We start from the raw sequence: 445681 nt of genomic DNA, 5'->3' as shown, positions 1-445681 counted from the left end.
CTACGCTGATGCATTTGTGAATTGGTGTTCCTCTAACGGGCTTAACATTAGTGTAGATCGAGTCACTCTGGTAAAGGACCTTGGTGTTTGGTTCGATGACAAACAGTTTTTGAGCCACATATGAATTCAGTCCTCGAATGGGCCAACAAATTATTGGGCCACATCACCCGAATGGCGTCTGAGGTTCGTAACAAACACCTCGTCTACGAAGAGGCGTTATCATCCTAATGCCTCATAGACCATAGGTCCGAATAAACTGAATATATTCGTGAATACGAAAATATAGCTGTAAGTTCTGATTTTCATCATCTTTGCATACAACACGCTACTTGCAAACAAACATAAGCACACAAGTTCGCATGCAATGAGCTTTCGCAGCTTTTTTATGTGCTTTCGGAGCATTTAAATTAAGTTAATATTAAAATCGAAGTAGCGTTGGCAGTGGAGTTAATTAACATTTAAATATTATTCTATTTGCCTCACAATTATCAAATATAACTTTTATTTATTTAAACCTCCATTTAAAAAAAAGAAGCTATGTTGTACCTATCAACATTCACTAAACATTGTAAGTAGATGATAAAAAGCGTGCGAGAAAGAACAAAAAAAAAAGTATAGCCTCCACGCATCGCATATCATCAAGCACGAAAAATCGGACGCCATCGCCAAATTGTGAAACCAAAGTGAAGTGAGTTTTTAATTAATTTTCGCGCCCGTCCGTCTCCCTTAATCGAACGTAGCGAAGGGAGAAAGACAAGGGCTGTGCGAACAATTCTGTCACTTCGCACTTGCCTTTGGTCTAAGTGAATCGACAAACAACAGAAAAAAGGCAAAAGGCAAACAAACATCCAAACTTACTACACCAAGTCCTGGAACGATTGGTTGTGGTGTGTGTGCAGTGCAGCAGAAAGAAAATGGGGGGAGTCCGTAAAATGCATCAAACGGAAAAGAAGATAAAGCAAAAAATAAAAAATGAAACGTGAAGGGAAACTTTCCTTCGAGCTTCAATTGTCTTTCAAAGCTGTCATGTGCCTGGATTTTTGTTCTTTTCCCCCCCGGGTTGTCCTTTACCGCTGACCGGAAGCATGGGACCGGAACCGCCCGCACTTGCGAATTGTAATTATGCGAACGAAAAACTTTCGAACCGTTTGACATGTGTTGGTGGAGAGTTTATTGCGAATTCCTTGGAGTTTGGATTTTCCGGTTTTTTGGTCAACTGCTCAGCTGCTTACTAGAGGCAGGGTAAAGAGTCTCGGCAGGCGATTGGCATGGAATTGGATGGCGTGGGGGAAAAAACTCGAGAGACTAACGAATGGAGTCCATATTGAAGGCATTAATAAGAAATTGAAAAACCCTTTTATGGGGTTTTATGTGTTTCCTTATAGAAAGGTAAATCGATTTAAGTGACTTACAAAAGCACTAAATTTTAATATACACCATTTATCTATTTCGCCGTAGAAAGCTCATCTACTCACGTCAGGAATCATTAACATTTGCTTCGAAAATAGTGTCCATATTTGGCCCATACACGGACCAAACTGGCTTGGCTGCTGAAGGGACACACATTCTTCGATTTATTCCCAACCTAACGGAGGAAGAGACAGGGAGAGAGAGAAGCGGCCAGTAGCCAGTAATACTGGATCACACAAAGGCAGCTGCAGTAACGGGAAGCAGAAACAAAAAAGAAAAGAAGATCCCCAAAGAAGCTGTGATGTACAACAAAGAAACACTTCCGGCTGTTTCCCCTTCGGTAAGCAGCCCAAACCCGAAACGGGGCAAGCTCGGCTGCCTTGACCATTAGCTGTTAGTGTTATTGAAAAATGGAACATATGGTGTTCATTTCATTTCGGTACGCCCCTCCCTCGAGTTCCCCCCCTCCCCCATTACCACACTGTCAACCGTTCTGTCCATTCATGATTTGTCCATTTGTCTTAGTCGCCGGGGTTTCGTGCTGTTGTACCGGAAGTGCTCCGATAGGGGGGGGGGGAAGCTAACTTTGGTCGAAATTTGAGTTCGATTTCTGTGTCTCTGTGAGAACTCGTTGAATGTCTTGTTAAATCTTCTCCCTCGTTCCCTGTAACCCCCGGCTGCTCTGGAGTGGAGCTGTGAAAATATGGCCCCGAAATTTAGAATCGTAACCGTCGAACACAGACGGGGGACCACCCTTTTCACTCTGGTGGTCGAGATGGTGGTGGTGAGCGGTGGTCTAGAATTTTGGCCGCGGAACCGGAACACATAAATAACTGTTTCGAGATCACTTCCGGCCGTTCCGGGTGCGAGAGAGACAGAGCGGGCGAGTCTGATGTCTATTCCAAGGATTGACGCTCTCGCTCCCGGTGGCGTCTTCGCCGCTGCCGACACTACTGGGTCCGAGGAACTGTGCATGGGTGAATCAACATTGGCCAGGATTCACCATTGTTTGGCCTGTGAATGTGAGTGTTGGAAAACGTGAAGCTAGAAACAAAAGCAATGCAAGAGCTTCGGATACCGATAGCGATGAAATGACATAAGTTTATTTGTACTTTTAGGGGGAACGCTTTATGGGGGGTAAAGTTTGCTGAAAGATGTCACCATTGTCCGCTCAATCGTTTCACGTGGGTGAGATTTATTTTTTGCTCTGTTTACTTTCTTTGGGAGCTAAAGACTCGGTAAATGAACATTTTCTTTGGTTAATTTCTTATGAAGAAAGTATAAGTTAAAGTTACATGGAACTGGTTCACGAAATCTCTCGCTGTATCTCTCTCTCTCTCTTTTTTATGGAGCACAAATAAGGAAAAGCAGCATTTTTCCAGTGAGGTCCTTACTGGCAATTCAGTTCTGGCTGCATAATGCAGCTAGCCACCCATTCCCCAGGAGTGAAATGAGATATGAATCCAATTCAGCCACCTCGAATTCCCGGACTGTCCCCCTTCGGTTCTGTCTCTGTGTTTCTAGGATTTCTTCTTCTCTCTATTTTACTAGGTAAAGGAAACTTTCCTGCATGGGAAATTCTCTTTTTTCCACCAAAACTCTGGGAAAATCTCGAATGTGTGCTTTCCTGCTTTCCTGGCTGGTGTTTTTTTTTGCGTGGTGGTAGTCTACAAAAAAGCACCGTCGATGGTGGTGCATCCACACACACACACACACGGATTCCAAAACTCCCGGGACAGATTCCGTCCGTCAGCCGTGGCGATAATAGTGCGAGCTTTCCTTCGCTTGCTGCTGCCACCGTAATACCGTGATTTACTAGTGTGCGATAGTTTTCAGCAGCCTCCTTCTGCCATTTTCTGCCCATTTGCAACAATGCACCGAAAGTGCATTTCAGTTCCACGGAAACAGAGGAATGGATTTCCATTTGCGAGGTTAAAAGACAGGACTATCCCCGGCGCACAAAGTTCGTTAAAGTCTTCTTCTAGTGTTGGAAGGATGGAGAGGATCATAAATTTGGACTGCAGCTTGAGGTTTAAATGACCCCATCCAGTGTGGCAGGTAATAGTTTGATATATTTGCGTATCCTAAAACAACCGAAAATGATCGATACATTCAATTGAACATCATGTGGTTCATGAGGAGGTGCATGAGTATTCTTAGTGATGGTGGTGAGAAATACAATACTGTACTATTTTCCCTCTCAATCGGTTTACGCTGTTTCAGTAGCTCAATCGGGTTCTCCCTTTAACTTAGCTATTAATCATACCCTGGAAAAGCTACTTCACGGTTAGAGCATATTTTTTTCTAATAATTAGATAGCAAATTGGAATGTAACACCTTCTTGTTTGCAGTCTATGAATAACTAATTCAGTCGATTCCGTCTGGCTGAGGACTATAGAAAAAAATAGTCGTTAAGGTTATTAAAAGGTGCAATGAATTGGCTGGTTGGTTCCTTACATGTTACAGTGTTCCGGGTTACTTAAATGTTTGATTCGAATTCATTCTACATATGACACGAGGATTCTCATAAGTCCGAATTCCACAATGCAACATCATTTCCATCTTAAATTTATAGTTTCTTAAGAATAGTGCTGTAAGACAGGACCGGGTCGCTAATACGTATTCAGGAATCTTTGTGCAAGACTGCATTCCTCCAACCACGGCTGCATCCGATCTTCGAGAGGTAAGACTCCAGCGAATCCAGCCAACGAGCTCGCTATGCTCCACTTCGCGCTCATGTTGAACGGGTCGCTGACGAGCACCTTCCTGGTGGTGCACGATCCCGGTATCAAGATATCAGCGCCGCCAAACAGCTCAGCCAGCTCATGGTCCATTCTCCTTCTCCTCTACCAGTATAGTATAGTATAGTCCCCAGTATAGTCCAATACTCGGACCTGTATAGATCTACCGGACGTATCTGAGCCCATAGTAGGCACGATTGCGCCTATAAAATGTGCTTTTGGATTTTTCTGTATACGTTGTTATCCGAAGTTACGATCGTACCAGGGTAGCAGGGTACTCCTCTCACACCTCAAGATCGTCGCTGCCAACTGATATTCCGCTTCCGAGGCGGGCTCTATCACGGTCAGAGCTTCCGGCAAGAATGGGGGTTTGTCTTTGTCGTATTGATCCTCAATTCAATCCTAGGAGTATCGAGTTTCAGTCGGGTGTACGCCTCGCACGGCGCCGGGTTTACGCCGCAGATGTATGTCCGATGATGTCTATGTCATAGCGCGAAGGAATTAGAGCGAGCGAGTGTAAATCGTGACCCGTATTTTGGAGCCCGTGATTTATAAATCACACATGAGTTTACCCCCTTGCCTCAGTCCTCGCTGAGATTCGACTGATTTTGATAGCATGTTTAACCTTGCGCTACACACCGTTCATTGTGGCTGGCTCAACAGTCGTATCAGCTTGCCAGGGAATCCGTACTGCTGCATGAAGGCATGGCATTCGGGAGCATCGAGCTGTTTGAATTTGACACAGAAGTGATTCCCCAGCGAAAACAGGCTTAAATCTATATGATACTGATTATCCAGTGAAACTAAGCCCATCATCCAGCATTAATCTCGGTAAGGGAGAACGAATGAGTTCGCTCGGTTTAAGAAATCGCCTGATTGCACCCCAGACAATATGATGCTGAATTTACACTACGTTGTTACTGAAATTCAATACCCAGAAAAGTAGTTGCACAAGATACATGAATATTTGAGAGAGAAGGTTGCATTGAAATGCTTTTAAGACAAAGCTTATGTACTACCGTAGCCCACGTATCATCTACATAGTCCGATTTGTTCCTAAAAAATCAGTTTTTGATCGATCGAAATATCAGCAAGAACTCTTCCTAAGATCGCACCGAAAGATAACTGAAAGAAAGAGTAAAGTTCAACGATTTGTTGCCTTGTAATGAGACCAGACGATAAGCTCTGTAGCGTGGTTTGGCTTTGGCGCTCTTGGAAATAATCGACAAGATGACTTCAGAGGCGTCTTAGAAGGTACTTTAACCAAGCGATTGTATTTCAATTTCTTGTTATGGCCGTCCCCTAAAGGCTGGAGCCCATGGTCAATTCCTCGCTACGAGTCTTGAAACAGATGAAGTTGAGCAAATTTTCCAGAATCTAAGACTGAACGACAGCATTAGAAATAATCTTAGTGTCTTGGACATTTGGCAAAAGGTCAGGAGAGATAGGTACGATAAGTAGGAACCATAAGTACAAAAAAATGTCCGTGGCTGTGTATTTTGTATTTTTAACTAGATTTTTTTACACGGAAGTAACAGGGAAAACTTCATGATGTGTGTCTCTCTCTCTTTCTCTCTCTCTCTCTCTCTCTCTTGTTGGTTTAATAACCTCTTAAGGTCTTGCCTGCCATTTCTGACTTACTAGATCTAATGATAACCACGAAGTTGTATAGTAAGTTCTCACTAAGGATGAGCGGTCCGTGTGGGATTTGAACCCGGGATTTGAACCTGCTGTATTAATCCGCCCCTGATGATGATCATGTTATGAGCATGAAATAAGGCAGTCTAAGGTCTAAGAAATAAGGCGTTCTTTGCTGACTATAAATATTTGTATAATATATTTATAGCTACTTTAATACTTATGCTTTCTCGGTAAATAATACTTTGCGCGTATTAATGCAAGTGTAATCTGGTTTTTATTGCACTTTTAAATCCTTCATTTGTGGCACAATTCAACAACTCCACAATCCCTACCTATAACACTGCTGCGCTTTAACTCTCGCTCACTTCCCACTCTCTGCCACTCTTAATGAAAAGTAGCCTCCATTTTCCAATGATGAAAAGTCGCCCGCTTACCTTGTTCAGCGGTCACCGGCAGGAAATGCAACATAAACTGTCCTCATTTTCCTGCGGAATGCATATGAAAGCTCTGTGGAGGCGCCTCCCCCCCCTCCCCCTGTGTACGGGAAAACAGGCAATAAGCTCAGAAAAACCACGGGGGAGCAAGCAATTTTCACTAATACCGGAGTCATATGGTCAGCAGAAGAGGATAAGCATTCCCCAGGACTTGCTGCATTCTTTTCACCGGGCACCGAGCTCCATCCTCGTTTCCTCGTTGCTTCGTCGCCGCTCCTAAGCTGGCGGCTAATCCAGTGAAAAGCCAACAATGAAACAACGACTTTAACAACCACAACAAACACACAAAAACACACACCCGTACGCTTCCGCCAGAATGCATTGCGGAAGGGACAAACGGAGCGATGGGCACCGGAGATGGGAATGGCGAGACGATGCAAATGTTTTCATGCGTCTATGCTCGAAGGATTACATACTTTCTGTCGGTTTTTCTCACCTATCTAGGGAGAGTGGGTGTGTGTGTGAAGATTTGCGGAGAAAGAAAAAAAATACCCAGATTTAGCAGGAAAGAGAGATAAATATTTAAGCATTTGTGGTTTGGTTTGCAGTACCGGGTAAAGCATTGAGCAGCATAAAGGATTTATACCGTAATTAAAACAATCCCGACATAATGGGTGGCTTAGCTTGGGTTTCAACAATTTTATCCTATTCCATCATATTATTAAAAGTTTTTAAATCATTATTAATGCTATTTAGTGTTCAGTTTACAGATGATTTACAGCCAGAATTACTATGCTGAGCCATAACATAGCAACTTTTTGTCGCATTTTTTGCACAACATGCGGTCGAGATCCTTGTTTGCCAATTTTAGTCAATAGAATCAGTATAAAACTTTATCCAAAACTAGTGCAGGATTGTAACCTACGATGACGTCCCGGATGTTCAGTTGTTTGGTATCTGCGACTCTGGCATGATCTTCGTTACATTAGTGGAAGCGATGAACATTTCGTTTGGAGACCTTCTTTGTTTCAAATAATGCTTTTGTTAAAGTGAATCTCGACAAGGCTGAAAGCGGCGAATTACAAGGAACTGCTTTAAGTAAGTTTAATTGATCACAGCTAGTGTTGGGTCATCTCCGCACTAACATGCGAGAGGTGAGGCCTCCCTGTAGCTCCGCACTCACTGAGGGCGAAGAGGTCGAAAAGCGCGAGGAGACCGAAGAGTGCGGAACTACCTCTATGAAATTGAAGAGCGCGCTCAGAGCCCTCATTTTATTGAGGTGAAGCCTCCCGGTAGCTCTCGAGCTCACTACCCAACACTAATCACAGCGCGTCATTCATGTTTCCAGATTTCGTTCTTCTTTTTCTTGACATAACGACATGCGCGACCATGCTGGCCATATACGCCACCGCTATCGCCTCGACATTCATAGACTAAAAAATATAAAATCTCGCATAAAATCGGTCGTCCGGTAGAATTCTCTTGACATAACCTGGCTTCGCTGCACGATAGTGATATCTCCCTACAGCTCATAAAGATCGTTGCATTGTAACAACGGAGGTTTCGATCGTGCTTTTCATACACAAAATACCAAAAATCCTTTTGAGCATAGTTCTTCTTCTCGAACACGGCTATGAATGGAAACTCGTCCGTTTTAGACAGATTCTATGACTGTCCCAGATGTGTATGTGTGTACGTGTATACATTACCCCGTACAGGAGCACTGACAATCCTGAATGCCAGACCAGACCTATAGAGGTGAATAAGCTGTAAAGAAGAAGCTGGTATAGAAGAAAATGTTTCCTTTTTTTAAATAATTTTGTGAACTACCAGGCGCCTCCATTGCTGTTTGAGCAAAGTTGTAGCGACTTGCATATCATACATTTGATTATTTTTGTACGCAGAACAATTTATTGGAAGAATGTGTTTTCCTTGATAAAGATATTGCTTAAAACTAGATAAGAATTACGGATAGTAAGAGAGGTTCCTCAATAAGCTAAATGAATGTAGTCAGAGAAATAAGCAGTTTTGCGATATAAATTGCGTTAAGTGCATCGTTAGTTTTGAAAACCAAAGATAAAATTATACAAATATTAAGTCATAATGAGGTTGAGGCTGTCCGGTGGCTGAAGCGATAGCGGTGCCGGTCTTCACACGGTAGGACTGGGGTTTCAAATCCCATCCAGACCGCCTCCCCTTACGTTGTGGGTAAAATTATGTCACCGAAAGCCAGAAATGGCAGGTGCGTGACTTCTTGAGGTTGTAGAGCCAAGGAAGAAGAAGAGGTTACGTACTGTATGGTCTCAAAAATATGCTGGACATTTTTCTTTTTTTTTCACAGTACATTAATGGTCGGTAAAACACTTCTGTTTTTAAATTATAAATTCATAAACTAATGCAACCCTTTACAGCCACATTTATTGACCACCGAAGTGCAATACGCGAAACTATTAATTTTGATACTCAAAATGGCACTTCCGCCAGTCTCCAGTCACATTCCAGCCATGGGAATCACATTCATAATTTAGCAATAATTGCAGCAAAAGCTCGCACCACTCCCGGCCACTGCCATCAATAGCATTAAAGCTAATGGGATGATCATAAACCACCTCACACACACACACACACACACACACCCACTTACGGTTGAAAAACACAATCAAAAATTGGAAAACAAAACCAAACAAAACAACAAAAAAGATCATACATCATACAAATCTTACCACAAACGCGCACAAATGCGCACAAAATAGCCAACCGCGGACGGAAACCGGGTAAAAAACACTTTCACACCACCGAATGACAATCGGTGCCAAAAGGAGAGCCATTCGGTGTTTTCATGTGTGTGTGTGTGAATTTATGTCCTGCTGGAAGGAAGGGGGAAAAAACCTATGCATGAAGTAGCTAGACCGGACCGGGGACCGGATGGGGGGAAGGCAAAAATCATGATAAATCAAATCAGCTGACAGAGAATGGAAATATTTTAAAGCCATTCGGTGGCTGCCTGTACTGCCAGCTGGGAGCGAGCGAGTCCCAACAACCACGCAACGGAAAACCTCAAAAAACCGTCTGGTCGAGTTTACAACAATACCACCGCGCTGACATCACTCCCCTCCCCGGGGGAAAAAAAAACATGGCCGGACGACGGCCGAACATTTGTAACGGAGTTTTTCCATCCGATTTCCTTCAGCCCACCAACCTCGGAATCCCCCCGCCCCCCGGGTGTATTCATCGACAGAAAGTGAGATCGTGTGCTTTTTGTTTACGTGTCCGTTACACGCAAGGTAATGAGAGCAGAAACCGACCGGTGAATGAAAAATTGGTCCAAGCGGGGTTGGGAAAAGGGACGCGAGCACCGCATTCGGTCCACCAATGAATTGGCCAATCTCGTAATCCGATTCGCTCTCTGGCTGGCTCTTTCTTGCCCATTTCCAACCATCAACAACAACAACAACAACAACCATGGGGGAAAGTTTCGACCTCCATCACCATAACTCCTCCTCGTCCATGGCTGCAAACAACAAATGGTTGGAAAGTCACAAAAATATGGTCATTTGTTAGGAAACATTTTTACTGCAAACAATTTCACTCTGTACGTGTGTATGTGTGTGTGTGTGCCCGTGTTTGTGTAAGGGTACTTTTGTTTCACCGTTACATCCATGGCCATGGCCGAAGCGAAATAAAACACCTTCTCATGGTATGGTTAGGAGTTTCGGACAATGCACTGATTTTCGCTTTTTTCCGTTCCGGGTCTCACCGCAAGTAGAGATCGGCGTGTGTAAATGAATAGCGTTTCGAGGCGGCCCCATTCGGTTCGTGAGTTCCTGTTCCACCGGTTCCACCGGGATGAAGGGAACGGAGTGTGCAGCAACGAGATATCTCTTCCGTTATTATGCCTCCGAATGCTCTTTGCATGGCCACCTGCAAACCACTCCGAGTGTCGATCCAAGAAGCGCACAAAGGGTGGTACGGCGTCTTTTTTTGCCACCACGAGTGTGTGTTAAGACTTGTTAAACGGATCTGTGGCTGCAAATGGGAAAAAAAGGAAAGAAACAATGTAACCCCATGCACGCCAGTGTTTTTCTCTCCACGTGCGCGCGAAACCGGGGGCTCTCTTCAGAATGCCGGAATGATGGGAAAGCTTTTTTCCGCCTTTTTCCCCATCTGCCATTCGAAGACGGGTAGAACCGGATCGTCGTGATGTGCTTCTTTGCTTTGTTTTTTTGTTTGCTGTCTTGTCTCGCTTCTGCTCCATGGTGGATGCAATTTGCGGGTTTCCATTCATTAATAATAATTTAATTGCCTGGTATTAGGCATCCGGGCGGGGCGTCCCTGGATGGAGGCTTTTCTTGTTGGCTGTGTGTGTGTGCGTTTTTTTTATTAAGGTGAGGACCTTATGGAGGACTTTTTTGTTGTTGCTTTGCTAGTAAATCTTGCGAGGTGAAGTATGGGTTGAGAGCTTGAAAAAACTGACATATTTTTTATCTTTTGCTGAGAAAGTGTATGAAAGAATATAAGAGTGTATAATATATTATGAAGAATTCGCGGGGTTTCGGATCGATGTGTGTTGCAATATTTACCAAGCGTCGTGTTCAGATTCCAAATTCGAAGAGAGATATAATTGTGTTTTCTGCCCTATTTATAAACTTTCTGAGTGCCCCCCACGCGAGCGACACTCATCCCTACTCACTGTATCCTTGAAATATTTCATTTTTCATAAACTTGACGAAACTAGCTTTCGTCAAGTATGGGTTGACGTCTAAGCGTAAACAAACATCTAAGCGTAAACATATTATGAAAGGGAATTTGACTATGTTCTTTGCTGTAATTAGCAAACATTTGATATCGTAAAGCTTAGAAACTTTCTTAGTTTGGCCAAAGTCTGTTGAAGACAAAATCTGTCCTACTCTACACGAAATTATCTAATACAACATTTATTACTTTTAAAACTATTAAATGTTTTTGGTAACAGACTCGAGAAGGCTCCCCCTAGAATCTTTTGTGTGCAGCACTGTAGCCTGTCATTTTTATTTCACAGTGGGATTTTTGTATGGTCATAACTCGTTTGATAAAAACATCGTGCACTGTTCCTTTATACTGTTACTAGACAGCGAGTAGAGCATGACAGCGAGTAGGCATTGTAAGAAGTGATTTGAATTGTTATTATTCTTATTTTTTCTCCTTTACCGAATATCTATGCTCGGTAACAAGTATTCATCAAACCAATGTTCTGTTACCGTCTGGGAACGCCGTGTATTTTAAAAGCCCAATTGTCCACTCCTAGTACCTAATTTAGTACGTATCTCCTGTAAGCCATTTTAAATGTTCAGGATAGAGGGAGGGGGATTTAATGGTGCGATAGTTTTACAATTAAATCGCTCTTGATTTATCATTTATTAAGTATCAATTAACAGCTTTTGAAGTTTGATGATTTAAAAATTAATTATTTCTTAGTAAATGTGGTAATGGGGCGGTCCGGTGGCCGAGGCGATAACAGTGCCGGTCTTCACACGGCAGGACCGAGGTTCAAATCCCATCCAGACTGCCTCCACGTGCGTAGGACTGACTGCGCAGCTATGGATAAAATCAAGTCACAGAATGCCAGAAATGGCAGGAACTTTCGAGGTTGTAGTGCCAAGGAAGAAAAAGATGAGGTCATGCAATTCTTACGAGCACGTTAAGATTTTTTACATGTTTATATTTTTAGCATTTGTGATATTTTAATTTTTTTTATTTTATAACTGTTTTAAACTGCCTTTCAACACATTTTTTCTATTGAAGATGTAACACCCATAAACAGTGCAAAACATTAATAAGGGCAAAAAAACTTGAAAAATATCGAATATACCTCGCTTTATATGGGTAGATAAAATTGAAAACGTCTTGTAAAACGAATATGGAATTATAAGATTTAACATTCTAGAGTTCGGGAGTATGGATTTTCGGATCCGTGGTTCCATAGTTTGTGTACATTCCAAACTTATGCAGCCTAGCTCTGTAATCGGAATAAAATAACCAGTAACCACCACAGTACAGTACATCACTCTTGAACAGAACAAACAGCAAGATACTAACGACTAAACAAGACACTACGTTGAGGAACACCAGTGACGAAGCAAAAGGAGTGGGATAATAGTTATGTGCTACTGGCATTATCACTCTGCCGGATAGTAGTAGCTAGTGAGGTTGCCCATGCTCAGCACTGTTCAAGCTGATTCATCAGATCCGATAGCGATCTGGCTGTTGGAGAAGCCAAGATCTGTAGGGAGACAAGAAAGGCATAAACTGCTCCTTGCTTCCTCCCAAGCCTCTGCCTAACGTTACCAATAGATATGGTGCTTACACTGAAGAGTTATCACACACAGATGCTGTATTTTGCTCATATATAAGACTCTGTTAATTTCTACCATTGAACGGCTGGTGCGCGGAATTTTAGAAGCCAAGACTTTCTACCGGTTTAATGAAATCTAGCTAGCTTAGTGCGTTCACAAGCCAGATAATTTCTCCCTAGCAAAACAGCCTAGCGTCAGATTTAATCTATCTGGATTGTCTGGAACTATCCTTTAGCTGCAAGATAGTTGGTCGTTCCTGCTGGTATCTTAATACTAGTTGTTTGCATTTCCAGCTTCATATTACCGTGCTCAACACGCGTTTCTAAGAGTATTTGATACTATCCAAGTTGACACAAGCTCCTTATTCAGTGTGGAGATCATCATCCTTGTACGAAGGGTTAGATGAGACTTTGGGTGCTGATTTTTCAATAACAGTCAACGAAGGGTATTCTTCTAGAAAAAAGAGAGCTTTTTAATTCTAGCAGACGCTAAAGTGTTTTACAGCTCGGTAGTTCGGTATCATTCGCATGGAATACCCAGCTTCTTCTATATTACTTTTGTAACATTTGTGTTATTTTTTTATTTTTTCATATTGAAACAGCCTCAAATGGTTCCAACTCTACCCCCAATATTTAGCTTCGTTAATCGTGAAGTCAATATTTTTTGCTGCTTTAATAGCTGTTTGTTAAATGCCAGATGCATTGGTGCCAAATGGACAAAGAATACTTGCGAAGGAATTGTCAAGAACCTAAGTTAACACATATCTCAACTAGTTCTTGTTAAATATTTCCACCTATAAATTGCACCACACACGAAGGGCGGTTGACATTTTTCTTTGCATAACAGTTATGAATTAGCACGTACTTTGCATTCACCCGAAAACCTCATAAGGCTTCAATTTACATCTGCAGCATGATATTTTTCACCAGAACACATCTCATACGGACGTTCTTCGCTCGGCTCCCTCAAAGTGCCGAGTCCCATTTCAATTCCCAATAAAGTCCCATGTGTTCGTTCGGTCCAGAATATTTGTGAAATATCCATGCCGAAATCGAAGAGCTTATTAAAATTATTGAAAAACGGCCTCAAATTCGTAAATTCCTGCTGCCATTCCATTCCCAGACCGTGCTCTCTCGTACGTGCAATAAGCTCTCGCCTGGAGAACTGCACCAGATGCACTCACTTCATCTTCAGCGCCGCATCCTTTGAAGCTTTCCAACATCTTCCCATGCACCAGTGCGCCTGCCAACTTCATTCTTCATTTTCTCACTAAGCTCTCACTGGCTAGACAAGGGGCGGGGGTGGGGGGGAGAACGGGACCTGGCAGCGGTGGTACCTTGGACACAAACATTCCGACGACATGATACCGCACACATATATTTTCGCTGCAAATAAAACTGTTTCTGATTTATTTCTTATTGCACATTGGGAATTGGAGACCGGATGACGGGATTAGGCAACGGGGGAGTAGGTAGTGTGCACCGCCACCGAGAGATGGACAAGTTGTACGTGCCACACGGCTTGCAGTGCCACACGCTACGCTACTGGTACTGGTCGCAGCATTAGCAGCATTCGGTTCGCCTTTGGGGTTTTGACTTTGGCGACTGGCGATTGCCACCGGGCGAGTGATTTAATGCGGGTTTACTTTGCACACACACACACACACACTCCAACACACTGTTTGTGTGGCTCATTCCGTATGCTGGTGTCTGTGGCGAGCTTTTATCTGGCTGCACTCGAGAAAGATGGTGCCACTTATCGTACGGAACATGGCACTGTGTGATTGTGTGACTGTGTGTGTGTGGCCGGCATCAATATTACGAAATGGTCATTTTTCAAGTTTTGTTGCAGTTCTAAGAGAGGGCAAAAGATGCGAGCAGATGAAGCTTTTACTAAGAAAAAACTTGAACGCTGCTTTGATGCTCGTTTTTAGGGATGGGACGGGGCCTTAAATTAGATTTGATTGATTTTGGGAAAATTTTGTGTTTTTGAGATTTAGCTTACGTTTGCACGGGAAAAGTGGAGAGAGAATACAAGTTATTTAGCAAATCTTCTTTCGGGCGGCATTATAAATACTGAGAGACGATGTGCTATCAGTTGCAATTTAAGTGGGAATTATAATAAGATGACATACTGAAGCTTCATGAATTAAAATCTCTACTAAGAGATGAAATTCCTCTTTTGCTAAAATTCAGCTAAAATGGTAGAACAGGATAAGTTACTGCAAACTGTGCAACTTAAAAATGGCTTTCGAAGGCTGTTTTATTTGAACATCACAGTCAACTACCAGGCGTCTCCATCGCTGTGCAGCGTAAACCGAAACATAGTTTTACTGGCTGTATTGGGTAGATGCAGAGACTTAATAGTATGTAGTAATTTGTTGATAAAAAATAACTTATAACAAAACACAAATAATTTAATACAATCCTTGAAATCTGTAATGGTTTCCTTTGTATTGACATCAGCCAGTGCATGCAAAAAACATCACAGAATAGTTGAATGAAACAGTAATTATATACATAACATATAAAATTAATAATTTTCTCTTAAAATTAAAGAAGGTTATGTGGAAAAGCCGGCTTAACAATGCTTTGTTTAAATATCGATCCACCAGCGTGTTACATTTGGTTATCATCGTCAACTACCAGGCGTCTCCATCGTTTTACGGAGTGAACCGAAAAATAGTTTTACTGGCTTTACTGGGTATTTTTACAACAATTTACATCAATATTTTACGACCATTCTTTAATTCCATAATGGTAGTCCTACGACTTGTTCCCTTTCGTAAGCAAAAATCATCCAACAAAACGAAGTGAATCTTCTTCTTCTTTTTGCTTGGCACTACAATCTCGAGAGGTCTCGGCCTGCCATTTCTGGCTTCCTGTGACTTAATTTTACCCGTAGCAAAATAGTCTGCTCTACGTACGAGGAGGCGGTCTGGATGGGATTTGAACCACGGTCCTGACGTATCAAGACCGGCGCCGTTATCGCCTCCACCACCGGACCGCCCCAAGTGAATCTTAAACAATTTAAATTAATACATTTTCTTTTAAATTTCAATAAAATGTGAAAAATCTATACAGACACTGCTTTGCTTCGCTAAAAAATTGATCTAATGTTATGTTGTTTTGTTATATTTTGGTCAACTACCAGGCGTCTCCATCTATGTGCAGTGTTAAGTGAAAATTGCACATCAGATGCAGCGACTGAAGAGCTATGCTGCCATGATTAACTTAAATCAAATTTATAATTAAAAAATAAATAACTTAAAGTTTTTCTCAAAATCTCTCATGGGAATCCTTCGTATTGTAAGCCAGCAGGAACGAAAATCGTTACAAAAATAGTTTTATGCAACAATGTTAAGTAAAAAAAAATAAAGAAATATGTAAAACAGAATCAGACACCTAGACTGTTGCTTAGAAAATGATTCGACAGACGGATGTTTGTAAATATTTTGGTCAACTACCAGGCGCCTCCATTGCACTGTTTGACGAAGGATGCAGCGACTTGGTAAAATTGGGATGTAAATTTTATTGTGAGATAGGTTTATGATTAAATTGCACTAGTTCTGTTATTTATCAACTGTATATTAACAAGTTTTGAAGCGTCATAATTTTACTATAAATTATTTTCTAGTAGATTTCGTACGTAGTTCGACTACCTGCATTGAAAATGTCCACTAAAATTGATCTAATATTGTAGAAAAATATTGAAACTTGTTTGAAACATATTTTTTTGCTTCTTGTTTTGATGAGGTGGCTTGAAACGTACCAAACATAATAATAAGATCACATAGTTTTTATCATCAAAAAAATCTGTTTAAGCTTTTAACCTCCCGAGCCAGGAGTTGTGTGCGGTTAATGTGTGGAGTGATCTTATTATTATATGGTCACACTTTTTCAATCTTCTGGATCTTTTTACAGATATTGGAATGATGTTCGTGTGATGAAATCTTCTAACCCCAATGTACACCGATTTGATTTCAACATTTCGATGATTTCTATTCAGATCCGATTTCATAACAGTTATTTGTAATCTTCTGTGCTCGTCATTCACCATCGCTTATCTTTTTGTATAATTACTATAGGCACTAGTACGAAGCAACGATTGATAACAAGCGCCGATTGTGCTTCCACACGTAGTACTTTAAAAAATCATCAGCCATAAACTTCAGTTTATAGCCTTAAAACATGGCAGTGAATGTGCAAGCTTTTATGATTGTTACTATGAGACAGTAAACTGTTAAACAAAAACCTGACTTCTAACATCTCTCGTTCGACGTTCTCTGATACGAAAAATTTTATCTACAAAACGCAATTCACCCGTGGCCAAAATTTATACATCTCGATTTAATCGATGTCACTCATTAAGACTCTGTGCTGCCCACTCCACCTCAATGAGCGTGACATTGTTACCTTCAAAACATGTCTTAATTACCCAAACTGCTTCCGAGGACCCGACGTGAGCAATTGATCTTACAAGTTTACCTAAGTGGAAGCGGGAGCATCGTACCGAAAACCGGCACGATTATGTGCTCCGTCGAAAACTGCAACCGAAAGTGTAAAGTCACCTTTTATGGGGCGAAAAGGAGAATGTGCATGGGTGAGGGAGGGGGAGCAAAAGGGGAAGGAGAGGTGGGAGATAAAAAATGCACATTCATTCATCTTCTTTGCCGCTTTATCGCACCACCGCCCCACAGCCCCACTTTCTCTCCCCGCCATCCATCGTCGTTATTTGTTTAGATTTGTCTAAAACCGGGTTTGCAGCTAGGAGGGCGAGATTTTGGCCCGGAGTGCTTTCGGCCACAGCACAAAAACCACTCCAGCGGTGTGGAAAATGAGCTAATTTTCGGTGAGTGAAAAATAGGTTAACTTCTGCGTTTCCACACCGCATTCGCCGTGCAAGGTGAGCAATTTTTCTTTGCGTCATACAGCAGCGAACGAATGCAAGCGAACGAGTGCAACAAGCGACCGACCGATGTCGACGATGTGCAAAGTGTTGCGTTTTTTTTTTTCGGTGGTTGTTGTGCATGTGCATGGTTTGCAAACATTGTTGCAAATTCCAATCGCTGCACGGCGAACTATCGTACCTGGTTATGCAGTTGCACCGACAGTGGCGGGCTCCCGGACGCTTGATTGGAGGAAGGCTTAAATGAGGCGAACGTGTTAGAGTTGCGTCTGAGTAATTCCTACGATCGTGGTGCAGTTTAATGGCCGCACAGTGGAACTATCCCATGAAGAGGGGCCTCTGTTGCGGCTTAAAAATTATAAAATTATACTTTAAATGTTTATTGAATTGAAATTTCGAATAGTTTTTATATTTTGTAAGAAAAATAATTATTTGTAGAGTAAAATCATTAAAAGTAGTTAAATCCTTCGCCATCTCAAACTTGCTCACTGTACTGCTGCTAAGTTTGATACCGGCACAGCCTAACTTCAGCTCAGCATGCAACGAAAGCAAAGTACCATTTCCTGCTGCTACTGGTTCTACTACTGGCTGGCTGGCTGGGCTGGCTTCCGGACGTGACGCATCTACGCGAAACTTCCAAATCATGGCCACCCGCCATGGTGCACCAACCCCCAGCTAAGAGAGGGGCACCAACTTTGGCCGCCGGCGGCAAGATTAATTACTGTCATAATTTGAGTGGCTTTTTCCGTTTTTCGGCGACAAACCTGCCGCGGTTATGGCTCCTCTTCTCTCGGGCTGCCACGGGCCACCACAAATTGGCACTCATGCATCATCGTCAAAGCTCGCCGAATGCGTGATGTGAGCCGCGAAATGGAGCGACGAACGACAAGTGAGAACGATTTGGCGCGTACGGAAGTTTCATTGCCGCAAAGTGCCGATGGGTAAATTCCATCCAATCCTTAGCGCGGCGTTGATCGCGTGAGACAGACGGAGTACAGCGGGGCAATAGCAGGGGAGCGGGTGTAAATTGGGAAAATTCATCTTCGACACTAGGCCATTAGCGTGCATTGACATGGAGCTGCTCGGTGCAGTTGATCGTGCGGTGCTACTTTTAAAACCGCGGATTGAAATGTTTGATAGTGTAGCGTTGGGGTGGGTTAGGTTGGAACCCGGGTGGCGTTGGTGGCAAACAGCAAATGCCGCACTGGATTGGACGCAATTATCGCTAGAAAGCTCTTATGAAGTGTGTGGTGTCGCAGAGCTTTTTTATTGCATATAGAAGAATCTGAACCCGTATTGCTCACTGAACTGATATACAGCGAAAAGGCAATTCATCTATGTTTGGACAATTTTTTTTCTCTAATCGACGAGATTTAACACTCAAGGGCAATAAAATGTAGGTGCAAAAAAGCTACGTAGTGATTTTATTCGAACCTAGTAGCGACTTATCCCGTCATGGTCCTATCTTGTCTGTTTTAGCAATCGCTATAAGGCGCACGCCCTTACAACGATCTGTTGCGGTATCGATGTACTAAGCTTTATTGAAGGTAATTTCAATGTAAAGAGTATTTTCACCTGAAAATAATTTTACTGATGACTGACTAAGCTGCGACGATTGAAGCACGTGACTTATAACTCATGGAGGCCACACCTAGTGCTCCTAGCTCTCCGATATAAAATATTGAATCAAGAGGATCTTATCCTTGCTATGAATAGGACTTCTCTCATGAATGACATCGAAGCGTCTAAATAGCTTCTCACGACATGGACCCTCACTAGGAACAGGCCTTTGCCTTTGGATGATGAAACAGCACTCAAAGAAATAACCGAGCACACCAGGGATAATCTGAGCTTCGAGCGGCCCGGTGGCAGAGGTGTTAACGGAGCCATCTTAATTCGATAGGACCGATGTGCAAATCGCATCCCCACTGGTCCCCCATAGTGAGGACTGTCTATCCAACTACTAACAAATAAGAAGTCCAGAATTCACTCGCACTCTTCACAAGAAGTACACGATGGTAAGGGCCAGATGAAAATAAACAGCTGTCTCTCTGTCTTCGGCTCTCGGGCGATCCTCGGCTATCCGGCGATCCTGTTTCGCCCTCTTTATCACGCGCAAAGGAAGCGCACCTTACCCCACAGCAATATTCGAGAAAGCCATGAGAAAGGAAGGGTCGGTGGTTACTGCACCGACGGTCCCACAACAATATACCACAAAGCGCTTACAAAGGTTGGGGTGTGCTGTCGATGCGCTGCTGGGTTTTGAAAGTGACAATCTTCGAACAGTATTCCAGGAAGCTTTGACAAAAGCTGGCTCCAATCTTTCAATGGGGAAACGAACTTCTCTCATAGATGTTTCTACTAAACACCTCCCCAGGAGCGTCGCTTATATTTGACGAGATACCAGCAGCATGGCAATTGTGGGTATCCTCAACACACTTAAACACAGGTCACGAATTGGAGATGTTGTTATTTTAGGTCAACTTGCTCAGAGCAGAGTTTGGGCCTGACACCCGAACTTAGCTCTGAGTTAGCTGACCTGTGCAATGGCGCTGAGGGTTAAGCGGGTAATGGTTCGAAATTATTCAAGACATCACTCGAATAAACGAGCGTTTCATCGTTCATGTCTTGAAACTAGTGGTATATGCACCTTTGCCATAAAATTAACCTTAGGTAATATTGAGTAATTCAGTCATTTAAAATCACCTTCATTTTCGGATTGCTTCCACTCAGCTGACCTGTGCTGCCAAGGCACAATCAGCAACTCCTGCGGAAAAATTGAACGCACCAGGATTTGGTCGTGCGCAGCGGGTGCTTTTGTCGAATAGTCTAATTTCCAAAATTGAATCCCTTGCGGCTTTGAATGTATTGAAGCTTTAGCTCCCATCGCACAGAATATTGCCACAAGTTCTGAGAAAAAGTAAAGTGGCATGGTTCATCGAGCTGTTGGGAATTATTAAGATCAAGTTGAATAATTGTACATCTTGTTTTTCAACTGATTTATTCACTATTTATTTTGAAGTTATGTATGAGTTGCTCATTTCAAAGACATCAAAAATCCTCTCTTGGAAGTTCCCAATGCAGGCAGTGCATTTTTTCCAAAAGTTCATCTAGCGCTTGTCCACTGAGGATAAGATGTGGGGACGATGCTTCCCTATTCGAAGGCTAGTTTCCTTGCCCAAATTATATTTTTGTATAATTATAGTGCCTATCAAAGCTTTGAGTAACAGGCTGTTAGTCGAGGGCATAATTCCCATTATGATACGATATCACTGATTCAAAATTTGCTTCTGACTGCAGATAGGCGTACTGAACCTCCAAGGAAAACATATACTCCGGTGCTCAAGGTTATGAGTTATTGGGTCGAGAACCCCATAATGTACTCGTGATCGATTGTGAGATTTTTACACAAAATGTGACTAAATTTCGCTCTTGTCTAAAGATCTACTTGTTGGGGTTTTCAAATTGCTGCGCCTGAATGTATGCACCTAAATACATGCGCCTGAATGTATGCAATTGAATGTCTTTTCCTCACCTGCATCTAAAAGCTCAACTCATCCGCACAGGTAACACTCGCCCTTTTATTGTCCTGTTTACTCATCTTCTTCTATAACTTTAGTGTCATTACAGCTTCACTTTTGTTCATCGGACATCGGGAGCCTCTCTCAAAGCAACCGCACAGCATAATGTACCGCACCCCCATTGAGGTGGAAGTGAACTTGTAATTAATTTACGTCGCAAATCAATCTTTCCTAAACTCTTGCCCCGCTTGCACTGCTGTTGTGTTGTGCCTCACGCGGCGGAACAGTTTGCGCAAAACACTCGGGTTGTCGAAGGGGGTCGCCGTCAGCTCACCCGCACGAAGATGGGGTGTCGGGTGGAAGCTCGATCAAACCCGAACCCATAATCGGTGGCGCACGCAAAACGAGCAGCAAACAGCAGCAGCGGCGGCCGCATTCGCTCCCAATTTTCACTCAATTTAACGCTCTGAATGGAAAATAAATTCGCGCTTCTTGCGGCCCATTAATTTCGAACAGTGATAGTACAAATTTCATTACATCCGCTCTAGTTGTCTGCGCCACCAGCTGCCCGTGAAAAACCAGGTCCGGACTGTGTGTGCGTGCGTGCGTGTGTCTTCCGGCTTCCCGACGGCTTCCGATGTCCGTTGAACAAGGTACTTCAGATGAACGCGCGCTGGGAAGGACTTTGGTTGCCGGATGTGAATTAAAAGGGACAGTTTTAATTAAACGCCACTGACCACCGCGATATGATGTGCGTGTGTGCGTCCACGTACGTGCCTGCCTGTGTGTGTGTGTTTGTTTGTTTGTTTGGTTACGATGAATAAATAGTCAATGTGCAACAAATTCGCTAACAGGAGCTTTTATTTTCGGTGCTTTATAAAAGTGCCAGCCGAAGGGAATGGTAGCTTGCTGACGGGATAAACCACGGCCCCGATGCGATTAATGGTTGTACGGTGAATTGGTTTATTGGTCGCATTGTAGACCTGATAGATTGATCGGCTGTTGTATTTGCGGTTGGCTCGATTATTAGAAGTCTTGCTGGTCGTTCGTTCGGGCCGGTAGCAATGGTTAATAATTAATATTCGATAAACTTTCCACGAACTTCCACATCACACAGGATTGCAAATCATTATGTAGTGCAATGTGTGTACAAAATAAGCTTTTTTTTCGTGAGGTACAAGTACTTACTATTGCATACATTTAGGCGTTGTAACCTTTTTGCGGCTAGACATTGTGCGATTGTGACATTTTTAACCTAGCTTTTATATTTGTTTGGGTTTGTTTTTGGGTTTTACTGTTAAAAGTTCAAGTGATTGATTACGGCTTCCTTTACTCGATACGTTACTTATAAATGGACAGAATGGCATCTTCTGTACCAGAGAACCATCCACATGGATATTGGCACAAGGATATTGGTGATTTAAATCAGCCCTGCTACCCTTAAACCATCAACCACCTTTCACTTGTTTATAGAAGTTTATTTAAGTAACATGTTGGAAATATTTAAGTGATGGAATAAAAATTAAAGCCTCGAAAACTCTATTGGATCTCTAGGCCTCAAAGAGCATGAAACAATTACCAATAGTGGTTTGTGAGGAGTACAAACTTAAAGAGGGTTCTCATTAGCAAATATGCTCTATTTAAAAAAAAATCTGTGTGACACTCGCGTACAACTCACTGTAGTGAACCGTAACAACCCCTTGACAGAACAACATTAAGCAAGTTTTCGATCGACATTTGTCATTATACATAATGATTGTACTAATTGACTTAGATAATGTTTTTTATATATAGAATATAATATATAGCCTGCAGAATAACTTATTTATTAAAATTTGTGGGGTCTAAATTGCCTTAATTGTAACAACTGTTGAGGGCGTTCATGATGCTAGAGTTAGCTGCAGTTAGAATGTAGGGAAATAGTATCAACAGGTAGAATATCAGCTTACCTTAGCTTGACTGTTAACTTTAACCTTCACTATCCCTAACCACTGCGCTCCATCGTTTGAGAGGAGTCGTTTGAGTTGAGGTGTCAGTGAGGACTTCAAATGCATCGTCCAATGCTAAGACACCGTGGTGGGATTAATTGGCATCACTTGATTACGTCTCGGCTTACATCAAAGGCAATTTGGAAATGTCCATTCTCTCAGCTGTCCTAACTTTCCAACTCTCCAAGGAGTTGTTTGTACCACATTGTAGATTTTTGACTAATTCTTATGGCTTAATATTTTCATATGATACCTGTTTGAAGCGTTATGCATAAGGTTATCCAAATCAAGAACTTTCTTATCTTAGCATTTGCTAAGGAAAGAATTTGGGCCTAGCGGGGAAATATGGTCTTATACCTCTTATGAGTGGGTTTATGATTTTACCTAGGTAAGATATGTTTTGTTTTGGAACGAGGAATAGGAAACAGATACAGAATAAAAAATTAATTGAAAAATTAATAAAAGTGTATAACCAATCTAGATTAGAAACATGATGTTTTATGGCACAAAAATTCTACGACAATAAGGATGAATTCTTCACGATCGCTTTAGCTCAGCATGTTGGAAAGGTAAAACGTATTTAGTATGGTTTTAAAATGAGCGATTTTATTGATAGTCTACAATCGTATTCACAATAGTTTTATTGTTCTCCTCATTTCAGGCGTGTTTACTGAACGGACAACCCGACATCTCCTTCATTTTTACAATCTAGGACAGCTACGTCAACTATACGGCCCTCGGGTTGGATGCAACCGGCAAAGCTTTTCAATATGCCCCGCGAAGAAAAGGCCAAAGGCTAAGAACAAACAAAACATATCTTTAAAATCCATTAATTTGCGAGAGAGAGAAATTTCAAAACTCATTTTCACGATATTGGTTGTGTTTTGTTTCATAACAAGCGACAAAAAATGAACATATCATCAGAAGATCAAAACACAGGACAATACGGCGTCGAGCCGTCATGCTGAAATTAAAGATATAAGATCCAAACAAAGCTATAAGCACGTGGAGTAACTGTGAATTTGAAAAACTATTTTGCATACCTTTAGGCGCATTTTTTAAAACGTTTAACCGTCAAGATGGTTAACAAAAAAATCCATGAGAATTGATGTGCTTCTCTCAAAACATTAATTGCACAATTGTTTTATAATTTCCTCAAAAGCTTCAGGATTACAGTCCGGAAGGCACCAGAGTTTATGTTAAAATTCCAATAAGGAATAATACATTATCTCGATCCTCAAAAATAGATTTGTGTTCACCAGACACACATCCGACACGATTGCCAGTAAAAGATCGCCTCACATATGCATTGTTTACACTAATCGAGTAATAAATTTCCATTTCCAATTGAAAAACTTTTAACTAAACAATGGTTTGCGGACCCTGGAGATAAGATGGTTGGTCCCACGCCCCGGGGGTTACGCTTCTCCTTTCATTCATTAAAATTATGTCAAACATAGAAAGTGATGATGTAAATGCTCCATAAATTGTTTTCCCACTACTTCACGCGCTTATAAGGGGCTGGGAGTAACAGTTTACCCGATAGAAGTCCCCACTAGCGCGGTGTTGTAACCTGTCACGGAAACCATCCTAAGGTACGGGCACTGAGCTTCCAATCTGTCCGACGGTGTCGGTTGCCGGCGTGCGTGAACCCCGTACCACACAACCGTCTCGTCCAATTGGAATAATAAAATTCGATTTGCATAAATTAGAATAGTTTCGTGACAGTTCACACGTAACGTTTAGCGCTGTTGGTTGCGCGTGACGGTTGCGCTGGCCTGTGCTGGCCAGGTTAGTGTACAGAGTGTAGTGAAAGTTAAATTGACGAAAACCCTTCGCTCCCGGTTCGGTACGACCGCAAAAGCCAAGAATTTGTTGGGCGGAAAATTTTGTGGCAGCTCTCACGGTTTGGTGCAGCGATTTCGGGAGTGCTCCGGTCGGTCGGTCGGTTGGTTGGTCAGATACTTGGCGGTGCGATTGTACTGTGACGCTCGGCAAAGCAAATGCCCGTGCCAGCCAGCTGGCGGTGGCGATGGTGGCAACAAAATTGGCATGAAGTGAAAACCATTCCCGGTCCAGTAAATGGTGGCGCATCTCGGACGCTTAGCTCAAATTGGAGATCAGCTCGGGACGAGTGCTCCCGAACGGCAGGAATCACGTGCACCTTGTGGTGGAATAGGTGTTTCCTAATTTTCTTACCGTTGTACGGGGCAGGGTGGCGAACGACGAGAGGGTGATATTGGGACCGAAAATTTACATGTGTGAGGTTATGCAAATAGTAGTGGCGCGGGCAGTAGTTATCAGGAAGGGTAGTTTACCTTGTACGACATGCGGTCCTTTGCCGTCCGAATGGACCGGACAGTGCACGTCGGCAAAGCAACTTTGAAAAGCGCTAAAGCCCCCGAAAAGCTTCTGACCCGACACACTAGGTTGGAAGGTGTCCAATAAAAGTCAGTCATCCGTACGATTGGATGACAGTTAGTTGGTACCGTCCCGGCAAGTGAAGTCTGTCGAACCGGGTCAGTACTCGTAGTAGTTTTAACTTGTAATGAAATACCTTCCACCGTCGCGCATGGTGAATTGTTGAGTGGAAAGAAATTAATAGAACATCCCCGAATCCGGAGTACTTTTGCAGTTAATTAATGTGCAACCAAGTGTGTTCGATTTGTATTCAAATCGGTCAAACCAACTCTATTCATCAAACCTGGGGCGCCGGGCAAAATAATCACCTATTTGTTCAGCTTTCCGGTGCTAATGTAGTAAACAACGTCTTGCGAGGAGGAATCTGTTTCTTGTACGGCGAACATTGTGCTCGTAAATAAACTTTTCGCTTTTCATATCTAATTTTCCTCTTGACAGTCTGTTTTGGAGAAGGAATACAGGTGAGAGTAAGGCTTTCTATATGTAAAATGCGGTCAAAATAGGATTTTTTGTTATTTAAACATCCAAAATTGTGTACGGACCAACACTTTGTAATAAAACAATGTTTTTCAGAAAGACACTTAAAAGACTCAGCGAGAGGATTCAGTGTACAGTAAGGAAAAGCTTTCATTTGGATCACTTGACACACTTTGCCTAAATGTATGCAATCTGCTGTACAGAAGATAAAAACATTTTCTTCTCGGGAAACTTGTCAAAGGGAACCACTTATCTCCTTCGCTCGCTCGCTTCTCTATTTACTAAATTTATCATAAAACACGTACATTTTGTTGTGCCTGCTAGATAATCGGCCGTGGGACCTTGCTGCAGCAACACTTGCGCGCCCAAGTCTAGACATTATCCCGTAAGGACTTGAACCTGGTGCAGCATCACACCGGACCGTACCCTCCACTTGTTGGCGTGTATGTGTGTGTGTGTACACGGTCAAATGCCATAAATCGAAAACAATGCGCCTTCGCAGGATGCAACACTTTCCTCCGGTGCTCGTCCTCTCGCTCTCTCTCTCTGCCTCTCTCGGGTGTACGTAAATCAAGTGTCCGGGACACTGTTGATAAGATAACCGGGTCGACCATTGGAGAATGCTACCAGATTCCCGGACTCGGGGAAACAGAAAATCTCATTCTCACACGCCTTCGTACGTTCGTATCGTTGGCCGCTTGCAATATGGCAGAACGACATCTTCGCTGACGGGGTGGCCGGTCACCGGCCACAAGCTATTGTTGCACGTGGCGTTGTTTTGTCGAAGGCATGCCCCTGTGTGGACTCGTTAGCAAAGCTGGAAGCCATCATCGGTACATCATTAACGGCGGTGGTAATGATGATTGTTGTAGCGGTTGAAAGCGTCAGTGCAAAAAGAAACCCCAGTCAGTCTCAGTCCCTGTGGACCGGAAATCAGTAGCCACCAAACCGGAAGCCGAACGGTAACGATCGGCATATGGGTGGGCCTACCAGAGGTCTGGGATGCAAACGAATAAGATGACGATGCATCATCTGCATGGTGACGATGGCCACTGGGAGATAATAATTAATTATGAAAATCTCGCTCATCCAGCGTTATAATACGATCAGCGACGATGAAGTGCCCTTGTTGTAGTTACTTCTTGTGCGCTTGCATGGAGGAAATATATGCATTTCAGAGACTGCTTTATGCAGCTGACCTCTTGTGTTGTGGCGAAAGCCTCCTTGCTTCCAAAAGGGGATGATTTGATGGAGTAGATGAGAATATGTTACTCGTGCTGTGTGTTACCAGCATCATCCGAGTCACAAGTCCGCTTACAAGATGCGGCGAGCTACAATCCCGTTTGCCATGCGCTGTTCATGTCACATTACTTCTTGTAAATATGGCTAATAAAACCGGCACGTCCAAGGCGTGTGTCTCTCAGCCTTTATAAGACTGCCGAGCATTGTGAGCCTTGCAATATTTTCTACACAAAAGGGGTTTCTGTTAACCTTCCATAATATTAAAAGCAAACAACCGCCACCATTTTAAGCGATGCGGAACAATCACACCTCCGCTATGCTTCCGTCGCATACTTTCTACGTGGAACATTGGCAACATTTTTCGTACATACAATCGAAACAATATTTGAACATGCTTGTCAGCAGCAAACACTGTCAGGCAAACGGTTCCTTTCGTCGATGCTTTCCGAGAACCCCAGTCCTTCATCCGTACACCATAAATTGAATTGTTTAATTCTCACTTTTCTCTTCCCGCTGCTGCTGCTGTCACATACGATTGACAGTGGTGAAACAATCACACTTGTAACGTGCTGTAACGCAAACGGTAAACAATAGGCGATGGCTTGCGTCAATTCCGCGATGGAAAGCTTCGATTGCACCGTCGTCGTCGGCATCGTCTTTGAACACACATTCGGCACACAGGGCGGAAGGCAATAGATTTGTCTTCGACTTCCGGTTCCCACGAACGTTTTTGATGCGCGGGCGGAGTATTTTGCGAACGGATTGAATCATCAAAATAAACAGTACTTCATTCGGCAGCATGAAGTCGTTTCCGGTTGACACCCGTTGTGGCAGTGGGATAATTGGATGAGTAAGCTGAGCATAACGCGCGGTGCCTATTTCTGCGATGGTATTTATCTCTTATCAGAGAGATATTAAGCGTGGTTTGATAAGTGTTTTGTTTTGCTGTTAGTGGATTTTATTTGTAAGTTTATGTTAATCGAGTAAAATGTTTTTATCAAATGAAAAGAATGGAAAAGAATTGCAAATAATCAAAAACGATTCTAACTGAAATGAAAAAACGCCTAAAAGTATGCAATCTCTATTCATTCGGTTTTCAGGCGATAATATCCTGGGTTGCTGGTTGATATTGTGTAAACAATTGTTATTCTATTTATTTATGCAAGTAGAATTTCTTAAAGGTTTTTAATGGAAACTGAATCAAGTACAAGCAAGCAGCATTCATATGCGAACTTGATCTAACACACTTGACACTCGAAATTTCGGTGTCCATGAAGCTCCTCATGCGTCCGATAGTGAGTTCACCGGTTGCTTGCAATAAAAATTGTATTGTTATTTAAAAAAAAAAATAAAAAAAATCAACAATAATAAATAGACAAATGTTATGTGTGGCCAATAAGTAAAGAATAAAACTATTTAACAAAAACCGGGAATTTGAAATTGTTCCTCTTCTCGACGCTTTTCTGACATTTTTTGGTTTGTTTATAGATTTTTTGACGGTTTTTGACGGTTTTCGAGGAGTTTTGTTTGCATCTCACGGCTTTTGGACCGTTTTTCAAATATTTGAAAAGTCGTCATAAACATATCAAAGATGATCTTAAATTAAATAGTTTCGAAGCATATTTTGTTTATAAAATCCCACAATTCAACCGTTCTTTGTATAACACACAAAAAATGGGTTAGAGACTCGAGAAGGCCCCCCCCCCCCCCAAAAATCTTTTGTGTGCAGCTCTGTAGCCTGTCATTTTTATTGCACAGTGGGATTTTTGTTTGGTCAAAACTCTTTTGATAAAAACATTGTGCGTCGTTCCTCCATAGTGTTACTAGACAGCGAGTAGAGCATGATAATATACATTGTAGCAAGTGATTTGTCTGGCTTAAATTCTGCTTTCTCCTCCTTTACTGAATATCTATCCTCGGTTAAAAGTATCCATCGAAAAAATACGCCGTTGGCGTCCAGGAACGCTGTGCAAGTTTAAGGCCAGATTGTCCGCCCCTCATGTGTTCGAGAATAAGTACATAGTACACCCCGTAAGCCAAAATGACTGCTTAGAATTGGGGGGAGAGGTTTTAATTGAATAATAAGCAATATTTCATTTGATTTTGTTCAAAAATTTTTGACCACACTGAAAGTACACTGTAAAGCTTCCACGACGTGTGCCGCGGATTGCATACATTTAGGCGTATACCGTATAGTGACGATCAAATTTTGTCAAGGAGGGGCCTTCTCGAGTCTTTTAACGCTCCTGTTCCTAATGAATAAAAAGAACCTAATTATTACTCTTCAAACAAATTCGAGTATTTGAAAAAAAAACGCATTATTGTTCATTTATTACTGTTACTATTACTGCCAAATAGTATTCAAAAATTTCAAACGAAAAGCGTACGAATCACCTTAATATATGTAATACAGGCGTTATGACTTTAAGTACTCTTCTGCTTCTTTAACTGCTTAAGGTGGAGCACGTTCATAAGACATACCCATGTCGCTAATCTTTTTCCATGGAACTCGGTTCAGGGTTGCTTCCTTTCAACTCCGGCTCCGTCCGATCTCTGACCCGTTAGAATGATCCTGTCAACACGCATGCTGCGCTCCTCTACGACCTTCCTAGTGAAATTTTTGAGTCCGGCTTTAGGTGCTGAATGGAATGTTATCAATATGTTTGGATATTTTTCAAAAAAATTTTGTCAATAACCAAGGCTCTTGCTCGACAATTGCAGATATGCAAACAAATTAATACCTATCTTTACGTTCCTTAACAATGCTTCCATAAGCTCAACAGCTTCATCAATAGCTAGTCAACAGCCTTTTCAAGGTGTGTCGTATAACACGTTTATTGCTGTAAACTTAATGCGGGTTTCAGATACCCTCAACAACAACAAACACACCAACAAGCAACAACTATCGGCAGAAGAAAGAATACATTATGTTTACAAACTATACCAATGTCACCTAAATCGACTCCTGGAATCGGCCATACAAAAACGGGAACCGAATCAACCGAAACCCACAAACTCACCTAGAAAAAAAAGAAAAAAAGTACGAGCACATCTCGCCGTGTGAATCGCCGAGAAAGTTTCACGTTTAAATTTACATCACGGAAGCAGGTGTAGGAAATGGCGAGGGAACCGCTAAAGAAAAACGACCGACACGAGGTCAAAGGAGCGGTGGAGCGAGCGTGCGAGCGAGCGAGCCACCGAAAGATGCAATCAAACGAGAAACATGCACTCTCCTGGACAAAAGTTTTCCATTTCCCTACCCAAACACCACCACCACTGTCCGCCACTACTGCTCGCGGTGCAGCTGGATGGCAGCAGTTTGGGCCATTTTCGCCAAACCATTCGCCATATCAAAAGCATTTTCAACACAGGTAAGGTATTTGCGTATTTCATACCGAGATCTCTAACAATTCCCTTCCCTTCCTTGCCCACTCTCTCCCACCCCCTACCCACCATGTGACGATTTTTCCCACGAATGTCCAAAATAAATGCCGACACGGCCACGGCCATCGCAAGAAGCTGCACCGGTCGGCGAAAAAAAAAGGGAGGGAAACCGTGCAAAGAAAATCGGACCTACACAATGCAATCACACACCGTAGTACGTTGGGACGGTGAAAAAAACCTCCCGTAAAGCACAGAGGGATATGTATTTGCCATTGAGGGGGGTGGAATCGACTCGACTCGTTCCTTGCGAAAACAGGCTGGCCCGTGAAGGCAGGTGGCGAAGCAAAAACTTTCCCAACTAATGCATTTCCATGCTTCTATTCATGCCTTTGTTTGATCCAACCGGGCGACGTCTCCATTCAGCCGACGAGCCTGACGCTCTCCACCGAGCGCCGTTGTCCTTTGCCACCGGCGGTACGATTTCTTCGCATTGCTTCTTTGTCTTCGTTTTGCACTGTTTTTATTGCGCGTGTGGGTATGTGGAAAAAGTTTTCCTTCTTTTCTCCCCGGGCACAAAGCCGGGAGCCGGCCACTCCAACACACTAACCCCGGGAGCGGGACCGGGGCAGAGAGAGAGAAAAAAAAAACCGGAACTATGTTTTAATGTTGATGGCCGGATTCCTTTTGCTGGTTAGTTTTAAATTGCTTCCTTTATGATGCCGAGCGGCGGCTGACTGTGAGGCTAGAGTGTGCGTGATAGAGGTTTTTGTATAAACTCTAAGCAGTGACATGGCCACCGACCACCCCACCCCAACCCCCAAGAAGCGCGTACGCGGTCTGTTGGTACGGCAAATAAAATCATTACATGAGTTGTTCCACCACCCAATCGTCCTGGCCCTCTCTCTTACTGCTAACCCATTTATTTAAGCAAGGGTCAAAAGGATATATTTTAGGATAGGGTTAGGTCGTACGCCCGATTCACCCGGGAGTTCCATCGGGGAGTTTTCACATTCCCATTTCGGGTGACATTTGGCAGCGGCTCAAATGCCGCTGCCGAATAATTAATTGATTTTCTTTCAGATGGCACTTTGATGGGGTCGTTTCGACGGGGTTTTTTTTCCCGTCGTTCGAGGTTGTTCCGCGATTGTTCCGGAACCTTCGGCGATGCTTTTATGGGGGTTACGTGTTTGTGGGATTTTTTTTTCACATTGCAATAGCGAGAGAAGCAATTTTTTAATAGACGTGTAATTTGGTTTTCATTTATGCTGTTGGTTTTTTACTTGGAGTAGGGAGTGAAAAATAGATGTTTTTGTACTGATTTACAGGCAGATTACGTACCGAGTTTGCATACAATTTACCTTGAATTTTGCCCAATGATAAATTGATTCGAACAGAATGTGAAGAGATCCCCAGCGGGAAATGTTTAGTAGCCAGTGTATGGTGCTATTTATCTAAAATGGGATAAGCTCAAAACTTTACCACTCTTCTCAATCGTTGGAACTACAACCTCGAGAGGTCTCGGGCTGCAATTTATGCAGTTCTGAAATCTTGATTTAACACGTAGCAAAGTAGTCAGCCCTGTGTACGAGGAGGCGGCCCGGATGGGATTTGAACCCCGGCGATCCCTGCCGTGTACGGCGTTATCGCCTCGGGCACCAGACCGCTCCGAGTAGAATACATTATTCACGTAAAAAGATAAAATTTTAAATATGTTCAGATTTTTTATGCATTTCGATCGGCCTGCAAGCCACCGACATCTCTAACCGGGTTTGAAATTATCAGAAAATCGTATTTCGATCCTCACAGACGTTCACGTTGACAACTGCATAGCCTACTTATAGGCGCAACAATTATACTTAGTCTGTTTTATGACTTTTAATTGAGGTTTTAGCCTTTTAATCCACCTGACAAAATAAGTTTGTTTTACAATATATTTTAATGGTCTTCTCCTTATACTTTAGCCTACGCTTAGAAGAGTTTTGAGGGTAATACGCTAAACTTGTGGTGATTTACGCACACGTTGCTCGGAGTAATGTTGACATTTTTATTGCTGGGAGCAAACAATGATTTGAACCCTTACCGAGATGAGAGTTTGAAACCTTACCTTGGGTAAGGGAACACTCAAAGCCCTGAAAAGAATTGGACTTAAAGGTTTGAGTAGTGTCAAGTGAACAACATTTAAAGTGTTTATGTGGTCCTTGCCAGGGAGACTGTATCGTCAGCTTGTTTGAGGTATCGAAGCAGAATCGAAGCAGCTATGATCGATGCTGGTGGTGACCGTTGCGAATAAATTCTTTTGGAAGTATTGTAATTTGCACTGCGTGTAATTTTGTTTTTGCCAATTTACTCAATGTAAACGATACAAACATTATCCCGAACACAGTACAACAATAAATACGGTGTATGTCTCCTTGATTGCATACTTTCAGGCGCAGCATACCCTTGCTGATTTGAGTTTCATAAAACTTCAAGGAATAGTTGGCTGGAAAGATGAAATTCCTTCCATAATTTTACCTTGAAACCCATACCTTTGCTAAGGTTTATTTATCATTTCATGGAAATTGACTTAATTTACTTTGTGAAGGCTAGATGATTATAATAGACTGCCTTTGATCGTGTTACTGAAGAAATTTCCACATTACTTCATGTGTTTTCTACGTTATTTGGTGTAACATAAATTACAGTTATTTTATTGATAAGCTGAGAATGTAGGCGATAAACTGAATCATTTTCATCTCATGCAGAGTTACAAACCGTTGTACAAATCCATTTAATTCTCTGAACTCACTCGGACGCAACAGGTTCAATTTTGTGCCAAACATTCGTTGAATTTTCAATAGTTTCCCTGTCAAATCCAGGAATCCCCCGCCCCCCGCCCCCCAAACGCCTGCCAAAGTTATGCTATGTAAGCGCACAAAACAAACAAGCTAAGAGTTGGGAAAAGATTCCCGAACGCATGTGTCTTTGATGTTTTTCCGCTTTCGCTCCCGTTGCATATGTGCATCGGTGCATTCGCTGGCTCGGTTTTGTATCGAAAGCTAAAAGACACCCCACCGACACGGACCCGATTATGTAAGCATTTTCTTCGGAATGCAGCCTTAATCGCATTGGCCACCCTTTCTGTCAGAGGGTCCCCTCAACGCAGCTGGGCTGCATGTGCGTCAGCTGTGCATGTGCCACGCATCAATTGCAATGTAAAATATGGAATGCATCCATGCAGTATGCAGCTTTCACATTCCAGGCATCAAAATCTTGTTGCTGTATGCATTCGAGAAAGTTCATTAAAATGGAATTACGTGCAGCTATGTGCAGTCCTGGCGGGGGGGGGAGGGCTTCCTCCCCAAAAACATTGCTTCCTCCCCAAAAACATAAATACACACACACACCCGCACACCTCTACGAACATTTAGAGTCAAAGATGTTGCCGTACTTCCGGCCTTATTCTTTTCTTAGTTTCGTGGGATGGACCAAGGGTTCGGAAAAGATACATTCCTTCCCAGCTGCATCCGGCCACGCTCTCTCACAGACACACACACACACATACAAAATCTGCAATATTATACGTGAGGTGAGTCGAAAGTTAGTCGCTTCGGGCAACGTTTCCAATGAAAATCGGAAACGTTTTAGTCCGTCGGTGCTGCCCCCAATCTCCCATCTGCCCAAGCGGGCCACACAGAACAACTTCTCGCATCGACACTCTCTGGCACTCGGGAAAATCTTTTCCAATTCGAAATCGAGTTCCTTCAAATCTCCGCTCCGGACAAAGTTGGTGCGTTTGGTGAAGTTTCAGCTAAACCAACATTTAAAACGTGCTGCAAAAGCTCATCCCCGAGTTTAAGCTTGGTCCCAAATGAAATTCCTTCAGCTACGCAGAGAGAGAGAGGGAGAGAGAGAGAGAGAGGGAGGTGGGACGGCGCATCAGTGACGGACGGGTTCGATGTTTAAAATTAATTGGTTGGCAGGGAAAAGTTTTCCCTTTCGTCTGCTGCTTTGCTAACTGGTGGCTCGCTTGGTTAACCTTTTTGTTTTTGTGCGTTGTTGGCCAGGAGGATGATCACGGGGTTGGGAAATTGGTTTCGCCGTTTACGCTGCACCGTGCATTAATTGAAGGGTTTATCCCCGAGTTATCGCCGTATCGCTGCTGTTCGCTGTGCAAGTGTATTGACGGGACAGTTTGGTAATGGAATATCCGCTTCGTTCGCAGTGTGTGCTCGTAAAAGTCGGGTTGATGTAAATAATTTTGAATAATGTTAAGGGGGAAGAAGCTTCGTTTAGAGTGGGTTAGGAAATTCAATTTTGGCGCAACTTTAATTGCAGCACAGCTTTCGGCGGAATGAAAAGGAAGAAAGTCACATTAAAGAGACAAATTGAAGGAGTTTTGCTTACTTCAGTACTCTAATGCATCACGCTAGGGCTCAGCTGTCTTAAAATAGTACCTTAAACCCTGAGTAGTTAAGTTGGCCTGTCTGCTCAGACTGGTCAATGGTGGAGAGAGCTGATTGTAGCAAGCTAGAAAGCATGTGGCGGAGGGGTATGCGTCGGACGACAACACCGCAATGCCCCTCGGAGACCACTGGCGTAAGGTGGAACGAGCCATCAGCACCGCAGCCGAACTGAAAATTGGCCACTTACCACGCAGACAACGGAAGGAATGGTTTGACGAAGAATACACATTATCCGAGAAGAATGCAGCACGCGCCCTCATGCTACAGCATGAAACCCGTCGGAACGTGGAAAACTACAAACGTCTTCCAGGAAAAGAAGCGCCACTTCTAAGAGTCAGATGAACAACTGCTGGAACAGCTCTCTCAGTCGGGAGACATCCGCTCGTTTTACAGGAGGTTGAAAGAGGCACGGAGTGGATTTGCTTCTAAAACCGCGATGTGCCGGTACGCAGACGGAAATCTCCTGACAGACGAGCGAAAGGTGATCGAAACGTGGAAGTGCTACTTCGAAGGGCACCTGAACGGAGCAGAGACAGAAGAGGTTGGTACAAGTAGCAGAACAAGCCAACAGCAGCAGCAACACAGCAAAAACATCGGTCACAGCAAGAAGTGCAGAAGATGAAGTGCCTCCGCCATCTCTGGATGAGATTGCCAGCGCCATCGTGCAGGTTAAAAGCAACAAGGCTGCTGGTAGTGATGGGCTGGCGGCCGAGCTGTTCAAGATGGGGCCCGCGAGGCTTACCGTAGAAATGCACTAGCTGATCACGAAAATCTGGGAACAGGAAGAATTACCGGAGCAGCTTTACTCATTGGCAGATCCTCAAGAAGTGCCGAGAACGCCAGATGCCTACGCACCACCTCTTTATCGACATCAAGGTAGGCTACGAATAGGAATGAACATCATGCAGCCTTGGAAGATCATGCAGCGGCACCGCTTTCCTGGAAAGTTGATCCGGTTGTTAAGGGCCACCGTGAACGGGGTGCAGTGCAGAGTGTGCGTATCGAACATGCTGTCGGAGTCGTTCGAATCTCACAGGGGTCTGAGGCAAGGGGACGGACTCTCCTGTCTACTGTTCAATATAGCCTTGGAAGGTGGTCATACGAGGCGCGGGGCTAGACAACGACATCCGTGGCACGATTCTCTTTCGGTCTCTCCAATTTCTTGGCTTCGCGGACGACATAGATTTCGTTGGCAAGACGATAGCGAAGGTGTGTGAGTTATCGCCTCGGCCACCGGACCGCTCCTTAGCCAGCTGAAAGGTCTTAGTCAGCTGAAAAAGGCTTTCTTAACTGATATTAGCCAGAGACCCAAGTCTAATTCCTATCGGGGAGATGGCTATCGCTACAGGTAGTAGACCAAGTCTGAACGATGAAGGCTACTCGTTCGCTCGAAGAGTAATAAGAGGTGACACTAAGAGAGTAATACACCAGCCTCCCAGAGTACCCTTGTCAAGCGGTTACAGAGCTGCACTGATGCGTATCCACTTGTATAATGAGCGTATATAATACTTTTCATTTTTCAAGAAATATCCTATAAATAGTCAGTTCTACTAACGGGGTACGGGCAAGATGAAATTTGAAATTTAGTTCTTCAGGCTCGAACTGTATATTTTTTAACTTTTGAAGTATTGCAACTAACTTACTAACTGATTTCCCAACGTACCTATGTAAAAAAAGCATAAAATAAAACTGCATAAAAATTGCTACAACTTTCTGCCTTTATAAGCTTCTGTTAGGCTAGTGAACAACCCTACTATATTACAGCTAGATACGCTTCGACAGCTTCGATACGTTTCATACAACGGCCAGTCTAAGGACTTCACACATATAAACCATATATTAAAAAAAGATCGCTCAACTCGTATGTCATCGTACCTACCGGTTCTACTCTAATACTCTTACATACTACACTCCTATCTGTACGTATAATGACATACATTTAAAAACATACTAGGCTAGGGTACACAAATCGCAAACTTTTTGACATTTTTTTCTGTTAAAATTAATATTTTTGCTTCGTTTATCGGGGGGTACGTAAAACAAGACAGTAACTCTCTGCCTTTCGGAGCTCCTGTTAGTTTAGTGACCGACTCTTCCATCTTTTATTTTGTATTCTTCTTTATCACTTTTTTTTTTGCGTATTTTTTAGTTTATGCATAAGACCATGGTAGCTATCGTGCGTGAATCCAGATGTGTTCATAAATGTGTTAAATTTAACACTTATTTCACTTAGTACGTCTGGTTGAGGAGATAAGTGAGAAGCCACTACATTATAGGAACTTGTTGAGTTTTGCTAATGGTTTATTGATCGATACACTGTTGTGAACTTATCCATGTAGGTTTGTAGTATCTACACCATATCCAAGAAACTTAGACATACTGTTTGACTTAAGGAGGAGCATAAGAAACTCTTTTCCTTTTGAGTTCAGTATAAGAGTCTCCCGTTTATCAATTTGTTTATTTGTTACTTTGTAAAGTTCTTCTTAAACTTTAAATTTTCGAGGGGTTTCCAAAACAAAATGGAATTTAATTTGATGTGTGAATTAAGGGCACTTTTCGGCTGTTTCCTGTCTAGTTTCGTGGTGATGGGTGGACATTTTTTAGAAGCTTATGAGTTACGAGTAGATGATGTTTTCGGATAGGAATACTGCAATCTTGTGAAGCTTAGTAAAAAGGGAACATATCGTTGTGAAAACGAAATTTTGAAACTATCCTAACATAACGATTTGTTCTAATAACAATTATTACATAGTTTTAGACGTTTTCTTCTACTGAATCACTATTATTGCATACTTTGAGGCGGTTTTCCTCTAATAAATATATTTCATTTTAATCCAGTTCTTTATGGATTAAGAAGTTTAAAGCTAAATATTTAACCAGCTTTAAAACAGCACAAAACATTATCCTTAGTTGCAACATTACTTTCAAAATCCCCGGGGCAGTCAAGACAAATTTCATGTTTTTGACCACGAACTGAACGAACACCGGGAAGCGATTAATTTGTCCGTATTACACAAACAAACACACACTCTCCCGTACGTGTGAACGTCTTTCCCGTGTGCGCCTTCGTTATTTGTTATCTCATCTTGCCGATGCTTTTCCTTCTTTTACCAACCGAAAACGTTTACTCAGCATATGATCACTTCCCACGGGATCGAATGAAAGCGATGGTAAAGGCGAGCCAGCAAAAAAAAACTTTTTCTTGGGAACTTCCAATCATGTAACCGAAAAACGGAAGAAAGCAAAACACCTTCAAGGTTCTTTCTTTCTATTTCTCTCTCTCTCCCTCTCTCTATCTCTCGCCGAAAGACAAACAAGATGAAAGGTTATCGCAATCAGATTCAAATAAATTTCGCTTCCTTTTGCTTAATCGTCCCTAACGGAATCTTCGGGGTGGATTTTTCTTCTCACACCTCGCAAAAAAAAACGGTCAAATGCTTGGGGTGACCGATCTGTTCGTTTGTCTCACATTCGGATGCGAGGATATGTAACCATGTAAGGAAAGCCACCACGGTCACTCACACCGGCACCAACAAAGCTTAACTGGCGCCACGCTGGGCCGAACGGACACATTTGTTTGTCTGCTCTGGTTCGAGGTCGCTTTCAAGGACCTGAAGTGCACACACCAGCTCCTATTAGGGGTGTGTGTTGAAGGCCACCCCCAAAGGTGGAATCTGGTGGAGCCACCGGGGACTCGATTCAACGTGTGTGTGTTTGTGTGTCATTTTTGTTGTTGTACGCTTTCTTGAGACACACTTCGAACTGTTTTTTTTATACGTTCTCCTTCAACGAATCTATCGCTTTGACGCCCTAGAACGAATGTAGCCAACCAACCGTAACTTCGGCAGTTCGCTTGCTTTGGCGAACTTCTGAAGCTTTGCTTCTTGTTGACTTTTCCTCCGCACGTCTTGAGGATAATTCGAGGGGAGGCTAGCTCAAACTACCCCCAGTCAAAAAAGAAAGCAGTAGCATTGGGAGCTAATGGAACGGAGAGCAGAGAAAAACGGGAAAAGCGAACAGCAAACGGAGCAAAATCCCACGCTCGAGCACCCGGCCGGTGTAACGCGGAAGTGTGGAAATTTATCAGTGTCGGAATTTTCTGGCCAGTAACTCAATTTATGCTTATTTATTTACGACGAAGAGATTTACGCTCGTTGACTTTTTTTCCCCTTCGCTGTGTGTGGCCTGTGCCGGCTGAGAATTTGGGCCCGCCGTACCATTGGCTGTTGGAGTGTTTTAGGTGTTTGAATAACTTTCTTTACCCCGAGCGCTTTTAACGGCTAGTTCTTGTCTTTGCCATAGTGTTGGTTTGGTTTTTGCACGCCGTACAAGATGCAATCTGGTAGATAAGAGTTCGTACAAATGTTCCATTGTTTGATCAATATACAAGAGGCGAGTAGTGCTCGACGAGGTGAGGGTTTTTGTTGTTTTTAGACGTTGATGTTTTTTTTTGTCTTAATATGGACTGTAAGCTCAAGTTTATTAAAATAAAACGCTACCTAAGTTGTCGTTACAGATTATCTAGACGATCTTTGATGAGCCTTCGGTTTTGTTGACAAACCATTAAGTAGACCACACAGTGTTAGGAGAGCTAACAAGGTATAAGGCTCGGTTGGGTTAACCGCAAACTGGTAAAAGGTGATACTGAAAATGATTATATTGATTTATGCAACAATTGTTTGTTCATTGATTTTTGTCTTAGGGGCACAATTATTCAGAGTGTCACAAGAAAAAAAAGATGAAAACTTAAATCCTGTGCATTCTATCAGGATTAATGAAGACTTACTTAGGTTGGGCATCAGGTGTGCTATTGATTCCTCATAAGGACTTCTTTCTAAAATTTGAGTTGTTTTTAATGCAAACAATTGGGATCGTGCATATCAGCAAAGGGGTTGAGAGTTCTGGTCTGCGTGGACCGAGAACTCACCCAAAGAGATTTCCAAACGCGAAATACGTCATTTAGCCATAGCTTGTCGGAATGAAAAGAGTCTACTGGGTGGTTTTAAGTCGGTAAAATAAGGTCTGGGGACAGTTAAAGCTAATGATGTTAATTATAATAAGACTGCTAAGGTTCGAGCAGGAAAATTGATGAAACAGCTACTATATCTCTGTTCAAGCTGAACGCTGACCATGTCGATCGGCACTCATACTAGCGAGTGAGTGAGGATAGTACAGGGGTAATCAATCTCTTTGGAATATAATAAATTCAAACAAACTTGTAATAAATCTCTCTCACAAAAACGAACAGAAATTTAGTGTAAAAATTTACTTCTCAAATCCCAGCTTATACCATGTGACAAACATGTTTTTAACGTCAGAACAGAAGGTGTGACTCGTTGGAAATTGCTTGAAATTGGAAATTCTATTCCCTTGCGAAAAACTGCTTTGTGCTAATGTTTTCTTCCATACCCGCACAGAGCGCCCAATTTCACCAGTAAAGCTTGAGGATGTTTTCAGGAAGGTGACTGATTGCTATCGTGAATGTGTATTTCGATAATGTTGATGTAATTGCATAACTTTAGGCACACTTTCACGTACAAATTTTCTTAAAGTATTCAACTACTTCCAAGGCTGTGACCAGTGACCGAGGCAATATCGACGCAGGTCTTTTTTTTCTTGGCTTAATCACCTCTCTTAGGTCAAGCTGGTCAATTTTGGCTACGTAGTGGAAAAGTCAGTCCTTACTAATTGCATACCTTTAGGCGAGATCATAATTGATTAGAAACATCCTACTCGATGCGCCATTACAGCCATTCAATGAGCTTAAGAGAGTTCGTTTTAAGAAAGGTTTAACAAGTGTAAAATACATTAATCAAATTGGTAATGAAAATCACTGTCTTGTAAATTGTTACTGTTGGTAAAAAATGGTAATAAATACCTTGCATAGCTTAGCTGTTTAATGCGTTAAACTCAAGCATCTGAATTGAAATAGAAGCTTACAATTATATATTAAACCCATCACAAGGATGATTCAGATACTTCCTGTGTATAAAATATCTCAAGGTGAATCAGCTTAAACCTCTCGCTTTCGCTCCATTCTCAACAATAACTTAAAACTTTATTAAAGAGCTATTAGTCTACGCTTCACTCTTCATTATATCTTCTCATACAAATCTCTTTCAATTTCACCTCTCGCCTTTCGACACAATAATCAGTGTGCCTTAACTTTTGCCAGCAGGAAAATAACCCCTCGAAACACTAATTGCAGCCATTTCGTCCAATGCTTGCACGCCCTTCAAGAAGGTAACAAAACAAAACGCTCCCACAGGGAAAGTGTAGTTTTTGAATAACACTCCCAAATGGACGCTGCACCAATTTTCGGTGGGGGGCAGATAAAATGCAGACCTGCAGAACTGAGAAGGGGAACCCATCCCAATACCGGGGGGAAAGGTGGCCAAGGGCGATAGTGTCAGTGTGTAAGTAAAATGAGACTTAATCTCTTTTCTTCGCTTCAAAACACTTCCGGTTCAGCTCGCCCAGCGGGACATTCCTGGAAACGAAACTTTGTTGTGTGAAGAAGATCGGGACGGACGGTCGTTGGTTCTTGGCCCGAAATTGTGACACACCCGGAACGCACCCGGGATGAGCTGGTGCACACTCGCAGAGCTGTAAAGAAGAGAAATTCTTTTTAAACCCACCCATCCATGAAGCCTGCCTCGCTTCGGGGAAGCCCACGGAGGCAACGAGGTGGGTCGTGCAAAGTTTTCAATTATTTTCTGCACTTTTAAAATTCAATTACATGTAGATGAAGACACAGGCACGCGCCTCCATTTGGATTGCGTTCTGTTTGGAGTGGGGTGGAGTGGCCAGAAGAAAAACAAAAGAAAAGCGAACCAAAGGGGGGAACTGGAAAACTGGATAAGTTCCCCTGAAGCGTCCTCGAGGGAAAACTCCTGCTATCATCAACTGCTTTTGCCGAGTTGGCCGATGATCTTAAGCGGATCAAAAGTGCACGCGACCGACCGGGCCCGCCCAGGCTCGTGAGGTGGGCTAGAGGGCTAAAGCGAACAAAAAAAAGGTTCCAGAAAGTGCAACCGCGTGCCGGTACGCGTTCGACGGTGCGCGAAACGCGAGAAGCATTAAAATTAAGAAAATGTTGTAAGAAACGTACGGCCAAAGTGGATGTGGAAGCGAAATAAAGGAAACCGAGAAAACAGCTTCTCTAGAGGATGATTCCGTTCCGCCCGCTGTTCGGTTCCCCCGGTCTAATCGAGCCAGTAATGGTACGGCTATCGGTAATGGTGGTGTTGATAGTCGTTGGTGTCCTTCCTGTTGCTTCTTTCTTTTCGGCCGCTGCTCGGGGCAATTGCAACAATGTGCACCATCGTCGTGCCACACGGACACGTTCGGTTCGGGAAAGGCGGGTTGGGAAAATAATAAATAAAAGTTGTAATCTAGAAACTGCCAAGGTGATAAGCGTGTACGTCGGGGCCGTTCTCGGAATGGTGTTTCGCGTTGGTCGCCACGACGCTCGGCGAATGGGTGATGCAGTTTTGCATACATCCGGGCTTAAGACAAACGAGTTTTTATTGAATTTATTCATCGATGCTTATTTACGGTTGGGGGGTTGAGGAGGGGGGGGGGCTTCCTTGTGCTGTCGTGTCGGGCAAGTATCTGCTTTTTTATGGTTTAAGCTGTTGGAATTGATATTTAATTTAACAGATTGCGGGCTTAACGCAACGCGGCCAGACGATGAGAGGAGATCTGCTGTATTACAGTGAAATGCTTTTAATTAACTTCATCCTTGCAGTTTGATAGTTATGACATCGATATCGTGTTATTGAGTCTTGAGCTGGGTGATTAAAATTTGTGGCAGTATATCTAATATTAATTTTATTACATGCTGTAAACGTGGACGTGGAAGTATACGAAGGTCGTGTTGATCTGCGTGCTCTGAAAGTCTATAGGGAATTGCTGTTAGAACAGGTAACTGAGAATCATACTGGTTAAAATAGGATATTGTTGTACTTCCCATACTGCTGTCTTCATATAAGTTAACTCAGTGTAACTGCAATCTCTAACCCATAACCTTATTCACTCAATAACTTACTTTCTTACTTATCAGGTACTACAACCTTTTCGCGATTTTAACCTACTTACTCTGAGCCTACACGCCTCCTCAGTCCCCATAAACGGCTAAGCAAGACTTTACGGTCTGGTTCGTCCGGTGCCATTCTCATGACATGACCAATCCATAGGAGCCTGGCTAGAACAAGTCACTACATAATGAACTACACGCGGTTCATCCATTGTCCTTCCACACATGTGGCCTTGGGGAAAAAAAATCTTAGGAGCAATACGAATGCAAGACTTATTTGAAATATTTGCTTCGGCCAATCAATTCAGCTGTAGTGTCCAAACCCACCCGTATCTTGTCGTTTGCATATACATATTTTTTTAAGTGTTATCGTAAAGCTTTCGGGGATTTTGAACAACTATGTGCCTATGAACTGTGTTGAAGGTAAGTCTATATAAAAAGCGAAATATCTGAGCAAAGAAGTTGAAGATCACGAGGATCTTTCCCGTATCCAGCTACCCGTAGCTATTGTCAGTCATGCGTACAGGTTGGCGGTCTGGATAGGATTTGAACTCCGGTCCTGTCAAGCGAAAAGCTATTTTGAGAGCACACTCATCATTCCTTAGCAGCATACAATAGAATAGTTTGGTCCTGCCTCCACTAGAGGAACTATACCTTAAATAACCTAAGTCTCGACTGAGCTAGAAATGTCGCCGTCTGCAATGTCTAAGAAGCTAACTGCCGGTAAGCCGTGTAAGAAGAAGTGACACTTTTTTGAGGTCTTTTAAGCTAGTTATCTTCTGAAGTTGACTGGTGATCACCATTTAAGATTATTGAGCCAATTTTTCATGGATAAGTAACAACATAATTATTATAATCATCCACCCTTGTTGGATTATTGAAATACTACCAGCGTGCTTAATTCTTAAGCTGCTTCTGACATCTACTTGAGAGAAATGTAAACAATTTAGCAATAGAAGATCTTGCAGAAGCACTAATTCCAAGGATGGATAGATTTACAATAGAGGATTACGAAGGATGGGATAAATTTAATGGTGGATCTATAATTATGATCAATAAGACATTATGGGAATGACTTCTAGATGTTGTCATCATCGTCACTTTTTCTTCTTCTTCTTGGCACCACAACCTTGGAAGGTCTCGACCTGTTATTTTTTGACTTTGTGACCTTGGTTTTACCCGTAGTAAAGTAGTCAGGATTGCTTTCGGAAAGGCGGTCTGGTCTGGAAAGGGATTTTAACCCCGGTCCTGCCGTGTGAAGAGCGGTGCCGTTATCGCAACGGCCATCGGGCCGCCACTATCATCGTGACTAGATGACAATAAATAAATCGGATGCTGTCGAAGATTGGATGCAGGTTGTTAGTGTTCTACTGCTGCCATGGATGAAGCGAAAAACAAATGTAGATGTAGCGCGATTTGTTTAACTGTGAATAGGTTTAAGAAAAGATTTTTAGTTATATGCATACCAGACTTCTGTCCAAAGATTTTTATTGATACTAGCAAATATATGACCGGGTAGAATCTCAGTGAGATCTGTTCATTGCTGTTGTGGCTTAAGAACATTTTTCTCATTTGTGTTGAAGAAATTAACGCTATAATAAATTTTAAAATTATTAAAAAATTATTAAAAATTATTTAAGGAATATTAACATGTAGGACCGGAGCACAAATCTTTTCTGAACCGTACCCCACAATAAGGACTGACTATTCAACTACATGGTTCCAATAAATCTTATCAGCCTTACTTATAGCCTGAAGTAAAAGACGTGACCTTAAGTGATCGTTAAGCCAAGAAGGAAAATTGAATTACCCTGACTTATTAGAAGAAGGAGGAAAAGTCATTTAAAACCCTTATTTATCAGCTAGCGAAAGAAGTAAGTCCCTATTATAAAGCATGTGACCAATATAATCCATATCGCTCCTATCCGATTGGAGTTGAAATTGTGTGACCGAAACCGAACAGAAACCCTTATTGAGTAGTTAACTTATTATTCAGTAAATTATAATTTTACATTAAGGCAACTGTTAGCAAATTAAAAGCACGTTACGAAAGACATTAGTGGGAGTCCTTTCGAGCGGGTGAAACTTTCACATCATTGCGTCATTTATCATTTTATGGTAATGCTTCGCCGATGAGACAGACTGCGAGACGGTTTGTGAAACTTTTCTCTTTCCCTCAACCTTGGGACCGCAAGGCAAGAACGATATGCTTCCATGTCCAATATTTACATAACCTCAATAAATCTAGCCGGAAACCATATTTCCACCTCTCCTAACGGGCACAGTCTTGGGCCTTGGGTGTTGCTGGGTGTGAAAAAGAAATCCATACCCGAACACACACCAACTATCCGCAAGATGCGACAGACTGCCCGTGGGGTAAGGGTGAAGTCTGGGCGAGTAAACTTTTTTAAAAACAGCTGCTTCACCTTGACTTTCTCGCGCGGAATTGAGCTTCCGCTTGAAGTGAGTTTTGTGGGGAAGAAGAAAAAAGAAACCCGACTAGAAGCTATAAAAAGGCGGCCAAGTTAAAGTGAAAATCCGGTGTGAATAATCCTTCGCTTATCTGTACCATAACTCAGCCCGTACAGGCTTTCAGTTGTCCAACTAAAGAGCCATTGCATGTCGAAACAAGCCTTAAACCGTCCGCCGGTCCGCAAGGGGTTCACGTACCCTGGAACGACTTCGCCCGTTCCACCATCGAACCGCAAACTCATCGCTCGGCACGAGATGATGTATGGGAACGCGTACGTTTATCAAATGCTCATCTTAATAGACTTTCGTGCGGTATAGCCTCACACAGTTTTTTTTCCGCTCACATTCACAGCATTCCCTCCAATCTAAGCTGGAACGCTTGCCTTGACTTCGTTCGAACCGGTGTGTGTCCTTCGGTGTGAGCTACCAAGGGAAGTATGTTCGCATAGCCCAAATGTAGCACACAAATTCACTTGTTTGGGTGCCCGTATAGAGGAATGCTCCATACTCCCGTTGGTGAGTTGATAGGAATTGGTGACACTGTGAAGCTCGGCTAAAAAAGGCGAAATAAATCGACCTGCATTCGGTGATTGTATTCGTGAATCGGTTGGGAATACACCAATGCAATAACGAAAATCGTATGCCTATGTCCTTCTTTTTGGGTTCGGTTGCCAATTGGTCGTATCGTGGCTGAAGGTTCGTTTTTTTTGCTGAGCGTTGCTTTATTTGCATAAAAGTCATCAGGATTCATTTTATGATCTTTCGTATTCGATCAGGTTCTTTTCAGGAGTTGCCCATAGGTGGTGTTTTATGGATACAAATGTTTAGGCGCATGTTGCATTAGAAGATCGTTTTCAAAGCAAATGAATGTTGGCATTGTATGACAATGGCCTAAAATGGGAGTTAAAAGTTGTTCCATACTGGAAGATGTGTTCCATGGCATTAACGTATGCACATATCATAGCCTTGTAGTATTAGAATGATGTAAACTTCTATGCCTGATGGGGCGACCGGGTTGTGAGGCAACAACTGTGCCGGTCTTCATACGGCAGGTTCAAATCTCATCCAGATCGTTCCCCCGTAGTGAGGACTGACTATCCAACTACGTGATATCATTAAGTCTTTGTATTAGTAGTAGTAATAACACGGTCGTGATGGTTTATCAGTCATCGCTCAATAAATAGAGTTATATCTTAGTGTGGGCTTATCACGAATCCTCTGTTTAGGTGACGGCCTAAAAAGACTCGATGGCGAGATTGTACAGCGCATAGCTATACGAACAGCTATTATTAGCTACTGTATCGTCCTTTCACGCATTCAGAGCATCTTACTTTGGGATTTGGCTAAGAGGGTTACTTCAGTATTGGATCGAGTTCTTTTCTCAGAAGCGTATGTGAACAGAGTAAAGGTTTTACCCAAAGATTTAATTAGGTTTTGTTGTTAACTTCTTTAAAGTCTGCTGCCACTCGTAAAAATTTGGTGCCTGAGAAAATTTACATATAAAGAGATCTGACAGTGAAACTAAATGGATGGTCCTGTCTAAGCTTAGACATGGAACCAGAGCTTCAAGCACACTTGGGGAGATCTTCACGAGGCGGCAAATCTTGGAGAAGATGGCGGAGCAGCAACTCCACTCCTACCATCTCTTCGTTGATTTTAAAAATAAAAGTGTGACGCAATGAGCTCTTTTGGAATCCCAGCTAAGCTTACTAGACTTGTAAGAATTACAATGGCCAGGTGAAGGTGGATGGAAATCTCTCAGGGCTCCCTTTGCTACCACCAAGGGTCTGCGCCAGGGAGATGGGCTTGCCTGTCTCCTTTTCAATCTGGCGCTAGAGAGAGCCATCCGCGACTCGGAGGTGGAAACTTCGGGGACTATCTTCTATAACTCAATCCAGATCCTGGCATACGCTGATGACATAGACATCATTGGTTTGAGGCTCTTCTTTGTAGTAGAAGCTTATCAAAGGATCGAGCGTGCGGCACAGAACCTCGGATTGGAGATTAACGAGGCGAAAACCAAAATGATGGTGGCACCACCAGCGGCTCTGCTAACAAACACTGATTTACGCAGGGGTGATGTACAGATAGGTGACCGCACCTTCGAAGTCGTCCAAAACTTCACCTATCTGGGGTCAAAAGTCAGCACCGACAACAACATTGATGTTGAGTTACGCGCAAGGGTACTGGGTGCCAACCGGTCATACTACAGCCTGAGGAAAATCCACTCCACTCTAAATACCTATCTTGACGGACGAAGCATGGACTGTACAGAGCATTTATAGTCCCAGCACTCACATACGCCTCTGAGACATGAACTCTGTCCAAAACTGACGAAGCCCTCTTAGCTGCGTTCGAGAGGAAGATGCTCAGAAGGATTTTTGGCCCCGTATGTGTGGAAGGACAATGGAGGAGCCGCTACAACGACGAGCTCTTCGAGCTATACGATGATCTCACCACTGTGCAGCGAATTAGACTCACCAGGCTCCGTAGGGCTGAACACGTCATGAGAATGACATCTGACGACCCAGCCCGTAAAGTCCTTTAAGGCTGCCCACACGGACAGAGGAGGCGTGGTAGGCCCAAATTGAGATGGGGTGATGGCGTTGATGCGTCCGCCAGAACGGCCGGGATAACGGATTGGCAGACGACGGCGCTGAACCGGTATCGAGGATTGTTATTCACGAAATAGTCTGGGCTCGAAACAGCTTTCACATATCTTAGTGCGCCTTCGATAGCACTTAATTTGTCTGGAGGGCAAGCACTTATGATTAATAAGGCGTAAATGATTGCGACGAGCTCCGCTACAAAGATTGAGTATGGTCGGCGTAGTTGGAAAAAGGCTTCTGGTTATATTTTATATACTGCGAAACCGAAGCCATGCTCTAAGAAGGAGCATTTGATATAAAATAGGCTTCTGTTCAAATGGCCATACTTTTCCACAAAAATGCTGGAAATTGTCGTTCTGTGAAGACTATCGGAGATAGAATTTGTTTCCTTTTTAAAAGAGGTATCAATGGTTCAATCAATCAATCCTTATTTATGGTATAAATTGCTGGGATAGTAAAACAAAGCCAAATAAGCAAATACCTCCTGACAAATCTTAAGACCTCCTGAAGATGTGGTCCAGCGAAGAAGAGTAAAAATCAATTTAAAACTACATTCATACAACTAAATCTTGCAAAAAAAAAATAATAAAACTATGGTTTCCAAACGACATCGAAGAGACCATAAATTTAAGCATCGTTCCAAAACTCTTTAAAAACATTCTCCTACAAAACCTTTTCTATTTTCCTTTACTACCAAGGCTACCAAGCTACGGAATCTGTCCCACATTTTTTCCTCTCGGGTCTAATTTTTCATCTTCCTTTTTTATGGAAGGAACTTTTTTGACCCGCTGTCGCAAAACGCACCCGTTGACATAGGTCTCGGGCAAAGTGAAGGAAAGTAAAATACATCAAAATCTTTCAACATTCTTCACACACCGCCTAGCCTTTGACCTTCCACGTCCAAAATGATGGTCTGTATGAAGGAATGGTTCATGGGATTTTTTCCCCGTCCTCGCACCCACAACTCTGTATTTAAGGTTAAATCCAGTCCCCTTTACGAGGTGCGCTTAAAGGTGGGGCGAAGAAAACGAAAGGATTAATTACCCTTCAACGCACCCGATCCCGGGCCTTAAGCCCGCTCGTTTCGCGTGGCTAAGATGAAGAAATGAAAAGGGGAAGAAAAATGATGTTCCTTTTTCACGTTTCACCGCATATACTGTCACTTGTTGCATGGCGCACGTTTGGGGGAAAAAATCCGCCCATGGAGTATCCCTTGTCATCCTTGGCCCTGGGTACGCGGTAAACGTGAAGGTGCATTATCTCGGGCCGCTTTCTTCCGTGAACTATTTCGAGCGCAAATTGTAAGCTGCGATCTTTTTTTTTTGTTTTTTATAATTCCGAGCAAAAATGGATGGAAAAAATGAGCGGGAAATGAAAAATGTCACCAAAGCGAAAGGCGATGAGATAGGTGCAAGATTGTGGTGATTTTGGTACAACAATAAGCTAATGATAAAATATTTCTCAATATGCATGCTGTTGGCGATTAAGTAGAGCGGGTTGTTTTGTAAATCCTATTATGGTTCAAATTTTTATAGTATAAAGAATTAAATTTGATTTGAATTCAGCGCACACCAAGAATCAGAAGCCTCGTTATCGTTATTGCGCATCGTTATCGAATCCTTCCTTGAACACTTTGCCATCAGTTCCTTGTCAACTTACGCCAGATTCGCTTGGCAACAATTTTAAAGCAAACTACATTATCGTTGCAGTTTTCCATTTCTTTGATAGCAACCAAGAGTATAAATGTCCATCTTGTTCGTTAAGTACATTCATTCTGCTACTTTTGGATACCGATCAAGCTCGCTGGAAGTTCATTTTCAACGAGTCAATGTCGAGCAAGCTCACCTTTCGCTTCGATCGAGCTTTGAGCCAACGGAGATAGTTTATTTGATTTCACAGCCCTTTTTGTGAGGTTGAAGAATGTTTCCCGGAAAACAATCACCTCGTTTTTATCACGCCGGGAACTCCATCCGGTGGTATAAACTGCTGCTGGCATAAACATATTATGTCATCTTCCAGCTGCTTGCGCATCGTTCGAACCAATCAAAGCAATCCTTCATGCATGATAGTGGTAGCAGTAGCAGTGGTTACCCTCGGAGTTTCTGGCACATTCAACATCGCTTTCTGTCCATTCGGGAGCACACATTTATAAAACGGGGTGGTAAAAGCGAAGGTAGAGAGAAGCAAAAAAACAAATGCATCGCTCTGGAAAATGCATCATCTGAATCCTGCCAAACGATGAAGATTCATCGCATCCAGACACACCAGACACTGGATACTTGCTCCGAACCGGTCGTCCCAGCGCGACGTTTCACTCTTGAACGAACCGAAGCAAAGAAACCCCAAAAACAGGCAAACTAAACCCCCAGAAAAGCAAGAAAAGACGCTGGAAAACATTCATTTGAGCGTTTGTTTTCCATCCCGATTTCCATGCAATTTTCCGACCGTAGGCAAAGGAGAAAGAAGAACAAAAGGAGAAGCCCGGAAGGGACGAAGCGTGGAAGCACTAGAAAGTAAGTAAATCACAGTCTCACATTTACACCTCTCGCTGCGCGATCGTTTACCATGGCTTGCCCTGCTCGCGCGAGTGCATTTGCGCGTTTTCCCGTTGCTACGTTCGATGGCTGGTTTAAGATGGCCCGTAGCTAAAGTTCCTCCGCCTGCCGGTGTGGCCCAGCGAATGCGGCCCTTTCCAGAGGATCGGTTTACGCTATCTTGCCATCAAAGTGTGTGGAAGTCGTAATGGGTTAATGCAATTATTGCTATCATGCACTTCTTGTGGCCGGGTTCGTTTCTTTTTCCCATGGCCACACACACACACCAACACGTGTCTGCACACAAACTCTCACTCGGTGAAGTTGAGGTCTAACATTTGCTGCACTTTGGTGCACTCGAGCACGACCTTCTTCCAGTCGGGAGTGGTGGCAGTAGTGAGACAATGAAAAAGTTTGCCAACCATTTTAGGTCAAAGTGGAACTTTTCTTGGCTGGAATATGCAAAATTCAGCCACTATTGAACATTATGTCTAATTTCGAAAATAACTCATACTAAACGTCTATTCTACTAACTGTCAAAACAAAAGTGACAGATCTGTTTTTGGCAGACACGTATCCATTACCCACAATCGCTTGGATGACAAATTGATGTTTGCAGCGAATACTTTCATTCTGCCATTAAAATTTTCCCCCGAAGAAAAACCTCATAAATTATTTGATATTAAAATGACACATGGCACAGCGTGGCTTCGGTCGCAGTTATTAAGTTATTTACCCCACTTTTTCCCGTCTTTTTTTTTCGGCCTCCCATTAATGTGGTGAACGCAGTCTCTTAGTGCGGTGCACAATCTCTACCATCTTGCCGGGATAAAACACATTCCAGCGGCGGTAAACTACTTTGAACTACCGAACTCACCAGCCAGCGCCATCCAGTAGCACGAGCTTTCCGTCGCTAAACTTCTGCTCTCTGTCTTAATTTTTGTGTTCGTCTATTCACTCACTCTCGCTCTCTGTCCCGGTCTGTTTTTCACCCGTCCACTGTTCACTCCTTGACACCGGGAAAAGAGCTGATCTCAATTACGGGCATGCCACTTTTGCCAGTTGTCGGAATCCCGGGCGCAACCAAGATGCCTTCAGCTCTGTCGGTGCATTTTGCTTCTCGCGATAGGAACGGGGGAACATTTTGTGTGGGCTACGTCTTGTTGAGACCACAAACACAAAGCCCCAACGGGTTGCACACTGACACACATACATACGTATAGAGCATACGCACGAGCAAGCACACTCAGGCACAAGGCAGCAGTTGGCCCCGTTGCCCCGTTGAACGGACGGAAGCTCGTCCAGGCGTGGCACTATCACTTTTAATGGTCCATGTAAAACGAATTGCACTTTTGTTCCGAACGATCTTGCACCCGAGCTTCACGGAGGCAAAAATTTCGCAGATCGAATGTTAAACGAATTTCCGTTCAAGTTTTAGTTTCCAAATTGGATAAAAGTAAGCTTAATCTTGCTGAACGGCGAAGTCGGAGCGCTCCAAGTCGAACTGGAGAAGATTTATCGAATTTAAAAGATTTATACAGCAAAAGGAAAATACGCTTTATTGAATGTAGGAATAAGCATCGCAAGCGCTTTGTTAAAACTTCAAGCCAAAAAATGTTAACAGGTTGAGCAATTTTAAACTTTGATAACAACTTTAATTGCACTCATCACCATAATCGTTGACTTTAAAGGCTGTTGAAAATGGTCAAAGCACACCCGAAACACCGCACTGCACTGCTTTATGTAGTGCACAGGCAAAAAAAGCATAACAAAAACATGATAAGAAACCGAAACCCCCCCCCCCCCCCTCCCGCTGGGTCCTGTTCCCGTGCGCCAACGTGGAGGAAATCATTTTTGAGGTCACCGTTTCCTTATGGTCCATTTATTTTATGTGCATATTTTATGCTCCACCGATGGTGGTGCCGACACTGCCCCACCAAACCACATCCGTCCGAATGCACTTTCCCTACCGGGCGGCGTGCGAACAAAGTGCAATAATTTTGTCGAAATGAAACACGTGCTTAAACAACGGAGGATATGCGGGCTACAACAGTAACAAGAACAACAACAATGACCGCTCACCGTTTCCGGCAGCCTTTTCCCGTCTCGGCCAGCTTTCTTTCTGGGGTGTGAAAGGATTTCACAGAACCTGGAGGGGGAAAAAAGCACAACGGTGACGGTGAAAACGTGGCTGCACGAATGCTACATAAAACAATGGAAGGACATGATGTCGGTATGTCTTCGGAAGGAGCGCCGAGGAAGGCGAACAGGCGACGGAAATGCAAAGCAAACAATAAACGAAAACAACACAGAAACCGAAACCGTCCACGGCACTTATTGTGAGTAAGCCGAATAAAATGAATCGTGATAAAAACGAACCAATTCCGGACGACCGAGTTGTAAATATGCAACTGCAAAACCGAATCGACGGAATGGCTCGAACCGTATCGACGGTCGGACGGGTGTGGCTATTTAAATAGTGAGCTGTTGAATGTGCTGCACTGTGACGAGTGGGAACCTTGTACTAGAAGGAGGACTGTGGCGAGCAGGTGGGTGAAGAGTAACCGCCATTACCGCTGGACCAAGACGAAGCCCGGGTCCACCTTTGTAACGTCCGGCAACATGGCCAGTAACACATTGAGCTACATGAATCACTTTTTGCTGTACGATAAGCGATAAACAAATGTACACACAAACACGCACACTTGTATCGTCACGTTTCCATGCAGCCAGTTATTGTATTAACGACTAGCGAAAGTTGCATGTTACTGTTATGCTGAGGTTCGCTTTTTCGAGCTGTTACTACCATCCGGGGTGTATTGTGTGGAGTGGATCAGCGATATGCTTGCCAACGATTCAGGAATATTTCTTAACGATGTCTGATAATGCCTCATAAAAAGATTTTTTTATTTGGATACTATATGCTTCTCTATATGCTTCAAAAGATAATTCTAAAATAATTTTATCATCTCTTTGTTGTAACTACGTGCAACGTGAAGATCTCTGTGAGTTTTCCCTGAGGAGTCTGAGAGTGGAGCGTTAGAACAGTGTAAAATATGCAATTACTAGGTTTAAATCACGTGAAAACTTTGTCTTATGAAACTCTCTTTTTATGTCTTTTTAGATACAGTAGCATTTTTTCTTGGCGTTACTGCTACTATTTAAACTTAGTACTTACCGCTTGGCCGCTACTATACAAACTTTACTTTTAGTACCCTAGTTTTAAAGATAAAATTCAGCTATGGTATATTGGTATAGGGAATGCTCTTGCTTTCAACGTAACTCCTGTTCCTAATATAAGGGAGATTCAATGATCGAAGCGATAGCGGCACCGGTCCTCACACGGAAGAACCAGGTATCAAATGCCTCCCGCATCCACATTCCCATATTCCCATGGCATGACTGATTTTTCAGATTTGAATAGAATAACTTAACAACGGCAGAAATAAAGGCCTGTAACCTCTTGAGGTTACAGATTCAAAGAAGAAGGAAAGAGATTAAGTTATAATCCAGAGTCAGACAATGTCGATACTTTGCTAGATCTTACTAGAAATACAGAAACTCGTATTGCATCGATCGTTTCATTTGTATAAATTTATCTATTATCCAATTTCTAGCTCCAGATACCTGTTTCATATTACCAGGTTATTGTCTTTTCACATCTCACACCTGTTAAAGTGATTCATACGATGCACTAGTTCTATAGTCCGGCGTTAGAAAAACTGGTCTCATAGCAAGAAAGATATCAAATCGCTTTTAAACAGTTCTACAGCACCGTACTGACTTCCTTGGTACGCGAAAATAAAATCAAAGAGGCCAGAAATAGGAAGGCCCCGACCTCCTGGAGTTGTGTTAAAAGAAGCGATGGTCACTCTTAAAACATCAAACAAGATTCATTACAATCGAAGAGAAGAGACTGTATTCACAGCATTATTTACTCCTTGCGTCAAAACGCCTGGCAGTGATGGGCTGGTTGTGAAGCTCTTCAAGCTAGAACTTTCGGGGCTCGCGAGATCCTAAGATGCTTAGGATTATTTAACCAGTAAAAAACGAAGGTACTACTATAAAACCCTTTCTTCTACTCTGTTCCACAGCCTATACTCGTATGAAAACGAGTTTGTTAGTAATTTTCAAGCCGGGTTCTTGGGAAGAATAAAGACTACGGACCAGATATTTAACATCCGAATCTCCAGCAAATGCTTCAGATATGGTCCACCTGTTTGTGGATTTAGGGGATGCATACGACATCATAGATTGTGCAGAGCTTTAGTACAATATTCGGCAAAACGGCTTCTCTGGGCTCACGCTATTAAGCTCGTACGACTGCTAACAGCAGTGACCCTTTATAGCGTGATGCCTAGGGTGACGATCTCGAACAATCTCACTGACCTGGTAGAGTCTCACCGTGGGCTCGGGCAGGGTGATGGACTGTTCTGTATCCTGTTCAATATTGCGCTAGTTATTGGAACAACACAGAATCATAGATACAGTTATCAAAACTATTCAACGATATCAGTCCCAAACCAACATCGTCATCCGGTCAACCGAGCGTCCGTACTTGATCCTGCATCTTTTCAACGGTATCAGGCCTAAACCAACACAAGATCGTCATCCGGACGATCACCGCTATCTACGTCCCTTCTCTATATCCTTCCTTTCATCACCTGATTCCTTTTGAACACAAAAACTATATTTAAATCGCAATAAAACAAAAGGACGATACTCTCAGCCTAACCGCCTTAGAAGAAGGAAGCGTTCGGCTTTCTTAATTTTTTTACGATCCGAAGTGATAGTTTCGCTAACTCGCTCAAAGAAGTACACGATCAGTAACAGCACACGATCGGATCATACCACAAGCGAGAACCGACACTGCTACGGCTTTCTTAAGCTTCTGAGATAAAAAAAAACTTCATGATATAAGACTAGCTGATTCCTTAAGTATCACTATACGGGTAAGATACATCGAGGACGATAATCAGGCGTTGGGTGTTTTGTAAAGCAGGGCATTGCGGTTAATTTTCAGTAGTGTACAATTTGGTAGGCTTTATTATCATGGAGTGTCGAGTATAATCTAGAGCCACGGATCTATACAAATGCGCTGACTAGAGCATAACGTGCTGCTAGATAACAGCAACCCTTCCAAGTTGGTGTTTTGCACCAATCCGGATGGACGATGGCTCGACTGATTACTTCCTAGAAGCGCTTCCTAGAACAAGTTTGTTAGAATAAGCAAAACATGCTTTTTCTTAGAACTTCATGAAGTCAGGTAGCACGAGAAAGCCTGACCTAAACCTCTTTTGGTTCGACTGTCCTGCTCAGATATTCCTCCTGATACGGCAAAGTCCGACATTGCGAGAAGCTTAGATTGGATTGGAGATGCACCATATTTCAGATGACATATCTACTGTCAAAACTATCTATTATCATATTTGGGCTGTTTTGATATGGCTATCGCGAAAGATTTACTTGGTGATGCTTGGGAAATCGATTCAATACAATTTACTCTACTTTACTTATCTTGGTTAGGAGAAATCGTTTTGATCTGCCTAGTTAGTTGAAGTTAGCTTAGTTAGTTTCAATAGCATTTAAATCTTTTTTTTGCATTCTGAATGGATAAATAAAACACTGAAATGCTCCAAAATAATGATTGTGTCATAATGCAAGAAACATTCGAGCAAATTTTGTTACTGGAGTATGATTAATTCCTCATTGCATTTCCCCCCCCCCCCCCCCCCCCCAAAACAGTTCCTACTCCACGCTCTAGCCTCAATTATTCTTGTCTCATTCACCATGCGTTAATGTGTAGCCTACATTCTTGCTGCGAAACTCAGTTTTCCACCCATTTTTAGACGCGAGACTCAGCAAGGCCATCGTCAGCTCAAATGCCTTCACGGACCACGGCCCGGACTCCATTAGTGTGGTTGTGTGCCATTTTTTGTGGCGGTCTCATAAAAGCAAACCGAGTTGCAGACATATTTAGAGCTCGGAAAAGTGGAAGAGTTTCATCCGCCGACCCACCGATGCACACTACGCTCACTGTTGGCTCACTTACCACACCGCACACAAAAACATTCCGCACTGCTCGTACACGCTCATAATCCGACCGACACCGAAAACGCACGCGCCCACCGTTGCAGCTGCAGGTAAATTGAGCGTAAACCGGTGAAAGAATAAACAACCGCTTAAAGTACGGCTCAAGTGCAGTGAGGCAACTCCTGGTTTGCGCCCGGAACCGTACCACTCTTATAGGAAGGAAAATGGTGCCGTTACCAGTGGGGTAACGTGGCCGCAAAGCTTCGTGCGAGCCTATCTTCACTTGGCATCACCTCTTTAAAAGGAGCGAGCCCGTTGTTTCGGGCGTTTCGTTTGCCATTTGCCGACGGGACAAAGAAACAACTCCGCGCTGAAATCGCGCCCGGCGCCCCTGAAAGAAGGCCGGTGTACGGTTGTGCATTTTTCTGCACCCTTATTTGCACGGCCACACCACGGGCAACTCGGTTATGAAAAGGAAGCTCTATTAAAAAGAACATACTTCTAGTGCTGACCTGGCCCCCGGGTTCGGCCCGAACGCATTGTACGCTCTATTATGCGCTCCGAAAGGCTGCAAGACCGTATCCGGGCATGGATCCGGCCGCGAAGGAGGAACGACAGCGGTGGCGATGATGGCGACGCTCACGACGGAAGAAATAAACACAGTTTGTGACAATTGGCTGCACTGGCTTTGTCGAATATCGTTAAATTCTTCTGGTTAACGCGTAAAAAGTAAAGCTAATAAATGCAGCACAGGAAAACTAGCACAATTGGCCGGCAGGATCATGCTCGGACAGGAAATCTTGCCTGCCTGTCTCTTGGTTTCCGGCCCACTCGTTCGTTCGCCCTACATCTCCCTCTATCTCGCTCTCACACAATTTCTGCATACAACATCAAACGATCTGCCATGAAGAAAGGATATAGCGTTGGCTTTTTAGCGCTTCCAAATTTGGTGTAGGGCGGGCGGTTAGTCGAAAAATGAACCACCATTTATAGTTGGGCTGACGCGTGTGTTTCCGTCAGTTCAAAGGTTCAGCTAGCCTGGTGGGTGGTGGTGGCTGGTTTTACATTATTATCATCATGATGTTTCGGGTAGCTGGCTGTTCCCGGAAATGCTTTCGGGTGGGCTAATATGGGTCGTTCCGTTAGGGCCATATGTGAGCGTTCGGAGGAAACGACTCCATTCCGGAGTCAGTGTGTAAACGCGTACAGGGAAGTGGGAAATTGTCGTTTATGTGTACCTTCACACACCCAGAAACGATCTCAAATCTGGATCAGTGTCGATGGTTTAGTCTGTCATGAACGTGGCTTAACGTCACATCCAATCTGAGTTTAAATGTTATCCCTATAGCGCGGTAGTTACGCTGGATATATGGCTCGTTTCAATATGTATTCTAAATACGCGCCTAAATTTATGCAACTGATTTAGGTAATTTTTAGTTATTAGTTTTAAGTAGTTTTAACTACTTGTAAGGGGCAGTACGGTGGCAGAAACGTTCATACAGCAGTACCAGGTACCAATCTCATCCAGACTGTTCCCCCGTAGTAAGGTTTGACTTTCCTAATATGTGGTATCATTAAGTCTATAAAGCCAGAAATGGCAGGCATGACCTTAGAGGACGTTAGGCGAAAGGAGAAGAAGAAGAAGTACTAATTACCCGGCAAGCCAAGCGAGGATTTTTTCTCGCTCTTTTGGTCAGTTTGTGGGCTCGAAGTAGGAAGAAACCCATTGAAACGGGCGGAACCTCTCGGCAGCGCGAGCGAGAGTGCACTTTATGAGCGAGTTGGCCCAAAATATGAACAAAACGGCCTGTTGAAGCGTGTCGTGTGTGCATGTGTGCGGCCTTGAGCAAGCGAAGCTGATTTTTGAGAACTGTCAAATTTTGGGTATGATTTTATCTCGCTCTCTACTTGAAAATTGCCACAGCTGTACCACTCTGGCATCTGTCAGAAATTGTATTTCTAAATTGATGTTTGCCGTATTGATAGTTTTAATTCGCTTGCATATGCGTGGAATTATCGAAGTTTTGTGCAGTTGCTAAGCTTCTTGTAGTTGGAGAATACCTGCAGTTGTGTATAATTACATAGTGTTAAAAAACATGTATTCATTTGATCGTGTTTCACAGCTTCTAAATGCTGATATAAACGCGTACTGTTAGATTGTTTTGTTGCTACCAGCTTCTGCCTTTCCTTACATTTTGTAGGCTAATATATGCTTTTTATTGATGGTTCAAGTGTAGTTAATTGGAAATCAGTGCAAAGAAGTGCTAAGCAATGCATTGGAGATAAATTTTTGCTTTTGTGCACAACGTAAACAAGCTCGCCGCAACTGCGCCGCACGAGCGGTGGCGGAAACACACGAGAAAGAGAGTCCTGCATACAAAAACCCGCTCGCGGCGGTGTCTCTCCCGCCGCAAATCTGCCACAAAAAAGTCTATGCGGCCTCAGCTGCGGCGGCGCTTACTCTCGCAAAATTCCATACAAAACAATCCGTCCTTGGCCGGTCGGGTAGGCTGGTGGCATAGCTCCATCGTAGGGTTTTTTTTTTGTCGTACGGTTTTCCAAAATTTGTATGGGATTTGACAGATGGCCAAGGCTTAAGATTTCAGTCGTATGATGGAAACATTTTTTTTTTGTTTCCTTCGTACGACTGCTAATTGTCGAATCCTATCAATTATTCAAAATAATAATTGGTAATTACCAAAGACTCGACAATACGGCGCCTGCCCGTAATAATAAATAAATAAATAAATACCAAAGACTGTTAAGACTAAGTCCTATTAAAGTAAGTACAAATAATTCCCATAAAGATCATAAAGACTCAATTTTACCCCTTAGCAAGCATTCGTTTGAACAGAGGTTTCGCAATTCAAGCAAACTGAAATCCTTTAAAAGTTATTTTTTAGCATTGAAACATCGAGCATTTGAGTTCTTGGAGATTAGAATAGACGTATAACAGTTCAAATTTGACATAAAAAGAGGCATCTTGAAAGTGTTGAATGTTCTTTTATGTTCTCAAACATTATTCTGAGGATTTGGCCATATGAGTAGATGACGTTGATGATTGAATACATAATTAAAAAGCTGCCTTCATTCGCAGACTCAACAGTACTACTATCGCCATAATGCCTTATCGTCTAGGACATATCATCTAACAGGTGACCATGACATCCGAAGGACCTTGTCATGTAAGAGACCTAATCAATTAAGTAACGTTAAAGCCAAAAGAACCTTGTCGTAGTCAAACAGACCTTACTTTCCAAAAGAATTTTTCACAAAAGGACTTTTTTTTCGGGTAAAGAAATTTTAGAATAACTCCCTGCTATGTTTTTCTGTGAATATTTTTTCTTACTATCTAAGAGCGTTACTTCAACAAGGAAAACGTTATTTTTCTTGTGAAATAAATTATCTGGACATCATACTGAACATCCTATATTTCTAGCAGTATAGAATGTTTCAACAATATTTACTCTTCATGCAAAACATCCCATGAATTTTCATCACTGCACGATGGAAACATAATTAATGGAACGAATCCTTCCCGTAGCAAGTAGCAGTCATGCACTAGAGTACAAATGTCGAATGACGAAAAACATGTTTTTCATCGGTACGCATAAATCTGCCCACTGCGCACAGGAAATGGTGCGTACTTGGTATGTTCTTTCATAATACAGTTACAAACCTCGGTGCCAAACTTTGCAAGACGTATCAAGCAGTGAGCATCGGTCTCATTTGCGGTCCCCTGGACACTTTTGCCTGTCGAACGACATGGACAAATTGCTATAAACCACCAGCATTCCACAGGACCCATGATATGCGTTCCAGCTTGCCCTGGCTGCTTTAGTAGGAGCACCGAGCCACCGAGCGGCACTAATTAAATATGTTTCAACTCGCAATTAAAACACGATTTGCAGACCCATCACAATTGGACCGAAACCTACCTCAACCAGGTCAAGAGACCTGTACCACACGCTACCCGATGATGCCACGGTGGACCATCACATTTCGGCACGCAAATGGATGAATTGAAAATTTGCGGATTGTAGCGGAAATGATCCGGCAAGTAGATGTGTGTGCGTGTGGTACTGCACACGAGGGAAAAGAGTTCGATTTCGGCTCGCAATGGCTTAGACCTCGACCTCGAAAGGGGTTTTGTTGTTTAATATTTGACACGGTACATGGTAGTGTGCGCTGCCGAGTTCAGACATCGGCAGCACACCAGGACTAATCTGCAACACTGTCCTTTCGGTGCGGATCGTGTGCTGTATGCGACTCTGGCCTATCGAGCAAAACCACAAATGCGCGAGTATTTTGCAATCATGTTGTGGTACGCTCGTGCCTCAACACACCATCCACTTCCTTGCAGCTGCACCTCCCCAGAGGATGCACGGAAAAATTCAGATCTTGATTGAGACTAGTTTGCAAGCTTGACGGTTGTCACGAGACCGTTGTGAACGTACACCCGGCGTGAGAAGGAATTAAAAGTGGATCTGATGATGGCTGATGCGATTGTGGATTTGTAACAACATGGATAAATGTGATGGGTATATGACGAGGATTAGGATGTGATAATGCGTGACGAACAAAACGTTCACCGATGGATTAAGTTATCCGTGAAGTGTAAAATACCAGGCGTCTCCATTTGAAATTTCATTTCTTTGAACGTAAAATACAAATCATAAGGGCTTGACAAAAAAACATGCAATGAGTGAAGAAAACAAAAAGGATAAAAATAATAAAAAAAAACATTATAATATTGACTGATGTTTAACACATTTTAGTAGCAAATTAAAATGAAGCATCATGCGCCTCCATTTGAAACAATTGCTTAAAAATCTGTTATGTTCCAAGAAATGTAGTCACGTAGATGATTAAAAGAACGCTTTTAATTGAAATGTCCCATCTGTTGAAAGAATTTTGCTTATTATTTCAAATACTTAAACCGACTCGTGCTATTTGACCGAAACTTAGCATCAAAGCCTTTGCTAAATGAGTTGCATTTATGATTCTTCATTCCTTCTGTTGAACACAACTCAAGATTGCAAAATTTTTCAAAGTAAATCTAGTTGTAATGCATAGTTAAAGTAATGCATAGTTCCATAAGCAATCAACCTTTTAGTTTTATTACTACAAAATTATAAGGTACCAGGCGTCTCCATTGTACTGGAATTTGACATTCTATGAATCGGTTTTTATTTTGTTAGATATGCGCAGTAAAAATTAAAAATCAAAACAAACTTATGTCTCTTATACTTTCCAGCAGCCTAAGGTGATTTTGTAGCAAAATGGGAAACATGTCTTAACTTACCTGCGTAAAGTAAGAAGTACTAGGCGCCTCCATCAGTCGCATGATTTGTTTAAGTGATCCATAGTCATTTGAAATTCATCATTATGAACGACGCAGAGCTTACGCCAAAAAATGAAATCTCCATTCAATTTGCAATTAATTAAAACATCCTCATCGTCCTATCCAAACGTAAAATCGTATTTTTCGCCCGCTGAACATTTCCCCACTTAACGCATTCATGCTTATCCACGTTTTTACAGTGCTGCCCTTTTTATCATGCAAGTACTGGCCACCAGCACACACACAAACACATGGCTTGTAGAGGAGAAAAAACGACGATCAAATGCAAGTAAAGAGACTGTACATAATTAATGAAGTGTTATATCCGGCGATTATCGCTGCTCGTCGGATGGAGCAGTTTTTCCAAAAAGAAGCTCCAATATTGGATGTGCCAATAAATAATCATATTAATAAGCTGGAAACGAAACACGCTCAAAGTAGTAAAGAGGATGGTCTGTTTTTTATAGCGTTGTAACGAACTGTGATGATTAAAGAGGAATTCATCTTTTTAATAGGAAATCGTCAATCGTTGTGAAAACCGTTTAACGAAGGATTTATGGAGAAAAAATTATTATCGCTACCAAAAATACGTCGACGTGATGCTTGTATTCATTATGTCTCTTCATTATTTGCAATGAAATGAAGTTCATCAGTGTGATCAGAAAAAAAGAACATTACCTTTTACTCGCATTGGCACTCAACAGAAAGTAATCAACCTCGGAAATATACCCAGTGAACAGTCAACAGCAGCAGAAAAAGGCACCAAGTTCCACATTTTCTCAAAACCTTCTGCTACACAATGAAATGATAACCAACATGAAAACATGAAGACTGGCATGTTTATACCAGGGTTAGATTATTTATTCGCAAATACTTTCATTAGTCGCCTACAATACGTCGCTATACATCTTATACAGTCGTCTGTGTGTGCGTCTCTCTCTCTCTTTCACTCTGCCTCACTACCATCATCACACACGATTGATACATTCCCTAGACATCTTCCTTCCCCGATCGGTGTCCCTGCGTGTGTGTGTGAGCTTATATGTATGTCTGTGCTTTATTCACTCAGGCAGATGGGCTGAATGCTGGCTCACATTCCGAACGAGTACGTAGATATTGCCTTCCTAATTGTCACCTTTTATTTCCTCTCGGCTCGGCTTATCTATCCCGGGGTATACGCAACTGTACGACTTGCCTTCCATATTTACACATCCTTCAACGCGCGGCACATCATGTGGATTTTCTGCTCAACTCGTAATAATGTACCGTCTGCTGAAGTCCTTACCGAGCTCGGGACAAATAATTTTTCCCAACCCCAACGCATCGCAGTAGGATAGGTATAGGAAATTACTTTCCAGCAAAGACAGCGCTGAAGTTTCCTAGCGACGCGTATACACTCCCTCGACATAGCAGGTCGCATAGCAGGGATATATGGTCGCAGCCTGCTATTGCTGGTACGAATGGCTCCGCTCTGGATACACTGTTTTGTTTGTCTTTATGTTATCCTACCCTAGCCTCATAGTGACAGATATTCAATATTACTTCGAGTTTCACTGCATATTTTCCTCGTATTTTGGATGGTAAATAAAAGAAAAACACTCTTTATTTGCATCTTTTCACTTTAACTAGCGCACAGGGACAAAAAAAAATCTGTAGCGAATAGAATAGTGACGGGATCCGTCACGATTCTTCAATGCTGCGCCACCATCACGGGGTCATCACACCCAACCGAATCGTGAGGGAAAAAATCTGCTGAGACACTGACAGAAGAGATTTCTTTTTATTATTAAATTTGCTCCATTCAAGTCTTCAACCGCCAGCGCTTGGGGCGCACTGAGCTGTCATTCGCTTTGGACGATATTGCGTCGTTTCCGTTCTCGGTTTAAGGTTGCATCTTTCAATGACCGCTAGTCACTCTTTCCACGTTTTCCACGTTTCAATGACCGCTAGTCACTCTTTCCTCTTTCCACATCGTATCCTTTTTAATGCGGCGATCACTCGCTGTTCCACTCCGAAGAAAATCAACCCAACCTCAATCTCTTGCGGGATACTTTCGTGTTTGTGTTTGTTCATATTTTTAAATACCGAACTGCTGTTGCTGCTGCTGCTGCTGCGACTTGTCCAGTGCGACGCAGTGAACCATATTTACATTGCACAACAACGAAATAGAAATGCCCGCTATGGTTGACCCTTCTGCGGTCGGGTTTTTTGTTTATTTATTTATATTTTTTCTCATTTACTCACATTCCCATTTACTACGATTTTGATGTTTTTGCGTCCCGTTTGACAGTTTCTTCTCGCGACACGAAAACCGTTGCTCGCCCTTTTCCGACTGAATGGTTTTTTTGCGGATTGCAGACCATCTCAAAAAGAGGGAAATCGAAGGGAATGAAGGACATTTTTGTTTTCTGGGCTGTCTCCCACCACTGCTAAACGGCCCACGCTGGACCATTTCCGGGGTGTACTTGGAAGCATCAGGGGGAAAAGCTGGAAACCACTCACAAATGCAAACCGATCTGACCCACTAACCACGGGGCACCACGGGTGAAGGGCGCTGACGACTATGACTATGTTCACACCACGACCGCTGCACGGACCGTTCAGATTGGGAGGAACCGGGAGCTCCGGTGGCGACCGCAAGACGCCGGCCGTTGACCTACAGCCCATCCGGACCCGGCAAGCAGTGTCACCACGGTCGAAAACACTATTTGCATAACCGCTGCCAGTGCTGTCCGGCTGCCAGAATGCAGACCGCCGAGCGTAAGGATTATTCGTCCCGGTTCTGAACTGGATGCTGAAGATGACATGTCTCCTGGATTGGAAAAGAGTGACACAAAGAGAGGGAAAGAAAGAAAAATGTTAAAATTAGAATCATCATGCGATCAGGAGCGTCAAGACGCGGGGGAAGGGCCGCATGGAATGATTAATGGACGAGGGTGTCAAAATATGGGCGACGATAATGTTTCCCGCAGGACTCGCTAGCAAGTTCTCGGATAAACCGCACGCTCCAGAAAGGGTAAACAGTACGCCATTTTTTTCAACATTCGGGCTTTAAGAGCTTGTTTTGAATATTTTATTTTGAAAAATCTTTTGAAATTTGTGTAATTCATTCGCTCCTGAGAAATGAGTTTTATTTTTACGACACAAAAAGTAAAGCTCAATTTTCATAAAAATTGCTATATAAAAAAGAAACTAGTTTTCTGTAATATTTTCTTTAGTCAATGAAAAGTTTTTAATTAACAAATAACGGTATTCGATTACTTTTGAGTAATTTTCTTGCGATCACCTGATATGATTTCCCGTTCTGGACATCGCTGAGTAACAGATTTTGAACATCCATGGGCATTTTATGTCATTATTTATTTAAAGTATTAAGTATGTAAAGAAAAGTTGTTTTTTTTTTTAATTATTTAGAAGTATTCATGATTCTTGATTAAGCGAAATTTTTTGGGTGCAGTGATGCTCTTAGGTGATTTTTATTAATTTACAGGGTTTTTCAGTTGATAAGACAATAGCTTCCATTTTAATGGCAGGCTTCTTAGATGGAATGGCAAACAAAGCTAGTTGATATGGAAACTGCTTCAAGTGACAGGGAAATTAAAGACTTTTGATTGTGATGTCCTCAGATGATATTCTCATAGTATCAGTTAATATTATCAACCGCACTTCAGCGCTCGGGTAAGTGCGTGCAATATCACGCGAGCAATATACGGTTACTATGAGAATATCATCTGAGTACATTACAATAAAAGGTCTTTGATTTTCCTGTCATATGAAGCCTTTTCCATATCAACTAGCTTTGTGTGCCATTTCATCTAAGGATCTAATCATCTAAGGCCTACCATAACAATGGATTATATTGCCTTATCAACGGAAAAACCCTGTAAATTGAACTATTTTTCCTTCAAGTAGCAATACGACCATGGGGCGGTCCGGTGCTCGAGGCGATAACAGCATCAGTCTTCACACGGCTGGACAGGGGTTCAATTCCCATCCAGACTGCCTCCCCGTACCGTCCCCGAAGGCTGACTACGTTACTACGGGTAAGATTTAGTCACAGAAAGCCAAAAATGGCAGGCCGAGACTTCTCGAGGTCGTAGTGTCAAGGAAGAAGAAGAAGAAGCAAGGCGACCATTCTTATTCAGTAAATTAAATTGCTTTCAATAAAATAAATAAATAAATTAAAGATTCGTCAATAAAATTGAGCTACTCAAAATATTACAATGTGGTAGCTTCAACACAAATAATTGAAGTAGTTAAAAATTGGAAGAATTGGGCACTTTATTTTGCTGATCACTGTAATAAAACCCGTTGTCGACTTAGCCGACTATGATACAACACGTAGCATACATTTCAATCTTATATTTTCAACAACTAATAAACAAGCAAAAGTGCTTTAAAAAAACTTATTTTATAGAGACTTAGAGTCTTCGATGGCAGTGCGGAAAGCGCGTCTTCTTTGTCCGGGTGATTGTATATTTGATTTAAATTGAGACTGATTAGCATTCAACTCAATAACTTAACAAATAATCTACTTAACTTTATTTTATTTGAAAATAAATGCAATGTGTAAAGTTAACCAAGGAACCCCTGGGCGAACTCACAAGTGACTTCAAGCTCATAATAGTTCTCCCTGATTAGCTGATTCGATGTAACCTTAACTTCCATTCCGCTAGAATCTTCCAAAGCTAGAGTCTTTATCCGCCACCGAAAGGCTATGTTCAGAACTGGTGGACTGATCATGGAAGTACAAAAATAAAACAAATATCTAAATATCTATTCTGAACTGATGACATATCATGCTGGTTTATTTTCTTGGAAAACGTAATACAGTCTAAACTAACAATTATTGGTTCACAATAATACCAGAGTATTTGCTCTTCTTTCAAGAAGGATTCCAAGAATGCTGGTTTTACTGTTATTTAAATGTAATACCTGGTATCTCAACGGAATATTTAAATTATTTCGTGTTTCTCTTTTATCCAATAATGTTTAGTTTTCCTTTTCAGTAAATAGAAAGATTATAGCAATTATAACTAACGATAGCTTTGTTAACAAAACCATCTGGTGAATTCCGCGAACTTGCGAAATTTGTTAACCTAAAATGCTTCCTCAAGCAACTTTGGGGAACAAATCTAGTTCAACAGAAACGCACAATCATGCTCAACCTTTCCATCATTGCCATGACCTACGCCACACACATACAATCTGCGTGCCATTTATTTGATCGTGACGTTTTTCCTTCCTCTCCCCATATTAAACCATCTGCAGCATACATCGAATGCAGATGGAAAGCGAAGCAAATGCAAAGCAAGAGAAACGCAAAAAAGCATTCCCACTGATGTAAGGTTCGACAAATATGAAAATCATTACGCTAAAAGTTTTTCCCCCGTCCAGTAGGTCAAACACCCGCGTTTCGCTTCGGGTCAGTTCGGTTTAATTTTACCTCGTTCGCGCGGCGTGCATCTGTCCCGCCAGTCCGAGTACTTGCTGGCCGAACGATAAAAAACACAAATTTCCGAGTGAAATGATTCGTTGCCTGCCTGCCTGCCTGACTTTCTGCACTGGCAGTTCCAGACTGCGCCGTGCATAGTTATGTTTCCTGGAACCGTTTGGCAGGGTGGTATGGAAACTGTTGACATATCAACCTTTCATGTTTGCTCGCATGTTCCGAACGGTGGCAACCCTTCAACAGATTCCGCTCACACACACACACACGTACTGTTGGTGATGGATATAGAAACTAGTAGAGGCTAGTTTTCTGTTCCGGACCGCTGTGAAAAGCATGGGAAAGGTGTAAAAGGAACACGAACAAAGGCCTTTGTGCCCTGCATTTTAGCCACGATCCTTTTTTATTTTCGCAAAACGAGCATGTAAATGAAACCCCTTTTCAGTGCAACGGTCAACAGGCTAGGTGTGACCGTCTCGACATGGTTGGCAGGTTGAACATTTTCCGGTGGACGACACGTTGGCCGTGTGAATAATCGAAAGGAAATGTAATAGGCTTTCTATCACTCGTCTCGTCTATAAAGAGCTTACGGACGATTGCCGGGCAAGGAATGTAGCGTAAGCTTGTCCGTGCATGCTACGCGAACGAACAGGCATGGCAAAAAGGGGGTGTCGAAATTAGCTTCATTCGTTGTTGGTGGTTGTAATTCGGTTCAGGAAACGGAAACTATCGTTCGACGCTTGTAATTGATATGGACGATACTTATTGATTGGAAGTAGGTAGCGAATTGAGATGAATTGCCGTGTAAATGGCTGTAATTGAGAACGTGACAAGCAGAAAGAAGTTTGAAGCCGTTCGCAACTTACTAAATTGTTTAACTGCACCGAACAAAGCGCGTAAAGTATGCAATCCGCATTACAAAACGCCTAAAGTTATGCAAATTCTATCTTTTACACTTCCAACGCTATTTTCCTTTTCTAATGTGTAATTTCTTAAGGCACAACGTCATTGCAAAGTCATTAATAAACTTGCACAATAGTATGCCAGTTCCTACCCATCATTACTTCCTCCCAAAAAGCACATCGATCTTTGGTAATCTGTGTGAGTTTAAGGTTTCAAATTGTTTCATTTTGACTCGAGTTGTAACAAGTACAGCAGCAGGCTTCAGTTACTTATTCTCTTACTTCCAGCCTTCCTTCTCCACAAACTGTTGAAAGGCATACCGGATAGCATACCAGCTACCCGCTTTTCAATCTACCAGAAAATGCAATATCATTACAATGTCGGTCAAATTTGCATCACCGGGCACGAGCTGCAGTGAGCATTTTGCCAGCCCGCACAGGATGCATAATGGTTGGTAATTCGGCCAATGGCAAAACGTACCTCTCGCACACACACACACAAAAATCCTCCCCGAAGGAGAAAAAAAACTCCCCGACGAACCAGACATCTTGTGATTATTCGTCCGATGATCGCTACGCCCCGCCAAAGAAAAGGTGCTGTTTTAGCGCCACGCGGAAACAGGCAGATCGGTTTTGTCGGTTCGGTCACGTAATAACATTTTCCCTTTTTTCGTCATCGACCATCGGAAAACGCTTGCAGCGTGCATACAGGCCCGCGTTGAGGTCGGCTACCGGGGCGCCTCCATCCGTTAATGGTGAGGACGGGTGCAATAAGAATCGTTGCAATAAGAAAAACAAGACACACACACACACACCATACTGAGACAGAAAAAACGTGGAAGAACGTTGTTCTCCGCTGTAATCGACCGTGAAAGGGCGAATGGGCGGTGGTTTCGGTCGAGGTTCGGTTCACTTTGACTTTGAGCTTCCGTTCTCATCTGCATGCGAACCTCGCGATGAATGTGCCGTTCTGCAAACTAATTGAATTCGGTGCCTTCACATTTTGGCAAAGACAAAGAGAGAGAGAGACTGAGGCACCAGACACAGGCGACAGATGGGCAGTGTAAACGTGTACGGGGAGTTCCACGAAAAATGTTTTGGCACAAAACCATCATTGCTGAAGCGTCGTCGGCGGGTGACCTACCGAAATTCACCGTATCCACCGTACTTGCATGCGCAAGCAACGAGTTCTCTGTTGGTTTGACTATTGGTTTGGCATGCTTCAACAGGGTCTATTAATTTTGGATATTGAACGAGAGTTTTCAATAGAAATTGTTGAAATTATAAGGAAGAACGTTTAGCTTTTAACGCAGTCAACAATATCGCTTCTAACCATTCTTAAATTACTCATTCGTCTAGTTAAAGTAACAACAATCATTTTTGGGGAAAATGTCAATCAAGTTTGTAAATTTTAAGATCTGTGATCTTTGATGATCAATCTAACTCTCTTTTAATGAGAACTGTTAGCAGTCATTTTTGGAAATTTGTTCTTAATCATTCCCATTTTCTCTTAACATTTTTGGTGACAAATGTAAGCAATAGGAACACATCTCACTGTTCCTGTGATACAAAGCTTTCCACAAAACTAGAGGTTTATGTGCATTGGCTGTATAGCTTACAGGAATCTTGAAGCTGTTTTCTTCCACCAATGGTACTCCATTTCGAAGAGTCCTAGAGATATCGTAATGTGAATCGTGATAAGCACATAATATTACATACGACGTTAACGCGAATATATGATATATGAATCTGGGTTTAGATGACAAGCTCATAGATTTATCAGCAAACGATCTGCACATTATACACGCATTTCTAAACCGAGGAATATATTGTAAGCGTTTAGCGTTCTCAGGATCACTCCTCGCATTATATCTTGTGCTATAAGATAGGACCAATATAGACATATTCATTCCAGGAAATCGTCATATGCTTTAAACACCACTCATAACCATTATGATCTACGTACCCGTCATATACTTCAAGCAGAAATTTATAAATTATGAATTTAATGAATTATAAATGTTAAACCTAGCCAAGGGCAATTCGTGCCAATCCTGCCAATTAAACGATTTTAAATACCAAATGCTCATTTCTCCAGAACACGGAAGGCTGATTGATATTCCTAGAAAATGGGTTCTTCTCAATAACCTTATCTTTCCTCTGTGCACGTCTTAAACATCCCTTCTAATGATTCTACCTCTCAACTTTGATATCTTCAGTAAGGTTCTATTCTTAGTATTTAGAATTGAAATGTGAATGATTGCTAACAATTGGTGGATTTAATTTGTGCAGCTAAAAATTTTGCTAAAACGGTATAACGATTTTTTTAATTTATTGTACACGAAAATGTACTAAGAATTCCTTAATCAATTCTCCCATAAAGGAACATATTGAAAGTCAGCCCGAAAGTATGCAATCTGCATGACATATTTATCTCAAATTTCTTGCTTATTTTTTTTGTTTTCCCACCACGGCAATGGGAAACATTTCTCATCGTTATCATATTTCTTCAACCATCAAATTACCTTGTATTTGCGTCATGTACGCATCGCTGTTCTGATTGTCGAAATCACTGCCGTCGTGATGATGGTAGGAAGATGCGGCCGACGACTGGTCGTAGATCGAGTGTACGTAGTTGACTGGATTCAGCCCGACCGGTGAGGCCGAGGCCGCCATCAGCTTGGGCCGCTCGTCCTCGATCCACCGATCGACGCGCTGCTCGTAGACGTCGTGAATTTTAGCAATGCAACTAAACTGCAGATGAAAGAAAATCCACGCACGGTTGAGTTAGTTTCTGCCGGCTTGCAATACGACGGAAACTGCTGAGTGGCTTGCCGATAAACATGAAACAAAAAGTGCGGAAGGAAAAAAAAGCCTCCAAGATGAAACAGTACGCAGCTAACTAACTAACCAACTAACGAACCCATGTTTTTTTTTGCTTCGTGTTTTTGCTAATCAATGTCACGCATCATCGATCGACGTAAACAGAGTGTCGAAGGCCTGGGGAAAGACGCCCGATGGGTTCGCGGTACACGATAGAAAAGATAAATAGCTGGAACACAAACGAATCCTTTGCCACTTTTTCCTCGCGTTTCAACCGCCCAGCGCCCCAACGAAGGCGGGAAAAAACGGCGGCAACTTTCCGCCTTTCCTACCGACGGCACACGATTTGTGTGAACATGAAAGCGACTGATGGCTGCCTCTTGAAGCAAGCGATTATTTATGTTTGCGGAAAAAAGCACCAATGGACGAGCGGTGGAAAATAGCGGCTCGGTTGCCTTTCGTGCAGAGCGCGCTCTTTCTACAGATGAAAGCGAAAAGTGTGGCGGCTGAAAAAGTCAACTGACAAACGGAGTGGAATGGAGAAAACGAACTCGTTACTTCTTATCTTTCATATTTGTACATCTTTTCATGCACGACACTTTCACGTCCCCTCCTACCACCCCGCATAGGAGCGTCAAGTTGGAGTCGCAGTTTTCCTGGTATGTCGTCAATGTGGCGGAAAATGACGATGTTGTTTGTTTCCGGCAGAAGTTAGACTCTGTCAGCTGAAAACAAGTGCTGCGACTGTTTCGTAGCAAAGTCAATGAGGCAACATTCAATAAACGAGTGAAAGTATGTTTTGGGACACATTTTATCCAATTTTTGGGTTTGAAAGTTTGAAGTTACTCATTTAGTTTTCCCGAGTGAGCAACTGATTCTCTTGTTAAGAATCACATTAAGCATTTGATAAGTAAAATTAGCAAAGGATCGTTATAAGAGCTAAGATTCATGTTAAGACCTTAAAATAGTCTATTAGTCTGTTTGAACATTTTATCTGCAACACACACATCACCTACTTTCAGTTTACTTCGTCCGAGAAAGTGATGGGAAAGGTGAAAAAACAACCCGAGCGTTGACGTGTCGAGTCCGCTTCGATGATCCTTGTACACCGGGTATTGCATCATTTGTGATGCATTGACCTGTAAAAAAGAAAAGAATGAATCCATTATCAGACATTATTTTACAGCAATTATTTTCGATTTATTCTTTAATGGTTAGTAAGCCTTTCAAAACCAATAAAATCCACTAAGTGACTAAGATCCACTAACAACATAAGATCCCTAAGTGACATCGGGGTTGATTTATTTTTAACACAAAAATTTAAGAGAATTCAATGATCAGGTCTGATTGGCTGAGTATTGGCTGTTTTTTTTCGGGAAGATTTTTGAAATTTAACCTCACTGATCATGCTTTTAACCATCGACGCAAATCTCATATATCTCCTCGACAGATTAAAACTTCATTGAACCTGCTGGTCAACTAGTCCAAATGTAATCGAGTGGTGATAACCTGATAGTGAAATATCATTTACAACAAACAGTGAAAGGTAGAATTTTTGAATTTCATTTTTCCTTTTACATTTTAACCGGTTTAGCATTGAGAGACTGTCAGGCTTCTTGATATTCCTGTCATTTGAGATCTATTCCTAGTATTGAAGTCAGCTAATCTAGCATTTAACATGGATCCTCTTGAAGCAATTGTTAGGCGTTCAGTGGCCTTCTTTCACGTTGACGGTTGAGGTCGGCAAAAAATACCACTTTTTAAACCAATTTCTGTATACCCAGTGCTATCGATAGCATTGAAGATGGGGTAGACTTCATTATTGTTGGGAGATGTGCTCCCTGTGGCTTGCCGAAACCTTCTGATCTCTCCTGCATTACATGTGCTCCTTTTTAAGTCTGCTACAAGTGCTAGTCGCGCCTTATTCGACAGCCCGTTGATGTCTCTTTTTAGGTGCTTGTTGTTACGCTAGTAACATGGAAGCTACAGCATTATCTCCTCTGCACATTTTCCATCTATCGATGGGCTCAAAGATTTAAAAATTTCTTCCACTATATTATGGCAGAACATCAGACATATTGCACAACGATCACAACATTGAAAGTGAAACAATTTCGCACAAGTTATAAACTGCTGTATTCTGACGACTTGCAGGCTTGAGAGGCTGAATCTGACATTGTTAACTGTGCTGTTCTCCTCATTCCACATGTTGCTTGTTGTTCTGGTGCTCAATGAGCTTCATGTGCTAACGTATAAAAATGATCCGTGAAAACGTTCTCAAGAAGAAGATTACCAAGACTATTGGTAATAACTTAATTATAAATTAGCTGGCCACTCAGCTCCGCGAATTAGCGTAATGAGTAATTTAAGTGTACTGTTAATCAGTTCAACCCTTCAAGAGCATTACAAGATGATGATTACCCAAGCGTTTCGACTATTACTTCGCGAGTAGGCAAGGATTTTAAGGGCCACCACAGCCTTGAATCTTCAATTTATGCTATTGTTAAATCAATTTTGGACACCAACACAACCCTTCAACATCGATAGGTTGGAATACTGGCAAAAGAAATGTGCACGAGCGATATATAGTTACGCATAATAAGACACCGTCAAGTCGCCACGCGCGCACTTTCCGACGCGCATGTCAACAGCGAGCTGGCAACCGGACCCGACACGTGGACACGCGCTTCCGCTCCACGACAGCCGCTACCAGCGAACCAGCCAGGTCAGTTTAACGCCAAAGCGGGTCATTTGCAAAATATTCCAGCCGATGTTAGTCAGTTACGATTCAGAGATCAGGGAATAAAGTAAGCTTTTTGTAAAAAGTACTCCCACTGTGTCGTTTCTATAACTATATTACCTATTGCCTTGGTCTCGTGACGCTATATATCAAAATAACCAGGCTAAGTTCTCATTATTCTGAATCAAATCCTTCCAAAATAACAAGAGCCAAACGACGAATCAGTGCAATTTTACTTAAGCTTATCAGTACTGAATTCAAATCAACTGAATTTGGTTCTAAATATAAAATTTTAAAAATGATTTCTTCTTATCTAGCTCTTGGATGACTCAAACAATCTCAGCATTAGTATAAACAATTTTTAATTAACCTTGCGTTGTACGTGTTGCGTCTTACAAAACCATGCTTTTATATTCTTCTATTTATTTACTTGTTTGCAGTGAAGTTTATTGCAATTTATGCCTTATTGTTTTGCTAGTATAAGAAGGTCATTCTTATTGTTGGCTGAATGAGCTTCATGGTCAGACCGATCATAAAATGGCTTAGTACACTTCCTGTACAGCTTGTAGTTAGATAGCCATTACCCACTAAGGGAGGATGATAAGGATGGAATTTGAACCCCAGTCCTGCTGTGTGAATAACGGCACCGCTATTGCCTCCACTGCCGGTCCGTCGCAGTTTAGGATAGTTCTATAGGCAATATTAGGCTATATCAGTTTTATACAAAAATAAACAAATCGTAAAATTCTTTGCTGCTCTACGGATACTACAATTATAAAGCTTAAGGATCCAACTACCAAATAAAAAAGCCATGTATCTGAACTCTGTCCCGAAATGATGAATCTTTGCTACAATTTCTTCTCATGTTTACCTCGTGCCAACAAAATCGCTTCACAACTCAAAACCCGTCACACCAGAAACGCCACTATCACTTCTTCTTCCGGCGTCCGATATGCGCAAGGGGCTGGTCAGTCTGGGCGGGTGGGAAGCAAAATTACATGCACACTATCGCCGACTCAACCCAGCTTCCCAGCCGGTACAGTATCCACCTCCCCACAGGGGATTTAGCAGGGTGTTGTGCATCGTTCAAGATACTGTCCAGGCCCCGGGAACCTTATCCCACAAAACATTAGCACACTCACACGAAGGAAACACGTTCCAACATACACAAACTCCATCACCGGCTCGAGCAAACACCGACACATACTGGGGGCAGCCATCTGGAGCCAACACCGTACGACACTGTTTCCAATTCCCCAAAGGGAACTCTGTGCTCGCTACTCGGCATCGTCAAACCGAAAACCACCATCCTTGCCCAGCGCCCGAGCACGGAGTTTACGGGGTAAATAAAATACAAACTGAGCAACCTGAGAGTGGCTTACGAGAGTGGAGATTTAGATTCGTAATGCTGCCAGAATTACTGCCTGGTAGCATTTACTATTTACTACGGTGCAGCATTTGCCGTGCGGCGAACTTTCTCTCCCCCAAGCTCTCCCGTCACGGCCCGGGCAGCTTCTAAACACATCGCTTCCGGGGCTGGTTTCAGGGAAAGCGACGCAAACGTTCCATCATGCCAAGGGCCCGTTTCTTGTCGCAGTGTGATGACAGGGATTTGTCGACACCGGAAGATTGATATTCCGAAGGATTAAAGTTTTAATTAAATACATAAAACGATTTCCCATGTTGATTGAATTTCTAACTCCTTCTATCCCGCTTACGCCCTCCCCCCCCCCCCCCACCACCCCATACGAATGGCCTTCGGGGGTGGTGAAAGCTTTCGCTCCGTACAGCAGACACACAAACCATCGGTTCCGTATCGGATTTCAATGTCACACGATCTAAGCCCTCCGGCTTCGGTAGCTTCCTGGAAGTGAATGCGTACGGCATCGCCTCCTTCCAACGATACGAAACGAAGGACATACCTTTTTGTCATCCAACAGCCAGGTAAGATTGGCAGCTGGTTTCGAGTTGTAGGACGTGCAGTTACCCAGCACTACGTCACCTATTCGGTAGAACTGTTTGATGCCCGTAATTAGCGGCTTTGTAACAGGAACATCTGGCGGGGGAAAAAATCGAACAGAAAGATATTAATGATGACTCGAAATTTCAGCACCAACAATCGATTATCGCTACACTTACCGACAACTTCCATCTCGCTGGATACGATCATCGTATCGAACGAGGGCAGATCGGCCGACACTTCGCAGCTGTATTTGCCCGTCGCCGTTGGCTCCACGGCCATCAGTGTGAGATGGCTACCGTTCGACTGTGGGCGCTGTTAGAAATCAAATAGAAAACAGGTTCCCAGATGAAAAATGCACACGAGTTTCTCCCTCTCTTTTTTTTCACAGTTTTCTCTTGCACGGGGGGACACTTTTTACTTCCTTTTTGCCAACATCAAACATTTTAGTATAAAGCGAGCGAGGACAAAAAAAGACCGGGGACTTGTTTGCAGAAGCGTAAAATCATATGCAACTGGGATACGACTAGTTTTTCACACATTTGTGTGTGCGTGTGTTGCTATAGTATCAAACGTACTGCTTTGTTTATTATTGTACCGTACACTGACCGAGCGCTGTTTGCTGTCAATGGTTGATCTGTCAAGCGGAAGAAAAACTCGCGTTTTATCGCACTAGTTGTGCTGTTAGCGCTTTTGTGTGATGTTCTTTTTTTGTCCTTCTCTAGTTTGAACATATTTTTATTGATCGTTTGAAACTTAAATGAACTTATTGTGCGTTCCGTGTGGCAGGGTCTGTTTAACGACTTGTAATTAAAATACATTAATTGACTGAAGTTTGATTGAATACTGGTTCCGCTCACTATAATTGACAGCAAACTATTTTACAAAAACGCTCGGATATTTTCTCAAACTTTCTCTCTACTGTGAGATTGGGACAGCAGCGCAAAACGTATTCAATCGAATCGAAAACACATTTTACAAACGACCAGCGCGCAATGAGGTAGAAATTTGAAAACTGCACCGACAGACACATCATAAGTGTGCAACAGTGCAACACAATCAGGTCATTATACGATGCCGCTCCATCGACTAACCCAATTCCTCTTCCGGAAACTAATTGTGCACGGGCCTTTTCTACTCCCGAGCCGCCATGTAAGCCTGGCGAGCCGATTCAGCATCGTTAATCAGAGCAACCAGCTGAAATGCACCGACTGCACACAGTCACTGCAAAGAATGGTTTTCGCAGTAGAAAAAAAGCGCGTGTGCTCGTGAGAGAGAGACAGTGAATGAGAGACAGAATGGTAAAAAACAAACCACCACCAGGCACAACAAAGGAATGATAATTATGATCCCGTTGATCTGTGTAACAAAATTGTGCGCAAGTGTGGGAAGAAAATTCCCGATTAGAAATCATCGTCATCCGGTGCAGTGCGCTGCAGCCCTTTCGGTGATGCATTTCCAACCCCTGTACTGACGTTCCGGCTGATTCGAACCCGTGGCAGACTTGTGGCTTCCATCCCGGCGAGAGCAGTAGCAACCGCTGCTGGTAACATTTCTGCATCTAGCTAGCTTTCGCAGAAGCGATTCTCACAACGGTAACGTGCGCCAGATAAGGGAAAGGAAGGCGGGTAAATCGTGACTTCCGTGCCACAGCTTCACCAAACGAACTCACCTCCACCGACAGTCCCGCGACGACGAACGATTTCAGGGCGGGAATTTCCTTCGGTGTGTAGCGGAAAAACTCGCGCTTTCCCTTGTACCACTTGACGGAGTACAGCTCGGCGCCCTCCATGTCGTAATGGCAGATCAAATTTGCATTATCGCCCCGCTTGATGGCGACCGGAACACTGACGCGCACGTCCTTCAGCGTGATGACGAGATCTGCGAGAATAGAGAGCGAGAGAGAGAGAGAGCGAGAACGAAATCGGGATGAGCTAAAGATCGTTTGGTGATGGAAATTGCATTTATGAAAAGCTTCACGTGAAGGGTAAGCGGTGGACGGATTAGTGGTGGCTGGGGGCATTGGCACATGGATACCCAACACCCGATGGCAAAGCGAAACCCATCTGTGCCCGCACGCTCGGGTGTCGATAGAGTCAATAATCGACTTTAAGCGATTTTGCCGACGTAACGATTTGGGATCGGATCGCTTAACGATAAAAATAGAATGAGATAAAAGTGTTTTTATGCACGATAATGTTCACACCAAAAGCGCCGTGTTGGACGGTTTAGTACTGATCGGATTTGTTAAGCGAATGAAAGAGTGAAACTTCATGGAATTGCAACTGATAAGGTGAAATCGATGCTTAAGCCTTTTTTTGTTGCTCGTTTAGGGAGATGAAAGCGGTTTACGGTAACTAATCGAGGAATTATGTTTTTCAGCCCAACTCGTTCATATTTGTATGAAAGAATTAAGGATTCTAGTGAGTCCGATCCGATAATCCGGCAAGCTGTGAATCTAAAACCACTTCAAACAAAACCTTTTAGTAACAAAACATTTGCTTTTATCCAATGGATGTTTTATTAAACATATTTTAAGGGATGATTTTTTAATTTTTTCATAGTTTATATTTTCATACTGCAAATCAACGTAAGAAAAGGAGACAGGCATATTCGTCTGCTACGGTGCTGCAAGTCAGTCCACATTTGATACAGCGGGTCCACCTGTGTTGGCGTTGGGCTCGGGAGTGGTCACCGGGTACAGCCTCGTAAACAGTGGAGTCACTCCAGCTGTTGCGAGATGGAATCTGCCGATCGCTGTGAGTTCGATGTTGACTTGGTCGATCACGGGCTGTGTCATTGCTGGGCTACTTGGAGAACATTGCACGCAGAATTTGTACTGTCCAAATAACTGTGCTTGTTTGTTTCAGTCCAGACCCAGGATAGACGACCTGAACAAACCAACCCTCTATCAAAGCCATAGCCACAACAATAGAACCGGACCAAAAAAAAACCAAAACATACATATTCACATACACAATAGAAATGGACAACAACCACCCATCTTCACAGCACAACCGAGCATTCCCGGGATATGGCAAATAGCTAGAAGGAAATGCTTAGTTAATTTTGTGTAATTTTGTTATTTGTGAATTTAATTCGCATCCACCACATGCAGTGATGGCAATACAGCATCAGTCTGTCATACTTAATAAATAAATAAAATATATAAATAAGTCATATAAATAATTCATAGATATCCATGGGGCGGTCCGGTGGCCGAGGAGACAGCGGCGCCGGTCTTCTATTAGCAGATGTAATTTACAGTGCATTTTCATTGCTGGCCTGCAGAGTAGAAATATTGATTTACCATTCTCCTATAGTCCTGCATCGACTTTAATATACCAATGTCGACCTCTCAGGAAAAGAGACTTTTTCTTCATCTTTTTGGCCTTACGACCTCTCTGCCTGCCATTTCTTCTCCTTTCGGGACTTATTGATACCGCATAGTTGGATAGTCAGTCCTCGCTATGGGGGAACGACGGCTCAGATGAGTCTTGAACCCCAGTCCTACCGTGTGAAAACCAGCATTGCTGTCACATCTTACTGGTAGTATTTTATGGCTTATTATATCATATTGTAGCTCTATTAATCTATGTCAAGTATACAACAATAATTATAATAATAACCAGTCAAACGCTAGTACAAACATATACTAAGGAAGCTCTTTAAACCATTTAAGATGTTTCCTGGGTCCATCTTGCTGTTAATTTATTTAATTACTTATATACTAGCTCTGTATTTTCTTTTTTTCTTCTTATACGACATTCTGATACAAATTTCTTAATCCTGTATCTCACAAAAAAAATAAAGATCAAGAACAAGTCACAGTATTCTTGGTCCAGCATTTTTTTATTATTTATAAAGCACGGCCTGACCGTATTGTTTAGAAAATTTTTTATTAGGTTAAGCAAGGTTCGTCATGAAATTGTTGTTTAAGTTAACGAATGAAAACTAATGTACTCTTTCATGTACTTTGTTTAGTAAAGCAAAAAAAAGACATGGTTTACGCCTAAATGTAGGCAATACGTTGTACTGCAGTTGAAGGGATACGTTGCACGAGCTTTCACGAAGCTTTAAGATAACTAAAGTAGCAATACGGCCAGGCCGTTTCTTACGAATAAAAAAGTCGAGTCTTTTACCAAAAAAAAATATTACCATAAAGCTACGGGCACATAAATCATACTTGTTTGTTTAAAAATGATATCATTAACAATACACAAACGATTCTTTTCTTCCAAAATCAACACGCAACTTCTTCCATTTCCGGCCGGCTGTAATAAAACTCTAGCCTCATTAATCTACCTTTAGCATAAGCGGTTCACTTTAAGTTCTGTTTAACTTTTCCCTTACTACTTTAACTAAGCTAAAGGTAAACAACGTCTCACTCCCTCATTACCCTTCTGGGGAAGGGGGTAAAAAATGCAGAAGAAAAAGAGTAGCGCTACGGAAGTAAGAGTCCGGGCGATCAAACGTACGTAAGTCACCAAAGCAAAGTTTTCCTGCTTCCAATCAAACAGCCAAGCAAACTTCTCATTAGCCAAGTCGGAATTTTAAGCGTTTCCTTCGCTTTTTCTTACACAATGTAACACTTTTTTCTCACACACTTTTCCGAACTAGTTTAAAAGCTTTTTGGGGGGGGAGAAAAACTATTTCGTACACCGGCCAAGCACGACCACGGTACGGATATGTATGTCGCTGGAAAGTCGTCGCACAATGGACGCTGTAAAAACCCCCCCACTCCAGAACACAGCGCAAAGATAAAACAAAAATTGCTGTAAGTCGAGCACCCGTGTACGTGTTCGTCGCAGGCAAGCGTTTCAAGTGTAATTACACCGTTGGAAAGTAATTAAATTTCACTGTTACGCCAATTTCGATGGCGAAAGTCTGTTTTTAATCGACTACTACAATTTGTCCGCTTGTTTTTCTGTCTGTGTGTGTGTGTGTGTGTGTGTGTGATGGCCTTCATTGAGTACCGAGGACGGTAAAGGAGATGTAGCTTCGGTGTTGAACAGCCACAGCACGCCCCACGCTGGGGGTTTAGATGGTGCAGATTAAAGATGGAAACAATGGCCCTTCGACAAAACACGCAGCTTACGCGAAGCTTACGAAGCGGGGTGGGACATAAAATAAAGATTTGTTACCATCGTGAGATACCGGACAACAATGGCCCACTAAAAACGAGGAAAAGAGGTTGTCGCAGGATCACAACAATCTCCGCCGCACTGGCTGTGGCTCGCGGTGATTGCCCAAGTGTCACACGGTTCGCCCCATTTGACAGATAACCGTTTATCTGGCGTGCCAGGATGAAGCAGGACCATCCGAAGCTGGTAATAATAAAGACGTCTTCGCCTGACTGCCATAACAATACGATTGGCAATTGTATCGCTGCTGCGTGAGATGGCAAGGCACCGGCACGTACCGGGCTGCTGATGCGTTCCCGCGAGACATCAATTGTAGTTGCCAATTAGAAGGGAACAAGTAAGAAAACGGTTGTCGCACTGGCTGTCGCCCATTCAACCAGTCTGCCACATGTTGCACATGTAAGCAAGCACACGGGCTTTGTTGTGCACCTACGGCTGGACATAAATCCCGTGCAGCACATGACGATAATCGCAAGGAGGTGAGTTCTTGTGGCCAGATCTTGATCTTGTCTCTGGTGGCGAATACATTTCGCTTACGTGCCATCGACATTCCGACTCCGAACTGTACATGGTGCTTCGCTCACTTGATTGTGATGGAAAAATTGATAAAATATGTGAACGACGGTGGCCATAAAGCGGCCATCTTTATAGGCCGTTTGCCGGTGTTACAGACAGGACGACACCCTTGGTTGGGGATTTCGGTTCCCAAGTCTCCTCTTTTTTCTTCTGCAAAGCTCACTACTGTAGCCTGGTAGATGTGCAACAAAATGACAACCTTGGCTGGTGCCAGCTTGCTTGCCCCCCCAACTCTAAACCGTAAAGTGTTCTGCTAGATTTCACTTCAATTCGCCATATTCTTTTCCTTCTTCCTTCTCGGGACGCTTTATTTTTTTGGAAAAAGGGCAACACAAACTTTTGATCATTAACGAGACATTATCCGAACCTCGGTGCTGGTGAACACTATTTTGCACGACTCCTTGAAAGATTTTTCGGCTCGAGAATTTCTCCACTCCAGTTGCTGCTTTTCTTTTCTCTGTTGGCGTAAGTAAACTTTCGCCTCTCGCGTTGGACAAAGAAGGGGGTCGCTCCTGAGCAAGGAACAACGGGCACGGGCGGTATCCCGCTTTCTCTAACTATGAGCTCAAAAAGCCATTATCCTTGTGCCGCTCGTTCGCGTACCATTTGCTGGATGTGGGGAAGTGGTTTAGTTTTTAGTGCGCGAAATCGAGCGCTGCAGTGTAAAAAGTTTTCTTTCTCCGTTTCCTGGTGAAGCAGCCGAAAGCAGGACCTCGATTTGCTCCCCGGCAAGGTTTATCACTGGCGTGGCGTATCGCGCTCATATGATACCGCGTCCGGTGCAAATTGAGATCGAGCATCGTTAAATTAATGGACGGCCCTTCTTCTTCTTCTCCTCCTCGATGAACTAAGGTATAACGCACCGCCGGGCGTAAGTTCTTCGATACACTCACACCCCCTTTCCCTACATGCAAATCATCCCGCAAAACGAATCGCATCAAACTAAAACCCTTGTCTACTGGTGGAGTTTCCCCCCCAAACCCGGATTCGTTTCGCCATTTTGACTCCGTTTAGGGAAACCGTTTAGCGCGCCACATAATTTATGTGTTTTTCGTCAAGATTTATAGACATTTCAGGAGCAGTAATTTGATGCTCCAAGTTGTCCGCTGTGAGCTAGGTGAGCAAAAACTAGAATCTCAAACCCAGTTCGGTTCCAGTTCGGCGTAAGATTCATTTCTGGATCACTTCCAAATGAAAACGTAGATCGGTTGTTCGTGCTGTTGGCCGGTTCGCTTTGTTTTTGCTTGCCCCAGTTCCGAGTTTCCGAGACGGACGGCCCTTTCGTTCGGAACTAATGTTTTAATAGGCTAAGCGCCGGAATGGAGAGAGAGAGAGAGTTTACGGCTGGCTTTTCATTTTGTTAATCACTATTTTAGAAGCACTTTTTGTGCTTCGAACGAAACGGTTTCGAGTGAGATGGTGATAATGTTGGGGCGAAACAATCGGATGGAAAATGGGTGGAAAAGTGGTGGCTCAACAATGGCCGATTACTTTGCTTAATGGGAAAAGCATAAATGGATCGATTATAAGTAGACATTAATAAGGCTTAATTGTAATCGCAGTATCGATAATGCGAACGAAGGGATAGTATTTAAATCTATTTACTCGCCTTTAATATGACGTTTTGATTACGTGTAATGCTTTACGGAATTATTTTAAAGAAAGGGAAGTAATAGCTCTCGTATCACTAGATATGTAACTCTAGACATTCCAAGGTAGCATACCTGTTAGTCTATGAACCTCACAATAGCTTGGGATAGAGGATCTGCTTAATTCACAACTGCTTTAATAAAATTTAATTGAAGGTTTGTATTATACTTTGCGATGTGACTGTTGGTTCCCTAAGGTAATAGATCTATTGGATTTGTATCTTAAATGATCTTCACAATAAGCTATTTTATTCAGACGGTCCAGTGATATTGTCAGTCGCCGGTCTTTAAACGGTAAGACTGAGGTTTTAATCCTATTCGGACCATTCCGCCGTAGTAAGCACTGACTCAAAAGAGAATGGTAGTGACATAACAGTTCAGGCGCTAATACCTAAAATACTACCATGTCCCTAAGAACGCAAAGCTAAAATTTCCGTTGATGTTGTGCTCGTTCGAGCATCAAACAAGACAAGTTCGATGGGCAGCACTGCCACATGTTTATTGTCTTTTGGAATTGTATAGGCTAAGAAGAAATAAGTTTTTGAGAACTTCTTCATCTCAAAATGCTGGTTAAGATCTAGCGAAATCTTGGAACGACGTCAAATTGTGACGAATCTATGCTATCATCCTAACACGATCATGATTTTCACGGTAAAATCAACGCATAAAAATATTATTACAATGTTGATTGCATACCTTTAGGCGCCATTGCATCAATTTAACAGAGTTGAGAATCTGAAATTGGGCGGTCCGGCGGCAGAAGTGATAACGGCACCGGTTTTCTCACGGCAGGACCGGTGGCACTACAACCTCGAAAGGTCTCGGCCTGCCATTTCTGGCTTTCTGTGACTTGATTTTACCCGTAGCAAAGTAGTCAGCCCTGCGTTCGGGTTAGCGGTCGGGATGGGATTTAAACCCCGGTCCTGCCGTGTGAAGACCGGCGCTGTTTTCGCCTCGGCCACCGGACCGCCCCAATCCTGAAACCTAGCACGTTTATAATACACGTTAAAATCAGCACATACAATTATGACTGTGATGATGATTGCATACCTTATGGCGCCAGAATGTCGATTTGAAAGAGTTGTAGTTTCAAGCAATTGTCTTGTTTATTTATTTAGATTTAAAGTCATGATCCATATTCTTTTGGGGTTTAGCAAGTGTTGGGTGTCCCTTTTAAGAATGAAATCACTATTTTTAACGGATTTTTATTATTTCTATGCTCTTTGTTCTTGCCTATTTGACCACAGTGATTCGTTGATCAAATTTGTCCTAGGGCCGTTAACAGTAACGATAAGCGTAAGATAGGTGTTTAGAAATGTAAGTAAAGCTTTCAACAATAACCAACTCTTGTTAAAAAAAGTCTCATATTTGTTATTTTAGCTTCTTAACCTTCGCAAGGCACAACGAAAATAGTAATAGATTGGAATACACATAAAAGTAAGGAATTTGAAAACAAGTCTTGGAAGAGAGTAAAAATTAAAAATAAATAAAAACACTTAAAATATCTTAATAAAGTTTAAAAAGCAGTTACAATTTAGATTTCCAACCATTTCAAAGGAAACGGATTCATTAATGAGAGTGCTGTTAAAAAGCAGCTACAGCTGATGAATTCTGAACTGCGCAAAGAAAAGCTTAAAATGATCTTCAATCCAAGCTCAAATTAACATGAATACACTCATGTATCAACTTGAAACTTTATTTCTTACTGCAATGAATCATACTGCCTTCAAACGCGTTTGATCGATACAAAACCATTGCTCAAGTTACTGTCGCTTGGAAAAAACCACATTAAAAATCCCCCAAGAACTTTTATATTTACTATCCATGTTTATCTTCCCATTATTCACAGACAAACAAGTGAGGAAATGATACGATCAGGGTGGCAAGATAACAACCATCTCTTTTTTCTCATTCGTTGCCTTTGTTGCTTCTCGCTGTTTATGCCATCCAACTACACCAATGCAACGAAAATCTCGAAGGACTCTCAACAGGGCGCCAATAAAACTAGCAACCCCACTCGTACACTTACGCCGTCTAATCGAGCGTTTCACCCTTTCGCTGTTGTTGTTCACCCCTCCCTTTTTACCGTCTGGTGGTTTTGGCGGTTTTGGCCCTACCCGGAAAACCCATGGCACAGTGGTGAACGCAATTGATTTACGAGTCGAATAAAAAAAAACAAGCGCCATTTGTTTTATGTCCAACTTCACTGCCTTTATGCTCGCCATTGCTTGGCATTGGCGTTACTGTGGGTTTGATGTTGCTGTTTAGCCGCTCTTCGATTTCTTTATTTTTGGGTCGTTGAGTCGTTGGCCAATCTTTTCCACCAACTTTTTGGGGAGGTGGGTTTTTTTTCTTTCGTTTCTCATGGCAAGGGGAAACTCCCAGCGAGCGCGTGGTGCAAAGGAGCGGACAGAACCCGATCATGAGCTGAATTCAATTTGTTATTTCGCTACGGTTACTGACAGGATATTAGCAGTCAATGTTGATAAATGGTTTTTAAGTTTATCGATTACCGGACGGATTTTGTTTTGCGCTTCGGACCGGGCGAATGAGTGGTAAAGAGGTAAAAATTGTTGTTTTCCCCTTTTTGGCGAAAGATTCCGACCCAGCGCCGGAAACTCTGAGCGTTCCGAGTCGGTTGGGAATAATACATCGAACCGAACCGATTTTCCTACTCCGACCAGAACGAGCGTAGATATCAATCATATTTCGAAACATTCGTGTGCGCCGGTGTGCATGGGCTGCAATAAAGTGTAGCGCCACCACCAGTGCGAATGTACTTCCCTTATCCGGAAGGTACTTTATCATTGCCTTTTGCGACTTACTCAGCAACTAGCTCGGGGTAGCTCAGTTTCACTCCGAAACCACTCGGGTGAAGTTCAGCAATCGAACAGGTACGATATAAACGCACACCGGCTCCGGTCCAGTTCGGATCCGGGTGGATGTTGAAGGAATTTTCCAAACCACATGAAAAGGTTCCCGAGTTTCCGCCTACCTCCTTTAGTCCTCCGACAGGCTGGCAGCAACTGCTGATAAATAAGATTAATATTCTCTCTTACTCACTCTCTCCCCCTCGCTTCATCGCCCCAGTTTCTCGTAGACTGTAGACTATCGCTCTGCCTATCGACTCTTGGTAACTATGTTGGTGGTTGGATGATTGAAAAATTCACCGATTCACCGGTTCGGTATCTAGGTTTAGTTATCTGGGTTGAGTAGTTGCAATGCGTAAGGCAACACTTCAAAGTGAGCGTAACCTTCCACACTTTGTGTAGTTTCCAGCAACAGGATCAACCTAATGAACTTTACAAGTACCGGTAAAACTGGGAAAACGTTAAGCAAAGAGCTGACTCAAAAACAGCCAGCAAAACTTTATGTTTCATATCTTCAACGTAAATAAGCTTCACGGTATCTAGCAGAAGCGAACCTGCTGGAAAATGTGTTTTCTTATTGCTATTTTATTTTATCCACTTGATTACTTCGAATCAAAACTTTTCACGAGCTTCCTTTCCAATGTGGATGACATGACTGACACCCACTTTTTTGTCGGAATAAATCTTCCAACTTTGTGACGCACTATCATCCTCTCGCAGTTTCATGGCTTTTAATCCACTTGCAATAAGTCAATATGCCATCGAAACCAGCGCCGCTCGGAAATTAACCGGCTTAAGCCAGAAAAGCTGCCCCGGTGTTGTTCTTTCCCAGCAAGTTTTGCCTTTACACTTGCCACGCTGCAACACATTTGCAACGATCAAAGGCCAAACGATGGAAGGCTGACTAGAGGGGGGGGGGGGGGGGGGCTACTGGTTTAATGCAATTATTGGCCACCCCCACACGTGCGTGTGTGTGTGTACGGGTAAAGTTTACGTTTGACAAGCATCTCAACACCGGACCGGTCGGAACGGGGAACTTTTTCTTCCAGTCTGTTCCATTGCTACCAGTACTAGGAGTGTGTGTGTGTGTTGAGATGTACATTCGGTCGAGGGTTTTGTTCAGATTTTTGGGGTTTGGGGGGAAATTAGTTTACAGAAGCTGCTATTATCCAATGGCTAAACAATGTGAATGCTTCGTTAAGAGGATCCCTTTTATTTACTTTCTCTTCATCTTACAAAAGTCTTTCGATTGTGTAAAGTTTGTATGCGCCTGAACGTATGCAATACCACAACTCGCATTCGTCAGTCAGTGTCTCATGTTTTGGATGCCTACCAAAAAGAGCTTTAAAACAGTGATTGCATACTTTAGGGCGTTATTAGTCCAAGCTATTTCCACAAACCTTTATTTTGTTTGTCTGAACGCATTATGCATCAGAAAAGATAATTTAAAAGCCTTAAGAAGTGTAAAGCACTTTTGGCAACCTAATTCTGCTCATAAATCCGTGCTTCTTTCTAAGACGGCTACCGAGGTTCAATGGCATCAGTGCAACGCACCGGCAAGTGTGATGTACGTACGCAGGAGCATCATCATCATCATCATCACATCATTACAAATCAACAAACAAACCTCTTCAGATGCCATTCCCGCATCGCATAAAAACTCATCGCTGCTGCTATAAATCGAATCAAAACACGTTTTCTGCACATCTTAACAGCGTTTTGCTCCGTAAATGTCATCCCAATGCGTTGCTTTCGAGGACCCAAAAAGAACAGAAATAATTCAAAAAAGAACTAGAGAGGGAGTGTGAGAGTAATTCCTTCTGGTGTTCGTGTTGTGCAAAAAACTCTGAACAACTTGTCGAACGCTCTCAATCTATCAACCAACCAGCCAACCAAGCTGCAGCTAAGCACCACGTTTGCATGAGTGTTTTTTGCTGTCTGGATACGGTGTGTCTACCGATCGGTGTGTGTACTCCATTACGCCACGAATCAATTTTGAGCTCCTCGGAGATGCTCACTGCTTACGGTGCCAATGCTTCCTGCCAATGATAAATATTTGCCACCGTCACAATCGGGTTCATCGTCATGCGGTGCTACGGGTTACCAGGGATGATGACTTGTAGAATAAGCGTTAATGTTTGCGTTTGGCAAAACAGGGGGTTGCTTATTTTCACCCATCTCGTGAGGCGGTTCGGTTGTGTGGCGGGGGCAGAGCGAATTCGCGAGAAGTGGTAAATTAATTAGCAAATTTAATCAAGACTTAAAGCATCATAACCGGGGTGATTTCTGGGTATGCGCTTTTCAAAACTATAATTCATACATTCTCAGAAAGCTTTCCTATTTGAAATTATTGAACCATACGTTTCCCTTTGTAGTAAGTAAGGGTTTTTCTCTTTGTAGTTTTTCAAGTTGATTTATCGGACTGATTTCGGGGAATTATTGGAAAATGATCATACCTTCACCTGTAATGAACAGATATAAAGCATAAAATCGACCAAAGCGATATTCGAGTCCCGAGTGCCAACAAAGAAAAGTGCACAAAAGGACTTTAAATATTGTTACCACTTGCGGAAACAACGGTATTATTAATTTATCAAGAATATGTTTAAAACGCTCAAACAAGAACCTCTTCAAAACCAGAACGATGAGTAGAACAACACGAAATTGTTGGATTCATTAGCAGTGAAAGAACAATATTGGTGAAGAAGGAATACCTGAATTTGATGTGCAAATTCCAGAATTACAGGCACATTGCAAGTATAAGTTCAAATTAAATAAATAATTGAAAAGGGACACAAACAAACATGCTAAACAAACCACACAATACAGTGAGCAGAATAAGCAAATCATATTTATCCTCTATTTTGCAATCAGCTGTGGATCAAGGAAACGATGTTTAAAGCAATATTTAATACTATTTTTTGCGGTTAACAAGGCCGGATGTGAATGATAGGGCATCAAATGATGATTATAACCGAAATCAAAGAACATCTTGATGGTAAGTGATGTTCGCTGCTGATAGTCATCGAAAACATGTCATGAATTGCCGGAAGTAACATGTTACTGCCCGAGTCAAGCGTGATACTCTGACTGATAATGCTCTGAGCTTAATGCATTCGCAAGCATAATCATGACGTTTTCTGTCAGTGAGCAGTTCTGCAAAATGTCACTGTTATTGTCATCAACAGTCATGAGTGAAAACAAAATCATCACATCTCCACTCACACAACTGCGATGATCAGAGGGGATGCAGTCATGGTCGGTGAGACGTGTGAGCAGGTTGATGATAGTTTTGAAACTACTTCTTGAGCGCTCACTATGGTTGAGACTCACATGGTCGGTGAGACGAGTGAGCAGATTGGTGACATTTTAGCAACCATGTCATACGTCGCTCACCCTATCATGACTTTTTCTGCTGGTGATCATCACGGTAGTCACAGAACATATTGGGTTTTTGAAACCTCGTGAGGTAAATCACAAAGATGGATCACAATGCTGTGAGTGCTGCGACCATAATGTAAAGTAATTGTGAAAGCGAAAACCTTTTAGCGCGTTAATTTCGCCTGCAAACGTTTTTCAGCTGTCGTGGTCTGAATGCTTTACGAGCCTTTAAAAGACACATTGGCTTCGCGGATTTTGGAATTTTTGATAAATTTTAAGCCTTTCATTTCAAATTTCTTACTTCATATATTGAACTCTCACTAAGATTTAGGGGTTGCTCTACGATCATGGACCTCTATGGTTTGTTGAGCGAGAAAATCAAATGGAAAAATATTATTTAAATTACTAACAGACCTTAACATCTAACTATTAATTCTTACAAACGTACCAATTGTGTATTTGCAGGTCTCTCAAGCAATCGAAATTGTCAGAATAAAGGCTATCTTTCGTTCTCACTGTATATGAAAAAATACATTGCCTACATTCAGGCGTACCAGTTTCTTATTTTATCTGGGCATATTTATGATTTATCTTTCTTTGTGAACTATATGTCCAACCAATTGTTTAAAGCCATTTTTATGTAGAGACAATCTGCTCATCTTCATTGGAAAGACATCGATATTTTAAACCAGTTCTAAAACACTCTCTCTCTCTCGCTTTCCCTACATCACCAATGCAACTGTGTAAAATGGCAAAATCATCGTTTGAATGAGCATTGCTTTAAACTGCCAGTAAACGACCACGATCACGAGCAACCAAAATATAAAACCCCTCCAAAAACACAACCTCGGAATGGTAGAAAAAAGCAACCAAACCGACCTGCCTTCTGCCGGATTGGCCCCATCCCAGAGCGGAGAGCCAAAACATCATAAATTAGCATGGTACGTTCCAGCTGTAAAGTGCATCCAGCGAACAACAGTTAAAACCGTTCGCTTCGCCTTGGAAGAAAGAATTTTTCGCTTCATCTCTGCCTGCACGTGGCACAAGCACAAACTCACCAAATATCGCAACCTTACAGCCTCACGAAGAACACGGCTCGGGAACAAAATGATACAGTACAAACATAAAACATTCTTCCAGTTTCTTCAGTTTGCTTCGGCATTTCTGTCCAGTCCACGAGCGTACTCACACACACACACATACACAGATGGCTAGCAGTTTTGCACACACAACATGCCAAAAATACGTGCACCGAATATCGACAGCATGGCTGCACGCCTCTGCCGAAGGGAAAACGAATGGAAAAAGCCCCCCTCCGTTTGCCCATTCGATAGCGTGCGAACCTAAAGCCAATGGAAAGCAATAGAGAGAGAGAGAGAGCACGGATCCCGGTTCGTTCCGTGTGCTTGCTGGCTGTTCCGGCCGACCCGGGTCAGGCACCCTAGAACCCACAACGTATATCGTTTAGCGTAACGTACGGTTTAAGTTTATCGAAAGTGAATTCCGTGCCCGGTGCAGGTTCCGCTTTTTCCAATCGTTTCTTTCGTGGTTTTCCTCGCCCTTTTTCTTGTCCGTCTTTTTTTTCGTTTTCTTTGGCAGTCTTGGCCCGTGCCAGTCCGGGGCCTTGCTGTGAGTGAGCTTCGGAAGTCTATTAAGATGAGAAATTGATAAGCATACATCAGGGCTGGCAAAGAAACAGCGAACCACATGCATTTCTTTCCACACTTCCAGCGAATTTCCACTCCGGCAGCCGTCCCACCAAAAAGAGGCGGACCACGCACGTGTGTGCTTATTGATGACGTGCCAGGATCGGGGCACGGTCGGCACCGAACCGTCGGGGAGTTTAATGAAGTTCAAAAGCGCAAACGAAATTGGTTCATTTCAGGGTTCGAATCGAAATCACCGGCATCGCCAACGAGCGCCCGGCAACATGCTTTTTCATCCTGTTACGAAACGGCACGCGTCCTCGATCACCTCTGGCTCTTTTGATTACCGAGGTGGAGGAACTTGGCCAGAAAACACACACACATACACACACAAGAAAAATTGTTCCGTGTTTCGCACCACCATCCCACCGCATCGAACATTAATCAGCGCGAGGTAAAACGGTTTTACCTGAGCGTTTTACAATTATGCCACGGTTTAACGGTCGGGCACATTTTTCACTTCCTTTGCTTCATCCCCGCAGCAGCAGCAGCAGCTTTTACATAATGTTATGTGCTTGCCGGATAAAAAATGAAACAAGGACAAACGCAGCACGCTCACGGAGAAGACGACGAAATATTCTTTGATTAAACATTTCCTTGTCCATTGCCACAGGGCATGGCCGCTGTTCGAGATGTATAACGTTCGATCAATCATAAAACCATTGGTATTGAATTGAATTTTTTCGGTGAACTTGTTCACGTTTTTTGGGAGGGAAAGGAGCGCTTAGCAACATATTTTGGTTCCTTTTTCTTAAATTATTTTTAGAAAACATTCAAATCAACTGAACCATTACAAATTGGTAAGTGCAAACTGTTCACACAGCCATTATCACATTATCTCTTTCTTACACAGCAGGAGAAAGTTGCACGGATTGCATACTTTAAGGCGCCATTCAAAGACAATTTTAAACTTGAATATTTTTGACTGTCATTAAACAATCGTTGATCATCAAAGAATTTTTTTAACCTATTTTGTGGTTTTTGACATTACTTCTATGCTACAATTAAACACTATATTGTATATTCATGATATTAAAAATTCTTTGCGCCAAAATCTTAAAAATTCTTCCCCTTTTCTGATCCTTTACAAACTATTTAAAACATCACAATTTTTCTAGCTCTTGCATATTATTTTCACATGTTAATTCTCATTTTCTGATTATTTTTAATATATTTAAAAAATTCCTACTCCCGTAGGAATACTGAACCATTACAAATTGGTAAGTGCAAACTGTTCACACAGCCATTATCACATTATCTCTTTCTTACACAGCAGGAGAAAGTTGCACGGATTGCATACTTTAAGGCGCCATTCAAAGACAATTTTAAACTTGAATATTTTTGACTGTCATTAAACAATCGTTGATCATCAAAGAATTTTTTTAACCTATTTTGTGGTTTTTGACATTACTTCTATGCTACAATTAAACACTATATTGTATATTCATGATATTAAAAATTCTTTGCGCCAAAATCTTAAAAATTCTTCCCCTTTTCTGATCCTTTACAAACTATTTAAAACATCACAATTTTTCTAGCTCTTGCATATTATTTTCACATGTTAATTCTCATTTTCTGATTATTTTTAATATATTTAAAAAATTCCTACTCCCGTAGGAATAACAATTAACTTACTAAAATATAAATATACGCAAAATCAACAAATGACAAGCAAAAAGCCTCGGATACTATGAATAAATAATAAAAATAAGCAAATATATTTGCAGATACTGATTAACAAGGAGACAATCATTACTCTACTTAAATTTAAAAAAAAAGTTAGCATATTTTACTCGTGCATTTGACTCGCGGGTTGCATACATTTAGGCGGTCGTAACATAGAAAAGTGCCTTACATTATTAATGGCTCGTTGCGAATTTTTATTTAATTATTTCTAAACATTATACAATTTTTCATCACTATTATCCATATTGAGCGGTCCGGTGGCCGAAGCAATAGCCCCGGCGGGCTTTACTCGGCAGGAACAATGATCAAATATCACCCTGATTATACAGTTACGGGTAAAATTATAGAAGATTATGACTGACCGACACAAACAATACGATGTCTCGAAAGAGTGATTGGAGAACACTAAACCACTCCTTGTATTAAATTACAATTATTTGTTTTTGTCCAGAAAAGACTAACCAATTCACTTACCAAAGAAAATGTTCCTAAGCAGAAATGGTAATCAGACGGTAAGCAGAATCAGGTTAACGAACTTCATAAGGCCACTTCATAAGGAGAAAAGGCTTCAATTGATCAGAATTTGTAACGAGAGTATGGAAGAATCTTGGAAGGGAAAGGGGGACAGGCTAAAGTGAAGGTTATGGAAAAAAATGGAAGGCTAAAATGAAAGTATGTATCGACGTCGTGACGAACCTGGTACGGGTAACGTTTTTCTTTACAAAATGTTCGAAGCCCAAATGAACACACTACAGGATGTCTCATAGAAAAAAAAAACTAAGGAGAGATGGTAGAAACAAGAACAGGAAAAACGATAGACCGAAAAGGTAACAGTAAGGTTCATTGCAGATACGGCTGAACCCAAACGATACCCTATGAAATATGACATTCTGATAAGGAGAATTAACAAGCAACCAACCTTAACATATAATATTAAAGGAAAAATACGAGTGTCTTTCCTATACAATAATTGAACTTCTGTGTAGGAGAATGGCGTGTATTAAAGTTCAAAATTATAAATTCCAAACTGTTTTGAACGCGTCAAACGGGACATCAGGGTATCAGGAGAGGTTGAACGAATATTTTTCGAAAACCTACGCAAACCTCTTCAAGATTCGATCGCATTCCTTGAAATAATTGCCGCACATGTGTGTGTACCTGTCGAATGCCATGATGCAAACCAATGGAATGCTGAGCCCATATCCACACGCAACCAGACATTCATGCGCCTTGGAATTTCCATAAAATCTAAGCAAGCTGCCTTTAAATTTCTCCAAACATTTTCTTGTCTCATCAGGAAAACCGATCAATATCAAATCAAATGAAAGACTATTTATGGTAAAATTTGCCCTGGATTTATATTGCATAGATTCCGCTTAAATCGTACCAAGAGTATCCGTGCCGTATGGGTTGCAACAACTAAAACGAAAAGATTCAATCAATTCACCCCATCTCAGGAACATGTATGCCGATGGCCAATATTTACTTTGCAGCAGCCAATAAGCTAAGGTTGCTCCGTCTGACTGTGTGGACGAACTTAAAGGTTCATTTCGGTGCCGGACCGTCCGCTTTGCCTACCGAGAGAATCGAGACCACCTTTTAATGGCTGCCTGAGAGATAAATTTCTCTCATCACTGCATTGCGCTTTCCACCCCAAAACGCGTTGGCCCCGAAAACGAATGACCCGGGAAGAAAATACGCTCCTGCAGCGTTACCCTGGTACCACCCAGTCGCCACTCATTCGACCACCACCGGCAACCGGCTTGGCCGAGTTCGATTCTTAAATACTCCAAAGTGCATGCATTTAAGATAAGTTGTCCGTTCACTTGGCTGCACGACCAGGCACACAAAACCAGCACCACGACGAGTGTATGGGAAAAGGCGGAGGCAGGTCAAGGGAGAACTAAAAGCGACTGAAGCGAATTTAAATTAATTTAAATTAGGTTTCATTCGGGTTTTCTTTCTGCAACAGTAGTACGGGGCCATTGCCAACGGTGGCGTCTTTTCACCGGCGAAACCAACCGGAACGCAGTCCGCCACCCCAGGTTTGGGGGCGATCGGGCGTTCGTTTCGATGCACCGGCAGGTAAGCTGGGGTGCACTTATGCAAACGGCATTCCAAAAGAAAGCACACTTTGTAAGGAGCTCAAGTGCTGTTGGAGCTTTCTGCAGACTGTGAGAAAGAAGCTTGCCGGCGGCTTGAACCAACCCCAACCCAACATGGTCAGTTATTTATCGCTTTTCGCCAACGCTTCTGGGGGTTTTTGAAGGGAACCGGGGAAGCGATGCAGATGGACACGACCGTAAGGCATAGTAAGCAACTCCGAACGAGCCAGTTGCAGCGGCTTAACGAGTGAAAAATGCTGTAACATGTGCTATTTTCTTTGGATTCCGCACAAAAGCGTGATTCGAAGAAGCTGGTAAAGTGGTCATTGATGGTGTATGGTGGTCTGTCCCGGAGCACGTCTTACAGGAGCAGTATCTTTCAATAATCCCTTCAAGCTTTCCAGAAGGGGTTGTAAACATCGTTGGCAATTATTAGATTTGGTTTCAAATTGTTATGGCAAATACTTACAGCCCATAAAAATGTGTATTTTATGGGAAAGCGTATTCTAATCTTAGGGAAAAGAAGTTCAATTCAATCAAAAATCTCCTATTTTTTTAAATTAAGCTTTAAAATAGAATTTTCCTTTAAATTTTAAATTTTAAAGTCTGCTAGCCGTTCACGTCTTACTGTGGCTTACATTTGGCAACCGAAGTGTAGCGGCAAACCTTTCGAAAACTCGCCAACCCCACCACCTGACCCGACAGCGCCGGCCGGACCCGGAACCCATTTACGCTCGGTATGTAATTGAATTTAAGCAAATTGAAGACACACAAAAACACCGGCCCAGAAACCCACAGGACGCGGAAGCTGCTCAAAATTACTGTAAAACTTGCACGGCACGTACAACAACGTCCCGTCCGCTGTCCCGTCTTCCCCCGAGCGCTACGCTCTTCATTATGTTACGGGAGATGTTTTTGTCTGTGTTTGTGTGCCTTTCCTTTGCTGGCGGCTTTCCATCTCGATCGAGGGTGTGCGCGAGCCACACTGTCTCAGATTGACCAGCTGCAAGATGCATCCCAGCTAGCTGCCCCGAGATGGATAGCAAGAGAAGAAACATGTGCTCGCTGCAAACCGTGTGCAACTGTTCGTTCGCATTTGGGCACGGTGCAAGTGGCCGGGTTGGAAGTGAAGTGCTCAAATTGAAATATAAACGCAATGTGTTTTTTTTTCTTCTCACAAGCGCTTCCTTTGCTCACACAGTTGAGGGTAGGGGGGGATTTTTCTTGTGCTGCTGTGGAACTGTTGAACGGTACCAGCCAAGTTCAGTTAAATAAATGAACTTCGTGTGGCAACTGGTTCTACTACTACACTTATAACGGTAAGGTTTACAAATATGTTGGTTGATTGGTTGATTATGCTTGCCTTTTGTTGTCTGCTTGTTACTAGCGACTGATAATGAATCCATGAGAGAGAGAGAGAGGATGGATGACATTTCTGTACAGATGTGCTCACTCTTCACTCACAACTCACTTTCAAACATCAATCAAAACATAAATTAAACCTTTGTTTGAATAATAAAAACAGGACCTTCGATTGCTGGCATAACATTTTCTGTGTTAAATTTAATGTTTTAATTAAAAATATTCATTTTTATTAAATACCAAGATTCTTAGAAAATATGGCCAAACAGACTTCTTCGAATGCAAAACAACATTTCGCTTTAAACCCCCATTATTGGTAGCTTTATCTCGATCCATGTGTGTGTGGTTTAACCATGGGAATGCAGATGCCGTTAGTAGAACGGCTTTTTTATATTTTACACTTTTCGGAGAAGACAACAATACGACATGAATCCGTCATACTAAAAATATCATCATAATATAGAGTAGGAAATAAAAAATGGCAAAAAGTCATTCAATATCGTAACAGTAAATAGGGAATTTTCCACCGAATTTTTAACAAAAGAGAGAACTGAATGTACCCTATCGTGTTTTCAATATTCTCACTGTTATTGTCTGCTGACAGGAGTAATTAGATAGACAGTTATTCTCACATATACTCAGAATTATGTCAATATGATGCCCGGAACATTTGCTGGACCAGTGCTGGGTGCCAACCGGTTGTAATACAGCCTGAGGAAACTTCTCCACTCAAATTACCTGTTGCGATGGACAAAGCTAGCAATGTAAAGAACATTTTTAATCCCGATATTCTCATACAAAATTTAGACAAGCACTCTGAAAAAATCTGAGGAAACCCGAGTTCGAGTTGCGAGTATGCTCAGAAGAATTGTTGGCCCTGTACGTGTGGAATGAACAATGGAGGTGCCATTTCAATGGCCAGAGCTACGAGCTGTACGGTGAGCTGTACTTTCTATGGGATGATTATAGCCTGTGAATGATACCGAACAATCCGTACGCTTGGATAGATATCGTTTATTTATACAGGCCTTGGGTCTTGGGAGATATTGGATTAGCAGACAACGTCATTAGACCGTGGACAGTATCCAGAACTTCCGATGGAGATCAAGACCGTGACCGTGGTCGTTAGCATCGAATATGCATAATGAATTCGCGAGAAATGTGATTTGAAGTTGAGCATATTCTAAAAAAAGGGAGTCAGCGTTCAACAATGCTCTGATTTCGAATACAATTATTTATTTGAGCAACAGATAAGCACCCAGAAGACAGAGCTGAGAATGTTGGCTTAAAATACATCATTTTGTACATGGGTGATGTTCTCCACCAAATTGGTAAGCATTAAGGCTGAGTCCACCGCTGTTACACCTAATTCCCCGAAATGTTCCTTCTGCGTTGCTCTTTCCCTGTGGTTTTCACTGATTTTGGAGGCATAGATTCGTTTGGCAATACGGCGTCAAGCTGTCATATTTAAAATCTAAATAAATAAGTAATTTACAGTGGCATATCGTCGACGTCCAAAACACCTCGGTAATCAAAAAGGTCTTTTTCGTCTTAAGGGCCCCATCATCTGAATGGCCTTACAGTGAACAAGGACCTCATCTATTACAGGGAGACTCAAAGGAACCTCACAGTCGAAAAGCCCTCATGGTTGAAAGGATATTGATGAGTAAGGAGTCTTGTTGTTCCATACGTTCCAGAAGTCATTTTCTGAGTTAGTTCGGCAACAGGTTTCATTTTCCTTTGGCACTACAAACCCAACAAGCTTCTCAAATAACATTTTACACGGCATGCTCGTAATAATTTTAGTACATAAGCATTTATTTGTTGTTACTGGATTCTCATTCCTCTCTGTATAAACATGTTAAAAATATCTAGTTACACGTTCTAATGCGTTTTCTTAACAAATTACTCAACTAAATATATCATTACCTCGGTTCCATTTTCTACAACCTTTTGTTATCTCTTCAGCTGCTTCAGCAACATCCGCTCACATCCCTAACAGCAAGCACCATTCGCTCAACAGTTCCTACGTACAGCGCAATCCACACTCGCAATGAATTAATCTAGCCCAGCCGAATGGGGAAAAGTGGATTGAACAAACACCGCACCGAAATAGTCTACCACCAAACACTTCTCGTAAACACTTCAATAAACATAAATTGAGTTACTATTTCCCATGCCCGGGCTATTTCCCCGGGCGCCCAGCAGTTTCCTCGTATCACACAGTCGAAGAAAACATACGGTCCTCCAGCACTAATTCCCACCCCACCCGTCAGGTTGGCTTGAGTAAGAAATCAATCGAAATAGCTTTTTCCGCCATCACCACACCAGCGGCTCCCCTGCTAACCGGTGGAGCCATCGGAAACAGGAAACAGAAATAGGAAACCGCGATGGAAAATGGCGGAAGTAGCTCAACCTTCCCTTCATGTCCCGAGTTCTCGGGTCCTGAATGCCACCACCACCGTCATGCTGAGAGAATAAATACGAATTTATTTGAATGTGATTCATGCAGCATGCAGCCCCTGCCGGGAGCGATGCCGTGCCGTGTGTCGGTAACGATAAAGCGTAATCTGGCTAACTGACTAACTCGATTCCGATACCGAAGGCGATAGGTGTTCTTGTTGCTTGGTTGCACCTTATAAAAGGTATGGCCATCATACGCTCGTTTAGATTTGGTGTTGGTCTTTGCCCGTCTTTCCTTCACGCACCAGAAGCTTCTTCCTCCCGCTAGTTGTTGTTGGGGGAAGTCTTCAATCAGCTGCCGGCAGAGATAGCCTTTCATCTTGTTTATGTCCGGCACATAAAGGGGCCCCTTCGTGTTGCCCGTCCTTAGCCTCCCCGGGTTAGGACAGCTAACCACTTGCTTTGTGGTGTACGATTTATGTTTGTACAATCGGGTAATTTGCTATCCGCAAATATTTCACCCGTACCGATGAAATCAATCGTTGGTCGCACTGGATTCGTAATTAGTGGTGAGATTCCTTTTTCGCCTCCGGGTTTGGGGTTTCCCTCCAGTCCTGCCCATCCCACATAGCCATAGCTTTAATGGCAATCGTTAATCAATGGCTGCATCTTGCACGAGGCTGCGCATAATAAGTAAGCGTATGACGTAAATCATTCCCCGTCACCAACTTTTCACAAACACATTACTAATTTTCTCCATTTCAAGCCATATTGGGTCGTGTTAGATAATCACCTCGGGCTGACTGGAGGGGGTTTTTTGCACTCTCCTCCTATTGTAATATGTTTGCCAAAACACTTTCTACGCCATTTAAACAGCCCGAACTGGCTCCCGTAAATCACGCTTTTTGTGTCACTGATTGGAATGATCAATAGCACTCCATCAATCAAATGCGCGCGCGCATTAAGCCAATGCGAGAGGTGAAAAGCATACCAACAAACTCCAAACTCCTCGGCCTATCCCTGGTGGCGTGATCCGAACAACAACAAAAAAGCCCTGCCCTACAACCCTCGTCAATTTCTATCATCATAAACATACTCAATCATTTAATTATGCGAAATGTCTGTCCAGCTCCCGACGACCCGGTCCTGCACCCCGAACCAGTACGGAAAGTGATATTTTCCTCGAACCGTCAATCGATCCATTCACGAGGAGGTGAAAAGCGTATCGAAATGTGGTATGTCCTTGCTTTAGAGCGTCCTCCTCTTCTGCTATCTTTTTTCTCTTTCGCAACGAACCGCTTCAGCATAATAGCGAGGGAAGGAAATTGCCCAGGAGAAAAAAAAACCTTTCCCGATAGCTTTTTCATTTGCCGAATTCTTCCGATTCTTTCGCGAAGTCGTTCGGAGAACTCACGCTGCCGGTTCGCTGTTTTCGGCAGGGATTCAAATGATCTATAGAGTCGGTTGAAGAGTGACATGGCTTAAGTTTTCACTTCCAGCACACAGAGATCCCCCCCCCCCCCTCACACAGAATCGGTGCGATTGCTTGTCGAATTTTGTGACAAACGCGCGAACGGTTCACGATTCATTATTTTATTTCTTTTTCTCTCCTCATCTCCTCTCTCGTCAATCTGTCGGCCATTTTTACCCTCGACCCAAACCCCAATTGAAAACCGGCCCGCTAAAAATGCTTAGATACCGGGGAAAATCCAAATTATTAGCTCAAGATCGTGCGCACATTTTGTCCGCATGCCTTGAAGTTTGCACGGTGCCAGCAGAGAGACAAACGCGGGAAAGGGAACGTCCCACGAGCGGGATCGTGGGAGGTAAAACGGCAAGCCATTAATTTTTGATTGCGAACAGTTTGTGCAAAGGGCAGGACGAAACTTCCGAAACCTTCAAGGATCAATCGATGGTAGTCCGAGCGGGGCGAACGAAGAGTGAAGGAGGGCCACGCCAATTGGGGCAGTTCAAATTCATAAGCGTGGAGCGTGCTAGTGCCGCTTTCGCGAGGTTCCATTCTTGATGACGACATTATAGGGGATGGAAAACCCGACAAAAAAAGGACGGTTGATGAATTTTCAATTGCCAGGATTATTATTTATAGAGCGCCGCCGCGTGCAAGATGGCAGAAGTGTGTAATGTCATCACGATGACAAGATGTTTTAGAATTGCGTTATGATATCGGTACCGAGCAATTGTTGCCACATGATTTGGTAGGAGTTTATTAGCCCACCGTTGTATGGTGTAATGCGATATTACTCCTGAAGGTATGCAATTTTATTAGGCCTAGTTATGCTTTTGTAACCACTAGCAAATCACAGACAACAGCAAGTAAAGCCCATAAAGACAGCAATGAAAAATCGTTTAAAAACTGTAAATTGCATAAATTTAGGCGTTAATGTTCGCTTGAATTTTCTTGTAATACGCATTACACTTTTTACATTCATTAAGGACGGCCTGGCCTTAAAGCATGTTTTGTAGCATAATGATTACTTGGAATTACCTTCTGGGGGTTTACCCATGGAGTTTTTTAAATTTGTACCACAATTTTGTTAAAAATTTTAAGGAGAATGTTACACTTTATAAACCCTACACTAACAGGTCCTTAGTACTGCACAGAGCGGCGATCAGTGGCGATCAGGATCAGCGATGGATTATGCCTCCTGGAGGACCTAAGCAGAATGAAAGTTATCTATTAAACTGGACCAAAGTCACAGGCCAATTGGAAATATTATACGAAGCTCCCTGTGGAATTCGAGTTCCTCTGAATGGTCGAGGATCCAAGGATCTCAACACTAGATTACAGAAAGATGCCCCCTGGAGCCACTTGTATGCTTGGCGCTTCAATCATCTGCTTAGTTCGGTTATACTATGATCTGCACCTGGTTAGGACAAGACACCAAGGTAGTTAAATATAATAATAATCGAATAATGTTAATTGAACGATTTCATTTCAACGTATTTTCAATAATAACTAATGTCTGCACATTTAAAAAATTCTTTAAACCTCTTTTGTACTACAATTTATGATGAAAACAATAATTATAAACACTATCTTGAAAAAAACTGGAATATGTCACTTTCACCTAAGCTTACGCTTATTAATAAAAATAAATAAAAAAAGAAGTGGTTATAACATACGATACATCGAATAGTTTATTAACATATTCCACATGGGACTGGTGGTCGGAGTGTTATCATTTTTTAATTACATTATCAGTTATAGGATAAACAGTTATAATATTGCTGGGTAAACTATAACTCAACAGTTTATCTATATACAAGAATTTGCTTTTTTAACACTTTTAGAGCAATATTTCACGGAACTGTTATTTTAAACAAATATTTGACTAGCCTTCACTGCTTTTAAATCCAGTCCAGAACCTACGTACACACGCTAAAAGTGTTTGCGATCTTTATTGACATAAAAATGAGTTCAAAACTAATATTCAGTCCCACAAGGTAGATCGTTTGATTAAATTTAATGGAATCTCAAAGCCTAAATCAATGCAATTCACAACATAAGTTCACTTTTTTCGCTGTTTTATTGCTCCTCGAGAGGCCTAATTCATCACTGTTCATTGACTCCCGATGTACAAGCAAACATTGCATACCTTTATGCGTAATTCCTGTTAGACAAAAACAAAACAGTTAAATGCTTTGTTTGCCATAGAACCTTCCAATAAATAGGTTATACCTTCCAGGTAAAATGTAAGCTTTTTCACGTACCCTTTCAAACACAGCACCTACACAAAATAGTATTTCAAAACTTTTCACAAAAATCCCGCTCCCGTGTGCATGTGAGTTTGTGTGTTTATGCGACAATGCGACTGTTGTGTCGTTGGCTTTCAGCTTCCAGCTTCAAGGAACCCGCTTCCGAGAAAATGGCTTCCACTTCACCCTCAACCACCTGTGCTGTGGCTGTGTCCGGACGACACTACGTTCGGGTTCATCAACCACCCTTCGCATGCACATAAAATGCTCTAACCATACACACAAGGGCCACTCTCGGCCAAGTCTCGGATGTGTACACAAGAAAGCTAATGAATGAATAGACAACTGTCAAAGTTTGGCAAAGTAGTTTCTGTGTGCACCGAACGCTGTGGCACATTTTCGCCGGCCGTAGCACACACACTCACACACACATACACATTATTCGTTCACTTTTATCTGCTACTGCCTCTTCACAAAATCACCACATGAGCGGACGACGGGAAGCAACAACATAACACGAGGAAAAGCAACAACGGTACAGGAAGAAAACTTTTCGCTTTTTTCTTCTTGTCCACACCGTTTTATCTCCTTGGGGTTCTCCCCTTGTCTGTCTTTCAACGGTGACGAACAGATTGAGCGAAAATTGCTACAACAACTTTGCTACACGCCGTAAGCACTATCGATTGCTATCGAATCTGGGTTCGAGGAAGCGGTACAATCACGGCACACACAAAAAAAACCTGGGAAGAAACTCACTTCCAGAACTTTGTGCACCGTACCGGGTGACGTTTTACTGGCGGCAGCAACACTACGTGACGCAGTAAGACAGGAACGGTGTCACTCGAACGCGTACGAGCGCGTTACGCAAGATGACAGCAGACATTGTCCCTGGTCGGTTCGTTTGTCATCCATGCCGGGCAAAAGGAGGTGGAAACGGGGGGAGGGGGGAACCAACCAAAAACCCCGCTCCCTTTGAGTAACTGCAACAAAACACACTTACATCGCCCACAAGCTTCTTAGCTTCGGCCTGGGAGCCACCTCCGTCCGAATGGTCCTTGTCGCAAAGTTGCATTCAACGTCACCGTCCAGACGTCAAGCAGACAGGGGCAGTCGGGTTGCCTTCACTTATTGCTTGCTCATGGAGACCTTCCTGCTTTCCCTGTTACGGTTCCGAAAAAGGTTCGGAAGTGGCCGCCTGAGACAACTCCTCCCCCTCCCATCCAACATTCCTGTGTCACGAAACTCAATCATCGGTCGCATCGGATTGCGAGCGAACGTCTGCCTGACGTCTTCGGTGTGGCATGTGACCGACAATGCTACCGTGACTGTCTTGCGAAACCTTCGCCCCGCTTTGTCGGAGGCATTCCGGAGGCAAAACCTCACCGACCCATCGAGGTTGGTAAAAATGTAACCGGGTCGTATCAGGCCCGGAAGCGATCCTGACCCTCCCGCCCCATCAATCCCCAACCCCGGGGATCCGGGATGAGTAAGCGAATCCCGGCGCAAAAGCGGTCAGATCGGATCGGTGCGATGACGTCGGGTAAAATGCACCTTACGTAAAGCGTTCTACTCGGTGTAATTGCTCCATCATCCCGATACCGAACGGACTGGGGCGCGACTGGGCGGCCCTGTCGAGTGAGCTACGACAAGCGACTGCTCCTGCGGTAGATCCAGGGATTATGATAAAGAGGGTAGAGAATGAAATAACATTCTCATTCTCTAGTGCTACTTTGTGCCGGTTACCGGCTAGTGTTGTGGCGTAGTGGAGCTAGCTGGTAGGAAAAACATTGTTGAGTAAGTTGCCATCATCGACTCCCGGGCGCATGGTGAAGGATTATGTGTGCAGCGATAAGGCGAAGGAACGCGGGCGGTTATGTGGGCCAAGCAGCGTATGCGGTGGTTAGTGGATTGTGAAGGAGTTCATCAAGATTATTTCGTTTTGTCGTTATTACTACCACCAAGGGCTCACCTCGCTAAGCAAGGCACGGGAAGGTGCGGACGATTGAGTTTCTCACAGATCATTGTTATCCGCAAGTCGACCGGAACTCATTCACCGTTAGCTTCCGACCGGGGCTTGTTCGGGCCCGACTGGAAGCCGTCGAGAATCGCATCATCCATCGCAGCGCTGGCTGCTGGCAAACGGATGGATAAAGTTATGAAACGTCTGTTATCCGCTTCCCTATCTCGGCGGATAGGCGAACAGGTAACCGATCGAAGGCTTCGATGATAGTGGATAATAATTGCAGCAGCAGCAGCAGCAGCAGCAGCAGTAGCAATCGCCATCGCCACCATCAACCCCCCGAGGGTGTTGAAACGTTTGGGGCAAAATTTGCAGCTAAGTAATTGAATACACCGTCAATCGCTTTCCGGGGAAACGCTCGCAAGGGCCGGACGTGTACGCTGCGCGCGCGTACCGAAACGTCACGAACTGTGCCGTACAATGGGGAGTGTGATTGCAATCGGTTTTACAGAAGCAATTATTTTAATGAAATTTGTAATATAGTCGCACACCGGGGCAGAATGGGGACGTGTGCAATGAAGGACCGTTGGAAGAATTACACTCAATTTGTCGTGTTGGGTGGGTACTTCATACAAGAATGTTTCGATTGAAGTTATATAAATAAAACATTTTAACGCCGTGAAGTATGCAATTTTTTGGACCAGTGAACATAGTGCCTGATCAGCAATGTAAAAGTAAATGGCAATAGGATTTTAACCCACACCCTGACACACATAAATCAGCACAAACAAGCTAGGCAAAGTCCGCAATGTTTTATGCAAATGTCATTAACAAAATCTAAACAAACCAGAGTTCGTTCTTCCGCGTGGTTCGTACTGTTATTACTGAGAAACAACCAGTGCACGATGGGCACTGGATGGGGAATTCTTCTTTCTTGGCCTAACGACCTCTTTTGTCTTGTCTGCCATTTCTGGCTTACTAGAGTTATTGATACCGCATAGTTGGATAGTCAGTTCTCACTATGGGCGAACGGCCCAGATGGGATTTGAAGTCCGGTCTTGCCGTGTAAAGACCGGCGCCGCTGTCGCTCCTACTACTGGGCCGCCCTGGTAGTGCAAATAACTCTTCATGCTTGATACCTTCAAACATCTTGCTCCTTGACTGCGATAGTAGGCAGCGCCTAACAGTATGCAATAATAATTTTTATACGGCTGAATACTGAATGAATTCCTCTTTGCTTCCATTATCTCCTCTTTATCGTGCTAAACAAGTAAAAAAATCCCATTAAGGAATTACTTTCCAAATATCACTTACCGATCATAGCGATCATCGTCAACAGCAGTATTCGGTATCGTATATCCATCGTCCATCCAAATGGTAAATGCATCTCTCCTTAACTTAACTATCAAATCTGGTTCGCTGCACGCTATACTCCGCACACCAAACTTAATGTGTAAATGGACTTTTTTTTCCGTACCAAACAGGAACTCGGAAATTTGATTCACAAAACAGCCCGTTTGAATAATTCCATTGAACTGATTTCCAACAATGGATCGATCCTCAATTACTCCGTATCCGTATCACTCGAAACAACCATCTCTTCCGAAGCCCTCGCAATGATTGCAGCTTTCGTTCATAATTAAACTCACTACAAAACACTCAATCGGCTAGCAACAATCATTTGCCTAATGCACGAATGCGTCCCGCACTAATTGCTGCCCATTCACCTTCACGTTCACATCAATCATGTAGACGCTTGTTGTTAGTTAATTGATTAAATCTAAACGCACTTTTTCCTATCAATCACACGACTTGTAACTCATTAAGCACCGTTTGGCGTCGGAGAAAAGCAGTAGAACGCTCTACTCGCGCGCGCACTGCTACACTAACTAAGTACCAGGATGGATTAGCTCGCTAGACGACACGATCATCATCATCCGGCCGTACACTGTCAACTGGTCGGACACAGTTAAGCTTGGCACGTAATCAACCCTCACTTGGGCGAGCAGCACGAAAAAGCTCGTCTTTGTTTGGTGAAACGAAGCGAAATTCCGAACAGCCGAGTCGGGTGCGTTTTACCGAACGGAACGGATCGTGTACGGTGCCGAACGACAGCATGGTACGACGGGTTGCCGACTGAACACATGGTGCTTAGCAAGCGTAAACAAAACGGTGAGTGCTGGCTGGTTTCACGTGGTCAACAGTGAGTGCTTGTTAGGATTGTACGGTGTGAATGGGATGAGTTCCAGTGTGGGGGATGCATTTTTCGTGCGTCAAACATATCTAGGACGTCTTGTTGCGCCTATGCTGTACATCAACAGTGATGGCAAAGGAATGAATGTTTTATGGAAGATAATAATGCTCCAAATATATTTATCAACAATAATTGTAAGAGAAAAAATTATCTAAAATTTATTCAGTAAAATCTCGTGCAACAAAAATAAAATTACCCTGAGTGCCTTATAAAACTAAAATCGAAATTTTCTAATACCGGGATATATTTTCATACAACTCCATTCAAGATACAAAATTAAAATAAAAATAAAAATTAATGGAGACGCCTAGTCCTTCATCAGTCAGCGCAATGGAGACGCCTGGTCTTTCATCGAACAGACCGATGGAGACGCCTGGTCATTCTCGTTTCACGGTAAAACTTTGAATAGAAAATTTACCGTTCACGCATCGCAAACCGGTTATTTAAAACTTATTACACTTCTTATCATCCATTTTTATTGTGTACCGTCACAAAATGCCACCGTTTCAAAGCGAACGTCTAATAAATTCGGTACGCTTTTGCTACTTTGCCCAACACCCGAACAACAGGCAAAAGTTTGGCAAACCCCCCGCAATACTCAATTCCTTCGCCACACTCACGTATGTGTGTGTGTCCTCACTATTTATTGGAATATCCTTTTCTCGCACTCTCGTTCGACCAGCTGACAGCTGGGGAGGATTTATTCGATTGCTGTTTCAGCGCTCCTTGCGTGCCGGGCGCTCCTGGGAATGGGAGTGCAGCGATGCATCGAGTGCATCGGCATTGAGGAAGAACCACGACGGTCACGGTAATAAATTACTCTATCGTCAGACTTAAAACTACAGTCTTACGGTGGGCGAGGGCTGCGCTGGGTGCCCTACTCAGGGGGGACACAGCGGTTCCGCGTTGAAAAGCAAAATAAAACACGCTGTAAGCAAATAAATTTTGCTCCCGGGGTTTCGGCTGGCAAAGTCAATCGTGCAGTAAACTTTTCGCTATTGAATGCTTTTGTGTACATCCTCTTAAAAACACATTACTTTGCCCTTTCTGTGTGTGTGTGTGTGGGTATTGTAAGTAATATACTGTGATAGTGGAACACATCGTCTCTCCAAGGTCTTCAGCTGATGCTGGTCGCAATTTTCAAATAAATAAAGGTACCATATTGATCGTTTTGTGGAAGAACTCCCAAAAGAAATTAGCGTAAGATAAACCAACCGTTACCGTGCGGGCAGCGAACAACTTTTAACCAATCAGGACGTTCAGAGAAAGTTCATTGAACAAATATTCATATTTCATGATAAACTTCATCGGTTCGCTCGAGCTTGTTTCGGTGCGCAAGTGAGCGAAGACGAGCTTCCTTTACTTAGTTCCATGCAGACACCCATATACTTAAGGGGTGTATGGGAGTTTTCCTCCATATGGAGTAAAATCGCCGGATTTTGTTTACTTCTCCGCTAAAGCTTTCATAATTTTATCCCATCCCTGGCGAATGCGTCTCTCGTAGTGCCACACAGCTTCCCACGTTGTGTCGTCGCTTTGGGAGCAGTAAACAGTGGACTCATACCTTCGTCTCCGTATGCAATGGTTTTGTAGTTGTAGCCGACATTTGCATAACCTCACACATGCAAATCAGCCAACGCGTTTCGCTTAGATTCGTTCCACTCCGTCGAAAGAGTTCATAGTTCTTGGCATCGGTGACGAAAATAGAGCCCGCCCTCCCACTGCTCACCACCACCAGCCGGTCGCGCATCGCCATCATCTACCGCCCTTCGCAAAACATTGTCGTGTTTTGCCACATTTCACGGAACGCCGCAGCCACTTGTCACCTCGGCAGGGTACGAAGAAGGGTCGTTCCATGGCACAGCATCCCCGAGGTTCGGTAGGTTTGGGTGGAGGTGAATATATTCACTGTCTGTCTACTGGCATGAAGAGGGAGAAACAAGCGTGAAAGAGCCACAAAACGTACCCCTGCTCATCACGAATCTTAACCCCCGGATGTCGGCAGCTCGCTGAGAAGTTCATAATATTTGCCACCGGGTACTTGAATTCCGGAAGCTGTCAAAATCGTACCGAAGCAAGAAGTCATTGACGAACTTTTAAGTTCAGCCCTGTATTTCCTGGAAAGTATTTTAATTTATGCAAATTGAGCACCCCCAGTTGGCAAGTTAGCGCTACCAGTCGAAGCAACTACGAGCGGGCGCGTAGCAAACCAAAAAAATGGCATCGAAATGATGAAGCACCCTAGCAGCAAAAGTAGGCCACAAAATAGTTTTAATGCAGGCGAAAAATGATTAATGTTTGCAGTGGCGCACATCCAAGGTGCGCGAGGCTCAATGTAACTACAGGCAAACGAGCCCTTTTAAAGGAATAGGTGTACAGTCTTTTAAAAAAGCGCTCATTTCATATGATCTCGCCAGCTGCATTACACCGGAAACGGCTCATTGCACGCATCGCCGGAACGCATCGCCAAATGCGCCGCTCCCTTTATGCAGTGAAACAAAAAGCTGTCCTTCGCAGCAGTTTCTATATTGCCGCTTCCGGCCAATAATAGGATTGCGCGATGTGTGCGTTTCCGACCTTTCGACACAAAGGTTGCCTACAAGCGGGCGCACATCATTCACACAGCGAAACGTTCCGTGCCGGCTTTCGATGGCTTCCAGCGCGTGGACAATGTGTGCGGTTTGAGGTTTGAAGGGTGTGATAGCGGAGAAAAAAGAGCAAATTGCAAACTGCTGTGAAAGGATCTCATTTCTGACGCACCTACCAGCTAAACGGTACGCGTAACTGCGATCCGTTCATTAGTGGAAGCAAATGGAAACTTATTTTAATGATAACCGATGAGGTTTTGTGAGCGCCACTTTCCTTTCGGTGGTGTGATTTGTCTTTATTAGGAATGGTTGCTAGCGGCAAATTGCTAGTAATAAGTGTAAATGGGGGTATCAGTCTTAAAATGTTTAGAAATCATGCTATTCTAGCCACACAATTTCAATGGTTTTTCATTCTTCAACATTGATTTTCAGAATCAGTTCCTTCAGGCGTCACGAGGAACGCGTTCTTAAAAGTTTTCAGAATCTTAATTCCTTCAGACTCTCCTACAATAAGCAAAAAGCATTTCCTCCCTGCTGTTTACTTTATTTACTTACTTATTTAAGTAAGTACTTATTTACTTACTTATCAGGTCTTGGCCTGCTGCAACAATCCTCGATACCGCTCACGGTGTAGCGCCGTCGTCTGCCAATTCGTTATCCCGGCCGTTCTGGCGGACACATCAACTCCATCACTCCGTCTCAATTTGGACTCTACCACGCCTCCTCTGTCCGTGTGGGCGGCCTAAAAGGACTTTACGGGTAGGGTCGTCCGGTGTCATTCTCATGACGTGAACAGCCCACCGGAGCCTGGCGAGTCTTATACGTTGCATGATGGTGAGACTATCGTACAGTTCGTAGAGCTCGTCATTCTAGCGGCTCCTCCATTGTCCTTCCACACATACGGGGCCATACGCAATCCTTCTGAGCATCTTCCTCTCATACGCGGACTAAGAGGACTTCGTTAGTTTTGGACAGAGTCCATGTCTCAAAGGCGTATGTGAGTACTGGAACTATAAATGTTCTGTACAGTCCCAGCTTTGTCCATCGCTACAGATATTTAGAGTGGAGAAGTTTCCTCAGGCTGTAGTATGATCCTTGCACGTATCTCAACATCAATGTTGTTGTCGGTGCTGACTTTTGACCCCAGATAGGTGAAGTTTTGGACGACTTCCAAGGTGCGGTGCGGTTCACCTATCTGTACATCACCCCTGCGTAAATCAGTGTTTGTTAGCAGAGCCGCTGGTGGTGCCACCATCATTTTGGTTTTCACCTCGTTAATCTCCATCCCGAGGTTCTGTGCCGCACGCTCGATCCTTTAATAAGCTTCTGCTACATAGGAGAGGATAATAATGATAACAATTGTGATTTATTTTGTTTAAAAGCAAAACAAAAACAAAAATTCTTAGTATAATTTTAAATTGTGTTTTAAACGATATTACAGAATGTTTCTTAAGGCAGTAGGTTCACAACAAAGTAATGACGGTTTATTTTTATCTGAACCAACTTGTGGCTAGCGATTCTACAATTTCTCATTTCAAATTTCCCAGGAAGATTCTGACAGGAGGTATGTAGCGTCCATGTTAGTCGTATAAATACGGTTTTTATCGACAATGGCTCATCTCAAGTATGTTGTTTTAGGCACGCGTCAGTACGAAGAAACACATATAAATTGTGAAAAAATATGAATAGTCAGAGCAGATTAGAAGGCAATCTACAAGAAGTGACTCCACTTCAGGTACAATGTGGAACGTTGTAATGTTGCAACGTTTGGTTTTGGATGATAAGTTCCTATTAATAATACACTCATGTGACGCTCTATCTCGGTTTAAACAACTTATAGTCAATCACTCCCAGCTTGATTTGCTCCAAATTTTGAATGCTCCGTCAACTTCTCGTGACCGTTCTCTTCTCGACTTCCCGTGACCTTTTTTTGTTTAGAGGTAATGAAACGTATTCACATGCCATCACCTGTCATGATTCGATCCAGGTCTTTTTTGTATACGGTTTTTATAGCAATATTTTGTAAAAAACATGACAACGCTCACTATCTCTCAATTTCAGTTTATGGGGGGCTCATGTTTTTTGTTTTCGAGAAGAATGACTTGGTGGATCAATCCTAAAATAAAAACCAGTTCTTTTCGTGTCGAGAGTTTTGAGCAGTTTTTGGCTCACTTTATTTATTGATAGCTCGTAGTTGGATAGTCAGTCCCCACAACCTTTGTGTTGCCGAGTAGCTCCATTTCTACACGAAGCCTTCTGTTCAATGAACCCGAATATCGTTAACCGTCCTTCCCAAGGGCGGTCTGCAGGGTCGAAGTTACCGATATTGAGGCGACGCAATCTCTCGCAAATGACGACTTGTGAACATTAAGTTTTCAATTTGTTGACGAAAACAGAGTATAATGCTATAAATCAATGACAAATAATTCAACTCAGCTTGTTTACTACATCCTGCAAACTTAATTTAAGATATTTTGAATAAGTCAAAGTCGATTGACATTTAAAAAAAAGTTTAAACGTCCGTAATTTAGTTGCGAACCTAGTTGTAAAATTCTTACCAGTATCGTAAGTATAAAATGTCTTATCACAACATCTTGCGTTGCCCTTAACTAATTGTTTTAATGCTAAGAATGTTGCAAAAAGGAGATTTTAAAAGCACTTATCAAAATTATCAAAAATGTGGTAGGGATTTTCTATTTACTGCCTTGTATATTTAGGCTGTATAAAAGATTACCGGATCGTTTTATATATTAGCTATGTTTGAAAACCCCGTAAAATATCGTTGAAAAGCATCCAAAGGTACTTGGGAAATCGTACAATAAAAACAAAGAACATATTTGGGAACAAATAACTATGGCTAACAGATAAATTGGGGTTTCTTCAAACACTAATACAAACATCCTACCCTGGAAAGGATTACAACAAAAAAAAGCAGCAAAGCATCACTTGTTAATACAACTTGTACCACATTCATCAGAAAAATAGTTCCCACCACAATGGCATTGTCACGGACGCGTGTACACTCTGCCCTGACCCAATCTGTTTCTGTTTGAGCAAGCAAAATTATTTCCATCATCACACGTAGCTAGCGAAGAAAAGATGCACTAACCTTGGTAAGTCGGAAGGAAAAACGGCATAATCGAACCTGGTGGCCCATAGTTCGCGAGGCCAAGCAGAAGCTCTTAAGCTGCCGCCTCGGTCGTCTTTCATCGGCCGTGCCGAGTCAAATCATCACTGCAAGCCGCGGTTGGGCAGTATCGTTTTCCGCGGCCATTTCCCTCCCCACTCCAAATGCAAACACTAACGCAGCCGGCTCGGAACAGGCGCAACGATGCATAAAAACGTCATTATTATGATGATGGATAACTTTGCAAAGATGGATTGCACAATTTGGGTCACCCATTGAGCGAGCGCGAGCAAAAGGGCTCACTTCGCAGAACGAGGCACAGAACGAAAAGCAACCGAACGAATTACTGCCGACTGGCGGAAAGCAAGCGGTTCGTAAGCATAAAGTTGCTCCACTGTTGCTGCTGGTGTATTCAGTTTTTCCTAGCGGCGTGGAGTAAGCAGCTGGTGGCTTTTGCATGAACTTTGTGGGATCCTTCTGCTAAGGCTAGCAAAACTCCGAAGAAAAGCTGGAAAAGCACTCAAAGGGCACCCTACCATGCCGGGTGTTTGAGTAAGGCAGGCAGGCAGGCAGCCGTTCTAGCATACATATTCTTTGAAATCAACAATAACGCGCACACATGCACAGCGCCGCGGAACGCAACCATAAAATGGCACGCGAATGTAAAACCACAATGGCGCAACAATGCCGTACACGATTGGTTTTCACTTCAGCCGATTAATGGCTTTTCGATGCGCGTTTATGCATTATTATTGCTTTTTTTTTTGTATTCAATTTAAGATACTCCACCGACCCTTTGCAAGATGTTTGTCTCCAGCTCAGAACCAAGTCTAATAAAATGAAAAGTTTCCCCATATTTTCCTCCCATCAAAATAACCCAAATACGAATCCGTAACACATGTCCGGATCCGTTGGGAAGTGTGCGTGTGCGTGTGTGTGTGTGTTAACCATCTCTAAGCTACCCAGCCAAATGTTAACGTTTCTACCTTCAACCCATCTGTCGTGGCCGGACTGTCGTCGTTTGGGGGTTTTGGGCGGTTGAAAGAATTTGATCGAAAAGTAAGAACCGAATGTGTTGCCAACCGACACACATTACTTTACCCAGGGAAAAGGTCATTCCAGATGGAATCATCATCACTTGCTTCGCTTCTGTATCTTCTTCGTTTTGCTATGTTACATATTTTTAACATTCCCGTCTTTCTTTTGCGAAAGCAGTAAAAAAAGTTGATAAATGGATATTTGTTATTGATTTTTGCCCCTGCTGACCATATGTTGCAGGAGAGTTTGCTTCTGTTTTTTTGTTAAAGTTTTTGTTATGAATATGCTGTACAAAGAATTTTGTATTTTCTCTAAAGATTTGTAGCTTAAATTGAGCGTTGTGGTTTAATGCACTTTTTACTTTATTTTTATAACGGTCTGTATCGCATAACAGGACCGGATAGTTAGTTTTTGCTACAGTTCTTACTATCTGTATTGCTCGAATTTAATTAGTAAATATTTAATTCAAACTATACGCATACAATTATTCAAAATTAATATAAAAATACTAGTGTTTAATTTATGGAGAGTTTTGTGTTAGTTTCAAGTGCGACAGACAGAGGGCTTCATTCATCTAGGATGTTGTGTATGTTATTCACTGGGTTAGGATTTTCGTTTTAAATTTCAAACGTCCGTTAAGAAAATAATTTTTGAAAAAATTCAAATACAGACGTAATATCACAACGTAAGGTAGATCTTCTTCTTTTTTAGCCCTACAACCTGCCATGGCGTTTCGGGATGCTCATTTGTGGCTTACTGTGACTTGATCTTCTTTTTCTTGTTCTTTGGCACTGCAACCTCGAGGGGTTTCGGCCTGCCATTTCTGGTTTTAGTAGTCAGCCCTACGTACGAGGAGGCGGTCTGGATGGGAATTGAACTCCTGCCGTGTGAAGACCGGCGCCGTTATCGCCTCGGCCACCGGACCGCCCCACTTAACTTGATCTCACCCGTAGTAAAGTAGTCAGCCCTAAGTAGGTTCGATAACGAACTACTTATCCTGAGATTAGTAAACGATTTTAGGCACAATTGAGCCTTTTCGAGAAATTTTTATAGTGAACATTAAATTAAATTAAATTCGGCCTGCCATTTCTGGTTTTAGTAGTCAGCCCTACGTACGAGGAGGCGGTCTGGATGGGAATTGAACTCCTGCCGTGTGAAGACCGGCGCCGTTATCGCCTCGGCCACCGGACCGCCCCACTTAACTTGATCTCACCCGTAGTAAAGTAGTCAGCCCTAAGTAGGTTCGATAACGAACTACTTATCCTGAGATTAGTAAACGATTTTAGGCACAATTGAGCCTTTTCGAGAAATTTTTATAGTGAACATTAAATTAAATTAAAATTTGATTAAATTAGTTTGTCTGCTTCGTTCAATATCTTTGGTCATTCTGGCCATATCGCTTACTAAACTTATTTGTAGGGCCCAACTGCACATGTGGCTACCGGAAGTCTATACTCGTTTCCATTTTCAAGTTCTAACATAAGCCAATATGCGTGTAGCTGGAAAGTTATACCTGTGTACGGGGAGACGGTTCTGTCCGAACGGGTGTATGATATTATATTTATAATTAAACAAACCGCGTGAGGACCTCTTGAAGCGAGATTACACAGCTTTTTTTTATTCTTGTGGAATGGCCTGTCCGCATTGCTTAAAACTAGATTACCAAAAATAATACAATTCACATCGGTTTTGGGACATTTTCTTCAGTGAAGTACAGTGTAAATTCATACAGTGTAAATTAAGTGAACAAGAAATGTATTAACATAAAGTAAGACGAACGGCGCCACGATCACGGTCAAGTGCCGAATCGGGTTGGCCGATCCTCTACGTCGAGCGAAGATCTTGCAAGGGACGATCCCGTATCGAGTAGGGAGACTAAAATAAGAGAGTGCCGCCATAACATCGTAGAGTACGTCCCGTACAAACAGTATCTGAGCGTAGCAGTTTCACTTAGTTCGTTTCGGTTTAGCGACTCGAGATGCACAGCGTCCGTCGTAGTACACTTGGTCCTTTCAGGAGCGCTAGGCGAATCGTGTGAGTTTCCGTTAGTCAGATTCCAAGGGAGCTAAGGGGCAAGCAGCTGAAGGCCACGCCACGACTGATGCATATTGTAGATCCTGCCTTGTGGAAATACAATCAATGGTTATGAAGAACAATGTGAATAAGAAACAGATTTTGATTTTGATTCTGTTTTGATGGAACAGGAACAAAAACGAAAAATCGTTAAGTATATCTTTGGGCTAATTTAATTATCCGCGACCAACGGCCTGAAGTTGATATCAGATTAAATTTTACTTTATTTTAACACCTAAACACTGGACACTGTCCATTATCGTCAGCAATGGACTGATCTCGATCCATTAACCATCGTCCATCGTGGCTCGATCGGTTAACCATCGTCAGCGGGCTTCTGGTCGACAACGGCTTACTGGGTCACCTCGTCAACATCGATGAGCATCGTTAGCACTTTTGCTGATAGAACTTCCTGAGAATAGATCAACTTGATCAATTGATCATCGTCGGAACAATTTTCAAGTGCACGTCGGTGATCTTGAGCGACCCAACGTCTGGTGACTGACTGGGTCGCTGCATTAATAACATTACGAATATTGCTTGGGTCGATCCGATAGCCGAGGAAATTGCGAAGCCGGCATAGACACGACAGGACCGACAATCAAATAACATTCGGACTGTTCAAAAGAACCAACTATCCAAGTACGTGCTACCATAAAGTATTTAATGGCCGAAGGCATGACCACGCAGGTCGTAAAGGCAAGAAGACGGACATTTGATATAGTTAAATACTGTAATGTTTGAATTTTAAACATCAAAGTAATCTTTACTTTAAATATTGCCATTAATTTGCATTTTTTCGACACAGGAAAACAACGATGCATGTGCATCAGAAAATAGCAAATTCTTCCCTCGCACGATCATTTTCCTTCCCAAAATGGATAAAAAATACCCCCTTCAAAATAAATATTCGTAAACTTTTCCAGTTCATTCCCCGTTCATCGACGGCTGCTGCTGCTTAATAAATCCAATATATGGTCGTTCGATCCACTCGGCTTCGAGGCACTCGGCACACAATGCAAAGCAAGCGGCCCCGAATTTACATAATGCCACCCCGACCGGAAGTGTGCTCGATGTAAATTTTCTCCCCCACCGCCCACTCCACTTCCAAAACGGGGGGTGTTGTTGCACGACGGCCTCCAAACTTGCTGGGAAAAATAGTACGTGTTTTCACAAAACTTGATGACCACCGTTACGTTTTACGCTCGACCCACCGGCAGCTTCACGGGAGGCAAAATCGAAAATTTACAAGAAAGTATCCGGCGGGCAGTGGGATGCGAAAGAAATTTATCTACATCACATAAAGCATACACAGCACTACTACTACAGCATGCCGTATCGAAAGCGTTCGACTCCTTCCCGAACCCGACCCATCCCAAACTGACCAGCACAAGCTGCCCACCCGAAGCACATGGAGCAGACACTGGAACAGCATCACTGGAGACTGGGCGTCTCCATTTCTCGGCCTTTGTTTTTTTTTTTTGCAACAGCCCAAAAAGCACACCAGCTGCTACTTTTTATCGAGTCCGTGCTCCCTTTCGGTCAGACCGAGGCTTCGTGCCTTGTGTGGTCAGTGCTAGAAGATCCTCATCCCTAATTCCCTTTTCCATCGCCCTTTTCGGAGTTGCTCCGGTGTGGTTTTCGGCCCGAGAGTGCCCGAGGACGATTTGTGGAAAGTTTTACGGATAGTCAAACAAACTGCCGATCGCCACCGTACGAACTGGGACCGTATGGCGTATGAGGGGGAAGGGGGAAGGCTTGATTGCTTCCTGCTAACCGATGCTGCCGAAAATGGTGGCGCTCGTTCTTCTTTTTGGGTGCAACATTTCGCCCCCGGTTCTCCAAGGGCAAGGGAATACGGGAATACGAATATTTGGCGCAGACATACACAGCACAGCGGTGCACACGGGGAGGCGGATCCATTGCAACAGATTCCGAGCATCGCTGTTAAGCTGATAAGAGGTTTGCTGACAGCCAGATGTTGGATTCTCGTTTCGCCGTTCGGTGGGGAGAGAGGTTTGTTCGTTCGGTGTAGTCTTTCTTTTTTTTTTTGCTTGCTCGCTGGCTTAGATAAATAGCATCCCATGAACACCTACGTTATCGGGACACCATGGACACTCTCTAGCCGCTGGGGTCTAGAGACGTTTAATTCTAATGGAATCGAAAGGTTTGTTACGACGTGCTAGAGCAAGTGTTTATTTCCTACGGGAGTGTTTGCTTTAGGGTGTTTTATTTAGCTTTAAAGTGCAGGAGGAAATTGAGGGCATTGGAAAAATAGTTGAACGCCTATTAATCTTGTTTATTTACTGAGAGTAATAATTTCAAACAATCAAAACAAATCGTGGTAAAATTAGAAACCATCATTCATAAAAAAGAATCGGTGAGGTTTTATGCAAGGATCGATGAAATGTTGAGGAAGACTTCATAAGAAATTCTTCCCGAGATCCATTTGTGGTAGAGTCAACACCAACGCTTCCATGAAAAGTTTGAAATAACTGTAACACAGCTCTTGCCGATTCATACCACCCAACAAAAAGGATTTTCAGAACATTGAAATTAGGCCTTTAGCTGCTTTTGTAACTTTGAATACAAATTGGGAACGATCAAGCACTTCCAGGGACAGGCCTCAGATATAGCGAGTGTTGTCGATGAGACGCACTTTCATCAAACCCAAAAAAGTGTTCCTTTACATCAGATTAGCCGTACAAAAATTCCAGTGAACTTGAATTCATAAAACTGTTCGCAGTATTCGGATACTGCGGAAAGAGGATGTTCAGTCTGCATAGTAGGCAATATTTCGGTTAATACCCAGAAACGTTAAAGGACCAAGTAAGAGACAGCTTGGGTAGCAAATTGAAAGAGAAAGACTTTCAGTAATTAAATGGTGACTCAGAGTCGTTTAGCATGTTATGTGCATAGTCAAGTTTAATTTACGAAAAAAAGGACTCACAGCAATTAATGTTAAAGCAATGATCAAACATTCAACTTTGAATGAAGTTGAAAAAGTTAGCTAAGTGTCATGGTTTTAGCATTAATTTTTAAGTGATTTAGAGAATTTATCCTCTTTATATCTCATGAGGAGTTAGACATCTTCTTCTGCTTGGGACATTCTTCTTCTTTCTTGGCCTAACGACCTCTTAGGTCATGCCTGCCCTTTCTGGCTCGCTCACTGTGGAACGACGGTCCAGATGGGATTTCAACCCCGGTCCCGCCATATGAAGTCCGGCGCCGTTGCCGCATCTACCACCCTTAGGACTTTCCGGCCTTTTAATGGATAACTAGGCTTATTGATATAATATTGTTAGATTGTTCTTTCCCATTACCGGGGGTACGGTTCGGATGGGAGTCGTACCCTGGTCATGCCGTGTGAAAACCGTTGCCGCTGCTGTCTCTGCCTCCGAAAAGCTCCCTTTCAAATTCAAATCAATGATTTAATTGTCCGTCCAAGTCAAATTACATGTTCAGTACCGGGCAATAGAATAAGACCATCAAAAATAGATAGGTTATTCCAATTTTCTATCAAATTGACTTAATCCTTTTTTTATTTAGTTGAAGATTTTGACAAAAAAAGATCCTACCAGTTGAGCTATTAATAAATAGACTTTTTTTGTTTTGTTTTTTTTTTGTCACTAGCATTAGAAGAAAAGAAACATGTAAAAACAACCGCTTTGTGGTCTTGGCCTGCTGCAACAATCCTCGATACCGCTCACGGTTTAGCGCCGTCTTCTGCCAATCCATTATCCCGGCCGTTCTGGCGGACGCATCAACGCCATCACTCCATCTCAATTTGGGCCTACCACGCCTCCTCTGTCCGTGTGGTCGCCTAAAAAAGACTTTACGGGTTGGGTCGTCCGGTGTCATTCTCATGACGTGACCAGCCCACCGGAGCCTGGCGAGTCTTATTCGCTGCACGATGGTGAGATCATCGTACAGTTCGTAGAGCTCGTCGTTGTAGCGGCTCCTCCATTGTCCTTCCACACATACTGGGCCATACGCAATCCTTCTGAGCATTTTCCTCTCGAACGCAGCTAGGAGGGCTTCGTCAGTTTTGGACAGAGTCCATGCCTTATAGGCGTATGTGAGTATTGGGATTACAAATGTTCTGTACAATCCCAGCCTCGTCCGTCACGATAGGTATTTAGAGTGGAATGGAGTTTCCATCCATAAAGAGTTCCAATGATTCGCTAAAACGTTTTTAGCTCTCTGTCTTGCAGTTTTTCACGGGTAAGATGCGATTTTTTTTATCCCTTATGATATTACATTCCATTTTTACAGCTTAAGACATGTTCAATAAGCTTTCAAAATATATATAAATATTGCACAAGCAGCACCCTAAAGCAGTGCAATAAATTGATATGCAAAACGAAAAGTTGGCATACTTTGCTTATCATGGGTACAGAAAACAAAAACCCAATGTAAAAAAGGCAATTTATGTTTCATAAAGTTAAAACATATGAAAATATTAGAAAAATATAATAATTACAAAAAGTCATAATTATACTCGATTACTTGCTCACTTCCCATACCGCAAACAAAGATACAAAGTTTACAAAGTCCACAAAGATTAAAAAACTTCCAACCCTTTTGGACTATTGAGTAATAAGCACTCATCCTTTATCCAAAAAGTCTCTTAATTTTATCAGACGGAATGCCCCTGCTATACTTATTCATCTCTTCCTTTTTTCACTGGCATAAAATAATTTTACAAGATAAAACCTCCCTTAAGTTTCTACATTTTGTTCTTCGTTATGTATTGAAAACAATTTGATATGCATTAACAGCTGCACTAGCCAAAGCACCACCAGATGTAGATTATCTGTAAGCAATTAAAACACAAGGTTAATAGAAAAACTTCCCTTACAATAACGGTTCCCGTTGCGGCTCTCATTTGAATAGCTTCAGTACACCGAGCTGCACCCAGCAACTGAACCCACTGGCCCAGGTCCAGTTAACGCAAGCACCACCGTGGGACAACTTGAGCTGAAAATGCACTTTATTCACTTTGCAATTGCCCTTCCCGATACGGTACCGGCTCTCAGCTCAACTCATCGCTCACCACTCGCATACACACAAGTCCTGCAATCAAATCTTGTCTTGTCTACCGATGGCTTTTCCTACCCAGTCCACTGCCACCGGGGGTCTCCAAAAACAATTTAATGTACAGACAACCGTAAACTAAAGCAACCGAAAGAAAACGAACACTCTCTCTCACCTTCGACATCGACCATCGGGCCAGCAGAAGCCCTTCTCCGGGGTGGCAAAAGTTGTCCACCGAAAACTTAACCACCGCCACCATTCGCTCGATGACTTAATACAGTCGGGAATCACCCGGCTCAAGATGATCCCAAGACCTCCCAACTGTTGTGCAAAACATCTCAGTTTTCCAGCATGACAGCACACAAACTCACGGCACGACGACGAGAGCGCGATGGATCTACTTCTAACGAGTTTTCCCCCCAGTCTTACCTTCCAGAACCCCGACGTGGCGAACCCTTGCCGGAGTACTTTTTCGATGTGCATAATTTGCATAAAATTTTATGCAGATGCCAAATCTGGTGTACCACCCTCCGACTACCGACTTGGTAAGGAGGGGACGGAACTGTTTGTATGTATGGTTGACTAACCAACTTGTTTATAACCGGTCGGTTCATCGTGACGTCCAATGTCGCGGTTCCGTTGTACGGCGTTTCGTTGCTCTTTAACGCTTGTCTTTCGGCGACACTTGCCTTCTAAACGGTGGCCAATGTCTCCACCGCTGGGAAAGGGACCCATGCTTGCTTGTGTATGTGCCACCAAACAAGGACAGTCGTTGGGAGATGTTTTGTCACGCGGGATGTGCTTTCGAACATACTTTCTTCAGTTTGAGCTCTCATCCTGCCAATGTGTTGAATCATTTGAAGTTGCTCAACCGCGTTTAATTCCACTTCTTTTTTCTCACACCAAAATTTTACTTGCGAAGAATTTTAACACTTGTTCTCAACAAACGGTGTAATGGCAAATGAACATCTACTGGCACTGTTTGGTGTTGCATTAAAAACTTCCGGTTCTGAAGTGTCCAATATTAAATCAAATCCAACTCATAAAACCGTTTACCCGTTGACGAAAGAAAACAACTTGAAAAGAATTAGTCTCTGTTCCACACTGCTGCTTTGCAGCAGTCTCACTCATGTACATGGCCATTTCTCCAGAAACGTGTTGCTTGTGGCTAATCGAAAGGAACACGAGGTTACTACTCGAGATACAAGCGAACAAACTTCAACGCTGTTTGTCGTTTGCCATCTAATGTCGGTAAAATTACGCACATTACAAAGAAACAGGGCTTTTGACGCCCTTTACCTAGTTGAAGTGGTTGCTTATCATCGATCTATTATCTTTTCGCATTCAAACGTGGGACAAGCCACCATCGAGACGTATAAAACAACCTGTCTGGCCACCGTTTGTCAGTAGTCTTGTTTCATTCGAGCGATGTAAATTATCAGTAAAATTAAAATCATGAAAGGTAAGTGCTAGTGAGGTGTGTAGAACTTGTGATCTGTTTTATAGACGATGTCCCCCCCCCCCCCTCCCTCCGTTTGCAGGAGTTGGTGCATTGGTGGTGCTCGCTACGTTCGCTGTAGCCGTTCAGGCGCTGGACATTCCGCTCACCTGCCCGGCAGTGGACGATATCTTCAACCCGGTGCACATTCCACACTTTACCGACTGTACAAAGTTTTACAAGTGTTTCAACGGAGATAAGTACGAGATGGACTGTCCCGGCGGTTTGCACTGGAACATTGAGAAGGATTACTGTGATTTCCCGGAGCAGGCAAACTGTGAGCGACCGCTACAAATCGATCCGATAAGTTTGGCTTAGGTCGCAGAATAAATCTGAATGTTGATTTTTTAAAACGTGGAACTTTTAATGTTGCCGTCACTGTAGCAATACATTTGAAAACCAACGATTTGATTTGATTTGATTTTGAAGCCGAGCTAAACGCTTCAATCCAATCCCAACTCTAGCGCTTATAAACGCATCACGTTTGACAGTTCAACGTAGCCACCGAGCAGTCCAACAAAAACACACGAAAACCAAAACAATACGTACGTGAAAGCTACGGAAAACTGTTCCCTGTTCCCAACGAATTTGAGTGTGTTGCGAGTGGAAAAATGTTTCGAAAAGCTAAACAAACTGCCGCTCCCCTTCCGAAACCACCGACCGAAGCGCAAATGTTGGAAGATTTGCAACTATTTCACGAAACCAGACCCGCAGCAAAACACGTTTCACGCGAAAACCTACCCACCCTGACGGAGGAATCGAGCATGGACGATTGGTGGAAAGTGTACGACGCTACGGTGCAACACCACCAACAGTTTATGGGACTGAAAACGAATGCACAAGAGCTGAAGAAAACGCTACAGGAAATGCGCAGTGAACTGCAAACGGTGTGCGATACAATTATGGCGGAAATCAATCAAGATTTGGACCGGTTGAGTGCCACGATGTCGGAATAGTTGAATAACAATTGGCACACATTTTAAATTAGATTGTTATCTTTGTGGTTCGGAATGTTGAACGTACCGGAATAAAACAAAAAAATACTACGGGTATTGTCATTGTAACTATAGTTCAGTTTTATTGCTTTACTGTTAAGTCACCAGTGTCCTGCGTACGTCCGGCGTTTGCGAAGCACAGATCCGAGCCCCGTTTTTGCTTTTGTTTTTAGTTGTTCGGGTACACGTGTCCACAGACCGACGACAGCCACTTCCACGGGTAGCCTATGGTAATGAGGGTAGGAGGAGGAGGGTTGGAAGTCGCTTGTTTATGTTTTTGCTTCAATTTAGTGGCGCCAAAACACTGTGCTGGCCTGGTTCGTCTATGCACTACACCCACCACACATTTCATGCTAAAGCCCTCCCAGATCCATTAGTAGTCCCGCGGTTTGTGGTGCCAGTCAACACTCATACAGAAAAAGAATAAACACACACACACACATGAAAATACACAGCCTCGAAGGTACTTGATTGTGAGGGGGGGTGTAAGGACGGAAGGGTAGGGGACGCAGGATTTGGAGGCGCCGCCTATTGGGAACACCATCCCCCCAGGTGCAAGAAGAGACCCGTGGCGACTGTCCTCGTATGCTCAGTAGCCGTACTGATAGTGCGGATCAGATATTAATGCACAACAACTGCACGGGTAGCCTACGAAGAAGTGAATGAATGATAACGAAACTGTAAGTACATATCGATCCCAGGTACTATCTATCGGTCAGTATGCAATATCGGGATTATTTCTACATGCAGATATCGAAGCATTTCGTTTCGTGTGTATATTTTTAACCCACAGAGACATGTCGTTAGTATTGACCAACATTGCAATTACAAACAAAAAATCTTTATCCAACTTTGAGCTCTCCTTTTAGTAAGATTGTAACGAAAGTGCAATGTGTCGCCATGGAATTAGTAGTGACCCGAGCTCTGGGAATGTCCGAAATTTTCGATCGAATGGTATCAGCTTTAAAAAAAATATGCATACAGATCATGTGTACGTACAAAAAGGGATCGGACATAGCAACGTGTTCCATCGGTCGTCCTAGTAATGTGGGTAAGAATTGACGGGAGAAAGCGTGCGTAATCCTACGAAAAAGGGACAAGAAACAATTTTCCAAAGTATCAGCACACACCCGGTACGGAGCAGTGAATATTTGGGTTGGTTTGCTACATTAGATCAACGAGATGCTACGTAATTTAAGGACACCCTAGCCCAACGGTTAGTAACTTACCGTGTATAACGCATGCATTAAAAAATGGGTTGATTTTTTAATTTGTTCACTCGATCGTCCTATATGTTAGCTATCTAACGTTATCAATTAATTTGGCCTCAAACTATGGGCAAAACAGTTGAGCAAACGGTTAGAATTAGTGAAGCATGTGATGACAACCTATTAAAAATTAAGTACAATGTCTTCCTGCTTCTTGAGACGAAAAACGAAATCAAATCAGATGAGACAGATGCCAATAGCATGGAACATAAAAACAAAACGGGAAAATCGAGTTTGAATTGAATGAATGACTTGAAACCAGAAGTTATTAATGAAAATTATGCACAAGAAAAACAAAATGGAAGTTTTGAATCTCTCGGGGGAACATTTCAAATAAATAGTGGAACATTAAAAGTCCGCTGTGGAATTTTGCAATCATATAGTGGAATCTTCCACACTGTTAGGGAAGATTCGCAACGCGACATTTCTTCTAACCGTTTGCAAGACTCTATTTTGTGATTGTAAAGTTCTACAAAGAGCTTGCCATATGCCACTATCCATTAGAACAGTTCTCCTAAGTGATTATAATAGTAATATACTGTGAGTGATAATAACTTTACCTTCAATACCATTCAAAATTAGTCCATTTTTTAATGCATCCGTTATCTAGCTTACAAGACTATTTACCATACACAGCTGAACCCCTTCAAACGACACAGAGGGGACCTGTACACTGCCAACAACTAAATAGGATTATCAAGCACCGCAGGAACTAACGCACCGACGAGCTAGAAGAGTAAAGAAACGTGCAAGAATAGTGCAAACACAAACCACCGTATAAAGTGTGCGTATATCGATTGGGATTATTCGTGAGGCAAAGATCGTTTCGGATGACCACTATCGTTCTCACGTTTCTCCACTATACGGCATGCGGTGATTAATTTTACGACCCCCGTTTTTTTCGCAAACACCCAGCAGGAATAGTATTGGACCTTGTTTCAACTCAGACTTCCTGATAACACGCTACAGCAACAGGTTTATTCAAAACACTTTCACGCCTTCCGAGATGCTTGCCGTGAGATAAAATTGGAGATTACAAATGGCCAGTCTGGCATAGGGGGAAAACCGACTCCTCCTTCCCTAAACTATCTGAACGATCAACAACAAGAAAGCTTCCCTATCTGCACTGCACCGTTTGGTCCCATATTAATTAGGTTTGAATGTACAAGCTGCTTGTAACTGCAGAGCAACGGAACGGGACAGAGTTTCCGGGATTGCAATCGCGAGAATGTTTGGCAAGCGATGCTCTAGGCTTTTTGGACGGATTTGAACTCTTTAAAACTTTCTACAAAAATAACAGTAAGGAGGGACAATGTGGTGAGTACCTTCCCATCGGTTAACAATGACACTTGCTGCTGTTCTAACGACTAAATTAAAAAGAGACGCTTCGCACAAATTCGGTACCCGGGCGGGGCCGGTGGGTTCTAATGAAGATCGACTTTGTTTGCCTTGCGGAAAAGAGCTTTGAAGATGGCTAGCAAATTTGTGTTACTCGTTACTCGGGAAGAGACTACTGCGAAAGGAAGCATGGATACGGCAAGGGCGTACTGCTGTTGTTAGTCTGGGAGGAAATTACCCCAGTCAAGGGTTAATAGCACAGGGTACACCGTTCACTATCAACAGGTTAGTAAAAGGGTAAGATAAGACTCTATCCATCTAACTACCACGATAGGGCGCGCTAGGAAAGAAGGAAGAAGAAGTTAGCAGCTCCAGCTAGCCAGCCAAAAGGGTTAGTCGTACCGTTCGGAAGCCGTTAGCCAATAGAAGAAGTAAAAAATGCGTAACTTGCCTCGCGGTTTGCACTTCAAGTGGTACTCTACGTACTGGCAGGGACACTGGTACTGGCGACAGTGTCGGGCCGGATCGTTTGGCGTGACATCGATAAGGCCACGCATCGCTTCATTGCCCCAGCGGGACGCGTAACGCAGAAGCAGCAGCATTCCTCGTTCCTGCAATGGGAGTTTGGTTTGGGAGAGACACGAATAAAGACGGCGGGCCAACGAATAGAAGGATAGAAAAGCCAGCACAGAGGGGCAGTACGCGTCATATGTTGGTCCGATGCGTGAGGAGTAGTTAGTATAATACGCTGTGGTGGGAAGTTTTGTAAGAAGGAAAAGATTTGAACAAAAAGCTGCCCACAGCCAGCCAGCCAGCCGAGCCGTGCGATGCATATCGATGCGTGAACAAATTCTACTTCTACTAAAATGAAACAACGCTTCCACAACTAATTCTAATGCACACCCGCCACCATTTAAAATATATGCCCCAGGCACATCCACTATTAAGCGTCTAGAGCGTCAAAGTGATGTTGATCGCTTGGTTTTGCTACACCGACTCCGCCTGATAAAACGTTCAAAAACGGCCTTGGCAACCCGGCCCGCGAAATAAAAGGCACTCTGAGGTCACTAACAGATCTAAGTACAGTTCCTGGTCGAGCGAGATTGCACAATTTGTACTTCGTTGCAAAGCTTAAGCTACCTTTTCGCTCCTACACTCATTCCCTATTCCTTTGGCCCTAGAACAGAAAACTTTCGCCAAAAGCTCGAGCACTTTCGTTAGGCACATTTGGCTGCATGGCTGCATGGGATCTGCACCCTACCATCGTCGGAGGGACAGTTGTCAGAAGTGGAACCCGATGCGGGCCAGATGGACCCGTATCGTGGCGCAGCAAAGTCGTGGATCTTCCTTCGGTTTCTTCTGCAGCAACACCTCTTCCGCGTACTGGCAGGGACAGTAGGCCGTGGGCAGATGGCGCGGTGCCGACACGATAGCATTCTCCTCGATCGTCCAGTCTAGCCGGCGGCGCAGATAATCCTTACCCCAGCGCTGTAGATACCGCAAAAAGATGCCTTCCGCTCGTCCCTGAACGATTGAGGCGGAGGACCGTTAGTGATTATCCAGCGATGCGTTGATGAAGTTGTTATGGGAAATGGTTGATCGTATGTTTTGGTCCAATTGTTTTAAACGCAAGAAAAAAAAGAACACCCCACAAGTACAAAACGCACACAAACACAATGGAATTATAACTTTACAAAGCTAACAATATCAATTTTGCAGTAACAGTGATCCAAGTTCTAGATATAAATTCTACCCTTCAAAGCAAACCGTTCGAAAGAGAAGCAACTCAAAGAAAGGGGCTGAAACGCACGATCGTGGTACGATCGGCAGTCCATCTCCGGGAAAGAATAAATCTCAACTCTACGCTCACCCGACACACTGTAACACAGCTACAAACGCTCAACCTACCTGCTTCCGGGACAGGCGAGTCGTATTCGCACCCTGTATGATGATATCGTTCGTCGTGACGTCCAGTCGGCTTTCCCAGCCAGGTTCAATCGTGTTGCCGTTCTGCTCACTCCGCTCGATAAACTCGTTCAGATAGCTGATACACTGCGACGGTTCGAAGTACATGAAGCAAAGGTTCACCTTGTGGCAGGAGATGTGTCCACGGTCGTCCAGCGCTAGCAGAATCTTGTGACGAATCAGCTGCTTATTGACGCGTGCCATGCACCGCTCGAGACCACGCGCCAACTTCAGCTTAACCCACATGCAAAGGAAAATGGCGGCCGCATTCAGGAACAGCCAGGCCACACCAAGCGACAGCAGCGTGATGCCGTAAAAGCCCGAAAACAGCAGCCCAATCAGGACGATGAATGCGAACAGAATCCACACGATCAGGACACGCTTGTAGCAGATGTTGTACAGCGTGAACCGGTAATCGTTCACGAGCGTGTCCATCGCGTGCACATACTCTTCCACTGTGAGCTGTGGGTGGGTAGAGAGTGGAAAATCCATCATCAGATCCTTCGCACCGTTGCCGGCAGTACCGTGAGATGTTGCTTACCGTCAAACCTTGCGCCATCAGCTCTTCTGGAACGAGCTCCGGACGAAATACAGCCGGTGTGATCCATGGCCACCGAGTGTTTGTTGGTAGTAAGGTAACGATAACATCACCGTTTGCTACAAGAACAGACAACGATTAGATTGTTGGAGATCAATCTCCAACACACACACTCAAAATGGCCACCATACTCACCGAAACCTTCCCGAACGCGGCCCGTCGAAAGCTCGATCGTTCGCATCGACTGAATCGGTTGCACCACGTTCACCGATTGCTTCGGAATGTCTATGACGGCCGGTTGTGATGTTTTGTTGACTCCGCTTGGTACTGACGTTCCGACGCTGGTTGCGCCGGGCGTTGGTTTGCTGCCGCCATGGGATGGTTGCGGTTGTTGTTGCTTTGGTGTGCTAGGCGTTCGTGTGTCCAGATTTACGTGCACCGTTTCCGTCGGCAGTACGGCCGGCGGTGCTGTGTCCGATGGTGTCGTTGCCCCCGACGGACGATTGCTGCCTGCCGTCCCCAGAGGATGCTGCTGCCTACTGGAAGCGACCGTTGGTGGTGGTGGTGGCAGTGACGGTGATGGTGACTGTAATTTAAAAAAAGAGGATTTTTAACTTATGCTGCATAAATTCGTACTAATAATTCGATTCGTGGGGTTAATAAAATGTTAGTTCGTAATTTAAAATAGCTTCTTATTGAACCACACACCCTTTTGCTTAGTAAATCAAGCTATTATGCTTCTCAGCAAACATCAAACTCTCTGGGAGTATTTTGGGGGGCCGAGGCAATTGCAGTGCCGATCTTCACAAGGCAAGACCTGAGATCAAATCGGATTCGAATCGTTCTCCCCGTAGTGAAGACTGTATATCCAACTACGTTATCATTAAGGCTGGTAAGCCAAGACGAAGAGGACTCTATGGGGCTGTTAATCTTCAACCCCAAGTTTTCATTCTTCTTTAGCAACTAAAATCTCCGGAAATCTTCGGTCTGCCAACAACATGCTGCCTTTTTGACTTAAAATTACCATAAGCTAATTTATCAGTCCTGTGTACGGCCAAGGTTGATGTCTCGGTCAGACATCTTTCGTATCGCGCTAACCCGAGTACAAATTACTAGGTACAAAATAGATAAATTAAGAGAGTTTGGAAGACTTTTTTTACTTTACATACTTGCTTGACGATTACTTCTTCAAATAACTCAAAGAATGGAATATTCATTACATAACATGTACATCCTCGAAGTATGCAACGAAAATATAATATTGGCTCGGCCTGCAATTTATGAGTTTTTGTGCCTGGATTGTACCCGAAACCTGCATAGTCCTACGTATGGGGAATTGAGATGGGATATTGATGAGATATGAACCGCGGAACAGCCGTGTGAAGACCGGTGCTGTTGTCGCACCAGGTCGCCCTCAGATAGTCTAATGGCATTTAAACTGTTCTTAAGCCATAGCCGCATGGACGGTCGGGCAAGAGAATGACAGTGGCGCTGATCTTTTAAACGGCAAGGCTGGAAATTAAATCCCACTCGGACTGAATTTTCAGCTAATGAATCGGATAGAAAGGACTTCTTTTATACTTATGAAAGCTTAGAGAAATGTATTTAAATATAATACGAAACGTTCGCACCAATCGATTTATAAAGACTCCATCTTCATAGAAGAACTCATCTTCTATAGCTGATACAAGACGATCGAACCAATCACTTTCTTGGTATTACTCTTAACCATGACCTACTTCATCTACAGGATATGCTAATCAAATGAGGGTAGCCAGAAATTCAAGGCAATTTCATAAAAAATTAGAGGTTAGATGATATTTAATTTGTTCAAACATGTATATCTATCCCTAACTAAGGTTAGTTGAGAGTTCTTGCGTTTACCCGTCCATTCTGAGTGATTCTCACATGGGTGGTGTCGTTTCAAACATAGACGGTAAATTATTATATGTACAACAATGTTGTTGATCGCAATATATCCACCATTTGTTGAACCAGTTATAACCAGCACCCAGATTGTGCGTTGTGGCTATAGTTGGCTCGAAAATTTTGTCGGCATACACCATACATGATTAATGATGTCAGGTGACATGTCGTCAATAAGTAATTGCTTGGATGGCACAGGGTCTTTGAAAGTAAAATCCTTAAAATATGTCCATTATTTAATGTATTAATTATTCTTACACAAATCAATACAGTAATTGAATTCCATTCTCCCTTTTTCAGGTAAGCCCACGAAACAATTTCTAAACGGTTCCATACACACCCTACATTTTAATTCATTTGAAAGTCTCACAGAAACATTATTTTCGCTTCACACACCACAAACATCCGCCACCATACATTCTTTACCCGAACCGGGGTGCGTCATCGGGTTAGTGTTTGGTGTTAAGGGAGAAGAAAGAAGATGTAACAAAAACCACCGTATAAACAACACTACATACTAACCCACCCCCGCCCGCGGTGGTAATCGTCTTGGAAGCTAATTGGGAAAAAAAAGATTGGAACGTGCACCGTGGACAAAACAACCTGTGGATTGGCTGGTTGAATCATACCGGGTTTTTTTTTTTTTGTTCACTCCTGCACACGTAAGCTAAGGAATGTTATGAATCTTTCAGCGAAAAATGAGTCCACAAATGAATGCATCGATTGTTCTATTGTGTGCGTGGCATAGGGACAGAGTATTGTTTCGGAGCTTTGTCGTCATTAATGTTCACTTATGAGCATTGAAGTGCATTTGAATTACTGTGCCCATGCTTCGATAAGCATCCGAATATTATTACCATAATCCCAATAAAATAACGAACCAAAGCATAAATCCGAAAAATCATTATGGTTTTTCTGTCCTGCATAAACATGGCACGTGTGGTCTGGGACGCTTCATGGTGCAATATTGTATTCACTCTTCCTAATAGCCCCATTAAAGCTAATTGCTTTCCCATTTAGCCCAAAGCGTCCTGCCATAATGAAGCAATCCACAAGACACAGCGTGCAAGCAATACAATGATTCCGCAGAAGCCTCACAGTGTTCGCCGTTCCTTTCCGTGTTCCATTTTTAAAAACAAATGTCCACCCAAAATTATTAGCCAAAAAGGCCACCCAAGTAAGGGCGAGTAAGTCGCTGGCCGATACGAACGGGAGCTTTTTTTTTGCAACATTGAGCGAAATGTTGTTATATCACCATTGCGAAATGTGACATCATCTGACCGAGCCGAGACTTGGGGACCATCGGGGGTGGAAATGTGTTCTGTTTGACTGGAAATTCAATACCGTCTTTTTTAGCATACACGCAATAATGGTATGGTGGACACAAACATGGAACAACAAAAAATCTGTAACATGATCCACATGAGTAGGTCATAAAAGGTCGGACAACCAAGTGCACACACAGACACGCATGGTAACAAAGGGCCTTCTTTTACGATAGAACAGTAAGGGAGGGAAAAAAAGAGTCCACAGAAGCTCCATAAAAAGCTTCCAACCGCTCTCGGAGGTGCTAACTTAACGGCCACACATTTTTCCGGCCAATAACGGACGGGATTGATTCGTCTTGGCTGGTCGCGTCTTTCTATGCTGGCCAGTGATGCGTGCCGATTGTGACCCCCACCGACACGTGACAAGAACGGCGGCGGTGTGGTGCGATTAAATTGTAATAAACAAAAACAGACAGACAACCTGATGAAGCTGCCGAGAGTGAGAGAAAGGGCGAACCTACGACGACGACGACGGCGACGGTGACTTGCCCTGTGTTGCCCGTCGAAGTACGCGGCATTGCCAGCGTACGACGTGACCTACTAAATATCGACAGCGTGTGTATGTGTGAGTTGGTAGATGGGGTTGGTACGAGGGATTTAAAGCTCGTCCCGGAACGGGGAAAACCGATGGGGTTGGTGGGTGAGTGGTGGGTGAATTGCCGTACTGACAATGACAGCGAGAACCGTGGAATGCTGTCACCAGCGACAACCACCGATGGCACAACAAACCGGACACACCGGTGCTACACAAACACACAGAACCAAACGGGAGGGCATGGAAAAACTGAACACGTGTTGGACAGTGCTGGGCGCAGCTTTTTCATGCCACACCAAACGGAACGGATGCTTAAATATTTAACTGTTCTCCGGGCATTTGATGATTCATTTCCACAAAACATGCATCCCAGTATGCTTGGTGTAGTTTGCGAAAAAAACAAATATTCCCAAACGCAGTTTAGTATGATCAAAGCAAGCTGCTGTTGCTGTAGTTCACTGAAACATCTTTGTCTTCAACAATCCAAGCTCCTGATACGAATTTCTCACGAAGCATTTATTTTAACTGGTAAGTAAATCATTGGCAAAATTTGAACCTCACTGTAGTACCCCCGGGAGACTTCGAGTTGGCCGAACGGAAGGGAGGCTTTTGGAGCGTCTGGCTCCAATCCCCTCCCCATCCAAAGTGACACTTCCCCTCGGTTCATACTGTGCCAAAAAGGCAATAATAAGGTGATGAATTTTGTTTAATCAATTGTGCGCCCGAACGGTGGAACCATTCAATCGGAAAACGCTTCCCTCCTCCCTGTCATCGCTCACAGACACACATACACAACGCAATCCAGCCTGCTGGGAGCTTAGAGGGTTGCTTGCTTCTCCGTAATATTGGGGAGGTTCGTCGCTTATCGCCATTTTTTTCCACCCCAAACGGTGATGCGCTGGGAACGGTTAGCTTTTTTGTGTTAAAGCTTCTCGCTCGCTCGCACGCTCGCAGGCTCTTACTCTCTTTTGGACCTTAGCCCAAAATTGTTTCACTTCCACCTACCTTGCTCGGTTCCGGTTCGCCATCCTCCTCGAACTTTACCCAGTTCGTTGTCTTCGGTGTGGTTGCTGCGGCCGATGCTACGGTATCCATTCCGTTGCCGATTCCCGACAATGGACCCATCCCGGTTGCATTGTTGTTCTGGGTTGCTCTCGCTGGTGACGCACTGCGGTCATCGGTTGGCTCACCAACACCACCGTTAGGCTGCTCCATCTCTGCTCGTCTCCACGTCTCCTGCTGCGTCGTTCCTTTCTTGGCGCTTTGCTGTTGCCCACGTCTCCCGGTTTGCTTCTCGATGCGGTGTAGAATTTTTCAACTCCCCGTCCAATATGTGTTTTTTTCTTTTAACTGCTCTCTGTTTGCTCTCGCGTGCCACAACAGCAACAACACACACACACGCGACGCAAAACGCACTTTACACAAGGGTTTCCGTGGGGTGGGTTTGAGCTAGACGATGTGGCACAACGGTACGCACCCGGTGGGATGAAGCAATTCCGAACACTAGGGACGTACGATGGTTGGGGCCAGTAGAACAAACACACAAAGCACACCACACGCAGTATCTATCGCACACGCAGCCACATATGCACAAGCGTGTACGCAACACTAAATCCCTGCAGCGCCTAACGTTACGAACCTCGGTTACGCGACCCAGGTCTGGTGCTGGAAACAGTGTACGATTCCAACGATGCCAGTTATTCCTCTAGCAAACTAAGATGCAAATCAGCTTTTGTGCTGCAGACCATCATCTTCTCCCGATCCGATCACGAGGGGCCTTCGCCACGCACACACACACACGCGCACACTGCGATCGTGTGTATCGACGAGTCGATTAATGTCGAGAAAACCTGCTGCCACCAAATCCCAACCGGACGATCAGTGAAGCTCGGGCGCGCGCACGTCCGTCTCCGGGAACCGAGGAGCGCGATGAATACTAATTAAATTTAATCTCTACGTGTACGTGGAAGCCCCCACGGGATGAAGGCTCCGTCCGGGGTGTACCTTGTGAACGCGTTCCGTTGCGAGGTACGCGCGTTTACCTGTGACACACACCACACACTGATGGGCCGCACCGAATGAATGAAACGGAACGCAACACGCATTCATGTTGTTGGGTCGGCTGAGTAAATGTGGGTGAGAGAGAGCAGGTTTGGTCGCTCGTTGCGCGAGAGCGAGAGAGCACGCACGTTACGATGCCTGCTGTGCTGGAATACGCAGCGATGCTTGAGAAACCCTGCATGAGCAGCAATTTGCATCTACCTGAGCAACGAGCTCGGTGTGAGCGAGAAAGCATGCCCACTCCGCAACAGTGATGGTGCATCAAAACATTCCAAATGCAAAAGGGATGGCTTGCATACCGGTCTCGCGTTTGCTCTTTCTCTCTCTCTTTCTCTCTCATACGTGTGGGGTTTAGAACACCTGTTTAGGGGTTGTTTTTTTCGAGAGGAAGTTTTCCATCTCCCGATGCTACTGAAGGCATCGGTCAAACGTTATCAGTTTCCGGTTACCCGATTCCCCTTTTCAAACATTTAGTTAAAATATCATATAATGAACAACTGTAAAAATTAATATTCTTTACTATCGCAAAGCAAAGGTTTACTTTTATCCTTTAACTAACTAATCATTTTAATTAAAATGTGATTTTTAAAAATTACTGCCTTTGGAAGAGTTCAATAACATATTTAGTTTCATTTCAAATTTCAATTAAAAGAAAGAACAAGACTCTGGTATGGCAGTCGTAGTGTTGGGGAATGGTGAATATACGTCGGGAGTACTAACACAGCCATAGTTTACTGTTTTAAAATTTTACGTGTTTTTATTGCTTCATCAGTGTTGGATCAGTATAGTCAAATGTATAAAAAATAAGTTATGGATTTTGGTTACGTTTTTTTTCATCGTCTTCAAAACGAGTTTTAAAAATAATTTAGAGATTTTCTATTTTCATCTTAATACTTTCGCTCGAAATGTTTTGTTTTTGCGCTGTGTAAAGTGAATGTTTTTCGGTGGTGCTGTTTGGTAGCGTTTCGTATAACGAACTTATGTTTCACACGCACACATATTTGGTATTACACCGTAAAACCGAAAAAAACCCTTCACACAATTTGTGCCGTTTTTTGAATGGTAACGTTTGATTAAAAATATAACTTACTCGAACCGATTACAAACTAATGACAAAACCATTTGAGGTAGACGGTTAAAATTAGAAAGAAACTGCCTTGGGCATAATGCTGCAAAACGCAACTGACTGTTTAATTGTAAAAATGTCCCGTTAAACTTCGTTGAACAACAGCAAACGTGTCAGCATGGACACGACACAGGGCGTCTGCTTGCGCATATTAAACTCGGGCAGATTCGAGACCGACTCGTGATCGTACGCCACCTTCTGCGTAACGAACGTGAGCAGTGTGACGAGATCGTACTTGTGCCCGTTTTCCTGCAGCTCCTTGCACAACTCGTTAATGAACCATGATCCTTCGGTGGTGTTCCGAAACGCCATAAAGCCCGGGATGGTAGCGTACGCAAAAAGGAAATCTGCGTGGGTCGGGATGCTGTACCGGGCGATACCATCCTTCTGTATCTTTACACCGTTGTCCAGCTTGCTACCGCGACAGGCTTGTACGAGAAATATTTTAGGCCGACCAGCCAACGATGGACAGTTGTCGGCGGTGAAGTGACTCCAAATGGTGGAGAGCTCGTACGAAACATCGTGCGCGTACACGTAATCACCGTCCTCGCCGTGCGTGAGCACAGCGATCAGGATGCAGTCATTGTCTCTATGGTCCATCGTCGATACTGCAAGAGAAGGGTTTAAAGGGAAAATTTAAAAGACAGTTCCATTCACATTAATCCGCCTTACCTTTCTCTACAACAGCTTTGATTTCCTCCAGCTTAAAATCCTGGTAAACCTTCACATCGAACCCGAACAAGTCTAGTGTCTCTTTTAAGCGTTTGCAATCCACAGCGCTTCCTTCCCGTACGGGTAGTGGCACATTGCGTACATTGTACTTATTGTGCGAGAACAGCAGTGCCATGCCGCGTCGTTTATGGTTCATCGGATAGTACGCGGCGTACCGTTCAATGACGTAAGCTGGCCGGATTATCCCATTCATCTGCGAGCTACTGGCGATGGGCGAACCGTGCGGTATTCGTCTCGTATCGCTACTGTCCTGCTTTTTGTTAAACATTGCGCTGAAGCTGTGCTGGAGTGTGGAATGAAAATAAACATTATAATCAAGTCAAAGAACTCACACAATCAGCTGATGCATCCGTTGCATTCGATCGCGTTTGCAGGTGGAAGAACAAAGAACTTTCCATGTGCATTTGCATTTGCATTTGCGCAAAGGGCATTTGTTTTTTTGTTTTTTGGATACGATTTTGCTATGCTTACCATTGGGCCGGAATAAAACTAATCCAAATGATATTAAAATAACGAAAGTGGTGCCAAACACTGGAAGACCTTTCGTTGATATTTTTATCAAACAGGAAAGCGCTGCGTTTTTTCCGAACTGATTTGTTTTGAACAATTTTTGGTGGTAGCAAAGCGGGAGCGAGTAAATCTTGTGCCTGGAACTTTCGGCGGAAAAAAACTTAACACAACAAAATCTACGTACCACATAAAGAACTCAAACGTACGGACACTCGCACACACTTGTTTGGGGTGATTTAGGCGGCGTAAAACATTCCTAAAACTCGCGCAAATTAAATTTGTGACTCATCATTCACCATGCGACAGATTTTTATTTACCCAAAACAACTTTCACGCAAGTACGCATACGAACTGTCAAGGTACGAATGGAACAACAGTGCACCATGGGCAGCGAAAAGCCTAAAAGGACAAATGTGGGATAACAGACAGTCAGCTCCCGATGTTCGCAATACTCGAGATAAGCGAATTTAGAAAAGTTTAACATTTTAAATGAAACCACACTTTTTGAGTTTAAAAAATCTTGTAAATATAATGTTATTTGATGATTGACTCTTTCAAAACTATTTGATTAGTTGATACAAATATGTTTTACAATGAAAAACTGAGCGACGGTATCAGGATTTTTTTTTATTCCAATTGCTGTCATTCTGCTTCCAATTTCATATCGGTGTAGAAATCCTGCATGATTTGTGCTATAAACGATACTTTTGTAGCTCCGGATATTGCATACTGAAAGAAGAAATATGTAATTAATTTTTCTAACGGACCAAACAAACGTCAATTTAACCGGTGTACCTGAACGACAAGTTTGTACGATACTCTGCATACGCCGAATGTGTAGAAGAAAAATACTTTATAATCTAGCAGCAGCATAAGCTGTGTGATTCGAATTTTGTGTGAACTGGACGCCTTGTTAAGATCAATCGTATACAGCAGTTGCGATAGGGATTTTACCTCCGCGTACAAACTTTCACACGACCAGGTAAAGCTCATGAACATAAAATGGTACGGAACCACGTTGAGACAGAACACTAGAAGAAAAAACAAAAGCTATGAATAATTAAAACGAGCCCCCAACAAAACCAAAATCGTGTTGAACCAACATTCAAAAGACGTTTCCATGATGGCTCGATACACGGTCCAATAGATTTCGTTCCACAAAATTATACTAAACTTAAGGCACACCATGAAAAGGCCCCACGAAAATTGGTCCTGTATCTGGTGGAATGCTTTCATGCACAAAAAGTAACATGTGCTACATCTCTTCAACTGGTGCTGAGTCTCACGTTCGTGGATTGATCCCGCTGCAGCTTCATTGATCGACAACACAGCAATCTTGAGGTCGTCCTTGATCTTGCTCAGATAGCACGTCAAAATACGTATGTACAATAAAATATGCAGCATTCGCTGTATATCCACAGTAGAAAGCAGCTCAAAAACAATGATAAATTCAACCAGTGCTCTATCCATTTCGCGATACTCGAGCAACAAAATTACTCCAATCGCGCAAAACAACACAATAATTGTGTAAAAAATCCCCTTGTACACTCGTTGACTTTTGTACAGGACGTTGCGGGAGTTTCTTGCACACAGGCCAATGGTGGTCTCGATGGCATGGAAAGTGTTCCATATCTTCACATCCTCCTTGCTGGTAGCCACATTTTCCCACGCAACTATGAAAGCGGTGGTCAACGTTGAACTAAGGCAAAACCAATTAATCATTCGGTTGATGCAGCTACGATTAGGAATGAGGCTCTCTTCGAACGATTTGCCGTACACTCCCAGCAGAAAGCACGTCAGAAGAGTCAGCACTGACATCAAGACGAACAGTTTGTGCCGCAAGGGGTTTATCTTGAATGGATTCTTTTTCTCAGTCAAATCGATTCGGTGTTGTCGGTAAAAATTGAAAAACGTTCTAAAATATTTTTCGGCTTCCATTTTCCGGGATAGTGTTTGAAGGTGGTTGTCGCACGGAAAACTAACAGGAAAAAAATCATTTTAATGCTGAATGTGCTCTGAAGCACTCAAAACCGTAGGCAATTAGTAAGTTTGAATACTACATAAGCTCTAATTTAGCTGTTGCCTTTGAAGCGTTGAAGTGGATTTTAAATATGCAATAATCACCCATTTGGTGTGAATATTTTAAAGTGGCAGTGTTAATTACTTAATGTCTGTAATTTTTAAATAGAACATAAAAGCTGTCCCACTTGACTCACTTCATACTTGGCTTATTTATTACAAAGCTATATTTTTTTTTATTTCCGTCCACTCACGATTGCCGTTAAGCGATATTCAAAATGAGCCATAAAAATCAAATAATGACCAGCAGCTTCATCAAACCCGACCAGTGTGCAATGAGAGCGACGAAAGAACTATTGTTCCGACTACCTGGGGACCATCGCTAGCTTTTTCCTCACTCGTGAAAAAAATTCGACCCGGACCCGTGTGCGTGCCCATTTCTCCGTGGCATTTCGCTAATTTCCGTGCAAGAAAAGGCGATTTTTCTCGTGTTTCCCGTGTGTTGTAACGTGCATTAAAACACTCAGTGCATAATAGTAAGTACTGGTAGTGTTAACTTTCCTTTAAGGTTATCGTTCTCCTGAAGCCGTCGTCAGCTTTTTCGGGGCGGTCGAAAGTGTAGAGAGAGCGTGTGCCGTGTCGCCGCCGCAGCCGTGAGCCACGACATAATCTTCCGGGGGTAGCCGAAAATGATGAAGAGCAGCCGTGTCAGCCTCACCCACATTACAAACTTGTGTTCGATTTTGGTTGACGCTAAAGTGTTTTAAGAATCTTGTTGTGCGGTGTGGTACCATGATGCCCCGATCCAGCATTTGGTCGGGAAGGATCACATGCCGGCATTTTAGTGCAGTTTGAGATTACATAATCAATCGATAAATTTCATAAGAATCCATTGTTTCGGGTAGCTACTCTTGTACGCTTTCTGCAACATCGTAAGCCACGGGGGAAGCGGAAAGATACGGGACGCTAGTTGTGTGGGCATCATCAGAAAGTTTTCTTTTCAGGGGTCTTAGGTAGGCTATGAAAAGAACTAAAGAAAAAAGCACACAAAAAATCAATATGGCTGATTTCACATGTGTGAGCAAGGCAGGCGACGATTTCGCATTGCACTAGAATGGTTTTCGTAGGATTGCCCTCGATACTGGCTAACATTTTATGATTCTTTATCCAATTCGTTATCGTAAGTGATTATCCATGCGTGACTGGAAAAAAATGCTACCAATTAGATGAGGACTTTTTTCTGCAAATAATATTGTCAAGCTTGCATTTCGTTGCATTTTCCAATCCATCGTGAGCTGTACACGCATTGCGTTCGGAACGGTCGTGCAAAAATATGTGATCCAGTACGAGGGTTCACTTCCAACATCACGCCTCCTTTCCGGAGTGTGGAGCACCAAAAAAAGACTTATGTAAGCGTTTAGAATAAAATTGGCCAGCGCAAGTACACACGCCTCAGTCTACACACCAGATACGCGGTGCGCAAATAGATTACCTATTTTTCTGTGCGTTTGCCAATGTGGACCATGCGCTACGTACAACGATATCACGGGACTAGACGATAGGCTGATGCGGAATGGCCGTGACAGTTAATTAATTTATCATACGCTTTTCAACCCTTGGGAGATGCGTTTGTACTACCCATGCAATGTTGGGAAGAGGGTGTGTGATAAGATATTTTCATCATCATCGTACGATATATGAAAAAAGTGCCGGCTTTAGCTAGAGAGAGGCGCGCGATGCGTGCGGCTTTCGCTGTGGGAGAGCGTGCGCCTTCCTTTAAGGTAGAAAGAGTAAACCGGTGGTGAACCTGTCTGTCTGTCTGCCTGCCTGCCTGCCTTAGTGACAGACCCGGACGGACCACGCGTTTTGAGCGCCTTTTCATGGTGTTACGTCACCAAATCCGGCGAGTTGTTGTTACCGTGTGTCCTCAGCGCACGATATGCCATGCCAGTCCAGGCGGGGAGGATCGGCAATGATCTTCATTTTGATGTACGACATTGATAAAACAAATATTGAACGACGATTTAGAGCAACAGGGCGTAGCAAGCAAGGTTGGTAAACAACAGCCGAACAGCAGGCGAGTCTTCACTCTCGTGGAGGAGGAGGGAATGGGGATTGTATAATTTATTTTTGCTTCTGCTTGTAGATGATATAACAAGCTCTGCTCTGTGGGAGAATTTACTATACAGGGAGTATGCTTGGATTGTGAAGAAACAAACAAGTACCAGGTTCATTGTACGGTGTGCAATAATATTCGTCACAGCAAACCATCCATCTCCCCAGCAACGCGAAGGTTGATTTGATGCTTGATGATGGGTAGGCAGCTGGGGGAGAAACAACCGGGGCGAGACGTACTTGATCGGATGTCAATAACAACACCGTTCACAGAGAGATCTCTAATCAGCGACCGGCATCAGTGCACCACGATGCGCTTCGTTTTGTATCGAAGCAGTCATCGCAATGCAAGCGAGGAAGAGAAGCCATTGAAAACGGATTCTAAATATAAATCTACAGACACGCTACCACCACACTACAGCAGCATCTCGTGCACGTGTGGTGTGAATCGAACCATGCAGCAGCATTACCTTTGTCTCCCTCCCATCAACACGCTGCTGGATTTAGGTGGATATATTTCTAACGCCCGTCTTTCTTCCGCTTCTTCATTCAGATGGCCCCACCATCGTACTCCGACCTCGGCAAACAGGCCCGCGATGTCTTCAACAAAGGCTACCACTTCGGACTGTGGAAGCTGGACGTGAAGACCAAGACCAACTCGGGCGTGGAGTTCAGCACGAGCGGCCACTCGAACCAGGACACCGGCAAGGTGTTCGGTTCGCTCGAGACCAAGTACAAAGTGAAGGAGTACGGTCTGAACTTCTCGGAGAAGTGGAACACAGACAACACGCTCACGTCGGAGGTGTCGGTTGAGAACCAGCTGGTCAAGGGGCTGAAGGTCTCGTTCGATGGCATGTTCGTGCCGCATACCGGGTACGTGCTGCCGCGCCGTCCACTGTTCGGTTACGCCGTGTCGTACAAGTACCGGCGCAAGCAATCGGCGGCCAATGGCGAAGACCCACGGAACGGAAGAAGTAACGGTGCTAACGATTTCACTTTGTCCTACAGAAGCAAAACCGGCCGTTTCAAGACTGCCTACTCGCACGACCGCGTGCGCGTCGATGCGGACTTCAACGTTGACCTGAGCGGACCGCTGGTCAATGCGTCCGGTGTCGCTAACTACCAGGGCTGGTTGGCCGGTTACCAGGTTGCATTTGACTCGCAGAAGTCGAAAATCACCGCCAACAACTTCGCTCTCGGCTACTCCGCCGGCGACTTTGTTCTGCACACCAACGTGTAAGTATAAACTATGGCATGTGTGTGTGTGTGTGTGTTTCGGGAGAGATCTTAAGAGAGGCTCATAAACAGCAAACGGAATAACGTTGTTCGCTTCTTGCTCTTCCAGTAATGATGGCCGTGAGTTCGGTGGTCTGATCTACCAGCGGTGCAACGATCGTCTGGAGACGGCCGTTCAGCTGTCCTGGGCTTCGGGCTCGAATGCCACGAAGTTCGGCATGGCCGCCAAGTACGACTTGGACAAGGATGCTTGCGTCCGTGCCAAGGTCAACAACCAGAGCCAGATCGGTCTCGGCTACCAGCAGAAGCTGCGTGATGGTAAGTGCAGCGAACCCGTTAATGTTGGTCCTTTACACGAATCTAATGCGTTTCCGTCTTTTTCCGGACCTTTTTTGTTTCTCCTCTCCCCCGCGCAGGTATTACTCTGACATTGTCCACGCTCGTTGATGGCAAGAACTTCAACGCTGGCGGCCACAAGATTGGCGTCGCCCTAGAGCTGGAGGCTTAAGCGTGCGCGTGCTCTACTCGAGTGTGTGCCGTTTTTGTGTTCTTGCGCCCTTTTCCTCCCCCGTTAGCCCCGTGCGCAAAACCAGGTGTTGCGGATACGACGACGATGGGGCCATTGCATTGCATTGGGTGTAGTTGCAAAGTGTTTTAAGAAATATTAAACGATCGAGGGAATCCTTACCACATATACCTATTACTAGTAATGCTACAGTTTAAATAAATTGAGAACTGCGGAAATCCTAACCCATAAAACCAGCCGGCAATGGTAAACCAAGCACACACCTACATAAACAAACAGCAAACGGTAACAAGAGAAGTACGGATATCCCCTTCCACGGAGAAACGCTTTCCGGTTCTGTGCGGTAACATTCGGTGCTGATCGTGAAGCGCATCGTCTCAACTCTTGCAATGTACCAAATGCGATCGAAATCTAAAAAGACAGTACACGGCAAATAGTATAATTGGCAATAGTTTCAATCGACTGAAAGAATGCGGTGGTCACCGTCTACTCCGTGGAGAGTTACTAAAAGGCTTTCAGTTCTCAAACACAACTACAGCTATCGAAAAACACCACACTCCATAAACACACAGCTCAGCTTAAGGACGTAATTGTGTACCATCACTAACACGAAGCTGCCGAAATAGACACTCAAAGAAAAAGAATAAAGTAATTATCGTTAGTCCTAGCCCATAAACATCGATTCTGACGCCGATCGTTTGAGGGAAGTGGAATAAACGCGCTGGCTAAAAACTGTATGCTCTCCAGCTTTAATGTTTTGCGAATCTTTGCCCTGCTCTCGGCATGCATTTCTCTGGGAAAGGATGTTTTCTGTAGGAAAATGGCCGATGCCCATGACTTTGGATGTATTGAATGAATAAACGATAGTTGCATGGAAGAATGATAGTCTAATAAATTAATAAATCAAGGGAATTGAATGTTGAACGAGGAAACTAATCCGATTTAGTTGCGCTACACGCGTTATCGTGACTGTAACGGTAATTTTGAATTTAAAAAGCACACTTGAGAAACAGATCTGTCAAATGGCGTGCCGTTCCCGAAGGGATGCCGAATGTTTTGACAGATGCGACAGCTGTAAACAAATCAAAACAATACAAATTGTTTCCTTCCCAAAGCGGCACGCAACGAAAGCTGGTGATTCGTACAAAATTGAAGAGCAAAGCATGGCCATATCGGTGAACGCACTTCGCACCCAACTGGTGGCCCTCACCAACTCGTCTGGCATACACAAGGAGCAGGTGGACAAGTATCGTTCGTTGCTGGACCAGAGTTTGCTCAACACCGGTAACGACCTGGTCGACACATTGAAGCTCTTCATCGAAGCAAGTAAGTTGTGAATACCGCGAGTCCTTGCTTTCTCTGTTGACTCGGTTTTTTCTCGGTAGTTTTGAACGAGCATGTCAGCTTGGTCATTTCGCGCCAGCTCCTATCCGATGTTAGCACCCATCTCACCAAGCTACCGGACGACATCTCGAAGTCGGTCGCGCACTTTACACTGGACAAGGTGCAGCCGAGAGTGATTTCGTTTGAGGAACAGGTGGCCTGCATCCGGCAGCATCTGGCACAGATTTACGAGCGTAATCAGAACTGGAAGGAAGCGGCAAACGTGCTCGGTGGCATCCCGCTGGAAACTGGCCAGAAGTGGGTTGACGACAGCCGCAACACATTCATTCAATGCCCCCCGAAAGCTGTGATACATGCTGGATTCTTTTTTTTTCCTAGGCCGTATCCTCTAGACTACAAGCTGGAAACATACCTGAAGATAGCCCGCCTGTATCTGGAGGACGAAGATCCTGTTCAGGCAGAAGCGTTCATAAACCGTGCCTCGATACTGCAGGCCGACACCAAGGATGAGATGCTGCAAATCCTCTACAAGGTATGCTACGCCCGTGTGCTGGATTATAGGCGTAAGTTCATCGAGGCAGCACAGCGATACAACGAGCTGTCGTACCGTACGATCGTTGACGAAGGAGAGCGTATGACGGCACTGAAGAAGGCACTGATCTGTACCGTGCTGGCGTCCGCCGGTCAACAACGGTCGCGCATGCTGGCAACCCTGTTCAAGGACGAACGCTGCCAACATTTGCCGGCCTACTCCATACTGGAGAAAATGTACCTCGATCGCATCATCCGCCGGTCGGAGCTGCAGGAGTTTGAAGCGCTGCTGCAGCTGCACCAGAAGGCAAGCACACTCGACGGGTCGTCCATTCTCGATCGGGCCGTGTTCGAGCACAATCTCCTGTCGGCCAGCAAGCTGTACAACAACATCACGTTCGAAGAGCTGGGCGCACTGCTGGAGATTCCACCGCCGAAAGCCGAACGGATCGCGAGCCAAATGATTACCGAGGGCCGCATGAACGGGTACATCGATCAGATCGATGGTGTGGTGCACTTTGAAAGTGAGTGAGCTGATGTCTCATTCCTGTGCAGAGGTGGTCACACATAATGATTTTGGTTTTTTTTGTTTCTTCCAGCACGCGAAGTGTTGCCCCAATGGGACAAACAGATACAGGGACTGTGCTATCAGCTGAACGGATTGATCGAGAAGATTGGCGCATCGGAACCGGACTGGATAAGCAAAGTGATGGAGGAAGAAATGTGCACTTGAATTGCTTTTCATACTCACTCGCTTAATTGAATCGATAGAATGCACCGATATTGATGTAATGAGAAATTGCGTGAAATAAATATTTTCTCTTTAATTAATATAAAGAAAATTTTGTTTTTGATTAAGAGATGAAGATTTCGGATGTTTATCTTACAGTTCACTCCATGGTATGGAGCTATCAGCTACTGACGAAGAGTACTGTAAAGTCATACGGATATTGGTCCAAGCAACCGGTGCGCTGTAAAATATCCTAGCAACGGGTAAACACCTTCTGAGCTATGGTTACTACGATAGAAAATCAACACAATTCACACGCCGCCGATCCTCTAGCCATGGAGTAATCGATCGATCGAGCTTCCGCCTCTGAAGAGATTACCAATCAATTTTCCGAAAGTTTCACCTCTGTGTGTTACTATTTTTACAGATAGTCTAGCTAATACACCGGCGCAAGTCATAATGGGAGCTTCCGCCCCTAGCTTCCGGCACGGATAACATTCCTGATTATGGCTCTTTTTAACTTTCTTTACATAACGTCGACTTTTTTAATCATTTTAATCTTTTATTTGAATCCTGGTAAATTTTTTTTCTGATTGTAAATGATACCAAACAATCCCACAAAATAATTGACAGACTATGGCACCGCGATACACATCACTATCGCTTGCTCAACACTCTGGAAAATAGAGAATAAATAACAGCAAACCATCGACTCTACAAGAGCCGATCTTTTCTCACGATGCAGTGGTATAAACTCAAGTAACAAAGCTCACAAACTCAAGCATTACATTTCCCTGTAACCAGTCTTACTATGAATGCAGAAACGTGAAACCAGCAGCAGATAGAACGGCAACCATACTTAGTGGAATTTCCTGAAATGGAGAAAAAACAGAAAAAGGATAAGTAAATCGCCGCAACAGTAAAAGCACCATAAGGAGGACATTCCCACGTGTTTATTAAAAGTAACATTAAAATAGGAAAAAACAGACAAACAAGCTTACCCGTCCGCCACGATGTCGCTCCGTTCGCTATAGAGCATGAACCAATGAACAGGATAACAAAACACTTTCCACAACAAATACAACCGTTCGATGAAGGTGGGCACTTGGTAATCGGAATGAGTTGCTTTCGTACGATGTTATTTTCGTGTAATGTAAGATTCTTTATTAGCTCGGCATCGCATCTGTTGCACCATCTGTGAGATATAGTCGTCCACACTTTGCACGGTTGGTTAGATGAAGTGTGGTAGAGGCATTATAGTGTCAATGTGTCAATCAAACGTAACTGATGCATTAGTGTTTGCTATGCTATTTCATTTACACAGAACCCCCACACACACACACACACCACCTATCTTATCCATAAAGGCACTTTTGAGCGAATTATGTTTCGAGCATTAGCACGTTATAGCACGCACCACGGGGGCCAATACCCCATAGCAGTAGATGATTGCCTTGCTGTTGCTGTGTGTGTGTGTAGTAGTATTCACCGGAGGAATAGTATTACAGTATCGTTATCATCGTGACAGTCACCGGGTAACTATAGTCTATACCATCTTATTATACCCGAGCTACAAATACATCTTATAAGTCGGCACAATACACGATAAACTGGTGTCCGGCGGTGTTGGTTTCATCTGTGTTATGGCTATCATAAAGTTCCTGCTGCATATGAACACATATTGCTGTGGTTGCATTATATTGTTAGTTGGCCTATCAATTCCTGCTTAAGTTGCTTTTCGGCGGTCTGAGCACACGGCGGCCTACATTCGACACATTACAGTGAGCACCTCTTTTTTATGCGTAAATACGAATATGCTTAAGTGTGGAAAGGCTTGAAGAGCTTTTCGGCTAGCAATACGGGGAGGAGAGCTTTTCGGCTCTTGTTCGGACAACTAATAGGGGGAAAGAACACTAGTAGTAGTATTGCTCGTTCTGTAAATTACGATGAAAAGAGAATTGTTGGGTCTGAAAAGCTAGTGTCGAATGGAAAACCGTGCCTAGCGCTCTCGCCTATATATCTTTGTACTGCCACTTTCGGTTAGCGGGACCGACGATTACCTTCGCCTTCCTTTTTCCACAACATATATATATTAAATCTCTCGCTCGCCTATACAACGTTTAACCTGTGTTTGTTATAATGTTCTGATCTTTTAGCGGGAAAAAACTACACTTGCATCCCTCTTAAAAAAAACTATTGTACGCTCTTAGCCCCTTAAGTATATTAATTGGTTGAGAATATCGAAATCTGCCAAACAGTTTTGTTGAACACATGCCACAGAACGGGCCTAATAAAGGAATACCCTTTACCGTACAAGTAAAAGCTTCTTTAAAAACGGAACGTATTTTTTGTTTGTTTTTCGTACGTCCCCCCTTTCGCGAATGGGATGCAGAGAGCCCCACAAGGACGTTATATGGACCCATGGGCCATATAATAAATGTTTACTATTAACTCCTTCGAACAACTCCGGAACTGCGTTTTACACTGTGTGTCCGCTGTTTTATGGGTGTTTAAGTGATGTTTTCTTTATGTTTAGTGTTTCACTAGTTATTGTGAATGTTTCGTTCGCCTGCTGGAATACTGGAATACCCGTGTTGATGTAGTAGTAAGTACAGTTGTATGAGTATGTTTCTATTGTTTTTTTTTTTAAGTTTTTGTTTGTTGGTTGTGTACGTTTGATAACAGAAAAATAACGATTTAAACGTTTCCTTTTCTAAGTAAACCTCATCCAGAGTACGTAAACCGCAAAACTAATATAATAAGTAGATACGAAACGAGGGTTAAGTAAATGACGACACGTGATTGAAATGTGGGCGAACGCTTTCCTTTTAAGTAGCTGTGAGTGATCCCTCGCATGGGGAAAGTTAGAGCAAAACCTTGCCACAGGGTTAGTGAAGCTTACGCATATTAAGTAAAAAACGTGTATATTGCGTAGTAATTATACGCTGCCAAAATTAAACTAAACAAATATTAAGAAGAAAACTAAACAAACCAAACAAAATGCACTAAACGCTTTCGCATGCGGATCGTCAAACAAAACGCAAAAAAAACAGAAGAAGGAAACATGTTAAACCAAAGAGACGCGAATGTGTACACACACACACACATAAGGGGTGTGGTAAAATGAAATTCCAACAGCTACGTGTACTAGCAGCAAGTAGGGGCAGTACACACAAAATCCTTACACCAAACCGGCATCCTTGGCCATACTGTAGAAGGCAGAGTTCTTCGACTGCAGCAGCTCGGCTGGTGGGGCAAACTCCACGATCTGGCCCTTGTCAAGCACGATAACCTTGTCCGAATCCATGATGGTGTTCAGCCGGTGAGCAATCGTCAGCACCGTGCAGTCCTTGAATTCCGTGCGAATGGTGCGCTGCAGGCATCGAAAGATGTTCAGTTTTTAGTAAGCAAAACGGTTCGTTGCTAGAGCGGTATTACTCATACCTGGATCAGATCATCCGTTTCCAGATCGACGGCTGCCGTGGCTTCGTCCAGAATGAGCACCTTCGTCTTGCGCAGCAGCGCACGGGCCAAACAGATGAGCTGTCGCTGACCGACGGACAGATTCTCTCCACCTTCCGTCACTTCGTGATTGATTCCAGCGGTTAAACCTGCCCCCCAAAAAAAAAAAAAAGGAGACATTAACATCCGGTTCAGCGACCATCTCTACCTTTACCCAATTTCCTTTCTACCTTTAACGAACGATTTCAAGTGAGCATGCTCCAACGCCTTCCAGATGTCATCGTCCGACTGGGCATTGAACGGGTCCAGATTGATGCGCAGCGTACCGGAGAACAGAACCGGATCTTGCGGGATAATGGTCAACCGTGAGCGAAGGGCATGCAGGCCAAGCTGGGCAATGTCCTGCCCGTCGATAACGATCGATCCACCGGCCGACTCGATGATGCGGAACAGGGCCAGCGTAAGGCTCGACTTTCCCGCCCCGGTACGACCGACGATGCCCACCTTTTCGCCACCCTTCACCGTAAAGGAAATGCCGCGCAGCACCAGCTCAAGCCCTTCGCGGTACCGCACCTGAAAGTCGCGGAACTCTACCATACCCTGTTCGGGCCAGTCGCGGGGCAGCGTACTGTTGGGCAGTTCCCAGGCGGCTTCCTGCTTCGTCTCACCGTACTCCTTGATACGCTCCACGGCCACAATGTTCGTTTCCACGTCCGATGTCATGCGCACGAGCCAGTTGAGCGTTTGCGTGATCTGCAGCGCGTACGATACGGACAAACCGACCAGACCGGCGTTCATCGTTTCGCGACCGAGCACGGCAAACAGGGCGGCAAACAGAATGATCAGGTTGCCGACCATCTCGAGCCGCACCGCAAGCCAACGGTTAGCGATGATGCTCGGACAGTAGCACAGCTGGTTCGAATCAACCCTTTCGTCGGATTCCGTGATGAATCTGGAAGAGAGACATAAGCCGATGTTCAGTATAGGAATGTGATAAGAGGTATTCGCGGCAATCTACTACACTTCCTAGCGAAATATACTGGAATATATGACACAAAACTAGAAACTAAACTTTTAAAAATAATTCAGGATTTAAACTAAATCAAACGCATTTCCTCCGAAGTTGAGGATTCATAAGGAGGACCTTTTGCCATCGTTATGAGATTTAGACGGTGGATCAATAGTCCGTAAGAACGTCAAGTCAAGCAAGTTTAATTATATGAGGTAGCTTAGCTTTTTTTTTAAATAGGCCACTTAGCAATAAATTGATTAGAATTAATTTGCTTTAGAGCCAGGTTAAAAGCGCCAGGTACGCGATTTGCTCTTATGGAATCCGGCCAAGCTTACCAGGCTTGTAAGGATGACAATGGCCAACATCACATGCCAGCTGAACGGGGATGGCAAACTCTCAGGGCCCTTTGCTTCCACCAACGGCTTGCGCCAGGGAGATGGGCTTGCCTGTCTTCTTTTCTATCTGACATTAAAGAGAGAGCCATCCGTTACTCGGAGGTGGAAACTTCGAGGATCATCAATCCAGATCCTCCAGATTCTAGATCCTGGCATACGCTGGTGACATAGATGTCATTGGTTTGAGGCTCTCCTATGTCTTCACCTATTCAAATGTTTTCATCTTGTCTTCGCCTTCTTCTTCTTCTCCCTTGGCACTACAACCTCGAGAGATCTCGGCCTGCCATTTCTGGCTTTCTGTGACTTAATTTTAACCGTAGTGAAGCAGTCAGCTCTGCGTATGGCGAGACGGTCTGGATCGGATTTGAACCCAGGTCCTGCCGTGTGAAGACTGGCGCCGCTGTCACCTCGGCCACCGGACCGCCCCACCTCCTTCACCTCCTTCTAAACTACACATATCTGGGGTCAAAAGCCAGCACCGACAACCGACAAGGTGCTGACTGCTAACCTTGCCATACTACAACCTGAGAAATCTTCTCTACTGGGAAGCTGGGACTGTACTGAACATTTATAGTCCCAGTGTATGTGATATGCCTCTGAGAAATGGACTCTGTCTGATAGGAAGTAGCTCAGAAGGATTTTTGTTCCCGTATGTGTGGAAGGGGGACGGTCTGTGCTCGAGGCGACAGCGGCGCCGCACTTCATACGGCAGAGGAACGGGATTCAAATCCCATCCAGACCGCCTCCCCATAAGCAGGGCTGACTCAATTATTCATAAAGAACTGCTACTAGGCTGACTACTTTGCTACTTTGGTAAAATGATGTCACAGAAAGCCAGAATGTCGAGCTCTACGAGAATTAGACTTGCCAGGCTCCAGGGGTGGGCTAGTCATGCCATGAGAATGACACCGGACGACCCGACCCGTTAAATCCTTTTAACCAGTCCACACGGACAGAGGAAGCGTGGCCCATACTGAGCGTCCGCCAGAACGGCCAGGATAATCGACTGGCAGACGACGACACACTGAACTTCCTAGAGTTGTAGCGCCGGATAAGTAAGTAAGTAAGCGATCGGCTACGAGTTACACATTATGAGCTTATCAAAATCATACCATGAAAACATCAAGAGTGAAGCTTAAATAACAACTATTAAACACAGTAAAACTTACCTATCCTGCACACTGTACGCTCGGATCGTCTGCACTCCCTGGATGGTTTCGCCAAAGTGCGAATAGATCGGTGAGCGTGACACCGACTCCAAGCGCTTCAGCTGGCGCGATGTGGCGACGTAGAAGCGCTGTACAGCGTAGTACAGTACACCGATCGGTACGATCACGGCGGCAAAGATTGGTGTCGAAATGCTGATCACTACCAGGGTGGCGACCACCTTTAGGATACATACACGTTCATAGAATGAGAAGGTTAGTAACGCAACCGATTAGAGTAGGAACGCACTCAACTACTCTTAAGAAAAAAAAAAGTACAACTACACATTACACTGTTAACGCCTATAGTACCGAGCATTAGCTACCGAGCAAAGCATTCTAAAGTTACCAAACATTCGCATACCTATCGACTCTAAATGGCTGAGACAAAAATATTCTTTACTTGTTTAACGCGTTTTCGGCGAGCAGTTAGCAGACAAATGAACGTGTAACAGAGCTTATATAAAAGCAATCCTAAAGTATTTGACAAGCTTTTCAATCGACAACTGTTGAAGGATGGATTTGTTGGTAGGTCTGTTAAGTTGCTTTGAATAGGTTCCAAAACCTTAAACCATTCGTGTTGGGTTTTGCGAAACATGGGTTTCGATGAAGTAATACAGAAAAAGATAGATCCTTATGCCTATCCCATTTAGCATTTTACGTAGCCGGCGGTCTTGAGGGATCTCTTGCCGAGTGCCAACAGTTAAGAAAATTAGCTTGAATCTGCTCGAAGTTTAATTTACAAATCCAGAGCCTGGACATGGAGGGGTGGGTTTTAATATACAACGAACGGGAATTTTACGTTTAAAAACAAACAAGATGAGGTAGCTAATGATAAATTAGTGACAGAGCTAGTGAATGTCGAACGAAAGCGTTGAGAAAGAAGAAACGGAACAGAGCCATCCACGTTACCTCAAAGAAGCAATAGTTTAGCTCACTGACAGTAATGGGGAGCGTGTTATCCAGAATATCGACATCCTTAGAGAACCGACCCAGAATGCGCCCGGTAGGGGTGATGTCGAAAAAGGCAATCGGTAGCCGCAGTACGGCCTGCAGCAGCGTGGCATGCAGGTGCTTTGCAGCCCGCCACGTGCCCAGTTGAGGTGAGAGGTCGCAAAAGAATGACAAGAAGGCTAGAAACACAGAACCAAACGGGTGACAATGTTGTAGTGCAAGGGAAGCGCGGTTCAGTTGGGGTAAGTTAGGCATGGACTTTGATAGTTACAACTGTGGCGGGTACGTACAATGTGTGTAAAGAGCGAATGGCACAAAAGCTTAAAGGAGCTCCCTCCTCAAAACCTTCAGCTCATCAGATTACGGGCTCGTTTTGCTTTTATTTAGTAACACAGAAAACATCTAATTCAATTCCGCTTCAATTAAAACGTCTCTTTTCCCACAAGAACAGACAGCACAAGCACAGGGAAGACGACTTTGTACAGATATATGACATCGATGAACAACTAAGGGACAATGAGGAAACCCCGTATCACAGCGGCCGTCGGGTGGAGCACTCTGTTACCTCATAGAAGCAATAGCCTAGCGAAATCACTGTATCGGGCAGGGTACTATCCAGAACGTCGATATCCTTAGAAAATCGACCAACCATCCGCCCGGTAGGTGTGATGTCGAAAAAGGCAAGCGGAAGCCGCATTACGGCCCGCAGCAGGGTCGCGTGCATGAGCTTTGCAGCGCGCAACGTACCGAACTGTGGTGGTAACTCGCAAAAGAATGATGCTATTGCTGAAAAACATAAATCAAATGTGTGTCAAGTACAAAGTATGAAAGACTTTGCGATGGTTAAATGCTTCTGCAGGCTTGTAGTAACAGTATGGCAAACGAATGTATATGTATCCACCCCCTTTTGCAATAGTTCTTCTTACATGATAAAATGATGCAGAGCTTCACCGGCCTCTCTTAAGCTCAACCAACCACTGCACCACAAATGGAAATCTATATACACGTGCGTTAACTGCAGTGCGAAATACTGCAGTCCAATCATCCAATCCATACAACTATCACATATAAGTAATGCTCGGCTTAGGTTAGGAGGAGGACACCAATCCATCCAATCCGGCCATCCTCGCACGGTTTTACCTCAATCGCACAAATAATCCAGTCGAGCAGAAGCCCCGGTAGCCGGACATCGAGCACGTCCACGTCTTTCGAGAAACGTTGCAAGATACGCCCGATCGGGGTCGTGTCGAAAAAGTCCATCGGTAGGTGCAGCACATTTTCGAGCAGCAGGTTATGCACGCGGACGGCCGCGGCCCAACAACCAAGAAAAAGGGTTACGTCGAAGGCAACGCGAGCCAAACCTGAAAACATAAATCGGGGTTTTGGGATTGTGTGTGTCTGAGTGTGGTCTATTTCTACACAATTTCATCAATATGTAACTATAGTTGGAAACATGGCTGCAGGAGCAAACAATGTCCTGAAACTTTGATTTTAAAGTGGATGCATTGGGGATGATGCGTGTTTTAAAATGTTAACGTGTAGTATATATCGTGGTTGTGTCTGTACTGTTTTGTTCCCGTACAAGAAAATCAGCAATCATCACACTTCGCCTAGCAGCCCTCAAGACTTCAAAGAGGTTGAGATATTAAATATACATAGAATGTACGGATAAAGCACCGCAGATCAATATGAAGGAAGATGTGGTGGCGGAATATAACAAGTAAAAAATCAGACCAACAAGCTGAGTGTTTGAATCACCTTCAACTTCAACATATTCCGACACTCACTCACTAATTTGAGCATTAAAAAGTAGACTAATTTTGAATCGCAAATGGAATAAAACTACAAATAACTCCTTCAATTCATTCTACAATGACAGTGTCACTCCTTCCAGCAGCGTTCTAACGGCAGTAAGCAGGTAGCCATAGTCGTTCATAGGTATCAAATGTCTCTCTGGCTTGGCTGTGGCCCTTTCTCCTATCGTGGCTTGTGGAGACTAGGCATCGCCCGGGTGGTGTAGTACTAGCGGCGCCAGTTACTAACACAACGGGCTCGATGTTAAACTCATAGCGCAGATTTTGTACCGGAATGACCATCTTGTTAATAAACTGTACCAATTCCACACTCCCACCACGTCGGGGCAACACCAGATCTGGCTGGTTCGACGGAGAATGTAGATAAGTGACTAAATGTAAAAACTGCGCATACCGAGTAATGCAGCAGCGGCACAGAACGCGGGCATGCGCAGAGGAATACTCACGGCTCAGGAGAGAAGAGAAAAGCGTTCACCGCACCATAAAAACAACTTTGGGAAGAGCAGCGGGTGCGGGAACTTCAAGAAATCAGAGTGCGTTACGGACCACCAGGTCGCCGAAATATCTTTAGACCTAAGGTGACCTGCTGTCGGAATAAGGCTGGGGATCTGGTCAGTTTGCCAGCCAGAGGTCCTCTCGCGATGGGCTCAGTACTTGGATGAATTGCTTAATGATCAGTTCAACGAACAGCTAGAGGCTCCACTAGCAGACGATATCATGCTACTGCCACCTAGCATGGATGAAACACGAATGGCCATCCGTCGGCTCAAGAACAACAAGGCACCAGGCATCTTACAAGATCGACTTGTCCCATTCGTTGAAGAGATAGTCGGAAACTATCAGAGAGGATTCCGAAACGGAAAATCAACCACTGACCAGATCTTCACGATGCGGCAAATCTTGGAGAAGATGGCGGAGCAACAGCTCCACTCCTACCATCTCTTCATTGATTTCAAAGCCGCATATGACAGCATAGCCAGGGTAAAACTGTGCGACACAATGAGCTATTTTGGAATCCCGGCCAAGCTTACCAGTCTTGTACGAATGACAATGGCCAACATCACATGCCAGGTGAAGGTGGATGGAAAACTTCCAGGGCCCTCTTTGCTACCACCAAGAGCTTGCGCCAGGGAGATGGGTTTGCCTGTCTCCATTTCAACCTGGCGCTAGAGAGAACCATCCGCGACTCGGAGGTGGAAACTTCGGGGACCATCGTCTATAAGTCAATCCAATTCCTGGCATACGATGATGACATAGACATCATTGGTTTGAGGCTCTCCTATGTAGCAGAAGCTTACCAAAGGATCGAGCAAGCGGCACAAAACCTCGGGTTGAAGATTAACGAGGCGAAAACTTAAAATGATGGTGGCACCACCAGCGGCCCTGCTAACAAACACTGATTTACGCAGGGATGATGTACAGATAGGTGAGCGCACCTTCGAAGTCGTCCAAAACTTTACCTATCTGGGGTCAAAAGTCAGCACCGACAATAACATTGATGTTGAGTTACGCGCAAGGGTGCTGACTGCCAACCGGTCATACTACAGCCTGAGGAAACTTCTCCACCCTAAATACCCGTCGCGACGGACGAAGCTGGGACTGCGCAGCACATTTATAGTCCCAGTACTCACAAACGCCTCTGAGACATGGACTCTCAAGAGGAAGATGCTCAGAAGGATTCTTGGCTCCCTTATGTGTGGAAGGACAATGGAGGAGCCGCTACAATGACGAGCTCTACGAGCTGTATGATGATCTCACGATCGTGCTGCGAATTAGACTCGCCAGACTCCGGTGGGCTGGTCACGTCATGAAAGTGACACCGGACGATCCAGCCCGTAAAGCCCTTTTAGGCAGTCCACACGGGCAGAGGAGGCGTGGTAGGCCCAAATTTAGATGGAGTGATGGCGTTGATGCGTCCGCCAGAACGGACGGGATAACGAATTGGCAGACGACGGCGCTAAACCGTGAGCAGTATCAAGGATTGTTGCAGCAGGCCAAGACCGCAAAGTGGTTGTAGCGCCTAATAAGTAAGTAAGTAAGTAAGTATGTCCATCTTGCTCAGGATATGCTTCATCTTATCTTCTTCTTTGGCCTAATGATCTTTCTTAAGTCATGACTGCCATTTCTGGCTCACTAGACTTAATAATGATATCAAGTAGTTGAACAATCAGCCCTCACTGCGGGAGAACGGTATGGATGGGATTTGAATCCCGGCGCCGTTGTCGCAACTATCATGGCTCGGCGGGTCACTAAAAAAACATTTAAAACATTTTAAGTGCTTAGAGCTTCGGTAAACCTTGAATATTAGTCTTGTAATGCATTCATTACTTCAGCAATATTTCAACAAATTGAATACAACCTTGAGGATATGGTAGATCCAAGTGGAGAATAAATTTAGACCTGTAAACCGCTGCACCCGAATACATGATTCTACCTCGAGTTTAATTCAAAAAAAAAAATCGTATCCTTTAGACGATGAGATTTACTGCAAACAGTTTAGCAGATGACACTATCAACTCAACGTAACACACAAAACGCATACAAAAAACTAAATCCCACACGGCAAATGTTACGGGAAACACTAGCGTGGTGCTGATGAGCCGTTGGATGGGAACGAAAGGGAAGACTGATTTCTAAAAACAAAAAACCGCAAAACCAAACCTCCATGCGAAAACGGGCTCGCCTACGGGCGCGCAGCGCAACAACATACCCTTAGCACCGTCGGGATGATGTTTTTAATGTTCATCGGCAGGCTGTAGTCGAGCGTATTGATATCGTTGGAGAAGCGTGCGATGATGCGGCCCCTCGGCGTGGTATCGAAAAACGTCATACCACTCCGCAGGATGCCTGCGAGCAGCCGTCGGTGAAGGATAAGCGTCGCTTGGATCGAGCCCATCACTAGAGTTAGCACGCTAAGGTACAAGCTTAGTACTGGCGGGAGCGTAAAGAAGAGAGAAACAGAGGAAGACACACAACCAATATACGGTGAATAGTGGGGAGATGAATGCCGACAAGCGATGGGGACGTGGTGGGGAAATTTGCAAAACGGATTGCTTTTCCACGCTGGAGGACATTTTTAACTATTTAGGGGGGGTTTTTGTTTGTTTGTTTAAATAGTTAGAGGATTATTACACACGAACGTTGCCACTCTCTACTGCTAGAGTTGTACAAGACGGCCCTCGCCCACATGAGACATGAGATTTTATCCGTACGTGTTTTTGTGTAGCAATGTGTATGCATGTGAGTATGTTGTTACTGTAATAGGCATTAGGACCTGAAAGCACCGGCGCCCCTTAGTGTTCCAAGAAAAAAATGTTTGTTTGGTGTGTGTTTGAAGCTCCAAAGGAAAGGATGTACTTTGTATGGGTTGATTGATTGATTAGTGTTGGCAAGTTGTTCTACACACGACCCAAGAGCGACCAAGTGATACAGAGAGATACAAACTCAACTAAACGTAACCGAAAACTGTTTCTTTAAAAACGAAAACGAGATACCCCGAAAAAGCAGGCACTCCAGGCGCGCAGGGTCGCCGGCAGATCGGAATCCGTCGTGTCAATGTCCTTGCTGAACCGATTCAGCACCCGCCCGACGGGCGTTATGTCGAAAAAGGACGTGAGCGGTGCGTGGAGCACGCGCCGCAGCAGCGTTTTGTGCAGCGTCCGGGACGCTTCCAGTGCGCCAACGTAAAGGAACAGCGTCGAGAGGAAGGTGCTTAACACTGGCGGATTGGATGGAAAGGGCATGATGCGTGATCGGTCGTTTGCAGGATATCGTTAGCGAGAAAAAAAGAGCACACAAACACACAAGAAAGACGGCAGAGTGAGAGAGAGAGAGAGAAAACAGAACGGGATACATTAGAAACGGACAAATGCACACGCACACGCACATTCACAACCGAAAGGCCATCACCGGCCACCACGGCAAAGGAACGCAGACAGCGAAAATGCACACAGGTACACACACACTGAAATGAAACTGGGAAACTTGCGCAGCTTGGAAAGGATCATTGGTCACATTTTAAGTTATGATTTGATACACACATGATACACACTTAGACAGAAGGAAGTAGTTGAGAAGGAGAGATAGAGAGAGAGGGAGAGAGAGAGCGACAGTTAAAATTACGCTAAAACATGCACAACAGAGTAGGCTTCATCATGCATATCAAGAGAGCTATAATGTAAAACAATGAAACAATGGTAAACGAAGACAGAAGCCACGTTTCAGCCAGGCTGCCGAAGGATGAGCGTTAACGCGGTGAAGAATATTTTTGTAAAGCCTAAGAACAACTCTTTAACTCTGTGTTAAATTTTCCTACGCTTTGACTAATTTAGCCTGTTGAATCATTATTCTCCTAGCAGACGTTTCGCTAATGTATCGTCCTAACCGCATGCACTAGCCCTTCCCTGAACGAAGCTCATGCTCAGCTAATCACGACTCGGCCGGCCACAAACAACGGAAACGGAATGAAATGGTTGCATCATTTACCACGAACAACATCATGAGACAGGAACGCAGAACCTGCGGCAGCGTGTTGTCGAGCACGTCCACGTCCTTCGAGAAGCGGTTCAACACCCGCCCGAGCGGGGTCGTATCGAACAGCTCCATCGGCCAGTGCATGACGTACCGTAACAGTAGCACGTGCATCTCCCTGGCGGCGGCCAGCGCACCCAACGCGAACGATAGCGAGCAGGCGAAGCTTGCCATCACTGAGGGGGAGGGTGAGGGTTTGAAGAAAAAGGGCGTGTTCCCGTGTACGTTAAAAAGAATCAAGGCATGAAATACACGCAGCAAGCGCGCAACGAATGGGGAGTTACGAGGTGAAAAACGTAGCATGCATATGTTAGGCTTTCTACTATGGAAAAGTTAGTGCAGGAAGAACCAAAAACAGAAAAAAAAGGTAATAAAAGTGCGCAAAAATAGGATTTGTGTACAGCAAAGGAAGGAAGCGGCTTTGGCGAATGCTCCGAACAGCTTTTTCCGGGAAAACTCTCCACAGCATGTGTAAAATAGATCTCGTTCTCTTGCATTAAAATCTAAATTTTCGCGCGATAATAATTGCTTCTACCCTGGTACAGACGGACGGGTACCCAAACACCAAGCCGAAAAAACCCTCCCGCGATCGCTTTTTTTTTGGTGCGCCTCGTCGCGCCATAAATCTTAACCGTTAGAACGTATCATTACCGCAAAGAACTGTGCAAGGAACGAACGGATCAGCTGCGGCAACGTGTTGTCCACCGTGTCGACGTCTTTGGAGAACCGGTTCAGCACACGACCCAGCGGCGTGGTATCGTACAGCGACATCGGCCAACGGAGCACGTACCGCAGCAGCAGTTCGTGCATCGTTTTGGCCGCATACAGTGCGCCGAGTGCGAACGTTAGGGAAGCGATAAAGTTTGCCAGCACTGAAGAGTGAATTAGGTGGTATAGGGAAAGATTAGTAGTTAGACGATGGGATAGAAAAACCGCAACGAAAGCCGGGAAAAGGGAACAAAACACTATACAGCGTTCGAGTGTGAGTGGTGTGCAGTAAGAGTGAAGCAAAAACGGACCGTTTAACTCAGTTCGAGGCAATGCGTAGCATATTTGTAACGCTTGCTACGAAATAGGTTAAAGATCCACTAAAGTTCTACATCGGTTAGGTTAGGTATTAGCAAATAAGGGTTTTAAATAAGAATGTAAAACGAATATTATTTGTGAGAATAGTTAGTGTTACAGGTAGAGAGAGAGAGAGATAGAGAGAGTGAGAGAGAGTGTAAGGTGTTGTAATAGTAGAGAAACAACCAAAAACAGGATAGAAATCATGCCTAATGTGTATCATCGAAAGTTCGCAAATTGTACTGTCACAAGTAGCAACGAAACGTAACCGACTGACGTGTGCCTTTGCTCTTGTTGAGTTTCTTGGAGTAGAGGGAAGGGTTCTCTCTGTGTAAGTTTGTGTGTACAATATAAGTTAAGCCATGTTGCACTGAAACAGTATAGAGAAAAGGACGGAAAGCGTTTTGAGCGTTCATACCTTGCCCGGCACCGAATGCACCGTAAACACCGAGATACATATCCCGAACGCTGGTATCATTTTCGGCCGATTCGTCCGTGGACCAGCGCGACAGCCACAGGTTGGAGCCAATCGAGAAGCCTTGGAAGATCATGTTCAGTATCACGGTTGCGACCGAGAGCGTTAGACCGATGCTCTTCAGATAGTGTTTGTACACTTCCCATTTAACCTGAAATGTAATACACACAAAGCAAACAAAAACCAATTAATGAACTGTGCTGAAGTAAAGTAGTACAGATGGAAGCAATTATTACACTGCCAGTTTCAGATTTTTCTTGCTCGATCAGCTTCGTTTTCGGGACGTCCGGAACGACCTTCTCTGACGTTCGACGGCGTAAGCTGCTGTTGCTATCTGTCGTCGAATTTTGCCGCGATATATCCTTTACCGAGCTGAGAAGAAATGTGCCAAAAAAGAAAACAATTTAATTTATAAATATTTAATTGAAAGAAATCATTGTAGATGTGTGTGTGCCTCGCCAGCTTCACTTACCCCGTTTCGGAAGTACTTTCACTGCGCGATCGTTTGCTGTTGGTGCGCTTCAGCTGATTGAGCAGATCCTCGCCACCGACACTGTTCTCCAGCTGTTGCTTAATTTCGTCCAGATCCTCCTCCTCCTCGCTCACCTCCTGCAGGTGCTGGATCAGGAACTCGGCAAACGCACCCTTCTTGTCCATCAGCTCCTGGTACGTTCCGCTCTCGGAAATTTCGCCCTCCCGCAGCACGTAGATCTTGTCCGTGTTCGGCAGATAGGTGATGCCGTGCGTCACCAGCACGCGCGTTTTCTTCGCCAGCAGCCCGGTCGGGCCGATGACTTGCTCGAAAATGTGCTTTCCAACGTGCGAATCCACCGCACTGAGCGGATCGTCCAGGAAGTACACGTCGGCATCGTTGTACACGGCACGGGCCAGCGAAACGCGTTGCTTCTGACCGCCGGATAGGTTAATGCCCTTCTCGCCGATTTCCGTCATATCGCCACCGGGCAGCATTTCGATGTCCGGCTTCAGTGCACACGCCTCGATGACGCGATTGTAGCGCCGCTGGTCCATCGGTTTGCCGAAGAGAATGTTGTCCTTCAGCGTCGCATTTTGAATCCACGCCTGCTGGCTGACGTACGCGATGCGACCGAGCGTATTGACACGGCCGGAAATTTTATCCATCTCGCCCAGGAAGGCGGAAAGCAGCGAGCTCTTGCCCGACCCGACCGTCCCGACCACGGCCACAATCTGATTCCTTTCCACGCGTACGTTGATGTTCTTCAGCGTGGTGTCTTCGCCACCCCAGGAAAACACACCATTTTCGATCAGCAGTGGAGAAGCTGGGGAGAAAACAGCAAATTGTTGCATACACACTCTTTTTCTACTAGGTGTTCGCTTTACTTACACTCCTTCTCGTCGTGCTGCACGTTGTCCGGGTCAAGCTCTTCCTGGTTCAGGAACGTGTTGATACGTTTCACCGAAACGCTGGTCTATGAGGGTGGATAGTTAGACACGAGCAGTGTTGAATCTTTTTTGTCTAATAACATCTGGCAGTATTGTGTTAAGTTTTATCATAAGACGAGCACAGTAAAAGTGACTTTTGAAGTTTTGTAGTAAGTTATTGAAACGATGTGCATTTCAATTTAGTGAAACATTGGCGCAAATATCGCTTCCAACTTTACCCGTAGCAGAATAGTCAGCCCTGCGTACGGGGAGGCGATCTGAATGGGATTTGATCCCCGGTTGTGCCGTGTGAAGACCAGCGTCACTCTCGCCACGACCACCATAACTTGAAAATATTTTTTGATAAATTTTGCACAATTTTTTGTTAACTAAAATGGTCCCTGAACGGAAGCGATACTTTCGCCAGTATTAATCATATCACTTAAAATTCAGAAATGTAAATTACAACACTTAACATTGCTTTTCTAAACATTAAGGCGTTTCTTACTAGAGTGAGCAGTTAATTACAATTAAACACATTGGCTACACTTTACACTAGCAGTTCCGTTATTCGTGGTAGAGTAAGTTACGGGATAGCAAAAGGTAAGATGTCAAAGATGTAACGCACGAAAAACAACCAAACTGATCAATTGAGTCTGTTACTTACTTGCACCATATTAGAGATGAGCATGGGCAACATGGACAGGGGAAACCGGAGAATGTTGAAAAGCGATAGTGAAACGAAAGCTGTGCTTGCATTCAGTACATTATTCTCGTCCACCAGCACATAGGTGGCAAAGGTGACCAACGACACCTACACGACCGGGCCACCATATGGGTTATATACATCGGGTTTGTTCAACCAATGTGCGTGTGCGTGTGGACGTGAGTGGTGTGTGTATTTTGGGATGGAAAGTGTTTGGACAGTTTGGACCCATGAATTCCGTCCCAAGGTGTGTGTTAAGGATTATTGTTGTTTGTTGTGTTATTGGTGAAGGTTGCCGCCGCCGAATGTAACAGTTGGGATTGTTGTTATATGCATGGAAAGAGAGAAAAAGAAAAACAAAGGAAAAAATAAGAGAAAAAGAGAGAAGAAAGAAAGGGAGAACAGAACGAAACGAAACGATTAATTAATCAGTGGCGAAGGTGCGAACACCAATGCTGCACACACACACACACACAGACACACTGCTGATCATGTGCCGTAGGACAATCAAAATGATGCAATTTGCAGAGGATTGCGAGAAGGATTAATAAAACGGGTTGAATGGTCCAAATAGAGCTACTCTCCGTGTTTAATGGTGTTGTTATTTGCATTCTTTCGCTTCCAGGCTTCATAGAGTTCAATGAGTTCATTAGCATGACCGACTACGGAGGAAAGCACAGAGAACACCGTGTTTGCTACTGCACACCGAACACCGGACTCCATTGGAGGAGGAGGAGGGGGAAACAGTTTGCTGTTCGTCAACGTTGTTACCTGTATTGCGTAAACGATAAGCACTGGTAGCAGCACGAGCGGCATACGCAGTATATCGAACAGCGTAAGGCACACGAATGCTTTCACCGGTGTCAGTACATGGGAATCATCGGAAAGGACGTAGGTGGCGAAGGAAATAATCGAAACCTTGGAAGATTCAATCGAGAAGGAGGAACGTTCAATTTGAAGGTTTGCCATTTAAATCACGGTCACGCGAAACCACGGAAGGCACCCCGCGGGCACCGGCTCACAACATCATTTTGAGTTACTTGCTTTAAAGTGAAACAACTATACTTTACCAAAAACGGTGCACACGACCAGATGAATGATGTTCCGGCGTTGAGGTATGCGGCTGATTTAAGCACCTTCACCTCTTTGTCACGAATCTTCAGAATCTGCTGCTCGAAGCTTGGCTCCCAAGCGTACAGTTTAAGTACCTACAAGAAAAAACCCAAAATACATTAATCGATTTAAGCTGTAACAACTATAACAGCTCCCTTCTAACTCACCTTAATTCCACTCAACACCTCGTTCATGAGCTTAACCCGCTCGTCCTTGTTTTTCATTTGCTTGATCTGCAGCGTTTTGATCATGTTCGCAATCACACCATTCACGGGAATGAGGATGATCATCACGGCCAAGCCGGCCAACACGGAGGGGCCCAAAATTTGCCACAAAAAGTACAGCGCCAGACCGATCTGCAGCGGCGCACTCCAGATCATGTTAATGTACGTTGTCAGATCCATGAACCGCTGCGCATCGACGGCCATCAGATTCACGATCTCACCGACGGTCGAACCCTTCCGCGCACTGTTGGAGATGATCAGTGCCTTGCGATAAATGGCACTGATCAGTGCCGTACGAATGCGCAGCCCGACGAAGAACATCCGATTGAAATACTGGCCCAGCAGCAGTGTCTGTGTGCCGGCCACCACAAACAGCGTGATGGCATACATCAAGCCTTTCCACATCGGTTCATCGCCGCTGACGAAATCGATAATAAGCTTCAGAATCTGGGGCGACGCGAACGTAAGCAAATCCTGGCCCAGCTTCAGGAACGAGCCGAGCAGGAAGGTACCGCCGAACGTTTTAATCAGCGCAGGCAGGATGGAGGCAATGTTTTTCGATTTCGTAGTACGGAAATCAACGCTGGCCGTGTTTCCCAGCTTCTTGAACGTGACGTCGTTGCTAGTTTCGCGCGTCTGGTACGTCTTTTCGAGCGTTTTGTTCCAATGGTGAAGGAATGCTGGCGACACTTCCTTCGAGGAGTCTTCCGGCTTCATCTTCCACAGATCGTCCACTTCCAGCGGCTTCCGGAAGCCAACCCAAGCCAACCGATCGAACCACGCGAAAAAGATACGCGACGGGAAGCTGGCAGACAGTTCCGGACAATCCTTGTCGGTGATTTCGTACTTCGACTGGCGCGGCGGTTTGTCGATAAAGAAGTTGAGCAGGAACATGAGGCACGTGAGGGAAAAGAAGATCAAAAAGCTGACGAACTGATATTCGGCCCACGAATCTTCCAGCACACGCGCTTCGTGTGCCCTGATTTCGGTGCGGGTCCGCGGTATGCTACAGATGGTCAAGAGAAACCAGAACAGAAACAAAAGGCCCGACGTTCGCATGCCGTAATGCTTGTTGAGGTACACCAGCAGTCCCGCAAATACCTGCAATTGATAGAGTAAGGAAATGAAGCAACGGTTTCCCCCGATCGTCCAGCTGGCTGTAGGCAACATCACTTACAAAAGTGGCCAGTTTGATCACCGGCGTGTAGTAGTACACTGGAGCCGATATGCCATCGGTTGAGATTGCCTTCACGAGATCAACGATGGTAAGCGCTACCAGCGAACCGACGATCAGCAGCTTCGACACGTTTACGACACTCCACGGCACATCTTTGTTGGCGCTTTTTCGCAGGTAGAACAGCTCCAGGAACGAAAACACCCACAGAAATGCACATGGTGCCCACACGAGCACGGTCTGCTGAAAGCATGGCGTCAGATCTGGATCGTCCGTGTACCAGGTGAGATTTAAGTCCTGTTGCCGGAAGAGAAGCAGTGCGTTAGCACCCGGTTGACGTTATGATGTAAACAAACCGGTTTCACAGAATGTGTGTCTTCTAGTGAAATCGTCTTCTCTTCTTCCATTCTTCCGTCACATAATTGCGGACAATTTTCGACTGTTTCGTGAGATTTCGGTAGCATATTTTAGCACACCCTTGCTCACCGACGTTTACTCTACACGAATCTGCAACACTCGAAGCATTTTGAGTGCTTTTTGCACCGATTTACTTACCCAAAACCGAGAGCCACAAAATTCATCCATTGGATGAGTCTCCATTTTTCCAACGAAACGCACCGGTGCACAGAGGGTTGGGTGCTGGTCAAGTTGATTGAAGGTCAGAACGAGAATTTTTTACTAAAATAAGAATAAAAATATATTTAAATAACAAAATAGAAATAAAATATATGTATTACTAAACAAATATCAATTTTGTAGAAAAAAAAAACGCAAATAGCTAAAAATGTGCTGGAATTTCAGATTGCTAGTGAATCGGCCACAGTGCATAGTGGGTCATAATCGGTCGAAAATATAAATCATTTTTCTATTTAGATTTATTTAATCATCCTATTACTTCAAGTTTTTGAGTTTGAGAGAGATAAAATAATCATGTATTCGTTCAAAATGCATATGAATTGAAAAAAAGCATTGAAAATCATCTTCATAGGAAAAAAATACCGCAAATACATTTGTATCAAAATCGAGCTAGATTGTCCCAGTGTGTATTCAGCAGATGTTGACGTTCAACAGTCAGTTGAGCATCCCTGTAAACTTTGACATTTCACCAAACAACTTCTACCGAGCAGCTGCTGCAGGAACGCTGTTTTTGTGCAGAATAAACAAGTGTTGTTCGCGGCAACGAATCTCGATAAAAATGAGCCGACCGTCTAAAAGTATTCTCCTTGATGGATGCGGACTGGAAAAGAGTCTGAAAATAGTGAAGGTAAGCTATTCATCCAACTGGAAGCATGGTCGAAAAGAGAGACAACGCTGCTCACTAACACGGTCCCTTCCGTTTCTTGCGGTTCGTAGAATGAAGCTGAGGAGGAGCTGGAGAACTTTCTGGCCCCGGTTGCGGAACTAGCGGAAGACATCAGTAGCGGGCGGTCTAAAGTTATTAAACCGACTCCAGGTAAGCGAACGTGCGCGCTTATAAACAATGGCCGATAAGCGGCAATGTCGGTTAAAACACTCATTGGAAACGTGTTATCACGTGTATGTTTATTGTTTGCCCGGACCGTTACGACAGGCTAGCAAATTGTTACAATAATACAATTTCGGTGGTTCGAAAAAAGCTATAAAAAGAATATCGCAACCAGAATGATGGGCAGAGTACAGATAAGAGATGCTCATCACGCAAGACGCGCAAAGCGAAGTTAATGCTGATTGCAATCCAGTTTTGTTTCGCAACGTTTCGTCACAAAGTGGGAGAGACTCGCCGTTCCTTGCGTGGGAAGCCAAGCTTGGTGAAAACTGTTCTTTCAAGATATGTAACCCTTTCACAAATCATAAACTGGCGCTAGAGTAAGGCTTATCTTGCTTGCTAGTGAGGAGGAGGATGATTGATTGATTAGGGCGCTCGTTAAAATCGATTCTACCGATGGACCAACGTGTTCGTGCATGTTTTAACCTGTTTCGCGAGCACGTGCCACACTACTGATTTGCTGCGCGAGGAATTATCAGGCTGGCATTGTGATAGACACACCGTAAGCCATCCCCGCCGAACTGGAAAGTAATGTGAGGTGGTGTAATATAAATGTAGGACGAACGATTGTAGACCTGTGGCAAATAAAGCCGGAGCGTGTGCCAAATTGGGGTCCAGTAGCTGCTAAAGCCAAGCAGCAACGTTTCAGCCCGGCGAGCTCATCTGCTTATCTTAGCTGCTGTCCCACTGTTATCATTCTGCCTCTATGAATAGTTTGCTCAAGGCTCTTTTTGTTCAAACCCTTTCGAGCGTCAACGAACGACGGCATGTTTAGTAAGTAAACCTTTGACCACTTACTAACAATCACATAACCTCCTGCGGTGTAAATCAACAGGAATGTGTAGCTATTGCTTAAAACCCACAACAAATGCCCTATCTCACACGGCAGTCGATGCTGCCTGGCGTGGGGCAAAAGAATAAAGCACGGTAAAATTGCTAACCTCCCCGGTGGTATATGGGGCTGGTGCTGGAGTGCGACCAGCTGTTATCATTGATTGGGTGCCAGCTAGCAAAACGCGAACAATGTATGAAACGAGCAACCATACACATGACGCCTCTCTCACCGTCATCAGCTGATAATAGTGCGTTCTTATCACGGACGCAAACAAACCGGCGGTCCGATCGCGACATTGCCAAGCGGAAAAGTAGCAAACCAGTCGGTCACCATAAAGCACGATGGGAATCTCGATGTAGCTACGATCCGCCCATGGGCGATGCCTTCCGGATGAGGCATACGTCCCGGGAAAATCAACTCAATCATCATGTAGCGTTTAGCATTTGCAATAGTGCAACACATCATCATCACTCCACAAGTAGGAGCAAAACCTCTCGCAATCTATGTAAGCTTCCTCGCGCATGAACGATCGTGCCTGAACCTAACTAATTTCTGCCAGTCATTGCGTCGTGTGTCGCGATCATCTCTTTAGCACTGCTTCTTCCTGTCCGTCCGACAATTGCCGTTGGATTCTTGGTTCGTTACGCATCTTTTTTTTTTGCGCTAGAACTTTCAAGCTTCCCGTGCGAGAGGAGAACAAGTTTTTGGTGTTGGTCCATCATCATCAACATGATCGTCATCATCGTCATCATCCCTTTTGATCTTCCGCACTAACGGGGCACCCAGCTCGCGAACACGAGCGCTTACTTGACCGTACTTGGGTGTTACTTTGCGGCGAGTTGGTGTAAAATGTATGTACCAATGTTCACTCATTTGCCACACATATAGCTGCGAACCGTGGGGGACACCTTTTAACCATTAACACGGCACACACACACACACACACACACACACAAAACAATTCTGGCGCAAGCTCACCACCGGGTCGCATTGTTCATGATCCGTCATACGTAAATTTAATAAATCACTGCTCTCTTCTCAGTTCCGCCCGCAACTGAGGCACTGGGAACATATCTATGTTTATTTTACGTACGTGTCGTGTTCCAAATTAAGTGTTAGAGAGCACACACATGCACACCGTTTGAGTACGCTCGAATTTGAATATGGTTGTCGTCCGGTGAAAAGGCACCTGTTCTCAGGCGTGGTTTGTGGTCGGGACGACTGGACAGTTTTTTTTGGAGTTCAGATTTAATGTTTTATTTGAACTTTAAACTAAATCTTTTAGAGCTTAATATATTTAGAGCCAAAACTCAAGCGATTGCCTTGAAGCTCGAGTGACGAAAAAGCAATTGAAGATCTTTAGACGACAACCTTAGCCTGGGTGTTTCCTCGTAGGATCCTCTGTTAGGATTCAACTTATCTATTTTAGTTTTATTTAAATCTCCTTCCAAAGTCTTACTTGGCTTAGTATTTTTTTAAGCTGGGTTTAAATCCTAATTGAAGACCAAATTTGAATCTAACAAACGACTTAACGGCTACCCAGACATAAAGGCTTCAAATTCTGATCTCCGCTGTAAACACTCCGCTACACGCAGCTAGACCGGATTTGGATGTACCGAACGAATGATGATGATGATGATGAGACAAACCGTCTGTTTAGGAACGGTTTTTTGTTGTACGTTTGATTGCATTCTTGTGGGACCTTTTTTTGTGCGTGTTACTTCTGTGTAGTGAGCTCCTAACACATAACCACGATCACGATCTTTAAACCACCCCGATAGCAAGCTGGACGTTAACGTTTGCTTAAAGTCGCGTTTGTTTGTTTCCCTTATGGTGATTTTCCTGTGTTTTTTATGTTGCGATCTTTCGGCATTTACCGGAATTCCACAACCATCAGCAGAAGAGAACGCGGGGACGGTAGAATCTTCCCTCTCTATGCGCGCTGATGCTTTGCAATTTAAATATCTTCTTTTCAATCAACTCAGCTTCCACCAGCGGCGAACGTACGTTCGCGATTCAATCACACTAATTCGTTTTGGCCCCGTGCTGGGGCATCATTTAAGAATAATTGTTATCGTGGATTCTCACACATGCCCGCTGCACCGACGATTAACGAAGTGAGCTGGGATTGTCACGCGAAAGCCACCAACCAACCAACCAATCACACACACACACACAGATACGTACGCGCACAGTCACAATTCGATTCGATTGTTAATGGAATAGCGCCACACTAATAATTCATGTTCTCCTCCTGTCTCGCGGCACACCACCAGCATTACGGCTGCCGCACTGCTGCGTTCGATGTCAATCTAATATCGGGTTAGCTCCTCGGTTAAGTGAGGAAACTCGTGCCCAGCGCGATCCCGCCAATCGCATCGAATAGAATTGCTCTGAACTGAGCGGCGGTTCAGTTCATCGTTCCAAGCCCGACATATTGCACAACGTTGATATAGGAAGCTCATCATCCGCATCCGCATCTCCCCACCGTCCCCTTCGTTTGATTTAAATATACACATACACCCTCCAAGATCGTGTATGAAACTGTGGCAAAAACAATCAAAAACTACCGTCTGTCGTCAACCGTAGTTCCTCCGCGGTTGTGGCGGGTACGTAGATAAGTATATTTAAATTCGAGTTCAATGAAACACGTGGTGCTCCTGTTTTTCGGTGGCACACGCTACACCTCTAGCGTCCACATGTAATTGGCGGTTTGGAATGGAAAGTCGGTTAAATTAAATTTCCACCTCACTTTGCGCACGGTCAAGAACAAAACGATTCGTAACAGAGCAATCGTTAACCGTCCGGCTGATTGGTCATATGATTTAACGACGGTTTAACTCTGTACCGCACACATGATAAGGCGATAAAAAGTACGAAACGCAGGTACTACTTACATCCTACTGCTTTGCTTTCACACTGCACTTTCCTGCACTGCACGCCTCACAAAAAATGGTCACAAACTATGCTAGTCCCACGGGTGAGAACTAACTGAACCACCACGAGCCTGAGATCACTGTTCCGAGCAGAGCTGTGGGCCCGCTAGTGCCGTCGTCCGCTTGGTGCGTCCGTTCCGAATGAACTGAAACGCCGCGCGCGAGAAGCTTTCGGTTCGGTTCCGCGATCTCTCGGGCCGGCGCTGCGTGTCTACAATCGTCATCATCAACATCATCACCATCGCCGCCGTCGTACACACCAACACAAGCCAAGCGAGCAGTGGTCCAACAACATACAACATTGTTGAGGAAAGTTTGGTGCGGCTTTTTCTAGCAGGGTTTGTGGGGTAGAATAGTAGGCTGGGATAGCGTCGCAACAGTAGTCGCAAGATTTACTCGTATATTTTTGGCTAAAGTATTAATAGATGCCTCACCGCCCCACCTCCCACTCTCGGCACTCACTTTTCGCTACTGAGTTACCTTAAATTTAGGTAAAAGTTAAGCAAAAGTATTAAAAATTGTTGTAATAATAATTTATAATAATAATAAATAATGGATAAAAAAATAATTATATTAAAAAGTTTGAAAAGAGATACACTTTTGCGTAACTCACTTGTAAAAATGAGTGCCCGTGAGTGGGGGGGCATCTGTTCAGACTCTAGCTATTTTTTTTAATTAAGTGCTGTTTAATGGAACTTTTTTGTAAGACATAGAATGATTTTTGTTGATAGATTGTTTGCCTCTGGTAACTTAAAGTTAATTTATGTTATGTATGTTTTAAACTTCCTTGCACTGGTGGCTGTTTCTTCGGCAGATTCGAACAGTTTTGGCCAACCGATCCCACATTTGTGAGGGGACTGTTCAGACAACATTTATATTACAGCAACAAATCTGCCTGTTTTGCAACTTTAAATGACTTGTCTTCTTCTTCCTTGGCACTACAACCTCGAGAGGTCTCGGCCTACCATTTCTGGTTTCCTGTGACTTCGTTTTACCCGGAGTAAAGTAGTCAGCCTTACGTACGGGGGGGAGGCGGTCTGGATGGGATTTGAACCCCGGTCCTGCCGTGTGAAGACCGGCGCCGCTGTCGCCTCCAATGACATTAAAACGATTGAGACCTGCGAGGGGGCCGGTGATAGATGTGCGACACGGGGCGGCGGTCTTCACATGACAGGACCGGGTTTCAAATCTCATCAGGGCCGTTCTTCCCCCGTTGTGACGACTGTCTCTCTATAGTACTATGCAGTATCAATAATTCTTGTAACCCAGAAAAGGCAGGCATGACCTAGGAGGTCGTTAGTCCAAGAAAGAAGAATAAGTGACCTTAAATCTTCCGTGTAAAAGTTTTCCCATACTCCGGTTGACCATTACCTAAATGAGACGTTAAAATAATGGATTTATTTTAATAATGGACTTCCTATAATCATGTACAATCCTTTGATAATTGGTGGCACATCGAATAAGCTTGTTGTTTGGCGGTCGCTTGAATTAAATCCCATAAGTTTGCGTATCGTGTGGCACTGCTGAGGCAATGCCTGATAGAGCAGGTGACGAAAAGCTTGTTTAAGCACGACCACCAGAATCATCGAAGACGGTTGTGGTCGAAGCAGAAAGAATCTTCCGGACAATCGTGATTTACCTATTAACCCACAAAAGAACTGGTTTGATGAGCCGGGAAGTGCATAGTGCATTATGGAGCTTTGAAAGCTTGCTGCCCAAACTATCAATTCCGATCTGTACTTTCCGCTGATCTTTAACCGGATCATCAAAGGCGTTGTATTCCACACCAAGTTAATCATTAGAAAACACTCAAAAATAACAAAATACCTCTTTTTATTGGAATGCTTATGAACATTTAGCTGAAAACCCCTGCCATTCGCCCACATAATGAATGGGGTGATGATCGGGCTGTAAGTGTGCAATGTTGTTTTTTTTTTCTGCCCTCCTGCTTTTCTGGTCACACAAGCTGTCCTTTGTCCCACATTATTAATGAGCTCGCTTCCTTCCTTTCCACCAATTATGGTAAGGTCTTGAAATAGCGCAACACAACTAATTCACCATACTTTCTGCTCTACATTTTAGAGCGTGAAACATAATATTTCTTGACGAGGGCACTAGAAAACACACACACCCCGGTGTGGGTTAATGGTTCATCGAATACCGTCGATATTGTTTTGCGGCACTGCGGTTTCTATGTATGGGTAGTTGGGAATAACTACACCAAAAAAAAAAGTATCGTATCGGAACGAAGCCACTACTACCAAACAAAAAGCTACCACCACCTTTGCGGTGACTGCAAAAAGGGGGTTGGAAAGTGGGTGGAGATCAGGTTGGGGAGACACTCATGTTACACCGGTGGTGGTAGGTAGCCCGGCTTCTATGGCTTCGGCCGGTGGTTGGTGCGTGCGCGCTTCCTTATCTCGTTCGGCGCTTCGCACGATAACGTCATCATTGCACTAGAAGGATGATCAGAAGGGGAGGATAACGTCATGAAACGCGCCGACTGGTCATCGACTGCTGTGCGCGAGTGTGAGATGACGAAAATTTTAGCCAGTCATTGTACGTCCCCCCCCCAACCAACCAAGCTTACGGTACAAACAAACAAGAAAATCTGTGTCCGTTAGCGTTCTGTTTGTGTTGTGTTTTTCGATGGGATAGGAGAAGGATTGTCCTTCATGTTGGGACAAGTTCACGATCGTACGGGAAGATGATTATATTTATCAAACGGACTGCAAATCGGCAGTCTAGTTGATGGATGGTTTTGCTTTTCTGAGAATTTTGCGATTAAATTAGTGTCATTTCGATGGAAAGGGTTTATTACTCATTTCTTTTCTTTCGTTTTTTTCCTGAAAGCAATGCACTTGGGCACATATCTTCATTACGGAAGATCTCGAAAGTACCTTAGCAATTGAAATGCTTTATGATCGTTTCCCGATATCTCGAGGTTTAGCGACAGTCAAAGATTATTTATTTTATTTATTAATGATTACGGACTGATGCCGTATGGTCACCACCGCATGTGGTGAATGTGAATTAAACTCACGCAAAATACAATTAAACGAAATTAACTAGGCATTTCCTCCTAGTTATTTGCCATATCGCGGGCATGGCCGGGTGTGTGTGTTGTAGGTTTTTTGGTCCGGTTCTATTGTTGTGGCTATGACTTCCATGGGGTTTGGTTTGTTCCGGTTGTCTATTGTAGAATCAGGGCTTGACTGAAACAAACAAGCACAGTTATTTGGACAAACATAAATTTTTCTGCGTGCAATGTTCTCCAAGCAGCCCAGCAATGACACAGCCCGTGATCGACCAAGTCAACATCGAACTCAAAAGCGATCGGCGGATTCCATCTCGCAACAGCTGGAGTGACACCGCTGTTTACGAGGCTGTACCTGCTGGCCACTCCCGAGCCTAGCTCTAGGCGACCCCGCTGTACCAAAGCTGGACTGACTTGGAGCACAGACGAAAAAGCCTGCCTCCTTTTAACGGCAGTATGAAAATTGCCCTCGAATGCAATTGCTTGGTCAACGGATCACCCGTTGAAAAAAAACGTAAGACATGGACAGCACAACGAATAACAAAAAAGGGATGGCGGATATGGATTGGAAGGATAATGGGGATGCGGAATCAAAGGATAAGATCGTTGTCTCTGGCGAATCGAAAGATGAGCCTCATGTAGGCGAGGTCCCTAGTCGCCAACACTTCTCTTATTTCTACACCCGACATTTATTTCTACATTTCGACTACGCCCAACAAGGAGGGTCTTGTGGTTTCAAACTCCACGCAGGACCACAGCAGGTGATCCACATCGTGAAATCCGTCACCGCAGACACACACCTTCGTCTGAGCCAGAGTTATACGCTGCAGATGAGCATTTAACGCGAATTGATTCGACATAAGTCGAGACATCATGCATATGAATGTCCGGTCCACAGAGATCCCACCGAACCAAGGGTGCGCAGGGACACTTGCGGAGAGATCGAGAAAAGGAAACGCCCGAGATTGTCCGCCTCCCACATGCTCTGCCAGCGAGACAGGAAAAGTTGCTGTGGTAGACGAAGAAACTCTCGGGCCGAGATCGGACGGTCGTAAAATGCGCCTTGTTGGACGGTCTGTTTTGGCCAGTGAGTCTGCCTTCTCGTTGCCGGGAATTCCACAATGAGAAGGTACCCAAATTAGCGAAATCCTGAACGCCTTGTCGAACATTGAGCCAAACAATTCTATCATTTTCATGGTAAGGAAATCCTGACTCTTAACAGCCTTCGGGGATCTTAGTGCTTCAATAGCGCTAAGGCTATCTGTGAAGATGAGGTACTGATCCGAAGGTCTCGCTGTTATAATCAATAGTGCGTACTAGATTGCGGCTAGTTCTGCGGTGTAGACACTACACGGCTCCCGCAATTTGAAAAATGCTTCGGCGGACTCACTTAAAACACCGAAGCCTTCCTTAGAGGATGATCCATCAGACAGTCAAAGATGATGTCAAAATGTTGGAAATATCTCGCAATATAATTCTGAGACCCGATGGGAGGTCCTGAATCACCGGAGAGCTTGTCAAATAATTTTCATCAAGTCATTAATTTAAACAACCGACTCACACCTCAACACATCTCATTTTTGTTTGGCGTGTGAATGAACAATTTCGCGTAATTAAGATGCTAAAGGAAGGCTCGGCGCTATTAAAAAAAGGAGAATGACCCAAGGGAATTAAAAGGGAATCCTTGTAGTTTGCAGGACAAATTCCGTTCCAGATCGTCACCCCGTATTTTTGTGCAATGCTTGCGATTTGGGCGTTCCGCAAAAATAAGAGCTTATTTCATCCTGGCAAATTCATAATTTATTTGGTCTGCTGATCGGTGTTAAGAGATCACCCTGAAATTCCTGAATCTTCATTGCTGTATTTTTCGTTACTTTTTATTTGTTTTTTACAACCTGTTTGTATGATTACAAAATTATTACCCTTTCCTTTTTAAAATTATTGTCTGTTTTCCCAAAACAAAAGTCGTTTAATCATTCATAACTCAGTGTCCGCTAATTGCTATGTGTTGCTGGTTTTTCTTCTCTTCTTCTGCTTCACAAGGCTTCTGCATCAAAGCGTACAAAAAGGATACGAAGGAAAAGTTTTTCATCAACCTCTGCCAAACGGATAGCATTCCGCCGCCGCGCGACATCACCGAGGACGAGCTGATCCGCACCCTGAACGATGGCGATCCGAACTCATTCCGCATACCGATGAGCATTACCGTGCCGCGCCCAACCATGGACAAATCCAACCAAGGCTGCCAGGTGTGTGACATTGCGATCAGCACGAAGTTTTACGCGAAAATTGCTTCCGGTGGGTTGCTGCGCGAGTTCCTGATCAGCGTGCTGTTCGATGGGCTAGAAAACAAGTACAACATTGCGCTGGACGAAACGAACTTTCGCGTGCTGAAGAACAAAAAGGTCGTCGACCGGTTGATCTCGCACAACATCCAGAACCGGGATGTGAAGCAGGTGATCGAAAGCTACCCGCACCAGTCGGCCGAAGATCAGGCCCTGCTGACCGAGCTCGATAATCCGCGGCCGCTAGCTAAGCAGGCCGGCAGGAAACCACTGATCGAAGAGATCGACGCCGGCACGGTGAAAACGGTCAAGAACGAAACGAACAGCTCGCGCACGGTGGTACCGTTGGCGGAACCGGAACCGTACGTGCCCGATCCGACAAAGCTGGCCATCTCGCAGGCCGCTACAAAGAAGCCGGAAAGTAAGCTGTTCCGTGAACCGGCGGCCGGACGGGCGAAACAGTTGATTGGCGAGTTTCATCTGCCGGATTGTGTAAGTCTTTGCCAGCGATCCGGGACGTGGGCTTTGGTTGTTACTCTGCTATCTTGCTTTCTTTTACGAACAGATTTCTTCGAGCGAAATCACGCTAGACGTTGGGGAGGATCGCATTTTGTTGGAAGCGCGCAAGAAAGGCTATCTGCTGGACGTGTTCGTGGACTACCGAATCGACGAAAGCAAGGTGGAGGCCCGGTTCGATACCACCACAAAGATACTTCAAGTAACGATGCCGGTTTTGGCTGCTTAAACCGGGCGACGTGTGGTGTAAATGAGTGTTCCTTTTGTTAAGCTACTTTAAACTAGTTACACAGGTTTTAGCGGTTTTCTTTGAGAATTTCTTTTCAAATAGTATTGCTTAAAAACAAAACAAATGCCCCAAGTCAGTGTGTCTGATTTCGGTTATAATTTAGTGAAGCTGTCTTCATTTTTGGTCTCCTCGTTTTGTTCACACCTGCTTCAACAAGCTCAGCTTGGCCGCGGTCGCCTCCCGGGCCAAATGTAACGTACTGCGGCGATCCTCCTTTGCCGGCGGCCCATCCCGACAGCCCGCCAGCTGTCGTTACGCATTCAAGTAGTTCGTACCGTACTGGGGCTTGAGCGGGCCCCGCTCTTCGCTGTCGTTCAGATAGTCCTCGTACTGGGCACCCTTGTGCGATGAGTGTAGCAGCTCGCGCTTCGGCCGCATAATGCCTTTCACGTCGCTCAAGCTAATGTCCATCTCGCGGAACGCGTTCAGCAGTATCACAGCGACGATCACGACGAAAAAGCCGCACAGATCGCCAATAATGTCTTCGGCGCGCATGTGGCGCCATTCCTTGAACAGGATCGCCGACGCGGTGATGACCAGCGTCGTGAAGATGACGTAGTAGATCGGTGTCACGATGCTGGTGTTGAATATGTCCAGCGCCTTGTTGAGGTAGTTCACCTGTATGCCCACGAACACGACCGTCACAATGATGAGAAAGTACGGAAGCCACAGCCCGAAGTCGTTCGACCTGCCGGACAGGGTGTCGCGCAGTGCGAGCCCGAGCGCTTTGCAGGACATGACCGTTAGGCTACCGATCGCGGAACACAGCAGAATGTAGACCGCTACGTGCTTGTGCCCGTACCGCGGTCCAATGCAGCACGCGATGAAAAGCGAAAGGGAGAGAATCAGCACGACGTACGTAATGAAGGTGGGATCTTGCAGCATGTTAATCAGCAGATTCAGATCCTCCACCTCACCCTCCTTCGGCGAGTGTATGACGATGATGGTCGATCCTACGATGCAGAGAAAGCAGCCAAGTTTGCCGAGCAGATTTAACCGTTCGTTCAGGAACTTGGAAGCCATAACGGCGGCTACGATCACGCTAAGGGCACCGAGCGGCGTCACGAGCGAGGCCGGCGCAAAGGCATAAGCGGCAAAGTTGGCCGCCTCTCCAACACCCACTGCAAGAGAAGGAAAAGCGGAGAGAACGGTTGTTTAGAACGGCTCTCAGAAGCATCGTCGTCTAGTCGCAACATAGTAGGCCTTATCAAATTCTCTCGTTCCCCCCCTCACAGACGCATGCAAACGAGGAATGTCGCTGTTCTGTGGAATGATTCATCTGTTTGTACTCACTGCAGATAAGGCCTGCCCACCAGATCCAGTCACGCAGGTAGCCAAACCCGCCAGCACTGGCCCGCACCGAACCGACCCGGGACAGCCGGAGCAGACCAATTTTCTTGATGATAAAGCTAGACCCGATGAAAATGCTGCTGGACAGGGCCAGCGCAAGTCCGATGTAAAAGTCGCGCTCCATGTACAGCTCGTCGATGCTCGGAGGCGGTGGCACCCCTTGGTTGGGGGAAGGCATCGTTGCTCCACACGGTACGGTAGTTGCTTTAATTGATTTCCACTGCTTGTGCTCGGAGTGTGTGTGGGGGGTCGTATGATGTTTTGCTTCACCTCGCTGAGTCGACTGTCGATAAATGGTCACAATTGGTGGGACATGGTTTCTGCATACACTGCACTGGGAACTGGCACTACCGGAGTTTCGTTATCGGATCGAGTAGAAACGCGAAAAACAGCGGTAACTTAATTTTAGCTACAATCGGATTCTCACTCGTTCTGTGATGTTTTGTTTACGCTTCGATCTGATTAGAGCAGTCGAATGAATGAGACAGCAACTGTCAGGTGAGGTCACGTACGTACTCGTCTTGTCATATCATTTGTGCGTTTTAAATTGCAGTATTTAGCTTAAAGAGTTTCGGAATGTCTCAAAAGTAGTTTTTATTTAATTTTTTATAATAAAAAAAATTGTCAGCTATTTTTGTTCAATCGACAGGGTTTGAGGCTATGTGAGCAAACGCATCCCAAATGTCAATCTCCATGGCAACATGGCGGCATCAAAACACTGTATGATCGGACCCTTTGGATTTGATTCGCAACAGCTGCAGAGCAGCGTATACCGATTGTCAACATTTTGTAATTTTTACAATTTTTGGTAGCATTTTGCCGCTTGCAGTGTAAGTGTGTGCGGAAAAACGGGGAAATTCCCCACACCAAATCGGTATATTACTCGTGTTTGATAAATATGATGTTCCGTGACAGGTTGTTTGACGCAAAGCGGTAGTTCCCAGTGCAAAAACGCTTCCTTCGAAAACAATTCCATCCGGCGTTCTTTCGGTGCTGATCGAAAAGTATTGATCGTCCGTCTCGAGAATGAGTGCAAACGAAGGTATGAATGCTGGCCAGCAGCATAATGGCACTGTGGGCATCTAATGCTAACCAATCGGTTACATTCCACCAGATCAACAAGAGCAACAGCGTGCCGATTCTCCCACGGTCGAGGAAGAGGAACGGCCACCGGGTGCGGGCGAGGTAGCCGAACATGAGATCGTTAAAATGGAGGACGTAATTACGATCGATCCGGAAACGACCGAGGTTGATCTGAATCATGGGCGCATCGGGAAGATCGAGAACCTCGAACCGCTAACAAAGCTTGAACGGTATGTGGGCGCTATCGTGTGGGGGAAATCCCTGCTCACCGCAACGAGCGATCATGACTCATTGTAAGATTCAAACCTCGATTTACAGACTGTACCTACGCTGGAATTTGATAAAAAAGATTGAAAATCTGGACCATCTAACGTCCCTCGTCGAGCTGGAGCTGTACGACAATCAGATAACGGAGCTGGAAAATCTGGACCAACTGGTTAATCTTGAGTGGGTTAAACCGTGGCAATGGCAGTTGAGCGGAAAAACTTACCTTTTCTTCATTTTCCTTTTTTTTTCTTCCAAGGATGCTCGATGTGAGTTTCAATCGATTGCATCAGATCAAGAACCTGTCCGCGCTGACCAATCTGCGGAAGCTGTTCCTGTGCGCTAACCGCATATCGGTGATTGAAAATCTGGGCCACTTCACCAACCTGACCATGCTGGAGCTGGGCGATAATAAGATCCGGGTAGGTGTTGTTGATCCCGGGCGTAAGGATCGCTCAACTGATGCATAATTCTTCCCATTTACAGAAAATCGAAAACCTCGACACTCTTACCAACATGACCCACCTGTACCTGGGCAAGAACAAGATAACGAAGATCGAAAATCTCGACCAGCTGGTGAAGCTGGAATGCTTAAGCTTGCAGTGTAACCGGCTGACCAAGATCGAAAATCTGGACCGGCTAGTTAATCTGACGGAGCTGTATCTGTCGGAAAATGGTATAGAGACGATTGAAAATTTGGACCAAAACAAGCAGCTCGAAACGCTCGATCTGGCAAAGAACCGGATCAAGCGGATCGAAAACATTGAGCATCTGGAAGCGCTGGAAGAGTTTTGGGTATGTACGAGTGGCTGCAAACCGGCACCACCCCTCTCCGATGAGACTGAATGGTCCATTTTCTTTTAGATGAACGATAACGGCGTATCGGAATGGGGTTGCGTGGATAGGCTGGCCAACAATAAGCGGCTGGCGACGGTCTATCTCGAGCGCAATCCGGTAGCGAGCGATGTCAACTATCGGCGAAAGCTGAAGCTTGCCGTGCCCTGGTTGCAAAAGATTGATGCGACACTGTGCCGTTAGTAGTGTACTGGGGGTAAAATGGGTATTAAATGCAGCTAAGCCCCATTAACAATTGATTGTATTAGGTATTGTAGTTGTATTACAAATCAGATGACATAGGGATCATTAGTTTAAGGCACAAAAAGGAAGCTTCTGTTGGAATGATGGAGCCGCCTGGTGGTTTACGAGTGTGGGGTCTTTCTGGCTGATTTCTTCTCTCATCTGGACCGTTCTGTTGAGTCAGAAAGCCAGAAAATCACCAGACTCTAGTGGCCCATGTAACTTCATGTTAAAGACACCAAACAACCCGGCTCTAACAGTTTTTTTTTTCACACCATCCAAGTGCTCAAAGAAGGCGTGATGAGTCCAAATAGAGATGAAAAATTATGCCTACACAAAATGAGCAGAAACATTAACTTTAAGGCTAGATTAATTGAAATACCATTGAATTTTGCATACAAATAATTATTTGCCTTAGTGACATTTTATTCATTCACTTTACTAAACTTGAAGAACACGCTAACATGACTTAAAACATAAACAAGGGCAGATGAATAGTTGTTGAGCCGGGCCTCTATCGCGCGTTACGGGTAAAATCATGTCGAAGAAGTGTAGCAAAAAAACCCAGAACCTCTCGCGATTTGTTTGTGATCGAAAAGCAGCTCTATTGGCGCGCTATATTGCATTGGCCAAAGTGTATGTGTGTGCGACGGAGGGGGCTATTTAGAAGCGAAAATAATACGAAAGAACGCCAAAACCGATTATGGCGCTAGTTAACACACAAATCCTCCCGGATAGTTGGAGGAGGTGTTGGTCGTGGTGGTGGTGGTAGGATTGGTGGAATCGGTTTCCTTGCCGCTCTCGCCATCGTTTGCCTCGATCGCTCGCAGCTCATCGTCCTCGTCGTCGTCCTCGTCGAACGATTGGCCGGTCGCCCGCTTCAGCTCCATCCGGTAGCGTTGCATCTTGCTCTCCTGATCGGTCAGCAGCTCCAGCAGATCTTCCTGGTCCTTGCGCAGCTTGTCCAGCTCGGTGCCGGACTCGTTCGCTTTGCTTTCGGCCGCCGCAACACGCATTCGCAGCTGCTCCAGCTCACTCAGTAGGCGACTGTTTTCCGACTCGTAGTAGGCGATCTTCGAACGATCCGTCTGCTGTTCGAGCGTCAGCAGGGAAAGCCGCTTCTCGAGCGCTTCCTGCCGATCGCCCTGTGCCGGCAGCAGGTGGAGCGGGGAAGAGGCCGAGGAGGAAAGGGTTTGCTGACGCAGGTCGGACGCTGCCTGGAGCTGTGCCTTGAGAAGTATGTTTTGATCCTGCAGCTGGCGGTTGCTGGTTTGCGATTGGTCCAGCGCACCGGTTAGCTCGTGCAGCTTCGCTTCGGTGTGCGCGAGTTGCTGCTGGAGCGACTGTAGCCGCGCATCCTGCTCCCGGATGATGTCTTTGTACTGTGCCACCAGACCGGACGCTTCCTGGCTGAGGGTAAGCTCGGTGATGTTTTCTCCCCCGGAACTGAACCCGTTCACCGTTTTCGTGATGACCGCTTCGAGCGCTTTAAACAGGCGGCAGAACTCATAATCCAACAGCAGATCGGTGGTGGCCGCAATGCGTATCTGCGGCTGTTTGGCCGATTTGCTGTAGTTTTCGTGCTTGGACACCTCGCCCAGCTTTTTGTTGTACGTGTCGAGCCCGATGCGTTTCACCAGCAGCTGGCAGAGGAACTCGCGCTGATGCTCCTGCACGCTGTTATCGTTGAACTGGATGCAGATGCCCATCAGGAAGGCGCACAGGCCCTGCACCAGATACTCGTTGTCGCCGTGCTCGTTGGCGGATATTTGCCCGGTCAGGTAGGCGACCGTGCCCGGGATGGAGAGGAATGTACGTACCGCTAGCTGACAGTGGCTCAACCACACGGACAGCAGCATCAGCAGACCGACCTTGCTCTGGAATTTGCAGTGCGCCTGCTGGAGCAGCTGGTTGCACTGTTCCAGCAGCGAGACCGGCTTGCTGGTGTGCGAGGTGGCCAGCACCACACGCAGCAGCTGCTCCTTCTGGGCCGGGTTTTCCAGCAGCGCGTGGCTCATCGAGACGGCCGCAAACCAGTTCGACAGCGGGTCCGTACTGAACAGACTGCGGCAGAGCAGCTGGCCGCTGGTGATGGCGGTCGATTGCTCCGAAGACTGGAGCAGAGTTTTGACGAGCGATGTTTGGCCACTTTCGTTGCGATACAGATAGCTCTGGAAGCAGTAGAGTACGGCACAGCGCAACGAGAGCGGTTGCTTCTCGTTCACCATCGACATTAGCAGCAGCACGATGGCCGACAGGGGTGGATCGCACGGTGCAACGAACGAGTTGAAATAATCCTGATTTTGCCCATCGCCCCGGATCACCTCCGCGATCGTGTTGATCGTCTCGATCAGCAAATCCGGCGGCACACCGCTCGCCATGATGATGTTGCAGATTGCGGACAGCAATCCGGAACTTCGGATCGCTTTCTGGCATGAGCTGATGACCTGCTGGGGATTGCTGGGACACACAAGCGCCCTTACCACCTGCAGCATACAGTGCAGATTGGAAACCTTCTGTGGGCTCATCCCCGCTTGGTCTTGGTCAGTGGACAGCTCCAGCATCGGAGCCAACCTTTGAATGTACGATCCTTCCTTGAAGAACTGCTGGTTGCTGGGATTGTTCTTCAGCAGGTTCAGCATCAGTATGAGGCAGTCCTCCACCACGATACCACCGTCCGAGCAACCTTCCTCCTTGATCACGTCCAGCAACCGATCGAACGCATTCTCGAACGCAACAATCTTCTGTATGTTACCGTTTCCCTTGGTCAGCTGTATCATCAGCAGCAGCGCATCGTTCCGTATCACCTCCCGGCTGTCGATCAGCAAATCCATCATCTTCGACACGCCCATCGGGCTGACGAGCACTATCTCCTGTATTTCCTTTGGTCGGTTAGCGAGCAGATTGGTGAGCAGCTTGATCGCTGCCCACCGCACACGGAAGTCGTACTCCTCCAGGCAGCCCAGCACCAGGCACACGTTGTCGGAGTTCTTGATGAAAATTTCCGTAAACTGTTCACCGATGTTAGCCGTCACGTTCGGATTGTCCTGCTCCTCGTCGAACTGCTCCGGTGACGTCACATGGCACAGCGTGTCCAAGCAGTAGCCAATGATCTCGCAATCCGTGCGATCCGTCTCGAGCACCTGCAACATCGCGTTCATACCGATGCCCACTTCGATGCGATACTTTTTCGACAGCGCTTTCAGCGCCCGGCAAGCATCCCGTCGGTCATCTAGCAAGGTGGACGATGTTACTCGCTCCACTAACAGTTCCACCTGCAAAGTTGAGCCCTCAATATGTTAGTTCCGAATGGCCACCGGGGTGCAAGGGTTCGTTCTCCCGGTCAGCGGGAACGATAAGCTTACCGTTTCGGCACCGCTCGGTGCTTGGTTCGGCTGCTGTGAACCGAGCACAGTCTGCAGGCCACTTTTGAGGAAGTTCATCCTGGTGGCGCTAGGAGATGGACAGCAGACCCCTCCCACCCACTAACTGCCCTGCTACACTTTCAAGCGAAACTATTAATTTTCACTCCACAACTTGCTTTCCGTTCGCTGCCCGAGGAATGGTACACGTCAATATTTTCGGTGGCAAGATTGTTTTGACTGTTTTGACAGATGGTCGGGCGCTCCAATCGGGCGGAACCCAAACAAACGGTTCATTCATCTGTTCGAGGGTGGTAATGAATGCTTGCAATTGCATTTCTTTGTCACGAAAAGCATGTTTTAAACTCCGGAATTGTGGAAATGTGGTGAAATATTGCACAAAAATCGCAAAAACTCATCGTTTGGTGATCCACGCAGGGCAGTTTGAAATTGACATTTGCCAGCTGTCACGATGATTGTATCAACAACTGTCAAACTCAGCGGTGTTTGTTGGTTTACAGCAAGGTGTATGTATTTAGAAGGTGGATTTTTATCGATTTGACAGGGCGACATTTTAGTCGAGTTATGTCAGAGTTTGTTTACAAAAACATATGGTATAGGGCTACCAACATGAACAAACAGCCTCGATTCTCAGTCCTTTGAGCAATTTCGCTAATTTATGGGTCATCTTCGCATATTAAGTATTGTCCCACAGACGATTGACGATATTTGGTTGCATTTTTCGTCAAAAAATCGCAAGCGATACCACCACCGGCGCCTCCTCCGACGCTGCCGTCATACTTCTCAATACCCTTCCCCTTGATCACCTCGGAACTGTTATGTCAGGTCGAGAAATGTCAATTTGCTCTAAACAACTCTACCTTCTATATCTACATACCTTGGTTTACAGGAAAATTGCACATTACCGTGATTGCAACAAAAAGCGGAGACATCTCCGACTGATTTTAATTAACCCAGTGCTAGTTCGAATAGTTTGTTTTAAGCGTAGCCATGTCCGATATTCAAACGCTGATAGATATGGGATTCCCCAAGGAGAAGGCGTAAGCATAGCGCGGGGCCAAAAGCTCAACTCATTCCCCAAAAAAAACCTGTCCCCGGTGCTAACTGCTGTTCCTTTTGCAGCGAACGGGCTCTCGAAGTGACCAACAACAAAGGTGTAGAACAGGCGATGGAATGGTTGCTGGCACACGCCGATGAACCACTGCCACCACCCGCGGCATCCGGCCCTGCCGGCGATAGTTCCAGCTCGACAGCCGAAGCAACGGACCCCACCACCACCGACACACCGGCAGGAGGGTCGACCGACGACCAATCGGCCGCGGCTGTAGCGAAATCGCTCAAATGTGACGAGTGTGGCAAGCTGTTCAAATCCCAGGAGGAGGTCGAATTCCACGCGGCCAAAACGCAGCACAGCAGCTTCTCGGAGTCGACCGAGGAGAAGAAACCGCTCACCGAGGAGGAGAAGAAGGCACAGCTCGCCCTGCTGGAGGAGAAGATGCGCCGCAAGCGGCAGGAGCGCGAGGAAAACGAAAAGAAGGAAGCGATGGAGCGGGAGCGGCTGCGCATCAAGTCGGGCAAGGATATGCTGGAAGCGCGGCGCAAGATGGAGGAACAGGAGATGAAGAAGCTGATGGACCAGCGGAAGCGCGAAAAGCTGGAAAGCCAGCAGGCACGGGATCGCGTCCGGGCTCAGATTGAGGCCGATCGGGCTGCCCGCAAGGCGAAAGATTCCGGGTAGCTAGTAGCATCCTTCTTGAGCGACCTATTTGGCCAAGTGTAATAACTCTTGCTTTCTCGTACCGCTTCTAGGGAAACCACTGCCGTATCACCCACCTCCACAACGAGCAGCCCACCACTGCCGGTCGCTACGCCCAACCCGACGTCCACCACACCATCGAAACCGGCGGAGACGAAAAATTACACCACGGCCAAGATTGCGATCCGTATGATGGACGGTACGCAGCTCGTGCAAACGTTCCAGGCCGGCGAGCAGTTGGCCGCGGTGCGGCTGTTCGTGCAGCTAAAGATGGACTCGGTCGATGCGTCCTTCGGACTGATGACCAACTTCCCGAAGAAGGTGTTCAGCGAGGAAGAGTACGACATGCCGCTGGACAAGCTCGGCCTTGTGCCGAACGCAGTACTGATCGTAACGAAGGCACCCTAGACGTAAGAGTAAGCTGTTTGTATAAATTCCCTCTAACCAATACGGTTCGATTGTCGGTTCGATTCGGTTGTTTGTGATCTATCTGCGGTATAAACGATATGTAAAAACGATCTCTTTGATCGCGAAAGGCTGGTACATTGCTGTTCCCAATTGGTGAGGAGATTTATTAATCGTCCGAACACATAATTCTACGTGCTGTTCCTTATCCTCTTTGGCTCTGCAATCGGTCCAGTCAACTTCCCGGGCACAAAATTTACACTAAAATTACCTCGACAAACTCGTACGATTGCTGTTGACCATCCTTTCGTTCCGTAATCCGTTCGTACACCACCGTTTCGGGACGTTTCACCTTCGGTTGCATATCGGCCGGCACACTGGCCGGAATGAAGATGGACTTGGCCCCGTTACAGTTGCTAATGACCGTGGCAACCCGCGATTCGGGCAATGCCGTACGTTCCAGCCCCACAATGCCATCGCAATCTGCCGATTGAAGCTGCTTGTCGAAGCAGATGCGCACCTCGTTCAGCAGCTGCTGGCGCGTCTTGTGATCGTAGAAGCATTCGATCGCCACATTCTTTCCGTAGTATGCAACCAGCGCTTTGTTGAGTGTCGCCAGGCTGTAATTGTAACCGGGCTGAATGCCACCGCTCGCGGCGAAAGCGCCATCGACCGAATGTTGCTCCAGCCAGGTAAGTCCCTGCTGAAAGTATTTGCTTTCCGTGTTGAGCTGCTCGATGGTTTCGGCGGCACAGGTGCCGTGCTTCAACCATTCGTGCTCCCACAGCGAATCGTCCGGCTTGTTTTTCTCCACATTCAGCCAATGCTCCTTGAGCTGCTGCTCGATCGGGGCGAGTTGCGATGGATCGAAAATGGCCGATTTGTTGCAGAAGGCGGGTCCGATTGTGTTCCACTTTGTCGGCCAAATGCCATGAATCGTCCAGACGGTGGCCGGCGAGGGTAGGCCACAGATGTGACCCTTGCCCGTTTCACGCCACTCGTAGCAAGCGGTGATTGGCCAGCGTTGCGTGAAGATGAGTAGATCGAACGGATGCTGCTGATCTACGATGGTGATCGAATTTTCCCGTGAATCTTCATGCTCGTACCTGGAACAATGAAGCAAATGCAATAAAGCCTCACCACACTGACCGGGCAAAGATCGCTTTCAACTCACCCGCTTGGTGCGGCAAGACAAAAATGCACCAAAACTGCAGCACAAACAATTCTCAGCAACATGTTTACACTACCGATCGACGCAGCGGCTTGCAACTGTGTGCGATCTGACACACGGCGCGTTACCTGATCCTGACACGAGTGCGTTGCGATCGTAAATAGACCAGTGACGTAAATAGCCATCAAAAAGGAATGCGAAGAATGTGTTTGGCCGTTTCCGAAGGGTGTAGCGATAAGCACGGCTTTTGGTCGACTTTCGTTCGATCGACGAATGATGCGCAAGCATCGTTATCAAGCGAATTTGATTACATTTTTTAAACTTTGGTAAATTTTGCTTGAGATGTGGGCCAGAATAATAACCCAATTTTACCGACGTTTCACGTGATTACCCTATGTCCTTAGCGATCCACCGAACTGTCAATCGTCTTCTGGTGCGTGTACTTGATCTGGCGTTAGTGAGAACACCATCCGTGACTCGGAGGTGGAAACTTTGGGGACAATCTTCTATAAATCAATCCAGATCCTCACATACGCTTTGGTTTGAGGCTCTCCTATGCAGCAGAAGCTTACCAAAGGATCGAGCTAGCGAGTACTAAACCCTCGCCTTGGAGCTAACACTGATCCACGCAGGGGTGATGTACAGATAGGTGACCGCTCCTTCGAAGTCGTCCAAAACTTCACCTGTCTGGGATCAAAAGTCAGCACCGATAACAACATTGACGTTGAGTTACGCGCAAGGGTGCTGGCTGCCAACCGGTCATACTACAGCCTGAGGAAACTCCACTCCACTGAAAATACCTGTCACGACGGACGAAGCTGGGACTGCACAGAACATTTATAGTCCCAGTACTCACATACGCCTCTGAGACATGGACTCTGTCCAAAACTGACGAAGCCCTCTTAGCCGCGTTCGAGAGGAAGATGCTCAGAAGGATTCTTGGCCCCCTTATGTGTGGAAGGACAATAGAGGAGCCGCTACAATGACGAGCTCTACGAGCTGTACGATGATCTCACCATCGTGCAGCGAATTAGACTACGCCAGGCTCCGGTGGGCTGGTCACGTCATGAGAATGACACCGGACAACCCAGCCCGTAAAGTGTTTTGAGGCCGCCCACACGGAAAAACAGTGATGGAGTGATGGCGTTGATACGTCCGCCAGACCGGCCGGGATAATTGATTGGCAGACGACGGTTCTGGATCGTGAGCGATATCAAGGATTCTTGCAACAGGCCAAGACCCTGAAGCGATTGTAGTAAGCGCCGGTAAGTAAGTAAGTACTTGATGATAATACAAAATACCCCTACGTTGATTTCCCTTTAGGATTGTCCGGGGAGGGAATTCTACTTGCTCCTTCCTGCTCTCTTCGTCCTTCCTTCCATCCTTCCAGGTGATCCTCCGGGAGATTTTCCACGAGGTTTCCTTGTCGTGGTCGGGACGAAACTAATTTTTTTCCCTTTATTTATAGAGGCTTTGGATCTTTGAGACCTCATTCGTCTCTTTCCTGTCTATTGTTACATACTTACAACCGCTTTGCGGTCTTGGCCTGCTGCAACAATCCTCGATACCGCTCACGGTTTAGCGCCGTCGTCTGCCAATCCGCTATCCCGGCCGTTCTGGCGGACGCATCAACGCCATCACTCCATCTCAATTTGGGCCTACCACGCCTCCTCTGTCCTTGTTGTTACATATGTGTGGTAAAAACTATTGTGAGTATGGCTTAGCTTATGCTTCGTGAAATATGAAAACTACGAATTTATAGTTCTCGGTACAGGTTGCTGATGTGTAAAAATCGGATGAGGCTGTTCTGCTGTTGTTTGTCGGGTGATAGTATGATGGCTAGGTCGGTATCAAGTTGGCAGGTCGCTCAGTGTGTAGTGTATCGATGGCAATCGGTAAGGATGTGGCGGGCGGTAATGTCGACGCCACAGAAGCTGCTAAGTGGAGGAATGGATCTGTCGAGAAGGTAGGAGTGTGTCAGGCGGGTGTGACCAATGTGAAGGCGGGTAAGGACTCGTTGGATGTGGCAGTGTTGTGCTTGATAGAGCGGAGTTTTGTGGAGAGGTCTAGGTTGTGCCAGGTGGTGTTCCAGTGTTGAGCGACTATTGCATTAGTGAAGCGGATGGCATTACGGCGCAAAAGAGAGCTGTGCGGTTCGGCCGGACGGAGCCGACCTTCGTTGGTCAGCCGGTCGGCTTTTTCAAAAAAGGGATTCCATACTGAGGAGGAAAAGGGTTGGAGAGAGAATGGCCCGATGCGGAACGCCATTCTCCAGTGTGTAGGGAGGGATTGGATAGTTCGGTACCTATTTGTACTCTAAATGTCCGTAAGGAAGCTCTCAATGAACTTGGTTAAAAGTCCACCAAAGCCCCAACGAGATCGGGACGAAACTGAACTCTGATACGGATTTGCAGCCGTTTATATAGCGTCCTGCCCGTATCCAAAATCCTCCTCCGCCTTGCATGTCCTTTTCCAGAGTTGTCCAGTCTGGAGTCTTCCCGAGAACTCTATTGTTTTCGCCCGATTCTACCCATGGTGCAATTCCTCGTACTTTGTTCGATTCCTACTAGATGGCGCGCGGGTACGTGTACTTGCTAATATTTTTTGCTTTTCAAGTCTCTGGGTGCTCTGGTCGCCACAACTTGTTTTGCTAGGTCCAAAGCAGGTAAAGAGAACTGCAATTGAAGATGCATCAGAAACGGAAGAAAAAGTAGTATATCTTACCCGATATGATAATCTCTCGGAATCAGTGGTTTATGGCGCTGGGAACTAGAATTTGAGATCACCAGATTTTTTGGACAAACTTCAATCGGAGAATTTTACGGTACTAGTAGTACCTCAGTCTGGGTCATCCTAGATTTTTAACAAGTAGATAAGTACTTATGTGATATTGAAAGTGTTGCAGATTAACTATCTTAAACAGCAATCCTTAACTTGTTTCGCCCCAAACGTGCAAACTGAGATGTGAACCAGCAGCTTATGTTTTATGTATTTAATTGAAAAGCCTCATAAAATGGGATAGAGTTATAGTTTCAGCAACTTACACTAGACAAACCATAATTGTAATAAGAAACTTGTTGGTTTTTGTGCTTAAATACTAGATAGAACCCTTTGCTTCGGCTGCTTGTTCTTCTTTTTTTTTACAATAATTTCCCTAACACAGCATCAATCCGCAAGGGAAAGGAAACTCTGCTTGTTAAATTTAATCTCTCATTACGTTCTAGACAAAACAAAAATTGAAATTTGGCTAGATTTTGCTTCTGATACATTGCGCTTTCGTAGGCCGGTATAGCTGTAAAGAACTACTGTCTGCACGAAAGTGGGATTGCTTATTGCGCTCTTGTAAGTGTTTCCACCTATTACTAGAGTAAAATTCCTTTCCTACGTTGAACCCGCATTTGGTGCACACATCCGGCTGTTAGGCGTTGTGATTAATAAGAGCAAGAAGAAGAAAAAATGAAAAACAAAAAAACACCCCCCCCCCCTCCCACATCAATATCAATCTCATGTAAAATGGCTCGCTCTGGTGCTAATTATTGCCATCCCATCCCCCATTTGGTTGTAAATAAATTCGAAATATCATCTCTCCACTAACACAAACCATCCGTTTAACGATAAGGTTTTTCTTTTCTCCTCCAACACATCATTCGCATCAAATTGCTCAACATTTTTTCATTTACGAGTAAACATGCTACTATGATCGAAAATAAATTTGCTCCACAGGAAACATGATTGAAGGCATGATCTGCACTGGGTAGTAGATTTAAAAGCGTGTTGTAGAAACTCAAATCGATGGCGTCGAGGTGGAAAGTGCCGACCCGGTGGAGGAAGCCGCTTTATCCGTGCACAGCCGTACGTCCGACTCGGTTAGAAACTCGTGCTGATTCGTCTGCTCGTAGCGGTTCTCGATGTTAATCTGCTGCAGCAATGCTGCTTGCGATTCGCGGGCTCCAACCAAAAATACACTCTCCTGGATGGGGTGGTGGAAAAGATGTGTTAGAAAGATATTATTGCAAAACAAAGAACGGTTCTTGTTCCTTCCAAAGAATGACTCGATCGTCGCTTTCTTTAAACATTTTCCCGGCTCTTCTCTTGTGAATGTCGAGTTCAAGCTAGATGCTGCGCTGTTTACAGCCACAATACGCAATAAATAATATAAATCTTCTATCTAACATCGCATACATTTACGAAACTTATCACTCTCACGTCACTACACGTAGCAAGGCAATCCGTAAAACGTATGGTGCAAAAACATCTTTTTCGAAATAATAGATAAAACAGACACAGCACAATAACTGAATCCCCAAGCAAGACATGGAACAACACTCAATTTAGGAAGGCAGCTTCGGTCCGCGTACAAGTAATGCAGATATGGTGTAAACTGGAACAAGTAGAAGGGACGGGACAAAGACGATCTTCCGGAAGTGTAGAAGGGGAACGAGAACGAAACACGGTACATAGACACACAGCACAATGACCACAACCATACAGGGCGCTGCTTTAGGTCGCGTTAGTAGTAGTAGTAGAAAGGATCTAGAATCCTATTGCTTATTAGCACCACAAACAGTGGGTTGTTGCGATACCGTAACACCCTCGCTGCTGTTCCCACTAACAGCACCCTCACCCTCCGCCACCTGCAATGACCAGCGCATTAGGGAGAGACAAAAAGAGAAGAGAAGAAAGGAACACTATACATACATCGCACGATCCTGTGGATGAAGTTGTGGTGAAAAGCAATGAAAAGCGCTTTTGGGGTGGGAAAAGAATGTATGGAATGTCCAACAAATGCTGCAGCCGGAACGGAATACATGGCACGTACGCGTGGCAGTATGCGACAGAGAATGAACTATGATGAACTTTTGATCAGAAGAAGAAAACATACATTAAACAACAATAGTAACACAAAAAAAGAACTAAAACGCTCACAACAGCACAAATCAAATGGACGACAAAAATAAGTTGATGGAAAACACGAAGGACGGTGGTGCAATTCTAAGCTACCAGCAGATATACTTACAGATGAGCAATCAGTCATTTTTTGTGACCTTTCAATGGCGGGATTTTAATCTTCAAAAGCTTTAAAGGCAGTTATTTGAGTAGATACAGGACATGGTTTTTGCTCCTTGGTATGGAAACTTCACAAGTAGGTGAGAAATGATGAGACCGAAGGATGTTTTCATACGAGAAAGAAACTGAACTTGCAAACATACACACCAAATACATAACATTCTAAACACTACAATATATATCGGATCTATAGGAGTACTTTTCAAGATAAGTGTTGAATTTGCCCCACCGTTTCTTATGACGATTTCTTGTTTACTTTTAGGGATGGGCAGATCCGACTATTTGCTGGATCGGATCTGCCCGGAGCGCTCCCCCGCCGGAGTCGAGTCCGGATCATGATTCCGCGCTCCGGTTTATTTTATCCGGGGGGGGGGGGGGGGAGGCTGGGGGGGGGTTGCAGAGCTGGCTGGGGATGTATGTGCAAAGCCTTATGCAGATTTTGCCATATGAAGATCGGCACCGCACCCTGTGGCAGGAAACATACTGATCCCGTATGACCCGTACGATCTGTATGACCATTACCGAAGGTTACACTTGCATTACCAAAGCAAGGTATTGCTGGAATTACCAAAGCCGAAAAATCATTATCAGCCCATGTTTTAAACTATTCACAATAAATCAGTCAAAACTTATGTATAAAAAATCAGGTATCAATTAGAGAATTAAGAAAAAAAATCAGCATCGAAACAAACTCGTTTTTGACTCCGGACTCGTTTTGATTCCGGACTCGTTTTGATTCAGCACTCGTTTTGGTTCCGAATCATTTTGGTTCCGGCCTCGTTTTTGATTCCGCGCTCCGTCATCAATAGGGGCCGGAAACATATTTAACGACTGAATAGAAAGCATATGCATGAGCAATAAAAAGGCATGGACTTAAAATCACTTGAAGGTTTGAGTTTATACACCCAAACAAATTTGCCAAGTTTGAGTAAGCAGCCGCTGTTAAAGGAAAAAGAAACAAAGTAAGCGAAAGTAAAAAAAAGAAGAGGAAATCTCCGTCGCCTCCAAAATTCTACCCGTTAATTATACCACCCAGCAACCGTCTGGCAAGGACAAAGAAGAGAGGAGATAACGTAGAACAGTGTGCAAGAAATACATTTGCAGCAGAACGGGAATCCGAAGCGCGGAATCATAAACGAGTCCTGAATCGAAACGAGTCCGGAATCAAAACGAGTCCGGAATCAAAAGCGAGTCCGAAATCAAAACGTTTCCGGAACTGGTCGGAATCGTTCTTTCGGATCGGATCGGACTCATTTATAAGCTGGATCGGATCGGAATCGTGATTCCGGACCGGAGCGCCCATCCCTATTTAATTTTGAATCTATACCACCGTTTACTGCCGGTGACTTCTCAAATATGTTGGAATTCTTCCTGCGAATTATTGACGGTTTCGTTGACATTTTTGTTTTTGTTCTACAATTTTATAAAGATTTAAGGATAAAGTCCAAATGTTTGAATATGCGGAACAACAATTTGTATTGTTATTATAATTTTGTTTACAGCACTACGACCAAGCCGTTGCTATTGAATGAAAAAATGTATATTACGCTCTAGATCCTTTTGTTCATTTTGATCCATTTTTTAAAGTTTTTTATATCAATAAAAAAAACATAAGCTATTCAAGAAATCGTAAAAAAAAGGTTAAGTTGATTCAAAAATATATGAAAAACATAAAAAATGTATGAAATATAAAATCTACGAAACACCCCCTTAATATGCATAAAACACTTCAAAACACACACACAAACACATTACAAATAACTGCAAACGCAATCAATAGCAAAACGCAAATCAAAACTCAACATACAAAAGAAAACAGCAAGCAACTTTCTTTAGCAATCAATTGATTGGAGCCAATGAATGGAACAGTGCTGGAGAAGCGTTTCGAGAGAAAATGAACGATCGTATCATCAAAAATAGAAAATTTGGCAAGCGATCGTGCATGGAAGGTGGCCGATCGCCAGAGTGTCGGAATGTGAAAGATTCGCCACCGTTTACTTACCTTAACCGCCTTGTCCGAGTAAATGTCCATCTTGTCGTAGATGATGGCGTGGATACCGAGACTCTTTAAATGCTTAATCGTATCCTTACAATTATTGTCATCGCCCCAGCAAAATATGATTAGCCCTTTCTCGGTCGCCAAGTTCACCTGCAAATGTGGTGCCACAGAGTGGTGGTTTAACAAATCTTTCAAAAAACCGCCACCCCATTTCCCAACGCTTACCTGTGTTTGATCACGCAATAAATCCTCGGTATGGGCCACAATACCCAGCAGCTCGGTGGCATACGCATTGCGCACGGCCATCTCGATCGAATTGCAGCGTGGATCGTGGTAGCTCGGGTACCGGCTGGTTACGCCCAGCGTCAGGAACATTACCGGGTAGAGGTTCTGCTTGAGACGCAGCATCGTGCAGATGTCGGCGTCGAAGCACGAAAATACAATCCGACGGTTGCCGGCCTTTTCCAGCACCACGCGCAGTATGCAGTCCACGTACAGGTTCGAATCGAACGTCAGTTCCGATTCCATCCGGCCATCCTTCAGCTTCTGGGACCACTTAATCTCGATGTTAAAGCCACAGTGTGGATCGATCTGATCGAGCGCCTCGGCCAGCTGAGGGAACGGTTGGTGCTCTTCCAGGTCCTCGTCGAAGAATTTGGCCTCACGAGATCTACCCTCCACCACGTGATAGACCTGTACCCGGCGAAGGGATTTGTGGAGAGATTGAGTCGGCGGATTGGGGGGAGGTTTGCATTTTATCAAGAGTGTGCACTTGAGCTTCAGAAGGTGGCGTTAAGTAATATTTGAAAGCAATGGTCCACAATGGTGACAACAGGAAACGTGTGACCCTAGAGCCCGATTAGGATGGGGAAATGAACACTTTTCTACATTTACCTTAAGGTTCCTGAGCTGTTCTAGCGTTAGCTCGCGCATCGGCAGTTCCAGCATATCGTTCGTTTCGAGCGTGGTTTTGCGCTTCAGCGACACGTAGATATCGAAATCATGATAGATCACCGGCACCAAGTCCTTGCTAAGCTGCACATCAAACTCCACCATATCGGCACCGTGCGCGACTGCCTTCTTCAGCGAGGCGATCGTGTTCTCACGGATCACATTGCCATCGCTCGCCTTGAAGCTGGTACCGGATCCGCGGTGGCCCACGTCCAGCCCGGTCCAACGCTTGTTCCAGTACCGGATGTACGAACGCTCTAGCGTGCACCGCGAGGGAAGTAGCGGTGTTATCTTCAGATACTCGATTCGCATCATGCCGAGTGGACGATGCTTGGTAGCACAGGTGACCGGCAGCTCCAGGACACCTTCGGACTTTTTCAGGAAGTTCGGTAGAATGTAATGATAGCCCAGATGGTACGGTGGTTCGTCTTCCTTCGACTTGGAACTGTACGTGTAGAGATCGACTAGGTAGGCCACATTTTCCGGCTCGGCCACCGTTACGTTGTAGATGAGAAAATCGTCCTTGTGGTACGGACAACCGAACTGTGACTGTTGCTCATAGCAGGAATTCGGATTGCGAAGCGAGGTCACCTCCGTGAAGGAGTAGGTGGTCGCCGATTCCGCACCATTCTCACGCGTGTCGTTCGAAAGTGATTCTTCCAGCAGCGAGGATAGATTTTGCGATTCCGCATTAATGCGTAAATTCATCGTCGTTATCTACAAAGAAAGATGTGAACACATTAAGGTTTTACCACAATGGGGGAGCACAATGAGCTTTCCTACCTTCACATACAGCAAACGGTTCTTGATGCGCTCCTTTACCGAGAATGGATTATCGAAGAACTTAAACTGCATAATCGTTTCGGTGGTGAGCCAGCCCTTGTCCAGCTTAATGTTACCATCGATATCGCCAAACAGGTCAACCTTTGGCTGTTCCTTGCCGACATTAACATCCTCGTCCGCCAGATCGATTGGCACCTGTCGGGGCACGATGTGCGTTTCGAAGCGCCGTACGTGCACATTTCCGCTGGTTGGATCGACCGAACAGATCAGGTAACGATACTTCACAGAAGCATCACGAGGTAGCTCCGTCTCAAGCCGCCAGATATTTCTATCACCTTCTGGAAATAAATGAAACAAAAGTATAATTTAGTTTGCATAATACGTACAACTTTTGTACGATGAGCAGGTGCTCGGAATATTTTTGTTATACAATAAAATCACTAGATGCCTACACGGCACGCCAGGCAACGAAGGTACAGTTCAAACAGCTCGTTATGCATATTGTCGCAATTGAATTACGCCCCTAGAAAGTTGTGACTCGTGCTGAATCGAATCAAATTGTGTACATGCAATTTAATTCACTATCGGCGGTCCGAGCACGCCGGAAGAGACACAGCATTTGATGAGGTGTGCAACAATCGCAATCGTTTAAAAATGCAGACGTTTCACTAAAGGAAGGTGTACGATCAATTGTACAGTTTTACGAGAGGTTTCCTTTACACTTTTTACCATTTTTTATTTGAGTTTATATCATACACGATACACAGAGCGTATTATTACTCTTTATACTTTACAGTCACTTTGCCAGCCTTCATACGGCAGGAGCCGGGGTTCAAATCCCATTTGGACCGTTCCGCCGTAGAGAGGACTGACTATCCAACTACGTGTTATCATTAAGTCTAGTAAGTCAGCAATGGCAAGCATGACATTAAGAGGTCGTTAGACCAAGAAGAGAGAGAGAAAGAGAGAGAGAGAGACACTGCAGTTATTCCTTAGAAAATGAAGAATAATGCAAATAAATTGTGGAAACGATTTCCATGTACGATTCGATTCGATTATCAGGCGCTACAACCACTTTGCGGTCTGCATTATCCTGGCCGTTCTGGTGGAAGCATCAACGCCATCACTCCATCTCAATTTGGGCCTACTACGCCTCCTCTGTCCGTGTGGACGGCCTAAAAGGACTTTACGGGCTGGGTCGTCCGGTGTCATTCTCATGACGTGACCAGCCTACCGGAGCCTGGCGAGTCTAATTCGCTGCACGATGGTGAGATCATCGTACAGCTCGTAGAGCTCGTCATTGTAGCGGCTCCTCTATTGTCCTTCCACACATAAGGGGGCCAAGAATCCTTCTGAGCATCTTCCTCTCGAACGCGGCTAAGAGGGCTTCGTCAGTTTTGGACAGAGTCCATGTCTCAGAGGCGTATGTGAGTACTGGGACTATAAATGTTCTGTACAGTCCCAGCTTCGTCCGTCGTGACAGGTATTTAGAGTGGAGAAGTTTCCTCAGGCTGTAGTATGACCGGTTGGCAGCCAGCACCCGTGCGCGTAACTCAACATCAATGTTGTTGTCGGTGCTGACCTTTGACCTTTGATTAATTTGGTATGTAAGTTTCAAAAAAGAGATCGCCGTTGGTCCTTGTCAAGAACGAAATAGCCGTTGGTAAAGCTAAATGACGCTGACGTAAATGGTGAAAGCTTAATAGCTTTTACGGTTTGTGTGGATCTTAAAATTCATTGCCTTTACGATTGTTCATAAGCTAGAAGTTTGTGGCTAAGTTTTGCCATATAAAGGCTGAGGATGTTAAACGAACTGAGCAGCGACTGGAATATTCTATAACTTATCAGAACAAATCGATCCTTGTAAGGACTTGTTCGGCATATTAATACGTCTTTTTCGGTCTAACGACCTCTTAGATGATCAAGCCTGCGGTTTCTGGCTTACTAGACTTATTGATACCACATAGTTGGATAGTCAAGCCCTTACTATGCGGGAACAGCCCAGATGGGTTTTGAAACCCGATCCTGCTGTGTGAAGTCCGGAACTGCTGTCGCATCTACCAATGGGCCTCCGGTGACATATATTGGAGGAGCAGTTATGAAAATGGGTCACTACCGGTTGTAGCCTCCATTAATTTTCATCACGCAAAAGGGAAGCTGAACAAATCGCCGTAAAAAAGAGCACCATCATGCAATGTACAGACCGTGTCTGGATGAAAGTAATATCCCGTCTGTCACAATTCACCCACGGCCCCCTATTATTCTATTCTGGAAAAGGGCAGCTAGCCAATCAACGCCTTGTCGGCAAAGTGTAAACCATTGTCATTTCGGTGGGAGGATTCACCCCCTCCCTTTGTTGCGTGGTGCTTGAAAGCGGTCAATCAAACAGAGCGCAGACAATAATATGATTTGCTGCTCTTTTCAGGTTGCGAACGTACGAGACGCGACGAGCCAATGTAGTGAAACATACTACTTGATTGGGGTCAAGCAAACCTGCGTGACGGTAGAAGAACTCCCCTAATAATCCAATCACGCCCGTACGGTTCGTGTCGTGCTGGCGGGAGGTGTGATCTTGAACTTGACTGAATGTCTGTCATTAGCACGTGGACATGGAGTCAATGAACCGGCGTGGGAGCAAAGCTTCTTAAGTTTGCAGTCAATTGATTTGTGTTACGGGTTTTCTACTTAAATCGTTCGTTAAGTAAATTGAAATAAATCTTAATGAGTTGATATATAGCTCTCCCCAAACTCGGACACAAATCTCAGTAAAACAGGTTTCTTCAGCGGGGAGTTTTATTTGTGTTAACACCGAGTGTGCTTTACACAAATCGGTTCAAGTATAAATGGATTAAGCGAATGGTCATGACAGGCTGATAAAAAACGGGTGGTATTTCCCGTTCGCTCTGGACCGAAATGACCGGCGCAAAGAAAGCGATGGCAATCCAAATGTAAAGCACCGGCAGGGGAAGATGGCATGCGTTAAACAAATAAACATAAAACTACTACTGCAGGTCGGGGAATTCCCACCAGGGACAGCCATACAACCATACGTTCGTACTTGATCGTCATAGGTCCGCACCTTATCTGCACATCACCGCAAGCCTCCCGGGCCTCGGCGGGATTAAGTCCTACGCGTAGTAAGATCGCGCTTTTTTGTTGATCAATTTTGTCTCACTGTCTATCTTTTTCTTCCCAGAGACTGGCGATGGGAAGCACCAAATCGCGCCTCTCTACCGGATCATTTAGCGGAGAGACGGTTTCATTCGCACCGTACACCGGGGGTGTTTAATTCGCGATTGCACGTATTGGTGGACTTTGCGGGTTTCTCTGGGTTTTGGATTATATTGGTGAAATCATTATCAAGCACGGGCCGCGATCCCGCACAACAACCGGTCTCGTCAGTGGGGCAAGACGGCGTTGATAATCTTGCGGGGCTATTATTTTGCGTACCGTGGCGTGCTGCTGCCTAGCACGTTAGTTGCACGGTACACAATGAGGTGGTTAGTTTGTTCGATCGTGTCCTTCTCGCTGGTGCTGGCTGTGGTCGGCGAGTCGCTCAACAGTGGCGATGCGTGCAAAACGCCGTCCGGTACGGCGGGCATCTGTGAGCCGGTGAAGAACTGTTCGTATGTGCGGAAGATCCTGCAAAGCCCTGACTTTTCGCACTACGATACGAATTATCTGGAAACGTTACAATGCGGCGAAATGAAGATTCCCATGCGGAAGAAGCCTATCCCGTTGGTGAGTGTCCAAAGACCAAGCAAAAACTGCGCTCCGAAATAACTTCTCTGCGTCCGTTATAGCTGTGCTGTCCAAAGTTTGGCAATTCACCTACGTGCGGGGCTCAGCAAATAGCCGATCGAATCTACTTCGGCGAAGAGACGGAACGAGGCGTACATCCGTGGGCTGCCCTGCTGTTCTATAACGTTGGCAGAAATCGAACCGTGCCAAAGTGTGGCGGTGCGCTCGTTTCGGAGCGGTATGTGATAACGGCTGCACACTGCACCGTAGACAAACCAAACTGGAAGCTGTGAGTTGATTGTTGTGAGCAGCAGGCTACGAGCGTGTTTGTGTTCGAATGCACCGGACGAATAATGCAACATTCCCCCCTTTTCAGACTGTACGTCCGTTTCAACGAGTTCAACACGAGCAGTCCGGATAACTGTACCACGGGGGAAGATGATGAGGTCATCTGCCGTGAAGACTACGCGGTGGAATCGATTATACCGCACCCCGACTACGACATGCACAACAACTCGCGCCCGAACGATATCTGCATCCTACGGCTCGCTTCCGATGTCACGTTCAACGACTATGTACGTCCCATCTGTTTGCCCTTTGATCTCGCCATCCAACAGCTTCCGGTAGCGGATGAAATCTTCACCGTCACCGGTTGGGGAGAGACAGAAGAGAGTAAGTGTGGTGGCACCGTTACTGCTTGATACTTTACTAAACTGTGTGTGCATGCGTTCTTCAGGAAGGCCTAGCGACATACAGAAACACGTGGACCTCCCTGGTTTGGAAAATGATGCCTGCAATTCGGTGTATGCCGTGGCAAACGTTACCCTCACCGACCGGCAACTGTGTATCGGTGGATTGCAAGGTGCTGACTCGTGTCGGGGCGATTCCGGTGGACCACTGATGCGAGAGGTTGCCGGTGGCTGGTATCTCGTGGGTGTCGTCAGCTTCGGAGCACGGTTTTGTGGTACGGAAGATTTGCCGGGGGTGTACACAAATGTTGCAAAATATTTAGACTGGATGGAGACTGTCATGTTCGTGGAACAATATTTGTAGGCGTGATAGGCAATAAAAAGGCGACAGATGTCATGGAATGGGTAAGAGCAGTACTGGTTTTTGGTAAGCAAATTCATAAGAGAAAGCTAAAACTTTGCTTTACCTGGTTCAGTCTGTTAATTAATAATTAATATATTGTTGTGGTCATAAAAAGATGCAGCTGTTGTAGCTTTCACCGAAGTTGTGGGACAAAACTTTCATCCATGGACACTACGAACAGAACGGTCATTATATACATCAATCTATTAATCGATAAAGTACCGCGTGGGGAATACAAGACATTAGTGTACCGAGAAGATCATTTGGCTAGAGATGGTTTAAAGAGCAGTCGTTAAAACTTGTGGATTTTCAGGACAAGATAAGGTTTATCCGGTTAGTGACACGATGACTGGCTCAGTAACGTTCAATGGTTTAAAATTGTCGTTTATTTATATAGAAGCACGAACTTTGATGAACACTGAAGTGTATGTCAAGATTTTGAAAGGTCACCTGCTTCCCTGAACGAAGGCCAACTAGTATGAAGATCACAATGCAGATAATTGAGACCCATAGACGTGTGATATAAAATATGAATTATTAACCGAAAAACGTGTGGTCCCTTGGTAGATCGGGGAGCTTAACCCATTAAATTTTAAAGTTTGGGCGTTTGTTGAAAAACGTAAAAGCTCAGCTTGGGGCTCAGACCTTGATGTCAATCATTACACACGCACGTGGCAGTTGATATGGAAGGTCTGCATTTGAAGGACGTGATCTTGCTTCTTATAGTTTTTATTTTAAATATTGTCGGCAATGGGGCTTGATCTCAGATAGGTGAGATTTCTAGTATTAAAATTATTATCACCATTATTTTTTTCACTTATCATGCTGTTTACTTAGGCTACCTTAAAACGGTCTAACCCTCTCGAACTTACAACTCCTGCTCATATATTTAGTAACAGGATAAATAGCAAGTCCAAATGATTAACATCAAAATCGTCGTAGTTGTAAAGAACCTTGAAATTGATATAACTTGTTGGCCTCATAGTCCTTCCAACTAACTCAGTAGGACTGATCTCAGAATCTTAAAAGTGTTAATAGCGTCGTATGTATACTGCAATGTCAAATTTTTCTACGCTTAGTAGAAGTAATGTGAAACAACCCCGTTTTGCTTCTCTAAAGGCAATTCACGTCTAAACATACATTAAGAAATTCATCTCAGAGACTTATTCTAACTTACCATTTTCTGGATGCAGCTGCACACACTGGTCCGGGTCCCAATTGCCAAGGGATTCACAACCGCCCGTAATGGCGATCGTTTCATCCTTCAGCAAATCGTACGTTACCAACACACGAAACGTGTACCGCCGATCGCCGACAGGGGTCGGTTGCTTTGGTTTCTTCGCGGACCCATCCGTCTTCTGGGAGCTGGACGTAGATGGATCCTTCGCATCACCATTTTCTTCTAAAAACCACCAACGCTGCATTGTGCTGTTGTAGTTGGGTAATTTAAAGCAGGAAAGGAGAAAGATCTGTAAATAGAAAAAATGGAAAAAGAAAAATTTAAATTTTGATAATGGTTTCAGTTGGTTTGGTTTGCAAGCATCGAATCCTGCTTCAGCAGCTGATAGGCCCTCTGGCTGACTTCAATTACTGTTGACCATGGGTTTGTGAATACTGATAAAGGTATGACGGGATGAACGACCTCATGGATAGGCGCAGAAAGACGTGAAAGACGATGGCGCCAGAAAACAATTATAAGCTTCCGGGAGGTATGGTTCGCCGGAAAGCGATTCCAAGCGCTGTCGTAGCAAACCATCGCCCAGGTGGTTGGACAATTATGCGTCCTTAGGACAGTCATGCTGTCACGTTCATGGTCCATTGCGTGATACCACGAGACGACCATTGAACGCTGATAAACACATGTACTGAAGTCTCTCTGGCGCGGTCAACAGCAGGTATACCTACGGCGAGCGTCACGTGTATTTATGTTATCAACGTGAACAAACAAACACATCTCGTTATTCTGGGTGAAATAGCCTCACTGGAAGGCGAGGCCACATTTGCAGAGCGTTGACAACAACAGTCAAGGATTCCTACGATTACCGGCTCATGAGACAATCTACTCATTCGCCAGAGGCTTACTATCTAAACAAGATAAACAATCGATAGTCCATTAACAACCAAACGAGGTAGGCGGTATTGTTGTCTCGCAGAGCATTGCTATGGGCCAGTTGAGATCATGGCACATGTTTAGTGATACTGCCAACCACCTGAGGTGATTAGATGTTTCATTCTTTGCGTTTACTAGTAAATGCTGCTAAATATATGTTGCCTAATATTATCTGAGTCAGAACGAACGAAAGCATGAATGCTGGTAGAGGTGAGCTGTTTTTGGCCATTCAACCTGAGAAACAGGAAGTGCATACCCGAGTCTGCCACCGAGCTGCAGCGTGTGCCTCATTTGGCGCGCGAAGCGTAAACAGAACCGTCTCAAGTCACGTGACGGTCAGCGGTATGCCGTCGGCAATCACAACCAATCAGACTCGCCAATGATCATGCGCTCAGCAACGAAATAGCTCGACAAACCGGTTCCGATCAAAACATTCACTTTCTCCACCCTACCGTCTGTTCTGCTTCGTGCACCAACGAAACTCCCGTAGTCGCTACATTCCGTTGCATTCCGTGGGGGGGAGGGGGGGGGGGGGGGCGTAATCAATCGCAACATCCGCTGATGTATTTAATTACTGTTCAAAGTATCGCGCCATTTCGTGGTTGTGATAAGCCGAAGCAACCTGAACATCCTTCAAGAAGATTGCGGTAGTGGCTTCCTGTTTAAACGAGGACCACTTAACCATGGAAACGCAATCGGTAAGCTGCTCCGATTCTAGTAATCCTTGAGCACATGGATAATTAATGCTTCTTCAAAAGGTGGCCATGGAGCTATGTATCTCAGAAATTGCATAATTTGCATAACCTCTATCGAGCGCTTTTTTTGTCTCACAATATTCTCACCAGCAAAATGTGGCCCTAGGAAAGGGAATTGCTTCATTTTTGCGCACTTGCACTTTGTCCCTTGAAGGGGGAAAATCAATCATACCTTCCCACCTGCATCACTTACCTTTTCTTTGGTACACCCTCGACTATCGATGGAAGACGTGTTCGAAAGATTAAGCGACGGATATAATCCTTTGTTTACGTTTTTCCGTTGCTTCCTCAGACACTGCGTACTTCGCGTCGATATCAATATATGCAGTTTCGGGCACAGAAACACACGCACACAAAAACTTCTTTGTTGCTGCTTAAATTTGGTTCAAACTAATAACACAACCAGCTCGCGAAGGAAACCGGGTGGGAGCGGATGGAAGAAAAAACGGCCCACTTGGATGATGGAATCAAACTTTACGACCGGATCGGGTGCACGGTTGCGAAAACACTTTTCATCGTGGTACGATGGCGCGACCGATACTGCTACCGACTGATTGATGCGAAAAACAAAAACGGTCCCGTCTCGGCTTGGCGGCAGCAGACCAGCAGCAGTTGGTTGTTGATTAACTTTCCGCAGCACAAAAACCGTGACGTGTCGTTTTTGCGAGAACAATGAAAATCAGCACATTTCGAACAGCTGTCGTAGGATTTTCTTCACGGGAAGGACAGTGCTTACGGCACGATGCGAGATAGAGCACTGCGCACCGTAGTAACGAAATCTCGCAACCCGATAACAGCTCCGAATGATTGAACACGGTTATTTACACAGGCTGACCATCGTTCTCGCAAACGATTTTCTGCGCTGCGTTGATACACCAAGCACCGAAGCGCACGAGTAAGGGAACCCTCACACCACACCGATATGGAGAACAATAGGGAAAAGCGAAAACAACGCAAAATGACTGCGCCTCTAGGTGGATACGTCACAGCTGACAGCGACCGAAAACACAGCTGACCGAGCGTTTACCGTGTGGGGTTGAGTGCTGCGGAACGTTTGTCCGACAAAAAAGCCGATGTTTGACAGTTCGCCCGCCTGCATCTCGTTTTCGTACACCTCCTTCTCGCTCTGTTATTTTCAAGTAAAAGATGTACGCGTACTCGTTCGTGGTCAATTAACGTGTTCCTGATGATCTGTGAATAGTGTAGTGGTTCACCGTGTTTACTGACCAAGTATGTAATGCCCGTGATCGGAACATAAAGTCGGGTGTGAGTTTCCTGCCGTGCACGTTCGGTTGTTTTGGTGAATTGTTTTACTTCTTCTTGGGTGGTTGCGGGTTGGTGGCAGGTGAAAAATATCCATCCCACTCCCACCGAATCGTTGGCCAGTCGTAAATGTTTTCGCAATCTTCATGATCACTGCTGCGTACCGCACACACAGCCACGGAATTCCTCACATACGCTGGAGTTCTGATGTCATTCGCGAAATATCAGCGCAAATCCGGTTCGATTGTTGAGTTTGCGGTTATTGTTTATGTTGGTTGGCTGGTGGAGAGTGCTGTTGCTATAGGCACCAGTGTGTGATGCTGCATTGTGTTGTGTTGATTCACGTTTGAAGGTGTGCTGTGCCTCTGTGTCGCAGTGTGTGTGTGTGCTGCTGGAAGATTGTTTGGAATTGATTGGGTTGGAATTGCTGGGTCATAATAGTTGGGCGCCGTCGTCATCGTCTCTTGGTCAAAGTGTATGCGCATAGTAAACGAGAAGTGTCCACGGGGGAAGTGCAGCCAACTGTATGCGGTCAACGACGGATTGCCAGCTGCGTTGGGTGCATATTAGTGTGTAGTGGACACGGTCATCAACGGCTGTACAGTAGTGCGTTCATGCCCCGGAACGCGAACGCGTGAGCTGAATATTACGACGATCACGGCGGGCACGGTGAAGCATAATTCTCCCGTCGAGGCTATTCGCGGCTGTTCATGGTTCAGTGAATTGCAGCATAAACAACTCTCGTGCATCGTTTTAAGTCAAGAAACACAGAGAGAGAGAGAGAGAGTGAGAAGACCGCACAAGAAGCAGCCTCCTGAGAACAAAGAAACCGGGGCCAGAAAGTATAGAAACAACAGAAAAGGTAACCATAGCAGGCCAAGATGACGAATATGAGACCGCCGAGTAAAAACATACTGCTAAAAGTGGTCATTCTGGGTAAGTAGTACTGGGCGGGGGCCTCCGAAAATGTCCCACAAACCATCACATATATCGACCTAACACACCGAAAGCCCTAACGATTGTTTTCATTTAACCGTCCGGTGCGTACCTTCTTCTAGGTGACGGGAATGTCGGCAAAAGCTGCCTAATGAATCGCTTCGTCTCAAACTACTTTGACGCGAACAGCTTTCATACGATCGGTGTGGAATTTCTGAACAAAGACATACAGGTGGACCAGGAACGGTATACCCTGCAGGTGAGCGATACGGATACAAGGGGTTCGTTGCTGTTAAACTAGTTTCCTACCCATTAGTTTCGTCGTCGGAAAACGTTGCGGAGAAGATCATTGAGCAAACGCGAAAGACACTGTTCCGAAGCAATAGTACGAATACACTTCTAACGTCCACTTAGACACAGCGCCACACACACGCCCACGACTGGGCCGAGCTAAGCAAACAAACCCCGAACAAATTAACCAAAGCTTATCTGGCGCACCGGGTTGTGCGATGATGATGGCGGTGGACGAGAGAAGGTGAAGGATCGCTATTAGGTCGGTATGGTTGGTCATGTCGCGACCATTGTCTGTAACCGTGGGGCCCCATCGTAGTAGTTGAAGCGCGATTTTATCACCTCCAACAGATGCTTTCGTTCGTTTGTTTGGGGCGCATGTCGAAAAAAGGTGCGGACCACAATTTTCGCGTTGTTTAAATAATGACCATCGCCAGATGTTGTTAATGGTGGTTACACTTCATGAATCATTCATTGGGCAAGAAAGCGAGAGATTTTTGGGCGGCTTTTAAACTTGAAGCAACTGAAAGTAAATCTGGCAATATTGCAGCTAATAGTGGCTGAAAAGAAAATGCGTTTTTACGATAAAATAGGAATTATATTTACCGCGTGATACTTTTTTTCTAATCTGATTGTTGTTATCAGATTGAATACGGAAATTTTCATCCGACTACTGCTTATCTTGCCCATGCTTATCGATAGGGCACATTAGAAGTCTAGTTTCTCAAGTGGCCCGGAAGAGCTGAATAGGTGTTTTTGGCGATAAAATATGGATGAAAATAGTTACGAGTAAAGATTCAAATCCATTTCACTAAAATTCAAAGCACACATTCCTTTCCTTTCCTTTTGCCCCAAGCAAACGTGACCCAAATGTTAAGCATTTGCTAGCCAGGAAAAGGAAACAGCCCGGTCCGTAAAATTGTGTCTTTGCGATCGGGGCAAATAGCGTGTTCCGGGGCTATTAAAGTAAATGCCCATAAGGTGTACTGAGTGTAGTTTCGTAGTGCTCTTTTTATGCCTGCTAGTTGCAATCATAAAAACGATGAGAACGTTGGCGACATCGTGCGGCAAGACTAATACGATTACAATCGATTTAATTTTAAAGCTAGTTTAAATATGAATGTTTACAAGCTTTGTAAGGCGTTCTGGGTTGCGTTTTTTTGTCTTCTATTTGTTGCTAAGGGTGATACAAGCTCCTTGATCAGCTGTGGTTTGTGGTTTGATTGCTGTGATGTAAAATGAACACCATTGTTGAAGTCCGTATTAAAAAAAGGTGTCGAATGGATTATTGATTAGCAAGTCGGCCGTGACGCACCGCTTTCCAAGCTTTGCAGCAGTTGTTTACAAATGTTATTAGTGATTTAGCAAAACACACGTATTGTGTCGAAATGCACATTGTACAGATTCCTTTCTGACGCATTTTTGCTTTGCTTTCATTTTAGATCTGGGACACAGCCGGCCAAGAACGGTTTCGTGCGCTTCGGACACCGTTTTACCGTGGCACCGACATCTGCCTGCTAACGTACGCCATCAACGATCGGCTCAGCTTCCGTGCGTTAGCGAGCTGGCGCGATGAGTTCCTCCGATACTACGACGTCAATCCGGACCACTTCCCGTTCGTGGTCGTCGGTACGAAGAACGATTTGCCACCGGCCCAGCGGGAAGTGACGCCCGACGAGGTTGCCCAGTGGTGCCAGGAGCATCGCGTGACCGCCTACATCGAAACGTCGGCCAAAACGTCGGAAAACGTGGCGACCGCATTCGCGCTGGCGGTGCAGCAGTGGCGAAAGCTGGAACGATCGACCGAACGGGAATTGCGGGCCCAGGGCCACGATACGATCGATCTGATGACGAGCGTTAATTTGAGCGCGAATCGTAATCGGTTCTGTTGTGCCGGGATCGGTGGTCGTCCAACGACGGCCACCATGCAGGACGATGATGATTACCCGAACTGAGCGGACGACTCGGCTCGGTGTCGTCGTAGGTGTACGCAGCTTGATAATTATGTGATAAGAGGGGTTGGGGCTTTGGAGGATAGAGTGTTGTATCCCGAACTGGTAGGATACTGGTTAGTAGGGCCGTGTAAATTTTAACAGTAGGGCAACGGGCAGTGAAACCCTGAAGAAACGCACAAAAAGGAGTCAAGGGAATAGGAGAGTAGGTTCCAAGTTCCATTTCAAAGTTCTGTCGTCAGAATCGGTCTTTATAAGCACAGCAATCGTTCAACTAGCTGCCAGTGGATGTCCAGCTTTGCGACCATGGTCTGGTACGAGTGGGACGCGCTTGTAACGCTTTTTACGCCTCATTACATACGCGCTCGTGACGACGATGTGATGCAGCATCGTCGTGCTTGTTTGGCTAAAGCTTCAGCTGGCTGAGGTAATTTTAGCGTCTGTTTGTTTTGCAGACAACCGTCACACACACACACACACACACACACGTGCGGAGAGAAGCACTATGTATGACGTTCGACAGCCGGAACACAATCGGATTGATTGTTTTCTGTGTTCTGTGGAGGAACGTGTTCATTTGCGGGGTGATTGCCCTTTTGTATGGTGCGCAATGATTTTTTCCCCCTATAGTGATACAATGATTTGTATTTGTTCAGTCGAATTCATATGTTTTTTAAACCTTTTTTGCATTTGAAATGCGTTGCACTATTTATTTACCGCGATTCGAATATGGTTGGAGAAAGTAGTACAGAGATCAGAGTAGTTGTGAGGGAAATTTGCTTTTCTTATTGGACTAGAACCAAAGTTGTTTAGTGTTGTTTTTCTCTCTGATTCAAATTTTATTATATTGCTTTGGAAGCTTGCAGAAAAGCGTCCTGAAGGTAGATAAATGCTTATTCAGTCTAACGGCTTGCTGTTAGCACTGTAATCTCGGCAGGTTTTGGCAATGAATTTCTGGATTTTTAAATTATGTCGGCTAGACGTCTTATTGTCAGAATTTCTGGATGTCTTGGGGTTTAATTTATCCGTAGCTAGATACCCTTGGTCTTGGTGTTGGCAGCCTTGCCTAATTTTTTTTCACCCATGGGTAGCGTACTGACCTGTGATTAAACCTTTGAAGTCGTCTAAAATTTTACCTATTTTGGTTCGAAAGTCAACAGAGACAACAAAACTGTTTTAAACTGAAAAAAAGTCCACGCAAATAATATTGAAGGCCCATGTTGAAGGAATTAAATCGGAGTGAATAGGTTAAAGTAGTGAGTTAAATCTTACACTCACTCTTTAATAGTTAGGTCTCGAAGAATGATTTAACTCTCCGTGCCGACTAACCAATTACTCACTTTGTTTAAATTCATTCACAAAAATAATGTAAAGCGATGGAAATTGGGGCGGTCGGGTGGCCGAGGCGATAACGGCGCCGGTCTTCACACGACAGGACCAGGGTTTCAAATCCCATCCAGACCGCCTTCCCGTACGTAGGACTGACTATTTTACTCCGGGTAAAATCAAGTCACAGAAAGCCAATAATGGCAGACCGAGACCTCACGAGGTTGTAGTGCCTAGGAAGAAGAAGAAGCGTCTTCAGCACAATATGGCTTGAGCCTCGATTAAAGACAAAGATGTTCAGAAGAACGTTTGGTCCCATACTTGTACAGCATGTAGGTAAACAAGCTAGGCTTCCTTTGATTGGTCATGTCATGAGAATGATGCTGGACGATTCAATCCATGCTGTCTATTTAGGCCGAACAGAGAGAGAGAGAGAGAGAGAGAGCGTGTTGGAACAAAATTAAGACAGAATTAGGTTGTTGATAAGCCAGAGGCTACATGATGCGAGATGCCAAACAGATTTCGCTAAAAAGGGGGAGATTTGCGAAATTTTTCCGTCAAAATCATCTCGGTTCATCTACCCGCGTTGCTTAGGGCACTTCATGCTATCTCTCTCTTCAACCGAAAACTACCATGGCAACGCATGGAAAGTGACAGAGAGGGCTAGAGAGAAGCGAAATCTTTCCGAGATTTCAGCTCGTGGAGGCGAAATCTTTTTGACGGATAGATTTCGCATAACCCCCCCTTTTTAGCGAAATATTTTTGGCATCTCGCATCATGTAGCCTGGCTTGATGGGATATTAAGCTGCAAGACAACCGGTGGCTAGACGGTAAGCGGACTCGATTGTAGTCCGGTACGGTATGTTTTGTAAAACATACGTAAAAACGTTCCGTGTAGGCTAAACAAATCTACAACACTAATTACTGAACGACCACATACCTTCTTTTGGGTATAATTTGTGGGCTAAGTTATACTGCTTTTGAACCGCACTATTCGTTGACTCTGGGCAGTCCCGCAATTCTCTCCGTGTGGCTGTCGATGTGCATGGCATTTTGAGATTGTTTTTGTTTTAACAACATGGTTTCTCTCTGCTTGGATGGTTCTATTAAGGGGTTTAAATACTAGCGTGCTTTATACTCAACCACCACTTTCCCCTTTTTACACTCGACAAGCAAACTAACATTTCGTACCTGAAAAACTGATCCAATGCAAAGCTAGCTACAGCAACGAAACACAGCGCATACATCGCATTTGCAGAGATTTTTAGCACGTCCGGTCGGTAACAGTAGTCGAAGGGCTTTTTTTTAATTTATGCATCCTTTATCACCGAACAGAACGCCCAATACTTTCGAATAGAATTAGTGTAGTGGTGTATTTAAGCTATTTAACACATTCCCTACTTCCCCGATTCCCGTTTTCGTATTTGTAAGATAATTGTAAAGTCCAGTCTCCCTGGTGGCTTCAGTGCATTTGACCTTTGGTGCTGATTTTTTTTTGTACAAGTACGGTTTCCCACTCTTGTGGTTTTGCCGAGAAGCGTAGGTTTCGTAATTTGCACCTGTGTAACAACCGACACCCTGTGAATTCATCAAAACGGTCAGTGGACATCGAGGAGTGATCGAATTAGAGTGAGAGATTTTTTGTTTTAGTAATTAGACGATTTTAGAGAGAGAGAGGACGGGATATGGTGCAAAAGGTGAGCTGGACGGATTGGGATAGAAGTTTTCAAAAAAGGGTAGCGGTAGTTAGGATCGAAGAAAGACAACGTGAGATGAGATGACGCTATTTTGTAATGAGAGCATATTCAACCTGTAACTGTACAGAGGTAATACACACACACACTTGTATAATAAAGAGCAAATTAAAACCACATTTCAGTACGTTGAGTTGAATATGTGTCGTAGAGCCGTAAATGGCCAGCTCACTAATCCTTGATCTTTGACAGGTTCGACTCGATTTGATACAGCTGTGCTTAGCGCGTGCCCCAACGATCGTACTCTTCCGACTTTGACCATCGTCAGGATATGTGGAACATTTGCGTACTGTGTCAGCACGAGTCCAGGACTCTAGGACTAAGGTTGCTATTAGTAGTTAAGATCGCTACCTAGCAGAACTCCTTCACCACCTCGAGATCGACGCCGTCAAATTATACACTGCTTCCCAGTAGTACTCTACCCCGTTTTGAATCTCCGGAATTAAGATACTTAGCGTTCGTTGCATTGGTCCTCAATCAAAGCCAAGGAATTGGAGAGATCGGATGCCAACCATCTCGCTAAGATTAGATACTTCGAGCGAAATGTACATCGTAGAGAGAGGTTCGTTGGATGACAAGGTTTATTGGTAAATAAGACCCCTTTGACTATGGATCTCGTGATAGATAAGGCCCTTTCTACTACGAAGTCCCTTGGTAGACAAGGTCCGAAGAAGAGATAGAGAGTTCTCTTTTAGCACGATCACGAAGTCTCTTGGTGGGCGAATCATCTGTGGGCCAGGCACTGAAGCACTCCTGCTAGAGACGATCGGTTGCGCCGATTTAGTAGGAGAGAAGATCGGTTGCGCCGATGTAGAGTGAATACTCTAGGTGGAAAATTTGTCTGGCACTTCTAGCACGCACGCCGAGTCAGGACGCACGGTAAGAGATAAGTCCGCCATCAACAAGTAACAATCTGCTGCAATCCTGTGGTCGACGAAATCGTTTAGGCGATGTGATAAGATATTTAATCCGCCACTGAATCTGTATTTTACACAATGATTGATCGCCTACCACCAAAGACCTGCGCCTGGGAGATGGGCGCTTGAGAGGACCATCCGTGCCCATCTCGTGGTGGAATCTTCGAGCCACTCTTACACAAATCAATAACCAAGATTCTGGCAAACGCTTATGAACGCCTAGACATGATTGGATTGAGGCCCTCCCATGTAGCAGAAGTGGCATTAATGATGATCGCGCCTTTGAAGTTGTAGAAACCTAAACCTATCTGAGGTCAAATGACTAGCTATACGAGCTCCACGGTGATCTTAAGCATGGTAGGCTCCGGTGGCCCGGTCATGTCATGAGAATAACATCGGACGACCCAACCCATAAAGTCCTTTTACGCCGCATCCACATGGACAGGAGGAAGCTTGGTCGGCCCAAACTGAGTTGGAGTGATGGCATTGATGCGGGATATTCAACTGGCAGTCCATATCGGGTAAGTAAGCAATAATAATACAGCGTTGCGTGTTGCAGCGGCACTATTAACCTCTATTGAAGCACCTGTCCTATGCTCCTGGATTCCCTTATATGCTCCTTCGCGATTGCTCCGTTCACGTCCCCCTGTGTTTATACCCCCTCGACGTACATCAGCGGGTAGGAGCGATCCGCTAGTTCGCGCTATCCGCTCCTTCAATTACTTTTCTCAATTTTTTGATTACCACCTCTCGATATCCTCTTTCCGTTTCGATATGTTTTCCTCGTCATAACACTTTCCCCTCTTCACCTGGTAACATCGAGTTAATTAAGTTAAGGTTAAGTTACTAGGGGTAGGTTTGATTAGGGTTTTTGGCATGTAAGAGAGTTTTTGTTAAGCCTTTAAGGCAAACAATAAAGCAAATACATACATACATACATACATACATACATACATACAATATTACCGATTCCTTTTATTATTTCTTTCTACCTAATAGTACTTCCTTCTTCTTCCTTGGCACTACAACCTTGAAAGGTCTCAGCCAGCCATTTCTGGCTTTCTGTAACTTGATTTTACCCCTAGCAAAGTAGTCAGACCCTGCGTACGGGGAGGTGGTCCGGATGGGATTTGAACCCCGGTCCTGTCGTGTGAAGAACGGCACCACTGTCGCCTCTGCCACTGGACCGCCCCACCTAATAGCACTGTAATCTTTAAAAAAAAACACGCTCGGTGGTAACAAATTCATGTTCAATATATAGTTTTATTTTTCACTAACTTGTTTCGGTGAGGTGTTACATTCATGGGGGGTTTGGGTTTGGGTGTACGACGACAGATAGATAAACGGTACATTACTTAAGAGGGTTCGGGGCAGGGCAGGAACAAGGGATGTGGTAGGGGAGGGGGGTATGGGGCAACATACATTAAACATAAACACATGTACAAAGGTGAACCGCCTGTTACAACTAAATCATCATCCGTTCATCTTTTTTGTTTCGATTGGATTCTTCTTTTACAAAGCTTTACACAATAGTCACACACGTACACAGGTAAATCTATTAAGAAACGTCCACGAAATCGATAAGCCTACAACACTTAGGGTGTGTATGTGTGTGTGTGTGTGTGTGTGTGAATAGTTTACAAGTAATGCACAACAACAAAAAAGGGGCACCATTTTGTCACCTTAAAAGTGTGTGAGTGTGTGTGTGTCGGTTTTCCACTTCTTTGCCTTCTTTTCCTCCTCCCTCACCCTTTCCATTGGGAGAACAAACAATAGGGCAGGTTAGGCAGGTGTAAATATCTACTACTAACTACCATTACTCTGTGCCTTTGCTTAACAAACTTAACAAACAGGCTAAAATAAAGAAAAAAGGAAACTAAGCTTTAAACGAACACGAGGAAAGGAATGAAAGGACACAGACACACACACACAACAAAAAAGGAGAAGAGGGAACTGTTCGATACTCTTCTGCTTGCATTGACCATTTTCTTTTTTTGGTGAGGTGACTTTCTTCTATCTTATGATTGTGTTATTTTGTTGCTCTTTTACTTATATGTTATTTTTCTACATATATTTTTTTCTTGTTTGTTTGTTTTGTTTTTTATGTTTTACCTTTTCGTTTTTCCTTTTTCTCTCATTTTAGTTCTTTTTTTTTAATTTTCATTTTTTGTTTGTAAGGAAGCAATGCTGCAGCATAAAAAAAGGACGAATAGTCCGAAACGAAACAGGTCGTTGTTAAATAAATTTTGTTTGTTAAAATGTTTTTCAAAACCCTACTTTTAGTACAATTTAGTACTTTTGGGCGTGCGGTGTGACTCGAAAAAAAAAGCTCTTAAAGGAAGGCGAAAAATGTAGCTTTAAAGTTTAACTCACTTTGTTTCTTTTCTTATCGTATCTCTTTTTTTTCTTCGAAAATCAACAATAAAAATTTAATACCTAACAAACTCAAAATATATTCTCTCTCTCTGTGGTGCAATATTAACCGGTGAGTTTCGCGTTTGATGAAGATTAAAAACAAAACAAAAAAAAAAACATTAGGTGCTATCCAATCGAAAGGATACAGGACACATGGCAATAAGAGTAGACAAAAACACATACAACAAAAGGAGGGAGCTTTTGGTGAACGATACCTTACAGTGGTTAAAAATTAGCGTTAGGGAATAAATAAAATGAATGAACGGTTGAATGGGGTGTGAATGGGGTCCAATGTTCGGAGTGGCTTTGATTGAGGTCACCAAAGCTGTATCCCCCTCCCCCCTCGATCGTAGGCTCATAATTAGCAGCTGATTCCTCATTATCAACAACAATTCAACAACAACGACAGCAACAGAAAACAAAACAACTTAAACAAAGCACAACAAACAATCGTACCCTTATCCAGCAGGCATAAGCGTGTTGGTGGTGATGGCGCATTTAATTGATTTTTTGTTTTTTTTTTCTGGTTCAGTTAAAAATGGCAACAAATTTTGAATTTTGCTCACAACCATGTGCGATGATGGAAAAGCCGAATAAAGCCAATCTGGCTGCCCTGCCCGGATGGATTCTTCATTCCGCTGTTAGTATACTGGCGTGTACTACACACTACATTTGCTCTCGTGCACTAATAATAATAATGATGATGATGCGTGTATGCGTTTCGCGTTGTTCGTCTAAAAAACAAAAATCGGTTTTGCATGATTTGAATGAAGCGTTGCATATTTTTAAATTAAATTTTCCTTACAAGCCAAAAACAATACTAATCTGTATTTTTGAAGTTAAAAGAAGCGTGACCGTGGGTGTGTGCATTATGCGTGTGGGGGGGTTTTTAAGTATGCGGTTTAGATTTCCAACTCGAATCGATGAATTTGCTGTTCAACGTCCCTCTCATCTAAGGGAGGGGGCGAACAAAGTTTGGTCGATGGCTTAAGCTCGTGCATGTTGTCGTTATCATTATTATTATTATTATTATTATTTAAACTACTGACGTTGTTGTTGTTGTTGTTGTTATGTAAGTGATTGTTGTTGTTGTTGTTGTTGTTGTTGTTGTTAAGATTAATGAGATGGTTCGCCGTGCCATTACTGCCATTGCCACCGCCACCGGCCGGCTGGTTTCGGTGCAGATTGCTGTGCTTGAACGTGGCACTAGCGATCAGTGGTAGCGTGAGGGACACTGGGTGGGGTGTCGGAGGTCCGGCACCGCCACTGATCAGGTTCATGTTGAGCTGCTTCGAGCTGAGTACTTTGGCGCGGTTGTTGTTGGTGCTGCTCGCCAGATTGACGGATTCGTTGGCGGTGGGAGTGGTGGTGGGGGTGGGGGTGGTGGTGCCGAGCGACGAGCTGGAGGTAGAGAAGATCGGTGCTACACCTAGTTTGGCTCCTGGTGTTGTGGAAGAAAGAGAATAAAAATAGAAAAAAAAACATTAATTTGTGGTAAGGTAGAAAAGGTTTAGTTATAACACAACTACTACTTTACTTAATAACCTAATTTTTGTACCGGTTTTTATGTTACAAACTCTAATTGTATTGCTTAAGGTTTACAGACCAGACATCCTCTTGAAATACGTCAAAGTCAATATAGGTATATAATCCATATTAGTTATACCATAATCCTGTTTATCTACCCCCTCAGTTTTAATTATCTACAGTGTTGGATAAAACTATAAGATCAACTTTGAAACTTGATTTGAATTTTTTTTGAGTTTTATACCTACTAATTCTAAAAAAGAAAATACTGAAATAGCCATAGAATATAAAGTCTTCTTTCCTCTTTATTAGCACTACAACCTCGAAAGGTTCTCGGCCTACCATTTCTGGCTCTCTGTGACTTGATTCTACCCGTAGCAAAGTAGTCAGCCCTGCGTACGGGGAGACGGACTGGATGGAATTTGAACCCTGGCCCTTTTAATCCGCAACCGCAACACTTTTTAATTGTGAGTGGTCTTGTTGGATAGGTGTGTACTCGAATGATGAGAAAAAAAAATTGAAAAAATAAATTACCTCTTCTAAAATACTATAAAAACTAGGTGATCTTATTGTTTTGTGCAATATAAATTTAATATCGAAATTTGAATGCAGTTTTATGCGTTTATTTATTTTTTTTTTCAAATTTTTCGTAATTTGAAAAATCTAAATTTTTGATACAATGATAAAAAAAACCATTTGAGTAGACAAAAATTATTGCATTTTGCATATTTTGTATTGCTTTAAAAATAAGCTAATTACGATAAGGGTGACCCGACGGCGGTAGAGGCAACAACGGCTTCGGTCTTCATACGGCAAGACCGGGGTTCAAATCCCATCTGAACCGTTCTCTCGTAGCAAGGACTGACTATCCAACTACGTGGTTATCATTAAGTCTAGTAAGCCAGAAATGACAGGCATGACCAAGGAAGTGGTCGTTAGACCAAAGAAGAAGACGATAAGCACTGATAAGGACTTGAATATCCCTGTGTTCAGGGTATTTACCCAACTATCCACAAATTAAGATACATTTTTACGTCGTTGTCAGTGGATCTGGATAAGCTATGGCGTCGAAAACAGTCAAAGAACTATGTTTGAGCTATTTTAACTGCTTGCACTACTAAAGCTATAAAAAAATAAATAAATGGGGATTGTGAGAACCTTCATGGAATTTTGGAACATCTTTGAACATCTGGAGAAATGGCAGTAAGTTTATTGTATGCTATAAATCTACCACCCAACGATATTAGAGGATTGCAAGGATCACCAGGAGCTGCTGAGGATATTCGACTACCTGATAGCTTTATCGTTCCTTATCTATTGACTCTAGAGTATTGGCATTGAATCAAGTTGTGCAAAAGTGTTTGTATAAGATTGATGATGTCATACAAGCGCTCCAGTTATGGATGGCCATTTTCAAACTATAGACAGTAATTCAAAGTAAGCAGCTTTACTTCATTCAATCTTCTCCACTAATGGATGATGTGAAGGAGATCGAACGTGGCTTCCACATTAAAAAAGGCTTCTGCTTGCGATTTAAACAATCGCACATTGGCGTCTTATGATCATACCTGGGCTCCATAAATTGAGCGAAGCGATCACTGCCAGCCTTTCCAAAATACTTAAGCTGTAGGCAATATACTTTTTTTTGAGTAGAAATATATTCTCAAAATATTCTGGATGACGCCTTAGAAGTCATGACTAAGAGGCTTACTACTTATCTAGCTTAAGGGCGCTTCTTAATGGATTGGCACTAAGCATTTTTTTCCAAAATAAATTTTACAAACTTTATCTAAGCATAAGTGTACATACAAAAAAATGTCATGCAAGAAATATAAAAATATTAAACTATTATAAAAACCTCATACAATTTAAAGAAACTAGTATAAAACAATTACAACACATAGAAAAATGTTAAAACAAACAGAAAGCAACGAAACCCGATAATAGAAGGAGTAAAAACCGACAAAAAAAAAACAACCGGTTAAATATAAGTGTATGGTACAATAAACAATTGAAAGTGTACAGAGTGAAACCAGCATAGAAAGATGAGAGTGAGATGAGAAGAGTGAGAGATGTGTCAACAAAAAAGAAGAAGAAGAAGCAGGGCTACCTTCGGTGAACTTCAACCGTGGATGTGATTCTTTCTTATTGTTCAATAGGTGCTGGCACTCGCGCAGATCGAGCAGCTCGAGCGAACTGCCGGGCTCGATCGACGCGGACGCTGGTACTACGGCCATCACCATCGGCGCCGTGCTAGACGATCCCGTTCCGGTGCCTACCGCCGATGTCCGTTTAGCCGTGGTGGCCGCCCGTGGTGAACTTTCTGGTTGCTGCTTTGGTTGATTGGTTGTGGACCATCGTCATCGGCATCATCATCATCGGCAGTTGTGGATTTGTTGTGTGTGATGTGGTGTGATGTGTTTGATTTTGTTAGTGGTTAGCCGTTAGAAGAAAAACAACAAAACGTCAAAGATACATTCGCAAACGGAGACACACACTCACACACGCACAACGGTAGAACGGGAGGAGTGGTAGGATTGTTCGACGATCGAGGGGGATGGGGATTAGGTAGCAAACGAGCCATGCTTGGCATTCGGACATGCCGTTCCGTGCAACAGGTGGGATGAAAACGGGTGTGAAGAAAATTCAAACTTAAAACAGTAGCGGTGCCACGTGTCAGGGGGCAAACCTCATACATATTTTCCCACCGCAAGTCCACAAGGCAAGAATGGATTGTACAGGATGGGATTGGAAGTCTGAGTGTGGCGAGGTTAGCTATTTACCGTGCTGCTGGTGAACAGGTTGGTATCCTTTGGCGTTACGACACTGCTGGTCGGTGGTGCGGAAGTCGTTTCTTCCGGCTGGTTTGAGACAAAGTGGGCTCGCAGTTGCTTGTTTCTGGAAAAACCGAGGGACACCTTTCAATTAGCCGAGAGGTTCTTTTAGGGAGTTGAAACTCCTACACCAGTCCTTCTTACCTGACATCAAGCTGCTGGATGTGCTGCTGAGAACACTTTAGCTGTTGCGTCGCATTACGAAGCTTTTCCTCGAGCGCGGCCGTCTCGACGCACTTCATCGAGTACTTCTCCGAGAGGGACAGGATCTCCTGCCGCACATCTTCCAGCTCTTGTCTGTTGGGAGAGTAAAGCAGCCGATTAGAGGTCCTGTTTCACGAAGCAAGCAATCTAACTCTCTCTAGCCAAACTTACTCCTTCTCGCGGTACGTTTGGGGCGGTTGACCACCCTTCTGGAACTGCTTGAGGAACTCCTGCTTGAAGCGCGTCACCTCCCGCTGCACCTCATTCTGGTGAGCTTTCTTCATGGCGTCGAGTGCTGCCAGCGTTGCCTGCAGGGAAAGGGGAAGGCGATTTAGTTTAGTCGGTTTCAACTCTCTTGGGAAATTTTCCATTTCATCTCACCTGTGTTTCTTCGGCCAGCGCCTGTTCCTTCTCCAGAATGAGCTTAGCGATCTCCTGCTGGTGCTTTTCCTCCAGATCGTGGATGATGCGCTTGTGCGAAGCTTCCATCGCTGCCAGTCCCTTCTCACAGAGTGCCTGCGTGGGAAGAGATCGGATCGGTGAGAAAAAAAAAACATCCGCGCCGAACCACCGCAGAACGCGCCTAAATGTAGGCAACGCGCCCAACACCTACCCGTAACTGCTCGATTTCGGCCTGGTAGCGCGATCGCAAACTGTCCTCATCGTCCTTGTCCTTCTGCGAGTCCAGCTCGTTTGCCATCTGCTGCTCCCGGTAGGCTGCGTGCAGATTGTCCACCTGCTGCGCATGTTCCGCCTCCAGCAGCTCCAGATGCTTCTCCAGCTTCTTCACGTGGTCCTGCTCTTTGCGCATCTGCTCGTACAGATAGTCACGCTCCTTCTCCAGCTCGGCATACTCGGCGGCCGTTTTGCGGCAGCTGTCCGCCAACTCTTCGCAGCGATCCTTCAACGATCGTGCCTTCTTGCACTCCTGGTCGTAGCTGTCGAGCAGATCCTCAATCTCCTTATCCTTCTCGTTGCTAGCCGCATCGAGGCGCGTCAAGCGGACGGACAGATCGTGCAGCTCTTTCTCCTTCTGTTTCAACAGATTGCGCTCGTTGTTGAGCCGTTCGAGCAGTTCCGCACGCTCACCGTCGATCGCTTGAATGCGCTGCTGCTGCTCGTCAATGCGCCGTTGCAGGGTGGTGAGCTTTTGCTCGTGCTGCTGCCGAATCGTTCCCAGCTCACGTTCGTGCTCTTCGGTCAGTTGCTTGAGACGATCCTGCAGCCGGCCACACTGTTCGCTGCGTGACTGTAGCTGTTTGGCGGCACTGATCAACGAATCGATCCGTTGCTGAATCTCCACGCACCGTGTGTGAATGCTTCGCAAGCTGTCCACATCGATGGCATTGGCAGCGGTAACGTTGCCGTTCTCGGGGTGCAACGAAGCTTGCAGCGCGACCACCGACTTCTCCAGCTCGTTCAGTATCGCGGACACTTCCTTCACTTCGGCTTTGTTCAGCGAGTGTTCGCTGGCGAAGTACTTGTACATGAAGTTAAAGTCTGCCTCGGCTAGGATGTCGTCAGCGTTCGCCACCTCCAGATCGGCCGTCAGATCCGTGTACAGGTTCTCGTACTGCTTCAGGGCAGCCACACTGAACACACGCTCGGACGATTCGCACGTGTCCGGTTGTGCTAGCTTTTGTCGATTCGGCACGTAGTCCCCTTTGAGCACCTGGACGCGAGCATCGATCAGTGCTTTGTGAGCGATAATGTCCGCAAACTCTGCCAACAGCTGGCGTCCTTCGCTTGGTTTTCGCTCCTGCTCTAGATGCAGCCGCCACTGGCCACGTTTCATCTTCTCCAGGGTTTCTTCGTAACATTCGGTTAGCTGTCGTACGGCTGCATCCATCTCGCGACGAAGCGCCTCATGCACGGCGTCCGCAAACGTTTCGAACGTGATGCGCTCCTGGGTGGACAGTGCATAGCCGAAGGCGGGCGCTAGAGAGCTTTCGTAGCGCTGAGCATTCCGCATCATGATGTGGGCGATCTCGGACTGCACCAGCTCAGCATTGACCGCTTCCTGTGCCTGGCGCCAAGCCTCCTGCACCGCTCCTTGCACGGTTTCGTGCGAGGAAGCGATATAGCTGAGCGTTTCGGCAGCCAACCCATAAGCGAGGTTCTCCATGATGGTCGTTTTGTAACGCTTGGCGATCAGATGCACCTCGTTCTGCTGTCGCAACAGATCGTCCAGCAGGGCGGTACCGATCGGCGGGAAGGAAAGCGATCGAATCGTGCTCGTGCGACCGGCCGAAAGCATCAACTTGCGAGCCAGAACGCTCGCCAACACGTCCGCACTACTGCTCGGTCGCACCACACATTTGCCCGACAGCTTAGCCTTGAGCATCGACATCAGCTGGATGGTTTCGCACACCTCGACCTTCGTTTGGCGCTCCTCAAACTCTTGCAGATTTTCCGCCCGCTCCAGCGCGTGTCGCAACCGCCCGAAGCAGACGCTCTCGAAAGCGATCCGCTCGGCCAGAAGCTCCATGTCCTTGCGCTGCGTAAGTCCGTTCGTTTCGCGCAACATGCGTCTCTGCTTAAGGAGATCCGCTAGCTTGCTCTTAAGCTGTGCCTCGAGCTGGTTGAGCGCTAGCTTGATCGGGTTGGATTCCGGCAGTACGATCACATTACCGTACCCAGCACCATCAACCGGAACGACACAGTTGTCGCAACTCTCCCGCAACAACTTCGATACCTCCGTTAGGCAGCGTTCGATAAATTTGTACGAATCCTTCCGATCGGCAGCGGGTGACACGGAACGTCGGGATCGCGAGGAGCGAAGGCTCTGGAACTGTTGCGCACTCTGATCGATCAGTTCACGCACAGACACCACAACGCCTTCCAGGCTCTTGAGACGATCCAACAGATGTTCCGGCACCTGTTTCGTGCTCGAGCTAGATGTACTGGCCGTTTCACACTCGCTAACTTCCGGCTTCACAGGCACGACTGGTTGCACGTTTTCGACACGCTTTTCGAGATTGTTTAGCCGCAGCAGAACCTGCATCGGTTGGGCCGAAATGGAAGCACTGTCGAGGCTTTTGCGGCGAAGCCTCGTTGCCGAGGATCGTCGTGTGGCGGGTTGCGCGACTTCCGGCGTTGACAGTTCCACGGTCGCTTTGGCCACCGGTAGCACGTTGCCACTTTCAAGTGCATCGATTTTGCTCTCCAGCTCGGACACCTTCTCTTCCAGCTCTTTCTGGATGGAGAGCGATTCCTTGCCCTTGAGTGACAGCGAACGGCGCTTCTCGGATCGGATCGCTTTCTGCTTCAGCAGTCGAACCTGCTTTTCCGCGGCCGTATACTTGTTCGTCATGTCCTGGATGCGGTCGGCCATCATGCGTGACTGTGCGTCGTGTTCGGTCGCCTGCCGGTCGAGTTCCTTGCGTAAGGTGGCATACCCGATCTCCAGCTCGTCGTACAGCCCGTGAGCATCCTTCAGTTCGCGCTTCATCGCTTTCAGCTCGCTGACGGCCCGTTCGAAGCGGGCCCGCAGTTCGCGGTACTCGTCCGCCAGCATGTCATGGTCGAGCTGGGTGGGGTCGATCGCTGTGAGGCAGGTAAGATCGCTGAACGAATCCATGCGCTTGATACGGCCGCTGCGTGTCACTGCCAAGCTGCAAAGGCTTGAGGCTGGACTGGCGGGTGCTGCGATACCGCACTCCTGCAGCCGTCGGTAGAGGGATTCATTCTCTTCGATTCCACGGGCAAGTCGTTCTTCGAGTTCCTTCGTTGTGTCACGGCTCTTCGAAAGCTCGTGTGTGATTCGGTCAATGATTTCCTGTCCAGCGGCTCGACTGTCCTGCAGCTGCACCATTAGCTTTTCGCGGTTCTCTTCCAGCTCACGTTTGCGGGTCAGCTCCTGCTCGGTACGCTCGAGCGTCGTAAGCAGTTCTGACATCCGAGCTTCCCGCTCGTGGGTCTCCTCGCGCAACATCGCCAGCTCCTTTTCAGCCGCCTGCAATCGTAGCTGGAGCTCCTTTTCCAAGCCCGTACCTTCCTCCTCCTGCACCGTATTGATCGGCTTCTGCACCGGAACCGATTGCAGGGAGAGGACCTCCGACTGCACGCTTTCGATGGTGCTGCGCCGTGAGCTGGGAGGCGACGAGCGACTGCGCTTGTGCAACCGTTGCTGACTTTGGGCCGATAGCGGCGGGTTCGTTCTTAACCTATCTTTGGTACGCATTGCCGGACTGCTGAGCGGCACCGACGGGGGCGAAGGTGAGACCGGTGATCCCCAGTCGCCCACACTGTCCCGCCGGCCACCTTCCGACGCGGTCCGGTACTCCTCGTCCGACGAGAACAGCAGCGATTTGGGTGTGAGCGGCGTGACGGGCGACTGCACCACCGGATGCTTTGGTTGAGGCTGATTACAACTACTGCTAGTGTTACTGCTATTACTGCTATTGGTGGTGGTACTGTCCCCGGTACCGCCGGTCGGCTCACCGATCGCACGGGCCGCCGTCAGATGCACGATCACGTCCTTCGGCACCTTATCCACGACATCCTCACCGGCGCCCGGACTAGCCGCCAGCGGCACAACGCCCTCGATCAACAGGTGGCCGTTGGTGCCGTTGTGGTTGTTGTTCTTTTCGAGCAGTTTGCTCCGCTTCAGCTTCGGCTTGTGCTCGATCGTATCGGCGATCAGCTCGAGCTCGAGCGCACTGGGTGTGGTCGGCGTGGGGGGAGATTTGTCCGGTAACGTTTTGAAGTTGTCGTCGTTTTGATTGCTTAGCTCGAGGGTGGCCTTCGTCGGTGGAAGTCCGGCCGCGTTCTTCAGCACGTTGATCCAGTTGTTGCGCACGTTGATCGTTACAGCGGACAGCACGATCCGGTGGTTGTCCCAGGTCTGTGGCGGAAGAACACACAGAAATAAGTACATAAGCAAATGGCGTCCGTTCGTAAAAGGAATTATCAACACTTACCGTCAGCTGAAAGCCGTATCCCTTGTTGACAGGCACCTCGGCAATGCTGGTGATGCTGTTCACATCCAGCACACCGTCCAGCACGCCCTTCTCTTCCGCGACCGGATCACGGTAGTAGAACAACGCGGCACCACGCAGCGTAAACCAGTGCTTGCTCCACTCACCGACCCGTCCGTCCTGCTTCAGCAGCCAGCCCTTCTTCGCCTGCAGCAGGTCCGCGTCCGGGCCGCGATGTTCCGAGTTTTTGCCCAGATAGCTGGCCGGCGCATCGTCCATACCGCAGTCACCGTCCGGATCGCCGCGCTCATGCGTTTGACTAGGCTTCAGCTTCGGACTAGAGTTGCTGGCTGGCGGTGGCAGGTGTAGCGGTCCGAGCGGTGGTGCGCCCTGTCCTCCACCCTTGCCACCGACCATCGACGTTGGAATTTTCTTCACGATGGCCGACACGATCGCGGGCGCACTGGACGGTATGGTGAGCGAGTGTGGTCGCATCTGTAACGGGGTACCACCGACACTGCCACCACCTGTCCCTCCTCCTCCGCCTCCTCCACCGCCACTTCCACCACCATTGATGCCACCTCCTCCACCGGTGCCGCCATTGGTGTACTGCGGTGGGATCGTGTTTTCGTCCCGCGGGCTCGTCGGCTTTTCGTGGTGGTCCGCCGTGAGTGACAGGCTGTCCGTGATGCAGGGGCTGCTCCAGCGGTTCACGTTCGTGATCGTGTTGGCGATATCCTTCAGCTTTAGGTCATCCCGCGAGCGCAGGTCCGTGCCACCACCGTCCAGTAGTAAACATTTGGATGCTAAAACGACAACAAAAAAAATCCAGAACGCGTTATTAGTAAATGGTTGGAGGACGCGCTACTCTTCTCCAAACTGCCCACCGGTGGGCCGTTAAAGTATGCTCGTAATTATGATGCGTCAACTGCGATTGCTGACGTGGGTGTCCCTGACGCGCTTGAGCACAATAGAGGAAGACTGCCTTTTTTCGTGCGATGGAAAAGATCAAACGCGTCAGATAAACGATTCCCAGTATGACTAAGTGAAGGACATCCTCGTGCAAGTGCGGTGTTAATGGACACCTTTGTGCGTTCCAAGCAGTTCAACTTCCACGTTCCATCGCAAAAAAGGCTTGCGGAGATTTGAAATTCAAAGGTGAGACATCGTTTTGCAATTGTTGAAGCTTTCAGGATGTAGTAAGTAGCATTAAGTTCTGTCGATTAGTGATGTAAATTGAATACGAGATAAAGTGTTCCTTTGAGTGTTTTGAGTCAAGTGATCGTTGGTTGGTAAGCCTTTGTCTCAAAATAACAACTCACACTTCCCATCAACCATTTTCTGTGAGGAACAGTCAAACCAAATTCCTACCCACCGTGACACGGACTCACAACATGCGTGCCAAGCGAACCCTAACCATGTCCCTGGTGTGGTGTGTCTAGCTCTTAAACATCTTTATAACCGTGTCACAGCTCCACCGTCTGTTGCGTGCCCAGACAGTGTGTGTGTGTGTGTCTACTAGGCAGCGTAACATTCCACAACCATGTAGCCATCCTTGGCAGAGAGAGGTTCCCAAGCCGTTGTAAAACCAGCTATTAACAAGCCGCTGGCAAAATAGCAAGCGGAAGAGCGGGAGCAAGCGGTCGGCTTCGTACGAATGACATGGCACGCAAAACTGAACAAATAAATTCAATTAAAGGCATGTTTAGAAACGTCGGCCCCGGTTGGCCCCCATTGCACTCGATAGCTCAATCGGGTGAGTTCTCAGATTCTAAGTGATGTTAAGCGACGCACAGCCCCGTTGACCCGTTCGGATGACTTTATTTGGGCTTCGAACAGACACTTTACACGATCGTCGAAGACACTCCTCGAGCTGCCATGCACGTGGGAAAACATGACTCCGACCGCCGAAGTGGTAGAGCACCTAAAACATAGGACAAGATGCTGTAGCGATCGGTAGCGCTTAAAGACTGACATTTGCTCGAAGCGGACGCCGTGGATTTGACCCGTTACCAACTGCATAAGACTAGACCAATATTTTACCTCCAAAAATGGCCTCCCCTTTAGCAGATGACTCGGGCCAAACCGCTGCCCGGAAGAGGGCGAGACGTTTCAGAGCAGACTCCCCATTCTTCCTTGATCGAATCGAGCACCAGCAGACAGTAATTTCCATACCACACTGATCGGTTTCCTTGTTTCGATCGATTTGGTGCTGAAAGCCGCTGTCAAACAACCGCGGAACGCTCTACCTGACGTGAAGGCCTGTCAGACTGCCGCTCGATCGATCGATCGATCGACACTCGGCAACATGTCGCGCATCACGCACTTCGCACCACCGATTGGGTCACTGTGTGTGTGTGTGTTTGATTGTTAAGAAATATTAAAAGCTATCATTATCGGCCTGTCGATCCGGCCACATCTGTCGCGGTACATCCGTGCTCTAATTGGTCGAACCGACAGAATGCCCGGTGCCCGGAAGTTAAGAACCACGGCACGGTTCTTTTTCAATTTTTCATTTGGTTCGGGGAGGAAGCCTTCACTGTGTAATCCTTAAATGGGCACCCGCCGGGAGATACGATGCTCGGTTTGACTGGCTAGATGCGGTGCTGGACTGGCTTATGCGTGAGGAAAGTTCAAGGTTTCCATCCAGCTTCCACCACGGGCAAGGTGTGAACGGAACAAGGCTAAAGTTCGTACCACGTCGGACGGTTGTTAGCAGTTTCGAGCAGTTCTTAGTCGCAACGACTCGCCCGATGGCTGTTTTGTGTTTTTTTTTTTCGGTCAGTGTTTGTGTGTGTGTGTCTAGCCCTGTTTGACCGGCGTGCCCGGGCAGGATTTAAGGTGAGGTGTGCAATTAGGTGTGATAGCGATCGCGTGTGATGTGTGTCTGCGATTGTGACTGACGCCCGGCGGTCATAAAGTGTGCGAGGCATGGGTTAACGAGCGAGCGCTAGGGAAGGCGCTGTTTATGCTGAATGGGGATGCAAAACATAAAACGCAAGGCAGGGACGGTGTGCTTTAGTTCCAGTGCAAAATACGGTGCTAATAACGAAAATGGTGAAATTGAAACCACGATGGAAGGGATTGTGTTGAATGCGTTTGCGTAGAGGATCATGGAGATAAATCGAAAGACTTTAAACATAAAACGCTATAGAAAATAGTAGCTCAGATAATTTTCATAAACAGAAATTTAATCAGTCTTTTCAAATCAGTCATCTACATTGCGATGTTTTAAGCAACTCTGTATGTCAGATTTAGATCATATGTAGAATTTTGAGCCTAAAACAAGTGTTTCTCGCTTTAATGAACCATGTGATTTAACGTACTTTGGTTTTATAAATGATGCAGAACAGTAAGCGTTGTGCCCTGAAACTACTGAGCCAGCAGAATGAACACGTGAGAGGTAGTCATAGGCACCAAATCGACTAGATCTTAAGCGCGAGCTAGATTCTTACCTAGGACCAGCGTGAGTCCGCGAGTTCTATCTGTATTGCAAATCTGACAGCTTGGCTTCTAAGTTCTTAGGTTTACCGGGCATTTGATTCACTCTGTCGACTGACTTTCCAACTCGTATCAATTCTTCTTCCGAGCATATCCAACGGTATCAATAAGTCTAGCAAGCCATTAGATGGCCGGCATATCCTAGACAGAGATCGTTAAGTCAAGAAGCAGGAGATATTCGTTGTACAATGTTTTTTTTTGTAATAAATCTTATTCAAATAAGCTAAGATCAATTTAAGTACAGAACTTTGGCTTAAGGTATACTCAAAATACGAAACTGATACAACAAAAGATCGGCATTCTGATCCTAAAGATGTTGGGAGTTGTGTTTCATTTCTTTGATAGCTTCTACAAGCCCAGTCTCATAAACTACCAGTGAGCTAGATGAGTAATAGGTCCTACTTATCTTCTTTTTGGTCTTAGGGGTCATGGTTGCCATTTCTGGCGTTATAGAATTCATGGTATCCTGATTGTCAGCCCTTCGTACTTCAAGTATTTGAGTATGTAAAGTATCTATGGATCCTACTGGCTATCTGTTGAACTTGTGTGAGCTACGACTCTGGAGCTTGCTCAGTGCCACGAACATCCACGAAAACATACTTGAGTGAGAGAGTTGAGCTCACTTTGTTACAACATTACCAAAGTTGTTATAGCTAAGATATTCTATAGCTAAAGCTTCCAATTGGCGTATCTTGTTTGTGAGGTTCGATTTGAAATACTCCGTTTCACACGTACTGATTCTACGAATGTTAACCCAACACCACAAACCTTGAGATCCACACGAAAAAAATAAACCTTCTCGACCCTTATGAGTCCTAAAAAAAACAACCCCCAAAATGCAAACATCCCCTTCAGAACACATCGATTGTTGCAGCACCGAAGTGCTGGCCGAGAACCCGAAGAGAACGTAACACAATCCTAATTGTCCTTAAACTATTGACCCACTAATAATTGCCGGTGCGATCGACACCGACCGACCAACGAGTCACGATTTGGCGCAGCACCCGTATACAAGAGATCACATCACGGAAAATGATTCATCGCCGGTTCGGACATTCGGAAGCGCTAAATACTGTGTAGAGCTGAGCGCGTGTTAATAAGCGACCGGCCGCGATTGGGGATTGGGCCTGACGATGCGTGGGGTAGAGTGAACAACTACCTGAAGCAAAAAAAAAAATCATGCTGAGAGTCTCTTCTTTGGAGCATAAATTCTCCAATAAAGCACTAAAAAAAAAACACCTTCCTATGAAGGTATGATCCATACGCGAAGGGCATCTACGCATCGGGCAATCTGTTTGGCACGATCACGATTCGATTTTGGAGCGCCGGAATGCTTATGCTAAAATTATGCCAAGCCTTTATCGAGCACCATACGCGATTGCGAGCAGTTGGAGCGAGCGTTCGATTGTGATGTTTTCGACACCTTTCGAAGGTTAATTTCATTCCGTCACCGAACCGTCCCTTACGTGGTACCGTATGGCAAATTAAGGCGTGATAGAACGGCTTCGGATCGCGAGTCGCTTGATCCGAACTGGCCAGGGATGTGGAACACCATAAAAGTGGGCCCATTCTCATCGCATTGGTCTCGCAGAGTTGGATTACTTTTACGACTGCAAAATCCGTGTCTGTTTGTGCAGACACACAGCGAATGAAGGCTGTCTATGGGCGAAAGGAAAGGTGCACCACCACAAATCCCGCAAGGTGGGTGTGATTCGGTAGCTTATCGGAGCAGACCACGCGTTCATTTTGTTGAGATTTCAATATTATGATTCACCGGTGATTTTCTCGATTCGGCACACGGGGTGCAGCGAGCCCTCGCGTGGCTATTAGCGTGAAGCCTGACCAAGCGCATGGGCACCCCCCGTTTAGCTTTCAATTGTCACGCAAATTGATTCCCGGCTTGGGGTGATACTTTACGATCGTTAATGCTTCTTAGACTGGATGGAGGGTGGCGTTTAATGGGCGCGAAATGAAAAGTTGCAATAAACATTTGTTCATCAGCATATGAACGGGTGCCTTGATGTACGTTATTGCGATACATTATTTATTATTTACGATACAAGTTCAAATGTGTAGTCATTGTCGCAGTTGAGAAGGTGTGTGCTAAAGAGCGTATTTTATTTTCGGTAACTAGAGCGAAATGGTTTACGCAGCTTCCGTCCCTAAAGATCATAAAAAATGTCACAAAACAGCGTTTACATTCATTGTATTATACAAAAGAGCTTGAAGTTATGCGCCTTAGGGGCAAGTGTGTCTCCTAGGATTTTTTTTGTTAAAATTCAATTTGGCGAGCAAGTGAGTGTACATAATAGTTCATACATGGGACTGTATATCTTCTTCCTGTTGGAATAAGGACCTCTTAGGTCATGTCTGTCATTTCTGGGTTACTAGATTTATTGATACCACGTAGTTGGATAGTCAGCCCTCACTACGAGGGGATAGTCCGGAAAGGATTTGAGTGTTGCCGTGTAAAGACTGGACCGTCCTAATATTAATTTAAAATTATATAAAGATTTAAAATCATGACCGTATCGATCCGACAAGGATTTAAAATCCGGATTTTATTCTTGCGACTTACAAGCGGATAATGTCTCAAAATAGAAGTCCATAAGGAGGCCAAACTCAGGATAACAGCACGATTTGGCGATCAAAGCTGAGCTCTTCGGAGACACAATCTGCTCAAGAGTAGGAAGTTTTACCGATATCAATTGCCAGCTACTGGAAGCCCAAGGAGTCAACTCATATCTGCAGATTGGACCTAAGTTATGGTCGCTATGAGACTAATTTTAAGACACAGCATGAGAAGGAATTGGTACATCATTTCAATTGGTCTCTCTTCTTGGCCTAACGACCTCTTAAGGCCATGCCTGCCATTTTTGATAACTAGTCTAAATAATATCACGTAGTTGGACATAAAGTCTTCACTCCGGGGGAACGGTCCAGATGGGATTTGAACCCCGGTCCAGCCGTATGAAGACCAGCGCTTTTGTCGCCTCTACCACCCATATGTTCGTGTATCTCAACATTCTTCAGGTCAATTTAAATTCAAAGATATCATGATAGATACATTAGAACACACACCCAAAGCGATCATGAGGCTGACTCTCACAGAAGCACGTTAAGTGTTTCATATAAAAAAGCTTTTATGAACTGGAAACCCCGTATAGAGCCTTCTGAGACCTATCGGCTTTTTTATTTCCTCGCAATAAAAATTTGATTTACAAAACAGGCTCCACGCTCGGCCCTTGCGAATTCCATTTCGCTTTAACGCTCGCAGTATCAGCCGTGGGCAACGCAATCGTACAAACCCACCATAACCTTGGGCAGTAAAATTGTCAGGAATGACAATAAAACATAGATCCGATCCCGTGCCGCGACCTTGAAGCATTGGCGTTCGAGCGGAAATGCCACGGATGACGACATGCATAAAACAAGTGTTCGATAAGCCAGAAAGACAGCAGTTGAGACGGGGTAGAAAATTACAATAGAATGTGCGCATATTACGAGCACATTAAAACCCATGACGATACCGATGGACCCCGGGCTTAATGAGCGAACGTCCAAGGTGTCTTAAATGAATCGCACCGTGCAACTAGGGCCCCTGCAGCAAGCGTGAATTAAAAATGCACACCACGATGACGGGTAACCCATTTGTGGCTAGTTATCGGTGAGGTTGGAAAAACAGCGACACAATCAACCGGGTTTAAACCTGTGATGGAAAAATGAACCATCCCAACCGTTCTTTATCGGTATCGGGCGCTCCACACTCACTCGTTTTATTGCTTTTCCATTAAAAAGTCGTTGCGAAGATGCGCGTGTGGTTGCGCGACCGCACATCAGTGCGATCACCGATCATGAGTGATCGACGTCTGCCATATCCGCTTCGGATCGCTAGCTCCCCAGCTAGCTATCAGTTTGCGAGTTTGCTTCGACCACAGCTCATTCCGCTCATCCAACGTCATGAGCTCGATCGACGTGCGGACAGGAATGTGCGTCCCTGCGAGGATCGCCAACACTCATTAAGGCGATGGTGGGGCTTATTAGCGGGCCTCTTCCGAAATCATCCTAGCGAGCGCAGGGACACACGGCCTCAGAACGCAACGGAAGACCACAGAGTGATCGACGTGCCTGTGTCCTATCTTCCTGCTACCTGTAATGAAGCCACATCCCCTGTAGATGGAAAGAGAATCAAAAACGTATCACCGTTCCAGGCTAGAGCCCTCACAGTCCACCCTGTCCACGGGGATCCACGCTCGTTACCGACTTTATTAGCGACATGGCCGATCGCGCATGCGAAATGTAATAAGTAATAACAAGTATTAAATAAAGTAAATAGGCCACTAATTTCCGCAACCAACCGGTACGCGGCTGCGCGAGACCCTTGCGAACCCTAGACCGATGCGAATGATGCGGCCTTGGGTGGTGGGTGTCGTTCAATCTAGAATGCGTTTAGTTTGGTGATTAAAGAAAGAAAGAAAGAAAGAGAAGAGGGCGAAACCAACTGCGCCGAGATTGAGCGAGAGTTTCGTCGAACAAGCACCTCATTAACGGTGGCAGTAAATCAGGTCGGTGATTAAGACGATACGCGTTTTAAAGAAGTGCGGATGGAGGCGGCCTCGAGTGCAGGAAAATGAGTATAATTTAGTAAAGGATAATAAAACAAAATAATCCTTTCCCTTTTTCGCTGCATTATTTTAATATCTAGAACAATGTAAGCCGCCTGATTAGTTTGTGTCTCATTGTTGCAGCACGGATAATGGATATTAAATGTAGTTAAAGTTAGCCGCAAGCCGTGATCTTCCCTGTTAGGAGCTTCATTCGAACGAATCGAACATAAAATATATGCATAAAACGTTCTCTCTCTCTTGCTGCTTGGGTAATGAAAGATGCAACTTTAACGTTTTGCTTCCACTTAACGAGCTGGCGTTTGTTTTACGATCGATTTTAAGTGTTGGCGGCCGGCCGAAGCCTGCGAAGGCGCCCGGGAAGAGGAGGCAATAAATCGCCTCCGTTACAACTTGTTGACAAATACGCTGGGCTGCAAAGTGCGCAGCGCGAGTGACATAAATGGTGGCACGTTTTCGTTTCGATTGTGGCGTCCTTGGCGTCTGTGACAGCTGGGAGTCATGAAGATGCGAATAACAGGTGGCGCGAGAAACGTTTAAGTCATATGATGCCTTTTCCTTTTTTGGGAAGGAAACCCCTGGAAGTATGCAAACGTATTATTGTGGTGTTGAATTTCCAGACTTCATCAACTGATCGCCGATCAAAAAGGTTACAGCACTTATCACATTGGTTGGTTATGAAGAGAAGATCAGTAAGATGTCGATCGCTCGATATTAAAATTTTCGATTGCATACATTCAGGCGTTACGATCATAGCGTTGTAACTAAAAGGGAATTCTATGATTCATTTAATCCGAATTATGTTTCCTACCCATGACAGGATGGAATGCTTTTAGAATGCTGTGGACTGTCCTTGAAGCAACCATGACCAAGTTCCAAGCCCAAGTCATCTCCCAGACCGAGCTCCTGTCGCTCTTATTTGTTTCAAAGATATCTTTGTATCGATTCTGACTTTTGCAATTGTTTTACTAGCTACTACCGTAAACTGCATCCTGCACAACTGTACAAACTATTTATGATCATGATAGTGGGGCAACACGACACACAGTTTAGCTAAACGCTCGCGCCTAATCCCAGACCCCCGCTGCTGCTGCAACCAGCAGCGGATGCAAAACAGTGCCAACCGGCCCCAGAACGTGAGTCACACGCGGTAAATTATGTTTTATTCCACTTGTTAACATCCTTGTTGCGGTTGGTCGTTCTGGCCGGAGAATGGGAAGATCATGTTTTCGTGCTGTTCTGTACCCGAGCGTACCCCGATCGATCGATCGATCGTGTGTAACCTCGGGTTCGTTTTCGGTGGTATCTTTGGCACGAATGAAGGGAGTGAACGCGAATCTCGGGTTCGCCACCACGCGCTCCATGCTGTGTGGAGCCGTGTGAAAACGTGCAAGAATCTAGATGAACGCTCGAATGAGTGTAGTAGGTGTCGAGATTGTAGCGACCTTCCCGATACAGGCAGAATTCCGGTAGTGCAACTGCAACATAATCAACTGGCGCTTGCCTGCGTCTCGGCACTCCAGCGACGGAGTAAACCGGAGTGGCAAGTGGCATCCTTCCGACGAATGATGGCATTCTTTATGCAGTTAGTAACACGTCTGTACTTCACCGTTGTTGTTGTTCTGCACATCCAAACAATTGCGATGCGACTACCGAAATAATTGCCACTCATTTGTTCGACTTTAATTTGTTCATATTACCGGGTTAATTTTTATGCAAATTGCACCGTTGATTAGCGGGCCGCCGAAGCTGTCCGAAGGGAGCGCCCCCTTCGGAGACAGTGCTGGGGTACAGATAAAAAAAACAACCCGGGAACAGCTCGAAACGGATCCTACTAACTAGCATCGATTACCACGCGTCCGGACGAGACGCAACGAGCCTGCAACAGCTACGGTGAAGTCGACGAGCTTCCGAGTCGCCGAGTTCGTTGTAATTGTTCCGTGTTGAATGCCACGCAGAACTAGAGTGTTGTGTCTGCGTAGCTATTGCGAGGCGAAGGAAAAATGTGTCTAGACCGGCCGTCGGTCCGATCCTGCCGCCTTGGAGAACACGAAATCTTCGCTAAGAATACGCACGGATGGAAAACGCCACGAGAAGCGAATGCACGCCCGGACAAGGGCGTCCCAATTATCATCGGTCGGGAAAGTGGTGGAGGTTGATCTATGGCGGCAAAGGAGCCCAGCTATGATCTGCCTGCCAGCACTGGATGGATGCACCATGGTCATGAGTCTACTACTGCGGGGAGAGTGTAATTATTTATGCATCACTCATATCATTTCTACCTGGTGGGGATGTAGAAAAGCATTCTCGTCCGGACATCACAACAACAGCAAAAAAAAAAGGTTCTCCAGAACAGTTCTCTCCAAGGGTGAAAAAAACATCGGATACACGCTCCTTCCGGAAAACCCTCGGCAGGAGGTGTCTGCTCCAAGAGCGCCGAGCCGTCCACTGACCAGCAAATGGCTCGGCTGATGGCTTCGGCCCGCGCTCTAACTAGCCGGGCTCTTCCGTAGCCACTCATCGCTGGCTCTCGTGGACGCCCCACCGGTTTGCCGGATCCGTAACAACATGAATATTTGCTATAATTTATGGATTGTTTTCTCGTGTGGAGCATCTTTTTTGTGTTCGTTTTCGTTTTCGTTCCGGGGAAGATTCTGATCCGTATTGCATCCCCGTAGGGAAGGTGGTGAAGACGACTGCAATGGACGGACGCCATCGTACCGATTCGTGTGTTTGCTGCTGTTCACGCGGCACAACCTCGGCTCTCGGTTTGATCAGAATGGTCCGATCCGATTGCGTTCGTGAGAACACCAACCCGGGCTTCTCACGCTGTTCCCATGCTTCCCCCCGTGAAGGTGGCCCGTGAAAGCCGACTGGTAGCGTGTTATGACAAGTCTCACATTTCATGGCGTATGTTCAAAATTGTCGGTTTTGTGTCCGCAGTCTGGCGGGATAATGATAAGTTATCTTGTGGCTCACGCTGGGTTTGCTTAGATCGGGGCCGGGAAGGTTCTGGAAGGCCAACATTTAACATGCCCATTTTACACGTTTTGTGCAGCTTGAAGATGAAACTTCCATCGGTTATTGGATACCCTAGCGCGGCCGAGGTTGAGAGGATCGTAAGGGACGGTATCTCCCACTGTTATACTACACATCTCAAATCGTGTTTGAATGAAATGTATGGGAGCTGCTAGATTTTACACCTGTTGTTTGGGAGGATCGGATTTAAGACTTCCTGCATGCAGCGGGACCGGGGCTCATATTGCACACGATTGTAGGTGAGCAAGCGTACAAGTATTATTGCGAGATATTGAAGATGAGATCCAATTTCCGGGGCTGATGTCGATGTAGCCGATATGACAAAGTTCAGATCACAACGATCATGTTCCCGATAAACGAAACATGCTTGAGGTTTTAATATCATAAATAACGAAAATTAAAACCAGGTCTCATCAGACCTGCCAAATCGTTCGAAGATTAACGCATCCCAAAATCATCGTAAAATATGATGTCATACGAGTTGCTCAATGAAGTGAAGCATGCTTCATTTGAAAACTCATCCCCTAGAGAGATCTCACCGAATCCGCCCCGGGTAGGGTAAGCGTCCCGGTGTCATCTACTTGATCTTTCGACGATAAAATCAATGGGAAATAGATATCTGAAGCGACGGGAGAAGCGTATTATACAGTCAAGCACCTACTTAGATCCTCCAACGATCTCGGTCGGTTGGTCGATCGTCGCGAAGGGAAACCTGCCCGGGGATTAATAAATTTTCTCGCCAAACCGATTGCCAACCGATTCCCATCTAATAGCCGGCCAGTGGTGCGCACCCACATTTATCCCTTCCCATCATAGGCCGGGAAAGTGGTAGGGCAAGCGGTAAGGGGGGGGGGGGAGGATCCTGGAGGTGGGTAGTGCATATGCAATTTTGCGATAATGATCGCACACACAACGAGGCGAGGTGAGGTGGGATAGTCGGCCCAGTGGGATTAAGCGCTGGTGCTTCTGGTGCGGTACGGCCGGTTGAAGGTTGATGCACCACCACCGATCGTACAGCTTGCCCCGTTCCTTGATGTGCGGCACGCAGAAGTAGCGCGGCGTGATTTATAGGGACTAGAACCCATGCCCGGAGGTTGACCCGCGGACCGCCGCGGTTTGATATTGGCACCACCTCGTCGTCGTCATCGCCGTGCAGGCAGGCGCACATGGGTTGTACATTTAAATTAGTGTTTGTTTGTTGTTTATTCTTTCCCTTCATTTGCTGTCCACCTGCCCTCATGCATACCATCCCCCCCACCACCCTCTTAACTAAGAGATGAAGTTTATCCTCCTCCACCGGGTCGATCCGATTCCCGGGGACCATAAATATTAATTGAAGTGTGCCCAATGATGCGAGAATATGATCGCAACGATACCAATTAAGCGTGGAACCGCGCGGCGAAGGATCTCGGTGTTTGGCTCCAGTGCGACAGTCTCTGTCTTCCGCACCGCAACCGTGCCCATCCCGTGCCGCACTCTGATCGCTCGCCTGTTCCAGAATGTCATCATAGCCTGTCGTTGACACGGCGGGCGCTTAACGCGCGTTTCCCGGCCGCTCTAGCCCGACGCTCTAGTTGCGCCCGGGTGTAGGTTAAATTGGTCATACCCACCTTTCTGGTAAGACACGGCAAACAACAACAAAAAAAAAAAAGAGGGGAACTGCATTCTTACGCTCCAGAAAGAATGCAGCATGCAGCAAACCCCGTAGGTTGGCAAGCACACAAATTTGCATTTTTATGAATTGACTTTTAATTGGCACTCGACTGTAGATCGGATTCGTTGCTCGGACAGAAAATAAAGCATTCGTAAGGGGCGAGATGTGTGTAGTCAATAAAGCAACAAAAAAAAGCCCGGAGGTTCTAATTTTCGGTTGCACGCAGACCACCTGCAATGCGTGACGCGGTGGGTTGTCCATTTGGTGTTGCTACCGTGTCCGAGTGGAGTGGTTGACTGTTGTGCAAAAATGCCCTTACTACACCGTTTGTTCGACGGATAAGTGTCACGTTGACAATTAGACGTCGGACGTTCGAGACGGCTTCGTTTTGACAGCGCACCGGACGCCGAGATGCCCAAAGGGGTCGGAGCACGACGGAGCACACGGTGATGTAATAATAATAATGCGTCAGGTTAGATCAACTGCACCGTTCGTTGCCGCTGTCAGGTTTGCTTTGGATGGAAACCGGCGCCAATTGGTGCCTAAGTGCCATCGTGTTTACTTTAGCGTGTTGCTCGAGCCTCGTTCTGGGGCTCGGGTTAGAAGTGGAGCACAGGACCAAGGCGCCCGTTGGGGAAGCGGACCACACGTAAAGGGAAACGGACCATTTCCATGATTGCTTATTGCTTTTCAGCTCCCCTAACCGAATGGGGTCCGTAAGCATGGGTAAAAGAAATAAATGTGAACTATGAATTCGATAATGTTTATTGAAGCAGCTTTCGATTGGCGGCCACAGACGGCTCGCTTCTAGTCCGAGCCGGGAGGCGTTTATGAGCATCCTTGAAAGGTCAGGCGTCCTCGAAAGCGATCGATGGTCAATCACGGGATTAGCTTGCAGAAAGCCGTAACCATCGTACCATGTAAAAGCGTCCAAGCCTTCCTCCGAGTCCCCATCAGTCTCCCCGCTAGCCACCATTTGGAGGGGAATGGAATGCAAACATGTGTCCGCAGCACATACACGGGGGGAAAAGCTTCAAGTCTCACACACCCAGGAAACATCGGCGATTAAAACGGTCGGTACCAACCGATCAAGCTGTTGCAACATTGTTGTCGCACAGTCAGGATCGCCGGAACCCCGCGAGAGGGGTTGGCACGCTGCACGAACATGCACATTCCCGAACGGCAGCGTAACTGACCCGGGCCCGGGTCAAGTCGGCTTACAGCAAGCGAACCCGCCATAAACATGTACGGGAAATGATTCGCCATTAAGGTGCTACATAACTCTGGCGCGTCATCTGGCGGTCGTGTTTGGTTTTATTTCTGCATGCATTTTTTTTTCTTCCTCGCGCACTGTTGCTCTGTTGCCCAACGTGTGTCGTCCTTGCGGCTTTTTGCTTTCTGCGCGATGCATTTCACCCGGCACTTGGAGGATTAGGTGCCAAGGAATCGGCGTAACGGTTATGGGTTTAATCGAAATCAAAGCAGATTGTTTCATTTACACCAATTATCGTGTCCATCAGTGTTATGATCATGATCATGATTATTAGCATCAGAAACGGTTCAGTGTCCCCGGTTGCTTGCCATCAAGGCGTAATTGATCTAGATGTGAGATGAGCAAGCCTCAACAGATCATATAAACTCTACCTGTGATGGGATGGATGAGCTAAATTGCACTTAAACGTCTGGTAATCGAAAGAAGTCATGATCGTGAAATGTGGCAAATTAGTGCTAATTTGAAGGTTTTGCGGTTTTGATGCACTACAATACTTGCTACAGGACTTGCTCGGCTCAAGCAAACAGAAAATCATAATAAAACCTTTCACTATCGATTGCTGGCCAAAAACAAATTGTAGTGCTTGACCGTTCGACACGTCCCGCGAGCTAAGAGACAGCTCTAAGCCGCATTTGTTCGCATCATAAATCAACCCGTACTGCTCCAAGGCCACAAGACACGACGATCGACACGGCACACTCCAACTCCGCGCAGAGTGACACAACGCACGTTTCTGTGAAAGTTATTAATCATCCACTAATCCTGCGCTATTGCATCGGTGCTGCATCGATCGCATCAGGTTCGCGCAGGGCTGGGGCTAATGCACCTTGCGGGCACAAGATGCAAACACGCACACACACCTTCCTTTTTAATACATCGCCACACCCGAACGATCGAATCCGGTCGAACGATTGATCGAACGATCGATCGGTGTCACACCTGCGCACACACTCATTGGTGATGCAGTTTTGGTGTTGGAGACCACGGTTTCTTGGCCGAAGCCGGCAACGGAGGTAACCATGTTCAAGGGTTTGCCGAGTTTTGATTTTAATTGAATAATGAACTGCCTAGGGTGAAGGGGACGGGGCCTGTTCAGTCGGCTGTCAATTCGATCGAGGCGGCACTATCTCATTATCACATTCGTCATCTCAACCGTCTGCGGCTCAGAGCTGGGGATCGATTATTATTGACCGGATAGTACCAGGCAGGGGAAGAAGGTCCCATCTTTCTGATCTGTATCATTTGTCATCGTGTGGTTGACCTCTCGCGAAGGAGGATGTTTTATTTTGATTTCCTTTCCTTGCTTTTATCACATCATTTCCTTCTTACAAACCTTACCGCGCATTAATGAGCGAACGTTTTCTGTTTTTTCTTGTTTTAATTTATACGCTTGTTTGTTTACCACTGTAAGTGATCCTGGTCCCGGCACCAGAGCCACAATAATCAAAATAAACTCGCCTAAAGTATTTGCCGCAGCATTCGGTTCGAGTTTAGGTTTAGGAAAATATGACGTGCCGGGTGCAGGAAGAGACGCCGGCTGTGCACATTTTACCGTTTACACACACCGAAATCACGACATTGCCCTACGTCACCACCACCACCCGGCGTGACCGCATTCTGTACACCAAGGATGACTGCGCGGTGAACTGCACCGCGGCTAAGTATGTGATTAGCGTCCGTAAAGTATTGGATTAAAATAATAAACGGGTGAATATATTGTGCAATTAAAAGTGAATGAGCCAGCCAGCGAGTACGATACGGTGGATGCAATTGGCCGCTCATCGAATCCAGTTGGTGGTGGAATTCATTTGCGGATGCGATGTGTGCTGGGTGTGTGTGTGTTTTTTATGTGTTTTCCTGCTCGGCCAAGGAGCTGGCTGGGCGTCGTCGTATCTTGGACAGGCCAAGTGGACCCTGCGAGGTCTTTGGCTTTGTGAGGTTCGGTGAACAGGTTGTGGTGTGTAGCGGGCTGGGCGATCATTAGCCCTAGCAGAGCCGGGCTCTAACACACACTCGACTCGGCACTTGTGGGATACGCTGTCTAACACGCAGAGCCCTCATTTGTTGGCCGATCGGAAAAATCGGTAGCATTAGGCAAAACACTGCTGCTGCTGCTACTTCGAACGAACACATCCGCTCCATCCGGACGTACGGTGTGGCGCAATGCCTTTTTGGCGAACCGCTCATTTGCTGCTAACGGTGCTGTGCGCATACAACGGCAATCAGCAGAAAGCGCAGAAATTACGCAAAAAAAAGCAAAAAGCGGAGAGACTTAAACTGAAACAGGCTGACAGGGTATCGATGTCGAATGCATCAGGATAAATAGTGTGCAATATTTCAACACTAATGATTTTGGCGTAATCTTTTTCGCGCTTAAATGGTTGTGTGTTTGAAATATTTCATTACAAGCACTGGTCTGAGCGGAAACTAAATTAAACCGCTGGCACAAATGTGCTGCGTGCTGTGCGTCGCTAATGATCGACAGTTACCTGCACCGGGCTCGATGTGCGAATCGATTCCAGAATCAATGTCGTCTGGCTCACCTGAAAGAGAGAGGGCAGTTTGAAAACGGAAAAGATTAGTATCCAAATCTTTTTAGCCTTTTTGTGGGTAAATTGTTGAATTAATTTGAATTTAATAAATTTCTCTAAATACACAAACGGAACTCGAAATTAGTGATTCCCTCTTGCAAGATCATTTCAATATCAGAAAGCAAAGGATAGCATCGTCCATTAAGACGGAAGGAAAAGCGCACCGAGGAGCTTGCTAGCGCTTAAGTCTTTCCGACAACCCGAATCAGCTGACATTTACATAAGCATACATAATTATAGCAATCGCTTCCATTTCCCCACAACGCAGAGTTCCCAGCACGGGGTGCGCGATAAACGGCGCACGATTGACTCACGGCGATTAACGCGTGAGAAAACCGCCGAATTATAGTGCGAGCGACACAGGCACACAGCCACACGAGCGTGGTGATTAATTCGTTGCCTATACGTTAATTCGCTGACAACGCGTCCGACACGGGGAGAACGGGACATGTGTGTGTCTGCGAAAGTTGTGAGGAGCAACAAAAAAAAAAACAAGCTCGAGCTCGAACGATGACAAAGCAGGAAAGGGAAAAGGTTTTCCAAAATTGGATTCACTCGCCCTACTGCCTCCTCGCTGCCACCGGACTGCGGCAATGCGACAATGTAAGAAAACCGAAAACATCGTTTCGGAAGCTATTAATCACCGAAATTGTGTCCCCAAAAAACGGTTTCCAGCCCGGTCGCCTGACGCAGCCGGACCGGACCACCGAACTGGAGCTTGGCGGAAACATAAAAGTGCTTTCCTTTCCTTCGGTACAACCGGGGGAACGCGAACCTAACCACAGCGCGCGCGATAAGTAATCGAACACGATCCGAACGAAACAAACGGGGGGGGGGGGGGGGGGGGGGGAACAAAAAGGGCAGCAGCAAGACAGACACTAGTTGCGGAGTGGATCGTTTCCGTTTGGGGTAAGCATTAAAGACGTCCGCTGCTCATTTACTAGCGCAGGGGGAACACTACGGGAGGAAGGGAACGAGGTGAAATAAAATCGACTCGTTTTTTTGCTGTTGGAGGGAAATTTCGAATGAAGCATTAACATGAATGAATGTCAACTTGAGCGGGCCGGTAGTTAATCGAAAGGGAAAACGCCGACAATCGACCGCAACCAAATTCGGTGTCGATCATGACCGTGTACTGCGCTGTGCGTGTGTGTGTGTGTGTGTGTGTGTGTGTGTGTGTGTGTGTGTGTGTGTGTGTGGTACGCATATTAAGATAAGACACCGCGCAACTTCCGTTCACATCCACGCAACACCTTCCACGATCGGGCCAGACCAGGGAACATGCAACACTGGCAGTGGTGACTTTCTTCGTCGGTCGGTCGGTCGGTCTGTTAATTAAAGTTCCCGTTTGGGATTGCTGTTTTTCCCCTTTTTTGTATGGGTACGATTTTTTTTGTTGATCGCTTGATGCGTGTGTGTGTGCCTGATGGGCGATGGACAGCAGTAGTCCGTTCATAAACACAGGAAGCGACATAAGTTCCAGCGGGTGTAGAGTAAAAGCGACCGAGCCATGAAATGAAAGTGAAATCGTTTATCGATCAACGCTCCGACCACGGCCTAGCGTCACACGGCGTGCAGGTAGATTGGTGTTGGTGGTGAAAATTACGACACCGCGGCCACGGTTTGTGTGGTGCAAAAATGCGGGAAACGATTCACCGGACGAAAGACTTCAACGAGCGCGGTCAAGGCTATGGACGGCGGCAAGCGACGAACCTTTTTGCCATTTGAATTTTTGCCATCGATTAGGAGATGACCAAAGCGAGGTAGCATATTTATTTATTTTTTTAAAGTATTTTGAAAGATTGTTTCTCAAAAAAAAAGTTTATTCAAGTATTAATGACTTAAAGAAACTACATTTGCAAACTATTTCACAATCAGAAACACTCCATCTCCCTCCGAAGTTGCAAATCGACTTCGAATGAAGAAATCAGCCATCAGCCAACGATCGTCAGCTTCGTGATCGCTATCTAGATCACGCACCGCGATCGGATTGAGCGGGGCACGAATTGCCTTTCCGCTCTGCGCGAAAGATATCCCATTTCTTCGTGATGCGCTTGCAGAACTGCTTTACACGACAAGCAATTGTAAAGTCGTGCAGTACCTTCGGAATGATGGTGGTAAGGATGCGACAAAAGGTCAAGGTTGCAACACCACCCTTGCCCATTTCGCTCCCTCTTTCCGTTTGATGGTGGTACGTTCTTCCTGGTAGTACCAGCTGCTGGTTCTTATCACCGATCCTCATCGGCTTTCAATCAAACCGAGCTGTTGTGTAGCTGTCATCGGCTTTTCCACGGTCCTGGGCAGTGGTTGGCGGTGCCGGGGATGGAAGCCGATTTGACCGCAGGATGGATCACATTTCGTCGATTGACGGTGCGATTGCTTGATGTGGATCTATTAATTTAACATACAGCCATGTACCGTGGCGCAGGCACTCGCTCTCGAATCGAATCGAGGCGTCGAAGCTGACTGATCGTAGCACTATCCGTTGCCGTGGGATAATCGCCGCGTGATGCAAGGAGTTTAAATGCGAAATGTAACGCACGATCGGTTACCGATTGCTGTGGCCCGGGGTACGTGCCCAAGTGAGTGTGTGTGTGTGAAGCGAATATGATTTTATGTCTTTATTTACGCCCGTCGGACAATTTGGCCGGAGAAACGGAGCGGGAGCGGTTTTAAAGCTTTAACTCACCTTAAGTAGCTTACGTCGTACGATTTTAATGATCCCGTAAAACGTCATTATGCGTGAGCCGACAGAAGAACAAATGAAACTAAATCCACCCTTCTTTTTTTAATAGACGCAGCTATGCAAAAGTCAACACTAGTGGACCTACTACAAAATTATGAAGTTATGAAGAAAAAACCGGCGTAGAAAAGGGCTTTGCGCGTCTGTTATAGCTTTAGTGCACTGCCCACGTCGGGCCGGATGTGGCGCTAATTAAGGGCTCACTTTCTATCCGGCATCCGGGAGAGGGTGACCATAGTAAAACGACCTTTGGCGTACGATAAGCGATACCGTGCTTCAGAAACAGTGAAATAAACACATAAAACTCATCTTTTAAATTACCGTCATTACGCAGTGCGTACGGCAAACACAGCACAGTGTGTGTGTGTGTGTGTGTGTGTGTGTGCGAGGTGCATAATTTATGATGATTTGAGAGCGAGTTTTCCTTGCCACCAGTTGCTTGTGCGTGTGTCACGCTGCTGTCACTATGTGGCTGCTCCCGATCCATCACGGCCGATGCGCGAGATTGGCGATCATCAGCGATGTTAATCGAAAATGATTAACTATCGAGCTGCGGTTCGGTTGAATGTCACGCATGGTATGAAAGTTTTCCAGTTCCCGGTATCCTCCAAGCGAGAAATTTTCATCAGCTCGCCCGAATGTGTGCAGGCTTACTCGCGCCATTTGCTTCAAAGCGACCAGATGAGGTGGATGAGGACGGTTCCGTGCTAGGGACGATCGATATTCTATCGTCGGGCGCGAAAGCGCAACGCAGCCACAGCAGCGTGCGTGCCCATAAAGTGTATTATTTATAAAATTCATTAATTTTAATTAAACTTTATGTGCAATTATTCCTTTCCATCGGATGGGACGGAACCGAAGCGGCTAATCGGATAGCATGAATCTCGCCTGAAGGATGCGAACGACGTTACGATCTACGATCGTTCCGTGCGTCTTAAGCGCCACTGGTTGAAGCGGGGGGGCAATACGCGACAAACCATGTGGGGTGGATGGAACGAGTGGCAACGAGTCCCCTCGGGATCGGAACATAACATTTTATTAGTACGATCGCGCATGTCCCCTGGAGCGTACGTGCGAATGGTGGCTCCATCATACGATCGATGTCTGCGCATCACATTGTTCATGTGTGTGTGTGTTTGTGTGTGGAGATTTTCACAAGGATCTCTAGAAATTATCATGAACTGGGCGAACGAACAACCAGAACCAGAAGGAAGAAAAAAATCATTCATCTTCATCCTAGTTTTGCAGAACGCCATCAGACGACCGGAGACGCTGAAATTGTCTTCGGGGCGCAAACGTCCCGGCATATTCTACGGTATCGTCTCCAGTCGGACAGGATCACACCGTCGGCTAGTCGTGAAGGTGCGCGCTAACGAAGCAAAACAACGGCCGCGCTCTCCGAGGCTCAAATTAAACCTCACACGCAAAGGTATTAAGTTTTGATCGGTTGCTGCGCGGTTGTTTTAGCTTACCGGTGCTGCCGCCGATACGCGCCGATGATCGGATCTGCTTAATTGAAAGTATGTATCCCAAGTGCCCCGCCCGTTAATGTGTGGAGAAAAGGCGTCAGGTATGCAGGGGCGCATCGCGGCACCGATGAAGATCGTTTAGGAGCACGGGTACAAAATTGCACATTTGCTTATGCAGAAGTAGCTTTTTGATTGAGTCTGATGGCGAACTGTTTGCTCTACACGTTGAAATTAGCGTAGGGTAGATAAGATGTGGAATATATAAGAAAAATCCTTTGCAACTTCTGCGTTTCTTATCAAATTTCACTTTCAGCTCAGGCTCGTTCTGTACTCATATCCTACCAAAAAAACTCGGAGCCATTTTGTCAATTCATTTAATCTGTTTTTCGCTTCCTTTACGCTGTCCGGTCCCGTAGCGTAACCTTTTAAATCCGTTTCATAATTTTATTTGATAACCTTGAATTACACTGTCCGGCACCTTGAACCTTTGCGTGATCTTCATGCCGCACTGCCGTGACGCACTTGTTGCACCGCGTGGTGCAGTGGTGCCGGCCCAGACGGGTGAACGAATGCGCCACACAAAGCAATGACAGTGTGCAGTAAATCGATCGACTTTTGCTGCATGCTGGTGGTTGGACACAGGGCAGAAACAGCACAAAAAAAAGTGCATCGTGGCAGGAATCATGACAAATTTAAATTAATTTCACCACACACGGTGCACCGCGAGCCGGGGGAATGTAATTTCATGCCGATAATCAAGTGCAAATGTGCATTGGTTACAGTGTTTGGCTGTGTGCGAATAAACTGCGCGTGTGTTTGGTGAAGATGGAGAGGAAAGATAATGTTTAAGTTGTGGCAAATAAGGTATGATTATGAGTAATAAGTGAAGTCTTGCGGTAATACCGCAAGGCGGAAGAGAGTTCTCGAGTTTTGTGATGCTGCAAGGTAAGATCTGTAACATTTCAAATGGATTATGGTTTTAATTTATGTTATGCGATATTGATTTTTTAAACTATGGAAGGTGTTGAGTTGTAATTTATGGCTTGCATAACATAGGCAAACTTTTTTTTAAATATTCATTTACAAGGCTATGAGGCTTATCAGCATTCCTTATGCGAAACTTTATCATATTAACAGTAAGTGAGTGTTATTCTTCAGACAAATATGCAGCCACTTATAAAGTATTTTTAACCGAGGCCAAATGGAGCAAGTGTACTGCAAAAGCACATTAGTCTTAATTTAAAATCTATGCTTATTGTTGGTACTAGTGAGTCAGGATCTCAAGAGAAACGTTGAGGCCTCACTTCAATGAACTAGAGACTCTGATTCACTCTGGAGACTTGTCTTATCTAGGAAAATATGTCCTTACAGAGTAGTTTAAAGTGTAGATATTCTCTACACTTGGTCAAAGTAGATATGACCAAGGTTCTATCTTCATAAAAGTTCCCTAGCTTCCTTCGAAAACTCTATTCTCAAAAATTTACACTGCCCCTACTAAGAAGTTCTGTCAAAACTATGGAGCTTTCTTAATAATAAATAATAATAAAGTTATGCTCCCGCTATTTAGTTCTTCCATCTCTATGTAACTCTATCCTCAGAAAATAGCTTATAAGATAGCTCTTCCCTCTCTGAATTTGAGGCTCTGAACTCACTCGGTAGCACTTCACACTCTACGAGCGCTATTAGCACTCAATGATCGCGGAGCGGTCCGGTAGCCGAGGAGACATCGGCGACGGTCTTCACATGGCAGGACTGAGGATCAAATCCCATCCAGACCAGATCGCCTCCTCGTACGCAGGGTTGACTACCATGCAAAATCATGTCATAGAAAGCCAGCAATGGCAGGCCAGGGCCTTTCGAGGTTGAAGTGAAAAGGAAGAAGAAGATCGCCCGGAGCTGAGAAAGTCCTGTCCTCTATCAGAAATCCCCGTTATGCTATTGGGTCCTATCCTCTTGAGGCTACCCTTTTTTACCAGGACTCATGATATCTTTGTTGCTATGGACAGACTTACGAGTGTTTAAATGACAAAACGATCAAAATTATTGCATGCATCTAACCTATTTATAATTGATAAAGCAGAAACCCCTGTGTTCATTGTGCGAAACGGCGAGCAATTAGTAGTTTATTTAATGTTATGACTAATTCAAAAATCAGTGAGTAATAGACCATATAAATATACAACATATTTCACGAAAATCCAAGTGAAAAGCGAAGCTAGTAAGAGCAGCAAAACTCACCTGAATCACTAACGTCGACCGATGAGCGATGGCGGGTCCGGAGTCGCGTCTGGGCTTTACCGCTATCGAGCTGCAGTGTCAGCTTGTCTCGTGCAGGGGGTGTGTTGCTCTTGGCCGAAATAGCCGACTGTGCCTCGCTGTACACTGTGCATTCGGGGAAAAAAAACCGTCGCGCGTAGGTTTTCGGTGGGATTGGTGCGGGATGGTGAGGACGGGTACAAAGGGCAATATTGGAGATCGAGGATACAGCGTGCATACCACAGTACACCATGCATACACATAAGCACACACATGCACACACAAATAGGAAAACATGGCAAACAGCAAACAACATGCAGAAAAATGTGCAAGCATAATATTGGAATTTATTTTTGATACGGCAGGAATGCAGACGGGGATGCAGTGCAGCCATACGTAAGGAGGGTGTATTGGGAAAGGTGATAAGGAAAGAGAAAGAAAAAAAAACAAGAAAGAAAAAGAAAGAAAACTTTAACATACGCAGCAAAGTCAAAGAACTGTGATCGTAATATTTACACATTGTAGAGCTGTTCGGTGTAGGCTTATAGGATATAGACAAGAATTTGATCATGTGCAGCAGTAAAAAGCAAACCACCCGCGGTGTAGAATAAAAAAAGGTAAAGGTTGCAGATAAAACCGACCCAAACTTCCGACCGTTTCTTTTATTGAGCTGTTATAAACGATCGGTCGACCGGCAAACGCTTTCCCGATCGGCCAACGACCGACCGAAACGCGGCGGAACGATCGTTATCAACATTGTAGAGAGGTTGCACAGCAGCATCCGACACCAGATCAGCGCCGTGCAGGACAAACGCCCTGGCGTTTAGACGTCGAGGGCAAAATAGAAGTAGCAACAGTTTTAATGTGCCACCATCGTAAAACGAGTGTACACCAAAGAAGGGGGGCCCAGCTGCTGCAGCAGCTACATAATTAACGCCCCGAACGGAGTGAAGATAAGACAGTTGGAGAGGCAAAGAGAGAGAGAGAGAGCGAGCGAATTAAAACTCAGAAACAGTGCAAGTGCACAGCAACAAACCGCCGCCAACTATTTGCAAAAGCGGCCACCGGATGCAGCGTAAAGCGGCACCACCTTCATTTACTGCCGCACCGTTTATGGATCTGATTGAAAGTGTCGTATTTTATTTCATAACTGAAACCTTTCAACACTTTAACACGTTGCGAACCATAATCATGCAGAACTGAGACGGCCGGCTGGGCTATTTGCAATTCCAGCGCTATCGAAGCGTTAGCAAACAGAGTGTCCGGCCCTGGTTGGAGTTTGAATTTATTTTCTAAATCGTTGCCACATTTCTAAAGTGATGGTTTCGTTTTATTCTAATTGCAGGTAATGATAACGGGCTGCCCGATCGTTGCACGGCTGTGACAGTTGCATCCTGTGCCCGGCGACTTAGAATGCAGCCGATAATTGCAGCGTAAAAGATGTGATAAGGTGTGACCGTAAATTAGGCGCACTTTGTGTGTGTGGTATTGTCTTGAAATGAGTGGTGCTGTTGCGAGATTATAAGATGGAGCGATAATTTCATGTGTGAGATCAATATCAGCGCGTTCGATTGGTGGTCAGGGCTGTCGAAGATGTCGTTTTACTTCTATTGCAAGATGGCGTATCTTCGATCGCCATGGTTCCAAACGTGTTGAAGGAGCCGTTAGTAGAGATGGGAAATAGACTTCCCGCCAGGAACGAGAGGATCTGCATCGTAGAGGTCTTAATGTTAGAGTTGAAGAAATTATGATCAACTCAGACCGAGCGAGACGAGCACCAGAGTTTTATTGCAAGCCAACGGCGGAATGCACATAGAATTGACTCACACGAGAGCATCGGACATTTATGCACTCCCTGGATGCTTCATCCTGCCTCCTTCTCCTCCCGGTTTCCCTCGACAACCTCAACAGGGGCTTTGTTCGGTGCAATTATCATACAATTGATAAATGAGCGTTACAATCGAATGCAACACAGCGCCCTATACCGAGAGCGTCCTAGCCTGGCTAGAGTTGTCCGATGCATGCTGCCCTCTGATGTTGTAGTAATGCATCCGCCGAATGGTTTCGGTGGAGGGCATTGGAAGCGGCACTGTGGATATTGCCTCCGGTCGACGTGAACGTGTGGCACAATAACGATGTCGGCAGCAACATTGTTGCACCCAGTGTCTAGTGGAGATGCACATACAACAACAACCACAACAAAAAATCGAATAAAAGAAGCATCGATCGTATAATAGCGAAATGCACTTACAGCCACACACAGGAAATAAAACTAGCAAAAAGCCAATCGCAATGCATCCGCGACCATACACGAGAGTTCGGCTGATGGGAGCTGGTTTTGGGTTGAAATACGAGACACGGAGGCTCAGCAAAGGGGAACACAGCACGCCGCACAGTAGGTGATTATTGGCGTTGGTGTGACGCTGTAAATTATAATTACACGCGAAACTTATCAAAACGAACCCGTTCGGCCGAACCCGTTGCCGGTTAAAGGTCTGCGGTGGCATGGGGATGGAAATCTCTCTCCGGCATTGGTAACCGGGTGTGACCTCTCTGCTCATTGATAAATCTTGCAACAATGTATGCCGGCAAGTGAATGAGATGAGACAACGGAAAACAAGCAAGGAATCGGCCCGGGAACAAGCAAACCCATCCCATCCGAAATGCCCACGGTGTGGCTGCACACGAGAGACAACACGAAAAATGGCTGTAATTAATAAGGATTTTATATTGTTTCACCAAACCAGTGGTGGGGTGGGGTCCGCAACAAGCACGGCGAAATCAATTTATTGACCCGTGCTTAGTAATTGTAGCGCGACTGATAAAGCGCATTCACGAAGGTTACAATTTATCGCTGGGGTGCTGTACGCTTCGGAGGAGGCAACGACGAAGGAATTATTTTTAAACCATCGAAAATGTATTTGTTTTTGCCATTTATATTGTGTGAGATTGGTGCAAAGAAGGAGAACCGAGTGAATGAAGTAGAATCGCTTCTCCACAACCAATGTTTTCGCACAGTGACTTGAAATTGATCACCACAAAAAAAAAAACTTCCAGAAGATAACCGAAAACATGGCATTAGAAGCCGAAGGTGAGTTATAAAATAAGATAAGACTATTTAAATTCTCTTTATGCCGAGACAAGGGACACGATGGACACACACACACAAAAAACTCCAATATCAAAAATTGCATCGTACCGTACGATCCCAAATCCGAGCTCCACGAGAGTGAGTGAGGACCAACCGACCGACCGCAGACCGAACCCCCACGGGCCTTTGCTCGCTAGCCAGACAACGTGTCTGTCCGGTATCGATTTATCTTCCCTTTTCGAACCCTTTTCTCCCTCACTCTCTCTCTCTCTCCATCGCCGAAACCCCCGGGACTGTAACACTAATCAGCTTCAAAACCTTTGACTGCGCGAATAAATAAACTGCGGCTGGGCCTGATCGCATACACGGCACGGTTCACCGTGGGGGGGTTTTTCGGGTCGGTCGGTTGGCCGCTCGGCGAGTTGTGAGTGCAGTAACTCCCCCTGTTCCCCTCCTTCCTCCATGCATTCCCAGGTGCATGGGGTGTTGCGTTCCGGAAGACTGTTCGTCGCCAGCTGCGCCTGCCTTGTGTCCGTCCGGAACATGCTCGCTGGATGCACGGATTGGGGAAGGTGCATCGAAAGAAAAAAAAAAAAAAACCGGGCGCGACAAGTTTTCACTTTCATAATTCGTGAAACTACATGTGGTTGGAATCCACCGAAGAAGAGCGGGGTTGCTTACCGTCGCGCGCGGGTCATTGACCTGTCGGCGCGACATTGCGTTGTGCACAAGCAGCAGCAGCAGCAGCAGTTCAACGGCGAAGGACTCTCGAACATCATCGGTCGGGATGATGGCGGTGTTAGAGGCACCCCTGAGCCCGGCGTGTGTAGAAAAATGCGTCGTACATGTTTCGTGTGTATGGATTTTTTTGTTTTGGGACATCACCATTTTTTGCTCATTGCCACTTGATGCCGCCACTTGCCTTCTTGTGACGGGTGTTCCACGAGCAGGTTCGCTGCGGACTTCAAAGCAGGCTCACCCGGTGGACTAAGCTTCATTAAAAGCTAATTTATCATCTTTGTTGTCCCGTGCCGTGGGGTAAGAGTGTGCAGGAGTGGTGCGGTAGTGTCAAAGATGTCATGCACTTTCGGGAGAGAACACACGCTTCCGCGAGTTAGCAACGAGCGTCGGTAATCGCTAAATCAGCATTGGGAGTGTCGTGTTGTATCCAACGCGACGAGTTATGCTGATGCGGCGATCGCTGCTGGGCCGTTTATGGGCCGATAACGGAATCGGCTGAATTCAATAAAATAGTTAATTTCAAGACACCGAACTGTAAAAGACTCTTTCTATCTATTCAGAAAGAAAAGTTTTAACTGGCGCCCGAATAGGGACCTGACAAAAAAATCAGCGGGAAGTGTATAAGTTAAAAAAAAAAATCCTATAAAGTTAGCCATTTAAAAATTGTGGCTAATCTCGTGGTTGAAGGAGCCATCATAATAACGAAGCGAACTTTGGGACACCGTGGTTAATTCCCGATTGCTGCCAGCGAGCCCCCAGTCATCAGAAGGATAAAAAGGAACATCTTGCTGTAGCTGCCCAATTTTCCCCCGAAGAAAAAGAAGTCAGATGCCCATGGAAATTAACTCAACCATACTGTAAGTAAAAACCTAAAAAATCCGAAATCAGTGAAATTTTGGTGTTTAATTAAATAGCTTCTGCTGTAATTTGTTAGTGGTGAATCGTGATCGTGACAAGTGTTAAGTGAAGTGAGCATTTAAAACACAAAAATGACCAATCCCAACACTGAAATGGTTCTACGATCTTTCGTGGAGATGGGAAAAACCCCTGACTTTTTGAGGGATGTTCCTATTTTTGATGGAAACCCAAATGAGTTGATGAATTGGATTTCGGATGTGGAAGATGTTTTTATCATGTATAGAGATCTTCCTGACGACTCTGTGCAGTTCCATCTGATCGAACGAACAATCAGAAGGAAAGTCCGTGGAGAAGCTTCCGATGTGTTAAATGCAAATAATGCAACATGTAGTTGGCATCAGATAAAATCTATCCTAATGCTTTACTATAAAGATAAGCGTGACGTGAAGACCCTGGATTATGAATTGACGTGTATTCGTAAGGGTAATTCGGAAAGCCTCGCCGGATATTATAGCAGGGTTAACCAATTGTTAGCCGCTATAATAGCACAAGTTCAAACTGACAGTAAGTACTCTCTGCATGCAAATGTCCACATAAACTATTTCAGAGAGAAAGCTTTGGATTCGTTTATTAGAGGTTTAGAAAAACCATTATCCACTTTATTAAAAACTGCTGACCCGAAGACCCTTAGCAAAGCATATCAATTTTGCATTGATTACTTTAATATGGACGTTCGATCAGCACCTTTTAAAAATCAATATGGAAATCAAAATTCTCTTAATATTCCCAAGCCAAGAGATTTAGGCTTCGAGCCTCAACCCCCTAGGGTAGCACCCAGAAAAATTGTTTATCAACCAGTACCCCCTCCTAGAGCAGCGCCTCGTCCAGCTCCACGATACAATTCCCATTACCTGCCTAATCAGCAATATACCCCACAGAGGCAACAGCCCGAGCCAATGGAGGTAGATAGAAGTATAAATTCACGTCATATTGACTATGGTAACAGACCCACATATGGCGAAAAAAGACCAAGACCACCATCAAGTCAAGAAGCGTGGGTAAAGAGGCAAGCTCACCCATTATATGCTCATCAAATGAATAAAAATGCCAACGACGCAAGGTATTGTCACGGACAAACAATAAATGAATTTGAGCTCACAGAGCAAAACAATCTTGTTGACAAATTACAAAACATAAATTTGCAACACGAGCATGATCCGTTGGAGGGATCAAGTCGCGATGGTCAGAACCATTTTTTAGAGTGGAAGATGAGTTGGTAGTTCCCAGCCTTCCTTTTATTTATCTTAAAACTACCATTGGAAACTTTCCGTTTTTAATAGACACAGGTGCTAATATTAATTTAATACATCCACAATTGGCACGTGCATATGAAATCAGTAAACCGTACGAATTTTCAGTAGGTCAAATAAGTTGTGCAAATAGTACATTTGCTCCTACTAGTGCAATTAATATAAATTTTTTCCATCCCAAAATTGATTTTGAAGATCGCTTTTTGTTACACAAATTTCACAATTTTTTTTATGGAATCATTGGAAATAGCATGTTGAAAACATTGAAAGCTAAAATTGATCTAGAAAATGACCAAATCACATTGAGTAGAAACTCTAAAAGATTCGTCATCCCAATCTCATACTATTCTCCACATAATCGGTCATCCCACAATTTGATCCGAACATCTCATCTATCCAAATTAGAGCTAGAAAAACTAAACCAGGTTTTAGATAAAAACAGAGATGCATTTTACAAACCAGACAGTAAACTAACATGTACAACCAAAGTGGAATGTGCAATACACACTTCAAACGATACACCTATCCATCAAAGAGTGTATCCATATCCTGCAGCATATGCTGACGAAGTAAATAAGCAAGTTGACAAGCTATTAGCGGATGGAATAATCAGACCGTCTCGCTCAGCTTGGACTTCACCGGTATGGATTGTGCCAAAAAAACCGGATGCATCAGGACAAAAGAAATTTAGAATGGTTATCGATTATCGAATGTTAAATGCTAAAACCATCTCCGAAAAATATCCAATGCCCGAGATAAATTATGTGATAGACCAATTAAAAGGAAAAAAATATTTCTCGACTTTAGATTTAGCTTCGGGATTCCATCAAATTAAGATGAAAGCATCAGATATTGAAAAAACGGCTTTTGCTATTAATAACGGTAAATACGAATTTACTAGGATGCCGTTTGGTTTAAAAAACGCACCGGCTATATTTCAAAGGGCTATCGATGATGTACTTCGAAATTTTATTGGAAAAATATGTTACGTTTATATAGACGACGTAATAGTTTTTGGCGATGATTTAGAAAATCATTTGAAAAATTTGGACACAATTTTGACAACATTAAATAATGCAGGACTAAAAATTCAATTAGACAAATCAGAATTCCTTCGCCAAGAAGTTGAATTTCTTGGTTTCATTATTTGCACAGAGGGAATAAAACCCAACCATAAAAAAATAGAAGTTATAAATAAATACCCTGTGCCCAAAACCATTAAAGATTTGCGTGCCTTCCTAGGATTAATGGGCTACTATCGACGATTTGTCAAAGACTTTGCCAAAATTGCTAAACCTTTGACAAACATTTTAAGGGGAAAGGGATCTGACACATCCAAAAAGAAAATTACATTAAATCAACAAGAAATCGAATGTTTCAATAAAATGAAGCAAATACTATCATCGAGCGATATTCTCATCTATCCAGATTTTAACAAACCATTTATTTTGACAACCGATGCTTCAGATTATGCAATTGGATCCGTTCTTTCTCAAGGTGAATTAGGCAAAGATAAACCAATTCACTTCGCATCAAGAACACTATCTAAAACTGAAGAGAAATATTCCACCCCTGAGAAAGAAATGCTTGCAATTTTCTGGTCACTACAAACTTTCCGCAATTATTTGTATGGAGCTAAACTCAAAATATTAACTGATCATCAACCACTTACTTTTGCCCTCTCCCAAAAAAATACTAACGCAAAATTAAAACGTTGGAAAGCATATTTAGAGGAGCATGACCACGAGATTTTGTATAAACCAGGCAAAGGCAATGTTGTAGCAGATGCCCTCAGCAGAATAGTTTTCTCTATGACTGGTACGCAACATTCATCACAAACTAGTGACGATTTTTACATTATCTCTACAGAAGCACCACTTAATGCTTTTCACAACCAGATCGTGTTGAAAAAAGGGAAACCAAACACAGTAATTGAATATCCATTCCAAAATTTTAAACGTACAACAATTTACTCCGAAATAATAACCGAATCATCTCTTTTACAGATTCTAAAGGATCATTTCACAATATCAAAAGTAAACGGACTTTTCACGAGTGAAGACATAATGGGAAAATTTCAAGAGGTTTATAGGAAGTATTTTGGAAGTCAGAAGCTCCTTAAGATTCGATTTACTCAAAATCTTCTGGAAGACATTACAGACGAAGATCAACAACGAGAAATAATCACGGCAGAGCACAATAGGGCACATCGTGGAGCCCAGGAAAATAAGTCGCAAATTTTACGTAAATACTATTTTCCAAAGCTGCTAGCCAAGATAAAAAAAATTGTTTCCAATTGCTGTATCTGCAATGAAAACAAATATGACCGAAACCCTATCCGGTATCCTCAACAACAAACTCCAATCCCCGTACACCCTTTCCAAATTGCACACATTGATATAATGTTTCTCGAAAAACATTATTTTTTAACTTACATCGATAAATTTTCAAAATTCGCTCAAATTAAAGAAATTCAATCGCGAGCCGCCTTAGATATTGTTCCGGCAGTTAAAGAAATAATTACAAAATACCATCCTCCTAAAATATTAGTAATGGACGGCGAAAAATCTTTTGGTACACAAGATCTAATAGATTTTTATAAAACTCACCAAATCCAAATATATTTAACAGCTACAGGTCGAAGTGAAATGAATGGAGTAATAGAAAGGTTCCATTCTACCATATTAGAAATTTATAGAATAACGAAATTTGAGAACAACAATTTAACTATTTCTGATCTAATCGAGCTTTCACTTCACAAATATAATTCATCCATTCATTCGACTACTAAATATACTCCTTATGAGATAATTTTACCGTCTGTCCGTTCATCAGATATTTGTGAAAATGTTTACAAAAATTTAACAAAGAAACAGGAGAAAGATATTTCATATTACAATAAGAGAAAAAAGGAAATAAATATAAAAGAGGATATGACAGTTTATGAAAAAACCAGAGCCAGATTAAAACACAAGCCGAGATACAAGAAAATCAAGATTAACAAAGTAAACAAAAGCACTATAAACACAAATGATTCACGAAAAATTCATAAAAACGATATAAAAATAAGATAGCTAACAATACCGTCATTCTAACATCATTGTTCTCTTCTTACAGTTTTCTATTTGTAGTATGTACCCTAGCTGAGCCGAGGATCTCTATTCTGAAGGTAGACAACCAACCTATAGTTGCAATGGACGAAGGTTGGGCAAGAATAAGGATAGATAGCCATATTTACATACACCATTACAATTTAACTGCGTATAAGGGTTATATTCAAGCAATTAAGGACGATTTCGAAAAAATGAGCAATAATCAATTTTCCAGTATTATCCAAAACCAATTCGAAGAACTGAATACCATATTGAAAAGAATGCTTCCCACTAAAAGATTCAAACGTTGGGATTCCATAGGAACAATTTGGAAGTTTATTGCAGGAACACCAGACGCAAACGATCTTCGTGTTATTAACAAAACAATTAATAATCTCATCGATGACAATAATGCACAAGTTACAATCAATAGGAATATTAACAACCAGATTAAAGAAATAACAGAAAAAACTCGTAACGTAATAACTCAATTCAGATCAGAATCATTAGAAATTCATTCCATCAATATTTATCTCCACCTAAAAAAGATGATAGACACACTGCAGGAAATAGTTGATAGTATAGTTATGACGAAAGCGAATATTTTAAACGAAAAAATATTGTCAAAATATGAAATCAATTGTTTGGAAAAAAACCTGGCAGCAGAAAACATTCCGTTCGACACAACTCTAGAAGCGCTTTCCTACGCCGACGCCTCTATCGCCACCAACCGCCAAGAAATAATGCTGCTCATAAAAACACCCAAACTCGACCCAAGAACGTTCCGTAAGATAAAAATTTATCCAATCCTGTACCACGACGGCAAGATTCACCTCCAGTATGACAGATTCATAACTCACGAAGCAATCAGATACCGTGTTAGCACTCTAACCCCGAAAATCTATAAAATCAATGAAATAGAGTTGGATGAATCAGATTGCATTCCAAGATTAATGGAAGGTCGAGAAGCAGAATGTAACTTTACGAAGAGTCCAGCCAAAACTGAAATATTACAGATTAATAATCACGCCATATTGATTAACTCTGTAGAGAAATTTACACTCGTCTCCAACTGTGGTATAAGCAACAGAACACTTCAGGGATCGTTCGTAATAAGCTTCAACACATGCGATATTTACATAAACGACGTGAGATACTCATCCAAACTCACCGATCTAGTTGGAACGTTGAACTTATATCCACTCGACGGAGTGTTTATTAAAAGACAGCTGGAAATTTCGAACATAAGTCTGGAAGATTTACATAATCTGCACATCGAGACACGTAAAGAATTGGAGCACATTCGCTTACAAAACAACTCTTTTCAAATAACCTGGCCAACGATAAACATTTTCGGAGGTATCATCTTTCCTCTCATTATACTGGGAGTAGCATTGCTTTACTGGTTTACAAAGAGGTGCAAAAACACGCAAACGGTAGTCACAGTACATAATTCGTCACCAAATCAGACACCCGACTACGTCACATTTCCTAAACAAACACAGTGAATCGTGGACGTTCACATCTGAGGGGGGGCGAGTTAGCAACGAGCGTCGGTAATCGCTAAATCAGCATTGGGAGTGTCGTGTTGTATCCAACGCGACGAGTTATGCTGATGCGGCGATCGCTGCTGGGCCGTTTATGGGCCGATAACGGAATCGGCTGAATTCAATAAAATAGTTAATTTCAAGACACCGAACTGTAAAAGACTCTTTCTATCTATTCAGAAAGAAAAGTTTTAACTCGCGAAATGCATCACGCTTGCAACTCCGCGTGGTGCAACAGTTCGTGGATGTGTGCTGTTCGGTTGGAGGAATATGGAAACATCTTGTTGGCAGTTTTCCAAAACTGTTTCGTGTGCTTCCTTTTCTATTTAACATTGCTTTGTGGAACATCATCATCGTTCCTCGTGCTACTGCGTCTGTAAGAAGGGTTGCGGGCACATGTTTTCGTTCAACCTCCAGCAAAGTAAGACAACGTTCCGGTGAAATATGTTGGGATGTACGGTTCAGATATTATACAAGAGAATTCTACAAGGGAATTCGGTCACTGTATGAAGCAAAGATTTTGTTTTGCAATAACATCGCTCATCTCATTTTGATTGCATGCAGAGACAAGGGATTTCAGTTAATATAACAAGATCATATCCAATTACTGTGATCTTCACAGCGTAATACCTCCATATTATATTTAAAAAAAAAGTTCACTACCAGCGTTAAGACTTCTTCCGGTCAACAACGTAGCCTTTTTCCATTACAAGGGGCTCCAATATTTTTTTTAAAATAGTTTATTTATAGAGGCTTGGAGTCGCTGAGACCTTATTCGCCTCTTATACAGGCTAAAATATGAGGTCCCTAATACGAGACCTGTTATGCGAAACCCCTATGCTAGACCCTCTTTACAAGGTCATCTATATTAAGCCTCTTAAACGAGGCTAGACATGTTGATACCGCATAATTGGATAGTCAGTCCTCACTATAGAGGAACGGTCCAGATGAGATTTTATTCCGGTCCTGCCGTGTCCCATGTACACCTGGGCCGCCCCGCCCCTTATATAAGGTACCTTATACGAGGCCTCTAATACAAGGCCCCTATACAAGACCCCTTTTTAAGGTCCCTTATACGAGGTTTCTATTACAGTGACCTCTATGCATGGCTCTAATATCCTCTTTAAAGGGACCTTTAGTTAAGACATCGTAGCCGAGTTAAGCTGATCTCGCATCGAAGACGACATCGCAGCATGGGCTAAAAGACGACAACGCAGAACGGTATCGAGCATCGAGAATCTGCAACGCAGCAGAATGCACCGAGCAAAGCGATGACGACGAAGACGCCGAGCAACGCGACACTGGCCACGCGCAGACAGCTCCAGAAAAGGACACCGCTGCACGTGGAGAGCCAACGTGGCCAAACCGTGGGAACCATCGTGGGTTCCCGACAGTAGGGCACAAGCTGGGCGATGATAAATTAGTTGTAATTAGGAGTTCGAAACGATAAGTCGAGTTGTAAAATTATCTCTAGGTTTAATAAAATTTTTTTTATGACCAAACGGTTATAAGAAAGTTTAACTGGCGCCCGAATAGGGACCTTTGGTGAGGAAAACCCAAGTGTTGTGAAGTGCAGTAACCGCGTTAGTGCTTGAGTTACGCCGACATAGACATTCGGAAGTCTATCCCGATCGCCTGTGAAAAGTGAAAACAAACTGATGTGCAGTGAACTTTAGTGACTGCGTTAGTGCTAGTGTCACAAGTGCATAGTGCAGAAGTTATCGAACACTTTAGGCAGCCGTGCGAGTTGGTACCAGAGTAGCCGATAGTTGCCAGCAACAGTCTATCGGAGGAAAAGGATTCTGCCGCCGCACCGAGAAGGAAGACATCACCAAAGGATTCCAAAACCAGCCCCGTCAGAGGAGGTGAAGAAAATCAGCCCCGTCAGAGGAGGTGAAGAAAGCCAGCCCCGTCAGAGGAGGTGAAGAAAACCAGCCCCGTCAGAGGAGGTGAAGGAAACAGCCCCGTAAGTGGAGGTGAACAATGCAACTGTTAATGTAAGTAATAATATTAAACATATTCACATCCGATAAAAGTGAGTGACAAAATCCGTGAAAATCGTGTGTCGGTATACGTGTCGATTAGTGTAATTCGAAATTTTGAAGTGAAATTCGTGAAAAAGTTAGGAGATTAGTCAAACTGGAGGAATTAGTCCAATCACTACGACAATTCTCAGTTTCAATAAAAGAGAAAGATAACGAAGGAAAAGAGAGTAATTACGAAATGGAGGCATTGATCAACAGAATCGCAGCCCTAGAGGCACGATTAGAAGAGAACAATATAACGGACGATTATAGAGATCCTCCACTATTTTTCGTAAAAAAGGACGGCAGCGCCATAAACCCGGAGACTTTCGAGAAGATCCCAGGTTTGGTGAAAGACCTTCCCGTTTTTTGTGGAGATCCAAGCGAACTCAACAGCTGGATCAGCGACGTTGATGGATTGATCAGGTTATACGAAACTACTCCTGGTCATACAGAAGAACAGCAAAATAAATACCATATGGTATGCAAGTTTGTTCGACGAAAGATTAGAGGAGAAGCTAACGATGCGTTAGTCGCATCGAACGTAGGGATCAACTGGAATAACATAAGGAGAACGCTTATCACATACTATGGAGAGAAACGCGACTTGGAGACGCTCGATTTCCAACTAATGAGCGCACACCAAAAGAGTCGATCTTTAGAGACGTACTACGATGAAATAAATAGACTGCTTTCGCTAATTGCGAATCAGATAAAAACGGATAGCAGATTTGCCCACCCAGAAACCTCAAAAGCAATGATAGAGACGTACAATAAAAAGGCAATAGATGCGTTTATCAGAGGTCTAGATGGAGACGTATACAAATTCATAAGAAACTACGAACCGACTTCTCTAGCAGCAGCATACAGCTACTGCATAACATTCCAGAATTTGGAATGTAGAAAATTACTAACAAGACCAAGACAGGTAAACACACCCCCATCAGCACCAAGGAACCTAATACCACTCCCAACTCCCCATCCACCACCACGAGTATTTCAAAACCACCAAAGACCATTTATGACAAACAACACAAGACCACATTTTGGAATCAACCAGCCATTCCAGAATCATGCAAGAAATTTCCAGCGTCCAGCTTTTTATCAACCAAATCAGACACGACCAATATTTCAACGATCAAATTTTAACCGACCCAATTTCATGCAACATACGAACCAATTCCGCGGACCAGAACCGATGGAAGTTGACCATTCAATTAGGTCACAACAAATTAATTACGCGAATAGGCCCAATTCATCCAATGTAAGGCCTATGAAAAGACAACGAGCTTTCAACATAGAAACATTTCCGCAAGAAGGAAATCCATATGAAGACGAAACTGAAAGTCAGGCGTCATATGAACGATACATGAGAAATGTAGAGAAACAGGAGAAAACAAACAACACTTCATGTACAGCAGAACTAAATTTTTTAGAATGAAGTCTGCTTTGCCCTATTTTATATATCATGGTAAAGCAGGACAACAGATAAAAATTTTAATTGACACAGGATCCAATAAGAATTTCATAAACCCAAAACATGCGAAAATCTCACATGACGTAACGAAACCCTTTATCGTATCATCAGTAGGAGGAGACTTGCTTGTCACGAAATATTCACAAGCTAAAATATTTGCCCCTTATTCCGATGTAAATGTAAAATTTTATCATCTACAAGGACTGAAAACTTTCGATGCCATTATTGGTTACGATACCATCAAAGAAATGGGAGCATTCATAGATGCCAAAAGAGATTACTTTATTATAAAAGATAAAATAATACCTCTCTTACTATACCCGTTACAGGAAATTAACAGGATCGAAATAAGAGATCAACATCTTAACAACCAAGAAAAAGGAAAATTACATTCATTCCTTAACAAGTTTCAAGATTTATTTCAGCCACCTGACGAGAAATTACCATTTACAACAAAGGTTGAAGCAACCATATCTACGGATGACACCGAACCAGTTTACTGTAAGTCATACCCATACCCCTTGTCTCTCAAACATGAAGTGGAGACACAGATAAAAAAATTACTAAACAATGGTATAATTCGACCATCCCGCTCACCATATAACTCACCTGTTTGGATTGTACCCAAAAAGGCTGATGCATCTAACGAAAAAAAGTATCGACTTGTGATCGATTATAGGAAACTAAACCTAAAAACTAAGAGTGATAGATATCCTATTCCAGACACGTCAACAGTTCTTTCGAATTTAGGAAACAATAAGTATTATACCACACTTGATTTAGCATCAGGCTTTCATCAAATTCGTTTGACAGAAAAAGATATCGAAAAAACCGCTTTTTCAATTAACAATGGGAAATATGAATTTTTACGACTACCTTTCGGTCTAAAGAATGCACCTTCTATATTTCAGAGGGTCATGGATGATGTTCTAAGGGAACATATCGGAAAAATCTGTCATGTCTACATTGACGATATAATAGTCTTTGGAAAGACATTTGATGAACATTTGAAAAATTTGGAAATTGTTTTGAACACATTACGCGAAGCCAATTTTAAAATACAACCAGACAAATCAGAATTTTTAAGAACTGAAGTTGAATTCTTAGGATTCATTGTCTCAGAACATGGTCTGAAACCAAATGAGAAAAAAATTCAAAGCATACAAAAATATCCCGAACCTAAAACTATCCGAGAGCTTAGAGCATTTCTAGGACTCTCCGGCTACTATAGAAGATTTGTTAAAAATTATGCTGCTCTAGCAAAACCTCTAACAAAACTCTTAAGAGGAGAGGATGGCCAAGGCCACTGTAAAATTACAAAAAATCAATCAAAAAATTTTCCGATTAAATTTGACGAAGACGCCACTCGCGCATTTAAAACTCTCAAGGAAATTTTATCATCCGAAGACGTTTTAGCGTACCCCGATTTTGATCATGGTTTTATATTAACCACAGACGCGTCCGACAAAGCAATCGGAGGTGTTTTATCACAAAAAATCAATGGTATTGAAAAACCAATAACGTTCATATCCAGAACATTATCGAAAACGGAAGAAAACTATGCTACCAACGAGAAGGAAATGCTTGCTATAGTTTGGGCTTTACATTCCTTGCGCAATTACATATATGGTGCAAAAATAACAATACTAACAGATCACCAACCTTTAACATATGCAATGTCGCCAAAAAATAACAATGCGAAACTAAAACGATGGAAAGCGTTCATCGAGGAACATAATTATGAGTTACGCTACAAACCTGGAAAAACTAACGTTGTAGCGGATGCGCTATCAAGAATCCAAATTAATTCTCTAACACCAACACAACATTCCGCTGATGATGATAGCAGTGAATATATACTGTCTACTGAAGCCCCCATTAACGCTTTTCATAACCAACTAATATTTAAAACAACTAACAATTCGTCCTATGAAATGATGACGCCGTTTCCAAAATTTAAAAGGCATATTTTTTGTGAACCAGAATTTACTAACCAATATTTAACAGACAAACTAAAAAGATTCCTCAATCCTAACATTATTAACGGTATACTAACCGATGAAGTAACTATGGGTCTTATTCAAGAAGTGTATAAAAATTTATTCAATCCGAAAACAATGCGATGTAGATTTTCTCAAATACAAGTTGAAGATTTAACAAATGAAGAAAAACAACTAGACGAAATTAAAAACATTCATAATTTTGCACATAGAAATTCGAAAGAGAATTCATTACAATGCATTAAAAGATTTTATTTCCCAACGATGAGAAAAGTAATAGAGTCATTTGTAAAAAATTGCGAAATTTGCAAAATGGAAAAGTATGATAGGAAACCACAACAATTTATACCAATAAAGACTCCAATCCCCAGATATCCAGGTGAAATTGTTCACATTGACATATTTGCGTATAACTCAAACTTGCTGTACCTTTCATCAGTAGATAAATTTTCCAAATATCTCAAAGTAAGATTCATCAAATCAAAATCTATTGCAGATATAAAAGAAGTAATGCAAGAACTTTTATATGATTGGAATTTACCAAAACATATCGTAATTGATAACGAATGCACATTTGTTTCAAATGTCATAGAGCAAATGATTAAAAATCTAGGTATATCTATTTTTAAAACTCCCGTAAATCGTTCAGAAACAAACGGTCAAATCGAAAGATGCCATTCAACAATTCGTGAGATAGGCAGGTGTATCAAGGCACTAAACCCAGAAATCACAGATAAAAATTTAGTGCAACAGGCTGTATACAAATACAACAACACCATTCATTCGTTTACGAAAGAGACCCCCAAAAACGTATATATCGGAGAACAATCGGAAGAAATGTCGTTTAGAGACAGAGCGTTATTAAGAGAAAAACTTGATAAAAAAATTATAAAACTATTCGAAGAGAAAAATGAAAAGATGAAAGATAAGAAATATAAAGACTATGAACCAAATCAATATGCGTACGAAAAGAGGAAAACAAATAATAAACGAGATAGTCGTTTCAATATGGTAAAGATTAAAGAAAATTATCCTACGTATGTAATCGATACACATAACAGAAAAATTCATAAAGTGAATTTAAGAAATCCGACTAATTGATTCATTATTCTTATCATTTCAGTACAATCCTTATCGCTATTTCATCGATAGAATCGAGTAAAATTAAGATACATAATGTAACAAATGATCCATTAGCCATAATACCGATAGGGAAAGCTAAAGTACAAATTGGGTACATTAGAACAATTCATCCAATAGATTTAGCCGATATCAACGAAACAATAGAGAAAACATTGCTAGATAGTCCAAATGGAATTTTTACTGAACCTATCGACAATTTAATTAGAATAAAAGCTAGCATGCTACAGGACACTTTGGCGAAAATCAAACCATTTGTGAAAAGGCAAAAACGATGGGACACGATAGGTAAAGTTTGGAAATGGATCGCCGGAACTCCTGACGCCGACGACCTACATGTCATTAACTCCACAATGAACTCCCTGATAGCAGAAAGCAACAAACAAATAATAATCAACCAAGGTTTCAACGACAGGCTGAAACAAATAACTGATGTCGCTAACCAAGTCGTAAATATCGAGAACGAACGCTATGAGTCATACCAAGTAGAAAATCGAAAACTTATTCTACTTCCCAACATAAATATGTTACAAGAAAAATTGGATGTCATAGAAGACGCTATACTGTTAGCTAAACACGGGATTCCGAGCAGTAAGCTACTATCCCTTGAGGATCTGACCTCAATAGAACAGTTCCTTGAAAAGAATAACATTAAATACAACACACCGGAAGAATTGCTAAGGCAATCAACTGCCCAAGTTGCAGTAAATGAAACTCATATACTATACATGCTAAAGTTCCCCAAACTATCTCCAAAAATCTACGAATACGACTATATCGATTTGATAATACAACACGATGCACGTATAATCGTCACACAGAACTATATATTACAAAATCAAACCCACGTATATTCCATGGCAGAGAAGTGCCAACAACAAGAAGACGTTTATATATGTCCGCAAATCGGCATACAACAACCCACAACATGCATTCAACAAATTGTGAAAAGAGAAGATTCACAATGTGACTACGAAAAGATTTATAGCCAAGGCTTCATAAAAAGAATCAAAGAAGACACAATACTAATCAATGACGTCATAGCAGAAATCGCATCAAACTGCAGCAAAATGAACCAAGTACTGAACGGTTCCTACGTCATACAATTCGAAAATTGTAACATCATCATTAATGGAGAAATTTATTCAAACAATGAAGTCACCATTCCTGGTAAACCATTTAAGTCAACAACAGGAATTAACGTTGACAAAGGCGAAATCAAACATAGACCGCCTCTTCAACTGATACAAAACCTCACAATAGAACACAGAGAAAAGCTAAAAAGTATCAACCTACAAAACGACTCCTTGAGATGGAAATTTAACATATTTGGAGGAACATTTGCGTTAATATGCATATGCGCATGTATAATATTTCTATTCTTCCAATTCAAGAGAACTACAGTAAAAATAGACATGACTCAAGCGAAACAACTCGAAACCTTTGTCAGCCGACCTATCTCGTTCCACGCAGCAGCGAGACTTTGAGGGCAAAGTCACTTAAGAGGGGAGGAGTTAAGACATCGTAGCCGAGTTAAGCTGATCTCGCATCGAAGACGACATCGCAGCATGGGCTAAAAGACGACAACGCAGAACGGTATCGAGCATCGAGAATCTGCAACGCAGCAGAATGCACCGAGCAAAGCGATGACGACGAAGACGCCGAGCAACGCGACACTGGCCACGCGCAGACAGCTCCAGAAAAGGACACCGCTGCACGTGGAGAGCCAACGTGGCCAAACCGTGGGAACCATCGTGGGTTCCCGACAGTAGGGCACAAGCTGGGCGATGATAAATTAGTTGTAATTAGGAGTTCGAAACGATAAGTCGAGTTGTAAAATTATCTCTAGGTTTAATAAAATTTTTTTTATGACCAAACGGTTATAAGAAAGTTTAACTCTTTATACAAGGCCAACGAGGTCTCTCACACAACGCTTCAATACGAGAACCTACGAGAACTCTAATACAAGGCCCTCCTTACTAGATCACCTATATAAAACCTCTCATATGAGTTCCTCTATGTGAGACCTTCAATACAAGGCTTCTCATATGAGTCTCCTTAGACGAGCCCCTTTATACAAGGCCACCTATATAAGGCCTATCATATGAGTATCCCTTTGCGATGAAAATCGCCTATGCAAAGCCTCTCATACGAGGTACCCTATGGGAGACTCTTTATACAAGGTTTCTCATACGAGTCTCCCTATGCGAGGCCCTCTGCACAAGGCCATTTAAATTAGATCTCTCACATTCATATGAGGCAGAAGGCTAGACGAACTTAGTCGGTTTCTTATCCCTAGCTAGCTTTTAACTGGTCCTTTCTACGTGGTAATGGTTAGAGAAGGACCGTCTTGGGTAGTAACGTGGCTAATTAAACTCCACTTTTTCGATGAAACGCTCATAAAATAGCTTACAAAATTAAAAATAAACTATTTTACCTCATAAAAGCGCATGAAAGTATAATTTAAAAGTAAATACAAAAATGGGCTCAAGCATCCCCATTCGCTTGACTTTATTTACTTTTAATTAATATCACCAATTTCGTATCAAACTAGATTAAACGACCATCAACAAGATACGCTCGCTGTGTGTTTGATTAGATTCGTTCCCCATCTATGGGTAGCGCAGATTAATTAAGAGAAACAAAATCATTCCTTCGATCTACGCTGCCACCCAAAACTCCTTTCACAGCTTCCACAGCCACCTGTGCCGTGATAGCGAAGGTAAGGGAGTCAAGTGCTCAGTTTTGGAACTGGTGTCGCGCCACCAATTCCTAGCACCGTAAATGGACCGTCGGAGGGCTACCAGAGCTCACTGCTCGTAGGGACAAGCCCCAAAGCCAACCCCGACTCCGACCGGACGATCCGTCATAATGAAAAACCGGTCATCCTTCGGCACTGCCACGGGCCTGCTTCAAATTCCATCGAAAACAAAAGTTCCTGCGCGCAGCGCTAAATGCTGCTCCGTGGCTGATAATCGACTCCCCCTGGTAATTGCGGCCGCGTCCAGCCAAACGCCAGAGCGCCAGTTGTTGGTTCAAGGTTTTTTTAATTGCGCACATTGGCACAATTCCAACGGCGCGAGCGAGACTTTTTGAAATCTGGCCCGCACGATAGCGAACTACTTACTACAAAGGTGGCAGACGCAGCTTTGCCGTTGTACTGTGCAAAAAGATACACCGGCCACATGATATGCGCGGCTGGACGTTTTTTTTCTTTCAGCTCATACAACATAAACGAAACAAGCTGCAACAAGCATGATAATTTTTGGCCAGACAAAACCTGCGGCTGGCTGGCTGAGCCCGGTCGGCGGTGTGAAGAAGACAAGGTGTTGCAAAAGGCGAACAAGTGAGCTGAACACCTGCAAAGGGGGTTTCGGAATTTCTGGCCAGCCGAGTGGTGATGGCGGCATTGACGCATTGCGAAAGTCATGTCGATGGACGTGAAGGGATTCTTGCGTTCGCTGCCATATTTTTTTTTCTGGTATCGAACAAAAGTGTAGCCCTTGAACGGGACACTGTGCACATCTGTGTTATTAATAAATAATTCACTATCTTTTCCACAATCAGTGGAGTTTATAGCATTTTTATTGGACGAGATTTTTTTCTCGCTTATGTTCTGTGTGTTCGAGGCTCAAAACTGCCATTGCCATTTACTAGGTCGGAGTAATCTTAATGGTTTACAGTCCGGCTGAAGGACCTGCAAGGTCTGGTGCTCAATCAAAGATCACCCCGCGTATTAATGTCAGCATCAATGGAAGGAAGGAAGTTTTCGCCGGTTGGCGTGATTGGCTCGAATAAACTTCTTCACTTTCAATGGTAACAGTAGCATAAATTAAAAAATGCTCAGTTTAAACAGCAAATCGAATTAAAGGTTGCTTCTCTTCCTCGGCAACACCGAAACGTACTTGGAAGATCGATCGACGTCCATATTGGTGGCAGAAAGATTGTTAAAATAGCATGTTAACGTGGATAAGCATCTTTGATGCGGTGATCTCTATTGAGGCAACATTTATCCAACGATAAATTCTTCGAAAAAGCCTCTCATGCTGCACGAGAAGGAAGAAAAAAAGCGAAATTTGCGTGCTGCGAATGCATCGATCGATCGATCGAACGCAAAATTTATTTGTGAATGTTTGCCAAATGTTTCTAACTCCAACGGGGAAACGCACAAATCATGCAGCGGGAATTATGTTTTACTAATTCAAACGCTTCGTTTGCAACCCCTTGTTGTGGTCTTGTGATCGCATCCTACACCAGCTACACAAGCGATCGAATTCTAACCATGCATTTATCGATTCCATTCCCCCAGGAAAACGCGTATCGATGAGCGTATTTCGAGATGATTTATGTCGTCTGCATGTTGCATTATTCAGTGAGCTTGGTCGAATACGCAGTATGGTTGGCTTCGTTGGCCGAAAATGCACCGAAGATGCATTCTGGCAGGGGAGTGTTAGTGTGGTTGAAGAAGAACGCCGATAACAAAGAACAAATATTGAGATATCAACCGTGAGCGAGAGTGATGCTGATGAGCAGGTATTTTGGGAGGGCCAATTCTCAAACCCTGAGCGCGGCATGCATCCACAATCAGGCCGGGCAAGCGAATAGGCTCGTTAGCAACGTTCGGCGTTCGGGTTGCAGGTTGCATTATTCATGGTTCGAGGCGGGCAGGTTTGCTGTTTTTTCTTACTTCTTATTTCGGTGCAATCCTTGCCTTCGATAAGATTAAATCCTGCCCACTAGGACAGGGTGGATGGTACGGATGGCCAAAAAGGGCGAATGTCTGAATAAACTTGCCGGAAGAATGTGTCAACAGTGAAGGTGAGTATAATTGGGGAAATATTTCCACCGGAATGTGGCTAATAGCAATCAATCGATCGATCCGTCGGCAAGTCTTTGTTGTTGGACGATCAAACATGTACTAAGAAATGTGAAAAATGTCATGTCCAGAAATTCCTTCTATATCTTGGACCTGTAAAATTAATTCAACGTGTGTAGCTATTTCTTACATTCAAAGTAACGTTGAACTCTAATGCATATCATACACCGTTGGGACATAATTATTCGTAAGAGCAATCCTTCCACGACCTACCCTTGACGACAGCCGGCCGAACGTATGTACGGATATACTGTGCTACTCCTCTTTGACCTCTCAGACCCAGACTGCTTCTCGTTGCTATTTCACCCGGGTGCAGCTCATAAATCGTCCGCGTGCCACGAAACCACTCGGCAGCAGCAGCAACAGTGTTCAAATTACCTAATAGCTTGGCGAGTTCTTCCCTACGACCGGCAAAAGTAAACGAGCCCCGGTCGTCCGTACCACACTTGGGGTAAGAATGTTCCATGCTCCGAAAACCTGCCAACTGCAGCCGCCGAACGTGCGCCACCGGGGGGGAGCCGAATGAACCCAACCGATCTTTGCGCACCCATGTGGTGACATGTGGCGGAGTAGCAGGGGTTTTTTGGGATCAGATTTTGCATTTCTGGCTAAAGCAAGTCATGATTTATTGGCCCCAGCCAGAGTCTTGCGAGCGTGATTTATGGCGCGTGTGTGGTTGCTATTAAATCATGCTAAATGCTTTCATTATCGATTCGCTGGGCGAGCAAGCGAAGAAGCGGTTGACATAAGCGCGAGATGCTCATATTCCATTTCTATTGCTGCTGCATCTGCAACCGTTTGGGGGTGATGTTAGGCCTCACTTCACTTTAGAAACCGTTCCGTGGTTGTGATAACTATCAGACTCGATCTTTATCCTGATCACTGGACATGGCTACTAAACTAGCGGGTCGGAAATTTAATAAAACAAGTCTGCAGAATAACAAATTGTTCCACGCGATATACTTAACCAAAATGGGTTGCGACTTTGTGTGTTCTTTGTCCAAAGTTCCCCCATACGTATGTGGTTTGAGAAGCGCAACGAATCACTTACCTGTGGAGAAAAGAAAAGGAAAAAGAAAAATCGCATTAATAAGAGGAACATGACGTTAACAGTATTGCACCTGCGTGAGGCAACCACCAACACATGCAGTCAGCAGTCAAATGGCCAGCTCGGCTGCGTCTCGTTAAACCCTTCCCAAGTCCCGCAGCCTTTTTGATAGATGCATATCTTGCCCACAATTAAGGCACCGTCCGGTCCGGGAATTCGTGTGGCGTGCAGCCAAAGTCCCGCTGCGGGAGGGCGCAGTGCAAATTTCAAGGTCAGATGGGCCATTTTTGCACCACAACCGAACCGCAGCCGAAATGCAGCCGTGGGCCATAATGAGCGGTGGCCTCCCCAGACACCGCACCAGACGACAAACCATCAGATTAGATAAATGGTGATCACGATTAGGCAATTTCGTTTCGCATCTCGTTTTTTTCGGTTGTGGTTTTGAGGCTGAAACCACACCGGGAGAATGGCCCGGCGTTACTTTACAGCCGATAGAGATTTATGCAGTGCGCGATGTACGGGCGCGATCGGCGATGTTGTAATCGATCGAATGGATAATTTAGCGAAGCGTTTAAAAAGTGATTGATGATATGGTGGATAATTTTTGGCAAAACTGTTTTTTTTTTATGAGTGTGTGCAAGAAGAAGGAATGTGACCAGATCACGGACCTTAAAGAATTGGTTCAAGATCTAATTGGCAATATGCTCAAGGCGATTAGAATACTTTTTCGTTGTATGCGAGAAAACGACTGCAGTGAGAAATCAATTTATGGAAACAGGAAATTAAATTATTTTGTTGTTAACTAACTGGTACATAATGCAGGGTTGTCCATGTCGATTATAGTTTAAACAAGCATAATGAAAAAGAGGTTCACAAGAAAGTATTCGGCGCTATAAAATGATCAATTTGAAGATCGTTTAGGATGCTACGATCACTTTTATGTTTTACTTTTAGTTGAAAGGTTAAAAAGCGGAGAACTACCAGTGAACACCTTAAGTTAACAACTTAAATTATTTATGTGATGAATATCTTCTTCTTCTTCTTTTGCCTAACGACCTGTTAAAGTCATGCCTGCCATTTCTGGCTTACGAGACTTAAAGGTACCACGTTATTGGGAAGTTTGCCCTGACTACGGTAGAACGGTACGGATGGGATTTGAACCCTGGTCCTGGCGTATGAAGACCAAAGCCGTTGTCGCCGGTCTTTTTTATTATTATTTTTCAAATATAATCGAATTATGTTTTGTTCATGCAAGCTACTAAGTTGATCGATTATTTTTGAATGTTTTATGAAAAATATACTCAAAAACAAGCTATATATAATCCGGCCTGCCATTTCTGGCTTTCTGTGACCTGATTTTACGTGCAACAAAGTAGTCAGCCCTGCCTACGGGGTGAAGGGGTCTGGATGGGATTTGAACTCCGGTCCTTCCGTGTGAATACCGGCGCCGTTGCCACTGGACTGCCCCAAATGTTTGTAATCAGTCAAAACTAAATCATAAAACTGTGCGATGATGATTGATATTTTTTTGCGTATTCGTTATTGTTTAAACAATGTTAACATAAGAAAAAGTAGTCGTTTATATAAAATGTTAGTAAAGATTTTTTACATACAGTTTTTTAAATAAATGAAACAAATATGCATGATACAAATATTGTAAGAGGTCCTTCAATTTTCTGGAGTTTAAATCAATTGAACTTAATTAGCTAAATCAATCGAAAATCTAAAACATGTTAAGAGATCTTGTGACAAACTTTAAATACTTTCATGATACAAGATCATACTTAAGAAAATATTTTTATAAGCCAACAAAGATAAGAAGAGATATAACAAAAGTAAGTTAATAAGATCTCTATGTTTCAGCAAAGATCATTTTCCACCACGGATCATTTAAAGCAGCTGCATCTGCATTCGTAATGTCGTAATAAGCCCTCCGTTCCGGCGGTCGGAAAATAGGTCATCTGGAAAACAGTACCATTCGTTTCATCACCACAACTCCACACATACGGTGCAAGAAAAACTGCTAAACTGCTCTGGCCGCATTACTATCAACCATAGAAACTGAAACCTGGCCGTATGGAAAGGGATCACTACCTAGCCGACAGTTTCCACTGGCCCAAAACCCACCGCAGTGCATCGCTGTCGTAACGTCGAAACGAAACCACTCATCGACGGCCACCGATCTCATATTGGCAGCTTTCGCAAAAAAAAAAGAGCTGCCGAGGGTCGTCACCGTCGCTTTTACTTTCATCCCTTATTACACGATGTCGGTGATGGCGGAAAGCATAGGGGAAGGAGCGAGAAAAAAATGGCAAGTTTTTAAATACCACCAGCGACAAGAGGCCAGTGACGGCATCGTTGGTTTCGTTTTCACCAAACCGGAGAGATGTTACGATTGCAGTTTCTGCCTTCTTTCCACCCGCGGTCAAGACCCATGGTGGTTGAAGAATTTTCATGACGAAACAAAAACAGCGAAAACGACACAAACAACGGGCACGCTCCGGGGACCCAACCATATTACCCTTCCGTTCCCGTTCCGGCGTAGAGAAATGGAAAATTATGAAGAAAACAGTCCGTCGCCACAGAGAAAAACCTCGGGGTTGTTGTGTTCCCGGTGGTGAAGATCACCCGGAAAGATCGCAGGCTCGGCGATAGGTTCGTGACTCGCGTGGAACCATTTTGAACCCGCTCGAACGGTTTTCACTTGTTTTGTCCTTCCGTATCGGAATCGCTACATCTTTTACGATTAATTTACTTGCTTTCTGTTTCTTGTTGTCGCTCTTCTTTTTTTTACTTTGGGTTTCGAAACGGTCCCCCACCTTTTTTTGGGGTGACAATGTAAGCCGGCAAACGGTGTTCGCTCGATTTGTAACCGTTGGTGACGTTAAATTGTTTAATTGTCGATTGATACATCACAATTATTTTTATTGATTAATTGAATCTCGCTTCGATTGAGGTTAACTGGAGTGAGATTGGGGTGTGGCGGCGTCTGGGAGCCACCATCATTAAAAGCGGCTGCCTTCCAGTCGAGAGGAATTGAAAGTAAAACAAAAAATGGGTACAGAAAAAGCAAATAGCGCAAATCTATCAAGCGACATAAATCATACCTCCGATGACATGTCGGTGCAGCAGAACGGAGCGGAGTGTGTAATTCTCGTGCCGCGTGCTGTCAAAGTCGTTGCACGATCAAGTCAATCGCGACCCAACACCTACGATCGAACGTTGCTGCCTAATGGCAAGAACGGAACTGCTCGTGCGTGGATTTTGCACATATTTTTTCGCGCTTTGTTTGTGAATAATAAAGTCTAATAATGAAATAGAATGTTGACTACCGCACCGGGCTGGTGCGTTGTGTGTCTGGACGAATGAATCCCACACACCTCTACGAGTCGATCTTTTGAAGGCTAGTTTCCTGCTCTTTAATTTGAATTTTAAGATGGAAACGTATCTGACCGAGCCGGGATGATTAAAAGTCGTGAAGAAAGGCGATTAAATTAGTTCGATAAGCAGCACTAGGAGACGGGACTCAATTAGGGGGTTGAAGTGGTATCGGCATAATTTATGACGGCACTGTAAAGCTTAAAGCTGGCTCATCTTTCAACAAAGGATCCACTCCACTCGATCGATCGACACGGGCTGACAGCTAGACAATCCGATCGGTACTGCGGGTGAGCTAATTTGGGGCTGATGAAGCGATACAAGCGATAGGAGCATGCTCATTAAAAGGAGGTTATTGATATGGTGCACGAATCGCAAATAACGAAAGCAGATACTATCAACGCAGGAGAAACACGGCGATTAATCTACTTTATGAGATCACATTGGCTTCATGATCGTAATTAATTCGATTTAAATCACTAATCCTTCTCTCAACCTAAGACAAATCGGCATGGAAAGGTTTGGGCGATCGGTGCCCTAACGTTTCAAATTAACTTGCTAAAGTTGATCGGTTATGAGTTGCGGTACAAATTAATTGTCAAACCTCGCCATCCCCCTCCATCGCCAATTCCGAAACATTTTGGCACGCGCAGTCAAGCGCCTATGGTGGTTTGTGTTAGCTTTCAGATCATACCGGCTGCATGCTCCACCCAGATCGATCCGGAAGATATGATTAGCTTGTCTCGCGCGCGAATGTGGGTCAACGCTGTCCGTTTCGATTGGAATGCGTGAAACGTGTGTCGAGTGTTTTAACCCCAAAACACACGGCGCACCATATTTTCCTGGTTCCGTTCTAAGACGATTCGACCGGCAACCTTCGGCCAAGGAGCAAAGGAACGTTCTACCGTTCGTTCAGCGAATCCCGGCTGGTGGTTGTAACCAATTTCTGGAATTGACATTCGTGGCGTGGCTAAAGGTGGCGTAAACTGGCTGTGGCTTTGAGCTGACATTTAACAAATTGCACCCCAATCGGATCGTTACCGGCGTTCCCCTAATTGAGACAGACCACCACTACCACCACCACTCATGGTCCGCCATAAGGTGTTGGGCGGCGACGTGTGTCATAAGCCACCGAGAGTCGGACCGGGCTTCGAATGGTTCCCCGAATGTCAGTTTCTGTTTGGTTCTTTGTTTCCCGATAGTTCCCCGATTCTTGTGGCACGATTTTCCTACCCCCCACCACCCCAACAATCGCATTGTTTTACTCGCGCTCGATTGTTTTCGTTTGCGAGAAGAGGGCCAATTAGGAAGCAAAAATTAAGCCTCACACCATGGGATATCGAGCTGTGTGTGTGTGGCAAAAAAAAACTGGCACGATCCGTGTTTGGCGGTAATGGTTTGCGTTCTGCAGAAATTCTTTCTGCACCAGAATCGAACACTCGAACCGGGTTAAGATTCGCACCTCAGTTATGCTTCACTGCAACTCTTCCAACGACGAGAAGAGGTCATGCACGCATGGGAAAATAGCGAGTAGCTAGTGCGTGACCTTGCAGTGCGGAGTTGCTACAACTTTCAACACCTCGTCTGCTGCACGTCAAAGCTGATGACTCCCGCCGGCAGCGATCGTGTGATGGTTCGGGCGCGTTCAAGGTTAGCAAACCCTGGGAGTAGCTAAACGTCATCTTGTTTGCGTAACATTTTCCCCCCTGCTTTGATGGTGCAGTTGGGTGCCTGGGAAAGGGGTTGTCAGGTGAGGTGACGAGTGGTCGTCAGAACGTGTCGCTAGTGTAAGCAACGGGAGCACTCGAGGATCCTCGAGCCGGTAAGAGCGAGCCCATATCGTCACGACGATCACGAACGTAGCGCGTCGGTGGTTCGTGAGCGACCTTTGGGGCAAAAATCAATCCGGTGTTGTTTTTAAGCGAAGCAATAAATGTTTTCCCGAAGGTGATACAAGCCAGACAGACGAGTTGAAGAAGATGCGCTGCTTAATGTCAGTGTGGGAAGGTTAAGATCGAGTGTCCGGGTTCGGGGGAGCAATGATACCGAAGGATTTTACATTTGTAAGGTTACACAAGCGAACTATGATAAATCTCACCGTTGAAAGACTTCAAGATGATCTTTTTCCCTAAAAATATAGGATTTGAAAGGATAATTCTTAAGCTTCATTCGGTCGCTTTTCTACCATTCCGATCCTATCATGCAGGTTCTTGAGCATGCTTTCTAGCAGACTAAACACTTCAAATGCTTTCATCATCACTCGCAGAGAGAGCGAGATGCAAGACAGTTCTTCCTTTCGGAGCTGCAACGGTCGATCCATTCCATCCATTAAATCGGTATGTGATCGGACGAAAAAAAGAAAACTAACAACAACACGTCAATCTCATATGCCAAACCAACGTCTGCCCATCTCCACCAACTGTCCGTGAACTCCCTGCTTCCTTCACCATCTCACGTGCTGGTGGCTGAAGGAGGGCTTTTGTCAGGAATAAATAAATAAACAAATACATACATTCGCCATCACCAGCATTACAAAGGCAACCCCACCTTCGCGAGAAATAAAGGATCGTCGTCGCGGGGTGTTTTTTTGTTGTGTTATTATTTGCGAAACCGCGGTTCTTGATCGTGCGGGGTTGGCTGATCGCGTTTTGTTTGATGAAGCTTGGTATGGAAGAGGAAATTAGCAGCAGACGAGCACGAGATGAGCACCGTTCTAGAGAACGAAGCCAGACCGCAGACGGTTCGCCAGAACATATTGCTTGTTCGTATGGGTGGGGAGAAGGGGCTAAGGGGCCTGAAGTGAGGAGGCTCGATTGATTGAGCACGAGCATCAAATACAGGCGACCACATCTTTGTCATGCGGAACATGCAATCCATCACGACGTGCCGGATTAGTACGGTGAGTGCCGAAAGATGGTCACACTCATCTTCATGGAGCACATTAAGGATTCGTTCATTTATGCAAATAGATTATGAAAACTTTAAGTTCTTGTTATGTTGGAAAGCTTTTTGATCGATTTCTTAGTGAAAAAAGATCTGCGCCTTAAGAGGCACTGAGCTGAAGCTAACGCTCACAGGAATGCAATAAAAATTCACAGCTCAAAGATAGCGTGTGGACAAAAATTGCACCGCACTGTATCGCCACGATCGAATCGATTTCGTTCTGACTGCTGCTCTTGAGCAAGCACGCTAGAATAGAACTTTTGCAAGAGTGCCCATTCTGCCGCTTGCCAATCGATTCAGGCATTCTATATGACCGTGCCGCGCGCACCGATTATTTGCATCCCGAACCATGCACCGGCTATGCAATCGATGGTCACCCGCTCCCAGATCTGCGACATGCAACGAGGGTGGCATCTTTACGCTTCGGTTGTGGCCCAGAGAAAGAGAGAAGGGGGAGTGGGATCATGGCGCGAGGTCGATTACAATCCGAACCCATGCGATGCGTGATGAAATGCAGTGTGATTGGATTTTCTCCCTTGCGCCCTAGTGACCACCCACTCGCCCAGCCCGACGCCCGTCCGTTGCTGCGTGTGCAGAAGAAGACAACGGTAATAATAAAAAGGTGTGTCGTCGCGTTGATTCTAACCGATGCTATAGAATGCAATTTTCATACGAACCGCGGATCACTTTGGCTGTGTTTATTTTAGCTAGCGGTACATTTGACTGGTTGTTTTTTTTCTTTCTATTTTCCGCGCCAATATGGCTGCTCTTTTGCTGGAACGATCTTCTTTCTACTTCGCAATAGAACGCGGGTCGTCGTTTCTTTTTTTTTTCTTCTATTTAATCCTAAGATCATTCGCATCTTCCTAAAACAGTAGGTAGTGCGGGGTGGGAGGATCGCGCATCTTGCGTAACGGGGCTGGAGACGCTCGGGACGGAAAATTACTGTTGATTGGTGATGCGCCGGGGGAAATTGGATGCCTATTGCACAATTGGAAATAACAGAATTATGAATAAATTTGCATCGGCAATGAGTACCTCCGTGGCCCTATGGGAACACAATCGATGGAGGCTTCGATTATGCCGAATCAGGTTGGGGCGGGGGTGATTGCGGGGCGCGAATGTGGGGATTGCACGTGTAGATGATCATGTTCGTGGACGGACAGAACCCGGTTGCCGCCGTTTGATGTGTGTGCAGGGCGTTACCGGTGATCTGCGCAGGCACCGGAATGACGGATGCGCTGCAAAGTGTGTGTTTGCATGTGCATTTGCACTCGTTACGATTATTTGTTGCTTTTCTCTAGGGCTCGTCTTCATCGGACGAGGATGTTTTCCTAATGTTTAGATATAAAAATAATCAAACACAACCATCGAGCATTTGATTGACTTTGGAGTGCATTGAGAAATCTTGACTGAGTTGTTAAGGAATGCTTTGGAGATAAATATATAAACAGCTTTAAAAGCGTTAGTGGTACAAGGGCTCAAGTGTGTTTTGAAGTATTTAGATTTAATTGCGATATTTAATTTAGAAGTCCAAGATGAAGTTAGACTTTTTACGAAAAACTGGACCTAGAGAGTTTATGTTGTAACAAGAGAAAAAAAAAACATTTTTCTGATAATAGTTAATGCTACTCAAAATCGTGACCTTCGACGGCTGTACGGCGATTTTGGCAATCTTTCAACTGTGGATGCCATATTTGTAGCGCGATTTATTCGAAGTTCAAAATTGTTCTGGCTTATGGCTTATGTTTTGGCGATTACTTGCTCTATCTTCTTCTTCTAAATCTTTTCCAAACATATTTCACTGTTTTAAAAATTTCTTCACACAAAACACTACATCTCATAAACAAATGTCCTGACTGCTTTTAAATTTATACAAGTTTTTTTACAAGAGGTTTGAACAACAAATAAATGGACTCAGTTCTAGTAGCGCCATCTATGTGAATGCCAGGATATCTGTTATTAAAATAGTGCTAATTTTACTTATTCAATTTTAATTTTATCCGACTTTAATTGTATCGAAAAGTATGAAAACGACGCAAAGCATTAAATTTTCTTAGAAAAATCAGTGTCAAAATGTAAACAATGGAATGCACTTTGGTACTCATGGGGTTCAGAAGATGGGGCGGTAGTTGAAGCGGCAGAACCAGGGTTCAAATCCCATCCGAACCGTTGCCTGGTAGTGAGGGCTGACTATCTAAAAATGTGATATCATTAAATCTAGTAAGCCAGAAATGGTAGGTATGACCTTAAAGGTCGTTCGGCAAAGAAAGAAGAAGAAGAAGAAACCATTGTGAAGACGTCTTTCAAAGTGACGCAAAATAATTGCTAAAATTAAGATTCAAATTCAACAGATATCATTCCTCTTCTTTGTACAGCTTCTTCACTGCTTAAAATGTATAGAAAATAATAGAACCGTGTGTTGAAGTTAGCATCTATTTCGATTCTAATAAAACAAATCACTAAACAGGAAACATTTTCCACGCTCTATAACGGTCTTCAGTTCTCTCGCAAAAAATGTGCATAAAAACGAGCCCGATGCCGGTGTTTGTTCTCCGCACAAACACGGCGGTAGAATTACCAATCCCATACAAGCAATCAGTCGAATGACAAATCTGTTTTGCCACCACCCGTTACACACACTCCCAACCGATAACTGGACCCAACTCCGCTAACGGTTCTACCTCAACACGTAATGGCAGCAATTTTTCCCGCAATTTCTCATAATCGAACCTCGGGTTTCCATTTCTCATCATTGCAGCGCGATGCATTGCACTGCAGCGCGGACAGTGCAAAAGCAGTCGCGCGCCGTCCTATGTCCAATTTGTGCGCAAAAAAAAACATCCTACCGAACCCCATATCCGACCTTCGCAGCATAAAACAAACGAGTGAAAAATGGGAAGAAAAACGAGCCGAGAAATGACATTGCGGGGCAGCCGGAGGGACCGCCTCGGTTTGTTCTTTACCTCGGTTACGACGATGATGATCTCCGGGCCCGGGCGGGCGGACGGTCGGGATCGGTCGGATTTGTCGGAGATTATGCTTCATAGCTTCTAAATTGGTGCTCGATTGTGTAATACATGCTGCGAATGGGAGAATTGGAAAGACCGACACATTCAGCTGTTTGTTCCTCCGTGTGTGAGAGAGACACCGTGTTTTGGGCGATAGTGAAACTTGTTCTATCTAAGCTCCTCTCGATTCTGAGCATCGCCGATGATCGTGGTCCAGGGGGTTCCACAACATTTGTCGTTACTTATGTTACCGTGTCGCGAAAAGCGTCCGAGACTGTGCGTTCTGGTACGCTGGCAAACATATATCTCTACGTGTCGGGTGTGTGTGTCTGCTTTTTCCTCTTATTTGCCCTCAACCGGATGTCAGATTCGCCAGCACCGAGAGGCAGCTCCAGCGGGACGGAATAAATCGGCAATGCAATACACAATAATAACATCATTACGAGACGCTGCTATGTTGGGGCCGCGGCACGCTTGGGGAAAAGCATCGTGTGCAGCATAAACGATGCTCCCATCGGTGGTGTTGGTGGAAGCAGTGTACCGGGCATCCGATCCGACGTCAAATCGATGATCACGCATCGGTAGAATAGAATGCGAAGTACGGGGCTGATTGCATTTCCAGCTGCATCTCAACCCGGCACTACACGGTGTGTTGTGAGAGCTTTCCATTTGCTTCCCACCCCAACGCCACCGGCTTCTTCCACATCATCACAGAAAAACACTCACCAAAACCACAAAGAGGGTAGTTTTCCCCGAAGGAAGGAAAGTTGGTAGAAAAAGTGGGTGAAGTGGGTGCAATGTTCTACATGTCAAAATCTTTTATTATTATTGATTGCATAACGGGGTTTATATCATTTTTTTGTTATTGTCCTGCACGGGCCCGGTTGTGGTGTTGTGGCATGGCCAAGATAAATCGATCGTGGCGATCGGTGAGGTCCATTTGCGGTTCGCCGATGCAACCCGTGCTGTAGCAGTGCTTCGTGAGTGCAAGAAGCATTGAATTGGACACTTGGGATTTTAGTTGGCAGGGTGGAAAACTGCACACATAAAAAAGGGGGGGGATAGCAAATCTCGAAACCGCCCCGGTGTGGTCTTGGTGTGAGTGTGGAGGACAGCAATGAGATCACGAGTGCGAGTGAACTTCACATCCCGGAAAAGGAACCAAACGGGACGGCAAAGAACACAGTCGGCGGCCCTGTCCGAAACATCATCATCGTCGTCATCGTCTTCCATCATCCCGCCACCCACCGCACGGTGTCTGGCAGGCGGAAACCCCGAAGAGGAAATGGAAGAAAGCATCCCAGTTCGAAAAAAGCGAGGTACAAAAGTTACGAAAGAATGAACTTCGAGTGCCCTTCTCCTGCAGTGGAAATAAATCTCTCAACAAAAAATTGGAACCTAAATAAAGGAAACCTTTTTCTGTTACGTTCTAACCGATCGTGTGGTGGTATCAGCGTTGCAAAAAAGAACCCCGGAGGCCACTGCTCCACACATTCGACCAGCAGACGCGAACACATTGTAACTTCACGCCATATTAGCGGTGCTTTTGCAGCAGAAGGTGGCCCAAAGCTTTTTACCGAGCCAGCTTCTGGTCGGAGCCGGGCCCTCGTCATGACGGAACCAATCGTCATGTATAACGGGATTCGTTCTTACCCCTCCCATCAACTCACCCTACTGGAGCAAGGGGAATCAATTTTCGCACCCGTGAAACGTAAGAATGATTGATTTAGCGACGCGGATTCGACGCTTCACTGATCGCCCTCTCGGTACGGGTGGTGATTCCGGCCGAAAAAAAAAACGCTCAACCTGTCGCCAACCCCATCGACACCCACAACATGCGTGGGGAAAGTTTTCTTGCTGCTGCTCCATAGCATAAAGAAAGAAAGGCATTCCAATTCCACAGAAACAAAATCCGAAAGCGGCAAGACGCGAAAGAACAATCTACTTACTTTGAGCCTGAAGAATCGTGGTCGCTTGCCCGCCGGGGAACGTTGCGTTGCGCTTGTGTCGACCCTGTAATGATGAAGTACCGTCAGTGAGTGTGTAAAGATTTGCATGTTTCACGGGGGAAAAAGGAAACAACACTCCACGAAGAAAGCATATCGATCATGCACAATAAACGCAATGCGTACATCGCTGATTGATGAAAGGATGGAATGGGCTCGGGAGTGATGCATTTCGTTCGGGGGTTACGATAGCGTACCTTGGATTTGGGAAAGGCTACCAGCACGTTGAACCACCATTTCGACTCCTCCGGGCAGGTACCTTTCACGAACGTTACACGATCCGGTGCGGTGATGGCGATCGAGTGCGGGTGGCTGGTGATGCTGTCGGCCGTGGTCACCTCCAGGACCTTCGTCATGTCGATTATGGCCTGTGGAATCGTTTCGGGCTGGTCGGGGTGAAAGAAAAGTAATGAAAAGATATTAATATGAATCTTAAATTCGGTGACATTTATGATGGGAGCTTTCAGTGAGTTTCAATTTTTGCAGGCATTCGAAGACATTTTGTGGTTTTGAGGCTATTTAAAATAACATTTTAATAATGATTATTAATTTAACTTAAAAACGTTAAATTATGTTAAGAGATGGTAAATTAAACTCTTCAAACAATTGCGAATAAAATAAAAGAACAGAATTAATTGATTTTGCTGAGAATGATGACGCCTGAAGGTATGCAATACGAAGTTAATTTTATTAAATGTTGTTTACATGTTTAGAAAATATTTGTTTAATTTATTTGATAAAAATTATTAATTATTAGAATTTATTGACCCTCAAAAGGCTAGCATAGGAAGAACACACTAGAAGGGATTAATTAACCGATGTGTACAATAACAGGAAGATAAATTTCACACAAAATGTTGCGTCTTTTCTCATCCACCAAATGTATCGCAATAAAGCACCGTCAAGTGTCCAAATCAAACAGCTCGACGCATAAAAGAACTCAAAGTAAATTAACGTTCATTGGGCGAAAGATCTCTCAATCTTACTGTGAGCCCCAATCGTGCCCAATAATTCCGAACGATCGAACCCGTGTGGCGCAGCAACAGCTCCATCGCCCAGAAAACAATACCCCATGGATGGTTGGGATGGGAGTTCGAACGCTGTATGCAACTAAATTGCATCAATAAAACCGTTAAATTAGTTTACAGAAAATCTCCATTCCGGGAGGCGATTATAAATTGCACTGGTCCCGGTCGGGGGAAAAGAACCCTTAAGAAAGAAAAAAAAGCTTCATTTCGGCCGAGCTGCAGGATTGCATCAATCCATTTTGGGAAAATATTTATATTCCTTCGGCGTTTCGGCGAAGGTTTTGTGTTGGGTTGTTGCGTTCGTTTGCGTCCCAAGGGATAAGAAAAAAAGGCGCTAACCTTTTGCGCGGTACGCCACCTGTGGAGAGATTTTATTAAGAAGCAGCATCACACCGCACGGCACACCACAACACAATTCACGAGAGATGCGATAGTATCCACGGTTTTATCTGCACATTTTATGGGGTGTTTCTTTTATTTCTTTACGACCTGGCGGTTGGCTGATAGCACGAACAAAAAAAAAAAAAAAAGAAGGCGGCAATAGCTTGCGTTAGTGGTTCTTCTTTGCAAAAAATGAAATGTTTTTATTAGCTCCACGAAGCTCCGATGGGGTTTCGGGACGTGGAATCTCAAGGATTATATTGGCTCAACTCTGAAGGGTTCGCCAGAAATGATCCAGACTGAAGTACGGGCGAATCCTTCTCCAGCAGGAGCAGCTTCGTCCTTGGATAAGATTAATTTCTTCAAAAAGCAATCAAACGCTCGACGTTCCATTGAAATGTACCCTTCTCCGGAATGTGTAGCGTTAGTTTATCTGCCCAAACGACCGTGACAGAACGATAGTCGGATTAGTTCTGAAAATCTGACAAAATATTGTGCCTTCAGGATTCGCCGGGAAAACGCATTGATTCCAGACGGACGTAACATAACCTTCACTTCACATTTTTGCGAAACTCAGGCAGGAGGGGGCACCAAAGTAAGACGAGCTGACATGTGATTCTAATCTTGGGCAGGTCGATTAAAATATTTGCGTGTCACTGTGTCTGCAAGCAAACAGTTTTTTTGTGGTTGGCCGATCCATTACATCTCCTGCTGGTTACCTGAGACGACGCGAAACCTCAAAGAAGAGGCTATTATGCTTATTTCAATCCAAAGTCAGGTGGTGTTGAGTAACGAATGTTTCTTGTGGAAGGCCACAAAAATGCATCCCAACGGTAAGGTTTAATTTTACCCCCAAAAGGAAACAAAAATCAATTGCCGCTTGAGCGTCTGAGGATTTTTTAATTTAAATAACACAAATTCCCGAAGCTGCAAAAGACATGCCATTCAATTGGGATCTTTATGCGAATCCGTCTGGACCGAGACCGGGGACGCGAATCGGAACGTGAGCATATTTTGTTTAATTTTCACACACCTCCTTCCCTGTGGGTCCGTGCGTTTGAAGGAACCATCATTATGCGTTCTTAATAGGAGCTTTATGTGTTTGTGCTTTTTATGAGTTGGTATGTGTGGCTATAAAAACAAAGATTGCAACGGCTGCGCTTAAGCACGTGTTTGAGTACTTGCAGAGGGAAAAGTAACCAAAAAGGAAACAACACGCGGCGAGTGGAATATAATTCCTCAAGCTTATTATTATTATTAATGTCTGGAAATGTTCCGACCGTGTTCCTTTGCTGGTATAAGGTTTTGAGGCCCGCTTGTCCGGCGTCGTTAAACATGGCTCGTAAACGTGGGCAGTGAGAATGTGAGGATGGAAAGGAAGCATATGATCCGGACTTTAGCCACCTTTCGGTAGTGCTAATTGACCATTGCGAAGTCACCTTCACCGATCACGGCGGATAAGGTTTCCGTTCGCATCGGTATTACTTGTTTTGGTGGTTGCGATTGAGAATGCGCACCGGTGTTTCGTTCCTTCGTTTGGAACGAATTTTTCGGAAAGTATTTAGCGTCACCCTCAGACAAGCCCTAACACCTTAAGGAGCTTTCAGATAATTAGCAAAGGTCATGTTATTGTTGAGAGACAATTTAACGAGTGATTTATTTAAATATTTTGTTTTAGTACTTTTTGGGGTAAAATTTCCCCATAACTCAATCAACAGCCGATCGCGTCAATACTTACATGTTCATCCACCGAATAAGTGAGCTCCCCGTCGTCGTACAGCACGAACCACCTTCGCTGCCATCGCTGTGAACGAAAAAAAAAAGAAAAACGAAAATGCCGCATAAGAAAATGTCCAAAGAATGCAAATTAATTACGTTAACCATAAACAAGCCGCAGTTGTAATAAATTTCCTCACTGACAGACACAGATCCCGAGACGAACTGCGGCAAGCTGCGTCTCCAGTGGTGGAACAGATAAGCGATGCGGCAATAGTAAAGCCAATGGGAGAAAGAAAAAAACAATGTTCCCCAAAAAACAAGACAGTTAACATCAATAATTGAAGGAGAAGGCAAGGCTATGGTTGAATGCGTTGTTTGCATGTATGCAGGGCGTACACCAGGCGTCAGGAGAAATGAAAACATCATAAACGTCCATCCTGTCCACCCGATGGACATGGGGGGCGAAGAAGAAAACAGGCAGTTGGGCTCAGGACTGATCCTGGGGGTACGTACCCGGGGTACGGTGCGAGATGAATTTACAGCAAATGCAGCCGACCACTTATCCGAAAACGCTTTATTTGGCTACGGAATGTCATTTATTGGCGTTATAAGTTATGTGCGGGATGTTTTGCCCGAAAATGGACGCGGTATGGTATTTTCCCTGGCTGCCAAAGTGATGGGCCACATTGCGATACTGGTGTACGCGATGATGATGTTTGCGCTCAACAAAACAGGGAGAGATTATTACATGCCTACGAAATTGTTTCTTGTTTGGTGAATTTTGTCAAATCGATAAACAAAATATTTTAACCACAAGTAAACAGTTTGAGTAGAATATTATCACTGGTTGGGAGTGATTTTTGTGATATCAGACGGACGTTAAAGAGTTGTAGTGTTGCGCGCTCGACTTACAATTTCATACTGTTTATTCACTGGTCCGGTTACAAGTTCATCCTATTCGATTACATAGTTCATCCATTGGTCAAGTCACTTTCCCCTTAATTCACTTCTAAGTTCGTTCGTGTGCGTCAATTTATACTATCTGCTTATAGTGTTGTTCCTTTACCATATTTCGTGTAATAATTAATATTTCATGCATTTTCTACATTCCGGCCACCAAAAGAGAATTCTTTTCAATTTCTGCAAATTCGTTGTTTTTCTTCATGTAACATGCTAACCAGTATCCTATTCGCTAATATATACGTAATTGACGTTTCGCTTGGATCGGTATCAGTGTTTGTTTACATTATTAGTGCACCATGTGGTTACACAAATCCCTCGTTTGTATCGATTGGTCGTGGTAACAAAGCTAAACGATTAGCTGCTCTAACAATTTGTTTCCCCCCTGCCGTACGTAGCGTAACTACACGCACGACACCATCCTTGCCCGGGTGCAGCGCCGTAATGCGCCCCATTGGCCAAACAGTCGGGTGAAGATTATCTTCCTTGATTATAACCAGCTGATTGATCTCCAGCTTAACCGGTGCGTTGTTAATGTGTTTGGCTCGGGCTTGGAGTTGTTGGATGTATTCCGGATACCATCGGGACCAGATCGTTTGCACGTGCCTCTGCACGAGTTGGTACTCCTTGAGTCGGTTGGTCGGAAGGTGTCGTATGTCAACATCCGGGATTGCTTGCATGTTGCTGCCGATTAGAAAATGACTTGGGGTTAATGGTTCTAAATCGCAAGGATCATCGGATAAAGGGGTCAAAGGACGGGAATTTAAACATTGCTCCACCTGAGCAATAAGTGTAAGCATACTTTCTTGGGCGATACTTGTTATACTTATCGTGCGTAAAATGTGTTTTTTAGCCGACTTGACTGCCGCTTCCCATAATCCGCCGAAGTGAGGGGCCCTTGGGGGAATGAACTTCCATTCCATTTCGTTGGACGAACACCAATTGATGATAGACCGGCGATCGTCATCGTTCTTCTTCAGCATTTCGTACACGCGATGCAGCTCGTGGGCAGCTCCCTTAAACGTTGTCGCGTTGTCGGAGTGTAACTCGCACACCTTGCCTCGGCGTGCCACAAAACGACGTAGTGCTGCCAGAAATGCCGTAGTAGTTAAATCACTCACTAGCTCGATGTGTACGGCTCTAGTCGCGAAGCAAACAAAGATTGCGATGTACGCCTTCGTCGGACTCCGATTGCGGACGGGTGATTTCAGCATAAACGGCCCGCAGTAGTCCACTCCACTGATCGAGAAAGGTCTGGTCGGTGATACTCTCGACGTTGGTAGGTCAGCAACACTTTGTTTCACGAGAGTCGGCTTGTTTTTGAAACAAACGTGACACCGGTGGTAAACAGCCTTAACGAGATTCCTCCCACCAATCAACCAGAATCTTTGACGAAGTGTTGCTAATAACAGTTGCGGTCCAGCATGCAACAGTTGAAGATGATACGCCACTGCCAATAACACCGATAGTGGGTGCTTCGCCGAGAGAATCGCTGGATGTCGTCCTTCTTCTGGAAGATCAGCATTTCCGAGCCGGCCACCGACGCGTAACACACCAGTATGGTCGATGTACGGTGACAACCACTTCAGCTTCGATTTGTCGGAAACATGCTTCTCTTGAGCTAAAACCTTTAGCTCCTCCGCGAACGAATCCCTTTGGGCTAACTGGCATAACTTCAGTTCGGCCCGACGTAGTTCCGTGGCTGTAAGCGGTGGAACACTCTTCTCCTCGATGTGTGGCGCATCCTTGCAGCTTACTCTCGATGATTTGTTGGCTCCCTTGATGCACTCCATGAAGCGTAAACAATAAGCTACAACTCGTCTCAGCCTGTAGTATGATGAGTATCGCTCGAACAGTTTGTCACGGAACTCACACCTCGTAGAAACTGTGACAATCCGTGACGCCGTCGCCCGTTCTTCGATGACACCGTCATTCTCCTTCACTGCTGGTGGATGATTTGGCCATGCATCATGACTGTAAGCCAACCAACGAGGCCCATGCCACCAATGTTCACAATTAAGCAGCTCCTCCGGCTTCAGACCCCGTGATATGTCGTCTGCTGGATTATCACAACCAGGAACGTGACGCCACTCAGCTATCCGCGTTTCTTCCTGTATCTGCGCCACTCGGTTGGCGACAAATGGTTTCCATCGACGTGGTGGAGAATCCAGCCAATACATTACCGTCATTGAATCGGTCCAACAAAAGGCCATCGTAGATGCCGGTAACGTTCGACTCACCTTCTGGAACAGTTGGGTTGCTAATCGTGCGGCGCACAATTCCAACCTGGCGATCGAGTGCGTATTCGCCAATGAAACCACTTTCGACTTCGCTGCTAACAATTGCACCGTCACAATGTTGTCCGTCGATTCTGCGCGTACATAACAGCACGCACCATATGCACTTTGTGACGCATCAGCGAAGACGTGCAATTGCAAGCTGACCGTTGTAGGTTGGGAGATAAAACGTGGCACTCTTAATTCGCGTAGCGAATATAACGTTGAATGAAAGCTTCTCCACTCTTGTTGAAGCTCACCGGGCAGTGCACGTTCCCAATCCCAAGCCTTTCCATTCTCCTTCAAACTCCACAAACGTTGTAGAAAGACTTTCGCGATGATGATTGTCGGACCCAACAAACCAAGTGGGTCGAATATGCTTGCCGTGTACGACAAGATCAAGCTTCTCGTTAATACTTCAGCTGGTTGTGGAAGGCCAACCTTGAAGGAAAACGAATCGTTGGCGGGTTCCCAAACCAGCCCCAGCGTCGAAACAGCTTGACCATCCTTCCACTCGTGCATTGATTGAATCGCAAGATCTTCACGTGGGACATCTAGAAGCGATTCTGGAACGTTAGATGCCCACTTTTTCAATGCGAAACCAGCTGAATCGAGCATTGCGGTGATTTGCTTTCGCACTTCTACTGCTTCGTTAAGGTCAGTCGCTCCTGTTAGTAGATCGTCGACGTAAAAATCACGTAACACGGGATCAACTGCCTTCGGGAATTGATCTTTGTGGTCATGCGCAACCTGCTGGAGCGTTCTAGTGGCGAGGAATGGAGCTGACGCCGTGCCGTAAGTAACGGTATTCAGCTCGTAGGTCGATATCGGATCCAGGGGGCTCTTTCGGTACCTGATACGTAGCAGATTCCGATCGATGATGTTGTGGAGAATTTGCCGGTACATTTTTTCCACATCGGCCACTAATGCGATTGCGTAGGACCTGAATCGCAATATAATCGTTAGTAGATCTTCCTGGACAATTGGGCCAACTAGTAACGTATCGTTTAAGGAGTATCCCGAGCTCGTTTTACAGGACGCGTCAAACACGACCCGTACTTTTGTGGATGTACTCGATTCCTTCACCACCGCATGGTGAGGAATATAACAATGCGGAACACTATCATCCACTGGTTCGGTAAGTTTTCGCATGTGACCAAGTTCCTCGTACTCTTGCATGAAACGCTTATATTCCATCTCCATTTCAGGGTTGATCTTCAATCGCCGCTCCACAGCCATCAGTCGTCGATCCGCAATCTCCTTTGATGAACCCAATACTATATCTGCTCTGGGATTACGAGGCAGACAAACGATGTAACGACCATGGTGATCACGCGTTGTAGTGGCAGCATAATGCTTCTCACAAGCATCTTCCTCAAGCGAGAGAGCGGGTCCCTCTAGATTGGTCTCGTTCTCCCAAAACCGTTGCAGCAATGTATCGAGAGACTCATGGCTCCTAATTGAGTGGCACGAAACAGGACTAGCGACTGAAATGTGGGAAGTATTCCCAGCAACTGTCCACCCAAACGGAGTCTCAACCAACCAAGGACCGCCTTTGACCAGTAACTGCTTCTTTCCGGTATGCCATTCCCAATATGCGTCACTCCCAATGATCACATCAACTCTTGAAGGAAGGTTAAAGGCAGGATCAGCCAACGGAACGTCAGGGAATTTCCAACCAGCAACATCGATTGGGGCAGTCGGTATCTCAGCACAAGGGGAGTTCACTATCAGGAACTCAAGTGGCGACGAAAATGGCGCTGACTTTGACTGCACCGTTGCGATGATCGAACCCTTGGCTTGCTGAACACCCTCACCGATACCTGTCAATGCAACGTTGATCTTTGTACGACGTGTCAGCAGCTTCCGCGCTAGGGATTCGGACACGATATTGCACATGGATCCTGAATCCAACAACGCTCGTGCTTCATGCCGAATGCCATGGTCATCGACTAACCAGAGAACCACCGTTTCGAGAACCACAATTTCATTGCTCGAACCTACGTTCATGGTTACCTGTGGCGGTGAATCGTCGTGCAACATGCTGTGATGACGTGCGTTGCACTTGTTGCAACGGAAGACGGAATTGCACGACCGTACCTGATGATTCGGGTTCAAACAGTTGAAGCATAGTTTATGCTTCGCAATCACTTCACGCCGGAACTTTACGTCTCCTTTGCAGAACTTCGGGCAGCTTCGTAGATGGTGTGGCTCTGCACACTCTAATGGACAGGATGCGTAGGATGTGCTGCTAGCTGGCTTCCGCGTTGACACTGAATTGCTCACGTATCTAACCTTTCCTCCCATTCTTCTTTCTCCACAGGCCACCGGCGTTTGTTTCGATTCAGATATCTTCGCTAACGTTTGGGACGAACGAAGGATTCGGATTCTATCCTGCAGGAAATCGATTAGATCTGAATACTTATCCTTGGGGCTGGCCGATGAATGCTTTTCCCAAGCTAGGATGGTTGATGAATCCAATTTGAAGAACAGCAATGTGGTGAGGGGAGTGTCCCAGTTGTCAACCGGTTCCTTCAGCTTTCTTAAACCGTTCACGTGCCGCGTGAACTCGTCCACAAGCTGCGCCAATTCATCCACAGATCCTTCATGCATCGCGGGAAGGTGATGCAATGTTCGATAATAATCACGGACTAACATGCGCGGGTTATCATACCGTTTCAGCAGCGCGGCCCAGGTGGTCGCATAGTTGTCCGCGGTCAATGTGGTATGCTCGAACAGCAGCGCCGCCTCACTCTTCAATGATGACAACAGATACTGAAGTTTCAGTATCGAAGGTATATCTGCTGACGAATCGATCATTGCCACGAAGCGATCACGAAACGTGAGCCACTTCGTCGTATCACCGTCGAACGTGGGGAGATCGATTTTCGGTAACCGCACATTAATTGATCCGAAATTACCCGTTGAGTTCAGGCTAGAATTGGCTTGCAAAATCGACGCGTTGAGAGGATTGGCTTCACACGGTTGCTTTTGCAACAAAAATCCTTTCACCTTTCGGTACACACTGTCCATTTCACATCGCTCTTGCAGCAAAGCTTCTAACGCTTCGGGAGATTCTTCCAATTCCTCCAGTTTTGCTACCGCGTTCAAATAATCTTGAACATGCCGTTCTAGCTGATCCAAGCACACTGGTATTTCACCCACATCACTTTCACTATAATCGTTTTTAAATTGTTCAATGTTCTTCACAAGCATTTGCGCTTGGCGCTTTTTTAATTGCGCGGCTTTGATTTTCTTCTCCATTTTCTACGTTGCTTCACTAACACACACGTAAAATGAACAAAGTTCAATGTTCTGCACTTCACTAACACTTAATACAGACGATGTAACGTTCACTTTGAATTTGATTCGAAATTGTTCACATCCTGCTGCGTTGCATGCAAGTTTCGTTAGAATACGATAGGAGTGATGGCCGTTAAAATGGAACCACGCTTCGCAATGGCGTAGATTTCCGATGAAGCTAAGCTACGCGGGACGCTAAGCTTTGCCTGTTGCCTTAAGTTGATGCGTAACAACAACTTTCACTCCAGTAAGTCGATTTTGAATAAATCGCAACACAACTCACGAGAAAACAAACGAACATACAAGGGTTCACGTGCACGTAATGACCTTTCACAGCAATTCGCGCCAATATGCGGAGCAAGACAGCGAACTGTTCGTTTCCTCACAAACACAGAGATGATTCACGTCACTGTGTACGGTAATTAACGTAGTGAATTTTTTCCGAAATCACTAAACCGACTTCACCAGATCCGGTTCGAAGGACCAAAATGAGTAGAATATTATCACTGGTTGGGAGTGATTTTTGTGATATCAGACGGACGTTAAAGAGTTGTAGTGTTGCGCGCTCGACTTACAATTTCATACTGTTTATTCACTGGTCCGGTTACAAGTTCATCCTATTCGATTACATAGTTCATCCATTGGTCAAGTCACTTTCCCCTTAATTCACTTCTAAGTTCGTTCGTGTGCGTCAATTTATACTATCTGCTTATAGTGTTGTTCCTTTACCATATTTCGTGTAATAATTAATATTTCATGCATTTTCTACACAGTTTAAAGCCGTTGACTATTACGGAGACCTAAATAAGGATTTCATGCGGATGACGAAAGATGGTTGATAAGACGTAAAAAACAAACTGAAAGGAGTTGACATTGCAATTGTACATTATCGCCTCCAGCTCAGAATGTGCGGAACGGTATAAACCTTGATCGACAGAGCAGCAAGCTCAGCCGTCGCCTCAGGTGCAGGCCAAGTGACATTCCTGATCGCAGAAAGGAGAACGCAACGGCGTTCAGTGCCTTTTTTGGGCTTTACATCCCAATAACTCGTCTTTCTCCTGTTCGTTGCGAAGGTAGGCTTTAGCGAGCCGTAAACATAGCATCATCATCATCATCATCGATGACCTACAACCGAGCAGAACCGGACAGCAGAACATCCTGAAGGCATGGGACAAAGAAGAAGAGCAATAATTTACCAGCCCGAAAATGGCAAGTGTCCTTCGCAGGGTCACGGAACGGAATATCGGGAACGGTGTTGTGCTTCACCGCACTATCTTCAACTCACGCTGACCTACATGCCAGAGGGCACACTGTAGTCTTCGTTGAACCTGATCGGTAAAGAATTATGCTGGCTGCTTACCCCTCGATCCCTGGTCAACAATTTTAATGCATGCGCTTCAAAAGGTTTCATGCACAAAGCGAGGGGTTTTGCGTTGCTTTTTAGCTTTACACGAATCATTCCTCTGGACAATGTGTCCGTTATTAACCTGCTGCTGTCCGGAATGGTATATCGAGCGGTACCGTTGCGACATGGAAACGCAATTCATCATATTTTGATTTGGATGTTGGGGCTTTTAACTGGAATGCACTTTGCCGGATGAATAGCGTGCAGCGTGTAGTGTGTGCTTCCCGATTTTTCTTTGAGGCCTACCGGCCATTTCTCACCAGCAGTGCTAGAGCAGATTGTTTGTTTTGAAGCTTCTGTGTTGATTGTCTCGCTGTAAATAAAACAAACGACTCAGTCGGCGTTTTCGGGAAGGCAAGCGACGAACCCCGACGTTTTTTTTTGTGGTTGAATGGATACAAAACGGGGGAAGACACACTAAAACAACAGTTAAGCAACAGAGTACGTAGTGTTCCAATTCCCGGACAGTGTTGCGTTTAGTTTCCATCTGTCCTAATCATCCTCCCCGTCCCAGACTCAGCATCACAGCTCTCGCACTACTGTGCGGGGGCCCTTGCAGTCTGAGCAGCAAATAGACAAACGGTCAAAGAGATTGGATTGAAAGAGTGATTACCACCGGAGGCGTGAGCAGAATCGTTAAAGTGTACATAAATTACTACCAACCGGCCAACCAGCCAGGCCTGGGCCCTGTCACAACCATGTTTGACTGCCTTGGGCTTTCTTTCTAAAGGTGCGTGTAAGACTCATTCAAAAAAGGGCTGGTAGGCTGAACAGTGGGGAAAACAACGACCCTCTTCATCCATTCAACTCATCTCGACTAATTCTTGGACTCACTGCCAGCGCCGCTCTGCCAGTGGAGGCCGCCACTGGCGCAACATTGTTATTGTTTCGTTGACTACAAGGTGTAATTCTCGAGCCAGCTTGGTGCGAGAGTGCTTGAATGAATGGGATGAATGGATTTCAAAGGCGCCCTTCGTAGGTACAATTTAATAGCCACCGTACGTATTCCGTCGATCTTGTCTTGTGATGTGTGTGTGTGTGTGTGTGTGTGTGTTAGCGTGGGAGTTTTAAGGGAAAACCCTCCAGGTTGGCAACCAATTCCCGAACGGTGGCATAAACTAGTTGCGCCGTTGCGCGCTGGCCCAACACACTTCTTGTTGGTGAAGATGTTAATTAAATTAAAAATGCAAACAATCTATAAAACGCGTAGGGTGTTGTAGAGATTGCATTCATGAGATGGTGTTCGGTCGGAATGTGGTATGGTGTGTGTGAAAATTCTACGATACAAAAAAACGATTCCAGTTCTAGCCAGGGCTTGATTAATGGGCGTTGGTTTTGTGGGGCTTAATTCAGTAGCGGTAGCGATGGAAATTGTGCCAGAAGCAGCAAGTGTAAGTGCTTTGCTGTAAGGTGTTATCAGTATTTGCAGGACGTTAATCTTGAAGGTACACAGCAATATCGGTGCAGCTTAGCGCACAAGATCATCGCTAGATATAGGGTCGCGATATTGTATCAGAAGATCGCCGGCGGGAGAAATTATCATATTTAGATTATGAAAAGCAACGACGACGACGATCTCTTTACTACGCGTTAATGCTGCCAAAGTGAGGCGATCTTCGCCGACCGACGAGCCCTCGGGTGGGTAGAATTAATTTTCCTGTACGAAACGGTAAGAACAGACAGCACCGATAGACGCCTTGCATGCTGCTGGCAAGTAGTTAATGCTAATTAATTGTTGTTTCTCTCCCGGCAAAGCCAGCTCGGTACCCGGATTTAGGCAGGCACACAAAATTGACGATGGGAAAAGGAAAAACGTTACGATTGTTCAAGCTCGGATTGGGTGGCATTAAATGTTTAATAGCTGTTTTTGATAAGATGCATTATTTATGGGCGGTTTGGATAAACGTGTATAAACCTCTGGGGGGTGTTTTTTTGTTGGAGTGTTCCTTGCCGTTCGGAAGGAAGTGAAACAGGAAGGCAACCCAGCAAAGCAATGTGTTTGCTAATTTTTTATTTACCTTAGTTTCTGTGCCGAGCACAGGACCACATGAAGGAAAACCGGCTGCCAAATCGGGAAGATGAGAGAGCGGATCTATTGAATCTTGTAATTAATTACCGTCACTTAATTTTAATCACTTAACCGCTCGGGAAGCCTAAGAAGGTGCGCGCGCAAAAAAGGACTCGCGATCGCTCGCGGTCCGGTTCCAACCTTGGGGTCGCGTCGTTCGTATCGATTCGATTGATTCGGACACATGCGTTGTACCAGCCGAACCGAAACAGACGGACAAGTGCTCCCAGGTGACTTATAATCTGACCCACTATAAGTTATTGGTTTCGATTGATCCCTGTGACGTCCAGCAGCAGCTCAAAGCTTGGTGCTCGGAATCCGCAAGCCGATTACAAACGGTCCGGTGGTTTCTCTTGGCTTGTTTTTGTGTGCCCTCTTTAACCAGGGTAAGGTGATTAATTTGGCGCGTAACAACATGTTGGCATTGCGCTTTTTTGCGTTTGCCCTCAGTGCTACTCGTTTTGTGCCAACGTGTAGCAGCGTTGCAGGTTGGTGACATTCTCAACCTTACCTGCCCAACCGTTCCGCCTGTTATGTGCTGGACATCCCTTTGCTTGTACCGTACACTTACGTGCATGCATGGAGCTTCAGCATGGAGGAGATGATAATGGTCGGTCGCTCGGTAGGCAGCAAAATATGCGTACCGAGTTGGGCGTTGTCTTGGCCGTACCATGGCCAACGCCATGATTTGTGTCGCCGCGGAATGATCGATCGATTCCCCGATCCTGATCGGTCTCGGCCTTCCGCGCCGGCACAGTTGTCGGTCACTTAAAGGGCACGAACCTGTGCAGATGGACCACTTGCAAACAGAGGACGCTGCAGGTTGACAGGGATAATGGTCACGATAAAGCGGTCATCGGTTCGAGATTTTTTTGTGAGTGTAGGTGCGAGCATCACGATTGACAAATGGTTGTGGGACATATAGTAAATCACGTCAATGCAATTGAGGTTGGATCATTACGGGACAGCTCAATATTCCGGGAAAATAAAGTTAACTAAACAAAGGAAGTTTTATGACTAGTTTTTGATGAAAATGAAAAATGGAACAAATTCGTAAAAAAATAAAAAGTTCCGAGAAAAAAACCTCCAACATCCATTTTTGTTGTCCACATTTCACTGTTGCTAAAACAAAAACAAAAACCTCCATTTGGTCGGTAAGGCTAGTGCGCTTTCGCTTTGATCCTGTTGAGATTGTGGGTCTGTGTTTGCACGCGTGAACGCAAATTTATCGTCTCGCATCAGCCAACTCGCATGGCCTCGCGAGAGAGTTATGCTTGCGCATAATTTTCTTCACCTTCCCAAACTCGCTAGCCACTCGTTCCGTGCCATCGTCCATGAGGAATCAAGCCAGTAGCTCTCACTGCCAGGCATCAAAGAAAAGGACACATTTTACGCGGTTGATCGTGTGTCCGATTCTCACATGGACAACTACGGGCAGAGCGCTGGGTTTGCAACGCCAACAAATAACGCCATTCCAGCCAAACAAGTTGTGATCCATCGGTTGATTTCAACGCGGGTCGCAAGTTGGTGGTGGCGGGTTTGCTTTTTTGTTGCTGCTGCTGCTGCTTTTCCCAAACTCTTGCTGTCCTTCGAGCACGAGGTGTGAAGGATGGCGAGCGGGAGTGTCCGGGAAGCGTCATCCTTCTGCGCGATCGCGGCAACCGATGGCCGCCCCGTCCCGCGGTTGATTGTTTTCCCGCGAGCATCGCTTGCATCGGCCGCGATCGATGGCGAGATGGCAATTTGCATAAATTGGAGTGTCATTTGCCACTGCCAGCGCTACCGCGGCCGGGCGCGCGCGCTTGAGGCGTGTTGAGCGTGCGGCAAAGCGGGACCTATGAATGCGCGATGAAGCCGGCTACCGTAGGCCGGCAAACGGTCCACACCACAGCCTTAACGGGATTTTGCATTCGACGAAATCATTCTTCGGCGTGGCGCGGTGTGGGTTAGGGTTTTCGGAATGCCAACGGAAGACACAAGATTTACCCCCGAAGCGATCGAGCCGACGATGGTTATTGATTCGTTGGGTTTGGGAGTCTTGCATTCACCGTCCCATCCGTTTGGGGAAGAGATTTTCAATGACTGGCCACGTTTAGGCCTGGCGAAAAGGTCGTCAGGTTAATTCGCGAGCCGGTTCAGCGGCCATCGGCTGCCAAAGTAAGGAAGCCCGAACGAAGGTGCGGGATCTCCCACGACGTTCGGTTGAAAGATTTGAGGGGGCCGGACCGAACAAAAGCCATCCCGAACGATGCCAGAACAAAATAAACACGAACGCCCGGGCACAATGGCACAACAAAGTATCAATTTTAAGTGCAACCGGGAGATGCACCAAAATTGAAGGAGGAAGCGCACATCAAGAACACGATCGAGCCACACGGATTGTTTCGTACGGAAATGTACACGAGATGCAGCGGGATGTCGAATCCTTGTTATTATCGTCTGGATTTTTTCTCCCCCTTTCGGCACAGGAAATCTCGGTACAATTGACGAGCTGCCCTGAATTCCGGTGCCAACCAATGACGGTTGTAAGTTAGCAGGGAAGGAATGCTTTCAGAAAAATTATCGTACTTAATACAATGTAACACTTTTCTTCAGCTGCCAACAGAGAACAACAGGGACGATGATCGTTATCTCGCATCCTATCGTCTCGCGTTAGGATTACAATTATAGTGTCATTTGGTGCATTCTCGGGTGCCTGTGGTTTGCGTGATTCTGTTGCTCAATATTTGCAGACCAGAGCATTGCCAGTGCCGTTGCCGTTGTTTCACGATTTGGTCGTTCTGAAGAATTTTTTTTGGGTTGATTTTGCTGCTTTCAGTTTCGGAGTAAACATAAGCTCATTTTCCGGCCTAATAACTGTTATTATAGGTCCTGTGGATGTTTTTGGTGCCTTGTTTACACTATCTTCGGGACACGCCACGTTGCAATTTCCGATTCCACAATACTAAAATGTATTTTTCCAAAAGAAACTCGTTGTGTGGGCACTGTAAGTAGGTAAACCCAATGGACGATCACTTGGACGGCCTATCAGAGGTTAAAGGATATGAGGACAACAATGCCTTGTTAGTAGCCTTTACTTAAACTTCCGAATAGGATATGCCTAACGGAGGCTTTATGTGTTTGAATTTCTCAATGTCGAATGTAACGTATTACAAAATGGGTTCTTCCTCTACTACAAACTTGGGTCTAGTCCTGCCATTTCTCGGTTACTTTGACTCAACTTCACCCGTAGTTGGAGAGTCGGTCCTGCGTACGGATAAGCAGTCCAAGCCGAGATTCGATCTTCAGTCTTGCCGAGTGGAAGGATTTGTCTCGTAGAGTACAAATGTAGTAGAGAGATGGTGTCTGCCACATTAAGAGTAGAAAATAGATCAGTAGCTGAAGAGGAAACATTTGGAAGCCTAACAGCTACATGACGAAAAATTTTTGAAAATAGCTCGTCAAGTATAAAAGATGGATCTCCATCAAAGTAGCGATCCTGATACTTCCTTCTTCTTGGGCTAACGTCTCCATGGGTCATGGTGGCCATTTCTGGCTTACAAGACTTTATCCACGTTGTTGGATAGTCGGTCCTCACTAAGGCGGTACGGTCCGGATAGGATTTGAGCCCCGGACCAACGGCCGTATGAAGACTGGTGCCGTTGTCGCCTCTACCACCGGACCGCCCCGGTACCTTTCGACATTTGTACTATCTTGGAGAAAAACTAGATCATGGAATAGTCCACCAGAAGTTTCTGAGGAAAAATTGATAGCATAACATCTACTGATGGTTTGGGACAAACTCGATAGGTCTCGGTCTGCAAATTATGGCTTTGTTTGTCTAGATTTTACCCGTAGCTGAATAGTCCTGCTTATGGAGCAGCGTTCTGGACAGAATTTGATCTCCGTTCTTACCGAGTGAAAACCGGCGCCACTGTACTATCTTGGAGGAAAACAAGCAAAGCAATATCCAAGAATGGGGTCGAGATGTCTGCCTTCAGACTATATTGTAAGAGTGAAAATGGACTAGATGGGATTTGGAATCCGGTCCTGCCGTGTGAAGATAAGCGAGGGTATCACCTCTACCTCCAGGTCGCCCCAAACACCATTTTCAAAACTTTGATAGCCAAATGAGCTATATTGAAGTAGTTATCATATTTTTTCCTTCGTTATTGTTAATAATTGATAATATCAATACTAGATAACTAGTTTGCCTAAAGGTCCTGATCCTGAGTGATAATAACAATACTAGATAGCTAGTTTGTCTCAAGGTCCTGCACTTCCGCTGACTTTGAACATATTAATCGAGGATACACATCTTACTTCATAATAAAAAAAAACCACAGAAAGCTTTTGTAAGCAACTTAGCAATAAAACAAATATTGTGTCGAGATTCTCGACCCAAAGGGCATAAAATGAGCACCAAAGTGAAAAGGAATCGCAGCCAGCGAACAGCATGCACCGTTTTGTGCAATTTATGTTTATTGTTTTCGGCACATCATGTTTTATGGCGCAGGCGACTGTAAGGGCTCGGGGCGAATGATTTATGCCGCCTTGCGTCGCATTTATTTGTTTTCGGAACACCCATAAAGCGGTGGTAAATGGTACGAAATTTTATAATTAAAGAAAAAATAATTAACAGCGTACTAATTGATGCCGTCCCGTGGAACATCTATCATTTTCTCTCTCCCCCTCAATAAAACGCACCTCAAGCTCAGGATGGCTTGATTTCCAAAATAAAGCCCTCGAAAGCGAAGAACACGAGGTTTTTTTTTGAAAAAAGAGGTGCAATAAATGTATTGCTCGGTGCTCCGAAAGCAAGCTTTTCTGCTTTTCTCAATGGCAACCAAAGGATGAGACGGAGAGCGAGAGAGATTTGCTGGCATTAAATGGCCCTGCTGCCAAAAGAAGGCATTCGGGCCTGCAACGATCCGGTCGCCCGTTTCGCAGCACCGTGGCTGCAGTTGCACGCCCGGTCCTTCCTTCAATATATCAGGTGTAATCGTGAAAGTGACCCCCACCGTGGGGCAATTGTAATTATTTTAATTTCCATCATGTCGCCGAATAGGATCCGGCAAGCCATCTTCAGTTTGCTGTACGGTTCGGAGTGGGATTTGGGGATTATTCAAATTTCAGCCACAAAACCACACCCCGGAAAAGAACAACACGAAAGAAAAAAACACGCGTTACCCGAAGATGGCTTGCTCTGTACGTCTTCCCGCCGACAAGTGGCCATTAACGATTGTGTAAGTGCCTTCGGGTTGGGTTGGGCACTTGGGCGCTTTTGTACTTGCAATGGTCGTCGGTTTCAACCCGTTCCCGGTGTAGGGCGAAAGATGATACCGTGTTTGATATTTATTTGTCACGCTTAAACATCCGAGTGGCAGAAATCTTCTCGCCGATGACACTCCCTTGAAGCAGCAGCAGTGGGATACCTTGTGCATAATAGCGTATCCTCACCTCGTGACAGGGGTGTCTTTCATTTGGAGGTACTCTAATCGTACCGGCCGTGGAGGGTCATTGGCAAAACGGCCGTCCAGCTCACTTTAATTGCAAGGTACACGCTGCGTACATACGCGCGGACACTTGAAACAAATCACGCACCCATCCTTGCTTCGCGAGAGAGAAATGTCTTGCGGCGTCCTGGAACCGTGACGGAAGTCAACAAACTCACCGAATTGAACCGTACCACGGCCATTCGAACTGTGGGGTGTGTGATTGCATAATTGAAGGGTTTGTGCACAGTTGTCCTGTTCACGGCACTGGAACTGGTATAATTTGAAACCTCTCCGTAGTTCGGCTCGGTGTTGCTTTTTTCTTGTTTCGGAAGAAACCCAAACTTTTGTGCCTTCTTTTTGATGCTGTCGTTGGACAGGGTAAAGAAGGTCCAAACCGGAATGTGACATGCGGTCGAGAGTTCAACCGCCATCGTATTGATCTACACACATACACTGGGAAGCGAAGACTTCTGAAGATATCTCCGAACGGACGCTTATCAGCACCTAAGCATCGGTCGGGAAGAAGCTGCAGCGCATGGCATTCCCCAACGGTATCCCGGAATACTGTTAGGTTCCCGAAGGTCCACCCGCCCGGTTCGGGTAAGGTGGTTCGTGTGACGGTGAAAAATGTAGCCAAACCTGTCAGCATCAAGTGACCGTGCGCATAAAAAGCCGCAAGATACGGCCCCATGATCGTGCACGGGGATCTTCCGTTTTTCTTTTTTTTCCTTCAGTGAAAAGCGAAAAAAAAACGACACACACTTAGATAAAGATGGAGCGGTCGTCCGAACCTCACCGCCCTGGACACTGGTAGTGTCCATGATGGAGCGTTGTACGGGAAAACTGGGCAAGAAGATACGAAACACACCAAACAAGACCATATCACAAACATCCGGAGTTGTTCGAGTCCACGGCCGATCCCACCTGGGTGGGTGATCTGATGTCCAGTGAAGATCATTGGGTAAAAACACACCGTGGGCAACATCTCACCGCTAGAACGACCACCTGCAAGATATTTGGTCGAAGAGTTCCAAAATCTTCACGCGCATTTACCGCTATTACATCAACGAACCGTAGGTATCTGTCGAGGTGATTGAGCTCACATCGCTACCTCAAATCACATTAGTACGGAGCAAGGGAGAGGCCGGCCTCGACGCCTAAACTCCAAATCGTAAACCGGTCAAACGGTTGATCCGGTGGCTCCGATAGGAGACAAAATCAAGAAAATCAATTTTCCTTTTGGAAGTGGGAGAAGTATGCAAGAGAACAGCGGCGAGAATGTAAATGAAAAACCTTCCCTTTGATGGCAAGGGTTCGATAGGCGTTTTGGGCGGGATACGGCCGGGTCCACCGCTCTCCAGAGAGCTGCTTGGTTGGTTCCGGGTTGCTAGAACGCGATGCTTTCCCATCGGAATGTATTGGATCTCGAAGCGTCGGAGGGTGCAGATAAATGCTCTATCAGACGAAAACATGGTTGTGAAACATAGGAGTAAAATAAATCTACCCCTTCAAGGGCAGGTGAATTCAATTTCAAAGTTCGGTTAGCTACGGACACCTTGATGTTGGATGGGGGTGTGTGTGGGTATCCGAAGATCCACCGGTCGCTCAATGACGACCTCGAGGAAGTGCAGCACCGTACCTCACTGTACCGGTTTTTCGGGGTAAGCTTCAAACACTTGACTTCGCCGGTCCACGCCGGTGAGCTCGCTTCCGTAAAGTTTCCCATAGGATGGCAACGCTGCTTGCGCAACAGGTTTCAACGCCGTGCGCATAATCTGGTGGCATTCATCTAGCGAGGGAAGCGCACGAGGGAAGCTAAACGTTGACTGTGTGTGTGTTTTTTTTGTTGCTCCATACCGAGGAGTTGGTGAACGTTCGGTCGGTGCTGCAACTGACAGAATTCACGTCGTAAATACGCATTCCTAATCGGTTATGTTGCGGCGATCTTGGCCAGTCGCTTTCGGGCACGGGACGATCGGCAAATGGTGGTGGCGTGTTTTGTTGCGCTCGTATCGGCGATGGACTACTTTCCCGGGCCGGCCGCGCACAGAATGGATGGATCGCGCGACTTGGATGGCTAGAACGTGGAATGCATGTCAATACGGCTAGCTCCCTTTTTTAGTCGCCATAGAGGCTAGAAGCAAAACCGGTCGCATGGTTGTGGGGTTTAATGTGTCTTACGAAAAAAAAGCACACACACACACACACACTACACGATAAACAAGTACTGTGGTGAGTGGTTTGTTTTTAATAAATATTTAAACAAAACACTGTCAATAAGCATTACCGGCTTTGTTTTGGTGTGTTCCGTTGTTAATAATAAATTAATGCTTTTGAATGGATCATCAATTATGTGGTCAAAATATTACCTCCACCATTGCTTGGCTCAGTTGGTGGGGTCACCTTCACTCCATTCGCCTTAAGAGTAATGTTTAATTCATTTTCATGGTTTTTTTTTATCGACTCTCTCGTACTCAAAGGAAAAAAATTAACGATTGTTCAATAAAAATGACACATTGAAAATTTCCTCGCTCTACCCCATCGGGATAGCACAAAAACTCAGAACCACACCCCGAAAAACGGGAGAGTTGCGTAGTTTTGCTTTGCCTTCAGAAGAAAAAAAAAACGGTTTAAAGCTGGACTCACCTTAAAGAAAGGAAGCAAAGGAAAAAAAATGCAAACGACAAACGACGACTCATCATTATCTTATTCGCGAGCCTTCTTTTTTTGTGGTGCTGCTTTCCAGCATGCCCGGACTGCAGGACTAAACGTTCCTCACCGGTCGTGAGCGTACACCCTATTGTTATGTGCCTGTGGGGGATACGGAGCGTTGGACAGAAAAAAAAGGATGCATCCGAAAGCAGCAAAAACCACGGCAAAAGAACCCATTCAAACGCAGCAGCAGCACCGCAGAGAAGAGTGTTGGAATTCAATTTGCTTTCTGCAAATGTTTGGAAGAATTGGAAGCAATGGAAACATATTTGGGGGGCAGGCGGAAACGGAGAGAATCCCCGTGTGTATTGAAATGTTGGTGAAATGCGTGTGTCTTGCGGCTGGGGAGGAGGTCAACGAAATTTAACCGAATCGTGCGATGGAATACGGGCGGGAATGGAACAAATTGATCGTCGTCGTCGAGCGAGGAGACTAACCAAGAACGGAACACCTTGAGGGTTGGTCGTCCCCTGGTCGCCCGGTTGGTACGTTTTGGGGGTAACACTTCGCGACGCAATCCGATACCCGTCCGACCCGCAAAGAAAAAAAGTACCAAAAAAAAACCCAGCAGAACAATAATTGCATTGAAGCCGAGAATAATGATAAACAAACCCGTCGTGGTTAGAAGGCGGAGTGTTGGAGGAGTGTGGGCCAGAGGACGATTCTTTTTTGCTGTGGATGCCTCCTTTTTTTTTTTGGTTAATCGTTTTCCATTCGCAAACAAGGATTCACATTCTATCGGTTTATCACCAAGTTATTAATCTTCGGGACAGAACATTTGGCAATCGAATCGAAAATGGGCTGTGGTTACGAAATCATGCCCTTGGTTGGTGTTGAAAAATTGGTGATGTTGGCATAGTCCGCGAGCGGTTAAGGGTTGAGTTCAAACGGTCAAACATATCATTCATAACCATTGAAAAGAGTTGCTGATGAGTGCTTGTTTCGTTTACGGCAGTATTTACGTTTAGGGGTGTGAACTTGAAAGTTTTTTGGCTTAACTTTTCTGTATCTTTAGACGTTAAATATTGTTGAAATAGAATGTTTAAAATCTTAACTCAAAGCAACTTATTGTGGTTTAATTTGCAATTTTAGGAGGGCGATGTTGTGTCCTCCCGAGACTTCACTCTTTATCATATAAGTTATCATTTTGAGAATTAGAGTATCGATTCATCGTATAAGGGTTAATGCGTGTGTTGTCGTATTCGAAAAGTATAAGCACTGCTCAGCTAAGGGCCATCAAATTCAATGCATCCAACAAATAGAGCGTCACATTAGGGCTTTTTTTGCGAAACATTCGGGCTTTTTTTTGGGTTGTTAATCAGCAATAAAATTAAATGAATTCACAGACTTACTTATATTTTACAATATTTATTTAGATTACTAGTGCCAGGCCAGGTGGCTCTTTATAACAAGGAAAAGGGATGTGATCTCTAACATGGGAGATGTTAGGCCTCCAGGTAGCTCTAAGTTAACTGAGGACGAAAAGCTAGAAAATTGCGCCGAGCGACTTGGTGAGGGTAGAGGACAGAGCTTCATGGTGAGTTATCCTAGGACTATGTACCTAGTGAGGATAGAGCTTCAAAGTGAAGACACTTCCTTCCTTCCTTACTTGGCACTACTTGGTGACTTGATTTTACCTGTAGCAAAGTAGTCAGGCCCTGCGTACGGGGAGGCGGTCTGGATGGGATTTAAAACCCCGGTCCTGCCGTAAGATGATCGGTGCCGCTGTCGCCTCGGCCACGTGACAATCTCAAGTGAAGACACTGCTGCCATGTTAAATGCTAGGCTTTATAGTGAGTAAGAGCAACAGAATTTAGAAATTAAATCGCGCTAAGAGCTTTCAGTTTATTGCCGTAAGACGTCGGTCTAACTCTCGAGTTTGCAATAATACTAGGCGTAACGATAAATGATTTTAAAGATTTATGAATAAAGTATTTCATGCGTTGCTTGGATCAGGTGGCGTAGTTTTCCAAGGATATGAGATCACGATTGATCTACTAGGGATTTTTCCCATTTTTCATGGAAATGCTGGACACATGCAATTCTATGGCGTTTCTTGGTATTCTAAGTATCGTAAGGTAGTTCTCCATCATACCATCAGTAAGAAATCCTTTCTTAAAACTGAAATCAGGAATGATGTATACCGAAAAGTAAGATAGTCATTGATCAGTTGAAGATCAGTTGAATCAAGCAATCGTTGTAGAAAAATAACTCAGCATCCTATGAGGATCGACGTTAAAATAAGAAGCAATATTTTGTAGACTGTACTTATGAGCAAATGTAGTAAAACATAATTTAAATTACAGATAGCATCACTTTACACGTGCTAGTCCTTCGGGAGAAAGCGTTTTGAGAAAGCTTGAGGATAAACGGTACCGAAAAGGACGAACGGACGAAATCAAGAAAAAAAAAAGATCGCCAGCGCACACGCCAAGGCAGAAGATTTCTCCAGACCACCGAAGGTATTATGCTTTGCCCGGTTGGCTATAGAAAACGGCAACACGCGCATGGGCCACCAACCCGTTGCGCTACGAGTCCATAAAAATCCGTTAACTACGACGGTGCCGTAAATTTAAGTCTGATTTATTGGGCACCGAAAGATAAATTGCGAACTAAGAGGCACGGCCGGTGTCGGTCACCCAAGAGTGATGGAGGAAGTTATATAACTTTCCGACACCCATCAACCTGTCGGTGGTGTCGGGGTTGTGGCCGTTCCAGTTGAAACGATACCGGTGTCATATTTAAATTAAGCCGCACGCAACCACAACGACCACGCTGCTCTGCGCTCTAATGTTACGGGAGCGAGAGGGATAACCCCCCAAGAGTACCAATTAAAAACGAAACGATCAGACGCTTAAGGATTGGGAAAGATGGGGTTTGATTTGCCAGCTTAATGATGGAGATGAAGGGGATCTTCTTCAGCGGTAGGCATACTATGCCTGTGCGTATTTTGCGTGTGCTCGTATGTGTTAATTAATTTTTTAAAATGTCTGATCATTTCGCAGGATGTGGAAATATGATAAGGGAGGGTATATTATTGATTGGAAGGTTCAATTCTACCTTTAATTCGTTTCAAGATATCTAACAATCCCGTTAGCCGTTACCCTTCGGGGAGCATCACACTTAAAGGTTCGATTCTTTGTTCCTTATTTTTTGCAAAGTCTCCACTTTAAATCACTCCGCAGCATTCTATTGTTGAGCAGTAGAAAAGCTGTGTTCTGAGAGCTACTTAGTTTGCGGCTGCTTTTAGGCGGTTACAAAAACCATCGAGTATCGAATTCCCCATTTCCATTAGCGCTGAAACGATGAGAATGCCTTTCTGGCGCTATCCATTCTAGCGCAAGAACGCGCTTTTGGTTTTATCAAAGTTCGATCCCATTTCATCGCTCCCTTCATTCTGCCCAGCGCACGGAACGGGAAAATAGAAAAAGAAGGTACAAAAAGCAGCCCCACTATCTTCACTTTTCACTCGTGCCGAATGAAATGGAAAGATTAATTGAGCGCGATTTTCCACCGGGGAGCGCAACATATACACACGCCTTTCGCCATGTGTGACCGGCCGCCGGACAGTATCACTTTCGATCGATCAATTTCCGTTCGTTGGCCGATGCCGGGGCAATCGATTTCCTTCTCCCAACGCAGAAACGGGATTAGAACGGGATCGAGTGGATGAACCCGTCGTCGTCGCCCGGGCCGACGGTGGTCACTGACCACTGACTGGACAAATTGCCCGGTCATTCTAGCCATTGGCTCATTCGCGCCTCATTCTGCGGATGAGCGAAGTGTGAAATTTTGCTTTACCTAGCCAAAGGGGTTTCATTGCCCTTCAACAAGAAAGCGTTGGGACGGAAGAAAGAAAACCGAACAATGGGAACCCAATTTTGTGCAATAAAACGCCATGTTTCGCAGGAAAAATCACTCCCTGGAAGATTCGGGGTTCCTTTCGGCTCCAGCATCAACATCACTTCGTTCGGGGCGGTGTCATTTTGGAGCCTTTTTCGAGCAGAAAAATCGAAAGTTCATCCAACTTTCAGCAGTAGCAGCAGTTCATTGATCTGAAGGTTGGAGGTGTGAAAATGTGGATTTTATTGCCCGACACCAGTGAAAATTGGCAACAGAATTCTAATCAAACCTTCTGCTCCCGTAGGTGCAGAAGCTATCAACAACGAAAAAACGCGCTGTGAGATTGAAAATTGTATCGCTGATAACGAAACAGTGTCAAAACCGAAAAGGTAAAATAATTTGCATGGCCATAAAAGGTTTGTTCTAGCGTTTTGCACAACATACCCATCAGTTGGACAGTTGGAGAGCGTTGAGGGTGCTGATTGATATGTTTTTTTGCTCTACGATCGCGAAAAATCAAAGCATTGTAATGTTGTTTACCGTTTTACTATTTGATTGATAAGGGTTTCGTGGGAAAAAAGAAGGATCCTGTAAGAAATTAGCACATTGTCGCTAAGTTGATTTTATTTTGTGTAAATAATATGAAAATGAATTCCTTATGAAGAGAATACACCAAAGCAAATAAAAATATGGAAAACATAGGTAAATCAATGGAAGGGAAAAAGAAAAAAGAAGAAAACAAACATAACAAGTTAATTTGTAAAATGCGAAACAAGTGAAAAACAAAACATAAAAAGATGAGAAATATTCTGCTTTGTCTGGAATGCGCCTTTTAAAGTAGAAAATTAATCGATAAGCAAACAAAACAAACAGAAATCTAATTAGCATTCCAGCGACCGACACTATTTTTAGCCTCCAGCAACCGGCTGACATTAGCTAATTAGAACATTTTCTACACAGATGATCATTCAATCGATCAATGTAAACCTCACTCGGGAAGTACAGCAAACACGTTCAGGCATCATGTACATAAGCCCCCGAAAACCTCCAACCGAACCAACCGGTTCCTCTGACCAGTGTCAGTGCGCCAACACTACACGGGCAGAAGACATTTCCGCATCAAGTGCACGGGCAATAGCACCGCTACAGGCGGTGTTGCAACGATCGTACCAGCCGACATACATGCCCGCCATCTCAGGCAGTTGACGCACTTTCAGCAAGAGCAAGAAGATAGTTGACAATTTTAATTGCATCTAAATTTAGTTCCCCTTCCCAGGAAGCGGTCCAGGTCCTTCTCCCGCTGCTCCACCGCTGGTTCGGCACGTGCATTAGACGGGTGGGTTTTTAATTAAATTTTCTCCTCTTTACGAGCAAGATAAATTTCTCCTTTTTATTGAAGACCGGGCTGATGTTCCCGACCAGCCAGCAGTGTGTGGCGTGTGGCAGGTTTTGGTTAGCTCGCGAATGTAGCGATATGTTGCCCGATAGTGAGTGACCTCACCTGCCTCTGGCCCTGCCGGACTCTCCACACTCTCACACACCCTGGACACTGGGGCCGGTGCGTTTCCAGTGCGGTAAAGAGTACCGCTACTTAGCGCCAGCGATGGAGTTTATTTTATCGTTGAAGAATTTTATGTTCCACCAGTGCCGTGTGTACGCAAATGCGGACGGCTTTGGCCCGACCCGCCGGTACCGGTATCGGGCGATGAATTAGAGAGCGGATAATCCTCCTGTTCGAGCGTTAGAACAGTCCGAAGGTAATCTGAAACCACCACTTGCCCGGCTAGCTGGTCGTTGTCGAGGTTGTTTGGCCGTCGATCGATTTCCGATTGTGAAGGGGTGTGTACCCGAAACCTAACGGCTCTCCCCACCTCCTCAAACGTCCCACCGAGCCGCTTTACTCATTTGGCTAAGCATTTGAACGTTTACCGATTGGTCGGCTTCGGTAACGCTTAAGAACGAAATTTGCCAGCCCGTTACGGTTAGGCTGTGCGAGCATGTGTGTGTGTGTGTGGGACGAGATAATTCCCGGCCGGGGTATTTTCCGTTCGTCCATTCTCAGCGATTCCGCGACCCGCGAAAACATGCAACTCATAAAGCTTACCTGTGGAAGAAGAAAGAGAGAGAAACAAAAAAGCCCGATCAGTAAATGTAACACAAAAAAAAAAGAACAGCACACGGTCGGTGTTAATTGAAAAGTGCTTTTCGTTTCAAAACGATAAAATAATGATGCTTCGAATTAAATGCGGTTCCCGCACGGAACACACGCGGCAGAGGAAATTAAACATCAAGCCCGCGCGCGCGCGAGCATTATCGGTGCTTTGTCGGACCGTGCGTCGGAATGTCTGTGGGAGAATCGGAGAAGGAGATCGGGGGGTTTTGAAGATGTTTAAGGTGTATTAATTTCATTTACCTATTTTCTAGGTTAGATAGCGAGTTTTATGAAGGAGGAAGAATCGCGATTGAAGTTGTAAAAAGGAAGATGTCGGGAGCTTTTCGTTGAGCGAAACCTCTTGGAGGGAACTGGATCAGTTGATCGACTCTTTTAAATGTACCATTTAAGCATTTGCCCTAGAATCGGCAAAACGTTCACTTAACGGCAATCCACAATAAAGTGCTACTTCCACATTCACGAAGCATAATGTGTAATAACGTTTCAGCGCTTCACCAGTGGCCTTCAAAAGCTCACGTTTGAAGTTCGATTGTCGTTTTTATTTTGTGCGCAGTAGCATACCGTAGCCAGCTGTTGTTGACATAACTTCCATCTAGCTCAGTGGCAAGCCGTAAATTCTCGTTTCTGAGTGGAGCGAACGGGAGCGAACCATACTAGCGAACCCATCAGACCTCGTAAGTGTCGTGACAAACTTCACAGCAAATCAGTTCGATTTGAAGGTGTTTTTTTGTTCTTTGGCGGCTGTAAGAAGGTCCACAGGTAGCACACCGACCGGCAGTCGGAAGAACAAGTGTGAAACAATTCCGTTGCAGACACAATTGACATTTTCGTGCAATTTAGATTTAGTGATCAACGTGCGAACGGCGAGAGGCCCGATCCGATCGTAAATATTTTCTGCAGCCCAGTGTTGTTCGACGCAGGATTGAAGGGTTTTTTTTATTTGTTTTATACATTAAATAAAGAGAATAGCGCAACAAAAACAACAACCAATCTGTTCGCACCACGAGACTTCTGGGCCACGCGGGTGAGCATTCCACGCCATTTGTTCTCGTGTCTGAAGCTATACGTTTTCTTCGCCTCGGACGAGTTGGAGAAACTGGGGAAGCGTCCGCCTCGGAGGTGCAGTTGTGCACGATCGGCGAAGAGTTAACGAGATGATCCAGATCGATTGATCGCGATCCGTTTCGCGATCGGAGGTGATATTCGCGGCCTAGGACATGATTATCGCAATACTACCTCGGGTTTTGCCGTGTTTCTGCTCGATCTCCGTGCTCCTCTCAATCTCCAGAACTGTCTACTTAGGAGCTGTCTTATTAGTTGAAGCGTCGGAGACCCTGATCTGCAGCCCGTGGTGAGATCGTGTGTAGTTCCGAACGTTCCGAACGCAGCCGTGCAAGAAACAAACATACGAAAGAAGATGTTCTCGCCTAGCCTGAACTGACAAACGATGGATGAGCGAAACGCGAACGGATCGCAAAGCTGAAGGTTGTCACGTTCGTGTGACTGTGACATTTTTATGAACCGTTCACCTTCCGCTTGCCTGCAGCCCAACGGCATTGTTTTTACTTTTTAATGCTGCCGATGTTTTCCTTCAAACTGGTACATCGTTACGGCACTGAAAGCATCGCTAGACCGTCAAAAAGAGACAAGGCTTTTTTTGTTGTTGTTGGATGTTGGTTTTTATTAACCAGCTTTAGCCAGCCAGCCGGTTCGAACCATGTTTGTTGCGCAATTTCGATGTACAATGTACTTATTTTATCAATGAATTAATTTCTCCTGCTGGCAGGCAAGAAATTGCAACTCCCTTAAGCAGAAGAACTCGCTCTGTTCGGGAAGTAGTTAAAACCTTTACGGAACGGTACCCCATAAAAGGGACTTAACGTAACCTGCCACCGGGTTATTGCGGGTGACGGCAAAACTCATAAGGAAACAATATTGCATCATTTCGCCGACCATCGGCGTTAAACGATGGATAATCGATACGATTCACTTTCCCAATCGATCGCACACCCGATCAACCAGCGCTACCAGTAGAGAAAGTTCAGCGCACTGTCATCAGCCCGCGATGCGGCCATCCAAATGACCAAACCAAGCGCGGCTTGGACAGACGGTTGATGGACGGTTGAGTCCTCAGTGTACACAGGCGCTGTTGGGTGGGCCGTTTGTTGATTAAAAAAATGAAACGCAACCCCTAGAAACTATCTCTCACACTTTTCCTTTCGCAGCAGAAGTCAAATATGGCATCGAGAGTTGGAAAGGGTCTCTATATGAGTCCGGAAGAGTTCAGTCCATAACTATTCGGATCGCGCCAAGTTGCGGGACGTTAAATGGTGGATCAACATAGCAGCTTCCGTCTACTCACCCGTCGAAGCATTTCGCTTCCGATATTTGCCCCGTTGATCCGGTTGATGTTGATCGGGCCGATGTCCGATAGAAGGAAGGGTACTCCCAACAAAACAACACGCACCACCCTGCTGGGAGAGGGATGTTTCGCGGTGGAGTTTATTTTTACACCCCTTCTTCGGGCCGGGCGATTCATTATCGGTGAAAAATAATTACGATAATTGCTGCGTATGACAGCGGGAGGCATCATTTGATGGTTATTGCGGAAGCTGCCACACCTTACATTCGGGGTTCGTCGCCGTTGACAGGCAGTCGTTTGTTCATCATAACGCGTCGTCAGGAAGTTGCGAAGCTGATGAAAAGTAAACAAGATTCGATCGATTTGAACGCAGTTTAGCGGTTTCGATCGGTGCGGCAGGATCTAAATCCACCCGGTTTGATGTAACCTGTCCGGCGCGCGGTGATGATTAAAAGATGAAAGATGTAATAAAACCTGTCACGGCGGCACACCGTCAACCGATTCGTGTCAACGCTTCGGGTCTTGGCGGGTTTACCCGGAGAAAGGTGTGAAAGATCACTTTCTTTTCCGAGAAATCGTACTCGGGATCGACTGGTAGGGGGAGTTTGAAAGGGGGGAAAGGTTGTGGAAGCGTTGTGTCATGGCTGTTCATCGTGAAACCGGGTTTGATGGACTGGTGGGATGGGTTGCTTAACATTCGACACGATCGCTTCGGGTCAGGTTAAGGTTTTTATGTGACGTGAGTGATGAATTTTCCACATGACGAAATTTATCCGTCCGTGGTGAGCGGCGTTTTGTAGCGATCGAGCGTGCTTGAGTGCTTTTGTAGGGGGATTGGTTTTGACGTATAAACTGTATTTAAATAAGATGCCGAGAAACATTAATTTACTCCGCCGTGCAGTGTCTTGGTTGATTAGCACTAACGAAACGGATAAAAATTTAAATACACAGTCTTAAGCACTGAATTCGTACGTTCGAAGCTTTCATAGAAAAAAATTACAGATGTTTTAATACAGAAACATTAGTTCAGGGTCTAATTTCCCAAAGAACAAAAGGACCAATAAAAGAGATAAAGGAGCATAATAATTGCAGCCTACGCTAGCATTGCATGTTGTCATAAAGGACCAATTATTAACGCAAAGACGCCGATATCGAATCCTATCTGGACCTGGAATGCTTTCCTGTGAGCTAGGTTGACTTCGCAGCTTCAGCGAATTTAAAGCAACGTATTCTAGGAGTGTTAAGACAAGACTCTTCGACGGGTTTTCAGTATCAAAGAAGAATTTAATGGTGTAGCTGACATCATCAATTCTTCCACCCGGTGGTTGATGTGACGGCGCCGGTCTTGATACCGCCGGACCGGAGTGCATATTCCATTCGAACCGTTTCCCCGTAGTGAGGACTGACTATCCAACTACGTAATATCATTAAGTCTAGTAAAAACGGTAGGCATGACGTTATATGTCTTTAGACCAAGAAGAGACATAGAACATCATAAAGTAAGTAGTACCAACATATCGATAAGAGTATCTCTTAAGGAAGGATAGCTAAATATATCTAATTCAGCAGAGTTGTTGCATGCTATAAGTCTCAATAAATCTCAATGAATCAATAATGAATACAGTCAGGAGTAGTATTAGTTTAAGGCTTAGGATTAAGAAAATATTGCAAATACAGACAAGGTTAGAACCCAAAATGCATTCAATCAGTTCAGACGTCCATAATCCTCTGGAAAACGAAACGAAACAATCCGACGAAACGAAAGAAGCTGTTATGGATAGCTATATTGAACATGTCTACATCGAATATCTTGCTAAATCAACTAAAGAACCTAAAACAAACATATTTACTATTCCGAAATGCCACTGCTCGCGTTTAAACTGTAAATGAACCAACCCAGTCTCTGTTAGCCTGGCCGTCTGCAACATTATTGCTTGAAAGTGGCCACCGACGCGTTACGAGGACTCTGGAATGATTTCACTTTCTCTACGTGCCCCGAGGGCAAACGCAAGTTATCACATACGAGAAGCCCGCATGCATTCACACACACACTCACACGTGGCGGGGAACAGCTCCTTCACTCCTCTTGCGACCACCACAGCCACACAACGCCGGTCGTCAGCACAAGGAAAGGAAATCGGACCTTCGAACGCATTAATAAAACATTTACCGCACCGCGCCGCGGTCACCGCGTTCCCGCAACACCCCTAGGAGAGATGGCTGCATGGACGGTGGGAACTGACGAAAATACTGTTAGCAGATCGACGGATCGCGATATATTGCGAGCAGACAGCCCGGGACAACCCGGGAAGAAGCCTGCAGCGAGTCACGACTGGGGTTCCCTCGGTTCCCAAACTCTATCCCGGGTTGCAGCTAGTAGGCCCGTTCACTTCTACGTGGACCTTTTTCCCCCGGTTAGATTGAATGTGTGAACAAGCTGCGGCGGATCGCGAACCTGTCCCTGGTACGCGTCAGCGCACTGGACAGATACGCGGCGCGGGTCCAAAAATTTCATGGCCAAAACCCTGGCACCTTCGGGCGCTTTACCCTGGCCGAGAGACAACTTTCCTTTTTTTCCTCAGCTCGAAAGTGAGGGATCGGAGTGCGGAGGATCGAAAACGGATGGTAAATAAAACTAGACAAAAATGCATCGCCTAAGGGCCAGAGTGACAATGCTGAGGACGAAAATAAAAACACACGCACATGGACTCCACATCCGCTCCGCATAAACGCTAAAAGCCCTCGAGCCCTCCGATCCGCTAGCGACGCTTAATTGCAACACTCTCGCCACTCCAGCAGCTTTTGCGTTGGTGCAGGAGGCTAGGAGAGGGGGATTTTATTTCTGCGCCTAGGGTTACTTCATGGCGACCCACCGGTGACTAATTAGTCGGGTCCACCGATTGCGCAAAACCTGGCGTTTCTAAAAGTTGCTCGCATTGGGGCCCATTTCCTCATCTTGCGGGCCGTGCAGGAGCGAACGCAGAGGCAGGATTGGAAAACTGAGCGTATTAGAGCGTCGTGGTCATGGCGTTGCGTTTGTGCGTTGCATCAGATGCTGGTCGTGCGTGCGTGCCTGCTCCGGCTGCTGCTCGATGGATCGATGGATGGAAGCAGCGCAGCAAAGGGCAAGAAAACAGGTGCATCAACCTTTAGCGACACTCGACACCATAAATGGACCGTACCACCGTCGCCGGCGGCTAGGGAAGCCGAGCCCTTGTGGGCCGGTGACATAAACGGTAACGCCGAACGGATCGATGCAGCGTGCTGCAACTGCGGTATGGTGCGAGCGCATACGCAATGAAGGAAATGTCGAGATGCCGAGATGTTGCGTAAACATCATCCATCTTGCAGCACATACCGATCGGAAGGAACAAATCAGGTTCACCCAACCGTCCGACACGGGTCACTATCTGTCAATCTCGTTGGAGCTTTTTTTTTGTTTTTGTTTTTCCCCTAAGCCACCGAGTCGAGTTCCTTGCGACATTTCACCTATCCTCTGACTGAGCAAAGCTGACCAAATCGGTCAGCTGAGGAATTGGAATGACTTGAACAGGAAAAAATGGCGTCCTGAGATCAAACGAGGGGAAAATTAGGAGCAGATAGTAGCTTTCTCTATTTTGCCCTTTTTCGGGTGATAGGTTCCGGCAGGCTTTCCCGGAAGCCTCCGGATGGAAGTGATATCGGGCCAGGGACAGCTGGGAGGTGATTGATCAGGTGAAGTGATAGAAATTGTAACAGAATGTTTTTCCAACTCTTACCTCACTATTTTATTTAATTTAACAAGATTTGATTTCAAAAAGAAAAATAGATGTATTTAGATAATATGTCATACTAAGCAGTCGCTAATAGCTAAATTTAGTAACTGCAAAAAAAAAGTACGAAAATTTGAAGTTTTAAACTTTAAGTTTAAAAACTGTCCAAATAGAGTAGCCTCTCGTGTAAGCATCGGATTTTTTTTTTCTCCAAAATCCAATCCAAATCCTTAGTTTAACTCAAGCGATCGATTTGAAAACGTCCTTGGTTTGGTAATAATGATAACAGTCATATCGATCAAGACTGTTTGATAAGTTGGAATTCATGATAGCTCTGAAGGTCGATCCAAAGACTTATGCGAATTTCTAAACCTTATCATCAAACCAGCAGCATATTTGCATGATCACTGTTTATTATCAGTTTTGTGCATGGGACATGAAAGGACAGTCATATATCAAATCTCATCTGAAACGTTTCGAGCAGTTAGATCTAACAGACTAGCTACCCAATTTGATGCCAATAATGAAATGGTCGAAATGCGTACAAAACCCAGGCTTATAAGTCATCATAGCTCCTATCTTGTTGAGATTTACAGAGCATAAACAATAGCTACTGGTTTATTAACACAACTGAGATAAACATCCATATACGAATCTAGATTCCTGGGCCTTCCTGCGTATCTTCGTGAAATTGCAAAAATGAGACCAATGGACCTGTGGACCGGCGACTATGGCCATTTGTTCCCGAAGTTCAAATCCTTTTAGATAAGCAAACAAATAAAGATAGATCAAAACAATCAAATATACCATAATTTTTTATTTTTCCATTGTAAGTATAAAATAGCTCAATACTTATTATTATTGCTATTATTATTATTCTTAGGCACTACAACCTCACGAGGTCTCGGCCTGCCATTTTTGGCTTTCTGTGACTTGATTTTACCTGTAGCAAAGTAGTCAGCCCTGCGCACGGGAAGGCGGGTCTGGATGGGATTTGAACCCTGGTCCTGTCGTGTGAAGACCGACGCCGCTGTAGCCTCGGCTACCGGACCACCCCAGAGTCCGGTCTTAGCCGGAGTCAATACTTAAGCCTTTGATTAATTCTTGTGTTTGATCGTGCTTCCTGTTTCAGAAGACACCTATAAGAAGTTAAACATTTGTTGTCCGATTTTTCGACTTAAAACGATAAATCAAAAGAAAACAACAGCCCAATGAAAAACATGTTCACGAAACCACTCAAACAAAGCATCACACAATTCGCAAGACCCCGCAAGTACCATTTGCTCTGATGACATAAATTTCGATTGCACCCGAAAATGGTACCTTCCCTCCAGTATCTATGCTTCGTCGCAATCGATCCACGGATACGAATTGCATAACGAACCGGCCCTGACTGTCTGCATCCCTTAGAAAGGGAGAGAGAGAGAGAGAGTGAGGATGGTCACCGAACCGAGTTTGCTGGTTTGTCGACATTTTGCGCATCTCGACGCCGAACGAGCACTCCAATGTTTTCGATCACGATCGGATGCCAAATTGCGAACCATTATCATTAGCTCTTGATTGAAAATTGATGAATCCATCGTGTGAAGGGGTTGGGTGGGTAGATTAGGCCGGGGGTTGAAGGGGAGGGTTGGAATTTCAATCCTGCAGTACGCCCGCCGTGCGAACGGGACCACCGCCGGTTCGTCATCAACAAGCATAATCTTCCTTCCTGAAAGGGATAATGTTGCGGGCCGCTAGTGGGTGGGTGGGTGGTTAAAATTCGATGACGGTAGGTAGAGAAGATCGAGAAGTATCGACGGACTAGAGAAGGGTTTGTTTTGCGGGCTGTTGCATACGTGTATGTGTGCGAAGCAAACCGAAATGCTTTGCTTATCATCATTACAGTTATTACGATTAACCGTGTCCGTTATTAGCTGCACTATTATGTAACCGTACACACGGCGTCAGCCTACACACACATACACACACACACTGGCTGTGACGGACGAGTGCAGTTGCACCGTTGCAAGTGGGTTTGTTTAGCATTTTTTTGTTGTTGCCTTTTTTGCGCTCCCTTTGGGTGAGCTAACGGGCTCACGCTCGTCGTTGTCGATCATGAGTGAACGGTTGCGATCATGAGCGTAAAGTGCAGTTGCATTGCTCGTTACCATGGTAACGGTGGTAGGATGATGAAGAACGAGAAAGAGAGAGAGAGAGAGAGAGAGAGAGGGCGAGAAAGTAGTAAAGGGAAGTAGCGAAGCAGGAGTGTAAGTGCACAGCGGGCGTAAGAATGTGGTCCGAGCTTGGGTACGAAATGCGATCGCATTCGATCGGAAAACGGTTTTACGAGGCTTTTACACACTAAAGGCTGAGGCAATCCAGTGCTAAAGAAGTTGTTATATTGGGTGATAAACATAATATTGAACCTTTCCTTTCCAAAAGCGATTGTTAGCGAAAGGGTGCTTAAGTGCCATTTTAGTCGTTACATTATGGACTTTTCGATGTTCGAAAGTGTATTTAGGTGGGTTTTTTTTCAAACCTCATCTCAAATACTTGCTTGCCATTTTAATCATCTAGCTCGCATGATTTTACATAAAATACACAACTCTATTAATGTAAGCAAAAAAAAAAACCCTCTCTCTTCCCTTAACATTTTATCTTCAGACAAACGAAACTCATCTACAAGTACAAGATAACCGTGGCTCGGCACGGCTGCCACGGTGATGCAACTGCATTCATTTCCACCCACACGAATGCACCACCACCACCACCCAGCGATCGTACCCGATCGAACGGTTACGGTCCATCGGAGCCGGTTATTGCCAATGCTAGCGCTCCATTCTCCCCGGGTTCCATCTTTCTAGCCGTTGTGCAGGTTAATTTCCGGTCACCACACCAGCTTCGACCGTTCTCTATCCGCCGGGCACGAAGTCGCGTTTAATCGCACACGACAGACGCTCGCAGCCCAACGAAGGGGGTCGGCTAAGGTGTCGGTGAAAAGAAAAGTATTATTCATTTCCTGCAACACACAGACCGGCGTCGGTTGTTCGGCGTCAGCTGGGACACTTTGGTGGGCGCGGTAAGGAAAGCAAGTGAGGCCGCATGGCGCGCTGCATTGCACTTTCGTACGGGGGAAATGGAAAACAAAAATGGAGCTGGGTGGCAGAAGGAAATTCAATTGAATGGGGTTTTGGGAAGCTGAATGCGGGTGTGTGCCCGCACTCACATACACAGGCAAGAGAAACAAAACAGTCGCGACTGTGGCCGCGGTCGTGAGAAATTGATTAATTGAGATCGATTAATTCGTTTAAATTGAAATTAAATGATTCACCCCGTTGGGATGAGAGAGAGAGAGAGAGAGAGAGAGAGAGAGAGTGAGTTTTTGTACGGTTATGGGCTTAGAAACGCAAGCAGTACAGAACAAATCATCCGAAACGCGAAAATGCGTGGTTTGTTTGATATTTCCTTCATTTTCGCAATCGTTTGAACGGGGCGAAAATCGAACACTAATCGATAAATGGCACCGTGTCAAGATGGTTCCGTTGCAGCTGGGTGACGCGTTGCGTAGGAGTTTGGCCAAACAAAAGCTTTTCGCGTGCACCGGGCATGGTGGATAATTTAAAACTCATTTTGAAATCGATCCGGTATCGAAGGCGATCGAGAGTGAGACCGAGACTGTGAGGCACGCCGAGGGCTATTGTTTCATGTGGCGTGTGATGGCGATTTTTTGTCCAGTGGAACGAGAGGCGGTGGTACTAATTTTGTAATTGATTTACAGCCTCAGCCACACACACACGCAATCGTGATCGATCGCGAGAAAGAAGTAAGGGAAAACTGTGTTCGCCCAAAGCAGCATTAAGTTCCGCTTTTGATGCGTGAAAAATAATTTAACCCAGATTTTCGTTTCTTTTCGCACAACAATACATGATTTATTATAAAAGTATAGAAGAGAACGTTTGTAAAGATCGAATGAAGTAGAATCAAAATAAAGTTCGCTTCCTGCTGGGTTTCCAAATACGAATCATCCGAATTGTAATGGGTGGAACAAATTGGAAAAAAAGTAAATCAATTTTTCCTAATCCGAATTTCCTTTCCTAATCGATTGGAATCTCACAAAACATAATGCGTCCCTTCAACCCTTGCCAGCATAACGGCGAACCCGTTTGGGGTTGCATTTGGAGAACCGAATTTGACTGGGCACAAGAAGCGAAGGAAAGTGGGCCGGCATTTTGTGGACCAGCATAAGGGAGCTTCCCCTATACTTGCCTGCCAATCCTCCGTTCGCTATTCGTTCGATCCGCCCGCCCGTTGATTGATCATGCAGGTTCAGGGAGGAGGAGGTTTTGACCACCCCACACGATCAAGAAACACCCCCCTCCCCCAACCCCTCCTTTTAAACCATAAGCCGAAATGAAACAAGCCGTTTGTTTGGGGATGCATTCTCCAGTTTTTCCGCTTCGCACCAACGCAACGAAAGCAGCAATGAAATTATGTAAAGAATAAAAGCGAAAAGCCAATTCCCGACCACACCGTTGTACTCAATGGAAGAGATGGGATAGGTGGGTGGGTGGGTCGGTCTCGTGGGCTGGGTCTTTCTTCCGCCTTTACTTTATTTTGGGGCAGATCGAAAAGTCGAGCAGGCAGGCAGGCAGGCGGGCAGGTCTCCCGGTACGCGGCTTTCTCACACACCTTCATTCGTTCGGCCCGTTCCGGCTAATCGGTAGGAAATCGAATCAATTTTGTAATCATTGCGTCAGCGTTTTGCTTTCGGCTTTATGATTCTGAGAGCCACGGCTCTAGCCCTCTCGAAGAACGGGCTGGACAAGAAGCCGGAGTGGATCGGTGTGTTGTTGCGCTTATTTCTGCTATCATGCAGTCAATTATGGTGTTTAAAGGTACGCGCGGAGGTCCTTTCACGAAAACACACGGGCTGTCCGCGCCCGCAGGGATGGATCGCCGGCCAAACCCGACGTCAGTTGTCAGACGCACTCGCTGGGTTGTTTCTTAATGGGCTTTCGGTCCCGGGTACGGTTCGTCTAGCTGATTTTAGCGAGATTTCGAACGCAACCCTTCCCGGTCGTCAGTGTTGGCCGTCCGTCAGAGTCCCGAAATATTTCCCCGAGAACCGCGTGTGTCCGCGTAAATTTGGGGTGTTGCCGGTGGCGTAACCCGTGAAAGTCGCCGTTTTCGATTAACTGCCGCGCGTTGTTGCATTTCGGGCCGACGGTTTGGCAGGTCGTGAACACGATTTGCGACCGATCGATTTGATCGGTGGTTTAAATGTGGTAAGCGAGCGCAAAATGCTATTGCAACATCGCAAACAATTGGGTAGGCTGGGCTGGTAGCAGCTGTTAAGCTGGGCATGGTTAGAGTTTACGGACGCTTGATTGGTGCGGCCGGGCATTTGGATGTTTGAAAACATCGCGTTTAAAGAAGTTATTTAATGAGCGAGTGCTGGAGGTTTTGATGTACCGTACCTAAGCATCAGCAGTGGATTGTGTATCTGGGTTGTCCGCTGGATAGTCAGTGATGCAATTTAAAAGGGGTCATACTGTTCGTAGAAGGATCATCTTCTATCGCCTTTTTGAAATATCTGTTTGTCTCTGTAGACTGCTAATTTACGCTGTTAGACAAGTTATAATAAAATGATTTTATAAATAGTTCGTTCACTTTAGGCCGTAGTTTGACCATTAGCCAACTCTAAAGCCTAGTGTGAAGATAGGTTAAGTTGAGGCCTACGCTCATCCACATATGTTTAGCTTTAGTAGAAGTAAGCAAGGGTTTGTTTGAAACATCCCTAATGTTGGCAGTATTCATTTGATCATAAGCTAGTCATACTATCAAGTTAGAATTTCTGAAGTCTCATTCCTGAATAAGTTCCCTGAGAGAACACCAGTTTGACGAGAAATATGTCATGTGTTAGAATTCCTGGAGCTATTACTTGTAATTCTCGGCAGATTGAATAGCATTTTGGAATACATACATCAAGCAAGGTTATGTTTCCTGCCCTAGCGCTTCACTCAGATTATTGATAGTAGCCCTTTTTTGATATGATGAAGTGTGCCTTGATAATAATAATTAATGTGGTGATTAGATTTGAATGAGAGTTATAAAAATAAAGATGTGATGTGTATTAAGCGATTAACATCATTAGCTTCCAAGAAATCCCTTATGAATCAGGCATCATCCAGCAGCTCACGCATCAGTACAGCTCACACTGATAACATAGGGATTCCCGCTTATCAACAGTTGGCGGGAATACTCTGCTGTGTGATTTACACACCGTTTCAGAATCAGTGCACATCAAAATAAAGCGCCGTAGTTCCTATCGTACCGCGGCAACATTAACAAGCATTATATCTTGCTTCCGAAATGAAAGTGACAGTCGGAAATATATCCCTGGTGCTACATTTCCTCTCCTTTTTCGGCTGGATTCAATGTACCGCTCAGGGTGAGCAACATCCACACTGCACAGTGGACACCCGTGAAGGAGAAACAAATGGCGTGCTCGTACCAGCCGCACAGTGCACCACATTTCGGGAGCCTTCAAAGACCGACGACGGACAAAACCAACTCGTCTGCTGTCCAGTGTTCCGAAACGAACCGCACTGTGGACGGCTCTCCCAATACGAGGACGAGTTCAGCTTCGACAGCCGCGAAACACAGCTCGATCAGTTCCCGTGGGCCGCGATGATTCTGCTCCGTCGGGTCAGAAAGATTGTGTGCAGCGGTTCACTCATCAACAGCCGGTTCGTTCTATCAGCTGCTCACTGCTTTGTGGCTGTGCGCGGTGTGAGTAAACCGTAAGTGATAAGCGGCGGTGAATGACGGCGCGCACCTTATGTGTTACGAGTGAAATTATCGTCATTTCCAGTGCGTCAGACTACCGGGTACGACTGGGCGAGTGGGACCTTGGACAGGACGAGGACTGCATGTACGTGCGCGGTCAGTATGTTTGTAACCGCCAACAACCGGTGGACTACGGCGTGGAGATTATCGTTACTCATGAGTCTTTTGAACGACAACGAAGAGACTTGCTGCATGACATTGCCCTGCTCAAGCTTACCGGGCCGGTGGAGTACGGTGTGCAGATAGGACCGGCCTGTCTACCAAACTGGAGCATCGGTGTGCCGGAGACTGTGGGTCAGAATTTTACCGTAACAGGATGGGGAAGAACGAAATCATTTGGTGGATTAAAACGCAAGTACAAAATTGAGATGATGGGTAGGAATATCAGCGCGTGCGTCAAGGCTTATAGGTTGCAAGCTGCAGAGGTCCCGCGGATACATCTGTGCGCTGGAGGTGTTTTTCGGAGAGATGTGTGCCACGGTGACTCGGGAGGTGGTTTGTTGCGCAGAGAAGCTAACCATTGGGTACTGGTTGGGATAATTAGCTTTGGACCATATCGCTGTGGCGTACCGCTGCCAGGTGTGTACACCAATGTAGCGTACTACCTCGATTGGATTCAGTGGGCCATCGACAAGTCTGTTTCGTGAGGTCTAACTTAATAGCTATAGAGTTGTGAACTGCTGTGTAAATAATAAGGATTTTAAATAAAATCAACAAAATGTCACTGTTGCCCTCGGAGAAATCAACCTCCACCTGTGTTTTTTAAGCAAAAATTTCCTTGAAATATCTTATTATCCGCACTGCCCACCATGTAGGTCAATCTTTAGCACGACTATCATGCTCAGTAAGCTGAACAAAACGCAGCTCAAAAACTCGGGCACCTGGCACAGCCCGGGCAGTGTTGCGTCGTCCAATTTGTTGCGCAGCGCGCTAACTCCAGTCCGGCGGGGACGTTGGATCAATCAAGCATCGAGCCAGCAAGTCAGCTGGTGCTGCAGCCACCGGTTTCCTTTTGCACCTGATATGTAAATTAATCAGCCACTTTTTGACATCCATCAATCGCACCAAACTGCGGACCGGAGCGAGCGGTCGATGGCGAAATCGGTGGTCGCGATCGCAAACCGATCCAGTCGACCGTAAAGCAGCGACGCGCTCCGTCCCAGCGAATTCCCCTTTGGCGTTCGTGTCGATCAACGGTTGTCCTATCGACAGCTGAACGCTGCTCCCGGATATATCGAGTGCACCACGTCCACGGATCCACGGCTACCGTTTGATACTCGACCAACTGGAATCTCACTAATCCCAAAGACACCCCCCACCCACCCATCCCATTCCCGCATAGGGAAGTCAAACAGTTGATCTAACAACACAGGCGACATGCAGCAGCAGCACCAGCATGCTCAAGAATGGTATCGATTGGATCCGATGTAGGTCTGGAAGCGGTGTGGCGTGTTTGGCACGGAAAGCGAACTTAACATGTACCGCTTCCAGCTGTGGACATTAGGCCGTGGCGCTGACTAAACGATTTAATTTGCATCCGCCCCTCTCCCTCCCTGGCGGATCACTCTTTTCTCACCTTGGCACCTTGACGGTGGCGCGGCGAGCGAACCACCGCCGTGAGCATGGGCGTCTGACAGCTGCAGAGGACTTGCAAGTGATAAATAAACAACTCGCCACACTGGCAGCGAATCGCGGGCCAAGACATTCAACGATGGACCCTTCCGATGGGCTACAATGCGCGACGGTAAGGCAACACAAAAAAGGTGCTCGATGCTCACCCCCAGGATCGCTCGGTGGCGGATCGTGATCCATCGATCCATCGTTCCAAATCCGTCACCGTACAGTACTGGGCCACAGTATCAGCTCAACACGCGAAAGGAAAAACTCAGTTGCTGCGACACCGAGTGACATTGGCAACAGAACACAGCGTTCACCAATATGCTCGTACCATCGTACCACTTACCTTTGTTCTGTAGACCGGATTGCTAAAGTCCCAGTCCCAGGGGGCGACGAATAAATATCCACGTTTTGACACCTTTCGCGTTGCCTGCAAGTAGAGCGGAGAAGAGCAAACAAAGTATGAGACATTATGGGTCGGAAAATGAACGATGCATGAAGATTCGTTCTACCATTTGCAGGCAGCATGTATGAGTGTATGTGTGTTAATTATGAATACATTGTTGGGATGCAAATTATTTGGTAGAGACACAATGTTGTATAGAACATAAGGAGGGTAGAAATAATATAAACGTAGGATTTTTGCTGATCGTGATCGGGAAGGGACTTGTGATGATTCCGAAGATGTAATGCATTTTGGTTAGTCACTGCGACAAGGGTATGACAGAATAAAGCACCTTAAACGTCCTCTTATTCTTGACTGAGATACCTTTTTCGTCAAGGACAACCTAAAATGAACACAGGAAAATTGCTAAAAGTAAGGTCATTGGAACCATCTTCTATAGGTCAATCCAGAAAGAAGCATACGCTGATGCATTCCAATAATTGGTTTGAGGCTCTCCTGCTTAGCAAAAGCTTTCCAAAGGATCGAACGGGGGGGGCATATCTCATATCTCCCTAGATAGCCCCTACATATCTCGGGCTAGAGATTAACGAGATCCTTAAGGACGATGGAGGAGCTTTTACAATGACGAGTTCTACGAGCTACACGATGTTTTCATCATCGTGCAGAATTAGGTTCGCAAGGTTCCGGTGGGCTGCTTACATGATGAAAATGACACCGGACGACCCAGCCTGTAAAGTCCTTTGAGGCCGTCCTCTTTCTATTTGGCAAAGCATGTACACATTGAGATGAGTTGTTGATGCGTACGACAGAACGGCCGGGATTAAGGACTGATAGACGATGACGATAGACCGTGAGCGCAATGAAGGATTGTTGGAGCAGGTCTGATAAACCTTAATGGCCATGTTAAATTTTATGTAGAAGCCAAGCTAGATTTTTAAAGAAATGCATGTCTTGCTAGTCAAAAGTCGCTTGGCAGCATTATCTGCAAACGAACTTGACTTTGCAATCCGATAAAACAGTACCGAGAGCCAAAACAGCTGCTTACACTAGCAATAAGCTTATTGTTTCTGGGTCACAACACCCTCAGCTCATTTAACTGGTTGAAGCCAAAATTGATTCTCACTCACTGTACGACACTTGTTTCCCGCCTTGCGGATCGTAATTGTGTTGACAGCTTTATGCCTCTCTTAAGTAAAAGCCTATATAAAAGTGATTTCCAAATGTGGTGCGTTCTTGCAGCGACTGGTTATGAAAGCGATGAAAGCAATCGGAACCTAAAACGGTGCTCTGATTAAACGGGCCGGCCTTCCTTCTTATTTTGCTGTTGGTTGCTCTAGCAGAGCCCCTACCCGGCAAGAAACACCCAACACAACACAGCCTCTCGTAATCTTCAGCATCGGTGGTTTCGTGCATTGCATTGCGACCATTCACTTTCTACCCCGGCATGCTATAAAGCCAATGAAATCAACTATTTAAGCACCATCTCCATGTCCCGGCCTCCTCACGATTTCCTCCCGAGATCTCTCGAGCGAGCAGGCACAAAACAAAAAAACACAAGAACACTAAACCAAACTCCGGAACGAGGTACGAGGTACTAACGATCGAGTGCAATCACCGATCAACGGCACCAACAACAGCAACAAGAGCATATACGATCAAGACGGTACACCACACTCGTCAGAAGGGAAATAAAAACGGGATCAATGAGCTTAATAGTCACAGCAGCCTGGCGGTGCAGCGGTCTGCGTGGTAAAATCAACAAGCCGCGAATGGTCCGACTTTTATTGAGGAGCATCGAAGTGGAGGAGGCTGAAGCTTGAAAAATTGCACACAAATTTACACAAGTGCAACAGTTAGTAGGTTCCCCCGGTCTGCGAAACGGTAATCAGAGTGTTGCACAAAAAAAAACACAGCTGACTCACACACAATCGGAATCATCGCGTGAAGGGAGTTCGTTTTCCGTTGTTTTGCTCATGCAGTCGGGCTGGCGAGTGGCTTCAAGGGTCCATCTCACCATTCGCGCTCACAAGCCGCAAGGCGCAACAGGTCGTGGTCCTGTTCTTTCTCCCATTCTCCACACAACACTCGCCCGAGGTGAACGTACCAATTGACCTACTAAAACAGAATTCACCCCCTTCATTGAGGAGGTTCTCTGCACGCTCCACAATATCTTCTTGGAGCACCAGAACCGGGCGCGTGTGTGTGTGCTGGTACCGGTAGCCAATAATGTTGCCGCGGATACGGTTGGTGCGGTCGCTTCTGGGTTTCATATTTTAATTTCGAAAGCAAAGCGAAACGGCGCGGGTTCAAATCCGTTCGAAGTCAGCAGCGAAGAAGCTTGCCCAAGTGACAGTCATTTGTAGCGCTTTTTGTAGCTGTCTTTTGAGTTGCGAATTCAAAGTGAGTGGTTCGTGTTACCTTTGCGTAAAAAGGGGGTTTTCTTCACCTCTACAGTCGATGACGACAAGGTAGATTGGGAGCTTTAATTCCATTCGGGTGAAGTGACGAATGCGGGGACGACGCGGCACCGGAATACCCGAAAGCGCTCGCTCACCTGTCCATAAACATTAATGCTTATTGGATGAGTTTTGACATAGTTTGGCCGGCGGTTCTCTCTTTCGCCCCAGTAACGCAAATTTTTTTGACTGACATTCTCGTTCGATGACATCGTCTGGTTACGGGTCTGTTTGGTATGGAAATGTACGAAAGAAAGAAGGTATGGTGACTCCCAGCCAAAAAACCCCGGTAGCACAGCATGGTGGATGAGGAAATTAGCAAATTGATAAATAAATGTTTGCTGCTGCTTTAGATAAGCTTTGATATGAATTTCATAATGAAATAAATTAATTTGCAAATTAAACAGTTTGTTGATTGATACATTGTGGACATCACTTTTTTCAACTATAAAGTAAGTGAAACTTCAAGAGTAAAATTACTTGAAATTTTTTTTATTCATGAGGAACGGCCTGGTCGTATTGGTAAGTTACTTGATCATTGATTGCATTACACATATAAATTAAAATTAAAGGGAATTCTAACTTTTTTTCTTTAAATTAAAAAAAAATTCTTCAGTTTTTCTGTGATGTTTTTTAAAAATATTTTTCTAAATATTTTTTAAGTCGTATTTTCTTTGTTCTAATCGCCTCTTATTGTTTTACTATAAATAAATAACTTGAGGAGATGGACAAAACTGACGTCCAGTAAGTTGAAACGAATATAACCACAAATGATTTCATTATTCTTAAATATTTTTAGATAGACTATTTGCGTTGAGACGGTTCGGTGGCAGAGGTGATAACGATGCCGGTCTTGACACGACAGGACCGGGGCTTAAATCTCATCCAGACCGTCTCCCCGTACCTAGGGTGACTACTTTACTCCGGGTACAACTAAGTCATAGAAAGCCAGTAATGGCAAGCCGAGCCCTCTCGAGGTTGCAGTGCCAAGGAAGAAGAAAAAGAAGAAGAAGACTATTAGTATTTTAATAAAAATACTGCTATTTTTTATGCTGGTGACAATACGGCGTGTGACCGTAATGATAGATAAATAAATAAAAAATATTTAAGGGGGAAATTCGTACGTGTAACTTTTTTTTCAAATAAATATTATGGTAAAAATAACTTTTGTTTCGATGCAAATAATAGTTTTATATTCTTTATGAAATGTAAAAGAAGCCTTCAAGTTAAATTAATAAAATCAAAACCTACTGAGAAACAAAACCAAGCAACCATGGGAGTAATACGACATTCTCGGAATACCCTGTAATAGACTGGTTAGTCATACTTAATCTAAGAGTAAGAAAAGTTATTTTAGAAGCTACAATGTTATTATCCTACATTAAAAATATAAAATTGTTAAAATTATGCAAAAAATTCTACATATCAGAGAACCCTGATGATTTTTAATGAAGCTTTAGAAGATCGGATTTATTAATCATAATTTATTCCTCTTATTGTTACACTTGTCGCTTAGGAAGTTATTTAGATTAACTTTTTGCATTTAGATAGAAAACCCCTTTAACAGATCTCTGACTACAGATTGCCTTATTTCTTTGAGATTCATTGCCCAATTTCAATGCTACTGGAAGTGCAACTTGCTGCTGCTACTAAATATGTAAATAAATTCTCCGCTTCCAGCAACGCCTTTCACTGAAAAAAGTTGTGGTTGTGGGGTTGCATTCAGCAACTTGAAGAGTTAATAAAAAACAAATCGTCTGAACCAGTCGGTAGCTACCCTTCTGGTAGGGCTGTTGTGGATCGGGGAAACATTTACATTCTTGTCGCTGACCTCCTTCCCCAACCTTTCGAACCTTTGTGCTTCGGTCCGTTGAATCGGCTGCGTTTGTACTGCAGCCGAAAACGGATAGCCCGTATGGTATGGAAGGCAAATGGGATCGCGGGCATGTTAAATGTCACCATTTATTTCCGTCAAATGTTTGTGGCGTTGATTTCTGTGCTGAGGTACAGCAGCAAAACAACAAACAGTGCCAGTGGTGGTAGTCGAGTTGTTGCAGTCGTATGAAGAATGGAACCTGTTGTCTGTTGTCTGCATACGGGCAGCGCACGGAACCAGCCCTTTCCGGAAGCTTACGGTCGCATACCCGTTGCGACAGTTGGGTTCTGGTGGGGAGCCGGGGCAGAATCTATGTCACAGCGTTAGCAATGGGCGGTTTGACCGGCAGATAATTTGAATTTACACATTTGTTTCATTGTTTTCGTGGAGGTGTGAATGGTCAGCGCAAAGTGTTGCAAGTGAACTTTTGCCAACGCTTTGGAGTGTTAGGAATGGAGTTAGCGGGAGGGACCGAAGTTGTCACCCAACGGGATGTTGCCCTCGTTTTCTGTACAAATGTAGCTTGTAACATTTGCATTTTTGTAGCCATTTTGCAAATTAAAGTTAATGGAACAGAAGACACGGATATAGCCACGATTAAAATCATGCTTAACATGCTCATTTAAATAATTTTTAAACATAGGAAAAAATTAAGAAAAAACTCTAATAACTTCTCACATAAAATGAACAACATTTTACAATGACTCTGTCAACGCAAATCAACACATCTGCGGTGTACGATCGCCCATTTCAGCCACCCCGCCTATCGCCACTGACGACTAGCGTGCCAATACGTTCGTTACATGCTTTCATGCAAATCGGTGGCAACGACACAACATGTGATCGGTGGACCCGACAGATTCCATAAATAATATGCCCTTGAGTCACCGAGCCAAGAAACCGATTGAAGCGATTTTGCACGTTTTCCTATCAGCACCGACGACAGTCGACGATCATGCACAGACGACAGTTGGTGAAGCAAGCGATACTCCACACAAACACACGTTGTTCCTTGCTTCGTCCACCGACCGATCGATTCTCGGTTATCCCAGAAGGCCCTGGGCAGCGATTTGATGATATATCCAGCAACTCGGCAACATCAAGACGGACGGACGGTTGCGTAAGAGCCTCCTGCATCTAAACCTTCGCTTGACCTAATCGCCAAAACGTCACGCGTTTGCGTGTTACCAACCTGCTGTTGCCTGCCTTCAAGACTCTCCACCAGCTCTCGACATTACGAGGGGCTTCACACGTGAGGCCCTTTTGCTGTGCCCCAGTGTCCAAGTCAGAAAAGTGAAGATTTTTAATCGTGGGAACGCGACGCGAACGGACATCTTTTAGCGCAGCATGCGCATCTTATTACCCTCTCTGCATCGGACCGGATCCCCGTCTCGTGTTTGCATGATCGAGAGGCGCATACAGCCCACCGTCGTATCGAAATGTTTTGTGTCGATCGAAAAATCGAATCGACAAATGTCGCAATATCGGCACAATCGGAGGGGAGAGGCTTACCCGGTGGTGTTTGCGATCGAACCGGCGGCAGGTTGGCTCGTGGTTCGTGATTTAAAGTGAAAGATCAACGATGGAGGAGGATTTGGTTTTGAGAGTGGGTGGGGTGATCTTCGTGTGTGAGTGTCTAAAGATCGAAATATTCATTACGCCTAATGTCATAAGTGCAGGAGATAGATGGGAACGACTTTTTGTAATAATATTCGACGATCGATAACAGGGAGGTGCTGCTGGTCTTCACATGACAGGCTCGGGGTTCAAATCCGATCCGGACCGTTCTCCCGTTGTGAGACCAACTACGACGTATGATTAAGTCTAGTGGTAAGCCAGAAATGGTAGGGATGGCCTCAGAGGTCGCTAGGCCGAGAAGAGAGCGGTAAGATATTCTTAAGTATAGTCGATATATGTGCAGTTCTAGGATTGAGAGGGTAGCTCACTTGCTACATTATGGAAAATATTAGAATAAAAAGTCTTAACAAGTCAAGTGTGTGTATGATTTTCCCCTTATCAACTGCACAAACTAATATTGCGAAAAAACTTGAAGAACTTACTGAGATACTTTTAAAGAGCACCTCAAACGTAACATTCACATAATATTGTATTAAATTGTTATCGATTTCAACTTTCAAACGATCTGCCGCTCAAACGCGATGTTTGCCAAGATTTGTAAGAAGCACCTTAGCACCGTCAGTATGAATTAATATTTCCTATTTCAATATCTTCAACCATAAGCGCACCTTAAGCCGCGGGCATTAATCGAAAAAGGCGATTCCTCCTTCACCGCACGACAGTAAAGACCCATTATTTATGGCTCACATAAACTCATCATAGTCTCATTCAAATCGATTTAAATGGACAACTTGCTGACCATTAGGAACCCCCCCCCCCCCGTCCCTCTTGTTTGCTTCCATCACCCACCGACAATCTTCCGCGGAGTGGAGTCGAAGAAGAAGCTCCCGAACGCCGAAAGTTTTTCAGATAAATCAGCAAAATCGATCGCCGGACGGGGACGGGACCGAGCCATCGTAAAGCCCGGGCGCAACATAAATTTCCCAAGCTCGGTGGAACCACCACCATTCGATACGGATGGCCTTTCGAAAAAAATGAATTTGACGGCTCTACACACAGATGGTTTGATTTGGATGGAACCGAGCAACTCCTCCGCGGAAATTCAAAAGAAACGGCCAAGACGGCTCGTACGTTGGTGGTGGGTTGGTGGGTGTTTCGCTCCTGCCTCCCAGTCTCCTGTAAATCATTTCTACTCATCTCGCCTCCTGCTCGTGCTGTGCTGGAATAAAGGTAGCATACCTCCAACAACACAACAGCCACAAAAAAGTGAATAACATTTTATCTTTCATTTTTATGGCTCTTTCTATTTATTGGCAGCTGCTTTTGTGTGGAGGATTTTTTCTTCTTCTTCTGCTGGTGAGTTACGGAGCAGTGTGGCCCTGCCGCCGAATTCGATTGCGCGATCATGTGCTCATGCCGAAATCGATGATCATCTTTGCGCTTGGCAGGTTTTCAACTTGGCAGGCACAGGTGTAGTCAAGCGAGGCTCAACCCCCGCCCCCCACCCCCTCACCGTTTGCCAGCTCTTCCTCGACAATAATGCTGTCACTTTGCTGTGTGTCTCTCTCTCTCTCCCTCTCTCTCTCTCACCCAAGCATAATCTTGATCGTCATCAGCGTCATGTGGGATCATCTGAGATGAGCATTTTATTGTTATTACTATTATCATTGCTTTCCGTTAATAGTTTTTTTCTTAGTGGTCGCTCTCCTATATTTAGCAACAAGCACAAAGTAAACCAAAGATCTTTGAGGGAACCAAGGGAAAGTGAGTGAGGGTGAGAAGAAAACTCATCGCTTGTTTCCATCTACCAAGCGCCTTAGACCACTTGCCAAAGTCCAATCTACTCAGCTGTCAGCGAACTGACGGGGTGGCTTTAACGAATCACTTAAAGGTAACTGTTTCTTGACCTTGGCGCTCGATCTTCTTGCCCTCAGCCGAAAGGAACGCACGCACACCGGAGCTCCGAACATTTGGGTGCTGCACACCACTTTTGGGGTGGTTGAGGAATCTGTTGGCCATCGCGATTGCTTTCATTGCCGTTTTGGTGGCCGGTGGTGTTGCGTAGGCTGATGCGCATTCCACAGATGGATGGACATTTCACGTGCCACAGGCAGTACAACAAAGCGTTCGGCGTTCGGAAACCAGACGCACACTGGCAGGTTGTCGAAAAGTAGGTAGATGGATGGAGGTGGATTACCTTTTAGGAAACATAACGACCGATTCAAAATATGCTGACCTCCGACGAGGATGACCCGCTGGGTGCGTGAGTAGGTTGGTTTTCCAAAAACTTCCAAAAAGCTTGTGCTTGTGAGCGTTTGATCAGATTCGTGAAAAGAGGGAAGAATTTATTTCTCCTAACTAGCTTCTCAAGGATAACGATACCCCTCCATACGCAATCCCGTAACGTCACGTAACGCACGCGGCTTTCATACCTCTGTATTGACTCTACCAGCTCAGTGCCAGCCCCAGCAAAACAGTGAAAGGGTTCGGCGAAAGTTGTTATTTTGATTTATATGCATCCCCAATACATTCGCTAGTGTTGTGTCCGTGTGAGCGCCTCCCCTATGCAAAACCGATAGACAATTGTCAACATAGAGAGAAAAAAAGGAGGAACGAACAGCATTTCGCTAGCCAAATGCATCTGCGCAACTGCATTCGCTAACCGCGCGACGCTGTGGCTGGCCAGACGATCGATTTCGTGAAAGTCCTCCCGCGTTTGCATCTCCCAACGATGGACGACGTTGGCCGGCGTTGGTTGCGGTCGTCTATTGTTTGCGATAGTGAATAAATCTCCAAACATTCCAAACGGTGCTGGCTGCTTGACCCGTACGGTGTGTGCGCACCCTTGTGCTGTGGTCGTAGGGTTGTGCGATCGGTGTGTTCAGGTCCATCTGATGGCGTTTTCCGCGCACTTTGCACACTCGGGGTGGGGGATGTGGTTGAGAATAATTTTGCGTGCTTTTTTCGTATAAAATTCCGCTTGCGCTGGGCAACTGCGGTAGGGCTGAATGTTTCGCGGTCGACCCTTTTGCCAGCAGTGCCAGATAGTGAAGGTGAAAGGCGACGGAAAGGTTTTCCTATTTGTAGTCTAGACGTCCAAGTTTCTTGCTAGAAAATGTTTCTCCACGGGTTAATGTGGACACACGAGTAGTGTATTGAATGTAGAAATTGAAATTATCCATCGTGTGGGCATAATTTTGGAATCTCCGTACAAGGGAAATAGTGTGGTTAACGATAATGTGCTGACCATTGAAAGGTGACTTATTTCATTGGTCGCTCCTGAGATAATTTGGTAGGCTCTTCAGTCGCCGATGCACCATCAAATCTAAATTGAGCCAAAGAGTCTTGGACTTTAAAGCCTCACACATCAAAATGAAGAGTATTATAGTAATTTTCGTGTTTTCCAGGACAATGTACACCTCTTATAAGGATATTGTCTAAATCAAAGCTCCACAAATAAAAAATATCCAACGAAAAACCTCATTTTTACTCATCAGTTTCTGCTGCATAGGATCGTTCGAAATGCTCTGTATCAATCGGAAAATTTTCAATAAACCATCAGGAAGTATCTCATTATTTCGATCTAGTTTGCTGAGGGATAAAACTCAAAAATGAAAAAAAATCAATTGAAGTTCTCAGAATATTTTAGGAATAACTGGTCCACGGCAATCTATAACACTGCAAAATTTTATCTGCAAATAATAGATATCATTTAAAAGAAAATGCACAGTTTCAAAAAAACACTGCGACACAGTTTTTAGTGTTTTACTATAAATGACTATTAAAATAATAACTTCCGATTCGAATGTTGTACCTTCACATCCTTCAACACTACCCCTCTGATCCTCAGGTACAAATAACCATTTTCCACGCGATCGCAATCGCTGCTCTCAATAGCGATAAACCCACCGTGATTTCATTACCATTTACCGCCCCAAACCCCTGCCGGGGGACTCTATTAGAATAATTTGAATTTAATTGACTGGCCGAGTCCACATCGATCGATCCACTTTCCGCTGAACCTTCTGCTAGTGCTGGCGCTGGTGGTTATAGATTTTCCAATCATTACTATCGCCCTACCGCCATGCGCTGCCCGGGACTGCTGTCGCTCTAATTCAAACAAACATTCCATCATCTTTGCGCTCAATGAGATGCCGCCGTTTGCCGATCGTGCGTACAGCAAGCAACCACAACCACCGGCGGCACACGATTATCGAAGCGCCCCGGTTTGCATGTTATGCGCTCGCTTATTGCTGCACTTCGATCCGTGATTCCTGTGGCTGTGCGTCCGCCACGATCGATGGATCGCTATCGCTGGCTCGTGCAGGCAGGCAGGAAGGAAGGAAAGAAACAACCGGACCGGTTTGCTAACACCTTACGTCTGGTGGAGGAGAAGCAAAAAACCACTCTCAGATCGAACGCGGGAAAGAAAAACAAATGGGATCATCACTTCCAAGCGGTTCACCCCCTTTAGGCGCATAGCTGGTGGTGGTTGGTGGCCGTGGAAATGAAGATGGGGTCCGTGCATAAATAATTAAACATCAATGTGACACAATTTTACGATCGGTGTAAAGCAGGAGGCTCCCGTGAAGCGTGAAGTGCAGCGCAGATGCATGGCAGCTTAAAACGGTGCCGAGCCGTCAACAGGTGACACCTCGTTTAACGTCCCCCAGGCGGCGCACTTCGAGCCGTGCTAGGCTTTATGGATTTAATTTAATGGAGCTTTATTTTTACATCCCTTTTTTACGAGGAATGCACGGCGTTATTTATGCCGAGAGATGGTGAGATGCTCGAAAAAAAGGGGTTATTTCTTGGATTGTGTTTTCCACTCCCTATCTTAATCCGACGGTTCGTTTGGAAAGTAAACACATGCTGGTGGAAAACTTTTCCCCTTATCAAACAGGAAAAACCACTCCACGGGCGAAAATCAGTGCACCTCACCGGCAGGGATTGCAATTAATAAATTAAAGCAATTAGAGACACCCCATCATTTGGGTGGCTGGCGCAGATAACGCATGATGATGTGGTGTGGATCCACGATGCCCGGGAGGATCATGTACGGTAGCAGCCAACCGTACCCTACGGTAGGGCCGCTTGTTATTGATTTTCCCCTCTCCCGGATCACTTTCAGCGCGCACTGATCGCCGTGTCGGATCGAGTGTGAGCCGAACCGGGACACGGGCGATTCTGTGTGCGATGACCTCAAAATCTATTTCTCTGCTGCAATTTCGCACCACAAACACTTCCGGCCCAAGAGCGGTGGGGATCGCAAAGAGGTGCAGATAACATTGATCGCTCCACTGGAAGTTACTCAAATGCAAAACCAGGCAAATCGCGTCAAATCGGGTGACAGTTTTTCCACTGTGACAGCGCTTCGGCGACACAATTGGCCGGCCGACTAACCGAGTCCCGCTCAACTCTCGGTTGGAGCTGCCGGTGAGTGTCAATATGTTTGCGCCCGTAACTGCTTAATATGCTCATCAACGACAGGGAGACTGGGCCGATGGCGGACCGGCGTCTGTCGCCGATGGATAATAACCGGACCGGCGGCAGTCGATATCTGTAATGGAGCCGGGAGCATCGTTTACACTCTCAATGAATGACGGTGAAAATGGTGGCAATTGTGCTTAATCGTTCGTGTTTTATCTTTTATGTGGCTTGTCACGTTGGGGGCACAAGTACAGGAGAAAATATTTACTTACTGCTTTCACAAATCATCTCCAGTTTGTTACAACAAGTCAAGCTAATGAGCCTTGAGAGTTCGTTTATTTTGCGTCTAAGTGGTAGCGGAACATAAACTATTTAATTTAATAACAATTCTGCATGAAATTTCTATGTCGAGCCCGCCATAAAGTATGCTAGATTATTCTGAAAGCATGTAAAATTTATTGGCAAACCCTTGAGGCGTAAGAAGCGCCCAGCAGGACCTACCCTTTGGCTCATTTCGTTAGCACACGCTGTGCAGAATTTGTGACTTAGTTGACCGACCACGGCATCATTAGTGGAACATTAGCACGCACAAAAAAAAACGAAGAACATATTCCAGCCATCAAAACGTTACACAATCGACCGTTCGTTCGAAAAAAGAAAAACTCTAGCGTCCTGCGTTCTAGGTCAACCGAAAAGAAGCAGGAAAGTAAGCAAGCAAAAAAAAACAGTCACCATCGCCCAAAGCAACCGTTCCGTGGTTGGTACCGTTAATTTGACCGCCGCAAACCAAACCCCCGGTGATGACAAAATACAGAACTTTAGCTAGTCAAAACAAGCGCAACCGGACCGGGTAACGCCAACCCGGGTGATGGTAACGGTAGGATACGGGATCCATGTTGCCGGCCGTATTTTTACAACATTGCAATTTCCTTTCGGGAAGGTAGCGTTTTTGCTTTTGGTTTAGCATTCGCGACCACACGGTCGCGATATCGGCCTGGGAAAATCTTCACCCGAATCCGTCCGTCATCGGGTACCGTTCGCCGGCCGGGCAGGGAAGCCTCCAGCTAGGATCAATAAATCAGTACCAGTTTAAGCATTTTTACAAACGCTGCGTTCGCTTGTGGCACCCCTTGCTGGCGTCAATCGTCAACAGATATGCAGCGACGTTTGTTGTTCTGGGTTTGAGGCAGCCGATTTCGACACAGAGGGGACACACCGTCGTCTCAGAAATAAAACGGTCCTCTACAACGGTACACAGGTGATTCGTGAATTATCGCACGAATTGGTATTTTAAATAGTTTGTTGTTATGAAGCTGTTGCTTCCTTCACATTTGAGGTTCCATTAGGAAGGGATCGTGTTGGCAAATTTAGACGTATCTCCCGCAGCGACACGTTCCATTTCAAGAGAGAGAGAAAGAACGGATGTTTGCATTCCCCCAGGTTGCTCCTGTTGCGCATTGTGAACGCTAATGAGGGCTACACAAAGAGGCCCAACGGATTGTGATGTTCGTTAAATCTAATCTTAACGGTTATCAATTAATTAAAGCTATGATATTTAGGGTGAAAAATGTGTTGGCAGTTAATGGCATTTTTTTAACTCTCCAAAACGTAGAGATGCGGATGATTTGACCAATTTCAAATCGATTTTTTGTTATAGTTGATACCATTGGCCAATTGTTAATTTGTGAAAGCAATTTAAGTAACTTAAGCAGCATTAAGACTAATCAGGTTATGCTGATGTGCTAGGGAATCTCTTTAATCTTTTAACGCCAGAGACGGCAATCTAACTCCTTTTGGTTCAAACTTCGCGGACCATTTTCTTCAGGTCAATTCAAAGTCTGGCATATGCAGATTACATAAACATTATTGGTTAGGCCACACCTGAGTAGCAGAAGCTAACCGAATGATCGTGAAAGCGGCATTAAATTTCGAGATGTAAATGGGAGATTGCATCTTCGAATTCGTACATGACATCACCCTTTTTGAACTCATAAGTCAGCATCGATTACAGCAAAGATGATGAGATGTTCCAGAGGGTACTTACTGGCTGCCAACAGTACATACTGCAGCATGCGGAGCTACTCAAAATATCTGTCACGATGGAATAAGCTAGGATTGAATCATTTTCTTCTAAGCTAAATGACCTGCCAAGTCATGTCGGCCAACTATTACCTCCATTTAATCTAGACTGAATGATACCTCGTAGTTAGATAGTCAATTTTCAGTACGAGGGAACAGTATGGATTGCATGTGATTCCTGGTCCTGTCGTGTGAAGACCGACGCTGCTATCGCCTTTACCACTGGATCTACCGCTTGGGATTAAAAAGAACATTAAATGATCCAGTCCTCACACACGCTTCTGAGACATTAGCTCTGCGGAAAACTGACGAAGCCATCGCAGAACCTTACCACGTAGGCTAGCAAAACGGTTAGAAGGATTTTTGTCTCGGTATGTTTGACAGGAATAAAGAGGATCTGCTGCAATCACAAGAGTCGTATGAGTTGTACGGTGTTGTCACCATTGTGCAGCGAATAGGACTTGCCAGGCCTCCGGTGGGCTAGTATTGCCATGAGGATGGCACGAAATAACCCGACCTTTTGACCCTTTTCAATCCTCATTTGACAGCTCACATAGACAAAGGTGGTAGGACAACGTGGCTATACTAGGAGCGAAATTGAGGACACTACAGTAGGTGGTTGTAGCGCCTGATAAGTAAGTAAAGTAATGTTACTAGGTTAAGTGATTCGAACACCCCCAAAAACCTTCTTATCATGAATTAAACATTGCTTACAATAAAATCAAACGAGTTTACATCTCTAGAAATGAATATTATTCGAAAGACTTCAATGCTTCCACAAGCGACGAACTTCATCCCTTGCATTCTAATTGTATTCTAGTGTCGATGTGAACCAAACATTTCCTTACCAACCCTACACCCGTTATCGATGAAAGCTAGCGATCGACAAAGCAGGTATTCAATAGGCCCAGACGGCCAGTGCGTCCCAAATAGCGGACCGTTTATGATGCCTTTTTTGTTGTTGTCTGCGGGCTGTATTTTGAACGTGCCCCACGGTAGTACACCACACGTGGTGGTGAAGTGTTTCAAAATAATAGCTCCATTTTCGGGCAGGCGCCATGCCAATTTGAGATCGTCAAATCGGTCATCGATTTCACTCGAACGTCACCCTTCTTTCCCTTGGTGCTTCATGCCCCCGTTCGGTGAAAAGCTCGATGATACCTCAATTCACCAAACCTCGCCCTCTAGACGTTGCTGGATTGGATCGTTCCACTGTGGTGTTTTTCTTCCTTTGGCTGGTTTGTAAAATAACGGATCACTTCTTTTCGGTGGATTAAGGATGGATAGATTAACACGGAGGTGAGGTGCGGCCCACGGTACCAGCACCAGTGCGGGGTCGTAAAATATGAGCCCCACAAGTAGGAAGGTAATGACTGTTTCATTGTAATTTAATTGACCGTAACACCCAGCGCCTGTGGCGATAAATAATTCAGCCAAAGCGTAAGAAACACTGTACACACACACACGCAAGCGCGCGATTGCCGTGATCGTGCGATCAAGAGGTATCGAAATAGTTTACCCTTTTTTAACGATGGTGTTTGCGGCTGGAGAGCTTTCCTTTCTGCAGCAGCCTTCGTGCGGGCTGGCCTACCCTGCCCCATTGGAAGTACGCCACGGTACATTTATGCACGAATAAACCGTGTGTGTGTACGTGTATGGCTAAATTAAATCCGTTTAAATACACGACACGAAACACGCAACGGTTGAGGAAATGGTATGGTAAAATCCATCCACCGGGGGGGTGACCGTGGCCAGCTGGTTGGTACGTGGTACGTGTTAATGGTACGCGAAGCCGGTGAAGAACGGTGTCGTGTATGTGACCGGATGAGATCGGTCGGTGTATAATCTAATCAATTGTTTAATTAGCATGAACCGGAGGTCGGAATTATATGTGGAATATCGATTACCCGTACCCTACCATTGGACTGGTGGGTCGATTTCTCTGCTCTGGGAAGGTTTAAATTGATAGATAGAGCAACTACCGTAAAGATTGGCACGATCGAAATCGGGACTCGAGCAAATAAATTCATCAATCCGGCAATCGTTGTTTGGCATTTATTTAAATTTATACCTTTAGGCAAGCAAGGCATGAAGATCTCGGGATCTCTTGGGAATCGAAGAGAGAAACAAAGATTGAGCTTTGGGCGAACGATTTCCCAGTCCCAAAACACGAGAAATGGATATTTATTTCATGGTAAATGTGCAAAAAAAATATCACAGAATGAGGATACGATCAGAAACGGTGCAAGCAACGGCAAACCTCCCGAGAAGTTATGTTGACAGTGCCAATAAAAGATCACCCAGTTTTGTGATTTACGTGTGGTCGCGTTTGGTCTATTTCGCAACCAGGAACCATACTCGGCGTAACGCGTAGCATTCCTGACGGGAGGTGGTTGTTTTGTGGTTCCGTTTTCACTCCTTTCTCATCCAGAGCGCAAAAACAAATAGAACTAGCAAAGGAAACCTGAGCTTCCTAAACAAAGTGCGAGAGAGAGAGAGAGAGAGAGAGAGAGTGTCGTAAAAGGTGCCAAACCAGCTGCGGGATGACACAAATCAGGAACTGACAAATAATTCACACCACCTCAAATCGCTTCTTCTTGGGTCACAATTCACTTCAAATGAGCCATACATCCTTCCCAACATGGTAACCCCATCGGGCGAGTGCTGCCTGCTTACTGCTTTACAAATTTATGCTACAGAAAATGCGCGTTTTTGGTCTTTGTCTGCTCGAAAAACCAAAGACCCAGATCAGATAAGCAAAAGCTGCGTAGCCGTCCCCCACCCCTCCCCCCCCACGGTACAATTCTATGCAAATGGAGGTTTTATCCACCCCCAGAGGCGTGCGCCACCCGGGTGTCCTGAGGCTGCTCGATTTGGATTATTTATCGCGTCCATGCGCGATCACTCGGGTGATGATTTATTTTTTCGATCTTGAACTTCTCCACACACATAGCAAAAAGGACAAAAGAAGTACGTCCCAATAAAAACACAATCTACCTCACAAATGGGGTGGGGACTAGAAAAATGCCTTATAAAGTGTGGTGCCTCTCACCCGCATGGATGATTGAAAGATTGTTATGCTTTTTCGGGGGGAGGGCCTGGGGTGTGCATAATAAAACAAAATTGGGCCATTGAGAAGCTTAACACCCTCGCTTCTCCGGTCGACCCGTAGGACGCGGACAGATCGGTAGATTTTTTGAAGGTTACAACTACACCGACCACCTACAGGACAGCATCCCCACAGCAAGTGGGGAGCGCGCTCTTATTGCGATCTCCCAGGGAGGGATCTTTAAATTGCCATTGTAGCAGCACATTAGGCTTTCATACGTTCATTCATGCACAGCGAGACACTCGGGTGCACCTAGTTTAATGTCACAGTGTAGGGCAGGCAGGAGGCTCGCGAGCTGTGAGTAATGCGTGCCAATTAGATGCGACCCAGGCTGCACCAGGAACGTCCCATTGTCGGTGAAGGTGTGTGTAGAATAGGGTGGGTGACCCAGTCCGCCTCGCGATGCTTACCTAGAACGGGAGGAAAACAGAAAAAGGGGAGGCATTAGTTGCATGATCGATTGTAGCTAGTGTGGGTGGGTGTGCGCGAAGAAGTGTATGTAGGTTACTGTGTGTGTGTGAATGTATGTGGAGGAGATCACAATTTGAATAAAGTTTTTTTATTCCAATTCACAAACGCCAGAGCAATCTAAAGCAGCGTCCATTTTAATCGAGCAAATCGTGCATGATTTATTGTGCGTGCAGTGAAAGAGGGATACGAGCGGGTGGACCAGGGTAAAGTGACTTTTGCACCGCGCAAGGTTAATAGATTTCGGACCGCTTAAGTGTGTCCGGGGTTTTGAGGGTGTCTTTATGCTGCGGGAGAAGGAAATTAATCATACCCGTGTCTGTCGTACGGCATTGACCACCGGCTAAGGGTCACGTGGGTAGGTGCGATGATCTTTTCTCACATAATGTTTCAATAGAAAAAAAAAGGACAAATGTGTCCCAAGGTAACGATATAAAATTGAGTACGGTCGGTATGGAAGAAGGTCAATGCTGCTAATGAAATCAATCTTGATGACACAAACGCAAACTGGATGCACATTAAAAATCACTTAGCCTCGCTTTGGATGGTAAAAGATCATTAATTGAATTAAGGTAGTTGTGTGTAAAGGCTAGGTAGGATTGTACCGCGTATAAAGATCACCAAATTAAAGCTGAAAAACTTAAGCAATAGCCAGTTTTTATCCAGTCCAAATTCAATTATCCTTGAATGTACGCCTGAATCGACTCGATATTTGAACATCTTAACTATAAAGAGTGGATTTAGTTCTTGGTGAAAATAAGTTTCAACTTAAAGGATTTTGAACTTGCAATATTTGAACCACATCAGGACTCTGTTCAAGACGAAGTGGTAATAGGCAGAATGAATGGGCTCCTACTGCTATTCCACTTGAGCTTGAAGGGTGTCAATATAATGCAACGGATTCCAATTCTACCTGAACATAATCTACATCATCTTGAACAGAGTCCAGAAAGCGCTGGTAAATTTGAGTGTATGATGACCTGAGTAAGAAGTCAGCTAACTCAGACAGCTTATGTCCAATATTCGATCAAAAGCACAGCAGTAACACGAAAACAGGTAAATTAATTCCAAAGCAAGTGAACATAAACACACTATTTTATCAAATTGATTGAAAATGTCCTGAAATTTTAAAGGACCTTTTCTTGGAGTTAGACAACTGCATCAGATGCATATTTAGGAGAAAATAATATAATCAATTCTATGACGTTAATGAGCTTTTGTTATGAAAGAAATAAAAAAAACTGCGAAATAACCTAGCTGAAGTGATCATAGACCCAATCAATAGCTCATTTCGGAAAAATAACATTGTTATGCATCACATCTTACGGGTGAAATTAGAAAATGGATCATTAATTTAGGATTTTTTACATTGTAAGGGAGTACTATCATTATCGTTCTTCTAGCTTACTAGACTTAAAAATACAAAGTTCGGAAGGGATTGAACCCTTGCCTACCGTGTGACGACTGACACCGCTGTGGCATCTAACACCACCTCCCGAGATATGTAAAGCTCTCCCTAGCCTTCATCCCCGTAACTCGAGTTCACAAGCTTCAAAAAGCTATAGTTTCCTCCATATCATAAGACCAAAAGTACTCTCGATATCTCCGGGAATGTCGCAAAGTGGCTGGTAAGCTGGCTTCTCATTGGACTAAAGCCGCCAAAGGCCCAAGTCTACCGCGCTACTGACAGCAGGACAACGAAGTGTCATAAACCGATTGTTTGCCAGTCACCAAAAATGGGACGAAAATGGCGAAAACACGGACCACGGCTGATGGTGGTGGTGGTGGTGGTACAAAGCACCCTCAAATACACCGCGGTTTATGAAATAATAGCACTGTCCGTTGTGAGGTTGTCCCGCCCGCCACCTACTAGAACAACCAACCAACTGTGCACTGTCCGCCTAAACCTCAAGGGAATGGGAGAGGGGAAGCATGCTGTCTACTCTGGGACAGCATAAATTATGATCATTTATTAAATAAGCTCAAACTTAAGCTCCAACACGCTTCTTACGATGCCGAACGGTCCAGCAAACGGTTACCTCGGTTTATTCTCAGGCACAACTGTCAATCGTCACTCTCCGCGCTTTTGCACGGAGCGAAAAAAAAACACTTTAAGGACAAAATTGCATTGTAAGCAACCAACCGAGCTACGGCGAGGAAAGGCGAGACAAAACAATAGTGATAAAGTTGTCGTGTTGAAAGAGGTGTTGAGAAAAAACGAAACACACTCACTCACACGCCGCATTCCGGTCAGCTGCAATTGCACAATCATGACAATAACATAAAACTATGTCCACTGCTTGAGCGAGTTGGGACAGAGTTGGGATTGCGAACGAAAAAAGAGTGTCGCATTGTCAAACAAACAGCAAAGCCGTAGCACCAGCAGCAGCATAAAGCATACATAATTTGGTGCTGTAGGTGTAACGCCACCTCTGACACAGCAGTCAGCATGCTATTAAAATGTACCAAACGACAACGGGAATTGGCAAACTCTTTTTTCCTTGGTATGGTTAAAGCCACCAAACAGGCTATTGTTTCTTCTTGCGAGAGTGTCCATTTTATCAAGCTTTTATCGCGTATTGTTATTAAAATTAAACCATCACTTTTAAGTGCTTAATTGAAACTGCTGCGGTTGGTTGGTGCAGTTAAAGTTTTAATTATAATATTACCTAATCATATAGCATTCATCGCTACGAGTGGTGGTTTAAAATACATTAAAACTGGACCACAATCATGATAACGCTCTCGTAACAGCTTCCATTTTATTATGACACCGCTGGCGTACGAAATTGAGTCATTCGTTGTGGATCGATTTTTCTGTCAACCGTCCTGTAGAACGCGTCGTGACAGTGGTGTCTCCCGACACTTTTTAATGGACCGGAGCGCAACCATCGCCATAATTAGCATGTTATAATTCGATTATATTGTTCCACCCGATGTCCGCCTGTTTCGCGATCGGGATTTGGTTGTTCCCGGCAAGCGAGCATGCTTTAGACGACGGGCATACACACATACACAGCTGGTGAGCCTGGTTGCTTCATCTCTCACTCTCTCTCGATTAGTTTGCTTGGTGTTGGGCGAGGGCGTTACTGAACTTAGACCAGAGTGTTGTTCAGTTCGATTTCGTAATTCTCTGCCCCGGTTTCGTTGGTGTGTTGGGTGCTAGAATAAAAGCGTCACAACATCATCGGGGAACCATGCGACATGCCGTTGGATGTTTTTATTTCGATCGAAAATGACAATGTCTTTGTTTCCAATGGTTCACCACTCAAAGGCAAAGAAAGCATATGCGCTTTCCGATGCTATATGCCCCAACGTGTACTCACAGTAACGAGCGTTTTATTTGCTGCTTAGACGCGTGCCGAAAACTACAAGAAAACCCTCCCCCAGAGCCCAGCAGAGTGCTGTACAAAAAGGGATTTGAAATCGGTTTCTATCGGTACCGCGCGGACGGGATGAAGTCTAAACGATGGAATTTTAATTGGCATTCAACAACATCGTCAAGCTGCTACTATACCAAAAACCCGAGCCCGACCATTCCACGCTTGTCCTAAGCTCCATTTCGCACCACATAATTTCTCCCTCCCCCCTCCCCCCCACATATGCCCCCGAGGTACATGTGCCGACAATGCTGTACCAAGGCACACATGTGTCGACTTTCGTCAAAACATCAACTCGTTGGCCGCGATCGTTTACCGTGTGTTCTGGCCCGATCCAAACTCCGATCGAGTGCAATTGGGGGAGAGAGAAATGAGTATGTTTCCCACCTCGTACTGAGCTACAACAAGAAGGTTAAAAAACCGTCACACAAACCGCACCGCGAAACGGTTCGATCTAAGCCGCCGGGTTCGCTTCCTTCGGTACGGGCCGCCGCGCACACTGTTATGCAATTGTTTATGTGCGAGCGAACCAGCGAGACCAATTTTGGTAAAACATGCTTTTCGGACACGGCAGTGCAATGCAATTTACATTCCCGAGCGGCCCGCAAAACGATTCCCGGCAGTCGGGTGGTTATGTAGAGAAAGGACTTAATTTTTGCACTGCCAGTGGAAAACAATCACTTCATTCATGGTTGGTGACAGCAGCTTTCGCTGAGCGAGGGACGAACCAGAAAAGAAACGCAGCGGGAACCGTGTTTTGACGTAAGTGTACTTAACATAAGTTTATGTGGAGGGAAACGTAAGTGGGTCATACCGAACATTGAGAGGTAGATATAATTTAAATGAGTTCTGTCGGAAACAGCGTAACATTCGAAGCATATGCAAACAATTCTAATCCTTCAAATTAGACAAGATTTCTGGTTGGATTGCATGAGTTTACCATTGTGTAACAACTAACAAATTCAACCTTCCCACTGTAACACAGTGACCTAACAGAATAATTTAATACAAATAACACCAACCCAGCAGCCCACCATCTTCAACACACCAAAGGCGGGCAAGATGCCGGGCAGGTTGTTAGTGAAAAAGCACTCACAACAAACTCACCCCCAATACTGCACAACACTAACACAGTAAAGAGGAGAAACAATAGAAGCAACACCGCGACATGGGGCGGGTTTTTTTTCCTTGAGTCGGAAAATGGGCACAAATTTAATCAATTTCCGAAATTAATCGACATTAAAGCTGCGCGGGAATGAACGAACACAACACCAGCCAGCACCATCAAATGCCACTATCACACCGGCGGTGTTGCAGAAGGAGGAAAAACAAGCGGCCCCAACTAGCCGAAGACGTAAAGAAACAACATTACATCCAACGACACAAATACAAACAACTGGTGCTGGTGGGAAGGTGGTGCACAGTGAAACGAAAAGCACTAGCAACAACACCGCCACTGCCAAAACAAACAAACGGGCAAGAAATAATTAAATTACATAACCCCCCGTGATGATGATACGCCGCCGGTGTACACACCCCGCCAGTGCCATCCACCGTTCGGCTCGCGGCTGGCCTTTTTCCCTCGGTACATCCGATCGCGATCGTTGTTAAGTCACGCCGCCATCACACGCCAGACCGAGGCTATTTCGGATGGGTCGTCGTTAGCGGCGTGGAAATACGATTAAGGTCCCGAATCGCTCGCCTGCTTGGGCCTGGTCGGGCGATCTGCTTCGTTCGATTTCGCGATCGATGCTGTAGTAATGCTGCCTAGTTTGTATGAGCAAATTGAAGTCGTAGAACTTTATTCGGAAATTAGTTTGGACGAATGAAGTCAAAGTAAGGCTTATTGTGGTTCAAAGTGATAAAGAAGGAGCTATCTATATCCATCCACATATCAGAATATTGTCAACAATCTTGTGCCCCAATTCCTATAAATTCTTCCTCCAAACTCCAGATATTCTCCAAATATAACTTCAACTTCAAACTTAACTCAACAAACCCACAAACTCAAGCAATCATCGATCGGGGAGGAACATATCTTTCACTCTTAACCCCAACCAATGTCCCCAACCACCCGGGGCAAACATCTTCACGCTGAATGTCAATGTGCCGCTTTCAATGCTCATTAGGGGGACGTGTTGTTCGTTTCGCAACTTCCAGCCGCCATTCTGAGCAGCAGATGCGAACAACAGCCGAGACGAAGATCGAACAAAACAAAAAAAAAAAGCTCTCGGATGAACCAAACCCTTAAAATTCTCCCGCCATCCACCAAAAAGAGAGCGCCCTACAATCGACTCCCCCAGTACGACAGTGGAACTTATTGTCATTCGCAGCGAGTGCAGTGTGCAAAGAATAGAGCTCGCGCGTTCGGAAGTGCAGCACGACCCGGTACGACATAATGGGTGCCCCTCAATATGTGGTGTGGAAAGGAAGAAGGGAGACCCCGGATACACCCAGATGCATTATTGGAACGTCGCACTATCGCGAGTACGACACGCAGCTGTGAAGTTGGTTGGTGGACTTTAATGTCTTATTGTTCGGACGGAGCGCGACATACCAATTTGCAGGGACATGGTTCATACGCTCCCCGCCAGACACGGTGGTGGTGCACCCGATCCCGTATTACCCGTGTGATCAACATGATTTTGTAGCCGCTAACAGAGACGGCTTTCGGGGCCGGCCTGACAATGCGTCTGCGCTTATGCTGCTCTTGGTGCGACTCTTGGTTAGCTTGGGGAAGAAAATATTGGCGAGAAGAATGCATCGTAATCTAGGCTTAGTTTCGTCTTTAGTGATGCCAATTTAGTCAAACCATAGCGCACGATCGAGTCTTCCCACGCACGGGAAGTCGCGGTTTTAACTGATCACCGGTTTGCATTGGGGATGGAAACAGTAACAACAACGCACTTCGCAACAGAATATAGGCAAACAGCAGGGAAGTTCTTGAAGAAATAATGAAGAATTGATCATTATTTTTGACGACATCATTCTGCTTCAATGAAGGGTTTTATCGGAACAAAAAAAGTTGTTCCTGAGTGGAATCCTAAGTAGATTTTGTTGAAGAAATCGATCTGGTTACAGTTCGAAAAAGAGTTCATTCAAAACTATAAAAAATGACAGCATAAATTTGTAAATCTCATCGCGTCGACAAGAACAGCACGCACGCTTCATTAGCATCTCAATAAGTAGCAGCATGAAAAATGGCCCCGAACGTCGGTCGGAAATTAGCACTGAAAGGAAACTCCTGCAAAGCGAACGTTTACAATAGATATGTACCTCTCCAGCGCCGATGCTACAAATCGTTGAAGTTGAAACATATATTATCATCTGCACGTGAGGAATGTGCGGACGGATGGTGGGACAAGAATGCTACCACCGAACCGAATGGTGCGCGAATGAAGTAATCAGCAGGACAGATAAACCGGTGCCTTGTGATGGAAATTTGCCTCACCGCAAGGTAGTACAGGTCCACGCTATCCATTGTGATCGGGGATGTTGTTCCGCTGTTTTGTTGCATAAATCTACGCATCCTCACACAGTGGCGCAGAACGTGTCCAACCATATCGAAATGCAAACCAGAGTTAAATCTTGGTCCCGGCTGGCTGCAGAAGAAGCTGTCTGTCGTCCGCCGCCGCACCACAAAACAAATGGTCCGCGGCCCATAAAGTCCATAATATTCTCGCGCAGCACAACATTGTAACCGTTTTGCTTTATAGAATGAAGCCACTCCGGGTGGATGTCCAACTTTGGACCGTCGGTTTTGCATAAAACCGACGCGTGGTTTCCCTTTCCGAGCATTGCCGCTTGCTGCCAGTATCGTATTTGGTGTCTCTCGAGCGGTAAGATTGGCTCCCAGATTGTTCGGCACTAAGCTCACGTACGTAGTAGCGCGCAGCCTTTATCATCAGGATCGGCTGGTAGTTCCTTTCCAGAAGTGAAGCTAGGCATGGATGGTAGCGTCCTCCGGGCTTGGTTTGATCGAAATCCATTCCTCAATCACCGCTGCCAAGATGGATGGGACGACGACTGTGCGGACAATGTTTCGCTGCACTGATTGCACCGGCACTGGCGACCATAATGTAGTAGACAGGGCACAAATAAAGATACACACACAGAAGGGTAAGCACACGGATCCAATCGAACGTAATTTGTTGCGCCATTGCACAGCACCAACCCCACGTACCACATCGAAATGGTCAGAATAATGGGATTTTCTGTTACGGCACGCCCTGCCCTACCGGAGGCACCGGATCAGTCCTTTTGGCATGCAGATGTGCAGATGCCGATGCTCCTTACCGGGGTTGGTGTTTACCTTAATCACTCCGGTTGCCGTACTGCCAACCTGGGCAACCTGCGGGGTTGTGATCAATGCGCTTGAAACCGATACCATCTATAGGCGTTTACTGCAGAAGTTAAGGCGCATAATGTAATGCGAAACCGAGTGGGGTGGTTCAGAACATGGGGCAGTGGTTCTGCTCCTTTATTTCAATGCTGCTGAGTCGCGGGCGTCATAGTTTGCGTTTGAAGAAGATTAACTATCAGCCAGCGATAATCTGACAGGCTGGCAATATGACGCCGCTGATGGCTTCTCTTACCATGTGTACACGATCACGTGGGTAAGTATCGGTTTGGGTTAGGTTTTAAGAAAGGTTCCATTCGAGATGGCAATTATTTTTTGTATAATTTTTAAACTCACAACACAGGATACTTCTTGTGAATGTACAAGGCAATTACTACCGTGAGAACGAAATATTAAACAGATCGCAATTCGATTGGAAAGTTGCAACGAAATTAACTTTTTACTCGTCGAACAGATGCTGTGCGAGCATCTGTCAGGAAAACGTCAGTTTGAGCATGTAGGAGGTATGATTGATGAGACTGACCCGTGTCAGGATGTAATTTTGTGTGCGATCCTTATCCCTTTTGTTTTAAATTAAAGTTTGATGTATTTTTGTGGCATGTACTTGAGGGCTGGCTGGATTACGCGTCCGCCATAAGATGGACAACATATTTAAAGTCTTGTCAGTCAGCTTTTCGTCGGAAGATATATTAATAGTCACATAATTTGAACAACTTTCTTTATGCAATGACAGGAGAGATTTTACTGCAGCATTTAAAGTGGTTTTACTGGCCATTGTGGGGTTATCAATTACAAGAAGGAGGAAATCTTCAGACATTGATAAATACTATAAATGCTACTCGGGACTGATATTTCGAATGATTAAGGATTTTTCCTAACTTTAAACGATAATTCACCATCAGAATAAAACTCTGTTGAGCATAACTTTATAACTTTATCGGATCTTTTCCTCTCAAACATGTCTAAGGCGTCGAATACTAAGTCGAGTAAATTCACAATAAAATCCATAGAGCTTGTCATAGTAAGTCTATTCTGTAATAGTACCAGCTTTAATTAACTAGTTGTGTGATCGTGTGATCAATAGATTACTTAGATCCTTTAATGTAACACTTAATGTGTGAATAACCGTGGTCATTGATGACGTAGGACAGTTTTCAATATACTGACCTGATATCCCAATGACGTTCGGATTCTGTTCAGAGATACAGTTTTCACCCTTAAATCATCGTGGACTTTGATTAGTTTTCTCACAGGTTAGTGGAGTTCTAGGCGGTTCAAATATACTATCATTTGATTTATGAAATCATAATTATCGTTGAGTTTCTAATGTCAAACCAGGACTAGCCTTTCCTTCCAAGTAACTAAGGCACGTTTTTTAGCCGTCATTCGTGGTCTAGACCCGTCGTATGCCTTACGAATATCGTGGCTGTTCTGGTGAACACATCAACGCCATCACTCTATCTCAGTTTGGACCTAAAAGGATTTTTCGGGTTGGGTCGACCGGTGCCATCCTCATGACATGCCCAGCGCGCGGTAGCCTGGCGAATCTAATTCGCCGCACGATGGTGAGATCACCGCACAGCTCGTAGAGCTCTTAATTGTAAGGTCTTCTCCATTGTCCTTCCACGTATCCAAAATAAAAAAAAATCTGAGCTTCTTTCTCTCGAACGTGGCTAAGAGGGTTTTTTCGGATTTTCACAGAGTACAAGTCTCAGATGAATGTGTAGGAACTGGTATTATAAATGTTCTATTCGGTCCCGGGTTTGTCCGTCGAGACAGGGTATTTTGAGTGAAGAAGTTTAAGTTATTAGCACGTTAAACACTGAAAGTGTTGAAGCTCGTGCTGGCATCTTCTCTATTCCTCAAGTTCCCATGCACGTTTCATAGGATATCGTAGACCATAGCATTTGTTGCTGCTCTTTTTCCACAATGTGTCCACAATCTCCTCTCGCTGTGACATCTGTCTCCCGCCTGATACGTTCAACATTTAACAAAAGGCCATCGTGTGACGTCTGCAGGCACTTATCATGCGGTTTTGCATCCTACATTCGGGAGCTTTCTCTTTCGACCAAGAACTTTCCTCGGTGCAACCAACCACTCACCCTGTGGGCTAGACTTTTCCCACAGTCATCACCACCAGCAGCAGTAGGAAATGGTCGATGGAAAAACCTTCCCCCGATCACATTGCCCCTCCCCATCGCCACCACACGCTATCGTATGTGTTAATCAAAACTGGTGAAAATAAACGTTACTGGAAGGCCGGGGAAGACGACAGCAAAACTGTTCGGTTGACATTATTTGCCGCGGGCACGAGACGCTGGAATCTGCAAAAGACCATCTATGGCTGGCAGCGACAGGAAAGTTTGAGGCAAAGAAAAACAAAACAGCCAGTCTCCCAGCACAAAACAAAGCTGCAACAAAAACGCCGGGAGGTTCGGGAGCCTCAGACCCATCGCAAGTGTCACATCCGCGAGGCTTACGAGTCACGTTGTGGTCTTCCTTCATTTTCCTGAGCTACGGCTACAGCCGTCAAAAGCTCCGTTCGCTCGGAGTTTGGCTAAACAACAACAGTGACGGTGGTGACTCTAGTCTGCTTGGTGAGTTGGTCAGGTGGCAAGACGAACCGAGCCGATGAGTTTGTGGCAAGGCTGGGTCTGACACCAAACTTCTCCGCTCGGTTTCGCTTTCCGTTCGGGATGGGTTACGATAAGCCCTCCATGGGGAAGGGGGGAAAAGGGCACCAAAGAAGGAATGCGACGGGGGTTTGCGCATGGGCATCATGAGAATCTATTATTGTTGCAAATTAAACATTCAAACATGGTGCAACCCCGGGGAACCTGTAGCAGCAGCAGCAGCAACAGCGATGGAACGGTGCGGGCATCACACTGCGATCGCTCGTGTGCGATCTATTGCTTCTCTCTTCCGTGGGTCCTTGTGTAGCGAGGGAAAAGGTTTCGCAGATACAGATTCCGAGCCAGCTCGGCGGGACTCGGTGGAGCTTCCTACTACTACTTTCCATCTCGGCACCACGGCTTGCCAAATGTGGTGTTGCATGCGCATGCGAGCCTTGTCACCGTGCTGCACCACCGTCGTGGTGATCCTTCCATTAGCCAACCCTTCGCGATCGAATCCAAACACACACGAATCGCCTTCGGGGCCAGTGTGGCGTAAGCAGCGAACGGCAAAAGAGGGAAAAAGTTTGTCGCATGCACATGTGCAAATGCATCACTTTAAGGAACGCTTGGGAGAAGAGGACGAGAGTTCAGGGGACACAGACGAGCGGAGGTTTGTTTGCATTCACCTTTTCCCATGCATCCGCCAGTGGCATGTGCATTTTCAATTTTCTATGCACCGCTCCGCTGCACTAATCCGTCTCCGTTCCTCCCTTTCCTCTCCATCCCTCGTAACGCTGCAAGCATCCATCCAGGGACCACCTGGCTCGGCTGTTGCTAAAGCTCATCCTATCCGCAATCCACCCGATCATGGGCTTCCCTATCCGTAGTGCCGTACCCTTCGCTTGGCTCGTTTTCGTTTTCATCATCTCGCGCACGGTGGAGAGAGAGAAAGTTTAATGTAATATAATTATTGGGTCAGTTCTATCACGGTTTCCGTCGTGCAGCGTCGGTGCTCGGTTGCCCTTCACTGTCCTTTCGGTGTACGATCCCTTTATAAACCCCGTTCCCCCCATTATAGGTTCCGTTCCAATCACCGCCCCCTCCCCCCTCAGCTTGTAAGCTTCCGTACAGACCAAACAATTTCCCTTTCGGCTGTCGGCTGATGGCAAATCGGTGTTCGATCCGGGACCGTTGAGGATGTCGCCGGTTTGAGAAATTAGAAATAAAGCAATTCCGTTAATGAGAATTGCAATCAGTGCAATTCGTCTTGGATGGTACAAGGTGCATGCGGAAGGGGATGGGATCTCGGTGGAAGGCAGCTTGATACCACACTGCCCTTCTGCTACTCATATGAGCATTTGGATACGATCGGTTCCGATGGAGGGATCACGATTAGCGTGTGTGCGAGAGTGAAATGATTTCACTACAGTAATGAGATTAATTTGCGATACTTTGTAGCAGACGCGCGGCGGATTCGACTTTCGGGAGGGTTGATGGACGATTTGTCGATCTGTGGGCCACGACGCCACCACCGTGGTGCTACGGTAGGCCCGTCAGATTGGCGAGCATTTGAATCTTGCCTTTACACTGAGCAGCTTAAGATTGTCGCACGATTGCGTTAATCGAGTGATGATTTGATTTCTTTAAAGATTGTACAGTATAATATTTTGTACAATTATTTTATCATATTACTAAAATCATTATTTCAATAATCCATAAAATATAACAAATATTTTGTAATATTTATTAAGTTTATATTGTTTAACATAAAAATAAAAATAAACCTTTAGGTTTAATGCACATAGAAAAGCCTTCAAGTGTTTAATTGCTTTGAGCTTTCAGAACTTCAATTCGTTTTTATACTTTAGTTTCCCTCTTTGGTAAGTTTAACATGTATAAAATCCTTTATCTAGGCGTCTTGAACAGTTGGCTGGAACTAAAACATGTCTAAAATAAACGTAAAAAACATTCTGAACATTCATGAAAAGTGGTTGCTCAGTCTAGGGTGGTTCGATGGCCGAGGCGACATCGGCGCCGGTCTTCACACGGTAGGGCCGGGATTCAAATCCCATCCAGATCGACTGCCCCGTACGTAAGGCTGACTACTTTACTAAGGGTAAAATTAAGTCACAGAAAGCCAGAAAAGGCAGGCCGAGACCTCTCGAGGTTGTAGTGCCAAGGAAGAAGAAGAAGAAGAAGCTGCTCCTTCTAGAAAATACAATGATTGGATAAGGTTCTAATCTATTCTTTCACTGATGATATCAATTGTGAGTCTCTTTGCTCGACAATGCGACAGCCGTCATAAAATGTTTTCTCAGATGTTAATGTGAACAAAAGCAGTAAAACTGTGTCCTATTTGTCCAGGATAATCTTAAAAATTTAGACAGGTGCTCCACTTGATCCGTGTTTAATAGCGGTAAAGAAACCATAATTGGATTCAAATTCAATTTTTGTAAGCCGCAGCACTGATGCGTACAGAGTGTATGGGTGTAATATGCTACAGTAGGAATCTGTTTCCTGAGTAACCGAAGCACAGGATGTAGACCCTAAGCAGAATGAAATTTGGAGGCCTCCAGCACGTCGAAGCTGCTGACTGAGCTAGAGCCATAGTACATGTGAAGACATCTAAATGATCAAGGTTTCTAGGATCCCACATCTTGCTCGTAGAGAACAGAGAAGTATCTTCTCTTTGTTAATATGAACGGACCCCTTCGAATCTCGAGGCTTCAAGCATCTGGTTAGTTTGCTTATACTATGATCCGCCCCTGTGTACCTCACAATTTCCAGTTACTTCGTTCAGAAATCTCATTCTCAGGCTCAAGTGAATTGATTATAATAGTTCCAAAGCGATTGATAATGAATTAGACAAAAAAGACGTTGGACGGTTGAGTTCTTCACTAGAGTAAAAGGTTAACAAAAGCATAATTTTGTACGTTAACCATTATGATGGGATGTCTTTTTGATCCCTACCAAACTCTCCTGTAACAACCATGGTAGTGTTTTAAGCCTACAAAAACCATAAATTTTACTGCGATCTGATTTATCGTTACTTCATGTAATGATCCGATGTAACTCGCCAAGTGTTTGCGACTTGGATTAAGATAAGGTGCAAAGCTGTAATTTTAATTTATTAATAAGTGGACTTTAATTTCATACCACCACTACACACTACATTTCAATGCACTTTCATAAATCGACCCGAAAGCACATCGCATCGCGCTGCACGTGAGTGAAATTTTGCTCATCGCACACTGCTCCACCTCTGCCAGCCAAGTGGCGAAATCTTCCCTCCACCCATGACACCCCCTTCTAAGTTTGAGTGAAAATTAAACCACTTCACCCGTACCGAACAGTAGATGGCAGCAGATAATTGCCGCCTGGCATTGCCACAATTAGTCGTGATGATTGTGTGAACTACTTTACATGCGTGCGCCGCGCCGAACGCTTGCTGCTGCAGCATCATGATGGCAGTAATTTCTATCGCTCAGCTACAGCACCACGAAACGGCATTTCATTACCGGGGTCTAGCTGGCAAATTGGCAACTGCACGCCCAGCCACCACACACCACCTCCGTTTGAAAAAAAAAACCCGAGTGTATATAGATAGCAGCAAAAACACAGAACAGGAGGCGTTAACGCATGCATGGAATGCTGAAGAAAAAAAAAACGCACATACGCAGATCCGAAACATACACACACACGTGTGTATATTGCACACCTTGTGCGAGTACATCAACCACTGTAATTAGTCGTACAAAGCCTCCCAGCCAGCCAGCCAGCCAGCCACCCAGCGACGACTTCACAATGTGCGTAAATCCGTTAGCCGTAGCGGATCGCACGTTGCAATTGCACGCTTCTGCATCCTCCGCTGCAGCATCATTATCAGCGCGTTCAAGCGATTTAGGGGAGGTTCAGTAACGAAGCTCGTACGAAAGAAAAAAAAACTACTTGCAAATCGAAACACATTCTTCGAGAAAATGGGAAAACTGCAGAAGGTTTTTCGTCAATGTGCCGCCGATGAGAAATTTATGCAATTTCTATTGCAGACGTGTTTGATGAGTGTGTGTGTGTGTGCGCGCGCGCGCAACGAACCCCGATCTCTCGGGCAAGGTTAGATGGATCGTGATGCAGTTTGCATTCATTTGGTCGAATTCAATGCCTCACACCTTGCTGCACTAATTTCTCAAGCGAACTGCCGAGATGATGATGATGATGATGGTGCATTGAAAGCGGTGTAGTTGTTTGGATCTGCTGTGGCGCGTTGTCGATCTGCTCACCTGCGGATCGGTTCGGTGATTGTGTGAGATGTATGATCGGGGGGTCTCTGCAGGCAAATGTGCAATTGCAAGACAAAACAAGCCATTGAGCCATCGAGCGTAAATTGATTTTCACGCCCTCAATCACCGGTGGCGTTCAATCTAGAAATGAGGATGGGAACGATTCCGTTATGATGCAGTTCTGTACTGCAAGACTTGTTTTGTTTGTGTTGCTTACAGCATAAACCGCAACATCAGTAAAAAAATGTATGGTGTATGATGTTCCAACTGATCCCAATTTTCTACCACTTCTTGTAGCATTCCAACTCTGAGGTATGCTTTTATGTGCAAAACTACAAGCCATATCAAACAGTTTCCAGCAAGAGCCCTCAAAGGAGCAGCGATTTAACACCCGCCTGCATCAATAAAACTAAAGTACCTTCAGTAGCTTATGCCTCCAAACAAGTCAACATAAACCAGCCTTCGTCCCCCGGCAAGCAGCATAATGCCTTTCTAAAGAGCAAACACCTCCCCGATTCGCCCAGAGTTTCGTAGCATGACTCATAGCCATGAGTCGCGAATCAGAGAAGCCGGCGAGGAGCCCAGAAGGAGCCAATGCACCCAAAGAAATCTCGTTCAGCCTCGTGTCTGTTCGCAGTGTCTTAAATCCCTTCCGCTACATTGCACGACACCGTACTTGTACGTCGTAGCGGTGTACTTCTATTTTCCCGAAAACAAAAAAAAAACCAAAGCTTCAACCCTCAACGCGCGTATGAGCTAACGGGGCGCTGCGCATAAACATGCGATAATAATAATAAATTCCAACCCGGCAGCTTGTTTAGAGGCTCGGTCCCCGTTGTGGCGGAAGGTAAGTTTCAATAACAACCTTAAACAGCTGATCCTCACTAAGCGCTACGTGCCGGATGGTTTAAGGTTCGCTGCGATGTGGATCAAAACCTACTGCATGAGGATCATATAGGACACAATGAAGTGCTCTCTCCCTCTCTTTCTCTTCTGCTGTCGTTGACGAGAAGCTACGAACGGAGTCGCGGAAATCATCTCCATCGAAATCATCCATCGATCGATTGACGTGAAATCCGTCGTGGTGTGCGAGACCCGCGGAAAACGGATCGATCGATCGATCGGCAGCAAAACTCCGGGTGCGCTGCCCAGTAAATCTAGCGATAGTACAATTGGTACTTGCGGCAAAGTTATAGCCCCGGTGGAAGATGATCCATAAATTCTGTTTCCAGGCCGAGGTTTACTATGCCCGAGGATCCTGACTGCTTTTTTTTGCCCAGGCGGACCTGCAAGTTCCTGCAGGCTAATGAGAATAGGCATTCGGGGGAGGGAAATGTTAAACGATCTTTCGAAGCTCATATCCCATTGGTGAGGTTGAGGTGGGCCTAACTAGCTGAGGGGACCATTACTAGATGAGCTATTGTACGGATACTGAGGTACAGGTTTTGACCCAGAAATATCGATGATCGATAGTCTGTGTCCCGGTTTTAAGTAGTGGAATGTTAAAGGTTTCAGCGATAAACTGTAGGTTGATCTGGGGGAAAATACACTATACAGAATGTGCTTTCTTGATCAATGGAGATTTGGAATATTTGTATTGACTTTAATTTCTTTGATTTTAATTTCTTTGTACTTCCGGTTGATTTCAGAGACAGAAACATCATCTTCATCATACACTTCATCTTTTTTATTGGAGATTGCGAGTACCGTTACTAAAAATCCTTATTTTAAAAACCATGAGAGGTCCAGTAAGATTTCAGAGATAAACTTAAGGTGAGATTCTAGCATATGTGTATGTGACGTTATCCTGTTGTTAGGAGATTTAGATTATGTCGATCACTTCTAAATTTGCTAGCTTTTAAGTCTAGGAAGACTTCAGCTTAGGTTTAGGTTTAACTGGGGATTTGAATCCCGGTCCTCCCGTATGAAGACCAGCGCCGTTGTCGCCTCCACCTCCGGGCCGCCAGATAACGGATAACTATAAACCGCAAAGCAAATGAACTTTCTCCACGTGTACTCAAATGTCTTTCAAATTCATATCAATTGTCATCAGAATAAAAATTCTTTGTCCAGTACGATACATACATGCCGATTATCAGGAAAAGCTCACTAGGGGAAAAAAATGGAAATTGTGGGAAAAACGACACACCATCACAACACCAAAAGCGCCCTTCCATTTTCTATTTTGCGATCCAAATGGACGAAACGAGTGCATCCATTAACAAAAACGTTTATGACAACAAATAATGACAGCCTCATCACACCTGGACGCGGGCGCAACAGCATGTGCATTAAACGGCGAGCGAAGCAAACAACGAAATCTGTCCATGTGTACCCAGTTTTTTGTTCCTACAATGCAGCAACACAATCGACATTTGAAATTTCCCTTCGCTCATCAAACCGCGCCTGACACTAACGATATGACAATCAATCCCACACCATCAGTCTAAAGCTTAGTAGTGGCATCTCTAACCCCGAGGTGATGCTCAACGCGCGCATTTTTCCAAGTTTGCCACGGACCAACGGTAAGAAAAGTAAATCTTTTCCCTCGTTAGGCTACACCGATCGATCAGCATCGCAGGGAAAAGATAGCCGGCAGTACACACCACACTGCACAGTGCAACTCGCATACGTACTTATGCCACTGGCACTGGTCTGTCTGTCAGTTCCCAAAACCGACAGGACCTCTGTTCCGCGAACTCTGTGTACGCTGGCAGGCGAAAGGAAAAGCTCGAAACAAACACCAAACCAAACACCACAACACGTAAACATCGTCACTCGGCGGTGGCGGCGGCGACAATGACGATGGCGTAACATTGTAGGGAATTTTTGAGAGTGAAAGCTTCAATCAAATAATCATAACCGACGTTTAGGTTAGGTTGGGCTGTCGGGGAAGGTTGAAGACACGTCGCGTCCGCTTGGTGAGACACCCGTAAGCCACCTTCGCGCGAAGGAGTTGCACTCTCCCTTTTAGACCGAACTCCTGCGGGAACGGCTCGACGTACGAATTTAACGATGCACCGACTGAAAGCCAAGGGAAGTGGGCCGCAACAAAAAAAGAGACACCATTTCCAATCGATAAGTATCAACCCGAGCCGAGGTTGGGTTTGATATAATTCCGCCAAGCCATTAAAGCCTCGCCGAAGACGTCTGCCGATGAATCGACAAAACACCTACGCGCAGCTGATTTTACTTTCCCTGATCGGGGAAGTGACATGCGTTGGATGATGACGGTGCTGTTGTTTCCTTGCAGGCTTTGCTTTCACATGGAAGAGGGATTAGAGCCCGCGTTAGAGCATAGTTTATGGGTGGAACGCGCGATACGACGGTGACATAAAATGTGAAACAAATGAAGCAATGAGCGGAGATTTTATTTCACTCCAACACTCAACTTTTAAGCCCACCTTTTGCAGTGCACACAGTGAGTCCCGAGCGAGGTTTAAGTAACAGGATTTAAGCTATTGGAAATGACTCACTTTATTAAGGAAATGGAGTTTGTCTAATTGGATAGAACGTTTCCTGTGAACGCACACACACACACACTCGAGGCATATCTTTAACTATTTTCCCCCCTAATCTTGTCGTGGGAAGTGATAGCGTCACAGCGCACCGGAGACTTGCCCTCCACCTTAGGCCATATACATTGTAGATAAAGATTTCACCTATCCCTTAACGCGCCCTCGCACACACACACACACATACGCTTGAAAGGTCGTTGAACTCGATCGGGGTCCCCTCCCCCCCTTGCACAAGGGCAAACCTTCCCCATTCGGCAGCAAGCCCATGATTTGTAAGGGAACGTTCAGTCAGATAGATCTACCTACCAACCAACCTTCCGCGCTAAGCAAACTTTATGAACCTGCGTACGATCTCCGTCGCCGACTCCAAAATGGCCAAGCCATTAAAAGTAAAAACACACACAGACACACACCCGCAGCTCTTGGTTTAGCGAAAGCAGCGAAAAAAAAAATACAAAAGATGAAGGCGAAAGCGCGATTACCCGGCGGCAAGAAATCAAAAGTATGCGCGGCGTCGCAATTTGCGTCCTTTTTCTCCCGGGTCCCCCTTTTTTTTAGTTCCCGATCACCCGGCAACACTACCATCCACGTCGTAGGTACGGTGGGGGCACGGTGCGCTTTATTGGTATTTTCTTTTCTTTTTCTCCCGCAGTCGATTTTCTTCCGGTGCCGGAGCCGGCATGAAATGGAAGTGCCGCGTGCTCGTGGGGCTTAAAAGCGCCGAAGACTCGAGAGGTCTTGTGCCAGGGTACATAGCACAAGTGTTAGCGCACATGATGGTGGCGCGCGCACTGGTGAGGTCCACCGGCCAGAGCGGCCTAGGTTTCACTTTCAATCATCATAAACCTAAATAAACAAAAATTGCTTTAAGCATTTTACCGGGGACGGAACGAAAAAGCGCCCTGCGTTTGCGTTTGGCCTTTGAGACTTTTGGCGCGAGTGGTAATAAAAGATAAACGGGAAAAGGGTGTGTGTACGCGTGACTGCAAACGTCGATCATGGGAATGTAAATCGGGCTGGTAATAAATTTAAGTAGAAAAGATTACCACAACTAGATTTGAGTAAGACGAGCTTCATTAAACTAATTTTATTAGATAAATGATCGATAAGTTATTGCAGACGCTGCTCCAAAATTGGTGCAGTGACCAGGATTTGATTTTAATTTTAGCAGAATTCATCCCAATCAAATCCCTAACTCTTGAATATGCTTATTAATCTGTTGCTATAACCGTTTCGTTATCTAGGCTTGCTGAGGAAGTCTTCGATACCATTCACGTTGTCTTGCAATTAAATTTTTCGAGCCTTCTAGGGGACGTATCAGTACCACATCTCAATTTGGGCCTACCACGCCTCCTCCATTCAGATGGAAATCTGGTGTCAGTGTCTCATGACGTGACCAGCTCACCGGCGGTGGATGAGTCTAGGTTTCATCAGTTTTGAATAGGTCTCAGATGTCTCAGGCTTAAGATGATTCAGATGTTTCAGAAGTATTTGCGAGTACAAGAACTTAAGATGTTTTATATCTTGGCGCCCTGGCGGGTAAGTCAACATCGATGCTGTTATCAGTGCTGATTTTTCATTCAAAATTATGATACGTTGAACGACTTCGATTATGGAATCACCTTTCTCCAATTCGAAGTTTAATAGAGGATGCACGATCATTTGATAAGCATCTGCTACTGAGGAGAGCCTTAAACTAATAATAAATCCAGATTGTCACATAGCAGATGGTCCCGAGGATTCCACCTCTTAAAAATTTCAAATATAAGTTCGAAAAATTTATTTTCCTAAATAATACAACTGTACGATACACAACAATTTCACCAAAACCAAGTCAAAATCTTCTTCAAAAGTCTAACTAATTCTGCGCTTTGCTTACTATCAAAGATCACTAAGCCCACGACGCCAAAAACCGTTAGAAGTGAACGTTTGCTCCCACGATTCCGCCGTGTCTCGGCAATGGAGACGCACACCACCTGGTTGAAATAGGATACTGGAAAAAAGAATTCGACCGCTTTGCCAATAAAATATGAAAAACTCCCCGCGTCCATGCATTACGCCCTGCGCCACAACCCATCCAGAGAGAAGAACCCATCGCGAGCTTTTAATTCGACCAGTGTGGTTTGTCGCCCCTGCCGAGCACGTCGGGAGTGTCCATTTTTCTAACCGGATCTCATAAATTGCACACAATAACTGGCTAGAGCTGGATAGCTTTGGCCGGCAGCATCACGACGAGGGATATCGATGGCTAGGAGAACAAGAAGCAGCTAGAAACAAATCATCATTTTCACCTGCCCGTACATCGAACTTGTCACTTCGGTGCGGCTAAAGCCGCAGGGAGCAAACAAATGTCGAGCAGATTTGGCCAAGGGAAGGAGAAGCCATTTTCACACTGGGGCCCCGTTGAAACCGAGTTGACAAAACACGTGATAATCTTAACAAATGTTCGCTTAATTTATAGCTAATCACACACCCAGCTCGATCCACTATCCACGAACACGGGGAAATAGTCGATCGTCGTGTGTTTCGTTTCGTTTCCAATTGGGCTGGCATCGTAAATATTGGCGCTTCTATTTACGATTGGCGCAGGGATTTTTGCGTTCGACGCACCGAACGGCCAACGAACGCGTGGAATTGGTTATTTATTCAAATTAGATCGAAACGGGCCACCCGTCAAAGCTGTGTCGATCCAATCAATTGATCCGAAGCAGCATTTTGCCCGGGTCCGGGTGTCCCTTGTGATCGTGCGATCCCCGACCGAGAGTGGTGGGAATTGCCGAAAAGTTCAAGAACTTTTCAGCTATCGGGAACAAAATAAATTCATAGCTATCAATTAAATGAGTAAAACCCTTGCCGGTTTCTTCCGCTAGTGCACAGTCCTAGGTCCTAGGTTACTCACGAACTTTAGCTAGCCAACGATGCTCGTTAGAACCTTATTAATTAGCAGTGGGAACTCACCTGAAACGAAACGAAATGAAAGAAGAATTAGAGTTAAACTGTTTGCTTAGGTTGAGAGAAAAACACATTAACATTGGTGCCCATAAAAAAGCGACCAAATTGGCATTAACAAATCGATAATCTAATAAGGCTTCGATTCGAGACACACACCGGGCATCGGTTGGCAAAATCGATGACAAAATGAAACGGATCGTTCGTAACGAGCTTCAACAATGGACACGATTGCCACCTTTGGCTATTTTTTCTCCCCCGCTCAGCGACCGTCCATAAATCAATTGGTTTTAATAAATTTTCAACACTTTCCCTCGGCTGATTTGCTCACACCCCGACCGCGCGGCGGTCCGTGGAATGTTTCGGTTTTTCATTGGCTTTTTCCGTGACGAAAGTGGGCTTTCACCCGGCGGCGGTGGCGACAGCGCACTCCTGCTCGAAAAATTGGCCCCTGGGAACAAAATTGCCGCCATCGTCACTACTTTTTTTTGTTGCTGGCTGGTGGGTGAGCAGGGAGCTAAACTCTTCGAAAAGAAAACACAGCTCGGCCTATATCCGAACCACCGGAAAGTCATTGCAGCATAGAATTGTTTATTGGCCCGTTGAAATGGAACCGTGACTGCCAAACAAGAGCCATTCGAGAGAGAGGAAAAAAAAACTCCTCCAGTTTGCTCCGGGGCAACCACCTACAATCGATCTGTAAGTTGTCGCTTTTTTTTTTATTTGGCTTGCTTCTAGCTTACGAACGCCAAAGTCTCCCCCGTTTTGGGCGGCCGGCTGGCTAGCGCAGGCACGCCGGGCGAGAGAACCGACCCCGAAATAGAACGGCTAGCGTACCCGCGCGTCCGCGCGTCTGCGAAGGCGTCATAAATCAGCAGCCGATGCTAATAAATCAACCGTGCCGGGGTAATTTTGTCCTAAAATGGACACAAACGATCAGCGAGGAACGATCCCCCGGCGGAAAGAGCCTGCGGGAGCGTTGATGAGGGATAGAAAATCAAAGGCGGCCGGAGCACGCCGATAGACTGCGGCTACGGCGAGGTCCGCCGAAGTTGGCAGAATTCATTCGAAAACGATCGTACTCTCGGGGCCTCGGCCGGGGGACGTTGGAAAGCGGGTGGCGTGGGTGGGCTTTGGAAGAATTTATTATTGGTCGGAGCGTGATCTGATTGGTTTATCTGCTGGAACTGATCTGCTTGGCCGCTGGACAGATCGGAGCCTCGGGGCGTTCAAGGGTATCCCGATAGGATCTGGGAAGGTTGCACAAATTTGGCAAATAGCCTTCGGTGGGGATCAGAACGATGACATTGAATCTGTAGCATAACCGGGAAGCACTTGCTTGGGGACCGGCAGCTAAAGATCAAGGTTTCGTCAAGAAATGATCCAAGCCGGGTAAGGTTTAGGAGCTGTAGTTAGCATTAATTCTATGGTATCGCCAAATTCTATGCAGTTCTACCCTTACATTAGCCGCCATTGAAGGGCAACCCATAACCTTCCCAGAAGATGTGACAAAAGCCGCGTGTGAATGACCTAGCGTTGGCAAGAGTTTTTTAGGAGTGAAAAAAAGGGCAAAAGTTTTCACCTCCTAACAAAGAACTTCAACGAGCGATGAAACACAAACCGCCGTAACCGTTGCGTGCTGTTTCACCTTCAAAAATCTCCCCACAAGCACAAGAAACGGTGCGAAAAACTCCAAAAAATCGTGCTGCAAAACCTCACCGAAAGCATCTACAACCACTACCAACTCTCGCTTTTCTGCACGTTTCGTGTGCTCTTGACCGTGTTTTTTGTTTCGGTGGTGTTCGTTCCAGCCCCATCCTTTCCCGCCTGTCTGACGTCTGGCCGCTTGCTTTGCGTGACTTCAAGAAATGAGTTGCAGAACTCATGAGCGGTGAAGTTCACCGAACGCTACACAGAACGTACATCACTTGCGGGTTTTGATTGGCAGCAAATCATTCGCTCACGCCACCCGATCGCCATTGCGTGATCGGACAAATCCATCCAAAAAGTGGCCAAAAAGCAATGTTTTTGGGGGGAGGCGCCTAATTTTGGCCGGCATTCCCAGGCAGAGCAACACACGGGTACACGGGTCCGGGTGTGAGAAATCACGACGCTTTTCGCTTTTCAGGCGGCCAATTAAAGTTGGCAGATTCCAGCGGAAGCTTTGCGCTGCGGGTTTCGCGCTGGCACTGTACTGACTCTGTATTCCTGTGATTATGATCACTCTTGTGCGAGCCGCAGTTTTTGTGTGCTTTTCCTCCAACCGGATGACACTACTCATCGTACCGGGGCTGTATGAATGGTATTTTCCAGTGTTTTAAGGGTTTGATGGACGGGTGAAAGTGATCGAAGTCATTGGCCCCGCTCGATCGAACGCAATCGTTCGGTTCGATCTGTTAGATCGCATCCGCTGCGATTAGGCCGCGCGAAGCAATTAGCCAAGGTCAATGTTCGTCGCGCTGCATTGACCATTACCGGGCCCGGTCGCTTGTCATTTAAAAGACGGTGACAGCGAAAAGAAGGACGCCAACCTGCTCGCATACGTCTATGATTGATCGCAACCGTTTGACCATCGTTCCGGTACGCAAAACATTCCGATTGACCCTTGCAGACCACATGCGCAGTGCGCATCATCCCACGAATTCGATTCGTAGCACCAGCAGCAGCAGCCGAATGGAAGTGGGAACGGCCTTCGACACTCGCACTACACTCTGGTGCTGAAGATCGCCTAGAATTGATATGTCATCCGGTCGGACGGTTTGATAAATTGAAAACGGCGTCAGTGCGCGTCTAATGGCGAGACGGTCACGAGCAGCGCTCTGGGACTGGGGGACGTTCGATGTGCATCTGGAAGCTGGGTGTCCGGTGCCGTATGAGTGATTGATTCGTGCACTTGCGAATCGACCTGCCCGCCCTGCAAAATGCGCTAAGATGGGTGGTTTTTTTTTGTCTATACACCATACTCTCCCTCTCGCACCCAGGAAGGTCAGTTAGAGCCGTGCCTGCATAGGCTGGCTAGTTTGACAATGCACAAGTAATGGACCCCCAAGGCCATTAGGTCCATCCAGCAGAACCAGCCGGGTAGGGGGGAGGTGCTTCGGAGAGTGTAATTGGTGTATTTTGTGGCAGTCAAACGGAAGATTTATTGCAAACGGCACGCAACCATTTTGCGTCGTACGGTTCGGAAAGCGACGTTATAAATGATCCGAGCTGTATTTGCTGATCGACGCAAGTAACAAAAGAGGCATTTTGAATGAAGGTCGGGGAGAATTTCTATTCAACGATTATTTTTATTTGATCCATCGTTTGTTTATTCAATTAATAAGTTTGGAACCCAAAGTTTGACCTGAACAGTGTGCTTAATAAATACGAAGTATATGGTAAAGCAGCAGAAGACGTTGGTTAGAAGAGTGGCTCACAAAGGTGCTGTATAGCATTACAATCGTCTATGGAGACAGGGGCAAGCTTTAGCTCCTTTATTTTGCATAGTTCCATTAGGGGCAATAATGTTTTATAGAGCTAATAAATGCGCGGCATCAATTTCTCTTATTAAAACTTATGGTTTCTGATCAAGAGTATATAAACTGAACAGCGGTCAAATTATGCGATGGGCTAGTCGATTGGAAAATTGGTCGAATTGGTTTGTTTGATTGCTCTAAAAATAGGAGATCAGATACCTAAGGAATCTGTTGTGCTCTAATATTAAACGGGTTTTGAGAACATAACGGATCAACAAACTCTCAGGTCTGAATACAATTAAACTCAAGCATTTCATTACATTTACTCAAGCATGTGATTTACTGAATCGTCATCAAGACAAATCCATCCTAAATCTACCAAATTTCAAGTTAGAGCTTCATGTTACAGTAAAAACTCTACCGCCACGTCACATGCAGTAGGGCCGGAAATGATGCCACAACTACTATTGCCACCAAACCATAAACATTCACGTGCAGTCGCGCGCAAGCGTCATTTACTTCATCCGGCCTGACACCACCAGTGGAAAGAGTTGGGAAACAAAAAAAAAAAAACAGAGCAAAAATAGCGCTTAAGAATCTCATTTCCATTCGAAAAACGAATGAGCTCCCGCGCGTTCCGTCGAAGCGCATGTCATTTGTCCATTTGTTTATCCGGTACGCGCCGCCACGCCAAACGGTAATAGAGCGGCGCTGCAGTCAGCCGCCGCACAACACCATTCAAATTGCACCACCGGTCTGACCTGCAACACCGTGCACCGTAATAGCCGCCGAGCCCGTAGAAAGCTGGACCAAAGTTGAGAAGATAAAAATCATCACCGTGCGCGCTAGGTGCTCTGGTGGGCCGATTTGCCATCGACGACCGGCGACGATTGATAGCGATAGAAAGTCGACGATATGAACCCGGCTTTGGCCCATTGCAAGAAGGCGAGTGGGCTTCCTCCACCCTTTTGCGCTTCCCTCGAGGGCACGTGAAAACGAAATTATAACGATCACTATCTTTAGTCTCACCGGATGACGCTCGGCCAATCCAGCTCGGACCTACCCGTAACTGCCGGGTTTTTGGGGAGGTTGGATTTCGTGTGGCAAAACAAGCCAGCTCATTTCACATTCCTAGCACGCGGCGGTAACCCAATACAAATGACCGCGTTCTCCCTGATGGGACGCCCGCCCGTCAGCACCCGGAAAGCCAGTTATGCTCCCGGTTTCGCTCCACAGCTGCCACGAGTAGTGAGAGTGATTTTATGTTCTTTCTTCCCCCGAACGTGGCCGGCGAGCGGGGGACGCGGGACACTGGCAGGACATGATATGAGTGTGGCTACCGTTTTGGCCACATCGACACCCGCCGGTGCGCCCGTGGCACGGGGTTTTGGCACGCGAAAGCACCAGGACCCCCTGGACCCTGGTGAAAGGTTAACAAAATACACGCGATACGGGCAGGGCTGTGGCAGCGTGATGAAGCTTTGGGCTTTATAAAATAAAATCACACCAAAACACGACCACAAACCGCGGTAGCGGTAGCGGACATTATCGTACCGTCTCATGTGTTCGGTGGTGTGTAGCAATTCGATGGCTTGGATAGGGGTCGGGTAAATCGAAAGAAAGAAAAAGAAAACCCTCAATGGCACAACCCTCGAAGGGCAATAGAATGCGCGCACGTTAGGGAGAAATGTTTTCCTATCGTTCCCGTGCTCATGTGCTCGTGCCTGCGCACAATGATGTTGCCCTGGTGGTGGACCCTTTTGCCGTCACGTTAGCGCACTAACGTCCATTGCATTCGGCTCGCGCAATGGGCGAAAGTGCCCATTTCCGCCACTTCCGACCGGTGAGCTCCACTGAAGTGGTGCCGTATGTTGGTGTGTGAATTGCCAATTAGGATTGGAAGGGGTGAGAAAGGGGGGGGGGGAAGGAGAGAGAGGCCCGGGCCAAATTGTATAGCCATAGGTTAGGTCCGCCAGGTTCGCCGGGGTAGTGGAGTCTATTATTTTGTGTTGCTTCCGCCAAGGGAGCCAAGGGCGCGTGCTGAGCTTCGCGGGTCCGTGGGTCACAGGAATTCAAATTGCATACGAGAAATTTTAACAATTTGTAACAGTGAACAAGGTGAATAAGTTGTCCAGCGAAGGGCAATAGGACAGTTTGCGTAAATTTTCTTTTTCTTTATCTTGGCTTGATTCAGACTGTGAATAAGTGAACAGTAGATTTGGCAGCAACATTTTAAAGCCTCGATGGGGAGTGTTAGAACTTAAAGCAATTAAGTCTTAAACAACATTAAGTCTTAAACATGTCTTTCTAAATGAAACCCCATCTCATACGACCCAGACGCCACGTGGCTACAGTTATGTGCTCCATGGAAAATAGAGATGGCAATAAACAAAACCACATTTAAAAAACAACAAGCAACTAAACATGCTCTACATGAGCACAAACACACACACACACTAATTTTCGTTGTTTGTTTATCAGAAAACTTTCACCAAAGGAAGCAACTTAACATCAGCAACAATGCACCACCGGCAGCAAACCGGTGTCGAACGCTACACGACTAACATGGCGGTCACAAAACTAACCAAACAACGCATATACACACATACTGCGCACGGTCGTTTGGCGCATGGTGCGCGAATGTAAATGGCAAACAAAACAACATGCGCCACGCCACAGCCCGACAAAACAGTAAACAAACCGAAAAATGCACGCAAACACACCCGATGACCGGATGGGGCCCGACCGCTCGGAAACTGAACTGACGCTGGTGACACGCTTTTCTTGTGTGTTTTTATCTAGCCTGGTCGTCGGTGGGAATGTTATTGTTTTATTTTTGTTCACAACACGCTGCTATTACGCTGGGTAATGTATGTGGTAGCGCATGTGCTGGAGAAAAGCTTTTTGTACGCGTGGTCTTTGTGTATCTGTATGACATTCATTGCTCGTAGTACAATGAGTGGATTAGGAACGCTTGTAGACACGGTGGCGCCAATGGAGAAGTGGGTTTAAATTTAACTAAAGGATTTAAATAGTTTGATGCAAATGCTTTAATTCATACGTAGGAAATATTGTGTAAAAATAATGGCTAAATTAAAATTTTCCACTCGATACTCTAATCTAGGGGTAATGATCGATGTCTTGAGGCAATCGGTTGCAGAGGCGATAGTGGAGCCGGTCTTCACACGGCCGGGCGCTGGAATTACTATCCAACTACGGGTAAAATCAAGTCACGGAAAGCCAGAGATGGTATGCCAAGACCTCATGGTTGTGGTGCCAAATAAGAAGAAAGCGAATCTGGAGTACTGTAAGAGACTTTTGAATCAAACAACGTAATTGTCAGGTCCCTGTTGGAAAAATCCTCAAAGGCATAATAATTTCACCGAGGTCTTCACCACCAAGATGGAACTGTTGTCCAGAAATCCTTTTCATATACCGTTTCTACGATCTTCTCACCAGAGAATCGGGTAACGAATCCGTCCAGACTGTCTCCCCATCAGAACTGGACAGCTCAGTATGGACTATTCAGCTTCGGGTATAATTAAGCCTGGGAGGTCTTAAATGGCAGTCCAAGACCTCTGGAAAAGGAAGTGCCAATGAATGAGAATAAATGTAACTCGTTTCTCTACCAGGTCACAGTAAATGATTTTGGTCAATCATGGAAGGCCTCAATACATAATCAATAACACACGATTCTAGTCTAAACGTTTCTATGAGCTTACCCATAACTATGACTTCAATTTTTCCATCTTTATTATCAGCAATAGACTCCGTTCTATACGTTCATATCAGTCATGGTGACAAGGTTTGTTAATTTGTTTTTCCTATTTTGTTGATTGTATCTGAGATCTTAAAATTATTATTCGGTTTAAGAACGCAATTTGAGAACTAATCTGAATATAAAACGAGGAATAGTAAAATATTTCAGTGCAAAAACATATAAATAAAGTCTGCCTTAAAGACAATCATTTTTTATAAACTATGCACAAATTTCAATTTCCAAATGCACCAACAACACTGCCAAGTGAAGTGACCCCGAAAATGCTCCACCCGGCCGAAGAGAAAACGGGCGTTAAATTGATTCACTCCATCCAGCTGCACGCAGTGACAGCAACGGCATGCCGAAAATGCTTCCATTTCTATCACCAACAACCGTCCTGCAGAACTACCCCGCTCCCCTCCCAAACAAGTGGTATGGAAATGAAAGCGGAAAAGAAAGAAAGGAAAACAAAGCCGTTTAGAGCCAGGCCAAGCGAGGGGAAAGAAGACTAACCAACCAACCAACCTGCCAAAAAAAAACTGTAACGCCATCTCATGAAAACCATCACGCGCGCCATCCACGTATATGAGATGTGCCACGGTTTGACAAATTGGTTCAGCGTGGAGTGGCTTTTTCGATTTTTGACTGTTCGGTACACTTTTTCTCCACCACCACTCGCGTTTGCTCCGTATTCAATCATCCTTTACCGTGCTGCGATGGAACGATTTCTCCCCGCCAGGCATGCCGCACCCGTCCACCGATCACTTTCCCCCAGCCTTTCAGCCTTTCTTCGATCGTACCACCGACCGGGGGGGCCTGGAAATGCAAATTCAATTACTGTCTGGGCACCATCCCGGGAGCGAATGGTGGAAGCACAAATGGGTTTTCGAAGGCACTTTGCCGCAGTAGCAGCACCAGCATCAGGCACGGGTAGTTTCGCCCGATGGTTTCGTGTGTAGTACGAAAGGCCCAAAATGATATTTATATGAAACCGTGAAACTGATGCGAAAACTGGAGCAACCACGAAAATTGTTTTACACGCAGCGTGACTACCGCGGCAAACTGTGCCACACGCACTACTGTACTGTGGGATGTCGCACGATCGTGCATGGATCGAGAGATTCTTAACGTGCAGCAGTGAGTGGCGGCAGCACATAAGGAAGTCACCCATCAGATGTGATCAAATGTGTGGATGGCGAAGGGGGGTTTGGGTGGTCGAGGGGGTTGCGACGGGTGCTTTCTAATCATGTCTAATCAACACCTCACGAGTATGCTCCGCTTACGAACTGCACGCTAACCCGAATGCACGAAACGCCGCTACCACCCTACATACACTTTGTACGGGAAAGACTTCAATGCACGATCAGATGACGAGCGGAAAGTACTCGAAAAATATGACGCAGATGCGCTGATTGACACCGACCTATGTGTGTGTGTGTGGGGGGTGCACGCTGATGACAATATGTGATGCGCTCTATATTTGCCATTACAATTCGTACCTCGGCGTGGTAAATCACCACCAACCTGTGCTCACCACGTGTGCAAACCACACACGACCATTAGCATCTTCCGAAGCGTTTACGAAGCACCAAGCAGGGCGTCACGATCATCTAACTGTGGTTTTTGTGTGTGTCAACGGAGGGGTTTTCTCCGCCCCAGCTTTGTTCCGGGAAGCTTTGGCATGTATAAAATTCTTCTCGCGACGGTTCACACCTCACGTGTCGCAAAGCTGCCTATTTTTTTCCAGACGACGGCGTGTAATTAGAAAAAAGTAGTGCAAGTCGTGGAAGCGTAAAAAAACTGGGAAACCGGCGTTTTGCTGTACTTTTCCACTCTATATAAGCTGCATTTAGCAGTGCTGCGTTTGATTGAAAAGCCGTTTTGGTACCGTTTTGCCTGTCACGGTTTTATTCAGAACCGAGCCAGCATGAGGGAGGAGATATGAAAGCGGAGCGTTACACCATGTGGCGCATGTCTTGTCAGGATTAATAATAAAAATGAGCTCCAAAACTACCACATCATTCTGGCAACTCATCAAAAACTGTACATAAATTTATAACCTCAACGGAAAGGAATTTATTCAACACGCAACAAGCATTCCACTGCACCAGGCAACACAAGGGATCACGCAAAATCCTTTCATCCTTTTTGTGTTGCTTCATCCAGCAACCCCGAACTGGGTACCTGTGTCACCCACGCTTGTTGGGGATTTTCGGCCCCTTTTCATCGTCCACCCGTTTTCGCATAAGCGTCATACGATTTCGGCGAAACATGCTGCGTGGGTCGCCGGGCAGCCTGAGCGTATGTGTTTCGTTCGGTTCGCTCAAGAAGCTGACAAGAGTTATGTTGAAGCAACCGGTAAGAAACAAAAAACCTGGGTGAAGAAACGAAAAACCAAACCAGAGACTCCAGAGGGATTAACTGCAATGAGTTATGATTATATTGTTAAAGATGATGATATCATTAATTTTGCACCGCGCATCACGCGCATCACACAGGTTGACTCACATCGTGGTAGCGTTGTTTTTTTGCGCGCGGTGCAGAGTGGCGAGCATCATCGTGTTATCGAACCAGCACGCGATACGTACTGGCTGGCCGCATGGTTGGACAGAAATCGGTGAGCACTCGTGAGGCATGTCCAGTGCCGGGCGTGATCTATCGCTAGAGCGACACGGATCCTAGGAACTGGCGAGTAGAAATCGCCACCCGACGAACGACCTCTATCACGGTCACTATCCATGGCAATTCATCTGACAGAAAGGATTGCAGGACGAGTGATATTAAAGCTTCCCGTCCTGGTGCGCCCTTCTTTATGTGCCCAACCTTGGGCAATTGCAGAGGCAGAACGAACCAAGCGCGATGGCTGACCCCACCGTCGCCCTGGTGCACATAAATCAAAGTGATAAATTCTTGCTTCAGCTCGTCGGCAATAACACATAATTTTAAGTGTTTCTTTTTCTGCTTACCACTGCTGGCACCTAGAACCGAGAACCTAGCTGCACACCCGTTTGCGTTGTGCACCCTGCTGCCATTTAAGGGATGACCTTTTCACCCGTGTTTTTCGTATTTGTTTGGATTTAGCGTGTAATTGTCACCGCCTGGCTGTTGGTGCAATCGGGATCGATCGTACCAATGGGAAATAGGGTGACAAATCTTACTCTTGTACGATGCTCTTGTTGAAACAAATATCTTGAAGCTCTCTCTCTCTCTCTATATAGGCCTAAACCAGGATGAAAACATAATCGAGGGTAATTTGTCTTGATCTCTCTCCCTGAGCGCACGATTGCACCTTGTACATCGATCACTCGCGCGAACGAGCATTCCGGAGCTATTCCTGCCATCGGGAGAACATCACGGCAAGAATCGTCACCGGGCCACTTCAACAACCAGCTCCAATCATCCGGAGCTGGAAACGGCAAACGAACCAAGGCATTATCGAGCGGTCCGTTTCCCATTTTGCTGCAGCAGTCAGGAAAAATTAAACTCAGGATCGGCAAATGGATGATGTCTCTTTTAGAGGTGCCCATGGAGAGTTCGGGGTCGTCAAGCAAATGTCAAGAACACGCTGCACCGGTGTGTGAATGCAAACAAATTCAGGTTGCAGGTTGTGGCGAAGTTTGAAAAATTGTTGCAACTCACTGACGCCCCTCTCTTGACAGTTGCATCAGTGTGCAGTAGTGGTAGTGGTAGTAGGCGATTGCACATGATGCGCAAAACCTCATTCGGACTGAATAGTGCGAACCAGATGATGATGATGATGATGATGATGATTGACGCCCGGTTCGTTCGTTCGGTGCCTTTGCTCTTCCTCGCCGATCCACGGTCGATCTCTCTGTGGGGCATGTCTTCATTACGCGAAGAGGAATTCCATTCCATCCCGATTGCTTACCTAGTGGAGAGAAGGCAGACGAAGAGATTGATTAGAAAACACTCATCTGTGCAGTGAACGGAAACGTCCAGTTGCTTTTGAGCGTGCGCAAACAAGACGTCGCCAGTTATGAAATATGCTTCAACGAACTATTTTGCTGCGTTGCCTGGCAGGGCTGTAAGTGTGCTAAGGGATTATGGGCAAATTGGATGTACTTGGAGTTGGCAATTAAGTAACTATCATACATTCTTTTACAGTAGAATAAGATCTTTTAGCAAGAAGACATATAAAATAACAAAAACTTGCATCCATTTATGGTTAAAAATAAATTGTCCTACTTCACCGATAACGCATCCTCCAAGTCAAACCGCCGTCTAGTAACATGAAACGCGAAACGTTTTTTCATCTGATAGAACGACTTTGTTGCAGCGGCACGGGATAAGCACAGGGCGATCCCGCCGGCCAGTTGATCGTCAATCAGTGCTAGCCGTGAACGGAGTCCTCACCGCAAACCGACAGCAGACAGCGCTAACGATTGATGTTTATTTGTTAAACAAATCTGTCCATCAGCTCCGGCCGATTTCAAATAATAAGCGAAGACGAGGAACCCTGGCGCAATAAAAAATCTCTGCCCAAAAAAACAGGAAGAAGCAGGAGATGCTCTAAGAAACCAAGTGAATCATACCAGCCACAGGGAGTCAACCAGTGTGAGCGGGCAAACGGGCAGGCAGGATACAAGAGGCAGTGTGATCAAATTATCATTCGTCCGCCAATCAAATCTGCTAAAATAAATGACAGTTCAGCAAGATTTGAAACCACCATCGGCAGCGTGTGCTGTTAGTCTTCCATTACCATCTAGACGGAAATTTTAGCATCCGCACCATCCGACCCCAAACCACGGAGGAGAGATAATTTTGCGATGCAAATTGAACTTAATCTTATTCCCATCGAAAGCGCTGGTGTGGGGATTTGATATCCCCACAAGTCCAAGGAAGGTTTTTTTTGGTGGATTTTTGTGGTTATCGCGATCAGTGTTTCGATCGGCACGAGCGCATGAGGTGTGGAGCTGAGGAGACTTCCCATTGCTTCCCATTTGGGAGAAAGATATGTTCTAGTGCCTTTGGTCGAGGCACTCCCAGATTTTACCCAACCTCACCAAAAACACACTTCACACACACCGGTGTTGGAATATTTGATCAAATTTGATGTTGGTCCAAGCACTGGGTTCGACGAGTTGTCTAGCGTGATCAGCGAGAAGCGTTAGAAGCTATCTTGCGCTACCCACAGCGTAGGGAAGCAGAAGGGTGTAGAGATACTCCAAACTAGCCACCGGTTGACCTTGGAAAAATCCGTGCGTTAAATCAGCCACTCAAAAATCAGGCGTGCCTTGTGGCGTGTTTGTCTATTGCGGAGGGCATACGGCAGAGAACACCACCACAGCAGCATGTATGGCTTGCGTCTTGTGGTCTAGAATGTTTAGTCATATTTTATATCCACGCAGAACATGTCGAAAAGATTCTACTAGCGCTATTTGATTGAAGCTCGAAGGTGCGGGTTTAAGGAAATGAACAAAATAAAGAAGAAAAAAACCAAAAAAGTGATAAAATTTCACCACAAGATTAAGCTCCGGTCGAGGATAAATAAATTATCGCGCGCCCGTATCTTTACCAGCCCCGATCATTTGGATTTTGCGTGCGGGAGAGAGAGAGCGAGATAAATAGCTCGTTTGCGTTGTATGTCGGAAAGAACATTCAATAAAGGATCATTGGTTTGGACTTTGGCTTCGTTTGGAGCAAGTGTGGAGCCGTGTCTGGTCTGGTGAGGGTTTAGGGAAAAGTTTGAATTTTAAGTGGACTTTCATTGCCAAATAACTAACTTAATAACCGAACCGAAAGCAAACACACGAACGAGAAGGGCATTCCAGGCCGGAGTAATAAAAATGGTCGCAAAAACAACGAAGTACCAAGCGGCTTAGCTTAGCGTTTACATAAACCCTGCCGGCTGGTGCCGGGTTGTGACACGTTTTAAATTTATTCTTCACTCGACTTCATCGCCACACAACCCGAAACTCGAAGGGCCGGGCCCGAGTACTGAACTGAAGGTATAAATTGTATACTTTGCGAGTGTCAGCATGCTGCATTCCTCGGTGTGTGTCACCCCGACCGTCTTCCCGACTCCCCGGGCCGAACTCGATTCCGGCCCACAGATCCGATTGCAGAGCGGAGAAACGTGTCTGCAATACGATCCCGTCCCGGTGCGTTCATCCACCTGACCGTGTGGCGCTGGGCCGGTGTATCCCTTTCCATCTCCAAACGTCTCACACCTTGGCTCGCTTTGAAACTTCAACTGAATGCTCATAATTCTACCTGCCGCAATGCATCCTGCTTTTTTTTGGTCCACAAAAAAAAATACGCGCATTCTTTATGACCTTCTGCAATCTTCACCTACACCGAACGCACTCAGCGTCATAGCCGCGTGCCAGCAGGGTAACGTAACCGTTACGCTTGATCAACAGCGCTGATGATGCTTTTCCAAAAGGGCTCCTCCAGGTCACTTGTCACATTTAGAAAAACGAACTAACTACGTACCTAACCATTGCGGAGACCTCGGCTGGCACGTTATCATTAGCATTTAATCTTTGCGCTCGCACGTCCGCATCGTAGTCCGCTGATCTGCTTGCTTGCCAGATGGCTCAACCATCGCAACCGAAAGTGGGCCTAAGCGCCAACGACCGCGTTGCCACCGCATGAGAAATGTTCCAGATTTGCCACCAGAGGCCCCGCATGTGTCATGCATGTTTAATATTGCCATAAATAATAGGACCTCACCAGACGTGCCCGGGCGCGAAATGCTCAGCCGAACATCAACAAAAGGGCGAGGTAAATGCTTTACAGCCCGCAACGTGTGTATGGGGCGTGCACTAGAACGCGGAGGTTTTGAGATGTGAAGAAAGAAGGTTAAGATTGTACACGGGACAAGCCTCAGATGGGATTGGGGTTCGCACAGGTACACCGGGGAAACGAGATGCTGCACAAGTGCAAAAAAAATCTCGGGGATCGTTATCACTGACGGCGCATCTGGCTTGGCGATGATAAATTCCGATCCCGTTTTTTCTCCAGTGCCAGTCTCATGCACCTGGCTGACGTTTGGAAGCTGTCGCATGACGGCACGATAGCACACGCAGGCCGCGTACTTTGATGTGTGGACGGAAATGCGACCGCCGAAAAGAATCCGTTACTCATTTGAAGAGAATTTTGATAAGGAAACAAACGGCTTATCAAGATGCGATAAAGATTATTAAATGATCTTCAGTGATCCTGGTCACGGCACCAGAGTGATCTACTCGGAGGAAGAAGAGTAAAACCGTTTCTTTTTAAGTGATTATCGCAATAAAATCTGGCAACAGTTCGCCACGAAGCTCGGAGCTTAATCTGTTGCCCCGTTAAAAGCTCCAAACAACCTGCAATGTCACGTTGCAACACTTCCATTTCGAGCGGAGACCGGCTAAAACAATGCCACGGTTCCTCGTTGCAACCCTTTTTAGTGTCACGTGGCACGGCGATGCAGTAATGCACCTTTCGAACGGTGGAGCAAAAAAATTACACAATCCCACATCGATCGAGGTTTGCCGAGCGTTGCCTCGTGTTTGGGGCACGTGGTTGTGGAGCCCTTCATTTGCCATTCGGTGTGTTTGCCTGTGTTTTGCCGAGTGAGGTGTGAAATTGTTTCCTCCCTGGTTTCAAATTGTAGATCGCTGGACGGGCGGTGGTTGCAAAACAAACTAAGCCAAGAGTAAATTGAAGTTCTACACCTTTAACTTCAAATTGTGGATCTATTAATGATGATATGGGTTGCTTCGAACAATTTTTTACGAGAAAATAGCCACAGGATACACCTTTTTAACTATTCAGTTTTCGATCTCTTCATCCACTTTTTCTACTCCAAAACCATACCCGGAACTAGTAATAAGGAAACGGCAAGCAAAAAAAAACGAGGAACAACCACACCGCACCAAACCGGGCGACACTTTACGGGTTCGCCTGCCCATGATCCGTCAAATTGGATTAGACGCTAGACACCCCGCGGCCCGAAACGGGACAGTAAGTCTTTGACAAGGAAATATTTTGACATTGACCATCCTTCCCCACGCTCCAGACCGTATGCGTACCGACTCGTCTTATTTCACGGAAGGCTACTTTGGAAAGAAAATCGAACCGGAGCGCCCACTCGCACCCGGGCTAGGGGAAACGAACTTGGCATGGAATTTTGCTCCAACGCACCAACAACCTGCCACCAACTTACCTTCCAAAAGCGTACTTCACTCATGCGGGTACGTACGTCGACCAGTGCCAACTAAAGTGGAAAGGTGAAATAAAATATCACCTTACCAAACTGCAACCCCCTCACATAGCCTGGACCACTCTCGGTGGACCTCGGTGTGGATGAAGTGACACATTAGCTGACTGAGGCGAGGCGTCTGGACGCGGTTCGCTTCTTAGTCGCCCTTTTTTTTTTTTTGGTTGACGAACAAAAACTTTAAGACGACGAAAATCAATCTACCCCAGGCACGCCACAGCTCACCGGTGCGCTTGATTGAAATACCGCTGCCACAAAAAGAATAAAAATGTCTCCTTAATCCACAACCGATAGGAAGCGTTTTTTTTTTTTTGTGTGTTTGTATTCCTTTTAGTCCACACGTGATCGGCTTCGGCTAATCTTTTAGCGTACGGACAGAAAAACAAACCGCCATTCGCCTTTTGTAATCGATATCGAGCTGATGATAAGAGTTGCATGCATAGGAAGGGAAGAGAACAAATAGACCGAAACCAAAGTGACTTCAAGGTTTTCGATGTCTTGCTGTTAAATGTTGCTAAGATTACAAATTGTTTGGCATTTAAATGCACCTTTATAATTCGTGGTTATTCTTAAACATTTATAATTTAAAACTTGTAACTGTAGTAAGATCATGATCGACTATTCTCAACAAACTGCAGGGTTTCCACAGTCAATCGTTTATAATAAAGCGCCTTGATTAAATGAAAACTATAAAATAATTTATACTTGGTGTGAATTTAAGTTTGAGGGACGTTAAAAATTACAATCTAATTTTAAAACGAAATGTTTGGCGTTGTTTGCATTTTAATCGCCACTTTTTAACGTAAACTCATGGATCTAAGGGTGAGTAGTAAATTTTTCAGCTAAAACTAAGAATAAAACCACCTGGTGTAATAACACAATTATGTTACCAGATTCAGTATTCCCTATGTCAATTTGGGATTCACGATGTCGAACTGAGGGTTTACGGTGGCCATTTGACAGTGCACATGGAAACATCAAGGCGCTCCAAGACGATCGATTAGCACGGTAAACCCTGTAAGGCAACATAACGCTGCTTTCTGACGATTTCTCCTGCTCCATTCCATGTGAACCATTCGAAATCGTAAAATTATTTGATTTGTAACCCAAAACATGCGCCAATCCAATAAAGCAAAACTAAATAATCCAAACAACAGTCCGCTGACCACCCGCTGCTGCTGCCTAGTGCGGGTACGTTCGTGATCAAATTTGCGTTTTGCCAATTGAATTCAATTCGTATTCCACTTACGACCGCCACGAACCGGGTGCTCCATTTCCCAAATGTCTGGCATGCGTACAATAACGTCGGTGCGGCAGTTACCATTGCCATGAAACATGATACTTCCCACAGGCCGCAGCACAGAAGAGTCGACCAGAGAGAGGGAGAGAGAGAGATGGGAAACACTTTCACTGAACAAATAGCATACCACAGCCAGCAACAACAAAGCTCACATTAGTGTGGCTCGTGTGGTGAAACATTGTACGCATTCTTGGAGCAGCCCGGAGTCGGGGGAGCGTTCACACACGCACCTACCAACCTGCCCACCTGGCCCCGACCAGTGATACGCCAAGAATCCCTTTTCTAATGGCATTTCACCGCACAGCATATTTGTAACATAGTCACAAATTGGCTTCCCCCCGAGCCGAGGCACCGGAGCCTAGGCAAACAATTGTGCATCGGGACAATGTATGATTAAAATATTTAATAAAGTCACCGCAAGTCGACCACACGGGAATGCAAAAGACCCGGCGGGAAATTGCAAACAATAACAGTTGTTTGTGTTTATACGTTTGTTTATATTACTCTTCGTCTTTTTTTGTTGCGGCACAGGTCGGACGACTCTAATCGGTTTGCACTCATATGCACTGCTCATGCTTCCAAGTTCCCAAGCAAGCCTCCGGTGGGCGGCCCTGTGACCGATATTATTAGGTGCAGAGCGCGTGCGACTCCACTATTGGAGACGAAGAAGCCGGAGGTTCCCTGGAGGGTTTTCCCCCCCTATCCTAACCTTATGTTGTTCAGGATCGCGAGCATTCTTGTCGCGGGTCGGTCAGTGCTAGAGCTCAGGGTCGGTGGTCCCGTTGAACTTGCGCGGAGGTCGCAGTGCTCTCGCGGGCTAATGATAGCGTACAGCGAGATAGCGAGCCGCGGCGTATGGCCTCTCTATCTCTCTTGGGCTTTCCAACGAAGCCAATTTTGTAGCCAAGATGATTTATCATGGCAAGTGAGAGTTTTTGGCTCCACTTTTTAAGGAATGCCGAGTTAACTCGTAGTGAAATTACAGTCGGCCTGGCTAACTGCGTCAAGTGACAGCAGCTAAATCAATGTCAAAGGAAGCAAACTCCAAAGGACCCGAAAACCAATCCCTTCAGGGCCTTTGAGATATTTATGTACCGCGCACAGGCGGTTCAAACTAGTTAGCTATCATTACGGAGGTCGCGTGTGAGATCCATGTGGTTGGCATCGGCACCGGACAATCTTAATTTTTATGTGCGCGTATGTGGGAGACTTAAATGTTTCGGGTTTGCCAATTTTCTTGGCCCAGCTCATTAGCTTTCGGTGTTTGCAAGATAAACACGCGCGGCGTTTAGGTGTATCAATTTACTAATCTTACACACGGCTTTTGGGGACTATTTAAGCTAGACAGCAGATAAGCCCGAAAAGAAACCGGCCGTTAAAATGTCTAAATGGTGCTGTCTCGCTAAACTCGCCAACTGCACAACAAAATATAAGCGATCTTCATCTAGTTAAAAGCGACTATAATTAATACAAAAATTCGACAGTCCACCGACCAAAACGGGCTGACCCCGGGATGCGTGTCGCCCAGGGACACGGACTGCAATTAATCAGCCATAAATCTTAACGCACACGGGTACGCGATGGCGTGACGGTGAGGTCCATTTTAGGAGCCGGTTCACTCTCCCGAGTTCTAGAAAGGCGAATTTGGAGAAAGAATTTTCGGCTCCTTGCTTTTTGGTGATGATCTGTCCACCCGCACGCACACGCCAACCACTCAAATTTAAAAGCTGGAAAGATGGAAAGAAATTATGGTCGAGGTTAGGCCACAGTATCCCCGAACAAGAATCTTCCTACACACCAAACACACAGACACACTTGATCGTATCCGTCCGTTTCCTTCACCTTCAAATTGGGAGTCGATGTCAGTTTATGACACATCGGACTTTACGAGCAGATCCGATTTTGATGAATTTGGTCTGTCGGAGCTTTTATGTCCGCTGCTGAGCAGTGAAATGTTGTAGGCTGTCCACGGAGAACCTAATTTGTGACTTTGCCAATCAAAGTCACCGATCGACACGATGCGTCCTAATGGGGAAAGTAAAGCCTCCACCGTTCATGGCAACCACAAACAATAACACATTAAACTGTTCACAAGTAGAACTCCCGTTTGTTTTTTTTTTTTTTTTTTTTTGGGCAGACGTTTGGATAATTAAAATATTTCTTTCTTAACGGCCTTAGGCAATAAACATTTATCCTTCGCCAGGCTGATTGCGAACGAACGCGTCGTCGCCGAAAACAAACATCCCAAAAGTGTGCACATCGTCTCCGAATATGTGTCACAGTTCCGTCACAAGCCTTTGGGGTCGGAAACAATTTCCCCGAACCATATATGGTCCCCCAACAGACCCAGCCAGCCATCGGGAGAGGGCCTATTACTTTGTCTGAACCGTACCGCCTCCGGTTGCATTCGCCAGAATTTACTGCAACTGCTGCATTACATTTTACGATCAACATAACTTTCAATTATAAAACATAAATGAAAAATCTTCCAGCGCGGCCGTGTGTGTGTGTGAGCGCGCGCGCGCTTTGTGGAGATATATTGGTCGATTCTTGTACGCGCGCGTGGGGAACCATTAAGCTGTGCCGTACCGAAGAGCAAGGCAGAACCGCAACCGAATGGAACAAGGGCCGGGATGGAACAAATGGTCAGAGGTCCGTTTGTTGGTTGCATCTTTAAGCCCTGTCGCCTGCTCGTTGCATTGCGATCGTAAGGATAAGGCGGTGGGTCTGTTTAACAATCGGGTCAGCAGGGCCGTTTCACTAGTGCGAGCGTTCTTTTCAATTTCTGTGTCCGATGTCCCACACCCGTATCGGCAGCAACCCCCCCTTCCGGATCGTTCGTTGGTATATGGTCAACCGCTTGTGGATGCTTTCCCTCGGTCGACCCATGCGAAACAGCTGACTTGCTGGCTGGCCCACTGACGCTGGCAAAAAACCGCCGTACCGTGTCGAGGCCCAAGTCCAGGTTCTGGCTGGACGTGGTCAGTGGATGCAATCGATGCCGGTGGCTTTTCGCTAGATTTGTTGCCCGATTCCGATCCGAATGGTTGATTTCATTATTCATCGGCATCGAGCGCACCACACCGATGCACACCAAGAATGGTGAAGATAGTGCGGATCGGGCGGTGGGAAAAAAGGGGGGCGGGAAGTTTATGTTTGTGCATATTTGCTTACGCTACCGACAACGGGGAACCGTTCCATCGAGACAGCAGTAAAACCCGGGAAAGCGAAACACAGGGAAATTGTTTTCCCCCAACGAGAGGGATCATGAAGATCAGCTAGCAGGTTTTCTGCACAATCGGCAAGAGAGCCGCATCTGAGCGTCGGAGGAGAACCCACGATCACTAACCTATAAAACCGATCAGGTGTAACCTCCAGCGAGCATCTGGCGATTGGCTGTCTGCTTTGCAGTAGGTTAGCGAAGCCGTACCCGTGCATCGGAGGAAAGTTTATCGCGATAGCGCGATATTACTGCAGCGGTCAACAAGGTTTTCGTTCGTTCCGGAAGGGGACCTCCGCACTAGCCGAGGGGGGGGGGGGGGGGCGAGCTTATTATATTTTGTAAAATGCAAATGCAAAAATGGGCCATAAAAATGCACAAAATGCTAACGGCGAACGAACTTGAGACATCACCGGTGCAGTTCTTTTACTGCCATTAGTGCCATAAACATGTTCACCTCATCACACACAATGTAGCTCAAAGAAACGTGTCTTAAACACTTAACAGGGGAGAGTGAGTCTGATTTCAAAGACTCATTCTAGCGAATTGAACGTGAGGAGATTTAGTGGAAATATTGTGTGGAATAAAAGCGCATCTCTTAATCCACACCACCATAACCAGGGCGCGTTGGTGTTTTCGCAAGTAGAATCGTCTGCCGCAACGCCGACCGCTAATGACCTGCCACGACACCTGAACAAGCTATGCACTGCAGCTCAGCAAACAAGGCAGCGATCCCTTCGCGAAATTCAAACCCAACACGGCACAGCATAGCAACCCTGCCAAATGATGTCATCTCATTTTATTCTCATTATAAAACTTTTACGCCACATCGTTCGGTCGTTTCGGTCGGCGGGATGATGCTGGCCGGATGGATGCGAACCAATTCGCTAGCGGTCATTTCGGTCAACCTGATTGCTTTATTACCCGTGCTTGGGTGCGAGAGTGGAAAAGTGGTGTTGGTGTCTCGAATGGATTGTTTCCTCATCGGTGGACAAATCCAAAAAAAAAACATACAACCAGACTCACTTCTCCACTCGGGAGGGAGCTGAGTGCAAGCGCAACCTGCTAATGACAATATTTTCCACCCAAAACCGAACAACAATCGCACAGTATCCACCCCGAAGCCAGGTCTTCTTCCGTTACGATCCGTCACCGTTGAGCGGGGTGAGAGATTTAAAATGAGGTTAAATAGCACCGGCACCATCGTAGCAAATCGTAGAACGAACGTTGCTGATCACCAGAAGTGTGTCACTGGGGAAGCTGTGGTGGCTTGGAGAAGTGTGAAAGGGGCAAGCAGAGGCCAGCGGGGTTTGGTGGGTTTTGTGTAAGGTGCACTACAGGCCAAACCGTACGACCCTGCGAGCGCATCGCGCCATTGAGGAGCGACGAGCGTATATAATTACTTAAATTATGATTGCCAGCGCCCCATGCTGTGCTGGGCATACCAACACACACACACACAGACACCCTGATTCGATGATGGCCGACGACGACGATTCGCGATTATCTTCTCTCATCTTAACGAGAGCCATGCCCGGAGAGTTTGCGTTAGAGGATGACGAAAGTCTGTCAGCCCGATGGTGATGAATCGGTTGTCCGCGACCTGTTACAGGTGAAACCCTAAATTTTTCCATCCCCTTTACTTCTCTCTGGACACAATCTCCTGGATCCCTGTTTTTTGAGGCTCTTCCAAAAAAGGAAACAACACACAGAGATGGGGAGTTGATGTTGGCATGATGTGGACACCTGATTAACCTCAATCGTAACCTATCCCGCTCTCGGAGGTGTCACATTGAATCGTCCAAACCCCGGAAGTGGTTGGAGCAATTTGCTGAACGGCGCAAAACATTCACCTGCAGCACACGACGGCAGATTAGCAACAGGTTGCCAGCTGTAGGTCACATTCGATTCGCTCCGGAGAGTTTGCAGCTGTGACGTCGCGCGACGCGTTCCACGCGTGTTTGCAGCAGTTCTTCTGCTGTGCGCGGTAATTTCGTTGACACGTTAAGAGATTTTTTTTCTTGAACTGCGTTCTACCAACGATTGTCCAACAACGGTTGATCCGCACTTCCTTTATGCTTTTTAGTTCGGTTTTTCAACACCTTTCAACGATGGGCTGTTATCTTTACAGCAATAAGAACGTTTTTGGGAGAGGGGCATAAAGGATTGGGGCTACTCCCGCGAGACATCACACGACAAGGTGACAAGGTCAGATGGAAATGTGGCATCCCGGCTTAAGCTCCTTCTCCTCAGTACCGAGGTATTTTCAGTGCTTAAACCGACTAAAGCTAATCCGAGGGGGTCCAGAGTACGCGTGATGGTGAGATTGCAATTTCCAGCGTTAGCATTAGCCGCGTGACGGTGAAGCCGCAGTCAACGGAGCGACGGTGACACCAACGCCGTAGTACACCGACCGTGTGTCACCTTTCCGGAAGGGTTTACAACGCGTGTGTGTGTGTTTGTGGGGGCGAACAATTTCAGTTCCCGGCGGTGACGATGCATGGGATTGCGATTGCGTACGATGGTTATTTTGCTACGGACTTTTTTTTTCTTCGTCGTTTGTCCTACCGTTACTGTTGCTGTTGGTGGAGCTTTGTAAAGCGGCCCCCGAGTGGGAGTAATCGCGGACTTTGCTGTTTGTCGCGTTGAGTGCCACAGTGACGCTTACCTGCAACGAAAAGGAAACGACGAACAGGTGAGAACATTAGCGCGATGTTGTTAATATTCTGCTGTATGATTGAATGAATTATAGAGTTGTTTATTCGCGCCGGAGCCATTAGTTATGCCAGGGCGGTACTCCCTGGTCCCTGGTCACATGAATAATGCGATATTGTAGTTTACCCCCCCCGAGGTGTTGTCGTTAAAAAAAAAGCTCGCTCATTCACTTGCAGTCACGAAGAAAAGGATATGCTATTTTAACGATGCGAACGATTCTTGTACTGCCGGAGCTCTTGGCCATTAGAGTGGGAGACACCCTAATCCGGGTGTTGTGCGCAATGATGCCGCTGTACGGAGAATATTCCTCCCGGTTTTAAATTGAGGTCAATTCTTTACATATTTCAACACACTTACAAGAGGTAAACGTGTTTCAAGTCCCACACAGCTGCTTGTACCATTGGATACTTCAAGAGGACGAGGAAGAACTCGCACGTCCAAAAGTTACCGCATCGCTGTAGGTGGATGAAACACAACGCCCGGCACCGATCAATCAACTTTGTAGCTAATTAGTCCCTTGCCGCGGCATGTACTGTACCACCTGGATACTCGGATCGGGGAGAAGCTACCTTCGGCCAAACTTCCGCACGATCGAGCGTGCACTCGCGTCATCTCATGTACCGGCATCGTACCGGCACTTCAATTATGATGTCTCCATCGGCCGCACACACGTCGAGCCAACCCGCAAACCGTGAGCGTGATCTTAAGCGCGAAGATACCGGCGATGATACAACGGTGATCGGATCAGCTCACGCATGCGTGCAGCAATGCGGAGACTGCCGGGCACGTACACCTTCTCAGAAATTACGGACCAATTTCCCGCGACCCGACAGTAACACCCGGGGTTCGGTTGCGTGGATCTGGTTCGCCCGAAAAAAAAAAAACCACACGTCCAGTAACTGCTCGCCCCGATAGCGATCGATGCCGGGCGGCTTCAAACCATCGCGTCGCGGGCTGTTATTTGGAAACATTCACCAAAAATTATCTCCACCACCGGGCGGCTAGATTCAGGCACGGAGCAGCCTTCTCTGCACATGTCGTGCTAGAAGAGCCCCGACCTGTCCCTGATGTTGGACGAGTTGGATAGTAGTACAATTAAAAAATCATTAGCACGATTAAGCTACACGATCGTGTATCGTGTCCGAATACTGCGGGCTCAGCGTAAACCAACGTAACGTCCACTGGCTCAGATTACAGCGTGTGCGTTGTTAATTTCTGGTTCGAAACACGGAACAGGTGAGGTGCCGGCCAAAGGCAGACCAAATGCCGCATACTTCCAGTAATCCGTATTTAACACCAAATTGATGTCCAAAACTGGACGGCTGGGCAAACGGGATGGCATATGAAACGTAATAAAATCGGATAAAAGATCTCATTTTCCCGCGTTTTACTGCGGTATCAGGTGTGCAACTTTGTTGCGGACAGACCCCGCTGATATTTACATCCAAGTTCTTCCTCTCCGAAAAAGAGTCTCCAGTTTTCCAAACTCACACACCTTTAAAGATCACGGACCTCCAACAGTCCACCTCATCGTTCAACTTTGTGCGTCCCAATAGGAAGTACTACACACAGGGCAAGTTTTTTTCGAATTTGTTATTGGCCTCAGGCAACAACTGCCTTTCAGGACCGCCAGTTGCATGTTGGTAAACGATCGAAAACAAATCGACCATCAGCTTCATCACTCTTCCCAGGTCCCGAAATGCCGTAGCGCAGCATCATTATGCTGCCACTTGCTGTCCATGTTGTGATGTGCTTTTCTAGCTTCTGACTCAACCGGTAGCTGGTGTGCGTTGAATCCTCTCCCGAAACACAATCGATTTCCGTTGATGTTTTTTCAGGCTTTTTTTGGTTTCTTCTGTTTTTAATTCAACTGCTTTACTGCTGGATATAGAGAAAACCCAGGAGGACGGTGTCAGACTATCGGGCGAAACTTTAATTTTGGGCAGACAGTCAATCGTGCTCGGGCTAATTATTCGTTTGTCTGGAGCAAATAACAACAACATCCACACAGCAACAGCAAAAACAAAAAGCTTCGAACGAAACATCCGATCACGTTATCCCACCCCGTTGGCGCTTAGCGATCAGGTTTTGCGATCGCTCCTCCGAAAACGCACGCTAGCCGGGCTGTTCCTAGATCGTTCCATTTCTCGCCACCGTTTAAACTGCTGAACGGACAAAATCGACGAAGGAAAAGTGCTGCCATTATGCACCGTTCGAGCGTTTGAACACCCGGGCGCAAGCGTCGCCCGGCAGGAAGAAGTTCCCCAGTCCAACCCCAAGCGAGGGGGGGTAAAGTGGCGCACGTGGCAAGTGGGCAACCGGTGGCAACGTATGCGCTGGCGTCCGAAAATGAGCTGGTTGCGGCAGCGTTTGCGTTTCGCCGCCGTCAACATTCCGGAGGCCACCGGTTGTTTTTCGTTAATTAGGCATATTTGTCGTGCCGACCGACCGGTGTGCTCCCGAGCCCCGACCGAACGCACCGGTTTGAAGCATTCTCAAGCCCGTGCGTGGCGGGGTTTCGAACGTGGACAAAAGGTCTCCTGTTAAGTTGTGGATTTTTTTAAAGTTTTATGACGTCGTTTTGAACCGAAGTCCATTTAACCAGTAGTTTAGTGTAGCCTGTAAGGTTGAATTGTTGTCTTTTAGTTTTTCATTCTATTTCGGTGGTACGCAGTGCATAAATTTACGCAAAAACTCATCGGTCCTTTGATGGCCAGAAGAATGCTTAAGAATGGCTTACATTCATCCTGATGTTTGACGTATTTTATATAGTTTTTCTGGCTGACATTTCTCCCCTTCAAACAATGCCTATATATGAATATTAACAAAGCAATTCAATCAAATGTAAAATCCCGCTGCCATATGTGTAGAACACAGCCCCGAGAGACGATTAGCCGAGAACTCCAAAGCAACCGCGCTCCGCTTCCGAAGCCCACACAAACATTTTTATCGTTTCCTGCTGTCATAAATTTTGATACACCCATAAAGACCTCACCAATCAGCCCGGCTGGCGAAAGAACACACCGCAGCTCCGGCAATTTGTCACAATGAACAATCAAACGCTAATCGGCATCGGGGAACCGTTATGTTGTGGAGTGTGAGTGTGTAGGAAAAAACCGCTTGCAGGTGCGATTTTCCTACCGCACAATGGAGGTCAAACACTGGTGCCCGGCAATCCCTGGAGGTTCAGGACCCCCACGCAAAAAAAAACCCAACTCCGGGCTTATTGTTTGCCGCCTATCCCAAATGACCCTGCACGGGACGGATGCTGTCTACAAAAGGCCCTAACGCACAGACACACTTCATCGTCCATAAATACCGTTCCACGACGTTAAAACGAAACATGCAAAACTATCTCTCCCCCAAGCTCCCCAACTATTGGGGATGGGTCATCTATGCAGAACAGCACCGTCCAGATTCTGATTCGATATGGTAGTTAAATTGCCTTCAAATTTTCACACCCATCCGCAGCTCCATCGCTTCCCACCCGGACGGGACAACAATGACGAAGCTAAGGCCAAGCCCTGCCAACTGTCATCATCACCCTCTAGATCCTGAAGGAGGAGTAGGAGGAGAGCGAAGCGGGAGTGAAGTTTCCAAAAATTAATAATCAATTCCAACGGGTCAACAATTTCTCGGTACGGCTCAGGGAACGGAACGAAGGGGACCTGCCGTTGCCAGCGACAACGGTAGCGTTCGTCATATTTGCCAATTTCTTTGCGGTCTTACTGCCGCATGCCAAATTTGGCAGAACGAAAATGGGAAATCACCTCTTTCGGCCGTACCGACGAAGAAAAGCATGGGCCCATGCTGGGAAGCATCCCCGTCTATACTTGACGCCTCCGCCAAAGCCACTCAGTCTCATCAGTGTCTCGCCACATAAGTTACACACAGAAAAACGAAAAAGATTTGTCCGGCGACGGCGAAGAACACGGCCCGCGGTCGGTAAATTGTTTGGGGACCGGGTGTCAAAAGAAAATGCAGCCTCATCACGAAAGTGCTTGACTTGGGACCGCAGCACTCACACTTGTACACACAGCGTGTCAAAAAACCGTTGGCTTTATGCTCCGAGTGTGAGATGGAAGTTCCGGACAGCGCTCTATCGGATGTCCTCCTCATATACCCGACACCAGTCGTCATAATCGGTCAATGTACGGTTTTTGGGGCTGTTGTTGGTCCCTTCCTATTTTGCTTGTTACTTCCCAATATGGATCCAATCGTTTTGTTGTCTGGCTATTGCCGATTGTACATTTCAACACGCACTACCTCGCATCTTCGTGAGCAGGAACTCATACGTCTGTCGACCCGTGCATGGGGGGTGGTGTTCCATCAATGTCCCATTTGTTTGGTCCGAGTTCAGGGTGCGTGAAATTTAAAGTTAATAACCCAGACTCACCACCACCAGCGCTTGTCTCTCTCTCTCTCTCTCTCTCTCTCTTTTGTCGCTCTAAAAGGATGTTGACCCAGTGCCCGGTACAACACGCCCCATACGAATCCGCTCCCAGCTGGATGACAGATTGAAATCTAATGACGATCGGAATGGCCCAGTGGCCAATAATATGGTTGCTGCCTAGAGCGGCACTGCCAGAGACCCAGAAACACGCCAGGGGGTCATTGAATCAGTCGAATGTCAGCCGCCTGCCATTAGCTTTCCACAGCTGGCATGACCCACTTCCAGTGCGCAGCCTCTATGGGTGGATGGAAAAATGATTGATCATATCCGTTGACATCGTCTGGCGATTGTCACCCTTGCGGCGCGGGACAAATTACTGCACTCCCTCCGGTTTCAAAAAAAGGGGGGGGGGGTATCTGTCTGCTTCCCCCTTATCTAGGGCCGCGCATCGCGCACAGAAGCAATGATACTTTATTTCCGCTGTTGGGGTTTCAGGTGTCCCGACAGTTCCCAGGCGGTCTCTGATCATCTCCGATATGCATCCGCTGCACTTTCCTGGCGGGGTTATTGAGGTCGTAGCAGTAAGGGACCGTGAAGACGATTCCCGCAGCGATTCACCGATGGAATGCGTGCTCATCAAGATCCTCGGGATACTGGTGACATGTCACATCTAACCTGTCCCAAAATGCGGAACTCACATTCTTAAGATAAGCAGTGAGTGCTGTACACATTCTCCCGTTCTTGTTTTACTGTTCAATCAACGGACTACTGTGGGCCAAATCGACACAAGCCCCAGTTTGCCCAGCTCGCAAAACTATATTGACTCACCAAACGATGCGATTTAAGCGATGCAGACGGCAACCACGGGACGACCGCGATGGCGAAAGATAATTTGAAAATTCCATAAATAGAGCGAAACCATTACACGCGCTCGAGTTACGCCGTTGCTGATGAGTTTTCTCCCATTTCGATGTGCGCTGCATCGCTCCCCAACGAACGAACTTGAAGATTGAGTTCTTCCCGGCTTCAAGATTCAGCCCCGGTTCGCCGGTTCTGCCGACGGTTTCTAACAGCACTTGCGGGGCAGGATCTAAGCGATGCGGGCGAGATACAACTGACGACACGCGCCATCAATGCTGCAGCAAACTCGAAACTAGGGGACAATTGTATACCAGTGCACAACAATTTAACTTCCCGGTTGATGGACGTTGAAAAGATAATCACACCCACCGAAATGGCGCATAGATTTGCCACATATGGAGCGACCGTGGAGCACCCCGGGTACTGTTGCGACTGGTACGGTACAGTCCGATACTACTACCGAGGCGAATGTTTGACAATCAATTGGAGAGCACTGGAGAGGACCATCCTCACCACCGCATCGTATGATTATCATTCGTGTGCAATTTTCTAACTAATCCAACGCAGCAGTGAAGCGATCCTCGCAAGCTCTATCGCTCTCATAAGGTCCCCCTATAAGGTCCAAAATAATGTCTTCGCATGTATGTCTTACTTAAAATCGAGGGGGAGGGCAAACATTGATAGACCAATTTACCGTCGCCATTTCCCCTAGCGATTCGACCACTTCGGCATCGATCGGTCGATCGGAAAAATCCGATAACGGGGGGCGATCGTACTCCAAGCCACATCATGCGACATATTTACGATGTGCCTGCGGGGCCGATCGACAGAAAGAATATCGACCAATGTCCAACCATTTCACCCCCGATGACCGATGACAGATGACAGTCAAATATGTGCAAACAAGTCCGTTGCCCTTACCGGGCGAAATAGGCGGGCAATTGCGGCCTGTGGGCCCCCTGATAAAACGGGTTCCCACATCCTTAACTGAGTCGCATCTCGTGTCCCGGACCCGACAGCGGGCTGGCGTACAACTCGCAGGGACACGCATCCGATCGCTGCGACGATAGCATCTATCATGTAGATCGTGTAGATTTTCCCGATTTATCGCATGAAATGTGAGGAACCATAATTGATGCGAACGTGTACTTGGGATGATGTGCTGGTACGGTGTCGGTTTCGGATGACAGTCGTTTGAGAAGCTGTCCGCCAGGAACGTCCGGCCGTCCGATGGGTCATTATAATTGGACGCCGTTGAAATGAGACGACTAGCAGCAACGGCTTCATCGTACACACCGCCGGGGGGCAAGTTCTAATCACTTTCTTTGAGCCAAGAAGATCGCTCGGCGCTGCGTGTACGCTGCTTTCGGCGGTGCTTTAATTTCGTCAAGTTTTGCTAATTACCATTGACCTTGGGCTAACACCGGCCACAAGGTTCAAAGACTTTTGACATTCGGAAGCACCACTTCACGGCGATCGTTTTGTGGCCGAATGGGGAAACCCTTCTAAAGCAATCTCAGATGCGGTTGGTTGGTTGTTGTTTTTGCTTAGTCGGGTCATAAAAGAAACAAAAAGATATCCAATAAAATTACGCAAAAACAAACCGCCGACAAAAATAACAAACGAGCAAACCGAATCGCATCTCCACACTGAGGAGAGTGCCACAGCTACTCTACCTTTCCCTTTCTAGCGCATAGTTCAGCATCATCGTTACCCAAAAAAGTATAATCAAACAAACAATCTCTCGAAAAAAAAAACAATTTCCAACACAACCTGGCATATCGTATCCCATTAAAGTTTTATTTCTTACAAGAAACCTCTCCACTGGATGGACCGCACATATGCCATCTTTCCTTCACTTTCGCGTGTTTAGTAGCTCTGATGGGGCCTCTCCACATCACATCCCGCTCCGGACGATCGGATCTGCCCGAAGCCGAAATAGCAACCCTTAAAAACGAACGGTTGAGCTCAACTCAACCCGCTCGGCTAGATGAAATCAAATCTTCAGCAGCTGTAGCTCGCACACACAGTGAAGCGCCTTAAACGGGAGGGGGGGGAAACAATCAGTGCTCGATTAAATTCCATTCCTAGCCAACATTCCGCCAGTCGCAAGATCCGCAGCAGTAATGATGCTGTGTGTGATGAAGATATTTTAACCTCGAAATCTGCTTCGTCCTTCTCTGGGTGGCCTAACCCCCAGTGGTGGTTATGGGCGAGAAGACGAACGAACCGGAGTTGGTGCGAGGGATTGTAGAGTTCCCGAATTGAATCACGGCATGAAGATGAATGTCGTCGCGTTGGAATATGAACCTTAGATGGATGCTACTGGCGCGGACCGTTGGGGACCTTCTCTCTCCAACCTGATCCCCTAATGGCTACCGTAATTCGTCGTTTAGTTGGCCAAAAAAAACACGCGAGAAGTAGATGATACGTTGAGGAGGAAACAGATACGAGGAGCTCGGCTATAAATCTTAGCCGAGACGGTTGCGTTGTCACGTGAGTCTCGTGTCGACTTGCAGTCGGTCGATTCACGCTTACCAAATCCGGTCTCGTTACCTCGTTGTGTTTAGAAAATATGATTTATAAACTGTCTTTCGTTTACTTTCCAGCAGCATCTTGTCTGGCTGACTTTCTTGCTCAAGCCCACACAAGACGCAACAACAGACCAGAGACTCTGGTGGCATACAATTAGAACATACCGATTCCGACGAATTACGTATTTAATACCGCGTCGACGCACAGCTAACTAAACCAGCATAAAACAAACCCTCATCCCGACGAGATTGCGTCGATGAGGGGCAATAAACAGTTTTGCGACTTCGTGGAACTTTGTGTGTCGCTCGCTCGCTCGACGGCCACAGCTGGTTCTGGATGTTTTCGTTCTTGGAAAGCATCGATCATATCGTGTCACTCGTGGCAGCAGCGCGCACGTGGTTTTGATTAATTTGCACATTTCCAACACATCGCCCAAAGAATGATTGCTGAGCATTTCTTCGTGAAAGCAATTTGTATCAACAATTTGTGCACCATTTCTATTTGTTCTTACTTGTGCCCGTCAACCCCCGGGGGAACAAACACACAAAGAGACACATGGGGCCGGAAAAGCCATGTACGCGTCCAACGCAATGTACCAATGGCTCTGCACACAATTTATTATGCTGCGCTGGGCAAACATGACCTATATATGTATAGTGACGGCTCCGTAACATGTTCCCACCCGTTCCCAATCCGGCGCAACTCCCGTACCACAACCATCCCGGGAAGTCGTTGGAGCGTGTACACACATTCGCATACGAATGACGGCCATCGGTCGATGATGGCTTCGGGAGGACCGGACCATGCAAGACGCTGCAGCTCGCAGCATAAACATAAACATACCAGCAAACACATGTTGTCGCACATGTGCAATGCTGGCCTGGGCCAGCCTGGCAAACGTCTTAGCAGCTATCGCGAGCAGGCCCCCATCCGAACCGAACCAAAATCGATACTTTTCACCCAGTTTCCATCTGCCTGACGTTAGGGCGACGTTTGTCACATCGACATCGGATCATTCGGGGCGGGTTGGATCGAGATCCCCGATCATGAGGCTGTGTGTGTGTGCGTGTTTGTGGATATCTAGGCCGGTCTAGGAGGGTAGAGAAAACCCTAACGCGATCCTCGGTACCGATCGAACCGATCTCATTCATATTCGCGGCCCGCTCGTCGTCTCATCGTTCCACTTGCGCAACAACGGGGCCGTGTAAGTGTGTGGAAATCCGTACTCGAGTGCGGTATCGATTTCAAACACACACACCCCTGCATTGAGTGGGAGGATGGTGGGATGGTGGGTTGCGCCAGTACACCACTACTACAATGTAGGCTAAAGTGATCGTATTTCCAAACTCTTCCGCAAGATCCAAGTCTGGGGGATCGCTCCCGGAGTATGGCGGAAACAGCATCCGTCAAGTGAGATGAAACAAAAAAGTGGGTGAAGTGCAAACAAACCCTTATTTTCGTTCCCCCCCGTATTCCGGTGTATGAAGATCATTTCTGACACTTTCTTCCAGTTTGGGAAGCAATATGCAAAAGCAAAGCAAAACGGGATCTACCATTAGCCGCCAACGATAATTGCACCCAGTCATGAATGCAATTAGCCGCAGCAATCGAACCAGTGCGATGGATTGGACTCGGAAGGGTGATGCAATGCAAATGAAAATTCCCAACCCTCATGGACATGGAGAACCGCTCGGACATCATTTTCTACTACCGTTCTTGGGTTCTGAAATGGTTCGAAGATGGTTTTGCTACCGACCGAGTACCACATAATCAGCAGGTAGCAGACCAACGATCACGAAACGTAATCATCCTTTCTCACCTCTCGCATGCACGAATGCATCCCGAAACCAGCCCCACGGTACAGTGAGTGATGCAAATCTGCCACCGTTTTCTGCTACCGTTTCCCCACCGGAACGGCATTCGTTTGAAACCGTTTCGTCTGTGTTTGTTGTGTTTCGTCCCTTGCAGTTCTAGCGAGACTTCTTTGTGTGATTGCAATTTTTGTGCTGTGTGTTGTTCGGTTGGTTTCGCGTTCGGTTTTTAATGCGCACCCATGCTCTCCCATGCTCGGATGCATGCCAGGCAGGCGGAAAAAGAAATAGAAAAAACGCTCACTTTTGCGCAAAAACCCTGGCTGAGAATCTGCGCCGGCACACCTCGCGGGAGTTGCTGCGAGGTGTACGCCTGTGCCCGTGGTTCCGTCTGGGCCGTTTGGCGTTTGTGAGGTGTCTATCTAACCTTGACCGGGTACGTTACAGCAAACACACACCCTAGAGTGCAGTTATTTTGGTGTTTGAAGGCTACCGGTCGCAATCGGGGAGAAGGAATTTTTATTTTTATAGCAAAAAGGGTTGCAGAAACCGGTGCATTTGTAACGCTTTTATTGGGGGTTCATGTCAAATTGAAGTGATCATTTGTCTGAAAAAACTCCGGATGAAACAAGGGAAAGTATAATGGAAATTATAACGCTTATGCTTAATTTAAATATTTCTCACAGTCATTTCGAACTTTACTTTTTTCTACTGACGCCCTTCTTTGAAGTATAAGGGCGCTCAGGTGACCAGGATGGTAACGGTAACAGTCTTTCACATGGTTGAACCGGATAATAAATCCCACCAGAATCGTCTCTTCGTACACAATATTGACTATCTGGCTCTCTGGCATAATCAAATCAAGGAGGCAATTAAGACTTGGACAAAATATCCGAAAAAATTCAATTATAGAAGAATCCAATTATGGAACTATGCTCTGGTATCGTGGCTCAAAAACCAAGAGATTAAAAAGGAGAAGCGTTACAAAGCGTTACACTTTAATATTCAAATAATATGCCAATGACACAGGTTCTACTTCTTTTGGCGTATTCTTCTTCAGGACAGCAATCTAGTGCCTTTGCTGTTTCCAATCTTCATCAATCATGTGATATTGGCAATTACCGAGAAATGTAGCCCCGCAGCCTTCGTACCATACCCGTCGTTTGTTATTTGACTAAGATACACTCTCCAGGAGATAATGCTCAATGCATCTTTCCGTTTAAGCTCATCATCTGGGAGATACATAGATGCACCTGATCTATTGATAAGAGTTGACTTAAATGTCTCTCCTAGAATGTTTCGTAACTTCAGCAGATCACTTTAAATACACCTTAGAAGTCGTACATACAGTGAGAGCGGGTCTTTAACGGCGATGGAACCTAACTGCAGCTAACTTCCCATTTAACTAATCCCATTATAAAAGACAGCCTGATCATTTTGCTAACACTTAAACATTTAACATATGCCGATTTAGTCTTCCGGGCAATCCGGGCCGTTCTCTAACAGGTAACTAGTAACAGGTCGTTAAGCCAAGAAGAAGAATCTGCACTGGATCATCAAACAAAGTATATTGAGTGGTTGATTGAATTTCTCTTCTTTATTTTAGAATTATGTGAATATAAATAGAATCTTAGTTCTGACACATCTCTGACATGTGATGATTTTAACAATTGATGGGCCATACATTGCAACGAGAAGTTTTAAAGAAAAGTGAGACACTTACTCAGCTACTCACACTTACTTTTTGTCCATTTGCATCTGTTCTCAAATAGCACGTCCGAGAAAACAATCCACAACCAGCCACGATTGCAAATCGCTTTCGTTCTCGGACGAAAGATTTACGAACGATGGACGAAACTTGCCTCACTTAACCAGCGATGCGAAACATTGCCCCGATCGCTGATGACAAATTTACTAGCACTCCAACAAATGGAAAACGGGCCATTTCCATACGGCTAGTGCCAAAATCACACGTCCGCCTTCGGACGGTTTTCCATCGTTTCACACCCGTGACTCATCGGCATCGGAGAAGTTTACTTCGCCTTTCGGGCCAAATGTTTTCCCCGGGAACGATTCTACGCGAAAATAGATTTTCTTGCGCCTGGGCGGCCAAATTGCACCATCATTCGGGACGACGAGTGCATCACAGCACCAGGCTGCTGCTCTTTCGCTTTCGGTTGCTAAAAATAGAGCAACATACATGCATTGCACTCACTCCGGGCCGGCAACGAGCCAATTGCGGGACTCGTCGTGTATTGCATCGTGACATTTTCCGGTCAGGTTTGAGCGCGTTGTACGCGTTTTCCTGACGACGGCACTGCTAGTCTTTCCATTTACGAAAAAAGCAAATCGAACAACAAACCGTTAGCCAAGCTGAAGCAGCAGCTAGCAAGCCGTCGCTCTACCCATGCAGTTGCATGTCCGTTTTGTCAAATTCCGGCAGGGGCCTGGGATCTCACCAGCACGATCTAGATCGGTTTGCGGCAGGAAGAGAGTGTATGTATTTGGTTTAATTACTGCACGTACCGCATAAGCGCACTTGCGCGCACGGAACGCATCTCGCGTTCGTTGGAGCATGAACAAGCGAAGTCCATCGCATACGGTTTTAAGCCTCGCAAGGGTCTTAAGCTCTAATATTGGTTTTAAAATAATCGACCAATCAAAAAGGAGTGGAGCGTGTGGCGGCTTGATCCACGGCTGAAGATGGAGTTGAGGACTGGGAAAACTGGAAAATTGTAACTAGAATGTCCAGTTCGATACGCAAGACCCGTTACCGTTCCGAATAGAGTCGTCATGGTAAGATCATAAATAAATCAACAACCTGGAAGAGACTTCTGGCGAGTCGGAGCTTAGGATGCGAGATGTGATGAGAAACTGAGTTAATTTCATTATTTAAGTTTAATCACAGTTTTCATAACTAAAAACTGTTTTAGTGTAAAAAGCAAAGAACTCCAACTTGAGTAAATATTGATCTTAGCTTTGTGCCTGTCGCTCCCGTCTCTGCATATCTGACAATAATACTCCTGCATCATAAATCTCCCAAGCCCAGCATATGGATCCAGCAACAAACCCAATCCGGTGAACAATCATACACACCCAACCCCGACACAGTCTCGCTCCTACACTCGCTTGGGCCGGGTGTGCCCAAGTAAGCAAGTATGGCACCGATGCGAACGACGGTACGACAAGAGCGTTACGTCGTCATTTAGTAGCTTTGCCCCTACATAGCCCGAGCGTCGAAGTCGAATCGCTTCTGCGTGGCTTCGGTTGCCGCTCTTATGCTGCCGCAGCGAGAGATACATGTTGCATTCTTCGGATCATGCCGGATCGAAATGAGGAAAGGCAATAGGGGAAGGTTGCACAGCCTCATACATCACAATCGATCGAGTTTCGTATCAATGGTGTTGTTGCCGTGTGCTACCGCTCCCGATAAGCAGCCCGATCTTGATTGTGCCATCCGCGGGCCCATCGATCACGATCCACCCCTTCGATCGATCGTTTAGGATGGGAAGTAAAGAAAACGGCGGAGGTTTCCCAGCGCAAGCAAGAAGCACATTTATTGCTTTCATTGTGATTGTGTAGCGTGAAATGGAAATGCTTGCACTAAATAGTAGACTCGCGCTAGCATAAACGATCCCTTTAGGCTGATGCCACCCACAACCAAGGGACGCTTACTTTCTATCCGATCGTTCCGCTACCCGCCGGATAATTACACCACCATCGGAATGATCGATTATCAGCTGAAAAACGAATTAAATAATTAGTGGACGGTGCGCAGTAACATTGCTCCCACCATACCGTTCGACAGCGATCGCGATCGATTGCAGAAAAATGCCGCGATGGAGAAGCATCGTTACGCCCGTTTAACAGTGCACAAAAACTGCACTCGTACCCGTAGCTCGAAACGCAACAAGCATCAGTGCATACAAAAAAAAAACAGCATCTCTTAGTCATGTCGGTTCATTTTTCTTTAATTTCACTCCCGGTTCGCTCGATCGTCTCCGCGAAGAAACGGGCAAAAAACCATTAAACCGAACGGGGAGGAAAATAGAGTCTCGCCGGTGCTTTATTACTGGTTTTATTTTAATTTTCCTTCCAAACCCCACACGCGCCACCCATTTGCCGGTGGAGAGCGAGAGATTTTTAATTCAGCTTCTGAAAGTACAACTCATGGCGGGACCTGGTTAAGCTGCTTCGAAGCAGTGGGAAAGTGAGTGATTGGTCTACGATAAGACAGATGACTCTCTCCCTAGGGGTTTACCTTCACGCAATGTTTTCCTTCGCTTTTTCACATATTGCACGCGAACGTTGCTTAACTGCAACGACAAAGCGATTCGTTTATTAATTTTTTAAAGGCCTTACCGTTCTGCCGACTGCCAAAGAAAATATGACTCTTCAACCCTTACAGCCTTTCAGTATTGTTTCAGTGGTTTCGATTTCGACCGCCCAGCCGACAGCCGTCCATGTAGCCGCTGTTTCATTATTAATTTTTGCACGTTGCATTCCGCAACGCAAAGTGAAAGTACACGATCGATCGGCAGAAAAAAAACGTAGCCGAAAAGCCCCTGTCCCAGTGCCAAATATGAAAATGTGAAAAACTGCGCCTGTTTAACATAGCAAAGGAAGGTGTACACAAACCTCGCCACGTGCACGTTGGCACGTTTTACATGCACAAAAGTGTGTAGCCGCTCCACGCAAGCTTCCAATTTCGTATGCAATTTTTAATATTTGCCTACATTTGCCGGGTTGAATTTCCTCACCCATTCGGAATTTGGTAAGAGAGTGCCCAGTTCGGTTGTTACACCATTTGCACGTAATTCGTATCCTTTTTCCTTCGTGCTTCGTTTTCCCGGAAGCATAAGGCACCGGTGTGCGCCGGCCAATTCGAACCGGTGGTGTGAAGAATAGTATCGGCGATCGGCGAGAAAGGAGCTAAATTAAAGTTAGTTCATCATGAATCCGAGTTGCATTTTCTTCTCCAACCCCTTCTCCCATCCCTCCTCATCGAATGCCAAGTTTGGCGGTGGCAAAAGTGAAAACGATTAGTTCCGTTGCTTAGTCGCGCTCGAGCCCTCGGGCATTATGTAAAGACCCGAAATCAGTTACCCGTACACCACCACCACCACCACCACCGGGGTCGAAATCACGCGCGCGCGCGCGCAATGGGTAGCTCGCGCCAATTGAGGTGTCCGTCGCTGTTGTTATTTGCTTCGTACGATTTGCCCGCTCGGATGTTTGGTTGGTGGTTACCAGATTTGCCAATGTTACATACCTGCCGAGGAGAAAGACGAGAGAGAGAAAAAGCCGAGAAAGGCATCAGTACAAAGGTGCATTACTGGAGAAATACTGCTACCAACATCTTATGCAACAAGTCCCTACATCTGCAGCGCCATTGGCAATCGATCGTATGGAGAAGTATTATGGAATATCGCACTTGTGTGTACCTATTGTGCTGATTTTTATTACGCTATTGGGCTTACAAATTGGACAGCTGCGAGCAATATAGATTTCCGACAGGTGAAGTCAGGTAGTACGGAGTTCGAGGCCTAACAGGAGTCAATGGGAGTCCTAGTTCTACATAACATCCTAAACCACATCTAAAACAACCTGGATGAGTAGCATTCACTGATTTACCCTCAGAAAACAGGTTGAATCACAGTAAACTCAACGAACAACGGACGGCTAGCCGGTGCGCACGCGGTCCTCTGCAGACCATGTGCGGTGAAAGTGGGTTCTAGGTCAACACCTCATTAGGAGAAAGTTCAACCACCCGTCCCGCATCGATCGCTAGCATCTCTCTCTCGTAGCGTGGTGTGGTGTTGTTGTTGGTGATGAAATTTCACCTGTTCCACCCAGAACCGACCGGACCACTCTGCCCTGCCCAAGTCGCGCCCAGCCGAAGCGCCAACGAAGAATAGCCAACCAGGGCATGCACAGGTTTGAGACCCGGTCGTAGATTTGTTTTTTTTTTGCTGCTTCGATAATCTATTTCATTCCTCCGCCATGGTCCCCATCTCTTGCACACACGCACAGTTCATCCCGGGGCAAGGTTTCAGGGTCTCACTAACGATTCCCACTTTTTTCGTTGTTTCGTTATTCAAGTTCTCCGCCTCTGGACTCCTTAGCGTTCAAACTGGGCCGGATCAAACGCCGAATCGAACATTCCCTAGGTGTTTTTTTTATCTTCCACTCCAGTCCTGGAAGGAGGATCCTTCCTTCCTATTCCTACGCACGCTAGGAAGAGGATAAAACGAAACAGGGAGACAACAAGCTCTCCCATCATCATCATCATCATCATGTAATTTACGATACACTTCTTCAAGCTCCGAAAAACTCGAAAAGCCCTTGAAGAAGACCTGAGTCTCCCGAGACGGGAAGATCTCCTCCTTCTTAAGCTAATAATCTAGCAAATCATTGACGATCGGGGTAAAAACGAGTCGATCGATGGAAAAGAAATAAACTAGCAGGGGGAAAAAATGAAAGAGAAAATAAATAGAAACTATTCCCGATACCATTCCTCCCAGCCGAACTCCCGAACCGGGAACGGGGCTCCAAAAAAGCGATGTTCGATCTCGATCGTAACACAGAGACACACATTGGAGGTCGGCCCGGTTTCTGTGCGTTCGGAAAGGATCCTCAAAACGCTTCTGGTTCTGGTTGTTTGCCAGTAGTTTCGCCGGCACCTGCACCCGCGCTCATAATGACGATGACGATCGAAGAGTTAACGACGGTTTTCTGCAGGCTTCCAGCACCCATGAACCTGCTTGTTTAATGAACTCTTTCTCACTAACGTGTTGTCCGTCACGATCGACACACCTTACAAGCAGCACGCCTAGACTATTTCTGGACGCTTTGCGTTCCTCCTATTTCTCGTACGCACAAAAAAGCTCCAAGAGGTGCGTTGTACGATCCGAGAGCCGAGAATGATTCTGCTTGATCTTGAAAGTTAATTGATCGCGCCAGTGTTTTTGGCGTTCGGTTCATTGTTCAGCGTGTCGTTTGTTTACCACAGTCGCCACGCTAACCAGCTGGTACTTGCCACCATTTGGGACGAGAGTAAAAGAATTTTAAATCGATTAACAAAATTTGAACTGATTACTTCTGACCCGAGCATAAGGAAGAATCAGCTTTTATTGGGGACGAGATGCAGGGAGAAATTTTCGTCTGCAACTGACGAGAGCATATAACATAAACAAAGAACTATACAAAAAGGAGAGTCAGTCTGCTTTGGGGTAATCTCTTCAACACGCATGATCCTCACCGCAGCCACAACGAGCAATGATTGGGAAAGAACTAGGAATAATTTTACGATAAATTCACCATGCATTCAAGCAATCACCGATCGAATTCTCCCGACCCCGCCAGGTAATGGGAAGCCACACACCACAACAACAAAATCTGAACGATGACGACGAAAATCCGTCTGTGGACCAATGTCGGCGACGCCACTCTCCCTAGTCCCAAGTTCTATAATTAATACTCAATCAAACGGGCTGCTGCGGGACGGTCTGGTCTGGTTTGCGTCCTACACGTTCAGCGTTCAGCAACACTCGAGAACTCGTTTAATCACAGAGCCGTGCGGTGCGTGGCACCTCAGTGGTGGGGTAACAGGTTTCGGAAGGCTTTTCGGCGGACCCAATTCTGGATTTCATTCTCTAGCCGCCGTTCGCGTTCGATCCCTTCGCCCTTGACGGGGTTCGGTTTGATCTCTATCTCTAACGCACCAGCGCGCACGCCGAATACTTTCGTTCTGGGAGATAATGAAGCGTTTTTTTCTCATTCTTCTTTTCTTTCATTATTGCGTTGCCTCTTCGGGACTGACTCGGTGGTTGATCGAATGATCCCGAGAAAAGGAAGCTGGATGGAAACCCTAGCAGTTGAGGCAGGGAGCCTGCAAGGAGCTTGCTCTTTAAATTATAGCCGCCTGCTTCCGATCCTCGTTTGAGGCTCGTTTAAGATACGATCGTTATCCTTTCGCATCAGATGCGTTGTCTGGGAAGGCAGGAGTGGTCCCATCTTGTTTAGATTTTTTAACAAAGGGAATTAAGGTCCTGTGATGTCATTATACAGTTCCTTTCTCGGCTAGATTTCACCACAAACCCGGGGTAAGCCCATGTAATCCAATTCCAGCCGGAAGCCTACACAACTACCTATCGCTTAATTGACTCCCGAAGATACATCAATCAGGATTGCTTCTAGCGTGCCGGCCCACTGGTTGCAGAGCGCTGCTGCTCACACATATTCATAGCGCACCACGGATTTCTAATGATAAATTATCGACTTCGAAAGAGCGAACATGAAATATCACTTTCTTTGTCCAGGCCCAACCTTCCAACGATCGGAGCCACTCGAACGAAGCATTGCCAACACCACACCTACGAATCGACTAATATAATCATAACTTCGGTTGCATCACGCACCTCGAGCTGTGAAAATGGGCGATGTAAATTCGTCCAGAGTGTCAAATATTTACGATGCAATATGTCTATCGTGAACACTACCGATCGAGATGAGGGAAGGCGAGAAAGGAATCAAACAACACCAAACACCACGACCATTGAAACACGACAAGCTCTAGTAGACCTCTGCCGCTCGGCCAGTTAGTTTATCTAAATTGTCTTCTTTTCGACACCACGGCCATGGTTCGAGTGGTTGTTGCATAAGCACAGGCGCGCCTGTAATCGTACGCAACCGATTTATTATGCTTGTTTTCCCCGTTGCCGATTGGAATGTGCGTTTGGAACTTCCGCAATGGAACTGATGCCTTTTCTTCCTCGTAGCTTCCTCTTTCTAGCTCGGACTAGATAAGTTCATCGATCACTTCGTTCGTTTGATATTCTTTTGCTCAATGTTTGTGGCTTGTAAACGCCTTCATTTTGAACCCACGCATCTCGCAGGTGTGTCGTTGATAGAACAAGTAAAACATTAATTTATTACACCATCAGCGAGGCTAAGGTGCGCATCGCCCTCAAACACCAAACCAAACCACACCAAATTCTTGTGGAATGTCGTCTTATCGTTCCGATAAGAATCGAGACTATACCCACCAGGTCTCGTTCGACCCTGATAAGAACGTGTCGAATACACCCCCCCGACAACCGCCAGAGCTGGTGCGTGCCATAACGAGCGACAAATGTAAATTTTGACAGCCGAATGACACCTCCGCCCGATGCGGCACGATAATGATGCGCTAGGTGTGTCACTGACGTCGGTGTTAATGACACTCCTGCTGAAAGCAAAACTGCGGAAGAACAACGACGGAATTTACATTTTTAGGTGGTAAATGACGCTCCAACTTTACGTTCAATCTTTCCAGGTTAGGTTGGCTGCTTAGGAAATTCAACCGGGAAGTGTTTTTCACGCACGGCGTAACTAGCAACAGGTAGTCCGGAGTGTAAGAATTAGTAGCTAATAAGATTAAAATCTTCAAAATAAAATTTACGTCGTTTTAGGTTACGGTTCGCGAGAGGTTATGCAAGAAGGCTCACGAGTTGGCCTTCCGGAAGCCTTGTTGCACAACACAGGATCGTAATGTAGCGTGAAAAGTGGATTAAACGACTGTAAGTAAATTATTCTTTAAGAAGGCCTTTTTTTGTTTTCTTGCATCCAGAGCTAGAAAAGCTCCACCAGCTTTTACGTGTGCTGCCGATCGATTATTGGATTATCTGCAGGCAGTGGATTACTGAGAGCGCGCGCGCGTACATCGCCTTTCACGTGCCGATGTCAGTTACGTTCGGCTGCTGTACCGCCGTTCAAGAACTCTTCAGCTCCTGTGTTTATGTGCACTTGCGACGTAACGCTCGCTTTATCGGCCCTATGAGCCTTGTGGGCCTTCGGGATGGTCACGTGACAAGCAACGATAAAACTCATGCTTTTAAATTGCTTTTACCCTGCAGCCTGGACACACGGTGGTGGTACGGGCAGCAGCAGCAGCACCAGCTCAACCACCTGTGGAATTCGTTGCAGATCGTGGTACAGTTTGGTTTTTTGTTTCCTTTTTTTTCGGTTTTTGTTTTGCACATCCCCGATCGACAAAACGCAACCTGACCGTACTCAACCCGCCACGCAACCGGAGGCTCCCAGCTGGGAGCGACCGGGGCAGCAAACCCGTAATCCCGGTAGGCAATTACCGGGACCGTTTGTGTAGCGCTCTGGCATTCCAGGGCGTTTAGAAGGGCGCGGTTCGCACAAAAAACCCACCCCGCTCGCCGGGTGTGACCCGGTGAGCCCTCGAGACTAAACAAAGCGGGCCTAAAGAATCCTGTGCATGCCTACCGACCCCGGGGGCCAAGCGTTTTTCTGGGTTAATGAATCGATGAATCTGCACGAATGTTCTGCCCGGTGCCAGAATGGTCGCCCTGCAGCTGACCGTACACAGCAGAACGAGCAGAACTAGAAGGGACAGGCAGTAACGAACGGTAGTTCCTTTAATCGGCACCCTTTCGCGTTGCAAAACGATTGGTGCTGGCAGGTTGGTGCCGGGGTTGTAAATGGTCAGATCAGCTTGCAGAACTCAAAAGGTGGCACTGATGATGGGTGTTGCGGTACGGTAGCTCTTTGCTGCATCATTGCTAAAGAAAGTAGCCATCCCGTCTGCATGGGTCGAGTACTTCCGCGTACGTGTGTGTGTGTGAGCGAATATTTTTTTCTTTTATTTTTTGACAAATGGCACCAGCACAAGCTGTCAAGCAGTTCGACACAGTTGCAAAACCGAATGCATCCACAACAGGAACAAAACACCGAACAGCACCAAGCACACACACACAAACTCGCGCTCACAAAAGATCTCTATGTCATTAGTGTCATTTTTTACACCCGACCTGAGTCATAGTCGTCATTATTTGCCCGGCGCGCTTAATAGATGGTCAGTAATTATGAAACCTTTGAACGGACCTTTTCGACCCTTGGCGGAACGGTTATCCCGTTCGACACTTGGCACATTGACGCGATGGACGCGCCGATAAGGCGAGGCGCGAAGTGGGTGAAGAACATATCTTTCCCCTTGCGGAATGCTGCTGATGTCGGAAGACACACGAACACGGCCTCAACAAAAACTTCATAAAAAAAAAAGAACGGCGTCCCATCCGCTTAAGCCCGACCATTAATTGTTCTAACAAATCGCTTCGGCGGCGCTCCATTCACACGTGTACACTGGGGTCGAATTCTTCGATTTCTAAGCCCGACAACGGGCACTGATGCACGATCATCAGTTACGTGAACATGGCAGGAAGTATGGGCGAACATTGGGTAATGCGGGCGCTACACGGCGACCCCCGGTCGGAATGGCCGGCAGTGTACACGAGAGAACACCGCGAGACCGACAAGGACGAGAGGATTAATCGATGAAAATTAATGTATTACATCATTACTGCATCGTTGGAAGTAATTTCGCCATGCCTCGCCGTTCGATCCCCGCGTTCTGGTCAACCCGAATGCCCAGCAGCTGAGCTAAGCCCGGGGTAGCTTTGTAGCCACCTCGTACTTCTTCGTTGCAAACCTCATCAGATTGGACCTCGCCGATGAACTCTCGCCCGACGCCACGACGTCCTCCAGGAGACGGATCGGACGGGCCTGTCTAAGCTTCTAGCTCCCGGGACGTGCCGGTTGTTGGCGTAATTTCCTAGATTATTCCCTAACCCCCGTCGGAGACACCACGCCACCAACGCCCCGCTCGCGAAAGGGTTACCACGCATCGAACAGGGGCTGTTCCAACGGGTGCAACACCGCGGGAACTCCCGGCTAACGGAATAATGCCGCTGCTATATCCCGCGGGTGTTCTGTCTTGGGGTCCCTTTCCCAGCGCCAGAATCACGAAACAATCACACACACACACACGAGCATGATCTCTTATCGTTTCTCGATTGCTACATCGAGAGCCCGGGCAGCAGCACAGCGCGACAGCGAAGTTTTATTTTATTGCCCAGCGCGTTACATCTTAAACAGTACTTATAGGTTTGCCCCGTCGTTACCCTGGCTCATGTATGTTGTGCAATTAGTATCCCGGTGGTGATAGAAGATAATCTCTTCAGGTTGCATTTGGCTTAGGCCTCGCTGCGCTCCGTGCCACCACCACCACACTACTGCGTGTCGTGATACGGTCGCACCGGGTGATTTGCGTCAATCTGCATCATTGACAGTGTTGCAGTTCGTACGTATGGGAGAGAAATATTTAATTATTCCATCGGCTAGATTCGAACCGGCCGCTGTGAAACCGCCGCTAATGAGCCACCCCGTCATCACGCCGTGTGTGATGTCATATATTCGAGCCGATATCGGAATATTGGCACACGATCGCGAACGCGAGATTTCTTACCGGCAGCATGGCGTAATTTATGAACATTCGAATGGCTACAAATGATGGAGAGCGTGCGATTGTTTGCCACTCGAGAGTCCGTGTTTTTGTTGCATTTCACGATCATTAAAGGGTATTATAAGCTTCGGGGAGCGAAGAATGTAAATGACCCGATAAGCGGTGGTACGAAATGATCTACAATTTTAAACCCGTTTTTTGTTTTCTAGGACATGGCACCTTCTTTTGGGTCATTCTTGCCATAATTCATTCGATCACCCCAATAATGTACACCCTAAATCCGGATGTCATAGTCATAAATATAACGGACACGTACGCACTCGACCCACTAACAAAGATCACCTCACCTGAGGTCCCAAATTTTCGCCATTTTTCACATCAACCATCGACCGGAATAATTAATACGCAACAGCGCAAGGGCATTCCGTGCCTTTCGACATGCCTTTCGCAGTAACAGATGTCTCATGTTTCAAGATGATGTTAGAGAACCGCTTCAGGGTTCAGCGGTTCGATAACTGGAACTAATCATACGCCACCGGCGAACCGAATGGTAATGGGCATGCGAAACACACATCCCCCATTCGACCACCATTTCCATCTCGGAACCCAATTTTTTGGAGCACGCTACCGCGATTCCGACCGGCCAAAGTATCATAATTTTGTGCCAATATCCCGATTGAATTCCCGAAATTCCCGACGATGGCCGAGTTGCTTAACGATCTATAATTGCCAGTTGATAGGTAGGGCACCGGCACCGACTTCCGACTCTCGTAAATATATTTATTTTCCTACGATCCCAATCTTTCAAAGAGAAACCTTTTTTTGTGGAGGGCTCTTTCGGCAAACTCTTCCTTATCGCCTTCCTTCTCCATTTTGCATGAGCTTAAGCAAAATTGGGGAAGATTCTCGGGGTGACCTAAATTGAATGGCGAGCTCCTTTTTTGTCAATATCTATCTCGATATAGGCAACAAAGAAACACCGAGCAAAAATTTAAATTGATTATAATTTTTCCCCCTAACAGCTTGATAATCTATTGTTGATAGGCAATTCAAAACAAAAAATTAGCCCGAAAAGGGTTCTTTATGATTTCCGCAATGTAACAGCCAAATGGATTTTATTCATTTTCCCTACTTTTTCATTCAAATTTTTCTAAGTATCTAAGAATTGATTCGATTATCAGTAACAACATTCTTAAGTGGCCATAAAGCCAAATCTTATGTAAGTAACCATGCCCAAGTCTTAACTACTCCAGGACCAACGCTAATAATGATGAGAACTTTGCGGTTTCGGTGTTTGCAAATTGCAACCCCAGTTCAAGGATTTATTCATGTTTGCACTGAATTATGCTGTCCACAATACCACCGTCAGCACATTTGAGGCAATCATCTTTAACTACCCCTCAAGTTAGCAAACACTCATTACGGTCCGTTGCACCAAAAAAAAAAAAACCAACCCAACTCCTCGCTTCACCCAGCGCCGATTGTGTAAGCGCAATCGCATCAACCCGTACCGAATGACCCAACCGGCCCCGGCAGTAATAAAACACAATATCCATGACAGACGCGGCCAAATGATGGATGTTATCTGGCGGTGCGGTCCATCGTAAAAGAGACTCCAACCATTTCACCCAACGCAGGGCACCGCACGGTGAAGATCTCCGACCGTCTTCAAACACAAAATTTCATCACAATTTCTGCATAATGACTACAAATAAGCAGCCCGGTTGCGGGTATGATTGTCCTCCAGGAAGGCTGCTCCATTTCGTGTGCCTAGATACACATCCTAAACGTCCACCGACGATCATGTTTTGCATCGAATGTAACCACTATGATGACGCCGGTTACGCGACACCCGGGATTTTCACGAGCCCGCCAACACTGTCACCTGGAATCAGGCGGAGAATCACTTTTTATTGAAAGCGAACGGGAATGGACCGAGTACACAATCCCGCGAAACAATCAGTTAATGTTTTACAAATTTCCTTCCAACCGTCTGAACGCTAGACCGCAATTACAACACAGCTCCCTCCCCCAAAAAAATGGCTATCATAAACGATCATCCCCAGTTTAAGATTTTAAGCTTTATTTGCTTTGTTTGTTCCGATTTTTGATTTCCTCCACCACTTTTCGTGCCGGTTAAAGCGCTACTGGATGCACCGAAATGGAGAAACGGCGAGTGTTTAAGACCTTCACTGCCCAACCGATAGTAAAAGTGTTTCCCAGCCCCGACGCACCGCACCGGGGATAAGCGACGATATAGATAAACGCACAAAACAACAACCGTAACAACCGTGGCCGCAGCACTTTGCGCCGTAACACAATTAAGATTCGAGCAAGCAGAAGGCGAAGGTGAAATGGAGAAGTGGAGGTTGAGAAAATAGTACAAAACCATCACCACCTTCCTAGCTTTTCCTGGGGCTGTTGGAATCTTTAGTCCACCGGGGAGATAAAAGCTCACTCCGTATACAATAGGCTTGGGAAGCAAGTGGGCTAAGGCCTAACCGAAGCCTGAACGGACTGAAATTGTCTTTGCACTAACCACAATATCATTACCGTTTTGTGGCCACCGATCAAGATGTACGGTATCAATCTTGATGATCACGCGACGGAAGATGAGGATGATGATGATGAGGTGAAAAAAATTTCCCTTTCTTTAGACCTTTAAACCCTTGATCCGTCCCCACTTTCCTTGGAACCGCCGCCGAAAACCGCCACGCATCACTGCAGGAAAAACAAAACATGCTCCGTAACGACCCCGGATTTCCCGACCCGCCCAATGTTCCGGTGGTCATTTCCCACGGCAATACACCGAGCGGTGGTAGCGAGAACAGCGCAAACATTGTGAAATTGTAGCCTGCGCCGAAAAAACACGACGCTTGACGCATCGCCTTTTGCACGCCATTGGCCAACCAAGGGCCCTCTCCGTGCAGGGTCTATTGTTGCTCGTGTTCGGCCCTTAGTTACATCGCACTTGATAGTCTAGCGCTGCGTTTTACGGCTGGCCTTTTGGCGTAGGGCGTAAGCCGCCCGGTGTAAACATTACAAACGACTCATTTAGCGGAGTGGCTTTTGACCTTCCGGCTGTTGCACCACTTGCCGATACAATGCCCTTAAGGGCGTTGCGTTGCCACTAAACAAACACACACGCCCAACTCGACGAGCTTTGGTGTTCCATTCTTGCCCACCGAACGCATCCACCGTTTGCGTTCTGATGTCTAATCGCGGAAACAAGACGACCTTCATTAAACACCTTCGGTGAGCTGATTTAACTTCAGAGTGCTGTGTCATCCCTTTGGTATCCGGGGGTTGAAAAGGAAGTGGCGTTGAATAATAACGCCATGAACTTGCTCATGCATGACACCGCGAGTGGAAGGCTTATCAACATTTAAAACTTCTAATTTCGACCACTTCCGGTGGAAAATTGGCTTTTCTTTCGATTTGAACGAGGAACATAAATTGTTACGCTACATAAGCGGTTTAGAATGTTTAGGGAAGTTTCCAGAATTAGAAGGGATAATTTAAAACAAGTTATGAATAAAGGAATTCTCACACAATCATCTACATCGAGAACCAACCGAGGCAAATAGTAATCTCAAACATCATCAGGTGCTCGGGCGACCTTCACGCATTGAGTGCAGTTGCCAGACGGCTATTGCACCTGATCACAACACACACGTCCAGTGAGATACAAGTGTCAAGGTACAAGTCAAACGTCACCCGTTATTACCCTTTTATAAAAAAAAACACAAAGTATCAAAGTGACACTAATTCACCAATGTTTTCGTACACACATTGTTGCATATGGAGAAGAGATATCTCAACCGGATGCAGCTACCCTTCCGGAGTGGCGGCTTAAAGGTCCACGAATGAAACTACACTGCCGCCTGTCAAAGTAGTCATCATCATCATCATCAGCATCATTGATGCGCTTCGCTTATCACAATGCAACCGCTGCGCATCGATACTATCGCACGAGCGTTCTCGAAACGTTCGGAAGGAAGTTATTAGTACAATTATACCAAACCCAGCGAGCGAGCGAACGAGCGACCGACCGACCGTCTCTCGTTAGCCGATGGAGAAACGGAAATAGATTACGTTATTACGAGCTGCATCGATTCCGGATGAAGTTCTTAGCTGAAGCGGCCAGTAGGAATGTCGTCGTGTTTGATGGTTCGCTAACAATTTCAAGTGGGCCCGTGGAATTATCAATGTTGTACCCATATCTACCAGATACTGTGCCAGTGCTCACAAACGTTGTACGTACCTGCGAGAGAAAGAAAACAGAATAATAAAGCGTTAGCGGTTCATTCAACATTGATTCGATCGATATCTTAATTAAGCGCGTTGGAATTCTATTGGATTTGTCAAGCAATTAAGATACCGAAGTTAGCTTGTTTTGTTTTCCCATTGCCCAACTCCGTAGCTCAGTTCTTTAAGAATAACGGCTTAAGCTATTCAGCTTCAGCTTCGAGCGTCACCACCAAGTGCGTGACAATAACATCGAACGCCTACGGTTTCCGATCAGAAGTTTCATTCAAGCTGCAAGACCAGTTCAAACCACCCAACCATCAGCCCTATCTAGTACATCTAGCAGTACACCTCGCACCGATAGCACCCACTGGTGAGCTGGTGGTGGTTGCCCTGGTCCCGGCCGCTTACGACTGGTCCGATCGCAACCCGGGAGCCAACTTCCTCGCGTCATAATCGCGCCAACCCCCCACCCAGGGCAGTCTGCATCAACCTGTCAGCTGTCCTCAAACCAGCACGAAAGCAGGTCTCGAGATCGGCTATCGCCATGCAAAAACGGTGTGCATATTAATTTTCAATCAAACCACGCGCTTGCGGACCCCCCATCGGTGGCATAAGCCAGCGGCTCCGTGTACCTAAACGTCCAAACACCTTGACACTCTCCGGAAGGTCCGGTTTATTTTTCGTCACCCCATGGACGTGGACACGGAAAGGGCAAACACTACCCGCTGCCGATCGGCTCAATGCCGCGGTTCACACTCGCTCGTACTTCAGAAGCCCACCGCATACTCCATGTTCCCGGGGATCGCTAGTGGAATGCGTGTAGGTCGTCGTCATCGTCGGCGACGCGAATAACAATTGAATATTCGCGTCTAATAAATCGAACGCCACGCAAAGCGCAACCGCTGAGCTGCTCGCTTTTCCCTCCCGCATGTGCCGGCGAACCAGGAAACGGCGTACAGGCGACCTCCCCCAGGGAGCGAAATAATTAGAGAACCACATTCTCGATTGCCACCAGAACCTACGATTTGTTTGTTGGCGAAATGTTTATTCCCCTTGTGTCGCGCCGAGCAAGTGTGCGGGCTTTCGTGGGCATAGGTTGATCAATTGAAATTAATTTGTTTTTCCGGTACATGGCTATCCAGCCCACTAGGATAACCAGGTACCCTCTTTTCAGGTGCAACAGGTTTCTGAGCTAGTCCATTAGCTAAACCAATAACAGGAAGTCTGTCTCGTCCCGCTTCACTGCGCAGATAAGTTGATATCAACGGTTACGAATGCTTTCACTTGTGAGAAAACGACAAATTATTGCCTCTCCCGAACGCTTCTTTGCAAATTGGCTAGCTAGCCTAGCTAGTGACAACTTCAATTTGGTCCCAAAGAACCGTCAACACGTTCAATCTTCTGCGCCCGGCAGTCCGCATCATGCATGCGCTAGGAGAAACACCGTGACTTTAAGTTATTTATTACGTTAAGCCTTCAACGCAGAATTAATTTTCCACTTGCGTTTGAACCGAGTGATCTGCCTGACTCGGCAACCGTGAGTCCCATGTGTGTGGGACTCCGCTTTCAATAGCGGACTCAAACGCTTCGAAAGGAACTGACTCTTCAAACAGGTAGGATCCTACGAGATGCTACGATTAAAACGTCCCCAGGTGGAAAAGAGGTACGCACGAAGCAGATCTTGTGATGCAACAAATCATAGACGCAACACAGATCGCACACCGAGGCGAACTGGAAATGAGACTCCTCCAAAAAGGGGATCAGTGTGGCTCTCAAAACAGAAGACATGCTCTGGCCTCGGCCCTGTGCCGCAGATACGACCTGATCTTTAACAGGTAGATCTCCACAACCGAACCGACCCCGCAGCCTGTATAATGAAATCATAAATTAGAAAGAAATTTAAATTTTCTTTTCCCCACGTTGGCCGTGAAGCGAGCGAGAAGTTGGTCTTTCGAACTTTCTTCGATCGCTTTACCCTCGCGTCACTCGCCGACCTTTCCCAACAGCGGCCGTTCGCCGGGAGTCCACATTCTGGAGACCTCTTTTGAGTGTTCGTAGCCAGCGCAAGGGGATTGGGACACAGTGAGAGAGCGAGTGGGGAAAACACACACACACACACACACTTACTGGGCACACTAGAAGAAAACGATCTTGGACCGGTTCTTCAGACCACGGTCGGTTCGGTTGGCAGCATGTCGGACAACACTAGCAACACTGTGGCTGTGGATCATCACCAGCAGCCCAATCCCGGTTCCCGGTGTGCGTTGGGAAGTTGGTCGGACCTGCCGCCACCAACCCAGGTCTCGAGTCCCGTTACTGGCAAAGCGATCATTTAGTAATGTGTCAATTTTCTTCTTCGCACTCTCGCACAGCCTCACACACAAGTTCCCGGACGCCCCAACAACAACAACAAACTGCCAGATGCGGACTTCCCGTGTACGAGACTTCCTCGGGACCGTGTTCATAATCGGGCGGTGCAAAGGAAGGAACACTCGACGGCGGGTGTTGGTCGATGTTGCGGTCAACCGGTGTACGAATGGCCCGGCTCCAAAATGGAGGCGAAAACTGGAAGACGAAGCAGTGTGCTAGCAAACATCGCCACCGCCACCTTCCCAAAACGCTGGTACGCGCTTTGATTTGTCACTACGCGGTGGTGGACGAAGCGAGCTGAGATGCCGCTTCGTTCCCAACGGTTGTCACCGTCCTGTGTTCGCTTTTGCGGCTTGTTTGGGGTTTTCGCCCGGTTCAGTCCGATTAAGTTGTAGGATTACACGCCAGCGACTAGGCACTGAATCGTAAATCCCGCCACGATCATCCAATCGGTGCGATCGGTGGAATGGAAGCGCCTAGACGGTCTGCGGCATGGTGAAATTGCACACCAAACAACCAAACGAGAGCCTGGCCTCGATATGGCTTAATTTGCTACAGATTTGACACCTCGGTTCGGCTGAACGGAAAATAAAGTTTCCGATTGCCCCATCTAACGGGGACTTTTTTTTTTGTTGGTGGAATGTTTTGTGGTGGTCTGAAGGTTAGACAAATCTTCGCTGACTGTGGCAGCGGTTAAGAACTAACACTTCCACAACATATCCATCTAAGCAAGAGATTACACAACTATGTCTCATTAAGTCCAAGCGGAACACACACGCACACACAACAACGCATTCTGTTTGATGTTCTTCCCATTTTCCACCCTTTCCGGATCGCACGCAACAGAATCTAGAGCAAACCAGTTCCAATCCTTCCAATAATTTGATGGACATGATGCTCTTGCTACGCGCAGCCTCGGTCGTGAAAACCCCCACAGGCACAGCATCCCGTTGCATCCCGCTGTTAATGCACCCTTGGGCCACAATCTGCGCAGATCACGCACTCATCATGGGGTTAGGGTTCCGATTCGTTGATGCATTTCCCGCCGAAGATGAAGATGCACCCGCAGGGTGCAAATCGTTCAACAATGACTCGCACTCCGTTTTTTTCCCCGTTTTCTTCCGAACGTCGTGAAACGTGAAACCGTTCGGTCGGTGGGGAGAGCTTGTGGAGATATTTTAAGCAGTGAGCAGCGAATGTGTGATACGCCCGTGATCGTTCTAGGTGATCGCAAAGATAACGGGGGGGAAGGGCGCATGAGGTGAGTAATCATGGTCTGGTCTTCAGCCCGGAGGAGATGGAAGACAATGTTATGCCCTCCGGGGGTGACCGTCGAATGGTCATTAAATTTTATGCTACATCACTACCACCAGTGAAGATGAAGTCTCTCTGATAGGAGCACGTACCGCAGAATGTTGGCTCTGATCGGTTTCGTACGAAATCCTGCTGGATTCTGGTTCAAGAATTTCAAACTATGCTAACTTCGAAAAAATACCACTCCCAAGACACGACGAACAAACATGTAGAACGTCATGTCTAAGTGCTCCCGTTCCCGATTCCGGTGTTGGGCAAACTTCCGGTTTTGCTGACCCAAACTCCGGATTCTAGCATGTACATACCATGTTTACCTTTCCCCAGCATAGCGTCCGCGTCAGTAGTTTACATCCAAAGAATGCTTCCTTCATTCCGCAACGCCAACAAAAAGTAGCGTCGCGGGACGCCGGACGCCAAGAATGTCCGACCCCGAAAAGTCTCAGACATTTTTCTCCCAGCCGCCCAGAGCGCCCAGAACTGCAGCACAAGAATGCGTTCACGAATTTCCAACACTACGGTATAACGGGCGTCAACATCGCTCAGGGCACCCCTTCTTTTCAGGGCACACTTTCGTAGGTATATCGGGTACAGTCGCCACGTCTCTCTCTCCCGTATCATCACCACCACCAGCTTCATCACGATCTCCATCATCGTCATCATCATCATCATCATACGAAGCATCCGCATGGGCAAAAGTCCCAGTCCATGTTCGGGGAGATGTTATTTCTACGCTTCTCTACATCCCCCAAAACGAAGACAAAAAATGGCTCTCCACGGTGCGCTCTCCAGAACGGTGACGCGGTCCAGGCTTTGGCGAGCCCACACGAGAACTAATTGTACTGCCTTGCCTTGACTCGCCCTTCTCCTTCGAGGTCCTATAGCACACTGGGGACCCTTAAGATATGCTCAAGCTCCAAGCTCGAAGCTACTTCCAGCATTGAGTGATGCTGCTCGTGGCAAGAACGCCCCAATGCCGGTACCGGCTTTTTCTCATTCTTTCACCTTGTGTGTTGGGGGCCGGTTTGGCAGTACGTTTTTTTTTCTTTCTTGCTTTCTTGCTTTCTTCCATTCGTGCCGCTCATACCGGGACGCGTATCGTATCTTGACCATGGACGACCAACAACAAGCAATCTTCCCACTTCTCAAGCATCTGTACAGCAACCCAGCCAGACTCGGCGTCCAGCTTACTTGATCAGCATTCCTTCAGCCCTAGGTCTAGAGTGGTACCAGGATGACGCGTTACCGGGCGACGCGACGATCACTGAGACGGGCCCGAACCGAGCCTAGGCTTGAGGACCCCATTAAAGCTACCACCACCCAGTGCACATCCCCCCCATGCTCCATCCCTCCCTTGCTACCTTCCCGGCCATTGAAAGCTTAGCGCGAAAACCGCGTATTCTAGCCACTAATATATAAATGTATGGCACATTACGGTACAGGGTGAGTAGTTTGCCCTTCACATCAAGCCCTAACCCTCTCATCTCTTCTTCGTTTGTGTCTATCCTTCCCCCCCCCCCCAAAAAAAAACTACTACTACTCCTACCACAGCTCTCGATCCCAGCCAAAATGGAGAACAGATCAGCCACAATAAAAACAGGCACAGGAACACGAAACGGAATAAGCTCCACTCACAGTTTGCCGATCGTTCGCATAAGTACCCCCTTTACCATTTTGGAAGTGCGCGACCAGAACACGTACTGACAGCATGATGCATTCTTCACCATTGACCTGACACCTTTCGGTATCCCTGGGTACTCCTTAGCCAACCAACCCCGCCAATCCACTTCACTTGGAGACGAAAATGGAAACATACCACCAGACCAGACCAAACTTTGCAGAGAAAAAGTGCGAGAAGGAGACTGGGAGTTGGACAAACCGCCCGAGTCGAAACATATGTTCCGGTGATCGTACGATCGTAAGAAGCTCTTGAGGTGGGAAGCAACGAACAACAGCACACACACAAAAAAAAGATACTTCCACTCCAACAGCATAGAATGTGGGGCTGGGTAGTTGTATAGAGCAGGCTTTACCACTACAGGATCGCTTATCTCGCCCACCTCACCACCACCGGCCGGTGGCTTCACGATCACGGGACAGGGGCACGAGATTGCGTAAAGCGTGTAAACTGCCCCGAACGGAACGAAATTATTTCGAATAAAGTTATTATCGTGTTAAGGTGCAATTGATAAATTTTTCATTCCCATTTTCGATCGATATGATTGTGTGCGAGCGAGCGGCTGAACGGCTTGGTTGGGGTTTGGAATGATTCTGATTAAACGATCTGATGCCGATCGTCCAGGGCGGGTTTTGGTGGGTGGGAAAATTGGGGAAATAATTCATCGCAAAACACAATGAGGTGGTTCCAACTCTTATCAAGCGTTTTAAATTTCGTCTTACTTTGCGTTAGACTTCTTACTTGGGTTCGTGAGGAGCTCCCTCTGCAGACTTCTTTTCGTTTGAAGTCGGTTCAAGTCATGCCAACAAGATCTTATTTTTGTTGGAGCCTCACACAAATCACTCCATCAGATTGCATTTCGTTTCAACAGTTTTTCAGCACCACCATTCGACCTTAACTTCGACCCCCCAAAAACACATTTTTCGTACTCTCCCCCCCTCATGAACCAGTGGACCACTCCACTCTCGTCGACCCTTTTTGTTCCTTCGTTTTAATTGCACCAATTAATGCAATATTAAACTTAATAAGACTTAAGTAATTACTTGTTTTGCTGGTGGTTATGCTTATAATTCACCTTGTTAGCGCGATTTACGCGTGCGCCAACCGTTTCGCGAGCGGAAGTGTCGAAAGCGTACGCAAACACGCCACGGACGCAGGTGGCCCCACGCGGTACCGAGCGCGAACAACCACAACAACAACAACAAAAAACAATCGGGGGCCACCGAAAGGGGGTTGAGCGGTGTCGGTACTGGTGGCCAACAAAAATGTTGTGTGTGTGTGTTTGGGTGGTGAGATGTACTTTATGTGTAGTTCCGCTGTACAAGTGCACCGTTCAACTCGGGCACGCATTTTCTTGTCTTCCTTCTTCCTACGTTTACCTTTTCTTTTCCTCGTCAAGTGGATATGGCCCATAATATTAAAGAAAATAAACACATATTTATAAGACCGGCCGATTGTGATGCAGTTTTTGGTGGTGAGATGCACCGTACAACCACTTTGTTTCCACTTTGTTTTAACAAACGATCGTTAAGCGGATTCAATTTGACGAATTTCAAATACTTCCTTCTGTAAGTACTAATAATTAAAGTTGAGTTTTTACTTTACGAAGTACACAACATTCCCTGCACCTTTTCTTTTCCTAGACCACTAGAACTTAGTCCTGCTTCTTATCTTCACATTATCAGTGTAGATGGTAATTAGATAAATGAAGCGTTCATAAATCTAGCTCGAGCAAATCAGTTCCACTTGCGAGCTCCCCGACGTCCATTAGACTGCGAGAGGGAGTACTGCGAGAGTAAATCACGACTACGCAATTACACCAGTTTATGATGCGATAATGTAGGTGCCTATGTCCACTGACGTTGGTGCCTCGAGCAAGATAACAGGGCACAAAAGATCAACGCTGGGCGATAAAACTATCATGTGACGTTGGTCGGGATGGTCTGGCGACTGGAGATAGTGTGGCGCGGCCGTTATCAACACTATCTCGAAATTAACACCCGTGGTGTTGCAATAAAATTAAAGAAATAATTAAGGACAATGACAGATACCGAGCGGACGGTCGAGAGCGTTTCAGGGATTGTATTACTTTGGCTAATATAGAAGGCAGCAGTGTTGTAAGAGAAAAAAAAGGGAAGAGTAAAATAGATGAAAGCATTGTTTTAATGAAGTAACATACATTTATAATATAACAGAATTCAATTATCCACAAAAAATAACAAGACAAGGTACATGTTTGCCGGGTACAAAAAGGAAAAGTTACAAAAAACCGGCCAGCATGAGAAAAACCTATCAGCAAAGAAATGGAGAGGTTATTTCCATCGGAATCGCGTCGAAGACATTGAACGGTTGGATGGATCGATCGCAAAACAATGGCGAACGGGCAGCCGAGAAGGAGAAATTAAAGCTGGCAAACGACTGGAGAGAACAGTAACCGTAACACACAAAACTAAATGGCGGAGACAACAACAAAACGAAAACAACACAACACACAAAAACCAACTTCACAAAGCAACGCGAAAGAGAGTTGTATGTGAAAGATGATTAATCTTCAACAAATTTCCACCAGCTTCACGACAGCCGATGACGTTCGCGCGGCGTTTGCCATCACCCTTGGTTCATCTCGTACCATCCATCGGCGATCATCGCAATCTCATCCCGCCTGGGAAATGGTGGTAAGTGTTGTGGCGCCTTCACTACGGAAAGCCGCCAGTTGCTGTGAGTCAGCTTCTACACATCCCCCCCACGTCTGGTTAATCCTCCCAGGAACCCACGGACCATCGCACCGGAATGGATGATTATCGACAATTGTTGTTCACATTTGTGCACATTCATTTGTCTTCTATGTTGCGCATTTGGCGCATTGGCGGGTTGGCGCTGAGAAAAGTGTGCAGGGGTACCTGCTGCTTCGGGACCGAGCTGGTCATTTCTGTGACGATGTGTGTGTGTGTGTGAATGTGCCAGGAGGGGGCGCGCGCGCGCATTCGTCTTCCAAATGAATCGCTACGCACACATCCGAAGACAGCAAGCGAAAAACGCAAACGCATCGAAGCCGGTGTGAAACCGCATCGTGTTTTTTTCCCCTTTTGGAACCACATTCCATTCTTCCAGCTGCGGTGGGAAAGGGGAGCCGGCTGGATGGGAGTAGGAAAGTTGCTGGTCACACCAGGGCGCATCGGCGGGCAAACGCTGGCGACACCACACCGAAAGCCAATGCAGATGAAATCGAACATCGATCGGAAAGCTTTGTTGGGGAGGAAAAATGGAAAGAGCTCGCTGCTCTCGAAGCAGCGACCGGGAAGGTGTGTAGAATGCATGTGAGTCTTCTGTCACTATCAGAAGTAGCTAATCTGGTTTAGTGTTACTCCACCACTCATGCGCGTCGGTTGGGGCAGGGTGCATGAGACAACACGCCCAAAGATCGTGCCATCGATGCCAAGATGAAGTGCGAAAAGTGCACTGTGAAGGCTAACTGCCCTTCCAGCTTCCACTCCTATCGCCCGGCATGAAGCGCGACATTAAGGAAGCCACAAAGTATCCTATTTCATCATAAGCACACGTCGTCTTCACCATCAAGCCGCGATCTAGAGTGGCTCTGCTTCGATCGTACCCAGCAACACCCAGGCAGCCTGATCTAGGCTTACCCGGCATTCGTAGACGGAGATCCGGACGTGGACGGGAGCTCGTTCGTTGTAGCAACTTCGCTTCCGTTCCAGCATCCTATCACTTCAACCGTCTCTTCGTCCTCCTCACACGCACACACGCACACACTCATGCACACAGTTCGCAAAAGGGCACATGATCAGGTGTGAAGTGAAGACGATTTATTATAATTTGACTACGGTCTGGGATGCCGGATTGCTCGCCTCGCTTGTGTTAGCTGCAGCCATTCCGTTGTGCTCGTCTCGCTGCACACGACATGGACGGAGGGAAAGATGGGTGAGCTGGTTCGCAATGCAGAATGTGTCAACCTGGCTAGACGGGTACAAATTCCGTGTAAATTGTTGCCGATCACGACACATTCGCACAACGAGCGCAACCGGTGTCCGCTCGATGCTTAACACTCGAGCTCAATTTGCTCGCTTCAAGACCGCTTTAAGACCACTGCCCAAGCGGTGATAATGGTTGTGGAATTTGTTCCTCCATTTAATAAGCCTACGAAGCCTGGACACGGATCATCCGGGATTATTACCATGTTCTTATGATGTGTTATAAAAATAAACACTTCACTTCAAGGCGACTTTCTGGATGTGCCCTCCACAGGACAGATTGGGTTCAGCAAGTGAAATTGAAGCGCATTACCATTGCGTATGAATAATTGAAAACTCTGCTGGGTGATAGCGTCATGACCTTTTAGACTTTATCGGGGCAACCCTCCTCAAACGCAACGACTCTTTTCACCCAGGGCGAATGACGCTTAGACGGTGGAGCGAACCAGGGAAGCCCTATCGGTGCCCTCCATTTTCTACCAACGTACAGCACAACCTCGTACCGACCAAATAATGGTCGGTCGTTGCTTCACTCGAAGGCCAAACACATACACACACATACACCTGGGGCAGAAAACGCATTGTCTTCCGCGAGGCGAGTGTCTGTGAGGGGAAAAAGGGTACAACAGCTAACGATGCGTCTCCACAGCCTGTATCGGCTATAGAGACATCAACCACAGAGTGGACAAACTGCTTCACCTCCACCACCGCCGCCAACGTTAGTAGGTAGGCACCCTGAGGCGTATGGTGAACCCACCAGATAAGGATTATCTAGCGTAAAGGCAGATAACGCTAATTAAATAACTACGCACCGAAAATAGATCCCATAAGGTCACGTTTGTGTTCCTTGCGCCATAGACTCCGAAGGCGGAAACGAACGATGATGGAGCGGGTGTTACCGAGAAGGTTTCGCCCGGTAATGCTATGCTGCTGGCCGCGTCTTAAGATAAAGAACTTGTGACTCAAAGTCCGCTAACGCACCGTGTGAAGGTTGTTTATGGTTTCTGTCCGACCCGGATTAAGTTGTACGCTTTCGTAGAGACCGGAAGATGCGAGTCAATAGAAACATTTATCTTGGAGTGCTTGGAGGATTTACCGAAAAAAAGGGGAGACTAGTCGACAAATTTAGACGTGGAGGAGCTCAATAAAGGAGCTTATTGAGTGAAGGATTGTCCTGGTGGTAGAGGTCTTCACATGGCAGGACCGAGATTCAAATCCCATCCGGACCGTTCCCCCTGTAGTGAGGGCTGACTATCCAACTATGTGGTATCAGTAAGTCTAGTAAGCCAGATAATAACCGGAATGATCTGAGTGGCCGACACCTTCAAGTGCTCAAGAAATCGATACGATCGGCATCGTTTCTCGGCATTACCTATCGCAAGATAATAAATTCGCTAATGAATTCAATTCATTTTGCGATAAGCGCTAAGACTGAAGGCGCCAGGACGCAGCAGCAATCCACATTCTCAACTCAATCGTCACCGTCGATTCGCTTCAACGCTTCGCCTAATTACTCACGCATTGGTCACGTTTACCGCCGCGATGTCATGTTTGACTCATTTTCTGGCTGAATTTGCTCACCTTCCTTCCTCCCCTGCTCCCTCCCTCCCCCCCTTTTATTTGTCTACATCCTTTTGCACCGCTCCATACCTCAAAGGAGATTGAACTTTCTCTTTCAATCTAAGCCCATAAAAAGCATTCATCCACACGAAACAAGAAATCGAACGATAGAAAAATACTTTAACGATCGGTTCGGAGCCCCTCGGTGGGGCTACACAAGCGGACGGAAAAAAAAACGAAAGAAAAACACCTATGCTCGCCCAATTGAAGAAGCATCACACGCAACATACTGGCCCAATCAAAAACACATCATCACTGGTGGATATCGAGGGGGGGGGGGGGTGGCGCGATTTGTCGAAGAACAACAATCACATTCCACGGTGTCGTGAAGAGCTGACGGAGCGGCAGTCAATGGCTCCTGGCCACACGCGCCCATGTGTTCGTGCGTGTGCTTGAACGTGTAAGACGCCACAGTACCTTTCCCTTTTGTGCATCGTCGTTTGTTCCAGCCGGTTGGTAGGGCTCCCCAGTTCATTGCACCGTCGCGCGTACGATCGGATCGTACCGAAACCTGCTGTTCCGAGCGAGTCGTGGCGTGCTGGAGGTGGTTACGCACGAGGTTAGGAAACACGCACGAAAACGTGCAGGTTGCCTTGCTGAATCAAGGTTAATCGAATCATGTGTGGTTGGTGCGGTCCGAGAAGTTAAAGTTTAAAGTCCGCCCGTTTGGAGCTTTTCTTGACTGGTTTCGTGAAGCGATTGAGATTGAAAATCGAACGTAAATAAGCAATTCATTTGCACTTAAAAGTCTCTAGCTCCATATCATTTGCAATCTTTTGGCCCAGATCGGATAAGAAAATGGGAAGCTCTTTAAAAGCCGCCGATAGAGAATTAATCCATCAAACTGCAAACTATTCCAACGAAATCGCATGCTGACGGTGAGCAGCGAAAAGGGTAGCGAAAGCAATCACCTTGCACCAAGCGATAGATTATCATCCATCTTTCCTCATCATCAAAATCTCATCGTGACTTGTCGAAGCTCACACTGCTGGGAAACGCATAGAACTGAATGGCGGTACGACGACAAAAAAAAAAAAACAGATTAACGAAAGCACTTTCTACTTGAAAGCAAAAGCGAAACCCCCGACAATGCAGACCCCAGTCAACCGAAAAATGTAATACCTCCGTCCGAAACTGCGTGCCAATAATTAGAAAATCCCATGAAAAATGCTTCTCTAGTAACTAATAACAAAAAAAAATCGAGCTTGGAACCTTGGAGCGAGGAACCGGAGGGAAAGGGAGGGCGCAACATATTCGCAATGAAAGTGAAACAACCCGCAGCGTTCCTGGGCGAATCTGCGGACAACCAGCAATGGCTAACGACAGCCCGTTAAAGGAAGCAAGCAGGCACAGGCCGGCAAATAAACAGCAACCCTAGCTTTATATCCGCGGAAATATTCGCACCGTGGGCCTCACGCGCATTCCGATGCGGTCAGTACGCGAACTTGCCGATGGCGAAAGCACCGACAACGTCCGCTTCCGGAATGCCCGGTCGGTCGGGATTTTTCTTGGCGTTGAACGACCAGGGTGCCCCGAAAAAAGAGAAAAGTAACCGATCGTTCGATCCGTTTTCAAACGATCGCGTTGTTGTTGAGGGGGGGGTTTGTGTTTTTACACCCTGTTTAAGTTTGTTTTATTTCGCAGCAGTTGTGGAGCAACTGTCGAAAGGGGAGTTTTGAGGGATTCCTTTTGTTTCCCAAGAACAAAGTGTTGAACGTGGAAGAAGGCAAGATAAAGTTCAACTGCCGACAGGATCCGGTCTTTTTATTTAATTTGTTCTTGTTTTAACTTTTTGTTTCTCTTGCCCAAACCTGCGAAATTGAAAAATTAACAGCTGTTGAAAAATTGTATTTCAATCCTTCGTGCAGTGGAGCAACGTATTGGAAGGAACAAGATGGGTACTCCACCGTACAAACAAGACCCACCATCACCAGCACCATTGGATGCTGGTTTGTTTTTTATTATTTGCCTTTCCCTTCGTTTGCCCAGTAGCTCCAACGATTCTGTGTCCAAGAAGCGACCCTAACGAACGATTGGAAATAGCCAACGAAAGGGCCCGTGTAGCAGACTTCTGGTTGCGAATTGCCCACCGACATGGTGCCGGTTGTTTTAATGCTTGTACTGGGGAGTTTTACTTTTGTTTTTTATTCCCCCCTTACGATCGATGCCGCCAAAAAGACGTACTGGAGTAGTGAGGAGCTCGGGATCAGTGTGAAACTTGCAGGAAGTTCAAATGAAACACAAACAGGGCGAAACACCATCGTCAGTTGCGATCGAGTAATTGAGTAACAGCCGAACGAAACAATGACTAATCAAGATGGGAGAGTAAATATCTCGAGCGGTTCCTATCGAAGTTGATGTATGTTTCCCAAACGGACCAAACATCAAAAAAGGACCGTGTGAGATACATTCGGAAACTGAATTAAGTTACATTGAGGCCTACGATTTCACAGTGAATTCCTTGCGGGAGGGGTTCAGTGTTTTTAATGTCTTGACGACCCTTATACGAGACCTCGATTAGCTTTCGCAACCGCGTACGCCGAGCCGAGCATTAATGTCCAGGCTTTTATGTCCATATGCCCTTTTCCAAGTGCGAGTGTTACACGAGCAACAGCAGCAAGGGCGGATAAACTCGAACCGGTGCAATATTCGATCGACCCTCCAGCCTAATGGTAGCGCCAAAGGTCCGTGTAATCGTATCGCTTGTGGAATTCCTTCCCACACGAAAAACCTCGAACCGAAGAAAAAAACAACAACTAAAACACGTGTAACAAACTTCCCGATCTCGAAGCATTAATAGCATTTGGCCCAGACCCGACCTATGCTACTACGCGCCTTGGCCGCCGTCGATTGGTGTGGCGGTGACCCTTTTTTTTGCCTTCCAAATCGATCGAACGCTCGATTCGGCTTTTCGAAACATTCCATCAATTTTCCCGAACCCAACCATTTTGGGGTGGGGTGGAGAAGGAAATGCCCCATAATAGGGTGGCCACTTTCCAACACTGTGCTCACTACCTCGACCGTGAACGGTGTGTAGACAGCCAGTCAGCCAGCCAGCCGTGCGCCATTTCGCACCATATGCACCCGATTGCCAACCTCGCCTGACTTCTGGCACCCCCGAAAGAGCGAGAGCGACACTGACGCAAGCGAGAGGTCTCAAGTTCATTCGATTTCATCAGGCACCATCATCACGACCCATAAAGCTACCCTGCCTTAATCCTTCTCGCTCGCCCTGTGAACTATCTGTGGAGAATGTTTGACCGCTACCCCCTTCGGTAGATTGGTCACTTTTCGGTGATAAACGTAACCGGTGACGATCACCGTTATTAGGCCGGTTTCCGGTGCCCGCAGGCGATGAAGATAGGCGAGGTGGAAAATACCCCAAACTGGCACATATACATACGAGAGAGCGATGGCGCGAATAGCTAACAAAAATCGGTGCCATACCATTCTCGACGCTGAAAGCAGGTTACCGAATTTGGCCCATCGTCTAGATCCCGACGGTGACCCGATGACTAGGTGTGCGAGCATAGTTATTAGTGCACCGATGCGAGTGGAGACCTACATCGAGACACACAGATATCGTGGCACTGGGCGAAAGAGATTTTGAGGTCAGACATCAAGATAAAGTGAATTGTGCCCAGGAGTTCTGATGTCACTGGACCTAAGGGATCCAGTCTCTTCCAGCCTAGACTCCAGAAACTACTTCAAACGTCTCCCTAATTCCGGGTTGGTACTTGTGAAGATTTCTCTTCCAAAAACTCCAAACACCTTCTGAGATCACACGATGTTCAACTACGCACACTCGTACACTCCGCAGCATGGCGTCAGGGTGACTTCGTCAGCATGTTGCCGATACTGTGTGTGCGCGCGCGCGCCCGCTGAAAGAATACATCGTGTTGCTCATCCGCTACCGCCGTTCTCCATCCAGAGCCGCCACCGATGTAAGCCTCAAACAGTCTCACCTGTACCACACCTCGCGATCTTCATCACCCACCTCGCGCGAGTGATCAAGAATTCGCGCTGTGGAAAGAATCTCCTCCAAACAAACAAGCAGGATCGCGAGGCTTAAGAAACGAGGTAAAAACGCGGTCCCGCTACAACTCTGCCGAACAGCTGCCCCAAAAACTATCCACAAACATCTCTGGCAAAGTGCTCTCGTCTCGCGTTCCGTGGCAAAGGTGGTTTTTTCTTCGTCGCTATCTTCTTCAAGAGACTGTTATGTTGTTACAAGCGACTGTTGTCCTCATCGTGGTCGTCGTTTTGGCCCTACCTTCCTCCACCATCCCGCTTTAAAATCTCCCCCCGGTATCTCAATTGGTTTCGGTCAAGCAGATTTTGCTTTTTGGGAGGTTATTTTGGAAATGGTTTTTTGCATAAATTATGCTCCAACCGAACCGAATATCGCCAACCGAGTGCCCCAAGGCGCACACTCCTTCACGAGATCGGGATTGAGAGGGAGTGCTTGTTTTTTTCATCCCCCCGCTCCACTCAAGTTCACTCCGCACGGCGTTGTGTTGAAGCATTCTTTACCTCTCGACGGGGTCAGCTGGCCCCAGAGTCACCTTCAGCTGGCCCGTGGCCCTGACATCGGCTCACATTCTGACCGCCACGCTACCGGGGGCGCGTTGAAAAGTTGCTTTCCACACTCGCGATCGCCGATGTGAATCGCGGTAAACCCTTTGACCTTACGGTGCACGGGAAAGATACTGGAACTCCGGACAAAAGAGCAACAGCGAACAAAAAAAAAAAAAAGATCGGTCAGTAAGGCGCGGCCAAGATTGGCGACGCTCGCAGACCCCGGTCCTGTCGGACGCAAAAGAATTTCATCCCTTTTGCCTGCGCGAACCACGATGTTGGCGTACGTGTGCCATGCGGATGGACGAAGATGTGAACCGCGCGCAGAATATCACGCGCGCACGTCTCAACCGTCCCCTGCTTCCAACGGTAGAACAGATGCCAAAAGGGCGAGGAATCTACAGTCACAATCTCTCGCAAGCCACAATGGGTCACCACATCCCATGGCCCTTATTATGCGTCCCTGGAGTCGTTAAAAAATTTCAATAAACTACCCCATTTTCTTCACCTTCCAGTACGATCGTTCCAATTATGTTCTCTGCTCGTTGCTGAGCAGAGAAGAATTTCACGGTACGGCACCACCAATGAGATAAGTATGAAGTGAAATCACCCCGAAAATGGGGACTTTGCGGGTGCCGCATACACGATGAACAACACATGTGCCCAGCCGGGTTTCCAGCGATCGTGATTTAAAGTTTGGAACGAAATTTTAATTTATGAACAAAGTCTTAATTAAAGTCTGGTGGTGTTATAACATCCCGAAGTGTCGCGGCTCGCAGATGACATCATGGTACATGGTTCGGCGGATTCTCCAAACGAATGACGAAATTTGGTTCCTCCTCATCTGAAAAAACGGAAGGGCGAAGGGCACCCACCAGCAACATCTGGTGGTGAAGTTGCGCCTCGATCGGCCATAAATCAATTGCCTAATCATGCACGCTACCACGAGCCGGGTGTTGCCGGAGTCTTGGAATCGCTCTACAAAATCAGTTTGTAGGCCACTTTACATCATAACGTAGCAATTGCGATAGGAAATCCGATGAGCTTTCGTGATAAAACGGTGGTGGCTCAAAATTGAAACAGGCGCCATTACGATAAGAAAGTGTTTAAAGTTTGATAGCATGTCAATATGCGCCAGTTGTAAACTTTTAATCAATGGAAGGCAATAAATTGTGACAATTTATTGTTCACCCGATGGAAAGGTCATGGAAGAACTGTGCTCACCCCCATACCAAACATAAAAATCTTATTTCGCTTCCCCAATAAATTCTCCCCGAACTCGATGCGTTTCGATTGGGAACAAAATCGTGTCCCAAAAAGTGCAACGCATTCCGGGGCTCAATCAGCGGCAGCAGCAGCTGCGCACAATAATCACAGTCGCAAAAACATCGAAACAAACGGCTGCCGTTGCTGCTACTTCGAACTGCATCTGCATACACCCACACCAAATGCCGTCAACCCATGAGCAGCGAGGAAGAAAAAAAACGCGTTCCGAATCATTTCGAAATCGATGCAAACGGTGAAGTCCAACAGACAAAACGAATCGGCCAAAGCTTCTGAGAGACAAATAAACAAAATTGTGGGCACAAAACTGGCTCGAAAACACATGGGACTTGGTCATGCGTTTGGCGATATGCAAAGAAGAGTGAGGGCGGTTGGGTTCAAACTTACCCGATTGCATTCCAGGGCGGCTGCACTATGCTCCTCCCGCTGCCGGAAACAGTGCGTGCATTTGCTCTTGTTGAAGATGTTCGGCGAAAATTTACGACACTCGATGTTGCGGCTTCCCATGTTTCTGGAATTATTGCTTTTTACGATTTAAAGGGAAAACGCATACACATTCGACACACACACACACATTCACTGGAGGGTTGAATAATGACACAAAAAAAGGGCACACACACACAATTTTTTTCCTTCTTCACACGCACAAACACACCCTCTCGTTTTCGGACGACAGATCGTCGCGGGGAGACTTTGCGCACAAACTTCACTTTTCGGTCGGAATATTATTCTATCACTGATTGTAAGTGGTGCAGCAGAAAAAAAAAAATGCGGGACTAAGGGTTGCGATCTTACACCCAGCAACAAGAAAGGGGATGATCCTCTTCCGGAAGGCTCGGAAGCCTTCTCCGTTAGCCGATCGTACACGCGGAATTCATCTCGATGGCTTAGAATTCCTTGTTTGTTTTATTTCCTGCCACTTTATTTGGAGCTGTTAGAGCCTCGAATTTCCTATATCGTAGCCATCTCCATCTGGAGGTCGAATTTTCGCTCCGACGTTCGCTCCTAAACACAAGCACACGACACTATTCGTTTCAAACTTTCATTCACAAAAATTGCCTAAGGCTCTGATGGCGTTCCTCGGCAAACTGCACTTGGTACAAACTCACAAACACACACCACGCTTAATGCTCAGTGCACGCCGTTGGATTTGAAGTGCTCGTAATCTTTTCCCTTTTAATTAATATTTTTTCACCTTCCGATTACTTTCCACGCGGCTGTTTAGTTCAACAGCTTTACATTTGCATTCTTCATCGACACCACTCGATGCACTTGCTACGCAAACAAACACACACGGACACTCTCGCCCGTACAGCACAGAGCGCTGCCCACAGGCTTACACTGCACCTGTGATGCACCGTGATGGCCGTTGTTTTGCACTGTAAAAAGGGAAACAAACGAAATGATAACAACAATTTTAATCAATTTTGGACGGGGGCTTTATATTTTCCCCCCTGAACACGCACACAGACACACGGTAGGGAAAGTCAGCGCAATTGACAGCAAATTCGAATCCACGATCACATTTGTGTTTATGGAGGCCACAAATGTTCCGTCAAATTGAGAGAGGGAAAAGTAGAAAATTCACTCGGAAAAATACGACACACGCAATTGTTTTGATGTTGTTGATAAGCTCTTGCTGATGGAGAAAAACACTTTACACGATAGCACGTGCACGATTGGTGTCTGGGTGGTGAAGACCCAACCGCTATTATCAGTTTAAGGCCCGGAAAAGAAATCGATTGCAATTTTCCGGCAACGATCGTTACTGGCCGGAGCAATTTCGTAGGCAGGCGCGAGTGCTTTTGTTTTGATGCGAAACACTTGTTTCGATTCGTTTCGCTTGTTTTTTTTTTTGGGTGTTGCTTTTTCTTCAAGGTGAGCTAAGTCAAGCTGTTTGAACAAATTTATTGCTTGTGAATTTGTATGATGGAAATGGATGGTGTTTTTTTTTTTCTTTTATCGCTCACATTTAGACAGCAATGCCCTGATGCTAGAAGAGTTCGAAAATTACGATAAATAATAATTTAATGAAATCCTCTATCACTTAAGTAGACAAGCTAATTGGTAATTCATTCTCATCACAGAATTTCTCTCCCAAACGCCCCAACCGCTGCATTCAACTGCATTCGAGGGGTCCAAAAATAAATGAAAACAAATTGTGATCATCCCGCGTGTGTCGTGATCATCAACTGGCCCGCAGGCGAAACCAGAACAAAAAAAACCAAGAGAATAACAATAAAGCGACAGTGGAACGCAATTCTCCACACGCACACATTCACGCACACCAACGCATCGATCGCAGCTTCCAGAGGGCGTAATACATGGAAAAATGCGTGCGACCACACCACACGCAACCAACCACACAGCGGCTAGAACGTTTTGTTTACTCACACGGGCGCGCATGCACACACACATACACCGGGCGCACCAACTCTACGCACACAGGCGACCCAGTTCAACGGGAAGGCGTAAAACAAAAATACACACACAACCTTTTTGAGCACGCACTTGTGCGCTCACGTGCACGCACGATCGGTTTGCTAAGATTTTACTGCAACCGCGATGCACCCAGCCAGCAGCCGACCGATCGGTATTCCAGCTTGCACTGGCTTACTGGATGATACGCATAATGATACAATCACCGGTGTTGTGACACTGTGGTATGCGTAGCGTAGCAATAACAGGTTCGTTTCACAATCGGTCCCATGCTCGGTCGTTCAGATGACCGTGATGTGATTAAGTACGCAAAAATGTATGGATCTTTTAACATCCACTTCACTGTCTTTGGAGAACTTGCTTCGAACCGGCTTGCCACTCACAAACACGCACTTAAATATTATAATGTGTTAACATTCAGCTTTCGAAGTTTCTTCGCTGGATCCACCTGGCCGGTGAACAGAATTCACCAGTCACAGCACTTGCCCCGAACTTACTCGAACTCCTCACTCCTGCACGTGTCGTTATGTCGTAGAATGGAACTGCAAATGGGGTTTTCGAATGCACAGCGATGAGTTTCACTCGGCTCGGTACTAATATGATCGGTAAATAATCCGTACACAACACTGCAAATTGCTACGCTGATTTGCTTGATCTCGTCGCGCGCACACCAGAAAACGCACACCCGACGTCGTTGAAAGCTAATTTTTTTTTAACCCTGCCACAGGCCGGATCTTTAAACAGAAGCGAAGAGAATGCGTTGCCAAAAGCCGAACTCGAACACGAGAGAGTGAACGACTTCGGCCTCTCTCAGCAATCGGCCTTCTCTGTTTTTTTGCTTTCTGTCTCTGTCTTCCGCACTAGTTTTACTGCATGAAAACAAACGATACGGACGCTGCGGAGCACATGAGCAAATGAGATGGAAGATAGTAGGGGCAGTCGTGTTGTTTCTTTCTACGCTGGTTCGGGTTTTTGTTAAGCCCTGGTCTTAGCGATTCCATTTCAAAGGCGTTAAAACCGTTGTGCAAGTTGCGAAACAATATTTTTATATAAAAGATAATTGAAATCTCGTTAAAAGCATCGGAACAAGCTACAAAAATGTGAAATAACTTTTAATAGCCAACCACCCTCTGGCTTACCTGAAAAGTTTACTGATAATGTGCCTTTTTCGCAAGTTTCCCAATCCGATTCTAAACCATGGGACTGGAAGCGGTCAAAATTTGTAATTTTTTTAATTTATTTCATAAGTGCTATTCAAAGTATTCCATTTCACTTCGTTTTTCTCATTTTACAAGAACTGCCATGCCCTTCAAAAAATTCCTTAAGGTAAAAAAAAGTTTGTGGTACCATATTTTGAAAATCGAATCTCTAAATCGATATCGTTAAGCAATGTTTGATATTCCGCTTATTCTTCTATTTTTGCATAAAGTCGTACTCGGTCATGACGGTCATAAAAAGCGTTCCTAGTCTTATTGCTATTTCCAACTCAGATAGTCAGGCTACAGATAGAATGGCCCATAAGGGATTTAAACTCTGTCCTGTCGTGTGAAAGGCAACAGTCGCTACCTTTTTCTCTGAGACCTATTACCCATTTTCGGAATTTCGTTGTTAAAAGTTCTTCTCCCCTCCTTTATGATAGAAAATTCCATGCTTCACGTGTGATCGCAGCAATGGAATAATACAGAAACTCTCCGTAGTGACAGAAACTTATAGGTCGAACCGAATAAATTGTATCGCACGCAGATCTGTAAATATTAAATTGGAATGTAAATGAACAATCGGGATGAATAAATCGTTAGAATTTCTTAAACCAAACTCGAATAAATACATCTCCTGATTGACTATCTAGTTAAGTCTCTATGTTGAAGATTCATAAAAGGAGAAAAATCTTATTGGAAAAATCACTAGATCAGATTATTAATAATGACTTCGAATGGTAGTGGGTTGAACGGTAAGCGCACTGAACTGCCACTGGAGTCCCTGAGCTCGCAATGAGTCCAGAACTAACAAAGAACGTTCCCCGGTTTGCAGGTTCAATGCGGAAGGGGCTCGCAACTTATATCCCGCTAAGGGCTTACAAGGTGCTTAGGCTTAATCTGGCTGTGGTGTCTTGGAAACTTCTCATGAATGACACCACACCACCCTTTGCAGCCGCCTCTTCAAGCCATCCTCAGTCAGTTTTAACGTGAGAAATGCCTATTTGATAACATAAATATGTGCACCTTTTATTATATTTATTTGTACAACGTAGAGGTAACAAGACTAACACCATTTTGCTATTATTCATAATTGCTTATTGGCCGTATTGCTTTCATTAATTTTTATTTTCAACAAAATTGCTTTCTTTTTCCAATACATTATTTTTTTCAGGTTACCTAATTTGACAGAAATTATTATACTGTTCTGATAAGCTCTATAACATAACAAACATGGAATAACAATCGTCCTCGCTAGTTCCATTTCCTTGAAGCACAGCTCCGTCCTGCAAATCGACCTATCGATGTTAAACTGTTTGTAGTAATAGCTTTTCAATTCCCTGCACATCGTCAATGGACGAGCAACCCGCTACATCACTTCAGGCCAAAGAAACACGCGGCAACAGAAAAAAGCCCACATCCCGCTACTACAAGATCTTATCAATCGCCTTCTGAACAATATATTAATCCCCGTTAAGCTTATCATCGCCACTTACGCGAATCGTCAATTTCTTTGCCACCTTGTTGCACTGTTCTTGCCACCGGTTGCCTCCCGTCGGCTGCATCCCATTCCCATCATGACACATAATTCTTCCTTCAATCACGGCACGATCTAGTGGATGTAGGGATTGGTGGTAGCAGTCGCCGAGGCGCAATAGAACAGCAAACCCGTGCTACCCGGGGATAGTGAAGCCAGAAGCACAAAAACAACGCGAACAAGCAGTAGCGTCATTGATGGAAAGATTTATTGCATCGGTACGGTGGCATCCCTCATCTCATGCCGAAGCCGTCGCCTTCAGCGCCATCCAGCCCGGAATGGTTTGATTTGACAATCCATCCGTGCGCTCCGGTGCATGCGCGTCCGCGATTCGGGCCGCAAGAATAACATTCTTGCGCCATCCGTACGGTAGCATAAGAATCCCGTCCGCCCGTCGAGAATGTTGTTTCCCGTGCGAGCGATGCAGCTTGTCAGATTAGTGCAACATACTGGGCGCACAGAGCTCCCCAGCCCATGTGTGGCTTCTTCTGCTGCACGCTCCTTACGCATGCGGGAGCTTCCGCATCGTCAGCGTCGTTCGAAGCGTGGAATGAGTTCAAATTGTTCTTCAATTGCCCACCGTACCCGTCGCTGCACCGATGGGCATTGATAAAAGGCAAGGTATCCTGGCTTACACTCTGCCAGAACCTAGCACCCAACCAAGGCAGAGTGAGAAGGAGCGTCAGAATTCCTGTGCGACTTCCCTTCTGAGGCTCAAGATCGATCGGTCTTATCTTCGCGTGTGCCCTCGCCGAGATTGCGTGGAATCTCTTCCTGGTCCCGGGGCCAACCATTGTCCGGTGCGAATGATGAATGATGTAATCTCTTGCCCGTACCCGTACACCTTCACGTTGGCCTAGTAACCGTCCCCCGCGTTCTAGACCACCAGCTCCAGCACCTCGGAATCCCGCGTATGTGACCTTCTCCCAGTGGGGACAACTTCTCACCCAAGAACGCACGGGTTCCTACCGTGTTCCCAAGCTAAACGGTTTACGAACAAAACAAAAAAACGCGACCGACCCGCTTTGCGATACGATCGAAAACCGACCCGGGCAGGACCGATCGGATCGATAGCCCGCGAAAGGTTCGTAACTCATCGCAATGGACCTGTCGTGAAGTTGCGGTATAGTATGCACCAAACGAGCAGGTTCCCGCAACGGGACTTTTGTTGGCCCAGGTTCTCTAGACAACCGCCCAGAGGGGGGCGGATATTTTTCCGAAAAATATTCGTCCCAACGTTGATGCGACATCTTCTCCCGCTGGACATGTTCGCGACAGGTTAGGGGTAGATGCGATGTCCGGCTGGTGATAAGCTCGCCCAGAACTTGGTCAGTAATTCATTGAGGACCACGGACTACGGGGAGGGATCTTTCGACTGACTCACGATCTAAGCCCAGATGATGCGTGGGTCCCGATTCCACGGGGAACCGGGTCCGCATGCACACGATCGCTTTCGGTGCGTAATCGCCTCAGTACGATCTTGAGACATAATTCACCCCACCTAGAGGACACTTATCTCAACCATGTCCAACTGGCTGGGTTCATATGCACTTGCTACCTGTAGGACACTCTCTACCGCGCGATAGAGTCAAGCTAGGGCTAGCATGCATTCAACATTCACTCGATTTCTACGTGCAGTTAAGACACGAAACGTGCACCGGGATGATTAGGACACGTGAGTAAAAAACGGCGATCCCTGCATAAAATAGCCACCGGTCGGCAGCGCTGGAGAAAGTAGCCCGGTTGTGAGACTGACCAACCGCGATACCCTCTCGCGATATGATCTCGATGTGCAACTTCCACGCCGTACTGTGGTGGAAAAATTTTGATTAACTCCACACACACACACACAGCCTCGTTACGGCCAGTGGTTGGAACGCAGCTCTTCTAGCAGGATCCAGTCTGAAGAAAGCTAAGAATGTAATCGGTGGTGAAGCAGACTTTTTTATTCCTATCTCAAACCATTCCGTCGGAAGCTTTCCACGAGGAAAAATGCCTTGCGGGAGAAAATGAATGAATTGCTGCCAGCGTACGCCAGCCTGCGGACGGAGGGCAATGGACTCGATCGCCGGTGGCGTTGCAGCGATATCGATCGTCACACAATAGTTGCATGATTGGATCGTTAAACTGTTACGCTGGTCACCGCGTGCGACTGAAAATGGTTTTGGCTACGGGTTAGCGAGTGATGTAAGAAGCGTTACTTTAGTTGCGATTTGTTTGCCAGGGGAAATTTGGCAATCAGGCTGGTGGCCGAGAGCTGTGGATAATCTTAGCTTTTTGCGATGTAAAGGCAACTGGAACGAGAGCAATGGAAATCGCTGCGATTTATGACCAAAATGCAGTAAAATTATATCGGGTTTCTGGGTTTTTATTCACTGACCCCACTTTCTATTGAGGCATTTTTTTTGTGTACCATAAAAAACTAAGTAAGATTTTGTTCTTATTTCTTGAACACATTTTGTAAACATATGAAGCAAAAAAATCAATGCTAAAGGAAAAAATGAACTTACGTAAAGGCCTGAAGCTAAAGGCTGTTTGATTTAAATTTTTTGAAAAATGTTTCCCAAGTTTGGATTGCTATACATAAAAATGGTTATTTAATAAATAAGAACCAAGTTTGACCACATTTTGCTATTTGAATCTTCCCAAATTGATTGAACCGTTCGTTCGACCTCATAAAACAACTGTGATTATGGTTTTAGTAACACATTCTTGTGTTTTAGTTGTTTAATTATTATTTTTCGCCAAATTTTTATACAAGCCCTGCCCGGACAGCTTACTTTTTAAATGATACAGGGTTTCTCAGTTGATAAGGCAATAGCATCCATTTTTATGGAAGGCTCCTTAGATGAAATGGCAAACAAAGCTTGTTGATATGGAAACGGCTTCAGGTGATAGGGAAATCAAAGTATCTTTTATTACAATGTCCTCAGATGATATTGTCATAGTAGCCGTTGATATTGCACGCACTTACCCAAGCGCTGAAAGGAACTGTACAATATCATCGGCTACTATGAGAATATCATCTGAGTTGAACCGTGTTTTCAAAAAATTAAACAAAAAAATTGTAGCTTCATCCGATTTCATTCAACTTGTGGCTCATACCTGATATTCTATGTAATGTAATTGATTTCGAATGAAAACAATGTGAATTCAACCAAGAAATCGTACAATTGTATCTTCAGTTTAAGGTCAATTTAAAAATCTAGAAGCACTTTTCTGCTAATTTTTCTATATTACTCTCTTTTTTATATCGCTACAATTGAAAATTACTTCAATTTTGAATTTAAATTCATTTAATATTATTTTTAGCAATATTCTAAGTAACTTGTAGTCCCCTACGTCAACGTTAATTGATTCCAAAAAGTGGTTCAACAATGAAAATGATCATTCAAGAATTAAATACCATTTTTTAAGCTTAGTTGACCAACCGAACGTGTGGTCATAGAAAGCGGTATCATCGAACAATCAAATATTCCCTCATGTAGTGTAGTGTATTGCACCAAAGAATGTCTATCGCCGTTTCGTCGTTTCAAACTTAAAGTCTATCAATCACAACTCAGTAATATAGTCACAGCTCAGCCAATCGATAACCGACCGTTCAATCGTCCGTAAGTGTCACTTCCTTCTATGGGACAACTTTCGCTTTGACTTTCCCCGAAACATACCGCCCAAATTATAGCTACCAGTGCGGCTTCCTGCTCTCAGCACCAGCCCTAGAAGACGGAAAACTCGATTCGTCTGATTAACCACACCGCGCCACCACCGTACCGGTGGCTAGCTTCCCATAAGCCGCCTGCACTTATGCGATTTTGCTAAAATCCAATTTCCCGATCACGAAATTAAAGGTCCAGCCACCAGCCAACCGATGGGTGGCCAAACACCGGTCAATTACTAAGCTCCCTGCTGAAACAAAACCACCGCAGTGGGAGAGAAACAACAACAACAAAACAACAACAGAACTAACACAGGAAGGAAATCAATTCCTTCACCTTCACCGCATTACGCGTCGATAATGGTGGCGCGGATTTCGTGGCGCGGCTACCGACCGACCGACCGACCACGGCCAAGCCTCCCTACCCACAATTAACCCTAAGATAATAAACATAATAAACATAACCGCATAGGGCGCCACCCGGTTTTTTTTTTTTTTGCTGGCGTGTTTCATCGAACGCGTTTGTCAATCGCCAGTCAAGCGATACGACGCCCGAAACATCCGCCATTCTATTTCGCGGGCGCACTATCAGAGCGTTGCAAGTAGAAAGGACGACCCCCCGCGGTAAAGCTTTCACCTTTCTAACCGAACGGTTCGGAACGGGGAAAGGATGTGGTGCGAGAGGAGAGCAGCAGCAATCATAATGCTTTGGCGGAATGTGATGGGATGTAGTGGAAATCAAACATATCTTGTCGCTGGGAACGGCTTCGGAGCGGGCCAGCCGGGAAAACAGGGCCCTACAATGCGAAATAACGCATCGCTGCACAGTATCAATGCAACGGAAACTCGGTTACAATTAGTGCAGGTAGCTTTGCATTCGTTAATCGATTTTTTGTTTGCCGTTGCTGTTGGTTCAAGTACGCCTTGGTATGTGGGAATGGGCTGGAAAGTAATTGAAGGGGGGAAAACAGAACATTAGCTACCGCATTTCGAAAGAAGGAAAAGGTGTATTTAGCTTTCATTTTGAGTTTTCCATAATCCTTAACGTGCTTTACTACACTACTAAGCTTTATTTAAGCGGTTTGCAATTATTTGTACTAATGCAGTTTATACTCTTAATCAATTTTATTTCTTTTGCTTTTTTGTCATTGCTTAGTTCATTATATTTCTCTTATTTTTTCTCTAATGTTTGTTTCATCAAACTCAAACTTTGTTTTATTTATCCGCATAAATGTTTGCTTGTATCCCTTTTTTGGTTTTATTTACATAATTTTAACCGAATTATTAGGACTTTTAAGACTTTTGTGCTTAAATTTGTTACTTTGGTTTTATCTTTGTGTTTTAATGCTTCAGTAATAAAGAGATAATTTTTTCAACTTCAACACAAACATTTTGTCCAACTTATGTTTTGTGAATTTTTTTTATCTTCTTCTTTTTTGTTGAACAACCTGTCAACTCTGGCCATATAACGATTCATCATTTAACGAGATTGCCATATCGTGTTTGCATTAACTAGGTATAACCATACCAATTTACGAGAAGCACGAACCACATCAGGGATCAAGCGCTCCAGTGGTACAGTCGATAGCGGCGCCGGTCTTCACATGCTATAGCCGGGCACTCGAATTCCATCCGAACCGTTCCTCCGTTGTATGGTCTGAGTACCCAACTACGTGGTATGAATAACTCTAGCAAGCCATTGGATGGTAGGCATGACCTAGGTGGTCGTTAAGCCAATAGGAACAGGATCATATCTATATAGTAATTTTAGTTTCTTTTATAAATGAGTAGATAATAGATCCGGGATCCTGGCTATGGGATCAGGACGCTAAGATCGGGGATCGTATTGAAGGATCCGGGATCATGGGATTCTGGATCTGAAATTATTAAACCTGGGACCCTTCATCATAGAATCCGACAATTTTGACGAAAAATTTCGTAAAACCCATGATTTAAGTCATTCGCATTCGGTCATCAGCGTATGCCACGAAATTTTTGACCTCAAACAGTTGATAAGGCCGTATTGTTTTACGGTGACTGAAACAAACGAATGATTAAATAAATAAATGGGACTCAAAGGATAAAACCATCCCATAGAAAAGTTCTTTAAAATCATATTGTTTTTAGTGCTTAAATTAATCGCTTAAATTACTCATGAGTGCAAAGTTGCCGGATAGTAAGTCCATTCTTCAAAGAAGCTTCCCGTTGGTCCGTTGAACCTCTTGAAGCCTTCAAATATATTATTTCTTTCGAATATTCTCAAGAAAGAGTTTCTTAACACATTGATAACCGATCACATCACTGTGGTGTAATACCGTCAAAAATATGATTTTTCAGACATTTTTTATTGAATTTATCGCAGTGATTCGTAGCACCAATGCTATGGATAGCTTAGTAAATATCAAAGAATGTATCGGAAATGTAAATAAAAACATAAGTCGGCGACATGTGAATCGTACTGAGAACCACGTAGGTGGATAGTTACTACGGAGGAACGGTCCCAATGGGATGTTAATCCTGGTCCTGTCGTGTGAAAACTGGCGCCGCTGTCTTATCAAGCATCGGGCGGCTCCTCAAGCGCTAGGGTAAAGCCAGCTAATTTTTATGTATCAAACCCTTTTCCCCAGCACACTCAACACGCACCTCAAGCACGAAAGGAAAGTTCTATACAGTGGAATCATATATCACCCCTCATCGCATCAATTGCTACTTCCCCCTACTTCCTTTCCGATGAACGCAGCGAATGCAAATGACTTCTGACACAATTCGACAGCAAAATTGAGGTCCCGATCCCGTTCGCAGTGGCAGCAAATACCCACAGACCACTACCCCTCCCTCCCTTTCCTTCCGCCGAGTGAGCGACATAAAACAATCATCATCAGATTTTAACATAACAAAAATGCAACGACCGTAGCATATGTTGTACCGGGCGAAGCCGAAATCTGGCACGAGCCATATTGTCACCAGCGCAAGTTTCACATTACCCTCTAGCCCTCGCCACACGCAACTGTACGTGAACGAATTTCTCGTCCCCATTCCGGCCCGACAAGCATACGCACAGGGCACATACATCATAACGCCGTATCGGCGACAAGTGGTCAATTCAATGAAGCAATTAACATAAATACCGTTGCCCATAGAAAGCCCTGGCCCCCGAGTGAAAGGAACGCTGCGTGTGAGTGTGATTTTCGGTTGTAGCTTTTGTGCGATGGTTTTGTTGTGTTGCTGCAATGTCAGAGAGTCCGGGTGTTGCGTTCTTCTGCTGGTACTGATGTTGGTCCACTGTTTTTTTATATCCAGCTGGTACATCAGATGATTGCGTGCAGTTGCACGGTACGAATCATGTAAGGAACATTTGTTTCTGCATCATTCCCTGGGCAGAAGAAGGAAAGCTCGGCGGAGTTTGGTCTTACAACCAGACCAAGCCCAACATCGAGTACAACAAATTGAGGATGAAGCGGTGATGAGTCGATATTTTTGCGTTTCCATCGAATATTGCTGACCTAGAATGTTTTGGAGGCGCGGTGAGACTTTGCGACGGGAAAGATTAATGATGATCCTTGTCGCATCAATTCGCATAATCGTTTTTCACTTTCGGATATCATGAGCTCATTTGAGGGATATTGTGCACTCCATTGTAGGCCTAAGAAATAAACTATCGAATGTTATTCTTCATGTGAGCATTGCGAAGAGATCGAGTAACATTTCATCAAGAGCTTCTCGCGATTCTTGAGTTCCAAGTTCAAAATTTTGAATGTTTTATATAAAAACTCCTTTAATTCTGAAGTTGAGATGTATTAAACTTCAAAACACTAAAAGTCCTTAGAACTCATTGTAGGCTCAGGCTCTCATATACACTTTATCAACTTAAGTACCTCGTTAAAGTCTTTCAACGATTTTTAAAAGCGTTCATTATTTCCAATACAGTACCAGGTATTGCCTAGGTTGCCTTTAAATTTTTACAAACACGATATACAATAAGCCAGATCCAGAGTTTGCCAGATACATTTGTTGTCATGCACAGAAAAATGACTGACTTTTCAAGAAATTTGGAGCAGGTTTAAGAAGCAGAGATTCTTTTATTGAAGATTTGTTTGCACTCCATCTTTTATCTGCACAGCAATAGTTAGAAAAATTTTGAGAATTCTTGATCCTGCTTTTGTATATCTTGATCTTGATCTTGCTAACTACCAGTGGCGGATCAGGCTCATTAGAAGTGGTAAGTATAATAAAATTTGGAGGCCTCGAATCTGTTGACTGGACCTAACTTTAAGTCCAAATAGAATATTGTACAAGATAGTGATGGGCAGGTCGACCTGAACCTACCGGGTCGGAACCATCCATAAGCGACTCGGTACCGTTCGGGTCATATTCCTTGTTCCAGGGCGTCCGGGTTGATCCGTTAGTACGACGAGTTCAATCCAAAGTCGCAACGGGTCGACTCGGACTCGATGTACTACGCATCGAACTCGCGTATGCTTTGCTGCACCTACGAATCGACCCAGACTCGTTGCACATACTGGTCGAACTCGATTCCTACAGGAATGAACTCCGGGAAAAAAGTCGTATGACTCATCACTTAAACAAGCCGCCTCAAGGAGTTCGTATCCTCCAATACCATAACCTCTTAACCAGCTTGCAGTAAGATATCCTTTGGAGCTCTTTTTCTATTTTTTTTTGCCTAACGACCTCTTTAGTCATGCCTGCCATGTTCTGGCTTACTAGACTTAATGATACCACGTAGTCGGATAGTCAGTCCTCACTACGGGAGAACAATCCAGATGGGATTGGCAGATCTCCGTTCCTGCCGTGTCTGTCAGAGCTCTTATGATCTTATTATCCTCTTCTTATAATAATATGCGCCCCTGCCAACCCAAAGAGACACAAAATTTAAAAAAGGTATATTTGCTGGTGGATGCATCGTGGTAAAATGTTGTCCAACGATCACGGCATTTGCCTATATGGTGAAGAATATTCTGGACGATAGAAATTCACTAAAAGTAAGGATTTTTTTTTCTATGGACTAAGACTTTTTTTTTCTATAAGATAAGCGACTTAGAACAAGCCTCTAATGGCATTTCTGATAAATATTATTTTAAAAATGGTAATATCACCAAAATGCCATTTGGCGATCAACAAGATTGCAGGCGATCAGCTAAAGTGCAACTATCCTCAGCAGTGACCAACAAAATTGTTGCACTATTGTATATTGAAGGACATACTCTAATTATTGGGTTGACATGATGGAGGATCAATTAACCGTATCAAAAGAGTGGGATGCATGTGATTATTTTTTACGACAACCATGGTGTCTTGGTTATACGTAGATTTGATCCCCGGTCCTGCCGTGTGAAGACCGAGCTATGGTTTAGCTGGCTTCAACCGTCAAAAGATGACACTATTTTTGTAGAATTCATCTTGGACCATTCATGAGCAATTTTTAAACGAATTGTCTGTTTATTGCCATATTTTTGTTTTTTTTTTATTCATAAAGAACGGCCAGGCCGTATTGCTTATTTTTGTATTTTTTAACGTCAAAAGAATCAGAAATTATGGCAACACACATTAAAAGTAAAAGTCATCGGAATTTTTGACGAAACATTTTTCTGTTCACCAATCACTTCAATAAATAAACAGTACACTAGCCCCGCAGCTGACACCGTGTTTGATGCACATTAAAATATTATTGTTTAACAAAAACACAGCTTAAACGGCACGTGGGCATACACATTGATCTTCCAATGCTCACACCTCGCGGTGCTACTAATATCTTTACGACTCAATAACAACCTCACCAGCCAGCCAGCCAGCCAGCCAGCCAGGATGCTTAGGCGTTCGGAACACATTAACTCACGACATTGATTTCAAATTCATCAACGCAATGGCAAAACAAAAACAACGGCTACGGCCGTTTGCCACATTTCCGCCATCACCATAGCCAGACCACGAGGGCGCAACCATTGGCAACACTCCCCCCTACGCAACAACGCGTACGCGCCAGTGCAATGTGTTTGTTGTGCTAAGCGTAAACCGTACTAAAGATCACCAACAGGAAGGTTTCAGGGCAGCCTCGAACACATCTCGCTCGGTGTGCCGGTCGCCACCCTCTTCACCACATCGTCTGCACTCCCTAAAGCCTTCGCTTTTGTTTTTGTAAGTATGCAAAAATATGCAAACAAAATAAATCATTCATTGGCACGCGCGGGCGACACAAATTTCGAATCGGTTTCCCTACGAAGGTGGTGTTGGTGCGAGAGACAAGGATAAAAAAAAACCACAAACTTGCGAAAAGTGTCACCAGCCACACCGAAAACTAAAGAAAAAAAAAACGAAAAGGCTGTACGCAACGTAACGCACCGCACAACGCGCCACCACGATGGGCTAAATGGGCGTGTGTATTATTGCTGCTTCGAGCGCGAATTCCTAACGGGATCTTTAGCATGATGGGCCCCGGGGACGTACATACATTATGCATCCTCCTACCACCTATTCTCCCCCCAGTCCCTCCTCACTTCCATTGTGCTTCGATTCAATGTGTCATTTTGGGTTGATCACCTAATGATCGCGAGATGATGAGGATGGATGTACGCAAATTGCGATCGATCGAGGAAGAAAACCATCCATCACAGGCTCATCACAATTCAACGAGCTTTGCGCCTGCGGTTGGGTTCGGTTTTGGGTGAAAGCTTGGTACCGTTGGCTGCATTCGTACCCAACTGCAGCGAGTTAATCCTTGAATAATGATCCTCCTCCTCGGTGCATCCTCCGATACTCCAGCTGGAGCCCGCTACCAACTCCGCTCATCTTCGCGACTTTGATTGACAATCGACAGACAGATCGGACGCGTCTGAAGATGCACTTTTGGGGTGCGCTTCCGCTATTTGCATATCGGGGTAGGGTTCGTTCGTTGATGAGGGTAAGAATAGTTCAACAGCCTTTGTTGGGATCGTTCGTAGCGGAAGAGTCGAGTGGGTTCAAGGAAATGCAAGGAAACACAAGCGCAAGAACTCTACTTTTGTTTTAACACATTGTTTAAGATATACCTATGCTCAGTTTGTTCTCAGCGCTGATATATATCTATAAAGAATTAAAGCAATATGAGTAACCATTATGAACATGCTTGTAAAACGTTAAACAAAACTAACGATAAACAAAATTATTTAAATATAATAATAAAGGCTTCATCTTCTTAGAAGGCTCTATTGAACACGTTTACACGACATGGTCTCGTCTCAAACCACTAAAAAACTCGGTCCAGATTTATCTCCTCTAGCCGTGCGGGTCACTGACGAACACTATCCTGCGAGCAGGAGTTCGTTTCCCTCATAACTTGCCCCAACCATCGTATATCTTCCGGCTTTGGCCTTCATTAGGATCCAGGATCAGGATTAATAATCCTTCTCCTTAAGCCCTGCTCGTAAACATCGTAATAGTTCAGCCACTAACACCCGTTACTCGATAATGGGGAGAGCATTGGATACTAATAACATGGCTGGGGTAAGTTATGAGGATGCACGGATTCGTTGGATGGAACAATTCTATTCTGTCTGAGATCGGATGCTGCTGTGGTTGCAGAAAGACTGTTGAACCATATTTTCTGGAACAAAACTTATCGACAACCTGGAAAGGATTCGGCCCAACAATTCTGGCTTTCTGTGACTTGAATTTACCCCTAGCTGGATAGTCAGTCCTGTGGAGGCGATCTGGGTGGTATTCGGCACCCTTTTTCAGAAAAGAAGATCAGATCAGAAATAAAGAAAAGCTTTCAGAAGCTTTTGTGATCTCGCAGTTGTGAAATGACCGGTACAACGACGAACAAGGGACTTACTACTGTGCAACAAATGCGACTCGTCGGGCCCTCCAAATAATGACTGCAGAAGTCAAAACTCTTCGGAGTGATTCAGCTCTCCAATGTAGTGGATAGTGGATTCTTTCATAGAAGGCTGTGTCCCACTCACTAGAAAGAAGAAGCAGACTTTGGTATACTGGTCTTGTCATGAGAAAGCCACCGCACGGAACAGTTCGTAAAGCCTGCTTAGGGTGTTTATATTGCAACATGGTTGTTCAAGTGAATAAATATGATTTGATATCAATGTCATCGCGTCGAGAAAATTATGTTGAACCTTTCAAACCCTTGATCACGTATTTCCCCAAATACTTCCTGTAATATTGGCATGATTTTTTGCACTGTATTGGGCTTAACCTCTTCAACCTTAGTAAACAATTTATTACTAAGGTTGTTCAGTAAAATTTTCACAAATTTATAGTTGTATTTTACTACATATAAAAAACCTCATTTGAGACATATTCAATTAAAATTCCTTCCAATATTTTAAGATTGATGTTGCACCATTAAAAACCCTAATTGTAAGCTCGTGCAGATCAATCAAACCCACCAGGAGAAATTTTAACCCAGCCTTCTACAGCCGGTACCAGTTCCTGTAACCTTTTCGAATCATTAGCAAGACCTCGTCAAAATCGATTTACTACTTACAGCCTGATCTATCAAATATAGTCCCCCCAGAGGGCTCGTCTCGTCTCCTGCTTCGGCTGCAGGGTTTGCAAAATGAAGCTATTGTGTGTGAGCATGTGTGCGTTGGCACGTGTTTAATAGCGATTTAATCACACCCTTGATGCTGCACCCAGACACCATTCACCCCATGTACAGGGCTCATTAAGCTTTAGCAGAAACGAGCCGCCCGTTCGGTCGGTCCGTGTTAGGCTCGGGAAAGTTAGTAGAGCTCGCTATTTTAATCGAAAGCTTCGCCAACGTGCCACCGGTAGCATTTCACTCTTCACTTTCCCAAATCGGCACCCATTATTCCACCTACGCCCAGCGATTTTTGATTCGTTTTTTTTTTTGCGTTTCTAAGTATCGCTTACTTGTAGGATAGCTGGAATGTCTATTTTTTTGTAAGGTCACTACGGAGAAGATCGAACAGATCCACACTTGCGATTATTATGGTGGCGAGTGTCTGTATGTCCCATTCGGTGGCGCCAAGTGGTTTCAAACCACAGGCTATTCTTCCCAAACCGTCCCATCACTGACTCGGGTGGGCCCCGTGGAACGAATCTTTTTCATCCGTGCCGCAAGCGACCGATCGAATGGGCGCGCGCGCGCGCTCACACAAGCCTGCTCCCGTCGCACAAATTGCAATGATCGGTGAAGATTTATGGTCCTCGGCGGTTGAGTGTTAATAGGAGTGCGAGGTGATCGCACCACCACTTGGCTGCACGGTTGCACTCGACCGGACCGTTCGACAAGGATCCTCGCGCGCTAAGGTGAGAAAAGTGATGCTTTTCATAATGAAATCATCGACCATCATCACGCGGCCGATCGTGGTTTGAAGAAAGTGGCCGAAGTCTTGAACGTGGCGCAGACTGCAGCAGCAGCACAATGCAGTTCCTGATTTCTTCCTTTCCACGCTCCCCCACCACTTCCTTCTCCTTCGACAACACTTTCTAAGGTAGCAAGAAGATCTCACTGCTTACAAAGCACTTCCCGGTGCAAAATAATAGAACGTCGCTTCATCCCAGTCTGCACATGGACGTGCGCCTCGATGGCAGCTTCGAAGAGCATCGGGCGTGTACGGTAAATCGGTGGATGAATTATGAGTCGTTTGTTTGGCATCGCGGGCGCGAACTCCATCTCGCGCCACTGCAGCGTAGCTTTATGCAGATTTGTCTCCTTTAAAATGTCATATCAATCGCGGCTAAAGGGAAGGATCGTTTGGCCGGGCGGGCGGACGGGCGATCTTCTATGGCCTAACGATGTTGTTAGGACGCTCGACGGTAATGGAACTGACAGCCCCCTTCGGGTGACAATGTGCAAAAGTGTGCACGCGCACAGGACGCGGCTCTTGATCCGGTCGAGGACCTTTTAGTGGATGAGATGGGTAATTTACAATTCAACGTTCGGTGGATCCGGTGGGACGGTTGCTGGTAAAGCATGGTGGATA

The 445681-nt window shown here is 45.3% G+C and overlaps 19 protein-coding genes across 48 annotated transcripts; 9 read left to right on the top strand and 10 right to left on the bottom strand.

Moving 5' to 3' along the window:
* Positions 1-62793: 62793 nt before the first annotated feature.
* LOC118513405 lies at positions 62794-106920 on the bottom strand. Its single transcript, XM_036059101.1, has 7 exons — positions 105722-106920; positions 77521-77729; positions 76028-76163; positions 75811-75944; positions 72165-72287; positions 70851-71079; positions 62794-64786 (listed from the first exon to the last, which is right to left on the bottom strand). The coding sequence occupies exons 1-7, from the start codon at positions 105792-105794 to the stop codon at positions 64575-64577; spliced, it is 1116 nt and encodes a 371-aa protein (XP_035914994.1). The 5' UTR covers positions 105795-106920; the 3' UTR covers positions 62794-64574.
* Positions 106921-121825: 14905 nt separating this feature from the next.
* Positions 121826-123086, top strand: LOC118513404 (peritrophin-1-like). 2 transcript variants are annotated; one of them, XM_036059100.1, is made up of 2 exons: positions 121826-121986; positions 122066-123082. In XM_036059100.1, the coding sequence occupies exons 1-2, from the start codon at positions 121980-121982 to the stop codon at positions 122338-122340; spliced, it is 282 nt and encodes a 93-aa protein (XP_035914993.1). In that variant the 5' UTR covers positions 121826-121979; the 3' UTR covers positions 122341-123082. The 2 variants fall into 2 exon arrangements, with proteins under 2 accessions (XP_035914993.1, XP_035914991.1); XM_036059098.1 differs by having other exon boundaries at positions 121935-121986; positions 122066-123086.
* On the bottom strand, positions 123073-133999 carry LOC118513403. 5 transcript variants are annotated; one of them, XM_036059096.1, is made up of 7 exons: positions 132921-133984; positions 128322-128712; positions 128130-128245; positions 127532-128050; positions 126075-126234; positions 124017-124100; positions 123073-123665 (listed from the first exon to the last, which is right to left on the bottom strand). In XM_036059096.1, the coding sequence occupies exons 1-6, from the start codon at positions 133128-133130 to the stop codon at positions 124057-124059; spliced, it is 1440 nt and encodes a 479-aa protein (XP_035914989.1). In that variant the 5' UTR covers positions 133131-133984; the 3' UTR covers positions 123073-123665; positions 124017-124056. The 5 variants fall into 5 exon arrangements, with proteins under 5 accessions (XP_035914989.1, XP_035914990.1, XP_035914987.1 ...); XM_036059097.1 differs by having other exon boundaries at positions 123073-123242; XM_036059094.1 differs by lacking the exon at positions 124017-124100 and having other exon boundaries at positions 132921-133999.
* Positions 134000-134706: 707 nt separating this feature from the next.
* On the bottom strand, positions 134707-136716 carry LOC118513402 (caspase-like). 7 transcript variants are annotated; one of them, XM_036059086.1, is made up of 5 exons: positions 136663-136677; positions 136529-136600; positions 136306-136423; positions 135775-136117; positions 134707-135710 (listed from the first exon to the last, which is right to left on the bottom strand). In XM_036059086.1, exons 3-5 carry the CDS (start codon positions 136306-136308, stop codon positions 135187-135189), a joined length of 870 nt encoding a protein of 289 aa, XP_035914979.1. In that variant the 5' UTR covers positions 136309-136423; positions 136529-136600; positions 136663-136677; the 3' UTR covers positions 134707-135186. The 7 variants fall into 7 exon arrangements, with proteins under 7 accessions (XP_035914979.1, XP_035914985.1, XP_035914978.1 ...); XM_036059092.1 differs by having other exon boundaries at positions 135775-136112; positions 136529-136716; XM_036059085.1 differs by having other exon boundaries at positions 136529-136715.
* A 201-nt stretch (positions 136717-136917) lies between these two features.
* LOC118513393 lies at positions 136918-138631 on the bottom strand. Its single transcript, XM_036059074.1, has 3 exons — positions 137448-138631; positions 137140-137375; positions 136918-137073 (listed from the first exon to the last, which is right to left on the bottom strand). The coding sequence occupies exons 1-3, from the start codon at positions 138280-138282 to the stop codon at positions 136987-136989; spliced, it is 1158 nt and encodes a 385-aa protein (XP_035914967.1). The 5' UTR covers positions 138283-138631; the 3' UTR covers positions 136918-136986.
* An 84-nt stretch (positions 138632-138715) lies between these two features.
* LOC118513400 (voltage-dependent anion-selective channel-like) lies at positions 138716-143056 on the top strand. Of its 2 annotated transcripts, XM_036059083.1 has the most exons (5): positions 138716-138899; positions 141032-141351; positions 141487-141714; positions 141824-142032; positions 142131-143056. In XM_036059083.1, the coding sequence occupies exons 2-5, from the start codon at positions 141032-141034 to the stop codon at positions 142220-142222; spliced, it is 849 nt and encodes a 282-aa protein (XP_035914976.1). In that variant the 5' UTR covers positions 138716-138899; the 3' UTR covers positions 142223-143056. The 2 variants fall into 2 exon arrangements, with proteins under 2 accessions (XP_035914976.1, XP_035914975.1); XM_036059082.1 differs by having other exon boundaries at positions 138746-138899; positions 141032-141714; positions 142131-142977.
* Positions 143057-143316: 260 nt separating this feature from the next.
* On the top strand, positions 143317-144957 carry LOC118513391 (COP9 signalosome complex subunit 4). Its single transcript, XM_036059071.1, has 4 exons — positions 143317-143566; positions 143626-143881; positions 143963-144639; positions 144715-144957. The coding sequence occupies exons 1-4, from the start codon at positions 143404-143406 to the stop codon at positions 144846-144848; spliced, it is 1230 nt and encodes a 409-aa protein (XP_035914964.1). The 5' UTR covers positions 143317-143403; the 3' UTR covers positions 144849-144957.
* Positions 144958-145383: 426 nt separating this feature from the next.
* On the bottom strand, positions 145384-169825 carry LOC118513387 (multidrug resistance-associated protein 1). 10 transcript variants are annotated; one of them, XM_036059056.1, is made up of 16 exons: positions 169633-169825; positions 164931-165053; positions 164379-164672; positions 163145-164302; positions 162935-163072; positions 162636-162782; positions 161121-161205; positions 160230-161055; positions 159994-160129; positions 159701-159908; positions 157182-157405; positions 150884-151101; positions 148538-149259; positions 148290-148456; positions 148031-148218; positions 145384-145717 (listed from the first exon to the last, which is right to left on the bottom strand). In XM_036059056.1, exons 2-16 carry the CDS (start codon positions 164973-164975, stop codon positions 145705-145707), a joined length of 4569 nt encoding a protein of 1522 aa, XP_035914949.1. In that variant the 5' UTR covers positions 164976-165053; positions 169633-169825; the 3' UTR covers positions 145384-145704. The 10 variants fall into 10 exon arrangements, with proteins under 10 accessions (XP_035914949.1, XP_035914951.1, XP_035914948.1 ...); XM_036059058.1 differs by lacking the exons at positions 157182-157405; positions 162636-162782 and adding exons at positions 158869-159089; positions 161826-161972; XM_036059055.1 differs by lacking the exon at positions 162636-162782 and adding an exon at positions 161826-161972.
* On the top strand, positions 165465-175896 carry LOC118513392 (PIH1 domain-containing protein 1). Of its 2 annotated transcripts, XM_036059073.1 has the most exons (4): positions 165467-165639; positions 165729-165828; positions 174752-175485; positions 175559-175896. In XM_036059073.1, exons 1-4 carry the CDS (start codon positions 165571-165573, stop codon positions 175736-175738), a joined length of 1083 nt encoding a protein of 360 aa, XP_035914966.1. In that variant the 5' UTR covers positions 165467-165570; the 3' UTR covers positions 175739-175896. The 2 variants fall into 2 exon arrangements, with proteins under 2 accessions (XP_035914965.1, XP_035914966.1); XM_036059072.1 differs by having other exon boundaries at positions 165465-165639; positions 174752-175896.
* LOC118513394 (magnesium transporter NIPA2) lies at positions 175795-177638 on the bottom strand. The gene is made up of 2 exons (XM_036059075.1): positions 177092-177638; positions 175795-176919 (listed from the first exon to the last, which is right to left on the bottom strand). The coding sequence occupies exons 1-2, from the start codon at positions 177324-177326 to the stop codon at positions 176051-176053; spliced, it is 1104 nt and encodes a 367-aa protein (XP_035914968.1). The 5' UTR covers positions 177327-177638; the 3' UTR covers positions 175795-176050.
* A 196-nt stretch (positions 177639-177834) lies between these two features.
* Positions 177835-180118, top strand: LOC118513399 (protein phosphatase 1 regulatory subunit 7). 2 transcript variants are annotated; one of them, XM_036059079.1, is made up of 7 exons: positions 177835-177978; positions 178064-178190; positions 178263-178461; positions 178550-178678; positions 178755-178917; positions 178982-179290; positions 179360-180118. In XM_036059079.1, exons 2-7 carry the CDS (start codon positions 178175-178177, stop codon positions 179531-179533), a joined length of 990 nt encoding a protein of 329 aa, XP_035914972.1. In that variant the 5' UTR covers positions 177835-177978; positions 178064-178174; the 3' UTR covers positions 179534-180118. The 2 variants fall into 2 exon arrangements, with proteins under 2 accessions (XP_035914972.1, XP_035914974.1); XM_036059081.1 differs by lacking the exon at positions 177835-177978 and having other exon boundaries at positions 177985-178190; positions 179360-179724.
* Positions 179962-183167, bottom strand: LOC118513389 (general vesicular transport factor p115). Its single transcript, XM_036059066.1, has 2 exons — positions 182938-183167; positions 179962-182847 (listed from the first exon to the last, which is right to left on the bottom strand). The coding sequence occupies exons 1-2, from the start codon at positions 183013-183015 to the stop codon at positions 180286-180288; spliced, it is 2640 nt and encodes an 879-aa protein (XP_035914959.1). The 5' UTR covers positions 183016-183167; the 3' UTR covers positions 179962-180285.
* A 669-nt stretch (positions 183168-183836) lies between these two features.
* On the top strand, positions 183837-185254 carry LOC118513398 (UBX domain-containing protein 1-A). Its single transcript, XM_036059078.1, has 3 exons — positions 183837-183995; positions 184078-184689; positions 184765-185254. The coding sequence occupies exons 1-3, from the start codon at positions 183946-183948 to the stop codon at positions 185117-185119; spliced, it is 1017 nt and encodes a 338-aa protein (XP_035914971.1). The 5' UTR covers positions 183837-183945; the 3' UTR covers positions 185120-185254.
* A 1-nt stretch (position 185255) lies between these two features.
* On the bottom strand, positions 185256-186493 carry LOC118513397 (ribonuclease Oy). The gene is made up of 2 exons (XM_036059077.1): positions 186291-186493; positions 185256-186222 (listed from the first exon to the last, which is right to left on the bottom strand). The coding sequence occupies exons 1-2, from the start codon at positions 186470-186472 to the stop codon at positions 185373-185375; spliced, it is 1032 nt and encodes a 343-aa protein (XP_035914970.1). The 5' UTR covers positions 186473-186493; the 3' UTR covers positions 185256-185372.
* A 2728-nt stretch (positions 186494-189221) lies between these two features.
* LOC118513390 (glycerophosphocholine phosphodiesterase GPCPD1) lies at positions 189222-203742 on the bottom strand. Of its 3 annotated transcripts, none has more exons than XM_036059070.1 (7): positions 202979-203742; positions 201098-201389; positions 195088-195425; positions 194248-195021; positions 193579-194046; positions 193357-193503; positions 189222-190921 (listed from the first exon to the last, which is right to left on the bottom strand). In XM_036059070.1, the coding sequence occupies exons 2-7, from the start codon at positions 201342-201344 to the stop codon at positions 190829-190831; spliced, it is 2067 nt and encodes a 688-aa protein (XP_035914963.1). In that variant the 5' UTR covers positions 201345-201389; positions 202979-203742; the 3' UTR covers positions 189222-190828. The 3 variants fall into 3 exon arrangements, with proteins under 3 accessions (XP_035914963.1, XP_035914962.1, XP_035914960.1); XM_036059069.1 differs by having other exon boundaries at positions 189246-190257; positions 195088-195422; positions 202979-203739; XM_036059067.1 differs by having other exon boundaries at positions 189246-190257; positions 202979-203738.
* On the top strand, positions 198261-199934 carry LOC118513395 (CLIP domain-containing serine protease B15). The gene is made up of 4 exons (XM_036059076.1): positions 198261-198828; positions 198891-199117; positions 199205-199500; positions 199565-199934. The coding sequence occupies exons 1-4, from the start codon at positions 198580-198582 to the stop codon at positions 199879-199881; spliced, it is 1089 nt and encodes a 362-aa protein (XP_035914969.1). The 5' UTR covers positions 198261-198579; the 3' UTR covers positions 199882-199934.
* A 152-nt stretch (positions 203743-203894) lies between the features above and the next one.
* On the top strand, positions 203895-210426 carry LOC118513401 (ras-related protein Rab-9B). The gene is made up of 3 exons (XM_036059084.1): positions 203895-204984; positions 205107-205243; positions 206718-210426. The coding sequence occupies exons 1-3, from the start codon at positions 204930-204932 to the stop codon at positions 207228-207230; spliced, it is 705 nt and encodes a 234-aa protein (XP_035914977.1). The 5' UTR covers positions 203895-204929; the 3' UTR covers positions 207231-210426.
* Positions 210427-212467: 2041 nt separating this feature from the next.
* LOC118513385 (protein outspread) lies at positions 212468-430048 on the bottom strand. Of its 5 annotated transcripts, none has more exons than XM_036059049.1 (16): positions 429832-430048; positions 427283-428274; positions 323073-323156; positions 283967-284032; positions 281017-281205; positions 280763-280826; positions 246257-246400; positions 239705-239758; positions 223127-223929; positions 218818-223050; positions 218586-218720; positions 218376-218512; positions 218145-218297; positions 217950-218064; positions 217277-217499; positions 212468-215080 (listed from the first exon to the last, which is right to left on the bottom strand). In XM_036059049.1, the coding sequence occupies exons 2-16, from the start codon at positions 427400-427402 to the stop codon at positions 214542-214544; spliced, it is 7059 nt and encodes a 2352-aa protein (XP_035914942.1). In that variant the 5' UTR covers positions 427403-428274; positions 429832-430048; the 3' UTR covers positions 212468-214541. The 5 variants fall into 5 exon arrangements, with proteins under 5 accessions (XP_035914942.1, XP_035914943.1, XP_035914946.1 ...); XM_036059050.1 differs by having other exon boundaries at positions 217277-217496; XM_036059053.1 differs by lacking the exon at positions 217277-217499.
* LOC118513386 (CLIP domain-containing serine protease 14D-like) lies at positions 320562-321855 on the top strand. Its single transcript, XM_036059054.1, has 2 exons — positions 320562-321063; positions 321135-321855. Exons 1-2 carry the CDS (start codon positions 320633-320635, stop codon positions 321754-321756), a joined length of 1053 nt encoding a protein of 350 aa, XP_035914947.1. The 5' UTR covers positions 320562-320632; the 3' UTR covers positions 321757-321855.
* Positions 430049-445681: the final 15633 nt, after the last annotated feature.

This window comes from Anopheles stephensi, chromosome 3 (assembly GCF_013141755.1).
Source record: "Anopheles stephensi strain Indian chromosome 3, UCI_ANSTEP_V1.0, whole genome shotgun sequence".
NCBI lineage: Eukaryota > Metazoa > Arthropoda > Insecta > Diptera > Culicidae > Anopheles > Anopheles stephensi.
This window is presented reverse-complemented; position numbering and strand designations above follow the sequence as displayed.

What these genes read in the sequence shown, in the direction of transcription:
- LOC118513405 (XM_036059101.1), bottom strand. Translation starts at nt 105,794, where the DNA reads ATGCATTTACCATTTGGATGGACGATGGATATACGATACCGAATACTG. An exon ending in CAGCGAGATGGAAGTTGTCG is followed by an intron (nt 75,945 to 76,027) that starts GTAAGTGTAGCG and finishes TTCCCCCGCCAG; the next exon opens with ATGTTCCTGTTACAAAGCCG. An exon ending in TCGGACGAAGTAAACTGAAA is followed by an intron (nt 71,080 to 72,164) that starts GTAGGTGATGTG and finishes TTTCATCTGCAG; the next exon opens with TTTAGTTGCATTGCTAAAAT.
- LOC118513404 (XM_036059098.1), top strand. Translation starts at nt 122,634, where the DNA reads ATGTTTCGAAAAGCTAAACAAACTGCCGCTCCCCTTCCGAAACCACCG.
- LOC118513403 (XM_036059093.1), bottom strand. Translation starts at nt 133,130, where the DNA reads ATGGAGCAGCCTAACGGTGGTGTTGGTGAGCCAACCGATGACCGCAGT. An exon ending in GCGAACCGGAACCGAGCAAG is followed by an intron (nt 128,713 to 132,920) that starts GTAGGTGGAAGT and finishes TTTAAATTACAG; the next exon opens with TCACCATCACCGTCACTGCC. An exon ending in CCGCGTTCGGGAAGGTTTCG is followed by an intron (nt 128,246 to 128,321) that starts GTGAGTATGGTG and finishes CTGTTCTTGTAG; the next exon opens with CAAACGGTGATGTTATCGTT.
- LOC118513402 (XM_036059085.1), bottom strand. An exon ending in CAAAGCTGTTGTAGAGAAAG is followed by an intron (nt 135,711 to 135,774) that starts GTAAGGCGGATT and finishes CTTCTCTTGCAG; the next exon opens with TATCGACGATGGACCATAGA.
- LOC118513393 (XM_036059074.1), bottom strand. Translation starts at nt 138,282, where the DNA reads ATGGAAGCCGAAAAATATTTTAGAACGTTTTTCAATTTTTACCGACAA. An exon ending in CATGGAAACGTCTTTTGAAT is followed by an intron (nt 137,376 to 137,447) that starts GTTGGTTCAACA and finishes TTTTTCTTCTAG; the next exon opens with TGTTCTGTCTCAACGTGGTT. An exon ending in CGTACAAACTTGTCGTTCAG is followed by an intron (nt 137,074 to 137,139) that starts GTACACCGGTTA and finishes TTCTTCTTTCAG; the next exon opens with TATGCAATATCCGGAGCTAC.
- LOC118513400 (XM_036059082.1), top strand. Translation starts at nt 141,032, where the DNA reads ATGGCCCCACCATCGTACTCCGACCTCGGCAAACAGGCCCGCGATGTC. An exon ending in TTTGTTCTGCACACCAACGT is followed by an intron (nt 141,715 to 141,823) that starts GTAAGTATAAAC and finishes TTGCTCTTCCAG; the next exon opens with TAATGATGGCCGTGAGTTCG. An exon ending in CCAGCAGAAGCTGCGTGATG is followed by an intron (nt 142,033 to 142,130) that starts GTAAGTGCAGCG and finishes TCCCCCGCGCAG; the next exon opens with GTATTACTCTGACATTGTCC.
- LOC118513391 (XM_036059071.1), top strand. Translation starts at nt 143,404, where the DNA reads ATGGCCATATCGGTGAACGCACTTCGCACCCAACTGGTGGCCCTCACC. An exon ending in GAAGCTCTTCATCGAAGCAA is followed by an intron (nt 143,567 to 143,625) that starts GTAAGTTGTGAA and finishes TTTTCTCGGTAG; the next exon opens with TTTTGAACGAGCATGTCAGC. An exon ending in TGGTGTGGTGCACTTTGAAA is followed by an intron (nt 144,640 to 144,714) that starts GTGAGTGAGCTG and finishes TGTTTCTTCCAG; the next exon opens with CACGCGAAGTGTTGCCCCAA.
- LOC118513387 (XM_036059056.1), bottom strand. Translation starts at nt 164,975, where the DNA reads ATGGAGACTCATCCAATGGATGAATTTTGTGGCTCTCGGTTTTGG. An exon ending in GGTCGTGTGCACCGTTTTTG is followed by an intron (nt 162,783 to 162,934) that starts GTAAAGTATAGT and finishes GAATCTTCCAAG; the next exon opens with GTTTCGATTATTTCCTTCGC. An exon ending in AAACGGATGATCTGATCCAG is followed by an intron (nt 148,219 to 148,289) that starts GTATGAGTAATA and finishes CGATGCCTGCAG; the next exon opens with CGCACCATTCGCACGGAATT.
- LOC118513392 (XM_036059072.1), top strand. Translation starts at nt 165,571, where the DNA reads ATGAGCCGACCGTCTAAAAGTATTCTCCTTGATGGATGCGGACTGGAA. An exon ending in AGAGTCTGAAAATAGTGAAG is followed by an intron (nt 165,640 to 165,728) that starts GTAAGCTATTCA and finishes TGCGGTTCGTAG; the next exon opens with AATGAAGCTGAGGAGGAGCT. An exon ending in AGTTATTAAACCGACTCCAG is followed by an intron (nt 165,829 to 174,751) that starts GTAAGCGAACGT and finishes CTGCTTCACAAG; the next exon opens with GCTTCTGCATCAAAGCGTAC.
- LOC118513394 (XM_036059075.1), bottom strand. Translation starts at nt 177,326, where the DNA reads ATGCCTTCCCCCAACCAAGGGGTGCCACCGCCTCCGAGCATCGACGAG. An exon ending in GTGGGCAGGCCTTATCTGCA is followed by an intron (nt 176,920 to 177,091) that starts GTGAGTACAAAC and finishes CTTCTCTTGCAG; the next exon opens with TGGGTGTTGGAGAGGCGGCC.
- LOC118513399 (XM_036059079.1), top strand. An exon ending in CCGCTAACAAAGCTTGAACG is followed by an intron (nt 178,462 to 178,549) that starts GTATGTGGGCGC and finishes CTCGATTTACAG; the next exon opens with ACTGTACCTACGCTGGAATT. An exon ending in GACCAACTGGTTAATCTTGA is followed by an intron (nt 178,679 to 178,754) that starts GTGGGTTAAACC and finishes TTTTCTTCCAAG; the next exon opens with GATGCTCGATGTGAGTTTCA.
- LOC118513389 (XM_036059066.1), bottom strand. Translation starts at nt 183,015, where the DNA reads ATGAACTTCCTCAAAAGTGGCCTGCAGACTGTGCTCGGTTCACAGCAG. An exon ending in CACCGAGCGGTGCCGAAACG is followed by an intron (nt 182,848 to 182,937) that starts GTAAGCTTATCG and finishes TCAACTTTGCAG; the next exon opens with GTGGAACTGTTAGTGGAGCG.
- LOC118513398 (XM_036059078.1), top strand. Translation starts at nt 183,946, where the DNA reads ATGTCCGATATTCAAACGCTGATAGATATGGGATTCCCCAAGGAGAAG. An exon ending in GGATTCCCCAAGGAGAAGGC is followed by an intron (nt 183,996 to 184,077) that starts GTAAGCATAGCG and finishes TTCCTTTTGCAG; the next exon opens with CGAACGGGCTCTCGAAGTGA. An exon ending in CGCAAGGCGAAAGATTCCGG is followed by an intron (nt 184,690 to 184,764) that starts GTAGCTAGTAGC and finishes TACCGCTTCTAG; the next exon opens with GGAAACCACTGCCGTATCAC.
- LOC118513397 (XM_036059077.1), bottom strand. Translation starts at nt 186,472, where the DNA reads ATGGCTATTTACGTCACTGGTCTATTTACGATCGCAACGCACTCGTGT. An exon ending in TGTCTTGCCGCACCAAGCGG is followed by an intron (nt 186,223 to 186,290) that starts GTGAGTTGAAAG and finishes TCATTGTTCCAG; the next exon opens with GTACGAGCATGAAGATTCAC.
- LOC118513395 (XM_036059076.1), top strand. Translation starts at nt 198,580, where the DNA reads ATGAGGTGGTTAGTTTGTTCGATCGTGTCCTTCTCGCTGGTGCTGGCT. An exon ending in GGAAGAAGCCTATCCCGTTG is followed by an intron (nt 198,829 to 198,890) that starts GTGAGTGTCCAA and finishes CGTCCGTTATAG; the next exon opens with CTGTGCTGTCCAAAGTTTGG. An exon ending in TTGGGGAGAGACAGAAGAGA is followed by an intron (nt 199,501 to 199,564) that starts GTAAGTGTGGTG and finishes TGCGTTCTTCAG; the next exon opens with GAAGGCCTAGCGACATACAG.
- LOC118513390 (XM_036059067.1), bottom strand. Translation starts at nt 201,344, where the DNA reads ATGCAGCGTTGGTGGTTTTTAGAAGAAAATGGTGATGCGAAGGATCCA. An exon ending in ACCGTTTGCTGTATGTGAAG is followed by an intron (nt 195,022 to 195,087) that starts GTAGGAAAGCTC and finishes CTTTCTTTGTAG; the next exon opens with ATAACGACGATGAATTTACG. An exon ending in AACAGCTCAGGAACCTTAAG is followed by an intron (nt 194,047 to 194,247) that starts GTAAATGTAGAA and finishes CGCCGGGTACAG; the next exon opens with GTCTATCACGTGGTGGAGGG.
- LOC118513401 (XM_036059084.1), top strand. Translation starts at nt 204,930, where the DNA reads ATGACGAATATGAGACCGCCGAGTAAAAACATACTGCTAAAAGTGGTC. An exon ending in GCTAAAAGTGGTCATTCTGG is followed by an intron (nt 204,985 to 205,106) that starts GTAAGTAGTACT and finishes ACCTTCTTCTAG; the next exon opens with GTGACGGGAATGTCGGCAAA. An exon ending in AGGAACGGTATACCCTGCAG is followed by an intron (nt 205,244 to 206,717) that starts GTGAGCGATACG and finishes CTTTCATTTTAG; the next exon opens with ATCTGGGACACAGCCGGCCA.
- LOC118513386 (XM_036059054.1), top strand. Translation starts at nt 320,633, where the DNA reads ATGAAAGTGACAGTCGGAAATATATCCCTGGTGCTACATTTCCTCTCC. An exon ending in GTGCGCGGTGTGAGTAAACC is followed by an intron (nt 321,064 to 321,134) that starts GTAAGTGATAAG and finishes CGTCATTTCCAG; the next exon opens with TGCGTCAGACTACCGGGTAC.
- LOC118513385 (XM_036059049.1), bottom strand. Translation starts at nt 427,402, where the DNA reads ATGGGAAGCCGCAACATCGAGTGTCGTAAATTTTCGCCGAACATCTTC. An exon ending in CGCTGGCCGAAGAAACACAG is followed by an intron (nt 218,513 to 218,585) that starts GTGAGATGAAAT and finishes CTTTCCCTGCAG; the next exon opens with GCAACGCTGGCAGCACTCGA. An exon ending in ATCCAGCAGCTTGATGTCAG is followed by an intron (nt 218,065 to 218,144) that starts GTAAGAAGGACT and finishes CGGTTTTTCCAG; the next exon opens with AAACAAGCAACTGCGAGCCC.